This window comes from Triturus cristatus, chromosome 7, assembly GCF_964204655.1.
Source record: "Triturus cristatus chromosome 7, aTriCri1.1, whole genome shotgun sequence".
Lineage (NCBI taxonomy): Eukaryota > Metazoa > Chordata > Amphibia > Caudata > Salamandridae > Triturus > Triturus cristatus.
In genome coordinates, this window is record NC_140590.1 from 1,853,310,347 (window position 1) to 1,853,733,978 (window position 423,632).

A 423,632-nucleotide genomic window follows, 5' to 3' on the forward strand; every position below is an offset into this window, starting at 1 on the left:
TTATCTGCTTTTGTCTGATTATTGCAGCACATGTAATATATACAAGAATAAAGTAGGTTCAACAAATATATTAAAAATGCCCCATTGTGTATTCTCTGTATATTTCTCTGAGAACAAAAGAGCAAGAGTGACTGAACAAGAGGTTCTGATCCTTTACCATGATCCCTGAGGTGTCAGGGTTGTCCTGTTCAGTGGTTGCCCGAAACCATTCGCTCCCTGGTAAGGTTGGGGGGGAGCTTACGGTGGCACTGTGAGCTAGCTGAGCTATCAGCCGATATATTCTACGGAATTGTCTGGAATTAGTCTAGACACCAAGCCCCTAGTTTATCTTGTCCAACTAATGTGCAGATCCTACGGATTAGTGGGAACTACATGACAGGCTGCGTATCTGCCCAGCTCGTCCGACCAGGTTTGACTGATAGTGGGGGGGGGGGGGGGGGGGGGGAGAGTTGCTTCCTAAGAAGTACTATCTTACCCCTGGAAGTGAACCCTCCATGTATACCACCTTTTATCCCCAAAGGTCCAGAGCCTTGCAAGCATTGCCCATAAGGTGCATTTTTTGTAGAAGGATCACCTCTGGGGAATGACGTTTAAGGTAGTGAAGTACCAACCCACACTTAATTCTATCTCACAAACCATTTTCATTCTAGGACAAGAGCCAAATGTCAGAAGTGGTCATTGTGTGTGCCATCCCCTCTGACTACCTTGCAATGTTTCTCAATACCAGTCTCCGCATCCCTACCATGAAGATTCAAAGAAGAGCGGATCACACACATACTCCATGCAAGATCAATCATTGTGGTGTAAAAGGAAATTTGGTGCCATTAAGTCAAAAAAGTGAGAAAAACCATGCTAACGAACCAACCACTCACCTATATCCCCAAGTCTAGAACCCAGGCCTCCCCTCTTGTCTCCCTGACAGACGGACTTAGAACTGAGCTTCTCCCCAACTCAGCAGAGCTCCTGTTGTCCCCACCCAACATAAAACACTAATGAGAACGTGGAACACCCTGGATGCCACCTGCTGCTCCCCAAAGAACCGAGTGTTACCAGTGGTTCATAATGTAAGAGAAACGTTAACATTAGGGACAGTGGCTTTGTCAGGCCCTTCCCCCATGTTGGGCCATGAAGTTATGAGGGCCTGCTCATTAACCATCCAGTGTAATTTGTCGCGAAGCACAGTTGTATGAAAATGAGCATCATCACAGGGTCTTTTACTGTAGCCACAGCGGTTAATGTTGGAAGTAACCATTATGAGGAGCAATATTAGTGCTCATAGAGCTTGTCGTTGAGGTAAGTCCGTTCCCTCTCGGTCTGAGTTCCTCGCTGGCTGTCTTCTCAGAGCATTGTTCTTGCGATCTCTGTCGTTCTTTGGGGTCGCCAAGGTGGAGAAGAACAAGTTCTTTCCCTTAGACTCCACTCTCAACTTTGCAGGAAAAATCATTGAGTATTTCACTGCCTTGTCTATCTGATAGTCATCTAGCCGCAGATTCCTTAACTCCGAATATCCTCCAGGCGCTAGTCTGGATCCGGAGATTTTTCAGCAGTACCTCTGTGTGCCGGGAGACTGTTTCATGGCTTCGCGCTGACGTCGTCCACAGATATGACATCAGTGGAGCCATATAAGTCCCTGCCGGTGCGCTGATATCAGTTTTCTTCTTTTTCCGCGTCTACAAGGCGGATCCAGGAGAAGCGGTTCCTCTGGCCTGTTTTTAGGTCTTACCGACGCCTTTCCGCGTCCGGGATTAGTGTGCGATGCCTTCGGGCTTCAAGTCGTGTGAGCCATGTATGTGGCAGATGTCGGCGAGGGATCCGCACGCGATCTGTATGTGGTGCTTGGGCGAGCACCACAACTCCGAGGCGTGCGACGCCTGTCGACAGCTGAAGCAGAATTCCCTGCGGGAAGGTCAGATGAAGTTGTTGTCCACCCAGATGTCCCGTTCAGAGTCCAAGCGTCGCAGGTCTCTATCTCGAGCTGAGGCTCATGTTCGGGGCAGGTCGAGGAGTCGCTCCTGCAGAAGTCTCTCACCTTCCGCAGGTAAGCACAAGAAGTCACGAAGGCCATCGGCCTCATGTAGCCGTGACGCCGGTGCCCGCTGCTCCCTGTCTTCACTGGGCCGGCACCTCAGCAGTCGACCCCCGCCTACCCACCTCTTCCCGGTGTTGGGGCGACTAGGACCCAGATGGAATCCTATTTTTGCGCTTTGCAGGCCATCTTTATGTCAGCCCCTCTCCCTGGCGTGCCTTCGGGCGCTACAGAGGCGGTAGGGACTCAGATTGGGAGCTGGCCGGCGGGTTCGCACTTGGCACCAATCGAGTGCCTGGACTCTAGTTCTGGAGTTGCTGTGATGTCGGGAGTCGGCCTGGTGGGGGTTTCCCAGTCAGATGTCAGGCCGCAGTCCACCCTCAGCATCCGGGCACAGTCCTGTGGGGCTCCCTGCGATGACGTCTGATGCGGCAACAGCAGGGAACCTGTCACCGAGTTGATACCGTCCCACACCGCAGTCTCCCATCGCGTGGATGTCGCCTTCCCGACGCTGGTCGATGGAGTCTCCATCGGCACTTGTCGGCGTTGATTCAACGCCGGTGACATCCCTTGCTGCTAGTTTGCTCATGGAGGATGTTGCCCTTGGGGGTTCACCCCCCCCCCCCCCCCAGTGTTGGTTACATGTTCCCTGGGACGTGTTCTGGTGGAGCGTCTCCAGGGCCTTGGTCCTCCTCGGGCTGCACAGTATTTGGCTTTTGGTGGACGTGTTGGCGTGCAACCGTCCCCTATTGATGATCTGCTGTCCCCACCTAGAATGGCCACGGAGGCTAGTGCAGCGTTTGCGGGAGTTGTTCGCAAAGCAGCTGACATTCTACAGATCCAGCCTTCATCAGTCTCTCTGCCTTCTGATCCCTTGTTGGATCTGCTCCACCCGGGCGATGCAGACGTCGGCCCCTTGCTGCCTTTTGGCGAGTCGTTGTACGACATTCTTCTAGGGACTTGAGCGCAGCCCTCATCGGGGGACCCTGTGGATCGTGCTATCACACCTAATCATCTCCTGGCTCCAGATGACCCTGTCTGTTTGTCCCTCCACCCTAGGGCTCAAGGGCTGGTCGTCCAGGCAGTCTCTACCTCGCTGCCTTCCTCCTCTCCTCCGTTACTTCTACCTACTCAGGACTCTCGATGGTTGGAGATGTGTGGTCGACATATATTTGCGTCCACGAGTTCGGGCCTTTGGTCCTTGAACAAGTCCTGCCTGTTTGCGCGATCTACTTTCGCCCTCTGGGACTCAGTTGAGCGCCTTTTTCCCTCTCTTCCGGAAGACCCTCGGGCTGACCTGGTTCGGATACTCCAAGGTGGTCGTGAACGGGCACTGTTTTCAATTCGGTCAGCCATGGACACCACTGACTCTGTGGGTTGGGCTATGGCCAGCTCTGCATCGCCATGCTTGGCTGCGTAATTGCAGTTTTCGTGAAAATGTTCAGGAGCGTCTTCGTGATTTGCCCTTTGATGGGGCTCGCATTTTGACAGCCATACAGACTCAGTGGTCCAGCATCTCATGTCTTGTTTTCTGTGAGTCACGTTGCTTCTCGTCCTTGGTTGCGGACTTCTGATCTTGTTTGCATTAGTTGCAGCATTGTCGCTGCTTTTCTCTGGTATCTGTCTCTCTGGGTTCAAGCTGTTATTTCCTAGACAGCTGCTTAAGCCCTTATTTTCGACTCCTCTATCTAAGAGCTAGTCTCAAGAGGTATTCCCTTTTCTTTTATAGAGATGTGACATACCCTATGTGGGGTATTCTTTGGTTGTTGTATAGCCATTCTACTGCCACAGGAAGTGTTCTTCCTGGGTGGTGGGTATCTTTGGATGATCCTTCCAGGGGATCCCGCGAGGTCCTCTTAGGATTGTTCTCTTCTTTTCCTCTGCGGAATCTTCCTATAGCTTCTGCTGTAGGCTTCTTGCATTATGGCTGCCTACTGTTGTGGGACTTCTCCACTGGTAAGACCCACAAGGGTGACGTAGTTTTCTTTGGAGCTTACATGTTTGCCTTTACGATTGGTCCATAGTTCTCTCCTGCGGATGCAGATTTCTCCAGAGTATTGTTTGTTTATGCCTCTACTGGCGTGCCTTGGCATGTTCAAGTCTTCATTTTCTTGCCTTTGGCCCTTCTACCTATGTTGGCTGTCTTCGCTATAAGCCAGTGTTTCTTGTGAGCATGTTGTTTTGTTCCACTTTCAGAACAGTTTCTCTTCCGATTTCAGTTTTGGCACGGTATGTGGGTACACATATGTTCACAAGTACTGGTGCCTGCTGCTCAGACCTGTGCCACACTGTTGGCTGCGTTCTCTGCTTCAAACTCTGGTGGTAGGAAGTGCTTCTGTCCGTGGTCTTCCCTCATGGCTCAGACCCTCTCTGGGTTTTTCCTTGTCGGCAGTTTGTTCTACGCCAGACGTGTTGCTCTGCACATTTTCTTGTTGCCTCCCCCCTTTTTTCCTACATACTTCCCGGGCAGGGACTCAGGTTCATCTGCTCCTTGCCAGGCAGGGGCTCATGTCCCTCTGCGCATGGCCTCTGCCGATGTTATCCTTAGCAGTTTCTGTATATGGATGATGGACGGAGCGCTGAAAATTTTCAGAAACTCACCCCGTCACAGATCTGGATTGAATCCATCATCGTTCTTTAGCTCACTTCGCCACCTCAGTTCAGACCCAGCTATATGCAAATCATTCTGGACCCTGTGCCTCATGGAACTGCCAAGCCAGGTCTTCCCTGAACCGTAAACAAGCATCCTGGGACTTGTGGTGGTTTTCAGTCGCAGACCCTCCTCCAACTGGGTATAGTTTTGGTATCTATACTAAGTTAAGGAATCTGCAGCTAGATGTCTCTAGCAGATGGACAAGTTACTTACCTTCGGTAACGATGTATCTAGTAGAGACACAGTCTAGCCACAGATTCCTTAACGCCCACCCATCCTGCCCGCTCTGTGAGAACCTTTTCAGGTTGGGTTCTTACCCACTGATTTTTCTACCAGTGGTCTCTGTTTTCATGCGTGTTAGTTTACTTCACATCCTTCCCAGGTCAGGATGTCTTACTCTGTTTTACCTGTTGCTTCTCCACCCATTCTCGCAATTGGGTGGTGGGCTCCTTTATCCACTCTCGCGCCCTGGTTCTCTTCCAGTGTAGAGATTGGATTATGTCCTTCTTCCCTCCCTCCACCCTGATACTTTTTCTCCATTAGTTTGGGGTCTATTTGACTGTGCTACAGTTACTTGGTCATATACAGTGCGTATAGTTGCACATTCTCTGTTGCTGAAATGTCAACTGTCGTAACAGTCGTGTTACAGTCTTGTTATCCATTACCATAACATTCATGTGGTTGTAGACTGCTTGTCATTTACCATAACATTCATTTCCATTGCTGTTTTGCCTCATAGGAGGGTATGGTTCTTCGCTTATGCGAGACTGTTTCTAGGGGAGAGCACTCTGCTCTCTCCTTTGAGTCCCTTACAATCTGAAGTGTTTTTCTCTATCATGCATTGTGATGTTTCTCATCATTTTTATTCTTTGACATTTTGTTTCAATGATTTTTAATCTTTTTTTGGCACACTATTCCCACACACTCACAGTTTTAGTAGTGGTTCCGCGTTGTGGCGCGGAAACGTGTCACAGTAGAAAACTGAAGTCAGCGCGCCGGCAGAGTCTTGTATGGCTCCACTGACGTCCTATCCGTGGACGACATCAGGGCGGAGCCATGCAACGCCATCCCTCGGCGCCCAGAGGTACTGCTGAAAAATCTCCTGATCCAGACTGGCGCCTGGAGGATATTCTAAGTTAAGGAATCTGTGGCTAGACAGTGTCTCTACTAAATACATCGTTACCGAAGGCAAGTAACCTTTTCCTTAACACCAGAGGCTGTCTCTACACCCTGAATGTGAAATCAGGAAAAAGGTTATAGAAAAAGGTCTACAAAATTGAAAATATGGGCAATGATGGGGCGAGGGGGAATGTCCCTGTTTGGGACATCGGCCTGGGACGCAGTGGGCCCATTCCACTGAGAAATATTTAGAGGGGCAATGAGGTTGCAGTTCTTTGAGTATAAAGTGTTCAGGAAACGAGTCCTCTGCCAGCCCCTCTGCTCATTCCAAGACTCCTATTATGCGTACATTATTACATCGCAATCTACCTTCGTAGTCTTCAAGCCAGGACTCCATGATTTTAATTGTGGCCTGTAACTCGGCGGCTTGGGCCTGGAGGGAATTTGTATCTCGATGCAGAGTGGCTGTTGAATCCTCCACTTCCTTGACTCTCTTATTCATGTTACAGAGATCAGCTCTCCTCAATAATACCTCTCTCATGGTCGAGTCAATTTGCGCTTCCAGCGCAGTGTGAACTCTCTGAATTTCTGCCATGTCATACAGCATCAAGGGTGTCTCTTTAAATGGGGCTAGTTTGGCAGACTGGGGTTGTACTTGAGAACCATCTATGTCCTCTGGACCCTTCGGGAGCAGAAACTTGTCTAACTTTGTTTGGTGGGAGCTTTGCATACCTTTGCTACCCATCATAGTGCCCGTGTGGGGTCTGCGGGAGAAAAGAAGGGGAGACACTGGGGTCACATGGATACTACCAGCCGCCTGCCTGTGGGTGCACACTGGCCTCCACGCAGCCTGTCGGCTTACTCACCATGTGCGTGCCGATCCCCAAGCCCCACCTACACAACCTCCAATGGCCTCACTGGCTGATGATAAACATGCTGTGTTAGAGGTTCAGTGAGACATGCTTGGACCAGCTGGGAACAGGGAAGATGGGGCAACAGTCTCAATGGGCCCTGTACGGGAAGGAGCAGAGTCACTGTAAAGTTTGGTACCTGCAATAGCTTCAGAGTGGGAGGCAGAGGTAAATGTTCAAAAGTGGTAGCAAATGATGTGACAGGGGCATGGAGTCGGGGCAGAAATCATTTAATAGTAGTAGGTATGCTGTAAGTATTCGGGTTCTCAAAGGCAGCGGGGCACTCCTCGCCAATATGCACTCCTTGTGCAGTCACTGTCCAGTATCGCTCCCCCACGGTAGGATGGTACCCTCTCTGTCGTTCGCCACAGACCGAACTCCGGAGGCGGAAAGCCGGGAGCAACGAACTTGCACATAGAAACTTGTATTTACGCTGCATTTTGTGTGTACCTTTTAAAAATTTTACCTTTGGCAACACTCTCGCTACTTTCCCTCCCCCGCACAGCCGATCTGAACGCTGTCGCGGGCCGCCATTCACTGCCACGTCATTCTGGGGAAGCCTGGTCAGGCCACATCCCCTTCATCACGGGCCACGCCCCCCCCCCGCCTTATAACGCGCCAATTCACAGGCGCTGGCAGATAGACCGAACTCCTGAGGCGGAAAGCCGGGAGCAACGAACTTGCACATAGAAACTTGTATTTACGCTGCATTTTGTGTGTACCTTTTAAAAATTTTACCTTTGGCAACACTCTCGCTACTTTCCCTCCCCCGCACAGCCAATCTGAACGCTGTCGCGGGCCGCCATTCACTGCCACGTCATTCTGGGGAAGCCTGGTCAGGCCACACCACCTTCATCACGGGCTACGCCCCTTCCTGTTCTTCTCTTACATAAACCATGTGCCTCCTACGGCCGCGCAGCGGACGGGCGCAGCGGGCGCGCCGGCGGAGCGCCAAAGGCGCGCCAAAGGCAAGCCCGTCTGCGCCCGTCCGCGCCAGGACGGGCCTGAGGGCATGCCATCCCGCTTTGCCTTTTACATATTCCTCCCAAGTACTCAGGGACTTTCAGCACACTGCAACTTTACCATCTCCTATGGCTTTACATCGCATTATTTCGGCGGGTCTCATGCGCCCCAACCAACCCCTCCTCAAAGGTTACACACCCCAAGCATCGGCACCAGCGAGCACCACATTTCTCAAGGTATCCTACCTTAACACCCGCTCACTGGTGAAGCACTCTGAGGATATTTTTATCCTGTTAACTAGCTCGAACCCCGATATGCTTTTACTCACAGAAACTTGGCTCACACCAGAGTCCACGCCGGACATCCTGGCAGCCCTCCCCCCGATTACTACATCCTCGGCGCAGACCGCCCTGGCGATCGGCCTGGTGGTGGGGTGGCGGCCATTATTTCTAAACGCCTTAAATCCATATCTTCATACTCCCTTCCCCTACCTCAGGTGGAGAACCTAGTCATTAACTTGCAGACGGATGCTGAGCCCCTCACTCTTCTTCTACTTTACCGGCCCCCATATCCCATGCCATCTTTTTCTGCCATTCTTAGTGAACAACTATCCTCCCTTTTTATATCGCATTCCCATCTCGCCATTTTCGACAACCTGAATCACTGGTTCGGTGATAGCCACGCCGGCTCTCACGCCACTGAGCTTTTTGAGATGCTTAAAAGCTTGAACCTTGTCCAACACGTCTCCCAACCTACTCACATCAAGGGACACGTCTTGGACCAGATCTGGACCTGCAACCTGGAGCTGTCCCCACCAGACATACGTCCGTGTGCCTGGTCCGACCATCACCTGGTAGACACTACCATCACGGTTGCTGCTCAGACCCCTGCTCCCTTGATGGCCGGTGGCCATGCCCGTAAATGGAGTTCATATGACTCCCAGGGATTTCTAACTGCCCTGGCTGACTCCCCCCCGGTGATTTCCGACCCCACCGATATGGACGGGCTGGAACAAAAAGTGGCCACCTGGCTTGAGTCGGCCAGCGATTTGTTTGCCCCTCTGGTCAAATTTCCCTGTACCAAACATAGGAATTCTCACAGGTGGTTCTCCGATGACCTCAAAGCCCGGAAACTTAAAACACGCCAGCTGGAACGCATCTGGAGACACGATTATTCTGACCTAGCCAAACAATCTTATCTGACCGCTCGCAAAGAATTTAAAATAGCTATTCGCTCAGCTAAATCCGAACACTTCGCCAGTAGGATATCCCAGGCAACTAATAAATCTAAGGAGGTGTCCAGAGTTATGAACGAGTTAACCACAGATGATAGGACCCTACCAGCCCAGACTCCCACGCAGGAGGCCTGCGACACCTTGAACTCGTACTTTCTAGAAAAAATTTCTTCTATCAAAAAATCCATTCCCTCATTCCACCAACTGCCACTACTGGATAACTCCCCCAATAATCCCCTGTGCTTCACTTCTTTTCCGGTCCTAGACTCCTCTTCTTTGGCGGAACTAGCCACTCGCGTAAAATCTGGCTCCCCAAATGATTGCTGCCCGCCGTCCGTTCTGCGGAACATATGCCTCAATCTACCTGACAGTATTTTACACCTACTTAATAGCTCCCTCAGCAGCGGCACTTGCCCCACCTCCTTCAAGGAAGCTATCCTTGTACCCTTACTAAAAAAACCTGGCGCCGATATTAGAGCCATCGAACTATCGCCCCATCTCCCTTCTCCCCTACTTTTCTAAACTCATGGAGGCCCATGTCACTCGCTGCCTGTCCGGGTTTATTGAATCTTCCGGCTATCTTGTACCCACCCAGGCCGGCTTCAGACCCGCTCATTCTACAGAAGCTGTTATACTGGCAGCCCTTGACACACTCAGAGGCAACGCGGACGCGGGAAACCCCCAAGCCCTCGTCTTACTGGATCTCTCGGCCGCGTTCGACACGGTGGACCATGACATCCTTCTCCACCGTGTCGGACAGGCGGGCATCCAGGGTGTTGCTCTCGAGTGGGTCAGGTCTTTCCTCACCGGGAGAACACAGGCGGTCCGCCTTGGTCCTTACACTGCAAAAAAATCTCTCACATCCTGTGGTGTTCCCCAAGGCTCTTCCCTCTCCCCGCTTCTCTTTAATCTCTACCTCCGGCCACTCATTCAATCTCTTCTGAAATGGGACATCGTCACCTATAACTATGCTGACGATCTCCAAATCATTTTCCCCCTTAATTCACCTAATGCCATCACAACTTTCCATGGTGCCATGACTCATATCCAACTCTGGATGAACCAGAACCAATTAAAGTTGAACCCCGGTAAAACTGAGCTCCTACTTCCCGGACTCAGCGCCACCTACTGGGGTCCACAGTTCTGGCCTCCGGAGTTCGGCTCCCCCCCCCCCCGTCCCAGCAAAATCAGTAAAAAGTCTGGGTGTCATTATCGACACCGAGCTCTCTCTTAGTGCTCAGGTGGGAGCGGTGGTTTCCTCCTGTATGTTCCAACTTCGGAGGATCCGTAAAATCCGCCACCTTCTGCCGCCGGCAGCACTCACCCAAACTGTCATTTCACTGGTACTCTCCCGTTTGGATTTTTCCAATGCCATTTATCACGGTTTGCCACAATACTTGACCCAACGCCTTCAAATCGTTCAGAACCAGGCTGCCCGCCTGATCCATGGAACACCTAGATGGCAATCCGCTAAACCTCTGCTTACGAATCTGCATTGGCTCCCGGTCGAGCGAAGGGCTGCCTTTAAGGTGGCTTGTCTCACCTTTAAGGCACTTCATTGCCCCTCTCCTGATTTCCTAAAATCTACCATCCGTCCTCACTGCCCCACACGTAATCTTCGATCCGCCCACCGCGACTTGCTGATCATCCCCAGGAGCAAAACTAAGAGATTCGGCGGACGCCGGTTCTCTCACTTAGCCCCCGGGCTCTGGAACCTCCTTCCTTTCTCTATTAAATCTTGCTCCTCTTTTCTGCAATTTAGGAAAATGCTAAAAACTCACCTCTTTCCCACCCCCACGTAGACTCTGTTCCTCTACCTCCCCCTCACTCTGTTCTGTCTACCAGCGCCAGGAAGCTTCGGTGTCAGTGCGCTTTATAAGCATCACTTAACATAACATAACACAGAGAGAGGAGGAGTGGTTGCTCCTTGACGCGGTCAGCAGCGGAGCTGTTGTTCACTCAGCAGATAATGCCACTGTTCTCTGGGGGGAGGGGGAGCTCAACCTGCTAACTCACCCCCCTGACCCCTTCAGCGACGAACAGTGCGTTTCGCTGCCCAGGCAATCTCCATGCCAAGGAGCCTCTGGCACTCACGCCTCTGCACTGCTTTCACCCATCCACTAGATTTATAGGGAGAGGGGGCTCCCACAACACGTACGGGGTCTGATCCCAGACACAGCTGATTTGTCTCCACCACTGGAGGGTGGTCTAGCCACAGCCTTCGGCCTTCACCTCCTCCAAAGGGCCCACAGCATCGTATATCCGGCTCGAGGCTGGGGTTTCTGTTCCCAGCACAGGCCTCAAGTGCATCAGTCCCACGGATGGTGGCACAATACGGCTGTAGTAGGCTCACTGGACACCCCATCAGCCAGCAGTCAGCTGTATATCAGCAGATTGCAGCTAGGGGAATGGGGAAGTGCATGGATGGAAGGGGATTGGGCAGTCAGGTGTCAGAGCAGCTGTAACAAGCAGCCAGCTTCGTTGGCGGTTAGCCCCACCCCCCGCCCAGACCTTTTGTTGTTCAATTTTTTTTTATTTTTTTTTTACTACAACATAGGGTTTTGCCCCTATTCACCAGTGGGTGGCATTGAAAATCAAAACTCCTCTGGGTAGTCAACGGGTGGGAAGAAGAAAGACAAAGTCTGAAAAGCTGTTGGCACCTCACCGAGAGGTACGTGATGTGCCTTGAACTGTGTAATTCTTTGCCAAAAAGCGTGAAACAGACGATGTGCGAGTTCAGCCTTCGGTGGTGACAGAGGACTTAGTTCATCGAGTGCCATGTCCCTTGTGCTTCCAAACAAACCACCACTCCTGATGGCAGGCAACACAGAAGACAAGCATGCGTCAGGAACACTCAAGGCATCAAAGCATGGCATCAGCCAAAATACTCGTGCACACTTATTTTTAGGCAAAACTGCAGTCAAAAAGTTGTCTTTAGAAGGCTGAGGGGCTCAAGGTGGCCTTCAGAGTTGGAGGTAACAGATGCCCATTTGTCTCAACACGTGATGGGTATAAGAAGTACTCGCATACAAAGGGCATAACCAACGATCCTGCGTGATGGGTATAAGAAATACACTCATACAAAGGGCATACCCAACGATCCCGCGTGATGAGTATAAGTACTCACATACAAAGGGCATACCCAACGATCCCACGCGATGGGTATAAGTACTCGCATACAAAGGGCATACCATGGATACCGCGCGATGGGTATAAGAAGTACCCGCATACAAAGGTCATACCCAACGATCCCGCGTGATGGGTATAAGAAGTACCCGCATACAAAGGGCATACCCAACAATCCCACATGATGGGTATAAGAAGTACCGGCATACAAAGGGCATACCCAACAATCCCGCGTGATGGGTATAAGAAGTACCTGCATACAAAGGGAACAGAACCAACGATCTCTGGGCCCTCAGACTATGACTCCTGTCACAGCAGCTTCACAGCCAACACTCAATAGTAATAATGAAGCACAGTGCCGTAATGTTGTAGATTGGTCTTGGCAACAGTGAAACTCATTGCCAAAGTGTGGAAAAGGTGCACTGACGAACTTCCATTGGCTTCAAAGGATTTATTGGATAACAAAGACATAAAATACATCCAATGCAGAAGGGCTCATTGTCAACTGACTGACCCTGGATTCCAGTACAACATACTGACATTCTAAGTTGGAACATATAATCATCCAATAGGAGAGAACCTTCATTCAGCATAAGACAGATGCCACAGGGCTGCTGTGTGACCTCAGGAAGTTTCTAGGCCATGCCTTTTCTTGTGTCCGTGAGAAGCATCACTTTAAACAGGCTATGTCTGGACAGCAGCATGCACAGGACACTTGAAAGAATAACCACTGCAAACTGGTTCTACAGTTTGAGTCAACGGATCCACATTCTGTGTCTAAAGGAAGTGTTTGAAAGTGGGGGCCAAAACTGAAAGTGAGGTCACTTTGTTCCAGTTCCAAGTCCTTGATGAGCAGGGTGCTATGCAGAGTACTCAAAGTATTGTTCAACCAAGGCTACTGTCTGACTGACAGCCAGTCTTCCAGGCGTAATGGGATGACATTTTCTGCTGGAGAACCTGCCTGAAGTTTCTAGAAGCCTGCATGCCTGCTGAGAGAGAAAATGTCTGCCAGTCCCTACTGGAGGAGAAAAGTCTATTATATCCCAGGACTGAGGGTCGAGAAAGAGAGGATTACCTGAGAGTGAACTTGCAAAGGTCTGCACCGAAGAAGGTCTCCCTAATCTCAAACTACTGGTTCCTGGTGGGAAGTTGCTGTGCCCGTGGCCCGGTCAGGACTACAACTGCCATGGTGACCGCTTTAATCCAAATGGGTCTGCAACTGCCTTTCACTCACTCAAGGATGCAACTACCAAGATCATTGCATTGGCCTGATCAGGGGATAGAACTCCTTGTGACCTGGGCTGGGACTCTTTTGCTATGATCGTAGCTTTTGCCCGGTCAGCACACATCTGTTGAGATCATCGCATCTGTCCACCGAGGGCCGCACCGGTCTATTTTTGCATGGGCAGGGCCTGCTCCATACATACGGTCTGAGGAAGCTGCAGTAGCCGATACCTCATCAACACCACTGTGCAACAACACAAAGCCGGGTGGTTGCTGTGATCGAGTTGCTGCCCATGCCTGGCCTACCAGATGGCTCTGGACTGCCTTCCCTCACTGCAACCCCTGCTTCCAGAACTAGAGGGGCAGCCTGACCCACTTAAAAGGAGTAAGATAAGGCTACCACCTATTGACTGCACACCAATGGGGGTAACAACTGACAGAAACCGTGAACTGAGTCCATATTTAACTTGGGGGGAAAACTAAAGACTGCTCCTGAGCCTGAGTCTTACTTGTACCTGATCACAAGAGGTAGAACCAACCAGAATGGGGTCACCTAGGTGGATTCGGAACTAGGAGCGTGTAGCACCACAAGGGAGCATCGTGGATTGTGTAGTATTTTGTACTGCTGTGTAATTAATTAAAAGTACTTTATCTTAACAGAAACACACTGGACCGGAGATGTTAGTTTTTGTAGGCATATAGCACCCATCTTATTCTTATATGAGAATTCTGTCGACTTGTTGAGTCTGAAGGTTATTTGGGCTAAATGTTGTCTATTTCCCCTAAGAAAAGTCTCAGAGCGGTGTAACTGTGTGCCTCTCAGTGTTCAAATGAGATGGTAGCTGAAACCTGTTTAGATCTCAGGATGCCTACGGTGATGATGGCAAATGAATCTAAAGTCCCCGCAAAGATGCAGCTGCCTTCACCTGAGGAAGGGAGCAGGGACCAGGTGGTTCACAATGTGCAAGACTCTCAGGTGGCTGTTGAAAGTAAGTTATACATGCTGGCTCTGGAGGTCGGTTTGTTGAGGGTAGATCAAGCCAAGTGGGTCATTGTAGTCAAAATCTCATCACTGGCGCCTGAGTTCACAATCTTGCGAAAACAAATAGAAGATCTCACAAAGAGGATAAGGTATAAAGGGCTACGAATGCAGAAAAATAACCCAGGCTCAAAAACATGTATTGGTGCCTTCCTAGCATGGAGCGATTTCTGGAAGACTGGTTTACCAAGGAGGAGACAAATTGCCCCTCTCGTCTTAGTACTGCTCTTGAATCTTTAGACTGCGGTACTTTCTTATGACTGCATATGGGATGGCAGTGTTGTGTAGTTCCTATATATCCTATACTGGATCTGCGCATTCGGATAACACAAACTGTGGGTTTGGTGGCAGACTGGTTCTGAGCACCCCCACCGGATATGTTAGCCTGTTTTGCATTAGCTAGCTCACAGTGCCACTAGAATCTCCTCTTATGGGGGAAAGTATATTTCTGGTAACCTCAGAACATGACAACCCTGATCCCTCAGGATCGTGGAAACAATATACTACTTTTCACTCAGTCACTTGTGCTCACTTAGTTTGTCTGGCCAAAAACAACCCCGAGCTGTTTTTATACCCCTGGAGGAGTCAACAAAATTGCTGCTGGCAGCCTAGCGAAGAGAATGCTGTTAAATACCTGCTTTCAGGCGCTATATTTTGGCAGAAAAATACATTTGAGATATCAAGTGTTTTTTGTATTTTTCCGGCACAATGTTATTCATTAATGCGACACTGTGTGCATTTTGGACTGCGAATGTCTTGGTGCAAGTGTATAAATGTTTGGAATCTAAAACTAGACGATATGTATTGTCGGGTTTCATGACTGGAAACAAAGGATTGTTAATTTGAGAGGTGCATGTTTCAATAACCCCTTGGTATTCAAGTTGATCTAAGATCTCGCTGACCTGTTTTTTTTTTAGCTTCTTGCTATATTGGATACTGCCTCTGTGCAGTTGGGGTGTTTTTTAAAGGAATTATGTGGTGGGTTGAATCCTTATCCCATCCAACATGGTTTTTATATAATGCCAGGGCTTGGGCTACCGCCCACTCCTGTGCATATGTGTGTTGCAAATGCCTGTGAATATGGTCTGAGAATGCAGGTAGAATTACAGTTTCTCCTTTAGGGCAATCAGCGACGAATGCTGGTTGGCCAGTCTCATTCAGCTAACAAAATGTCATAGCCAAACGTAAGGTTCTCCCAAAAGAGACCTCTCACTTTTCTACATTTGTCCCCCTCCATCTGGAGCGTTATTTCATATACTTTATGTGGGACACTTACTCTAGTATCAGGTGTTTCCACCGTGATATAATCATTCAAGTCCGCTGTCACCAGAAATTCCATTGGGTTCTGGCGAGCTATTGTTACTTCTGCCGCACTGTCTAGCATCGTCTGAGCCCATTCCCCGTTCAGCAGTCGAGTCCTCAGAATTCTGGGCATATCTGATCTTTAGACCTGCAACCATCTTCTTTTTGAACTGTGGCTTTGGCTTTTCTTCTTTTTTGGAAGTGTAATCTTGAGCGTGCTGCTTCTCTCCGGACTTTGTACGCTCTTCTTGTCTTTCTGATCGTCCTTCCCTCTGAGTGTTTCGATGCACCCTGAAAGGAATGAGAGGAACGTGTATCAGTGTCCTGATACCTGTCAGGTTTCCTAATATCCCCATTCCTGAGATTATACCTCTTTTCAGAGGGCTCCTGTGGAGGAGATCTACCTCGGGATTGAGATCTGTTTCCCTTAAATGTTTTTTAATTTTTTTATTGTCCCACTTGTTTTTCGAAGAAGCAGCTGTCTGCTTGGTAGTGTTTTTTTCAGAACTGTCCATTAGCTGTGGTTTTAATGCTTTCCCACCCAAACTGTCTCTGCCTAATTCCGCATATGCAGTTTAAATTATTTTTGGTAGTTCGAGTTCTAGTTCTAAAAGGACTGAACTCCCTTAGGCGTTGGCAGATAGCCACTGACGCTGCCTCCCCTTTAGTATTAGCTAAAATTATGGCTGATACCTGGGCATAGTTATCTAGTAACTTCATCCCTAAGGTCAGAGCAGGTTCTGCTCCGTACTCGTTCTGTATTTGTCTTAATACATCGGGTATCACTGCTAATGAAGGAATACCATGAGTTCTGGTATAAATGGCAGCAAAGGCTGTACCCCAAGTGGTACAAACTTCTACTTGCGTTGTTATCCCCATGGGCAAGCAGATTGTTAGCATTCTGTGTTTTTTCATACGGCGCAGTATTTGGGAATACTGCCTCTAGCTGTGTTATCTTCTCAGCTACCCAGAATGGCATTTGCGTTTTGTGGGCATTTTGCCCATCACTGCATGTAATGTCTGTGGTGTGATTTTAGTTGCTGTACCCTGAGATTGTGTTCTATTTGTTGCAACTATTGCTGGTTGGACTGTGAACGTCCTCATGACGAATTGTCATGTTTCTATAGATTTTAATTTAATATTTATGTTGTATGAGTAAGTCTCCCACTGGCATTGTATCAATGTGTAGGCCACTAATATCGGCCATGTTTCCCCTTCTCCGACGAGCGGGCCTAATCTTATTCCTCCTCTTATGTGGGGTAGGGCACCTTTAAACTAGTATAAGTGTTCTTTGTACGTGAGTGGAACCTCTATGTCAACGAACGGACAATATTCCGCGGATGCATCACCTTCTGAGTAAAAGTGAAATGTCTGTAATTCCATCTGCTGCTGGGAATGTAACCCACAAATAAATTACCACCGTTTTGTTAGATTAATGTGCCTCAATCACAAAAGCTACTAAGCCACTCCTGGCTGATCAACCATTTTCTAACAGTTTCAGGGTGACTGTATGTGTGAATTTTTCTGCAAATGGAATTGCGTCTCTATCTTCTTCTCCGGCTGAGAGGTGTAGATTTACTATTATGTCACCTCCTGTCTCAGTCATTTTGTAAAGAAGTTTGTTCAAGGGAACTAAGATAAGGTTTTAATGCACAATTTTAGGAACACTGTCTTTAAAGCTTGATTAACCAACTGCTAATAAATAGGATTTTTTCGCCTACTCAGCTGTGGCGGAGTTTGTGCCCACCCACTCCAGACGTCTTTGGTGTTTTGTGAGTAGGGGTGTCTGAGAATAGCATGACTGAACTACTCAGATGCTACTGTTAAATAAGTACCCAACCAACGTTGGCGGTGCCATGTCGTGTAGTTCCTATATATGCTATACAGGTTCTGCGCGTTCAGAAAACAAACAGTGGGTTTGGTGGCAGACTGGTTCCGAGCACCCCCTCCCCCCCCCCCCCCCAGATATATTAGCCTGTTTTGAATTAGCTAACTCACAGTGCCACTAGAATCTCCTCTTATCGGGGAGAAAATAGTTTCTGTCAACCTCAGAACATGAAAACCGTGATCCCTCAGGATCGTGGGAACAATATACTACTTTTCGCTCAGTCACTCGTGCTCACTTAGTTTGTCTCAGAGATACACAGAATAAAGTGTCTGGGCGTTTTAATACGGATTTATTGAACAGTTGTTATTCTCGTGTAAAATAGATGACAGCCTAGAGGTGTCAAAGGGCATGTACATAAGAGATTGTTGAACATCCAAAGAAAAGTTGGTCAAACTAATCCAGGTGTGGTGCCAACTGCTCTACTCAAACAGTCAGTAGTGTCCAGACCATGCTTGATTGAGTATTTTGCTGCATCCTGTCTGTCCTAGATCAGGTTTTATAAAGTTTGATGGATTTCATCTGAGACCAGAGTCAAGATATGCGCCCCTTCGTCCCATAATGCTGGTGAAAATCTGAGCAGGAAGCATGTGGTGTTTACCAACCTGAAGGCAAGGCTGGCTGATGAGAACATCCTTTTGGTGAATGTCTCCATTGTTTTTGATTTCCTGTCAGGCGGGTGGTAGGTAATTCATAGGCGTTCAAGTGGTTCATTGATGCTAGGGCTACAAGGCTATCTGGGGTGGGATGCCAGAGAAGGAAGTCTAGCCCCCCAGGAGACAATCTATGCTGCTGCACCACCTGCCTAGTAACTAGAGGACAACATCCTTGTTTAGACTAGGTTCCCCCCCAGCACAGCAGATAATGCCTTGTTAAAGAGAAGCAAAGGATCCTGAGTAGAGCATGCAAGGTTAAGGAAATCTGTTAAGAGGGCAGCTTTGATCTCCTGGGTTGGCATGATGAGGTCAAGCATTGCCGCCACCCTTCCAATCACCGTGGTGTAGAATGCAGACTCTTCAGTAGCCATGAAATAGGTGAGGAGAGGCCAATATCTGGGGAGGTGTCTAGACCCCTGGCATCCTAGAGGTCATTAAAGATATTGCCTTCACCATATTGTTAGTTTTCGTCCTCATCAAGATTGCCTAGTTAGGATTGCCTGCTGGTTGTGCCATAGCTGCTGGAGCATGAGCAGAGATCCTCTAAGCACCATTTTTTTACTTAACCAGTTTCTGCTTGTTTAGCCAGTAGCGGTCCTCCCTTCCAAGTTAATAACCCGAATTCTGATAGTCATTGTCTTCCTGTCAGTGCTATGAATTTGCATAACTGCTAGCTGTCTTAGACTAGTTCTTGGTAACACTATTGCTGCTCCGTGTGATGCTGAGACCTCACCTGATGATATGGAGAACCATCTAAAGTTAATGTGCAGTGCAGGAAGAAGAAGGAGAGTTGGTCTTCTAAGAATGGAGAGGACTGCAAACAAGAGTCAAGAACTGTCTGAAATTGGGTTACGGGTTTGAGGGGGTGTAGGAAAGGGGGTTTCTGTTCCACTTTTTGCCAGACTACTGATGCACTTTTTCTTGGTGTACCCTGGGTCCCTGCCAATCAGGTTCCCAGGGCCTGTGTTCATTCCCCAAAACTAACCCAATTGACATCTATGGCTACAGCTTCTGGTGCCAGCCAGAGACCGCGAATCCAGCCCACTCTGCACCCACCGGCCCGAGCTCAAGTGGTAAAACACCACGAGGAGCTCCCACCGGCGACCCTGACCCGAGATCCGGCGAACCCTGACCTGCCTCAAGCCTCCTGACGACGCCTGCAGCATCAATCCAGAGCACCCACCCTACCGCGACCAGAGCGGGTAAGAAAATCCGACGTCACAAGGCACCCCTGCACCCGATGCCCCACGACCTTGTGTGTCCAAACCAACGGTGCCTAACCAACCCACGACATCCCAACTTACCCCCTCGAAGTGGTGGTCGCACCCAGAAGATCCTCGTCCCCAAGCCTGCAGTGTTTCTTTGTACCGGAGGTTCTCCATTGAAAACAACAGGGCACCCGACCTCAAAACAGCACCCGGCTGCCCTAGTGCTGCTGAGGTGCCCCTTTGGTGGTAACTTGGTCCCCAACTTGCCCTGAGCTTAACCCTAGGAGCTTTGCTCCCACAACCCAGTGGCCTGCTTGCCAGCAGCCACCAACCGGAGGCCCCCTATCCCCCATTGGATAACCTTGGGCCTCAACACTCTGCACCTGGCCACCCTAGTGCCGCTGAGGGTGCAACAACAGTGCATCACTGACCGTGGGAGACCCCTGAGTCTAACCCCAGAACCTTAACTCCCACAGTTGATTACTTACCTGTGAACCGTTAACCTGTTTTCCTAGGAAAAGGATAACATTGACACTTTTTCTCCAAAAAGTTAGTGTGGAGTTTTGAAAGCCAAAAGTATTCTTTAAAAATCGCACAAATAACCAAAACGTGTTTACTCACCTGTTTGCAGGAAATGTCCCAGTGCTGAATCTAGGTATTCAGCACTGAGTTAGAAATGTAACGTGAAAAGTAACTTACCTGCAATTTACTGAAAAAGCCTATTCATTCCAATGTACTGTATTTGCTAAGTGTTGCATACTACTGCTCCCCTGTAAATCAAACAAAGTACAATTTTTATTGCATTTTCAAATTGTCCTATATCCAGTAACCTATTACTGAAAAGTATTTAATACTTACCTGTACAAGGCCTGCTTGGTTCTAAAAATAAACAGTATGTTTTTATACAACAACAATTGGCCTAGAGTTCAGGTCTTGAGTGTGTGAATTCATTTGCTGACTGAGTGGGTACATCAAATGCTTAACACTGTCCTCCGATACTGCCTTACTGCTCGACCACTCTACCACTATTACAGTAAGATTCTATCTAACTTTAACCTCTGCCTACCTCTGGGGACATTTGGACTCTATACACACTATACCTTATTTTTGTGTAGTATATATATAGAGCCAGTTTCTTACAGGGGGTGTAATCTACATTTAACCCCATGCATGCCCTTGACGGAACCACTCCGTCATGAGCCACGGGCGCCGTCTGCTCATGACGGAGTGGTTCCGTCATGCTGCGGCCGTTGGCAGCCGCTCCGCCCACGCCGCGCTAATTCCCCACTTGTGCGGGCGATTAGCGCAAGTGGGTGGAGTCATGACGGAACCACGCCATCATGACCACAGCTCGCCCGTGACTCATGACGGCGTGGTTCCGTCATGAGCATATCGGCGCCGCAAACCCCCCAAACCCCCCCAGCGCTGCGGCGGAATTCGCGCCGCAGCGAAGGGGTTAAGCAGCACCCACAATTCTTGTCAGGGTGAAACACAAATGAACCTGTGCTTAAACTTCTGGTAGCCTAGCACAAAAGCAGTTAAGCCAGGATACAGGCTGCAGGTACCAAATGGTTAGGACTAGAAAAATACAACTATCAGTGGCATTTTCAGAGGGTTTTAAATTATTATTCTTTAGACACCAAACGTGACATTCCCACCTGCTCCTAGCTCTATTCAGACTTGGCATAGTCCTTGTTCACAGTCAAAGCGGCAGCAATAAACAACCATTCCGCAATGTTTATTGCCTATAAGACTCACCTGAGGGCAATTAAAGGATATATAATGAATTGACTAGCAGTCCAGAATAGTTATTTATCGCTGCCGGTTTGCTGTGAACAAGGTCTATGCCAAGTCCGAAACGCGTTGGGTACAATATAATATTCAAATGGAACACGCTGACTTTGTATGCTGCTGAGAGTAACGGAAGTTACTTGGTGAGGAGTGCGCTTTGTTTTGGACAAACTGTGGCTATATATATATATATATTATCTACTGGCGGTCGCCAGTAGATAGTTATAGTTAGGACCGTGTTTCCATAGGAAATCCGCAACATTCTATTTTGAATAACTTTGGCGCCGATTGTCGAATCCTCGCAAAATTTTCAAAATAGGTGGGGCGCTCCGCTCCGCTCCTTCCCTGAAAGTCTCGGGGGGATTCGTCAAGCGGGGGCTGAGAAAAAGGGGGGGTCCCAAAACGCGTTTTCCGCATGCATTTTTCCATAGGACCTTTAGTCCAAGCTACAGCCCGAACGGCTGAACAGAATTACTAGAAATTTGGCAGAGAGGTAGTCCACAGGTCAGGGATGTGGCTTTTGCAGGTCTGGTGTAAATCTGTTCAGTAGTTCCTGAGAAAATAGCATTTAAATCAATATATATATCTATAGGCGCGCTCCGAGCGCGTACGGCAAGCTTACCGTACGCGCACGCTGCCGTGCGCGAGCGCGATTCTGATTGGTTGTTAGATCTTAGTAAACAATCGAATCGGTCGAAACCAGGAAGTGTCGGCCGCCATTTTGTCTCGCGCAGTCTGAGGGGGTGAAAAACAAAGGTGGAGAACGTGAAAATGGGGCAGGGTGGACAATTCCTGACCCCCTAGCCTTTGTCAGGAGGTCCCAGAAGGACCCCCAAGTGCCAAAATTTCCCTAAATTTTTTTTCGAAAAATCGCGGGGTGCGCGTAGCGTGCGCGTACGGTAGAAACGGAAAAATTCCGCGAAATGCGTAACGTGGGCGTGTGGTGCGCGAAGCGCACCGCACGCCCACAGAGCGCGCACGGTGCGCGAAGCGCACCGCGCGCGTACGGTACGCGCACGGTGAAAAACCTTAAAAAAAAAAAAAAAAAACATTCATAAGTTACCATTTAAAAAACCATACAAATTCACTGAAAAAACCATAGGTTTCACACACGTTATAGTTAGGAATTAGCACTTAAAAAACCATCGGTTTCACACATGTTATAGTTAGCTGGACATTTCACTCGTGAAAAACCATTGAAATTCCCCCGTTATAGTCCGTGCAGGCAACTATAACTCACGCGACCGCAATCCTCTGCTGATGACGTCAGATATTACATCACTGATGACATATGTGTCTTTCTGAAAAAAAAATATTTGTAATATATGTATAGCTAAAAATCAATGGAAGAAGACATGGGTAAATAAGTGTCTAAATACAGTGATGTAATATCTGACGTCATCAGCAGAGGATTGCGGTCGCGTGAGTTATAGTTGCCTGCACTGACTATAACGGGGGAATTTCAATGGTTTTTCACGAGTGAAATGTCCAGCTAACTATAACATGTGTGAAACCAATGGTGTTTTAAGTGAATTTGCAAGGTTTTTTAAATGCTAATTCCTAACTATAACGTGTGTGAAACCTATGGTTTTTTCAGTGAATATATATATATATATTTAGAGACATATGCACACTAACTCATATCTAAACATATGAATAGCATATACATTTATAATGTTACTTAGGTGACTTTGAACGTAAAAAAAATATTTCATTGAAAGTTGTGTTATGTTATACTGATTGTATAGTGCACTAATCACCCGAGAGGGTATCCAGGTGCTTGGGCAGGTGTGTAAAGTCACAGCTCCCAAAGTAAAACACTTAATTTAGCTGAGATGTAATGACTCTGGTTGTAACTTTTGTGATGGCATGATGCAAAGGTTACAAAACAGTAACATACTGCTGATCAAACGTAACATATCCTAGCAAAACCTAATTTGTCTTACCTTGTCCTGATCCATTTGCAACTGATACATATTTGCCCTGTTAATGATGTTCACTGTTTCTACCCTGGCAATGTTGCTGGTGTGTATGCTGTACAGAACTCCAGAGATCTTGCTAGATATTGTATGTGCTTAGTTCAGTGCCTTGAAAGTGACATACCTGTTCTAGAAGATCTTGCAGGTAGAAAGGCAGAGTAATCCTGGGAAGTTTTCTAAGCATGGCAAGACATTGTGAACTTCTTTGATTACTAGGGCTCCAGCACACAGGATGCTCATCTGGCAGCTCAGATGTAATTTCAGGAAGAAATGAGCAGGACATTGCAGCCATGGATGTGTGAGAGGATTTGAAGTTGCACAATAGTTATGAGTTCTTGAACAATATCCTTCACGCTGCAGAGCAGTAGAAGTTAGTACCAGGTGGTTTGAGTCTTCATTTTCATTCATCTACTTCTTTAGGCCCTCATCAAAAACAGTCCAAAAACATGGCCAAACCACGGCACCCTGATAGAACCCCACTTGCACCCCTTGGTGTCCAGCACCATCTTCAAAATTAGTTGCATCATCATGATTGACACACCTGCCTATCTGGATGAAAAGCTCACCATTGCCAGTGGCATCCGAAACACACACAGTAGACACACCATCAGACTGGAGATAAAATACAAAAATAAGAAAAAAAAGACAAATTGAAAAAAAAAAAAAAAAAAGCAACAGGCATTCTCAAGCAGTGCACTCATGATCTGGAACGATGATCCTATATCAATCAGGACTTTTCCAATACCGTTCTAAAATATGAAAAGATTGAACAGGCACCACTTTAAAGAACACTGTCACGAGGAAGTAAATATCCACGTCTTCTCTCAGAACCCAGTAACCCCTGCATTCTCTAGTTTACTGTTTCTTTGCATTCGACAGGGCTATGCTGCCTTTTGGCTACTTTTGCAGAACACACATAACCACTCACATGAATTTGCAATGTCGTTTTTTAAGCTTATGTTGGCATCAATGTACAATTCCAGGAGTATAAGGAGGATGAAGTGCTTTAGAACGAGTCAGTTGTGGTTCATTTTCTAGGGGACACTTTGCACTTGCTCTTGCTTTTTGTTGCTGGTGATCACCACAAACTCCATCAAAAGGGGTTGAAGCTTCAGGTGGGCCATCAAGATCCAGGCATGTACGATGGCGAGAATTGCCACGATTACTAATTCTTTCAGCACAGATTCTCGGTTTTGCAAGGTCTATATAAGAACAGCAATAGAACCATTGTGGTTTCTTTTTCCTTACAATTCCTTAAAACAACACATCCACATCTCATGGGCAACAGGTTGACAATCTGCTCTTGGGGAAACAAGATGGTTGGCCTGATTTTACTTTATGTCCACAGAAATTCTCATGAGACTGATCCGGGTAGTTTTGTTCAAGCTCATAAGAATATCAGAGGTACAGGACTTTGAATTTAGCAATCTATCAATAACCCCTCTCTGCTTAGAAAGATTCTTCCTGCAGTCAGGCTTGATGTGCTTTAGTAAAAGCTGTTCATGCTAAGGCCAAATGTTGACATGCTCCTTTAAACTCCAAATGTGTGGAAAGAGGTACACGGCATTAAAACAAGGTAATTAATACAAGCACAACAGTTTATAATAAAAATAAAAACAAATTCCAATAAAAGATGCTCTTTGAGAGCTCAGTGCACTGGTTAAAGGGGTGAACATGTAACTGTCCTTACGTACAGGTTTTGGATAAAAATCTGATGTCTGTCTTTCCAGGATTGTGGACTGTGTGGAACGCATCGAAGAAACATAGTGAATATACATTAGGGCTCTTCTACCAGATACCTTTTGCAGGAAGCCAGCAATAATCTTAATTTAAAACTCGCCATTTAAGACTGAGTAATAAGAAAATGCTAAATATATGTTTCTACAAATAATTGAGTGATCAAAAATTGGAAGCCATTAACAAAGTTTTCAAAAAAAGATCACAGAGGCCTATTAAAAAGACTTCTTGCAACTGCACAGAAAAGAGCCAAGGCAGGATCTTATCACTGTGGCAGGACCACAGTGTGAGGTGGAGGTTTCAAATGGAGGCACTTGTTAATGTGGTTCGATGGATGCCGTGAGTGCCAATGTGAGTGTCTTGTATGAAGCAGGAGAGGGGAAGCGAGAAACCATATCACTGGAAGGAAAAGGTGAATAATGGCCAGGATGGCAAGCATAAAAGGCCAGAGACTGCCTAGAAAGGGCTTACAAATAAAGGAGAGCAGTGTCAACAACTGTACAGCTGTACACAATTCTTACTGTGGAAGTATTCTGTTCCAAATATGTTTCAGGCAGCTAATATAAGCTAAACTTAGAATAGTTTAATGTGCATGGGGCTTCTAATGTAACTGACAGAATATCAAGCATCAACATGCTTGGGAGAGATGATGGCAATTGTTTGTAATGTAGAGGAAAAACCGAACTCCTTAAAGATAGAAATTGACTTGAAAGTAACTGTCATGCTACCATTGCCAGCCAGAATCCTTCTTTGGAGCTATTGATAAGAATGAGGCCCTGGTCCTTCAACAAAATGGAATTCCCTTACAAGCATCACACAAAGTAAGATTCTTAAATGTATGGGGAGGAAAGGCATATTAATGGGTTTTGAAAGGTATCATGCTAACTTTGACCTTTGCATGAATTAACTTAACCCTGACGGCTCTTTGTTTCTCTTTACTTGGTTCAAACCAAGTGCTGATCCTTTAAAAGCCCCCAATACCCACTCCATGGCAGCAATGGGTACATTTGAGTCATATCAGTGGCAAGTAGTGAAAACACTGCTTACAAGTAAGCATAATAAACAATGAGCCTTAGCTAGACAATATCAGAAAGGTTGCTTCTTACAGTGTTTCCCCTCTCAAGGCCACATTCTTGGTATTTCATAAAGAAGACTTCACTCCTCAAGATAACAAAGACAATTTGCATGGTACAATAAAAAAAAAAACCTCCGAAGATACAGAAGTGTCAGCCCAGGCAATAGGTACACTCAGGATTGAGAAATCTGTGATGGCTGCCAACCGAATGGTCTGAATTTAGAAACTGTTACACACAGGGCCTTCAGGAACACCATGACACTGTCTTTAACAGTATGCTCAGACCAACAGGTCTAAGCCACAATATTTCCCCTAAATATTGCCAGCAGAGGTTATCAGAGTACACATTACAGTACAAGATGCCATTAGCTGAAAGCCCTCTCACCAGAAATGACAGTTCTTTAAGCACTCAAGCTTTAAAGAAAAAACAACTGAAAAATATTCATTTAATTATACCTTCCTGTAACTATGCAGTGCATTCCAAAGGTTTTCTATAACTGTGTCTAAAAGAACAAACATTCTTTACTCTTATTTTTCACCTGTGGGGGCACATGTTCTAAACAGCTGTCTAGCTGCCATGTAGAACTAGGCAAATGAAACATACGAAAGCTTAATTGCTGCTTCTGTCATTCACATGTTAAGTGTTAGTGTAATAAAACAATGGTCTGGTGGGCATGCATGTAGGCCATGGGCACCTTATTGAACTTCTGTAATGAATGCCCTCTTGTTAACATACACACCTTTGTCTTCTGTAAGGGAAAATGTGTTGTTATATATCTGGACTTTTTTCTCTGTGAATGTTAAGCTAATTTTGTAAACTGTGCCATGGAGAAAATAAGTACCAAAAGCCATTCCCCATACTTGGGGGGATATGTTTCACCTCACACCTCTTCTCTACGTTTTTGTGTTCATTCATATTAAATGGTCAATAAAAATGTTGAAACAAGATGATAATGTCTTGCACAACTAATCTTTTAAATTAATGTTTAATGCTCTCCCAAGTACCATGCTTTTGGCAACAGAGAAACCCACCAAATATTTCTATTTAGATGTTTTTATTAAAATATATATGCAGATATTTTTCAATACTAACTACATAGATTCATGAGATTTCCACTGAACCATGTCTCACTCTGCCCAACTGAAACATTTATCAATGTACTACCTCTAAATCTGAAAGTGCTATTTACCATTTTTCATCAGGCATGCAGTACACAGTTCAGAGGGCTGCAATTGGTCCTGGGCAGAACATTCTGTCACCCTTCAGTTTCAATTCCTGTTGCAAACATTAACAAGTTCAATTTAAATTAAGACCACCATTGAACAGTTGTCAAGGTTACTGTCTGCAAGTTGAGATTTTGCACCTTAAAAGACTTTCAGAGTCTTGATCTGCGAAGGGAGTATACGCAAAATAGACAATATGCTATCATGCTGTGTTTCATTAAACACACTTATATCACATGGGAGACATCGTGGCACTGAATGGAAACAGTGAGACTACACAGGGACCACTAGACCACAGGCACCCAAGAAATTATCCTTCAATATAGATTTCCATAAAATTTCTCAGCTGGCGGACAGTAGCATTGAGAATAACCAATGACAAAAATGTAGAGCTTTGTCTAAAAACATCTTGGTCTATCAACAGATGAGAGACTGTATTCCTTGCGAGTTCCTTATACAGCCATCACAGGTGATATGGTGACATTCCTAGATATACTTGTGTCTAGTCAGGAAGAGATGGAAGTGGATGTAAAATAAGAAAATAAATTAAAATTTTCCAACTGATTGAAGCCTTGGTCACATTAGGAATGATCATGTGGTTTGTGTTGTCAAGCTGTTTTACATTTCTGCTTTCCTTCTATGAAAGGAATGGACTGCACCTTCAAGGCTGTTCAGTCTATAATACTTTGCACTGTACATTACACAACACATGGTCCTTTAAAACTAAACTTTGTCTGTTTCAGTTTTCAGATATTCGTATGCATTATTTGATGACTGATGCCATCCATATGAATTTGGTATTTATGTGTTCAGTATATAACGCCAATATGAATTTTGTGGTCTCCAAAGAGACATCCAGTATTAGTTGCCTAATGAAGGATATTTTCCTCTCAAGCTTTTTCTGCATGGAATACAATATGGCCACTCCCAGTGAGCTATGCATCTCCTAGTGCGGTATATTATTTCCTATGGTAAGTTGAAGATTTCTTCACTATCAGTCATTTCAGTCTATAATAATAGTTGAATCCTGTTCCGAATGTATTTTGCAATGTCTAATTAAATATTCTTTTAAACTGAAGCTTTTCTCACATTTAGTACATTGAAAAGGTCGCTCTCCTGTGTGAGTTCGACGATGTCTGATGAGATATATTTTTAAACTGAAGCTTTTCTCACAATCGGCACATTGAAAAAGTCTCTTTCCCGTATGGGTTCTTTGATGTGTAGTCAGATTTCCCTTCTGGTTAAAGTTTTTACCACACTGACCACACTGATAAGGTCTTTCTCCTGTATGTGTTCTTTGATGAATAATAAGATCTACCTTTCGAATGAAGTTTTTTACACAATCAGTACACTGGTAAGGTCTTTCCCCTGTATGTGTAATCAGATGTTTTTTAAGATCTACTTTTTGAGTAAAGGTTTTTTTACATTCACTACACTCATACGGCTTTACTCCCATATGGGTTCTCTGGTGTCGAATTAGATATTCCTTCAAACTGAAGCTTTTATCACATTCAAAACAATGATAAGGCCGCTCTCCTGTATGTATTCGCCAATGTCTAATGAGAGATGTTTTCAAATTGAAGCTCTTCTCACACTGGAAACACTGAAAGACACCTTTTCCAGCATGGGCTCTTTGATGGGTAATTAAATTACCCTTCCGAGTGAAGCTTTTTCCACATTCTCCACACTGATAAGGTCTTTCTCCTGTGTGTTTTCTTTGATGAATTATAAGGTCTACCTTCCGAATGAAATTTTTTTCACATTCATTACACTGATATGGTTTTATTCCCAAGTGAGTTTTCTGATGGATTATGAGATTACCTTTCCAAGTGAAGCTTTTAATACACTGAGTACATTGGTAGGGTCTCTCTCCACTATGTGTCCTCTGATGTGCAATAAGATATGCCTTTATACTGAAGCTTTTCTCACAGTCTGTACATTTATAAGGTTTCTCTCCTGTATGCGTTTTCTGATGTCTAATGAGGTATTCTTTCAAAGTGAAGCTTTTTTCACATTCAGCACAGTGAAAAGGTCGCTCTCCGGTATGTGTTCGCCAATGTTTAATGAAGGATACCTTTAAACGAAAGCTTTTCTCACATTCAGTGCACTGAAAAAGCCTATTTCCAACATGGGTTCTCTGATGGGTGATAAGATTTCCCTTCTGAGTGAAGCTTTTTCCACATTCAGAACACTGATAAGGTCTTTCTCCAGTGTGTTTCCGCTGATGAATTAGAAGATCTACCTTTCGGATGAAGCTTTTCTCACAATCAGTACACTGATATGGTTTTAAACCCATATGCGTTTTCTCATGGATAATGAGATTGCCCTTCCAAGTGAAGCTTTTTCTACACTGAGTGCACTGGTATGGCCTCTCTCCACTATGTGTTCTTTGATGAGAAATAAGATATCCCTTCACGCTGAAGCTTTTCTCACATTCAGTACATTGATATGGTTTCCCACCCAAATGTGTTTTCCGATGTCTAATGAGATACTCTTTCAAAGTGAAGCTTTTTTCGCATTCATTACATTGAAAAGGCCGCTCCCCTGTGTGTGTTCGACTATGTCTAATAAGATATATTTTCAGACTGAAGCTTTTCTCACACTGCAGACATTGAAAAGGTCTCTTTCCAGTATGGATTCTTTGATGGGTAATAAGATTTGCCTTCTGAATAAAGCTTTTTCCACATTCATTACACTGGTACGGTCTCTCACCACTGTGTGCTTTTTGATGTTTTTTAAGATCCACCTTTTGACTGAAACGTTTATCACATTCATCACATTGATATGGCTTCACCCCCAAATGTGTTCTCTGGTGTCTAACAAGATATTCCTTTAAACTAAATCTTTTATCACATTCAGTGCAATGGAAAGGTCGCTCTCCTGTATGTGTCCGCAAATGTCCAATGAGAGACGATTTTAAACTAAAGCTTTTTTTGCATTCAGTACACTCGAATAGTCTATTTCCAGTATGTGTTCTCTGATGGGTAATCAGGTTACCTTTCTGAGTGAAACTTTTCCCACATTGATTACACTGAAAAGGTCTTTCTCCTGTATGTTTCCTTTGATGAATGATAAGATCTACATTTCTAGTAAAGGTTTTTTCACATTCATTACACTGGTATGGTTTCAAACCCATATGAGTTCTTTGATGCCTAATGAGATATTCCTTTAAACTGAAGCTTTTGTCACATTCAGTACACTGAAATAATCTCTTTCGGGTATGAGTTCTTCGGTGGGTAATGAGATTTCCTTTTTGAAAAAAACTTTTTTTACATTCGATGCAATGATAAGGTCTGTCTCCTGTATGAGTTCTTTGATGACTTATAAGACCTCCTTTTTGAATGAAGTTCTTCCCACACTCCTCACAATGAAATGGTTTCACTCCTAAATGTGTTTTCTTATGTCTAATGAGATATTCCTTCAAACTGAAGCTTTTTTCACAATCAGTACATTGAAATGGTCGCTCTCCTGTATGGGTTCTCCAATGTCTTATAAGATATGTCTTCAGACTAAAACTTTTTTCACACTTAGTGCACTGAAAAAGTCTCTTTCCTGTATGAGTTCTTTGGTGAGTAATAAGATTTCCCTTTTGAACAAAGCTCTTTCCACACTGACTGCAATGATATGGTCTTTCTCCTGTGTGCGTTCTTTGATGATTTACAAGGTCAATCTTTCTAATGAATTTTTTTTCACAATCAGTACATTGAAAAGGTTTCACTTTCATGTGGGTTTTCTGGTGTCGCATAAGATATTCCTTCAAACTGAAGCTTTTTTTACAATCAGTACAATGAAATGGACGCTGTCTCTGGCTTAACGTCACCAAATTGGGCACATTTTTGCATCCATGGTTAATTTCACTTTCCTTATAGCTATCAGGAGATTCTACTTTCAGAATCCCTTGATTTAATTCAGAACATGTTGCATTCTTCATGTCCTTTTCACACTGTGTAGTTTTCTCTTTTTTTATTTCTGTCAGCGACACTGTTTTACAGTCTATTTCATTATCAGCTATTGGGTTCAGATCCGATTGTCTTGAAGATGATGTGCATGTTGGGGTTTTGAAACACTTTAAAACATCTTCACAATTTTTATGATTTGTTGTTCCATGACCTGTGAGATTAAAGATAATTTGTTCACTTGCGTTCAAAATATACAATATTACCAAAAAACAATTAATATTTCAGGGTTACTGCATGGTGCTACAAAAAAAAAACACCTTTTAGGTTTGTGAGTAAATTTGTGAAACATAAAGAATTGGTTGCTCAAAAAAAATTCAGGGCTTGTTAGGGAAGAGGAGGAGGACCTGAGATCACGGCCAATAATTAAATGTTACAAAGTTATAAAGTATTTGGAACTGTCTAGTTCCACATGCTTATAGCAAGAGCAATTCGTTTTTTTAGAAATTGTACAGAATTTTAAGTCAAAGTCTTTTCTAAGCAATGTTGACTGTGTGTGGTAAAAGTGGGTAGGCACATTAGCAGTAGGCAATGCCTAGTACACTTCCTTTTATGGGATATAAGCAGCTATATATAATATTATAAATAATACTAATCTGAAAACATCAGCATTGTTGTACAAACATACATGTGTATATATATAGCTATTTAAACTTCCTACTCTTTTGTTTCGTTTCCACTTACTGTCAAAGCTGCACAGCTTTTGCAATGGCTGCCCTGTTTAACAGCACTGAGTGCAACTCAAAAGATACCCAGTGATACGCTTTTCCATTTCTAAATATAAATACGGAGAGGAAAAATTTTTTTTATCTGTTTATTTGTGAACAAATCTGTAAAAATGTAAAACTGAGAGCATTATCCTCGTGTGTTTATTGAACCTCTCTTCAGAGCAGCAAAATAGCACGCCACAAATTAGTGAGTCAACTAAGTACCTTTTTTAATGCTAAGTTAGCATGTTATTCAATTCAAACAAGTGCTTGCTTTGACACCTCTGTACAATTAGAAAAATTTAAATTAACTAGAGACACTTATTTTTGATTTCTTGATAATGCACATTGAAAATAATCAACACCTAGATTTTGTAGAGTACGCTGGGAGAACAAATAGTGGTATGGACTATAATATATAATGCAACATTTACATCTTTTTTAGAATTATGAATATTTTTACTGATCAATTAACAGGCCAGGAGAGAATCTTATCTCGTCCTGCAGTTGTATGTTTTAAACAGTGATACCCGTTTGAGTGGACTTCCACGTGATAAAATAGAACTACCAAGCACATTTTGCAAAGTGATTAACCCACTAAAAATGTGAGATAGTGATAGTATATGTAATGAGGTATAACATTCTTCAACATTTATGTTTAAATATTGAAAGATACGGATATAGAAAAAATTATCTATCAAGTATAAAATCGGTAAAGTAAGCAAGATTTTAGTTTTGAGACAAATCTTTATGGTGATTTGAAAGTTCACAAACAAATGTTTTTACAAACCCCACAAGTTCTAGTACTTTAAAACCTATGCTTTTAACTATGATAGTCAAACTATTGTAGGTTTTAGCAACATTCTTGGAAGCTCAGCTCATTCACTTATTGATTTTTCCTTTAATATTTGTGTAGGAATAGTTAGTTACTTGTAATCCTAGTTTAGCAAGGGAATCGTTCAAATTAATAAATACCAAAATATCTCCAATTATATATGAAATGTGAGAAACACTTATTTCAAAGAGAAACTTCCCAAAATGCATATCTAAAAACGCTTTCAGTTCTTTACACATCTCCAATTACAATGAGAACTAATTCATTAATCATTTAATTATTCCTTTACAAAAAATGTATTTACAGGATATGAAGTCAGACAGACAACAGCCTCACAGAAGAGGAATTTGACAGTATCTCTGTAAGATATCAGGCTGCTTCAGATTCCCAAAACACAGTACAATGCCATTCAGCCTTGGTGTATTTTGACAGGCATGTTAGAGAAAGGATATTAAACAGTATTTCTTATGCAATTTCCTGGCATGACCATGGAGAAATACAACTAGTTAATCAATTTAATGAAGTTACAAATGATGGACAATCGACAATAGTATACAAGAGTTCAGTATAACAGAAGGAGTCTACATAAAATAGTCTGGGTTGAGTATGACTGAGGAAGGCACATTCCTGGGCAATTTATGGGATCTCGAGATCAACTAATGACACAGGAGAGATATAATGAGTGGGTTATCTATAAAACTGGACAATGAGAGCCCAGTGAGTCCCCAGTTCCCAATTTGTTATTCTGTGAATTGAAAATGGTGTTTATCTACCCAGATATACGTTTCTATTTCAGTCCTTGTGTTTCATCACTTCAAAATGAGACATTGCCAGAGAATGCGGCAATCAACACTGCCCGATAAAACTGAAATAGCAAATAGGAATCACATGTGCATGGAGCTTGAGGGAATATCTGTGAAGGCAGAGAATACCATCGGAAATTTAGGAAAGCTTGTGGTTGATGGACCTGATGATGTGGATGATTCCCACCTTAGGCCGGCTAGTCATAAAGATTCCTCAATGATACAGAACCAGGAGGAAAGGGGGACCCATGGAAAACTGTAGTGCAACATCCTAAAACACCGTCAGGTGAATGTTGTTTATGCTTACTCATTAAAGTTTCTGAGGATCAATGTTTTGCCTTTTGGTTATAAAAACAAAGTAAATACAGGTAAAAAAATAAAAAAAGGATTTCACTGAACTGAGGTTACCTGAAACTGCACTGCATTCTGGGAATCGTGCACTGCCTAACCAATTTCCTAAATTGTTTTCCCTTTTAAACAGAGCACTAAAATCATTTTTTTTAACTCCTTTTTTAATTCTAGTGTCATCTTTTTGTACTATTTTTTGTGGCAACTTAGCCGGTCTGTGCCATCATGCAAGGATCTAACATTAAAGTAATTGAGTGTTGACAGTTCATTTGTAGCCTTCTGAGAGGCATGTCTGCATTACCTTTTACCACACTAGAGGAGAAACACCATGAAGAGTATAATGATTAGTCCGATTGTCTAGACTTTCTTCTAGACACCTTTCTGGTTCATTTATTTAGAAATCTGTTTATTGAGTTTGCAACCATAGTCACACAATACATCTCATATTGGCAGAGAGCATAGTTACATCTATTGCATGGTAAAGGCTCAGGACACATCACATATAATCTGAACATTCTGTACCAAATGGGTGGCATGTAGCATTGCCCAAGGCTATAGCCTGTGAGGCTGTAAGTAAAACTATCACCACGCGCGGTTTTGCGGTCGCATCACTTGTGGAGATTATCATACCGCCGTCTCTGTTGCCAAATGCGTACTTGTCCCATTGCACCCCTAAACAGATAATCAAACATTGCTAAACGCCCCATTCTGCAACTGGGAAGCTGTCTCCTCCACAGCTTAGCAACTAGAACAACATCCAACAGCAGCTCTCAACTCGATTCTAGATACCCCTCCCCTCATACCCCTCTCCTGTCGGGCTCCTCCCTCCAGCCCTTGCCTCCAGGAGTGTTACGTTTACTATTATCCTTGCAGCGCCATGCATTATCATCTGTGTCAAAGTAGTTATACCCAGCGTCGTGACACCCCGTCGGGCCAGACAGCCCCCTAGTTTCTAACGCAGCTCTTGCAGCTCGCCACTGTCCCCTGCCAGGGTCACCCCATCTGATTGTAGCAGGGCCTGCAGCATCTCCCCCCATTGGGATGTGATTGGCGTTACCCTAAGGCCCAGTGTTTCCTCCCGTCGAGTGCCACTTCCTCCGCCTTTGCCCAGACCAAAAAAGAGCCGCGTCTGCCTTCCAGCGCTTAGTGATAAGTCGCTTCGCCACTATGATCCCCAGATCTATAAAACGAGAGGCAACCTTAACCTGGGGTGGCCTATGAAAGAGGTGCAACAGGTAAGTAGTTCACTCAGAGGGGAGCTCCCGTCCCGTGCACCTGCAGAGCACCCCTTGTATTGTCTGCCAGTATGTGCTCAGCTCCGGGCAACCCCACAGCATGTGAAGCAGATCAGCATCAACCTCCGAACAACGGGGACAGCATGCATCCACGCGATGGAAATATCTATTAATGGCAGCTGGCGTAAGGTATGCCCTATGTAAGATAAAGAACTGTATTTGGCGGAATCTCATATTTCTAGGCACCCTCCTCGGCCCCTGCAGTACCCTCTCCCATTCTTTATCTGCCATAGGGCGGGCAAGGTCCACCTCCCATTTCTCGCGCAATGCCCCTAGGCTCGGCGCCGCATGCGCTCGCAAGGCCGCGGTGAACCATTTAATCAGGTGCCCCCCTCGTCCCATGACATGAAGATATTGCACCACTAAGTGCTGTTCCGGCTCCTCCCGTAGGTCTCCCCAGCGGTCTGCTAGCGTCTCCACCAGAGCCCGATGGCGGAGGAACTGGCCCCGCGCTAACCCCGTCTCCTCCGCAAGGGTCGTGAATGGCAGAAGACCTCCATCACGGTATAGGTCCTCCAAGGTGTGGATATCAGCCGCATGCCAGTCCCTCAGCTCCACAGCCCTAAGTATGCCCCGCCCACAAGGGGAGCAATCCAAGGGTATAGCCGGCGCGTAAGGGATCCTGGTGTTGGTAAGCCGGAGACTTCTACGGTAGCATTTACACGCCACCACTAACAGCAGTGGCGTGGGTCGCAGTGCGCCCGTCGTCGGATGAAAGATCCAAAGGAGCTCGGCTAACGTCAGCGGAGGGTCCTCTGCCGTTGCAGTGTCCTCACGACTTCTGTCTGCCAGCCAGCGGGCCACCCATTGCAACTGCGCCGCCAAATAGTAATGTTCAAAACATGGCATGGCGAGCCCACCCTGGCCTATGGGGAGACACAGTTTGGGCAGTGCGACCACCCCTTTCTGGTTCATGTGTGAATGATTAGATGTTAAGCTGCCTGTCAGTGCCAAAAATGGCACTACTCCCATAGATGAGAAGTAGACCGGAAAGATAAAAGGAAACATTTACTTAATTCTAGTTCTCTATAATGTTTCTGAACATTCCTAAGGCACAAAAGGTTTTGCTCTATCTTTTTAAGAGTAGCACATGTTTTTACCTCTTAGGACAATGAGGCCTTCCAGTAATACAGCTCTTTGCAAAAATCTAAAGACAAATACATATTCCACCATCCTATAGAAGTCTTAGAAAACTGTAAACTGAATTATTTCAAAACAGGGTTGTATTAATACATTTGACTGCCATAGTATTACAAAAGCAAAGGTACATCTCTGGGCCTCTGTGAAGTACAGGGAGAAAATGAGCTGTAAGGTGGGAGTAGGAGCCTTTTATCTACTGCCATATTTTATGTTTCTAAAAGTAATACATTATCATAGAGGGCTGGGCTGTCAGGGATCAATGCATAACTTGTTCTACGAAGATTCAGGCTTCACGTTCTCTTATTATTTAATAGCTGATGGGGAAAATATTTGAAGTGGAAGGAATAGTGCGGAAGAAGACTGATGCATTCCTTGGTCTCTCAACAGAGAAATAACTTTCACTGCATGATATAATAATTTATTTTTCTTGCCTATCCAACCCTTGTTCACTTTTGAATGATTACCCCAGTTAACAATGCAAAGCGCCCGGCATGCCCATTCCATTACGGGCCTCTTTCAGTAGCGTGCATTCTGAATGCCCATGCCATCTTTGACATATCTGCTGTAATAATAGACATGTGGCACTATCATTCAGAAACTGCACAACTGACACAAGCATATTTCACATTGAAGGTATCCAGATCATTCCTCGTTCACTAAACATGGATCCATTCCTGGGATTTCCTATTTTGTAAACCACGTTTATCAAGGGAATTATTCCGGTGCAGTCACATAAAGTGAACCTAGTCTGCAGCTTTGGTCCCAGTTTGGAGGTACTAATGGTTGTAACACCCTCTGCACACCATAGCAGGTCAGTGTTTGCCTCTCAGTAGTTCTTCCGTCATGAACTACGCATCTCCTTGAGCACTCTTCTGTTGGCACAATTTCCTAGAGGTAGGACCTAGTGTGAAAAGGGTGTGCAAAAGTCATCCGTGAAAGCTATTTCCATTCATCCTGTAACACACAGAAAGTGAAAAGATGGGTGCAGAAATCATCTCTACACAATTTTCCACATTTGGACCCAGGGCTGGTTTTTGGAACGGCATGAGCGAGCTGGGCCAAGGCGCCAATCTTTAGAGGAGCAAACAGAACTATTTGCATAAAGGTCCAACAACGCAACGCCCCTTACCTTGACTCGAGCATTTGTTTAAAGTACTTTAAACCGTTCTTTATGTGCTGCAATTGATGTATTTGTAACACCCATTCAGCCCCCTACTTTGCCTTCCCAGTTACCCCTCACCCTCTGCCACCACTGACCAGTGATTAGGACGTGCTGTTGCATTTTTTCATTAGCAAGGGCGGCATATTTGTTCCCGCAAGGCAGCGATTGGAGCAAGAGCAGCCTATGTGTGCACTTCTCAAATGAGGCCCATAGTGCGTTTCAGATGATCTAAATAAGCCCCATATCAGAAACATGACCGGATAGTGAGGGACCCTGCTTCTGCGCCGGTTTTCACGTAATTAATATACAGCATTTGCTATATAAATTAGCATCTGCTGCAATATCATTTGCAGTTTTTTTTTTTTTTTTTTTTTTTTTTTTTTTTAAAACCTTTATTCGTGCATCTCAGAAGAACAAATACGGGCCTACAACCGTCAGGCCGGCCACGTTACAGTGAAGCACTAATACCCACATTACAGCCCCCGTGCGTCAACGGTCAGGATTAACAGCGTGTTAGGAGTCACATACTGGGAATAGCTTTGACACCCGGGGAAGGAGCGGTGAAGGTTAATTTTAAGTTTTTTAGATAATTTTATCAAAGAAAAAAGGAAAGTCAGTGAAGGATAAGAACAAAGGAGATTCGAGTCCGCAAAATAGCTTCACCACACGGGAGAGCAGCAACATCAGTAAAAACATCAATGGAAGTAAAATCTCAAGCAGTGAGGCGGTGCAGAGAAATAACAGGATAGTCACATGAGCAAGTACGCACCCCTCCAAAGTCGCCCCCACTCGATCCACCCCACACCCGGACCCCGAATCGGAGAAAGTGGAGCGCAGAGACATAGAAGAAGAAAGGCCCATAGAACTAATTAAGAACAGAGAGTATTACCCCCCCACCCTACACCAATGCGGAGGCTACGGCCTCCCCCCCCCCCCCAGCATAGTGCCTGTCGCCCAAGGAACCCGAAATATAGAGAAGAGAGAAAGTAGGAATAGAGTAAAGAAATGAAGAAAACAGAAAAAAAAGGCGGGGAGGAGCCCACGGGACACCAGGGCGCCCCAAACCATCAGCCAGTTATGGCCTCCACACACTGAGAGCCCACTACGCCAAAAAACGGCATGCAAAGATACCATGGCACCACTGTTTAAGCAAAGGGACACAAGTCGCGACGAGCGCGCACAAAACATACATACAGTTCCAGTCCCAGGCCAGCCCGTCCATGAACGATGGCGATAGAAGTCAGTCTAGCCCTGGCCCGATCGCGGGCTTGGGATTAAACCAGCCCCTACATGAAGGCCCCGTGTCCCGAGCAGACAAAGACAAGATGGCCGCTTGTGAGAGGATGGTGAAGTAGGATCACGAAATGGCCGCCGACCATCGATTGAGGTCCCTCTTTGCACCACATAACGTCCAAACCTGGCAAGTGAAGTACAGGAGATCCACAACAAGGAAGCAGTAGGCCACCGCGGACGGTTCCTCGAAGCCGTCAGGTATCGCTCAGCAGGATATTCTTGCGGATGCGGTGAGGCAGGCAACAATGAAGCAGGCAGCCATGACCAGGGGGACAAAGTATCCGCAGTTGAAGTGGAGAGCGGTAGACCCCGGGTGCCGGGAACGCCAGTTGAAGGCACCAGTGTAGCACAATCATACACCACCGTTGCGTCCCCGCAAGAGGACAAAAGTACTGGGAGACCCACGCCCTGTGGGTGACAAACAGAGCGCTCACGACCCGCAGCCGACAGTATGGGGTCAAACCGCTCACTCAGCGCCTGCAGGCCAGCGCACATCTGTAGTTGAAAGTCCCGCAGGACAGCCAGAACGGAGCCGCATGTCAGCGGAAGCTGGGCCCCCACATCGGCAGCGATCCGGGACGGCACCGCGGAGCTGGTGTCCGGAAGAGGGAGGGCGAAGTGGGGGGCGGGCGAGACCGGAGTATCACCCCCCAGCCGCGGGCAGGCACTCAACACCATGTTTCGCCGCTGTACGTTGCAATGGCCCCGGGGGGGGGGGGTCGCGGCAAGGAGTCAATTCCCCTCAGGTCTACGCCGCAACAGGAAAGGCCGACAGTCGCTTCTCTTCCCGCAGGTTACCCTTCGCCGCCGGCTAGGCAATAGGTGAAGAGGGCAGCAGCCTCTCACAGCGCGGCCCTCAGAGCGGGGCAGGAGACCCACCGCACCGGGGCCCACCCCACAGCTCCAGCCCCTCAGGCACAGGGTGCAGAAGGTGTCCAGCCGGCCCTCCCCGGGCTCATCCGGCAACGATCTGTGGTGCGGGGTGAGATCGGGACCGCGGGGCCCCGGTTAGCGCTAGCTGGTCCGGTGACTGCGGAGCTTCCAGGGGGCCGGCAAAGGCCAGAATGGCGCCGGGTTTCGGTGCAGAGGACAAAAACACCCAGAACTCGGGCATCCGGGCGGGCTGAGACTCCGGGAAAGCGACAGCGCGGGCAGCGCGTCTTCGCACACGTCGCGCCTCAAGAATCAGCGAGGATGGGCAGCAGGATAGTAGTCCGAGGCCACGGGCCGACGGAGCCGGGCGCTCAAGCGTCCGCTCCGGTCGCCATCCCGGCTCCCCCCCCCACAGCGTGCGATCTTGATGAGTGGAATACAGTCATTACAGCTACATAAGTTGTTTGCACATTGTTTTTCCCCTTTATCAGTCTCCTCTCCACCATGTTTCACCAGCCCTGGCTCCCGGCGTTGATCCTCCGAGGCTGGCCGAGTTTCACTCCCGCCGCCTGTCTCTGTGGCCGGTGCCCCGCCCCGGTGTGTATCCCCCCCCAGCAGTTTCTGTCCTGCAGTTTACCGGCTTGTTGAATCGTCCGCCGGGTGCCTGGTCTTTGCGTGTATCGGATCTCCGTCAGGGCGCGGGTCCGACGTAGGGCCGCGACCCGCCTCCCTGCTGGCAACTCGTCCGCCCGATCCGTAGCGTAGCGTGGGTGTATATTTAAACCGGTCTCTCTGGTGTAGGTTGCTCCTGGGCCTCAGTGTTTTCGGCGTCTCACGGCCCTTCTCGCGGTTTCAGGCTGTTCTGCTCATCAGGCGCCGCGTTGTCTCACGGGAGTCCCCGGCTTCCGATCAGCATGTAGGCCTCGGTCATCTCACTCGGTGCCGTTATGCCCTAAGTTTACGTAGCGTTCTCTAGTTAACGGTGGTGCTAGCCGCTATCTTCCGGCGTCCTTTCCCGGTTCTTAAAGTCGCCGCGATGCCGGATTTATTTCAGGATTGTCGGGGAGAGACGCTGGCGGTCGCGGAGCTCTCCTAGGCAGCGGCCATCGCTGTCGGCTGCAAGCCACGCCCCCTCATTTGCAGTTTTTAACAAATTTTCTGTCTTTCTAGTTTCATTAGATCTAAATAAAACGCTTCAAAAGTGGTACCACATAGTGGTAGATTCTTTGCATCGGTCACATCGTCGTGCACTTTTCAGTTATTGCTTGCTGTTTTATGGAGTTAAGCAAGTACTAAAACTGTAAAATCTTTGCTCATATCATACTAATGTGTGTTAAAATACGATAAAAATGATTGCTACCGAAAGTCCCACTATCACCCACACTGATCAAAATGTTAGCATTTGTGGCCAGATGCCATGTTATGACAAACCCTGTTGGATCGCAGCATTGGTGACCTTAATGACAACAGTGACCGCCAGGCAAGACTTCTAATGAAGATTTAGTAATCTGATTTCAAATATGTTATTGGATGAAAGCAGCTGCTGAAGTGCTGCGATGAGGAAGACATATGTAGGTGAATTTGCCAGCACTATCCCATGATGAAATATCGGTGAACTGGTCAAAAGGACAAGGTAGTAGAATGTGTTGCCTCCACATTTTAGACGCCCGCTTTGGACTTCTGTCTGCTGGGAAGTGAGGCCACTGCTACAGCACTGACTGGGTACAATAAAACACATTGCATCAACCCGGGACTGCCGTGATGCACTCTCAGCTTAGTTTTGTACTGCTTTGGCACCTCAAGTGGCCAAACAGTGCGACAAATGTGAAAAATCAGTGAAGCGCGGTTTAAACCGGGTCAGCTGATTTTCAGACAGTAGGGTACTGTCGGGCACAATCGGGTTTAACTGATTCCCGGACAGCCTAGTCATGTCTTTTTAGGTATGCGTAAACCGCATATCTGTGGAAGGGGGTGCGCAGGCCTTGCACATTCCATGTTATAATGCGCTGTGATGTCATGATTTGACTGTGTTCATGCACATGAATTGGGAGGGATAGGGGACATCCATGTGGTCATATTTTAAAGTGGCGTCTGGGGTCAGCAATAATCAAGTACAACAGTGCCTAAGTGAACTTCTCTTAAAACGTAATGCCAACATGGCTAATATGTAATACCAAAAGAGCAGACCTTACAACCGTGAGGGACTGCTCAAACCAAGAGCTGTATTGCACTTAGGCAAAATAAACCCCTAAAGTGTGTGTGGGTGTGAGGGCCTGTAGCTTCTCAGAGCATTCAGGTGCAGCACATACACACCCAGTAGCAAGGAAATAAAGTTTCACTGAGGACCTCCCAGCTGTATGCTAGGGAAACAATTTCCCTGGCCGTCTCTCAAGGAAGGCCAGCGCTCCACCCCACCCCCCAAACACCACCATCACTGCATACAATAGCAGCATTACAAAACCTGGTGATTGACGTACAGGCATTTAAAGTTACAGTAATGAGCAGGTAGCTAAATAAGGGATATGTTATATATCAGATGAGTCCGTCTGACGTCTGCGGGGTGACATCTGGCAGAGAGTTAGTGTCTGGGGGACAGACCGCCGAGGAGCCTTCATCCTCAGATGACTGAGCCAATACATCTTCTCTATCAGAGTCTTTGACCACCTCCTGGAGTGCCTGTTGCAGTTTTTTGATTATTTGTTCTAGATTTGGTACAGCAGTTAATTTAGGTGTACGGGTTCTTTTCTGTTCTCTGCGTCGCTCAGCAGTTTTCACAGTATGACTGGCGCGCCCCCCCTGTCAGTCGGTCTGGGGCCCGAGAATTTCCCCAACGACTCCAACCAATTCCATTTTTTACCATCGGCTACTATACGCAGTCTTGCAGGGAAGAGAAGGGAGTATTGGAAGTCGTTGCTGCTTTACTGCTAGGAAGGAGCTGCATTGGCGCTGCACCTCACCAGTGTAATTCAGACAATACATCACCGTGGTATTCTCTACACGGACCTCTTGCAGCTTCCATGTTTCCCTTAATATTGAGTCTCTGTCACGGTAGTGGAGCACCTTAAAGAGAAACGGAGGGGGTTTGAGCCTGGAGCAGCCTCCTAGGAGGGACACAGAGTGCTCTTTCAACTGAGGTAGGGCGACAATGACGCTGATGGTAATAGTTCCCTCAACCATTTTTCAGTGAACCCCACTGCTTCTTGGCCCCCACTCCCTCCGGAAGACCTATTAAGCAGACATTGTTATGTCTTGAACGTCCTGCATCTTCAACTCTGTTCTCCACGTGGCAGAGTCATAGGGGCCAGATGTACGACAAATTTTAGCATGCGCAAACAGGTTAGCAACCCGTTTGCGCATGCCAAAATTGGAATGGCCATGTAGTAACACAATTGTGCGAGTTGCAAATGAATTGTGACTCGCAAAAAAGTGTTTAGAGACTTGCTATTTGGAAGAGGCTTTCCCTTCCAAATAGCGACTCTCTAATCCATGTATGAATGTTTGCAGTTGCAAAACACTCGCAAATTACTACCCTCTTCAAGAGGATGGTAATGGAGTCGCAAATGGGAAGGGGTCCCCAGTGAAAAAATGCTTTATTTAAAAGCAGTTCCAGACTTGGTGGTTTGCTGAGCCCGAAGGCCACCATACCTGGGAGGACCTGCCATTCCCAATGGGCTCAAATTGCAAGAGGCTCATTAATATTCATGGGCCTCGCAATTTGTGACCCCATTGGGAATCGCAAACAGTGTTGCATCCAGTTTTGCGACTCGCAAATTGCGAGTCGCAAAATTGCTGGTTGTACATCTGGCCTTATTCCCTCATTTGCTTTTCCATAATATCCGTGATAGGCTGTACCTCAGCTAAGGTTTGCTCTACATTAGTGATGAGGTCGGACAATTTCTTGTGGTCCAAATGAAGGAACGTGAGGTCTGCTGCCACATTGTCAATTCTTGATTCCAGGGAAATTCTGGAGCACTCAATGGCTTGAAGTGTTGCATAAAATCTGTCCTCCGGCATTGGGTTCTGCTGAGTTTGGGAGTCTAGTTATTAGCTGTCTGTTTTCTTCCTTATGAGTCCTTGCTCTGCGATAGTGACTGGTGAGGCAAGGACCCTGTTCTCCTACAGTGAGAAGGGGTTGTGTGCACACGCAGCGTCTATCTGCATTAGCTTGCCCTCAGTGGGCAAAAGGAGTTGGGAAATGATAGCTTAACTGCAGAACGGTGCCAGCATCCCGCACACATGCTTCTACCTTCTCCCTGGTCTATCACAGTATTGCCCCAGTGAGTTACATGAGGGCCAGGGCACCTCAAGTGACGTGCCAGGTCTGCGTGCGTCGTGCATAGAATTACCCTCGGCTGGGTCACCCCAACCCTGCTGACCAATATAGTGTAAGCTAATTACAAGAGTGTCAATCGGCAAAGGGCGCATCGATGTATTCCTCCAAGCACACCTCTTCCTCAGGTATCAAGTCACTCATGAACATACAGCTACATGGGGGGAACGCAGGTCGTATTTTACAGCACGCTCCCATTAAAGGAGATGAGCACACATCAGTTCCTCAAGCAAGAACGGCACCTGTTTCCCGTCCAGCCTTATCCCACCTGTCATCACTAGCCTGCTTCCACTGTATTAGCTAGCAGCCTTCTACTCCTACGTCCGGGTATCCGCGTACAGTGAGGAGCGCATGCTTACTAGTCCAGGGGAAGGCTCAGAAGCGCTAGGGACACCACCAATTCTTGTGTCCAGATGCACCTTCCAATCGGAATTGGTCAACAGCTATTATCCAGTCCAGGGGGCAGCCACGCAGCCGGTAGGCCTCGTCCATGGCCTGCTCCACCACGCCACCTCCAGCCTCACACTGGACAGCGGCGGCACTCCAGCGGGCTCCAGGACTCGGGTGCTATATTCCATTTGTGTGCTCTTGTGGCTTAGTGTTTTGTCGTGGCCCTCTTCTATGCTCACCAGGCCCTTCCTGGCATCCAAGACCTCTCTTCCTGCACGCTCTGCCTACGTAATCAGGCCCCTCCTGATCCTCGGCCGCAACCGACATCAAAGGCTGGCCTAGCAGCCTTCATTACCGTGGTTGGGCTGTTCGGGGGGGCAATGTTCCACTGTAGTCATCTACAGCGCCGGCCAGATTCCTCCTGCTGCCAGGCAGTGCCCGATAAGTGCATCTGCCTACATGCATCAAGGAGCTTTGGCCCGCAGCCGTCACTGACCTCCAAATCAGGATCAGCAGCCCCACCCGCAATGCCAACCCGGTCCGGGGGTCTCTGGGGTTCATCGGGTACAGCCTGATCTGTTGGATGGAGTCTCACTGGTGGAATTTGCGGATAAACTGGGTGTGTTGCGGAGCGGTGCTAGAACACGTCCGCCATCTTGATCATGCAAGCCACGCCCCCTGCTTTAGAACGTTCATAAAGGTCACATTTTAATTGTTTGTAACAAGGAACAGGTGCAGATAATTAACTTGATGAGGCTGCCTTCTAGAAGGTGTTTTAGAATGTTCACAAAGGTCGCGTTCTAATTGCTTATAGCAAGGAACAGGTGCAGATGATTAATTCGATGAGGCTGTCTTCTAGAAGGTGTTTTAGAATGTTCACAAAGGTCGCGTTCTAATTGCTAATAGCAAGGAACAGGTGTAGATGATTAATTTGATGAAGATGTCGTCTAGAAGGTGTTTTAGAATGTTCACAAAGGTCGCATTCTAATTGCTTATAGCAAGGAACAGATGCAGCGGATTAGTTTGAAAGGGGCTGACTTCTGGAAGGTTCCCATTGAGGTCATCTATGCCTGTTGCTTGATGCTTATTCTGGTGGATTTTCTGGATGTTTCCACGGCGCCTGAAACCTGACCTTGCATATGCATGGTTTAACATTCGTTGACAGCCCTTTCTTAAAGTATGGGTAACAGATAATTATGTAATTTATGTAAAAAACAACTGTTTTTCCATCACACTGTTTCGTTTTTGTGTTCCTTATGATTCAATTGTTTTTGTCCTTACGCTTGAAGATTGCATATAAGAAATGGTGTAATTGATTCTTTGTGAAAAGAAATGAAGCACACATACCCGACAGAACCATTGCCTTTTCTTTAATTCATTAATCAGAATGGTCAGGGGTGGCGTATCTTTTCGTGTGGGGAGGTGGTATGGCTTCATCAATGAAACGTGAAACACTGGGTGGATAGTGTATTCGGGGCAAGCCGTAGCTTGACGGTGACTGAATTATCTTGATAATATCATAAGGACCTATACTGTGGTCGTAGTTTCCTTGGATCTTCTAGTTGTAGTGTTGTGTTAATGACCATACCCTGTCTCCTTCCTTGTATATAGATGCCGGGGTTCTATGCTTGTCAGCTTGCACCTTAATGACCAATTTGGCTTTTGCTAAACTTGTCCTTGCGTGTTTTTGAATCTCATGCAGGTGTTCTTATCTTTCTGTGACTGAAGGTAGCGTAGTAGAAACTCCAGATATATCAGTGGAAAGGGCCTGAGGATGTACTCCTGACATGAAGAAGGGTGTGAAGTTTGTAGCTGAGTGGGTGCTGTAATTATAAGTGAATTCAACTAGGGGTAAAGCCTGATCGCATTGTCCTGTGTATGTGGATAGTAACCATCTTAGTGTAGTTTCTAGGGATTGGTTGACCCGTTCAGTTTGCCCATCGGTGTGTGGGTGGAAGGTAGATGACAAGGCTACCTCTATTTCTAATTTATCACAGAGTGTTCTCCAAAATTTAGATGTGAACTGAACTGAACTGAACTCCACGATCTGAGATGATTTTAGTCGGTAGGCCATGCAGTCTTACGATATGGTTAATGAATATTTGACTAAATTCTGCAACGCTGCGTATCTTTTTGAGGGGGATGAAAGGTGCCATTTTTGATAACATGTCAACAACTACTAAAATATTATTGAAGGTATTGTTTACTGGAAGGTCAGTAATAAAATCCAGACTAAAGGTGTGCCAAGGAACTGTGGGTAAAGGCAGAGGCTGTAATAAGCCTGCAGGCGAAGTGTGAGTGTTCTTGTTTTGTGCAAAAGTTGGGCAACCAGATACGTATTCTTGTACATCGTTTTGCAAGTTGTTCCACCAGAAGGTTTTCTGACAATTCTTTAGGGTTTTCATTATACCTGGGTGCCCTGCTAATGCTGTGTCGTGATTCCATTGAATTACCTGATGTCTTAATTCTATAGTAGGGATGTACAATTTCTAAGCGTGGAGGAACAGCTTGTCTATGATCGTATGGTTAGGTGTTTTGATCCATTCTTTGGCCTTTAGTTTTTTATATTCTTCATGTAAGGCCGTCACAGAGGTGTCACCCTCGCTCACTGCGACTTTCTTTTCCGGTGTAATGATAGTAGGGGAGTCTAATGTGGAATGGGAAGAGTGAGCATTCCCCAGTCTAGAAAGAACATCAGACTGTAACAGCTTTGATCCTGGGCTAAAGGTAATGATGAAATCGAACCCACTGAAGAAATGCAGCCATCGCATTTGACGGGGGTGAGAGCCCTAACTGAGTTAAAGAACTGTACAATTCTGTGATCTGAGAATATTGTGACTGTATGTTTAGCCCACTGCAGGGTACGCCTTAATTCAGTAAATACCAATTTGATGGCCAGAAATTCTCTTTTAGCCACTGTATAGTTTTGCTCCGCTGGTAGACGTTTTTGGGAATAAAAGACTATGGGATGCATGTGGCCAGTTCTTGGGTTCTTTTGAGATAAAATTCCTCCTACAATTACCTGCTATCAGCTTCGACGTATGAGGCCTGGTCTGGATTGGGATGCTGAAGAATGGGTGTAGTAGTGAAATTGGATTTTAACAGTTGCATCGCCAGATTGGCTTCTGGACACCACGCAAATGATTGCCCCTTTTTTAGCAGTTGTGTTATGGGTGCCACTATCTCTGAAAAGTGCTGGATAAAACGACAATAAAAATTGGCAAAGCCAAGTATCTGTTGAATTTCCTTGATATTTGTTGGAGTTGGCCGATTGGTAATGGCTTCCACCTTTTTGGGGTCCATAGTGATGCCTGTCGGAGATAAGTGATATCTCAGAAACTCTGACTTTACATAGAAGGAACATTTATCTAATTGAGCAAAGAGAGCGTTTTCCCTAAGGCGCTGCACAATGTCACGTTCATGCTGTACAGGTTCTTGTTCTGAGTTTGAGTAAATCAGATTGTCGTCTATGTATACGATTGCACCAATGATAAAAAAAACTCCATCAAGACCTCATTAATGAAATATTGAAATGCTGCCGGAGCATTACATTGTCTGAAGGGCATAACACTATACTCAAACAGCCCGAAATTTGTCCTAAAGGTGATTTTCTATTCATCGCCTTCTTGTACACAAATTAAGCGGTAAGCTCCCCGAAAATCTAGTTTCGTGTAAATGGAATTTCTGACCTAATCAAGTAGTACCGGAATTAATGGAAGAGGATTGCGTTTCTTAATAGTCCCTTATTGACCGCCCTATAATTCATACAAACCATCAACTCCCCATTCTTCTTGGGTACAAAGAAGAGTGGTGAAGACACAGGCGAAGTGGAGTGGCGTATAGAACCTATCTCTAGATATTCATCCAGATTTTTGCGTAGATATTGAGTTTCAAGTTCTATCAACGCGTAAACTACTGCAGGGCAGTGTTGCTACCGTGAGGCGATCGATGGGGCATTCAAAGGCTCTGTGTAGGGGCTGTTTGGTGGCTTTCACAGGTCAAACACATCTTGAAAGTCCTGGTATTCTTTGGGCAGTTTAAGGTTTTCTGTTCCTTGGACCAAGGGGAAATGCAGGGATATTCCCACCTCTGGAGCCTCTTGGTAGCAGGTAGTAGTGCTGAATGGTGAGTCCAAGGTTCGGTGCGGTGTACCCAATCGATTTTTGGTTTATAGTGTTCTAGCTAAGGTACTTCCAAAATTACCCCAAAGGTGGGAGTGTTTATTAGATCAAAGACAAGTCATTCAGTATGCCCATTATCGTACACTAAGGTTAAAGCCTCTGTCTGAAAACAAATTAGTCCAGAAGATAACTCTGTACCATCTACTGCTCGCACAGGCTCAGGGTTTTCTTTGGGAACTTTTGTGAGCCCGAGCATGGCAGCTAGGGTCAGATCAAAGAAACTGCTTGTAGCCCCCGAGTCAATAAGCATGTATATTATGTGCCTCCGCAGTGGGGCTAGGATTACTGTGACTCGGATAGCCAGATGCCACAGAATTTGTGTTCCTACATTGGCCAGATATTGTGAGAGCTGTATGGCTTCTCTCGATGAGACAATCTTACTTCTAGTCAAGAGCCTTAGTTTTCCCTGATCTTGATTGACTTCTACACTAGCAACAAACTTAGACTGTTTTGGTTTTGCAGAACATTCCCAAGCAAAATTACCAGCTTTGCCACAATAAAGACATAGGCTTATTTTGTGACGATGTTCCTTTTCCTCATTAGATAGTGGACCCCTTATACCTAATATCTGCATAGATTTTGTATCAAGAGTCTTACTGTCTGACTCCTTCTTTTTGGTTTTGAGAACAATTAGTCTGGTGTCACTGCGAGATCGGTCACCCTTTTGCTCCCCCAATCGGTGATCTAGCTTAACCACAAGATCAATAAACTCTGCACAATCGTCAGGAAAATCAAAGATGTGCAAGAGGGAATCTTTAAGGCCATTTTAACCCTCAATAGAATAAGGATATTCTTTTCCCTTCCGGTGAGTGCATTTCCTCCACCAATCGATTGAAAGTAGTGATTTAAGTCACCAGGTCCTTAGAACCTTGTCATAGGTTTAATAACTCATTGTCACTTGCTTAAATGAAAACATGCTTTGCAAATAACTTAGTAATGGCAGCCTTAAAACCAGAATAGTTGTACAAAAGTGGATTGTTTGATTTTATCAAAGGAATTGCCCAGTTAGCGAAAACACCTCCCAAATAAGAAATTACAAACGCTACTTTAGCAGCGTCTTTGGGGAACGCCTGAGGTTTGCATAGGAAATGTAATTGCCATTGACTCATAAAGGCTGCAAATTTAGTACTGTCACCATGAAAGCATTCTGGAGCTGCTAAGGGCACAGGACTGGGTGCAGAGACAGATACATGCAGATTCTGGTCAGTAGTTGTAAACGCCCCTCTCTGAAATGGTTCTCCAAACACAGACTAGGTAAAAACTGGGCGACTATCCTTGGGTTTAGTATCCCTCTATTGTGTGAAATATGTCCTCTATCGTTGCAACTCTTCCTTAAGTTTTCCTTTTTCTGCTTTTAAACCTATTCAGATCTAGTTGCAACTGCTGAATTAACTCATACAGATTGTTAGCGTCATTGAGGTCCCATGATAAGGCACGTGCTAGATCGTCCATGAATATTTGGTCTTGATAGGTCATGGCACTGCCCGAAAGGAATGTTAAGTGTGTGGCTTAGCCTGATGTCATAAGCCACCTACTGGGATCCTAGGGGATTTCAATGGGGCGGCGACACTAGTTCCTGAATCCCCTCGAGACTTGCCCTCGGTGTACAGGAGACACTGCTCCAGGGGCAAACCACAGGGTGAAGGGGGTTGGGATGGAGAGAGCGTGTGGAGTCAAAAGATGCTGTGGCTCGTCCACTCAACCGCAACACTACAGCAGGCATTCACACCAGTCAGATGAATGGTACCGTCAGATATGTTATCTATAAACAGACAAATAATAAGGATTTAGTCTAGTATTAGCTATTTCTTTTAAGGTATCACCTCATGAAAGCTTTTTATATTTTAACCAACCTTTAGTTTTGTTGTCAGTTGTTTTTAGATAGTCTATAGGTTCCTTCATCAAAGCTTTGAAACTGTAGTGAGTATGATTCCAGCATCAAACCCACAAGCTAATTTGGATGGGGTTAGCTTTACCCAAGTCCTTTCTGGCAGAGCCCTGCCAACAGAAAGTACAAGTTTAACACATAGCAAAATCAAGTCTGTTAATGCGTCTTTCTAGAAGGTGCTTTAGAACATTTACAAAGGTTGCGTTCTAATTGCTTATAGCAAGGAACAGGTGCAGATCATTAATTTGAGGCGGTCTTCTAGAAAGTGTTTTAGAATGTTCACAAAGGTCGCATTCTAATTGATTACAGCAAGGAACAGGTGCAGGTGATTAATTTGATGAGGGCTGTCTTCCGGAAGGTTCCTATTCAGGTCATCTATTCTGGTTGCTTGATGCTTATTCTGGTGGATTTTCTGGATGTTTCCATAGCAACTGAAACCTGACCTTGCATATGCATAGTAAAACATTTGTAAAAGTTATTAAGCCTTTTCAAACCGGGGAACACCAGCTGCAGCTAGCTATTACCAACAGGATGTATTATGGTCAAAAGTCAAGGTACAAGATGTTTGTTCATTCATAAGTGTTGGGAGGAATGATATGAGTCAGGATGGTATAGTGTGATAGTCAAGAGAGGTGAGCTGTGGCAGGAATCCTGACAACTTCCCAGAGGGCAATTAAGAGGTCCACCAGCTGCTAGTCTGGTTACAAAGCTTTGACCAATCACTGAACAACTTTGAGTGGTTGCAGAGGTTTAGAATGTGGACTTGTCTGGGTAGCACAAGATTGGTGAATAGTTTGGTTGCCCAATTCTGAAATTGTCCTTTTCTGGTTTTAAGGAGCCAAGTCTTCTCTGAGACTGTTCATGAATATGCATTGCACTAAGACCATATTACTCCATATAACTCCTTGTGTGGATGTGGGGGCCCATGTGAACAGCTGGCCCAATGATTCTTCAAGATCTACTCTTACTTTCTTGTTTGTAGATTGTTCTTGTTGCATCTCCCCCCTTGTCTCTACACTTTCTTGTACCCATAAGGCTTGAGGATAGAGAAGGCCAACTGCACTGGCTACGTTCAACCTCAGGATACTTGTAGGTTCCCGGACAGGTCTAAAGTTGAATAAGTAGTGTAGCTGGATTGTGAATCATGGCATGAAGACAAACACTGCCCAACAGTTTGCAAAGGGAAGGTTTCAAATTAACCCCATTAGCATAGCTGTAACACATGGTTGGATTTGAAAGACTGGCAGCTGACACTGTCAGATATTCTGCCAAGGGCTCTTATATGATTTCTGAAGAGTTTAATGCCTTTAATTTCTTTGGTCACTTCAACTAGCAAGCACTGTCCAGAATGGCTCTGACTGGCTTTAGGTGCAATGGAGTAGCTCCATTATCCATTTGTTCGGGAGCAGAATCTGTGGTAGCCATCACTTTCAGCAGCCCGTGCTTGTCATTAGGTGAAGGTGCTGGTATCACGTTTGTGCTTAAATCCTTAAGCCAAGTAGCTGAACCCCTTTGAAACAGTTTTGGATTCAAGATCATCCTCTTGTTGAATGGTCTGTAAGCTGGATCATCCTTCTGTCTTGGATTTAGTTAATACGGGGACACCAGAGAAATAGAAGGGATGCTATCACCCTGAGGGGCATGGCTCATGAGCTGAATTTCAAATGTCCTATGTCTTAAGGAACTAGGAAAACTGCTATCAGGATTGTCAAACCTCAGTTTGGCCTCTCACCCTGCCTGGATTTCTAGATGTCAGGCGGCCAAACAATTCAACAAAAGGCAGGGAACTTTCCACACAAATGCTAAATAAATCAGCAAGTGGGCATACAAATTATTATTATTTATACAAGGACCAAAAGGTAGAACAAAGACAGCCATAAACCTCTGGAATAAAAACAGAAAGCAACAAGTCAGTAAACAAGACTGCACGTGGCAGTGTGAACTCAGTGTTGTCTTTTCTACTGCCCACTGAAACATTGCACATTCTTCCAACATAATAAAGTTTATATTGGAGCCATGGAGTGTGAACTCTCTATAGCAAAGGGCTCTCCACATGCATGTCCTGGCACTTTTGAGGCCACTTCAAAGTAACAGTTTATGGATGTTGAGGTCTGAGGACAAGGTACCACTGACTCGAGGCACCATCACTATTGAAGCTCCATCAAGTTGGGATTACCTCAAAATTAGGTACCTCCAGATTGGTGTGACCTTTCTACATCAAGGGCCATGTGGATGTCAAACCTCTCCATCCAAAACCTTTTGGATGGCTGGAACATTCTGGACATCAAAGTTCCTTTGTCGTTGCAACGTCTCCAGAAATCGAGCCTCTTGCTATGTCAAAGCCTCATCTTGTCACTGAAGACCCTCTTGACATTGAGGACCCTCTTGATATGAAAGCCTTCTCAACGTCAAGAGAGGCGGAGAAGGGACTGAAAAACACTGATTGGCTCTTGGAGCATCAAAGAAGGGTCCAGCAAGGACTGCGGTGTAGGTGTTTCCCCATAGGCCATCATTAAGAGTCAGGAAGGATGGAATTCTTGTACGTAATTCCGCTCTTCCTGATGAGAAATGGCTCAGAGTATTCACACTGTTTTCCCAGTTGTAAGACCACAGGGCCTGACTTTACTGTCTCGAAAAAGCAGCAAGTAAAATCGTTTTAAACTTCAGGTTCAATAACAGCCTTGTCCCCACTGCACAGAAGCCCCTGCTTCCATTTACCACCTGCTCTAACCCCACGGAATTGGCAATTCTGTACGGTTGTATGCCCAGTAAAACCAGGTAAACACAGTGATTGCCCATTCCATGGGGCTCAACTAGTAATTGCATATTTCAAGTAGAGTGTTACCATACTGGTAATTAAGGGTGTGGAGTTTGCACATGGCCACTACTGTGCAACCCGTAATGAGGGCCTTAATCTTTGAGGGACCAAGAAGCCTGGCAGACAGCTTTGAAAGTTTCTTACTCCAGAATAGTTGTGGCTTCAAGCCACAATATTTTTAGAAACACACTTTTCACTGACAGTCCTGCCAGTAATGGCTCAGACGTGGGCACTGTGGAAGAAAACTCACAAAATGAATCCTTACTGCCAGAAAAAGACTCAAAATAGTGTATCAAGTGAAGTGAAAATATTTTTTTTGGGGGGGGAAATAGGGCCCTAGATAATAGCATGTTCGCTCCAAACCGCCTTAATGTGACTGTGTGAAGTGTCTCTGTAGTGATGATGATGTCTGTCTAAACCAATTTTATTATTACTGGGGTATGGGCTGAACCATCAGATTCTCCAACCTGCTCCCCTCAAGACCCATTGATTTTGTACTACTTTCTACCCTAGCCTGATGTGCCTTACTTTAAATAACAAGACACTCTTCACACTGGTTGCACTGATTTGAGCAACGCTCTTTGTTTTCTCACCTTCCCACCAATCAATCGTACACGCTTTGCAGAACGCTCACACAATTCACGCAACCTAATTCACAAAACACTTATTTTTCACAGCTGTTTTTCCTGCAGCCAATGTGCAGTGTTTGTGTCATCCAAGCAGCTACATTCCCTGCTTCCAATGTTAGTGCTGAAAACAAATTGCTTTTGAGGGTCACAAATATCTATTTTATGCTGTAGAGTTATGATTCTTCTGGCATAGCATTGCATAACATTGCATGGTTTTGAAGTTTAAACAGCTCTACTTACGTATGACCTTTCTTTGAAGCTATCTAGAAAAGTGTGCTTAAAATATGGCATGTTATTCAAGCCTCTTGGGGTGGTTAACTTGGCAAAGCCTTTTTGTGAAGGGTAGGTTTGCACGCTGAAGTGTTGACTGAGGGACAATGTGCAATTCCAATGACAGAAAAAATAGCACTGAGAAACGGGGTCATGGGTCAAGTGTTACAAATTATCACTCTGATCTCTAAAAATCTGGAAACAACATTTGTCTCACCCTTGCCTATGCCGCTGCTTGTTTCAGTTTCCTCGGAGCAATGCTGAGCTTTAAAATATTGATCATCTTCTTGCTTAATCCGAAACATTTCTGGACTGATGGCTGGTGTATAAACTAAACAGAAAGAAAATATATAGTGTTACACATACCAAGTGTGCATTCCTTCTCAGTAAGTATATGTCTGGACTAGCAAAAGGGTCTGAAATTGCATAGAGAAAAACGTATATGCTCCTATGACAGTTCTCCTGTACAGATTGCCCACAGTCCACTACCCTCTACTGCCTGTCTACCTACTGCCCTCTGTTTGTGCCTCCGCTGCTAGTTGCTTGCTCTGTTTTGCCTTTTCCGCTAGTTTTCTGCTCTCCGTTTTGCCTATCCTGCTCGTTTTCTGCCCTCTGCTTTGCACTCTTCTGCTCTATTCTGCTCATTTTACTGCCCTTCGTTTTGCCTTTTTCAGCTAGTTTTCCTGCCCTCTGTTTTGCCTTTTCTGGTCATTCTCTGCCCTCTGCTTTGCACTCTTCTGCTTTGGTCTGCTCATTTTTCTGGCCTCCGTTTTCCCTTTTTAGGTCTCGCTAAGTCAGCACGCATGTGCTGCTTGGAGAGACTTTAGTAGGTGAGTTTTTAAAGTGCTGCTGGCTGGCGACAAGCTTGCGATCACGCGCGAACCGCCAGCCTTCAGCGCCATACTGCTGCGCACTCCACTCGCGTGCTTCCCCCGCGATCACTTTCGCTTGGGCCCCACGGATAATGCGGGTTTGTTTTATGTGGTTGTTGGTGGTAAACAAGAGAACGGACGAGTATTGTCGTTCCCCAGCCATGCAGGATAACATGTGCAGTGCACGTTGGCTCTTTCGTTACGATCAAAATCGCACTTTGTCATCGTTTCTTAGAATTCTGGGGTTTCAGTTGCTCTGCTCTGGGATGGTTTCTGTTGCATTTCATATTTCCAGAACATAGTAGCATCCAGGGCTGCGATAGTTAGGGCAGGATCCCAAATGCGTTTATTTTCCTCTTCGGAGGAGTGGTTTTTGGGTTATAACCTTTACTATACAATCATTTGAAATTTATATTTTAACCTCTGACTGCTAAATCTAATCCTTAATAATAGAATAAGCGTAATCACTGCCTGAAACTCACACCTACTAAAAAGTGGGCACTGAGATTCATAACACACATTTCTGCCGCAGAGACGATTAATATATTTCAGATTAAAATGCGGTTCTTTCAGTATATTCCACTTGGTATTGCAACAGCCATCGATAAGAGCAACATTCTCTTGCTTTTGACACCACCTCCAAGGATTTTCGTCATGTATGTCTGTTTCCCTGTTAATCAGTTAGCAGCCTTTCGTAAATGCCCCAGTTAGCAGGTAAGTTACTGAAGATTGTGAATTGGGCACATTCATACAATGGCTGATGGAATAACAGACTCCGGATTCCAAATCACACTTCAGTTTCTGTAGCAAAGGCTCTGTCGGTGTATTGGCTATCGAGGCTAATCTTAATCGTAAAACCTTAGTGGTGTAGATGATAAACCTGTCTTAATATGCTTCCTTTCTGGAAATATGCTGTTCAGTGAAATGAGGGGCCCAGAGTAAGATATGTGCGATGGCAGCACGGGACACAAATAAGGAAGTAGCCACTATGAGCGTCAAAGCTAACGCCATCCGAGTTCTTGCTTATCTCCTTCAAAGTCATGCATTCACCTGAGCATGGCAAGCACTATGCCTCAAATTGTTTTTATATTCTGCGGTATGTTAATAGCCAGTAGCAATGCTAGCATCTCCTAGGTGTAGTTCTATTACTCAATACCAGTTAATCAAAAAGGAGATCAGAAATACCCCCCTTGAATAATTAGATACGCCAAATGTACTACTGCGCATAATGAAAGGCTCAAGGCATCCGAACACTGGATCTTGACATCACCTGGACTGACTACGCCTGAAGTGGAATCCTACTGCCTGATCCCGCTCAGTCTAGACAGATATCAGTCATCTGATGCCCTCATTTAGTGATAAATGTCCTACCACACAACCTCACTTATTCTAGAGTGGAGTCCTAGAATGTGAAGTGAGGCAGTCTAGAGAGGAATAACCACTTTATCTTTCATTACCACATGAGATAACTCAGACTAGAGTAACAGCATTCGCTAAAAATACTTTTCATTGATATGGCTTCGCGTGATTGTATTCTGTCTCACAGCATGTATCTTCTGATCATTGTCTCAATGTCACCATATGGGATCGGTGTCATTTTAAAACATGGATTGTATTTTATAGTACACTTGGGTTAGCATAGATCACTCATCCCTGATGAAAACAATGCCTACATGAGAGACCAGTGGAATCTAGAGCCTATAGATGAATGCAGGGTAGTGTTGCTGCTGGCAAGATGAATCAGAATGAAATATCTTCAAAATGCCACTTGGCACAAAAGAGGGTTTGCTGCTTTGGAGCAGTGACATTACCAGGGATGTTAAGGACCTATGATAGGTTAAGAGATGTGTAGGGCTACAAGTCCCTCTCGTGTGTTGGGTGCCAGCAGATCTGACTGATAAAAGGAGAGGCAGGACAATCTGTCTGGAAAGAGAAGAAGCACCGATTAAAACGTTCTTTCCTCGCATTTTTATAGTTCCTGAAATAAAAATCTCAGATTGGAATAGGTGATGAAAGCGAATTTCCAATGTACACTGCTTGTGATATGAAAAGAAAAGCGTTAATGCCACCCAGCATTCGTTCAATAAAGCCATTAGAAGTGGAATGGGCATGAATGATGGTTCATGTCCAAAAATATCATACAATTCACAGAATTAACAGGAATAAAATGCCGAATAGTGTCAATTGTTTGGCAGCATTGGCATGGAATCATTTTCAGTGTACTATCTCACCAAAATATACATCTCCTGGATCTGCAGTGCTCCGTCATGTGTTATTTTACCTACAACTATAACATATGACTCCTGTCTCGTTCCCTTGCCCAGAAGTCTGCAGGACATGGTCTCTAGATTTACTCCGCACCCTGTCGACTTGCCTTGAGGCCTACTGGGAATGACTTCTGCCCATGGCTCTGGGAGCAAAGTATTGCTTTCAGTCAGCCAAAGCTCACTGAGCACAGCCAAAGGCTATGCCCAGCAGTCTCTGAGTGCAAGGTATAGATACAGCCATTACCTGTATCCACTCTACCTGCCCCAGAGAATAGTCTTCAGGTGAGCGCCTGCGCGACTTATGCCACTCACTACACTAGTCTTATGGCCCTCAGAGCTCAGTGATCACAATATTCAGTCTTACCGAGACAGGCGAGGCCACATCCTGTACCCAGTCCCCCTGCTGCTAGAACCCACTCTGCATTACCTTCAGCCATGCCCTGCTCACAGCCCTCCTGCCCCAGTGACGTTTGGATACAGCTTTGAGCCATCTATTGCAGGCTTTAGAGACCGCTTGTGTGGCCATTGGTCATGCCCTGCTGTGTTCTCCTTCCGCAGTGCATACCCTGCGTGCTTTGCCCCTTCCCTTAGAGTGCACTCGGCATGGCCTCTGGAAAGCTATTCTTTCACTAAAATATTGTGGAGTTATACTTTCTGGGTAAGATCTTCTTCCTTCCTGCATGCCTAGATTGCACAGAGCCATTTAGGGACTCGGGTCACTGTAAGAAATGGTACCCCGATCGTGTGCCAGTAGACCAGCACATGCATACAGCGGTTGATAATGAAGCTTGCAGAGGTGGTAAGAATCCCACATTGGCACCTTTGTCTCATGCAGCTGCCCCCCGGATATGATCTCAACCTTTTAACATCATGTATTAGTTAGCTGGTAGTTTTCCTATCGCATGAAAAGCTTTGTATGCTTAGATTAAGGTGAGATGCAAGTCAGAGGTTTAAATAAAGTTCTAATGAGCAAATATTGAACCAGTGCAGCAAGGTCATGTGAGCTCGCGTTGAAGGAGCAGCTCAGAAGTTTAGGTGATAAGTTCAACGTTTGAAACTTAGCTGCACTTAGATGTGTTTCCAAGCAATCATCGAAAAGAGATTTCCTATTTTCTTCAACCAATATATATATTTTTATTTTTTATTTATTAGCATGTTTTAACAAAAGAAAACGTACAGTGCCAACATGTAATTAACTTACAGGCCGTGGTACAACAACATCCTTCGTCCAGTATTTATAATTTAACAATGTTACCGGAGATCTCACCATTTATAGTGCAGCTGTTAAACATAGTTAATCAACTTGGTACATGTGTAAATATTGAACCAAATATTTCCAGCAGTCTCTAGGCTTAGAACCCATGGGTAGTTCCTCCTCATATGTTTGCAAGGTGTCTCTGCAAGACGTCAAGTCTTGAATCCAATGTTTAACCTTTGGAGCTCTATTGCTGCCCCAGCATAACGATATTCTCCGCTTAGCCAGGAGCAGCGCAACCACACAAAACTTACGCTTATTTGCCCGTATCCCAGGCAACAGGCCCAGCAGACATGTACGAACAGTGCATGCAATGTTCGCGCCCACCATAGTACCCAACATCTGTGTTACTTTTGACCAGTACCCAGCCACTGCGTCACAATACCATGCCAGATGTATGAAATCTGCTAGTTCTGCATTACAGCGACAACATTTGGATTCTGCTCGCAGACCATATCTATGAAGCCTTGCTGTAGTGTAATAAGTCTGGTGGAGGTATTTATAGTGTAACATACGCAAATTTCCATTTGGTGTTAACAAACCAGTAAGAGAGCAAGCCATGGCCCATTCCTCCATCGTCAGCGGATCATCTAGGCTACTATACCATTTCCCCATCGCTTTATGTGTAGTGTCTGCAATGTCTTCCTGCAGTGTAGCATATAGTCTGGATACCAGTCGCTTAGCAGTAGGGGTCGTGATCAGTAACTGTAAAGTGGTCAGTTGCGGTGGCTCCGCAGGGTGAGTCGGATATAATTTCTTCAGTGCTCCCTGTAGCCTGTGATATGTAAATTGAAATAATAACGTTTGATTACTTATAAATGACAGCTCAGCAAGTGTTTTAAAGGACCCATTTCCGTATAAATCCCCCATGGTATCAAAGCCCACCTGTCTGAGCAGACCCATGCCCACTTCTTCCTGAGTAACAGATAACTCAGGGTGATAATGTATCGGTAGTGCCGGGGCATACAACGGCAATTTACGCGCCTTTCTACCCATTGCTTGCCAAGCATTATTCGTCGTATCAATAGTATTTATATCGCGATTGTGCAGCGGGGGCCTCTGATGGGTTATGATAGCACTTAATGGAGTCGGATGCGCATCCCCTCTTCAATCGCCGCATGCGTGAGATATGGGATTGGATAATACCAAAAATGCGCATATTGCGCTTGCGCACATAGATAATAAAGTAAAAAGTCCGGGTCCTTAAACCCTCCCTGCGAGTAAGGCTGTGTGAGAGTGCACAGTTCGATCCAAGCTTGTTTACCCGCCCATATTAAGCGAAGGACCATAGTGGAAATCCTACGAAAAACTTCGGCGGAGGCTGGATCAGTATATTATTAAAAAGGTACAATAATTTAGGTAGGATAACCATCTTTACAATGGCTAGTCGGTCGGCCAGCGATAATGGCAATAGAATCCATCGCCCTATCTTTTCTTCCAATGCCCCAACTGCTCTTCCATAATTTGTGCGAATTACAATTTCTGGGTCACGGTGATACCAAACGCTCAGATATTTTACAGGCTCTGACTGCCACTCTAGTGGGTATTCCATAACACACGGGCTAGTGGTGTCTGTTAACGGTATGATCAGTGACTTGGACCAATTTATTTTGAGGCCTGACTGCTGCCCAAACTTAATATATTCCCTCAGTAAGGGATTCAGATTGTTCTCAGGGTCACGCACATATAGCATCATGTCGTCTGCATATAACGAAATATGCAAGGGTCTCTGCGGAAATTGAAGCGCTGAGTAGTGGTGTTTCTGTCTAATTTTACAAGCCAACGGCTCTAGCGCTATCGCAAACAGCAAGGGAGATAGCGGGCATCCCTGCCTTGTCCCTCTCGCGATACTTATAGGTTCAGATATGTATTTGTTAACCCTTATACGCGCAGTTGGCGCCGTGTATAGCAGTTGTACCCCTTGGAGAAAAATAGGAGGGAAGCCCATTCGCTGTAGAATCGTGTGCAGATATGGCCATTCAATAGAATCAAATGCTTTGGCAGCATCTAAAAGTACTGCAGCTGCTTTAGTAGTGGGAAGTAAATAATGCGACAGTGCAAAAAGTGTCCTAGTGTTATGGGCTGTTGACCTGGAAGGGATAAACCCTGATTGGTCTGGCAATATCAAATTGGTCATTAGAGGTTGCAACTGAGTGGCAAGGAGCTTGGCCAAGATCTTGGTATCTACATTAATTAGGGACAGTGGCCGATACGAATCACAGTATTCAGGGTCTTTGTTCGGTTTTAAAATTCTTCAACCAATATATTTGATTTAATTACCTTCAGTCAATTGAGTAGCCATCTTGACTGGCACACAGTGACTTGTCATATAGGAAGTCGGATCCTCCCATGATGGGGACGCCAAAAAGTGATTATTAGGATTATAAAAGTGTTTTCGCAATCATCGCAGGGACTGGAAAAAGACAGCCCTCCCTCCAGAAGCGACGCTGGTATGTGCACTACAGATGTAGAAAGCTATTTCTTGGCCACCATTGTCCCTTAAGTACATACCATGCAACCACAAATTTAGGAGTCTCTCATAAAAGCTATTTTACAATGTTATTTTGTTTGTACTTTCCCTTTGGATGAGAGGCGGTAATTGGTTATCCAAGCGTGCCCGATGTGCTGTCGTTACCACAAAATCTGTTGAGCGCCTATGTTTTTTTTCTCTTAAAGATGAAGCACAATATTTTCTTACATGGTTGCTGGTGTTTTGTTCCCGAGGTTATCTGACTCAACTGTTCTGACAACTTGCTATGACAAATCAGTGTGTGTAATTATTGCCCAATGCTGTGTGCCAAGTATTTTTTATTGGCTTACTTGTAAAACAAAGTAAAGGCTATGGTAGAAGTTTGTAATGATTAAAATATTTAATTAATCTCGTCATGTAGTCCAGTATCATACACATTAAAATCAAAGAGTGCTTCCATTGTGGCAGTCTGCGTCCTTGCTCCCTGAGAAGAGTTCAGCGACCCCACAACACAGACATTTGTTTTCTTATGTATGGAACCAATTTGAGGAATCCCCACCAATTCTGGGGTGTTGGAGCGGTTAGGTCATGCAAACCTTGCACCCCTTATTTGTCCTATGTAATTTCTTTTCAGGACACCGGGCTATTCCTGCGTCCTACATTGACAGCTGTGAGAGAAAATTTCCTTTTGCAGCCAGCCAATCAGACCCTTCTGTTCCCCTGTCCCTGTTTTGAGTCCACTGACCCAAAATGTGGGATTGGACGGGAGAAAGCCCCCCATCCAATCTTCTTAGTTTATTCTTTGAAATTAGCAAACTCACAGTCCTTGACCCTGGGTTCGCGGACCATCTGGGGTCCTAGCTGTCCAGGTATCTCTAACATTTTAACTCTTTCAAGACCACCGTAAAACATTTTTCTCAAATGAATGAACGGATTTACACCAAACCAAGCAAAAACATTCCCTTGAGCAAAGTTCTGTTTTCTTACCAAGTTTGGTTTAATTCTGTTCAGAATGTAATTTTCTTTTTATCGGAGAAAAAATATTCCTGTGGGAGGTAAAATGGTAAATGCATCCTGCCTCCCCCTTCCTTTTCCTTGACTGATCTGCATGAAATTTACTATGTAAGCCCAGATCGGCTGAACTTTATTTCAGAAAATGTTGTGCCAATTTGTGAAACGGCATCAATGTTATGAAGTAAACATTTATTTTCAGCGTAAACTGTAACCTAACCATAACCACACAGTCGCTATCACAGACAGTAAAATGTATGGATATATATATGTATATTTATGTTCTATATATAATTCCTCTGTCACAACTCATAGTGCGGGAATAACCACTAAGAAACAGCATGCAGAAATTTAAACAAGACAACGCCTTAAACAAAACACTTTTTAACAGTCTATGCAGCCCGGTTATATCACTTGCCTCCCAACAGCATTTGCTCAGATATTTGCCCCACACAAATAGTGCAATAGAACAGAAACAGAAAGCCTGAACTACAACTAAAATAAATTGAATAACTTGTGCAATAAATGCACAGAAGATCAAAACAACAAAATAGACCCGGGAATATCTTATAGTCAATATATTAATGTATTTGGCAGGGTACAATCAAAACTGAAATTAGTTCAATGCATACACATGAAAAAAGTACAGAACACTTTGACCTGTAATTCATGAGTGAAAAACATCTATTCCTAGTTTCATCAAAAAAGTGACATATCTCCTAATGAATGAAACAGTCACTTAAAACACATCAATTATTGGGGAACTGGACAGTACAGTCGACGTTTCGGTCTTCAATGATGTGAATCCCTCAGACCATCTTCAGGACAAAATAAACTGCATATAACAATGACCCTTTTGACAAAAAGGCCAATCTGTCGAAACATTAGCAGAATTGGTTCAATTTCGAATGCACTCACTGGTGCTCCTCACCTCCCTCTGATGTATCGGTTGACAAAGCAGTGATGTCGATATCTTTGGATGTATGAGTTAATCTCGAGATTCAATCTTTACGACAGCCAATATTGCTTTCGGCAGACGGACAAATGGGCAGCAGTTTCTTTTGTCCTGAAGATGGTCTGAGGGATTCACATCATTGAAGACCGAAACGTCGACTGTACTGTCCAGTTCCCCAATAATTGATGTATTTTAAGTGACTGTTTCATTCATTAGGAGATATGTCACTTTTTTGATGAAACTAGGAATAGATGTTTTTCACTCATGAATTGTATTGTATTGTATTGTATATGCTCTTATATAGCGCACAATCACCCTACGGGTATCCCGGCGCTTGACAAAACAGTTGATGAAATTAAGCTGAGAGGAATAGGCAGCGACGTAGGCAATCAGGCTACTGGAAAGAGCCAGGTCTTAAGACTCTTTCTGAATTCCATTAAGGAGTCTAGCTGCCTGATCCTCGAAGGAAGCTCGTTCCATATCCGAGCACCAGCCACGCTAAATGCCCTCCCCCCCAGCCTGACACGTTTAAATCTGGGTTGTGACAGCAAATTAGCGTTGGAGGAACGCAGCTGTCTTGGGGGGAGATAGCGTGAGAATCTCTCCTGCAGGGGAATTGGACCCATCCCATGTGCTGCTTTATGAATCAGACCGAGAGATTTAAAAAGGATCCTTTCTCTGACTGGCAGCCAGTGGAGCTCGCGCAGCGCCTGAGTGGAAGAGGCGTCGCGTCTACGATTTAGCGCCAACTTTGCTGCAGCCGACTGTACTCTCTGTAATCCCAGCAGAATATACTGGGGGGCGCCCAGATACAGAGAGTTACAGTAATCCATTCTGCTGAGTACTGTGCTCCTTACAATCAGTGCGCGCATATCCCCTGGCAAGAATGGAAGAATCCTACGAAGTACCCGTATTAGTCCGAAGCACACACTGGCAGTCTTGTTCGCCTGCGAGTTCAATTGCAGATCGTTATCGAACAAGACACCTAGATTACGAATGGTATTTGATGGAACCAGTGGAGCCTCATCTGGAGCAAGCCTAAACTCCGACTGCAGATGATGGATCTGGTTTCGTGGTGAGTAGAACAACACCTCGGTCTTATCACCGTTAAACTGCAGGGAGTTACTTCGCAGCCAGTCTGTTGTCAGGCTCATGCAGTTTTGAAATTGCTCCAGCGATACCTCCTGTTTTCCCTCCATCGAAAATACCAATTGTGTGTCATCTGCGTAGTTTACCAGCTCAACCCCAAACGCTTTGATAATTGCAAACAGTGGTTGCAGGTAAATATTAAAGAGAATGGGGCTGATGCTGGAACCCTGTGGTACTCCATAGGCCACGTGGGATTTCTCAGAGGTAAACGACCCCAGTGTCACCACCTGCTGCCTCCCTGTCAGATAAGAGCGGAGCCACTGCAGTGCTCGGCCCTTTACACCCAGATCCCTCAGTCTTGCCAGCAGGATAGTGTGACTCACTGTGTCGAATGCGGCTGACATATCCAGGAGCACTAAAACCGCAGTGCTCCCGGTGTCAGCCCGCATTCGTATATTGTCCAGCATTGTGACCAGGGCCGACTCCGTCCCATGACCAGGGCGAAAACCAAACTGGTCCCTATCCAGTAGCTGATACTCTTCCAGAAATTCCGAAAGAGATCTACTCACGACCCTTTCCAAGATCTTAATTGGGAAGGGAAGGAGGGAGATGGGCCGAAAGTTAGCCGGGTTAGTTGGGTCTAAAGAGGGCTTCTTAATAAGAGGGGCCACCACAGCCTGCTTCCAGCTTTCTGGAACCAATCCTGTTTCCAATGATTGGTTGCAGATCTGGCGCAACCAGGGAAATGTGAGATGACCATAGGTCTTCCACACTTTCTGGGGAAGAGGGTCGAGGGGTGAACCGGAGGAGATGCCACTGACCAGGGAGTCGAAAATAGAGGCCGACATAACAGGAAAGGAAGCCAAGGAGTGTTGGTGGTCCATGGTCCCCTTAGATGTCTTGTTACCCGGGTTCTGGGTTGTCGCCTCGTTGTCCTTAAAGCGGACGACAATCTTGGCCACTTTGTCTTTAAAATAAGTGGCAATCTCGTCGCACAGATTTTGTGAGGCTTCGACTCTATTCTCCAGACAGGATGGGGCAGAGATGGTTCTAGCAATTCTGAAGAGCTCCATAATTCTATTTGGGGCTTGCAGGATGGATTGAGCATAGAAATTGGCCTTGCTTTCCAAGATGCGCAACTTGTACCTCCTCAAGGTTAACTTAAAAGTTGCCCTATCCTTATCCAGATAGCTCTTTCTCCATGTTCTTTCTGCCTTCTTGCATTGAAGTCTGAGCTGCCTCAGGTCTTCTGTGTACCAAGGCGCTGAAATTTTGTTTCTAATTTGGAGTCTTTTTATAGGGAGCACTTCGTCTAATGCAGCTGTGACGTACTGCCGGTAGATGTTATAATTATCCTCCACTGTACCTAAGCTCTGAAAAAGGCTCACCGAGGGCGTCGGCAGGAGAGCGCCTGTCCTTGTTAAATTGGACCATTTTCTCCCTTTTCGATACTGCACAACGGTGTTGGATTGAGCGGTGGGAATAACTGACCGTACTGTGAAGAATATTAGATAGTGGTCCGTCCACATTTGGGGAGAAATATTTAGGAGTTCCACCCTTGAGTCATTTGCGAATAAAAGGTCGAGGATATGTCCTCCCTGGTGAGTCGGGGAGGTAACTAGTTGTTGTAAACCGAGAGATTGGCAGGTGTCTGTCAAATCTCTGAGTTGATTTTTTGAGCTCGCATTCTCCCACCAATTAAAATCTCCCAAGATGACCATATTGGAGTGAGATAGGGAAAGGTTAGTGATGGTATTTAAAAGGGGCTGTAGTGCAGTGTTACTCCCCGGAGGCGATAACACAGCAAGCCTGAAAGGAGATGACCTCTAGCTTCCTGAAGCGCGAATCCCATCAGTTCAATTCCCTCTATTTTGTCTACATGTAACTGAGTAAAGTGGAGGTTTTCCCTAAAAATCAACCCCACCCCACCTCCTATGCCCTCCTCCCTAGGTAAATGTATGATTTTAAAACCGTCTGGGCAGGCGAGACCTATCTCCACAACTGAATCTGCTCTGATCCAGGTCTCTGTGAGAAATAATGCATCCAGCTTCATATCTTCGATTAGGAGCGCTATTTCAAAGTGATGTTTTACTAACGACCTACTATTTATTAACCCACAATTCAGGTATCCACACATGTTAGGGCGCGGACTCGTTGCTTTACACCCCGGGGCAATAGCATAGTCCCGGATGGTGTCAGCCTCAGTCCCGCTGTATGCTTTCCCACCAATCTGTAGCAGCTGTTTCCTAGAGTAGACCTGGCGTACCTTATTGGGGGCATGGTATACATCCGTTGTCCGGTACTCGTCCGGGGCGCGGACGGGCGCAGACGGGCGCAGACGGGCTTGCCTCTGGCGCGCCTCTGGCGCGCCATCGGCGCGCCCGCTGCGCGCGCGCGCTTGCATTGGCCTGTTTTTATGCCCCCCCTCAGCGAGCATCAGCGCGCGCACCCCAAAATGGCGCTCATCAACTGGATCCAGCCCAATCCAAGATGGCGCTGAATGATGTGGTGAAGGATGAGGCCCCGCTCTAAGCAGCAGGTTGGTGAGCTTTGTTTTATAGTGAGGGTATGCGGAATGAAAGCAACAGTTTTAAAATATAACCAACATTAAAAAGACCGCGATCCGGTCGATAATAGTAGCAGTAGCAAAATTAGCAACAAAATATAGCAGCAGTAATTATTGACCAGCGACAGTTATTTGCAATAGTTTTCAGCGAATTACAGAGCCCAGCGGACCAGCAGAAGCCTCCGAGGCCGCCTACTCCTTAGCGCGTAGTGTTAAGTCAAATGCGCGCTTGCATTGGCCTGTTTTTATGCCCCCCCTCAGCGAGCATCAGCGCGCGCACCCCAAAATGGCACCCATCAACTGGATCCAGCCCAATCCAAGATGGCGCTGAATGATGTGGTGAAGGATGAGGCCCCGCTCTAAGCAGCAGGTTGGTGAGCTTTGTTTTATAGTGAGGGTATGCGGAATGAAAGCAACAGTTTTAAAATATAACCAACATTAAAAAGACCGCGATCCGGTCGATAATAGTAGCAGTAGCAAAATTAGCAACAAAATATAGCAGCAGTAATTATTGACCAGCGACAGTTATTTGCAATAGTTTTCAGCGAATTACAGAGCCCAGCGGACCAGCAGAAGCCTCCGAGGCCGCCTACTCCTTAGCGCGTAGTGTTAAGTCAAATGCGCGCTTGCATTGGCCTGTTTGTATGCCCCCCCTCAGCGAGCATCAGCGCGCGCACCCCAAAATGGCGCCCATCAACTGGATCCAGCCCAATCCAAGATGGCGCTGAATGATGTGGTGAGGGATGAGGCCCCGCTCTAAGCAGCAGGTTGGTGAGCTTTGTTTTATAGTGAGGGTATGCGGAATGAAAGCAACAGTTTTAAAATATAACCAACATTAAAAAGACCGCGATCCGGTCGATAATAGTAGCAGTAGCAAAATTAGCAACAAAATATAGCAGCAGTAATTATTGACCAGCGACAGTTATTTGCAATAGTTTTCAGCGAATTACAGAGCCCAGCGGACCAGCAGAAGCCTCCGAGGCCGCCTACTCCTTAGCGCGTAGTGTTAAGTCAAATGCGCGCTTGCATTGGCCTGTTTTTATGCCCCCCCTCAGCGAGCATCAGCGCGCGCACCCCAAAATGGCGCCCATCAACTGGATCCAGCCCAATCCAAGATGGCGCTGAATGATGTGGTGAAGGATGAGGCCCCGCTCTAAGCAGCAGGTTGGTGAGCTTTGTTTTATAGTGAGGGTATGCGGAATGAAAGCAACAGTTTTAAAATATAACCAACATTAAAAAGACCGCGATCCGGTCGATAATAGTAGCAGTAGCAAAATTAGCAACAAAATATAGCAGCAGTAATTATTGACCAGCGACAGTTATTTGCAATAGTTTTCAGCGAATTACAGAGCCCAGCGGACCAGCAGAAGCCTCCGAGGCCGCCTACTCCTTAGCGCGTAGTGTTAAGTCCATTACAGGTCAAAGTGTTCTGTACCTTTTTCATGTGTATGCATTGAACTAATTTCAGTTTTGATTGTACCCTGCCAAATACATTTATATATTGACTATAAGATATTCCCGTGTCTATTTTGTTGTTCTGATCTTCTGCGCATTTATTGCACAAGTTATTCCATTTATTTTACTGTTGGTTCAAGATTTGCTAACATTGAACTATTTAATAATTGTTTTAAACATAACTCATAAGAAATTATATTTCCTGAACAAAATCCCTTGTTGGCACACTTTACCTGATATTACTAGAATCGCCCAAGCCTCCAAGGGTGTATTGGGTTGTCCCACTCTACCATTTGTGAACTACAACTAAGGCACAGTAATTTCACTATAAAGTTGGTTTATCACAGTACTCACAACAGCAATTGGCACCATGACACACCAGTGACCCACAACCAAAAGATGGAAGCCCTAACGTACATCTAACACTGCTGTTTCAACGGCTAGCACAGCGCTTGTCACCAAAAAATGTTGTACTTGCATCTTCTGCCTGGCTATGGGGTTTCTAGACACTTCCAAGATGTATAAACCGCTGGTGATGCCCATTGTCCAATCACTCATTGAATTAGACGCACTCAAAGTATCTAAACAGATTCCAGAGCACAGGTTCAGTGATGCATCAGCCTAAGCTCAACCAGGTTCCATTCCAGCCTGTGATGCAAATGCGTTGAACTAGATGAATAGTTTTTTTCCCGTATATATTTTAACCTTTATAGACCGTAAAGAAATGATTGCTAGAAATTATTGAATTTATCTAAAACACTGGTATGGACACATTACATTCCACCTTTTTTTTTAGCTTGTCTGTGTCATTGCAGATTAGCAGAAATCCGAAACAAAACAAACTTGGTCTTACTCCAACAAAAACAGTTCTACCCTATTTGCTATTCCACCTCTGCTCTTTATGCACGCGTACAAGGCCCTCCACAACATCGGACCTCATTACCTCAACGACCGCCTCTCCTTCCATGACCCCAAGAGAAACCTCAGCTCAGCCGACCTCTCCCTAGCCACCGTCCCATGCTTCTACTGGACCAGAGCGGGTGAAAGGTCTTTCTCCTGCCTCTCAGCAAAGACCTGAAACGGTATCCACCTTCACCTCCGACAAAGCCCGACACTGCACCAATACAGGGAAGACCTTCAAGACCTGGCTCTTTGAATGACCCCAATGGAGCTGCTCACACTCACCCCTCAGTGCCTTGAGACCACCACCCGCTAACCCAGACCGACTTTGGCCTTGTTGAGCTTTTACAGTGAGATGCAGCTTGGCACAACAAGCAAGGGACCCACATGGGGACATAACTGCACCACAGGTATTTGTCATTTAAACTAAGATTGAGCAGATTGTGCCGACTTAATGACTGACCACTAGAGGGAAGTAGTATTTACATTGTGCAGTCTGCCAGTTGAACTTAAACCAGCTAACCCCACCAGTGTAAGGTAGCCCTCCAGGGTGTTTGATTTTAAATTCAGCCATTACCATGTCCCATTCTATTCAGCATATGAGATTTAGGGTGTTTTAAAAATGTTAAGTTTTGAACAACCCAACTGCTAAAAAAGCTGCAATCCTAATTAAAAAAGAAAGAAAAAGAACGTGTTTCAAATATGTGATGCACTTCTCAATAAGCCTCTGAAATATATGTTTCCCATTTGTAAACCTGATAAAGTGAAAATGGCTGTAGTCTAGTCATGTTCTTGCTTTACACGAGTGTACTTGTATGTGGCTCTCTAAGGCATACATACAAGACTTCTTTTTACCTTGAGTCTGGCCTGCATGTGACCATTCTGGACATAGGCAAAGGCATGTACTCCGTGTCTATTTGCACCACTTGTTAGAGCGTGTTATATCATAAATAAAAATCAAGAATTAATAATACACTCATATGTATACATACATAAAGGAGCTTTGTGTTAGCCCTTTTCATCCATTGGTCTATTCAGCTGTCATTCTTCGTTTTCTTCCACCAATCACAGCATGCTGCATTGGTGAGGGATTAGCCCGCATAAGCCACTGGCTTTTGTTTTCTGCTTGCAAGTTTGCATCCGTCTAAAAAGTAGTGCACGTCAGTGCCAGGGCTGGCGGGCCAAAACATTACTTTCCCAGTATTTCTTTCTTTCTATGCTTTATCCTTCATTTTCATGTTTGTAGGTTTACGCTAAGTCATCAGGTTACAGTAGTTCAAAGCCAATAGTTCCATTCCTTACCTCGGTATGAAATGTATTTCCCTGTGAACGGCATTAAGGCTGAACAGGGTTTCTATACCTGTTAAAGTACACCACCACCCCACACTCTTCAGTTAAAATGCGAGGCAATAGTGAGTTACTTGGTTGTAAATGTGTGTTACAAACATATGGGCACCACATTGAAGTGGCAACATTTGTTGTTTTTTTTCCCTCTTCCCCTTTGTGGCTTTTAGTGATTTTATGTGTTTTTGTTTTAACCTTGCTAAGGCCAGAGCTGTTGGCTTTTTGAACATGGGATGCTTCCACAAATGCGCTGTCCACGCCTGTGAACCCGTGACTGCTGGCCTAATCCGGATGCCCTGGGCACATCGCCGCTCTCTTGCACAGACCAGGGCCTTCAGTGGAGTGGCACTGCACACTTCCACTTATAAAGACCAAGCCTACTTGCTTTGACGATGCCTGCTTTCTATATTTAGATATAAGTGACATGTCTTCCGGCTGTGAGGGATATACACATTAAAGCTGCATGGCCACGAGCTCTTCCCAGGGCTTTGTGATCTAGATGCAACGCTGAACCGAACCCGAAAGCATGTTTCTGTTTGTCAGAGCAATGCACAAGCGTGTTTATGGTGCCCAGGCTGGCTTGTACGGTTCCTTTATGACAGAAAATCTAAAAGTTCACAATTTCCCATCTGCTTAGCATCCATCAGAGGAGGTGTTAAGTTTACCACAAAGGCAAAATGTTTTAAACCGAATTGCCCAAGTAAAATGAAGATGCCTAGAACGGGAAGGTGGTGTCATGTAAAACAATCAATTGCAACCCCAATCATTCTGAGTTTAATATGTTCACTCACACGAACAGCACGTTTTCATACCTGTCTTGGTGGGAACACTCTTGACCTTATACTTGCCACAGCATTATGATTAAGGCTCCTGATTTTCCGTTTTTACGGATTTTTACAGATAATTAAACAAAATGTTTCCTGTCTGTATTTATTTTTAAAAGCAGAAAAAATCAGAAAAGCGTGCTTCTTGTGGCTGACTCTCTGCTGTTTTTTGTGATTTCTAGGACAGCAGCTGAGCAGATAGGCAGCAAGGAAAGTTAAAAATAGGTTGAGATTTCCGTAAATGCAGATAAATGGCAACGTAGATTTGTACTATAATTCTCGTATTTATCTGCTATATTTCGCTGCTTAATGTGCTAAAACGCGACAGGCAGCAAAGTATGAGTACATTTTTATAAGTTAAATAAATGTGGAAATATACCATTTTATGACTATATATTTGCAAAACACAAACTAAATATGGATGAATACCAATAATGTGGGCAAAAAATAAATATAGATAAATACAGATGGAAATGTAAAAAAAAAAAAAAAAAAACGGGAGCCCTGATTATGATAGCTGCAGCCTGCCACGTGAGCCTCGGTGGAAGGACGTGGAACGTCTCTGACATCATTGCACCTCACGTGGAAACGCCATTGTGGACGTAGCTATGAGTAGGGAGGGTCCTACAATCTAGGGGGTGGGTGGGGTAGCAGGGAGCCATGCTTTGCAGGTAAGCAGGAGTGGCAGATTACCAACCTTAATGGGTGGGGCTAGTAAGACTATTGAGCAGCACTGGTCATCGGTCATCCCACCTTGTCCACTCATCACTTTGTAGCTGCTGCAAGTGGGATTGTTACGCTAGGGACCGGAGCGCAGGCTGTAGACAATGCATCCAGAATGTGCAGCACACCTCTCTCCATTTTTTTAAAACCGTTTTTATTGCAGAACAATAGGATAGTCAGCTCACATACATAAGGATCCTGCACCGCAAATGCCAGTGCCGCGTTCTTTTCTGGCCCTAAGGCTCCCATACACAGCTTGAAAGCCCACATCCCAGAGGCCGGGCAGCGATAACATGTAGGTCCTGATACGTAACCCTGTGCCCCCCGTACAGTTGTTCATCTCATTATGGGATGCCTATATTCCGCTTTTAAATTTTCACCCCCCTTCTCCCCCACCCAACCATTTCCCCTCCCCAGGCCTATCCCCCTGTCTCCCTCCCACCCCACCCGCCAGTGCCCTCGCCTACAACTGGTCTCGGCCGTGACATGTGGTCCTGGGTACGTATCAGAAATAAATGCCTATCTACTGTGTTTGTGTGGGTGGAACTGTCTGGGGACCATCATCAGGATCAGAGGGCTCCACTTCCTCCTCAACCGCGCTGTTGCGCAGGGCCTGCACTAACATTTCCCACTCCGTGGCCGTCTCTAGCGCCCTATCATCAGCCCTACGACTCGCCAGTTGATATCTGAGCGTACTTTCACTCGCCGCCCATTTCTACAATTCCTTAAACCACCTCCTACGTGTGGGACCCACCTTCAACTTCCAGAGTCTCGTCACCTCCCGTTTTGCCAGGAGGAGGCCCATGTCTATGAATTTACTTGTGGTCTTGTTTTTGGGCGTGTGGGGGAACCAGTGTAGGACACAGACCGCCTTATCATACTGCAAGTCTCTGTCCGTCGCTTCAGCCAGTGTCTCGCCCACTTCCCTCCAGTATTCCCGCAGGTGAGGGCAGTCCCAAAGCATGTGCCCCAGCTCTGCACCTATAGCGCCGCATCTAGGGCACGCCGCATCGTCCGCTCAGAAATATTTCCCAAGTTTACCTGGTGTGAGGTAGGCCCTGTGGAGGATGTAAAAGTGTATCAACTGGAAGCGTGCGTTTCGTGTGCTCTTCCTGGCTCTTCTTACTATACCCGCCCACGTAGTATCTGGGATCTCGGTTTGCAAGTCCAGTTCCCATTTCGCCTTCAGCGCCGTCATCGGTTGTAAGGTTTCGCGCAGCATTCTAGAGTACAGACAAGCCACTGCTCTGTAGGTGCCAGCAGACATCATGGTGTATTGGCAAGCCGCAGATGTGGTGGGCTCGATGAGCCCTTCTCCCCAGTGCTCCTGTATCGCTCCAGTCACTGCCGCGTGCATCAGATAGTCTCCCCTCGGAAGATCAAACCGCTCCTGCAGGGTTTGGTAAGGGAGCAACGCTCCCTCCTCATATAAGTCGCCCAACATTTGTAGGCCCGCCTCCTCCCACGCCTGCAATCCCGACCAATCCCCCCCGTGCGGGAGCGCCGTCACCATACCCAGCGGGATCTCCGGCGCATACGGGCGCCGCACTCCCGCGCGACACTGCGATCGGTTCCAGCATTGCCTGAACGTTTGTTCCTCCATTGACAAGTCGCCGATGACCAGCCTCTGCTGCAGCGTGATATACGCCAGCACATGCCGGGGGGTGCCTCTCTCCCTGTCCTGCTCCGGTCCCCGGTACACCCTGGCCACCTCCTGTGTGAAAATCTGCAGCTGCGCCGCCAGATAGCAGCACACCTCTCTCCATGCCGGCGATGGGTGCGTTCATCTCTACTCCTCCATGGATTCATGTTATCCATCTTTATTTGCAGAATCCCATTCTAAGGGGGTTGTCATTCATTGACATAGCTCACATCGCCAGGGTGCACTGACGCAGTCACTAGTGGCCGTTCTCAATGGAAGCACACTGCAAGGCGGACCAAAGATCAGGTGGCACTCTTTGCCCGTTGCTCAGCTCTGCGGCTTGTTCAGATGCTATGAAGGTGCCCAGCTGCCAGGCCAGAGACAGACTCCTTGGTTTTCCAATCTCCTCAGCTGAATGTTAGAATGATGCAGTAGTCTTTTAGGCTGATGCAAGATGTGGAGGACAACAAGCAAAAGCTGAAAGGGAGCTGACCCAAAGTCTACTCCTTGTGTATTTACTCAAAGGTTCTTGGTGGAGACAAACCTGAACAAGCATTGGCAAAGGCAGTAGGACTGGCATACCCTGTTCATGCTTCTTTTGCTTTGACTTGGATTTTGTTACACTTAATTGTGTTACAGTTCATGTCTAGAGATAACATGCTCTCACCAATATATGTATAAAAAAATTGTAAAAGTAAAAATATTTTTGGGATTTCAAAAAAACGCAGTGCAATAGTAGGCACTGCAGGGAAGTAATTTGTGTGTGGAGGCGCTCCTTGTGAAAGAGCAGAGCCACTCACAATGAAGTTAGTGGCGGAAGCGAGAAAACCTACTGTGGAAGAAAAGTGTGCATGGCACAACAATAGACCAATGGAAAAATACATTTTACTGGAATCCCCTACAAATAATAAAATACATATCATTTTAGTAAAATCAAATAGCTTTCACTTATACCCCACCGAAAAATGCACACAATGATAATTTTGTTTAAAATGCACAAAATGGCCATTTCGCTCTCGGTAACCACTGCAGGCAGTAGAGGAAGGAAGCCCCAAAAAATCATGCATGGCAGTTTAAATGAGAAAATGCAAGTTGGATACTGGAATTAGACATAATGTGAAATAAGCTATTTATTTTACGTGTAACTGATATTCTGTATAACTAAATACTTGAATATCTGCCAAAAACATCTCTGAAAAAACTCCCCCCCCCCCCCACATCCCCCCTCAGGAGGTTAGTAATGCAGGCTCTGAACATGCCTAGGTGTGCCTAATTGCACAATCCCACAGCACCAGTCGTGATGATAGAAGACAAGTCTGCTGCCAAGCTATTATTGTCTAAATGCTAAACAACCGTGCGGAGTCCTCCAGTGGAAGCCAGGCCGTGTCATTGTGTTGTCGGGTACTGCTAAGGCTGCCATTCTGTTGGCTGCTGCTCAAAACAAGCAGTAGGGGATTGCAGACTCATAATGCAGCTGCCTCGCAAGCCCACAGCGTAGGAAATTCAGAACTACCATTCTTTTGATTTCCACTCTTTCTAAGTCCCCAATTGAAGTTGTGTTTTATTTTATGCTGTTTTTTTAAAAGCACAGTTTAAGATATTTTTCTGTGGGGAATACGAAGGCCCTTGATATTACTGAAGCTCATCAGTCGGCGAACACTGGCCGAAAATGATAGTTTGCTCCTAAAAGTATTTCAAATGGCCTCGTTGTCAGGTGAGAGGGCGTAAATTATAACTGTGCCTACGGCGCAATAAATGCTTGCGCTGTCACTGACCAGCAGAGTGCCACGGGTATTTGCATACCACTGCTCGAATGGGTGTCAAAGTGCAAGATCAGTTGTGCATGGTGTACATAAGTATTACCAAAGCCAATAAATAGGTCTCCCTATGTCACAGTGCTATTGGCTTTGCCAGTGCTTGCTTCATTTGGCTTTGTATATACTTTATTCTTAATACTTAAATGACTTCGTAAATTGTCATTTGAAAGCTTTGAATTTTAGAATAATTATAAAGTACAAAAAACTAAAATTCTACAGAAGGCGCACTACGCCCACAGGGCTAAAAGGGCTTCAGCCACCCCCCGTCCCACCCCCTCGCTGTGTGTCTCAACCCGTTCTTCTGCAGCTCAAGCTGCTGTGGGCTCGGCTGGGCAGTGTCTGGAGTCTTATCTCCAGCACGCCCGACTACTTCACAGGTCGCAAAAGGCCATTTGCATATTAACATACCTTTGTAAACTGGTTACCAAGGCTTAGTTTTTAGGTCTCGCCTACGCAGCGCGCAAGCGTTGCTTAGGAGGGGACCTTCAGCAATCGATCACCCTTTTTGCCTAAACGCTTCCACGTTTTGCATTGATTTGTATTACAACGCGTGCACGTTTGGCGTTTCCCTTGCGGGAGCGAGCAGCGCCGCCATCTCTTACTAATTATCTTCAAAACAGATGGTGCTGCTGCTCGCTCCCGCAAGGAAAGCGCTGTGTGTGTCTGGTCCCCATGCACGTCCCCTCCACCTCACCTCCAAAAGAGTGCGCGTCGATTTAACTTTCACATCCGCGCTTGTTGTAATTTAGCATTTGCTGCCGCCGTCGCCGCTGCTGGTTTTTCTTCCCTTCACCCTCTCCTCAGATTCTTGACTGCCTTTCTCTTTCTCATTCTCCTTGCCCGCTCTCCTCTCCATATGTGCTGCAGCTGGTTAACTGCGCGATCTGCCTCGGACGCACTTATTTATTAAAAACGTAGGATTTCGCAGCACTATAGCAGTGTGCTTTCATTTTCTGCGTGGTCCGCCTCTAACGCGCATGTTTAGTTATTTAAGTACTTTCACGCAACGCCGTTAGGGGCGTATGTAAACCAGCCCGTAGCTCTAAAACTGCAAGCCTTTGTTACCGCCTCCGAAGTTTAGGAGCCTGATTTGATGGGGGAGTATCCGCCCTCGTGTAAGCTTTATGGAGCATTTTTGGAGTGCGCCCCATTGTAGCAGGGCACAAGTAGCCAGTCGCTTCAGCCTCCCCCCCACCTTCCCCATCGTGTGTGGCAGCCCAGGCTGAAACAGCTTAACGGGCACACACACAGCTGCACCCTAGTACTTTATAGGTCTTTAAAAGACCATTTGCATGTTAATGAGGCTTAGTTGCTTTTTCACCCCTTCTAAGAGCCCCTGCATCTCCACTCTGCCTATTGGTGGAAGATTTACCCCCCCCACCCCGATACTGCCCCTTAATCAGGCTGGTGATGTGTGTTGCGGTGCATTAGTTGTGTGCGCACGTTGTGCCCTGTTTCCAGGAAGGAGCTGAGGTGGGTGAACTTTTTGGGGAACGTTTCATGAAGATTCGTTAAACTACGCCAAAGTTATAAGCAAAACAAAATATGGAAACTCTAGCACATGAACAACAACACAGTGGCAACCGGCTCGGAGTGATGTATATGGGATAAAGTAACCACTATTGCACATTATAAGGATATTGCAAGTCAACGAGGAGTTCTGTGACATACAGAGGTTCAGGGGTGCAGGCTTTGTGCCTTTATAAGATTATGGAATTCCAAGTTGACTACAATATCCTTATAATGTATGACAGAGGGTACTTAATTTCTAGTAATACTATGTATTCTTGTGGTATTATTAATATTATCATCATTCCGATTGAAAAGTACAGCCAGTTCATTGAAGCAAATGTTTTTTGATTTATTTTAGTTTTAGTCTTTACTGGGGAATCAGCAGTATTTTATAAGGAGCAATGCTTAATTTTATTGTCTTATGCCCTATTGTTCTTCTTAAATCTGTTAGTTTTACCATGATGACAGGCCTTTTTTCTGGATGTTGTTTTTGCCAAAACAGACCTTTGGTTTCATGTACTTTTCGATGATAAGGCTGTTCTTTGAGTGGGAGCACGGACTCTCTGAGCAGTGGTAAATACAAACTGTGCGGAGGCTGCAAGGAGTGCAGCAGCCGCTGTTCACACAGGCCTGAGCGGGGCTTTGTGAGAAGGGGCTCACCACTGAAGGCGCTTTTTGGAAGGTGGGCCATGTCGGAGGAGATTCTCTGGTCACTCCGCTTCTTCTGGAGTTTCTTTGATGTTTCAGTACATCCAAGCATTCTTTTTTTATTTCAATTGCAAACAATGCCTGCTTTTTCAGCCTGCTCTGTTTCCTACACATCCCTCCAGAGGAAGCATCTTGGTGGTGTTGTACTCTTCAAAGGTGATATCGGAAGTCGCTTGTAATAAGTTATTACTAGTGACTGGTGATCTTTTCTTTATTTATAGGCGCATTCGGAAGTCAGAAGGCACCTGGAATAAGGAAATAAAGCAGCTCTATGTGTAACAATATAACAGTTTCCTTAGCATTATAATTCATTAGTATTGAGGATGGTTGTATAGCAATGCTACCTGCATAAGAAAACCGAGGCCAAAGTTCACGTCCTACAACACCTGTAGTAGAAGTTCCCAGAATTGAAAGCCTTCTTAAAGTTCAGCAGCATTGATGCGCTCTGGTCCTCACGTTCTGATGCTCTCTGGTCCTCACGTTCTGATGCTCTCTGGTCCTCACGTTCTGATGCCCTCTGGTCCTCAAGTTCTGATGCTCTCTGGTCCTCATGTTCTGATGCTCTCTTATCCTCAAGTTCTGATGCTCTCTGGTCCTCAAGTTCTAATGCTCTTTAGTCCTCATGTTCTGATGTCCTTAAGTTCTGATGCTCTTTGGTCCTCATGTTCTGATGCCCTCTGGTCCTCAAATTTTGATGCTCTCTAGTCCTCACGTTCTGATGCCCTCTGGTCTTCACGTTCTGATGCTCTCTGGTCCTCAAGTTCTGATGCTCTCCATGGTCCTAAGGTTCTGATACTCTCTGGTCCTCATGTTATGATGCTCTTTGGTCCTCAAGTTCTGATGCCCTCTGATCCTCAAGTTCTGATGTCCTCTGGTCCACAAGTTCTGATGCCCTCTGTTCATCAAGTTCTGATGCTCTCTGGTCCTCACGTTCTGATGCCCTCTGGTCCTCATGTTCCCTCATGTTCTGATGCTCTCTGGTCCTCATGTTCTGATGCTCTCTTGCCCTCATGTTCTGATGCTCTCTGGCCCTCATGTTCTGATGCTTTCTGGTCCTCACGTTCTGATGCTCTCTGGTCCTCAAGTTCTGATGACCTCTGGTCCTCAAGTTCTGATGCTCTCTGGTCCTCAAGTTCTAATGCTCTTTGGTCCTCATGTTCTGATGCCCTCTGGTCCTCAAATTCTGATGCTTTCTGGTCCTCAAGTTCTGATGCCCTCTGGTCCTCAAGTTCTGATGCTTTCTGGCCCTCACATTCATATTCTGATGCCCTATGGTCCTCATGTTCCGATGCTCTCTGGTCCTCATGTTCTGATGCTCTCTGGTTCTGATGCTCTCTGGTCCTCCTGTTCTGATGCTCTTTGTTCCTCCTGTTCTGATGCTCTTTGGTCCTCATGTTCTGATGCTCTTTGGTCCTCATGTTCTGATGCTCTCTGGTCCTCATGTTCTGATGCTCTCTGGTCCTCATGTTCTGATGCTCTCTGGTTCGAATGCTCTCTGTTCCTCATGTTCGGATGCTCTCTGGTCCTCAAGTTCTGATTCCCTCTGGCCCTCATGTTCTAATGCCCTCTGGTTCTGATGCCCTCTGGTTCTGATGCCCTCTGGTCCTCATGTTCTGATGCCCTCTGGTCCTCATGTTCGGATGCTCTCTGGTCCTCATGTTCGGATGCTCTCTGGTCCTCAAGTTCTGATGCTCTCTGGTCCTCAAGTTCTGATGCCCTCTGGCTTTAATGCTCTCTGATTCTGATGCTCTCTGGTCCTCATGTTCTGATACCCTCTGGTCCTCAAGTTCTGATGCCGATGTAACTGGACCTACATTTGCCTGGAGCAGTATTCAATCTCTGTCTTTCTGCCTCTCCTTGTGTCTGATTTAGGATCTCGACTTACCTTACCCCTGATGTCTGCCTTGAGTGCCTCCCAAAGCACCATGCCGATGCAACCGGACGTACATTTGCCTGGAGCAGTATTCAATTTCTTCTCTGCATCCTGTGCCTTTTAAGTGTGTGCTTGTAGTAGGAGGACATCTATCACCTGTTGCTTAAGGGATTGCAACACCTAAGTCCTCTTAAGTTTAGTATTTGGGCCATTAATGTTCTATGAGGGATCCGTACAGGTAGCAGCCCTGTAAACTTCAACCAAATATATCAGATGGTTGTAAATCAGATTGTAATGTAGCACCTGAATGAAAATCTCCTATTCTAATATTAACTATCTTGGCAACAAAAACATCTCTCTTTACTCTTCCACCTCATACTTATCATATTAAAGCATATGTCACCATTTTATTGTGAGGACTCTTCTAAACTAAACCAAGATGTAACCGCAGCCTTTGTAATTGGTGTATCTGTGCTAATATCTCATCTAGTCCAACATTTATTGGTGAGCTTGCACCTTGGATTTCATACTGTAACTTGCCTCAGTGGCGAGAACATAGATGGGCCTCCCTACTGATGTTGAGGCCAGCTGAGAGCCTCCAGCACAGTCGATGTTTGTCCAGAGGTGGTTTGTTTCTTCATCTTCTCTCCTAGTATGGTTCTTTCCATATTATCTGTGGCTTGACCTTACTTCCTGTTCCTCAATGGGGTTTGTCCTTGGGGACCCTCTTTCTTTTCCCATGTCAGTTTATGAGGAAGACTTTGTTGGTGTGCGCCCTTCTATGCCACCTAGTCCCAAGCCTCTTCAGGCATGTTAAAGACGTACATCTTTGAGTGTCTTCCAGCTCGACGAGATTTCCGTCCGCCTTTCTTATTCTGTGTGCAACAGTCTTGTCTCATAAGGGCCCCATCTACGCCACCCTCTCTCATTTTCACTCGTAAGATAGTGTTCATGGAAGAGTTGGCGTGTTCTGTATCTTCTGACCCTCCTGTCACCTGCCCTTCTAATGGAGCCAGCCCCTAACTCTCACTTTGGTGAATCTATACATTGGTCCTTGCCTATGGGTCGGTATATTCTGTTCGGGCACCACTGTTTGAACTTGAGCCAAGGATGGACTATTGTGGGAAGAAATGGGAAGAGGTCCGCAAGGAGGCAAATATCTGACAGAAGGGGGTAGGCCTCAGCACTCCATCTATGGGCACACAAACTGGTTTTAGAAAGCCGACCTAAGAAAGAGCATCTGGCTGTTCCCTGTTGTGGTGTCATCATCCAGTCCGATACTGGGGAGCTACTTGGTTCTCTTATACATCAGCTTGGGACTAGGGACCAGTCACATCCACCCTGGGCTCTCCCACTAGACCCTCTTCACCAGCCCACCATCTTCTCCTGGTTGCAGTCAGTTCTGATGGAGGGAAGGGGGTATGGGACAAGAGAGGCCCCCTATCTCTCGTCGTGTTGCTTCAGTTGGGCCGTGACCCCCTAGCCCCAGTGATCTCATAAGTGTCCTTCTGTGTCACTGACTGCTGGTCATCTCAATCACCACTCCACTCTCAGCGGTAGGGTGGGCACGACTTTCATGGGCTTCTCCCTGGACCAGGGCCCCTTGCCCCAATGGGCCGCCAGCACCTTCCAGCAAAATGGCGCCAGCGGAGTCGGAATCACTGCTGCACAGGTCCTGTGGCTGCTATGAATCAGCTTTCAACTTCTTTGTGCATCTTCTATGGCTCGGGAAGCAGTTGCACCACTTTCCTACCTGATATCTGTGCCTCGCGCCTCACCCTCCATCTTGCCTTACCTCACTCTGCCACCTCCAGGCAGCCCCACTTCTTCATCGACCAGGGCAGCCCCTCTTAGTTTCCCACTTCAAGCCATGTATTTTGGCATCATGAGTTCTCGAATGACTACTCCAGCTAGGACAGCCCTACGCTCCACTCCTGGCCTCAGACCACCACAAGGCTGGCTGCCTCAAATATATACCCCCTGAACGCTTTTTGGAGCTAGTGAGTCTCAATGGCGGCTCTGGATACATGGATGAATCTGGAAGCACTGAGGGATGGCCGAGCTTTGTTAAAACACAGTGCAACCTTCCAGCTTTGATTTTCAGAACACAGCAGAATCCTGTACTAGAGTTTCTGGTCTTCGCTTTGTAGACCTTTCAAGACATCCATAGTTCAGTAATTATTTTGTGTGGCTCTAGGACTAAGTCTTCTAGACCCCAGGCCTGCACTCACACAGTGTGCTGTTGTGTTTTGTAAAATTTAAGCTGGCTGTGTCAGCCTTGGTTGGGTAATTTCTGTGTAGACGCAGTTAGCAGCTCCTTCTCAGTGAGGTGTTATCTACAGAGACAGTTAAGCTTTTTTTCTGATGGGTGCAATCCCCAGGATGGTGGCAAAGTACACAAAGTCCCATAAAATCCTGTTCATTGTACGAGTGCTGTATAAAATGCACATAATATAACATAAAAATAAATAACATAACAAAGTTAGAGGAGAGCTAGCACAATGGTTTACGCAGATGTTCAAGGTACTGCATCAGCTGTTCAGAACAGCAAAGAGGCCATTTCTGGTTTCAGATATTGGAACTCAAGGTAGCCTGAAAGGAATTACATCATGAGTAGAGACAAATGCAAGTCTGCCTTCTTTTGGATAACAGCATGCTTTCAGGTATGTTATCTAGCATTTGTTCAGGAAGTACCTGCCACTTGTATGGAATTGTAACACTCCAATTTTTCAGAGGAATTACAGACACACTTGTATGTATAGCTGGAAAAGTGACTGCTTCTAGTATGCCCGCTATGGGAAGAGTTGGGTGTCCTGACAGATGATCTGGTAGTGTCATGGCGAACGTCCCTCTGCTATATGTACCTGTGTTATAGAGTTATGGGAGAGGAGAAAAGCTTGCTTCACGAAGCATGTGTCTTAGGTACACGATCATGGCATGGCAGGCATGCCACCAAAATCTGCAATCTTTGGGTAAATATGCAGTCATTTGCTTGTGGTTGCCTGGTGTATTTAATTGGAAAGTAGATTTCTCTCTATAGGGGATGAATCTGTCTTTCCTTCTTGAGAAACAAGGGCTATACAGAAGTCTATAGCTGGAAAAGCCAATTTCCTGCGAGGCATGCACTAGCTTTGCCCATAAAATTGAGTGACTAGGCTCTATTAAAAAAGCAATAACCAAATAACTTAAATCAAAAATCAGTATTCTGCCCTGAGTAAGTTGAATGGTTTTTCAGTTTTTCACCGAAACGCGTCAGCATGGATTACAATTAATCAATTGATCGGAGGATGAGAACGGTGGCTCCAACGGTCCTACAATAAGGATATATTATTAATGGAAGTAGTCACAGTAACCTGAGGATACAATAAGCTATGAATAGATAAAAAATTGGGAAGATGTATTTTTAGTGACAACATTTATATATGATTGATGTTAAGATGATATATTGTTGATTATTATGGATATTTAATTTTCAGTTGAGCATTGTTCTGAAATATATGTATTGAGGCATTTTTTTGTGCTGGTTGAGGGCAGCGTGTTAGGTATGAGTGTGTTTTATGTTCTGGTTGAGGGCAGCATGTTAAGTAGGAGTGTGTTTTATGTGCTGGCTGAGGGCAGCGTGTTAGGTAGAAGCGTGTTTTATGTGCTGGTTGTGGGCAGCATGTTAGGTAGGAGTGTGTTTTATGTGCTGGTTGAGGGCAGTGTGTTAGGTAGGAGTGGGTTTTATGTGCTGGTTGAGGGCAGCGTGTTAGGTAGGAGTGTGTTTTATGTGCTGGTTGAGGGCAGCGTGTTAGGTACGAGTGTGTTTTATGTGCTGGTTGAGGGCAGAGTGTTAGGTACGAGTGTTTTATGTGCTGGTTGAGGGCAGCGTGTTAGGTAAGTGTGTGTTTTATGTGCTGGTTGTGGGCAGCGTGTTAGGTAGGAGTGTGTTTTATGTGCTGGTTGAGGGCAGCGTGTTAGGTATGAGAATGTTTTATGTGCTGATTGAGGGCAGCATGTTAGGTAGGAGTGTGTTTTATGTGCTGGTTGAGGGCAGCGTGATAGGAGTGGGTTTTATGTGCTGGTTGAGGGCAGTGTGTTAGGTAGGAGTGTGTTTTATGTGCTGGTTGAGGGCAGCGTGTTAGGTAGGAGTGTGTTTTATGTGCTGATTGTGGGCAGCGTGTTAGGTAGGAGTGTTTTTTATGTGCTGGTTGAGGGCAGCGTGCTAGGTAAGTGTGTGTTTTATGTGCTGGTTGAGGGCAGCGTGTTAGGTAGGAGCGTGTTTTATGTGCTGATTGTGGGCAGCATGTTAGGTATGAGAATGTTTTATGTGCTGATTGAGGGCAACGTGTTAGGTAGGAGTGTGTTTTATGTGCTGGTTGAGGGCAACGTGTTAGGTAGGAGTGTGTTGTATGTGCTGGTTGAGGGCAGCGTGTTAGGTAGGAGTTTGTTTTATGTGATGGTTGAGGGCAGTGTGTTAGGTATGAATGCGTTTTAATGAGAGGGATGGCAGTGTACAAAATAATGAGACAATGGAAATAAGCCATTTTGTGTTTTTCATGACGATATGAATATTATATGGATTTGATATTAATATATTATGTTTTTTGTACAATAAATGAAGCAATATTCATACTTAGTGAAATACTTCTGATTCACTATCTTGTGACTGTGTGCATGTGGGGGGGCGCGTGATTTTTTGATTTATTTGGTAATTCCCCGCCCGCTCTCTATAAATCAATCAGGGGCCCTTTCTTTGCTCTATTTATTAAAAGGGGCCCAGCTAATGGTACCCGTTCATGACTGCACGTTTACCTGTCCGTAGCGCTCTTCCACCTGCAATTTGTTTTCGATCGCACCAGCTCAGATTCTTTTAGCAGTTGATATACTAGCAATCTTTCCATGGAAAGTCTACAGCATAGAGAAAAGTGATGGCTGGAATACTTGCATTAATCTCAGCCACTGGTAATTACTCGGGCCGCATCCCAATCTATTGTTATTTTGAACACCATGCCACCTCAGTTTGGACCCAGCCATATGCAAATAAGTCTTAACCATGTTCGAATGGGAACAGTTCAGCCAAACTGTTATGCCTAGACGTTGGGCCCTTGCACACTGTGTCACTGGAACCAAGCTGTACCAGGCTGATGAGCCCTAACTAAGGTGAAACCGGTTCTGGGTTGGTGGTTTTCTGGTTCAGGGAGGAACTGGCTTGGTATTGATAGCTATGTTATTTTACAACAATTGTGCTAACAACAGTGCTAAGCATCACATACATTTCAAATAATTCTTCATTTTCATTTAGAATTCTCCATACTTCTTTCGCTTTTCCTCTCAGCCCTCAGTGTAGTAGATAGGAATGTGTTGAAATATAAACGATGGAAGGTTGGGCTTTATCTCCTGTTTCTGAACTGGCTGTCTGACCAAATATCTCAGAGTTATGTGCTGAACTCAATCTGCATGCAGGAACCCCATCTAGAAATCTTCTGACTCTGCATTAGCAGTTATACTTCAGAGGAATGTCTTCTCTGGGCTGTTTATGATAAACCCTGATGATAAGGTTGTCCTGAAGGGTACCTGTTAGTTTCTTTTCGTGGAAGTCTCCCAGAAGCCTGCTTTGGTCTAAGTTTGAAGAGCACAGTTTCTTCAATGCAGCATTCCTTATGAAACAAGATGAGCACTGAGACGTATGAATGTTTCAAAATGAGGGAGACCGCGGAATGAAGATGAAGGCAACTGAAGAACCGCTGAGTTTTATGTAACAAAAACCTGAGCGGTCACAACTGTCAAATGATTTGGAATGACTTGAACCAGACAAGAAAGATGCAAAATTCGGCCCCAGAAGGTTGAGATGTACCTGCAGTGGAGCAGGAGCTGTTCTTGCCTCCTCCAGCAGTGAGGGCATCGATGAAAGAGTTATCAGACTCTTGGTCTGGCATCACAAACACGTCGGGGCTTAGAGCCAGTAAACCTGTTGGGACATTTAAAAGCGGTTACAATTTTGCAGTCTTCTTTTTCGATAATCCTGAATAGTGCATGATTACTTGTGATCCACTTGTAGAAGATGCAGGGTCTTTTTTGCTTACCACACAGTACATCACAGTACGCCCCTATACGGACAGGATGCTGAACTTTAAGATTCCATCATGTCGCTACCTTTCTGTAGAGCACAGAGGTTCATCAGTAGCTCTACCACTGGATGACTCAGTTTTAGGGTGCATTATTGTTTTTTTCTGCAAAGGGTGTAAAGCAAGTTATTATCCATTAAAGTAAATATTTTGGGAAATACAATTGGATGAAGAATTGAGAAGCCCTGGTCAGAATAAACGAAAACCACTGTGGGATCATGCATTCTGCCTTGTAGATTATGGATAAGAAACTCTACTGGACCCATCAGTAACTCTTGCTTTTTCTAATATAGTTTTTTTTCAAATTTGTATAAATATAAAAATAAATTACAAAGTAGTAATAAAGTAGTGAAAAGATGGAAAAATGTGAGCAAAAGTCTGGAAATGTAAAGTTACTAATTCTCCAAAATAGAGCGTTATTGAATTGAAAAACAATGATCCTTCAAACCCGTGTGAGATTTCATAGCGCATTTAAAAAATAAAAATATATTTTCTAGTGCTCCAAGAAGAGTGAAATGCACATTAGGAATTGCATGAAATACATTTTGCAATGTAAACTAAACACGCACAAACTTTAAGGACCCACTATGGCGAGCAAAATGAGAAATTTAGACTGCACTTCCAAGTTAATAGCTGCCCCAGTTCTGTTGTTTGGATACTTGTGCTGCCAGGGACCACAGACTATGCACAGAAGGAACTGACCCCTCACAGAGTGTGTTGGCACACAGGGAGAGCGGTATTTTCCTGGAGAACTGAACTGCTTTCAGGCCATCCTTGCTGCACTATATATTCTTCTGACGAAAACCCACAAGAGCAAAATGGGCATCACATGCTTTGCATACTTCTGCCATCTAGTGTTGGGTCCGGATGTTTGCAAGTTGTTTTTCTTCGAAGAAGTCTTTCCAGTCACGAGGTAGGTGACTGCTCCTTTCGTGCTAGTGCGCATGAGCATCGACTCCATTGTTAGATTGTTTTCCCGCAGAGGGTGATAATGGTGTTAGTAAGAGAAGAATAGAGATGTCCATGTGTGTTTATCTAAGATATTACTGCAACAGGTATAGGTACCCGGGTGGGCACATGTGAATCTACAGCTCTACATGACAAGAACAGATGCTTACTGGGTAAGTAACATTATCCGTTTGAGGAACGTGAGCTGTAGATCACATGCTCTGCATAGACTATACAGCAGTAGGTGTTGCAGTTGTTTGAAAGAGTGTTCTAAGTACTGCCTGGCCTACGTTAGCTTGCTGTCTTGCTAACACATCTACACAATAATGCTAGGTGAATGTGTGCGGTGTAGACCATGTTGCAGCCTTACAAATGTTTCCTAAGAAAGCCGTAGTCGCCCCTATTTTGCGAGTGAAATGCGCTCTAGGGGGTAATTTTAAAGTTCTCTTTGCTTCTGCATAACAAGTTTGAATACATTTAACAATCCACCTGGCAAAATACCTGATTTGGAAATAGGATTGCCCTTGTGAGGCGGAGCAAAAGCAACAAAATGTTGTTTAGTCTTACGGAATGACTTTGATCTTTCTATGTAGTATAAGAGGGCTCTTCTGACATCTAAAGTGTGTAGACCTCGTTCTGCCACTGAATCTGGTTGAGGAAAGAATACCGGTAACTCAACCGATTGATTGATGTGAAAGGCAGAAACTAACTTAGGTAGAAATGTAGGGCTGGTACGAAGAACCACTCTGTCTTTGTGAAGCTGGAAAAAAGGTTCTTCTATGGTTAGTGCCTGTAGCTCACCCACTCTCCTCAGTGAAGTGATTGCAATGAGGAAAGTGATTTTCCACAAGAGAAATTGCAGTTCACATGTATGCATGGGTTCAAAAGGTGGGCCCATTAATCGTGCGAGGACTATATTAAGATTCCACACTGGGGCAGGTGGAAGTCTTGGTGGTATAACTCTTTTTAGTCCTTCCAGAAAAGCTTTGATAACTGGTACTCTAAAGAGAGATAAATGTTGCCTGTTTTGCAGATACGCAGCTATCGCAGCGAGATGTAAACGGATAGTAGTGTAACCTAATTCTGACCGCTGCAATTGTAACAAATGATATTTTGTATAGAAGCATCAAGAGGATTGATGTTATTACAATAAATAACAAAACGTTTCCATTTAGCTGCAGAACAAGCTCTTGTAGTAGGCCTTCTGGCATTTCTAATGATGTTCAAGCAGTCTGGTGGAAGATTCAGACAACCAAACTCTATGACTTCATCTTCATGAGCCAGATCGCCAGGTTGAGTTCTTTGGGATCTGGGTGTCTGATTTCTCCATGGCCGTGTGTGAGGAGACTGGATGCGAGATGCAGCTTTAGATGTGGAACTAGTGATGGCTCCAACAGGGTCGTGAACCAAGGATGACAGACCCATGTGGGAGCTACTAGAATCAGTGTGAGGGATGTTTGTCTGAGTTTCCGAACCAATAATGGAATGAGTGGGAGAGGCGGAAAAGCGTAGGCAAATATCCCTGACCAGTTCATCCATAGTCATTGCCTTTGGAGAACAGGTGTGGATACCTGGAGGCGAAGCTTGGGCATTTTGCGTTTTCTTGTGTGGTGAAAAGATCTATTTGGGGAAACCCCCAACTTTGAAAGTATGGGAGGAGAACTTGAGGGTGAAGTTGCTACTCGTGGATTTGCTGCCTCTTTCTGCTGGGAAGGTCGGCAATCTGATGGTTTACTCCTGGGAGGTTGGGAGGTGTTCCGCTAGGAGATAGATTTTGTGGTGAATGGCCCACTTCCAAATGGCTTGAGCCAGGTGAGACAGTTAGAGAGTGTGTGTCCCCCCTCCCTGTTTTTGCATATAATACATAGCTGTCATGTTGTCGGTGCAAACTAGGACTGTTTTGCCTATAAGGTGAGCTTGAAAGGCTTTGAGCGCTAGAAACACTGCTAGCAGCTCTAGCTGATTTATGTGAAGAGCTTTTTGCTTATGACTCCACAAGCCTTGAATTGTGTGTTTTTTGGAGATGAGCTCCCCAACCAGTGAGTGACATGTCTGCTGTTAGTATTGTCTGTAGAACAGGGTCTATGAAGGGGCGTCCTTTTGACAAATTTTGTGGGTTCCACCACTGCAGAGAGCAAGGAGTACGGCCGTTTACCAACACTAGATCGGTTAAGAGACCCTGCGACTGGTTCCACTGACTTGCTAAGCATTCCTGAAGAGGACGCATGTGAAGCCTGTCATGGGGAACAACCATGATGCAAGAGGCCATCATTTCCAGCAGCTGCATATACACTCGAGCTGGTAGTGAGTGGGCTGAAACTGAAGAATAAGAGCCTGAATATTGCAAAGTGTGGCTGCTTTGGGGAAAGCCAGAGCTTTTTGAGTATCTAAAGCGGCTCCTAGATAGATTTGAATGTTGGAAGGTTGAAGATGCAATTTCAACACATTGACTGTGAACCCTAGTAGGTGCAGTAACTGCAGTGTTATGTGAGTGTGCTTGAGACACTTTGGGTACGTACTGGCTTTGATGAGCCAGTCATCCAAGAACAGGAAGACATGAATGTGTTGTCTTCTTAGGTGAGCAACGACCACTGCCAGACATTTTGTCAAGACTCTGGGAGCCGTGGTGACTCCGAATGTGAGTACCTTGAACTGGTAATGCTGCCCCGCTACCACAAATCTGAGAAATTTGCGATGAGCGTGCTGTATTGGAATGTGGAAATACGCGTCCTTTAAGTCTAGAGTAGACATAAATTCGCCCTGTTGTAACAGTGGGAGTACTTGTTCAAGCGTCATCATGTGAAAGTGGTCCGATTGTATGTAAAGGTTTAATTCTCTGAGGTCTAAAATAGGTCTGAGAGAACCGTCCTTTTTGGGTATGAGAAAGTACAGGGAGGATACGCCCGACCTCTGATATTTTACATGGTAAGGGCTCTATGGCTCCCTTCAAAAGGAGAGATTGAACCTCTTGTTTATGGAGGTGTAAATGGTCTGGTGACAATTTGTGTGAAAGTGGAGGAATGTTTGGAGGATTGTTGGTAAGCTCCAGGCAATAATCAGAATGGATAATACCTAGCACCCATTTGTCTGTAGTTATTGATTGCCAGACGGGTAGGAATTGTGAAAGACGCCCCCGACAGGTGTTAAATGATTGGGGGGGGGGGAGGTATTCCTGGACCCCCCACGATAGAAGGAGCACCAAAAGGGACCCTGTCCAGAAGGGGACTGTAGGGCTCCCATAGATTTTGCCACATCTGTGTCCTTTTTCATCTCATATAAGGACGTGTCTACAACAGGACCAAAGAGGTGTTGTTTGTCAAATAGGGTGATAAGAATAGAAGCTTGAACTTCTGGTTTAAACCCAGAAATTCTTAACCATGCATGCCTTCTTAAGTGAACGCTGGTGTTGACTGCCTAGTCAGTGTCAGCCGCATCTAAGGCGCACCTAATGGAATTGTTAGAGATGAGCTTTCCCTCTTGCACTAGGTCTTGAGCTTTGGACTTGTGCTCATCAGGCAGGAATTGGAGCAATTGCTCCATTTCGTCTCAATGCGCCCTATTGTACCTGGCTAAAAGGGCTTGGGTGTTAGAAATGCACAGCTTGGGAGGCTACTATTTGCCCAGAGGCATCTATCAACTTAGACTCTTTGTCCGGAGGTGGAGCATCTCCTGACATTTGGGAATTGGCCCATTTATGGGCATTAGAAACTACTAAGGAATCTAAGGGTAACTGGCCTTTGATGTAAACTGTATACGATGGTGCAGATTTATACTTTTTGTCAATCCTGGGGTGAGAATACGTGCCCAGACAGTATCCTTAAATATGTCATCCACATGTCGTAGCATACCTTTGAGCATGGGGATTGTGTGAGTGGATGTTTGGGAAACTGCTAAGTGTTTCAAAAGGGAAATCCTCCTCTAGAGATTCTTTGTGTAATTGATCCCTGTGATAATCAGAAGCTCTACTTAAAAGTTTTATATAGCCTACGTTGTCACCTGGTGGAGAAGGTTTAGTAGGGTAAAGATCAGGATCGTTACCTGTGGGAGAATCTGTGTTATAATCCTTCCAGGGGTCTGCAGGTGCAGGATCGTTCTCCCAATTCCCATCCCCGTCATCCTGATCATCAGGTGTGTATGGTGGTGGTGAATCAGTAGGGTAATTAACAAGTGTTGTGTTTCCAGGAAAGAAGGTGATGGAGGAGGAGGAGAAGGGTTAGTACCCACATGTTTCTTCTTTAAAGGAATGTGATAGGCTTCCTCAGAGTCAGATTTGTGTTTGAGTGACAATTTGGTCACAATATGTCCAGTTTTTGGATAGATGTGTATAGTTCCTTTTGTTTCGGGTCCGATTTTGGAGGCGTAACATCGAAACGGGACTCCTTCGATGGTATCGGAGCATCGTTATGTTTCGGCGCCAAAGTTTTCGGTGCCGGTGTCTTGGGGACTGAGGATTTCGGTGCCGAAGACAATTTCGGTGTCGAAGGAGGTGGGCCCGAGACAGGTTTTGGCTTCGATCCCAAAGGTTTCGGCTCGGTGCCTGAGTGTGGACGACACAACCCGAGCCGGAAGGGTTTGACGTATGTTTTGGTGCCATACCCGAAGGCGGGGGGTTGGAAAAATGTTCTCGGTGCCGACCATGGCCTGAAGGCAGAGGTGGAACCGGAGCCTTTTTCTTCGGTTGAGTTGGACTTTGGGGCAAGGGAAGATCGGTACTCATGATACGCTGACCTTGCGGAATATCTTCGTCCACATCGGTCCCCGACTCGGAGACGGAAACAGGGTCCTCTTGCTCTTCCTCGGCCCCTATGGCATAGCCGGTTTCTTGTTCAGAATCTTCTCCTAATAGGTCCGGAATGGAGCCGGTGTTCTGACTCTGCATGTCGTGACATCGATCCCGACGGTCGCGGAGCGCTTACTTCGAGCAGAAGGATTTACACGCGTTGCAGTCTTGTTCGTTGTTCTCCGGAGATAAACACAGGTTGCACACTTCGTGCGAGTCGGTATGCAGGAATTTCGCGTGGCACCAAGGGCAGAATTTGAATGGAGTCCATTCCATCGACTGTGAAGTGGACCGACGCGGGTAGGCCCGACGGGCTTCCACAAGTTTCCTGATCTAAAAGAGTTTTTTGTATTAAATATGATACGCGGAGAACGGAAATACGCAATCGAAAACAATACCTTCGAGGGTAAGTGGACTGCCCACCGAGGGGAACCCGTGAAACGGTGTCGAACCGGAGCGCAGCAATTCATGTCTGAACCCGATGGCAGAAAAAAACAATCTAACAATGGAGTCGATGCCCATGCGCACTTTCACCGAAAGGAGGAATCACCTACCTCGTGACTGGAAAGACTTCTTCGAAGGAAAACAACTTGCAAACATCCGGACCCGGAGAGCGCTAGGTGGCGCTAGCCAAGATGGCCGCGCCGAGGTAGAGCTCCGTGATGCCTGACCCCTCGCATCCGCTCTTACTCCGTTGCTGATGGCCTGGGCGCGCTCCACTTCCTGATACTTGCGGAGGAGCCGCTGCCCCACTCCCGCTGCAACTTTGGGACGCTTTGGTGCCTCAGGGACTGTGTTCTGCCGTCTGGAAGCGGCACCGCTGCGGGGACGTGCACTCGGCCGGTTCCTCGACCGGCGGCGCTCGCTACGAGCGCCCGCGGCGCCACACGAGGGGCGCAGGCCGCTATCTGTTGACAGCTGTGTGGAGGCGGGAGAGACCCGCGGGGGAAAACCTCGGCCTGCGGAGCACTGCGGGAGGGGCGACAGATCCCGGACGCCTCCCCGGACCCCCCCGGCCGCGAGGCCCTGATCGCCGGGCGGATCGGCCCGGGTGCTGGGTGCTGGGAGCTCGTGGGACCGGGCCAGACTACGTGATTGCCGCCATCCACCGCATTGTTCACCTTTGGCCTATGGACCGGTGCGTACTACAGGGGACTGCTTCCTTCTGCCCCCCTTGCCCTACTGCCCTACACGCTTGGTGGATTGGCTGCTGGCAGGGTGCCCTCGTGGAGGCTCGACCCCCCCCGGAGCCTGTGGTGAGCCCCCACACAAGAGCGGTGTCGCGCCCTGGCGCCTGAGGCGGCGATCTGACGGGGAGGTGACACTGGATTGTTGCTGCTGGGTGCCGCCTGCTGGGGGGCTATTGCCGGGGGGGCCCCCCTGCCCACTGCCCCTCCTTATTCCTGCCCGGCGAGGTCGCCCATGGAGTCGCGTTGGGGCTGGATGGGGGCACCCTGAGATCTCTGCATCACGGGAGGGATCGGGCTGTAGGCCCTGAATGGGGCAGTAGCGGCTGGACTGGTCCTGTGGATTGGGGCCGCGGACAGCGTTGTGCGGCCCGAGTGTCGCGGCTTGCCTGGGGGCCATCTCTGGGGACTGCCCGCGGCGCGTGACCAGTGGCGGGGCGGTGTCGGCCCGGCCTCGGACTCGGGGGTGGGACGTGTGGATCCACCATGGGCAAGGAAAAAGGCCCTAAGCAAGCGGCGGCATCCCACCAAACGAAGATTGACCGCTTTGCGACCCCGGACCCCCCGGGTGCCGGCGGGGGGGAGGCTCCCGCCCCCAACAAGGACTTGGCCACCATCCTGCACGCAATCGATGCTTCCCGCACCTCTTTGGAGGGGATGGTTGGGGAGGTGAAAATAGATGTCGCGCTTCTGCGGCAGGATCTCCGCAACGCCACGGCCCGCATCACGGAGGCAGAATCGCGGATTTCCGCGACGGAGGACGACATCCAACAATTACAAGACCAGGTCCGGGAGCTCACGACCCACTCCAAGGAGCTACACAGGCGGGCGGAGGATGCCGAAAATCGCGCCCGCCGCAACAACCTTCGCTTGGTGGGCTTTCCGGAGGGGGTCGAGTCGGGTCGGGCCGATGACTTCCTGGAGGCTTGGTTCAGATCCTGGATGCCGGCGGGCAGCCTGTCAACCTGGTTTGTGGTGGAGAGGGCGCATCGCTCGCTGGCGTCCAAGCCTCCGGTAGGGGCCCCCCCACGCCCCTTTATCCTCCGAATCCTTAACTTCAGGGACAGAGATGCCATTCTGCGGGAGGCTCGGGTGAGCGGCAAACTGGCTTACAACAACCACACCGTTATGATTTTTCCGGACTACACCCGGGAGGTCCAGGAGCAGCGCCGCTCATATACGGAGGTAAAGCAACGGCTGCGCTCCCTGGGCCTTCAATACCAGCTCCAATTCCCGGCCCGCCTTCGACTTGTATTTCAGGGTAAGACGCTATTCTTCGATTCCCCCAAGGCGGCCTGGGCATGGCTTACCGAGGAGAGGCCTCTGCGACAGCCGGGCGGAGGGACGTCCGTTGCGGGGCTCGGGTGCCCCGTTGTGGCTGGGTCCCAGCGGCCGCGGCGCGGGAAGCGCACACGCTCCCGGCAGCGGCGGGGTGCCGCAGTCATCAAAGCTCGGTCTGTGAGCGCCTCCGGCGGACCAGTGAGAGACTCCTCCGCTTCTTCTGAAGCCTCCTCCCGGGCGGCCGGGGGATCCCGGCGCCGAGCATCGCCTGGGCCGGACGGGTCTCCGACCCCCCTTAACACGCACATTGACTCATCAGACCTTTCCCGCAGTCCCGCTATATGACTTTCTCCTTGTCTCTTACAGTTGCAGGGATTGTTACAGCTTTGCCCAGGGGCGGGGGTGGGGGGCTCCACGATCTTACGCCCCCAGCGCCAGCCCAGGTCAGAACATGGTGATCCGTACTTCAGGAGGGGTCCACTACGCTCTTTATACCCGAGCACCTGAGCTTGGGGCCTTGTGATTGTTGGTTCAGTTCGGGCGACAGATGCTTCTGGTTTTGAAGTGTAGGGTGGGGGGTGGGGGGTTGGGGTTTGGGGTTCGTTTGGGGTCTTTTTTGCCGAGACTGTTCTGTTTGGGTTTGGGTTGTTACTTGCTGAGCCTTTCACACAGCGCTGCGCGGCGCCCGGCGTCGTGCCCCCGCATTCAGCTCCACCTGTGCGCTCCACTGCCGCTCACCTTTTGCCACCGTCCGCTCGCTTCCCCGGGTGGGAGTTCTGTGCCCCCTCTGCTGGCGTCCGGATCCAGGGGTGTCCCCCCCCGGCGCTCCCTGCCTGGCCCCGTCCCAACACGCTCCATTCCCACTGCTGCCATGGCTGATTAGCTCCCAAAGCCCAGGTGCGCATCCTGTCCTGGAATGTGAATGGCCTGCTGGACCGGCTCAAGCACACTGCCGTCCTCAAATACGCCCAGCGTGCGGGGGCAGACGTGATCCTGCTTCAGGAAACCCACCTCCTCGGTGAGAACTGGCGCGCTTCGGATATGATCGAGTGTGGCACTCCGGGTTCTCGCGGGGGGCTGCGGTCCTCCTACGCCGTTCCTTCCCCTTTGTGTTGGCCCGGGTGGTCCTTGACTCCCAGGGGAGGGGTGTTGAGGTTGGTGGCACGCTTGAGGGCCGACCGCTCAGTCTCGTATCACTGTATGTGCCACCCGCGGGGTTGTCCTCGGCCTTATCTCTGACCGCGTCCTGGCTAGCGACTTTTCCGCCAGTCACCGTTGTTCTCGGAGGGGACTTTAACGCCGTCTCGGCCCCACGCCTTGACTCTTCGGGTCCGGTCTCAGACACCCGCGCGGCGCAGGCGAAGCGGCTGGCGGGGTGGGCGGAGGCACAGGGCCTCTGTGACGCGTGGCGGCTCTGGCACCCACACACACGACAATATACCCATACCTCGGCCGCCCACCACACTCATGCACGCATAGATGCGATCTTTGTCCCCCCGGCCGATTGTCTGGGTATCCAAGACGTCCGTATCCTTCCTCGGGGGATATCCGGCCATTCTCCGCTTTTGCTGGGATTGGGCCCTCCGCCCCACGGGGCTCGCCAAATGTGGCGCTTTAATGCGTGGTTCCTGCAGGACAAGACGCTCCGTAGGGAAGTGGGATCCGCGCTGGCACTCTACTTTGGCGACAATGACGGATCGGTCTCCTCGGCGGGCACCCTCTGGGAGGCATGCAAGGCCACGGTTAGGGGGGTTGCTAAGGCACAGGTGGTGAAACATCGCCTGGCGCGGCAACAGCGGCTCACGGCCTGCGAGGCTCAGGCGCTGCGCCTGGAGCAATCCGTCGCGGACTCTGGCGACCCGGCCGGGACCCGGCAGATACGGCTTCTACGCGAGGAGATTCGTCAGCTGTCGCTTGACGCGGCCAAGCTCCTTTGGCAATCCTCGGTGGCGCGGGTATACGGCTGGTGCGACAAAAATGGGGCACTCCTGCACCGGCTGGCCACTTACCCCAGAGCATCGCGCATCATCCCGGCGGTGACCGACTCGGGTGGCACGCTTCAGTCCTCGTCTGTGGCCATAGCGGACGCGTTCGCTCAGTACTACTCACAACTCTACCGGGCGCGGGCATCGGATCTGTCTTTGGCTTCGTTGCTCGCCGCGGGTGAGTTAGGCCTTCCCCGGTTGCGGCAGAGCGATTGGGAAAGTCTGGAAGTTCCCATCTCTCCTGAGGAGATTGGGGACGCGATAGGGCGCGCGTCCGCCGGGAAGACCCCAGGTCCGGACGGGTTCCCTCAGGAGTTTTATGCCACCTACAAGGAGCACTTGGTTCCACGGCTGAGTGCCCTGTACGCGGAGGCGGTTGAGAGAGGCTCCTTCCCCCCGGAGGCCGACATGGCCACGATTGTGGTCCTGCCTAAGTCCACTCCGCCGCCCAGTGATAGGTCGGCCTACCGGCCGATCTCGCTGATCAATACCGATATCAAACTGTATGCCACGGTCCTGGCCCAGCGGCTCCGGCCCCTCCTGTCGTGTCTAGTGCATCCGGATCAATGCGGCTTCATGCCGGATCGGGGCACGCGCCACTGCCTCCTCCACGTGGCTCTGGCACACCGCCACCGTATATCCCCCTACCTCACTCTCCTGCTTGCAGACTTCGAGAAAGCCTTCGATTCGGTGGGGTGGTCCTACCTATTCGACGTCTTGGCCCACATGGGTTTCGGTCCCAAGTTTGTTGGGATGGTGCGGGTTCTGTATGCGCGCCCTCGCGCCAGAGTGCTGGTTAATGGGGCGCTGTCAAGAGCGTTCCGGATCGGCCGGGGCACACGGCAGGGGTGCCCGCTCTCACCCCTCCTTTTTGCGCTCGCAATGGAGCCCCTTGCGGCCCTAATCAGATCGGACCCTCTCATTCGGGGATGGGAGTGGCCGGGCCTCGAGGCGGACAAGATCGCCCTTTACGCGGACGATGTTCTGCTGTACCTTGGTGACCCGGCGCGCTGTGGCCCCCGGGCTCTCTACATCTTAGGCCGCTTTGCCCGCGCCTCTGGCCTCCGCCTCAACTCGCACAAGTCGGTCCTCGTACCTCTTCACCCTTCTCGAGAATGCTTTGATTGGCAGACCACGATTCCCCTCCGCAGGCTGTCTTTCAAATACCTGGGCATCTGGGTCTCCCTCCTCCCGGAATTGAGCTGGGCGCTCAACGTGGCCCCTTTGGTCAAAAAAGCCAAAGCGGACCTCACTCGGTGGCACTCGCTCCCGCTGAACCCGCTGGGGAGGGTGGCGCTCTATAAAATGATGATCCTCCCTCGGTTTCTGTATGTATTGCAGAACACTCCGGTGTCCTTTCCGAGGTCGTGGTTTCGCGAGTTGGACGGGACGGCCACCAAGTTCCTATGGGGTGGTGGTAGGCCACGGTTGGCTTTGCCGCTCTGCCGCCTCCCCACCTTTGACGGGGGGCTTGGCATGACTAACCTCTATCTTTATTACCTGGCCACCCGGCTTCTAGTCATTCACGACTGGTTTGGGGGGGGATGGTCCGATCCGGCCTACAGGGTGGAATTGGAGGCCCTGGGTCTCTCCAATGTTCAAGACCGCATGTATGGCGCCCCTATCCCTGCCTCATGCCCGGACATCACCAGGGCGGTTTTCCTGGCATGGCAGGCCACGCTCCGCCACACCGGGTGTACCGGAAAGTTGACGCGCGCCACCCCTCTCTGGCATGGGACATGGTTGCGGGAGGTTGCGGGGTTGGAGGGTTTTGAGCCGTGGGATTTGCTCGGCATCTCCCAGCTGGGGGATGTATGGCGGGGGAGTCGCATGTGCTCCTATTCAGAACTACAGACGCGCTTTTCCCTCCACCCATCCCAATTCTACAGGTACCTTCAATTGCGACACGCCATACGGGTACACACCCCGCTGGACATCCGGCTGCCGGATCATAGCCCCCCGGAGGCTCAGGTTGTGCTGGGTAACCTGGGAAGGGGAGGCATATCCAGGATATATCGCTCCCTTGTTAACAATACCCCTGTACCCCAGGAGGGTCTGAAGGAGCGCTGGGAGGAACGGGTGGGTCCCTTGGATGAGATCGACTGGTGGGACGCCCATATGGCTCCCAGGCTGGTTACGGCTTCCGCCAAACTGCGGCTCATTCAAATCTATTATCCTCATACGGCCTACCTTACTCTAGCGCGTATGCGCAGCGCGGGTCTTTCCACCGACGCAGCTTGCCCCCGTTGTAGCTTTGATCCGGCCGACTTCATTCACATGGTATGGTCCTGTCCAGAATTGGAGGGGTACTGGCGTGGCATCGAGGCTGACTTGACGGAGGTCCTGGGGTGGGAGGTACCGCACGACCCCAAACACATCCTACTGGGCATCACTGATGGCCTGGATGGCACGCGCGCTGAAAAAGTGTTTCTTATGACAACGTTAATGGTGGCAAAGAGGGACATTGCGGCAGCCTGGAAACAGCCGCCCAGTCTGACAAGGTGGAGTGCGGGAGTGGACTGGTGTGCGGCACAGGAGCGGACTCTGTACCAAGCTCGGGGCTGCCATAAAAAGTATCGTAGGGTTTGGGGGAAATGGTTAGGAAATGTATTATGATTTGGTGGGGCGGGGTGGGGGCGGGGGGGGAGGTGGTCCGGGGGGGGGGGGCGGAGAGGGGGAATGCTTCCCAGATGGGAGGAATGTATGTGGCTGGTCTGAAAGGCTCATTGCTTTTGTTGCACAAGAAAACAATAAAAACTTGTTTATCAAAAAAAAAAAAAACATCCGGACCCAACACTAGATGTCAGGAGTATGCAAAGCATGTGATCTACAGCTCACATGCCTCGAACATAATGTTACAATTATTACTAAAAGTGCACAAACCCCATAGTGCTAATACTGTAGAGAAAGATGAATCAACTTGTGAGTCTTTACCTGGTCAGTTGGTGTGCGTGCCGCGTTGTAGTATTTGAAAAATATACATTTTTACATAGATATTGACACGGACCTATCTACGGTCTACAATCAATTCCACTGTATTTCTAATTTCTAAAAAGGAGACAATTGCACATGGAAAATAATTTGGTATTAAATTGGATTCTGACCCATTAAATAGCAATTCTGTTAAAAAGAAAAATATGGTACCTGGCTTCATAGGCAGGAACTCTGGAAAGGTAAGCAATGGTTTGCTCATTGCCCATGGGTGCTAAAGAGCACAAAACACCTGTCAAAAGGCGAAAGCTTGATTGTGGTTATGGACACTAGAGAGAACTGCATCTACCATAATGCACTGGGAGGGTTGGTGCAGAGAGGCAGACAGTGTCCTCCGTTACCCCATTATTCACATTTCCTGGAGGATGTTGTGTGGGTGAGGATGCACCAGAGTGCTAGGACTGGGAGAGAACCTGTGATACTGGAAGCAGCTTCCCAGGGTTCCACTAATCAATGGATTGCTCCTTGCAGATGAGTGCCAATTAGCACAACCAAAGTGCTTAAGGGTACCCCTTTCTTGCTGTGCCAATGCGTGGCTACAGCTTGGATGATTGGGACAATAAACACTTCTAATGACTGGGTCTATCTAGCCCACACTGCCGAGGCAAGTCCCCTGCAGACAGGGACACAATCACCCGCCGAGCAGTTTCAGCCTGCTGAAAGCTCATCAGTGAGGCTAGTTTGAGTCCAGTGGCATAGCGAATATACTGAATCTGAACAGCAGGTTGGTACATATGGTGTCGTTGACGTTGAGAGAGCTACTGTGAAGCATGATTTAGCTGGCACTAGCAATGCTGAATGAGGCTTCCAAAAAGTCTGTAACATCATACACTTCTCTTGAACAAGAGGTACTGCAGGCTACAATAGAAGGACATCCAAGGTGCTTTCATCAAACTTGACGCTTGTGCTTCATTAGGGGTAAGGTCGATGGTCAGCAGAAGGGTGCTGAGCCTTTACCAATCCAGGTGGTGGGCTTGATCATTGCAGCTTGCTCCTTGCTGCAGTCGGCATGAATCGAACGCAGTGGGCTGCACATGAATACAGAGGATTCCATAATGGCTTCAGAGCTATCTTTCAAAAATGTTCTACTATTTTATTTGTGTCTTGGCCAGTCATCAGGACTGTGGCACCATATTGTGTCCACTATCTATGACCAGCTATAATTTGATACTGTCAGCCCGCGTGTAGGTGAAAAGTATGGAAGAAAAACACATACGTGGTTAGGATGACAAGAGAGGAAATGTTCTCTCTGGATCTGTACATGAACCCAACGCTTCACAGGCCAATCCCTCATGGGTAATGGTCTCCTCACTAACACTCGGGGTGGTCAGACACTCATGTGTTGCATCCTTGAACTTGCCCACATTGGAAGTTTTTGATCCCAAATGTTCTGGATTTCAACTGCATTGCTGATCTCAACAGAGCATGTAGCATGAGACGCAGACTATGATGATGGATGATGCCACCTTGACGAAGAGGGGTCTCATCAGTAGTTCTGCATTTCATGCTTTTCCAACGATCTCCCTCTCGCAGAGCCCTCTGGCAGGCGAGATGTTACTGGGTGGCAGCAGGAACCAGTAGGATTTATTTGAGCAATGCATGTTTTCATTTGTCCTCCTTGTATTCTGTGAGTGTGCGCCTGAACATCTAGTTACCATTGGACTTTTTTCAGTTGTATGCGAGTATTTAAATCTACCAACCTATGTCAAGAGGGTCATCTTACAGAGTGTGCGCCTTACCAATGAGTGAGTCCATTGTTCAGAGTTCTTAGAGCAAACACAGAGATGAAGTACACAACCAGTTACAATTAATAAAATAACATTACTGTGCAATTAAAAACATCAAATGATAAGAAAAATAATGAAAAAGGAAAATGAATTCCTGTCAAAGAAAGCAATGAGGGCAGACCGGTGCAGGAGCCAGAAAAACATTCAGACACCAACTGTCAGTAAAGATCTTTGTGGGACAGAAGGTTACAGCCTGCCCTAAAGGTGAGTTGCAGGTCATTGTGGGCCATAAGGATATAGCCTGCCCTAAAGGTGAGTTGCAGGTCATTGTGGACAGAAGGTACACCCTGCCCTATAGGTGAGCTGCAGGTCTTTGTGGACAGAAGGCACAGCCTGTCTTTAACATGCAGTATTCCATTTTGAGTTTAAAGTGGGGATGAACTGTACCTCCTGACCTTTATTTGTTACAATTTCATTCTAAAATGATTGCTATTTCATATATCAGCAATCCGATCCTACTCAAACTATTTTTCATTACCATTTGGGTTCTTTGCAAAAGAAAATGCAACTGATATTCAATTAACGTACCCTGTCGATTGGCACAGGTAAAACTGTAAAAGGGCAACTATTTCTTATCAAACGTATTAGTGAAAGCCGCACGTGGGCTGTTAATGAAGATCCCAGTATGGAGAAATTCAACATCAGAGTTTAGCTGGGAGACCTATTGTTTGATAAAGAGTAACTCACACATAAATGTCCAAGTTTACTTTAGTCTGCTGCTAGTTCTACTGAACAGTGAAGTCAAAAGAGAAGAAACCAGTTGCACCCCTGGGTTGGCAGGCTGTGCAGGGGTGCTATCGATCTTAAGACTGATTGGTAAAATCCTATGGCCCCAGGTAGTCGGTGCATTTGCCCTAATGTAACGGGTGCGTGCTTTGTACCCTCTGGATGACTAGGCGTGTCATACATGCATGAGACATATGTCAGCGAAGGTCTTCTGAAGGTCTAACCTGAGGGTCGATGGCTTTTGTCTCCTATTTCAGAGCCCTGAAGGTCGATGGAGAATACGTCTGCTTCGGTTTTAAGTCTTTCTAAAAATTCAGACACCAGAACAGGAGTTCCTGTCAAGAAAACATTTCAAGATCATTATGACAAAAACATTTCAAGATCATTATGACAGGAGACAAAGACATTGAAAAGTGTGAAATCACAGAAGCCTAGTTGCTGGAGATATAGTGCCAGACCCACAAGAGGCCAATGTTAAAAAGCTTTTGGGTTGCACATATTTGGTCACAAAATTGACCTAAGTAGAAACCCACATTTGAGCACGTGACAGTGCCTCCAATAACCGGGAAAGTCACAGAAGGGATGTTGATGGGCAATAGAATACAAAGGGACTAAGATAAAGTGGGGGAAGCAGGATGCAAAGAGAGGACAGTCCAATAACTATAAAATGTTCCTCACATAGCCCGTGTCGTGCTTAGTAGTGACAAGTGGGAAATCTCAGGAATCAGGGAAAACAGCTGGACAGACCAGACGCTCATCTTTTGTAACATTATTATTCTGATGGATACTTCTAACCGGAGACTCCTCACCTTTTAAAACCCCATGGCTCGAGAATGAATCCAGAAAGTCTTTTCAAAACACACCGATTGTTGTTTCCACTGGACTCCGTGGTTGTGTTGCCTCTTCCCCGAAGTGAGATGTGGAACTATATACAGCCTACCTCCAAATCATTTTCCTCAACAGTGTGCTAGCGATTATGTATCTTTCACCCTCCTAGAAGACCAGAGGCCTCCAGATGTGCAGCCTCTGCAGAAAGCAAATATTGGTTAATGGCCCACACAACATCTGGCTTTAGGGTCTTTGTTGCGGCAGGATTTGAAGTCATGCAACAAGTGCTCCTTGATGCTTCCCAATGGCATCAGGTAAGAGGGATCTGAAGCTGTATGTTACCGAACAAAAGAAAGGAGGTCCGTTGTGCATCATGTCATGGGCCTTGGGTCTTCTCCAGTTCTTGGTCCCAGTTCATCACGATCCTCGGTAAAGTCCAAGATGAACTTCAACAACCATTCTTGAAACAAGCATAAGAAGTCCAGCGGGAGTCCTCTCCTGGTCGGTTCAGGGAGAGATTGGGCAGCTGGCATGTCAAAAGACAACTCTACACCAGTAGTCTGACTTCTACCCTATCCCAAGACTAGAGAGGATTCACACTGATTTCCAGGGCCATCTTGGACTCTACAGCAGATACAGGCCTTAAAGGAGAAAAGTCCTCAGCTGTTTTAGATCGTTCTGGGCCCACTAGAGACATGCTGGGGAAGTAGATGTGGTAGTCGACGTTCGGTCTGTTGTGGCGGAAATTGTAGAGATAGGTTACACAGTAACACCCAGAGTGATTCTACTCTACATCTATAGGAGTATATTCAGAAGGCCCTATTACTCTATACTTGAACAATCTGGTTCGATTTGATCAACAAATACGATTTAAGTAGAGTACAATCACTCTGGGTGTTACTGTGTAACCTATCTTTACAATTTACATCAATGGACATTTTCTACCTACCCTTAAACTCCCCCTTTGGGTTAAGGTTCAAACATCACAGTATGGCCAATGTATGTATGCGCCATCTTCTTTTTCTACACACAGGTTGTCTTCTCTTTTCTCTTTTAAATTATGTCATTTTAGACTATTTGTGAGTAAATATATACATTATATTTATACACGTTTTGAACAACATATTGTGTGTCCTGAAGATGGTCTGACGGACATTACCACCACAACAGACCAAAACGTCGACTACCACATCTACTTTCCCAGCATGTTTGGCTATTGAGGAATTGTTCTCTATTGTTTTAGATTCTTTTCCTTATCTTGATCTTTTGGAATTGATGTTTACATCATTGATTTGTAGGTTCTTTTATGTATCCTCAATCATGGTGTTTTATTGTTTCTGACTGTACCCCTTTTGCACTTTTGGTTTACATTAAAAATCTGTAACTTTGAGAAAAGCCGATAGACCCGTGTTTGAAAAAATCTCTTTTATATTTTAATTTTTCATTTATGTTTGGATTTATTCAAGGTTTAGCTACCTTTTGGGGCTCAACATACAAGAAATTAATCTGTACAACTGTTGACTGAGATTACTGAATCAATAACGAGTCACAGCGCATTCTACAAGTGCAAATTCATTCATTCACTCACTAAGGGCACGGAATGCTTTACTGTCAACTGACATCAGTGCACATGGGTGATACCCATATACGTCTCTGTGCTGTCATTTCAAGAAGCGCCGCGGAGTCCAACAGCGACACCTATCAGCACAAAGAGTAATTGCTGAATAGAGCTTCTGGATCCATTCTAGTGTTTGAGGGAATTTAAAAGGTTAGGAATCTGTGGTTAGATATAATTAGGGCTACCGGTTTTATGGTATTTATTTTTTTAACATTTCTGTCTGTAATTATCCATATTTATTTGGTTGCCATCTTATTGGAATTTATCCATATGTATTTGGTGTTCTGAGACGTAAAATGGTATATTTCCACATGTATTTAACTGATAAACATGCATGCATACTTTGATGCCTGTAGGGTTTTAGGAAATTAAGCAGCCAAATATAGCAACACCCTACACCCACAGGTAAATATTAACATTATTTACTAATATATGCTAACATATGGCTATATTTAAGGAAACCTCATCCTTTTTTTTAACTGCTCATGCTGTCTATCTGTGAATCTGTTGGCATGAAATTCATGGTGGACAGAATGGAGAGTCACTCACAAGAAGCACAAGTTTCTGGTTTAAAAAATAAATACAGGCGGGAAACATATTGTTTTCTGTCTGTATTTATTCGTAAAAATCTGTCAAAACAGAAAGACCTTTATTGAGGATAAGAAAAAGTAGCCTACAGTCACCACAGTTCTGCGGCATGGATATCTTTCATAGATTCACATGCTTGAGTTATCTTCAAAAGTCTGCCTAGGAACGCCCAGAAGTCAATATTTGACATAGTTGGTTTACAATACAGCAACTGACATGGAAGACTAAGGGAACCCCTCCTAAACTACACTTTGCCCATTCCCCACACTATATGACGCAAAGTCGAGCCAATCATCTGAGGAGTCTCCAGTCCTCCTCGGAGTTTCCAGAGCCTCCTAGTGCCAGATTTGTGCCCCTTATAACAGCAACTAATAGCTTCATAGACGGGGAAGAGGGTGGGCGCATGTGAGTTTATGAAGCAACCAGAGCGCTACAACTGTCATAACAGGTAAGTATGTTTTTCGTTTGCAGCACTGGATATTTCATATATTCACATGCTTGAATAATGATTCCAAAGCAGTATCTATCAAACACATTATGCAGAAAGGAGGCCCATCATTACCACTTGCTCAACTGCCGTCTCAGCCGATGGCTGGACATCCAGACAATAGTGTCCGGCAAAGGTGCGCGTTGCAGACCAGGTCGCTGATCTGAGGATTTCCAATAAGTGCACTCCATCAAACCGCGCCACCGCTGCTGCCATGACCCTTCAGGGCACTCCAGCAAACAGTGCCACTGGTGCCGACATGACCCTTTAGGGCAATCCGGGAAACAGCGCCACTGGAGCCGCCATGACACTTCAGGGCATTCCGGCAAACAGCGCCACCGGTGCCGCCAAGGGCACTCCGGCACACAGCGCCACGGTACCGCCATGACCCTTCAGGGCACTCCGGCAAACAGCGCCACTGGTACCGCCGAGACCCTTCAGGGCACTCCAGCACACAGCGCCACTGGTGCCACCGAGTACCTTCAGGGCACCCCGACAAGCAGCGCCACCAGTGCCGCCAAGACCCATCAGGGCACTCCGGCAAACAGCGCCACCGGTGCTGCCGAGACCCTTCAGGGCACTCCGGCAAACAGCGACATCAAGACCCTTCAGGGCACCCCAGCAAACAGCGCCACCGGTGCTGCCATGACACTTCAGGGCACCCTGGCACACAGCGCCACCAGTGCCGCCATGACCCTCAGGGCACCCCGGCAAACAGCACCACCGGTGCTGCCATGACCCTTCAGGGCACTCCGGCAAGCAGCGCCACCGGTGCCCCCATGACTCTTCAGGACACCCCGGCAAACCGCGCCACAGGTGCCACCATGACCCTTCGGGGCCCTCCGGCAAACAGCGCCACCGGTGCTGCCATGACCCTTCAGGGCAACCCGGCAAACAGGCCACCGGTGCCGCCATGACCCTTCAGGGCACTCCGGCACACAGCACCACCAGTGCTGCCATGACCCTTCAGAGCACTCCAGCAAACAGTGCCACCGGTGCCGCCATGACCCTTTAGGGCACTCCGGCAAACAGCACCCCCGCTGCCACCATGGCCTTTCAGGGCACTTTGGCAAACAGTGCCAGTGGTGCCGCCTTGACCCTTCAGCGCACTCAGGCACACAGCGCCACTGGTGCCGCCATGACTCTTCAGGGCACTCCAGCAAACAGTGCTACCGGTGCTGCCATGACCCTTCAGGGCACTCCGGCAAACAGCACCACCAGTGCCGCCATGACCCTTCAGGGCACCCCGGCAAACAGCACCACCGGTGCTGCCATGACCCTTCAGGGCACTCCAGCAAACAGCGCCACCGGTGCCGCCATGACCCTTCAGGGCACCCCGGCAAACAGCGCCACTGGTGCCATGACCCCTCACGGCACTCCGGCACACATCGCCACCGGTGCTGCCATGACCCTTCAGGGCACTCCAGCAAACAGTGCCACTGGTGCCGCCATGACCCTTTAGGGCACTCCGGCAAACAGCGCCACCGCTGCCGCCAGGACCCTTCAGGGCCCTCCAGCAAGCAATGCCACTGGTGCCGCCTTGACCCTTCAGGGCACTCCGGCACACAGCGCCACCGGTACCGCCATGACCCTTCAGGGCACTCCGGCAAACAGCACCACCGGTGCTGCCGAGACCCTTTAGGGCACCCCGGCACACAGCACCACTTGTGCCGCCGAGAACCTTCAGGGCACCCCAGCACACAGCGCCACTGGTGCTGCAGAGAACCTTCAGGGCACCCCGGCAAACAGCGCCACCAGTGCTGCTGAGACCCTTCAGGGCACTCTGGCAAACAGCGCCACTGGTGCTGCCGAGACCCTTCAGGGCACTCCGGCAAACAGCGACATCAAGACCCTTCAGGGCACCCCAGCAAACAGCGCCACCGGTGCTGCCATGACACTTCAGGGCACCCTGGCACACAGCGCCACCAGTGCCGCCATGACCCTCAGGGCACCCCGGCAAACAGCACCACCGGTGCTGCCATGACCCTTCAGGGCACTCCGGCAAGCAGCGCCACCGGTGCCCCCATGACTCTTCAGGACACCCCGGCAAACCGCGCCACAGGTGCCACCATGACCCTTCGGGGCCCTCCTGCAAACAGCGCCACCGGTGCTGCCATGACCCTTCAGGGCAACCCGGCAAACAGGCCACCGGTGCCGCCATGACCCTTCAGGGCACTCCGGCACACAGCACCACCAGTGCTGCCATGACCCTTCAGAGCACTCCAGCAAACAGTGCCACCGGTGCCGCCATGACCCTTTAGGGCACTCCGGCAAACAGCACCCCCGCTGCCGCCATGGCCTTTCAGGGCACTTTGGCAAACAGTGCCAGTGGTGCCGCCTTGACCCTTCAGGGCACACAGCGCCACTGGTGCCGCCATGACCCTTCAGCGCACTCAGGCACACAGCGCCACTGGTGCCGCCATGACTCTTCAGAGCACTCCAGCAAACAGTGCTACCGGTGCTGCCATGACCCTTCAGGGCACTCCGGCAAACAGCACCACCAGTGCCGCCATGACCCTTTAGGGCACCCCGGCAAACAGCACCACCGGTGCTGCCATGACCCTTCAGGGCACTCCAGCAAACAGCGCCACCGGTGCCGCCATGACCCTTCAGGGCACCCCGGCAAACAGCGCCACTGGTGCCATGACCCCTCACGGCACTCCGGCACACATCGCCACCGGTGCTGCCATGACCCTTCAGGGCACTCCAGCAAACAGTGCCACTGGTGCCGCCATGACCCTTTAGGGCACTCCGGCAAACAGCGCCACCGCTGCCGCCAGGACCCTTCAGGGCCCTCCAGCAAGCAATGCCACTGGTGCCGCCTTGACCCTTCAGGGCACTCCGGCACACAGCGCCACCGGTACCGCCATGACCCTTCAGGGCACTCCGGCAAACAGCACCACCGGTGCTGCCGAGACCCTTTAGGGCACCCCGGCACACAGCACCCCAGCACACAGCGCCACTGGTGCTGCAGAGAACCTTCAGGGCACCCTGGCAAACAGCGCCACCAGTGCCGCTGAGACCCTTCAGGGCACTCTGGCAAACAGCGCCACCGGTGCTGCCGAGACCCTTCAGGGCACTCCGGCAAACAGCGCCATCAAGACCCTTCAGGGCACCCCGGCAAACAGTGCCACCGGTGCTGCCATGACCCTTCAGGGCACCCCGGCACACACACGCCACCATGACCCTCAGGGCACCCCGGCAAACAGCGCCACCAGTGCCGGCATGACCCTTCAGGGCACCCCGGCAAACAGCACCACCAGTGCCGCCATGACCCATCAGGGCACCCCGGCAAACAGCACCACTGGTGCCGCCATGACCCTTCAGGGCACCCCGGCACACAGCACCACCGGTGGCGCCATGACCCTTCAGGGCACCCCAGTAAACAGCGCCACCAGTGCCACCATGACCCTTCAGGGCACTCTGGCACACAGCGCCACCGGTGCCGCCATGACCCTTCAGGGCACACCGGCAAACAGGCCATCGGTGCCTCCATGACCCTTCAGGGGACTCCAGCAAACAGCGCCACCGGTGCCGCTATGACCCTTCAGGGCACCCCGGTAAACAGCACCACCAGTGCCATCATGACCCTTCAGGGCTCTCCGGCACACAGCACCACTGGTGCTGCCATGACCCTTCAGGGCACTCCGGCTAACAGTGCCACTGGTGCTGCCATGACCCTTCAGGGAACTCCAGCAAACAGCGCCACCGGTGCCGAAAAGACCCTTCAGGGCACTTCGGCACACAGTGCCACTGGTGCCGCCATGACCCTTCAGGGCACTTCGGCACACAGTGCCACCAGTGCCGCCATGACCCTTCACTGCACTCTGGCAAACAGCGCCACCGGTGCTGCCATGACCCATCACTGCACTCTGGCAAACAGCGCCACCGGTGCTGCCATGACCCTTCAGGGCACTCTGGCAAACAGCACCGCCGGTGCTGCCATGACCCTTCAGGGCACTCCGGCAAACAGCGCCACCGGTGCCGTCATGACCCTTCAGGGCACCCCGGCAAACAGGCCATCGGTGCCGCCATGACCCTTCAGGGGACTCCAGCAAACAGTGCCACCGTTGCCACCATGACCCTTCAGGGCACTCAGGCTAACAACGCCACTGGTGCCGCCATGACCCTTCAGGGCACCCTGGTAAACAGCACCACCAGTGCCACCATGACCCTTCAGGGCACTCCGGCCCACAGCACCACTGGTGCCGCCATGACCGTTCAGGGCACTCCAGCAAACAGCGCCACCGGTGCCGAAAAGACCCTTCAGGGCATTCCGGCTAATAGCGCGACTGGTGCCGCCATGACCCTTCAGGGCACTTCGGCAACCAGTGCCACCGGTGCCACCATGACCCTTCACTGCACTCTGGCAAACAGCGCCGCCGGAGTGCCCTGAAGGGTCATGGCGGCACCGGTGGTGCTGTTAGCCGGAGTGCCCTGAAGGGTCATGGCGGCACCGGTGGTGCTGTTAGCCGGAGTGCCCTGAAGGGTCATGGCGGCACCGGTGGTGCTATTTGCTGGAGTACCCTGAAGGATCATGGCAGCACCAGTGGCGCTGTGTGCCAGAGTGCCCTGAAGGGTCATGGCGGCACCGGTGGCGCTGTGTGCCCTGAGTGGCTAGAGAAGCTGTGTGGGTGTAATGTGCCCGAGTTAGGCCCATCTATCAACTCTGCACATTTGCTTAAAGTGTCCTCTTTTCTGCAAACTAACATTATTGCTGTGACTTTTGCACTTATTCGCGTGTGTGACAATGTTGGATTAGTTTTCCTGAAACTACTTCTGTTTACACATCTGGCTGCGCACAACACTATCCCAAGACTTCGAACACGAGTACAGGGCCTTTACGCACAGTTTACAAATGCTGTTCTATCTTCATCTACGAGGCAACAGGGCTATCTTCATGTTCATAACATTGGGAAGTACACGACGTGGGGATACACTTGCATGCATGCTGGACACAGGCTTGCTTGTTGGGAGAAAGTGGTATTGGTGATTCCCGGTTCTCTCTGCGCCTCCTGCCTCACATCCTTTTAAAGCCATGCCTACAAGATGTAATGAGAACTTTTTCAACCACAGGAAGTGGTTAGAGAGTAAAAGTAAAACATTTTTACTAGTATAACTATAGTTCTCAAGCATTGGTATCTTTCACAGACTCACATGCTTGAATCCTTTTCGGTCTTCAGGATGGAAGTCTCTCAGTAGCTTTAGAACAGCAGAACAAGTCATTATAAATCTGAGAGGCCCTAAAAACAGCGTCACAATAGTAGCATAGATTTGAAAATGACAAGCCAGTGGTGGTTAAAAAAAGAGAAGTGTTATTAAGCAGAGACTGGATTATTGCTTAATTTCTCATTCTCAACAGCTGTCCTATTGTAGACAGTGATCTTTTTGCTATACACTTGTGCAGTTACAAATAAAATGGAATCTTGGGTTAGGGGTTGGGGAGGAGGCTTGCCATTAATAAACATGGCATAAATTCTCCCTGAATATTCAAGGCCTCAGTCCTCCCCACTGCAAGAAGAGGAAGTGGAGGCTTGAAATGAATGCTTCTGGTGTTAGTCCTTCTCTGCATCAAGAACAGGGAGATGGGGCTTGCTGTTAATAAGTGAGGTGTCACCTCCACCCCCTCAAGATGAGGGAGAAGAGCCTGGAGATTATTAATCAAGGTGTGGGAGCTTCCTCTCCTTGACAGCAGGGAGCTGGGGCTTGCCATTAATTATTGAAGTGTCACTCCTAGCTCAACTCAAGAACAGCGAGAGGATGCTTGCCATTACTAATCAGGGTGTCAGTCCTCCCCTGCCTCAAGGACAGCTCGCCATTACTAATCAGGGTGTCAGTCCTCCCCTGCCTCAAGGACAGGGAGCCGAGGCTCGCCATTAATAATCAGGGTGTCAGTCCTCCCCTGCCTCAAGGACAAGAAGACGAGGCTTGCCATTACTAATCAAGGTGTCAGTCCTTCTCTGCCTCAAGGACAGGGAGACGAGGCTCACCATTACTAATCAGGGTGTCAGTCCTCCCCTGCCTCAAGGACAGGGTGCCGATGCTCACCATTAATAATCAGGGTGTCAGTCCTCCCCTGCCTCAAGGACAGGGAGCCGAGGCTCACCATTAATAATCAGGGTGTCAGTCCTCCCCTGCCTCAAGGACAGGGAGGGGAGGGTTGCCATTACTAATCAAGGTGTCAGTCCTCCCCTGCCTCAAGGACAGGGAGCCGAGGCTCGCCATTAATAATCAGGGTGTCAGTCCTCCCCTGCCTCCAGGACAGGGAGCCGAGGCTCGCCATTAATAATCAGGGTGTCAGCCTCTGCTGCCTCAAAGACAGGGAGCCGAGGCTTGCCATTACTAATCAGGGTGTCAGTCCTCTGCTGCCTCAAGGACAGTGAGAGGAGGCTTGCCATTACTAAACAGGATGTCAGTCCTCCCCTGCCTCAAGGACAGGGTGCAGAGGCTCGCCATTAATAATCAGGGTGTCAGTCCTCCCCTGCCTCAAGGACAGGGTGCAGAGGCTCGCCATTAATAATCAGGGTGTCAGTCCTTCCCTGCCTCTAGGACAGGGAGCCGAGGCTCGCCATTAATAATCAGGGTGTCAGTCCTCCCCTGCCTCAAGGACAGGAGGCTTGACATTACTAATCAGGGTGTCGGTCCTCCCCTGCCTCAAGGACAAGAAGACGAGGCTCACCATTAATAATCAGGGTGTCAGTCCTCCCCTGCCTCAAGGACAGGGAGCCGAGGCTTGCCATTACTAATCAAGGTGTCAGTCCTCCCCTGCCTCAAGGACAGGGAGCCGAGGCTCTCCATTAATAATCAGGGTGTCAGTCATCCCCTGCCTCCAGGACAGGGAGCCGAGGCTCTCCATTAATAATCAGGGTGTCAGTCCTTCCCTGCCTCAAGGACAGGGAGGGGAGGGTTACCATTAATAATCAGGGTGTCAGTCCTTCCCTGCCTCAAGGGGAGGGTTGCCATTAATAATCAGGGTGTCAGTCCTTCCCTGTATCAAGGACAGGGAGCCGTGGCTCGCCATTAATAAACAGGGTGTCAGTCCTCCCCCTGCCTTAAGAACAGTGAGTTGAGGCTTGGTGTTAATACCCAAGGTGACACCTCCGCTGCCTCAAGTACAGAGAGCGAAGGCTTGTCATTAATAATCAGGGTGTCAATCCTTCCCTGCATCAAGGACAGGGAGCCGAGGCTCTCCATTAATAATCAGGGAGTCAGTCCTCCCCTGCCTCAAGGACAAGGAGCCGAGGCTTGCCATTACTAATCAGGGTGTCAGTCCTCCCCACTGCAAGAAGAGGAAGTGGAGGCTTGAAATTAATGCTTCTGGCGTTAGTCCTTCTCTGCATCAAGAACAGGGAGATGGGGCTTGCCGTTAATAAGTGAGGTGTCACCTACACCCCCTCAAGATGAGGGAGAAGAGCGTGGAGATTATTAATCAAGGTGTGGGAGCTTCCGCTCCTTGACAGCAGGGAGCTGGGGCTTGCCATTAATTCTTGAAGTGTCACTCCTAGCTCAACTCAAGAACAGCGAGAGGATGCTTGCCATTACTAACCAGGGTGTCAGTCCTCCCCTGCCTCAAGGACAGGGAGCCGAGGCTCGCCATTACTAACCAGGGTGTCAGTCCTCCCCTGCCTCAAGGACAGGGAGACGAGGCTCACCATTAATAATCAGGGTGTCAGTCCTCCCCTGCCTCAAGGACAGGGAGCCGAGGCTTGCCATTACTAATCAGGGTGTCAGTCCTCCCCTGCCTCAAGGACAGGGAGATGAGGCTCGCCATTAATAATCAGGGTGTCAGTCCTCCCCTGCCTCAAGGGCAGGGAGCCGAGGCTTTACATTACTAATCAGGGTGTCAGTCCTCCCCTGCCTCAAGGACAGGGAGCCGAAGCTTTACATTACTAATCAGGGTGTCAGTCCTCCCCTGCCTCAAGGACAGGGAGCCGAAGCTTGCCATTAATAATCAGGGAGTCAGTCCTCCCCTGCCTCAAGGACAGGGAGCCGAAGCTCGCCATTACTAATCAGGGTGTCAGTCCTCCCCTGCCTCAAGGACAGGGAGAGGAGGCTTGCCATTAATAATCAGGGTGTCAGTCCTTCCCTGCCTCAAGGACAGGGAGCCGAAGCTTGCCATTAATAATCAGGGAGTCAGTCCTCCCCTGCCTCAAGGGCAGGGAGCCGAGGCTTTACATTACTAATCAGGGTGTCAGTCCTCCCCTGCCTCAAGGACAGGGAGCCGAAGCTTTACATTACTAATCAGGGTGTCAGTCCTCCCCTGCCTCCAGGACAGGGAGCCGAAGCTTGCCATTAATAATCAGGGAGTCAGTCCTCCCCTGCCTCAAGGACAGGGAGCCGAAGCTCGCCATTACTAATCAGGGTGTCAGTCCTCCCCTGCCTCAAGGACAGGGAGAGGAGGCTTGCCATTAATAATCAGGGTGTCAGTCCTTCCCTGCCTCAAGGACAGGGAGCCGAAGCTTGCCATTAATAATCAGGGAGTCAGTCCTCCCCTGCCTCAAGGACAGGGAGCCGAAGCTCGCCATTACTAATCAGGGTGTCAGTCCTCCCCTGCCTCAAGGACAGGGTGCCGAGGCTCACCATTAATAATCAGGGTGTCAGTCCTCCCCTGCCTCAAGGACAGGGTGCCGAGGCTCACCATTAATAATCAGGGTGTCAGTCCTCCCCTGCCTCAAGGACAGGGAGCCGAGGCTCACCATTAATAATCAGGGTGTCAGTCCTCTGCTGCCTCAAAGACAGGGAGAGGAGGGTTGCCATTAATAATCATCGTGTCAATCCTTCCCTTCCTCGAGAAGAGAGAAGGGAGGCTTGCCATTACTAATCAGGGTGTCAGTCCTCTGCTGCCTCAAGGACAGGGAGAGGAGGCTTGCCATTACTTATCAGGGTGTCAGTCCTCCCCTGCCTCAAGGGCAGGGAGCCGAGGCTCGCCATTAATAATCAGGGTGTCAGTCCTCCCCTGCCTCAAGGACAGGGAGCCGAGGCTCGCCATTAATAATCAGGGTGTCAGTCCTTCCATGCATCAAGGACAGGGAGCCGAGGCTCGCCATTAATAATCAGGGTGTCAGTCCTCCCCTGCCTCAAGGACAGGGAGCCGAAGCTTGCCATTAATAATCAGGGAGTCAGTCCTCCCCTGCCTCAAGGACAAGGAGCCGAGGCTTGCCATTACTAATCAGGGTGTCAGTCCTCCCCACTGCAAGAAGAGGAAGTGGAGGCTTGAAATTAATGCTTCTGGCGTTAGTCCTTCTCTGCATCAAGAACAGGGAGATGGGGCTTGCCGTTAATAAGTGAGGTGTCACCTACACCCCCTCAAGATGAGGGAGAAGAGCGTGGAGATTATTAATCAAGGTGTGGGAGCTTCCGCTCCTTGACAGCAGGGAGCTGGGGCTTGCCATTAATTCTTGAAGTGTCACTCCTAGCTCAACTCAAGAACAGCGAGAGGATGCTTGCCATTACTAACCAGGGTGTCAGTCCTCCCCTGCCTCAAGGACAGGGAGCCGAGGCTCGCCATTACTAACCAGGGTGTCAGTCCTCCCCTGCCTCAAGGACAGGGAGACGAGGCTCACCATTAATAATCAGGGTGTCAGTCCTCCCCTGCCTCAAGGACAGGGAGCCGAGGCTTGCCATTACTAATCAGGGTGTCAGTCCTCCCCTGCCTCAAGGACAGGGAGATGAGGCTCGCCATTAATAATCAGGGTGTCAGTCCTCCCCTGCCTCAAGGGCAGGGAGCCGAGGCTTTACATTACTAATCAGGGTGTCAGTCCTCCCCTGCCTCAAGGACAGGGAGCCGAAGCTTTACATTACTAATCAGGGTGTCAGTCCTCCCCTGCCTCAAGGACAGGGAGCCGAAGCTTGCCATTAATAATCAGGGAGTCAGTCCTCCCCTGCCTCAAGGACAGGGAGAGGAGGCTTGCCATTAATAATCAGGGTGTCAGTCCTTCCCTGCCTCAAGGACAGGGAGCCGAAGCTTGCCATTAATAATCAGGGAGTCAGTCCTCCCCTGCCTCAAGGACAGGGAGCCGAAGCTCGCCATTACTAATCAGGGTGTCAGTCCTCCCCTGCCTCAAGGACAGGGTGCCGAGGCTCACCATTAATAATCAGGGTGTCAGTCCTCCCCTGCCTCAAGGACAGGGTGCCGAGGCTCACCATTAATAATCAGGGTGTCAGTCCTCCCCTGCCTCAAGGACAGGGAGCCGAGGCTCACCATTAATAATCAGGGTGTCAGTCCTCTGCTGCCTCAAAGACAGGGAGAGGAGGGTTGCCATTAATAATCATCGTGTCAATCCTTCCCTTCCTCGAGAAGAGAGAAGGGAGGCTTGCCATTACTAATCAGGGTGTCAGTCCTCTGCTGCCTCAAGGACAGGGAGAGGAGGCTTGCCATTACTTATCAGGGTGTCAGTCCTCCCCTGCCTCAAGGGCAGGGAGCCGAGGCTCGCCATTAATAATCAGGGTGTCAGTCCTCCCCTGCCTCAAGGACAGGGAGCCGAGGCTCGCCATTAATAATCAGGGTGTCAGTCCTTCCATGCATCAAGGACAGGGAGCCGAGGCTCGCCATTAATAAACAGGGTGTCAGTCCTCCCCTGCCTCAAGGACAGGGAGCCGAGGCTTGCCATTAATAAACAGGGTGTCAGTCCTCCCCCTGCCTTAAGGACAGGGAGCCGAGGCTCGCCATTAATAATCAGGGTGTCAGTCCTTCCCTGCCTCCAGGACAGGGAGCCGAAGCTTGCCATTACTAATCAGGGTGTCAGTCCTCCCCTGCCTCAAGGACAGGGACCCGAGGCTCGCCATTAATAATCAGGGTGTCAGTCCTCCCCTGCCTCAAGGACAGGGAGCCGAAGCTTGCCATTAATAATCAGGGTGTCAGTCCTCCCCTGCCTCAAGGACAGGGAGCCGAGGCTTGCCATTACTAATCAGGGTGTCAGTCCTCCCCTGCCTCAAGGACAGGGAGATGAGGCTCGCCATTAATAATCAGGGTGTCAGTCCTCCCCTGCCTCAAGGACAGGGAGACGAGGCTCTCCATTAATAATCAGGGTGTCAGTCCTTCCCTGCCTCAAGGACAGGGAGGGGAGGGTTACCATTAATAATCAGTGTCAGTCCTCCCCCTGCCTTAAGAACAGGGAGTCAAGGCGTGGTGTTAATACCCGAGGTGACACCTCCACCTCTCAAGAACAGAGAGCGAAGGCTTGTCATTAATAATCAGGGTGTCGGTCTCCCCCTGCCTTAAGAACAGGGAGTCGAAGCTTGGCGTTAATACCTCGGGTGTCACCTCCGCCGCCCAAGTACAGAGAGCAAAAGCTTGCCATTAATAATAAGGGTGTCAGTGCCTTCCTGCCTAGAGAAGGGGGGGGGGGGGGGGGGGGGGAGTTGAGTCCTGCCATTATTAATCAGGATATCAGTCCATCCCTGCCTCAAGAGCAGGGAGCAGAGGCCTGCCGTTAATAACCGAGGTGTCACCTCCACCGCCCAAGTACAGAGAGCGAAGGCTTATCATTAATAATCAGGGTGTCAGTGCCTTCCTGCCTAGAGAAGGGGGGGGAGTTGAGTCCTGTCCTTATTATTCAGGATATCAGTCCATCCGCGCCTCAAGAACTGGGAGCGGAGATTTACCATTAATTAAAGTATCAGTACTTCCCTGCCTTAAGAACAGGGAGTCGAGGCTTGGTGTTCATACATCAGGTATCAGTCCTTCCCTGCCTCAAAACCATGGAATGGAGGCTTGCCATTAATAAAGTGTCAGTCCTCCCCCTGCCTCAAGAACAAGGAAAGGAGGATTGCCATTAATAAAGTGTCACTCTTCCCCTGCCTCAAGAACAAGGAATAGAGTCTTGTCATTAATAAAGTGTCACTCCTCCCCTGCCTTAAAAACATGGAATGGGGGCTTGCCATTAATTAAAGTGTCAGTCCTCCCACTGCCTCAAAAACATGGAATGGAGGCTTGCCATTAATAAAGTGTCACTCTTCCGCTGCCTCAAAAACATGGAAAGGAGGCTTGCCATTAATAAAGTGTCAGACCTCCCACTGCCTCAAAAACATGGAATGGAGGCTTGCCATTAATAAAGTGTCACTCTTCTGCTGCCTCAAAAACATGGAATGGAGGCTTGTCATTAAATTAGTGTCAGTCCTCCCCCTGCCTCAAGAACAAGGAATAGAGTCTTGTCATTAATAAATTGTCACTCTTCCCTGCCTCAGAACCATGGAATGGAAGCTTGCCATTAATTAAATGTCACTCTTCCCCTGCCTCATAAACATGGAATGGAGGCTTGCCATTGATAAAGTGTCAGTCCTTCCCTGCTTCAAGAACAAGGAATGAAGGTTTGGCACAGCGGGTCTGGTGGTGCATCGCAATGACACTCTCCAGAAGAGGGCTGAGGTTGGGCCCCGGGTGGCCAGAGGCGGTGTCGACCTATACCCCCTGTAAGTGTTGATTAGTTCACTGGGCGACAGGCGCTCTGCTAGTTGGGGATGTGGGTAGTTTCAAACTTACGCACCAGGGTAGCAGGGAGGAGGGGAATGGTTTACGGGGAATTTTTACTGATGATTCTAGTTTCGTTTTCGTTGGGACTCTGGGAGGGGGGTTGTTGGGATGGTACTCAATGGTCACGTCTCATTCGCTTTCGACTTTTAGCACTGAGTTACACATCGCGAGAACTTAGCATATACCTCCTTCCTTCAAATGAGTACGCACTGGTACAAGAGCCTTAAGCTCCTTAGTTGGAACGTCAATGGGATAGGGGACAAGGTAAAGCGGAGTATCGTGCTCCAGTACATAAAACTGCATGCCCCAGACATAGCGTTACTCCAAGAGACACACCTAGTTGGAAACACCTGTAAGACTTTGAATAGATGGGGATACAAACTTGTTGCACACTCTGGTTTCTCGTCAGAATCTAGAGGGGTAGGCATTCTCCTCAAACAATCTTGCCCACCCAGCATACAACACACTTGGGCTGACGACCTGGGGCGTTACTCAGCAGTCTCGGGACAATGGGAGGGATGCACCCTTACAGTAATAGCGGTTTATGTTCCACCGAGTCTACAGAACAAAACCTTTAAGGATTTTGAGACTTTTATGTTCTCTCTCCCACAGGGCCAATTGATGGTGGGAGGAGACTTCAATTCAGTTGTCTTGGGCCATCTTGACCGTAATCCACCCCGAAATATTGGCACCGCGAGCAGCTGGCTCACAAACGTTCTAGAAGCGGTAGGCCTCATGGATCTCTGGAGAGCACATCACCCACCCTGCAAGCAATACACGTTCTACTCGGGAGCACATCACACCTTCTCCAGAATAGACTACATGCTCATGCCCATTTCTCAGACAATGACAGTACGCGAAATACGACACATGGCAAGAGGGATCTCTGCTCACTCCCCGATATGGACACACTTGGCACTGGGCGACAAGAAAGTGGGTAGTTTAGCGTCCCTCATCCCATGGTACCTCCGTAATCCCACATTAAAACCGCACTCACACGAGCTATCGACCACTACTTTCAGGAAAACGAGGGATCGGTCGGTTCTTCCTCAACTCTCTGGGAAGCATTTAAGACAGTAATCAGGGGGCAAGCATCGTCAGCTATTGCCGGATCACGTAAAGAAACGTTTAAGGACATGGCTCGCCTTGAAAACGATCTCCTCTGCCTGGAGGAAGAAGTGAGTGAAGGAGATGGGCAGGACACCCTCCACCACCTACAACTGAAAAGAGCGGAATATAAAGCTGTTGCAACAGACATGGCCAAAATCCAAGCGAGGGACAGGGACGGCAGACGGTATCATCAGGGAGACAAAGCTAGTAAATTAATAGCTTGGTTGGATCGGAAAGAGAGGGCAACTAGGCTGGTCCCGGAACTTCAAAGTAGCTCTGGCGCCATGTTAGCAGATCCCCAAGACATAGTCAACAAATTCGCAGACCACTACAAAGTGGTTTACCAGAGCGGCTCAGACCTGCAAGAGGAGGACTCAACTGCACTCCTCGCGAACATCGCTCTACCCACCCTGACAGGCGAAGAACAGCAAACATTAGACAGCGCCCTAACAAACGATGAAATAGCACAGGCAATTAGGAACCTCCAACCAGGGAAAACCCTGGGCCCTAATGGACTGCCAATCGAGCTGTACAAGCTCAAACCCGACAAATTGGCCCCCCACCTTAAAAACATGTTTGAGGAGAATAGAGATTGAGGTCAACTTCCACGTGACCAAAGAATAGCAACGTAAGTCACCATACACATGGGATAGAAACCAAGAAACGAATGCTCATCCTATATGCCCATCTCTCTTTTGAACGCGGAACCCAAAATCCTAGCTAAGTTATTGGCAAGCTGATTAAATAAGGTTATATGTAAATTGGTACACCCTGACCAATCTGGCTTTATGCCTCATCGAAACACAGCCTTAAATCTCGACGGTTGCACGGCGTGCTGGGGCGATTGACCACAATGCGGGAAGACGCGATAATGGTTTCACTGGACGCCACAATGGCATTTGACACAGTCGAATGGGCATACTTATTTGCGGTTCTCAAGAAACTAGGCTTCGGCCCCAGCTTCATTGGGTGGGTAAAGCTTCTCTATTCGGACCCCCTGGCACGAGTAGTAGTTAACAACAAGAAATCAGACGCATTCACTCTTAAACTCGACAGGGCTGTCCACTCTCACCTTTGCTCTTCACTCTATCCCTTGAACCTTTGGTGACCTGGATACGTAGAGACTCATCCATCAGGAGACTTAAGTGGGCGGAGAGTTGGGAGGACCGCATCTCCTTGTATGCAGACGACATTCTCCTATATCTCGCCTCTCCCCAAAAGTCGCTCCATTTCATTCTCGATATTTTCACGAGCTTTGGGAAAAACTCTGGGTATAGAATTGGAGTAAGTCGTTGCTTTACGTTCTCCATAGAGACCCTCCCTCCCCACCACGGGGGGGAAACATCGTTTACAATGCGGGGATTACATTGCGATGCCATTACATCGCGGTTTTTACAACCCAAGTCATTACAACGACTTGCGCTAGATGGCGCTCTAGGACAAGGAATAGTATAATTTACTATCCAACACCTTCCCTACTGTATGTAGACTGGAGTTGGAATAGTAAATTATACTACTCCTAAGTCCAGCGCCCTCCAACGCAAGTCGTTGTAACGACTTGCGTTGTCAAAACCACGATGTAATGTACCGCGATGTAAATGTATGCGTTGTAACGTCATACATCCCCACGGGGCTGCCCCATACAAGTTGCTCCAGAGAGATTTAAATACTTGGGTATTTTCATTACCTCCGACGCCAAACTCCGCTATGAGCGCAACCTCCTCCCCCCATTACAAAGATTAAAGCGAGACGCCGCGACCTGGAAGGCGTTGCCGCGGTCACTGTTGGAAAGAGCGTCACTCTTCAAAATGATGTCCCTCCCACGCTTCCTATACGTCCTGCAGAACTCCCCAGACCTGGTCCCGAATAGGCTCTTCGAGAAAATAGAGAGCATCCAAAGAGACCTGCTGTGGGACGGCAGACCACACATTGCATTACACAGACTCACACTCTGGTGGTACGACCGAGGCATAGGGCTCCCAGATATCAAAAAGTAGTAATGGGCGGCCCACTTGGCAGACATGAACCACGACACGTATCGTCTCGGTGACGACCCTGGATACAAGATGGACAGATGGCTACTCCCCGGGGGGAACTTCAGCAGAGCCCCAACAAATATTCATTAACGGGACCCACAAATCACTTCGTCCAACTCTGGCACAGGGTAAACCGTAGATTAGGATGGGACCAAAAACTCACACTAGCCACTCCACTATGGGACGCGGAACAACTAGGCACCCTTGGGAGAACAAAAGGGTTTGATAAATGGGATCTTATCGGGTTGTCGCAACTTGGTGATCTCTGGAAGGTAGGCAAGGTGGTGTCATTTGCCTCGCTTCAACAAACACATCAATTGGCCGACACAGAATATTTCAGGTACCTGCAGGTCCGACACTCCCTACAATCTAACCTTTCAGAGGGGTTCTCCCCACCAGAATCCTCTCCACTGGAGGACAGATTGCTAGACGGCTACTTGCCAGATAAAGTCATCTCCCTCACATATAAAAAGCTCATCAGCAATACTCCAGATCCTCTTGTGCCTCTACGGGAGCGATGGGAAAGGAATGGGTTAGAGCTAGACGATGAGGAGTGGCAGGAGGCAGTTGCCTCCTCACAGGAAGTTGCAATTTCGTCCAGACTATGCCTCGCTTAGCTTAAAATTCTCCACAGAATCTACGTCTCTGGACCCAGACTGGTACACATGGCTAGGGCGACTGATGGGCTGTGTAGGAGACTGTGTGACCTAGAGAGCTCATTTCTAAACATTGTATGGGAGTGTGGACGAATTCAGGAGTATTGGAAAAGGGTACACGAGTGCATGAGTACAGTTTTGGCAATTGTGATCAGGCCTGAAGCCAAGAGGTTTCTCTTGACTGTGTGGGAACTCACAGACCTCACCAGTAAGGACAGACTATGGGCAACTTTGGGTCAGATAGTAGCCAAAAGAAATATCGCTCGACTGTGGGAGGCGTCAGCACCGCCTGCGCTTGCAACTTGGAAGGCGGACATGGACTGGTGTATGGTCAGCTAAAAAAACTGTCTATGTTGCCTGTGATTACCCCCAAAAGTGGATAGCTGTCTGGTGCAGATGGAATGTATTCTGTGGAAATATATGTGACACCCCCTGATCATCCTTCCCCAGATGATCCATCATCACTGTAATCACAAAAACTGTCATGTCTCGCTGTATATAGAGTGCTATGATGTGTAACAGTCAAATCTCCAGAATTGTGCTACTGGATCTAATGTGTCTATGTAAAGCAGTGACCAAAGCGTTTAACAAAAAAAAGAATTACAAAAAAAAACACGGTTAAAAGAAATAAACTCAAAAACGTCAACAACAAAAAAAAGAACAAGGAATGGAGGCTTGCCATTAATAAAGTGTCACTCTTCCCCTGCCTCAAGAACAAGGACTGGAGGCTTGCCATTAATAAAGTGTCACTCCTTCCCTGACTCATGAACAAGGAATGGAGGCTTGCCATTAATAAAGTGTCAATCTTCCCCTGCCTCAAAAACATGGAATAGAGGCTTGCTATTAATAAAGTGTCACTCTTCCCCTGCCTCAAAAACATGGAATGGAGGCTTGCCATTAATAAAGTGTCAATCTTCCCCTGCCTCAAAAACATGGAATGGAGGCTTGCCATTAATAAAGTGTCAATCTTCCCCTGCCTCAAAAACATGGAATGGAGGCTTGCCATTAATTAAAGTGTCAATTTTCCCCTGTCTCAAAAACATGGAATGGAGGTTTGCCATTAATAAAGTGTCAATCTTCCCCTGTCTCAAGAACTAAGAGAAGAGGCTTGACTGAAGTTCAAAAAAGCAGGCAGGCCAAGTTCAGATGTAGATAATCCACTTTATTAAGAGAGATGTCTGCAGACACTGCATACACCAAGAACCAAGGGAGTAACTGATAAAGGGTTGAGCAAGAACACAGTGTACTCTAGCAACCACCCTGCATTCTGCATTGCTGCATCATAACAAGGATACAGAATGTTAATACAGAGCACCACATCACCTCCCGCCCCCAATATTACACCAACAAAGTACAGGTGTGAAACCCTAATACATCCAAAGGGGCTTAACACAGATTGTTTCCAACGAATCAACCTACACCCCATACATGTGCATATATACAATAATATTTGTACAACACAGTGAAACTAATGTATTCCTTGCACACAATCTTGTAGACAAGGTACCCCTCTTACACGTTGAGGTCCCACAATTTTCTCTTGTTCATTAGATGTCTCACCTTGGACTGGAGTGTGCAACTCCTTGAATTTGTATTTAGCCACCCTGCTCAAGTTCCAAATTTGAAGGTCACTTGTTTTCACTGCATTTGTGAACGCTTTGATAACCATAATCTGTGAGTAAACCTAGATTCTTACCATCCTTTCTAGGAGATTTGATCTTCACCCAGTCTCTTACATGCACTACCATGTTATTTACAGCATTCCTCATGTCATACCACACCACTTTTTCTTCAACATATTCTCTCTTTTCTTCTCCTTCCATCCTTCAGTTTTCCCCACTTGGTCATCAACCGTCATCCTTTTAGTAGAAACCCACCAAGAAATCACCTCTGTATTTGCAATTCTGCCTTTGAACAACTGAAGGGAGCTACATCTTTCGAAGAATATGGGGTGAAGCGAAATTCACGTACCTTTTTCCTCATTGCTGTTTCCCAGTTAGCACCAGATACCAAAGCTTGTTAGAAGGTCTCCTTCAATACTTTTACAAACCTTTCCACTAGACCATTACTCTCTGGGCGATATAAAGCTGCCTTCTTATGTTTTATTCCTCTGGAGTCCAGAAACTCTTCCACCACCTTGGAGGTAAGTTGTACCCCTTTATTCGAGAGCAGTGTAGAAGGAAAACCTGCCCTCTCAACTCCTGCAAATAATTCGGGACAACTTCTGACTCAACAGAGTCAATTTCAGTCCAATGTCAAAATATGTCTACACACACAAGAACATACTGATCGTACGACTTTATCCTCCCTAGGCCCAGGGTATTAATAGCATTATCAGACCAGGGACCACTCGCCTGTTCCCTCAGTACCATCAGTTGAGTTTTACACTTTAGGACTTTGTCACTGTGCGAACACTCCACACTATTCCTCACCTCTCTCTCAATGCACAGGTCAATAGCTGGCCACCAATAGCCTTCTCTGACCTTCTCCTTGGTTTTGGCAATGCCCATGTGACTCTCTTGAGCTGTATCCACCAGCCTCTTTCTGAGTCTACCGGGAGGAATCAACTTGCTACCCCTCATCAGCAAGCCATCACCACAACCAATTCATCTTTTACCTGCCAATATCCCTTTACACATCCTCATATTCCTTTTTCCACACCCCCCGTGGACACCATCTTTAGGACTTTCTGTAAACCATCGTCCTCTCGCAAACCTTCTCTCCAATCATCTTCCAAAAAGATACCTTCAGTGATCGAACAAACTAACTTCCTCTTCAAACTCCTCACCACTGAACCAATCACCTTCTTCCAGACTCTCACTTTCTCCATCACCCATTCTAGAAAAACAGTCGGCCAAAATATTGTAGGTACCCGGCAGGTAGCACCCACCAAACTCAGATTCTTGTAAGGCAACCACCCATTTGCGCATTCTATGTGAGACCAAACCCATACTCTTCCTTATAAACAACTCTTTCAGGCGCTTATGATCTGTTTTGATTTCAAATTCTTTCCCCACCAAAACATTCTCAATTTACGCCTGGTCCAGAACACGCCCAGAGCCTCCTTCTCCACCTAAGAATAGTTCAGCACCCTTCAAAGCCGTAGAGATAACTAGAATGGTAATTTCCTTCCCATCTGCCTTTTGCATAAGGACTGACCCTAGACCCTTTGAGCTTGCATCCAACATGACATATGACTCATCTCTGGGGTCAAAGTTTCCCAAGTTAGGAGCTTTGCGCAAACATTGCTTCACCGCTTCAAACTCACAAACGCCTTCCTGGCTCCAGATGAATGGTTTCCCCTTTTTCAATAAGTCCCTCAAACTGAATGTTCTCTCAGTATTTTTTTTATGAACTTGTTATGAAACTCAGCCATACCAAAAAAGTTTGCAAGTTCATTTTTATTCTTTGGTGCTTGAAGGTTACAAATTGTATTTACGAGAGGCGCATTCGTTTGATTCCGGATGTCATTATTAAATGACCTAAGCATTCAACTTCCTGGACATCAAACTTACACTTGTCAACTCTAAAGTCATGCCAGCATCACACACCCTTGACAAGACCTTCATTAGTCTGTCATCATGTTCCTATGAATCAACCCCAAATATCAGCACATCATCCTGATATACCTTGACACCTTCAATTATTTAAGAACCTGCTCCAGCTCGCTCGTAAAGACACAGGCAGCCCATATCAGGCTAAAGGGCATTCTTAGGAATTTAAAGGTGCCAAAAGCGTCAGAAATGCAGTCAATTCTTGGGATAACGAATGTAATCTTATCTGGAGATAGGCCAAGGCTAGGTCCAAGGATGAAAAATGTCTTGCACCATCAAGAGAACCCAACATTTCACTGATATTAGGCAGCGGGTGGTGATCCCCCACCACCGCTTTGTTGAGATCCCTTAAGTCTATACAGAGCATGGAGTTCTTGGCCATAACAACTGGAGATAACCATCCTGTGGCTTCTACTTCTTATATGATGCCATTTTCAATCAATTTGTTTAGCTCAGTCCTCATGCTATCCTTCACAGTTAGAGAAACCCCTGACCTTAGCAACCTTGGTGAAAAATTGAGTTTGAGTTTTATAAGATGAAAATAATCCTTCAAGCATCCCAGTTTATAAGCAAATACATATAAAAATTCTCTTGCCCTAAACCTCTGTTCCAACTGACACAGAACTGACTGGTGCATTTCTTAACCACACACCAATAGACTCTCATTGGGATCTAGGCATACGTACAGATCACGCTGGTGAAACCACTTGATCAAATAGTTCCCTTTCACAGAAATATAAACTTTAGTTGGGATGATTCGCTCACAGAATTCAAATGTACCCCAGTAATATCCTAGTAAGTCAATGGGGTTCTCACCATATCCCTTTGGTTTTATATCAGGCTTCATTAGTATCACTTTGCCAAGCAGGTGCTGCTGAATAAAAACTTTTGGAATAAGGGTTATTTTAGCACCAGAATCTAATAGGATCTTTATCGGCTGATTGTTGACCATGACCACTCCCATAGAACTTTCAGCCGCTGGACCTTTCCCTTGAAGTATGTTGATCTCTTCCACATTGTGATCACTGAACTCCATCTCCCTCACCATCTTAAAATCTTTTGTCGACCTACAGCATCTGGCAAAAATGACCCTTGCACCCACAATACTTATACGTGACTTTCCAACCAGGACAATCCTTATAATTTGCAACATGCGCAGAATTACCACACCTGTAACACTTGCCTTGAAATGGCTTCATCAAAGGCCTCATGCTCGTGGACGATGTATCCTTTCCACCTTTCTCCTTGACAAGTTTTCCTAGGACATCATTACCTTTGTCCCCAATATCCTTGTCAACAACCGCAGCATCCTTGCGTATGACATCCTCACAAACTTTCGAGAGTTCAATGGTTTAAGCAATGGTAAGGACCTCTTGTTAAAGAAGGATTATGCTTTTGCCACATCCTGTCACGAGCCTTATTCAATGTACACCACAACATCAATTGATCCCTCCAGAGACGCCCCACAATTACAGGTGGCCACTAATTTGCGCAATACAGTGATGTATTGTTCCACTGTCCTACCTTGACATTGCATTTTCCTGCCAAAGTGATACCGCTCAAGAACATACTGAACTTGGAAAGATAATGCAAGTCCAGTTTTATAGACAAAATTCATACTCATTCAAAGTTCCGGCCTCCCTATCAGTGAGAATTGGGAGATGCTCAAAACCTTCCTGCCCCTCCAGACCCAGGCAATGCATACGCAAAGATGATTTTCTCTCTGCGATAAGAGTAGTCCCACATACTCGGGCAAAATGGCTGAAAACTTTCCTCCGTTTTTGCCATATTACAGGCGGTTCACCTGGTGATGAGAGGAAAAATGGGGGTGCTGTAACATTCTGCATAATAGCACTATCACAAGTAGAAATAGTGGCCACAAGGTAAATCACATTATCTCAATGGATACAGTCAAAATATAGAAGCTTAATCACAATAAATGTTAATAGGCAGTTCACGGGCAGGGCACTACACCTCCAGTAGTAGCAACAGTCGCAATTACTGCCAATTCACTGTTATTCTCCAATGTCACCATCACGTTATAGTGTATCACCGTAGACACACTTTGTGATACACCTCATAGTGAAGCCAGACAACCAAATGTGAGCCTATCACCGCAGACTCACTCCGTGATACGCTTTATGTGAGAAATAGCAAAATGAGACTCACAGGTGAGCGTATAACTGAAGAAGCGCTCACGTTGCTTGACAGGTCCTTGTGAGCCTAGCAGGGTCAAGCACCTCAAACAGCAGGAACCACATTATGAAGTCCGCTGTTCTCCCCAAACTAAGATGACCACCATGCATGTGACATCACCACACACCTGTTGCTCGGATATGAGTTTACCTTAATTAAATGTAAAGACAAAAGGTGTTTGGCAAAACAGGAACAAGTTGGTTTAATTAAATGCTGCAGCACAAGAACCTCGACAGTGCACGTCTGCTCCAAGCCTCTCAGTGTACAACGTTTTGGCCGCTGTTATATATAGTTCATGAGGTACAATAAAGCAATTTTCTACATTCCAAGAAAACATCTCAGTCATAAATCAACAAATGTGGGCAACTGATAAGGACACAGATGGCTTCGACCTGGGGGGGGAGCCAGTGTGGGCCATTGTGTATGTGGTTGCAGCTTGTGTACTGCCTGGGCTACCGACGGAGAGAGCGGTGCCCCATTCCATGAGCTGTCGCCAGGGAGAGGTGAGGCCACTTATCCGTGCACTAAGGGCACGACCAGTAAATATCTGGATCAGAAAATAACAGGATTACTGGTTTGATACTTGTACAAAGTCACCTGTATTATTTTGCACTATTTCACTTTTTTCTAGCAGCAGTACCCCTCTTTTTGGTCCTGACGAAAGCTTGACACCGGATGGGTCATCCTGGCTGAAACATGTAGACCCCTTCGTCTTACACATGCAGTTTAAAATCAATAATACAGGTGCACTGTTTTTTAATCCTGACAGCGAGAACAAGTTATTAAAGGGTTCCCTTTTGTTCCCACTAGTTAGTTTTAAAATCACCCTTTCACAGTTTATTCTTAGTTGCGCTGCGCCCTCAACCGACCGACCTTTGTCCTTGGATTTAGTATATCCTCAGCAGAGTAGAAATACAAAAACATCCCTGCGCTCCTTCCTCTCAGAGAGGGAGTTGTAGCCCTTGGTGGGACTAGAAATTCTCACTGAGAGGAGAAACCCAAATGATGAAGCATGCCACCTTTGGTAGGGAAAGGGATTTCGTCCTGAAAGGGATCATCCCACAGATTTTACTGTGTGATTTTGCGCGTCACTTTACATGCTTGTTGAGTTACTTTTTTGACCCAAGGATTTCTTTGTTGGTAGTAAGTACATAATTGGGGATCTCATCCTTGCAGGTCATTAAAATTTCCCTCGGACCCTCCTCCAATTCCTCATATACAGAACCATTGTGTATGTGTCCAGATGTCTGGCATGAGGAATGTGTGATCAATACGTATTATGTGAATGTCGTGTCCTGATTGGTTGAGTTTTTCGATCTACATGTGGAATCTAGCTTTGTAGCATTTTGGGGAACTCGAGCCCTTGGCCAAACTTGTTTTATTGGGGCCAAATATTTCAGACCTGTTTGTAGTGCAACTATCTATCTGTGGGATCGATCAGGGTTTTCCCGGGGCCCACATTTGTCTTTAGGTTAAGAGAGACCCCACCTGTGATTTGGTATTCGATAGGCATGGGTGTGGGACGTAGGACTTGTCTAACCACGTATCTCTGACTCAGGGTTGATGGAGAGGTCACCTTGGGTGAATTCAACAGCAATGATACGAGTTCATTGGAACGCCTGAAAAACACATGGCAGTCACCGGTATCGTTTCCATCAACATCCCTAACTTTGTGCCTACTGTTGTCATAGCATACACTGACATGGTTCTTACTGGTATTGACACGGTTAAGTCATAACTTACATCAACATTGCTTTTACTAGCAACAGTATTGCCATTTTTGCATGAATTATGACATACATTAATCTCGTCATTGCCGGTGTTGGCATCACTGTGCGGGAAAAGGTATGACATACATCGATATTACATTGACAGGTATTGGCAAGATCATGCGGGCACAGGTTATGGCATACATTGATATTGTTTTATTGGTTTTGACTTTGTTGGAACCGCACATATTATGGTATTCATTGACATCGTATCATCGTATTCACCCATTCCCACACTCCCCCCTCTAGTTGATTCTTCAATTACTCTATCCTCCTCATATGTCATGACAGTTATGTTATTAGAAAGTGTGTGTGTATATAGAATCGGTTACATTCTCCCTAGCTATGTGCATACTACCTAATTTGAGGATGGCTCTTTTGCAGAACGAAACCCCCACTTGTAGGAAAACACATAAAAGAAGTACAACAATGAGATTCGGCATAAATGGCGTAAATAGTTTGGATACACATAAGGGGATCCACGAAAAGATACTATGCAACCAGTCCTGTTCCGGGGCACCTCCCTCCTTCTTCATGTCAGCTTGCAGACGGTGCAGTTCTCGGAAGACATGGGCTAATGTCCTGTTCTCCATATCATTTCCGGGAACAAAAGAATAACAGGAACACCAATCTTGGCACACACCCCACCGCCACAGCGGTTGTAAGTCCAACAAGTATCAATGTTGCATTGATATTACATTGATGGGTATTGGCATGGTCAAGTGGGCACAGGTTATGGAACAATTTGATATTGCCTTTATTGAAATTGCCATTGTCAGGCCTGCACATATCATGGTATTCATTGACATCGTATTCACCCATTCCAACACACCAACCCCAGGATGCCTTGCGCAGATGACGCATTACCAGAATACAGAGAAGGCTCCTGTGACGGATAATACGGAATCACGGTGCGTGTCACACGCCAACACGAGCCAAAGGTGAGTGCACCGGTTGCGCTAACAAATGCCAGCTCGGGTCACGAGTCACCCTCCAAATTAAATTGCGTCCTCCAAGTCAGCAAAAGGAGACTGAACATGCCAATGCCCTTCAGTAAACAGTAAAATATCCGGAGAATTGTAGGATTCGCACTTCCATTTTCTGCTGGACAATTGTTGTTCAGTAGGGCAAAAGCTTTGGACAATAAAATCCAGGCTGAGAAGCGTACTTAAAAACCAATATCCATAAGAAACTGCCAAAATAGATCCTTCTTGCCCACAGGATATCTTCAAGTGTACAACACGTAAGTACACCATATATAGTGTTGAGGTCTCAGCGCAGACGTAGATCTGAATTCTTCTCAAAAGAGATAAGTGGGTAGTGCAGCACGTCACTATTCACCCTAATGTGAAGTTCACAGAAGCAGGTAGGCCAAGTTCAGATGTAGATAATCCACTTTATTAAGAGAGACATCTGCAGACACTCCATTCACCAAGAGCCAAAGGAGTAACTGACAAAGGGTTGAGCAATAACACAATCTACTCTAGCATCCATCCTGCATTCTGGATTGCTGCATCATAGCAAGAATACAGAATGTTAGCACAGAACACCACAGTTTGCCATTAATAATCAGGGTGTCATTCCTCGAATGCCTCAAGAACAGGGAGAGGAGGGTTGCCATTAATTAATGTATCAGTCCTTCCCTGCCTCGAATGCCTCAAGAACAGGGAGTTGAGGCCTGCCATTAATAATCAGGGTGTTAGTCCTCCCCTGCCCCAAGAACAAGGAGCGGAGGCTTGCCATTATTAATCAGGGTGTCAGTCCTCCCCTGCCTCGAGACCAACACAAAGAGATGATGGACGGAGCGCTGAAACTTTTCAGACACTCGCCCCCAGTCACAGATGTGGGTTGAATCCATCATCGTTCTTTAGCTCACTTCACCACCACAGTTTAAACCCAGCCATCTGCAAATCAGTCTTGACCCTGTGACTCATGGGAACAGTCCAGCCTGAACTGCCAAGCTAGGTCTTCCCTGGACCAGAAACAAGCATCCTGGGACCAGCTTCGGGGTAACGCCCCTCATCAGCCAGGCTAACTTGAATCCAGTGGCAAAGTGAGCAAGGGACCCACGCCTGGGCATACCCTGCGCACTTAGGGCAAACAAAGCAAACACAAGTAGATGTCTCAAGAACAGGGAGCGGAGGCATGCCATTAAAGTATCAGTCCTTCCCTGCCTCAAGAACAGGGAGTCGAAGCCTGCCATTAATATTCAGGGTGTGCCTCAAGGACAGGGAGCGGAGGCTTGCCATTAATAATCAAGTTGTCAGTCCTCCCCTACCTCAAAAACAGGGAGCGGAGGCTTGCATTAATTAAAGTGTGAGCCTTCTCCTGCCTCAAGAAATGCAAGCGGAGGCTTGCCATTAATAATCAGGGCGTCAGTCCTTCCCTGCCTCAAGGACAGAGAGCAGAGGCTTGCCATTAATAATCAAGGTGTCAGTCCTTTGCGGCCTCAAGAACAGGGAATGGAGGGTTGCCATTAATAATCAGGGTGTCAGTCCTTCCCTGCCTCAAGAACAGGTACGGTAGGGTTGCCATTAATAAACAAACAAAAGGTCTCGCATTTGTTGGAGTTGGAGTTATTGGCATCCATGGGACTTCTTTTGGCCACATATTGTACTGCACCCTGCAACATGGTTAGGTAAAAAACACTGGCATTTATAATGTCAATAAATCCAACTCCAACAAATGCGAGACCTATTGCATTTGTAATGCTTGTTGTAGTTTGGTGGCAAAGTCCAGGTTTCTGTTGCTTCATTTGACCCCTGAGCAAAAACATGACAGCACAGTTCCAACTATTTTTAAAGCAGTTTGCTATTAAGTTGACAAAATGTTTTCTGACACAAGTGCTTTACAAGTGCTGTCTATTATCTGATAGAAAGACTTGAGAAACAGGCAAAGAAAAAAAATACATTGAGTGTTAATATAGGTTGGACAAAGAAACAACATATGAGACAAGAATGTGCCATGGTATTTTGTTTTGTTAAAGAAAACATGTTTGTTTAATTTTCTGCACCATAACACCCAGAAGCATTTCTGTAGAAAGTGGCCAACCTTTTTTTGTTTTTAGCATCATGTCACTGACAATACTTTATGTGCAAATTTCATTTGTGTACTACAGTGCAGATGGTCGCAAGTTACTGAAGTGTGTTTAAAAGAATGTTCGACAGAAACCTTCCCTATATTTTCGGTAGCTGGCCCACTTTTTAGCTTCTTCCTTTTATTACAGTGTTGTGTATAATCCTGCTAGCCACCGGAGAGCTGATATGTGCATCATAAGGACATGAGATGGCACAACGCCTCCATTTAATATGATCAGCTTAGTCCCTTATTAGAAAGTCTGATCACCTTGTGGTGGTTTTGAGTGGAGTTCCGCATCCCTGATGATGCGAACAGTCTGTTACGCCAAAGAAGTACAGTGTCTAGGTAAAGCCTGTCTTCAGAAGCGATTTTGTTCTTGAATTTGAGGTACTCCTGTTCCAGTTTAGGTGCAATTTTTGTGGGTTTCTGTAGTGGCATAGTGGGGGCATGGTGAGTCTGGGTGATATTTTTGCTTTTGGTATGGGTACCCTGATTCGCCATTATTTAAGTTGTAAAAAAAAAAAAGGAATGAGTTGGGCGAGCCGCGCTCAAGACTCGTGGTCGCCATTATTTAATAAAAAATAAAAAAAACAAGTTGGGCGAGACGCACGGCCCCCATAGTTTAAAATCAAGAGCAGTACACAGCTAATATTATAAGAACAATTAGAAGAACAGCGTGTGTTAATGGGGTTGGGGAAGTATAATAGCGGATTACCAAAAAAGTGGCCAGTAACAGTAAATAAAACATACTCAGTAGCAACACATGTAAAAGGGCTAGTCCCCAAGGGAGGCAACAACAGAAGAGAGGGAGGTACTAAGGAGGGACTAATAAGCCTATTAACAAATTAAAAGCCACCATTTACAATGGACAGGGACAGAAGCCAGTTAAAAAGATGGGCGGAAAGAGGGCAAAGCTTCATGTCCATATCTTGAATACTGAATGTTTCCAAGAGACAGCGCAAGCACTGCCTAGGCGAGACCTAAAAAGGTGTCAGTCCTTACTGCCTCGACAACAGGGAGGGGTGGGTAGCCATTAATAATCAAGTTGTCAGTCCTTCCCTACCTCAAAAACAGGGAGCAGAGGCTTGCATTAATTAAAGTGTCAGCCTTCTCCTGCCTCAAGAAATGTGAGCGGAGGCTTGCCATTAATATTCAGGGTATCAGTCCTCGCCTCGCTCACGAACAGGAAGCGGAGGTTTACCATTATTAATCATGGTGTCAGTCCTCTGCTGCCTCAAGGACAGGTAGAGGAGGTGCAAACAGTATGATACAATATTTGGATTGACAGAAAGCAAGTACAAACTAATCTCCCAAATAAATGACTTCAGACATTAATGAAGTCTAATGAAGAATTACCAGAATAAAAGAAGAATGTATATTTTTTTACAAGAATTGGAAGTCTTAAGTCATTTATTTGGGAGATTAGTTTGTACTTGCTTTCTGTCAATCCAAATATTGTATCATACTGTTTGTAAGGATTAGTTACTTACCTGTAATCCTAGTTCTCTTCCAGGGGTATCCTCATCAAAGTCATAAGTATTAGAATATTCCTGCCCATGCGCGGGACCCCGGAAACACTATATTATATGTGCCCCACATATATATATATATATATATATATATATATATATATATATATATATATATTACCTACTGGCGGTCGCCAGTAGGTAGTTATAGTTAGGACCACGTTTCCATAGGAAATCCGCAACATTCTATTTTGAATAACTTTGGAGCCGGTTGATGAATCCTCGCGAATTTTTCAAAATAGGTGGGGCGCTACGCTCCGCTCCTACCCTGAAAGTCTCGGGGGGATTCGTCAAGCGGGGGCTGAGATAAAAGGGGGGTCCCAAAACGCGTTTTTCCCATGCATTTTTCCATAGGACCTTTAGACACAGCTACAGCCCGAACGGCTGAACAGAATTACTTGAAATTTGGCAGAGAGGTAGTCCTCAGGTCAAGGAAGTGCCTTTTGTAGGTTTGGTGTAAATCTGTTCAGTAGATTCTGAGAAAATAGCCTTTAAATCAATATATATATCTGAGCCAGCGTACGGTGCGCTTACGGTGCGCTTACGGTGCGCTTACCGTACGCGTACGGTGGCGTGCGCGAGCGCGATTCTGATTGGTTGTTAGATCTTAGTAAACATTCGAATCGGTCGAAACCAGGAAGCGGCGGCCGCCATTTCGTGTGTTTCACTCAGAAAAAAAAGAGTGATATCTTGAAAAGGGGGCAAGGGAGAGAGTTACAGACCCCCTAACATTTGTAAGGGGGTCAAAGAAGGACAGAAAAGTACAAAGAAAACATTTATTGATTTTAAAAAAAATCGCGGGGTACGCGTACGGTAAACTCAACGTACGCGTACGGTAGAAAAAAAATAAAATAAAAGAAATGAAATGCAGATTTAAGAGTTTAGATATTAGGGGGCTCTAAAAAGAGCCGTTGTGTTTATGAAGTGATTTTTTAGTGGTACCTACAAGTAAGTACCGATGCAGACTCTAAGGTTCAAGAGGAAGACTCTGTTCCCTTCATCATTGAAGTGCACACCATCTCCTCTATAAATGTCTTGCATGTCGTAGCGCAAGTTGTTGTGGTAAATGGAACCCATACCATAGTCACGGAGGAAAGCAGAAACAGATTTGTTGACGTGCTTTCTTGCTTTGTCAATCTGCGGACAGAAATGATTGGACCAGTTCCATTTTTGCCTTTGGCATATGTTAGAAAACACAAAGGCAGTTTTAGGGAAAAGTGAAAACAGTTGTGCAAAGGTGTCCTTCATAAGCATTTCCAGACCTACCCCAGTCAAAGTGCCTAGGTCATTGCCACCACAGTGCACTATTATGAGGTCAGGGTGTTGGATTTGCATGAAGGATTTCACCAATGGCATCAATTGGTGCCACTTTAACCCTCTCTGACCAATCCATTTAATGTCTACATTTGGCAAAGCAAGGTCTCTCACCATATCTGTTTTCTCTGCATACTTTTCACTCCAGAAGACATAGCTGTGCCCTACAATCCACACTGTGAACATCTTCAAAGGAGAACTGGATGCACTCAGGAGGTGTAATTCAGTAGAATGGTAAAAAGAAATGAAAGACAGTTTGGAAATGGAGGCATACATATTTTTTTTATAAAAAAAAGAACTGATTGGCTGTTTCATACCATTCTAGAATAAAAACTAGGCTGTATGTGTAAATTAATAGAAGCATGTTTTGTATTGGTACAGAAAAATGTGTTACCAAAGAACAGTACTATGGATTTGCTGTTAGGTTTGAAAAGTCAAGCACTCTTGCTCTGTGGAATTGAAACATTGTTTGGTGAACTTCTGACCTAACTCCACACAGCAGTGTTCCATGAGCTGTTGCTATGGTAGCAGGCAGAAGTCAAGTTGGGGGAAGGGTATTAGGCAGAAGTCAAGTTGGGGGAAGGGTACTTTTGGAAAAGGGTTGGTTTTCAACCAATAGAAATGTGTGATTACATTTGAAAAAAGGGGGAAGCACTGAGATTTGAAATTAACATGTATATGTGTGGAAAAAGAGAGGGAAAGTTTGCCATTATCTGGTTCTGCTGAGAGGAGAGAGGTGTAAAGAACAGAGATCCTGGCTCTGATAATCTGCTGTTTGAGTGCCACATTTCTTTCACAGCTAACTAATTTTAAAGGTGAGTTTAGAGTTTGAGAGGGGATGTATATGGTAAATTAAGAAATGAATAATAGAAATGGAATTCCTTTTGTTGAAGTTGTGTTTATCATTTTCTGTTTTGGGAGAAATTTAAATGTGAGGAACATGTAAAATAATATGGACTATGTTTTCACGATAAATTAAGGTGTACTGGTAAAAATAAGGAATACTTTAAGGGTTTGAGGTTGCACTCAGTAATGCAAATACATACAGCATCAGTAAGGCTGGTTGCCCTTGCTGGAGTGTAGTCAGTCACCCAGGTTACACATGGTGCTGGTCTGAAAAAGCAGTTTGGACATGTGCTTTTTTAAGAATCTGAAAAGTGGATTCAAAATGTGTCAGTCTGTAAAAGTGTTTATCACTTGCCAAAAAAAAGAGTAGTAAGTGTGCTTTCAAATTGGCAAAGAAATTTCGTTTTGTGACTAATATGAAAACATGACTCTGTGTGCAAAAAGGAATTACAGGCAGAGATTTATTGCGTATTGCTCTGGTGATTTCACAGTTGCATTAGATGGAAAGGGGGAGCCATTTTTTGGTGCAGAAGCAGACTCTTAGCACACACCCAGCTGCTTACCCTGTGGAATCATGCACAGTATTCACAAGCGAGTGGGGTTTGAGGTTTCAGTCAGTAATGCAAATACATTCAGCATCACTAAGGCTGGTTGCCCTTGCTGGAGTGTAGTCAGTCACCCAGGTTACACATGGTGCTGGTCTGAAAAAGCAGTTTGGACATGTGCTTTTTTAAGAATCTGAAAAGTGGATTCATAATGTGTCAGTCTGTAAAAGTGTTTATCACTTGCCAAAAAAAAGAGTAGTAAGTGTGCTTTCAAATTGGCAAAGAAATTTCGTTTTGTGACTAATATGAAAACATGACTCTGTGTGCAAAGAGGAATTACAGGCAGAGATTTATTGCGTATTGCTCTGGTGATTTCACAGTTGCATTAGATGGAAAGGGGGAGCCATTTTTTTGTGCAGAAGCACACTCTTAGCACACACCCAGCTGCTTACCCTGTGGAATCATGCACAGTATTCACAAGCGAGTGGGGTTTGAGGTTTCAGTCAGTAATGCAAAAACATTCAGCATCACTAAGGCTGGTTGCCCTTGCTGGAGTGTAGTCAGTCACCCAGGTTACACAAGGTGCTGGTCTGAAAAAGCAGTTTGGACATGTGCTTTTTTAAGAATCTGAAAAGTGGATTCATAATGTGTCAGTCTGTAAAAGTGTTTATCACTTGCCAAAAAAAAGAGTAGTAAGTGTGCTTTCAAATTGGCAAAGAAATTTCGTTTTGTGACTAATATGAAAACATGACTCTGTGTGCAAAGAGGAATTACAGGCAGAGATTTATTGCGTATTGCTCTGGTGATTTCACACTTGCATTAGATGGAAAGGGGGAGCCATTTTTTGGTGCAGAAGCAGACTCTTAGCACACACCCAGCTGCTTACCCTGTGGAATCATGCACAGTATTCACAAGCGAGTGGAGTTTGAGGTTTCAGTCAGTAATGCAAATACATTCAGCATCACTAAGGCTGGTTGCCCTTGCTGGAGTGTAGTCAGTCACCCAGGTTACACATGGTGCTGGTCTGAAAAAGCAGTTTGGACATGTGCTTTTTTAAGAATCTGAAAAGTGGATTCATAATGTGTCAGTCTGTAAAAGTGTTTATCACTTGCCAAAAAAAAGAGTAGTAAGTGTGCTTTCAAATTGGCAAAGAAATTTCGTTTTGTGACTAATATGAAAACATGACTCTGTGTGCAAAGAGGAATTACAGGCAGAGATTTATTGCGTATTGCTCTGGTGATTTCACAGTTGCATTAGATGGAAAGGGGGAGCCATTTTTTGGTGCAGAAGCAGACTCTTAGCACACACCCAGCTGCTTACCCTGTGGAATCATGCACAGTATTCACAAGCGAGTGGGGTTTGAGGTTTCAGTCAGTAATGCAAATACATTCAGCATCACTAAGGCTGGTTGCCCTTGCTGGAGTGTAGTCAGTAACCCAGGTTACACATGGTTCTGGTCTGAAAAAGCAGTTTGGACATGTGCTTTTTTAAGAATCTGAAAAGTTGGTTTAAAATGTGTCAGTCTGTAAAAGAGTTTATCACTTGCCAAAAAAAAGAGTAGTAAGTGTGCTTTCAAACTGGCAAAGAAATTTCGTTTTGTGACTAATATGAAAACATGACTCTGTGTGCAAAGAGGAATTACAGGCAGAGATTTATTGCGTATTGCTCTGGTGATTTCACAGTTGCATTAGATGGAAAGGGGGAGCCATTTTTTGTGTGCAGAAGCACACTCTTAGCACACACCCAGCTGCTTACCCTGTGGAATCATGCACAGTATTCACAAGCGAGTGGGGTTTGAGGTTTCAGTCAGTAATGCAAAAACATTCAGCATCACTAAGGCTGGTTGCCCTTGCTGGAGTGTAGTCAGTCACCCAGGTTACACATGGTGCTGGTCTGAAAAAGCAGTTTGGACATGTGCTTTTTTAAGAATCTGAAAAGTGGATTCATAATGTGGCAGTCTGTAAAAGTACTTTTCACTTGCCTAAAAAGTAGTAGAAAGTATGCTTTGCAATTGGCAAAGAAATTTTGTTTTCTGTCTAATTTCAAAGCATGACTTTGTGTGCACACAGGAATTATTTTTAGATATTTAATTTGTGAAGGTGTTATTGTGATTTTCATTTATAGGAAAGGGGTTTATAGTATTTTAAGATTTCTAAAGAACATAAAAAATGTAGTAATATATTTAAATAAAATAAAGGAATTTTTTTTAGTTTTTTTCAGGTATTGCTGAAGAGCAGTGAACAAAATTTAAGATGCCTACAAAATCCAGAGTAAAGAAAGACCACAAAAAAAACCTATATTTGAAGACAACTGGAGGACCTAAGTTAGTTGGAGATGCTCATGTTGGGAAAAAGAAAAAATCTTCTGGTAAGCAGACAAAAGATTTTTTAAAGAACATATTCAAAAAAAGGAAAAATGTACAAAATGTCTGTACTGGAAAGAATGTTTTCACTAGAAAAGGACAGGAAAAAATTGAGAATTTAGTTAATGCAAATATACCTTCTGCAACTAAAAAGATTAACTTAAACAGAAAAACAGCGTTTAAAGAGATACGTAGAAAAATGTTTCAGAGAAGAGTTATGTCCAATTTGATAAAGGATGTGAAGAAATATAAGCAAAAGGCTAAATTTTACAAGAGAAAAAAAGAAATTGAAGCCATTGCAGCAAAGGCATTAGAATTAAAAAGGAAACTATTCATTTTAATTTTGAATAGGATGCGTACATTAGATAAAATGGTTAATGTACTGAAATCACAAAGCAAAAGGAAAAGAGTAGTGAACAGAACAAACTTTTGTAAAGTGTTTTTAGGAAAATGGATGCATAGTTCAAGTAGTGAACCTTTTTTTAATGAAGAGAGCTATTTTCAAAGTAATAGTTTGCTGCATGAAGTTGACACCAGAGGTCGTGCTTACGAAGTGAAAAATGGTTGCATAATGGAGAAGGAGATAATGGTTCCAAGAGATGAGGTACAAGTGATGGCGGATGAGGCTATGGGGAGACGTCCTAAAGCCCCAGTGTACACTTGGAATTGTAGTAGTATTTGCACTGTGCGTCAGGAATCTATTGATAAATTTCGTGAGTTTCTAAGAGAATATAGTAAAAAAAGTGTAAAACAGAAGATTAAGGTGCTTCAAAGTCTAGATCCATGCAGAGTGAGAGAGAATACTGGTTTGCAGGGTCATTCTCTGGCTTGTCTATCTAGAAAAGTGTGTAATAGTGTTTTCCATCATTTTAGAATGCTGGCTGTTCATCATACTGAAATGAGAAAGTTTGTGAGACGGTTGTATTTTGCTAAAAGTCCAGCAATAAAGTTAGATGAATTGAATAGGGCTCTGTTCCGTGGGTCAGTATCAGATGTAGAGAAGGTTGTTGATGAAATTCAGTTTTGTTACTTTGGTCCTGAACAAAACAGTGCAGAAAAGGACACAGTAAATGAGGAAGAAGTGGAAGAGAATGTAGAACCATTTGTAAGTAAGACATTTAATGATCACATAACAAAATTTGAAAAAATCTCTAATGAAAGACCAAATATTACTTGTATTTGTTGCCGCAGAACTCATTATAGAAAACAAACCAGGTATGTTGATCTCTATAGAAAAAGTGAAAATGAAGATAATTATAAGTGGAAGGATTTTGCCACATATATATTTCTTGAAAATTGTTTTGAATTGGGTAAAGTTCAGCGTATTTGTAAATACTGTTACAACAAATTAGAAGAAAATAGAATGCCGACCAGAGCTGTACATAATAATTTAGAATAGGATGTTATTCCTGCCGAACTTTCTGAATTAAATACTTATGAGTCTATACTTATTCAATGTGTTCATCCGTTCCAGACCATAGTACGTATGGAGCCCAAAACTGGTAAATTACCTCCTTCAGATTTACTGAGAGGTTTAAAAGGTAGAGTGGTGTATTTGCCCTTGGATTTGAAAAAAAATATGGAAACTATTGATGCAGATACTTTGGAAACTGAACCATTAGTTATTCTGGTTAATGGTGTACCTACAAAGAATAAGAAGATTTGGCAGGAGCTGGTAGATGTACGGAAAGTACAAAGAGCAAATTTGTATTTGAAAAGGAATAACAAATGGTATGAATCAATTTATATAGAAGAAGAAGAAGAAGAAGATTTACAAGAAGACACAGAAACACCAACTGGACAAATTGAAAAAGTGGACAAGTCAAAGGAAGAAGAAATTTATGAACATTTTAGCATACATCCTCTTCATTCAAAAGAAGTTATGGGAGACAATATTGATCTGTTTCAGATGAAGAAAGCAAAAGGAACTCCCGTGAGTGTATGGGAGGAGAGCTTGGAAGCTCGATGTTTTCCCCAGCTGTTTCCTAAAGGAAAAGGAGGACGATACGATGAACGTCCAGAACAGATTCCAGCTTCTGAGTATCGGACTACAAGACTATATGCAGAAGATCCAAGATTTCGACAAAGTATTCCTTATTTGTTCCATCTTTTATTTGAAAGCGACTTGTCTGCATTATCATATGCAGTAAATCACATTTTAAAAAGTGGAGTACATTTACAAAATGTGTCTGCTAAGGATTTTATGGAGAAAGTGCAGCACCGAGATGATCATTTGGAAACACAACTGATCAATCTGATGGCTTGTCAGCGTGGGACAAATGAATATTGGTACCGACGCCATGGTGAATTAAAATGCATGTTACGGAATTTAGGAACCCCAACATGGTTCGTTACCCTAAGCTGTGCTGAGTACGCTTGGGATGATTTACTGGATTTTCTACGAGAGGCAAATTCAAACATTAAAAACATCGAATACAAGACAGCAGGAGAACTGTGCTCATTGGATCCGGTTAATGTTTGCAGATATTTCAATCATAGATTTGAGGCTATGATGTCCTTCATCTGCAATAAAAAAAATCCACCTCTAGGAGAAGTAGTGGATTTCTTTTGGAGAAAAGAGTACCAGGCAAGAGGTGCTCCTCATATTCATATGCTGTTGTGGATCAAGGATGCCCCAAAGTTTGTAACAGATGCTGATGAAGCAGTGTTATCTTACATTGAAGAATATGCAACATGTGCTATACCAAAAAGCACAGAAGAGAAAAAGTTAAAGGAGCAAGTTTTACGTTTCCAAAGTCATCGGTGTGGAAAATACTGTCGACGGAAATACAAGAGCAAAGATAAATACTACACTAAATGTCGATTTGGATTTCCTAGACCTGTTCTTTCAAATGGAAGAGTAAACAGTTTTATGTCATCTGTGAGACATACTATCACAAGAAAATCACCTAAGAATACCTACAACCTTAAAAGAAAAGAAGAATCAAAAAATATAAATGACTACAACCCAGTCATTTTATCCATGTGGAATGCTAACATGGATATACAGTATGTTGCTGACAATTCCATTGCTGTTGCTCGATATGTAACGTCTTACATTACGAAATCTGAAAAAACTGAATTGAAAGAAATGTGGGAAGAGATTTCTCACAAGAAGACTGTCAGTAAGAAGCTGTACAGTTTCAGTTTAAAGATGTTATCGCATCGAGAAATTGGATCCTACGAATGTTCAGATAGGTTATCTTCTGCAAGTCTCTACTCGAAATCAAGAAGAATAATTTGGGCAAGTTTAGGCCTTGCAGCAATGAGAAATCGGGTACTGAAATCTGTTGGAGAAATTGAATATTTGGCCGAGAATGACCCAGAAAGTACAGATATTTTGAAATCAAACATGTTGGACACATATTACCCAAAGAGAAGTCATCATCTGGAGAACATGTGTCTTTATGAAGTGCTGCAGAACTACATTTATTCACGGAAAGCCGCAGAAGACATCAACAATGGAAAATATAAAGTCATTGGTGAGGAAGGATGTTTGGTGAAGCAAACAAAAGGAAGTTTGATAAATCACAGGAAGCTGAGTTGCGACAGTACTGACAAAAAGGAATTTTACTACTTGCCTCTTTTACAGCTGTTTAAACCATGGCGTACAGAGGATGAACTACTGGGAGAATTTCAAAGCTATGAAGATTCTTTTAATGCTTGCAAAGACAGCATACAATGCAGTACATTCTCAACTTATCTGCAAATGTTAAATGAAGAAATTGAACAGGAAACGACAATTGCAGCAGAAGTAGCTAGAGACAGTTCTCAGGACAGCCAAAGTTCAGGAACACTCAGTCAAGATCCCCTAGGACAACCAATCGTTGAAAATGAAGCATCAATAGCCATGAATGAAGTGGAAACGGCTATGAATAAAGCTCAAGAAGAATTTATAGACTTACAAAATTTGGAAAGACAACTGAACGAAGAGCAGCAACAAATTTATGAAGAGATCAGAAACAAAATTGATCACGGATTTCTACATGAAAAAAAAGAGTGCTCATGCACATCATTTCATCCAATCAGGATGTATGTAAGTGGACAAGCTGGAACTGGAAAAAGTTTCTTAATAAAAGTCATCAGAAGCTACCTACAGCAAAAAACGGATTCTACTTTGTCTTGTGTGGTTACTGCTCCAACTGGGTTAGCAGCATATAACATAAAAGGAATCACCTTACATCGTTTGCTAATGTTACCAGTGGAGCATGAGAACAAAATACAATACAACAAGCTAACTGGAGAAGCATGCTTGGAAGTTTCAAGAGTATTGAAGAAGATGCAAGTTCTCATTATTGATGAGGTGAGCATGGTATCAAACTTAATGCTTGCCTTTGTGCATTTAAGAATGCAGCAAATTCTAAGGACAGACTATGACGTGTTATTTGGTGGAAAACATGTCATAGTTTTTGGGGATCTTCTACAGCTTACTCCAGTTAAAGGACAACCAGTGTTTAATACTGTGACACATGAAGACACAAAGAAGTCATTGGGAAGCATCGGTAATGCAAATATTTGGTCCTTCTTTGAGTACAAGGAACTCACTACCAATATGAGACAAGCAAACGATGAAGAATATGGAAGTATTCTGAAAGATATCAGAATTGGACTACTCACTGAAGCTGGCACAAAAGCATTACAGAGTCGGTTGCTACATAATTTATTTCCAAAGGAAGAAATAGTTGCAGAGAAGATATACAAGAACATTGCAGAAAAGAAAAGTGTCATCTGCTTAATGCCAACTCTACGTGAATGCTCAATATTCAATGAGGAGCTTTTGAAATTGGAAAAGGAAGATATCAGGAAATTGGAAGCAGTGGACAAAATTGAGGATGGAAGAATTACTATCACATTAACAAGCACACTGAAAAATAAATTGGATTCACTAGAGAAGAACATTTCCAAAACAGCTGGATTAGAAAAAAATCTATATGTTTGCATGAACTGTAGAGTATTTTTAAGGAGAAATTTGGATGTTGAAAAAGGTTTAGTTAATGGAGCTATGGGAAGAGTTGTGGGTTTTATTAATTATCAGAAAAAAGATGGAATTGAATGTTTAAAAATAAAATTTGATCAGATAGAAGAAGTTAAAGATATTTGTCGTTGTTCAGTTCGTTTCATGCTTGTGAAAGACTTATATGTACGTAGGAAGCAGTTTCCGTTTTCTCTAGCATATGCTGTAACTATTCACAAGTCTCAAGGATTGACTGTAGATTGTGCATTTGTGAACATTGGTTCAACTGTGTTCAAAGAAGGTATGGCATATGTTGCTTTGTCACGAGTGAAAACATTATCAGGTTTATTCATGATAAACTTTGATGACTCAAAAGTTAGTGCTGATACAAATTGTGTAAAGGAGTATAATAGATTAAGAAGAAGCTATGCTCCTCATTTAGGTCAGTATCCTGTGTTGGAGAAACGTGTAGTTTCTCGTAAAAGGAGAAATGAGAATATCTGTAATGAAGATGTAGAGAGGAGGAAAAAAAAGAGGAGTGATGTAATTGCAAGCAAAAAGAAAAAGGAAAATGAAGAACAGGTTGTAGGATGTCATTTTGAAAATAGCTCTGGTGTCAACTGCTACGCTAATGTAGTGCTGAATGTTGCATTTTATCTGGAAAGTGTGCAAGAGCAGATAATAGTAAATCAGGGAAAAAGATTCTGTTCTGAGTTGAGTCTCCTTTTTCAAAAGCTGAGTAATGATAAAACTCAAATAGAAAGTGCTACTGAAATTAGAAAACTTTTAGATGTATGTTCAGGACGAACACAGTTTTCTCAAAATGTACAGCAAGACGCACAGGAATTCTTGATGTTTTTTCTTCAGGTACTGGAAGAAGAAGGGGTTCCCATTGAAAATTTATTTGGTCTCTCTTATAAATGGGAACATAGTTGTGAAAACTGTTATAATATATGTGGCTCTAATGTTGATTCTGAAAGGTTTATTTATTTAACATTGCCAGAAAGTAAAACAGTCACTTTTGCTAAATTAGTTAAAGATGCTAATCATAGCATGGAATGCAGTGAGTGTCAATCTGACATGTTTTCAACGTTAATTTTAAAAGAATACGGACAGTATGTAATTTTAATGATGCAACGCTGTAAAGCTGATGGTTCAAAATTAGATACTTTAATAAAGAAGTTTACAGGACAGCAATTATCAATTTCAGGAAAAACTTTTGTAACAGTTGCAATAATTTTCCATGATGGACCTACTGTAACTTCTGGTCATTACACAGTTTATCTTAAATGTGAAAAAGGCTGGACACTGTGTAATGATTCCCAATTGATTTTTAAGCAACGTTTGCCTTTTGATTTAGCAAATTCCTATCTAATCTTCCTGAAACCAAAATTTTAGAGAGACTTGGCAAGATCTGTACAAAACAATTTTACCATTTTATTGGATTACCATTGGAATTTTCAAAAAAAATGATTTTACAAATTATCATTTGGCCTAATGGAAAGGTAACCAATTGTAATGTGGACTTTTTCAATTTTTAATGAAACTTTGGAAAACCAAAAATTTAGAAAAAATCGGTAACATCTGCACAATTTAAATTTTGGAATGTTATTGGATTGCCATTGGAAATTTATTCCAAAAAGATTTTTAAAATTACTATTTGGCCATGCGGAAAGGTAAACAATTCTATTGTGGACTTATTTAATTATTAATTAATCTTTCGGAAACCAAAATGTTACAGACAATCGGTGAGATCTGTACAATTTAAACTTTAGATTTTTATTGGATTACCATTGGAAATTTAATCAAAAAAGAATTTTAAAATTACTATTTGGCCTAAAGGAAATGGAATCAGATGTATTGTGGAGTTATTTGAGATATATTTTTGTGATTATACTTCTGAAACAAAAATGTCAGACGGTATTTTAAAGAAATAAGTATTGATATTAGATGATATTTTTTAAGAATATTATGCATTTCTATAAAGTTATGTTTATGCAAAAAGAGATTGTGGGCTTTTTTAAAACAATCTTTGAGATTGTTAATTTTTTTTTTGCCCGCTGTTAAATGATGAATGCAATTGCTTTCACAATTTATAGTGAAATGCAATATATTCTGAAAACAGCAAAAAAAAGGCAAACATTTTTTTGAAAAATATGTAAATATGTGTACTGTATTATAAAATGTTTTATTAAATATTAATACTTTTTTCTTTTTTTTCAGATTGAGATAGAAAATTTTCGAAAACTAGAACCATTTTTAAAGCAATTAAAATTAAATTTAAATTAATAAATATTTTTTTGAGTGGGTATGGTAAGTCAAAAATTTCATGGTCCCTTTTTTCCACTTCTCCACAATCACATTTTCAGTTTTTCATTGTAGTCTCTCAAGGACCTTGTAATGTGATAATTGATTTTTAGTGTTTTTTAAAAAAAAAATAATAATTACGCGTACCGTACGCGTACGTAAAAAAAAAATCAAAAAAAAGTTTTAAAAACATATATCAAAAATAGATGAAAGGTAAGGTTGGCTCTTACAAGAGCCGTTGTGTTCATGCAGGGACAGAGGAAAGAAAGAATGGGAATATTAGTCGGTACGACAAATGTGCTGATCTATTTTATTGTTCACTAGGGAAACACTGGTCTCCCTATGACAAATTAGATCATGACAAGTGGCGCACCGTATTTCAACCCTCAAAAAACGATGGTTTGTTTCCAGAGGAGAAGAAAAAGGAGATGCTCCCACCACAGATGAAGGGCTCACCTGACCTGCAGAAGAAGGACTCGGCCCTGCAGATGATGGACCAGGCTGAGCTGCTGTGGATGTGCTTGGTTGACTTACTGAAGGGTTACCTTCAGTATGTCGAGCATGTGTCCTTCTGTGTACATCTTTAAGGTGTCTCAACATGGTGTGATTCCCGAAGGAATACTTCTTGTTGGGATTCCCTCTTGAAAGTACACGGCCACACAGCTTACAAGTCACTAAGGGTGCATTTACCTTTTTCTTGTCCTCTGGAAAAGTAAAATACTCCCATATGAAAGAGGTCTTTTCTTTCCTCCTTCTCTGCCTCAAGGTAGTGCTGCTAGCCTCACTCTCAGAAGAGCTCTGCTGTTCTGCCATCGTATCACAAAGACAACCCAGCTCCTTCAAAGTTATACTAATATATCTTACCTGTTTGGTAAAAAAAAAAAAGAAGAGAAAACTTGAAATATTGCAGATTTTTTAGAAAAAAAACATAGTGTTTTAAGAGAATAAAAAGTTTTAAAAAAACTTGTTTTTTTTTAAAAAAAAACACATTTAATATAAGAATTTATAAAAAAAAAATCATAAAAAATCAATAAAAAAAGATATGGGAATCACATATGTTATAGCTAAGAATTAGCATTTAAAAAACCATACAAATTCACTGAAAAAACCATGGGTTTCACACACGTTATAGTTAGAAATTAGCATTTAAAAAACCTTGCAAATTCACTGAAAAAACCATAGGTTTCACACATGTTACAGTTAGGAATTAGCATTTAAAAAACCTTGCAAATTCAGTGAAAAAACCATAGGTTTCACACACGTTATAGTTAGGAATTAGCATTTAAAAAACCTTGCAAATTCAGTGAAAAAACCATAGGTTTCACACACGTTATAGTTAGCTGGACATTTCACTCGTAAAAAACCAATGAAATTTCCCCGTTATAGTTAGTTAAGCTAACTATAACTCGCGCGCCCGCAATCCACTGCTGATGACGTCACATATTACATCACTCATGACATGGTCAGTGACATCACTCATGACATCACTGATGACATCATCCATGTGATAGAGTGGCAGACCTCCTCTCACCCTAATATAACCTTTGATACACACATTCAAAAATAGAGACTGACATTTTCAAAAAAATGGACATACCAATACCAATTACAACAACCTCTTCAATAATTCTAAGATCCACATAAACATCCACTTATTCACCAACAGTCCTGTACAGTCACTCATTCGTGTACTCACACATCATATGTACTCATACACCTATACATCCTGTAACACAATGCCACTCATCCAAAGAGTTACTCACACACATAGTTACTCATGCTAATAAAGAATCAAACATCCATTTACTTGCATATACAGTTATACACACACCACCACACTTACTTCTACGGAAACTTACACATACTTAGTCTTTTAAACAATCACTTATAGAAACACATACTTATTCATACAGGAACTCTTTCAATCTCTCACTCTCACATACACTCACTTATATACACCAATAGTCACATATACTAGTTTAAAACATATGTAGTTACTCATAGAGACACTATTGAGACAGCCATTCACTCACTAACACACCCATACACACACTCTTCCACCCATACAGTCCTGCACATATGCTGTCTTCAACACATACAAACAGTGAGTCACTCATTCATGCACTTATGCACTACGTAATACCCCCCCACTGAACCATACAGACACTCAGACACTCATACTGATACTCAAAAAACCAACTAATAACCTATATAGACACTCATGTTGCTGCTCACCAACCCATGCAGCCACTTATACACAAAGTGAGAGACTGATACAGGTATTTACACATTTAAACATTACTCACTTAGCCATGTATTCAATAAGATACACTTAATCAGTCAGTAATACAATCAATTTTTCAAAAACAAATCATCCATTTAGACACTTATATACTCATTTATTCTTCCATCGACCTTGAGATATATAAAACATATTTAATTTTCAGAAAAACACACATTCACTGGATGATGTCATCAGTGATGTCATCAGTGATGTCATTTGAGATGTCATCAGTGATGTCATGAGTGATGTCACTGACCATGTCATGAGTGATGTAATATGTGACGTCATCAGCAGTGCATTGCGGGCGCGCGAGTTATAGTTAGCTTAACTAACTATAACGGGGAAATTTCATTGGTTTTTTACGAGTGAAATGTCCAGCTAACTATAACGTGTGTGAAACCTATGGTTTTTTCACTGAATATATATATATATATATATAATATAATATATATATATATATATATATATATATATATATATATATATATATATATATATTCAGTTCCACACTTTGTCCAAAACAAACAGCGCACTCCTCACCGGGACAAAATGAAAGGCACATCATGGCAGAGGTAAGCTCGTCCCCTCTTTATTCATAAATTTGCCCAACGCGTTTCAGAAAGAATTTCCTTGGTCACGGGCAGCAGCAGGATACAAATTTTCAAAAGACTGCACTAGGTTTGCTCTACATCCTCAATGATATCCCTCAGGTGAGTGTCACATGGAAAAGCAAAGCATGATGGTCAATGCAGTCCAGGTGATACCATCAACTTTATCGATGCCGCTCAATTTGCATTATTATATTCAAAAACCCATAGTAAGGTAGAAGAAAACGAAGCATGCTCATACATGTCAATATCTTTCTGAAACGCGTTGGGCAAATTTATGAATAAAGAGGGGACGAGCTTACCTCTGCCATGATGTGCCTTTCATTTTGTCCCGATGAGGAGTGCGCTGTTTGTTTTGGACAAAGTGTGGAACTGAATAAATGACGGCGGTCCAGCCGTATACAGCGCACCACCGCCCGTTACTTAGGGCGGGTCTGCGGCTTAAGGATTGCAAAGCCATGCGGAACGCCGGGAGGCGATATTGACATGTATGAGCATGCTTCGTTTTCTTCTACCTTACTATGGGTTTTTGAATATAATAATGCAAATTGAGCGGCATCGATAAAGTTGATGGTATCACCTGGACTGCATTGACCATCATGCTTTGCTTTACCATGTGACACTCACCTGAGGGATATCATTGAGGATGTAGAGCAAACCTAGTGCAGTCTTTTGAAAATTTGTATCCTGCTGCTACCCGTGACCAAGGAAATTCTTTCTGAAACGCGTTGGGCAAATTTATGAATAAAGAGGGGACGAGCTTACCTCTGCCATGATGTGCCTTTCATTTTGTCCCGGTGAGGAGTGCGCTGTTTGTTTTGGACAAAGTGTGGAACTGAATAAATGACGGCGGTCCAGCCGTATACAGCGCACCACCGCCCGTTACTTAGGGCGGGTCTGCGGCTTAAGGATTGCAAAGCCATGCGGAACGCCGGGAGGCGATATTGACATGTATGAGCATGCTTCGTTTTCTTCTACCTTACTATGGGTTTTTGAATATAATAATGCAAATTGAGCGGCATCGATAAAGTTGATGGTATCACCTGGACTGCATTGACCATCATGCTTTGCTTTACCATGTGACACTCACCTGAGGGATATCATTGAGGATGTAGAGCAAACCTAGTGCAGTCTTTTGAAAATTTGTATCCTGCTGCTGCCCGTGACCAAGGAAATTCTTTCTGAAACGCGTTGGGCAAATTTATGAATAAAGAGGGGACGAGCTTACCTCTGCCATGATGTGCCTTTCATTTTGTCCCGGTGAGGAGTGCGCTGTTTGTTTTGGACAAAGTGTGGAACTGAATAAATGACGGCGGTCCAGCCGTATACAGCGCACCACCGCCCGTTACTTAGGGCGGGTCTGCGGCTTAAGGATTGCAAAGCCATGCGGAACGCCGGGAGGCGATATTGACATGTATGAGCATGCTTCGTTTTCTTCTACCTTACTATGGGTTTTTGAATATAATAATGCAAATTGAGCGGCATCGATAAAGTTGATGGTATCACCTGGACTGCATTGACCATCATGCTTTGCTTTACCATGTGACACTCACCTGAGGGATATCATTGAGGATGTAGAGCAAACCTAGTGCAGTCTTTTGAAAATTTGTATCCTGCTGCTGCCCGTGACCAAGGAAATTCTTTCTGAAACGCGTTGGGCAAATTTATGAATAAAGAGGGGACGAGCTTACCTCTGCCATGATGTGCCTTTCATTTTGTCCCGGTGAGGAGTGCGCTTTTTGTTTTGGACAAAGTGTGGAACTGAATAAATGACGGCGGTCCAGCCGTATACAGCGCACCACCGCCCGTTACTTAGGGCGGGTCTGCGGCTTAAGGATTGCAAAGCCATGCGGAACGCCGGGAGGCGATATTGACATGTATGAGCATGCTTCGTTTTCTTCTACCTTACTATGGGTTTTTGAATATAATAATGCAAATTGAGCGGCATCGATAAAGTTGATGGTATCACCTGGACTGCATTGACCATCATGCTTTGCTTTACCATGTGACACTCACCTGAGGGATATCATTGAGGATGTAGAGCAAACCTAGTGCAGTCTTTTGAAAATTTGTATCCTGCTGCTGCCCGTGACCAAGGAAATTCTTTCTGAAACGCGTTGGGCAAATTTATGAATAAAGAGGGGACGAGCTTACCTCTGCCATGATGTACCTTTCATTTTGTCCCGGTGAGGAGTGCGCTGTTTGTTTTGGACAAAGTGTGGAACTGAATATATATATATATATATATATATATATATATATATATATATATATATATATATATATATATATATTCCAGGACTCGGAGGCTTGTGTGTGATATATATATATATATATATATATATATATATAAATAAGCAATTGCAGCCTATTAAACATCAGAGCTGAATCATGCTGTAAGGGATTTTTACCGTACATGAAAAACATGCATTAGAAACAGTAGAAACAACAACAAAATTTGTTTAGAAACTGTTTTAATGCTCAGCTAACAGTAGAAACTCTCATAAATCACTGAAAGTATAGGAAGCTCCCAGGCTGCATTGCAAATACCCAGTCTAAAAAGACTGAAAAGCTAACCTGTAGCTGCATAGCAATGAACTGACACCGTGCCTTTAAGGCACACCTGACCCCCAGCATCCCATCATGCCTCAGGGGTGACAGTTAGGTCAGTTGTTCTTTGCGGAGACTGAAAAAGCCATGGTACAAAGAGTTAACAATATCTTCAAAATATAACAATCCTTTGCCCGGGGAGGCGGGAGAGTTGCTTATGACTTTGATGAGGATACCCCTGGAAATCCTTCTCTTCCAGGGGATCCTCATACATAGTCATACGCATTAGAATAGAATAGCGAGCCTCACCTCATCTCCCTGCGGGCAAAGGAGAGAAACAGAAATGTGATCAGTAAGCTTAGAAAAAACTAAGCTATCCAAATAGATTCCTCAAGGGGGCTTGGCCTACTTGAGCATCAGCCCTGGAATCAGATTCTAGGCAGTAGTGCCTCGTAAAGGTATGAACCGATTTCCAGGTTGCAGCCTTGCAGATCTCTGACATTGGGACGTCATGTAAGAAAGCAACTGTGGCCGCTTTCCCCCTAGTGGAATGCGCCTTAGGAGGCAACGGTAAGAGTCTTTTCGCCAGCTGGTAAGCTAAGGTAATGCAGGATACAATCCATCTCGAAATGGATCTCTTAGCGGCTGGGAAGCCTGTTCTCATGGCGCTATAATTAACAAATAACTGATCTGTCTGCCTTATGCCCTTGGTACTTTCTAAGTAAAACGTAAGCACCCTCTTGAGGTCCAAGGAATGAAGCGACCGCTCGGCCGGGGTCACTGGATTTGGGAAAAAGGATGGAAGGGAAATGGACTGATTGATATGAAAATCAGACACCACCTTAGGGAGAAAGGATGGATGCGCCCTTAAAACTACTCTGTTATGGTGGAAAACAGTGTAAGGCTCATTGGTACGCAGTGCTTGGATCTCGCTTACTCTGCTCGCTGATGTAATGGCTACCAGAAAAGCGGCCTTCCAAGACAAATGCTGCAAGGAAGCTCTGTGGATTGGCTCAAAAGGTGGGCCCATCAATTTAGATAACACCAGGTTCAACTCCCACGGAGGAGAAGGGTTTCTAACCGGGGGGTACACCTTTTTCAACCCCTGTAAGAAGTCCTTGACCACCTGCATCTGGAAAAAGGAGTGCTGACTAGGAGATCTCCTATACGCCGTAATGGCAGATAAATGCACCCTGATAGAAGCATACTTTAAACCCGATCTTGCTAAGTACAGAAGGTAAGGGAGAATGACATCCTCCTGCCCCTTCGTAGGATCAAGGTGAAGTTCTCTAAACCAAAGAAAAAACCTCTTCGACTTAAACGCATATGACGCTCTTGTGGAGGGTCTTCTCGCTGCTTTCAAAATATGCATACAATCAGGAGGCAGATTCAAATGTCCGTATTGCAGGACTTCAGGAGCCATGCTGTCAAGTTCAGTGAGGGAAGGTTGGGATGAAGAATCCTCCGGCCTGCAAGGTAGTCTCCTGTGTGGAAGTACCGACAGATGAAGAAGGTCCAGGTACCACCACTGCCGTGGCCAGTCTGGAGCTATCAGAATCATCGTCATGCTGGATCTGAGTAGCTTGGATACCACCTTCGGGATCAGGGGCAGAGGAGGAAAGGTGTAGGCAAATGTCCCTGACCAGTCCATCAAAAGCGCATTCCCCCTTGTCCCTGGACGGTGGAATCTGGACGCGAAGGCGTGGCATTTTGTGTTTTCGTCGTCTGCAAATAGATCTATTTCCGGACGACCCCAACGATGGAAAAGGTCCGCCACCACCTCGTCGTGTAGCACCCAGTCTGGCTGATCTTCGAAGTGCCTGCTGAGTGCGTCTGCCTTGACATTTAGTTCTCCTGGAAGGTGTACTGCCACCGCCGAGAGGTTCTGGGCGAGAAGCCAGTGCCAGATCGCCTGTGACTCCAGGGAAAGAGGACGCGACCGAGTTCCACCCTGTTTGTTTAGGTAGACCATGGTCGTCATGTTGTCGGTCTGGACCAGGACCGAATCGGACTTGATTGCCGGTAGGAAAGCTTTCAGAGCAAGGTAGACTGCTCGTAGCTCCAGCATATTGATGTGGTAGGTCTGTTCCTTCGCCGACCCCCGTCCTTGTATCTGAAGGCACCCCATGTGTGCCCCCCAGCCTTGCAAAGACGCATCTGTCACCACCGATTGCACTGGAAGTGGCTGGTGAAAAGGGACTCCCACCATCAGATTGTGCTGCTGAGTCCACAATGTGAGGGAGGATCTCGCCGCCTGGGAGAGACATATCTGATCTTCCCAGCGACCTGTTGACTGATCCCACTGGTCCTCCAGAGTCTGCTGCAAAGGCCGCATCCTCAGTCTGGCGCTGGGAATGAGAAAGATGCAGGACGCCATGGATCCTAACAGGGATGCCACCTGCCGGACTGCCGGATTCTGCACCTGGAGCAGAAGCCTGCACTTCTGTCTCATCGAAGACAGTCTCTCCTCCGAAGGATACGCTCTTCCCACGCTTGTGTCCAGAACGGAGCAGAGGTCGTGGATGGTCTGGGTGGGCTGCTGCACTGACTTCTCCATGTTGACATGAAGGCCGAGATCGTGCAACTGTTGTAGACCGATCTAGAAGTCGTGCCTCACCCGTAGAGGGGATGGACCTTTCAGCAGCCAGTCGTCCAAGTATGGATAGACGAAGAGACCTTTTCTGTGAAGGAAAGCTGCCACCACTGCCATGCATTTGATGAAGACTTGCGGAGCCGACTTGAGTCCAAAGGGCAGGACCTTGTATTGATAATGTTTGTGGCCGACCACAAACCGTAGGTACTTGCGATGGCGTTTTGCAATGGAAATGTGGAAGTACGCATCTTGAAGGTCCACCGAACACATCCAATCCCCTACTTGCAGATGTGGACATATTTGATCAAGGGCCAACATGCGAAACTTCTCCTTCACTATGACCTTGTTCAGTAGTCGAAGGTCCAGGATCAGTCGAAACTTGTGCTCCTGTTCTTTTTTGGGGACAAGAAAGTACCTGGAGTAAACTCCTTTTCCTTTTTGAGAAGGTGGAACCTCTTCTATAGCCTGCTTTTGAAGAAGAGCCCTCACCTCCTTTCGAAGCAGCTTTAACTGGTGAGGACGAGACTTTTTCGGTGGTATGTCCTTTGGAAGCGCACGGAAACGTAGCGCATATCCATTGCACAGTATATTCAGCACCCAGCGATCTTTTGTGATGCTGTCCCACTCTGCCAGACGTTGTGAAGCACTTCCTCCCACTGGGGTGGGCAACGGCGGCAGAGGAAGCCACTGCTCATGACTTCCCTCCCGCTCTCGCTGAGGTAGAGGACTGTTGCTGGTGACCCCCTCTACCTCTGTTGGACTTTCCTCCTCGAAACTGGGACTTCCCCTGGTTTTTGCTCTAGGACCACTGAGGGGTTTGAACCCTCTGCTGAGGCCACTTGCGCTGGTTGGGTCTGTAGCGGCGTCTAAATTCCTTCTTTTTCTCCAACCCAACCGTCTTGAGGGTGTCCAACTCGGTCTTCATTCTATTCATCTCTTCATCTGCGTGTGTGCCGAAGAGAGAAGAGCCAGAGAATGGGAGGTTCAAGATCCTCTGCTGCGCATCTGGTTTTAGACCTGTCAATCTTAACCAGGACGATCTCCTGGCGCATATTCCATGCGCGTAAAAGTGCGCTGATAGCACCGCACCATCTGCCGCTGTGCTAATCGCTTGATTTGCCACCAAAGATCCCTCAGTGACTATTTCGTCAAAATCCTTTTGGTCTTCCTTTGTGAGCTTAGTCTTGAACCGCTCCAAAGAGTCCCAGAGAGCTCTGTCATAACGGCCTAGCAACGCAGCCGCGCTGGAGACCTTAAGGGATGCAGTCGCAGAAGTGCAGGTTCTGCGACCCCATGAGTTCTGAGACCTGCTCTCTTTATCCGGTGGAACAGAAGAAATGGCCGATACAGCATGCGTCTTCTTTGCTGCCGCCACGATGACTGAGTCCGCAGGAGGGTCCGTCTTGACGAAGACCGGATCCGAGGCAGCCGGCTTATATTTCTTCAGGATGCGAGCCGGCACCGCTTTGATGGTTGCTGGAGTTTAAAAAGTGTCCATGACCGGGTCAAGGATCCCAGGAACCAATGGAAGCAATGACCGAGATGCAGTTTTCTGATGAAGAGTCTCGAAAATCACTGACGTCGCGAATTGCGAGACAGACATTTCAATGTTGAGCTTCTGAGCACCCCTCTGCAGAACCTCATGGTAAGTATTAATGTCATCTATGGGAGAGACCCTGGAAACCGGGCTGTCCGATAGGGTGGGGGAATAATCCCTCTTGGAGGACCAGCTAGAGAAAGTCGACGAAGTAGATGGTGTTCTTCTACTGTGCCGATGAGCACTGTGCCTCCTTTCTCCTGATCTGACTGCGCGTTCTTCTCGCCTATGGGAACGCGATCTATAGTGCCGTCTCTCAGGGGACCTCTCGTGCGTATGCCTGGGAGAAATCACTCTGTCCACTTCGTCCACCAATCTCTGAAGAGGAGATCTATGAGCCAGACTGGCATATTCTTGCATTCGCCTTGTCGCCCCAGAGTCCTGCCAGTGATGCAAGGGTAGCAGCCATCTTGGGGACAACTGGACAGCAGAATGGGTCTCCTTTTGTCTTGAAGGAGACTTGCGGACATGGCTAGCAGCTTCCGGAGTGGCTGATCTTGAAGGAGCCCTCCTGGAAGAGTGAGAGGACCATTGGCGCGAGGCTGACTCCGTCACCAGGACCACCGATCCATCCCCAGACCTCACAGAGGCCTGTCTCGACATCGAGAACCTGCACGCATTCCAGACGTCGATCTTGGCTCCTGACTTCTCGCTAGTTGGACCTCTTGTCTGCTCGACGTCGTACGCCGTCTCGACGACGACCGGTGCCGATGAGAAGCAGGTGAAGAATGCTGTCTCGACGTCGAACGGCGATGTGAAGCCGACGACGGAGGGACTCTCTCTCTCGACTCCGAGCGGAGCTGTGTCCAATCTCGACGTCGAAGGTCTGCGAGACGACGGCGGAGGGGTATTCGTCGACCTCGACGCCGAATACTGTCGACGACAACGGAGACCTCATCCTCGACGCCGATCGTCGACGACGACGGAGGAGTCTTTGTTCGCGACGTCGATTGCTGATGAGATTGCGATGACAGAAGTGAGCCTGCCCTCGACGCCGAACGTCGTACCGACGACGGCGGGGGGTCTCTCTCTCTCGACGCCAATCGTCGCCGAGTTGACGACGGCGGAGGGTCTCTGCCCCTCGACGCCGATCGTCGCCGGGTTGACGAAGGCGGAGGGGTCTTATCTCTCGACGTCGATCGTCGCCGGGTTGACGACGGCGGAGAATCCCGAATCTTCGACGTCGACGACGTACCTTTTCTCGACGGCGAGCCCGCTCATTGGATCCGGTTAATGTTTGCAGATATTTCAATCATAGATTTGAGGCTATGATGTCCTTCATCTGCAATAAAAAAAATCCACCTCTAGGAGAAGTAGTGGATTTCTTTTGGAGAAAAGAGTACCAGGCAAGAGGTGCTCCTCATATTCATATGCTGTTGTGGATCAAGGATGCCCCAAAGTTTGGAACAGATGCTGATGAAGCAGTGTTATCTTACATTGAAGAATATGCAACATGTGCTATACCAAAAAGCACAGAAGAGAAAAAGTTAAAGGAGCAAGTTTTAAGTTTCCAAAGTCATCGGTGTGGAAAATACTGTCGACGGAAATACAAGAGCAAAGATAAATACTACACTAAATGTCGATTTGGATTTCCTAGACCTGTTCTTTCAAATGGAAGAGTAAACAGTTTTATGTCATCTGTGAGACATACTATCACAAGAAAATCACCTAAGAATACCTACAACCTTAAAAGAAAAGAAGAATCAAAAAATATAAATGACTACAACCCAGTCATTTTATCCATGTGGAATGCCAACATGGATATACAGTATGTAGCTGACAATTCCATTGCTGTTGCTCGATATGTAACGTCTTACATTACGAAATCTGAAAAAACTGAATTGAAAGAAATGTGGGAAGAGATTTCTCACGAGAAGACTGTCAGTAAGAAGCTGTACAGTTTCAGTTTAAAGATGTTATCGCATCGAGAAATTGGATCCTACGAATGTTCAGATAGGTTATCTTCTGCAAGTCTCTACTCGAAATCAAGAAGAATAATTTGGGCAAGTTTAGGCCTTGCAGCAATGAGAAATCGGGTACTGAAATCTAGTGGAGAAATTGAATATTTGGCCGAGAATGACCCAGAAAGTACAGATATTTTGAAATCAAACATGTTGGACACATATTACCCAAAGAGAAGTCATCATCTGGAGAACATGTGTCTTTATGAAGTGCTGCAGAACTACATTTATTCACGGAAAGCCGCAGAAGACATCAACAATGGAAAATATAAAGTCATTGGTGAGGAAGGATGTTTGGTGAAGCAAACAAAAGGAAGTTTGATAAATCACAGGAAGCTGAGTTGCGACAGTACTGACAAAAAGGAATTTTACTACTTGGCTCTTTTACAGCTGTTTAAACCATGGCGTACAGAGGATGAACTACTGGGAGAATTTCAAAGCTATGAAGATTCTTTTAATGCTTGCAAAGACAGCATACAATGCAGTACATTCTCAACTTATCTGCAAATGTTAAATGAAGAAATTGAACAGGAAACTACAATTGCAGCAGAAGTAGCTAGAGACAGTTCTCAGGACAGCCAAAGTTCAGGAACACTCAGTCAAGATCCCCTAGGACAACCAATCGTTGAAAATGAAGCATCAATAGCCATGAATGAAGTGGAAACGGCTATGAATCAAGCTCAAGAAGAATTTATAGACTTACAAAATTTGGAAAGACAACTGAACGAAGAGCAGCAACAAATTTATGAAGAGATCAGAAACAAAATTGATCACGGATTTCTACATGAAAAAAAAGAGTGCTCATGCACATCATTTCATCCAATCAGGATGTATGTAAGTGGACAAGCTGGAACTGGAAAAAGTTTCTTAATAAAAGTCATCAGAAGCTACCTACAGCAAAAAACGGATTCTACTTTGTCTTGTGTGGTTACTGCTCCAACTGGGTTAGCAGCATATAACATAAAAGGAATCACCTTACATCGTTTGCTAATGTTACAAGTGGAGCATGAGAACAAAATACAATACAACAAGCTAACTGGAGAAGCATGCTTGGAAGTTTCAAGAGTATTGAAGAAGATGCAAGTTCTCATTATTGATGAGGTGAGCATGGTATCAAACGTAATGCTTGCCTTTGTGCATTTAAGAATGCAGCAAATTCTAAGGACAGACTATGACGTGTTATTTGGTGGAAAACATGTCATAGTTTTTGGGGATCTTCTACAGCTTACTCCAGTTAAAGGACAACCAGTGTTTAATACTGTGACACATGAAGACACAAAGAAGTCATTGGGAAGCATCGGTAATGCAAATATTTGGTCCTTCTTTGAGTACAAGGAACTCACTACCAATATGAGACAAGCAAACGATGAAGAATATGGAAGTATTCTGAAAGATATCAGAATTGGACTACTCACTGAAGCTGGCACAAAAGCATTACAGAGTCGGTTGCTACATAATTTATTTCCAAAGGAAGAAATAGTTGCAGAGAAGATATACAAGAACATTGCAGAAAAGAAAAGTGTCATCTGCTTAATGCCAACTCTACGTGAATGCTCAATATTCAATGAGGAGCTTTTGAAATTGGAAAAGGAAGATATCAGGAAATTGGAAGCAGTGGACAAAATTGAGGATGGAAGAATTACTATCACATTAACAAGCACACTGAAAAATAAATTGGATTCACTAGAGAAGAACATTTCCAAAACAGCTGGATTAGAAAAAAATCTATATGTTTGCATGAACTGTAGAGTATTTTTAAGGAGAAATTTGGATGTTGAAAAAGGTTTAGTTAATGGAGCTATGGGAAGAGTTGTGGGTTTTATTAATTATCTGAAAAAAGATGGAATTGAATGTTTACAAATAAAATTTGATCAGATAGAAGAAGTTAAAGATATTTGTCGTTGTTCAGTTCGTTTCATGCTTGTGAAAGACTTATATGTACGTAGGAAGCAGTTTCCGTTTTCTCTAGCATATGCTGTAACTATTCACAAGTCTCAAGGATTGACTGTAGATTGTGCATTTGTGAACATTGGTTCAACTGTGTTCAAAGAAGGTATGGCATATGTTGCTTTGTCACGAGTGAAAACATTATCAGGTTTATTCATGATAGACTTTGATGACTCAAAAGTTAGTGCTGATACAAATTGTGTAAAGGAGTATAATAGATTAAGAAGAAGCTATGCTCCTCCTTTAGGTCAGTATCCTGTGTTGGAGAAACGTGTAGTTTCTCGTAAAAGGAGAAATGAGTATATCTGTAATGAAGATGTAGAGAGGAGGAAAAAAAAGAGGAGTGATGTAATTGCAAGCAAAAAGAAAAAGGAAAATGAAGAACAGGTTGTAGGATGTCATTTTGAAAATAGCTCTGGTGTCAACTGCTACGCTAATGTAGTGCTGAATGTTGCATTTTATCTGGAAAGTGTGCAAGAGCAGATAATAGTAAATCAGGGAAAAAGATTCTGTTCTGAGTTGAGTCTCCTTTTTCAAAAGCTGAGTAATGATAAAACTCAAATAGAAAGTGCTACTGAAATTAGAAAACTTTTAGATGTATGTTCAGGACGAACACAGTTTTCTCAAAATGTACAGCAAGACGCACAGGAATTCTTGATGTTTTTTCTTCAGGTACTGGAAGAAGAAGGGGTTCCCATTGAAAATTTATTTGGTCTCTCTTATAAATGGGAACATAGTTGTGAAAACTGTTATAATATATGTGGCTCTAATGTTGATTCTGAAAGGTTTATTTATTTAACATTGCCAGAAAGTAAAACAGTCACTTTTGCTAAATTAGTTAAAGATGCTAATCATAGCATGGAATGCAGTGAGTGTCAATCTGACATGTTTTCAACGTTAATTTTAAAAGAATACGGACAGTATGTAATTTTAATGATGCAACGCTGTAAAGCTGATGGTTCAAAATTAGATACTTTAATAAAGAAGTTTACAGGACAGCAATTATCAATTTCAGGAAAAACTTTTGTAACAGTTGCAATAATTTTCCATGATGGACCTACTGTAACTTCTGGTCATTACACAGTTTATCTTAAATGTGAAAAAGGCTGGACACTGTGTAATGTTTCCCAATTGATTTTTAAGCAACGTTTGCCTTTTGATTTAGCAAATTCCTATCTAATCTTCCTGAAACCAAAATTTTAGAGAGACTTGGCAAGATCTGTACAAAACAATTTTACCATTTTATTGGATTACCATTGGAATTTTCAAAAAAAATGATTTTACAAATTATCATTTGGCCTAATGGAAAGGTAACCAATTGTAATGTGGACTTTTTCAATTTTTAATGAAACTTTGGAAAACCAAAAATTTAGAAAAAATCGGTAACATCTGCACAATTTAAATTTTGGAATGTTATTGGATTGCCATTGGAAATTTATTCCAAAAAGATTTTTAAAATTACTATTTGGCCATGCGGAAAGGTAAACAATTCTATTGTGGACTTATTTAATTATTAATTAATCTTTCGGAAACCAAAATGTTACAGACAATCGGTGAGATCTGTACAATTTAAACTTTAGATTTTTATTGGATTACCATTGGAAATTTAATCAAAAAAGAATTTTAAAATTACTATTTGGCCTAAAGGAAATGGAATCAGATGTATTGTGGAGTTATTTGAGATATATTTTTGTGATTATACTTCTGAAACAAAAATGTCAGACGGTATTTTAAAGAAATAAGTATTGATATTAGATGATATTTTTTAAGAATATTATGCATGTCTATAAAGTTATGTTTATGCAAAAAGAGATTGTGGGCTTTTTTAAAACAATCTTTGAGATTGTTAATTTTTTTTTTTGCCCGCTGTTAAATGATGAATGCAATTGCTTTCACAATTTATAGTGAAATGCAATATATTCTGAAAACAGCAAAAAAAAGGCAAACATTTTTTTGAAAAATATGTAAATATGTGTACTGTATTATAAAATGTTTTATTAAATATTAATACTTTTTTCTTTTTTTTCAGATTGAGATAGAACATTTTCGAAAACTAGAACCATTTTTAAAGCAATTAAAATTAAATTTAAATTAATAAATATTTTTTTGAGTGGGTATGGTAAGTCAAAAATTTCATGGTCCCTTTTTTCCACTTCTCCACAATCACATTTTCAGTTTTTCATTGTAGTCTCTCAAGGACCTTGTAATGTGATAATTGATTTTTAGTGTTTTTTTAAAAAAAAAATAATAATTACGCGTACCGTACGCGTACGTAAAAAAAAAATCAAAAAAAAGTTTTAAAAACATATATCAAAAATAGATGAAAGGTAAGGTTGGCTCTTACAAGAGCCGTTGTGTTCATGCAGGGACAGAGGAAAGAAAGAATGGGAATATTAGTCGGTACGACAAATGTGCTGATCTATTTTATTGTTCACTAGGGAAACACTGGTCTCCCTATGACAAATTAGATCATGACAAGTGGCGCACCGTATTTCAACCCTCAAAAAACGATGGTTTGTTTCCAGAGGAGAAGAAAAAGGAGATGCTCCCACCACAGATGAAGGGCTCACCTGACCTGCAGAAGAAGGACTCGGCCCTGCAGATGATGGACCAGGCTGAGCTGCTGTGGATGTGCTTGGTTGACTTACTGAAGGGTTACCTTCAGTATGTCGAGCATGTGTCCTTCTGTGTACATCTTTAAGGTGTCTCAACATGGTGTGATTCCCGAAGGAATACTTCTTGTTGGGATTCCCTCTTGAAAGTACACGGCCACACAGCTTACAAGTCACTAAGGGTGCATTTACCTTTTTCTTGTCCTCTGGAAAAGTAAAATACTCCCATATGAAAGAGGTCTTTTCTTTCCTCCTTCTCTGCCTCAAGGTAGTGCTGCTAGCCTCACTCTCAGAAGAGCTCTGCTGTTCTGCCATCGTATCACAAAGACAACCCAGCTCCTTCTCCTAAGGGATCACAAGCAGAAATGAGGGGAATGGGTGTGGTGTAGGAGAGTTCTAGAACTGAAAGTAGTTTCAACCAATCAAAAGTTGTGTTTCATGATCACATGACCCACCGTGCGCGTACGGTGCGCTTACGGTGCGCTTACGGCAAAAGTACGCATGCGCGTAAAAAAGACACGCGCTCGCGCGCATGCGCATAACAGTCACTCCCCAACACTTCCGCGTAACGTGCGCGTGTAGCGTACACGCGTACGCGCCCCACGCGCAGTACGCGCGGCTACGCAAATTGCGTAACTATACGCAAACAGAGTAGATAAATTACGGACATTGCGTAAACCGTACGCTTACCGTACGCGCACTAAAAAAAAAAAAAAAAAAATATATATATATATTTTCAAAGTTATACTAATATATCTTACCTGTTTGGTAAAAAAAAAAAAAGAGAAAACTTGAAATATTGCAGATTTTTTAGAAAAAAAACAGTGTTTTAAGAGAATAAAAAGTTTTAAAAAAACTTGTTTTTTTAAAAAAAAAACACATTTAATATAAGAATTTATAAAAAAAAAATCATAAAAAATCAATAAAAAAAAATATGGGAATCACATATGTTATAGCTAAGAATTAGCATTTAAAAAACCATACAAATTCACTGAAAAAACCATGGGTTTCACACACGTTATAGTTAGAAATTAGCATTTAAAAAACCTTGCAAATTCACTGAAAAAACCATAGGTTTCACACATGTTACAGTTAGGAATTAGCATTTAAAAAACCTTGCAAATTCAGTGAAAAAACCATAGGTTTCACACACGTTATAGTTAGGAATTAGCATTTAAAAAACCTTGCAAATTCAGTGAAAAAACCATAGGTTTCACACACGTTATAGTTAGCTGGACATTTCACTCGTAAAAAACCAATGAAATTTCCCCGTTATAGTTAGTTAAGCTAACTATAACTCGCGCGCCCGCAATCCACTGCTGATGACGTCACATATTACATCACTCATGACATGGTCAGTGACATCACTCATGACATCACTGATGACATCTCAAATGACATCACTCATGACATCACTGATGACATCATCCATGTGATAGAGTGGCAGACCTCCTCTCACCCTAATAAAACCTTTGATACACACATTCAAAAATAGAGACTGACATTTTCAAAAAAATGGACATACCAATACCAATTACAACAACCTCTTCAATAATTCTAAGATCCACATAAACATCCACTTATTCACCAACAGTCCTGTACAGTCACTCATTCGTGTACTCACACATCATATGTACTCATACACCTATACATCCTGTAACACAATGCCACTCATCCAAAGAGTTACTCACACACATAGTTACTCATGCTAATAAAGAATCAAACATCCATTTACTTGCATATACAGTTATACACACACCACCACACTTACTTCTACGGAAACTAACACATACTTAGTCTTTTAAACAATCACTTATAGAAACACATACTTATTCATACAGGAACTCTTTCAATCTCTCACTCTCACATACACTCACTTATATACACCAATAGTCACATATACTAGTTTAAAACATATGTAGTTACTCATAGAGACACTATTGAGACAGCCATTCACTCACTAACACACCCATACACACACTCTTCCACCCATACAGTCCTGCACATATGCTGTCTTCAACACATACAGTGAGTCACTCATTCATGCACTTATGCACTACGTAATACCCCCCACTGAACCATACAGACACTCAGACACTCATACTGATACTCAAAAAACCAACTAATAACCTATATAGACACTCATGTTGCTGCTCACCAACCCATGCAGCCACTTATACACAAAGTGAGAGACTGATACAGGTATTTACACATTTATACATTACTCACTTAGCCATGTATTCAATAAGATACACTTAATCAGTCAGTAATACAATCAATTTTTCAAAAACAAATCATCCATTTAGACACTTATATACTCATTTATTCTTCCATCGACCTTGAGATATATAAAACATATTTAATTTTCAGAAAAACACACATTCACTGGATGATGTCATCAGTGATGTCATCAGTGATGTCATTTGAGATGTCATCAGTGATGTCATGAGTGATGTCACTGACCATGTCATGAGTGATGTAATATGTGACGTCATCAGCAGTGCATTGCGGGCGCGCGAGTTATAGTTAGCTTAACTAACTATAACGGGGAAATTTCATTGGTTTTTTACGAGTGAAATGTCCAGCTAACTATAACGTGTGTGAAACCTATGTTTTTTTCACTGAATATATATATATATATATAAATATAAATATATATATATATATATATATATATATATATTCAGTTCCACACTTTGTCCAAAACAAACAGCGCACTCCTCACCGGGACAAAATGAAAGGCACATCATGGCAGAGGTAAGCTCGTCCCCTCTTTATTCATAAATTTGCCCAACGCGTTTCAGAAAGAATTTCCTTGGTCACGGGCAGCAGAAGGATACAAATTTTCAAAAGACTGCACTAGGTTTGCTCTACATCCTCAATGATATCCCTCAGGTGAGTGTCACATGGTAAAGCAAAGCATGATGGTCAATGCAGTCCAGGTGATACCATCAACTTTATCGATGCCGCTCAATTTGCATTATTATATTCAAAAACCCATAGTAAGGTAGAAGAAAACGAAGCATGCTCATACATGTCAATATCTTTCTGAAACGCGTTGGGCAAATTTATGAATAAAGAGGGGACGAGCTTACCTCTGCCATGATGTGCCTTTCATTTTGTCCCGGTGAGGAGTGCGCTGTTTGTTTTGGACAAAGTGTGGAACTGAATAAATGACGGCGGTCCAGCCGTATACAGCGCACCACCGCCCGTTACTTAGGGCGGGTCTGCGGCTTAAGGATTGCAAAGCCATGCGGAACGCCGGGAGGCGATATTGACATGTATGAGCATGCTTCGTTTTCTTCTACCTTACTATGGGTTTTTGAATATAATAATGCAAATTGAGCGGCATCGATAAAGTTGATGGTATCACCTGGACTGCATTGACCATCATGCTTTGCTTTACCATGTGACACTCACCTGAGGGATATCATTGAGGATGTAGAGCAAACCTAGTGCAGTCTTTTGAAAATTTGTATCCTGCTGCTGCCCGTGACCAAGGAAATTCTTTCTGAAACGCGTTGGGCAAATTTATGAATAAAGAGGGGACGAGCTTACCTCTGCCATGATGTGCCTTTCATTTTGTCCCGGTGAGGAGTGCGCTGTTTGTTTTGGACAAAGTGTGGAACTGAATAAATGACGGCGGTCCAGCCGTATACAGCGCACCACCGCCCGTTACTTAGGGCGGGTCTGCGGCTTAAGGATTGCAAAGCCATGCGGAACGCCGGGAGGCGATATTGACATGTATGAGCATGCTTCGTTTTCTTCTACCTTACTATGGGTTTTTGAATATAATAATGCAAATTGAGCGGCATCGATAAAGTTGATGGTATCACCTGGACTGCATTGACCATCATGCTTTGCTTTACCATGTGACACTCACCTGAGGGATATCATTGAGGATGTACAGCAAACCTAGTGCAGTCTTTTGAAAATTTGTATCCTGCTGCTGCCCGTGACCAAGGAAATTCTTTCTGAAACGCGTTGGGCAAATTTATGAATAAAGAGGGGACGAGCTTACCTCTGCCATGATGTGCCTTTCATTTTGTCCCGGTGAGGAGTGCGCTGTTTGTTTTGGACAAAGTGTGGAACTGAATATATATATATATATATTCCAGGACTCGGAGGCTTGTGTGTGATATATATATATATATATATATATATATATATATATAAATAAGCAATTGCAGCCTATTAAACATCAGAGCTGAATCATGCTGTAAGGGATTTTTACCGTACATGAAAAACATGCATTAGAAACAGGAGAAACAACAACAAAATTTGTTTAGAAACTGTTTTAATGCTCAGCTAACAGTAGGAAACTCTCATAAATCACTGAAAGTATAGGAAGCTCCCAGGCTGCATTGCAAATACCCAGTCTAAAAAGACTGAAAAGCTAACCTGTAGCTGCATAGCAATGAACTGACACCGTGCCTTTAAGGCACACCTGACCCCCAGCATCCCATCATGCCTCAGGGGTGACAGTTAGGTCAGTTGTTCTTTGCGGAGACTGAAAAAGCCATGGTACAAAGAGTTAACAATATCTTCAAAATATAACAATCCTTTGCCCGGGGAGGCGGGAGAGTTGCTCATGACTTTGATGAGGATACCCCTGGAAATCCCTCTCTTCCAGGGGATCCTCATACATAGTCATACGCATTAGAATAGAATAGCGAGCCTCACCTCATCTCCCTGCGGGCAAAGGAGAGAAACAGAAATGTGATCAGTAAGCTTAGAAAAAACTAAGCTATCCAAATAGATTCCTCAAGGGGGCTTGGCCTACTTGAGCATCAGCCCTGGAATCAGATTCTAGGCAGTAGTGCCTCGTAAAGGTATGAACCGATTTCCAGGTTGCAGCCTTGCAGATCTCTGACATTGGGACGTCATGTAAGAAAGCAACTGTGGCCGCTTTCCCCCTAGTGGAATGCGCCTTAGGAGGCAACGGTAAGAGTCTTTTCGCCAGCTGGTAAGCTAAGGTAATGCAGGATACAATCCATCTCGAAATGGATCTCTTAGCGGCTGGGAAGCCTGTTCTCATGGCGCTATAATTAACAAATAACTGATCTGTCTTCCTTATGCCCTTGGTACTTTCTAAGTAAAACGTAAGCACCCTCTTGAGGTCCAAGGAATGAAGCGACCGCTCGGCCGGGGTCACTGGATTTGGGAAAAAGGATGGAAGGGAAATGGACTGATTGATATGAAAATCAGACACCACCTTAGGGAGAAAGGATGGATGCGCCCTTAAAACTACTCTGTTATGGTGGAAAACAGTGTAAGGCTCATTGGTACGCAGTGCTTGGATCTCGCTTACTCTGCTCGCTGATGTAATGGCTACCAGAAAAGCGGCCTTCCAAGACAAATGCTGCAAGGAAGCTCTGTGGATTGGCTCAAAAGGTGGGCCCATCAATTTAGATAACACCAGGTTCAACTCCCACGGAGGAGAAGGGTTTCTAACCGGGGGGTACACCTTTTTCAACCCCTGTAAGAAGTCCTTGACCACCTGCATCTGGAAAAAGGAGTGCTGACTAGGAGATTTCCTATACGCCGTAATGGCAGATAAATGCACCCTGATAGAAGCATACTTTAAACCCGATCTTGCTAAGTACAGAAGGTAAGGGAGAATGACATCCTCCTGCCCCTTCGTAGGATCAAGGTGAAGTTCTCTAAACCAAAGAAAAAACCTCTTCGACTTAAACGCATATGACGCTCTTGTGGAGGGTCTTCTCGCTGCTTTCAAAATATGCATACAATCAGGAGGCAGATTCAAATGTCCGTATTGCAGGACTTCAGGAGCCATGCTGTCAAGTTCAGTGAGGGAAGGTTGGGATGAAGAATCCTCCGGCCTGCAAGGTAGTCTCCTGTGTGGAAGTACCGACAGATGAAGAAGGTCCAGGTACCACCACTGCCGTGGCCAGTCTGGAGCTATCAGAATCATCGTCATGCTGGATCTGAGTAGCTTGGATACCACCATCGGGATCAGGGGCAGAGGAGGAAAGGTGTAGGCAAATGTCCCTGACCAGTCCATCAAAAGCGCATTCCCCCTTGTCCCTGGACGGTGGAATCTGGACGCGAAGGCGTGGCATTTTGTGTTTTCGTCGTCTGCAAATAGATCTATTTCCGGACGACCCCAACGATGGAAAAGGTCCGCCACCACCTCGTCGTGTAGCACCCAGTCTGGCTGATCTTCGAAGTGCCTGCTGAGTGCGTCTGCCTTGACATTTAGTTCTCCTGGAAGGTGTACTGCCACCGCCGAGAGGTTCTGGGCGAGAAACCAGTGCCAGATCGCCTGTGACTCCAGGGAAAGAGGACGCGACCGAGTTCCACCCTGTTTGTTTAGGTAGACCATGGTCGTCATGTTGTCGGTCTGGACCAGGACCGAATCGGACTTGATTGCCGGTAGGAAAGCTTTCAGAGCAAGGTAGACTGCTCGTAGCTCCAGCATATTGATGTGGTAGGTCTGTTCCTTCGCCGACCCCCGTCCTTGTATCTGAAGGCACCCCATGTGTGCCCCCCAGCCTTGCAAAGACGCATCTGTCACCACCGATTGCACTGGAAGTGGCTGGTGAAAAGGGACTCCCACCATCAGATTGTGCTGCTGAGTCCACAATGTGAGGGAGGATCTCGCCGCCTGGGAGAGACATATCTGATCTTCCCAGCAACCTGTTGACTGATCCCACTGGTCCTCCAGAGTCTGCTGCAAAGGCCGCATCCTCAGTCTGGCGCTGGGAATGAGAAAGATGCAGGACGCCATGGATCCTAACAGGGATGCCACCTGCCGGACTGCCGGATTCTGCACCTGGAGCAGAAGCCTGCACTTCTGTCTCATCGAAGACAGTCTCTCCTCCGAAGGATACGCTCTTCCCACGCTTGTGTCCAGAACGGAGCAGAGGTCGTGGATGGTCTGGGTGGGCTGCTGCACTGACTTCTCCATGTTGACATGAAGGCCGAGATCGTGCAACTGTTGTAGACCGATCTAGAAGTCGTGCCTCACCCGTAGAGGGGATGGACCTTTCAGCAGCCAGTCGTCCAAGTATGGATAGACGAAGAGACCTTTTCTGTGAAGGAAAGCTGCCACCACTGCCATGCATTTGATGAAGACTTGCGGAGCCGACTTGAGTCCAAAGGGCAGGACCTTGTATTGATAATGTTTGTGGCCGACCACAAACCGTAGGTACTTGCGATGGCGTTTTGCAATGGAAATGTGGAAGTACGCATCTTGAAGGTCCACCGAACACATCCAATCCCCTACTTGCAGATGTGGACATATTTGATCAAGGGCCAACATGCGAAACTTCTCCTTCACTATGACCTTGTTCAGTAGTCGAAGGTCCAGGATCAGTCGAAACTTGTGCTCCTGTTCTTTTTTGGGGACAAGAAAGTACCTGGAGTAAACTCCTTTTCCTTTTTGAGAAGGTGGAACCTCTTCTATAGCCTGCTTTTGAAGAAGAGCCCTCACCTCCTTTCGAAGCAGCTTTAACTGGTGAGGACGAGACTTTTTCGGTGGTATGTCCTTTGGAAGCGCACGGAAACGTAGCGCATATCCATTGCACAGTATATTCAGCACCCAGCGATCTTTTGTGATGCTGTCCCACTCTGCCAGACGTTGTGAAGCACTTCCTCCCACTGGGGTGGGCAACGGCGGCAGAGGAAGCCACTGCTCATGACTTCCCTCCCGCTCTCGCTGTGGTAGAGGACTGTTGCTGGTGACCCCCTCTACCTCTGTTGGACTTTCCTCCTCGAAACTGGGACTTCCCCTGGTTTTTGCTCTAGGACCACTGAGGGGTTTGAACCCTCTGCTGAGGCCCCTTGCGCTGGTTGGGTCTGTAGCGGCGTCTAAATTCCTTCTTTTTCTCCAACCCAACCGTCTTGAGGGTGTCCAACTCGGTCTTCATTCTATTCATCTCTTCATCTGCGTGTGTGCCGAAGAGAGAAGAGCCAGAGAATGGGAGGTTCAAGATCCTCTGCTGCGCATCTGGTTTTAGACCTGTCAATCTTAACCAGGACGATCTCCTGGCGCATATTCCATGCGCGTAAAAGTGCGCTGATAGCACCGCACCATCTGCCGCTGTGCTAATCGCTTGATTTGGCACCAAAGATCCCTCAGTGACTATTTCGTCAAAATCCTTTTGGTCTTCCTTTGTGAGCTTAGTCTTGAACCGCTCCAAAGAGTCCCAGAGAGCTCTGTCATAACGGCCTAGCAACGCAGCCGCGCTGGAGACCTTAAGGGATGCAGTCGCAGAAGTGCAGGTTCTGCGACCCCACGAGTTCTGAGACCTGCTCTCTTTATCCGGTGGAACAGAAGAAATGGCCGATACAGCATGCGTCTTCTTTGCTGCCGCCACGATGACTGAGTCCGCAGGAGGGTCCGTCTTGACGAAGACTGGATCCGAGGCAGCCGGCTTATATTTCTTCAGGATGCGAGCCGGCACCGCTTTGATGGTTGCTGGAGTTAAAAAAGTGTCCATGACCGGGTCAAGGATCCCAGGAACCAATGGAAGCAATGACCGAGATGCAGTTTTCTGATGAAGAGTCTCGAAAATCACTGACGTCGCGAATTGCGAGACAGACATTTCAATGTTGAGCTTCTGAGCACCCCTCTGCAGAACCTCATGGTAAGTATTAATGTCATCTATGGGAGAGACCCTGGAAACCGGGCTGTCTGATAGGGTGGGGGAATAATCCCTCTTGGAGGACCAGCTAGAGAAAGTCGACGAAGTAGATGGTGTTCTTCTACTGTGCCGATGAGCACTGTGCCTCCTTTCTCCTGATCTGACTGCGCGTTCTTCTCGCCTATGGGAACGCGATCTATAGTGCCGTCTCTCAGGGGACCTCTCGTGCGTATGCCTGGGAGAAATCACTCTGTCCACTTCGTCCACCAATCTCTGAAGAGGAGATCTATGAGCCAGACTGGCATATTCTTGCATTCGCCTTGTCGCCCCAGAGTCCTGCCAGTGATGCAAGGGTAGCAGCCATCTTGGGGACAACTGGACAGCAGAATGGGTCTCCTTTTGTCTTGAAGGAGACTTGCGGACATGGCTAGCAGCTTCCGGAGTGGCTGATCTTGAAGGAGCCCTCCTGGAAGAGTGAGAGGACCATTGGCGCGAGGCTTACTCCGTCACCAGGACCACCGATCCATCCCCAGACCTCACAGAGGCCTGTCTCGACATCGAGAACCTGCACGCATTCCAGACGTCGATCTTGGCTCCTGACTTCTCGCTAGTTGGACCTCTTGTCTGCTCGACGTCGTACGCCGTCTCGACGACGACCGGTGCCGATGAGAAGCAGGTGAAGAATGCTGTCTCGACGTCGAACGGCGATGTGAAGCCGACGACGGAGGGACGCTCTCTCTCGACTCCGAGCGGAGCTGTGTCCAATCTCGACGTCTAAGGTCTGCGAGACGACGGCGGAGGGGTATTCGTCGACCTCGACGCCGAATACTGTCGACGACAACGGAGACCTCATCCTCGACGCCGATCGTCGACGACGACGGAGGAGTCTTTGTTCTCGACGTCGATCGCTGATGAGATTGCGATGACAGAAGTGAGACTGCACTCGACGCCGAACGTCGTACCGACGACGGCGGGGGGTCTCTCTCTCTCGACGCCAATCGTCGCCGAGTTGACGACGGCGGAGGGTCTCTGCCCCTCGACGCCGATCGTCGCCGGGTTGACGAAGGCGGAGGGGTCTTATCTCTCGACGTCGATCGTCGCCGGGTTGACGACGGCGGAGAATCCCGAATCTTCCACGTCGACGACGTACCTTTTCTCGACGGCGAGCCCGCTGTCGAAGGTCCCACCTGAAGATCTTGCCTCAGCGCCAAGCCCGACGCTGAAGCAGAAGGACGCGAGGACTTGCTTCTAGAAGGCGTTCTATACCTCTTGGAGCCCTTCCTTACTGGAGACCTTCCTCTAGATGATTTATCTGCCAGGCCATACAGGCAAATTCTTTCCCTGTCCTTTAAGGTTCTTCTGGACAGGTTCTGGCAGTGAGGGCAGGTCTTAGGATCATGATCCTCAGGTAAGCAAAGAATACAGACCTCATGAGAATCTGTTTTGGCCTTCTTTTTACCACAAGAAGGGCAAGAGTCAAAAAGAGATGGCATTTTAAGTTGTTTAAAAATGCCCAAACCTGTCAGAAAAGACAGCTTCTTACTTCAAAAGATGAAAGACGTCGAAGTAAGTTGTGAAAAATGACAAGATTTTCTGACAAAAAGCAGAAAAGAGTGGAGCTGTGTTGCCAGGATCCTTCCCGAAGGAGCCGGAAAGAACAACTGACCTAACTGTCACCCCTGAGGCATGATGGGAAACTGGGGGTCAGGTGTGCCTTAAAGGCAAGGTGTCAGTTTATTGCTATGCAGCTACAGGTTAGCTTTTCAGTCTTTTTAGACTGGGTATTTGCAATGCAGCCTTGGAGCTTCCTATGCTTTCAGTGATTTATGAGAGTTTCTACTGCTTGCTGAGCATTAAAACAGTTTCTAAACAAATGTTGTTGTTGTTTCTCCTGTTTCTAATGCATGTTTTTCATGTATGGTAAAAATCCCTTACAGCATGATTCAGCTCTGATGTTTATTAGGCTGCAATTGTATATATATATATATATATATATATATATATATATATATGGGGCACATATAATATAGTGTTTCCAGGGTCCCACGCATGGGCGGAAATATTCTAATGCTTATGACTATTGATGAGTATCCCCTGGAAAAGAACTAATTCTTACATTTGGGTATGTGCTAAGCTATTCTGTATCTTGTGTTTTTGGTTATCGAAAATTGTGGGAACTAGGAAGGTCAAGTTCTCAGCTCCTTGCACTACCATTCTTGCCCATACTCTAAATCACAAATACTTACTGGTGCAGGCATTGAGTGCCCTGACCTTCTATCTCGTGTTTTAACAGGTAGAGGAGGGTTGCCATTAATAATCAGGGTGTCAATCCTTCCCTGCCTCGAGAAGAGGGAAGGGAGGCTCGCCATTACTAATCAGGGTGTCAGTCCTCTGCTGCCTCAAAGACAGGGAGAGGAGGGTTGCCATTAATAATCATGGTGTCAATCCTTCCCTTCCTCGCGAAGAGAGAAGGGAGGCTTGCCATTACTAATCAGGGTGTCAGTCCTCTGCTGCCTCAAGGACAAGGAGAGGAGGCTTGCCATTAATACTCAGGGTGTCAGTCCTCTGCTGCCTCAAAGACAGGGAGAGGAGGGTTGCCATTAATAATCATGGTGTCAATCCTTCCCTTCCTCGCGAAGAGAGAAGGGAGGCTTGCCATTACTAATCAGGGTGTCAGTCCTCTGCTGCCTCAAGGACAGGGAGAGGAGAGTTGCCATTAATAATCATGGTGTCAATCCTTCCCTTCCTCGAGAAGAGAGTATGAGAAGTTGGCCTGATGTATGATGTCACTAGTTCTAGTGTACACCTTATATCAGTCCAAACAACCCTTATGGTGATTGGTTGTAAAGTCAACCTTATAGACCAGCTATCCTAGTGGTAGCATGGACAAGAGCAGTCTTAGGCTAAACTCTGAATGGCATGTGAAGCCAGCTGTGATACCATATATAATCCCTTGAATACCAAATGAAAGGACACCACAACAGATATATATATAAAATAAAGTGTATTTATTCTAGTCAAACCCTCAGCACTCTTTATGAGATTCGAGGTAAGTACAACACAGTCTTATTCAAGCATACATTAAGTCACACAGGTAAGTAATACAGTTAGGCCCTAGGGGCCACGCAAACCATATATACCACTGTCACGGAAATAGAATAGGCCTAGGCCTAGGGAATCGCTGGAGCTACACTACACTACCAAGAGTTAGCAAGTGGGAGGCCCACGGGATTCAGGTGCAGAGTGGAAACACTCACGCGTAATGCGTATAATCGATAGAAATAGTACAGTTTTGAAATAAGCAGTTTTAGGACACTTCTGGAGTAGCTAGAAAGTCGAGACTCGGAAACTAGACCCTAGGATAGTCACTACCCTTGTGAGCACCGAAGTACCCAAGTTACCTAGCCCACAGGCTGCGGGTGCATAGGTGTGAACTTGCGTCGGGTTTCGTCGTGGACTTCTATGGATGCCTGAAGGAAAGTTGCTGACAGGCAGTCAGTGCAGAGTGTCCGGTGGATCCCAAGGCCGGGATCAAGAAGGAAGGGTACCTGCAAGCAGAAGGGACAGAGTCAAGGTCACTAGCCAGTGACCACGTGGAACCAGGCGATGTCGTGAAGATTGCAGGTGAAGAGGTGAAGCTTGTCGCAGCAGCCACGGGTACCAGGAGACGAGTTGTCCCACGAAGGCTCTTGCTGTCGGCGGCGTCGAAGTTGAACTAGGACTCACCAAGCCTTGGCAAGCGGAACCCACGAAGAATGGAGGACTTGCTTCTGGTGCAGACCAGGAAGGTCTGGGGTGCTTCTCTTTTGCAGAGGAGCGGGAGCCAGTCTGGAGGAGCCAAACCAGCAGTGAAGATTTAAAGGTGTGTCGTCGCAAAGGCCGCTAGCCAACGGGCAAGCAACCGGACAGACGCGGCAAGCAGGAAAATGCAGAAGGGCCCCACGCAGGACTCGTGGGGTGTGGGGGGCTGATCTTCGGTGCAGATGGTGCTTGGGGTTGGGGCTTCTCAATCCCCGGTGCACAACTTCGAGGGTACCTCAGAAGCTGCGCTGGAAGATACTCACCACTTTTCCCAGGTAGCCGGTCCCACGTCTCTCGTCGCCTCCACGGATCTCAGCTCGGCTGTGGATGTGGATCAGGGTCGGAGAAGTCTGGAAGTCAAGGCTCTGGTCGGGCTTTGCAGTCGGTCCCTCGTAGAACTTCAGCAAAGCAAAGGGTAGTCTCTTGATGGTGCCTGTTTGCACAGGGTAGCCACTCCTTGGCCACAAGGGAGATTCTTCAGTCTTCTTCTTTCGTCGAATGTTGAAGGTCCAGAGTTTCTGTTCATGTTGCAGGTTCAGGATAAACTAATCTCCTGAGGCCCAGCTACAACTCTTATACTAATCCGGGGGGCTGGGTTGCCTACTAGGTCATGCCTTATGGGTGGGACCTGGGAGGGGGGTGGTTACACCCCCTTCCCTTTGTCCAGTTTCGCGCCAGGACTGGGGCTGGTGTGCCCCAGCACCGGTTTGAACTGGACTATGCATGGGACACCTTGTGTGCCCCAGGCAGTGTCTCGTTTCATTCAACCCTCCCTGCCCCAATACACTAAGGCCTGTCTGGGGTGGTGCTCGCACCTCCCAAGGCAGGAAACCTATTGTCCAAGCCTCCCGTGCCGGGATCACTCCCAGCAGCAGGAGGTCAGACTTGTGTCGTGGCAGCAGCATCCATTTTGTGATGCTGGGGCTCTGGTTAACTTTACCCGGGTAAGTAGGTTTCAACAGGTCTTCTCCCTCTAGAAGGGAGGGATAATATCCTCATCCCCAGAAATGGGATGGGGGTATTATTCCAAAGTGTTAGACACCTTACACGACATGTTTTGATAAAGCCAAACCATAGTTACCACAACCGTTTAAGATTATAAGGCGGGGAGGAGCCTAGCGCGCAACCAAGATGGCTGCGTAGGCTTACGGCTCTCGAGGGCCCCCGCAACCTCCCACGTCTATCCTGACTTAATCCTGGTTTATTCGACGGGCGTTTGCAGATGAACTTGCGCTGAGGTGCCTCCAGTTTTCCAAATCCGGATCGGACGCCGGGAACCGGAATGGTTGCACTCCGAAGTTTGCGGCCTGCTCTTGCCTTGGTCCCGATCTCGAGCTGGTGAAGTGCCCGGGTACGAAGTGAACAACAGCGGCTGGTTGGGCTCGACCTGTCACGGACCCCGCACTTTCACTTTCGTTTTCAAGCTCGTTTTCTGATATCGGCTGAGAGACTTTGGTGCTTCAGAGGGGCGCGGACGGCGGAGTGTCTGGCCTGACTCTCGGACTATACATGGGCTTACTGTCGGCGACGGCTGTGTTCAATTGAATTAGCTACCTGGCCCCTTTTTCCTGGTGCGGGCGGGTGCCAACCTTGGTGGCCTCCGGACGATGGCGGCGAGACTAGACGGAGACAAGTCGAAACCCAAGTCAACTCGGAGGGGTGCCTATACCCAGGTCAATAATATGGATCGATATGCGCAGGCAAAGGGATCCCCTGGTGGCTCGCATAAATCGCCTGAGAGGTCTAAAGAGGTCTCAGACCCATCGTCAGAATTGACTTTGCTGGACGTCATAGGCGCCATTGAGGAGATGAAGACCGCTGTGGGTCAGCAGTTTGATACCTTGGCTCATAAATTGGACGCGTTCCTGATCGATGTGAATTTGGTCAGGGCAGACCTGACCAAAACTAACGAGCGGGTCGACTCCTTGAGTCAAGCGGCGTCGAGTCTAACTGTTGACGTGGCCGCCCTGCAGACGGTGGTCCGTAGGTTGCGGCTAGCCAGTGACCTGACGGACCGTCGACTTGAGGACTCCGAAAGCAGGGCTAGACGGAACAATGTTCGTATCATTGGAGTGCCGGAAAGGTCGGAGGAATCTGCTGCGGATCTTTTTGTGGAGGATCTGGTGACCAATCGTCTCGCGCCCAAGGGACTGAGCAAGTTCTTTGCGGTGGAGCGGGCCCACAGGATTCCGGGTGGTGCGCCCAAAGTGGGTGCTCCCCCGCGGCCTATAATCGCCCGACTCTTTAACTTTCGGGATAGGGATGCTATCCTTCAGGCGTCGAGGGTGGCCGGGCCGCTGAAGTTTGAGAACTCTAATGTCAGCTTTTACCCGGACTTCACGCAAGCGGTCCAAAAACAACGGCTGGGATTTTTTGGGCGTCAAACGGCGCTTGAGGGACATGGAGCTGAAGTATGCGATGTTATTCCCGGCTAGGCTGCGGGTTGAGTTCCGGGGTCGCTCACACTTTTTCGACCGTCCGGAGGCGGTTGGAGACTGGTTGGATGCCCTGCCTCGGGGACAGGATCGAGACAGTCGGACGGCGGAGAGCGGACAGGATTTGGTGGAGCAGGACTAGAACTTGGTTCCTGGTGATGGACTGGACTGGTGACGTTTTGTACCTTGGCTCAACTGGACCCTAGTTTGGCACAATATGCCCTCCAAATGCCTGGGGGTTGTGGGGAGCTTATTGGGGTCCTTTCCTCCTTCTGGGGTTCTTTTTGTGGTATATGTTAGGGCGACAGGCACACTGCGAGTTGGGGGGGCTGTTTGGGCTCAAGCAGGGGTGCAGGGAGGGGGGAGTTGTGGTTTGGGGATTGTGGGGGAGGGGGGTTGTTGGGGATTGTTTGTTTGTTTCGCAAGGCAATGTGAAGTTCTCTGCTGACTTATCCGGTTTGTGCTTTCCAGGATGTGGGTATCATGCACGGGAGTGGGATGGGGGGTAGGGGATTGAGAATCCTTTCGTGGAATGTAAATGGACTGGGGGACAGGATCAAGCGCGGGGTGGTATTGCAGTTCTTGAAACGGACTTCGCCCGACATTGTTTTCCTGCAGGAGACACATTTGATTGGGAACTCCTTCCATGCCCTAAATAGGAGGGGCTATCGCCTTGCCGCTCACTCTGGTTTCACTTCTGGCTCTAGGGGAGTGGGCATTTTGGTTAGGGCCTCTCTCCCATTGGAGGTGGACGAGGTGCTTCACGATGATAGGGGGCGCTATGTGGCACTGGTGGGGAGATGGGAGGGTAGGACTGTTTCGCTCGTTGCTGTGTATGTGCCTCCGGGGTTACAGACGGCTACATTTGCTGATTTGGGGCGTTTGGTCCTGGGACTCCCTGGGGGGGTTCTGGTGTTGGGGGGTGACTTTAATGCTGTTGTCTCCGGGTTGGAGGACCGTCACCCCCCCAGGGATCTCCCTAGGGCTCAGGCCTGGTTGGGTGGCTTTTTGGACACCTTGGGACTTGTAGATTGCTGGAGATTGATGCACCCGGGACAGGCGCAATATACCTTTCAGTCGGGGGCTCATGGGAGTCTCTCGAGACTTGATTATATGCTTATGCCGGCGATCCAAGCTGGTATGATTGGGGAGGTGCGTCATTTAGCCCGTGGTATTTCTGACCATTCCCCTATATGGTTGCAATTGAAGGTTGTCCCTGGGGCAGAGGGGAGAGTAGCACCCGTTAGCCCTTGGTATATACGTAACCCTAAGATCCGCGCGGAACTGGTCAAGTTCACTGATCACTACTTCAATGATAATGTGGGGTCTGTGTCGTCGGCCGTCTCCCTATGGGAGGCTTATAAAGTGGTGATCAGGGGGCAGGCCTTGTCCCTTATCTCCCATGCTAAGAGGTGCGAGAGAGCAGAGGTGGTTCGCCTGGAAACTGAAATAGCTGAAATGGAGGAGGACTTGGAACGGGGAGTTAATGAAGAGAAATTGCACGTTTACAGCCTCAAACAATCAGATTATAGAGCGCTAGTCACGGAAGCCGCTAAAGGGATGAGTAGAGAGCAGCAAGGACGACTGTATGATGTGGGGGATAAGGCCGGAAAGTTGACTGCTTGGTTGGATAAGAAGGAGAGAGCGAGCAGGGTGGTGCCCGTTGTGGAGAGAATGGATGGAGTGCGTGTGACTGACCCGGTGGAGATCGTTGACTGCTTTGCGGATTATTTCCGCGGGGTATACTCTCCGGTTTCTGTGCGTTCGGAGGAGGATTCTCATCTGTTGCTTAGAGACATTGCATTGCCAACCCTATCGGAGGCTGATGCAGTATTGATGGAGGCGAAGTTGTCGTCAGATGAGATCGCTCTGGCCACTCGCTCGATCGCATCGGGTAAGGCTGTGGGTCCTAATGGTCTTCCCATCGAACTATATAAGTTGCGTCCCGATAAGATAGCGCCGTATCTTCGGGACATGTTTTTCGCCGGCACGTGCGGCGGGCTTCCTCCCCCCTGACCAACGCCTCGCCAACATACTTGTGATACACAAAGAGGGGAAGCCGAGAGATCGCTGCGCCTCCTATCGGCCCATTTCGCTGTTGAACGCAAAACCCAAAATTCTGGCTAAGGTATTGGCTAATCGACTGGTTCGGGTCGTGGGCGACTTGATTCATCAGGATCAGTCCGGTTTCATACCCCATCGGAATACCGCTCTGAATTTGAGGCGGTTGCACGGCGTGCTTGCTAGAGCGGAGTTTATACGTGAGCCGGCCATCTTGGCATCTTTAGATGCTACTATGGCGTTTGACACCTTGGAGTGGCCGTATATTTGGGCCGTGTTGGCGAAATTTGGGTTCGGCCCTGAGTTTATTGGTTGGGTAAAATTACTATATGCTGACCCACTGGCTCAGGTGGTGGTGAATGGTAGGGTGTCGGCTCCCTTCGCACTGGGGAGAGGTACGCGGCAGGGATGTCCGTTGTCACCCCTTCTCTTTGCACTTTCTTTGGAGCCTCTCGCCGCCTGGTTGCGTTGGGAGCCGTCGCTGCGAGGCATTAGATGGACGCCGGAGTTTGAAGACCGTGTCTCCCTTTACGCGGATGACATCCTTCTGTATCTCACCTCTCCCCGACAGTCGCTAATTGTATTGGTGGACGTACTGAATTCTTTTGGTCGCAACTCTGGCCTGGTCATCAATTGGGCCAAGTCCTGTGTTTACGTCCTCTCGGGCGAGGCCCCCCCCCTGCCACGGGATTACCCCATCCAGATTGCTACACTGGGGTTCAAATATTTGGGAATCTTTATCTCTCTGGATCCCGCGGTCCGCTATGAGCGAAACCTTCTCCCTCCCCTCCAGCGATTAAAGGCAGACGTCGCGAGGTGTGACGACTTCCGCTCTCGCCGCTCGGACGGGCGGCATTGTTTAAAATAATGTCGCTACCTCGCTTCTTGTATGCTTTGCAAAATACTCTAGATGTCGTGCCGGCCCGTTATTTCCGGGAGGTGGAGGGTCTTCAGCGCCAACTGTTTTGGGACGGGCGGCCGCGGATTGCTCTCGCCAAGTTGACGCTTCCTTGGTACGATGGGGGGGTCGCCCTCCCCGATATTAAACGATACTATTGGGCGTCTCAGTTGGCGGCGGTGAACCACGGGATATACGGTCCTGCCTTGAATCCGGCCTTCGAGAAGGATAAATTTCTGCTCCCGGGTGGGGATTATAATAGGGCGCTGTACTCGGTGACCCCGGACACGCGGTTGACAGGACCCACGCAGGTTGCGGTACGTGTGTGGCACGCGGCGAATGCTGCAATGGGGTGGAGGGATCGCTTGACTCGGGCGACGCCGTTGTATGCCTCCGGGCGGCTGGGTTGTTTGTGGAGATCGAAAGGCTTTGAGAAATGGGATATGATTGGTATATGTAAGGTGGGTGATCTTTGGGCGAAGGGGTCTTTCAAAACGTTTGAAATGCTTAAAACTGAATATAAATTAAACGATAGAGAGTACTTCCGGTATGCGCAAGTCTACCATGCGCTGTGTTCGGTTTTTCCGGACGTTGCTGCTATCCCCGAGTATTCCCCACTGGAGGATAGAGTGTTGGATGGCTACGTGCCCGACAGCACTATTTCTCTGATTTATAAGAAACTCATTAATGATCGCGCGGACTTGCTGCTCCGTCTGAGGGAGGCATGGACGGGCGATGGCTTGGAACTTGACGATGAGGACTGGGTATCGGCGGTGGCCTCCCCGAAAGAGGTGGCGATCCCGGCCCGCTTACGATTCGTACAGCTGAAGATCCTTCGTAGAGTGTATGTCACGGGGCCCGGTTTGCTGCGTATGGGTTACTCGATGGATGGACTGTGTAAGCGTGGATGTGGCCTGCCGGGTACCTTTCTTCATATCTTTTGGGAGTGTTCGGAGGTTGTGCGATTCTGGAATGGTATCCACACCGTAATGGAGGAGGTCACGCACGTCGCTCTGTTGCCAGAGGCTAGGAGGTGTTTGTTGAATGTCTGGGAACCGAATGATTATAATGCGGCACAGACGCAGTGGGTGACTCTGGGGTACATGGTGGCTAAGCGTAACATTGCACAGCTATGGGGCTCCCCGAGGCCGCCCACGATCGAGGTATGGAAGGAGAATTTGGACTGGTGTATGTTTAGGGAAAAGACGGTGTATGTGGCGAGAGGCAAGCCAGGGAAATGGACTAAGGTATGGGGTCCATGGAATTTATATCGTGGACGTATCTGCACCCCGCCTCTGCCATTAGAGGTCGATATTGCTGTGTTCCCCTAGCCACGCATTCTGCGGGATGGTGTGAGGTGTGTTCCATGCTTTGTCTTCCCGTTGCCCCCCCTTACCGCTTCCAGACAAGAACTGCTTTGGACACTGTACGTTGTTCCCCGTCCTGGGAAGAGCACGCTGCTATTTCGGACTCTCATTGCCTTGAGTGTGTTTTATATTTAATAGAAAATGAAACTGTTTTTTCCGATTGCTCCTGGCCTATGGCCACGGCCTGTTACATGTGCTCACGAACTGCCGGGAGCTTTGCCTCTGGTTCATTTGAATGTGTGGCGTTGCACTGCGGGCCCTCGGACTCTATAGCGGCCGGCCCTGGTGGTTGTAGGCCCTTGTCTGTATTTTATCGTGTACCAACGGTTTCTAATAAAAAAAATCAACAAAAAAAAAAGATTATAAGGCACTTTAAGAGTATATGGTAGGCTATATCATAGAACTACTATAAGGACATGGTTCCGAAAGCTGCAGACAGGCTCAGCTCATGCTAGAGCACCATCTCACATGTTACCAAGCACTCTGCCTCCAGGATTGTTAAGGCCTGCCATAGGAGTGGCTGATAGGTACACATGTGTCTATATGTAAGATAGGTATAGGAATACTACACCTAAGCAAGGGGTGATTACACGACCTTGCCCCAGCTGAGTGATCAGCCAGTTGTGTCATAATGGAAGGCCAGGCCAGGGGTGGCATAATACATGCTGCAGCCCCTGGTAGGCATAGGGTACACCTATGCCCTGGGTACCTAAGGTACACTGTACAGGGGCCAATAAGGTGATCCTATCCAAATGGGTTATGCACCTAAAGTACATAGTATTAATTTAGAGAGCGAACAGCAGGGCTGTGGGTCTGATTAGCAGGACCACAGCCACATCTAAGTCGAAAACCAGTAAAGCAAAAGCAAAAAGTGGGGGTGAACATAGAAAGCAGACCCTACTCTCCTACAGAGAGAAGGGAGAAGGGAGGCTTGCCATTACTAATCAGGGTGTCAGTCCTCTGCTGCCTCAAGGACAGGGAGAGGAGGGTTGCCATTACTAATCAGGGTGTCAGTCCTTCCCTGCCTCGAGAACAGGGAGGGAAGGCTTGCCAATAATAATCAGGGTCTCAGACCTTCCCTGCCTCACGGACAGGGAGGGGAGGGTTGCCATTAATAATCAGGGTGTCAGTCCTTCCCTGCATCAAGGACAGGGAGCCGAGGCACACCATTAATAATCAGGGTGTCAGTCCTTCCCTGCATCAAGGACAGGAAGCCGAGGCTCGCCATTAATAATCAGGGTGTCAGTCCTCCCCTGCCTCAAGGACAGGGACCCGAGGCTCGCCATTAATAATCAGGGTGTCAGTCCTCCCCTGCCTCAAGGACAGGGAGCCGAGGCTCGCCATTAATAATCAGGGTGTCAGTCCTTCCCTGCCTCAAGGACAGGGAGGGGAGGTTACCATTAATAATCAGAGTGTTAGTCCTTCCCTGCCTCAAGGGGAGGGTTGCCATTAATAATCAGGGTGTCAGTCCTTCCCTGCATCAAGGACAGGGAGCCGAGGCTCGCCATTAATAATCAGGGTGTCAGTCCTTCCCTGCATCAAGGACAGGAAGCCGAGGCTCGCCATTAATAATCAGGATGTCAGTCTGTTAGACCTGTCAGCCCTTTGGGTGGTCCCTCCTCATCATTATTTATTTTGTCCCACTTTTGCCTCAAACCCTGTTAGAATTTTTCCTTTTTGGGAACCACCAGACTTTTTAGTATTGATGCAGATTCAGGGAGCCATTTTATCTACCCCTGGAACTTCTGTCTGAGGGCCTGGAGCACAAAATGGTGGCCACCTGTGACATCATCAGAACCCACTGGAACCTACTAGAACCTTCTGCAACATTCTGGAACCCTGTGACAGTTGGAGGCGGTTTGGAATGTTGGGAAGCTAAGCCAGAGTTGACAGTTGGAGCTGGCAGTTGGCACCTGACTGGTGAAGAGAGAGGAGCAGAAACCTGAAGGAGGAAGGAGTGAGGCAGCAGGGGTGGAAACTTGTGCCTGGAGTGGGGTCCATAAACCCACCCTTGATACTAGTCCCTACTGACTGAGCCCAGCCTGGAGCCCTGTGTGGGAGAAAGCAAGAAAAACCATCTTAAGGACCTGGACAGCAGGAACAGGCCTTAAAAGCAAAGAACAGCAAGTTCCTGACCTGGTAACTGGTAACTACCTGGAGTCCGACGTCGAGAAGCCTGAGACCTGGAGCCCGAGGTGGAGAAGCAGCGCTGACTGGAAAGCAGACGTCGTACCCGGAGCCGCCAGAGGTCGAGAGAGGGCGCCGACGGAGGTCGTGGAGAGTACCAGAGGTCGAGGAGGAAGACACCTGAGGTCAAGTGAGCGGCGTCGACGGGGGAGTGAAGTCCGCCCTCCGGAGTCGCCGGAGACCGAGGTGAAGCGTGCCGGAGGTCGGGAGTGGAGGTCGCACTCCGGAGTCGCCGGAACCTGAAGAGAATCGTGCCGGAGGTCGGGAGTGGAGGTCGCACTCCGGAGCCGGCGGAAGTCGACATCGAGCCAAGACAGCCCGACGTCATCGAACCGGAGGTCGACATCGAGCCAAGGCCGACCGACGTCATCGAACCGGAGCCGCTCGAAGTCGTCATCGAGCCAAGACTGCCCGACGTCATCGAATCGGAGATCGACATCGAGCCGAGGCCGCCGACATCGAACCGGAGCCGCCTATCGACGTCGTCAAGAACTGACATCGAGCCGAGGCCGCCAACATCGAACCGGAACCGCCTCACGGCGTCGACACGACTCCAGCGGCGTCGGAGCTCCATAAAAAGGGCAGTAAGTGGAATAGAGGGCGCCTAAGGCCCTGTGGAGCTCTAAGAGACCATCCTAAGGGATAAAGAGGTGTTAGAACCAGCCTGGGAGTGCCAGGGGTGGACTGAGACTGATACAGTGACCTGTGTGAGGGGTTGTGTAGTTTGGGAGAGCCAGATTCCTAGATTACCCTTGATCTACCTCAGTTTTAGCCTCAGCCTTACCCAAGCTAGGTGAGACACCCTCAGGCCATCCACCTAACCACAAGCTGTGACTGGGCCAAATCAGCCCATAGTATTTAAAATGTGATCTGATTTTACAAATGTCATTGTTGGCTGATATTATTTATTGAGGGTACTGTATTTATTGTATTTATCTAAATTATTCCTGTAATGTATTTATTGTCCTGAGCTAACTTATTCCTGCACAGTATTTATTCCCTCACAGTATTTATTTGACCTGAACCTATTTATTGCACCTGTAAAGTGTTATTATTTATTTGACCTGCACTTTGTAAGGAAAAGCCTTGTGTTCTGTGATTGTATTATTATTTATTTAATCAGCAACTAAGAGAAAAGAAGATAAACACAGAGATATTTTCATAATTTTTAAGGTGTAGTGTCGTTTTTGGAACGGATGCACGCATGGTTATTGTGTGGGTATTGCGTATGCTTAACACGGTGCCTGACCCCTGACCACTCGAGCCAAGCTACCACTGTGTATGTCTGGATGGACCCCGTTACCACCACCCTTCATGGTGTGGGAGTGGGGTTTTTCTAACACAGTCCTTCCCTGCATCAAGGACAAGACGCCAAAGCTCGCCATTAATAATCAGGATGTCAGTCCTTCCCTGCCTCAAGGGGAGGGTTGCCATTAATAATCAGGGTGTCAGTCCTTCCCTGCCTCAAGGACAGGGAGGGGAGGGTTACCATTAATAATCAGGGTGTCAGTCCTTCCCTGCCTCAAGGGGAGGGTTGCCATTAATAATCAGGGTGTCAGTCCTTCCCTGCATCAAGGACAGGGAGCCGTGGCTCGCCAATAATAATCAGGGTGTCAGTCCTCCCCCTGCCTTAAGAACAGTGAGTTGAGGCTTGGTGTTAATACCCGAGGTGACACCTCCGCCACCTCAAGTACAGAGAGCAAAGGCTTGTCACTAATAATCATGGTGTCAGTCCTTCCCTGCATCAAGGACAGGGTGCCGAGGCTCGCCATTAATAATCAGGGTGTCAGTCCTCTGCTGCCTCAAGGACAAGGAGAGGAGGCTTGCCATTACTAATCAGGGTGTCAGTCCTCTGCTGCCTCAAGGACAGGGAGAGGAGGGTTGCCATTAATAATCAGGGTGTCAGTCCTCTGCTGCCTCAAGGACAGGGAGAGGAGGCTTGCCATTACTAATCAGGGTGTCAGTTCTTTCCTGCCTCAAGGACAGGGAGGGGAGGGTTGCCATTAATAATCAGGGTGTCAGTCCTTCCCTGCATCAAGGACAGGGAGCCGAGGCTCGCCATTAATAATCAGGGTGTCAGTCCTTCCCTGCATCAAGGACAGGGAGCCGTGGCTCGCCATTAATAATCAGGGTGTCAGTCCTTCCCTGCATCAAGGACAGGGAGTCGAAGCTTGCCATAAATAATCAGGGTGTCAGTCCTCTCCTGGCAGGCTTTCAATCTTGGTCCAAAGCCAAGGATAAGGATCCTCCCACACGTATCTAGTACTGATATCCCAGCAGGGTAGACAGTCAACTCTGATGTCAGAACTATCAGTAGTTCACAGGCTTCATTCCAGAATACTCAGCCTTTCATCTCTTTTTGTCACTGCAACAATGGAAACTGTGATTCATTAAACTGGGTAATGAAACGTTCTCATTATTAACAGCACAATGAAACAGGAAGCCAGTGGTAGCGGGTAAGGGGCGTTTGCAAGCAACATGTTATTGTTTGTTGCTAGCTACACATTTATGGGCAATGCAAGAAGGTAAGTTTTCAAATGTGGAACATGTAAGGAAACAATGGATGGAATTTGCAACCTGTCCATATTTAGTGATTCAGAAATAGTACAATTAAACATATTTTAAATAAATTATTAATCATTCACTCACCTGTGCTGGGACATTTGCTGTTTTCAATTTCCTTTGATGCAAACTGGTTTCTGTAATATGACATTTCCTCTTGCTTAATCGATAATAAAATGTCAGGACTGATGCCAGGGTAACACTCTGTAAGAAAAATATAACAGATATAAATCGTTAATACTGTCTAGCGATGAGTATCAGGTCTGATGGCTGAAAGGGCAGTGGCACTGTATGGCAGGCACGAACCGGAGTTATTTGTTGCCAGTTTGCATATGGTGGAGCTTAATGATGAATCCGGGACATGGCACCCTATCACCTGATAAAGGATACGCATTCACTTCAAAAGGGTCTCAAAGATGCCAACCACAACAACTTGTGGTCCAAGTTTACGTTGGCAGGACTAGCTGATACAATTGAACCAGTCAGCGTGCAGTGCAGCCACATCCCATGACTGCAGAACCTGCCTAATACACAGACTGCAGCCAGCTCTCGTGTGCGGTGAGCCTGCCGGATACACAAAGTGCACCAAGCTCTCGTGTGCGGTGAACCTGCCGGATACACAGAGTGCAGCCAGTGGTGAGTCTGCCTGATACACAGAGTGCAGCCAGCTCTCGTGTGCTGTGAACCTGCCCGATACACAGAGTGCAGCCAGCTCTCGTGTGCTGTAAACCTGCCTGATACACAGAGTGCAGCCAGCTCCCGTGTGTGGTGAACCTGCCTGATACACCGAGGGCAGCCACAGCCCATGATTGGTGAACCTGCCTGAAACACAGAGTGCAGCCACAGCCCATGACTGGTGAACCTGCCTGATACACAGAGTGCAGCCAGCTCCCGTGTGTGGTGAACCTGCCTGATACACCGAGGGCAGCCACAGCCCATGATTGGTGAACCTGCCTGATACACCGAGTGCAGCCACAGCCCATGATTGGTGAACCTGCCTGAAACACAGAGGGCAGCCACAGCCCATGATTGGTGAAACTGCCTGAAACACAGAGTGCAGCCACAGCCCATGACTGGTGAACCTGCCTGATACACCGAGTGCAGCCACAGCCCATGGCCGGTGAACCTCCCTGACACACAGAGTGCAGCCAGCTCCCGTGTGTGGTGAACCTACCTGATACACCGAGTGCAGCCAGCTCTCGTGTGCGGTGAACCTGTCTGATACACCGAGTGCAGCCAGCTCCCGTGTGTGGTGAACCTGCCTGATACACAGAGTGCAGCCACAACCTATGACTGGTGAACCTTCCTGTTATACAGAGTGCAGCCACAGCCCATGATTGGTGAACCTGCCTGATACACCGAGTGCAGCCACAGCCCATGGCTGGTGAACCTCCCTGACACACAGAGTGCAGCCAGCTCCCGTGTGTGGTGAACCTCCCTGACACACCGAGTGAAGCTCTCGTGTGCTGTGAACCTGCCCGATACACAGAGTGCAGCCAGCTCTCGTGTGCTGTGAACCTGCCTGATACACAGCGTGCAGCCAGCTCCCGTGGGTGGTGAACCTGCCTGATACACCGAGTGCAGCCAACTCCTGTGTCTGGTGAACCTGTCTGATACACAGAGTGCAACCAGCTCCCGTGTGTGGTGAACCTGCCTGATACACCGAGGGCAGCCACAGCCCATGATTGGTGAACCTGCCTGAAACACAGAGTGCAGCCACAGCCCATGACTGGTAAACCTGCCTGATACACCGAGTGCAGCCACAGCCCATGATTGGTGAACCTGCCTCATACACCGAGTGCAGCCACAGCCCATGGCCGGTGAACCTCCCTGACACACAGAGTGCAGCCAGCTCCCGTGTGTGGTGAACCTGCCCGACACATCGAGTGCAGCCACAACCTATGACTGGTGGACCTGCCTGATACACAGAGTGCAGCAAGCTCCCGTGTGTGGTGAACCTGCCTGATACATAGAGTGCAGCCACAGCCCATGATTGGTGAACCTGCCTGATACACCGAGTGCAGCAACAGCCCATGATTGGTGAACCTGCCTGAAACACAGAGTGCAGCCACAGCCCATGATTGGTGAACCTGCCTGATACACAGAGTGCAGCCACAGCCCATGGCTGGTGAACCTGCCTGATACACAGAGTGCAGCCACAACCTATGACTGGTGAACCTGCCTGATACAGAGAGTGCAGCCACAACCTATGACTGGTGAACCTGCCTGATACACCGAGTGCAGCCACAGCCCATGATTGGTGAACCTGCCTGATACACCGAGTGCAGCCACAGCCCATGACTGGTGAACCTGCCTGATACACCGAGTGCAGCCACAGCCCATGACTGGTGAACCTGCCTGATACACCGAGTGCAGCCACAGCCCATGATTGGTGAACCTGCCTGATACACAGAGTGCAGCCAGCTCTCGTGTGCGGTGAACCTGTCTGATACACCGAGTGCAGCCAGCTCCCGTGTGTGGTGAACCTGCCTGATACATAGAGTGCAGCCACAGCCCATGATTGGTGAACCTGCCTGATACACAGAGTGCAGCCAGCTCCCGTGTGTGGTGAACCTGCCTGATACACCGAGTGCAGCCACAGCCCATGATTGGTGAACCTGCCTGAAACAGAGTGCAGCCGCAGGCCATGGCTGGTGAACCTGCCTGATACACCGAATGCAGCCAGCTCCCGTGTGTGGTGAACCTGCCTGATACACAGAGTGCACCCACAACCTATGACTGGTGAACCTGCCTGAAACACAGAGTGCAGCCACAACCTATGACTGGTGAACCTGCCTGATACACCGAGTGCAGCCACAGCCCATGTCTGGTGAACCTGCCTGATACACCGAATGCAGCCAGCTCCCGTGTGTGGTGAACCTGCCTGATACACCGAGTGCAGCCACAGCCCATGATTGGTGAACCTGCCTGATACACCGAGTGCAGCCAGCTCCCGTGTGTGGTGAACCTGCCTGATACACCGAGTGCAGCCACAGCCCATGATTGGTGAACCTGCCTGATACACTGAGTGCAGCCAGCTCTTGCGTGCGGTGAACCTGCCTGATACACCCGGTGCAGCCACAGCCCATGACTGGTGAACCTGCCTGATACACCGAGTGCAGCCACAGCCCATCACTGGTGAACCTGCCTGATACATAGAGTGCAACAAGCTCCTGTGTGTGGTGAACCTGCCTGATACACTGAGTGCAGCCACAGCCCATGATTGGTGAACCTGCCTGATACACCGAGTGCAGCCAGCTCCCATGTGTGGTGAACCTGCCTGAAACACAGAGTGCAGCCACAGCCCATGACTGGTGAACCTGCCTGATACATAGAGTGCAGCCACCGCCCATGATTGGTGAACCTGCCTGATACATCGAGTGCAGCCAGCTCCCATGTGTGGTGAACCTGCCTGAAACACAGAGTGCAGCCACAGCCCATGACTGGTGAACCTGCCTGAAACACCGAGTGCAGCCACAGCCCATGGCTGGTGAACCTGCCTGATACACCGAATGCAGCCAGCTCCCGTGTGTGGTGAACTTGCCTGATACACAGAGTGCAGCCACAACCTATGACTGGTGAACCTGCCTGAAACACAGAGTGCAGCCACAACCTATGACTGGTGAACCTGCCTGAAACACAGAGTGAAGCCACAGCCCATGACTGGTGAACCTGCCTGAAACACAGAGTGAAGCCACAGCCCATGACTGGTGAACCTGCCTGATACACCGAGTGCAGCCAGCTCCCGTGTGTGGTGAACGTGCTTTACAGACTGATATTTGGCACAAGGAACCCAGGGAGGTGGGCAGTGGAATGGCAACCCACTAACGGTATTACAAGTTACTAATGTTATTAGAAGTTACTAACAACATTACAAGTTACCGACGCTGGAATGGGCATGAACACGTGGATCTGAGAATACTGAATGGTTTTCTGCACCCCCGTCAAAGCATAATAACTTTCCCTTTTCTGCTGTCATTCACCACCTGTTCTAAACAGGTAGTAAATGGCACTGGAGGAGTGCTGTGGGCTGGGGAATATGTGTCAGAGGGTGAGGTAATGCTGGGGGCATTATCTGACTATTGTGACAGTAGAGCCTTAGATGAATGGAGGGATGTTCCTGCTGGGTTTTTTCCACTCGGTGTGGATTTGTGCCTGTAAATCTGGGTCCAGTGTTTCCTGACTCTGGAATACTCTGTCGGGTGTTTCCAGATACACGATTAGCATGTCTGGAACACTAGACTACTTCTTGTACAGCAAAGCAGTATTCCTTCCAGGGGTACTGGTCCAGACAACTCATAACGAGGACCTTTCAGGTTTAAATAGGAGGCTGGTCTTTCTGTGACATCTATAACTTTTGCGAGGATGATAGAAACCTCCCTGAAGGCTTCAGTGCTAAAGAAATCTTTGAATAAATCTTTCCCGTCTCTAGAATCCTCAACGTCATGGACATCATTACTGTATAGCATTTTGAAGGTGGGATGGTTTTCAACAACAATTTTGATCCTGGGGATGCATGCTAGGATGCCAATGTCAACAACTCTCGAATGCCATGAACTCATTTTTCAGAACTGTTAAAGTCCATTTTGGATGGGGGTTTAATGAGGAGGAGTGTAGGAGAGTAGGATCTGCTTCACATGGTTACCCCACTTTTTGCTGGTGTTTCACTGTTTTTCGACTTTAGTCTGGCTGGGACCCTGCTATTCAGGGCCCCAGCCTAGCTGCTTCCTCTCAAAAATGATTCCATGTACTTTAGGTACATTACAGATTGGATCTGAGGTGCCCCTGTAAGCCCCTAGTATATGGTATACTATGTACCCACGGCATAGGTACCCTAGAGGCCTACCAGGGGCTGAAGCATGTATTATGCCAGCACTGGAAAGCCACCCAAAATGACACCACAGGTCTGCCACTGCAGCCTGGGTAAGGTGGTGCATGCACCCCTTACTGTGATATAGGTTACCTATATCAATATATATATATATACACACATATAAACCTATAAGTCACTCCTATGGCAGGCCTTATCAATCCTGAAGGCAGAGCACTTGGTTCTTATGTGAGGGGGTGCCCCTGCCTGAGCAGAGCCCCTCTGCAGCGTTCGGAGACCCTTCTCTGATGCGGTTTGTAGTGCAGCCTGACCATATACTCTTAAGTGCATTATAACCAAACGATAAATGCTAACTTTGGATTGGCTGCACGGAAACATGTTGTGTTTGGTGTCAAACTGGTGTGGGAGTGTGAGACATGACAGCACTGGATTACCCTGGACGAAACTCTGAAGCCGAATCCTGGACCTTCGACACTCTGCTCAAGACCAGAGGACTGAAGAAATCTCCCTTGGGGTCAAGGAGTGACTCCCCTGCTTGGCAGGCACCAACGAAGCAATTTGCCGGTCTGCATTATCGAAGCTCCCGCCGGACTCCGAAGTATTTGCAGCCCAGGAAGAGGATTTCCAGACATCTCAGAGGCCGACCCGAGTCCCCAGCAAAGCTGAGACCCGCAGCCCTCGCGAGTAGCGTGGAACCGGAACCCCTGATCACTGTGCACTTTTGCAAGTGCATTGACTTCTTGACGTCTCTTGAAGTCGTGCTTAGGCTGACTTGTAGCCCCCACCTCGAGCACTGAATCCACCGAAGATTGTCAGCCTGGTGCTTCCGAGTGACCTGTGGGCCGCCATTTTGTGTTTCATCTCGAGGTCCCTTCGCGATCCCTGGTCCGTTGTATTTCCTTGGGCTTTCCTGGTTGCTCCAGACGTGCCCAGACTCCCTACCAAGTGGTGAGTCTCACAGACCTTGCTGGTCTGCACCGAAGCATCTTTCTTGTTTCTGCGTGGGTTGCTGTTGCCAAGGCTTGTTGTGTCCAATTCGGGCACCAACGCTGCAGCACTTGACATCCTTCGTGAGACAGCTCGAATCCAGCTCCTGGTCATCCTCGACGCCTCCTGGTCCTCGTGGCTGAAGTGTCAAGCTTCACCTCTTTCACCTAAAAATCACCCGACATCTGTGGGCATCTGCTCATCGCCTTCCTGGTCACTGGCTAGTGACCCAGACTCTGTCCCCTCTCCTTTCAGGTTCTTCTCATCTTCGATCCAGGCTTGGATCTCTTCGGACACTTCGCATCTTCACGGCAGCAGCACTTCTTCGCCAGCTCCCATTGAAATCGACGACGCGACCCGACACCAAAAGACAACTATGCACCCGGCTTCCCTGGGTGAGGTAACACAAGTACTCCGGTGCTCCCGTGGGTGCTAGCCCTAGAACTTCCTAAGTCCATAAGGGTTTGGTCCTGACTCATTTCTAAGTGTCCCTAAACTTTAAAAATCTAACCGCGACTTTCCCCATAGAAGCTAACGGGAGCTTGCGCTGTGTTCACACACTGCACATGGCCCCCGTGGGTCCCCTGTGTCACTACCTTGGGCTGTTCCTTGGGTTCCCAGTGATTCTACAGGCTCTAGGCCTTGTGTCTAGTTAAGTCGTGGTTCTTGTACCACTATTTTAGTATATGGTTTGGCTCGCACCTTGGGCCTGACGTGTATTTGTGCTATTTTACTGTGATTATTGAAGTGTAACTTATGTGTTTTGACCTCTAGTCTCATAAAGAGTCTAGGAGGGTGTGTTTAGTAATAAATACATATATTTTATATATATACCTGGTGTGGATATCTTTCATTTAGTGACTCAAGAGATTATAGACTGGTAAAACAAGCTGCTTTACATTCCTTCAAGACTTAGCCTGAAGGCTGCTCTTCATAGCTTCCACTAGGATAGCTTTCAACAAAGGTCGTCTTTAACCTATAACCAATAAGGGGTTGTTTGGACTGATAGAAGGTGCCCACTATAACTAGTGGACAGCATATATCAGGCCAACTTCTCACATTGGTGTGCAGCGTGTGGGATTCCAGCTTGCTATTGTTTTACCAGATAATCTCAATTGAGTAACTAACTGAAAACCACTAAAGGTACCCTAGGTACATATAATACAAGCTTTAGAATACAGTAAGCTCTACTGAACTTAGAGTTGTGTGTTAACGGATAGCACACCCTTTCTACAACTCAAGAGAGTTTAGTAGGCCACACTAGAGTAGGTAGTGCAATACACCACACCACACTAGTAATGTCTTCAAGGCCAGGAACCAGTAGGTCCTTGCCAGAAGCCAATGGGCTTCAAGATTCACAGTATGATAGACACTCTTTAATGGAACTGAGAGCATTGTGTACATCTAGGAAACTGAAGACAGGCAAAAGTCCAACCACCCAGCATCTCATAGAGGTACTCAGGCTGGATGACCTATGCAGATCTTTAGGATCTGAAGGGCTAGGCCGAGTGGGTGGGACAGCACCTGAGGAAAGGCCAGCGGGTGAAATTCCCCATGACCTGACCTCTGAGGCTGGCCAGGCAGATGACAATGATCTGGAACTGGAAAATACAGCTCCCCTAGACAGTGATGGTGAGGACCATAATGGACCCCTCTTTGTCCCTCCTGGGAGAGTTGGTGGTGGGCCAAGAAGGTCAAGATCTTCCTCCATGGAGTCTAACCATTCTAACTCATCTGTAGGGACCTCAATCTCCTCTCATAGGAGGGAAACCTCTCAGGAGAGAAGGGAGAGACTGCTTAAGTATGAGGAAGCTCAGCTTGAAATCAGAAGAAAGCAGGTAGCCCTAGATAGGGAGGCCCTAGAGCTCTACAGAGCTAGAAAAAAGGTGGGACTAGAATCCCATGGTGGCAGCAACATCGTTAGAGATAGGGAAAGGTCTTATGACCAATGAAACCTGAATAAGATTGTCCTGCCCTACTAGAGTGGGGATGACATCCACAAATGGATAACTGCACATGAAAGGGCCTGTAAAGTACAAAGGGTCCCCCAGGAGCAGTGGGCAGCAATCTTATGACTCTCCTTTGCAGACAAAGGTAGAGATAAACTCCTCACTGTTAGAGAGGAGGAGTCAGATGATTACAAAAGTCTGAAGAGTGCCTTAATTGATGGGCTTGGCCTAACCACTGAGCAATACAGGTTAAAGTTCAGAGATACCCAAAAGGCACAGACTCAGGACTGGGTAGACTTTGTAGATTGTGCTACTAAGGCTCTGGAAGGTAGGTTACTTCACAGTAAAGTGCATGACTAGCAAGGATTGTACAATTTAATTATGAGGGAGCAGATCCTTAATAATTGTCAGAATCCGCTGTTGCACCAGTACCTGGTAGACTCAGATCTGACCTCTCCCCAAGAATTGGGAAAGAATTGGGGAGAGGATGTGGTCCGTCGGCTACGCTGCCGCCTCTGGTGCAGGAAACCAGGGTTCGAGCCTCGAGGTCGCATCCACATCCTGTGATTCTGGGCAAATCACTTAATCTTCCGTGCCTGAATGTGTAATGTAAATACGGTGCAATGTAAAGCGCTCCAATACCTTCGGGTCGAGTTCGCGCTATATAAATATGCAAAAAAAAAAAAAAGGCAGACAAGTGGCTCAGAACCAGCGTGAGGCAGAAGGTACAGAACCAAGGTGGTGAAACCAAGAAGCAAGATCCTAAAAACTCTGATAAGGGTGGGGAGAAGGGTAAAGACCAGAAGTCTTCACAAGGTCCCCAAAAACCTTCTTCAGGTGGGGATTCACAGTCTAACAAGGGAAAAGGCCAAAAGAAACCATGGTGCAAAATTTGTAAACAGAACTCACTGGACCAGTGATTGCACCAAGTCCAAAGAATCTACTCCAGCCACCATTGCCCCTAAGGCAACTGTTCCCCCTAGTACAGCTACAATTGGTGGTGGTAATGTCCAGAATAAGGGTGTAGTAGGGTTGAGCCTGGGTTTTGAGATGGACTCTGCCCTAGTCATAGTTCCATCTCAGGCTGTTCTAGTCAGTGATGGGGGCATGGATATGTCCCCCTTTGTGAGTCCCAGTAATCTGGGCAAATACAGACAACAGCATTTAATAAATGGAATAGAGGCTTTGGCATTCAGGGACACAGGAGCACGTGTCACAATGGTGACAAAAGATCTTGTGGATCCTGGGCAGATTATACTTGATGAAATGTACCAAGTGACCAATGCTAGCAATGTCAGAACAGACCATTCTCTGGCAGTTGTTAACTTCTGATGGGGAGGGGTAACTGGCCTTAAGAAGGTTGTGGTAAGTGCAGACCTACCAGTACAGCGCTTGCTTGGCAATGATCTAGAATCTTCAGCTTGGGCTGAAGTGGAGCTCAGGACACATGCAGAAATGTTATGGATCCCAGCTCATGTCTTTGCTGTGACTAGGTCACAGGCCAAAATGTCTATAACTGGACAGGCCCTGGATTCTGGAATAATGGATCAGGTGCCTCACAAGAGGAGGAGCAGTAGGGTTAAGGCAGTGCCTTCCCACCTGACTCAGAATGCTGATCAGTCTCCTCAGGGAGATGATCTTGAGCCTGAAGAAGGAACTGTCCCAGAGGAGCTTGAACCTGATCAGGTTGAGTTCTTGGGGACAGGGGGCCCTTCCAGGTCTGATCTGAGCCAGGAGCAGACAACCTGCCCCTCTCTGGAACCCCTCAGAAAGAAAGCTGCTGATGAGGCTGGTGGGAATGCTAGTGGCACCCATAAAGTTTATTGGGATGATGGACTCCTTTATTCAGAGTGTAGAGACCCCAAGCCTGGTGCATCCAGGAGGTTGGTTATACCCCTGATGTTTAGGGGCTTCCTATTGACACTAGTTCATGATATTCCCCTAGCAGGACACCTGGGCCAGAACAAGACATGGGACAGAATTGTTCCTCACTCTCACTGGCCCCACATGTCTGAAGACACTAAGGAGTTTTGTCGCTCCTATGTGACCTGCCAAGCCAGTGGCAAGGCAAGTGGAACCACAAAGGCCCCCCTGATACCACTACCTGTGGTGGGGGTTCCCAATGAGAGGGTTGGGATTTACATTGTTGGTCCCATGGATCCTCAGACAGCATCTGGGCACAGGTTTATACTGGTGGTGGTGGACAATGCCACCAGGTACCCAGAAGCAATTCCCCTAAGGACCATTACAGCACCTGTGGTGGCAAGAGCTCTCGAGTGTATTCTCAAGAGTAGGCTTTCCTAAGGAGGTAGTATCTGACAGGGATGCAAACGTCATGTCTAGTTACTTGACTGCTATGTGGAAGGAGTGTGGAGTGAACTCCAAGTTCACCACACCCTACCACCCACAATGCAATGCTTAGTTCAAAGGTTCAACAAAGCCTTAAAGAGCATGATTAAAGGTCTCCTAGAAAAGCTTAGGCGAAGATGGGACTTACTTTTTGCCCTGCCTTTTATTTGCATACAGGGAGGTGCCTCAAAAGGGGGTTGGCTACAGCCCTTTTGAACTTTTGTTTGGTCACCCTGTCAGGGGTCCATTGTGTCTGGTTAAGGAAGGATGGAAATTACCTCTCAAGCCCCCCAAACAGGACATAATGGACTATGTACTTGGTCTCCGCTCCAGGATGGCTGAGTATATGAAAAAGGCAACCAAAAACCTTGAGGCTAGCCAGGAATTACAAAATGCCTGGCATGACCAAAAGGCTGTACTGACTGTCTACCAGCCAGGACAGAACGTGTGGGTGTTGGAGCCTGTGGCCCCAGCAGCCCTACAGGACAAATGGAGTGGCCCCCATACCATTGTTGAGCAGAAAGGGGAGGTCACCTACTTGATAGACCTTGGAACCCCTAGGACTCCCCACAGGGTACTTCATGTCAACAGACTAAAACAATATGTTGACAGGGCAGACATGGGCTTGCTCATGGCTACTGATGAAGGACAGGAGGAAGAGAGTGACCCACTCCCTGACCTGCTTTCTCAGAACCCTTATGAGGGGTCAGTTGATGGTGTAGCCTTGGCAGGCAGCCTCACTACCCAGCAGCAAACTGACTGCAGAAAACTTCTCAGTCAGTTCAGACATATGTTTTCTCTGACTCCAAGTCAGACCACCTGGTGCACTCATGAAGTGGACACTGGGGACAGTCTGCCTGTGAAGAATAAGATCTACAGGCAACCTGGCCATGTCAGGGACTGTATAAGGACAGAAGTCCAAAAGATGTTGGATTTGGGAGTCATTGAACCCTCAGCCCTTGGGCTAGTCCAGTAGTCCTGGTACCCAAACCTCACACCACAGATGGCAAGAGAGAGATGAGGTTTTGTGTAGACTACAGGGGTCTCAATGCAGTCACTAGGACTGATGCCCATCCCATCCCCAGGGCAGATGAGCTAATAGATACTTTGGCCTCAGCCAAGTTTCTAAGCACATTTGACCTGGCAGCTGGCTACTGGCAGATCAGACTAGCTGATGATGTAAAGCCAAAGACAACATTTTCTACCCTTAGTGGGCACTATCAATTTGTGGTAAAGGCCTTGGTTTGAAGAATGCACCTGCCACTTTCCAAAGGCTGGTGAATCAAGTCCTTACAGGCCTGGAAGACTATAGTGCAGCATATCTAGATGATATTGCTGTCTTTAGCTCCACCTGGGATGATCACCTGGTCCACCTGAGGAATGTTTTAGAGGCCCGGCAAAAAGCAGGCCTAACTATCAAGGCTACAAGTGCCAGATAGGGCAGAGTCAGGTTGTGTACCTGGGCCACCTTGTAGGTGGAGGCCAGGTTCAACCACTGCAGAGCAAAATCCAGACCATAATGGACTGGGTTGCTCCAACTACCCAGACTCAGGTGAGAGCCTTCTTAGGCCTGACTGGGTACTATAGAAGATTTGTCAAGGGGTATGGATCAATAGTGACACCCCTGAACGACTTAATCTCTAAGAAAATGCCCAAAAAGGTTCAGTGGACAGCTAGCTGTCAAAAGGCATTTGATGACCTGAAGCAGGCCATGTGCACTGCTCCCATTCTGCAAAGTCCTGACTACTCCAAAAAGTTCATTGTCCAAACAGATGCATCTGAGTTGGGGGTAGGGGCTGTACTGTCACAGGTGAATGATGACGGTCAGGATCAACCAGTAGCTTTCATAAGCAGAAGGTTGACCCCCAGAGAGAAACGTTGGTCAGCCATTGAGAGGGAGGCCTTTGCTGTGGTTTGGGCTCTGAAGACGTTGAGGCCATACTTATTTGGTACTCACTTCATTGTTCAGACAGACCATAAGCCCCTCTTATGGCTAAAACAGATGAAGGGTGAAAATCCCAAATTGCTCAGGTGGTCCATTTCCCTACAGGGGGTGGACTATACAGTGAAACATAGAACTGGGAGTAACCATGCCAAATGCAGATGGACTCTCCAGACATTCCCACTTAGAACATGAAGACTCAACTGGTCAAGGTTAGTTTAATGTCCCTGCATTTGGGGGGGGGGGTGTAGGAGAGTAGGATCTGCTTCATATGGTTACCCCCACTTTTTGCTGGTGTTTCACTGTTTTTCGACTTTAGTCTGGCTGGGACCCTGCTATTCAGGGCCCCAGCCTAGCTGCTTCCTCTCTAAAATGATTCTATGTACTTTAGGTACATTACAGATTGGATCTGAGGAGCCCTTGTAAGCCCCTAGTATATGGTATACAATGTACCCAGGGCATAGGTACCCCAGAGGCCTACCAGGAGCTGAAGCATGTATTATGCCATCCCTGGAAAGCCACCCAAAATGACACCACAGGTCTGCTACTGCAGCCTGGGTAAGGTAGTGCACGTTGATGCCATGAGGCACAGGATCAAGACTGATTTGCATATGGCTGGGTTCAAACTGGAACAGCATGGTGAGCAAAAAAAACTATGGATTTAGGCCCAGATCTCTGTACTGGGGTGAATGTATGACATTGTTCTGCATTCTGTTCAACTGTTGTTTTTGCATTTGTCACCCCGAGTGGTAAGGGTATGCCCAGACGTGGGTCCCGTGCTCTCCATGCCACTGGAATCAAGCTATCCTGGCTGAAGAGGGGTGAAACCTCGTAACCGGTCCTAGGATGCTTGTTTCCAGTCCAGGGAGGACCTGGCTTGGCAGTTCAGGCTGGACTGTTCCCATGAGGCACAGGGTCAAGACTGATTTGCATATGGCTGGGTTCAAACTGGAACGGCACGGTGAGCAAAAAAAACGATGGATTTAGGCCCAGATCTCTGCACTGGGGTGAATGTATGACATTGTTCTGCATTCTGTCCAACTGTTGTTTTTGCAATGTAACTAGTAGACAGCATATATCAGGGCAAATTCTCAAATGGAGAACCTTTCCCTGAAGTCTCATTTGTCTTTTGTTTTAAGCACATTTCAGCCCTCTTCCTCTGATCTCCTTGCCTCCTTATAGGAGGATTCCCCGTCACTGCTGAAGAATAAGTTACTTACATTTGGTAACACTCTTTCTGGTAGAAACTATTTAGCTACAGATTCGTCATCTTGCAGACTCCTCAGTTTGTGAATGCTCATCAGACTGGATCCAGAATCTTTTCCATAGTACATGTGTGCGCTGGAAGGTGGCGCCGTGCGGATCCGCACTGATGCCGTTCCACTTTGGAAGTATCATGCGTGGCCTATATAGGCACAATTCCTGCGTGCTGATGGCAGTTCCTTTCAAGACTGTCTGCACTCCGACGTGGCGCACCAAAAGCAAACTGATAGTCCTGCGTGTAGATTCCTATTAATGGGTAGAGTTCAATCATAGAACAGGGAGGATGGGAGGGACGGTGAGGAACCTGCAGCTAGATAGAGTCTCTACCTTAAAGAGTGTTCAAAGGTAAATAACTTGCTCTTCTGATACAGACTTCTAGCCGCAGATTCCTCACCTTGTGAACAGATACCAAAGCAGTATGTAATTGGAGCTGGGCTATGAACGGACTCAAACCAGAAAGTCCTGCAGGATCGAGCAGGCTGATTGACCTTCTCGGCAGACTTGGCTGCCAAGAAAATAGTGCTTTGTAAACATCTGGAGGGGCGCCCACGTAGGTGCCTATCAGTTGTATAGGACAGACACTCCGAGTGCTAAAGCAGTGGTAGCAGCTATGGCCCTAGTGGAATGGGCTCTCAGTTCTTCTGGAGGCTGCTTCTTTGCCAATGCATAACTGGTCTTCATGCAGAGAATGATCCAGTGTGAAATGGTACACTTTTGTACAGCATTGCCTTTTTTTGATCAGGTGAGCCCCACAAAGAGCTAATCATCCATCCAGTGGTCTTTGTTATGATCGATGTAGAAGCTGAGTGCCCTTTTGGTGGTCCAAGCGATGGAGCTCTCCATTTGAGGGGAGAAGCAGAGTATAGAACGCCAGCAGGGTTATGGTTTGACCGATGTGGAATGGAGTTACAACTTTTTGTAGAAAGGATGCCATGGTTTGCAGAACCAGTTTATCAGTGGGCAGTGGTGTATGGTGGAAGAACACGCAGAGCCTGAACCTCACTCACACGCTGAGTTTAGGTGATGGCAACTATGAACACGGTTTTTATGGTGAAGGTACATAGGGGACAGCTGTGGAGCAGCTGGAATGAAGTACACATTAAATACATAAGAACAAGATTGAGGTCCCATTGGGGCATCACAAAAGGAGAAGGGGGAAATAGACCAGGATCGAGACTTGAAGCAGGACTTTGAGCGGTCCCGACATTGTGTCTATTGTGCTCAGTGACGTAATGTTTCACTTCACGTTCCCTGAGGCCCTTTGTGTTCATCGGCGTGCAGTTTCCACAGGTCTTGAACCCGTGGCTCATACCTGGTGAGGACCTGTCACAGACATCTGCTAGCAACAGTCCTTATAGTGTTTAAACACTGTTGAGGGAAGGGTCCCTGAGAGATGAAAAGAAGCTTAGGATCAGAGTCTGGTGGCATAGAAGAAAATGAGTTACTTACCCGTAACTACGGTTCTGCAGTATTGGTATCTTTCATAGATTCACATGCTTGAATCATCCCCGAGGCCGTAGTGGAAGTCCCACGGTATACTTATAACAGCAGTAGTAAAACTACCATAGGCCAAAATGCAATGAACAGTCACTGAAATAGCCTATCCATTTTCTTTTGTAAAAAGAACCAAACTTAAGTAGTAGCCAATCAGGCGACAGCACCCTGTAGAACACTCCCAAGAGAGTCTAGGTTTCTCAGATTTTCAAGCACAAGTGTGAAACTTTCTATTGTGAGGAAATAAGAGAACCCTCTCAGGGGAGGAGGGTGGGTCACATGTGAATCTATGAAGGATACCAATACTGGAGAGCCGTAGTTACAGGTAAGTAACTCATTTTCTTATCCAGTATTGGATCTTTAATAGATTCACATGCTTGAATCAGAATAGCTAGCAGTTGCATAGATAAATGCGTATAGAAATAATCGATTATATACATAACTACCCTTAGAGGATAGTGGGTAATAATATACATGCATATACTGTAATAATATATGAGCACTCTTCCATGTAGCAGCACGGCAAATTTTGTCCAATGGTACTCCAGTGAAAAGAAAGCAGAAGAAGAAACTGCTCTCGTAGACTGTGCCTTGGTCTTTATCTTAAGCAGTTTACCTGCCTTAGTATGACATAGCTGAATACTAGCCGCAATCCATTGTGCAATGGTTCTTTTTGTGACAGCAGAACCCAGTCTCAAAGGCCCCTAAGATATTAGCAGTTGATCCGTTCTGCGTAAGTGCTTGGTTTGTTGCAATTAAAACTCAGGGCACCGTTTGACATCCAAATAGTGAAGAGATTTCTCCGCCGGTGAAGAAGGATGCAGGAAAAAAGTACACAGGACAACATGTTCATTAAGGTGAAACCGAGATGGGACTTTCGGGATCAACTTAGGGTTCATTCTCAGCAAATAATAGTCCTCTGTAAAGCGTAAGTAAGGCTCTTTTATGGTGAAGGCTTGAATTTCACTTACTCTTCTTGCAGAAGTAAGCGCGAGAAGCAATGCCACTTTCCAGGAGAGAAACTATAGCTCAATTTTGTGAATTGGCTCAAACGGTCGTTTCATTAGTTGAGACAAGACTACATTAAGGCGCCATTTCAGCAGAGGAGGCCAAATAGGGGGAAAAGTCCTGAATAATCCCTTCATGAACTGCTTGATGAGGCACGAAGAGCAAAGAGAAGCAACGTCGGAAGTGTGTCTGTATCGGGAGAGGGCCACCAGATGGACCCATACTGAAGCATACGCCAGACCCGATTTTGCCAGAGATAAGGCAAGATTTGTTCTGGAGATGAGAGAAGAGGATGAATATCATTCCGAAGGAACCAAGAACAAAAACATTTCTATTTTAGTCTGTACGTTTTAGTAGTAGACTCGGCTCTAGCTCTGGACAATATATCTCTACAGTCTTAAGGAATGACTAAATCATTAAACTCATTGAACTCAGGTTCCAGGCATGCAATTGAAGAGAAGCTAGATGTGGATGCACGATTTACCCTTTGTTCATGGTTAGCAGAGTCGTCACTGGCAGGCGATCATGCTTGGATTGTAATAGCAAGAGTAGCTCCGTGAACCAATGCTGGCGGGGCCAACGTGAAGCAATGAGGATGAGCTGGCCCAGTTCCCGTTTCATTTTCATCAGAACCCTGTAGATGAGAGGGCATGGGGAAAAGCATACGCAGAGATTCCTGACCATCTTATCAAAACCGCATTCCCCCATGACCCTCTCTGAGGTTCCCTGCTGGCAAAGAACCGGCATTTCTGGTTCCCTTGAGATGCAACAAGGTCTAAGTTGGGTGTTCCCCATTTCTGGAAGATGGAATCGAGAATCAGGTGATTGAGTTCCCACTCGTGATTTGTAGGAGATGCTCCGCCTTGATGGTTATGTGATGCCGTAGTGCCCATTCCCAGTTCCTTTGAGCTTCCAAAGATAGGATTGGAGATCTCATTCCTCCCTGCTTGTTGAGATAATGCATGCAGGTGGTATGTTCTGTACAAATGAGGACTGAGGATGCCCTTATCCTTGGAAGAAATGGCTGGAGGGCTAGGAAAATTGCTCTCAGTTCCAGAAAATTGATATGCATTTTGAACAAAGAAAGTTTCCATTTGCTGCTTATTTGGAGGTCCTGAAGATGCGCCCCCACCCCCCAGCCATCCAAATACGCATCTGTGGTCGGAACGAACTCTGGGGGAGGAGAGAGGAATGACAGTCCCACAGAGAGATTGTCGGCGGACTGTCACCAAGGAAGTGCGGTTCTCATGACCAGGGTGATCCAAATGATATCCTCGAATGATCCTGTTATCTGAAGCCATTGTCTATCCAATTGCTTCTGAAAGGGTCTCATCTTTAGAGGTGCGTGAGGCACTATGAGGATGGCAGAAGACATGCCGAGAAAGGATTTGAGGAGATGGACAGAAGCAAACTCTCTTTTGCAGAGATTGTGAGCCAGAGATAGAATGGTGTTCTGTCTTTCTGCGGATAAGAATGCCTTGCTTTGAAGGGTATCCAATGTTGCTCCAAGAAACATTATCCGTTGTGAAGATATGTGAACAGATTTTTGATAATTGACTGATAATTGATTGAGAGCGGAAGAGCTGTAGGCAGAAAGAGACGGCCTCTGAGGCCTGATGAAGAGAAGGAGCCTTCACTAACCAATCGTCGAGATATAGGAAAGATCTGCAGGCCTTTTAATCGTAGGTATGCTGCCATGGGAGCAAGACACTTGGTGAAAACCAGAGGAGCTGAGCGGAGGCCGAAGGGAAGCACCTTGAATTGATTGTGCGTGCCTGTCAAATAGAAATAGAGGAATTTTCGCTGCCAAATCAACAACCTACCCTCTCTGTCCTTAAGGGATTGGTTGAAAAAGTCCTACAAAACTTGAAGTCTTTTACCTTATGTTGAGGGTAGAGAGAGTAGATAGAGTTCTTATGGGGATCTTCAGCATGCAGCCTCTTCTAACGCATGTCCCACTGTTATATTTCATATCAGTACCCTGACATAGGTTTAGAGAACATCGTACTCTTTCCCTACATCCTCTCCCTTCATTTCATATCATCGAGCCTTATAAGGACATAACTCCAAATAAGGACAGAATGCCTTACAGGGACTGACCGCCTTATAAGTGACTGAGGCCTTTTAAGGACTAAACATTTTACCTAGTTTCATGACGAGGGTGGGTTTTACCCGATCGATATTGCTAAGACATCATCCTTAGCTCATATGAATAATTATGAGAACACTCTCCAGGGGGCATACTTCATCTCTCCTATCTACGCACAAAGGCTTAATCCCCAATGTCATCCTCATACTGAACAATGGCTAACACACGTACATAGACTGTATAAATACAGCACCTCTTCCTATCAGTAAGCAGAAGGGAACCGAGACTTAAAGGCCGACACACTGACCAGAGATGCTGCGGCTCCGGCATGGCTCCAGCGGACAGTGGTCTAACCATCCCTTGCGGGGTGTCCAGCTCAAGTCTAGGACGAAGTCCCACACTCTGACTATTCAGGTATGGGGGTTCGACTAAATCCTAGTGGGATTCTTGGTTCTTAGATTCTAGACTATTAGACTCTTCGGCTTATTAGCTCTTTCGCACCTACTCACACACTAGGTACATCTAGTCAGGCATCTTAGGAGTACGCACTTTATTTTATAAAAGCATTTTATATTCATGTATATATGTTAATGACTATTGAAAAATGGTAGAGCTGTACTATTCCTTTTTATTCACTGTACTGCTGATACTATATCTCTGAACTGTGTTACAGTTGTATCAGCAGGGCTGGACTGGGAACCACAACCAGCCCTGGCAAAGTGCTCGGCCGCTCCCCTCTTCTCCCCCGGGTAGGGGGGGTGCTGCCAAGTTTTTTGCCAGGGCCGGTTTTCGGACGATTTTGTTACAGGGCTGATTTTGCAGCTATGCTGCAAAAATGGCCCAGTAACAAAAACGGCACCCAGGGCCCCAAAAACCGTCCCCCACCCGTGCGGCACACCGGGGGATTGCCCGGTGCCCGCTACGGCCAGTACGGCCCTGTGAAGCAGCACATATTTTACATGAGAAGAACAATGGTACAATAAATTCTTATTGTAAACACGCTCTACTGTTTCTTCTATGTGTCTCTCTGAGAGCAAAACAAGCAAGCACGATTGACTGGGTGAAAAGTAGTATATTGTTTCCATGAGTCTGGGGTTATTGAGTTCTGAGGTTGCCAAAAACGAATCTCTCTGATAACAGGAGATTCGAGTGGCACTGCGAGCTAGCTAATGCAAAACATAGGCTAACATATGCGGTGGGGGTGTACGGAGTCAGTTTGCCACCAGACCCACAGTATATGTTATCCGTAAACAGCGTAGGTCCTGCATGAAAGGGTACTATTGGAACTACACTACATGGCACCCAACGTGATATATACATGGCACACTTACTCAACAGTAGAATCTGAGTAGCTCAGTCGTGCTTATTCACAGAGACCCTACTTACAAAACCCAGAGACGCCTGGAGTGAGTGGGAAAAACCTCCGCCACAGCTGAGCACGCAAGATATCCTATTTATTGGCTGTTGGTTATTCTAACTTGAAAGAAATATTCCCAAAATTGTGCATAAAACCTTTGCATAAATACCTTTTCTTAAATTTCCTTTTAAAGTTAGTCTGTGTTCTAAACACAATGGGTGAACAAGAGGGAGATTTAAACCATCTAGCCCATGGACTTAATCAGTCTGGTGAGGAAGATGAAAATGCAATACATATTACACCCAAAGTAAGACAAACTTTCAAAACAAAGGTATTCTACTCATGGGTTACATTCCCAGAAGCAGAGGCTGTAACAAAAACTTTTCATTTTTACACACATGAAGAAGTTCCAGCGTTCTACACTTTGTTTGAGGAGACTGAAATTCCGCTTACCTACCAGGATTATATTTTCTGGTTTAATGGCGCCCTACCCCACATGAGAACAAGAGCAAGGCTTAGTCCTTTAGGAAGACCAGGAGCAACATGGCCGATATTAGCATCCTATGCACCACATCTAGAAATTGATACAATGCCACGTGAGAAAGTGCTTGTTCAACACAAGGAGTTGATAAACCTCTACAGAAACATGACACACTTTGTCTTAAGGACACTAGCGGTCCAACCTACAGTAATTACACCTACTGCAGCTCCTACACAGAGCACAGGTACTAAAATTACTCCACAAACATTACACGCGATAATGGGCAAAGTGCCCACAAAACGTGAACAAATTCCTTTCTAGGTAGCTCCGAAAATAACCCAGTTAGAGGGCGTATTCCCAAATACACCACCATTGGAAAAACAGAATGTTAACAATCTGTTAGCCCATGGGGATAACACCACAGTTAGAGGATTGCACCTCTTGGGGTACAGTCTTTGCTGCCATATATACCAGAACTCATGATATTCCTTCATTAGCGGTAATACTAGATGTATTAAGACAAATACAAAATGACTATGGAGCAGAACCTGCCCTAAAATTAGGGATGAAGTTATTAAATAACTACGACCAGCTATCAGCCATAATACTAGCTAACATAAAAGGGGAAGCAGCATCAGTGGCATTCCGCCAACGCCTAAGAGAGTTCTCGCCATTAGAACAGGAGAATGAACTACCCAAAATAATTGACACTGCATATGCATAATTAGGCAGGGATAGTTTGGGGGGGAAAAGCTTTAAAACCTTACTACAGGACAGTCCTGAGAAGGACACTTCTAAACAGACACCTACTTCTTCTAAAAAGAAGTGGGATAACAAAAAAGAAAACTCTATAGAAAAGAGATCTCAGTCCTGAGGTAGATCTCCTCAACAGGAGCCCTCTAAAAAGAGGTATAACCTTAGGAACAGGGATAATATTAGAAAACCTGACAGGTATCAGGATACTGATACACGTTCCTCTCGTTCATTTCAGGGATCAAAAAAAGGCTCAGAAAGAGAAGGACAGTCAGAAAATAGAGAGGAGCGCACACAGTCTAGAGACAAGCAGCGCACTCAAGACTTTACTTCTAAAAAAAGGAAGACAAGCAAAACTCAAAACCTCAATTTAAGAAAAAGAAAGTTGCTGGTCTAAAAATCAGATATGCCCAGAATTCTGAGGACACAACTTCGGAATGGGGAATAGGCTCTGACGATGCTAGACAGTGCGGCAGAAGTAACAATAGCTCGCCTGGATCTGAAGGAATTTCTGGTGACAGCAGAGTTAACTGATTACATCACTGTGGAAATACCAGACACCAGGGTGAGCGTCCCACATACGTTATATGAAATAACACTCCGGATGGAGGAGGACAAGCCCAGGAAAGTAAAAGGTATTTTTTGGAAGAACTTATCATCTGGTTATGACATCCTGTTAGCAGAACAAGATTGGCCGCCTGCATTCGTAATTGAGTGCCCCAGGGGAGAAAGTATAATTTTTACTGCATTTGTCAACTACCTTCACCTTAAACATACATATGCACAGGAGTGGACAGTAGCCCAAGCTTGAGCATTGTACAAAATCATGCTGGGTGGGATGAGAACTCAACCTACCAGGTGATCCCATTAAAAGTCTCACCTACTGCTCAGAGACAATATCCAATAAAGCAAGAAGCTAAAAAACAGGTCAGGGAGATCTTAGATCAACTTGAGTGCCAAGGGGTCATTGAAAAATGTACCTCTCCAATGAACAATCCTTTGTTTCCCGTCTCTAAACCTGACACTACCTATCGTCTAGTTTTAGATTACAGACATTTAAACTCATGCACAAAGACATTTGCTGTCCAAAATGCACATAGTGCCGCATTAATGAATAACATTGTGCGCAAAAAATATAAAACCACACTTGATATCTCAAATGGATTTTTCTGTCAAGCTATAGCGCCTAAAAGCAGGTATTTAACAGCATTCAGTGCTTTAGGGTCCCAGCGACAATTCTGTTGACTCGCCCAAGGGTATAAAAACAACCCAGGTATATTTTCAGCAAGAGTAACAGAGTTACTTCAAAAATTTGATGAAGAAGCGTTGGCATATGTGGATGATATTTATCTGACAGACGACGACTTAGAGAGTCACTTGATCAGGGTAAGCACCATTATTGTGGGATTTGACACAGAAGGCTACAAATTCAACTTTAAAAAATCAAAAATAGCCCACCTCAATGTCCTCAATGTCCTATTCTTGGGATATGAGTTCTCAAGTGAAGGCAAAAGTCTGGCAGCTAACTTTTTTAGAAAAGTGTGTGCTGCTACAACCTCCAAAATCATTAAAAAATTTACAATCAATACTAGGATTCCTACATTTCGGCAGGACATACATTTTAGATTATGCACAAAGGGTAAAACCTTTCTAAGACTTAATAAAACCTGACTTTTCAGCCAGAGATTGGACACAAGAACATACTAATATTCTTTGTTTACTCCAGGAAGACATGATTGCTTCCAAACACTTACAGACATGCGTAAACGTACGCCACTTGGTGATACGAATAATTGCAGGTCAATGCGGGTACACTTATTTGACCTTCAATGAAGGGGAAACTGTACCAATCGCTTACAAATCACACCTGTACACAAATACAGAAATGCATTTCACTTCAATAGAAAAAATACTGACAGCCGTTCAGACTGCCGTAGCATGAGAAAAAACACTGGCTCAGGGGAAACGCATTATTGTCGTAACTCCGGTACCTGCTTTAGAAGCTGTTATAAAGGCCAGCATCCCAAATGCGAAAGCGTTACATCCAAGATGGATACAATGGGCTAATTCTCTTACTGCAACAGATGTTGAATACAGATTTGATCCAAGTTTAAAAACTCAAGCATTCCTGCAATATGAACAAGAATATCCTCTACCAAATGAAATCTTGCCTCTAGATCTATTTATTTATTTATTTTTAGAGTTTTCTATAGCGCGAACCAGACCCAGGGTAGGGTATCAGAGCGCTTTACAATGTGAGCAAGGTGTGACTAGCACATTTAGTAAAAACATGGCATACAAAAACATAGTATACAAAGTAACAACATAGAATAACAGAGTTCGGGGGATAAAAGCAAAATAGAGAATTGTTCTGAGCAATAAGAATCAATTAGAGATTGTGCAAGTCTTAGCTTCGACATATCAGTGGACGGAGAGTATAGGCAAGTTTGAGGTAGTAAGCTGGTGTGGTGTTTGTGCTGATTTAAGGGAGAAATTTGCTCATCAAGAATAATTTTGGTATCGAGGCGATTTTTCTGATAAATGGCAGAAGCGAGTTCCATATTCTTGGCGCCGCTCCAGAAAATGCTCTGTTGGAGGTTTTAGACTTGTTGAACTGCGAGGGTTTCAGGAGTAGATTATCTGCGCTCCTAGAATGTCTGTTTCTTCCAGATAAGGTAAGTTTTTGGGCTAGGTACTGGGGGGTGTTGTGGTGTAACACCTTGTGAGTGATGCAAGCCATCTTTGAGTGAATACGAGCTTCATAGGGTAGCCAGTTGAGTGCCTTCAGGTGTGGTCAAATTTCCTAGATCCTGTTATAAGTCTTGCTGCGGCGTTGAGACAGGATTTTAGAGGGGCGGTTGAGATTTTGGGAAGCCCTGAGAGGATAGAACATCCGTATTCCAGCCTCGAAGGACTGAACTGCAGTTTTGAGGTCTGGGTTCTCGATGAATGGCTTCATTTTTCTGAGATAGCTGAGGTGAAAGCGGGCATTTTTTGCCATCAAGTTAATGTGAGTATGCATGTTAAGGTTCTTATCAGTGTGATTCCAAGTGATATTGTGGAGCCCACCAACGTTGGCGTGCAATTCAGAGCAGTGATCATTTTGGTCCATTCCTTTGTTTCCCGGGAGTTATTGGGGGGAGGGGGGGGATTAAAAGAAGGAATATGCTACTTACCAGTATGCATCTGTTCTTGGCATGTAGAGCTGCAGATCTACACACTGTGCATAGATCGCCATCTGGTGTTGGGCCCGGATGTTTGCACTTGTTTTTGTCTTACAAAGTCTTTGGATCGTAGTGCGCATGGACATCGGCTCCATCCTCAGATTGTTTTTCGCCAGCAGGGAAATGATGGAGCTTAGTAAGAAACAGGAAAGATGCCCATGTGTGTTGTATCTAAGTAAGATGATACTGGAACAGATAAAGGTAGCCGGGGAGGCGGGTGGGCGTGTGTAGATCTGCAGCTCCTCATGCCAAGAACAGATGCATACTGGTAAGTAGCATATTCTGTTCGAGGCGTATGAGCTGCAGATTACACACTGTACATAGATTGTAAAGCAGTATCCACCCTTAGCGGCGACGACCGGTATCCGTTGCAGTGGTTTGAAATAGTGTTTTGAGTACAGCCTGGCCCACACTAGCTTGTTGTTTGGTTTGCACATCAACACAGTAGTGTTTTGTGAATGTGTGCGGTGTAGACCATGTAGCTGCTCTGCAGATATCATCTAAGGGAATGTTGCCTAGAAATGCCATTGAAGCCCCTATCTTTCGTGTAGAGTGTTCTTTAGGAGGAACAGATAATGTGTGTTTTGCTTTATGGTAACAAATTTGACAATCCACCTAGCTATCCCAGATTTTGATATGGGGTTGCCCTTGTGTGGTGGTGAGAAAGACACGAATAGTTGTTTGGTCTTACGTAAAGATTTTGTTCTCTCTATGTAGTATAGTAGTGCTCTTTTGACATCTAAGGTGTGAAGAGCTCTTTCTGCGACTGTTTGTGGCTGCGACAAGAATGCAGGCAGCTCTACAGATTGATTGAGGAGGAAGGGAGAAATGACTACGGAGGAATTTAGGATTAGTTCGGAGAACAACTTTATTAAGACGCACCTGTAAAAAGGGTTCTTGAATGGTTAGTGCTTGTAGTTCACTAACTCTTCGTAGAGAAATAATGGCTACAAGGAAAGCAGTTTCCAGGTAAAAAATTATAGCTCACATTTATGTAGGGGTTCGAATGGAGGTCGCATTAGTCTTGTGAGAACGATGTTCAAATTCCACACAGGGGAAGGTGATACTCTGGGAGGAATTATCCTTTTGAGTCCTTCCATAAAGGCATTTATGGCAGGTACTCTGAAAAGTGAGAGGTGTTGTCTATTTTGTAGATATGTTGCTATGGCAGCAAGATGCAATCTGATAGAGGTATAGGCTAGGTTGCATCTTTGGAGGTGTAGTAAGTAGCCTATGATGTGTTGGATAGACACATCTAGGGGATTAGTGTTGTTGTTATGGCAGTATACTACGAATCTTTTCCACTTTGCTGCATAGCATGCTCTAGTGGTAGGTTGTTTAGCTTCTTTGATGACGTTCATACAGTCAGGAGGAAGGTTAAGGTAACCGATTTCTAGGATTTCAGGAGCCAGATCGCTAGGTTGAGCTGAGCTGGGTCCGGGTGTTGGATCTCTCCATGGTTCTGGGTTAAGAGGCATGGAGAGAGGTGTAGTTTCTGGTGCGGAACTACTGAGAGTTCCAGCAGTGTGGTGTACCATGGCTGTCTGGCCCAAGTTGGAGCAACTAGGATGAGCGTTAATGAGTGTTGCTGTAGTTTGCGCACCACTAGTGGAATGAGTGGGAGAGGCGGAAAAGAGTACGCAAATCTGCCTGACCAGTTCATCCATATCGCACTGCCTTTGGGCAATGGGTGAGGATACCTGGCGGCGCAGCTTGGGCATTTGACGTTTTCTTGGGTGGCGAAGAGGTCTATCTGCGGTTGCCCCAAAGTCTGAAAAAACGGTTGAAGAACTTGTGGATGAAGTTCCCACTCGTGAATTTGTTCTGTTTGACGACTTAAGAGGTCGGCTATTGTGTTTTGGACTCCTGGGACATGTTGGGCTAGGATAAAAATGTTCTGAGGTGTAGCCCATCTCCATATGCTCTGTGCAAAGTGAGAGAGCTGCAGAGAGTGTGTTCCTCCTTGTTTCTGAATGGAATACATGGCTGTCATGTTGTCGGTGCGGACTAAGACAGTCTTGTCTGATATATGTTTTTGAAATGCTTTTAAGGCTAGGAATATCGCTAGTAACTCCAAATGGTTGATGTGGAGTAACTTTTGTTGAGGCGTCCATCTGCCCTGCATGGTGTGATGTAGTAGGTGAGCTCCCCAGCCGGAGAGCGATGCGTCGGCTGTCATGACTATTTGAGGAACTGGCTCCAGGAACGGTCGTCCTCTGGAAAGGTTCTTGGTGTTCCACCACTGCAGAGAGCTATGTGTACGACCGTCTACCAACACCAGATCTGTTAGCTGACCTTGAGCCTGGTTCCATTGGCGTGCTAAGCACTCTTGGAGGGGACGCATTTGGAGTTTTGCATGACGCACTATGAATATGCAAGAGGCCATCATTCCTATGAGTTGCATGAACACTCGGGCTGGAAGAGTGTTTCAGTTGGAATCTGGTGAGAAGAGCCTGAATGCTCGCTATCCTAGCGGGACTGGGATAGGCGAGTGCTCTTGCGGTGTTTATGGTGGCACCTAGGTATTGTTGCGTGTGGGACGGTTGGAGCGATTTATTGTGAATCCCAGGTTGTGAAGTTGTTGAATAGTGTAGGGTTTGGCTTTTATGAGCCAGTCGTTCAGGTATGGGAAGTCATGTATGTTTTGTCTTCTTAGATGTGCTGCTACTACTGCTAGGCACTTGGGGAACACTCTTGGTGCTCTGGTAACTCCAAATGGGAGCACCTTGAATTGATAGTGCTGACCGTCCGCTACAAATCTTACATATTTTCTGTGAGCGCTGTGAATGGGAATGTAGAAATAGGCGTCCTTGAGGTCTAGAGTAGCAAGGAAGTCGCCCTTGCAAAGCAGAGGGAGGACCTGCTGAAGTGTGACCATATGGAAATGGTCTGAATGTATGTATATGTTTAGAGGTCTGAGGTCTAAAATAGGCCTTAGAGATCCGTCCTTTTTTGGTATGAGAAAATAGAGGGAGTAAACCCCCTTGTTTTGTTGGTGCAGGGGAACTGGTTCTATTGCACTCTTTTGTAGGAGGGAGATTACCTCCTGCTTTAAAAGTGACAGATGTTCTTGTGACATTGGACGGTGTTTGGGTGGGATGTTTGGGGGGGGGGGTAGATGTTAGTTCGAGACAGTAGCCTGATTGAATTATTTCGTGGACCCACCTGTCTGAAGTGATGTTTTTCCAGGCAGGGAGAAATTGGTGGAGTCTTCCACCGAATGGAGTGGAATAGTCGGGAGGAAGAGGAGGGATGTCATGGGGTAGGTGTGGAGGCAGAGCGGTAGTTGTTATTTTTTCCTCTGCCTTTGCTGTTATTCCCCCTGTAACCACCCCTTTGGTAACCTCTAGCAAAGGGGGATTGTGCTGGAGCTTTGTAAGAGGTGGAGGGGCTATCAGAGGAGTAGCCTCGATGGGTGCCTCTGAAGGATGAGCAACGAAAGGATCGTCTGGGAGCTTGCGATTGCAAGGCTCCCATAGATTTGGCGGTGTCTGTATCTTTCTTCATTTTTTAGAGGGATAGATCTACATTGGGCCCAATTAAGTGTTGCTCATCAAAAGGTTGATTGAGTATAGAACTCTGTACTTCTGGCTTAAAACCTGATATACGTAACCAGGCATGCCTGCGCAAAAGGACACTGGTGTAGATTGCCCTTGAGGCGGTGTCTGGTGCATCTAGGGCACAGCGAATGGAGGTATTAGTGATGGTCTTACCCTCATGGATTAGCTCACTGGCCTTGTTTTTGTATTTGTCAGGGAGGTGCTGCATTATGGACTCAAGTTCATCATAATGTGTCCTGTCATATCTGGCTAGGAGCGCTTGGGGTGTTAGCAATGCGCCAAATATTTGCTGCCTGTGACGCTGTGCGTTTGCCAAATGCGTCTAGGAGTTTAGATTCCTGGTCTGGTGGTGGTGCGTCACCTGACGTTTGGGAATTTGCCCTCTTCCTGGCGTTAGAGACTACTAGGGAGTCTAGTGGTGCGGGACCCTTAATGTATACTGGGTCAGTAGGGGAAGCTTTATATTTCTTCTCTATCCTTGGGTTGATGACCCGAGCCCTGACTGGGTCTTTAAAAATCTCTATTGCGTGCTTAATGACCCCTTTAAGCATGGGCAGTGTTGAGGTGGACCTTTGTGTGGTGTCAAAGGTGTCCATAAGAACATCCTCCTCTACTGGTTCTGTATAGAAGGCCACTCCGTGGTATTGGGCAGCTCTTTGAAGGAGCTGGCTGAACCCGATATTGTCCTCTGGGGGGAAGGCCTGGAGGGATAAAGATCATCTTGTGGGGTGTAAGGGACATCTAGGAAACTATAATCATCCCAGGGGTCAGGGGAGCCAGTAGGGGTAGGGACCCCAAGGGGTTGATCATCCGCACCTCCCCCTGCATCGTCTGATGTGTTGTCGTCATCATCATCATCTATTGGGGTAGATGATGGTGTGGGAGAGTGATGTGGTGGGAGGAGAGGAGGAGGAGGAGGGGGAAGAGGAGGAAGAGGAGAAGGGATCCTTAATGGAGAGGTGGCAAAGTCTCTTCTTCGGTTCTTCGGTGGTGGACCAGGTGCAGGCATGTGTAGTGGTCTCTTTTTGATACTGAGCATTAAATGGCCAGTCTTAGGATCCTTCATTAGAGTCTTTTGTGTAGGATCTGGTCGAAACAGTTCATCTGTGGGAGATAGATCCTTCGGTGCCGAGGGCTTCGGTGCCGTAAGTTTTTGGGGCGTTGCCTCGGTTCTAGGCTTGGAACCGTGTATTTCAGCAGTGTCTTTTTGAGTTGGAGCCGGGTGCTGTTTTTTTGGGTCCGAGGTCTTTGGTTTGGAAGTATCGGGGCCTTTCGGCGGGCGGCTTTTAACCCTCTTGAAAGATGTCGTCGGGGATCGAAGATGACGAGCGCGCCATTGTTCTCCGAGCTCGTCGGTCCCGGAAGGTGTTTTTGGAGCGGAAGGAGGCACAAGCTGGACAGTCTCTGGCCTCGTGCTCCGGTGAGAGACAGAGGTTGCACACCTCATGTAGGTCAATGTGGGGAAACTTTGACCCACATCGAGGACACTTTTTAAATGGCGTCCTTTCCATGAGCCGGAGATGAGGCCCTGGTAGGCCCGAAGGCCTTCGTCGACGACCGGAATCGAAGTCTTCGAGTTGAAGGGCGTGTGTGGTTGGAAACGCGATCGAAAACAATACCGTCGAGATGGGAAGGTTTGGCGTCGATGGGGGGGGGAACGGTTAACGGTTCCGAGCTGGAACGCGAGAACACATCCGAGCCCGATGGTGGAAAAAAACAATCTGAAGATGGAGCCGATGCCCATGCGCACTATGATCCAAAGGAGGAGTCACATACCCCGTGACTTCCAAAGACTTTCCAAGACAAAAACAAGTGCAAACATCCGGGCCCATCATCAGATGGCGATCTATGCACAGTGTGTAATCTGCAGCTCTCATGCCTCGAGCATTCAGTTTTTTGTGAGTTTAGCTTGAGGAAGTTGGTCGTTAACCATTGGACGTTTTTTTCGAGAGCTAGATTCATTGTCTTTATCTCTTCAATGGAGGTGACCTTAATGGAAAGTTGAGTGTCGTCCGCGTACATGTGGTAGGAGATGTTCGCCTGCTGTAGTAGATCCGTAAGTGGTTCGACATATAAGTTGAATAGCGTGGGGAATAGGGTAGAGCATTGTGGTACTCCTAGTAGGTTAGGTGAGGAGAGAGAAAGAATCTTGTTGGTCATGTACGATTGTGTTTTGTTTTCCAGAAAGGATTTGAGCCATAGAAGGACTGTGCCAGATAAACCCATCCTGTTTTCTAGTCTTCTTAGAAGTTTGTCGTGATTGACCGTATCGAAGGCTGATGAGAGGTCGAGCAGGACTAGTAGGCAGGTTTCATTGCGGTCAAGAGCTAGGAGGGCGTCGTCTACTATGTGCAGGATGGCTGTTTCTGTGCTATGGCCAGGTCTGAAAACCGATAGGTGGATGTTCAGTAGATTGAAGTTTGTGATGTGTTGGTTCAGTTGTTGCTGAATACATTTTTCCAAGACCTTTGCTAGCATGGGAATGTTGGTTATTAGTCGGACGTTGTTGGGGTCGAAGGTGTTAGCTGTCGGTTTTTTAGGATAGGGGTGACTTGGCCAATTTTTAGGCAGTCCGGGATGTGACCTTGTGTTAGCGAGGCATTGATGATTTTGGTCCAGAGAGGGGAGATGATGTGGTAGATGTGGGGTAGGCAATTTGAGGGGACGGGGTTATTGAAGTGGTTGTTGAGTTTGGTAGTCGCTAGAAATTTGGTGACGTCATTGAGATCGTAAAGTTTGAAAGTAGACCAGTGAGAGTTATTTTTGGGCAGAGTTAGCTTATGTTGTACCGGGTTAATGGCTTGAATGATCTTTGGGGTGGCTGAGTTGATTGCCACCGTACTAAGTTCGAGTTGGAGGGAATTTGTTTTTGCTGCGAAGAATCAGGAAAATTCTTCACTACTCAGCTGTGAAGTCGATGTTAGGAGTGAGGATTTGGCCAATTTGTTCGATCAGTATGAATATATTATTTACACTGATGGATCTGCACAACCGGCTATAGAAAGTAAGCAGCAATATTTTTTGGTGCTATCGTTAAAAGTCGCATGCTTGATTGCAAGTTCCATCATAGTTGCACAAAGACGCAATCTCTAGGAGACTGCACAGCTCAGTTGGCAGAATTAAAAACACTAATACTGGCACTTGTAAATACGGATCACGAATTCCCCACACTAATCGTGTGTGATTCTTTTTACTGCGTACAATGAGTACTTACAGCATTGGGAACAAAACGAGTTTAAAGATGCAAATGGTGGCACAATTAAACATAAAATGCTATGGGAACAGGTAGCAGAGTTGAAATCCGAGCTACCGAGGACTCACGTGAGTCATCAACGTGATGGCGTTCACGTTGCTGGGAATTCATTGGCTGATGAAGCCGCAAAGGGGGCTATTCGCACGGCTTCCGTAGCTGCACTCACTCATTCAAAAACGAGACTAGACAGAGATATAATGGTAGCTGTCATCGCTTCACGCAAAGGCAGCACAGCAGTACCTAAAACATTTCCACTCAAATACTCCTACAAGTTAGATGCCCAAAACATTCCATATACTCAAATTCCTGGAGTGGGGGATATAGTAATACCGAATATGGATCGTAGGCAAGGTCTAATACTAGCAGCACACGAGGGTTTGGGCTCTGCGCACACAGGCATAACAGCGACTATTTCTTTACTGAAACAGCGCTATTGGTGGCCAGGGTTATCTAAGCAAACTAAAGACTATGTCTTGAAATGCGACATCTGCCAGCAGATGAAAGGCTCCACCGTTACACGCCCGGCACAGACACCACTACTAAAGTCAGACAAACCTCTTGCATGTGTGTACTTGGACCACTGCGGCCCCTTACAAACAGACGGGGCTTACAAATATATCATGGTTGCAGTGGATTCCTGCTCAAGATTACTTATGATATGGCCTCAGCGTTCTGCTGACGATCGAACTGTTATAAAAGATTTGCAAGTCTTCATCGGTACATACGCAGTTAGCACGTTACACTCTGACAGCGGCCCTGCGTTTAGCTCTCGGGTTTACAAAGAGGCCATGAAAGGAATGGGCTTAGCATTGCGGTTCTCATCTCCGTACCATCCTGAGGGAAATTCGGTTGTGGAGAGAACATAACGGGACTTAAAGCAATCTTTAACAGCTAGGGTATTAGGCAAGGGCGGTAGTTATAGGCAAGGGCGGTAGTTGAGTCACACACCTTTATGGGGTCCAGCGGGCATTAAACAACCAGCCTAGAAACTCTCTAGGAGGTGTAACTCCATATGAGGTCCTCTTTGGAACACGAATGTGGGTACCTGATCTTGATTGTGAAGGCGCAGTGGCGGATAAAAAAAAAAATTATATCCATGATCGCTTGGCTGTTTTACAGGATCTAAAAGAATCCAGGACAAAACAAAGTAATGTTCATCTAAAGCAGACCGCCACTGAGGAAGTCAAGGTAGTCACGGCAAGACCTGTCTGGATCCCAAAAGTCGGGGATCTGGTCAGAGAGAAAATCGCAGACAAAAAGGAATTTGGACCCTCTTACAGAAAACCTGTACCAGTCCTTGCAGTACAAGGAACAAGAACTGTCCTGCTCCCGCCTCTTGCCGGAAAAAAGGAGAAAAGATTTGTCTCAATTGACTTAATCAAACCACACTATGTGGCCGATACTAAACAGTAGGCCTAGTGGACTCCGCTGTAGCAGACGCCCTCCTCTAGCTACAATCCAAGAAGTTCAAACAGAAAGACTCATCACGTTTGAAGAGCCACCTGTAAGGAATGAAGGACTAAGCAACAATGCTATGGAACTTGTTCCACTTGAACCAAACATTCAAATTCAAAATGAAAATCAGAATAATTCACAAGTTGCAATTTGACCGAATACAGAGGTCTACATCAACTTGCCTCGTCAAGAGGAAAATAACATTTCAACTAATCCCAAAGCAATTCCAACAATTGATCTAACTGCTTCTGGCTATTTCATTAACTTTGATATGTTTTCTCTGGTTCCAAGTGAGCCGGAAACGACGCCAGCCAAAACACCGTTCAAGCAACAAGCAAAGAACTTTCTTCTCTTGCTTCAAAATACATACCTAGTATCACCTTGGATTGAACCCTGGGTAATTTCTGGTATATTTTGTTTTCTTTTTTGGCTATGCTTAGTACGGACTTTTAGTATGCTTATCAATGGACACTATCTTCAACAAGGTTCCACAGCCCAAAAGGTCAACATCCTACTGAAGCCACATCCATCATCACAACGAGAACAAAGAGACTTGTCATCAGTGAACATTACAGCAGTTCCTATACCTGATGGTATAGTATGGGACAAGGTTGATTTCAACATATTCGGACCGACCGAACTTTTAAAAATTAATCATGTATTTAAAATATCATTAAGTGATATCATTACCTCCAGTACATTATCTGATGATTGGGACACAAACAGTAAATAACATGTTGTCTGATTTAGAGAAAACTGCTGCATTTTCTAATAATGAAATGTTAGAGGGTTCTTCAGACTATGACAAATTGTACTGTTACCAGCATTTTGGTCATCATTTCCTGCACAAATCCATTTCAGCTATAAATGTATTTGAGTACCATCAGTGGAAATATTGCCCGACACCACCAAAAACTAGTTCACAAGCGTTTGCACAGAAATTTGCATACTTTTTAGGATTTAACACAACAGGTCCAGCCTCATTTTACAATAAGGTTGTACCAAGATCAGCTCTGAAAAAGATGTTGACAAACACCAAACAGATTTATTCTTCTTCCTTTTTGGCCCAATTGTCTGAACAGGGTTTCAACCTATGGAGAGACGAAATTGAAACAAAATCAATTTGGGGTTCGAGAGACTGGCAAGTCCAGGGTACAGAGGCACTATTTAGAGCGTGCCTTATACCACAGCAGATGATCTTTTTAAATGATACTGTGCAACAGACATCCTGTCTTGGAATAGCCATGATAAAGGACCTGAACACTCCAAGGTTACCTACACCAACACAGGGGTGGCAGAATTATTCTACAAAAGAAGGGGCCACAGTTGATGACATGCTACAGTACAATAGAACAGACCCAAATTGGAAGGAGTGGGTGGTTTGGCCCCTAGACACAAACACATGTCATAAACGGTTCCTGCACATCACCGAGGGACTCAGCATGCATAGGCCAGACCCACGTTATGTACAAAGAGAACATCCAGGGGTAGTGACATCCTATAGTGTTGGGAAGTTGTGCCTAGATTGGCTAGAAACCTCAACACTTGCGGAAGCGAAACAACACTTATCTTTACTCAAACAAGACATGGATCTTAGGGACGACTTTTTACTAGGACCTAGGAAACAACATCAAAAACGTTTCATATGCGCCTATAAAGAAATCTGGAAGATTTCCCAACAAGAAGCCGCAGAGAGAATACGGGAAATAAACCGTATAAACTTAGAAAAAGCTTTTGCTGTGGTGGATAATGGGTTAACAACTTTGACCTCCAGGATCTATTCATTGGGCAGCATTGTATCTTCTGCTATTGACAGACTGGAACAGGATCTAGCCATATCACAGCACGGCCAATCACAGTTACGTTCTATTATGTTATTAAGCTGGACGCTGCAATCTTTGCGTGCAGGAATTGTGCCTGATACACAGATAGAAATGGCACAAAGGGGAGCTAAATATACAATGCTGCAAATTAAAAAACTGGACAGGTTACCATTCACAGTAGCTGAATTACCATCAACAGAATGGCTACTACGTGGCCAAATCACTCTCCCAGTCACAACCTTTCAGTTTCACTATTGCCTTGAGCAACGACAGGTAGGCAGATATGAGAAATTGGGTAAAGAAATACATTAAGAAATCCTGGGATTTACCAATAAATTCCGATGCTGGAGTGGGGCTCGAGAAGTGTTTCTTAGTGGTACTAACTGCAAGAACGCTCTAAGCGGTTCTCTCATGTGCCCAGATATTATTTTGCAAGGGGCTTGTAATGGTTCAGTTGCAAATCTGACTTGCTACATGAAAGGAACTCCAGCTGCCGTGCTTATGCCAGCGTTTGAGCTACTTTCAAATGGGAGTTACTTAATGCTTAACTGTAACAAAGTGGCTCTGTATATACTGCACCAAAGTAAGGTTCAGTGTGCACAGAGTCCACAGTGCCCAGAGGTTTGGCAGAGGCTAAAGTTAGATATAACCTTACTCTCTAAAGTGGTAGCTTGGTCGAGCAGTAAGGCAGTATCAGAGGACAGTGTAAAGCATTTGTTGTACACACTCAGTCAGCAAATGGTCTCACACACTCAAGAACTGAACTCTAGGCCAATTGTTTTGTATATAAAAATATACAGTAGTTTTATTTTAGAACCAACAATATGTATCAAAATACTTTCTCAGGATAAAATGCTGTAGTTGTATACTTTCAATAAGCAATAGACTTTTAAATGCAATAGTTACAGTTGTTGCAATAGGCAACACAATTTAAACACGATTATAACATTGAGCTCAATGGGAGTTTTTAAGTAAATGCAATTTCAGTAACTTTACGTATGATTTTCTTACTCAGGGTTGGAGCCTGGATTCAGCCCTGGTGCATTTCCTGTAAACAGTTGAAATAAATAGTTTTTGTTACACAGGCGATTTTTAAGGAATATTTGTATGTTTCAAAAATAGACACTTAGAAGAATTTCTGGCAAAAACCAGGCAATGTTATCCTAAGGAGAAAAATCAAGTTATTGGTAAGTAAGGTCATAATTACTTTTCTGGGTCAGTGCTGGGCACCAAGATCCAGCACTGGGATCTCTCCTGATAACAGATGAGTAATTTCGTTTTCGTTGATCGGCTGATTTTTACTGAATATTTTAAAGTTTCAAAACTCAACACATAGAAGAATTTCCAAGTGAAACCAGTCAATGTTACCCTATGGAGAAAATGTAGGTTATCGGCTTTCAGGCAAGTACTCGACTGGCAAAGTTAAGGTTCTGGGCATAGACTCAGCAGTCTCCCAGGGTCAGGTAGGTACAGTTGTTACACCCTCAGCGGCAGAGGGCCAGCTGGATGCAGAGAGAGTTAGGCCCAATGTTAGCCTATGGCGGGCAAGGGGCCTTTGGTTGGTGGCTGCTAGCAAGCAGGCCACGCGGCTGTGGGAGCTGGGCTCGTGGTCACTCACACAAGGCAAGTGAGGAAGTAAGATAGGATAGATGTTGCACTTCCAGGGGCACTCGGGTGGCTGGGTGCAGGCTGCTTTTGAGCCATCGGGCGCTCAATGTATTTCAATGGAGAAGCTGCAAGATGAACAAAGGCTGCAAGCTTGGGGACGAAGATTCTTCAGGTGCGATCACCACTTCGAGAGGTAAGTTGGGAAGCTGTAGGATACGTAGGCACCCAGGAGTTGGGCACAGAGGGCCGCAGGGCACCGGGTGCAGGGGTGCCTTTTGGCGTTGGGAAATCTTAGCCTCTGCTGGTCGCAGTTGGAGGGGTCCATGGTTCTGAGGCTGCAGGGGTCGTCAGGAGTGTTGAGGAGGGCTCTTGGGTGCTGGATTCTTGGTCACAGTCGCCGGAGGGACGTCCTCATGGTCTTTGTCCACTCCGGCCGGGCTCGGCGGGTGCAGAGTGTGCTGGATTCGCGGTTTCTGGCTGGCACCAGGGGTTGTTGCTTGTTTTGAGCAGTACCACTGCTCGTGGGAGTCCCAGTCTTTTAGATGAGCAAGGCAGGCAGGTCCTCCAGGGTTTTTGAGGTTGCTGTCCGCTGGATATGCCGGGTTTTAGCAGGAGCAGGTTCGAGGGTCGACAGGCCTGTAGGGCTTGGGCCAAGTCAGTTGGTGTCATCCTCTTCTTAGCAGCTGCACGGAAGGTCTTCTTTCTTCTTGTTTTTCTTTCTTGTTTCGGATTCGGGATCTGTGGAAGGAAGGTTCAGGGTGCCCCTAAATACTAAATTTAGGGGCGTTACAGGTAGGTAAAGAGCAGGGACCAATGGGTCCCTTTCCCTGGGGTGGGTACACCCCCTATCCTGCCAGTCTCCAGTGGGAATGTGCAGGAGCCTAGTCCTGATTATGCAGGGCTCCCCATCATCAAGATGGCGAGAGCCTGGAGATGCGATTCACCTCGCCTCCCTCACCTGAGGGATGGGGTTGGCAGAGGCTGGCACACCCCCTTTCCTCACTTGGGCTTTCCCGCCAGTCTTCCCACCAAAGTGGGGGCTAGAACCGGTGGGGACCAGTTGCCGAGTACAGCAAGTGGTCTGGGGAGGCTCACAAAGGCGGCATGCCTTTGAAGCTTCCCCCTGCCCATCCTGGGGGAGGAGATCTAGCACCTCGCCCAGGACGTGCATTGTTGCAGGCCCAGGAGAGCGGATGGCTCTCTACCCAGGGTTCCAGCAACAAGTCTGCTGGGTGGCAGCCTAGGCAGCCTCTCAGGCAGGACGTGGGTTGTGGGTTAGGTTCAGGGGGCAACTAAGTTGCTCTCTGTTGTGCATCTTACATTAAATCCCACACTGGCATCAGTGTGGGTTTAATGTGCTGAGAAGTTTGATACCAAACTTCTTAGTCTTCAGTGTAGCCACCATGGTGCTGTGGAGTTCGTGATGACGACCTCCCAGCACCATATACTCTTAATGGACCTGGGTACTGTAGGGGTACAGGGCTCATGCACCTGTACCCTCACCACTGGCATAGTGCACCCAGCTAGAGGGGTGACTGAGGTATGCCAGGGCAGTGTGTTTGTGGGCATGGCACACAGGGATGTGTGCCATGTCGACTCTCTGTTTTGTTCTGCACCAAGACACTCAGCCTGCAAGGGCAGTGTGTGTGTGTCAGGGTACAGGGCCTCTAAGGGTGGCACAATAAGTGCTGCAGCCCTCAGGGGCCTTATCTGGTCACAGTGCCCTGGGTACCATTTACCAGGGGCTGACCTGTGGCCAGAGATGCAAATTGGGTTTTGTTTTGGGGAAGGAACACAGGCCCTGGGGTCCCGATTGGCAGGGCCCCAGAGCACATCAAGTCAAAGAGCATCAGTAGTCTGGCAAAAAAAAAGAAAGAAAGGGGGGGTTTACTGCAACAGAAACCCACTTTCTCACATGAACAATCAAGGTTGCTGTGGGAAGCTCCCGGGCATCGCATATCTGGTCACCGTGAACACCAAAGTTACTTGCTGTATGCAAGTATTGTATTCTCCAACAAATACAGTCAAGGAGGCACCAATTTGGCCTTCACTGAATGTTTTGTTGATACAGTTTGATGCTTTGAGCAGAATGAAAGCCATGCTTTTACAGCAAACCGTGCCGTTAACCTCCGCTCGAGAAACCTTTGAACTCCAAGTTGCAAGGACCTCGACAGAGATACAGGCACTAATCCGCACCAACTGCCCCCTACATTTCGTAGAAATGGTGGGACTTATCTTTAACATGTCAGATACGAGTGGCATTATACACCTATTTAAGACCATAGGGTCCGGATTCCTTAGCACTTTCCAGACAATCCTCGGAGTAATTCCTAACTTTATACACTCCGTGTTTGAAAGCATTTTTGGGGGTCTGCCTCTGATCCTGCTCGCTGTCGCTGGAATCCTGATTATCGTCTACCTGCTGCGCAATGGACGGACCATCCGCCAGTGAGATTGCAAAAGCTCTCCTGGAGAGATATGATATTACCGTGAGCGCATGGTACAACATCTGGGTGCACCTCGCCTACGAGAACTAAGTGCTTCTTGGTTCTTATCCTTCAGACCAGTCTTTGATGACTGCATCGTACCTGTATTCTGATGCCTGTTCTGCAGAGGAGAATGCGAGTTAGACATTTGTCTGACACCTGACACGGAGATGCCAGTGGACTTAAGACTCCAGGCTGGAGCCCTTATGGTCCCATGCACGATTCGGTCCCCAGCGTATTCCAATCTTGACGCATGCCTTCCTTGAGGAACCGCAGGTGCGTTTCACGACTGAATTGAATTTTAGCTCCAGCATTGGCACCGAGGTATCAAATTCAGCACCGGCTACCTCCACAACAGCTGTTGGCAGCGAGGAGTTTCATCTATGCACACTTGATGTGCTATGCAAGGTATTGCAGTGTTTGTCCCCCTGCTGCAGCAGGCAGCAATAATATTATGTCTCCCAGCCAGGACTTCTAATCAGAATCAGGCTCACCATGTGCTGGGAATGAATTTAGAACTTTTTCCTTTCCTTTCTTTTCCAAATAACTTTGCAAGTTGACACTTTTAATAAGCATGGCCTTCTAAGAACGCTTGCAGTAGTTCAACTTGTGTGATCGAACTATTTTAGAATTGTGATTTGCGGAACTTTTACAACAAATGTCAACCTTCACCAAAAGACATTTATTTCCTCGTTTTTTAAACTGTTTTAAAATGATTTTTAAACGTTTTTAGAAACAATTTAAATGACTTCATGACTATGTTTATACACTGAAACCGTTATAATTGTGTATTTCAAAATGTGTATTATTATTAAGTATAAGGTGGAGTGGGTGTTATATTTCATATCGGTACCCTGACATAGTTTTAGAGAACATCATACTCTTTCCCTATATCATCTCCCCTTCATTTCATATGAACGAGCCTTATAAGGACTTAACTCCAAATAAGGACAGAATGCCTTATAGGGACTGAGGCCTTTTAAGGACTAAACCTTTCACCTAGTTTCATGACGAGGGGGGGGTTTGCCCGATCAATATTGCTAGGAAGTCATCCTTAGCACATATGAATAATTTATGAGAACATTCTCCAGGGGGCATTGTTGGAAAAACACTCCCACTCTGAAAGGGTGGTGGTGGTCTTCCGGACACACTGTGGTAGCTTGGCTCGAGTGGTCAGGAATCAGGCTCCGTGCTAAGCATACGACATACCCATACAATAACCATGCGTGCATCCGTTCCAAAAACGACTCTACACCGTAAAAATTATGAAAATATCTTTCTTTATCTTCTTTTTCTCTTAGTTGCTGATTGGATAAATAAATAACAATCACAATATACAAACTTTAAATAGTGCAGGTCAAATAAATACTGGCTTAATGATTCAATAAATAGGGGTGATCATAAATAATGAAGACATAAATATAAATGCAATACATACAGGCAATTAAATATTCTGAGGCAATAAATACTGTAAACCAATCAATATTGTGCATCAATAAATACTGTGGACCAATAAATACAGTGAAGCAATAAATAGGTTAAATACAATAAATACAGTGCCCCTAATAAATACTTAAAAGCTGACAGTGACACTCATAGAATCAGTTCACTTTTGAATTCCTAAGGGCTGATTTGGCCCAGGCACAGCTTGTGGGGATGTGGAAGGCTTGGGGGTGTCTACTCCCTGGCTTGGACAAGGCTGAGGCCTAAACTGAGGTAGATCAAGGGGGGAATACCAGAGACCTGGCTCTCTCCCTCCACACAACTTCTCTAGATTAGTCCCAGCTCACCCCTGGCACAGTCAGGTTGGTTCCAGCACCTCCCTAGCCCCTTAGAGCAGTCTCTCAGGTCTCCACAGGGCCTTAGGCGCCCTCTACTCCACTTACTGCCCTTTTTCTGATGCTCCGACGCCGCTGGAGTCGTGTCGACGCCGTGAGGCGGTTCCGGTTCGATGTCGGCGGCCTCGGCACAATGTCAGTTCTTGACGACGCCGGTAGGCGGTTCCGGTTTCGATGTCGGCGGCCTCGGTTCGATCTCGACCTCCGATTCGATGGCGTCGGGCAGTCTTTACTCGATGTCGACTTCGGGCGGCTCCGGTCCGATGGCGACCTCAACTTCGATGACGTCGGCCGGCCTTGACTCGATGTCGACTTCCGGCGGCTCCGGAGTGCCATCCTCACTCCCGACCTCCGGTGCTCCTCTCCTTAGGTTTCCGGCGACTCCGGAGTGCGACCTCCACTCCCGACCTCCGGCACGATTCTCACAGGTTCCGGCGACTCCGGAGTGCGATCCTCACTCCCGACCTCCGGCACACCTCACCTCGGTCTCCGACGACTCCGGAGGGCGGACTTCACTCCTCCGATGACGCCGCTCACTCGACCTCGGGTGACTTCCTCCTCGACCTCTGGTACTCCTCACGACCTCTGACGGCGCCCTCTCTCGACCTCTGGCGGCTCCGGGTACGACGTCTGCTTTTCCAGTCAGCGCCGCTTCTCCACCTCGGGCTCCAGGTCTCAGGCTACTCGACGTCGGACTCCAGGGAAACCAGTTTCCAGGTCAGGATCTTGCTGTTCTCTGTTTCTAAGGCCTGTTCCTGCTGTCCAGGTCCTTAGGATGGTGTTTCTGACTTCTTCCCACACAGGGCTCCAGGCTGGGCTCAGTCAGTAGGGACTAGTATCAAGGGTGGGTTTATGGACCCCACTCCAGGCACAAGTTTCCACCCCTGCTGCCTCACTCCTTCCTCCTTCAGGTTTCTGCTGCTCACTCTTCACCAGTCAGGTGCCAACTGCCAGCTCCAACTGCCAACTCTCTGTCTTAGCTTCCCAACATTCTAAACCGCCTCCAACTGTCACAGGGTTCTGGAATGTTCTGGAAGGTGCTAGCAGGTTCCAGTGGATGCTGGTGATGTCACAGGTGGCCACCATTTTGTGCTCCAGGCCCTCAGACAGAAGTTTCAGGGGTAGCTAAAATGGCTCCCTGAATCTGCAGCAACACGAAAAAAAATCTGGTGGTTCCCAAAAAGGAAAAATTCAAACAGGGTTTGAGGCAAAAGTGGGACAAAATAAATAATGATGAGGAGGGACCACCCAAAGGGCTGACAGGTCTAACAGGCATACTTCACCTCTCCTATCTACAAACAAAGGTTTAATCCCCAACGTCATCCTCATACTGAGCAATGGCTAACACACGTACATAGACTGTATAAATACAGTACTTCTTGCTATCAGTAAGCAGGAGAGAACCGAGACTTCAAGGCCGACACAGTGACCAGAGATGCTGCGGCTCCGGCATACCAGCGCTCCAGCTGACAGTGTTCTAACCATCCCTTGCGGGGTGTCCAGCTCAAGTCCAGGATGAAGTCCCCCACTCTCACTATTCAGGTATGGGGGTTCGACTAAATCCTAGAGGGATTCTTGGCTCTGAGATTCTAGGCTCTTAGTCTTATTAGCTCTTTCGCACCTACTCACATGCTAGGTACACTTAGGTACATCTAGTCAGGTATCTTAGGAGTACGCACTTTATTTTATGAGGAATATGCTACTTACCAGTATGCATCTGTTCTTGGCATGTAGAGTTGCAGATCTACACACTTGTGCATAGATCGCCATCTGGTGTTGGGCCCGGATGTTTGCAGTTTGTTTTTTCTCTTGGAAAGTCTTTGGAAGTCACGAGGTCGGTGACTCCTCCTTTGGATCATATTGCGCATGGGCTTCGGCTCTATCCTCAGATAGTTTTTCGCCAGCAGGGAAAGATGGAGTGTAGTAGTAACAGTGAAGATGCCCATGTGTGTGCTATCTAAATAAGATAAACTGGAACAGATAAAGGTAGCCGGGGAGGCGGGTGGGCGTGTGTAGATCTGCAGCTCTACATGCCAAGAACAGATGCATACTGGAAAGTAGCATATTCCGTTCGAGGCATATGAGCTGCAGATTACACACTTGTGCATAGGTTATATAGCAGTACCCACCGTTAGCGGCGACCACCCGTATCTGTTGCAGTGGTTTGAAATAACGTTTTGAGTACAGCCTGGCCCACACTAGCTTGTTGTTTAGTTTGCACATCTACACAATAGTTTTTGGTGAAAGTGTGCGGTGTTGACCATGTAGCTGCTTTGCAGATATCATCTAATGGGATGTTCCCTAAGAATGCAATGGAAGCCCCTATTGTTAGTGTAGAATGGGCTTTCGAGGGGATGAGATGGGGTTACCTTTGTGTGGTGGAGAGAAAGAAACAAACAGTTGTTTGTTCTTACGGAAAGGTTGTGTTCTCTGAATGTAGTAGAGTAAGGCTCGTTTGACATCCAGTGTGTGAAGAGCCCTCTCTGCAACGGTCTGTGGTTGCGAGAAAAATACTGGTAGTTCTACTGTTTGGTTTAGGTGAAAGGGAGAAATGACTTTAGGGAGGAATTTTGGGTTGATACGGAGAACAACCTTATTGTGGTGCATTTGGAGAAAGGGTTCTTGAATGGTAGGTGCTTGTATCTCACTGACCCTTCTAAGGGAAGTGATGGCTACAAGAAAGGCGGTTTTCCATGTTAGGAATTGTAGTTCGCATTTATGCAGAGGTTCGAAGGGAGGCCCCATTAGCCTTGTGAGAACGATATTTAAGTTCCACACAGGTGACGGTGGCACTCTGGGGGGAATTATTCTTTTAAGGCCTTCCATGAAGGCTTTAATGGCAGGTACTCGAAAGAGTGAGAGATGTTGCTGTTTTGAAGGTAAGCTGCAATAGCTGCGAGGTGTAGTCGAATGGACGTATAGGCTAGATTGCACCTTTGTAGGTGGAGTAAGTAGCCTATTATGTGTTGAATGGACACGTCCAGTCGATTGATGGTGTTATGGCAATAAACAACAAAACGTTTCCACTTAGCGGCGTAGCACGCTCTAGTGGTAGGTCTTCTAGCTTCTCTGATGACGTTCATACAGTCAGGGGGAAGATTTAGGTACCCGAATTCTAGGATTTCAGGAGCCAGATCGCAAGGTTGAGCTGTGCTGGTTCTGGGTTAAGAGGTGTGGAGAGAGGTGTAGTTTTTGGTGAGGCACTACAGATAGTTCCAGCAGTGTGGTATACCACGGTTGTCTGGCCCACGTTGGAGCTACTAGGATTAGTGTGAGGGAGTGTTGTTGTAGTTTGCGCACCACTAGTGGAATGAGTGGGAGAGGCGGAAAAGCATATGCAAATCTGCCTGACCAGTTCATCCATATCGCATTTCCTTTGGACAATGGGTGTGGGTATCTGGCGGCGAAGCTTGGGCATTTGGTGTTTTCGTGGGTGGCGAAGAGGTCTATCTGTGGATGCCCCCACATTTGAAAGTACGGGTGAAGAACTTGCGGGTCAAGCTCCCACTCGTGGATCTGTTCTGCCGGCTGAGCAGATCTGCCACCGTATTTTGGACTCCTGGGACATGCTGAGCTAGGAGAAAGATTTTCTGGGGTATTGCCCATCTCCATATGCTCTGTGCTAGGTGAGAGAGCTGTGGAGAGTGTGTGCCGCCTTGTTTTTGAATATAATACATGGCTGTCATGTTGTCTGTTCGGATCAGGACTGCCTTGCCTGAAATTTGAGTTTGAAAAGATTTTAGGGCTAAGAAGATTGCTAGTAACTCCAGATGGTTGATATGGAGTAACTTTTGTTGAGGTGTCCACTTGCCCTGTGTGGTGAGATGTAGTAGATGAGCTCCACAGCCGGAGAGCGATGCGTCCGTTGTCAGTACTATTTGAGGAACCGGGTCCAGGAACGGTCGACCTTTGGAAAGGTTTGTGGTGTTCCACCACTGCAGAGAGCGATGGGTGCGACCGTCTACCAACACCATATCTGTTAATTGACCCTGGGCCTGGTTCCATTGGCGCGCTAAGCACTCTTGGAGAGGACGCATCTGGAGTCTTGCGTGAGGCACTATGAAAATGTAAGAGGCCATCATCCCTATTAGTTGCATAAACACTCGAGCTGGAAGGGAGTGTTGTAGTGCGAATTTTGAGCGTAGAGCTTGAATGCTTGCAATCCGAGCAGGATTGGGGTAGGCTAGTGCTCTTGAGGTGTCTATGGTGGCACCGAGGTATTGTTTTATATGGGATGGTTGGAGATGGGACTTCTGGTGGTTTACTGTGAAGCCCAGCTGGTGGAGTAATTGAATGGTGGTAGATGTGTGTTGAACACACGGATTGTATGAGCCGGCTTTTATCAGCCAGTCGTCTAAGTATGGGAAGACGTGGATGTGTTGTCTTCGCAAATGTGCTGCTACCACTGCTAGGCACTTGGTGAATACCCGTGGTGCTGTTGTGACTCCGAACGGGAGCAGCTTGAATTGGAAGTGTTGTCCGTCCACTACAAATCTGAGGTACTTGCGGTGAACTTTGTGCACCGGAATGTGAAAATACGCGTCCTTTAGATCTAAGGTGGTCAAAAAGTTGTTTTGGGAGAGGAGCGGAAGTACCTGCTGAAGCGTTACCATATGAAAATGGTTGGAGTGTATGTACGTGTTTAGGGGCCGGAGACCTAGGATGGGCCGCAGAGTCTCGTCCCTTTTTGGTATGAGAAAATATAGGGAGTAGACTCCCATGTTTTGTTGGTTGGTAGGAACGGGTTCTATTGCATGTTTTTGTAGGAGGGAGATTACCTCCTGCTTTAGGAGTATTAAATGTTCTTGTGACATTGAGCGCTGCCTGGGTGGAATGTTTGGGGGGGTAGATATTAGTTCTAGGCAGTAGCCTGATTGAATTATTTGTGTCACCCATTTGTCTGAGGTGATGGTAACCCAGACGGGAAGGAAATGTTGGAGTCTGCCCCCGACCGGAGTGGAATGGTCTGGGGGGAGGGGGAGGGAAGTCATTGGGTAGGTGTTGTGGCAGAGCGGGCGTTGTTTGTTTTGCCTCTGCCTTTATTATTGTTACCCCTATAGCCGCCTCTTTGATAACCCCTCGTGAAGGTGGACTGAGTAGGGGATTTGTACGAAGTGGACGCGGTGTCTGAGGAGTAGCCTCTAGATGTACTTCGAAAGGAAGAGCGGCGAAAGGAGCGTCTAGGAGGGTGTGACTGTAAGGCTCCCATGGACTTCGCCGTATCCGTATCCTTCTTCATTTTTTCTAGGGCCTCATCCACCTTTGGGCCAAATAGATGTTCCTGGTCAAAGGGATGGTTAAGGATGGAGGCTTGTACCTCCGGTTTCAACCCTGATATTCTTAGCCAAGCATGGTGACGGAAGAGGACGCTGGTATTGATGGCCCTGGAAGCTGTGTCTGCTGCATCTAAGGCACAGCGTATGGAGGTGTTAGTGATAGTCTTACCCTCTTGAATTAGTTCGTTGGCCCTAGCTTTATATTTTTCAGGAAGGTGGTGCATTATGCTTTCTAACCCGTCATAATGTGCCCTGTCATATCTGGCCAATAGCGCTTGAATATTGGCGATACGCCACATATTGGCTGCTTGTGACGCAGTGCGCTTTCCTGATGCGTCCAGTAGCTTTGACTCTGTCAGGTGGTGGTGCTTCGCCTGACGCCAGTGAATTTGCCCTTTTGCGTGCAGTGGACACCACTAGGGAATCTAGTGGTGCTGGCCCTCTGATGTAGGAGGGATCTGTGGGGGCAGCTTTGTATTTCTTTTCTATGCGCGGGTTAATGACCCTGGCCCCAACTGGGTCCTTGGAAACTTCTGGCGCATGCTTTACCACTCCTTTAAGCATAGGTAATGTGGAGGTAGACCTATGTGTGGTGTGGAATGTGTCGAGGAGGAAATCTTCCTCCACGGGGTCGGTATGCAAGTCTACCCCGTGATAGTGTGCCGCCCTTTGAAGTAGATGGTGGAACCCCAATGAGTCTTCTGGTGGAGATGGCCTGGAGGGGTAAAGGTCATCTTGTGGGACGTTGGGGATATCAGGGATATTGTAGTCGTCCCATGGGTCTGGGGATCCTGTAGGAGTGGGGTCCCCTGTGGGTAGGTCCTGGGGGACATCCCCTAGGTCATCATATGGGTCCCCGTGATCATCATCGTGTGGAGAGGGGGTGGGAGAACGATGAGGTTGGGGTGGAGAAGGCGGAGGGGTGGAGGTGGAGAAGGTGGAGGTGGGGGTGGGGAAGGTATCCTGAACGGAGAGGTAGCAGAGTCCTTCCTCTTTAGAGGCGGAGGTGGAGCAGGCTTCTCCAAATGTCTCTTTTTGGAAGAAAGTGTCAAATGTCCAGTTTTTGGATCCTTGGTGAGTGTTTTCTGCAAGGGATCCGGTGTAAATAAGTCCGGTGAGGCTGGTCTGTCCGTCGGCGTCGAAGGCGTCGGGGCCGTTGGCTTTTTAGGCTTTTCCGTGCCGGTTCGTTGTTTGGAACCTGGTTTGGTCTGAGGATGGAGCCGAAGCCCATGCACAATACGATCCAAAGGAGGAGTCACCGACCTCGTGACTTCCAAAGACTTTCCAAGAGGAAAAACAAACTGCAAACATCCGGGCCAAACACCAGATGGCGATCTATGCACAAGTGTGTAATCTGCAGCTCATATGCCTCGAACATGCATTTTATATTCATGTACATGTTCATGACTATTGAAAAATTGTACAGCTGTACTATTCCTTTTTATTCACTGTACTGCTGATACTATATCTCTGCTACTGTGTTACAGTTGTAGCAGCACATATATTTTACATGAGAAGAACAACGGTACAATAAATTCTTATTGTAAACACGCTCAACTGTTTCTTCTATGTGTCTCTCTGAGAGCAAAACAAGCCAGCACGATTGACTGGGTGAAAAGTAGTATATTGTTTCCATGAGTCTGAGGTTATTGTGTTCTGAGGTTGCAAAAACTAATCTCTCTGATAACAGGAGATTCTAGTGGCACTGTGAGCTAGCTAATGCAAAACATAGGCTAACATATGTGGTGGGGGTGTACGGAGTCAGTTTGCCACCAGACCCACAGTACATGTTATCCGTAAACAGCGTAGGTCCTGCATAAAAGGGTACTATTAGACCTACACTACACCACATGACCTGAAGAGACCTCTCTTTGAAGAATCCAACATTTTGAGTAGAAATCTGAAAAATTGCAGAAGAAACTGAGCAGAGCTCAGGGAGACTCCCTTTCACACAACATGCGGTAGAAAATCTGAGGAACCTAGCCTCTCTTGGGAGTGTTCTACATGGTGCTGTCGCCTGATTGGCTAAAACTAAAGTTTGGTTCTTTTTACAAAAGAAAATGGATAGGCTATTGCAGTGACTGTTCATTGCATTGTAGGCTATGGTAGTTTTACTACTGCTGGTATAAGTATAACGTGGGACTCCCACTACGACAAGGGGGATGATTCAAGCATGTGAATCTATGAAAGATCCAATACTGGAGAACGAAAATGAAACTTCAATACGATGTGAATGTCAGGTAAGCAAACCATAAAGAGCCCATGAGAGTGTTTCCATTATTCTTTCTTCCAACAAATCCTGACCCTGTACTGGAAATTTACAGGTATCCTCCTGTCTCTCTCTTTGCTATTCTTTTTCTTTCTCCACTTATTGCTATCTCTACTCTCTTTCTCTCCTCCTTTTTCTCTTTCCAAACAACTGTTCCAATCGCCAACTGTTCTATTCTGTTCTATTGGCATTTATAAAGCACAAACAGTCACCCATAAGACAATCTTGGCACTGAGGAGATTCAGAGGAAGGCAGACCAATAGGATGCTATATTTGAAGAGAGAAAAGCTAAGTCTTCAAGCCTCTCCAAAGGAGAGATGATCAGGAATACGAAGTATCGAAAGAGGAAGTACGTTTCAGTTTTTAGGAGCCAGATGTGAGAAGGAATGGCTTCCCAATTTCAAGCATTTGAACTTGGGTATTTTAAGAAGAAATCAGTAAGAGGGTCTGAGTATTTCTGATGGCTGATAATGGGGTCTGGAGATAAATCAGACCTGAATAACAGATTGCACGCCGAGGCATGCAAAGCATTTTGAATAGGATATGTTTTGTCATGCTGCAGGGGACAGATTCTCCAAACAAAGTGCTCTGAGAATACCAATGATGATTAAAAATAGCCCGGGCCAAGGGCGGGCCCGTCCTGAGCCCGTCATCGACAGGAAGAGGCAGGGCCAGGACCCCTGTCCGTGACGATCTGTGACTTAGCAGTACTAGCGGGTAAGCCCTCCAGTGCCCCTCTGTATCAAGCTGTCCCTAGAGTATTCAATAACTACACGACTGGCTCGACTGACTCGAACTGTGTTATACGGAACCTCAAGGTCCAGCAGACTGAACTAACACCACACACATCAAGCAATTGGGTTGGGTAGGACATTTGGGGGAAGTTGTTGGGGTAGTTTGTATTTTTGCCCCACCTGGACACTGGTTTTTGGCTTTCTCTGGTTTTTGCTCCCAAGTGGTGAAGCTAAACACAGCTACCATAAAATAGTCGCTTGTTGTTTAGATTTATGGTAGAGAGCCTTGGGGTAATGGACCAGGAGGAGGCTATAAAATGGGGAGGAGGGCTGGCCCAGCCAAAGCCAAAATTACTAGTGTACCTCCAATGCCGCCATCTCCAACAGCCATAGATAAAATGCTGCAGCGGACAATAGGGGCGGTAGATACCTAAATTGTGCTAACAGAAAGGTGGCTTTCACTTACACCAGATATATCTATTTTGCCGCCTGATGTGGCTATGCCATCAGACATCTCCCAAACACAGCCAGACGTTCAACCCCTGCCACCTTCACCACTGGCTGCTCCCCACAAGAAAGTAATGCAAAAGAGAAAACCTACCATGATCATGCCTAAGAACGGAAAACGCAAGTCACCATTGGAGGTTGTGCCAAAAAAGATTACAAATAAATGCTGTGAGGGCAATTCAGTCCACCTGGAGGGAGAAGTGCAAGAACTGACCCTAGGTGGAACATCGATAGATATTACAGACCCAACCTATCCAGCGTGGGCTTTGAACCTGATGACAGATTTGCAAAATAATTTGAGGGCCATTATCAGAGAAGAAGTGACCCCCCTTATTAAGCGTTTAGACAGTCTGGAGAAAGTACTGGCAACAAGGGAAGTTAGATTAACTGATTCTCACTACCACTCCCCAAGCAAGGTGGGGAGAGGGATTGACATGGGCTGCCAGGTAGATAACGGGGGCCCAATATCCCGGCCCGGGGCAGCGATACATGACCACGACGGTCCCCCTACTAGACGAGAACTGGAGGAGCAGAGTGACCACAACCATCAGAGAGGCAGGGGTCCAAGCCATGAGCTTAGAGCAAATAATAGGTCATCCCCCATAGGCAGCACGACAACCCTAGCACCCAAGAACAAGTTACTAATAGAAAAGTCAGAGGGCAACAGGTACAAGAACCCAGTGGGGGGAGACAGGCCTATATAAGCTCAGACCTGCCCAATATAAATCTTGCCCCTCCCTGCTCCCCGTATGTAGCTGTTTTGACCGGTGTCCCGCCAAATGAATTGAACTCTAAGGAAACCCAATTCCAGCTGAGAAACAAATGTCTCTTCTGGCTGTCCAGACATAAGCACTTTGACTATGCCAGAGCAGGGGAGATACTAATGGTGAGAAGGGTGGGGTGGGTAGGCAGCCGTAGAAAGAGTGAACCGGGTGACTGTGTAGTCATCAACTTTAATAACCCTCAAACTGTTACCAATTTACTTAAAACCACCCCCACTAGCTATAATCCACCAACAGTCATGAGCCTCCGCCCTCTCGACTTCCTTTACCCACAACCTCAATCGTATCCTAGAAGCTGTGTACCATCTTTACTTCCATCAAAAGGCCAAGGGGTTTTGCAAGAGAGAAGCAGGGATGCCCATATTAGGCTTCACCAATTTAATATCCCAGTGAACAACAGATATGGCTGCCTCGAGGAGGTAGACTGACTGATGGAGGGACTCCCCCAAGGGTGCGGATATCGACAACCATGATACGAGAGGCAAAGAGGGTGGTGGCTCGCAATCTACAATCAGGGGTAACAGCACTAGCCTCCCTCATCGGAACGTTCCGGCAGGTGGCAGGACAGGCTCAAGTGGGATTCACATTGTAATTTCCCCCGTCCTGCCGGGTATCAAAAGAAGAGAAGGTCAATTGAGGGGGGCATCACTTTTGCAGTCTGGGGTTGGCACTGGTGACCCGCCATCTCACAGTGCCGGTGCCCCCAAGGATACAAGGGAGGGAAGTGGGCTGGCAAGCGGAATGAGGTTACTTTCGTGGAACCTGGCAGGCATTAAAAACAAATTGTCTTGCCCCGATTGGGGTGAGTTTGTTGATGCACACGATATATGCCTTTTCAGGAGACATGGGCGAGGGAAAACCCCCATCGGATAGGTTTTGCCTCATTTAACATTCTGGCTCACTTGGGGAGGAGGGGCAGACCCTCAGGCGGCCTCTCCATTTGGGTAGTTACCTACCTTGGTTGTAGGGCCGAGCAGATGACCACACCCACAAATGACATCCAATGTGTCCTGCTCTCCTTCCCCTCAAAGACGAAATTCGCCCTTATCAATGTGTACTTTCGCCCTGTCAACAATAGTCAAGAATCTGCCACAATCGATCACCTGGGTCACTTTATTCCTACTTTGGATCCAGAGATACGGTTGATTGTGGCAGGTGACTTTGCAAGAACCTGGGCTTTGTACGCTGCACAGAGGCCTACAGAATTTGAAAATATGATACCCAGCCTCCAATAGTTTTTGCGGTATCCCGATTTTTAAATAGCATGTGGCACATTCGACGAGCTATCCAAAATTAGAATAACGGGCCTGTAGAAATGAACTGAATTTAGACAGGTTTATAAATTATACGCACACCCGGGGTTTAGTGCTGTAGTCCCACACTTCTAGTTGTATTTTAATTTCTGAGTGCAGTTCTCCCCCAGCTGGCTGTTTTTATTTTTCATTTCTTTTATCTTTTTTATAATTGGCTGATGACTGCATTATGAAGCTTTTGTACTTTCCTGTGAGATTTTTAATTTGTGTATGTCCACTGGATGACCTTTTTAACATATGAAATTTGAGACATTTTTTACTTTTTAATTATAAATGTATTTTACTTGTTTTTATTGTGAACTGTACTTTGATGGCCCTAGCGGCCGAAATAAAGTAATTTGGATTGGATTGGATTAAAAATAGGGCACACCTCAGAAATTTAGATTTGTTGTAGTCAGGAGATTAATCTAGAAAGCAGTCCTAGATAAAGTGGATTACAGTAATCCATCTTAAATTGTTTTAAGGTTAAGATTACCATTCATATTTTCCACAGAATTCTCAAATAAAGGAGACCAGTAGCAGAGACCATGCTGATCTGATGTGCGCAGGACATATTCTGATCAAACCTGAAGCCCAAATTGTGGACCTCAGTGACTAGAGTAACAGGAGGGTCCAAGGGCAGAGACCCACCACTTGTCAGACCATGGGGCATGCCTTCTTACTAATGGAATCTCATTTTTTCAGCATTAATGTTAATTTGATTTGATTTATTTATTGTTCAGTTAGTTAAAACCATAACAATATTACAAACACTATTTTTTTTTTAAAAGAGCAAATTGCATAAAAGTTACATTTCTCTAAAAACATCTTAAAATGTATGTAATTATAAAATATATTTCATGTTTTATCGTTGCTCAGATTGAAATTTCATTTTTTAGGTCGAGGGACCATCCGGTCTGCCGAAGGCAGAACCAGAAGTCCGGAGATTTAATGTTTTGGAGAAGAGGGGCTTGAACCCGCCCCTCTTCTCTCCTCTTCTCCATTGGCTGGCCTCTTGAATGCTGGCCAGCCATTGGAGAAGAGGATCGTCTCTCCGAACAGGCCCCGTCCTTTTCGGATTCGGAGGCGTGTTTTTTGCTACTTTTCTCATTTTCTCCTCCAGCCAATGGCAAGAGGAGAGAAAAGAAAAACACGCCCCCGAATCCAAAATCGCCGCTGCGTTTCTCCGAGGCATTTCTGCTTCGCCTCGGAGAAAGGCGGCGGCGTTACACACATTCGTGGTTTGTTTGGGGGTGTGTTGACATTTCCTTGTTTAGTTTGCCAGAAGTTAGTCAGTCTCACAGAGATTATTTTTTGTATTATAGAACTCTTTTGAGTCCATAAAATATAGACATTTAAATGGGATGTTTGGCTGCTTCTGTAAGTGACCTTCGACTCTTCGGGTATTAAAACAAAAATCAATCTCATACTCTGCTTTCTACATTTCTTTAATATTTCTTGCAAATTCTCATATGCTACAGTTAAAATTGACAATTGGAGGTAGGGTGGGCATGCTAATATGCCCAGCAGCAGAGAAAGTAATCTTACCGACGCTGCCTTTTGCCCACTGTTCTGCTTTTTCTGTAGCAGAACATTGCTTTTAAATACTTATTGGATTTTGGGGGGATGCCTGCTAAAGGTTTGCCTGACGTAGATCGTGGGTGTTCGCCTTTACCATAAAACGGCCCAAGGTCTTAGATCGGGTGTATCTACACTACAGTAAGAGCGAGCCTGCCGTTTGTTTAAGAGCCGCGCCGTTCCCATCACTGCACTGACTGCTCGATCCGTTCCGAAAGCCTGCCCTTCAAGAGAGCTTACTTTGAATAGATCGTGGAAACAGCTAGCCCTAGGATCTGATCGAGGCAGCCTGTTTTATGCAGTCTGCAGGTGGGATCGAAGCCAGCGGGCGTCCGCAGTGACAACCATTTACAGAAAGCGTTGATGGGCTGCAGATGGTAATGATGCATGTCCATCTAAGTTACATTGGGCAGTGGCGTTAGTGCAGCGATGCATGCTCGTTAGAGGCAGCACTCTACTCGTAAACTATATTTTGCAGCTGTAGCCTGTGAATTCCTGCTGCTTTCGCTGAAGAAGAAATATTAAGTTCTTGGAAATGGAATTGCAAAACAAACACGTTTTTGGCACGCTTGCTTGCTTAAGGGAATGGCATGTTTCATTTGAACTCGCCTTGTTATCTCACTCTACAATTCTGTCAGACACACGGTGCCAGATCTCTCACTGGGAGATGTTATGCTTTACTTTTATGGTCATGCGGGAAGCGTGCTCAGTTGCTTCCAAATTCTTCAGTTGCCTCTTTCGCTTTTTATGTCCCCAGGGTTTAAGAGTTCACACCTGTGACATTTTGGTGGTCTGTGTCCTTACACAGGGCCATTTTGGGATTATTTTATATTATGCTTTTGGATTGTTTTAGCAACGCACACTGGTGAATTGTTTTGCTTTTACAGAAGACCAAGGAGTACTGTTTATGGATCTCATTTTATCCATGTTAATACTCAGTTTTCAGAAACTGAATATAGTGCACTATAGAGGACACAACAAATTGAATCTACTCTAGTAAAATGTCTGTTTATTGCTTTCTTTCGACACCTGGAGTATACTCTGTGCTTTGATGGTGTCTCTTGCCTTCGGCATATGTCTTGATGCCGTGGAGGTATTTGAAGTTGCCCTATAGCATACATACATACATTGTTTACATGATGCTGGGTAGTTACTCGGATTGCAGTTCTGTTCTTCATTGCTATTGACGTGGACGTTAATTAATAAGATTACGTACACCTTGAAGGTCTCCGGGCTACCTACTCCTGTATGGTAGTTTGATGAACACTGATGTAGTATTCCAGTTAGACAGCATGTGCAGAAAGGTCTAGAAGGACGCCTGTAGCTTTGTGCTCTTCATCTACTATCATAAGCAGGTTATCCCACGCGGTCTGGTGGTTTCATTCCTATGTAATTAAGCTTTTTTTACATTTCTTACAGGTAGTGTTGTTTATTGCACTTGGTAATGAAGACAGAGCATCACGTTTTTGTCCAAAGCCTTGAATTAAAGGTGATTTCAAATGGCTGAATAGTAGTAAAAACGTTGATGGTTAAGGATTTTATTTTTACAGTCTTAATGATAGTGTGAATTTGTAGACTCCCTGGAAAAGACTTCAGATGGAACTCTTTCTGCATGGTCTATGACTTCTATCTTGGGCAAGATTCAGGCCGAAGCCAGTGGTCCTTGTACAGGTAATTAAGTTCTGCACATTGCTCCTCAAGCATAGACCGCCGCTACACCAAGATCTGGCAGGGTTACGGAGTGGCAACACCAACCGTTAATGGTGTATAACAATTACACACATTCATTCATTATAGAGTTCTTTTTTTTCAGAGATTCGACATCATTCAGTTTTGTATGAAACTAAAGATGCAGTGACCAAACGACAGGAAGCTTGTAAATAATTTTGTTGGCCTTTTCATCATTCATCTAATTTGTCTCTGATAATGTATTTCAGTTTTTAAGATGGTTTTCTAATTTGGAGACCATCATGCTTTGAATTTAGTATTGTTCAAGTGGTTGAAAAATTTAATTGGCATCCAAATTGAGTCACAATTTGGATTTCCAAGTCTGTTTCTTTTCCTCATGCTTCACGTGGCGACTGTCGGAGTCAACAGATGTGCATTTGGAATGGGTGGATAATGACTTGTGTACACATCGGTGATACCTAGAATGAAGGCGTGTTATTGTTTTCAGCTGCATTGTCCAGGTTACAATTCAGTTATCCACATCTGAGCTTATACTTGATCAATGCTATTGTAAAGCACCAGTTAAAAAATGTAACCCTCAGAGTGAAGGGGCGCATAAATCAGCCACATAACCTAAACAAGGCTTTCCGTGGGAAGATGTCTTGGTCATTGAAATCTTTTGTGCAGTCACATCAGTTGCTGATGCTCCATACTGAGAATGCACAATTGTGTTAACGTTTACATTTTGAACTAGTTGTCGGCACCTCTTTTTTAATGGCTCTACCTTTCTCTGTGACTTCGTGTGCTGCTTATGATCCATGTAGCTCCCAAGCATTAAACAACACACTCTCTCCAAAGGTTCTCATCTGCCTTGCCTTTCTTTTCATTTATTGCCTCATATTCAGCAAGAACACCCAGTGCTTCAAATCTGCAAGGGGTAACAGTGCCTCTTCTCTTAAAAACCGGTCTACTTACTCATCCTCTCTTGCCTTCGGTCATAGAGTACCAGTGCCATCTTTCTTTTCTATAAAAAAAAAAATACCTGACTGCCTAGTCTTTAACTTTTTTACACTATACCACTCCACCAATGACCTGCTTTACCCCACCAATCAACTTTCGGCCCCGTAGACTCTGCAGAAATTGCTTTCCATATGTAATGTTCATCACATCATCACCACATTTGCTGATAATAATCCTTTATTCATCTGCACCTTGCAAGCTCAGCATGTTTCATCAACTCACTAGGCTAAGCTTTCTCAACTCCCTACGCATTACTGGTTGAGCCTGGAAAAGGCTCTCCTATTTCTCTGACCAGTGATGGTCAGTCTCCTAAGACGCTAAACTATTCACATCCACTGCAGTACCAATTGGCATCCCTGAAGGTTTACTCTTGGGTCCACTATTTCCCCATAACTCACCCAGTGTCTTCATTTTTCCTTCTTTTTTTATTGCTTTCTCGTTCAACCTGTACATTGAGCCACATATCCTTTGCCCCGCCTTTCTTACATTCTCACCCCTTTTGCTGTCATATCTCTTTGCTTCACAGTGATCTGCCATTAAATGGAGTTATGCTCTCTTGATAAACTCATCAAAGACAGAAGTTTCATGTTTTCCTTGTTCTACTGCACCTGTTTCTACCTTATTAAGACCAGTGGCAACTGTATTTCCCCCTTCCTGCCAAACCTTTTCTCCCTGGTCACCTAGTTTGGGCATCCAGGTGAAGGGCAGAGTGATAAGGGGTGTCTGCTTATGGTAATTTCCTGTTAGAGTTTCTTAAAGCCGGGCCCTGCATGGTGCCAGAGCCCCTGTCTATTTGCCTTGACCATTGTCTTTTATTTAATTTAATATTTTGATCTTCTCTGTCCCGCCTCTATTTCATACTTTACCTTCCACAGGTGCGCTTATCTTGGCTACAAAGTTGGTATGCTTGTAGTTATGTGAAAAGTGAACCTATAGTTAGCTAAAAGCTAGGGACTACAGTATAGTATGTACTTAAAAACATATCGGTGGCCTAACCGTGTCTCCAAGGGTTGGGCGTACATTGATCGGACGGGGTTTAACAATTCATCTAGTGATGGCCTCGTGTTGTTCTGGGTTGGACCTCAGATATGACTTTCATGTCTTCTGTACATTTTTTAAGGGCCTGAGGAAACGTTAAATTATACCAATTTTGCGCAACCTGAATTTTAATCCATGTTGCCCAGCTTTTTTGCATTTGCAAAGGTTACCCTTTTTAGGTCTCGGCTAGCGAAGGCTGCGCTTGCGCAGTCTCGCTCGCGAGATTTTTTTTTTTTTTTTTTTTTTCTGAAACCGTTTATTACAGGTCTTAAAAGTATACAAGTATGGGCCCACAACCTTCCGGCCGGCCGCTAGCAATGGTAGGAACATACGACATACATTTATGGGACACGTGGTATTACAGGAGGAGCATTTCTCAGTAGGTAACAATGTCAAAAGCCACATCATCCAGGCCCCATTATGCGGTTTCATTTTAAATTAAGAACAACAAAAATTAAAACCACACCCACAAGGCAACCCACAATCAAAAATAGCAGCACGTGCTCCCCGAGAGGGGGGATCCCAACTATACACAGAAGTGTGAGGAGGGGGAAGAGAACAAAGCGAGGACTGGGGGAACCCAATGCCCGGCAGCGGGGGAATGAGTCGGCTAAGGGGATGGGGCTGGCGAGGCATCAGGCAGCAGCGGTGGTGCGCAGATACCCCCTCGGTAGGCGTTCCAGGGGCCCCATACTTTCACCCATGTCCCAGGCTTACCCCTCGCCACATACACCACCTTTTCACGAAACATGCACCAGTCCATGTGTTCTTTCCAGGCCGAGACCGTCGGGGGGCCTCTGGGATCCCCACAGTTGAGCAATATCACGCTTGGCTATCATATATCCCAGAGTCACCCACCACGTCTGCGGCGCCGAGTAATCAGTCGGTTCCCACACATTCAACAGGCATCTCCTCGCTTCAGGCAACAGCGCCACATGCGTAACCAGTCGCAGCACCTCATGTACACCACGCCAGAACCCCTCTACCTCCGGGCACTCCCACAAAATATGCATAAAGGTCCCCAAAGCACCACACCCACGCTTACACAACCCATCTCCAGCATAGCCCATACGCAGAAGCTTTGGCCCCGTCATGTAGACCCGGTGGAGTATCTTGAGCTGGACGAAGCGAAGGCGAGCCGGTATGGCCACCTCCTTCGGGGAGGCCACCGCGGAGGTCCAGTCCTCGTCGTCCAACTCCAGCCCGTCGGCAACCCAAGCCGCACGAAGGGCAGTCAACAGGCCCGAGCGGTCGTTTATGAGCTTTTTGTATATAAGTGAGATCGTGCTGTCCGGGACGTGCCCATCCAGCATTCTATCCTCCAGGGGGGAATATTCCGGGATGGAGGCAACGTCCGAGAAGACGGAGCCCAGCGCATGACGGACCTGCAAATACCGAAAGTATTCACTGCCCTGCAACTGAAATTCCGTCTGCAGCATATCGAACGTTTTAAATCCTCCCCTCGTCCAAAGATCCCCCACTTTACTGATACCTATTATGTCCCACTTCTCGAAGCCTTTAGAGGTCCACAGGGAACCTAACCGCTCAGACGCGTATAGTGGTGATGCCCGGGTCAAACGGTCCTTCCACCCCATAGCTGCATTGGCCGCGTGCCAGACTTGCACCATGACACGCGTGGGGCCCGTCAAACGAGCGTCGGGCGCGCTAGAGTAGAGCGCTCGATTGTAGTCGCCACCTGGCAGGAGCATCTTGTCCATTTCAAATGCCGGGTTTAAGGCGGGCCCGTAGAGGCCATGGTTAATGGCAGTGAGCTGGGAGGCCCAATAGTACCGTTTAATATCCGGGAGGGCAATCCCCCCGTCAAACCATGGGAGCGTCAGCTTAGCCAGAGCAATGCGCGGCCTCCCGTCCCAGAACAGGCGGCGTTGCAGACTCTCCACCTCACGGAAGTAGCGCGCCGGGACCAAGACCATAGTGTTCTGCAAAGCGTACAGAAAACGCGGCAGAGACATCATCTTGAACAATGCCGCCCGGCCGAGCGGCGAAAGCGGCAGGCGCCGCCAGCGTGCGACATCTGCCCGCAGACGCTGGAGGGGGGGAAGCAGATTCCGTTCATACCGGGCCTCCGGGTCCAGAGTAATGAAGACACCCAGGTACCGAAATCCCTGCGGGGCGATCTGGATCGGACAGCCCCGTGGGAGAATAGGAGCCTCCCCAGAGAGAACATACACACACGATTTAGCCCAGTTGATGACGAGACCGGAGTTACGACCAAACGAGTGTAAAACATCAACTAGCACTATAAGTGATTTACGTGGGGAGGCTAGGTACAGAAGGATGTCATCAGCGTATAGGGATACGCGGTCCTCATACTCGGGGGTCCAACGGAGACCACGGATGGAAGGCTCCCACCGCAGCCACTCCGCCAGGGGCTCCAAGGCAAGCGCAAAAAGAAGCGGCGACAAGGGAGAGCCCTGTCGCGTGCCCCGGCCCAGCTCAAACGGGGCCGATACTCTTCCGTTCACGACCACCTGCGCCAATGGGCCCGCATACAACAATTTGACCCAACTGATGAATCCTGGGCCAAATCCGAACTTCGCGAGCATCGCCCAGATGTATGGCCACTCAAGCGTGTCAAACGCCATGGTGGCGTCTAAGGACGCCAAAATGGCCGGTTCCCGTATAAATGGGACGCGCGCAAGCACCCCATGCAAACGCCGCAGATTAAGGGCTGTATTGCGATGGGGAATAAAGCCAGACTGGTCCTGATGAACCAGATCTCCCACCACACCGACCAGCCGATTGGCGAGTACCTTAGCGAGAGAATTTTGGGCTCCGCATTCAGTAGTGAGATAGGCCGATAAGAAGTAACCCGATCCCGAGGTCTCCCTTCCTTGTGGATCACCACGATTGTAGCCAGACGCTGGTCAAGCGGGAGGGAGCCCAGCGAGTGGGCCGCGAGGAACATTGCGCGGAGGTGAGGCGCCAATGTATCCGGTCGCAGCTTATACAGCTCGATAGGGATACCGTTCGGGCCCATGGCCTTGCCAGAAGCGACCGAGCGTATGGCGAGGGCGATTTCGTCGGCGGTGGGAGCGGCGTCCAGCGACACCCTGTCCTCCCCGGACAGGGAAGGCAGCGCGATATCCCTGAGCAGGGCACGGGAATCCTCTTCCGAGCAAGAAGAGACCGGGGAATACACCTCGCGGAAATACTCCGCGAAACAGGAGACAATTTCTTCTGGCTCAGTTACACACACACCATTCGTTTTCTCAATCAGCGGGACCACACGATTCGCTCTCTCCTTTTTATCCAACCACGCTATCAGTTTACCAGCCTTATCACCCACATCATACAGTCGCCCCTGTTGCTCTCTACTAAGGCCCCTGGCCGCCTCCGTAACGAGGGCCCTATAAGCCGCCTGTTTGAGCTGGAGGACATGTAGTGCAGCATCCGTCACCCCATCTTCTAGATTACCCTCCAGCTCAGCTATTTCAGCCTCCACCCGGGTCACCTCCTCCCGCTCGCGCCTCCGGGCGTGGGAAATAAGGGATAGGGCCTCCCCTCTAAGTACTGTTTTGAAGGCCTCCCACAGGGAGATAGCTGAAGGCACTGACCCCACATTCTCCTCAAAATAGCGCTGGAGGGATTTAATCAAGTCAGCGCGAATGGTGGGGTCGCGCAGGTACCAGGAATTGATTGGGACCACCCTGCTCACAGCCCTCGGAAAGACATCAAAATGCAACAATAGCGGGGAGTGGTCCGAGATACCCCGTGCCAAATGGCGCACCTCCCCCACCCTCCCGACATGGGCCGCCGGGACAAGGATATAATCAAGCCGTGAGAGACTACCATGGGCCCCCGAGTGGAAAGTGTATTGCAGCTGCGTGGGATGTTTTAAGCGCCAGCAGTCCACCAATCCCAGTGTATCCAAGAGGCCGGATAGCCACGCCTGTGCCCGGGGGAGGTCCCTAGGGGGGTGACGATCCACAGTCCCAGAAACCACCGCGTTGAAATCCCCCCCCACCACCAGAAGCCCCCCCGGAAGGCCAAGGAGGAGGCGCCCCAGATCTGCAAAGGTGGTCGACTGCAACCCCGGTGGGACGTACACTGACACAAAGACAACCACTTTGCCCTCCATTCTCCCCACCAAGACAGTGTAACGTCCCCTGTCATCGTGGAGCACCTCATCAATTTCTAACGGGAGCGAGTTCTTTACCATGATACCCACACCCCTCGAGCCTGACGTGAAGCCCGAGTGGGCCACGAGGCGGTAGCCACGCCGATTCATGGCGCAGAAGGAATTGCCAATAAGGTGTGTCTCCTGCAGGAAGACCACATCAGGCGAGAGTCGCTTCAGATACTGTAGGACCACACCTCGTTTGATCCTGTCCCCCAGTCCATTGACGTTCCAAGACAACAAAGTTAATTCCCTACCCCCCATCATACACAGAAACCATCATTCGTCCCCCCGAGAGCACAGTAGAACCAACACAAAAAAAGGGTTGCCTTGTGATAATAACAAACAACACCCCATCCCTGCCCACCCACCCCAACAAAACTCCCCCCTCCCTGCACCCCTGCATGAGCCCAGACAGCCCCCCCAACGTGCAGTGTGCCTGTCGCCCCATAGATAGTTAAACTAACTAGACCCCCAGAGGAGGAGGGAGAACCCCCAAGAGACCCCACACAACCTCCATAGGAGGGGAACTTAAGCAATCCGACGTATAGTCAAAAGTGGCATCATTTTTGTCCCGAGCGAGGCCTAATATTAGTCCCTCAGTCTTGATCCGGCGAGCCCTCTCCCCCGGCCGCTCCCCCCCCGCCACCCCGATCCCGATCTCCAGACAGAGTATCCAGCCAGTCCCCGGCCGCTTCGGGACGATCAAAAAAGTGTGTGCGACCTTCCACCTCCACTCGCAGCTTAGCTGGGAAAAGCATGGCGTATTTGAGATTTAGGTCCCGAAGACGGCGCTTGACACCAAGGAAGCTCAGTCTCTGCTTCTGGACCGCAGGGGTGAAATCAGGATAGAAATTAATGTCCATATTGTCAAGTCTAACCGGTCCCTGTAGTCTGGAGGATTGCAGGATAGCGTCTCTGTCCCGAAAATTAAAAATCCGGGCGATGAGAGGTCTCGGAGCGGCTCCGACCTTAGGCCTTCCCCCGGGAACCCTGTGGGCCCTCTCCACAGCAAAGAATTTACTCAGCCCCCGTGGCTGGAGATGGGTAACAATCAGGTCTTCCACGAAAAGGTCCGCCGCCGCTTCCTCACGTCCCTCAGGCACCCCGATGATACGGATGTTGTTCCTCCGGGCCCGACTCTCGGAGTCCTCCAGGCGACGATCCATCAGCGCACTCGCCCGAGCAAGCCGGCGCACCTCCGTTTGCAGGGCCGCCACATCTGTCGTAAGGCCCGATGCGGTGTGGGCCAAAGAATCGACTCAGTCGTTGGTCTTGGAGAGATCGGCCCTTATCAGGCCAACATCTACGAGGACCGAGTCGATCTTCTGCGCCAGTGTGTCAAAACGCTGGCCCACCGAGGCCTTCATCTCGGCGATGGCGCCCATGACATCCCGCAGAGTCAGATCCGTGGGCAGATCGGGGGCATCAGTAGGGCCCTCAGGGGACCTGCGTGGCACCTCAGGAGATCCCTTCTGGAGGGTATAGCGATCCATGCTGTTGGACTGATGGGCTGCGCCACGCCGGGTCGATTTTACCTTTGCCCGATCGCCATCTTGTTTCGTGGCCATGGTCCCAGTCTCCCGATCGCACCAGCCACGTCGTGAAGGGCGGGCAAGCCGGTCCACGGGCTCCGGGGGGGTGCCACCCCAGATCTGCGGGGCGGATCACAGCCGGCGGGCAGGCAGGGCCCCCCAGCGAGGCCACACCAACACACAAAGCCCCGCGACCCAACCTCGCATATACAGCAAGGAGGGTGCGAAAGCGAAAGTGAAAGTGCGGGTTACGCGAGCCACCAAGCCCTGTCCGCCGCTGTTATTCACTTCGTCACTGGATCGCCCCACAACGCAAATCCGGGGTTCGGCTAGGAGAAGGCCGCAAACCTCAATCGGTGCTAAAGTCAGTGTCCGAGGTCCGATTTGGAAGCGGAAAACGGGCGCCACCTCAGCTCGGGCTCACCAACACAGTCCCCTCATCTGGGACAGGATATGTTCAGGATAGTCATAGGAGGTCGCGGAGGTCCTCGGGAGCCTCGCACCTACGCGGCCATCTTGGTTGCGCGCTAGGCTCCTCCCCTCGCTCGCGAGATTTAATGTTTTTCAGAAGAGGGGCTTGAACCCGCCCCTCTTCTCCATTGGCTGGCTGGTCAGCCATTGGAGAAGAGCTTTGTCTCTCCAAACAAGCCCCGTCTTTTTCGGATTCGGGGGCGTGTTTTTTACTTTCTTTCTCTCCTTTGGAATGTAAACATTCCAGCCAATGGCAAGAGGAGAAAAAGAAAAACACGCCCCCGAATCTGAAAATGCCGCTGCATTTCTCCGAGGCATTTCTGCTTGACCTCGGAGAAAGGCGGCGGTGTTCATGGCTCTTGCCAGGTAAGGCAACAGACACCGAGTTGGGACATTGCAGTCTGAAGAGCTTTAGAAAGGCAAGACCGAATCCCAGGTGCCACATCCTGGCCAGGCTGATGATTTTGGGCACTAATTTGTGGACGTGTTTTTGCTAAGCACAGATGTCGGCGAGCATTAATCACTTTTAATCGCCCTCCGCCTGCCGTCTCTTGCGCCCTCTCTCCATTTTGTCCTACTCCCTGCTGCCTTTGCTGCTGATGTGACTTTCCATAGACATCAATCCCCCCCTCACACCCCACAGAATATTGCTAGAGCGCATTTCAGCGGCATGGGGGATGGGCAAGAACCCTTCTTATGCATGCGGCGTCCGTGTCCGAAATACGTGGTGCGTACTGACGGTTAACCTGGTCGCACATCGTGTGCTGAGATCTTGGAAGGCCTCCTTATGGAATTCGGGGCCATGCGGCGACCACAGAACGTAGCGGCCTCCCCCCCTTTAGATCTAACTTTGGAGCACCTACAACATCGGTACTTGCGCGGTAGCGGAGATTTTGAGGTCTGTACGCGTGCGTTTTCTCAGAGGGTACATTTCCGGCCATATTTGCAGTAAGCAAAGCATCTTCCCAAACAGTAAACGCGAGGCGTGGCTGTGTCTTGGCGGCGGCCATCCTTAAGCCAGGCCAGACCCAGAATTGCACAGAGCTGTGACTTTCTGCCTGACAGTAAAATGGCCGTAACTCAACGTGTTTCTGTCAATCGTTATGATTGAGCCACGGCTGTCGCCTTCATTGCTTTTCACTCTCTGCGCGCCATGCTCGCCTCTCTCCGGCTTAGTTGTTTGTTTTCCTCACAGCACTGACCTTTCAGTTTAACGGAGGATTAAATCACATTATTGTTGTTGCGTTTTGTCCCAATGAAACGGTCATTTATTGCTGTCTGTAGTGTGTCCTCTCCGTTTGTTATCACTGCACAAAAACAGACATCAGCCCTTCCTGAGTTGTACCATTTTTCAACTGCAATGTGTCTTTGTTTTCCCGGGGCTTGCAACTAGTGCACCAATCCTGGAGGTACTGCAAGGTGTGGATTGGAAAACAAAATGTGTACTGCGGCTCTGCGTCCAACTGCTAACGTTTTGTAAGGATATCAGCAATGGACATTGAAATGGGACCATTCAAGGCCCCTTTCAGGCAAAAGCACTCACTGATTTCTGAATAGTGAGTGTAAAAGCGTTAAGGTAACAATGTTGTTCCTGCTTGCATTTCACATGGTTCACGGGCGGCAGAGAAGTAACAGGACTCTGTCTTTTCCTTCTTACTTAGAGAAGAAAAATACAGTGTCCGCTTCTGCCGCTTCAGCTGCCCCCCCCTCTTTCATTCCTCCCTTTCTTTCTGTCTAGCAGTTCTTCTCTTACTGAAGTTCACCTCCAGTCTTGCTAGCAGGCCTATGAAGCAGCACAGCCAAGAACAACAGTGACTCTGTCACTTAGGTCACAGGACCCTTGAGAAGGGCCAGCTCTAGGGCAGTGCAACCGATGAGACCGGGCGCTGACTTTGGGTGGAGACATTATGTTTGCAAGTAAATTAAGGTTTTAAAAGCGCTTGCTGCCTCCTTCCTGGCCTCCAGCAATTTTCAGCAACAATAAAAATGTCATGATGACTCTGATGTTTAATGTTCTTCCTAGAGAGAGATCGGAGTTTTGTCTAGTGGAAGTTTTGACTCCCGGAAAGGTAGCACATAGGGTTAATGTGCCTGCAGCAAAGAACTTGTACCATGCAGATCACAAAGTGCACATAATGTAAATAGGTCAGTGGGCTACTGCGTGTGTGTGTGTGTGTAGGTGGCTCTATTTGTGTGTGGGTTGCTCTATGTAAGTGGCTCTGTGGGTGGCTCTGTGTGTGTGTGGGTGGCTTTGTGTGTGTGGGTGCAAATGCAATAGGTCTCGCATTTGAGAGTGATTAAGCTATTGACGTTGTAAATAACAATGTAGTTTCTTTAAATCTTTTAAAAACAGAAACATAAACAAAAATAATGTCAGGAGCAATGGCAATAGCTCTAACTTTAACAATGCCGAGACCGTTGCATTGTAAATGCTTGTTGTTCATGTGTACGTAAAAATTTAATCAATTTGCAGTCCATTTGGGGGTCAGTGGAGTCCATTCCTCTTATGATAGATGTTCTGCACGACTTTATGCCTCTGTCCAGGAATGCTCGCCGTAATATTGTGATTCGTGTGGGTTGCAGTATCTTACAGTGGCATACCAGATGAATCAGATCTTCCTTTTTATAGCCACAATGCCGGCAATTTTCATTTTACCTATTCATCTAATGAGGGGCATCCGTAAGAGTGGGGTACTGTCCAAACCTTAATGTTATTAATTTTCTCTTTACGTAAATGGAGAAAGTGGAGCCCAAATAGGCTGCTTGTTTCAGTGTTTTATAAGTGTTGATCACTGTCCATGAATGACTTCATGTAGAAAAAATGTCTTTATCAACCAGCAGTGAATGGAACTTTGCAGCTTTATTTATTGTTAATTTCAATGTTTGGTAGGACATTTGTTTATTCCACAACTCACTTGTGCAGGTAACCTTTAATGCATGTTCCAAGAATTTGTTTGCTGGCGAGTGTTTGTTCTGTTCCATTTCCTGCCATAAAGATTTGTTAAGATTATTTTCCTCTACGTTTTTTTTTTGGGTACCATACTTTTATGTAGGTGTAAAGTCTACCCAGAGTTTCATTCATTAGCCCAACTCCAGGCGCATCTGTGCTGGTGAGGCAGTCTTCGGGAGCTGAAGAACATTTTTATAAATGCGCGTCATTAGTTTGTTTAGGGTTTCTGAATCCTTCCCTTGCATTGCAGCACTGGCGTATGATAGTGTTGGCAGTGCGTTGGCTGTAATTGTCGTTAATAATGGTTTCAAAGACGGTCCCTCCAGTTTCTTTGCAAGTGTTTTAAGGGCAAATGTTAGAGCCTCTGCTCGCTGCGTCATGTATTTTTTCTGATCTTGGAACGATAATTTATCATCGTTATAAAATCCAAAATATTTGTAGCATGATACTTTCTCCAGTAGGATGCCCTTTAATCTAATATTGTGAATCGAGGCTGTTCGGTTTGTAATGAGCAAAGATTTGGTTTTTGAAAGATTTAATGCCAATATATTTACCGTCAGGAATTCTGAGAGTTCGTTTAGTAGTCTTGTCAGACCTATCTTAGTCAAGCTTAAAAGAACGATATCGTCTGCGTAGGCAAGATGCGACAGTTGTAGGTTTCCCAGCTTCGGTGAGTGTGAGTTAATTTCATCTAGCTTTCTTGAAAGATCTGCGATGAATAGATTAAAAAGGTGCGGAGCCAGTACGCACCCCTGCTTCAGTCCTATGTTGGTATACACTTTTCTTGATATTCTAGCTCAATTTCCAAGCTTCACTCGTACTCAGGTATCTGTATAAAACAGTAGTAGACCCTTCAATATTCTGTCTGGTATACCCCAGGATTTTAATTTAGACCACATGAGTTTCCGGTCTACCTTGTCAAAAGCAGCTTTAAAGTCGATGTAACACAAATGAAGATCTTGTTTTCTGCTTTTGCATCTTTTAGCAATCATTGAAATGGACAGAATATTTGTAATATTTGTGATAATTCCGATGCCCTTCCTAAATCCGGTTTGATTTTTTGGTATTAGGTTACATTCTCTGGACCAGTCAACTAGGTCTTTGAGGATTAGTGAGGCAAAATATTTGGCTTCAACATCCTGTAAGGTGATTAGTCTATAATTTTTGGGACTCAATCGGTCACCTCCTTTGTAGATAGGGGTAATGATTGATCCCTGCCAACTTTCTGGGATTTGATTGTTAAGTTCTAGGTCAATGTAGAGTTTCCCTAGTATCGAGCTCCAGTACTCCGAGTCATATTTAAAAGTTGACTGGGGAATGCCATTCGGACCAGGTGCGCCGTCACTTCTGCCTCTCTTTATTATGTTTGTTACTTCTTCTGTTGTGTACATTGATTGACTGGTCTGAGATTTCAATTCATTCTTGATAGTCTGCTTCACAGTCGGCAACTAGAAATAGCCCATATCATCAAATTGTTCTCCTTTAAATGTATCCCTGAGGAAGTTAACCCATTCCTGCTCTTGTATATGCGATGTTAATGTTAAGAAAATTGGTATTCATCCAATTTATAACTACTAAGAAGCAAGTCTCGGATAAAATGGGGTATTATTGGGACGTTGCATTAATTGAATATAATCTAGGTGTCTTCCATTCGGACATGGTAGTCTAATGAGAGAAATCTAGCTCTGTCTTACCACTCAGGAGATAAAGTATGGCTTGCCATAAGACATGTGCACATTCCTAGCTCGTCTAAGAAACTATAACATCTATTCATCAATTCGTGACCAAGAAGCTGATTAGTCTTGAGAATGGAATACTCATAGCACCTTTCATGTGCCTTATTAGAAACCAGAGAGCTAGTGATGATGATAAGTCAGCACCCTGGCCCCAGTTACACCTAAAGGCAACATAAAATGAAGTTCAGTATATTTTTAGGGATTACAGGTGAGGAGGCGGGGAAGAGGAGTGTTTCCTGGCTACTATGGCCTATCAGCAATACCACAGCTAAATCAAACATTGAAAAATTCCACTTTTTCAGGCACGGCCGCCACAATTTTAACAAAAGTCTGAATTTAAACTATACCATAAGTATGAAAACAAGCATTCTGTCAGTTGCTAACCTTGAGGTGTAATGTATTTCTCTAATAAAATGTTACCCTTATAGAATCTCAGTTCCAAAGTAGCATGCTTGCCTTTCACTGGCAATTTTCACCACAGTATGCCTTAACTCGAATATTAAAGTACACAAAAAAAACAATGGCTGGAACACTTGAATTAATCTCAGCCACTGGCAATTACTCAGAGCCACTTCCCAATCCATCGTTATTGTGTACACCAGGTTACCTCAGTTTGGACCCAGGTCTGTGCAAATTTGTCTTGACCCTGCTCCAATCGGAAACGCCAGTCAAGCAAGGTCCCCCCTGAACCAGAACACAAGCAACCAAGAACCGGTTTTGCCCTAGTTATGTGCTCATCAGCCAGGTACAGCTTGGTTCCAGTGAGACAGTGTGCACGGGACCCACGTCTAGGCATACTCGTCCTACTCAGGGCAACACTAAAGTACACATAAAACGATGGATGGAATGCTTGAATTAATCTCAGCCACTGGTAATCACTCAGGCTGCATCCAAATCTATAGTAATTTTGCACACCAGGTCACCTCATTCTGGACCAAGGTATATGCAAATCAGTGATGACCCTCCTCCAATCGGAACAGTGCAGCCCGAACTGCCAGGCCAATTCCTCCCTGAACTGGAACATAAGCAACTCAGGACCGGTTTGCCCTAGTTATGTGCTCATTAGCTGGGTACAGCTTTGTTCCAGTGACACAGTATGCACGGGACCTACGTCTGAGAATACCCGTCCCACTCAGACGACTCTAACGTACACAAAAAAACAATGGCTTGGTATGCAGCTTGAGTGATTACAAGCGGCTGAGATTAGTTCAAGCTTTCAGTCCATCACTGTTTTGTATGCTTATTGTGTTGCCCTAGTGAAACAAGTATGGCCAGACGTGGGTCCCTTGCACACTATATATTGTAAAGGTAACACTAGGTAAAACATCTCAACATGGTGTTGAAAAAGAAGGTAGCTAGATAGGCCACCAATGCCAGGAGCTCAGGATAAGTCAGAGAAGGGAATCAAAGGCTGGGGAGACGGAAGAGGCTTTGAAACAGGCACCACCTCTTCGGAAGGAGACATTCCCTCCACTTCTGGCAGGAGGACTTTGCAGTAAGGGGGAACATTGTGGGGACTTCCCTTGGGAGTCAATCAGTGAATCAGTGAAGAGTCACCATGCCTTGCCTTCTTTTTGGGTTTATGACATTTTTGCCTCAATATCTTCGAAGAGGGAGAGGATAAGGACATTGATCTTGGTTAAGTCAAGCCCAACAGTTGTGATGGATGTGGGCCATAAAAAGCTTGGTTTTGCATTCCTTGATAGCTTTGGGATTCGTGCTAAGGAATCATTTGCAAGACCTCGAACCTAGACACCACAAACAAATGTTATGAGGATCAGTGATAGACATTTGTCCATCGCTCTTTACATGGTTTAAAGCTTGATCTTTTAGAGAGAGACGTCCCTTGTACTGCACTTACCTTTATTAAAGGAAATCTGTGAGGAAAAACTAAGAGAAACAAGTACAAGCCGGGATCCACATTAAAAAACACAGTAAAAAGGGAAATGATGTTGGTGCCCTAGGGTGGGTGCTTCATGGCTCCAGTGACATCACCACGCTTTCACTTGTGGTGACAGAATGGAGACAGCACCCCTTATCTACTATGAGCTATGAAAGGTTACAGAACAAGGCTGGAGTCTTGGGATACTCAACAGGCAAGAGATCAGTAGGTTGAATTATTCATCAGAAAGAGAGTGAGGAAAACCAATCTCGAATGATTAAAGAACCATCCAAACAGGCAGCCTGGAAGAAGACTTGGAGACAAACCCCAAGGACTGTGTCGCTGTCGGGAATGAAAGAAAGAGCCGCAGCTGTTACTCACGTGCATTTCCTCCCTTGGACGCGGATACCTCATAGAAATGTGCATCGTCCTCTGGTTTAGGGCTTTGTAAAAATACAGACGTGATCATTGGATCATCTGGCAAAGAGAGGAGATATAAATCACCTTGTAACGTATACTAAGCCCCTAACAGAATGACATAAAGAGCACGTTACTCAATGCAGACAAGCACACATTGTGCATGTCATGTTGTTTTGTATGGTGTACTTGTTATAAACAAAGACATTTATTGATAACCAAGGCAGAAGGGGTTACATTCATGCATTAAAATTAAATCCTAATGATTAAGGCTTGTGACTATGAGTAGGGGTGCTATCTGGCGTAAAGTCATGGTTACATGCATTCTGCTAGCAAGCTGTGTTTTCGCGTGTCAGGATCACGGTACTGTGGTAGTATTATGGAATATAACCTTCGCACTATAGTGATAAATAAGTGAATAAGTGCTTATTAATACACGGACTCCAAACAGCATGTGTTACTGTGTGTGTTAGCGAGACACATTTTCTTTCACTGGCAGAGAATAAATAGATATATATGCCTCACAAGGCAAAGTGATTGTGATTTTATCGCAACACGCCGATTTCACCCGTGTTCTGCTTAAATAATTCTCCTTCAAAATAATGCACATGAAAACGAGTACTGCGTAAACCAGACGTACAGGTTTGGAGAGTGCAATGTTCTATTTATTGTCATTGTTGGAGAAGGGAAGTGGTTAATGTCTCCCTTGAATAATGGCTTCTCTCCACACTCTACATCATAAGACATAGGGTTTTACCCTCTGCACACATCTTCATATATCTCGCTTGAGGTGTTGGAAGCAATGCGTCAAGGCTGACAGATGTTTCAGGCATAGGAGTCGCAGTGCTATGGCTAAGCTTCCGCGCTGCTCTGTTTGCTATTGTGTGAAATCAACCTCATCATGCACTGGGGAAGGTCCTAGGAGGTGGGGAGCCTGGAGACCGGGCAGAGAGACCACTGAGGACTGCATCAGAAGTAGATGAAGGGCTTCTTCTAGAGGGCTGATGGATGTGTGCCTGGATGATCTTTCGGAACATCTGTCCCTTGAATACCTGGAATGACCGTCCTCCTTTCGCTTTTCCTGAAAGGTTCCATCTGAAGCAGAGCGTAGTGGCCATGGGCCATATGTACGAAGCTGTTTAGCATTTCTTAACAGACTGAACAGCTATTTCAGGCAAGTAAGAAATGCCAAATAGCCTTCTGGTATGTACAAAGGTGAAAACACGGTTGGAAAATGGAATTTCTACCCAGTAGAAATCGCATTTTGCGATTCTAAAAATAGAAAATCGCAAATAGGGATTTCCTAAGCACATGTGCAAAGCATTTCCTACATGCAAAATGGGCATTTGGGAAATGCTATTACCATCAAACCCAATTTGACGGGAACCATGTGCCATTTTAAAAAATGCACCTAAGATGCATTTTTTCCAGTGCCATAGTGCACCCACTTGCCCGAGGGTATTTGAGTGCTCCACACAAGTATCATTCTTTTTTTCCCTTTGATTTAGGGGGGCCTTAGGCCCATAGCTACCCTTAGGTTTGCATTTCCTATATAGAGATTTGCTAAAAGCAATTGCTACTCCGTAGGAATGGCTATTAGGAAATCGACATTTTAGTACATTCCATTTTGAATTTCCTAAATAGCGATTTCTTAGGATTCGCTATTTGGGAAATGCAAAAAGGGAATTTTGTGCATATGACCTCATGTCTTTTATCCAATGTGGAGCAGAAAGTGCACCATAGGAGTGTTCTCCCCTTCGTGCAGTCGGAACTCTAACTTACCGAGTCCTACTCTTCAGACGAAGCAAGAACAATATCTTAAGCGTAAGGCTATGGGCTTGGCAAGATGGGACCTTGAGGATGCGTTGCCAACTTCTGGCCTTCTTGCTGAAAGCTGGAGTGGGACTTCTCAATGCCAATGACGTAACAGAAGGATCTCTTGTGGTGGTAGTGGCACCAGACACAGGGACAGGCATCACCGAGGAGGAATCCCCAGATGCTGAAGGAGGGACTCTTGAAAGCCTCGACAGCGATGTTCTTTGCGACAAATGTCTACGCATTGACCTTCTCGAAAAAGACTGCCTCGACGTCTAGCAGGAGAGCTGGTGACTCGAATTCTGGCATGAGGGTCTTGAAAGTGAATTAGAACAGGTCACAGCAGGGGCTGAATAGGATGCTGATAGGTCCCTCGGCACTCTGGGAAGAGGTGATGCTCACGGCAGATCTACCTATTTCTCGCTCTTTTGCCCTGAAGCGAACTCCCTCCCTGTCCCTGAGGTGCGAGTAAGGCATCTCCAGACACATCCTACACTTCCTGATGGAGTGCGAATCTGGGAGGCAGACAACCCAAACATCATGTTAATCCTTTTAGGACTTTTTACTGCCATACAAACGGACTATATCAAATAGAGCTCTCTGGAGAAGGCTCGAGGAGTCACACTTCAGGGGCAGTATAGGGAAAAAAGCCATTTCTAAGAAGATTTGCAGCTTTTCGGCAAAAAAAGACCAAAGAAAGCAACTGTGCTCCGGATCCTTCTCTGTAGAGGCAGAAATCCAATCTGCCTAAAAGTCCCTGCACTGCATGATGGGAAGGCTTCCCGGCTCTGGAATTCTTAAACGTGTTATGTCTTGATTTCGCACTGTTTGTGCTCAGCCTAATGCAGCCTACATTTTCCCTTGCTTTTGGGGTTTTAAAAAGGGGCAATTCAGAGGTGTTTTCAGCCAAATGTAAACCACTTTAAATGTGGCTAGCTGAGACATATTTTAAATAGCAGAGAGAGGTAGTAGAAAGAATTGCCTTGTATAAGCATGCTTTTATGCGTAACTTGTTTTGCCAATGGTATTGCGGGGCTCAAGCACAAATGTGCGGGCCTATCCCGCTTGTTTATGGATATTAGAGAGAATCCTAGGAGACAGAAGGCGCTTGTTTTATGGTGGCTTCTGTGATACATTTGTTCCAGTTCTGGTCTCAATGACATAGGACTGGTGTTGCTTTCTCAGCAGGCAATCATGCTCTGTGTTATGGATTCCTTGCATATTTCGCGACAATTTATGCTCGGATTCATATTTGGGAACATCCCTGGGAACTTTGCCTTTTCATAAGCCCCCCTCTCTGAGTAGGCAGCACTTTCGCTTGCTCAGTGAACTCTGTGATACAAGATGGATCACCTACCTTGTATGAGAGACCACAAATGCACCTTTTTTTTTAAATCCCGGGTTTAGTTCAAGAACAATTTGAGAAGTAATGCCAAGGATTAAAGGGACTTCCTGCAGTGTTAGGCTTACCTTGTTCCTGCATTGCACAGCTCGCATACCCATGGTTGTGAAGCCGGCTCTATACAACTCCCCACTTTCCACAGCTATCCAATAGGCACCCACCAGTGATATACATATGCACTAATTATTACTAGCATGTGATAATCATGCTGTGCCGGGGCTCCCTGACACGCTCCCACAGACAGTAATACCCGTACGTCTCACATGACACCTTGCTTCACGCGTGCTCATACATCGGGCCCTCTGATTGGTTTGCTACTTCAGCCTCATGATCAAGCCTTCTTTGCCTTGATCATCCGCTTCAGCTTGATTCTTCCTGGGTCCATACTCATTATTGCACAAGTGGGCCCTAGAAGCCAATCAGAAGGCTCATCTCCCCAGGGAATTGCCCAGGCAGATCCCCCAGCAGCCTTCAGGGCTGACACGGGGTTCCAGAGGGCGGCAGGCAGATCCCCCAGCAGCCTTCAGGGCTGACACGTGGTTCCAGAGGGCGGCAGGCAGATCCACCAGCAGCCTTCAGGGCTGACACATGGTTCCAGAGGGCGGCAGGCAGATCCCCCAGCAGCCTTCAGGGCTGACACGTGGTTCCAGAGGGCGGCAGGCAGATCCACCAGCAGCCTTCAGGGCTGACACAAGGTTCCAGAGGGCGGCAGGCAGATCCCCCAGCAGCCTTCAGGGCTGTCACGCGGTTCCACAGGGCGGCAGGCAGATCCTACCAGCAGCCTTCAGGGCTGACACATGGTTCCAGAGGGTGGCAGGCAGATCCACTAGCAGCCTTCAGGGCTGACACATGGTTCCAGAGGGCGGCAGGCAGATCCACCAGCAGCCTTCAGGGCTGACACGTGGTTCCAGAGGGCGGCAGGCAGATCCACCAGCAGCCTTCAGGGCTGACACATGGTTCCACAGGGCAGCAGGCAGATTCCCCCAGCAGCCTTCAGGGCTGACACATGGTTCCACAGGGCGGCAGGCAGATCCACCAGCACCCTTCAGGGCTGACACATGGTTCCACAGGGCGGCAGGCAGATCCACTAGCAGCCTTCAGGGCTGACACATGGTTCCAGAGGGCGGCAGGCAGATCCCCCAGCAGCCTTCAGGGCTGACACATGGTTCCACAGGGTGGAAGGCAGATCCACCACCACCCTTCAGGGCTGACACATGGTTCCAGATGGCGGCAGGCAGATCCCCCAGCAGCCTTCAGGGCTGACACATGGTTCCAGAGGGCGGCAGGCAGATCCCCCAGCAGCCTTCAGGGTTGACACATGGTTCCAGAGGGCGGCAGGCAGATCCACCAGCAGCCTTCAGGGCTGACACATGGTTCCAGAGGGCGGCAGGCAGATCCCCCAGCAGCCTTCAGGGCTGACACGTGGTTCCAGAGGGCGGCAGGCAGATCCACCAGCAGCCTTCAGGGCTGTCACGCGGTTCCACAGGGCGGCAGGCAGATCCTACCAGAAGCCTTCAGGGCTGACACATGGTTCCAGAGGGTGGCAGGCAGATCCACTAGCAGCCTTCAGGGCTGACACATGGTTCCAGAGGGCGGCAGGCAGATCCACCAGCAGCCTTCAGGGCTGACACGTGGTTCCAGAGGGCGGCAGGCAGATCCACCAGCAGCCTTCAGGGCTGACACATGGTTCCACAGGGCAGCAGGCAGATTCCCCCAGCAGCCTTCAGGGCTGACACATGGTTCCACAGGGCGGCAGGCAGATCCACCAGCACCCTTCAGGGCTGACACATGGTTCCACAGGGCGGCAGGGAGATCCACTAGCAGCCTTCAGGGCTGACACATGGTTCCAGAGGGCGGCAGGCAGATCCCCCAGCAGCCTTCAGGGCTGACACATGGTTCCACAGGGTGGAAGGCAGATCCACCACCACCCTTCAGGGCTGACACATGGTTCCAGATGGCGGCAGGCAGATTCTCCAGCAGCCTTCAGGGCTGACACATGGTTCCAGAGGGTGGCAGGCAGATCCCCCAGCAGCCTTCAGGGCTGACACATGGTTCCACCGGGTGGAAGGCAGATCCACTAGCAGCCTTCAGAGCTGACACATGGTTCCAGAGGGCGGCAGGCAGATCCACTAGCAGCCTTCAGGGCTGACACATGGTTCCACAGGGCGGCAGGCAGATCCCCCAGCAGCCTTCAGCGCTGACACGTGGTTCCAGAGGGCGGCAGGCAGATCCACCAGCAGCCTTCAGGGCTGACACGTGGTTCCAAAGGGCGGCAGGCAGATTCCCCCAGCAGCCTTCAGGGCTGACACATGGTTCCACAGGGCGGCAGGCAGATCCACCAGCAGTCTAAAGGGCTGACACATGGTTCCAGAGGATGGCAGGCAGATCCCCCAGCAGCCTTCAGGGCTGACACATGGTTCCACAGGGTGGAAGGCAGATCCACCAGCACCCTTCAGGGCTGACACATGGTTCCACAGGGCGGCAGGCAGATCCACTGGTAGCCTTCAGGGCTGACACCTGGTTCCAGAGGGCGGCAGACAGTTCCCCCAGCAGCCTTCAGGGCTGACACATGGTTCCACAGGGTGGAAGGTAGATCCACCAGCAGCCTTCAGGGCTGACACATGGTTCCAGATGGCGGCAGGCAGATCCACTAGCAGCCTTCAGGGCTGACACATGGTTCCAGAGGGCGGCAGGCAGATCCACCAGCACCCTTCAGGGCTGACACATGGTTCCAGAGGGCAACAGGCAGATCCACTAGCAGCCTTCAGGGCTGACACATGGTTCCAGAGGGCGGCAGGCAGATCACCAAGCAGCCTTCAGGGCTGACACATGGTTCCACAGGGTGGAAGGCAGATCCACCAGCACCCTTCAGGGCTGACACTTGGTTCCAGAGGGCGGCAGGCAGATCCCCCAGCAGCCTTCAGGGCTGACACATGGTTCCAGAGGGCGGCAGGCAGATCCACCAGCAGCCTTCAGGACTGACACATGGTTCCAGAGGGCGGCAGACGGATCCTCCAGCAGCCTTCAGGGCTGACACATGGTTCCACAGGGCGGCAGGCAGATCCCCCAGCAGCCTTCAGGGCTGACACATGGTTCCAGAGGGCAGCAGGCAGATCCTCCAGCAGCCGACAGGACGGACACATGGTTCCAGAGGGCGGCAGGCAGATCCCCCAGCAGCCTTCAGGGCTGACACATGGTTCCAGAGGGCGGCAGGCAGATCCCCCAGCAGCCTTCAGGGCTGACACATGGTTCCACAGGGTGGAAGGCAGATCCACCAGCAGCCTTCAGGGCTGACACATGGTTCCAGAGGGCGGCAGGCAGATCCCCCAGCAGCCTTCAGGGTGACACATGGTTCCAGAGGGCGGCAGGCAGATCCACCAGCAGCCTTCAGGGCTGACACATGGTTCCAGAGGGCGGCAGGCAGATCCACCAGCAGCCTTCAGGGCGGACACATGGTCCAGAGGGCGGCAGGCAGATCCACCAGCAGCCTTTAGGGCTGACACATGGTTCCAGAGGGCGGCAAGCAGATCCACCAGCAGCCTTCAGGGCTGACACATGGTTCCAGAGGGCGGCAGGCAGATCCACCAGCAGCCTTCAGGGCGGACACATGGTCCAGAGGGCGGCAGGCAGATCCTCCAGCAGCCTTCAGGACTGACACATGGTTTTAGAGGGCGGCAGGCAGATCCTCCAGCAGCCTTCAGGACTGACACATGGTTCCAGAGGGCGGCAGGCAGATCCACTAGCAGCCTTCAGGGCAGACACATGGTTCCAGAGGGCGGCAGGCAGATCCCCCAGCAGCCTTCAGGGCTGACACATGGTTCCACAGGGTGGAAGGCAGATCCACTAGCAGCCTTCAGAGCTGACACATGGTTCCAGAGGGCGGCAGGCAGATCCACTAGCAGCCTTCAGGGCTGAAACATGGTTCCACAGGGCGGCAGGCAGATCCCCCAGCAGCCTTCAGCGCTGACACGTGGTTCCAGAGGGCGGCAGGCAGATCCACCAGCAGCCTTCAGGGCTGACACGTGGTTCCACAGGGCGGCAGGCAGATTCCCCCAGCAGCCTTCAGGGCTGACACATGGTTCCACAGGGCGGCAGGCAGATCCACCAGCAGTCTAAAGGGCTGACACATGGTTCCAGAGGACGGCAGGCAGATCCCCCAGCAGCCTTCAGGGCTGACACATGGTTCCACAGGGTGGAAGGCAGATCCACCAGCACCCTTCAGGGCTGACACATGGTTCCACAGGGCGGCAGGCAGATCCACTAGTAGCCTTCAGGGCTGACACGTGGTTCCAGAGGGCGGCAGGCAGTTCCCCCAGCAGCCTTCAGGGCTCACACATGGTTCCACAGGGTGGAAGGTAGATCCACCAGCAGCCTTCAGGGCTGACACATGGTTCCAGATGGCGGCAGGCAGATCCACTAGTAGCCTTCAGGGCTGACACATGGTTCCAGAGGGCGGCAGGCAGATCCACCAGCACCCTTCAGGGCTGACACATGGTTCCAGAGGGCAGCAGGCAGATCCACTAGCAGCCTTCAGGGCTGACACATGGTTCCAGAGGGCGGCAGGCAGATCCCCCAGCAGCCTTCAGGGCTGACACATGGTTCCACAGGGTGGAAGGCAGATCCACCAGCACCCTTCAGGGCTGACACTTGGTTCCAGAGGGCGGCAGGCAGATCCCCCAGCAGCCTTCAGGGCTGACACATGGTTCCAGAGGGCGGCAGGCAGATCCACCAGCAGCCTTCAGGACTGACACATGGTTCCAGAGGGCGGCAGACGGATCCTCCAGCAGCCTTCAGGGCTGACACATGGTTCCAGAGGGCGGCAGGCAGATCCTCCAGCAGCCGTGAGGACTGACACATGGTTCCAGAGGGCGGCAGGCAGATTCACTAGCAGCCTTCAGGACTGACACATGGTTCCAGAGGGCGGCAGGCAGATTCACTAGCAGCCTTCAGGACTGACACATGGTTCCAGAGGGCGGCAGGCAGATCCCCCAGCAGCCTTCAGGGCTGACACATGGTTCCACAGGGTGGAAGGCAGATCCACCAGCAGCCTTCAGGGCTGACACATGGTTCCAGAGGGCGGCAGGCAGATCCACCAGCAGCCTTCAGGGCTGACACATGGTTCCAGAGGGCGGCAGGCAGATCCACCACCAGCCTTCAGGGCGGACACATGGTCCAGAGGGCGGCAGGCAGATCCTCCAGCAGCCTTCAGGACTGACACATGGTTTTAGAGGGCGGCAGGCAGATCCTCCAGCAGCCTTCAGGACTGACACATGGTTCAAGAGGGCGGCAGGCAGATCCACTAGCAGCCTTCAGGGCAGACACATGGTTCCAGAGGGCGGCAGGCAGATCCCCCAGCAGCCTTCAGGGCTGACACATGGTTCCAGAGGGCGGCAGGCAGATCCACTAGCAGCCTTCAGGGCTGACACATGGTTCCAGAGGGCGGCAGGCAGATCCTCCAGCAGCCTTCAGGGCTGACACATGGTTCCAGAGGGCGGCAGGCAGACCCCCCAGCAGCCTTCAGGGCTGACACATGGTTCCAGAGGACGGCAGGCAGATCCACCAGCAGCCTTCAGGGCTGACACATGGTTCCAGAGGGTGGCAGGCAGATCCACTAGCAGCCTTCAGGGCTGACACATGGTTCCACAGAGCGGCAGGCAGATCCACTAGCAGCCTTCAGGGCTGACACATGGTTCCAGAGGGCGGCAGGTAGATCCCCCAGCAGCCTTCAGGGCTGTCACGCGGTTCCACAGGGCGGCAGGCAGATCCTCCCAGCAGCCTTCAGGGCTGACACATGGTTCCAGAGGGTGGCAGGCAGATCCACTAGCAGCCTTCAGGGCTGACACATGGTTCCACAGGGCGTCAGGCAGATCCACCAGCAGCCTTCAGGGCTGACACGTGGTTCCAGAGGGCGGCAGGCAGATCCTCCCAGCAGCCTTCAGGGTTGACACATGGTTCCAGAGGGCGACAGGCAGATCCACTAGCAGCCTTCAGGGCTGACACTTGGTTCCAGAGGGCGGCAGGCAGATTCCCCCCAGCAGCCTTCAGGGCTGACACATGGTTCCAGAGGGCGGCAGGCAGATCCCCCAGCAGCTTCAGGGCTGACACATGGTTCCAGAGGGTGGCAGGCAGATCCACTAGTAGCCTTCATGGCTGACACATGGTTCCAGAGGGCGGCAGGCAGATCCACTAGCAGCCTTCAGGGCTGACACATGGTTCCAGAGGACGGCAGGCAGATCCCCAGCAGCCTTCAGGGCTGACACATGGTTCCAGAGGGTGGCAGGCAGATGCACTAGCAGCCTTCAGGGCTGACACATGGTTCCAGAGGGCAGCAGGCAGATCCACTAGCAGCCTTCAAGGCTGACACTTGGTTCCAGAGGGCGGCAGGCAGATCCACCAGCAGCCTTCAGAGCTGACACTTGGTTCCAGAGGGCAGCAGGCAGATCCACCAGCAGCCTCCAGGGCGGACACATGGTCCAGAGGGCGGCAGGCAGATCCACTAGCAGCCTTCAGGGCCAACACATGGTTCCAGAGGGCGGCAGGCAGATCCACTAGCAGCCTTCAGGGCTGACACATGGTTCCACAGGGTGGAAGGCAGATCCACCAGCACCCTTCAGGGCTGACACATGGTTCCACAGGTCGGCAGGCAGATCCACTAGTAGCCTTCAGGGCTGACACATATGCTCTAATTATTACTAGCATGTGATAATCATGCTGTGCCGGGGCTCCCTGACACGCTCCCACAGACAGTAATACACTTACGTCTCACATGACACCTTGCTTCACGCGTGCTCATACATCCGGCCCTCTGGTTGGTTTGCTACTTCGGCCTCATGATCAAGCCTTCTTTGCCTTGATCATCCGCTTCAGCTTGATTCTTCCTGGGTCCATACTCATTATTGCACAAGTGGGCCCTAGAAGCCAATCAGAAGGCTTATCTCCCCAGGGAACTGCCCAGGCAGATACCCCAGCGGCCTTCAGGGCTGACACGTGGTTCCAGAGGGCGGCAGGCAGATCCACCAGCAGCCTTCAGGGCTGACACGTGGTTCCAGAGGACGGCAGGCAGATCCACCAGCAGCCTTCAGAGCTGACACATGTTTCCAGAGGGTGGCAGGCAGATCCACTAGCAGCCTTCAGTGCTGACACATGGTTCCAGAGGGCGGCAGGTAGATCCCCCAGCAGCCTTCAGGGCTGTCACACGGTTCCACAGGGCGGCAGGCAGATCCTCCCAGCAGCCTTCAGGGCTGACACATGGTTCCAGAGGGTGGCAGGCAGATCCACTAGCAGCCTTCAGGGCTGACGCATGGTTCCAGAGGGCGGCAAGCAGATCCACCAGCAGCCTTCAGGGCTGACACGTGGTTCCAGAGGGCGGCAGGCAGATCCCCCAGCAGCCTTCAGGGCTGACACGTGGTTCCAGAGGGCGGCAGGCAGATCCACCAGCAGCCTTCAGGGCTGACACATGGTTCCAGAGGGTGGAAGGCAGATCCACCAGCACCCTTCAGGGCTGACACATGGTTCCAGATGGCGGCAGGCAGATCCACTAGCAGCCTTCAGGGCTGACACATGGTTCCAGAGGGCGGCAGGCAGATCCCCCAGCAGCCTTCAGGGCTGACGCATGGTTCCACAGGGTGGAAGGCAGATCCACCAGCACCCTTCAGGGCTGACACATGGTTCCAGAGGGCGGCAGGCAGATCCACTAGCAGCCTTCAGGGCTGACACATGGTTCCAGAGGGCGGCAGGCAGATCCACTAGCAGCCTTCAGGGCTGACACATGGTTCCAGAGGGCGGCAGGCAGATCCACTAGCAGCCTTCAGGGCTGACACATGGTTCCACAGAGCGGCAGGCAGATCCACTAGCAGCCTTCAGGGCTGACACATGGTTCCAGAGGGCGGCAGGTAGATCCCCCAGCAGCCTTCAGGGCTGTCACGCGGTTCCACAGGGCGGCAGGCAGATCCTCCGAGCACCCTTCAGGGCTGACACATGGTTCCAGAGGGTGGCAGGCAGATCCACTAGCAGCCTTCAGGGCTGACGCATGGTTCCAGAGGACGGCAGGCAGATCCCCCAGCAGCCTTCAGGGCTGACACATGGTTCCACAGGGTGGAAGGCAGATCCACCAGCACCCTTCAGGGCTGACACATGGTTCCAGATGGCGGCAGGCAGATCCACTAGCAGCCTTCAGGGCTGACACATGGTTCCAAAGGGCGGCAGGCAGATCCCCCAGCAGCCTTCAGGGCTTACACATGGTTCCAGAGAGCGGCAGGCAGATCCACTTGCAGCCTTCAGGGCTGACACATGGTTCCAGAGGGCGGCAGGCAGATCCCCCAGCAGCCTTCAGGGCTGACACATGGTTCCACAGGGTGGAAGGCAGATCCACCAGCACCCTTCAGGGCTGACACATGGTTCCAGAGGGCGGCAGGCAGATCCCCCAGCAGCCTTCAGGGCTGACACATGGTTCCAGAGGGCGGCAGGCAGATCCACCAGCAGCCTTCAGGACTGACACATGGTTCCAGAGGGCGGCAGACAGATCCTCCAGCAGCCTTCAGGGCTGACACATGGTTCCAGAGGGCGGCAGGCAGATCCCCCAGCAGCCTTCAGGGCTGACACATGGTTCCAGAGGGCGGCAGGCAGATCCCCCAGCAGTCTTCAGGGCTGACACATGGTTCCAGACGGCGGCAGGCAGATTCACTAGCAGCCTTCAGGGCTGACACATGGTTCCAGAGGGCGGCAGGCAGATTCCCCAGCAGCCTTCAGGGCTGACACATGGTTCCACAGGGTGGAAGGCAGATCCACCAGCAGCCTTCAGGGCTGACACATGGTTCCAGAGGGCAGCAGGCAGATCCACTAGCAGTCTTCAGGGCTGACACATGGTTCCAGAGGATGGCAGGCAGATCCCCCAGCAGCCTTCAGGGCTGACACATGGTTCCACAGGGCGTCAGGCAGATCCACCAGCAGCCTTCAGGGCTGACACATGGTTCCAGAGGGCGGCAGGCAGATCCACCAGCAGCCTTCAGGGCTGACACATGGTTCCAGAGGGCGGCAGGCAGATCCACTAGCAGCCTTCAGGGCTGACACTTGGTTCCAGAGGGAGGCAGGCAGATCCACCAGCAGCCTTCAGGGCGGACACATGGTCCAGAGGGCGGCAGGCAGATCCCCCAGCAGCCTTCAGGGCTGACACATGGTTCCACAGGGTGGCAGGCAGATCCACCAGCACCCTTCAGGGCTGACACATGGTTCCAGATGGCGGCAGGCAGATCCACTAGCAGCCTTCAGGGCTGACACATGGTTCCACAGAGCGGCAGGCAGATCCACTAGCAGCCTTCAGGGCTGACACATGGTTCCACAGGGTGGAAGGCAGATCCACCAGCACCCTTCAGGGCTGACACATGGTTCCACAGGGCGGCAGGCAGATCCACTAGTAGCCTTCAGGGCTGACACGTGGTTCCAGAGGGCGGCAGGCAGTTCCCCCAGCAGCCTTCAGGGCTCACACATGGTTCCACAGGGTGGAAGGTAGATCCACCAGCAGCCTTCAGGGCTGACACATGGTTCCAGATGGCGGCAGGCAGATCCACTAGTAGCCTTCAGGGCTGACACATGGTTCCAGAGGGCGGCAGGCAGATCCACCAGCACCCTTCAGGGCTGACACATGGTTCCAGAGGGCAGCAGGCAGATCCACTAGCAGCCTTCAGGGCTGACACATGGTTCCAGAGGGCGGCAGGCAGATCCCCCAGCAGCCTTCAGGGCTGACACATGGTTCCACAGGGTGGAAGGCAGATCCACCAGCACCCTTCAGGGCTGACACTTGGTTCCAGAGGGCGGCAGGCAGATCCCCCAGCAGCCTTCAGGGCTGACACATGGTTCCAGAGGGCGGCAGGCAGATCCACCAGCAGCCTTCAGGACTGACACATGGTTCCAGAGGGCGGCAGACGGATCCTCCAGCAGCCTTCAGGGCTGACACATGGTTCCAGAGGGCGGCAGGCAGATCCTCCAGCAGCCGTGAGGACTGACACATGGTTCCAGAGGGCGGCAGGCAGATTCACTAGCAGCCTTCAGGACTGACACATGGTTCCAGAGGGCGGCAGGCAGATTCACTAGCAGCCTTCAGGACTGACACATGGTTCCAGAGGGCGGCAGGCAGATCCCCCAGCAGCCTTCAGGGCTGACACATGGTTCCACAGGGTGGAAGGCAGATCCACCAGCAGCCTTCAGGGCTGACACATGGTTCCAGAGGGCGGCAGGCAGATCCACCAGCAGCCTTCAGGGCTGACACATGGTTCCAGAGGGCGGCAGGCAGATCCACCACCAGCCTTCAGGGCGGACACATGGTCCAGAGGGCGGCAGGCAGATCCTCCAGCAGCCTTCAGGACTGACACATGGTTTTAGAGGGCGGCAGGCAGATCCTCCAGCAGCCTTCAGGACTGACACATGGTTCAAGAGGGCGGCAGGCAGATCCACTAGCAGCCTTCAGGGCAGACACATGGTTCCAGAGGGCGGCAGGCAGATCCCCCAGCAGCCTTCAGGGCTGACACATGGTTCCAGAGGGCGGCAGGCAGATCCACTAGCAGCCTTCAGGGCTGACACATGGTTCCAGAGGGCGGCAGGCAGATCCTCCAGCAGCCTTCAGGGCTGACACATGGTTCCAGAGGGCGGCAGGCAGACCCCCCCAGCAGCCTTCAGGGCTGACACATGGTTCCAGAGGACGGCAGGCAGATCCACCAGCAGCCTTCAGGGCTGACACATGGTTCCAGAGGGTGGCAGGCAGATCCACTAGCAGCCTTCAGGGCTGACACATGGTTCCACAGAGCGGCAGGCAGATCCACTAGCAGCCTTCAGGGCTGACACATGGTTCCAGAGGGCGGCAGGTAGATCCCCCAGCAGCCTTCAGGGCTGTCACGCGGTTCCACAGGGCGGCAGGCAGATCCTCCCAGCAGCCTTCAGGGCTGACACATGGTTCCAGAGGGTGGCAGGCAGATCCACTAGCAGCCTTCAGGGCTGACACATGGTTCCACAGGGCGTCAGGCAGATCCACCAGCAGCCTTCAGGGCTGACACGTGGTTCCAGAGGGCGGCAGGCAGATCCTCCCAGCAGCCTTCAGGGTTGACACATGGTTCCAGAGGGCGACAGGCAGATCCACTAGCAGCCTTCAGGGCTGACACTTGGTTCCAGAGGGCGGCAGGCAGATTCCCCCCAGCAGCCTTCAGGGCTGACACATGGTTCCAGAGGGCGGCAGGCAGATCCCCCAGCAGCTTCAGGGCTGACACATGGTTCCAGAGGGTGGCAGGCAGATCCACTAGTAGCCTTCATGGCTGACACATGGTTCCAGAGGGCGGCAGGCAGATCCACTAGCAGCCTTCAGGGCTGACACATGGTTCCAGAGGACGGCAGGCAGATCCCCAGCAGCCTTCAGGGCTGACACATGGTTCCAGAGGGTGGCAGGCAGATGCACTAGCAGCCTTCAGGGCTGACACATGGTTCCAGAGGGCAGCAGGCAGATCCACTAGCAGCCTTCAAGGCTGACACTTGGTTCCAGAGGGCGGCAGGCAGATCCACCAGCAGCCTTCAGAGCTGACACTTGGTTCCAGAGGGCAGCAGGCAGATCCACCAGCAGCCTCCAGGGCGGACACATGGTCCAGAGGGCGGCAGGCAGATCCACTAGCAGCCTTCAGGGCCAACACATGGTTCCAGAGGGCGGCAGGCAGATCCACTAGCAGCCTTCAGGGCTGACACATGGTTCCACAGGGTGGAAGGCAGATCCACCAGCACCCTTCAGGGCTGACACATGGTTCCACAGGTCGGCAGGCAGATCCACTAGTAGCCTTCAGGGCTGACACATATGCACTAATTATTACTAGCATGTGATAATCATGCTGTGCCGGGGCTCCCTGACACGCTCCCACAGACAGTAATACACTTACGTCTCACATGACACCTTGCTTCACGCGTGCTCATACATCCGGCCCTCTGGTTGGTTTGCTACTTCGGCCTCATGATCAAGCCTTCTTTGCCTTGATCATCCGCTTCAGCTTGATTCTTCCTGGGTCCATACTCATTATTGCACAAGTGGGCCCTAGAAGCCAATCAGAAGGCTTATCTCCCCAGGGAACTGCCCAGGCAGATACCCCAGCGGCCTTCAGGGCTGACACGTGGTTCCAGAGGGCGGCAGGCAGATCCACCAGCAGCCTTCAGGGCTGACACGTGGTTCCAGAGGGTGGCAGGCAGATCCAACAGCAGCCTTCAGGGCTGACACATGGTTCCAGAGGACGGCAGGCAGATCCACCAGCAGCCTTCAGGGCTGACACATGTTTCCAGAGGGTGGCAGGCAGATCCACTAGCAGCCTTCAGTGCTGACACATGGTTCCAGAGGGCGGCAGATAGATCCCCCAGCAGCCTTCAGGGCTGTCACACGGTTCCACAGGGCGGCAGGCAGATCCTCCCAGCAGCCTTCAGGGCTGACACATGGTTCCAGAGGGTGGCAGGCAGATCCACTAGCAGCCTTCAGGGCTGACGCATGGTTCCAGAGGGCGGCAAGCAGATCCACCAGCAGCCTTCAGGGCTGACACGTGGTTCCAGAGGGCGGCAGGCAGATCCCCCAGCAGCCTTCAGGGCTGACACGTGGTTCCAGAGGGCGGCAGGCAGATCCACCAGCAGCCTTCAGGGCTGACACATGGTTCCAGAGGGTGGAAGGCAGATCCACCAGCACCCTTCAGGGCTGACACATGGTTCCAGATGGCGGCAGGCAGATCCACTAGCAGCCTTCAGGGCTGACACATGGTTCCAGAGGGCGGCAGGCAGATCCCCCAGCAGCCTTCAGGGCTGACGCATGGTTCCACAGGGTGGAAGGCAGATCCACCAGCACCCTTCAGGGCTGACACATGGTTCCAGAGGGCGGCAGGCAGATCCACTAGCAGCCTTCAGGGCTGACACATGGTTCCAGAGGGCGGCAGGCAGATCCACTAGCAGCCTTCAGGGCTGACACATGGTTCCAGAGGGCGGCAGGCAGATCCACTAGCAGCCTTCAGGGCTGACACATGGTTCCACAGAGCGGCAGGCAGATCCACTAGCAGCCTTCAGGGCTGACACATGGTTCCAGAGGGCGGCAGGTAGATCCCCCAGCAGCCTTCAGGGCTGTCACGCGGTTCCACAGGGCGGCAGGCAGATCCTCCGAGCACCCTTCAGGGCTGACACATGGTTCCAGAGGGTGGCAGGCAGATCCACTAGCAGCCTTCAGGGCTGACGCATGGTTCCAGAGGACGGCAGGCAGATCCCCCAGCAGCCTTCAGGGCTGACACATGGTTCCACAGGGTGGAAGGCAGATCCACCAGCACCCTTCAGGGCGGACACATGGTTCCAGATGGCGGCAGGCAGATCCACTAGCAGCCTTCAGGGCTGACACATGGTTCCAAAGGGCGGCAGGCAGATCCCCCAGCAGCCTTCAGGGCTGACACATGGTTCCAGAGAGCGGCAGGCAGATCCACTTGCAGCCTTCAGGGCTGACACATGGTTCCAGAGGGCGGCAGGCAGATCCCCCAGCAGCCTTCAGGGCTGACACATGGTTCCACAGGGTGGAAGGCAGATCCACCAGCACCCTTCAGGGCTGACACATGGTTCCAGAGGGCGGCAGGCAGATCCCCCAGCAGCCTTCAGGGCTGACACATGGTTCCAGAGGGCGGCAGGCAGATCCACCAGCAGCCTTCAGGACTGACACATGGTTCCAGAGGGCGGCAGACAGATCCTCCAGCAGCCTTCAGGGCTGACACATGGTTCCAGAGGGCGGCAGGCAGATCCCCCAGCAGCCTTCAGGGCTGACCCATGGTTCCAGAGGGCGGCAGGCAGATCCCCCAGCAGTCTTCAGGGCTGACACATGGTTCCAGACGGCGGCAGGCAGATTCACTAGCAGCCTTCAGGGCTGACACATGGTTCCAGAGGGCGGCAGGCAGATTCCCCAGCAGCCTTCAGGGCTGACACATGGTTCCACAGGGTGGAAGGCAGATCCACCAGCAGCCTTCAGGGCTGACACATGGTTCCAGAGGGCAGCAGGCAGATCCACTAGCAGTCTTCAGGGCTGACACATGGTTCCAGAGGACGGCAGGCAGATCCCCCAGCAGCCTTCAGGGCTGACACATGGTTCCACAGGGCGTCAGGCAGATCCACCAGCAGCCTTCAGGGCTGACACATGGTTCCAGAGGGCGGCAGGCAGATCCACCAGCAGCCTTCAGGGCTGACACATGGTTCCAGAGGGCGGCAGGCAGATCCACTAGCAGCCTTCAGGGCTGACACTTGGTTCCAGAGGGAGGCAGGCAGATCCACCAGCAGCCTTCAGGGCGGACACATGGTCCAGAGGGCGGCAGGCAGATCCCCCAGCAGCCTTCAGGGCTGACACATGGTTCCACAGGGTGGAAGGTAGATCCACCAGCAGCCTTCAGGGCTGACACATGGTTCCAGATGGCGGCAGGCAGATCCACTAGTAGCCTTCAGGGCTGACACATGGTTCCAGAGGGCGGCAGGCAGATCCACCAGCACCCTTCAGGGCTGACACATGGTTCCAGAGGGCAGCAGGCAGATCCACTAGCAGCCTTCAGGGCTGACACATGGTTCCAGAGGGCGGCAGGCAGATCCCCCAGCAGCCTTCAGGGCTGACACATGGTTCCACAGGGTGGAAGGCAGATCCACCAGCACCCTTCAGGGCTGACACTTGGTTCCAGAGGGCGGCAGGCAGATCCCCCAGCAGCCTTCAGGGCTGACACATGGTTCCAGAGGGCGGCAGGCAGATCCACCAGCAGCCTTCAGGACTGACACATGGTTCCAGAGGGCGGCAGACGGATCCTCCAGCAGCCTTCAGGGCTGACACATGGTTCCAGAGGGCGGCAGGCAGATCCTCCAGCAGCCGTGAGGACTGACACATGGTTCCAGAGGGCGGCAGGCAGATTCACTAGCAGCCTTCAGGACTGACACATGGTTCCAGAGGGCGGCAGGCAGATTCACTAGCAGCCTTCAGGACTGACACATGGTTCCAGAGGGCGGCAGGCAGATCCCCCAGCAGCCTTCAGGGCTGACACATGGTTCCACAGGGTGGAAGGCAGATCCACCAGCAGCCTTCAGGGCTGACACATGGTTCCAGAGGGCGGCAGGCAGATCCACCAGCAGCCTTCAGGGCTGACACATGGTTCCAGAGGGCGGCAGGCAGATCCACCACCAGCCTTCAGGGCGGACACATGGTCCAGAGGGCGGCAGGCAGATCCTCCAGCAGCCTTCAGGACTGACACATGGTTTTAGAGGGCGGCAGGCAGATCCTCCAGCAGCCTTCAGGACTGACACATGGTTCAAGAGGGCGGCAGGCAGATCCACTAGCAGCCTTCAGGGCAGACACATGGTTCCAGAGGGCGGCAGGCAGATCCCCCAGCAGCCTTCAGGGCTGACACATGGTTCCAGAGGGCGGCAGGCAGATCCACTAGCAGCCTTCAGGGCTGACACATGGTTCCAGAGGGCGGCAGGCAGATCCTCCAGCAGCCTTCAGGGCTGACACATGGTTCCAGAGGGCGGCAGGCAGACCCCCCAGCAGCCTTCAGGGCTGACACATGGTTCCAGAGGACGGCAGGCAGATCCACCAGCAGCCTTCAGGGCTGACACATGGTTCCAGAGGGTGGCAGGCAGATCCACTAGCAGCCTTCAGGGCTGACACATGGTTCCACAGAGCGGCAGGCAGATCCACTAGCAGCCTTCAGGGCTGACACATGGTTCCAGAGGGCGGCAGGTAGATCCCCCAGCAGCCTTCAGGGCTGTCACGCGGTTCCACAGGGCGGCAGGCAGATCCTCCCAGCAGCCTTCAGGGCTGACACATGGTTCCAGAGGGTGGCAGGCAGATCCACTAGCAGCCTTCAGGGCTGACACATGGTTCCACAGGGCGTCAGGCAGATCCACCAGCAGCCTTCAGGGCTGACACGTGGTTCCAGAGGGCGGCAGGCAGATCCTCCCAGCAGCCTTCAGGGTTGACACATGGTTCCAGAGGGCGACAGGCAGATCCACTAGCAGCCTTCAGGGCTGACACTTGGTTCCAGAGGGCGGCAGGCAGATTCCCCCCAGCAGCCTTCAGGGCTGACACATGGTTCCAGAGGGCGGCAGGCAGATCCCCCAGCAGCTTCAGGGCTGACACATGGTTCCAGAGGGTGGCAGGCAGATCCACTAGTAGCCTTCATGGCTGACACATGGTTCCAGAGGGCGGCAGGCAGATCCACTAGCAGCCTTCAGGGCTGACACATGGTTCCAGAGGACGGCAGGCAGATCCCCAGCAGCCTTCAGGGCTGACACATGGTTCCAGAGGGTGGCAGGCAGATGCACTAGCAGCCTTCAGGGCTGACACATGGTTCCAGAGGGCAGCAGGCAGATCCACTAGCAGCCTTCAAGGCTGACACTTGGTTCCAGAGGGCGGCAGGCAGATCCACCAGCAGCCTTCAGAGCTGACACTTGGTTCCAGAGGGCAGCAGGCAGATCCACCAGCAGCCTCCAGGGCGGACACATGGTCCAGAGGGCGGCAGGCAGATCCACTAGCAGCCTTCAGGGCCAACACATGGTTCCAGAGGGCGGCAGGCAGATCCACTAGCAGCCTTCAGGGCTGACACATGGTTCCACAGGGTGGAAGGCAGATCCACCAGCACCCTTCAGGGCTGACACATGGTTCCACAGGTCGGCAGGCAGATCCACTAGTAGCCTTCAGGGCTGACACATATGCACTAATTATTACTAGCATGTGATAATCATGCTGTGCCGGGGCTCCCTGACACGCTCCCACAGACAGTAATACACTTACGTCTCACATGACACCTTGCTTCACGCGTGCTCATACATCCGGCCCTCTGGTTGGTTTGCTACTTCGGCCTCATGATCAAGCCTTCTTTGCCTTGATCATCCGCTTCAGCTTGATTCTTCCTGGGTCCATACTCATTATTGCACAAGTGGGCCCTAGAAGCCAATCAGAAGGCTTATCTCCCCAGGGAACTGCCCAGGCAGATACCCCAGCGGCCTTCAGGGCTGACACGTGGTTCCAGAGGGCGGCAGGCAGATCCACCAGCAGCCTTCAGGGCTGACACGTGGTTCCAGAGGGTGGCAGGCAGATCCACCAGCAGCCTTCAGGGCTGACACATGGTTCCAGAGGACGGCAGGCAGATCCACCAGCAGCCTTCAGGGCTGACACATGTTTCCAGAGGGTGGCAGGCAGATCCACTAGCAGCCTTCAGTGCTGACACATGGTTCCAGAGGGCGGCAGATAGATCCCCCAGCAGCCTTCAGGGCTGTCACACGGTTCCACAGGGCGGCAGGCAGATCCTCCCAGCAGCCTTCAGGGCTGACACATGGTTCCAGAGGGTGGCAGGCAGATCCACTAGCAGCCTTCAGGGCTGACGCATGGTTCCAGAGGGCGGCAAGCAGATCCACCAGCAGCCTTCAGGGCTGACACGTGGTTCCAGAGGGCGGCAGGCAGATCCCCCAGCAGCCTTCAGGGCTGACACGTGGTTCCAGAGGGCGGCAGGCAGATCCACCAGCAGCCTTCAGGGCTGACACATGGTTCCAGAGGGTGGAAGGCAGATCCACCAGCACCCTTCAGGGCTGACACATGGTTCCAGATGGCGGCAGGCAGATCCACTAGCAGCCTTCAGGGCTGACACATGGTTCCAGAGGGCGGCAGGCAGATCCCCCAGCAGCCTTCAGGGCTGACGCATGGTTCCACAGGGTGGAAGGCAGATCCACCAGCACCCTTCAGGGCTGACACATGGTTCCAGAGGGCGGCAGGCAGATCCACTAGCAGCCTTCAGGGCTGACACATGGTTCCAGAGGGCGGCAGGCAGATCCACTAGCAGCCTTCAGGGCTGACACATGGTTCCAGAGGGCGGCAGGCAGATCCACTAGCAGCCTTCAGGGCTGACACATGGTTCCACAGAGCGGCAGGCAGATCCACTAGCAGCCTTCAGGGCTGACACATGGTTCCAGAGGGCGGCAGGTAGATCCCCCAGCAGCCTTCAGGGCTGTCACGCGGTTCCACAGGGCGGCAGGCAGATCCTCCGAGCACCCTTCAGGGCTGACACATGGTTCCAGAGGGTGGCAGGCAGATCCACTAGCAGCCTTCAGGGCTGACGCATGGTTCCAGAGGACGGCAGGCAGATCCCCCAGCAGCCTTCAGGGCTGACACATGGTTCCACAGGGTGGAAGGCAGATCCACCAGCACCCTTCAGGGCTGACACATGGTTCCAGATGGCGGCAGGCAGATCCACTAGCAGCCTTCAGGGCTGACACATGGTTCCAAAGGGCGGCAGGCAGATCCCCCAGCAGCCTTCAGGGCTGACACATGGTTCCAGAGAGCGGCAGGCAGATCCACTTGCAGCCTTCAGGGCTGACACATGGTTCCAGAGGGCGGCAGGCAGATCCCCCAGCAGCCTTCAGGGCTGACACATGGTTCCACAGGGTGGAAGGCAGATCCACCAGCACCCTTCAGGGCTGACACATGGTTCCAGAGGGCGGCAGGCAGATCCCCCAGCAGCCTTCAGGGCTGACACATGGTTCCAGAGGGCGGCAGGCAGATCCACCAGCAGCCTTCAGGACTGACACATGGTTCCAGAGGGCGGCAGACAGATCCTCCAGCAGCCTTCAGGGCTGACACATGGTTCCAGAGGGCGGCAGGCAGATCCCCCAGCAGCCTTCAGGGCTGACACATGGTTCCAGAGGGCGGCAGGCAGATCCCCCAGCAGTCTTCAGGGCTGACACATGGTTCCAGACGGCGGCAGGCAGATTCACTAGCAGCCTTCAGGGCTGACACATGGTTCCAGAGGGCGGCAGGCAGATTCCCCAGCAGCCTTCAGGGCTGACACATGGTTCCACAGGGTGGAAGGCAGATCCACCAGCAGCCTTCAGGGCTGACACATGGTTCCAGAGGGCAGCAGGCAGATCCACTAGCAGTCTTCAGGGCTGACACATGGTTCCAGAGGACGGCAGGCAGATCCCCCAGCAGCCTTCAGGGCTGACACATGGTTCCACAGGGCGTCAGGCAGATCCACCAGCAGCCTTCAGGGCTGACACATGGTTCCAGAGGGCGGCAGGCAGATCCACCAGCAGCCTTCAGGGCTGACACATGGTTCCAGAGGGCGGCAGGCAGATCCACTAGCAGCCTTCAGGGCTGACACTTGGTAACAGAGGGAGGCAGGCAGATCCACCAGCAGCCTTCAGGGCGGACACATGGTCCAGAGGGCGGCAGGCAGATCCCCCAGCAGCCTTCAGGGCTGACACATGGTTCCACAGGGTGGCAGGCAGATCCACCAGCACCCTTCAGGGCTGACACATGGTTCCAGATGGCGGCAGGCAGATCCACTAACAGCCTTCAGGGCTGACACATGGTTCCAGAGGGCGGCAGGCAGATCCACCAGCAGCCTTCAGGGCTGACACATGGTTCCACAGGGCGGCAGACAGATCCTCCAGCAGCCTTCAGGGCTGACACATGGTTCCAGAGGGCAGCAGGCAGATCCACTAGCAGCCTTCAGGGCTGACACTTGGTTCCAGAGGGGGCAGGCAGATCCACCAGCAGCCTTCAGGGCTGACACATGGTTCCAGAGGGCGGCAGGCAGATCCACTAGCAGCCTTCAGGGCTGACACTTGGTTCCAGAGGGCGGCAGGCAGATCCACCAGCAGCCTTCAGGGCGGACACATGGTCCAGAGGGCGGCAGGCAGATCCTCCAGCAGCCTTCAGGACTGACACATGGTTCCAGAGCGCGGCAGGCAGATCCTCCAGCAGCCTTCAGGGCAGACACATGGTACCAGAGGGCGGTAGGCAGATCCCCCAGCAGCCTTCAGGGCTGACACATGGTTCCAGAGGGCGGCAGGCAGATCCACTAGCAGCCTTCAGGGCTGACACATGGTTCCAGAGGGCGGCAGGCAGATTCACTAGCAGCCTTCAGGGCTGACACATGGTTCCAGAGGGCGGCAGGCAGATTCCCCAGCAGCCTTCAGGGCTGACACATGGTTCCACAGGGTGGAAGGCAGATCCACCAGCAGCCTTCAGGGCTGACACATGGTTCCAGAGGGCGGCAGGCAGTTTCCCCAGCAGCCTTCAGGGCTCACACATGGTTCCAGAGGGCGGCAGGCAGATCCACTAGCAGGCTTCAGGGCTGACACTTGGTTCCAGAGGGCGGCAGGCAGATCCACCAGCAGCCTTCAGGGCGGACACATGGTCCAGAGGGCGGCAGGCAGATCCTCCAGCAGCCTTCAGGACTGACACGTGGTTCCAGAGGGTGGCAGGCAGATCCTCCAGCAGCCTTCAGGACTGACACATGGTTCCAGAGGGCGGCAGGCTGATCCATTAGCAGCCTTCAGGGCAGACACATGGTTCCAGAGGGCGGCAGGCAGATCCCCCAGCAGCCTTCAGGGCTGACGCATGGTTCCAGAGGGCGGCAGGCAGATCCACTAGCAGCCTTCAGGGCTGACACATGGTTCCACAGGGTGGCAGACAGATCCTCCAGCAGCCTTCAGGGCTGACACATGGTTCCAGAGGGTGGCAGGCAGATCCACTAGCAGCCTTCAGGGCTGACACATGGTTCCACAGGGCGGCAGGCAGATCCACTAGCAGCCTTCAGAGCTGACACATGGTTCCAGAGGGCGGCAGGCAGATCCACTAGCAGCCTTCAGGGCTGACACATGGTTCCAGAGGACGGCAGGCAGATCCCCCAGCAGCCTTCAGGGCTGACACATGGTTCCAGAGGGTGGCAGGCAGATCCACTAGCAGCCTTCAGGGCTGACACATGGTTCCACAGGGCGGCAGGCAGATCCACTAGCAGCCTTCAGGGCTGACACATGGTTCCAGAGGGCGGCAGGCAGATCCACTAGCAGCCTTCAGGGCTGACACATGGTTCCAGAGGGCGGCGGGCAGATCCACTAGCAGCCTTCAGGGCTGACACTTGGCTCCAGAGGGCGGCAGGCAGATCCACCAGCAGCCTTCAGCGCGGACACATGGTCCAGAGGGCGGCAGGCAGATCCACTAGCAGCCTTCAGGGCTGACACATGGTTCCAGAGGGCGGCAGGCAGATCCTCCAGCAGCCTTCAGGACTGACACATGGTTCCAGAGGGCGGCAGGCAGATCCACTAGCAGCCTTCAGGGCTGACACATGGTTCCAGAGGGCGGCAGGCAGATCCCCCAGCAGCCTTCAAGGCTGACACATGGTTCCAGAGGGCGGCAGGCAGATCCTCCCAGCAGCCTTCAGGGTTGACTCATGGTTCCAGAGGGTGGCAGGCAGATCCACCAGCAGCCTTCAGTGCTGACACATGGTTCCAGAGAGCGGCAGGCAGATCCCCCAGCAGCCTTCAGTGCTGACACATGGTTCCAGAGGGCGGCAGGTAGATCCCCCAGCAGCCTTCAGTGCTGACACATGGTTCCAGAGGGCGGCAGGCAGATCCCCCAGCAGCCTTCAGTGCTGACACATGGTTCCAGAGGGCGGCAGGCCGATCCCCCAGCAGCCTTCAGTGCTGACACATGGTTCCAGAGGGCGGCAGGCAGATCCCCCAGCAGCCTTCAGTGCTGACACATGGTTCCAGAGGGCGGCAGGCAGATCCCCCAGCAGCCTTCAGTGCTGACACATGGTTCCAGAGGGCGGCAGGCAGATCCCCCAGCAGCCTTCAGTGCTGACACATGGTTCCAGAGGGCGGCAGGCAGATCCCCTAGCAGCCTTCAGGGCCGACACATGGTTCCAGAGGGCGGCAGGCAGATCCACTAGCAGCCTTCAGGGCTGACACATGGTTCCAGAGGGCGGCAGGCAGATCCCCCAGCCGCCTTCAGGGCTGACAGATGGTTCCAGAGGGCGGCAGGCAGATCCACTAGCAGCCTTCAGGGCTGACACATGGTTCCACAGGGTGGCAGGCAGATCCACTAGCAGCCTTCAGGGCTGACACATGGTTCCAGAGGACGGCAGGCAGATCCACCAGCAGCCTTCAGGGCTGACACATGGTTCCACAGGGTGGCAGGCAGATCCACCAGCAGCCTTCAGGGCTGACACATGGTTCCACAGGGTGGCAGGCAGATCCACCAGCAGCCTTCAGGGCTGACACATGGTTTCAGAGGGCGGCAGGCAGATCCACTAGCAGCCTTCAGGGCTGACACATGGTTCCAGAGGGCGGCAGGCAGATCCACTAGCAGCCTTCAGGGCTGACACATGGTTCCAGAGGGTGGCAGGCAGATCCCCCAGCAGCCTTCAGAGCTGACACACGGTTCCACAGGGTGGCAGGCAGATCCCCCAGCAGCCTTCAGGGCTGACACACGGTTCCACTGGGTGGCAGGCAGATCCCCCAGCAGCCTTCAGGGCTGACACGTGGTTCCACAGGGTGGCAGGCAGATAGTCATTCTACAGCACCTCTGAGATTTTCACTATGCTTGAAATCTGACAAAGACATGCTTATTAAGCGATAACTAACGGGACACAAGCAGTGTGGTCAAGTCTATCAATCTGTGCTTTTGAGAACTGTTGTGCTCTAATAACGTGAGCTTTTGTTGCAAACTAGTGGGCAACACAATCTACAAAGTAGAAATAATTTACCTAAAATAGATTTACGGATATTGCAGTGGGTGATTCAGCGCACACGGATCAGTGATGTAATGGCTGCTAGAAACAGATGGACATAACTGAGAAAATAGGGCCCCCACATCAACCTAAATGCTCTTTTGAAAAAGAATGATATACAGACGTCTTTTTCTTGCAATGTAGTGACTGCACCATCCCTGAGCACAAGCATCAGTGACTCACCTGAGAGGGCATCAGTCATCACTTCTTCCACATCTGCACCTGGATGTGCCACACGGACCTGGTATCCCTTCTCTGTGACAGGATCAGCAGCAGGAACTGGAAATCCTGTTAAGCAGAGCACACAGGGGTCAAACTCACACACATGACTGGACACACTACAGTTACACTGAGTTCCACTATCCACATTCTTCTACCAGGTAATTTCTCTGTAGTAGAGTGCACTTGTCTCATTAGTTCTCAGTTTGTTTGCCACATAGTGTGAGCATCACAGGAGGCCAGCTGACTGGGAGAAACTGGGGAAGGAGAAGGCGAGGCGAGGGGTAAGATAAACGGACAGGAGAGGTTGCATTGAGGATCAACAGCTTTAATGATCACATCCGAGTCCACAGTGTTCCCCAGAGGTGAAATACTAAAGTCTCCCAAACCCTTACTGTAATCAGGTGCAAATTCAGAGGAGAACAAAGGTGCAGAAAACCCCCAAGCTTCAGGCAGTAAGTAACAGAGGGGCCATGTGCCCCAGGCTAATCAGGAGCGTTCTTCACTCTGTTATGGAAGTAGAGAGCTGCCAAAACCGAAGTAAAGACGTTTGTTGTTACACAATCTACCACCTTAGATCACGCCAGACATGAAGGAAAAGGGGACACCGACACGCACAGGGCTACCATTTCCATTTGTAATGACAGCAGCCTCTACTAGGTCTTCATGCTAAAGTCTGGGAGCAACAATGATCACTGCGACAAGTGCCTGAAATTGAGGTAACACTCACCGAAGTGCAAATTGCTGAACTGGACATGTGACTCTTCAGGAACCTTGAGAGGGGTCTCCCCTGGGGCAGAGTCATCTACTGCAGGGATTTTAAAAGGAACCTTTTCTTGGTCAGAGATTGACAGAGGCAAATTCTGCACCTTTTTGAGGTGAAGGGTGCAGATTTCGGAGAAGATTCCTCATCAGACAAAGGTGCCTCCCTCTTTCTTCAGCCTGTATCAGATCCTACTCTCATTAGCCTCAAGAGTTTTTGTGAAGACTTTTGTCTGATCGTGCAGTTTTGAGGCTCATAGTCTGGATGGAGGCAGTAGATGCACTTATCATGGATCATCAAAGGGGAAGCATTTCTTGCCACAAGCCATGGCAAAATAAATCTGAACTCCCTGACTCAAAGTGTCTCCAGAGACAACAAATCCACAGGGAAAGCTGTCCAAGAGGTTGACGTAGCCTATGAAGTTGAGAAAAGCATAATTTACTTATCAGTAACCTGTAACTTCAAAGTAGTAGGCAGTGATAAATGGCAACAGGCCTAGCAACAGTGTTCGTTTAGTAGCACATCCACCTCATTTGAAACAACCTAATCTTCAGCTGGAGGTGGAAGTGTTGAGCTCTCTAACCTCCCTTAGAGGCCACCATACTTTGCATTCCTACCACATGTCACGCGTGAAGGAGTGCCCGAGGCAGGCTTTTCTCTAACCTTTGTTTGACCTAATTCTCACTACATCTTTACCTATACTTCATGCCCCAGACTTTAAATTGGTTCCCATACTTCAGGTTTCCACAAACTTTTGTTTTTAGGGTATTTGTGGATTTTCCACTCGACTGGCTCTGGGGCACTGCTGCCCATCACCAACTGATAATGTGAGTGAAGAAGAGAAAATATCCCTTTTCAGGTCCTGCTCAGACTTCAGACTGATGGGTGCATTTATTGACATTACGCTACTCATAAAGCGCCTCATAGCAACATCTGCAAGGCCTTTGTTTCAAAGCCACTGAAAGACATAGAAAGGAGGCTGTCTATCCATCTACTTGAAAAAGAGAAGCCCCCCCCCCGCCCTTCTAATAAGACACTACCCTGACCCCACCAAGCACTTCCACATAGGGGGCACAAGAAGGGAGTCACTTGGACCTTCCCCAACTGTCTCCAGTGTGCACTGAAAGGTCGGCAGGCCTTCCATGTGAAAGGGAACAGTCCAGCCAAGATGGCTAAAATATGTTGAATCAACGAGGAGACAAATAATAGATTTTCAACCAAGAACATCATGAAATAGGAACCAAAATATTTGTTGCCCTTTGGATAGTCTGAACCTATGCTCCTGTCTATTGGCCCCAGAGAGCTCCACGCTGAAGAGCCATTTACATCCTCTTGGTAATTACACATCTAAAATTGGGGAAAACAGAGGTTAGCTCTATGTGACATATCCCAACGATGCTGCTGCTAGAGCCTACTTATCTAATGCACTGCTGTCCAAAGTTCTTCTAAGATATACAAGACAATCACTAACCGGTCAACAGTCCCCATTTATTTATTTGACATTTTATGTCACAAAACTGCACTAAGCAGCATTATTGCGCTTTTCATAGCAGCACGAAAACAACTGGCATAATAACAGCAGCAATTGCTGAAGAGACAATTGTTGAGGTTTGGTTTGAATTGTGCTCTTCTCACTGGCAGCTTACCTCTTCAAGACTATTTGTACAAAAAGCAAACCGGATTACGGCTGGGCAGGATATTTTTGACAACAGCCTTTTATCTAAAGGCCCCTTGTCTGAGATCTGCTCTCTCCCCAGCAGCTCCGCTGTCCCAGACGCCGCCGCTGACCCCGTCTCACCCCCTCCTGGGAGGTGTTCGAGGCCGCTGCTGCCTATGTCCATGGTTGTGCCCCTCTGCTGTGTCAGGTTTCTGCTTCAATTCTGTTTTACTGTATTTGCTGTATTGTACTCTGTGCCTGCTTCTGTTTTTTCATTTTCGTTATTGTGCCTGTTTTCGTTGTTGCGCCGTTTTCTCTCCCCACCGCTGGTGCCCCTGCGGCCCCTCCCCCTTGCCGGTTCCTGCTCCCGCATCCCAGCTGCAAGTCCTTCCCCCCTCCCCTCTTTCAGGTCGGCCCCTGCGCAGTCGCGCCTCTGGTGTGCCAAAGGCAAGACCGTCTGCGCCTGTGCGTGACCCGACCGCGACCAGCGCCAGGGACCCTGGTCCTCCGACCGTCCACCGCTATGACACAGCCGCCTCCTCGCACTCAACCCCGGAAGAAACAAAAACTGCCAGCAGTCCACTTTGAACACAACCCACGGCCAGTTCTCCTGCCGCCATTACAGCCAGACCTTCACCACCGCCCCCACCACCAACACCGCCGACGCCCCTCCTCCTCAACGTGCGCTCCATGCACAGACACACCGTAGAGATCTGGAACCTCCTTGACACCCTCTCACCAGACATCGCCTTCTTTACAGAAACCTGGACTAACACCTCCTATGCCCCTGACATCGCCATCCCCGACAGATACAAGATCCAGAGGAAGGACTTCCCCGCCACCGAACACCTGCACTTCCAGGTCCAGATCAGCCCCAACTCCACACTCCGCGGCACCCTCGCCTACAGACCCTCCTGACCCGCGCCCCCTTCGTCGCCACCATCACTGACCTCATCGCACCCACACCATCGCATCCATGGACTACATACTTATCGGAGACCTGAACTTCCACCTTGACAACCCTGCCGATCCCAACTCCACCACCCTCCTGGACAACCTCACCAACATCGGACTAAAACAACTTGCCACCACGCCTACCCACAAGGCAGGACACACCCTCGACCCCATCTTCGCAGGAGGAAACAGCATCTACTTCAGCCACACCACGCAACCCCCATGGACTGGCCACCACTGCGTACACTTCCTCGTCGACAAACCTAAGCCGCCCAAACCCGCCTCCCGCGCAGAAACTGGATCAGAGTCTCTGAGGAGCAGCTCAACTCCACCCTCAACCACGATGACCCCCGCAGCAACCGCCACCAACCTCGCAGCCAGGAAACTTGACACATGGATCTCAACTACGTAGACAGACTCACCCCGCTACGCAACTCCAACACACAGCACCACCTGGAAAGCCACCTGGTTCACCACCGACCTCCAAGAAGCTAGACGCACCTGCAGATGGCTCGAGAAGAACTGGAGAAACAGCAAGACGCCCGAAAATCACACTACCTACAAGAACGCCATGACGGAATACCACCAACGCATCAGAACCACCAAAAGAACCTTCATCCACAACAAAATCCTCGCCAACTCAAAAGAACTCTTCAGCGTCATTGAGGAATTCACAAAACCCCCCAGCGAAGACACGGACATCACCCCCTCCCAGGACCTCTGCGATAAGCTCGGATCTTACTTCCATCTGAAAATCAAGAACCTATACGACAACTTCAACGACCAAACACCTGACTCCGCAACCCCCCTGCCCTCCGTCAACGTCCGCCAGCCCACCATCTCCTCCAGGACACCGGTCACAACCGAAGAGACCGCCTGGACCATGAAAGGCATCCACATAGGGGCCCCCACAGACCCCTTCCCACCGCACATCTACCACAGAGCCACAACCGCCATCGCACCAGAATTACAACGCACCATCAACACCACCTTTAATACTGGCACATTCCCTGGCATCTGGAAACGTGCAGAAGTCAGACCGCTGCTTAAGAAGCCCTCAGCAGATCCCACGGACCTCAAGAACTACCGGCCCATCTCTCTCCTCCCCTTCGCAGCAAAAGTCGCATAGAAGACCGTCAATGCACAACTAACAAGGTTCATCAAAGACAATTTCATCCTCGACCTCTCCCAAACCGGATTCCGCAGAAACCACAGCACTGTGACCGCCCTACTCGCCGCCACAGACGATATCCGCACACTCCTCCAGCAAGGCCACACCACAGCCCTGATCCTTCTCGAACTGTCAGTAGCTTTCAACACCGTCTCCCACCGCACACTAGCCGCCCGACTACACGACGCCGGCATACAAGGAACTGCCCTCGACTGGATCCGCTCGTTCCTCACCGGCAGAAGACAAAGAATCAGACTGCCACCCTTCCTCTCCGAACCTACAGACATCTACTGCGGAGTACCCCAGGGATCCTCACTCAGCCCAACCCTCTTCAACATCTACATGACCCCCCTCGCCGCCATCGTCAGACAGCACGGCCTTAGCATAGTATCCTACGCTGACGACACCAAGCTCATCCTCTCCCTCACCAAGGACCCAACCACCACGAGACTCAACTTCCATGAAGGAATGCAGGACGTCGCATCCTTGATGAGCACCATCTGCCTGAAGCTCAACTCGGAGAAGACAGAAGTCCTCGCCCTCGGAACCACCCTGTCAGCATGGAACAACACCTGGTGGCCCACCGCCCTCACGGACCACGCAAGAAACCTCGGCATCAGACTCGACTCCTGTCAAAGCAACTAAGCCGTCTCCTACCTTATCTTGCTTGTGTTGGCGTAGTTAAGGTTTCGCAGGGACGCAAGGGACCAACTTCCCAAATTACTAAATAATAACTTGTGATGAAACTCACTATCAAGTTAAAAGTTAGAAATAAGGGAGGAGGGTCGGATACTGGACGTTGTTGAATTCTTGCTGTCGACCTGCGAGGCAACAAGTGAAATTTTTAACCATCTACTTTAGGGTTGTGTTTTAGGGTATCTACAGTTCTTCTTTAATTTAGTTAAGAGTATTTCTTTTTAGGAATTAAATCCTACCTGCGATCAGAGGTTGTTTGGCCTATGTCCCAGTATTTCTTGTTCTGTGGTTTTGATGAGCGGAACTTGAGGAACAGGCAATGTCTCGTGTGGTTTAGTAGTAATCAGCTGAAAAGGAAACAATAGAGTAAACACCACTGAACCTTCTATAAATTTTGTTCACTGCTTCTTTCTACTGAATTACTAAATTCGACTTACTTAAATATTTTCTTGAAAACTCCTGCGCACTGTTCCTATTGGTTTGAGAAAAGAAATAAGCAAAAGAACAACATCCTACAAATGACCTTAAATGTTTCAGGTCCAAAAATAAGTCTGACCCAATTCACACTGTCACATTCTAAATATCAAAATGTTGTCAAACCATCTTCATCCATTTCTTAATTCTAAGTCCCAAAAATGAAGAATTATTTAAAAGTCTTAACTAAGAGTAAGTCCGATTCTTCCTTCTTTTAAAAGAAAAAGTTCCAAAAATTAGTCTATGACTTGACCTTTCTTGCGAAGGGCGCCAAAGATTTAAAAGTTACTTATCTTCTTCCTTTTTTCCCATTGCAGATCCTGCCGTCGTTGAGAAGAAGAATAGTTCCAGAGCTGAGGTCTAAAGTCGTTGAAGTCTGCTGCGCGGCAATCAGGTAAGTTGAGGAGCTTCAAATAAGAAGATCCTGTCCTGAAGACGAGTGGGCGGCTAAGCGCCTTCTGGAAGGTGGGTGTGGCTTTTATAAGCCAGCCACACCTTAGACGCCTATCACGTACTATCTCGCTTCAGCGTGACAGTGCGTGAACAGGCGCTTCCTGAATTGCAGACAATTCACCGCTATGATCGGTAGCGGTAGAAATCCTCAGTGTGCCACAATACTTGTGTAAAACCAAACGCTACAAAGTCCGAACGGTTTTGCTACAGGATGTAAAGTTCCCAAAATAGTACCACAAAATCGCCACTATAACCCAAATCCAGAGTTAACACACTCAGAGCTTTTTCCATCCATATTCAAACAGTTGCACAATTCCAAAAAGCATAGTGTAAATCATTTAACACATATAACATATGGAGTGCTGGTGCACGGGAAAGGATTTTTTTTTTCCTGTAATAATAAACGCTAAGTCCTACGCCTCAAATGCAAGTACATGATCGTGAGGTGTATGCAGGATCGTTATTCATGACAACTCCTCCCTCTCCATGAACCGACAGGTCAACACCGTAGCTTCCAGCTGCTTCACCCTCCGCAAGACCGTCAAATGGATCCCCCCCACCGCCCCGAGTCAAGGAAGACAGTCACCCACGCTCTCATAACCAGCAGAATGGACTACGGAAACGCCCTCTACGCCGGCATCAACAAGTCTCTATTCCGCAAGCTTCAGATGTTACAGAACACCGCAGCCAGACTAGTCCTCGGCATCCCTCATTACCAGCACATCAGCCAACACCTACGGAACCTCCACTGGCTCCCCGTCGAGAAAAGAGTCACTTACCCACCCCTACAAATGCCTCCACAACACTGGACCCCAATAACTCAATGAGATGATCGCCTTCAATGTACCCCCCAAAAAAACTCCAATCCACCAACCTCACCTTCGCCGAAATTCCACGCATCCGCAGAGCCAGAACAGGGGGAAGATCCTTCTCCTACATCGCGGCCAGGACCTGGAACAAGCTCCCGATCGACATCAGACGTGCCCCCTCCCTGAACTCCTTCAGGAAGACTCTCAAGAACTGGCTTTTCGACAGAATGGAACTGCTGACCCCCAACACCTTGACGCCCTCACGGGTGAGTAGTGCGCTTACAACTCCCTGATTGATTGACTGATTAAAGAGACAGTTGGATTTTGGGCTAAAGACTAAGAAAGGTTTCAGGATCCTAAACAACTTTTAGACCAATTCTTCAGGCATAGTCCAAATAGATGCTTGTCTTTGAAGGTTTCAACATGCTGGTCTAAACTCATAGTATCCCTTTCACACACAAATAGATATCTTCTACAGCAATGAAAGCTTCGGCTGCTGGGGACCAGTCCAAGATCCCATCAAAATCTACGTAAAAGAATAACTCTGCCTTATTGTAGGAATCTGGCTCTTTATATAGTGGACCAAAATGAGGTACATTGTGAAAGAGTCCAGGCAACCCTTAATGGTTTACACAGGCAAAAATGATAACACTAAATGCCCTCTTTTGTGGTCGTGTGGGCGAGCAGTTTAGGCTTATCAGAGGGTAGTGCTAAGCATTTGTTGTACTCACAGAGGCAATAAATGAGACAAAAACTCAAGAATAAATCCAAGACCAATTTAGAAAAATAACTCGTATTTTTATATAAATTTTGATACCAAGAACTTAGTTATCAAGTAAGTACTTTTTTAAATAGGAATTTTTACAGGTAAGTAAATAGTTCACTTACATTCATCTTTATACAACAATGCTTCCCTAAGAGGGAAAAGGCATATGCTGTATACAGTTATTTGAGATTGGTTTCTGGGGGTATCCTTTGAGACTTAGGGTCGTAGAGGGCCAAAGTCCAAAGTATCACCAGCAGTGTATTGTTACCTGCCCTGGGCATGCAGGTGCAGAAGTACTGGTCAGGTTGGTAGCTGTGCGCGCTACGCCAGTGGAAAGAAGGGGGGTCACCTAGAAATAGGCTGCAGAGGGGACTTGGGCATAAGTCCGGGAGCTCCCAACAGGGAGCTCGGGTCACAAGGGTCCTGGGGACAAGAGGGCACAGCCAGTTCGCCGTTACCCAGGCTGAGATGCTTGTGTGCAGAGTGGAAAGGTCGGCTGGATTCTGTGCATCCTAGGACATTGCAGTTGTCAGTCTTTACGGGTTGAGGGTGCAAATTCAGGAGAGCTGGGCCACTCTGGAAGTGGGCCTCTGCGATGCTGACGTCCCGCGTCGGCTACTCATTCTCGGTGCAGTGGTAATCCGAATTGAACTCTCACAGGCTCTGTTTGCTGCAAGGGGTCCGGTACCCCGGGTATTGGTGCTGTGCAGGTCCAGTTGGTTCTGGTGCCCTCTCACTTGTAGGGGGGACAGATATGACCTTCAGGAACACAGGGTCCTCTTCTTGGGAGGCTGCTGCGTCAGGCTGGCCGGGGATCAGGAACTCAGTAAACCGGACTTGCGTTTTCAGAGCCTGTGGATCTCAGGGGAGTAGCTCCCCTACTCCAAGGAGATTGGTGGCAATTTGTGAAAGGCTGGCAGTCTTCTGGGGTTCTTGGAAGCTGGTCAGCCGCAGGATGAGTGGCTGGTCATAATTGTCGAGACTTTGCGCAACAGGCAGGGTTTGGTGCCAAAAGTCCACATCAGTCTTCAGTTCTCACTTTTCTCGCAGCTCTTCTTTGTCCTCTTCTTCTTTATCCATTGAATCAGACTTCCTGGTTTCAGGGATGCCACCTAAATACTCAATTTAAGGGTGTTAAGGGGAGTGGCAGGTAGTAGCCAATGGGCTACTTACCTTTAGGGTGTCTACACCCTCTATATGAACCCTTCCTGTGGGAAGTGGGCATAACCCTGACCCAGAGAGCCTAATTCCGCCAAAACTTAGATGGTGGAATTCTAAAAGTCGTATCCACATAAGGTAGCCAACCTTAGGGGTGGAACTAGCCTGAGAGGGGGGACACGCCTCCTGACTAGCTAATTTTTGGGTCTGTCCCAGTGCCAAATGAGCCTGGGGCAGTGGGTGGCATTCCCCCAGCCTGGGGAAGCCTTAGGTCGCATATAAAAGGTGGCAGAAGCCTTTGACGCCTCCTGCCTTGATATGCTGATCACTTAGCCATCCTGCTTGGAGGAGGAGACAACACCTCTGGCCAGAATAGGCTTGTTTCTGCCGTCAGCGAGTGTGAGCTCTCACCTGCGGAGGGCCAGAAACCTTTCTGTGGTAGTAGGCTGGTCTACACCAATCAGCCAGAGCACTAGTAGTCGGTAGATTTTCAGGTGGCACCTGTAAGGTGCCCTATAGGTGCATGTATTAATAAGTCCATTGCTGGAATCAGTGTGGGTTTACTAATACAAGATATTTGATACCAAGCATCTCTAGTTTCAATGAAGCCACCAAGTAGCTGGGGAACTCGTAAATACCAGTGTCCAGCACATGTACTCAAAATGTCTTCCCTGTTCACTTGAAATATCTAAGAATCGACTTAGACATTACAGGGGCATATCTGCTCATGCAGATATGTCCACACATGTAGTAGTGTTAACCCTGCCTTAGGGCTGTAAGGCCTGCTGTAAGAGTGACTTACCTATACTGCATGCAGTGTAGGCAAGCATTGCACACAGGAGGTGTGCCATGTCATGTCTTCACTTTCCTCTGCACCATGGCACACAGCCTGCAACGGCAGGTTACATGTTGGTGCTGAGGGGGTCCTTTACGGTTGCACAATACATGCTGCAGCCCTTAGAGACCCTCTTTAGCCTCCTTGGCCTAGGTACCAGGGGTACCATTTACTAGGGACTTATAAGGGGTGCTAAAGATATTGCCAAGTGGGGAAACAATTGTAAAGTTTTAGGGAAAGAGATCTGGCACTGGGGACCTGGATAGCAGGAACCCAGTGCACTTCTGTCACAATTGCATCAGATACCAGGTAAAAAGTGGGGGTGACCATGTCTTAAAGGGGCCCTTTCCTGCACTTATGCTCATTATCATCCAGTTATTTAGAAGATTGCAAAGACATACGAAAAGAACAGGGTTAGAAAGTGTTACATTTTATAAGGTAGTGGGGTGGAAATTAAGAGTAAAAACTGGAAGATTAGCTAAATCTCTGCTTTGTCGTGTAGAAAAAACTGCGATATAAGCAAACAGAAAGAACCAACGGCGGACTCCAGTGGCCGCACCTCTTAGCTTTGTTCCCTTAGTAGTTCACTATCATGTAATGAGAGTTGGTGTGCACAATCAGCTCCTGCACCCGCCGTTGAGGGATGAACACTGCTGGGCAGATACAAAGTACTTTGTGAACAATAGAGCGGTGCACTCCCTGATACCTATGTATCAATAATCAAGACTGGTCGGTTACTTTATGAGAAAGTCGTTCGTTATTTAAAAAATCCATCAAATTGTCCAAAGCCTCAGCCAACGTGTTTCGTTCAAAAGATTCAACTTAGTCAGGGCAAATAAAGTGATGGGTGAATCTTTATTGCTGTAAAATCTGGTTTCAAGTGGACCAAGAAACGAACAAATGAATCCAAAGGTATTGATCGGTGACTCTGCAAACAGCATGGGCAGTATTTTACCGCGATGTGAGACTAGAAGGGAGCACACAACCACCGCTGCTCTGGGTTCATTGACTGGGCCTTTATCAAGGAGGCCCACACTGTTTGCAGAGTCACCGATTGATACATTTGTATTTATTTGTTCGTGTGGATTTTTGAAATAAAGAACTACTTTATCATAAAGTAACCGACCAGTCTTGATTATTGATACACACGTATCCGGGAGTGCACCACTCTATTGATCACAAACAACTGCGATATAAGGTGATAAATTATTTCTAATAGGCCCCTTTAAAATGGAACATTATGCCCTAAAAAGTTCAACAATTAGATTTCAGTATCATTACTTTTATCTGAAAAACACCAAAGCCCGTCCGGTGTTTTTATAAGGATGCGTTGCTTGTTCCCGGAGTGGAAAAAAAAAGCTCCTCCTGAGTGTATTTGCAAATATGTATCAAGCAGTCAGTTTAGATCTTCTCATGCAGCAGGACTTGGGTTTGCGGGAATCTGAGTCACTGATGGTGGCGCGTGCCTTGAGCGAACAGGAGCAGGTCAACTCTATATCCCATAAGTCATTACCGTAGCCCACAAACCCCACCCCGGGGTGCCAAGAATTCATACTCAAGCATAGATCCATATCTTAGGTGTTGCAACACACTCTTTCATTTGCAACACCAGTATGAGCGCACATCAACCCAGAAGCACGGTGCCACTCTGGCACCCACAGCAATGAAGAGTTCAGCAAGAGCAGTGTGCGCAGTTCATTTACCAAGCCCAACAGAGAATCAATCTGTCAGTCAGCTGATAATGCACCCTGTTGTTTAGGCGCATCGAGATGAGGGCTACAATAATTCCTAGGTCTTGCACATGTTTCTTTTTGTTTGAAGGAATAAAGACAGAGTAAAGGCAGAGAGTGCTTTAAAATGACTTAAGCAAAACAAGGTCAACATTTTATAGCTAACTGCTGACCTGTGTTGGCATCACTGTTGAGTCCTCTGTTTGTTTTCTGAGAATTTTCCACACAAAGTGTTTCCTCTCTCTTTCTTAGAAATAGCACATCAGAATCAATGATGGTGCGATCTGCTGCATAAAGAAATAAACATGCTAAACAATACATTTTTAAAGATTTCATTTTAGAGTTCTATTCCTACAATTGTAATGAAGCTACCCCACTCTTTGGTTCTCGCGCTGTCGCAATCCATCACGCAATCCATCATGGCACGTTGCACATTTCAAGACCAGCAGTACATTGCGCTACAACTTCTCAATTATCTACACCCTGCATCTCCCCGCAACGATCTCCTGATGGATTCAACACAGGATCGAAGACAAATACGTGGACAAAAATATTTTCACTGAGGCAAGCAAAATGTCAACTTCAGAGAGGCTAAAGTTCAAGTTACCCTGACGTCCTAAAGGCGGTGCCGCCTAATACATGAGTCTTCCTCTTAGTCAGACATCTTTCAACATAGTCCCTCATCGAAGAGAAACCTAGCAAAGCATGTTGCTTGTAAGGGGGTGGGTGCCAGATAGTTCATGGTGGGTACCTTGAGTCACTTTGGTTCTGCACATTGCCTTTTTCCTATTTCTTTCCATGTCATACCACTGAGATTGTTTAGCCTTAGACAGACACCTGTGTTTATTGTAATCTATTATGTATCCCTAAGCTGCTGCTTTCATATGTAGGCATGACCAAGAAGTTGCAACTCATGTTTTTCACATCCAGTTGCACCAATCCTCGGATTACATTCAGGGTTGTCAGAAGGAGGTTTGGGGTGGGTAGGCATTATTCCGGAGGCCGTGTGCTTTAATGTATTTATAGATTTAGAAGTGAGCATGCTCTGTTTTATTAATGATGAAGCTGCTAACACAGCTTATACCAAAAGAAGGTGCCAGGTGCTGGAGCTGCCACATTTTCCATTTTCTGTAGGACATTGTTTTTAACCTAGAAACAGATGCTCAGCTTATATTGTGCCCCACATGAGGTTTTGGACTTGGGCCCATGCAAGATTAGCATCCCCTTCAGGAGGTCTAGCTAACCCATGCAGCAGTGCTTATTCAACTTGTAAATTTGAAAGTTTTCAAATTCTTGAGAGTCCACTTACCTTTGGAGAAGTTTCTACCAATTCCATATTCATCTATGCCGTACCAGCTGCTGCAATACAACTCCTCCTCCTGCTTGACCCGAAGAAGAATGTCTGGATGGGCGGCAGAGTAGCCTGAAGAGGAAACCCATTCATTAACAGAAGAGCAGTGATCGACTTCTGGTGGGGAGACAAGGGAGGCAGAGCAAGCAAAGAACTCAAGGGTTTTGTGATGTCATCACTTGCCATTATGTGCCCCAGCATGAGCACTTCATTGAGCTTATGACTGTCTAACGCCTCCTAAATGCCGGATTCCATCAACGGACTTTGTTTGGACTAGTGTGTTTTTATAACAGTTCATGCGTTCAGTGTACTGGTTTCAATGCTTTCTTTTAAAAAAAATTCTCATACATGTTGGACTCTGTTCAAGGCACACTTGCGCCCAGTCACCCAGTCTTCAATGCCCATAGGGCATGACCTGCATATTCATACAATGTACCTTTTAGCATGTCCTGTGCCCAGTCCTCCTGGCCCAGATCTTGAAGGACACATGGCGTGCTCTTTCGCCAAAGTTTGCACCAATCCTTCCACCTTCACAGTCAAACGGAGCATGGCCTTTACAATATTTAGGAGGTTCTGAACACATGACATGTCCTTCAACCTCAACTCAAGGCCAGACCCTCCAGTCTTAGTGTCCATTTGGGCCATGAAAGCGGGATTTTTGTAAGATTTTATAAACGGAAGAAGCAGTGCACAGGCAGCTGTTTGTCAAAATGTGCCATTTGTGTGTACATTTTCTTGTAAACTCCTCTTTGCAGTTTCTGAACCTTGCACCACAATTTTGCATGATTTGTGGGAGAAGTAAGTTGATTCTATACCTCTGGGGTGTGCCTTTGAGTTTTCCTTTGCCTCCTTTGGATTGGGAAATGCTTTGCCTTTTTTCACGGCTCCCTACAAATAGGTTTTGTGTGGTTTGGAAACAGCTCACATCATGTAATGACGGGCACAACAAAATGTACATGCTTTTGCATCCAAGCAGTTGTTCTTGGTTTGAGAAACAATTACCGGCTTGCAAACAGATTTGAGCAGGTAGCGAGGCACAAAGCCCTAAGCCAACCAGTTTTGGACATAAGGCTCAGTCCAGCTACCTCTACATGTTTTTCTTTTAATTTCCTCATCAAAACTGGAAGAATTTAGGTCAAACCACAAACAGGGGCCATTCTGGACCAAGCTAGATATTTGTGGCAAGTCTGGTGTAGTTTGTGTGAAGTGATTCCGGACTGTAGAATGTCCTACAGCAGTGTGAATATGGAATGCAAGTATTGGGAACCTACTAAACATGCTCTTTCCTTTCACATATTTACACACGAGGGCCTTATTACCAGTGCTCAGGTATTTCCAAAGGGGCTTTTATCAGTAGTTCCTGCCAACACCAGGATTACTAGGTGTAGTGTTTCCGGCAGAAATTTCCACTGCTGAAAGAAGCTAAATTCTTGTGAAACACCAAGAAAAAAAGTGGAAATAAGCGTGGAAACATGATTCTTATAGGTTATTCCCCAAAAAGCAAAAGTTACTTGTTATCTTAGTTTTCCTACAAAGGAATTGTCATCAAAGTCATGAGCCCTGAATTTTCCCATCCATATGAGGGATCCTTTAGCACTTTAAAAAAAACGAAAATAGATTGATAGACACATTTATGTATACACACCCACACACAAACCCACCTCATCCCTCCCCCTTTGTTGAAAAACAACACACTTTACATAAAGAACTTTTCTGCAGGCCATAAAAAGGCAAAGTCTAAAAATTAGCCACATTTTAGTTATTTTCATTTTTAGAATGGAAGCCAATTTTGTCCAAATACTCCAAAATTCAATAAAATGGGTCTAGAAACATTTATTTAAAGCCGAAGAAAATAAAAGCAGGACAATGTTAGCCTAAACCTGTCACTCTGCCTTTAAGGAATCTTCCTTTTCATCATGCACCACAGCTGATATTCAGGTCAGGCAAGAAGGATCATGGGTACAGGACATACAGTGTTTTCTTTCATTCATCTGGAGAGGCGGGAAATATGACAATATAAGGACTTGTTCAGTGCTGACTCTAATTGGGTGTTTTAAGTGAAATAGGAGTGCACGGGGACACTTCATTGAAGTAACAAGGCACTTTATAAATGACTTTAATATTTGAATTGTAGATCCTGATGTGAAGTGATATGTGGCGATTAAAACCAAGCCAGAAGTAATATGGCACCCTCAAGCCAATGATACTAATGTATACAATGCTGTTGCAGGTAGTGTCTCAGTGAGTGAGTCAGAGACGTGCTGCTCAGTAAAATGTCATACAGCAAAATAACCTGGGACACTCGCGCCTTCAGAGAACCTGCAAGATATTTAAAGATGTTGACTTACATGAGATGTTATCGATCATCTCTGCTCTTGTTGATGAATCCTGTGGATTGACGAAATCCTCATCGCCTTTCTTAATGCGAACTAAAGTGTCCGGATTGACAATCTGGTATCCTGGTATCAGAAGAGATAAATGGGATGTTGATTGGAATGGGAAGGGAAGGGGTGTGCAACACAAAGATGTCTCCACATGTGCCTGTTTATTTAAAGCATACAAGTCAAGATTATATTCATAAAACACCTGGAGTAAACTCTCACTGCAGACTCTTTCAGACATTGGAATAATTCCTTAGGGACACGGTTGGACTTTAATACTTTAAAACGTGTAAGCAAAAGCTAGGAAAACAAAAAAGTCGAACAAATCTAAAGATTGATATTCCCCAGACATTTATTCAAAACAGAACTCTGCAAAATCATATTCTGTGAAGATAATGACAAAATAATCAATAAAGTGTTAACTCCTAAAGCGGTGAAAAGATTTGAGCATGACGACCTTTGACCCTTCCAACTCTGCATTCAATGCTAATGTAGCCAGAATAGTGAATGCATGGTTGTAAAGAGGGATGTGCTCAAGTGACTGGGTTGCAGACATGGGAACTTTAAGACCTGTGTTCTATAGTTAGCTATGTCACTCGAGCAAACACGCTTATTCTGGGCAAATCGATACATCCCCTACACCCAACTATGTAACTACTTGTGTTGTGTTGTTCAAAGTACTTGTGTCGTGTTGTTTAAAGTACTTGTGTCGTGTTGTTTGAAGTACTTGGTCGTATTGTTCAGAGTACTCGTGTTGTTCGAAGTACTTGTGTCATGTTGCTCGAAGTACTTGTGTCGTGTTGGTCGAAGTACTTGGTCGTATTGTTTGAAGTACTCGTGTTGTTCGAAGTACTTGGTCGTTTTGTTGGAAGTATGCGTTTCCACCCTTCATTCTTATCATGTGCAGTTCTAACTGGACTCCATGCTGTTCTATGAAGAGACGGCATACCTGAGAGGCTCACTGCAAAGCACTCTGCTGCGGCTTTTCTTTTTCCGTTTGATTGGTTTATACAAACAAACAAAGCAGTATTTGACAATGTACAGAGAGCCTCATAGAGATCCCTATATATATAATATATCTTCAGTCTCTGAATGCTTAACTGGGTATTCAATAAACAAAATTCATTAACTGAATGTGCTCAGCCCATGAATGAGACCTTCTGTAATGCTGTGCAAGGGGATATAGGAAAGGGAAGGAAAAAGGCTCAGATTACAAAAAGGGGTGGCTTGAGCACAATCCAATTATATCAACACGATATTCTGCTCAAGAACAGATAATCGGAAACAGTCCATAACAAATGACAAGGGGTGACTGGTGATGTCCTAGGCCTGCCTCTTCTGTGGCTGAGGGACACAGGATGCCATTAGGAGTGGACTGCTGGTACCCATCCTTTATTGTGAGGCGACTTACAATGTGTTACAATGGTGGAACACAGATAGCTTTGGTAAAGACATTTGAGTTAAATTAGGGTCTCGGCGTCTTTGAGTTATTTTGAGGATTCGGGAGAGTATGTGTCTTTGTAGTCCCCTGCCTCATAGTCTAGGCGCCTCATGCATATGTTTGACCCAAATCATCATGCAGATATGAAGTCAAAGATCGGTTGACATGGCCCACCAACTTCTTTGATGAGACAGTATTTGAGACATTGGCCATCTCATGAAGTAGTGTCACAGCAACTGTTATTTTAATATCAATACCACAGGATGCGGATATGTGATGTGGAACTGTGACCAGATCAGCAATAAAATCTGGCAGCACATCAAATACAAAACAACCATTGGCAAAGCCAATAGGTCTCGCCTTTTTGGCTTTGCCAATAAGGTGCATTGACATGAACATGCTTCTGTTTATCACGATGTTGCTGGCGGACACGTCATTCTGTAGGTATGCACATGCATGAGTCAACATGCATGCACACATGTCAACACACAAGCGCACACAAGCACACACCTATGGAATGCTCTGGCTGCCATTTAAAAATATGTATATTTACAGTTACAACATGCAGATGCCACTTGGAGCAGTAAATAAAAAAACGTAGTTGTTGAAATGTTTGTGGCAGCGGAGTGCTCCCAAAAAAAAATGGCTTCTGCGAGGCCCTCCCAAAAAATGTTTGTTTTTTGAAAGTTTTTTTTTTTTTTTAAGGATAGCGATTTGGGAGCAACGAAGGAATGGATGAGAGAGAAGTAACAAGTAGGTGGCAGACCAACAGAGGAGCTTGAGGCCAGAGGGAAAGAATAAATAATAAAAAAGAAAGCCAGGGAGGTAAAGCAATGTACTGATGAGGGAGGAGGGGGCAAAACAGCGTGCATAGGGTGGTGGCAGGTATGGAATGGGAGATGCAGGACGCGGGAGAGAGCAAGATCAGCCATCATGTTCCTGAGACCTCTATCAATCTGTATGCTAAGGTACCTAAGGTCTGTAGGAAGCCACTTAAGTGGCGATGTATCTCATGATGGATAGTTGGATCTATCTGGGGACAACTTCACACTTATCCCAATTGATCCTGTATCCTGAAAGTTAAATAACAGGATGGGATAGCTGTATCTGGTGTGGATGAAGCCAGACTCTGCTTACATTAATACTTTCTGTTCCTCTGCGGACGTTTGGATGCTGCAAAAACTGCCTGATTGTCTGACGACTGCAACAAGTTTCAAGTGCAAGAGTGAAGAGGGGAGGGGACAGCAGACATCCTTGGCATGGTCCCCTCTAGATCTGGAATGTACATACAAGAGGCCTGAGCAGCGGATGAATAATACATCCGTTTATAGCACTTTTTAGCATTCTGAAGAACGCGCCACACTCCACACAATCAAATGCCTTTCCAACACCGAATGAAAGCATCAGTGGACAGTGTTCATCAGCAGTTGTTGCAGCGTTCCAAGCTCATCTTGGGAGGAGCTGTATGATACGAAGCCCACCTGGGATAACTGTAAGAGTGTTGAAATCACCTTGAGTAGTTTGTCCGAAAGGAACTGGACTAGAATCTTTGCGTCTGTATTAATCAAAGAGATGGACCCTATGCATTGCAATGAGTCTCTCCCTTCTTCTCGTAGGAAAGATACTGTGGCCTTATTATGATCAGGCATGGGTAGGCCAGTGGCTTTACATTTTTCCTCATTTGGGGGAGGACTATGGCTGGTTTGAGGCCGTCACTCTTATAGAATTCAGTGGGTAAGCAATCTTGACCAAGCACTATGCCCATTGGGAGGTCACCAGTGACTCTAGATATGTGTCTGAGATTCAATGGCACAATCTTGCATCAATCTCTCAGAATTTCCTGTGGTGGCCAAATGATCTGTATACACTGTTACACTGAGGTTCCAGCCTTCCAGTTGTCGATTTGGTCATTCCAAAGTTCGTGATAAGTCTGGAAAATTCAGAGAAGAAATGACTCTTGGTGCAGTTAGGTGCATAGATAAAGCCTAAGATTATGGTTGTGTTTTAGGGAGAAAATTCACGAAGACATAGCGATCTTTCATGCCTACCCACATTTCCAGTATCTTGACAGGAAGTGATTTTGTGGATAGCACTGCAACACTGAAGTCTGCAAGGCCTCCAGATGTTCAGCTCTCCCCAGGTTTATTGCAGGCAAGCAGATTACCTTTCCCACGCAGCTCTTTTTCAGTTTCTGTGCCTCTACCAGCGTTAAGTGAGTCTCTTGTATTAGAGCAATGTCCGGGGATTTTAAGTCGAACCAAGAAAACATCTTGGTAGATAATGTGTTAGAGATCGGTCACACACTGTTGAAATGGGACATTAAACAGCACAGGGTATCTGTGTCTCATAAGAAGACACTCACAGAGTCTTTCATTTAAGGGGAGGGGCCCGAAAAGGATAAGAAAGGTGGGTCATGAGTTGGGAGGAGAGAGCGTGGAATATACAGTGTTGTCGCAGATCACCTGGGCTTACTATAAATGTGGGAGGGCAAACTACCACGAGCAGGAATCTTACGGCTTCTGAGAATGCTGCGTAACCTCATGGCCTGAGGTGGATGTAAAGGGCACCACAACCAGGTGCATCATTAGTCAAGGAGGAGAGAGAGATTGAGGTATGGCATACCTGGAGGGCTCGAGAGGGTCATACCTATTACTTGGGTGAAAGATGGGAAGTCTTGTGTATCACGTCAAGGCTCTGCAGGATTTCTGCGGGCAGTTCTGCACTTTGGTTTTGGGGTTCATTTGTTAAATAGAGATAGTCAGTTTCTTTTTTAATACAAATAACCTCAAATATTACACTTGCAATGTAATTTATAAGATTTAAGAATGGTATCAATGCAAGAAGCAGTAATTTCATGATAATGTCAAAGGTGCAGATGAACTCATGTTACACAGTACAAAATATTGGCATGTAGGCATCTAGGGGGTTACACATCTTATCATGTGTACACAGCAGGCGATATTGTCATGTGCATGGTCATATACAGAGTGCTCTGCGATAAACCTTGTTTTTAAACTCTTTACTCAGTGCACTTTAACATACTTATCACTTGGACCCAGGAAGGGTAGCCCTTCTTTAAGGCCAGTTCAGTGTCCCAACAAAGACATCTCCGGCCCTCTGACCGAGCACAGGAGAATAAAAGTCAAAGGCCAACAGAGCCAAGCTGAGCACACTGCTGTCGCGGCAGCAGGCCAGGGGCCTTCCTAATTGTTCCTTGTTATGTTATGTTATGTTATAATTTGATAAAGCGCAAGCAGCTGCCCTAGCAAAGAGGCGTCCCGGCGCTAAAGAACCATGGAAACTCAGCGGAGGGCAGAAGAGAAAGCAACTAGGAGGCCTAAAGGGAGGGGAATAGGTGAGTTTTGACGGCTTTCCGGAAGGCAGACAGATTTTCCAAAGAGCGAATGTTCGCTGGCAGGGTGTTCCAAAGTTTGGCTCCCAGCACTCTGAAAGAACGTCCACCAGTGCGGGCTAGCTTTGTGCGGGGGACCATCAGCAGATGTTGGCCTAGAGAGCGCAGGTTGCGCTGAGGCACATAAGGTGTGAGGAGTGATCGGAGAAGATCTGGGCGTCCAGTTTTAAGGATTTTAAAGATCATGATAAGGGTTTTAAACTGGATTCGAGATTCGATGGGGAGCCAGTGCAGCTTTCGGATTGTGGCTTTGGCTGAACATCTGCGTGGAAGACCGACCAAGGTTCTTGCCGCGGTGTTCTGTACACGTTGCAATCGTGCTATCTCCGCTTTGGGGGCGCCCAGAAGTAAGACATTAGCGTAGTCCAAGCGGGAGAGAATTGTGGCTTGGACAATCACATGGCGAAACTTGGGGTCGAAGAAGCCGAGTATGGGATTGAGGCTCCTCAACAGGCCAACACAGGTGGCCGCTACTTTTTTTGTGTGGGTCTGGAAATTAAGCGAGGAGTCCATCCATACGCCAAGGTTTTTGACCAAGGATTTGGGGGGTGGAATGGTGCCCAACGACGAAGGCCACCAGTGTTGATTCCAGTGGCTAGTGTTCTTTCCAAGGAGCAGCACCTCCGTCTTGCCTACATTGAGCTGCAGGCAGTTGTCTGTCATCCACTGGGCCACTGCAGCCATACCATCTCTGAACCTTGCGGCTGAGGTGGATGGACCTTCGGTGAGAATGATGGCCAACTGTGTGTCATCGGCGTATGACACCAGCGTGAGGTCCCATTCTCTGGCCACTGCCGCAAGTGGTTGCACATATATGTTGAAAAGGGATGGGCTGAGTGCAGAGCCCTGAGGGACTCCCTGTCCGATGGAGTGGGGCTGGGAGAGGTATGGAGGAGCTGATACCCGGAAAGTTCTGTCTTTCAGGAAGGAGCGGAACCATTCCAGGGCAGGACCTGAGATTCCCACCGTGACCAGTCGATTTAAGAGAATGTTATGAGATACCGTGTCAAAGGCGGCGCTGGATTCCAATAGGATCAGCGCAGCACTTTGGCCGGCATCAAGTATCGTCCGGAGATGTTCCGATGTGGCTAGGAGGGCAGACTCAGTGCTGTGGCCCGGCCTAAACCCGTTTTGGGATGGATCTAAGATGTTATTTTGATCCATGTGTTTAGACAGGATGATGTTTACGTGGGCCTCTGCAAGTTTGGACAGCCATGGAAGCAGTGAGATGGTCTAAAATTCTCCAATTTGGAGGGGTCAAGGGTCGGTTTTTTAATGATGGGAGAAACCCATGCTTGTTTCCAAGCAGTCGGGACACTGGCCGAGGAGAAAGAAAGGTTCAATATGAACGCCGGGGAAGGCAGAAAAAAGTCTAGGGATTCGATGAAATGAGCCGGTCTCATAGGGTCTGCCGGGGAACCTGATTTGACCTTCCTACATAGTTTAGTGAGGTCCTCATGAGAGACTTCATGCATGTGCCTCAGCATGGTGCCATTGCTGATGGATGTAGAGGAGCTGGGCGATGTAGCGGAGTGCAGTGGGAAGGATTTATAGATTTTTTGCACTTTTTCAATGAAGAATGTGGCAAGGTCCTCACATTGCTGCGCAGAAGTAATGATGGAGGGAGGAGATCTGCTACTCTGCAGTTCCTCTACTAGTTTGAAAACAACCTTGGCGGGGTTAGGGCTGGTGTTAATTTCTTCAACATAGAAGGCGGCGCGTGCGGAACAGATAGCTTTATGGTATAGCTTTTGTTTGGACAGATAGAGCGCTTTGTCTCGGTCATTGTATTCTCGCCTCCAGGCTGTCTCGGCTTTCTTACATTCCTTCCGCATGGATTTCAGGGTGTTGTTATACCATGGATTGGAGGGGGAGCTGCGTCCCTTAGTCCATTTGAGAGGGATGAGGGCATCTAGTCCCTTAGTGATCCAGTCATGGAAGGCAGCATATGTTGTGTTAATGTTTATATGTGCCCCTTGATGGAATTCTCCTAGGGTGGACTGCAGGTCCCTGGGTTCAAGTTTGTGCCATGATCTTTTTAGGCGGCGGGTAGGCTCAGCCTTGTTGAACGTTTCCTTAATCAATATGGTGAATTTAATTAAATAATGGTCTGTCCATCCCATAGGTTTGGGCGCCTCGGTTATAGTCTCTGGGATGTTGGTGAAGACAGGGTCTAATATATGTCCAGCAGAGTGGGTAGCGTCCTGGATCAGAGGATAGAGTTGTAGGGCTGACAGGTCGGCCAGGAGGTTTTTAATGGTGGGATCTTGGTTCCGGTCGAAATGGAGATTGAGGTCTCCTAGTATTGTGAAGTTTGCTGAGCCCACCACAAGGGTGTTCGCCACTTCAAGGAGAGCGTCAGTGAATGTAGACGTAGGTCCGGGGGGTCGATAGATGTACAGGCCAGAAAGGGAGAAGTGAGGGCCCGTCGTGATCTGAAAGCGAGCACTTTCACAGCTCGAGATGTTTTCTTTAATAAAGGAGCAGAGAAATTGCTTTTTGTAGATGACGGCAATGCCGCCACCTCTGGTGTCTCTATTTATCGATTTCATGTGGTAGTTCTCTGGGAGCGTGAGGTTAGAAACACTAGTCATATCGTCATGGAGCCAGGTTTAGCAAATGAAGAGAATGTCAGGCTTCTCTTCGAGTAGGAGAGTATTAACCTCTGGGTGGTGTTTATAGAGAGACATAACATTAAGTTGTAAGATGGTAAGAGGGGTTTGTTTAAGCGCAACTGAGAGATGCCTAGGTAGACAAGGGCTGGGAGTAGAAAAGTGACAGGAAATACATTGAAGGCATGTCTGTCCGAGATGTCCGGATATCGTCTCGCAGCTCTTTCCAGGGTTCAGGGCGACAAGGCGTTCTCTATCATAGTGGTAGGCTTCCCGTGTAGCTTGGCCAGGGGGACAGGCGAGAGGCGATGTCTTGGCGATGACGGGCGTAGACGGGCTTGCCTTAGGCGCGCCTTCGGCGCGCAAACGGCACGCCCGCTGCGCCCGTCCGCTGCGCGCACGGTGGTAGCACATGTTATCAAGGAGGTGAAGAGGGGTGGGGGGCGTGGCCTAAAGTGGCCGTGGCCTCGCCGGCAATGGCGGCAGGGATTGTTTTGGCCTTGAGTCTGCAACAGCGCTGAATCCGCTGTGTGGTTAGCTTCAGTGTCAGGCAGCAGAGTCCTGATGTGCCAGGAAGTGCAGTAAGTGATTAAAATAAGAACAAATTAGAACACACAAGTTTTTTTTAAAAAGCACCGTAGCGCTCCTGGCTTCCGCCTCAGGAGGGTACGTGGGTGCAGAAGATAGTCAATCAGGTGGGACAAGTATAGCAGTGGGAGGAAAGGGTTCTGCTCTACCTTCACAAATGGTATTCCTCCGGCCGGCAACAACAAGCTAACGAAGTCCAGAAGATGGGTGTTTTGGGGGGGGGGGGGAAGTCTTTACTGATGATACCCATTTTGCTAAGGAAATTGAGTGGACAAACGATTTCAAGGTAGGAAATAAAGCCGACATGAAGATAAGTGCACCAGGGGATCACAGTGAGGCAATATATGAATCAAGTACTCCACTCTATCAACTTGCAGGTTTTTTGGAAAATTCACCCCTATCGCAAGACGTCAGCACACAATATCAGGAAGGTGATGCATCGGAGAGGGTTAGAAACTCTTTCAGGGCCCACGGGCAAGCAGGAGTTACTGGAGCCAACTGTGGGAGTTGTGGCCTTTTACTCCTGATGTTCGGCGCCCGACCTACTATGCGTCCTCAGTAATGGAGCCAAATACTATCCCTTCAATACTTGGCTTTCAGTGAGAGCGGGGGTCGAGCCGTCCAAAGATCTTCACGGGGAGATAACTGCAAGGTATGCAAGGGCTCTTACTTCAAAATACCCCCTAGCAATTCCAATAAGACAGCTGTCCAGTCTAATACTAACCTTTAGTGTATTTATTACACATACTAAATAATGCACACCGTAGTCTCTCAGGCAGTGGCCCCCACCAGGGTGTGGGCCTTCTCACCCCACCATGCTACATTCTGCATCCTTGGCGTAATCTAGGAGGTGATCCCACTTCATGCCCACACCAGCAATGTACATCAAAGTCTGGCTTTGGCCTTTAAAGTTTTTCAGCTCTACAGGAAGGAAAACCACCAAGCTCCAACAAGTGTCACATGGGCCTACTGACCGGTTTACACCTTACCCCAACAGTAACCTTCAGGTGCTGTGGTGCTTCTCTCCACAAAGCTCCAAAGTGAGCAGCTCACCCCTCACACTTCCCGCTGTCAACAGGATCAATGCATTGGGGCAGTTGCAGATGGTGACAGCTTTCAGATGCTCTTTCTTCGCGATTCATGATGGTAGGTTGGTGAAGCAGCAACGTCCCTGCAGATGGCTTCTGGACTTACCCATGAGCCCCTCGGCTTGTCGCAGGGACTCCTCCCCCACAGCGATGGCCCCAACATTCTTAGTGCCCCCTCTGGCACATGCGGGTCACAGATACGGGGGAAGTCCTGATCAGGTTGGATCCTCTGTGTGACGGCCCCAATAGTCTCAGCGACCGCCTCCCGGCACATGGGAGTCACAGACAGGGCGATGGGCTACAATCTCAGCTGCACGGTGATGGCCCTCAGCCTCAGTTGTACGGGCCATGGCCCCAAGAATCCCACTGGCCCTCCTCCTGGCACATGGGAGTCATAGACAGGGCCATGGGCTTCAATCTCAGCTGCACGGTGATGGCCCTCAGCCACAGTTGTACGGGCGATGGCCCAAACAATCCCACTGGCCCTCCTCTTGGCACATGGGAGTCACAGACAGGGCGATGGGCTACAATCTCAGCTGCACGGTGATGGCCCTCGACCTCAGTTGTAAGGGCGATGGCCCCAACAATCCCACTGGCCCTCCTCCTGGCACATGGGAGTCACAGACAGGGCTATGGGCTACAATGTCAGCTGCACGGTGATGGCACTGGGCCTCAGTTGTATGGGCGATGGCCCAAACAATCCCACTGGCCCTCCTCCTGGCACATGGGAGTCACAGACAGGGCAATGGCCTACAATCTCAGCGCCATGGTGATGGCCCTCGGCCTCAGTTGTACGGGCGATGGCCCCAACAATGTCACTGGCCTGCTCCTGGCACATGGGAGTCACAGACAGGGCGATAGGCTACAATCTCAGCTGCACGGTGATGGCCCTCGGCCTCAGTAGTACGGGCGATGGCCTCAACAATCCCACTAGCCCTGCTCCTGGCACATGGGAGTCACAGACAGGGCGATGGGCTACAATCTCAGCTGCACGGAGATGGCCCTCGGCCTTAGTAGTACGGGTGATGGCCACAACAATCCCACTGGCTCTCCTCCTGGCACATGGGAGTCACAGATAGGGCGATGGGCTACAATGTCAGCTGCACGGTGATGGCGCTCGGCCTCAGTTGTACGGGCGATAGCCCCAACAATCCCACTGGCCCTCCTCCTGGCACATGGGAGTCACAGACAGGGCGATGGGCTACAATCTCAGCTGTACGGTGATCGCCCTTGGCCTCAGTTGTACAGGTGATGGCCCCAACAATCCCACTGGCTCTCCTCCTGGCACATGGGAGTCACAGACAGGGCGATGGGCTACAATCTCAGCGGCACGGTGATGGCCCTCAGCCTCAGTTTTACGGGTGTTGGCCCCACCAATCCCAGTGGCCCTCCTCCTGGCACATGGGAGTCACAGACAGGGCGATTGGCTACAATCTCAGCGGCATGGTGATGGCCCTCGGCCTCAGTTGTACGGGCGATGGCCCCAACAATGCCACTGGCCTGCTCCTGGCACATGGGAGTCACAGACAGGGCGATGGGCTACAATCTCAGCTGCACGGTGATGGCCCTCGGCCTCAGTAGTACGAGTGTTGGCCCCAACAATCCCACTGGCCCTCCTCCTGGCACATGGGAGTCACAGACAGGGCGATGGGCTACAATCTCAGCTGCACAGTGATGGCCCTCGGACTCAGTAGTACGGGCAATGGCCCCAACAATCCCACTGGCCCTCCTCCTGGCACATGGGAGTCACAGACAGGGCGATGGGCTACAATCTCAGCTGCACTGTGATGGCCCTCGGTCTTAGTTGTACGGGCGATGGCCCCAACAATCCCACTGGCCCTGCTCCTGGCACATGGGAGTCACAGACAGGGCGATGGGCTACAATCTCAGCGGCACTGTGATGGCCCTCGGCCTCAGTTGTACAGACGATGGACCCAACAATCCCAGAGGCCCTCATCCTTGCATACAGAAATCACAGACGCAGGCAAAGGACCAAACAAGATCAGCGTCACTGGGATACAGCCTGCAACTTCACAGGAGCCTAGATGGGGTTTGCTGACTTCCGCAAGAGAGACAACAGCTCTCGTAAGACTGGTCCCAACTGAACCGTGCACATCACACTCTGTTCACCAGGATCCACTCACTAGGATCCCACTCTGCTCACCAGGATCCACTCGCTAGGGTCCCCTCTGTACCTCGCTTCCTTCAGGTGGTTTCCTCCTGCTCACAGGTTACACATGTCTTGGCAGGAAGGCAGAAGGCTGGTGCTCCAGACACAGCGCAAGTGTTCCTGGCTCCTATGTGATGGCCCTCACCAGATGGGAGACTGGCAGATCTTGGTCCTCAGTTCTGATTCTAACAGCAAGAAGTCTTGGCAATCCTCCCTCCCTCTCCTGATGCGTTGGTGCTCTTCAACAAAGTATGAGGCACATGGGCTTACTTTTATACTCCAAACCCAGACATATATGTGATTTAGTGTCTGGCCTTTAAAATTTGTGTTAGAGGCGTCAGCAACTTTGAAGTGCACTTTCCTCTGCACTGCCCTCTGTCAAAGGGACAGTCTGAAACAGCAGGGTAGGACTGGCTCAGATTCCGAGTGAACCAGAACACAGGCCAAGGGAGTAACCGAGTATCACGTCTGGCTGTCATCTTCCACTGAAATATACCACATACAGGTTAATGGACTAAGCCTTACTCCCTCTCAGATTCCCCTATAGTGCCAACCTTATCAGTCTCACCATGAACCGAGGGCCCACTATCCAGTAACTGTTCACGGAATCAGAGAGCCCTTTGAGTGTACAGAGGTTGTCCAGCTCCTTTCTCTTTAGTGTGTGTGTCCACCCAGGTCCTCAGGAGTATCAGCAATACACTTCTGCTGCCTGGAGATTAGAGTCCTCACTGCCCCAGCCTCTCCAGGCCCTGAATCTCCAAAGAGGAACCCACAGGCCTCCATGTACCATCCACAGTAACACACATGCAGCCCAGCATGCCCATACAAGTATCATGCACTGTCGGTGCTACCCATCATGTAGGCCAAGGGTGAGTTACATACACAGCAACTGAAGTTTACACCAGAGGGCCTGTAGGCCCGACTCCGGTCATACTGGTAAAAAAAGACCTGTTTCCATTACTGATTCGACTGAACACAAAACCATGTATGGTGCCACCACCGTGCTCATGTCACTTAACTCCAAGTAAGGGCAGTAACCCCCTATCTTCACATGGGCAGCGCACATGGTGAACCCCTCCCAGTCTAAGGATACTGCCTTAACCGTGTCACAGGCCTAGGTCGTGGTGTACACACATGATCCATTCTCATTCATAACCAAAACCAGAACCAGGGATCCAGACATCACTGTAGCTCAGGGCAGGGGTGCATGCCAGTCACCATGAAAGGGGCTTTTCCGTCCCAACAGGGAGGGACAGAAAAGACAAACCGAAAGGCTACCAAAGTCGTTATTAGTAACCTCTGTGCGAACCTTGATGCCAGTACACAAACCTTGAAATGGCATGCAGCAAAAGTAGACATACAAATGGATTTGCTACGGTTTTGGGCAAATTGTGTTGACAGCAAAATTATCCTCTTTGACACAGAAAGAAGAGGGCAGCTGTGTCTGTATAATAGAAAAGCAAATTGTGCTGCCAGTCCCAATGGTTCTATTGTGCATATAGTCAAGCAGGTAACATCAGAGCCCGGAAGGAGTACTTTGCAAGAACCCCTTGTTGAAGCAGTTATACAATATATAGGGAATGCAGGGAGTAAATAATCAGCCGACCGATCAGCAGGCGTAAAGAGCCATCATTATCCTCTTGTACTCTAAAACCCAATAGAGCATTTCTTACATCATCGAAAGGATAGAACGAAATTAATGATGCAACCAAGGACAAAGGGCTACATTTTAAGCAACCCCACGAGGCTACCAAGGAAGTCAGTTCAATAAAACATGATGTTCCACCTCCACCAGAAAAGTTCTAATAAAAAAAAAAAAGCAAGTTTAAATAAACTTCATAAAGCAGACAAGAAATCCCTTTTACGTCAATTGATTATGTGACAAGGTCTGAACCTCATAAGAGGGTATACCCACTTTTTCAGACTAATAACACAGCAGCGGGCAGGGACAGGCTCCACCAATAAGCGGGTACTAGTGGTGGAAGAACCCTTATATCGGGCAACACCTACCACTAACCCAAAAATGGGTAATTTAGACTAATGGATGATATAGTTATAAAAACAGACCACTCATTTGGTCACTTCGATGAGAGGAACGCTGAAAATCCTGCAACAAGCAGAGAGCCCAATGAAGGGCTCAGTGAGCTGAAAAGTGGGTAGGTCAGGTGCCGAGTGGTGTTGTGCTGAGCATCTTAAATCCTCAGACAAGAGAATTAAAAGAGGAGGCGAAAAAGGAGTCACCATCAATATAACAAATCGTGAAGATGGGAATCTCAAGAATATGTTTAGGTGAAGGGCATCTTTCCAATGAAAAAAGTGCTAGGATATTCCAGTCCACAAGAGAACATTTTCAGATTAGGGAGCAAGAGGATGAAATGCACATCATTGCAGAAGATCACGACGTAAAGAAGAAATTCCATCTTGAAATCACATTTATGTTTAGCAGGAAGTGGTTGTAAAGGGAATTTACCTGAACAAGGCATTATTGTAGGTCCAGCTCGAATTGGAGAGGAACAACAAAAGAACAACCCATGAGTATGTAAACTCTGCCCACAAAGATGACCTGATGCGCCAGATCCGAACAGACAAAGCAGCTTTTCTCAAGGAGTAACGAAACGGCAATAATGTCATGCTGAAGAAGAGGACAATGGAAGATCTGAAACAAAATACTCTAAGTGTTTCACTGTAGAACCAAACCAACAACTGAAATATGTAATAGCCCAGAAGAAGACCGCGCAAAGTTACCCAGCAGAAGCAGAGCCTGGTGAATCTCCTTTATCACGTTCTTGTAAAGTTCCTTCTGGCATTCGTTCAAGAACTTCCAATCCTCTTCTGAAAAGTAGGCAGCAACATCATGGAATGTAATTTGTGCCTGGAACAGAAAGTTAAACATCACAAATTCAGTACATTTCGCGAGCAGACGAGTAAACGTACGGCTTTAAAAACCACTATTATAAATTAATGAAATAAAACTCATACATGGCAAGGTCAAGCTCTCTCACATGTCCCTGTGGATTTAGGGTTATGATCTCCATCAGAGGGCTCCCACACCTGTGCTATACAGGTGTGTTGTTGTGTTTTGTGGCTCTACATTGCTCCTCGTGGGGTGCTAGTTTAAGGAATATCTTCTAGACATATGTTGGCTTTCCTCAAAGCACTGGCTGGCTTCCACTACCACTAGCTGGACTTCCTCAACTAAACAGTGGTGATAGAAATGCCACCCACAGCGTAAGTACCTGCACCCCATCAGGTCAGAGGTTCTGACTGTAAAGAATACTCTGGTGCCCTCGGATTGGCCAGACTGGTAACACTTCTATGCGTGCTTGGTGTCATGATCCTAAGGTAGTGCACCACCACCGCCGCATAGGGAGGGTTTATCTGCTGAGTATTTACAAATGGAATTACACATCATCGTTCCAAGTCCTCCTCATGAATTTGAACACTCAATCTTTCAAAGGCTGTGCCAGAAAAGGCCATGTGCATCCGGGTCACACTAGTAAATCATTACAATATATTGTGCAGTTTTACCATGATATCATGTACGGACCCACATTTTCATTTCTGAGGTGGGCTGTGACAGCTCCCGAAGAGTCAAAGCAATCCAATGAATGCACCGGCTTCTGCAGGGGATCCATGGCTCGCCCACAGTAGCTGTACAAGAACCTAGGCCTTTCTCAGGGAATACTGTGTTTGTACAAAGACGCTAAAAGAGCATTCCAGTTAGAAAGAATGAATTCCGAACACCTCATCCAATTTAACTAAAAAGAATAAAATGTAGGTTATGTTATTAATTGCACTGCTACCTATACAGGAGCCCTAGAGCTGAGGGACAGTGTGAACAAGCCAGATGTAAGGGGGATGTTGAACATATAGCCAGGTCTTCAGGGCTTTCCTAAAGCACAGCAGGTTCTGAACAGAGCTAATTAAAGCATGTCTGCAGTTTGGCTGCTGAATTGAGAAGGCCCTGCAGTTGGACCAAGTCTGATCAAATCTGGTACGGAGAGCTGGGAAACATTGAAGGACCAAAGGGTGTGGCCGGGAACATGCCGTGCCAGCTTATTCCGAAGAGATTGACCAGTCTTATAACAGGCTCTGTGAACGTGACAGAGAGACTTGAAAGCAATCCTCTTTACCACTGGGAGCCAATGCAATGAGCCCAAAGCAGCAGAAGGTGAATCATGCCATGGAAGAGCATGAGCAAGTTTGGTTGGCACATCCTGAATGCACTGGAGTTTCTTTCACCTCTGACCACTCAAAATAGTCACCAGGCCCACTAAACAATAAGCTGCTACTGGGATAAGAGGCAAGATTTTTCCAGCAGCACGTGGACACCAGATGGTCAACTTGTCTTGCGATATGACAGGAAAAAACTGGCTTTTCCCGCATCTCCCTGGATCTGGTGACACGTCACGATGGAGGACAGAAATAGGATGGGAAGGGTCGCAATAGGGAGCTTTGGTAATCCAAACCACCTCGGTATGTCAGAGTTAAACTTTAGTGCATTTGAGCACAACCAGGAAGTGACCGCAAACTTGCAAAGATGGAAGGAGTCGACAGATGCAGACCCCAGTTGATTCACAGAGATGATTAATGGGTATTGTCTACATAATTCATGCAGCTAAGTTAAAAACTCATTAGAATCATCAGAGGACATCTGTAAATATTGAACAATGTGGGGATCAGTTCCGACCCCCGAGGGACTCCCTGCTGTAATGTTTTAAATTCTTCCATGTACAGTGCAGGGTACACATCTAACAACTATCCTTTAGGTAGGAATTGCACCATAGTTTAGCCAATCCATTGATGCCAGTCTCAGACAATCTGGTCAGGAGAACACAATGTGCCTCTGTGTCCAAGGCAGCTGACAATTCCAACAGAACTGAAGCTACCAGCTTTGCCCTGTTTGCCACCTGACGCAGTGTATCCAGGACAGGCAGCAAAGCTGCTTCGATACTGCGCCCTGGTCTGATCCCAGAGTGTACAGACTCCAGCATCTGGTCTTGGTCTAAAAAAAAATACCAGAGACATGCTTATTCACATGCTTCTCCAAGACTGTAATTGCAAGCAGGAGTTAGATAGACAGGTTTTGTCAGCATTAGGTTTAGCAATACAGGTAAGATAAGTGCATTTTTCCAGTCTAATGGAACAAAAACATTCGATAAAGGACAGCTGCAGACATTTAATTGTTAACATTGCACCAAAATGAAGAAAATTGGAAGTAGGGATCAGGCGCGCAACACCCATTGGACTCACAGGGCTTCAGCCCCCCCCCCCCCGTCGTGTGTGGCAGCCCGGGATGAGACAGCTTCCCAGCGCACGCACAGCCGCACCCGAGCACTTCACAGGTCTTTAAAAGACCATTTGCATGTTAATGAGGCATCGCTGTTGTTTCACCCCTTCTAAGAGCCCCTGCAGCTCCACTCTGCCTGTGGCTTTAAAAGAATCAGCCCCCCCCGAAATTTTACAACGTTACAACGACTTGCGCTGGACTGAGGAATAGTATGATTTACTATTCCAACTCCAGTTACAGTAGGGAAGGTGTTGGAATAGTAAATCATACTATTCCTTAGATTAGAGCGCCATCCAGCTCAAGTCATTGTAATGACTTGCGTTGTAATATGCGTTGCAAACTGTAATGACTTGCGTTGTAATATGCGTTGCAAAGATATTGCGATGTAAACACCGCGATGTAACCGATGTTTCCCTAGTTGTGTGGAAATCTGAAATAGTTTCCGTTAGCATAAGCTGAAGCCATCTTGCTTGTGGCATCCATTTTGCTGGCTTTGTAATTCTCCCATCCTCTGCTGCTCATCTTTTTCCCTGCCTGTGCTATTTTAGTTGACTTCCTGACTCAGCTAAAAGCAATATGCATGCTAAGAGTTTGTAGCTGCCAGAACACCTGGTCTCAGACTCAACTGTCAATCATTTTCTGCAGTTGTAAACAGTTCTGTTCCCCCTCCCACTTTGCTGACTAAGTGATCTCCCATCTGCCCATGTTTGTCGGTAACTATTCCTGTGTAGGTCTGTACCTTCTATTTGTATCCACATGCTTACCAGTGCAGAAAAAGCTGTATATAAGGCCTGTGTTCTGTGACTTCAATGTACTACCTCAGGCAGCGCTTGAGAGTGCTGTGTGGACGTGGTCCCACTCATGAGTGGTTAATAAACTTGTTATTTTAATTCCAGCTTCAGTGCCAATCTCTATTTTGTTGGTCTACAGACCCGTGGACAGAGAAGGGTGACCCCTGCACCGGTGTGCTCATTAAAAAATTTCCACTGTTGCCGCCCGACACGTGGGGCCTCCTCGAGGACGCGGCCGTCCGAAGGAGTGGTCTTGCCGGAATAGCGGAATATTACTGAGGAGAAGTCCTGCATGAGGAGTCCCTTGTCTTTGCAGCCGAAGTGATTTTTCGGGTTTTCACGATTTGACCCTCCAGGTGTTGGCCGGTCCCGACTGAGGTATCCTTTGGCGTTATTTTTGCAGTGACCATTAGGTCAACCAAGAGATTGGCAGTTGGTGGTTGGAGACTCTTGTTTGGTAAGGTCACTAAAGCGGCACTCTTTTTTGCTTGGCCAAGATTCTGGTTTGTTTGATTTATTTTTTGCCAAAGATAAAGGCAGGGAATGTGGAGATTTTTCTCTCCTTTGGAATATTTTGGAAAAGTAATATTTTATAAACATTTGGTAGCATGCCCGTTTCCAGCACACTCAGTAGGTTGTGTTGCTGTCTTGGTGGTACCAAAATCGATTTAGAAAGAAGTCAGCAGGCTCCCACAGAGGGGACGCCTAATAGACATATGTTTATTAAATACGGTATTTCTTCCATAATGTACACTGTGGAACAAATATACGAAAAAGGATCCTGATTTACAATGGCCTGTGAATGGGTCATTTGACTTTAAAAAGATTCAATAAGTAGAGCAGTGTTTATTCAAGAGAAAAAGTCGACAAGATATGTTTGATTGTGTACAAATGTGGGAGAATGAAGTGCAAGAGAGAGAGAGGACAGAAGAAGCTATAGCAGAAAAAGAACAGCGAAAAACGATATATCAAAAAGCGTTGGAATTAAAAAATAAAGAGATGAAGGCAATAAAAGAAAAAGAGGAAAGGTAGCGTTGTTTAAAGGTAACTGGCCAGTACCCTATTAGGCGCCCCATTTATCCCATACTTAATAAGACCTCAGGATGACTCAATTTTGTTACATCGACCTCCACCCCGTATAAATTTCCCTCTTCCCCAGAGAATGATCAAAATTTTTCCTCAGACGATAAAGACTTAGATAAGCAAGATGGGTGGCAGACTCGCTAAACTTTGCCTGTTGACGAAAAAGCCACTATCAGATCCACTGCTCGCAAAGAAGCTTGTGGGACTACTTCTGCTCCAGACCTTGTAGCGCGGGTTCAGCAATGGAAGGCTTTAGAGCACTTATATTTTGCAGAGAAGTTCACTTGGGAGGTAATACTTGGTTTTAGAAACGTTTCTAAAAACTTAGAGCCCACTGATATCAATTTTGATTATAAACAATTAAGTGATGGAACTTTTCTTTTTTCAAATATACCTGATCTAATTAGGCGAGTAGTTAAAATAAGACATGATACACTAGGTTTAAAAGTGGAGCAAAAATCAGCTAGTAAAGTTAAAACTGCACAAACAGTTCAGACCCCAGTGCAAAAAGATGAAGTTTTGGGGACAGACAACGACCCTAGTGATACTGTGGTTACTGTGAAACCAATGCGCGAAGCTGCGCCTTTGTAAGTTCCTCCGAGGGGTGCGGAAACAAGTGCCGATAAAGATTCAGATGATGCAAAAGGATATTTTGTCTATAATTTGGTCTATACTCCTTGGAATAGAGCAGATGTTATGGCTCTTAAGGCTGCTTTGCCTGACCCGCGAAAAATCCAGCTGCGTTCTATGAGGAAGTGGAAGGAGCCATTAGCACCTGCACTATGACCTTGCCAGATATCGATATGTTTTTTGGACTTATTTTGCCCTTTGATATGTGGGGAACAATTCGGAAAATAGATGATAATGTAGCATATGGTGATACTTGGGTGCATTTAGGAGAAAAAGATGCTGCACGGAGCCTGCGCAGAAACCCCAACAGGAGATATTAGATGAACCCAAAGCTATTGTGACCAAGTTGAAAACTCTCATACCCCCTAGGAAAATAGATTGGACTACGTTAGCGTCTTGTAAACAGAAAGCGGATGAGTTCATTTCTGATTTCTTTACACGATTTGAAGAGACATTCCATGACTTTAGTGGACAGTCCTTGACAGATGACACGGGTAAGTATCTGTTTGTAGACAAATTTGTCGCGAACATGTTGCCAGAAATAGCTAGTCGCCTAAAGGCCAGCAAGAGTCTTCCCCAGTCTACCTTTTGACTATGGCCCAGTATTATGAGCGTCAGGAATTGGAAGCAAAAGGCAGAGGATAAGAGGGTTTAAAGATGAAAGTTATGTTGGCTCAAGTATATGGTCCACCATTCAGAGGTGGTGGTAGACTCGGACGTGTAGTATATACCCCTGGCGTTCCCCCTTTCTCTCGATCAACTTTGTCTTCTGATCAGTGCGCTTACAGTAAAGAGATTGGACATTGGCGTTCTGAGTGCCCCCTTTTGCGAGGTCAGCAGTATCAACGGGGTAGAGGAAGTATTAGAGGACGCCCAGGGAATTCAGGACAAAGGGGAGGAATAGGAACTCGTCCCAGGTTTGAGGCAGTTGAACACGGGCCAAATTATTCTAATACCTTTGATAGACAAAATCAATATCAAATGTCAGATTATTCGGCTGATGGTCTTGGGGATTCTGATTATGGATAGGAATGCCTAGGATGGGGTAAGGAACCAGTTGAGGTCCCAGTAGATCAGAAAGGTCCTTTTGTTGATGCAAATGTCTTGGGCTCTACTGATCGGTTTCTGGTTGATACAGGAGCTACTCATAGTGCTCTGTCTAAAAAATTGGTTCCTAGGGCTCCCCTGTCTGGCGCAATGATAACATCGATAGGATTAGATGGGACACCTACATCAAGCCCACTGTCACAGCCACTTGCATTTAGTCTTGATAAATTGACTGCAGCATGTCCATTTGTGCTCTCCCCTACTACACCGGATAATATTGTGGGTATCGATATGCTCAAATATTTTCGTGCTACAATATGTTGTTCCCCAGAAGGTGTACGTGTTATCTTAAATGATAACTATCCAATGGTTGAGAGGTCTTGTCTCATTAAAGAAGATATTGCTCTGGCATTGTTACCTAGTACTTTGTGGGCTACATCAGATACCGATGTGCGACAAATGGTTATTCCACCAGTGCATATTCAAGTGAAGGAAGGTGCTTCATTGCCTCGACTGCCCCAATATAAAATATCTCAGGAAGGCGAAGAAGCATTGACGCGCATTGTTCAGGATTTGATCAAGGTGGGGGTAGGGGAAGAAGTCCCTTATAACCTTTGTAATAACCCTATCCTTCCTATTTTGAAAAGAGACACTGATACTAAGATTTACAGATTCATTATTGATTTATGAGAGGTTAACAAAATTGTAGTGCCCCAATATCTGGTAGTCTCTGACATTACGACACTCCTTACTATGGTTCCTCCTACTGCCACTACATTTAGTGTCATAGATTTGAAAAATGCATTTTTCTCAATACCTATTCATCCTGACAGCCGTTATTTGTTCGGCTTCACTTTGAATAATAGATCATTCAGATTCTGTAGCGCTCCACAAGGGTATACAGAGAGTCCTAGCATTTATAGTCAAGCATTGAAAAGGCAGCTTGATTCCTTTCCTGTGCCAAAAGGGGTGGCTCTTATTCAATATGTCGATGACAACTTGCTGGCTGCCGATACCCCTGAACAGTGCAAAGAAGGGACACCGTCATTGTTATTATTTCTTGCCTCTCATCACAAAGTCTCTCGGAAGAAATTGCAATTTTGTAGACAGCAGATTACCTATTTAGTTCACCTCCAGTCTAAGGAGGGACATGCACTCACACCAGATCGCATTCAGACCATTTTAGATACTCCTGTGCCCCGTACTCAGAAGGATGTTCGTGCACTTACTTCTTTTTGTAGGCAGTGGATCCCTAGCTTTTCGTACATTATTAAACCCTTGTTGGCCCTTTTGACTAAAGACACTCCGATGCCTCTCCCATGGACTAATGAATGCCAGAATGCCTTCCAACAGCTATGTCAAGATCTTTGTACTGCACCAGTATTAGAAACTCCAGACTAAACTAAGACTTTCACACTCTACGTACACGAGAGGGAAGGTTGTGCCCTCTCAGTTTTAACACAGACACACAGTGATCAACAGCGTCCTTGTGCATATTTTTCAGCTGTCTTTGATCCAGTCGTACATGCGCTGGCTGGTTGTATCCGAGCGGTGGCAGCAGCGGCTGTGTCCATACGTCAGATTGAGGGAATAGTCTTGTTACATAGATTGTTTGTGTTAGTACGTCATTCAGTCGATGCCTTGTTAAATCAAACAAAGACACAACATCTGACTAGTGCCCACTTGACAGGATATGAATTGACACTTTTGGCCCCTCATATCACGTTGAAAATATGTTTGACTTTGAATCCTGCTACATTATTGCCACTTCCAGCTACCCAGTCTCAGTCACAAGAGCTAAATGACTGTATATCCCTTACTGAAGAACACACAAAGGGTCGTGTTAATCTACAAGATACACCTTTTTCTAGTGTTGATGGAGAATTGTGGGTTGATGGGTCCTGCTTGAAATTGCCTGATGGCACTACATCTGCTACTCGTGCAATGACAACACTTCAGACAGTAGTTGAGACAGCTCGCATCCCACAGAAATCAGCTCAAGCAGCTGAGTTGATAGCACTGACAAGAGCATGTGAGCTTAGTACGATTTGCTTGTTAACATTTACACTGATAGTCTATACGCCTTCGGCGTGGCTCATAACTTTGGGCAGCTTTGGAAAGAAAGAGGCTTTCTCACTTCACATGGGACACAACTAGTGCATGGGGAATTAGTACATAATCTCCTTACTGCCTTGACCTATCCAAAGAAAGTAGCAATTGTTAAATCTAGTGCACACAAGAAAGTGACCGATTAAATAGGAGCAGGCAATGCCTTTGCAGATTACACAGCTCGGGAGACTGCAATGCAGCAAAGTACCACATCTATGTACTTAGTTAAATCACAGGCTAAACGTTGGCATGATGCCAGGCAAGAGGTGCTGGACATGCAATAATCTGCCTCTGTTGATGAATTAGACCAATGGTCCAAGGAGGGAGCATTGGATGATGAGGGCAGTTGGAGGAATAAAGAAATGACACAATGGAAGTTACCCACAGCCTATTTACACCCTATGATTCACATGGCACATGGGCCGGCACATGTTGGAGCATCCTCAATAGCAAAGCAACTTATCCAAGTTTGGGATCATTCAGATATTGTCTGTACGGCTAAGAAAATAGTCCAGTCTTGTCTGATCTGTCTCCAGTATAATCCTGGAAAGGGAACACAAACTCCAACAGGAGGGTTTGCAATACCTACTGCTCCTTTTGAGGTCCTGCAAATGGATTACATTGAGCTTGAGCGCTATAACAACCTGAAGTATGTTTTGGTAGTGGTTTGTGCCTTTAGTAAATGGGTGGAGGCATACGCTACGAAGGATAATACAGCTCTTACTACAGAAAAAGGTGCTCCTAAAGGAGTGTTTCCCCCGATTTGGCATTTGTCGAGTTTTGTGGAGTGACAACGGACCCCATTTTATTGGGCAAGTTGTTGAGTATCTCATGAAAGGGTTGGGAATTAAGCAGAAATTTCATGCTGCTTTTCACCCACAATCAGCAGGACTAGTGGAACGTTACAACTCCACTCTGAAATTGGCCAAGATACAAGCTTCCACATCTTTGAAATGGCCTGATGCATTGCCCTTAGTATTGCTATCCATTAGATCGATACCACATACACGATCTGGCCGTATGAGGTGGTTTTTGGAAGGCCAATAAATATTTTGGGGATTCCTAAGCCACGCCCTATACATGATGTAACCTATGTATTGATGAATGACTATTTGTCTCAGTTGACTGATAGTTTGTCTTCTATTTATTAACAGGTTTGGGAGACTCTTCCATATAGGTCGCAAGGTGAGGGCCACTGCTTGAGCCCTGGGGATTACGTGGTAATAAAGTCCTTCCAAAAGGACCAGCTCCCTAGCACCGAGATGGCGAGGCCCTGAAAGGTGCTGGTGGCTTACAGAACTGCCGTTCGAGTGACGAACAAAAAAACTGGGTCCATGCGACACACTGCAGAAAAGTGTTGCAAGACCTAGTGAGCCCAGCTGCGTTGGCAGATCACCGCGATATCCTGGTCACCGAGAAAGGACAAGGCATGTCACCTGAAGGATCTGAGGAAGTCTTCCCGGACCACACGATTCCTGGTACATCTCGATATCAGCTGCGACCCAGGAAGAAAGGCACTTTGTTGCTGAAAAAGACTGTTTGAGCCACTGTCCTGGGTGGTTAAAGACTAACTTCAAACGGGGGTATCCTTTTAGTGACTATTCGTCTCAATGTTAGTGAAGAAACCAACGCCTGCCCAGGACCTTAGGGCACCATCTGTTTTGTTGTTTGTCAACGAAATGAATATGCCTAAGGAGAAGAAACCAACTGCTGCAAGAGTTTGTAGAAAAGAACAATAATTGCTACTGGACTTACTTTGACTATTGTTGCCATAATAACAAGGGTTGTAGAGGAAGAAGCTCCTGCTCGAAATCTTTTGACTGCTACTACTCCTGTCCCCATTGAACACCATTATTTTACTCTTCCTTATCATGAGCAGAAGCACAGAATGTCCTACCTCAATAACACTTTCATTCAGATGTTGCACCATACACACAATGCTACGAACATTACCAACTGCTGGGTATATGAAATGATGCAGATCGATATAAACAATATTTTTCGTATTCCCTCAAAAGCATAAGAAAATGTCTTCAGCATATGCTAAAAGGGTCGTCTGTGGAAATCTGAAATAATTTCCGTTAGCATAAGCTGAAGCCATCTTGGTTATGGCATCCATATTGTTGGCTTTGTAATCCTCCCATCCTCTGCTGCTCGTCTTTTCCCCTGCCTGTGCTGTATATTTTAGTTGACTTCCTGACTCAGCTAAAAGCAATATGCATACTAAGATTTTGTAGCTGCCAGAACACCTGGACTGAGACTCAACTGTCAATCATTTTCTGTTGTTGTAAACAGTTCTGTTCCCCACCCCCCCACTTTGCTGACTAAGTGATCTCCCATCTGCCCATGTTTGACGGTAACTATGCCTGTGTAGGCCTATACCTTCTATTTGTATCCACATGCTTACCAGTGCAGAAAAAGCTCTATATAAGGCCTGTGTTCTGTGACTTCAATGTACTACCTCAGGCAGCACTTGAGAGTGCTGTGTGGATGTGGTCCCACTCATGAGTGATTAATAAAATTGTTATTTGAATTCCAGCTTCAGTGCCAATCTCTATTTTGTTGGTCTACGGACCCATGGACAGAGAAGGGTGCCCATTAAAAAGCACATTTCCACAGTTGAACATATTTCATGAACACTCGTCCGATGCTTGCTTGTTCCAATGTCTCAAATAAGTATTTCCTGCACAGTGTGTCGAAGATCTTTCTCAAAGTCAATTGACATCAACGTGGCCTAATCAGGTAGTGCTTTAAAACGTACTTAAAATGGAATCTCTTTGAAAAATCAATGTTTTAAAGGAGTAGTGCGGAATGTCTAAAGGTCAATACATGAGGCTTTTGAGATTTTTGACATCCAACTTGAGTTATGCAAATGACATCCAATTACTAACATCGGACTGACATAACCACGGTACAAGTTTCAGCCCACGAAGACACATAGCTGGTCCTGTAACCTCACATGCCCTGGGACCTTTCAGGGAGTTTCACTGCTGACAAATTCCTATCTTCAATCTTTGTCCTTGGGTGTTCCCAGTGGGAACACTTAATAGCTGTAGACTCTGAAAACTGGACAAGGAAACTTTAATATTCTATTCATCTGTCCTTGTTTTTATGACATCTGTGTGAAATGCCTCGGAATGACACTACAGAACAACCATATACGTCACATAAAGCCTGCTTTAGAATGGTTTCATAAGGCTGCAGAAAACTAAATGTGGGTTCTGTTGTAAACTGTTGAGAGCTAGCCCAAAAAAGGTTTTTGGACTAATAGAAATTTATAAAAAAATATATAGCAGGGACTAACATTTTTTAAATACTGCACCAAGTGTCCTCTATCACGTTTAGAATAAATTCATGTTAATCCTTTTATTGATACTAATTATACATAGAGTGGGGATTTTGCTGTATTTAGGATTCCCCTGAAAATCAATTAAAGTTTGAATTGATTTTAGAAGCACAATAATAAAACAAAGGTTGTTTTCAGAGATCTATTTAAATGCACCTCGGCACTGACCTGAAGCATAAAGTACAATCCTAGTGCTGGGACCCTTCCAGAGCTCGTACATTGTACCTCCTTTCCAATGTGCCGTAGGCACTGGTATCCGATTCTTGGGGCATCTATAGAGTCCTTGCTATGCACCTTCTTCTTGACTTGCATTATACATCATCCTCCAAGTACAGCGTCATCCACAAAGCTCTCACAGTACACATCTGACTGACATTCTGAAACTAACATCAACAAAAAACAACTAAGGCTGCTTGCATCTATGCGCAGTCAAATTCTCCTTATCGAAGGGACCGGGAGGTGCATCAACAGCAACCGTTTCAAAATGGCTGTTCAGTAGAGGTACCGTTTAAGTCCCAGGCCCTCATTACAAATCGGGCAGAGCGGTTTTTCGCAGCGGATACCGCTCCGCTAAGTTTAACGTTTTACTGGTTGCAGGACCACCACACTTACAAAAACCAACAACTTTTGAATTTCCTGAAAGGTCCCAAGGCATGTAAGGTTACAGGATCAGCTATGTGTCTTTGTGGGCTGAAGCTTGTACTGCGGTTATATCAGTGCGATGTTAGTCATTAGATATCTTATGAATACCTAAAGGTGGATGTCAAAAAATTCAAAAGCTTCTTCAATTGACCTTCAGAAATTTCATACAACTCCCTTAAAACATAGATTTTTTAAAGAGATTCTTATTTTAAGGATGTTTTAAAGCACTACCCGTCTAGGCCGAGGTGATGTCAACTGAATCTCTACAGGCCATTGACCTTCTCGCTTCTTGGATTCACATGTGGGCTGGAACAGGGACTAGGTAGGATCGATGGCTGTGATAACTGTGTATCATGACACGCTCATCACTTGCTGTCATAAGTCTGAGGGCCTGGGTGATCTGGTCAATGTTTGCACAAAATCATGCATACATTTGGGGAAATTACCAGGTTTCTGATTAACTGAGATTTATCCATTACAAAAGGGCACCTAAAGTCCTTTATGCATTCCAAAGTTACCCTTACCAGATCCCTAAACATTTCTTTGCGAAAATTAAGGCAGAAGCCTGGATATTCATATGAGACCCCAATACACCTCGAGCTGTGTCTAAGAAGGGTCTTTTATCATGGTATGAAGAAGGCCTTGCTATAGCAAACACCCAGTTTTTCTTCTGGGCCACGCAACAAAAGAATATGTTGAAGTATTGAACAAATGGATGCTTGGGCAGAAAGATGATCCTGCCACTAGACTGGAAAGAGTGAAATGAACTGAGGCAGTCATCAAGGGTACACTGTATGGGGTAAGGTAAGTAGGTAGTAATCTGCTGAGGAATACTAAAGTGGTCTTTGATAGCTAGACCCAAGCACTCACATGGGTGAAATGGTACACTGTACAGGATAAGTTAAGTAGTAATCTGCTGAGGAATACTAAGGTGGTCTTTGATAGCTAGACCCAAGCTCTCACATGGGTGAAACGGTACGCCGTACGGGGTAAGGTACGTAGTAATCTGCCGAGGAGTACTAAGAGGGTCTTTGATAGCTAGACCAAAGCACTCACATGGGTGAAATGGAATAGAAAGATAACACGAGTAGCAACACTGGAATGGAAGGAACAGGTGAACTACCTGGAGGGTTGTGCAGCATTGGCATTTCCAGGGTAGGCGGCGTGTAGTGCTGACCATACTAAGGCCTTCGCTGGGCTGGAACGAGAATGTGAGTTACAAAAACACAATTCTACATATATCTCCAATTAAGGCACTCACTGGCTGGCCACTTTAGGGCACCTGACTAAATCCCAGACTATAGCCTGCTGGAGTTAAAAATAATCCTGGACCACACTGAAGATGGTAGATGTGTTTCTCAAGCCTGCCGCTCACTTATGGGGAGGCTGTTGGCCCTTAGGCTGGCGTGGGAGGTGGCAGTGCCCTACAGGACGACATTAGAGAGAGGGCAAGATGTATGCCAATCACTATCAATATCATTGACCTTCAGGCACATTCAGTTTAAATATGTACATAGGATATGCTCCTCACCTGAGGGGCTCTGGAAGTTGGGCAGACGTCCTACCCCACTATGTTCCAGCTGCAAGACTGACAAGGTGGACTTGTATCATGCGATCTGGTTCCGCACGATATTACCGGGGTACTGGACATCACTTACTCACTCTCTTACCAACATTGCATAATACATGTGAATATGTCCCTCAACTTACTGCTGTTGGGCACATTGGAGAAGAATGGATTCCCTCGCCATATGAAAATATGAATTGAATTGGGATGTTTGAAATGGATCTTGCCAGACACTGGCTCTCGCCACCTGCACCCACGCTATCCAACTGGCAACAAGGGATGGACTGATGTGCAATGTTAGATAATCCTGTTTGACTGCCATCAGAAACACCGGAAAAGTTAGGAACCATAGATGGAGCATTCTAGGTTTGTCATTAGACTATGTACTACTGCTATCTACTGCAGGTTTGCAAGAGTATACAAACGCTGTTCTTTTATGCTGTGTAATCATTCACTTTGTGTGTGGGTGTGGTGCTCAATTATGTTACAGTATGCAATGACAAGTAAAAGGCCCTTAGCATCTAAGGTAAAGGCAAACCTCATGGAACCGCAATACAACTATGTGGGCTTTATAAAGATATGTTTTCCAAAGGCCCAAAATGGCTGTAAAGATGTACTGTTTGATATATGGCTTACTAATGTACGACACTGCATGACTGTACCAGAGTTTTGTTATGGTTTGTTTCCTTTTGTTTTCAAACAAAATACAATAAAAAAAAAAATTTTAATATTATGTTACAATATGTGACTTTTGTAATGCAGAACACTAAATAAATAGAATTGGAAAAAAATCACTCCCTGCATACGGAGAAGTTAATCCTTTAATCCTAGAACAGGTGAACCCTTCTATTAACTCAGAATCAGCTTTTACCAATATAGGGCTCCAGAGTTAGCAGACAGCAAATGTAATGCTGCTCTGCCCAGTTCTAGTCTTACTATTGTTTTTTTTTTATTGCTATATTTTATTGCATTTTCATAAACAGACAATACAAATTGAAAAGGAAGACCCCAACATATGTGAAAATCAAACACCAGAAGAATCATTCAGAAAATAACAAAAGGTGGATCGCTAGAAACTAGAGAAAATAATAAAGGATACATCATCAATGCAAAATACAATATAATCATGGGAAGGAGATGAGGAGCGTGGGCGAGAGAGGAACCACAAGGGGGAGCATGAGGACGTACACAGTAAGAGGGGGTGGGGGTATAAGCACAGCGCAATGTGCGCTACTACAGGCAGGAGCAGGTGCGGGGGAGGGTTAGGGGAGGTGCCTGAAGCGCTAGTGTGGCTAGCAGCAGCTTAGGTTAGCCGTCAGGGACGGGCGCCTCAGCCATCCGAGCAGCTTGATACTGAGCAAAGAGCCCCCAGAAACTTTTCGGGCAATTGCAGGGAGGAAGCACCTCATTATAGACATCAGACTGAGTATTGCAGTAGACCATATCTTGTTCCCATTCCGTAATAGTGGGCAACGGCCCCCTCATCCAACGCATTGCCAATCTGCGCTTGGCCAACAGGAGACCGAAAGCCGCTAATTTACGCATAGATTTCCGAAGTGGTTTAGTGTAACCCAACAGCGCCAAGAGGGGATCAGGGGCAAGAGTGATGCCCAGGATGTCACTCAGCTTGTGAAAAACCGCCATCCAATAGCACTCCACCGGAGGACACCTTCACGCTTGAGGAAAAAAACCAGCCTGAGCAGCATGACATCGCTCACACTCGTCAGAGTCGCGCAGGCCAAATCGGAAAAGGTGCAGGAGAGAATGGTATACTCTGTTCAGGAATTTAAAATGGGAGCACCGATGTCAAGCTGCCAAGCCTGCCGAACCTTATTGTGTGGGGGAGTCCGAGAGGCCAAAGCGGAGTTATATAACTTTCAGGTCAGTTTGCTTGGGGTTTGCGCGCATAAAAGGGATGTCAGAGGGGGGGATGGTTAGGGGTTCATGGAGCTCATCGCCCAAAATCGTTCGCAAAGCGTGGCGGGTTTTGAAGAAATGAAATCTCGTCGGCGCGGACTGTACACTGCCATCCAACGACACCTCTTCCCAAGTGCGCACTCGTCCGTTACGAAAAAGGTCACCCATGGTTTGAATATGCAGACAGCGCAGTGAAGCGAGGATCCCCTTGTCTTAGCTCAGCACAAACCAGTGGCACCAATCCACTCGCAAGCGAGGTGACTACAGCTGCGCACCATCATATAGGCTGAGGAGTGCATTCCATGCATGCACCACCGAGTTGATCGAGTCGAGTATGCCGCAGCGTCGTGAGGGAGGTTGTGTAATAAAGTGAGGCAGACGGTATGGGGAAGCAGCGACGCCCTCTATCTGAAGATGTGGCAGCTCGGGGGACCATGCACCCAACCATATGCGTGAGTGGCCTGTGCAGCTCTGTAGTAGAGCTCGATGTTTGGGGCATTCAGTCCCCCGTCAGCATATGGAAGCATGAGCATGTCCAGTGCCACTCTGGGAGTCTTGCCAGCCCACGCCAGTTTAGACATCAACGATCGGAGTTCGCCATTCCGCCTTTTATGAGGAGCCAATACCCTCACCTAGTCCTCCAGCAATTGCTCTAGACCAGGCGCGTCGATTTCTGGATCTCCGCTAACTGGAATCGGGTGCTTCCCAAGGGCATTCTCTATGCTGTCGCAAGTAACCTTATTAAAGGGCCTAAAAATAACAGGGTGGACCATCCCTCTGTGTTGGACTTGCGCTGCCAACTTCAAAACTTTGAAGCTCAGGAGGTAGTGATCCGACCATATCAGTGGTAAGGGAGCCTCTATTTCCATACTCGCGTTGGAGAATACTTGGTCTAATATATGACCCTTTAAATGGGTAGAATGGGGGTTATACGGGGACAGGCCAAGGATCGCTAGAGATTCCAGCAGTCGACTGGCATCTGGGTCAGATGGCACATCCATATGAGCGCCTGGATACCCGTAGGGTCGCAGTTTCGCGCTTTATAAATGTCAATACAATACAATACAATATGAACATTAAAGTCTCCTAATAGGAGGCAATGCTTATATTTAATTGAAATGAAGGATGTGACATAGGTGAGTGACTCGCGCCCACCGAACCTGGTGGCCTATACACCAGGATGCCCGCAATTGATTGGTGCTCCGATATAGTTAACACAAAACGGAGGCTTTCCACTTCGGCGATATCCTGGACCAGGAGGGTGGTGCAGGACAAAGATGCTTTAAAAATAATACCCACACCGCCCCTTTTTCCTACAGGACGATCCTTCCCCAGAAACTGATAGCCTAATGGAATAGCCCCCGCTATTGTTGGATTGGAGCCATCATTCAACCAGGTCTCGGTTACGAACATGACATCAGGGCTAAACTCCACTAATAGATCATATAATTGGGCTTCATGTTTTTTAATAGAGCTTGTCTTAAGGAGAAGGAACTTAAGAGGGACTTTCTCGCAAGTACCAGGATCCAAAACTGGGTAAAGGATAGATGGATAGATAAAGGGAGTTGTTATCCACGACTGCTTCCTCACTGAGCTCCAAGCTGACAGCGGGTCTATCCCAGTTGCAGACGGATAAAGGGGGTGGTTATCCACAACTACTTCCTCACTGAGATCTGCACCGACAGTGGGTCTATCCCAATCGCACATGGATCAAGGGGGTCGTTATCCACGACCGCTTACTCACTGAGCTCCACACTGACAGTGGGTCTATCCCAGTCGCAGATGAATAAAGGGGGCTGTTATTCACGGTTACTTCCTCACTGAGCTCCATGCTGACAGCAAGTCTATCTCAATCGCAGATGGATAAAGGAGGTTGTTATCCATGACTGCTTCCTCGTGGAGATCTGCGCTGACAGCAGGTCTATCCCAGCCGCAGACGGATAAAGGGGGTTGTTATCACGACAGATTCCTCACTGAGCTCCATGCTGACAGCGGGTCTATCCCAGTTGCAGACGGATAAAGGGGGATCGTTATCTAGGACTGCTTCCTCATGGAGATCTGCGCTGACAGCAGGTCTATCCCAGCCGCAGACGGATAAAGGGGGCTGTTATTCACGGTTACTTCCTCACTGAGCTCCATGCTGACAGCAAGTCTATCTCAATCGCAGATGGATAAAGGAGGTTGTTATCCACAACTGCTTCATCACTGAGATCCAAGCTGACAGTGGGTCTATCCCAGTCGCACATGGATCAAGGGGGTGGTTATCCACAACATTAACAACATCTTCCCAACAAATCGGTAATGCTTCACCGAGGGAAATTTTGCAATAAATGTTCCATTCAATTCCAATATCAATGGCCACTTAATAAATCTTGCTCTTATTCAGTGCCTTCAGTTCCATTATCTGGTTTTAACGCAGCAACATTCCAGGATAGTTTCCTATTATTATTTGTCTCACGAGTGCCCGGATGTTCCTTTGGTGACTTGGAACTGCATCGACAAATAGTGTCAGTTGGTAAATTATTATCTCTTAGAACTGGGATATTAACTGGTACAAGAATTGCTAAAGATTAAGGCAGCCATCTCCAGGTCTCATCCTCCGAGAACAAACTGAAGATTCAAGTTTGTGTTTTGTAGAAGAACACTTGTTACCAGAAGACTTCTCAACAGAGACGCAATGGTGGGCTCCACTCCCTGCGCCTCAAACATCCCACATAGATGCAACCTAAAAAAACTTAATCTCATTCCTTTAATGGCTTCGTCAGCATTTCCATGTACAACAATCGGAGGATTATTATTCAGTCCACTTATATATGTCTGACATTATTCAACTGTCTATTTGTAACTCTTCCCAGTGCTGTGAAGAGGATCTCCTTCACCACACACTCACTCACAAGACAAACCTCCTGCTCACAAGGTTCCAGAGACAACAGCTCCCCTTCCCCCAGGCAGACGTTAAACTGACGCACTCACTTCTTGTCAATAAGTCCAGTTCACTGCACTGCTCCTGATTTGGTGATCATGCAACCATCTGACTAGGACAATCTTCGCTACAGCATTTTCTGAGGACCACTACTCCTTTTGATTATGGAGGGACACAAAGATTTGACTTCAGCTCTCTTCCTCCAACGCTGTGAGTTAGTCACCCTCACAGTTTACTCACTCACCAGATCCACTTGACTGCTGCCTCATTTAGAGTATCATCCTCCCAAACCTTCCACTGTTCTGGATTACTCCTCTGTTCTAAGTGAACAGAGTCTTCTGTCTGACCTTCTCACTGCTGCTCCCACATCTTCCTTTCTAAACTTTTATACAATATTTGCAAGCCCTGCTCCCAATGAAAAGCTCATCATTTCACCAACCCAATTTACCCCGCTAACTAAGTATAGCCCTCCTAGGGCCGAATCAGAATACACTATGCATTTGACTATCCTGCACCGGACTATCTTCAGTAAGTCCCAATCTCGGTCTCTCTCATTTGGAGACACTCAATATTCACTCTCCTATGAGACACAGCCCTGACCCTCCTACTCCTCCACATCAAAGCCATACTTGAAATATTCTCCTCACCATTCACTTGAGGAGAGGATGTGGTGCAGCGGCCAGAGCTGACAACTCATGAGCTGGGGATCCCAGTTCAAGTCTCGGCGTCGGCACAACATCCTGTGATTGTGAGCAAAACTCTTAATGTCCCCATGCCCATGGACAGCGCCTGGATATCCTCACGGGTGACAAGCTGAGCTATATAAATCCACAAACAAACAAACTCTGTATGAGGTTGAGCACCCCAAACCCCATCCAGTAAACATGATGCTTCAAACCTCTCTCTTAATCAGCCATATCCCCTCCCACTCAGAGACACAATCCACAGCTCACACCCACCAGACCCATTTCCCACCATATTCCCTCTCCACCATACTCATCCCAGATGAACCCCACACCTACTCCCTCCACTGATCCTTGATAATCTCAACACTTCTCCCGATTAGACTCAGTCCACCATCATCTCCACCCCTCCCAGCCGTATGCATCAACGGAGTCACAGACACCTCCACCCCTCCCAGCCTTATGCACCAACAGAGTCACAGACTCCTCTACCTCTCCAATTGAACCCAAAACAATCACAAGCAATATGATAACCAGAATAATCGGCTTAGAGGGGGACAATAGGCACAGCCTTTCACAGTATGTGATACTTCACTGATGGTCCTCAAGTCTTGCCTCTATTCAAAGACAACCTTCACCCAGTCTCAGTGACAAAGGTGCAAACCAGATATCAGCATTGGTTCAACTCTACTGATCTAACCCTCCTGAAACTCATGATTGATTTCCTCAACTCAAGTTACCTTACCCCACTTAGACCATTCACCATCTCACTTAAGCTCTAGGTTTACAACTCTTGTGAAATATCTATTTCCTTCCTCCAACCTGATGGATGAACATGCTTGGTGCTCAAGACCAATTAGCAAATATATACCTTGTCTATCTGGTTGCTCCATCCTTATTTTGTACAGGAACACATTTGTAACCTGCTGGCAGACTCCTGCACTCACCCTCCCCTACACCCTTCTTCCACAGTAGATTCTGCTCACCCAGCCTCCTTGGTTGAAGTATCTCAGAACATAATATCAACTATCTTGTCGCATGGAACCAAACATCAGACATACCTAGCAATGATGGGGGCTAACAGAAACGTTATTCCTATTCCAGACATAGCCCTGGACACCCTGTACCACAAAACTATTAATTCAGGTCTATGCTGCATGCTACAAAACTGTAGATGAGCGGTGATACACAAGCAGGAAATTGCTGACACTACCACACACTGCAATCTAAATCTACTAGTACTTACTGAGATCTGGTTCAACGACCCTCCACACGATACCATGGGCCTTCTGCGGTCTCCAAATTACTCTGTCACAGATGTGACCTTGAAGGGAGGATTGGAGTGGTGTTGCAGTAATCTATATTAACGTATTCTAATGGAAAATGTAGCCACACTTGGAAACTTCAATGCAATGGGACAGTGCAAACTATCCTGCCAGCCAAGCATATAATACATTACAATCGCTTTAAAAAAAACATCAGAAAGATCATCCAGGTGTGCGCAAAAGTCACACAAGTACTAGTGCGGGGAGTGTAGCAGCAAACTGATCCTCATTAAACACATCAGGTTGGTTCCTAAAGTGCTGGTGCAACAGATAGAGCAGCATTTTCCCTTGAAATTCCTTGAAACAATCACCATCAATTTTGCATCACACGAAGATCGCTTGTTGTTGATGTATTGTAAAGAGAAATTGCAGTGCCTATGGCGACAGGTTTATTCATTAAAACTGTCAATAACAAAATGGAAACATTTTAAGGTCACTGTCCCGTGTGCGCTCTTGGCCCTGCGTGAATACCTAGATTGCATCAATGAGAGAAACATTTGCAAACGTTGGTGCAAAAATATATGACAGGCTGATCATTAAAGTAATGTCCTAGGGGACTAAGGGAGAAAGGTGTTGCTGGGGCGCCCCTGAGAGAACAGCACAGCCCACCTGTCGGGCCCCCAGACGACTAAACCTGTTTGATGCAATGATTAAAAGTTTTGTCCGATTGATATTCAAGGTAGTATTGACTGGGTTTAGGGAAGCAATAATGGCCTGGCAGCATGTGCGAACTCCGAGCTTGTTCCACTCTCCCCATAGCCTGGTCCTGTGCTCATTCAACAGTGCTGGGCAGAGACATACAACATGTTCAAGGGATTCTTTGCAACAGCCGCAACCCCTACATGTTGTCCCATCGGAAGGACGACACCAGCTGGCTAGTTGTTTTAATAATGGCTACACCCCCAACCGAAGCCCCATGAATCTTACCTTTAGATGGGTGGGTGGTACCTGTTGATAACTACCCAGGCATGCCTACGTGTGGCGAGGAGAACTCTATCTGAATGGTAGGACTAGAGACTGACACATTTTCTGATGCCTGTTTTAAAGGTTAATTGACTAGAGTTATTGGCCAAAATGTATTTCACATTCAATAGATGCTGGCAATCCTCAAGGACCCGAGTATTCGCTTGACTTGACCCACTTGAACTAATTTCCAACCTTAACAATGCCTCTAGGCTGCCAGCCAGGACCCCCGTAGCTTGTGACACAGGTTGAGGTAGGCACCGGCACCTGCTGCCCGCTGGTTGGGAAGGCTAAATTCCAGCCTGATCTGGGCAGCAGATGAGGACATCAGCAGCCGGAAAACCTGTTTGTATATCTTTAGAACAAGTTTGTTCAGCAGACTGTTGTCCCTGCCCAGTAACATTTCCCTGCCATTGGCTAATTAGCGAGAGATTTTAGCCCTCATGACTTCCAGTAATGGCGAAAGGCTTGGCGCCAGTAATGTTTTGTTATTTTTGATAACGCCACCTGGAGGGTAAGGGCTTTTGCTTCATCTTCTTTCCGTTGCTTCACAAAACACCCTCTGCGTCAATATGCACCCCTAGGTAGAAATCTAGTGAGGACGAATGGAAGGTAGGAGACCGCGTATCACAGCGGACCACTCTGCTATTTGGAACTTCTAGCGATTACCAAGAGTACATCCTCAATTCACCTTAACCAAGACGTTTCAGTCACTCGCCGTTGCCATGCAGTGGGATGACTTGGACTATTGAAGTACTACCACATCACAAAATGATTACCGCATTTTGCTTCTGATTACGGGATTAACGATCACAATAAATGAAATTTTTACATTCTGCCCTTTGAGCCCTGAAGAAGTTCTAAAGGCTTGTGTCTTAAAAGAACGAAACGCGTTGGCTGCTTTTATGATCACATGTGGATGTTATAATAAAGGATGAAAACAAAGAAAATATAAATGGACTGAAATGTACTCTGTTTGGTGCACCTCCTTTTGTTGAATTTGTTGAGTGAATCTGTGGCTAGGGGTACCAAAGGGTGACAGGTGCTGGAGATGTGTGCACGACAACAACTCTTATAAGACAACATTGAGAGACTGGAGATGCTATTCTATAGGTCCGTCACCCAATATTGTGTTTGGAATTATACTCCATTTAAAGTGCTTGAGGTTCTCTGTGCATTTTTCTCTACATGTGGCACTCGCCAAGGCATGATGGTAGTGATCTGTGGAGGATAGTGGCTCTCAACCTGTGAAGCAATGTGGTCATTTTCCACTAGGGGGAACATTTCAGCGTTACAGATGGTATAGTCAAAAAAGCAACAGGTTTTCCCATCGGTTCTTGTCCAATTTGGAGGGTTATCTTGTGGAAAGCGACAGTTCAATACTTTATATCCCATGCTGCTAAGCTGCAAGACCAAATATTCGCCCAACAGGCTTCATGGGCAACCCCTTGGCTTAGATTGTTCAGTGATGTTTTTCTGAACTTACGGACTCTCCTGAAGTGGAAGCTCTGGACTTTTGCATAAAGGTTTCCCCCATTACTGCTTGGGTGGGATTGTGCTGTACCGTCCCCCTGGCCCTTTAGGCCCTTTCCCTAAGTTGTTGGACACTTGGATCTTACCCAGAGCTCTGCGTTACTCCCATTTTTTGCTCCTCGGGGACTGTAATATCCACATGGACAACCTTGATGGGATAGACACGCGCAACTTTCTAGCCTTGTTGCACTCCGCCGAACGTGTTCAATATGTTTCCTATCCGACTCATAGTGGTGGCCATATGCTTGACGTAGTTTGCTCCAGCCTGCCTCTGTTGGTGAACCCTCCGCTGCCCGTCACTTGGTCTGATCACTATTTAATTTCCTTTTCCTGGAATATTGCCAAAGGTCCCTCCTTGTCTAGGCCTCGCTGTGCTGCTGCCAATAGGGCTCCCCATAAGCTCGATCCCGTAGCTCTGTGCACCGCGCTAGCCGACTGTCTGCCACACCTCCCGGACGATTTGGACTTGGATCTGGGGCAGTTCAATAACTGGATCAAGAAGGTGGTTTGTGATCTTTCGTCTCAGGTCAGACCTCGACGCCTTAATATGCCACTGTCCAAACCCTGGTTTACGCCTTTGCTTAAATCCCAGAAACAGCAGTGCAAAAGGCTCGAAAGAAGATGGAGACAGAACTACAATTCATCTGATAAGATGGAATTGAAAAAAGCCCAAAAAATTTACTATGCGGCAATCACTGCTGCGAAAAGATGTTATTATTCGGACCGTATCGCCATGTCGGGCAATAATGCCAAGGCCCTATTTAACACTGTAAAAAGTTATGTTTCTCTAAAGCTTTGAACAATGTACATCTGGTGCGAAGAGCTTTCTGACTTCTGAGGACTAAAGTTAGATCACTTCAACTGCTCTTTGATACACCAGCATCCCAGACCATGCAGCTCCCTGCGGATTTCTATTCCGTTTTTGACACTGAAACTACTTTCTCAACCATATCCCTTGAGGAGTCTCTGGCTGCCCTGACCACTTTAAAGTCTGGTTCCCCTCTTGAGCCGTGTCCCGCAATATTTATGGCCCGCACAGCTCAAGTCATTAATCCTTTGGTGAACCAGCTGATTAATACATCTTTAGGGTCGGCCTCGATCCCTCCCGCATGGAAGCAGGCCATGCTGGTCCCCCTCATAAAAAAGCCGACGCTAGATCCTCATATTCCCTCCAGCTATCGGCCTATCTCTCTGCTGCCGGGCGTGGCCAAAGTCTGTGAGAGACCTGTGAACAAACAACTTACCGCCTATATTGAACAACATGGCTTGTTGCACCCTTCTCAATCGGGTTTTCGTGCTTCTTACAGCACTGAGTCAGCCTTGGTGGACATCTCAGAGGCCATCCGGGAATCGTTAGATGCTGGGGGCAGGGCAGTTTTGGTCCTTTTGGACCTATCTGCCGCCTTTGATACTATCCCCCACGCTCTGCTCCTGGCCCGATTGCAGAGGCTCGGTATCATCGGTGCCGCATGGGAATGGCTAAAGTCCTTCCTTGACGGTAGAACCCAGCAAGTGTGGATCCCTCCTTTTACATCTACCACCCAAGCTGTTCAAACAGGGGTCTCTCAGGGATCCATACTGAGTCCTCTGTTATTTAATCTTTATATGACCCCTCTTATCCAGCTAGCTGAGGACTTTGGCGCTACAGTAGTAGCATATGCTGATGATACCCAGCTTTTGTTCACCTGGAAAAAGCACAAGTCCAGTACGGACCACGCTAGAACCTGCCTGTCTGCGGTGTTCAACTGGTTTACTTCGGCCCAGCTGAAATGCAATGAAGATAAAACAGAGATACTGTTTTTTGGGGATTTCCCTTCTCTGTTTTTTCATGACTGTTGGCCTGCCGATGCCCCGCGACCATCCCCTTCGGGTCTTCCTGTGAAGAACCTGGGGATATGGTTTGACGAAAAACTTAGTTTTAGTAATCAAATTAGCAAATTGACAGGTACCTGTCTCAGCATTCTGAAGATGCTCAGAATATTTCTGCCCCTGTTGCCTCTTTCCACCAAAGAAACAGTAATTAGGGCCTTGGTCACCTCCAGTCTTGATTATGCCAATGCATTGTATGTAGGTCTCCTTGGCTACCTAATGGATAAATTGCAGGTGGTGCAGAATGCCGCTGTGCGGTTGCTGCTGGACCTACCCAAACATACTCGCGTAAAGCAACAGCTCCGTAATTTGCACTGGTTGCCGTTAAAAGCTAGGGTCTTGTTCAAGGCACTATACGAATACGGCCCAATGTACCTGAGGAAACGTTTTTCGTTCTATGTCCCGGGCAGACACTTGCGTTCCTCGAACTTCTGCCTGGCCTCTGCACCCAAAATTCGTCTGAAAAGAACGGGGGGCAGCTCATTGTCTTATCTGGAGACTAAGTCATGAAACTCCCTCCTCCCGGAGCTCCGGAGCTTTCAAAACCCCGCTCTGTTCAGGAAAAAACTTAAAACTTTCCTATTCCATTAAGCCTGTTTTCCTTCTTTTTCACTGTTCTCTTTTGCTGGGTCGCGCCGGGACACTCTTCTGAGTAGCCGTGCGCGTTATAAATCATCAATAACAATAACCATGTTCTGGGCGCTCTCGGAGTAAAACCCCTCATGGTCCTCTGGGAAATCTTGGAAGAGGTTTGATTAAAATCCCCTGTAATCAAACCGTCCGTCTGGGGTTGGTCAGTGGCTAGGTTGTACAAAATTTGCAATAGACGGTTACATTTAGGCCTCTTCTCTCTTGTACTTGGGTGGATGTAAACGTTGATCAGCAAAAGCAATTGCTGCGATCTTCCGTTACTGATCTTTATTCCCAACAGCTAATTCTCCTGTAATGTTATTGTATCAATGTTCCCTTTTAGCCTAACTGAGGTATATCTAGATAGCCCGCCTTTTGGCCTACCATGCCTATGCGCCTTAGGGCTGGCTTCCAGAGCTCGATGTAGCCTATCATTGGGCAACTCGACTCGGCCGATATTTCTTGTAGAGCTCTGATTTCGAGGTTGTTTAGAAACATAATTAAATCTGGAGACTGAAGTTTCTGAGTAAGACCATTGATATTCCAAGAGCACAGGGACAGCGGAGGCAGCTTGGGGCAGGGGGGTACTAGAGAGTTAAATCAATCAAAACGTCTATAAGACAGAGCTGAGGGAAGCCAGTCCTATTCTTTCTCTGAGAGCTCAGTGGTTGACACCCTTTGTTTGCTGTATTTTGTGATGGCACAGCCCTGGTCGTTTTTTAAGATTGACTATGGTTTCTTCCTGCTGGGGGATACAGGAATTTGTGATTTAGCCAATACAGTGGGATAACCAATCTTTCTGAAGGGACTGATCTTGATGCCCCATGTGCTAAATATCTCTGTTCTGGATAATATGAACTGCGCGAGCTGGCGAAACCAATGTTGCTAATGTAGGTGTTGAGGTTTGGGAACCTTTTGGGGGGACGGGGGGGGGGGAGGGGAGGGAGACATTTGAATGACGTAATATCACTTGACTCCAATCCGCTCAGTAAAGGAATGGTATTCAGCAACCTTAGGGGTTCCCCCCCGTTTAAAATGCTGTGGGGGACTTGCTGAACAGCAACTTGGTGTCTGAACACTGCAGACCCCTTTCTTGCTGTGATCCCTGCGGTTGTGGTCCCCGGAGCCTGGGAGGATGCGGATTCGCCTTCAGTGATTCCAGTGTAGTTGCCTGCTGACGCTCCTCCTGTGGTTCATAATGTGGGTGCTCGATTTTATACGCTGTATCTGGATGGGTGATCCAAGGACCCTGGTTGTTTGTTATCGTTACTTGGAGGGTATCCATCCGGGTCCGTGCCAGCTTGCTGTACACAGAAGGAGCGGTCACGAGTCCTAGTTGCAGCTTCATTAGGAGCTGCTGAAGTACTAAGCTTTGGGCAAGGGGCTTCAGATTCCGTATTGACAATGGGATATGCATCCGAGGTTTTGCCATTTTGTGGCATAGAAGCGTGTTGAGGGGCTTCACCCATTGGTTGCTGACTTTTATCAGGGCCACCGGGAAGTCTCTTAATTTTGATCAGAACTGGTGCGCATGCGTGCACTCAGAACTGGAGAGGATCCAACCTTAAGCGCGTTCCACTCCATAGAAGTTTATACAGGTAAAACGAATGGCTCCTAGACAGCTGCAGAGTTCTGGACATTCAGGGTAAACTAAGCGCAGACAGCAGCTTCGGTTTGCAGTTTTTTTAAACACATGGTGGGTGGGGGAGGTTGGACCCTACAATGTGCACAGTCCACAAGTGCACCAAGGACTGGTGCAAAGCTGATATGTCAATCGGTCTCAAGTTTTAGGCATGTTAAACTCCACAAAAGTTCAAGCAGGTTAAATGAAAAGTTGGCCACTGTGCCCTCTACAAAGCGCAGCATGCAGTAAGTTCAATAGATGCTTTTAATGGGGGAACCAATGAACTGTAAGCTCAGTATTGGTGTACACAGTGACAGCTATGTGAATGTTTCAGCACTTGGGACAGCAGGCGTACTGAGGGTGACTATGAAAGAATGTTTCTCAGAGCTGGCACTGTGCTGGAATGGCCTATAGCAAGCTACCTCTGTATTGGGATGGCCTCTGGCTATCTACCTCTGCACATGGATGGCCTCCGGCTATCTCTGCGCTGGGATGGCCTCCGGCTACCTACCGCTGCAATGGGTTGGCCTACGGCTACCTACCTCTGCGCTGGGAGGGCCTCTGGCTACCTACCTCTGCGCCGGGAGGGCCTCTGGCTACCAACTTCTGCGCCGGGAGGGTCTCTGGCTACCTATCTCTGCGCCGGGAGGGCCTCTGGCTACCTACCTCTGAGCCGGGATGGCCTCTGGCTACCTACCTCTGAGCCGGGATGGCCTCTGGCTACCTACCTCTGAGCCGGGATGGCCTCTGGCTACATACCTCTGAGCCGGGATGGCCTCTGGCTACATACCTCTGAGCCGGGATGGCCTCTGGCTACATACCTCTGCGCCGGGTTGGACTCTGGCTACCTACCTCTGTGCCGGGTTGGCCTCTGGCTACCTACCGCTGCGCCGGGTTGGCCTCTGGCTACCTACCTCTGCGCCGGGTTGGCCTCTGGCTACCTACCTCTGCGCCGGGTTGGCCTCTGGCTACCTACCTCTGCGCTGGGATGGCCTCTAGCTACCTACCTCTGCTCTGGGCTTGCCTCTAGCTAACTACTTCTGTGCTGGGATGGCCTCAAGTTACCTCTGCGCCAGGATGGTCTCTGGCTACCTACCTCTACGCTAGGATAGCCTCTGGCTACCTCTGCACTGGGATGGCCTCTAGATACCTCTGCACTAGGATGGCCACTGGCTACCTACCTCGGCACTAGGATAGCCTCTGGCTACCTCTGCACTGGGATGGCCTCTAGATACCTCTGCACTAGGATGGCCTCTGGCTACCTACCTCGGCGCTAGGATGGCCTCTGGTTACCTAGCTCGGCGCTGGGATGGCCTCTGGCTACCTACCTCTGCGCTGGGATGGCCTCTGGCTACCTACCACTGGGATTGGATGGCCTCTGGCTACCTACCTCTGCAATTTGATGGCCTTTAGCTACCTCTGTGCTGGAATGGCATTTAGCTACCTCTGCGCTGGGATGGCATCTGGCTACCTCTGTGCTTGGAAGGCCTTTGGCTACCTACCTCTGCACTGGGATGACCTCTGGCTACCTACCTTTGTGCTGGGATGGCCTCTGGCTACCTACCTCTGCGCTGGGATGGCCTTTGGCTACCTACCTCTGCGCTGGGATATGGCCTCTGGCTACCTACCGCTGCGCCGGGTTGGCCTCTGGCTACCTACCTCTGCGCCGGGTTGGCCTCTGGCTACCTACCTCTGCGCCGGGTTGGCCTCTGGCTACCTACCTCTGCGCCGGGTTGGCCTCTGGCTACCTACCTCTGCGCTGGGATGGCCTCTAGCTACCTACCTCTGCTCTGGGCTTGCCTCTAGCTAACTACTTCTGTGCTGGGATGGCCTCAAGTTACCTCTGCGCCAGGATGGTCTCTGGCTACCTACCTCTACGCTAGGATAGCCTCTGGCTACCTCTGCACTGGGATGGCCTCTAGATACCTCTGCACTAGGATGGCCACTGGCTACCTACCTCGGCACTAGGATAGCCTCTGGCTACCTCTGCACTGGGATGGCCTCTAGATACCTCTGCACTAGGATGGCCTCTGGCTACCTACCTCGGCGCTAGGATGGCCTCTGGTTACCTAGCTCGGCGCTGGGATGGCCTCTGGCTACCTACCTCTGCGCTGGGATGGCCTCTGGCTACCTACCTCTGCGCTGGGATGGCCTCTGGCTACCTACCACTGGGATTGGATGGCCTCTGGCTACCTACCTCTGCAATTTGATGGCCTTTAGCTACCTCTGTGCTGGAATGGCATTTAGCTACCTCTGCGCTGGGATGGCATCTGGCTACCTCTGTGCTTGGAAGGCCTTTGGCTACCTACCTCTGCACTGGGATGACCTCTGGCTACCTACCTTTGTGCTGGGATGGCCTCTGGCTACCTACCTCTGCGCTGGGATGGCCTTTGGCTACCTACCTCTGCGCTGGGATATGGCCTCTGGCTACCTACCTCGGTGCTGGGATATGGCCTCTGGCTACCTACCTCGGTGCTCGGATGGCCTCTGGCTACCTACCTATGCGCTGCGATGGCCTCTAGCTACCTACCTCTGCACTGCAATGGCCTCTGGCTACCTACCTCTGCACTGCAATGGCTTCTGGCTACCTACCTCTGCGCTGGCCTCTGGCTACCTAACTCTGCGCTGCGATGGCCTCTGGCTACCTCCAGCGCAGGGATGGCCTCTGGCTACCTCCAGCGCAGGGATGGCCTCTGGCTACCTCCAGCGCAGGGATGGCCTCTGGCTACCTCCAGCGCAGGGATGGCCTCTGGCTACCTCCAGCGCAGGGATGGCCTCTGGCTACCTCCAGCGCAGGGATGGCCTCTGGCTACCTCTAGCGCAGGGATGGCCTCTGGCTACCTCTAGCGCAGGGATGGCCTCTGGCTACCTCTAGCGCAGGAAGGGCCTCTGGCTACCTCTAGCGCAGGGAGGGCCTCTGGCTACCTCTAGCGCAGGGAGGGCCTCTGGCTACCTCTAGCGCAGGGATGGCCTCTGGCTACCTCTAGCGCAGGGATGGCCTCTGGCTACCTCTAGCGCAGGGATGGCCTCTGGCTACCTCTAGCGCAGGGATGGCCTCTGGCTACCTCTAGCGCAGGGATGGCCTCTGGCTACCTCTAGCGCAGGGATGGCCTCTGGCTTCCTCTAGCGCAGGGATGGCCTCTGGCTACCTCTGTGCTTGGAAGGCCTTTGGCTACCTACCTCTGCACTGGGATGACCTCTGGCTACCTACCTTTGTGCTGGGATGGCCTCTGGCTACCTACCTCTGCGCTGGGATGGCCTTTGGCTACCTACCTCTGCGCTGGGATATGGCCTCTGGCTACCTACCTCGGTGCTGGGATATGGCCTCTGGCTACCTACCTCGGTGCTCGGATGGCCTCTGGCTACCTACCTATGCGCTGCGATGGCCTCTAGCTACCTACCTCTGCACTGCAATGGCCTCTGGCTACCTACCTCTGCACTGCAATGGCTTCTGGCTACCTACCTCTGCGCTGGGATAGCCTCTGGCTACCTCTGCACTGGGATGGCCTCTAGATACCTCTGCACTAGGATGGCCACTGGCTACCTACCTCGGCACTAGGATAGCCTCTGGCTACCTCTGCACTGGGATGGCCTCTAGATACCTCTGCACTAGGATGGCCTCTGGCTACCTACCTCGGCGCTAGGATGGCCTCTGGTTACCTAGCTCGGCGCTGGGATGGCCTCTGGCTACCTACCTCTGCGCTGGGATGGCCTCTGGCTACCTACCTCTGCGCTGGGATGGCCTCTGGCTACCTACCACTGGGATTGGATGGCCTCTGGCTACCTACCTCTGCAATTTGATGGCCTTTAGCTACCTCTGTGCTGGAATGGCATTTAGCTACCTCTGCGCTGGGATGGCATCTGGCTACCTCTGTGCTTGGAAGGCCTTTGGCTACCTACCTCTGCACTGGGATGACCTCTGGCTACCTACCTTTGTGCTGGGATGGCCTCTGGCTACCTACCTCTGCGCTGGGATGGCCTTTGGCTACCTACCTCTGCGCTGGGATATGGCCTCTGGCTACCTACCTCGGTGCTGGGATATGGCCTCTGGCTACCTACCTCGGTGCTCGGATGGCCTCTGGCTACCTACCTATGCGCTGCGATGGCCTCTAGCTACCTACCTCTGCACTGCAATGGCCTCTGGCTACCTACCTCTGCACTGCAATGGCTTCTGGCTACCTACCTCTGCGCTGGCCTCTGGCTACCTAACTCTGCGCTGCGATGGCCTCTGGCTACCTCCAGCGCAGGGATGGCCTCTGGCTACCTCCAGCGCAGGGATGGCCTCTGGCTACCTCCAGCGCAGGGATGGCCTCTGGCTACCTCCAGCGCAGGGATGGCCTCTGGCTACCTCCAGCGCAGGGATGGCCTCTGGCTACCTCTAGCGCAGGGATGGCCTCTGGCTACCTCTAGCGCAGGGATGGCCTCTGGCTACCTCTAGCGCAGGAAGGGCCTCTGGCTACCTCTAGCGCAGGGAGGGCCTCTGGCTACCTCTAGCGCAGGGAGGGCCTCTGGCTACCTCTAGCGCAGGGATGGCCTCTGGCTACCTCTAGCGCAGGGATGGCCTCTGGCTACCTCTAGCGCAGGGATGGCCTCTGGCTACCTCTAGCGCAGGGATGGCCTCTGGCTACCTCTAGCGCAGGGATGGCCTCTGGCTACCTCTAGCGCAGGGATGGCCTCTGGCTTCCTCTAGCGCAGGGATGGCCTCTGGATACCTCTAGCGCAGGGATGGCCTCTGGATACCTCTAGCGCAGGGATGGCCTCTGGATACCTCTAGCGCAGGGATGGCCTCTGGATACCTCTAGCGCAGGGATGGCCTCTGGATACCTCTAGCGCAGGGATGGCCTCTGGATACCTCTAGCGCAGGGATGGCCTCTGGATACCTCTTGCGCTGGGATGGCCTCTGGATACCGCTGCGCTGGGATGGCCTCTGGGTACCGCTGCGCTGGGATGGCCTCTGGATACCTCTGCGCTGGGATGTCTCTAGATACCTCTGCGCTAGGATGGCCTCTGGCTACCTACCTCTGCGCTGGAATGGTCTTTAGCTACCTCTGCATTGAGGAGACAGGAGGACAATGCATCTTTCCACACACCTGGTGCTGGCTCCACGCTTCAACCCCTCCCCCCCCTTTTATATACAATAAATAACACACTGAACTAGTAGGCACGAATCACCATAGATAACAGTGACTGACATTGTTGCATGGCTAGACGATGCAGAATAAATAAACAGGAGGAGGGCTCGTCTAATGTGATGTCAGATCGTCAAGTGCTCCAGTGCAGGGAGGTGCACCCCCTAGCAGGAGCCCTGTGCTGGGGGCAGAGCCCAGTGGGAGCAGATGGCATCAGACACAGGGGCAGTCCTGACAGCAGATACAAGCCGAAGAGGCTGAACTTACCATCTCAGGACCCTGCTGGTACATCTCGCCGGAGGACTCGTCTAATGTGATGTCAGATCGTCAAGTGCTCCATTGCAGGGAAGTGCACCCCTACCAGCAACCCTCTGGTGGGGGCACAGCCCAGTGGGAGCAGATGGCACCAAAAACAGGGGTAGCCCTGACAGCACAGACAATCCGAGGAGGCTGCACTCACCATCTCAGGGCCCTGCTGGTACATCTCTCCTGCTGCTCAGCTGAAGCTCTGCTTGTTGGTGTGTAGAAGGGGGCACCAGCACCTCCCAGACGCCCCCCTGCAGAAAAGGGTGCAGTAGGAGGAGGGAGGGGCTACACCCCTAGAGAGACCCCCCTTCATAACAACACTGACAGGAGCCTGTCACCCTGGACAGGGCAGAGCCCCAGTACTCCTGGCAGTGATCTGGTATGGAGCTGAGGATGAGATGCCTGACAGCTGTGATGTAGGGCGGTGTCACTCCCAGGCTGCAGGGGCGGGGCACTGAGGCAGAGGGGGGGTCAATGCCAGGTCAGCGGTGGGCGGGTAATGAGACAGGGGTCACGGCCAGGTCAGAGGGGGCATCGGGGGTGCCAACAGGAGACTTGAACACTATGTCTAGGGCGGGTTCTATTTAGGGACGAATGCGCATGCGCCGGGCACACACGCTGCTCACAGGCGCATGCTCTGTGCGAGCATCGAGTCCTGCGCTGGAAGCAGTGACAGGAGCCGGGCAACAGCTCGAGGCTTGGAGGGTCCAGGACATGAGCACCCTGATTTACACTGCAGCCGGAGCGGTACCCGAGAGCCAGAAGCCTCGCCGTCGGCACCGCAACCGTCCGGTGTTTGGGGTCTGTGGTGGTCAGAGGCGGTTGTTACGTACAACGTGATGAGCAAGGGGAACTTCCCATGAAAACAATCCTAAAAAGGAAGCCAGACACTACATAACGACACAAAGAGGTAACGAGCAGGCCGGCAGTATCGGTCCCATTTCGTCCCCGCGTGCTCAGGGGCAGGTGGAGGTGGTCAGCGCCGCATGCACCGTGGCCGCAAAGGACGAGGCACAGAGCGCCTCTAGCTTTATTCAGCAGCTCAATCATTGCACGAACCCCACTGGAAGGATCCGGCCATCCTGCAAGGGCCCGCCCTACAGCCAGCGGTACTGGGTTTATTAAACATGCCGTGGCAGGAGTGAACTCCTCATGGGACTGAGGCTGGGGGTGTTTCATGGGCGTAGGAAGTGTGGGGGACGCGGGGGATATATCCCCCCAGATTTTGGAGTGGGGGGGACACGGGGGACAAGGGTGGGGGGGACGAGGGGACAAAGGAATTTCCCCTCTCCCTTTTGTTATCGCAGGGCCATTAGCTACCATGCCTTATTATATTCTAGGGACTTAAAAGTAGTTCTAATCCCGCTGCCCTATTATGTACTAGGGCCTTATAGGAGAGGTCATGCCAATCATAGGGGTACCCTAACCCATAGTGCACCCTAGTGTATGTAGGTGTTTTCACTGTATTTTTAAGTGCCTCTTTCAGAATAGCACTGGCTGTTTAGGCAGAGGCCAGGGTCAGTCAGTCAGGTACCACCAGTACCAGTCAGCAAATAGTTGGGGAGTGCCCAGGGCGGCTTTGCAACACTAGAGAAACACAAACTCAGAATGTAAAACAAAACACCATGGTTTGGGGGGTTCTCTTCAATAATCAGAATTCATTTCTATCCTAATGAACCCATTTTCCAACATTAGGATAGGGAAAGACTGGGGAAAAATCATAACGTTCTAATCTATACATTGAAGTTTTTATGCAGCTCTTTGATGACGGTTAATAGCTCACTGTTCAATGTTAGGATTTTAACTTATAAACTTCAAATACCAAAAGAATATCTCAGACAAAAGCAGTGACTCACTGACCTTTTGAATTAAAACTTTCACTAGACAAGCCTTCGATCTCTCTCAAAAAAAGAACATTAATCACCAAAGTTATCTTCACATTTTTATTGTTGCCTGAAAATTGCTGGAGACCAGGAATGCAGCAGCAGGTACTTTTCAAACCATAATGCACTTGCAAACACGACGTCCCCACCCTAAGTCAGCGGCCTTTGTTTGCTTTGTGCATTAAGATGAAAGATTCATATATATGTTTTTTTTAAACATTTGGTCTCATTACTATATAAATGTAAATAACAATAAAGCATACATGCAAACTGTGACTACATGCCTGCTTTCCTCAATATTTCACTTCGAAAGTATGCAATTGTATTTGTTTAACGGGCGGTGATTTGTATAGGGTCACTGGAAAGTGCACAAGGTTGTCCCTGTCCCCCCCAGAATTTTAGTGTCTCCTGCGCCCCTGGGGTGTTTATATTGTGGATTCGAATGTTGATGCGTGGGGTGGAAACCAGCGCCTGAGGGGTTATCATCGCACATGCGTTCCTCTTGTGGGCCTCATTGTAACTGAAGAATAAACTACTAAATATAGTCGAATTCTTCGTCAGGACCAGAGGCTCCGATTATGCTTCTCATTTTCTTTATTACAGCCAATAAAAGAAGAATTTGCAATGCAATAGGTCTCGCACTTGTGAGAGTTTGAGCTATTGGCTTTGTAAATAGCAATGCCTTTTATTTATACATGTTGGTTTTTAAAACATAAATAAAAGGCATTGTCATTTACAATGCCAATAGCTTAAACTCTCGCAAATGCGAGACCTATTGCATTGCAAATGCTTGTTTCTAATTGGCCTGGGAAGATAGAGTGCATGGTACTATATTTTTTTCATGAAATCTGCATGCAAGTGGAAGCAGTATCCAAAGGCAAAAGCCTACCTCCTTACTCTAGAACAGTGCCTTAAACAAGCATCGGCAAAACCAGTATGTGTGCTGTTTTTACTGCGAGCTATTGGCTTTGTTAATGCTTGTTTGTGTACTGGGGCATAAATGCAGACAAAACATCTGAAAAGGAATGCTACAAAAAGGCATGCTTCCTTTTTTGAAGCATCCATTGTTTCAGATGTCTTTGCCATTGCTTGTTTACCAGTGCTAACAGCTACAGCAGCTTCCAAGCTGTAAAATAGGCCCTTGTGCCTTCCAGTTGAGGTGGAAAGACACATCCAAACAGCCAACAAAAAACGGTTACCAAAATATTCCTGTTATCTGATCCAAGATGTGATTTACAAACCAACGTATATAGGTTCCAAGATTTAAAAAAAGTATACAGTACACTTTGCTAGCCCCATACATCTCAAGTGTAAAAACTGGATTGATAAACAGGTAATCACTAGAATCATACTTCTAATAAACTGCCAACTATTGCTTTCTGCGATCATCTTTTTTAAAATTATTTTCCAGCATTTTATTAAATATTTACCAAGGTGTCATCATTTGTGCCAAAACAGTTGTGTCAACAGAGCCGTGTTTACAAGTCATAACTACAACCAGAATAAATTACCCATTAGAAAGCTGTTTCCTCCACCATCCTCCTGCCAGGACTCCAGAAGATGCCTAGCTTTGACAGAACTTAAACCACGGATCTACATTGCAGCCTCATCCTAAATGGGATGGTTGCTCCCAGGCACAGGCAAAGGTTTGTTGCATGCGGAGCCACAGACCACCTTATTAATGTGGCCAGTGAAGGCAGGGGTGTAGCAAGGATACCACCGGCCCTGATAAGAGCAAGGAAAATGACCTCTCTGATTGCTGCTGGAGTAGTAAATACAACAATCATGAGGTTCAATCCCCCCCAACCACAGGGCTCTGTGCCCCGGTGCCACTGCACCTGCTGCACCAAATGGTAGACACGCCATGAGAAAATGGTTAACTTTTCTTGGATTGCATTTATTTTGTGTTAAGAGGAAGCATGCATAGTACTTGTTAGACTCGACACATATCTAAAGACAGACACTTGTCAATGTCATTCTCAAAGACGTGACAGGTGTTCTATTGCGGGAGGGGCAGTGTGAGTGGTACTTACCCAGTCGTCCCGGTCAGTGCTGGGGATCCGGTTCAGCAGTGGTGGTCGATCACTTGAACCGTGCTAGCCGTTCATTGGTCTATTGCTGTCCTCGCGGCGGCCAGCGCAGTTCCCCTTGGCAGCCCGAGGGAGCAGTGAGTGTAATGCCAGCTTCCTCACCCGGAGGTATCTGCCTCTTCCTCACACTGTGACTCCTGCAGGGCGGGCCCGGTTGCCAGCCTCGGTCAGGGACGGGTTAAGGTGCACCACACTCCTCTGGCACCACACACAGGCAGGGCTTTACCTCCCAGACACCCTCAAAGCCTCCTCCTGCAGGTCCACAGATCCGCGGATCAGACGAGTGTCAGCACATGGGATCATACCTCCCGAGGCCAGCTGGCTTAACAAGGTGTGCGGTGGAGCAAAGAGGAGACCCAGGCCCTCCCCTCGGTGCTGCCACGTCCAGGACCGAGGACGCCTGTCACATTACCTGCACCCAGCGACCCTGCAGGACACGCCGCTTTGGCCCGGAGTACAAACTCTACATTCCACAGACGTCAGATGGGACACACCGGCTCTCTTCAGCCCGCGGCCGCCGCTGCTGCCCCTACAAATCCATCCAAAGGGCTGTGTCAAATAATAAAACTCTTTTGTTTAACTCTCCGGGTTGGCTGATGGCGGCTCTCGGGTTTCTGCCTTCTTGGGTTACCGTGCATACCATCAGTGCTTTGTTTCACAGAGGTGAAACAGCTTCCACCCTCTGGAACGTCCATGCTCACATGTGTCTTTTTTAAATTAATAGTTTCACTACCTTACTGAAAAACACAAAGAAGCCTGCGACTGGTGGGCGCGCACGCGCCATTGCGAGCCATGGCCTATTGGTGTCTATTACGCACACCAAGCGCGTAATAGACACCAATAGGCCATGGGCGGAGCAATGCGCCCGCCTCAGGCCAATTGCGTGCAGGCTCTTATACAAAGACGCGTGCAAAGGCCAATCGCGCACCACAAAAGGAATCGCACACGCACGAACGTGTGCGATTCCAGGGTCGATTTCTGGACCCCGGACAAAAGGACTCTTGCCTGCACGAGCACTGCTGCGCAGTGCAAAGCAGGTCGCGAGACCTAAAAACAATCTTTTTTATTCAACATATTATAGTAAACCACAAATCCCATGAGCACCTTGTACTCCCTAACCATAGAGATTGCGCTCATTTAATGTCCAACCGAGGCACACACGTCCTCTTTCTTTGTTGCTCCGCACCCAGTTAAGTGCCTCTCCCATACTACTTTTTCTAGCACTAGTGGTGTATGGGTTGGGGGCACCGCATTGTATTTGGAGCATTTATGTGCATTGTAGATGATATTTGATTGTATTTCAATAACGTCCCGCTGTATTTGCGCTTTTGTGGTGAATGTAGCAATTTTATAATGTGCTCTTGCGGGCTCGCTGCTGACGCGTACCTGAAGCATGTGGTACTCGCAGCGCCGAGCCCGCTCGTCCGCTTTCCCCTGATTTCCGCCTCCGTTCGTGGGCGCGATGCAAAGGGAGCGCGTCAGCCTCCCCGGCCGGGCGTGAGTCACAGGCGTCTGTGTGTAAGTGGAGCAGGAGTTTTGGGGGCTCTAGGACCGCGCATCAGGATCGCGCTATGTCCTATTTCTATGCTGACGGGCGGCCGATACCGTGCATGCTCGGCGGCCATTTTTTTCTGTCAAATTTCACCGCGATAGCTACGGCACTGATCAGAGCGGGAAACTGTCAGTTTTCAAATATAAAGCCCGTGCATTTTGTGCCCCCGGTGACGCCCAGAGCTTATTTGTGCTGCGGGCTGTATAACTCTGCATAGGCACTGCCTAGAGAGGATTTTGTTACAGGCAGGCCCTCCCTCTACTCCAGAACTTTGTTTGGCTGTCTAGCCTGGCTTGCCTGGGGTTGTGCCTCTCCCCCCTTACTACTCTATTATATTTACCGCAGTTAATTGGTACCGTCCATCCTACCATGGCGGACTACTGTTATGAGGATAAATATTATTTTGAAGAGCCGCCCGGCTCCCTGGAACAGGACCTCGTGGAGGCCCTGGATGCTGGTGTGCAGCATTCTGTGAATTATGCCCTGGTGCGGGCTATTGCTCTCCTTAATCGTCACCTAAATAAGTATGCCATACAGCAAGGATGGATCCAGGCCGTGTCCGGGCGTAAAAAGGCAAAAAGCCCAAGGCTGCCAACCCTCACGCTGAGGATTTTGCAAGACTCTCCAAGGCTTTTGCCAATGATCACGCATATGTCGCGAGAGCAGATCCGACAGGGTCTACCCATGGCGATCAAGGTGACACCTCACCCTCCCCCAACACCGATACAGACTCGGGTGAGGAAGGGAGTCCTAAACCGGCGAAAAAGCTCAGGAAGGAGCATCATACCGAGCTGTCACAACCCAAAGTGTTAACCTTTGAGCCAACGGACATCGTCCACCCCAACTCTACGGTGTGGCTCCCACCACAGGAGGTGGCGGATTACGTCCGGTCCCACCTCTGCCAACCCTTTGATAAAGACAGCAGGGCCCGGCGGCGCGGGTCGCGGAAACACCTGAGGTGGATCCGACGATGCTCACATACCTCAAAAAATACGCAAAGGATCCTAAAAAAGGCATAGATCGCGCCTGGCGGTCATGCCAAGATAAACTACTGGATCTCTCAGGCCCCCATACAAAAATCCTGGAGATGAGATACCAGGCTAAGGAATCCGGAACACCGATAAACCCGGATGCCCTCATTGGTTGAGCGCAAAGGGCGGTGTGCCTGTTAGGCAACGCCAATTGCGCCATGTCCAGCGAGAGGAGGAGGTCTCTTATCCTCTTGCTGGACTCTAAATTGGCTGAACTATCTTCATCAGAGGCAGGTCCTGTGGTCCAAGGCCTCCTCTTTGGCCAACCTTTCTTAAAAGAGCTGACCAAATTCGTTGCCACTTTTAGTGGCCTGGACAAGGCTCAAGAATCTCTTTGTCGAGCCTTCAAACCAGTTTTCACCAGGGCCGGACGAAGTCGAGGGCGGTTGTTCGGCCACGGAAACAACCAAGGCACCCCACGTGGCCAGCAACACCACAGAGGTGGTTATCAAGACAACTCCGCCGGCAACCCAAACTTCTATCCTTCACGAAGGGCGAGGAACCGGTTCCGCAGGGGACGTTTTGGGGGCAACCATGGAAATAACCAGGATGCAGGATCTACAGGTGAAAATCATTCCATGTTCAGAAGTGGTCTTGGGGGGACGTGTTCAGTTATTTCAACAACAATGGCGCGCCCTCTCGCAAGATCCCTGGATCTTGGAGACGGTGCAGGGATACAAGCTGGAACTGTACGAGCCACCCTCACAAACACTCCACCTCCTCCCCCAAAATATTTCCCAACTAGATCAGACCTTTATCTCAGAAGAGATAAATGCCCTCCTGAAGAAAGGAGCGGTCACGGTCACTCAATGTCATCCTCAGGGTTTCCTCAGCAATGTATTCCTGGTCAAGAAGAAAGGGGGCGGGTCCAGATTGGTCCTGAATCTCAAGGAGTTCAATGGGTGGATCGTCTACCACCATTTCAAAATGGAAGGCGTCCATATGCTACGCGATCTTCTACAAGAAGGGGATTGGATGGTCCGGTTGGATCTGAAAGACGCCCCGCATCGGCGGTTCCTTCAGTTTCTCTGGCAAGGCGTCTATTACGAATATATGGTCCTTCCCTTTGGACTTTCGTCAGCACCTTGGTGCTTCACGAAACCCCTTCGCCCAGTGGTAGAGTCCTTGCGCGCACGAGGGGTGTGACTGATCGTATATCTAGACAACATCATTTCATGGCGCAGTCCCCTCAGCTGGCGATTACTCATCTGGAATTGTCCATCCAGCTCCTTCAGAGCTTGGGATTCGTGGTGAACTCTCAGAAATCAGTCCTGACCCCTACGCAGTCCATAGAGTTTCTGGGGTTTCAGGTGGATTCCCGCAGCTGCCAGCTTCCCTTGCCCTCATACAAGATCAGAGCGATCAAGAGAGAATTGAAGTTGATTGTGAGCAGGCAGATTGTGTCCTTGAGGTTCATTGCCCGAGTAGTGGGGTTATTAGCACCGTCAATCCAAGCGATCTTCCCAGGGCCCCTTCACTACCGCGCACTCCAACGCTTGAAGATCCAGCATCTCCACAAAGGCCTCGCTTATGCCGAACATTCCTCTTTCAGAGGACGCGAGGTTGGAGATGTTATGGTAGTTAGATCACATGGAGTCATGGAATGGGAGAGCCATCTTCGGCTCGAAACCCGAGGTGGTGATCGAATCGGACGCCAGCCGCTGGGGCTGGGGTGCCCGCTGCAGTCCGATCTCAACGGGGGGCCGCTGGTCTCCGGAGGAGCTCACTCTCCATATCAACTGCCTGGAGTTGCTGGCAGGTTCGGTCGCCATCCGCAGCCTTTCCCCACAGAAGACAGACTGTTGCATCCTATTGCGGATGGACAACGTGTCGGCGGTGCGCTACTTGAACAAGCTTGGAGGTACGAGGTCTCGTATTCTGGTGGAAATTGCAAAAGACTTTTTGCACTACTGTCTACAGCACAGACTGTTGGTGGTGGCGGAATATCTCCCGGGGCGCTGGAACCAAGTGGCCGACTGGCACTCCCGTTACCTGGGGGATTACAGCGACTGGCAGTTACACCCTCGAGTTTTCCGGATGCTGAACCTCTTATGGGATCCTTGTCAGTTGGACCTATTTACGTCACGTCTGAACAAACAACTCCCGGAGTTCTACAGCTGGCGCCCAGACCCGGAGGCTCTGGCCTCGGATGCGTTTCTTCAGACGTGGCCCCAAGTCCTTTGTTATGCCTTCCTGCCCTTTGTCATGCTCACCAGGGTTCTGGCCCAAGCCAGGCGACAACGGGCGGAACTGGTGTTAGTAACACCTTTGTGGAGAGCACAAGCATGGTTCCCGATGGTGTTGGGAATGTCTTGTGCTGTACCTGTCCTTCTCCCTCAGAGATGGAATCTGTTGCTGGATCCTCACGAGACCCCTAATCCTCTAATCGACGCGGGTCAACTGCCACTAGTGGCGTGGCGAGTTTCCGGGACAGATTGCTCGTCCCTGGCCTTTCGGCGGACGCTTCTGAATTCATCAAACAAGCATGGTCAGCTAATACCCACAAGCGGTATTCATCAGCATGGAACAAATGGTGTAGCTGGTGTGTTCGACGGGACATCGATCCCACTACAGCCGATGTCTCCATGTTCATGAATTTCTTATCCTCTTTGGCTTCCTCGGGCTCTGCGTATAGGACAGTCAAAAACTTTCGGTCAGCGATTTCGGCAGGGCATACTTAGCTTGAGGGCAAACCTGAGGGGGAGCATCCCTTGGTTTGTAAATTACTTAGAGGTATTAGGATAGTCAAACCACCATGTCCTAAATATTCATTCCTGTGGGACGTTTCAGTAGTTCTCCAGTTCTTAGAAGCTTGGTCGGCGAACAAGTATCTATCACGTAAGCAGCTTTCAGCCAAGTTGGCTATGCTTTTATGTTTAGTCTCTTGCAGAAGAGTTTCCGACATCAGAGCCTTAGAACTGGCTGGTCGTCGATTCTCCCGGAAGGGGTCACTTTTAATATTTCTAGACGCACCAAATGTAATTCTACCTCGGTGTCTTGCCCAATGTTTCCAGAAAACCCCAAGTTATGTGTGGTGCAATGCCTAAAAGCGTACGAGGTAAGTACCTCTGAATTTTGTTCTGATATGCAAGGTCACCTGTTTATTGCATTGCAAAAGCCTTTCAGGCCAGGGACTCCAGCTTCCTTAGCAAGATGGGTACGTTGGCTCATGAATGAAGCAGGCATTGATATATCTAAATTTGGGGCCCATTCTGTTCGAGGCGCAATGGCCTCTAAGTCCTTTTCATTTGGAGTAGGCCTCTCTGACATCATGAATACGGCCGAATGGTCAACGGAATCTACATTTAAATCTTTCTACTACAAACCGATTGTGGATGTTGCATCAGTGGTGGTGGCTCAGCTTTAAACAAGGATAATCAGAGCCTCCGGTACTGACAGAATTACAAATTTGCGAACATTCGTGACAAGAATTTTCAATTCTATTAAGGACAACGGAGGCGAGGATTATCCCACCCGGCAGTTATGGTTTTACCTATGTAATTCATAAAATGTGAAAGTACGTTTACTGTGTGTTTTACGCTCTAATGACATTATGTTGGTTATTCTTCCCCCCCATTGCATGACTTGTTCTTGGCACATAGTTCGGGGATGACCGTTATTACGGGCTTTCTTCATTTTTGTTTCAGATTCAAATGGCAAGTGAGGCTCCCACATGTTGGCTTCAGACTACTGCGGAGAGTAATCTTCCTCTACGAAGGTGGTGTTTCTGCACCAGGGTTATCGAGCAGAAGCTAGTCCGTCGCATCCCAAGTTTCCCTGTTGGTCTTCAGGATCTTTGGTTCTTCTAAAGTTCTTCATCGCGGTCTGCGTGCAAGAAAGTACTAAGTTGACAATGTTGGACTTACCTGTTGCAGTTTCGCAAAGAAAGAGGAAGTGTGTGCCTCGGTTGGACATTATATGAGCGCAGTCTCTATGGTTATGGAGTACAAGGTGCTCATGGGATTTGTGGTTTACTATAATATGTTGAATAAAAAAGATCGTTTTTTATTGGCTGCTGTAATAAAGCAAAGAAAATAAGAAGCATAATCCTCGCCTCCGTTGTCCTTAATAGAATTCAAAATTCTTGTCACGAATGTTCGCATATTTTTAATTCAATCCTGTTCCTGTGAAGTTACTTTACTACGATTGGAAGATGAACCCGGAACCGTCCATCTAGGTCCACCAAGAAACGCCCATACAGTGCTTCTCTAGACATGACTGCAAACTATGTACTTTAACATATTTTACATGCTGCGAAGGTGCATGGATCCGTGCAGTGGCGCAGGGATTGAGGAAAGTTATCGCATCGACACATTGGCGGCTAACTTGCAGCTCAGTTGGAAAGTCTTGCTCGCAACTTCACAGAGCTTCCTTTACGTCTGCGCGCTCCTGCCAGACGTGTCTGAGGGGTCAAATGTTACAGTGCGTGCACGTCACTCTGAGGCTCCCCCTTGATGCGATGTCAGAAAGTCTAGTGTGTGTGCTCCGTTGTCAGCTACACTTTGGCTGAGAACTTCGACGGCCATTATTTGAAGTGCGCGCACCACGCAAGATTCTTTCATTCTCTTTTAGCGTCTGCCTGAGTTTGAGTCAGTCAAGTTTGACCCTGAGAGCCGCGACGGTGATTCACACGCCTAACTGCGGATACCCGTTTTATATATAACAATATATATATATAAAATGGTGATTTGCACACCTTCAAAGTTGTTTATTCTATATATATATATAACAGTGATTTGCATACCTAACTGTGGATACTGTGTTCCTTATTTATATATATATATATAACAGTGATTCGCACACCTTCAAATTTGTTTATTGTGTTACACATTTCTTTTGGCTGTTAATTGAACTACGCGCTAATTTCAATCTGAATTTGGAAATAATTAGCACATTTAGCAGTTCTTTTTTGAAGGATTTAACATAACATATAAATTATTTATTCATTTATGTATTTTTTCTCTCTTAGCATATGTGCAATTATCAGTATGGCCAATTCTAATATGTTTAAAAATTGGATATTTAATTGTTATTGATGGTAAAAAATGTGATCCTGAAAGGAAAAAAGCATGTATGTATGGTTTGTTACGTATAGCTGCTCAATAAATCTTTGACAGTTTACCTGAAATTGAAGCAGCACCAGGGCAATTTGTTCATTAGATGAATACCAGGAGACGGTTAAGAGAAGAATGGAGAAACAATTTACTGATGCACCTAATGTTGTGGTAGAGAAGCATAGTAATATGAGGAAACAACACAAACATGAAAGCATTTAAGGTTACATTGGAAGTTTACGAATTTTGCCAGCTTCTTGTGAATACAGGGACATGATGGATATTTATTTACGAGACTAATGTGTATTTCACTGTCACTCAAAGAAAATACAAGAAAGACTTTTAGATTGTAGAAGTCCTACACTTAACGAAAATATAGACATAGCCAAAGGTATTGAAAGATCTCTACTCTGCTAAAATATTGTGTACTGGAAATACACAAAATCAATCGGTTTGTTTGGTACATGAAAATAAATCTGATTTTAAAAGTGGGGGAAATTCTTTGCATGCACAGGAAAAACCAAAGTTTGAATAAAAATATAAGAAGAGAACTCTATATTGTTATTCATGTGGCTCAGAAAATCACTTAGGTAATCATTCGGGGTGTCCAGTGGTTGGCAAGAGATTTACAAAGTGTCAAAAGGTGTGGCATTTCGGAGCTGTTTGTAGAAACCCTAAAACTTAGAGTAAACGTAAGTTTGCTCAGTAGATGAGTTTGATGAGGAGATGTGTTCAAATATTGTTTTAACAGTTGATTCAAAACAAGGTAAATTTAAAGACCATTAGGAATTGTGCACATAGGCGCAGTGGAAGTATCTGTAATGGCAGATTCTGGTTCTCTAAGGACAATCAGCAGATCATACTTTTAAATAAATTATGGAAGAATATGGAATTAATAGAGTCAGATGTCAATCCAAAAGCTTTCGATGAGTTTGATATTGAAATGTTAGGTTATTTTTATGATATTTTAGAATTTAAGGGCCGATCCATTAAGACAAAAATGTATGTAGCAGTAAGAGGGAGAGACATAGTTAGGTGGCTGTGAGAAAGTGGCTCTGTATATACTGTTCCCAAATAGGTACAGTGTGTACAGAGTCCACAGTCCCCAGAGGTTTGGCAGAGGCTAAAGTTAGATATAATCTCACTCTCTAAAGTGGTAGCTTGGTCGAGCAGTAAGGCAGTATCAGAGGACAGTGTAAAGCATTTTGTTGCACACACTCAGTCAGCAAATGGTTTCACACGCTCAATAACTGAACTCTAGGCCAATGGTTTATATATAAAAAATATATGCTTGTTTTATTTTAGAACCAACAATAGGTATTAAAATGTACTTTCTCATAATGAGATGCTTTATATAAATACTTTTGCAATATGCAATTGGCTTTTGTAGAAAGTTACAAGTTGTTGCAATAGGCAACACAGTTTTAAACACAATAATGTATTGAGTTCAATAGAAGTTTCAAGTTATTTGCAATAGATTACTTTCAGGATTACTTTTGTGATTCCAGGACAGGATCCTAGATTCAGCCCTGGGACAGTACATTGAAACAAGTGATAAAAGCCGACTTAGTTACTACTAGGATTTTTAAGTAATATTTTGCTATTTTAAAAGTCGACAGAAGAAATTTCATAGAAAACAGTCAATGATTCCCTATGGAAGAAAATTCAAGTTGCAGGTATAGTATGTTCATGTTACTTTTGTAATCCAGTACTGGGTGCCTAGACTCAGTACTGGGACCTTTATCCAAAACAGGTAAGTAATTACGTTTTCATAATTTATACGATTTTTAAAGAATATTTAAAGTTTGCAGAAATCGACACAGAAGAAATTTCACAGAAAAACAGTCAATGATTTCCTATGGAAGAAAATTGGGTTACTGGTAAGTACGGTTGTGAATATTTTTCAGGGTCAGTGCTGGGTATCAAGATCCAGCACTGGGAGCTCACCTAATAGCAGGTGAGTATTTTCGTTTTTGTTACTCAGCTGATTTTTGGTGAATATTTTAAGTTTTGAAAACTCCACACTTAGAAGAAATTTCAGAAGAAACCAGTCAATGTTACCCTATGGAGAAAATTGAGTTATCGGCTTTAAGGTAAGTACTCAACTGGCAGAGTTAAGGTTCTGGGCATAGACTCAGGGGTCTCCCAGGGTCAGGTAGGTACAGTTGTTACACCCTCAGCGGCACAGGGGCAGCCGGGTGCAGAGAGAGTTAGGCCCAATGTTATCCTATGGGAGGCAGGGGGGCCTTGGTTGGTGGCTGCTGACTAGCAGGCCACGCGGCTGGGGGAGCTGGGCTCCTGGTCACTTGCTCAGGGCAAATGGTGAAGTAGATAGGTGTAGAGGTTACACTGCCAGGGCGGCTGGGTGCAAGCTCGGGGACGAGGATTCTTCAGGTGCCACCACCACTTCGAGAGGTACGTTGGGTAGTTGGAGGATAGGTAGGTACCCAGGAGTTGGGCACAGGGGGCTGCAGGGCGCCGGGTGCAGGGGTGCCTTTTGGTGTTGGGAAATCTTACCCTCTGTTGATCGCGGTTGGGGGGCACCTGGTTCTGAGGCTGCAGGCATCGTCAGGAGCGTCGAGGGAAGTCCTTGGGTGCCGGACTCGGGGTCACAGTTGCCGTGAGGTCGTCCTCGAGGTCTTTGTTCACTCCGGCACAGGCCAGGCTTGGCGGGTGCAGAGTGTGTAGGGTTCGCGGATACGGGCTGATGCCAGGGATTAGAAGCAGATTTTGAGTAGAGCCTCGACTCATAGGAGTCCCAGGTGCTTAGAGCCAAAAGGTAGCCAGGTCCTCCGGGGTTTGTGTGGTTGCTGGCCACAAGAGATGCCGGGTTGGAGCAGGAGCAGGTTCGAGGGTCGACAGGCCGGTAGGGCTGGGGCCAAAGTAGTTGGTGTCTTCCTCTTCTTAGCAGCTGCAGGACAGGTCTTCTTTCTTCTAGCTGTTCTTGGTATTTCGGAATCTGGAATCTGGGGAAGGTGGGTTCAGGGTGCCCCTAAATACTAGATTTAGGGGCGTTACAGTTAGGTAAAGGGCAGGGACCAATGGGTCTCTGTCCTGGGGTGAGTACACCCCCTATTCTGCCACTGTCCTGTGGGAGGGGGGCAGTGGCCTAGTCCTGATTGGGTAGGGCCTCCCATCTTCAAGATGGCGAGCGCCCAGAGATGTGCTTCACCTCGCCTCCCGCACCTGAGGGGTGGGGTTGGCAGGCTGGCACACCCCCTGTCCTTATTTGGGTTTTCCGGCGGAGCTATCACGCCAGAGTGGGGGTTGCAAGTGGCCTGGTGAAGCTCACAGAGGCGGCATGCCTTTAAAGCTTCCCCCTGCCCATCCTGGGGGAGGAGATCTAGCACATCGCCCAGGATGTGCATTGTTGCAGACCCAGGAGAGCAGGGGCTCTCCTACCCAGGGGTCCAGCAACATGTCTGCTGGGTGTCAGCCTAGGCAGCCTCCCAGACCATACGTGGATTGTAGGTTAGGTTTCAGGGGGCATCTCTAAGATGCCCTCTGTAGTGCTTGGTACATTAAATCCCACACTGGCATCAGTGTGGGTTTAATGTGCTGAGAAGTTTGATACCAAACTCCTCAGTCTTCAGTGTTGCCATTATGGTGCTGTGGAGTTCGTGTTTGACAAGCTCTCAGCACCATGTACTCTTAAATGGCAGCACTGCACTTACAGGGCCCAGGAATGGACCTGGGTACTGTAGGGGCACAGGGCTCATGCTCCTGTGCCCAGACCACTGGCATAGGGCACCCAGCTAGAGGGGTGGCTGATGTATGCCAGGGCAGTGTAGGTGGTGGGCATGGCACACAGGGATGTGTGCCATGTCGACTCTCTGTTTTGTCCTGTACCCAGACACTCAGCCAGCAAGGGCAGTGTGTGTGTGTTAGGGTACAGGGCCTCTAAGGGTGGCACAATGAGTGCTGCAGCCCTTAGAGGCCTGACCTGGTCACAAGGCCCTGGGTACCTAGGGTACCATTTACCAGGGGCTGACATGTGGCCAGGGTTTGCTAATTTGGAGGTTTTTGTTTAGGGAAGGAACATAGGCCCTGGGCACCTGATTGGCAGGAGCCCAGGGCACACTTAGTCAAAGTACATTCAGCAATTCAGCAAAAAGTGGGGGCATACCATGCAAGAAAGATGGCACTTTCTCACAGTGGCAGGATCTTGGACAACTTGGAAAACAACTGAAACCAAGTTAAGAAGAACCCATAGTGTTAGGGGATATGCCTATTCTTAATGTGGACCAGCAAGAGCAGAGGTTACCTATTGAAAAGTGATTGGAAACACACAGTAAAGTGTTTTCTGATCATATTGGCTGTGTGAAAGAGTTTGAACATCTTATTAAGTTGAAAGATAATGCTATACCCGTTGCACACAAAGTTCTCCATGTACCGCTGTCAGTCAGGAAAGAATTGAAAGTACTTTTCGACACACTATGCAATGATGGTGTAATAGAACCAAATGATTCTTCAGAGTGCGTTTCTGCAATAGTTATTACTATAAAGAAAAATGGTGAACTTAGATTGTGTGCGGATGTAAGATAATTAAATAAGAATATCGTAGTGGATTTTCATCCTCTTTCAAAGATACATGAAATGTTACATTCTGTAAGTGGTTCCAAGTATTTTCCAAAAATAGATCTTGAATCTGCTTATCATCAGGTGAAATTTTCAGACAGTTCAATAGATTTAACCACTTTCGTGACACCTTTTAGAGCATACTGGTATATCCGACTGCCTTTTGGTTTGGTGTCGGCTGTCAGTGTGTCCCAAAAATTAATGGATCTCTTATTTGATGGTTTATCAGTAGTCCAAACTTTTCAGGATGACTTCATGGTTCATGCTAAAACTATTAGTGAACACTGTCATTTTGAATAAGGTTTTGGAAATATTGAAGAGTAGAGGTATGACTATCACCAAATCAAAATGTACATTTTTTTAAACTAGTGTTGAATATTTGGGGAACACAGTAGCCTCCGCAGGTATTACACCAAAAGTAGATCTAGTAAAAGCTATAAGGGAAGCATCTATACCTTTGTACATGGATTTGTTGAGGTCTTTTCTTGGTATGAGCGAGAACTCTGCACATTTCATCCAAGGTTATGTCATTTTGAACCTCTAAGGAGAGACCTTAAAAAGAAAGTAACATTTGAATGAAGTAGTGATCAAGAAACAGCTTTTCAACATATCAACATATCAAACAGGCTATATTGGTTGCACTTAAGTCTTATTGTCCTCATGGGAGAAATATCATCACAGTAGATGCCAGTGGCATATAATTAGAAGTAGTTTTCACCCAGGTAGTGGATGGCAAGGAATGTGGTGTAGCCTTCATATCAATAGGTTTGACTGATGCAGAAAAAAATATAGCACAATTGAATGAGAAGTCTTAAAGAGTGTTTGGGTAGTGGAAAAACTAAGAAGTTATTTATGGGGAAAAGATTTTCAATTAATAACTAATCATAAGCCACTTTTGTTTATGTTTGATGGTTCTAAAGGAACGGCTTCTGCTTCATCAAGACTGATGTCCAGACTGCAAAAATATAACTTTGTTGTTAGACACATATCTGGAGGCTTGAACAAAAGAGCTGATTGGTTATCCAGATCACCAATCGGAGAAAAAGATGACAATGTTAACATGTCTGATCAGGAATGCATGGCATCTGTTATTGATGCTACCAGTGGTTGTGATGGTTCTTTTTCTAATAATGAATGGATAGAAGCTATGAAAAAACATGTTCTGAATCAAATTAAAGAATATTTAGTTAAAGGTTGGCCACAGAACAGAAATTTAGAAAACACGTAAAAAAGTTATAGACAAGTTGCTGTTTAATTGACTATTGAGGATGATTTACGTATGAGACATAATGTTTTTTTTTCTTACACGTTAAGGGAAAGATTAATAAAATGAGCACATGAAGGACATCCAGGTGCTACCGCAACAAAAAAGCTAATAGGGAAACTTTATTGGTGTGCAGGTATTGATACAGAAGTTGATTCAAGTATTGATAAGTGTTTAGAATGTGTAAGATCGTAGAAGCTTTGGAAAATCTCTAAAGAAGAAATGCATTTAGTTGTTGTTCCAGAAGGACCCTGGTTGAAATTAGGCATTGATTTTACCGGTCCTTTTAATTCTTTGACTGGAGATATGCGCTTTTTGATAGTTTTAACCGTTTGCTATTCTAAATGGGTGCACTATGAATTTAGCTCCAATTTGACCCTAGATATTATTGAGTTTTTATAACGAATTTTTGCAACAGGAGGAATCCCTCTTGTTTTGGCATCAGATAACGGAACTCAATTGACATAACAAAAATGATTGATTTCCTTCATAAATATTGTATTAAGCAAGAAAAAACACCTTTATATAATCCATCATCCAATAGTTCGGTGGAAAGGGTTAATAGGTTTATTAAGGAAGGTAATCAAATGGCACTAACATCAAATTTGACAGTAAAGAACTACCCAAAATTGAGTCACTGGTTTCCCTCCTTTCTCTTTGATGAAGGGAAGAGTAGGTGGTATGATATTGTCACCAAAAATGTTTGTCTGTAGGAGACGAGATTGTGTGGACGAAAGTGTAAATATAAAGCACAGGATTGAAGAAAGACAAAAGAAAAATAAAGAGTACTTTGATAAATTACACAGAGCAAAAGCTGAACATTTATCGGTATAAGACTGGGTGTTGGGGAGAAAACCAGTTAGAGTACAAAAAGGAGATTCAAAGTGTTTTTCTCCTAAACAAGTTTTGAAAGTATCTGAGAGTGCAGTCTTGTTAAAGAATAAAGGATAGTGGAGTAAGAAGTTCAGTAGTACCACTTAAAGAGGGCCAAGAAAAGTTTTATGACTGCTCTGAAATGGATAACTCCTCTAATGATTTTATCTGCATATTTCTGATGAAAACTTACAAGATGTACAAGAAAATAACAATGTAAGTAATGTGACTATTGCGGGTGATGTAAATAATGATTAAAATGTTGGATTACAGAATAATTTTATAGAAACAAATGTTCAAGAAAGAAGAAAGGTTGTCGTACCTGCAAGATTTAAAGATTATATTCTATATTGATTTTCACAATGTATATTGTATAATTGTTATACAAAAAAAACTCCATTATATATATATGTGTATATTTGTGTGTATATTTGTGTGTATATGTGTATATACTGTGACGAAAGCGGACTGGAGAACGCGATAGCGTGGTGAGGAGGAGGAGCTTCCCCGCGGTTTGCAGTGTGCAGCTGTTTGAGCGGAGCCGTGGTCAGGCCGCGGTCAGGACTGACCCGGGTAAGAAACCGGTGGCTGGAGGAGACGAGTCGGGTTTGGAGCGGATTGGAGCGGAGCGGAGGCCGTCTCAATCTTCTGCCCCCCGCTCCCCGTTCCCGCGGCTCCTGCGGCTCCGGCTCTGGCTCTGGCGGCTTGCTCCCTCCCTCACTTTCTGCACTGAGTGTTGGGTAGAACTGATGAGCTAAAACCGAGCGCAGAGCCGGCGATACAGCTGACACGTCTCCGGCAAGCCTGACACTTGTTCTGATTTGAGTGCCTCACATGAGAACCAGTCATATTGGTTAGTTGGACTCCCTGTGACGTCGGAGGAGCAGGAGGAGCTACACTGTTTCACGGATTCTCCGTTCCCTACGCAGCCAATATTGGAGAGGAGCGGAGCAGAGATTCCGCAGGATAGCAGAATCAGCAGAAACATCAGCGGGTTTGATCCGGTGAGAGGAGAGGGGCGAGGCGAGAGGTGTGAGCGGGTAGCGGTGAGTGGAGTCAAGTTGAGCCGGGTAGAGCTGGGTAGAGCAGGTTGGAGTGGAGGGGCATTTGTGTAATTCCTGTCCTCCCGCTCCCCCGCTCCCCGTACGCTCCTTGCGCATAGCCCATCGCATAGTCCATCGCTCCCTGTTTCCGATTTTCGTTTCCATACCAGCTCGAGCTGAGCCAGCACATGGGTAAAATAAATAGACACGGAGCGAGTCTGGTTAAGCAGCTGGACGGTGTAGCAAGGGAGTTAGGAGTAAGGAGCAAGGAGTAAGGAAATAGTAAAGTAAAGGCAGACAACAGTGCCCTCTGTTGTACTGGTCCGGGACAGAGGGAGCCAGACGCTGTGAAAGTACCGGAGAGTACGGACTGCGGACTGTGGAGTGGCGGTCCAAAACACGTCCGACCCCGCCAAGACTTGCCATTAAATAACACGTCTTGATCTGTTGCCAGGGCTTAAAGGAGTGTGGGTCCAAGAAAGGGGAAATGAGATCGGGGAAAACACGCCAACCTGCGGAAAGTAAAAAAAAAACCAAAAAATCCAGAAAGTTAACCATGGAAGTAAAAAGTTCATCGGAACTGGGGTATGAACCAAAATCTAGAGAAAAGTTGGTATCGGTACCAACCCCCGAGCCAAGACCAGACCCCAGACGGAAACCCGGCCTCTTAAAATTCTTTTATCTAAAAGATCCATTGGCACCGATCTATGCTCCAACTGTGGAGGCTTCTAAGCTTCCAAGCCCTCTTGAGCCATCAAACATGCCAAACATCAAACCAGAGTCTCTAACCATTCCTACGTGTTCCCTTCAAGGCAAACATGGGCTGGTCACCGCACAAGTGCATTGTCCTAACACCTCAGCAGCCTCAAATGAAATCAATGGAGGCAGCGCTGTAAGGGTCACTGCGGATAATTGTCTTGTAAAGGCCCCAAGGTCGACAAAAAGAAAAAGTGAGGTTACAGCTGTGACAACCGACGACAATGCTGACGTTGGTGACCACATTAGAGGAAACATGGGCGTCCATGAGGGTAACTCAGGCCACAAAAATCAATCCATTCTTTTAGGGCCAGAAGCGGACTCATGGTTAAACCCCCCTTTCTTTATCAAACGACTCTCGATTTGAGGAACTCTCCGAAAGAATTACAAAATACATTGTCACTCAAGAGAGAGCTTCACGAGTAAATCTCGGCCTCGGCGATCATCATTTGAGTCCGGGCATGCTGGCTTCAACCCCTCGAGGCCTCGACCCAAGTAGAAACCAACAAAAAGCAGGCCCAGGAGGAGCCTAGCGCGCATCCAAGATGGTCGCGTGAGCACAGGGCTCCCCGGACCCTCGCTGCTCCTCGGAATTTATCCTGACAATATCCTGATTTGGTTTATGGAATCTGGGAGATGACGACCGGCTGAGCACGTATCTCTTTTCAGAAATTTAATCGGACCCGGGAATCCCGAGTTATCGTTGTTTGAACTTTTGGGACCCACCCGACGGAGGTGCCCGGGGCGAAGGTGGGCCGTGGGGCCGTGTCGCAGTTGAACAACAACGGCTGCGGCGCGGTGCCAGGGGCCGCTCGGCCACTTTCGGTTTCACTTTCAGACCTCAGGGGGCTGGCCGGTGGAGCGATTGAGGTGGCGGGGTGTTTCCCTGACCTCTGCACAAAGCTTTGTCTCCACCTGCCACTAGAGTGCCTATCGCCTTGGGTCCCCCCGCACCGCCATATTGTGGCCTCGGGTGAGGCGCTGGTTTCCAGGGCCGGTATCCCAACTACTTTTGATCGGCGGTCCTCCTCGGAGTCCGTGGCCGCATGGGGGGCAAGGGGGGCCCCGAGGGGCGTAAGACTAAATCCTCCCTCCGTGGAGGATCGGTCCAGACCAACAACATGGACCGCTACACTCAGGGCAGAGGCTCTCCTGGAACGGCCGGTCCCCCCTCAGACGTCGCCGGTGGTGGCACATCCGTCTCTTCGGAACTTTCCCTACAGGACATCATGGGCGCCATTGATGGCATCAGGGAGACCATCGCCACGCAATACGAGGCCCTGGCCCGTAAGATCGATACGGTGGCGATTGATGTCACCTTAATACGGGCGGACCTCTCCAAAACAAACGAGAGGGTTCAAACTCTCGATGCGCGGACCTCCACCCTGGGTGCGGATGTGTCGGACCTGCAGGCCGCGCTTGGCGACATCAAGGTGGTCAATGAGCAGATGGCCCGGCGACTGGAGGACTTCGAGGGACGGGCCCGACGCAACAACATCCGTGTCATCGGCGTACCGGAGTCCTCCGACGACCGCCCGGTTGACCTCCTGGTCGAGGAACTCATCCTCCAACAGCTGACCCCTGCGGGCTTGAGTAAATTTTTTGCCGTTGAACGGGCTCATCGAGTTCCGGGCGGGCGGCCACGGCCGGGGGCCCCCCGAGGCCTATCGTGGCCAAACTGTTTTACTACAGAGACCGGGATGCGATTCTGCAGGCCTCGCGGGTCCATGGCCCGGTTCGACATGAGAACTCATCCATTAACTTTTATCCGGACTTTACTCAACTTGTCCAGAAACAGCGGATGGGATTCCAGGGGGTGAAACGTCGTCTTCGTGAGCTGGGCCTAAAGTACTCTATGCTCTACCCTGCCAAACTCCGAGTGGAACATGAGGATCGGACTGCTTTCTTTGACTCTCCTGTGGCCGTGAGTGACTGGTTGGACTCGCTGCCGGACAGAGGTGGCCGTCCCGGGCCCTCTGCGGGTGCCAACGGTGACGGGTCCCCTTTGGAGTGACTCTTGGTCCTTGATTTTGCCAATTTGCACTGCTCGGCTGGGTTGTATTTCTTTGGTTCAGTTTGTTTTGCTAGTACCTGTATGGGGTGCGGGCGGGGACGGGTCCCTTTCCTCCTCCGGGGTCTTTTTGTAGACTGGGGTTAGTTGGGCGACAGGCACACTGCAATTTGGGGGGGTTTTTTGGCCCGCAGGGGTGCAGGGTGGGGGGAGTTGGGTGTTGGGGGGGGTGGGGGGGAAGGAGGGGTTGTTTTGTAGTGTGGTTTTTGTTTGCAGGGCGAGGTATTGATTTTCTGCCACCTTTGGGACTTGTGCTACTTGCGGGGGGACCTCTGATCTATTGGAGGGGATGGGGGGGGACGGGTTGAAGCTGATGTCGTGGAACGTCAATGGGTTGGGGGACCGTATCAAACGGGGTGTAGTTCTGCAGTATTTGCGTCGTCTGACTCCTGATGTGGTGTTTATCCAGGAGACGCATTTGGTTGGTAATGTCTGCCATGCAATGAACAGGGGGGGATACCGCCTCGTGGCTCACTCTGGTTTCACAACTGGCTCCAGGGGGGTGGGCATTCTCCTGCGATCCTCACTTCCGTTGGAGATCACGAGGGTGGTCTCAGATGACAGAGGGCGTTATGTTTGTCTGACTGGGAGGTGGGAGGGGCATCCCCTTGCCCTGGTCTCAATTTACGTCCCACCGGGCCTCCAGAACTCCACCTTCGCGGACTTGGGTCGAATGCTGCTTGAACTTCCGGATGGCCTTTTGCTTATGGGCGGGGATTTTAATTCGGTGGTTTCGGGTGACCTGGATCGTCACCCACCCAGGGCCCTCCCCGCTGCCCAGGCTTGGCTAGGTGGTCTGTTGGAGACCTTCGGTCTGGTGGATAGTTGGCGATTAATGCATCCGACCCAATGTCAATACACCTTTCACTCTGGGGCACATGGGAGTCTTTCTAGGTTAGACTATTTCCTTATGCCCGCGGCGCAGACGGGTCGAATTCGAGAGGTCAGGCACCTGGCGAGGGGTATCTCCGATCATTCCCCGCTGTGGCTTCTCTTTGACACCGGGTCGCGGTCTGCAGGGCGGATCGCTCCCATTAACCCGTGGTACCTGCGAGACCCTACGACCCGCGAGAGTCTGGTTAAGGCTATGGACCATTACTTTCTTGAAAACGAGGGGTCTGTGTTGTCTGCAATGTCCCTGTGGGAAGCCTTTAAAACCGTAATCCGCGGACACGCCCTCTCCCAGATAGTGGTGGCTAAGAAGCTCAGGAGTGAGTCGGTGGTGAAGCTGGAGACTGACATCTCGGGGCTGGAGTCGGCCTTGGAGGCGGGTGTCGCTCCGGACGGGCTCCATGCCCTCAGCCTGAAACAGTTTGAATACAGATCTCTTGTCACCGACGCTGCCAAAACTATGTATAGGGAGCAGCAGGGTCGGTTGTATGATGCCGGGGACAAGGCGGGAAAGCTGATTGCGTGGCTGGACAAGAAGGAGAGAGTGAATCGTGTGGTCCCGGAGTTGTGTGTCTCGGATGGAGTGTGTGTGACTGAGCCTGGTGAGATTGTGGAATGTTTTGCCGACCACCTCCGGACGGTGTACTCCCCGGTGACTGATAGGGATGAGGAAGATTCTCGCCTTCTCCTGAGGGACATTGCTTTGCCTGGCCTTTCTGCCGAGGACCGTGAGCAGCTGGACGCTCCCTTGTCGGTAGATGAAATCGCGACTGCGATTCGGTCCCTTCGCTCGGGCAAGGCCATGGGTCCCAACGGTCTACCTATCGAATTATATAAGTTGCGCCCGGATAAACTAGCGCCCTTCCTCCGTCGTATGTTTCAGGAGTCCCTTGAGGTCGGTTCCCTTCCGGTCGACCAGCGACTGGCCACGATAGTCGTGATCCCTAAGGAAGGTAAGCCACGGGACCGCTGTGCCTCTTACAGGCCTATCTCACTGCTAAATGCAGAGCCTAAAATCCTGGCTAAAGTCCTTGCCAATCGTTTGTTGAGCGTCATCTGCGATCTGATTCATCCTGATCAATGCGGCTTCATCCCACATCGCAACACCGCCCTCAACTTGCGGCGTCTCCATGGCGCCCTCGCCAGGGCAGAGTACCTCTCCGAACCGGCCGTGCTGGTTTCTTTAGATGCCACGATGGCCTTTGACACCATCGAGTGGCCATTCCTCTGGGCTGTCTTGACCAAATTCGGCTTTGGGGAGGGATTTCTTGGCTGGGTGAAGCTTCTCTACACGGGACCCATGGCTCAGGTGGTGGTTAATGGGCGGGTCTCTCGGCCCTTCGCTCTCGGTAGGGGTACGAGGCAGGGGTGCCCGTTGTCCCCTCTGCTCTTTGCTCTCGCCCTGGAGCCCGCCGCTTGGCTCCGCTGGGAGCCCTCGATCAAGGGGATCCGGTGGGCCCCGGGCTTTGAGGATCGGGTCTCGTTATATGCTGACGATATCCTCCTGTATCTTACCTCGCCGCGGCAGTCGCTTAACGTTCTCTTCGATGTTCTAACTTCCTATGGGAGAAATTCGGGTCTCACGATTAACTGGTCTAAATCCTGTGTCTATCCTATCTCCGGTGGCCCCCCCCTCCTGCCGCATCGGCTTCCGATCCAAATATCTCTGTCCGGCTTTAAATACCTGGGGATACACATCTCGTTGGACCCGGTAGCTCGCTATGAGCACAATCTCCTGCTTCCACTCCGGCGTTTGAGGGAGGACACGGCTCGGTGGTGTAGGTTGCCCCTGTCCCCACTGGGTCGGGCCGCGTTGTTTAAAATGATGTCCTTTCCCCGGTTCCTCTATGCACTTCAGAACTCCTTCGACATCATTCCAGTGGCCTACTTTCGGGAAGTAGAGAGCCTGCAGAGGAGACTGGTGTGGGACGGACGGGCGCGTATCGCCCTGGCCAAACTCACTCTCCCCTGGTACGACGGGGGCATCGCGCTTCCCGACATTCGCAGGTATTATTGGGCCTCACAGCTATCAGCCATTAACCATGCCACGTATGCGCCTGGCTTGAACCCGGCGTATGAGATGGATAAATTCCTGCTTCCCGGCGGTAACTATAACAGGGCGCTTTACTCCCGCTCGGCTGGACGGACCCTGACGGGCCCCACTAAGATCGCGGTACGGATTTGGAAGGCGGCCAATGTAGCCATGGGCTGGAGTGAGCGACTCACATGCGCTACTCCTTTATTTGCCTCCGACCGACTGGGAAGCCTCTGGACAACGAAGGGGTTTGACCGTTGGGACACGATTGGCATCAGTAGAGTGGGAGACTTATGGATAAAGGGCGCGGTTAAGACCTTCGCGGCACTCCAGAGCGAATACGAACTCACGGACAAGGAGTTCTTCCGATACGCCCAGGTTCGGCATGCCCTGCTCTCTGTCTTTGGGGAGGGGACCAAGATCCCGGCCTCTTCGCCCCTCGAGGACCGCATACTTGATGGTCATGTTCCCGACAGTACTATCTCCTTAATCTATAAAAAACTTATTAATAATCGGGCTGACCTACTGGTGCGCCTTCGGGAGACGTGGACGGGGGACGGGGTGGAATTAGACGACGAGGACTGGCAGTCCGCACTATCGTCCCCCAAGGAAGTTGCCATTCCAGCCCGTCTCCGCCTGGTCCAGTTAAAGATTCTCCACCGGGTGTATGTGACGGGCCCCCGTCTGGTCTCGATGGGATTCTCGGAAGATGGGCTTTGCAAGCGGGGGTGTGGGCTCAGTGCCACCTTTCTCCATATCCTCTGGGAGTGCCGGGAGGTGGCGGAATACTGGCGTCGGGTTCATGGGGTCATGGGACAAGTCACCGGGGTGGCGCTGCTGCCGGAGGTGCGTCGCTGTGTCTTGAATGTGTGGGAGCCCAATGATTATAACGCGGCGCAGACTCGGTGGGCGGCCCTGGGCTACATGATTGCTAAGAGGGATATAGCGCAGCTTTGGGGCTCCCAGCGGCCACCCACCGTGTCAGTATGGAAGGAAAACATGGACTGGTGTATGTTCAGGGAGAAGACTGTATATGTGGCCCGCGGTAAACCCGGGGCATGGGGTAGAATTTGGGGGCAATGGAACGTGTATCGTGGGGGTATCTGTACGCCCCCCCTAGTGGACACCGATATTGCCTTGTCCCCCTGACCCTTGATGGTTCCTTGCAACTGATTGTAATAATCGAATATAGATGTTCCTTTCCCGTTACCCCCCCCCGATCTTTCAGCACTCCCTCCTGTTGATAGCTAATTGAAGGTTTGGAGTAAAAGTCCCCCGGATGTAGCCTGACCCACGCTTTTTGCCCGTATGCCTCGCCTTTTGTTTTTTGTTGTTATTTATGTTAAATGTATGTCTCCTGCTTCTCTTGAGCTATCCTGAGCCATTTACGGGGCTGGGCCCCAGGTGTCGCCTATTGCTTTAACTAAGGTACTATCCTTTCTGAATCTAGCGGCCGGCCCTGGTGGTTGTAGGCCCATGCTTGTAACGGATTTATTGTTTCAATAAAAACTTTTGAAAAAAAAAAAAAAAAAAAGCAGGCCCAAATGATTGTATAACTACGCAGGTCAATCAGCAACTCCCGAGTCTTTCATTGCCAATTACAATTTCATCAGGAAATATGTCGGACTTAGATGTGAAGGACCTGAATAATATAGAAAAACATGAGCCTTCAACAGCATGGACCCAATCCTTGTTAAGCACCCTAGAGCAAGCAATAAGGGTGCTGAATTACCAATCTAACAAAATGGAAGTCCATATTGATCTTATTACATTAATGGCTGGGCACATTTCAGGTTTACACGCAAAATTGGATTCCCTTTCCGCGCTCCTAACAACTAAGGGGATACCAGATCTCACCACAGGAAGGAGTGATCAAAAACAAAACTGTGGTTGTGGAAGTATAATAGAAAAAATAACAAGCCTTCCGGCCATTTTGATGGACATCCTAGGGGAGGTTAAACTCTCACGTGCTAACAGACAGGTGCAAGAAATAACCCTTTCCCCGGATAAATCACAAATTCTTAAGAGTAAGGCCTCAATAAGTAAACAAACAACGGATCCAGACCAATCAGCAAAGGAAAGTGGTCTAGGGGAGATTGCCTTTGTTAATGAAGAATCTCAATTTATCATCCAATCTAACTCCAAGAAAAAATTAACAAAGAGAGAAAGGAAAAGGGCGAGAAAGGCAAGGCTCAAGAACAAGAAACAACTTAATGGAGCTCCTGAGAAAATGTTCCCTATATTCAAAAATAAACTCCACACCGGAAATAATTCTAGCCTTTTGAATGGGTCAACAGGTGGTGAGGGTCTTTTAGTAGACCCAACTGATAAACTAAATCCAGCACTCACGAGAAGGAGAGAATGCCCCAGACCAGGAGCCAACCTAAGCCTACACCTGCCCATGGGTGATGAATGCAAAGAGGTCACAAGAAGAAACCACCACTCTCTAGTACAAGTGAGGGGATGTAAGGAATCAAAACAATCACAAGGGGGTGAACACAGAGTTCATGAGGAGTATAACATGACACGAACCTCGGCAACAAACAGCCCGGCTACAAAAAACATCCATAAAGAGGTTCCAAATCCAGCAATAGAAAATTCTAATGAGCAACAATTATTTACAATTCATGAAAGGGACATATACAAACAATGTGGTACAGCAGTAGCAGTCGTAAACAACGCAGTGCTAACCCCCCTGCGAATTACTATTCTGGAAAAAGAACGTAAATGCTCTTTCTCACAAAGGGAGCAAAGTACGCCCCGACTGAAGATAAAAAACACAGCCTTCATACAGAATCAAGCATCAATATCTGAGGCCGCACAGGATGAGCAAGAACAACAACTGAGCAAGTCCGACGGTGCCAGGTTACAAGGTTGTAATCCTACCCTTGGCAAAACAGATATAAAATTCAAGGAGGGAAGGAATCACTCAGAACCATACGAGCTAAAATTAACATTCATTCCTGATTACTTGACAAGGGGCACGCAGGACATCCTGAACCGAGGCAACCTGCTAACACTGCTTAAAGAAGTATCGGATCTAAAAAGCATTACCTCCCAGGATCTCTATTCTGTGGAATTCCAGCAAAACGCAAACAAAATGGATATAGAAGAAACAGTTGCAACCTGGGCCTCAAAGGACCTGGTAGACAGGATATATCTTGCAAGACCTCAGTTCGAAACATGGGGAATTTCTATAATGCGCCACAAGTGCCCGAGGTACCCATATCCATTACAATCTAGCACAAGGGATCAAACAAAGGGGCAAGAGAGCAAAGGCCAAATGTCCACTTGTCTACGTGGCGCAAGGGCCTTTACGCCAGAGCCTTCTAGTGCAGTCCGTCAGGCACAAGCAATTGATCGTCGTCACAAAGACAGGTTGGATTGGTCCTGGATTCCTGCTGTCTTGAGTAATAAAGCTACCTAACCCCGTTTTGAATTCCACCGAGACTTCACGGAATCCGTTGGCCCGCCAGAAAGTAATAAAGAAGCCCACAGTCTTAATCTGTTTGTGGAATGTTCATGGCTTTCGAGAAATGGCCCATGCCCATGAAACCCAAGCCTTCTTTCTACGACAGGACATAATTTTGATTCAGGAATCCTGGAAATTAGCATCAACACCAATACCAGGCTTCCAAGAATATCAAATATATGCAGAAAGCATCTCCATGCATGGCCACCCTTGTGGTGGTCTTTCGACATACGTAACCCTTAAGTTCAACTGGGCATCTGAGGAGATAGACGTGGGCCTGAAGTGGGTCCAAGTGATCAGAATTATGGAAAACCAGTCACCGGGCAAGGAACCTTGGAAATTTATAATTCTTAATGTCTATATCCACCCTGATAGACAGTCACAAAAAGAAAAACATGTGACTTTGCTATCACTTATCAAGTTCCTGCAAAGGACTTACTTACAATACCCACTGGTCATCTCCGGCGACTTTAAAAAACGTCCTTATCGACCAAAACAAGGCGAGGGTGAAGATAAAAGTAAACAGTGGAGGAAAACTGTTAGCATCAAGCCTTAATGACCACGGTTTGTCAATACTAAACGGGAATTTTAAGGAGGACATGCCGGCCGCCGCCACATATTTATGTGGCAGGGCTCAATCAATAATTGATTACACCATAATAAGTGATGAGTTAATCCCTAGTATTAAAGCGTTTGGTATAGAACACCGAGCTGAAAGTGACCATCTTCCTCAAATTATAAGTTGAACTCTGCTCCAAGTATGGCCCCAACAATGACCTCTCTATTGCAACACGCATCAAAGTTTAATCTGAATAAACTAAAATGGCGTGGTGAGGGTCTGGGCAAAATCACGGCCTCAGTTAAAGCACAGATGGCCGACTTTGGAACCCAAAAGGAGGAGGACAGAGTATCCAACTGGGAACAAACGATTCAGGTTTTGCAACATAAGTTCCCAGCAAGTTCAGGGAACCACAGAAACTCTTACAACAAAAAGGAGCCGTGGTTCAATATGGATCTCAGAACAAAAAAAGGAAAAGTGGCTAAGGAGGTCCGGGTCCTGGCATATAAAAAAAAAGCAGGATTTATGGTAAATACATCTAAATTGAGGAAAGCAAGGAGTACATACAGGAAGGCACTGACAGCTGCAAAGTATGCATACAAAGAATCTATCTGGCATAAATTGCTAATTTCGGGAAAAAATCCTAACAACCGGGATTTTTGGGGCATTATAAATGATCTTAATCAAGGGTTTAAACTTCAGCAGGAAGCCGGGGTTGGAGCAGACATCTATGTCAGACATGTGCAAACTCTATATAGCAAAACGGAGGCGGGTCACAACAACAACCTTGGGGTAGAGAAGGCCCACATGGAGAAATTAAAAGGAGAGAATAAAAACAAATATGGGGAATCTGCGCAGGAATATATGGTGAACGGGTTAACAGAATCAGACGATTTAACCAGCAAAAACAAACTAAGGATGATAATCTCAAGATTAAAGTCAGAGGGGGCAGCAGGACCCAACGGGCTACCAAACGCGGATGTATGTCGTTACAACGCACACTTTTACAACGCATGCACTTACAACGCATTTTTTACAACGCAACATCCACTACAACGCATTCCATTACATAGCATGACACTACAACGCATATTTAAAAACTACCTTTACAACGCATTCCATTACATCGCATACTACCTTTACAACGCATACCATTACAACGCATAGTATAGGGGTAAAAATTACTATTCTAACTCCAGGGGGTGCAACAGTAGGGTAAGTGTTGGATTGCGTTGTAATGGTATGCGTTGTAAAGGTAGTATGCGATGTAATGGAATGCGTTGTAAAGGTAGTTTTTAAACATGCGTTGTAGTGTCATGCTATGTAATGGAATGTGTTGTAGTGGATGTTGCGTTGTAAAAATTTTGTTGTAAGTGTAGTGCGTTGTAACAGTTGCGTTGTAAAGGTTGTTCACCACCAAACGCAATTTTCAAGCACGATCCGGACCTGTGGTCGGAGATTTGTGGTAAATATTTAAATTACCTGTACTATTTTTTATGCGGTAAAGTCTAGTAAGAATAACTCAGTCAAAATAAGAGGCAGAATCCGTGGTATTAGAGGTTCTGAAAAGGGCTTTATTCCTTACAAAGGAATCATAGTTCGAACTAGGCAATCTTATTCCATCACCACGAAGGTTCAGGAAGGGATAGGCAATACATTATTGACAAGTAATACTATATATATGAAAAGCATTGCATTAAGACAGATGCAGGAGGCGTAACAGCTGATAATACAGATAAGAATACACATACGTAATGAAAAGTAGGCGTAAATACAGGCGTATACTAGAAACGTCATTTAAAATGATGTCACAAGTGGGTGGATCCATAAGAGAATCCTGCAGTGTCAGCAGAAATATTTGGCAGAGATGCGCGCGCAGCCGCATGACGTGTGATTGACGTGCAACTAGAGGGTGAAGGGGAATTGACATTTAGCTCTACATGTGGAGACAAAAGTCTGGGGGGTCAGGTCAACCTAATCCCAAATCGTATCTAATATCTTTGTTTAAGGAACTGTGTTATCCAAAAGGAAAGGTTTCTCGGACGGAATCTATTCTATACTGACTGTTAGTGCATGTACAAGCGTCTATGTGTCTACATGAGATGCGAGGGGGCAGGAATCTTCCATGGTAACAGGGGCTATGAATTACTTGCAAAAAGACAGTGAGGCCAAGCTCTTTGCTCGGTAGCTGGAAGGATGTTTACCTAAACTACTAGACAGGAATGCATTGGATGAGGAGCGGAGCAGATAACTTGAAGGCTGAATACAGTTTTTGGCAGGCAACAGGCCGCGTCAGGCACCGTTAGCCGCGCAGGGAGTAGGACAAAGTTCATGGATACGGATGCAGGTCCAGGCTGGAGCATTTCAGAGGCAGAAGCATGAAATGGCTTGATGACAGAATTCAGGGCCTACTCGCCTGAACTGGAAAACTAGAAAAGTGAACCATATAAAGTCGGTGGCCAATCATACTTAGGAATGAAATATTTGACCCATTCATGGCGGATCTGAAAGAGGACATGTTGACGTTGGACGCACATGTATTTGCGTCTTCATAGCTGGAACTGGAGGGAACATACATGTACTTGTAGCATGTACATGGAGCCGTTGGGGTCTAAGATAGGGGACACAATTGACCATAAAAATTCATATTTCCTCATTCCCTCCTTGTCCCCTACGGACCCTTATGAAATATCCATCTTCATCAATCCATCAATCTGTTCATATAGCATCATTTGTTCTTCTTTCTTCTTCCGGGATCTTGAGTGAAAATTCGAAGGCGGGATACACGATGTGGCACACAGACCACAAATCGCTGGCCCACATTGTAGACACAAGCAGCAACTGAATAGAATGAGTAAGCCAATACCTAGGAAGGATAGGATCCTCCATCCCCAGGCTGACAACACGCTCCAGAACCAACCGGACCAAGTCCAGGTGCCTGGATTCTGGTGTATCTGGCTTACGATCTTATGAAGTCGAGTTATGGCTTTATATACTGACGGCGCGTTTTCTGGTATGAAAACACAGCAACTTGATCCGATGACCCTACAAGCTCCGCCCCTATCGGCCAGGATGACGTCAAGGACAAGACGATTTTGAAGAACAACAATCCGCATCGCAGACTGCTCCTCTGTTAAGTTGCCTAAGGCGGAAGTAGTTTCATTCACTACTGCTTCAAGGGTTCTAGTTAATCTACGTATCAACTTACTATTAGTGACTGTACCTATGTAGGGAAAGAAACCTTTATTGAAATCTGTGTATTGCTCCCATGCTGTTTCGGTGTAGTCGACGATCGGGAGATCTCTCTGCTGTCTATTGTGTACTAAATGGGTATTCCTATGGTAATCAGGCGGGGCTAGGAAAACAGGTGGCAGAAGGAATGCAATGTAACAGGTACCATCCCAATCTAGGGGTAGGCATATGTATGCGGTGTGACCACAGATGAAGTAGGAGTGACGAGAAGCTCTAAACGTAGATTTGCCTTTATCACTGAATTCTATTACAGTGGTACATTTACTATGGCCCATGTGAATTGAACCATTCTTTCTTACACATAATTCGCCTCTAACTGGAAATACTGACATAGCGGGCAAGATTGGTGTAGCTTCGGATTCAACATTCAGGATCATGAGATTAAGTGTAAAGTTACCTAATCCATATACTTCATTTTCTAGATCAGTTCCTGTTCTTTTGGGAAGTCCCTCCTTGTTAGGGTAGCAGACTTTAAGTAAAACTAGGTTCAGGTTTCCCCAAACCCAGTTGTCTTGATAAACTACTGAATTTGAATCTAGGGAATTAATCAAACTAAACCATGCTCCACAGGAGCCATTGTGGGTGAATGGATACGGAAAGAGAGGCAGAACTCCCTTGTATTTCTGATAGGGAGGGAGTCGGCCACATATCCAACAATTTGTAGCATTGCTGGTCTGATGGGAATGATGTAACATACTAATGAATGTGTTGTTGCGCAGCGCAAATCTATAGGACAACTCATGCGGGGGTAGTTCGCTAAAAGAATGTTCGGCAGTAACATTGAAAGCACGCTTGGAAATAGGGTAATACATGTGTAATAACATACTGGTGATGATAATCAGAAGACTTAGAAAAAACATAATTAACAATGTCACTATGCAATGACTACGAAGTGATTTATAGTACGCATATTTTTTTAGCTGTTTCTGTCTAGTTCTCTCTCTATTTCGGTCTAGAGGATACATGTCAGAGACAAATTCAACCGATTCACCTTGAAGAGGACTTAAACAATCAAATTGTCTGACTTGCTAGACCTTAGTTTCAGTTTATAGTTTTCTTTTTCAGTTTTTTCAACCAGGGGGAGTTTCGAGTCAGTCTGTGAGGGAATGCAGGGCGGATAATTCAAGTCGGATGATAGTCCATGAAATTTTTTGATATGGCTCGAGTGCAACCACTCTTTACGTCCCTCAATCTTCACAGCTGTCCTTGTGGTCAATAAGACGAGTTTAGGCGACTGCCAGCGAGGCTCCAGCGGGTTCCTTCTGTCGAAGTTCCTTATCAGTACCAAATCTCCCGGAACCACGTCATGGGGCTTCACCTCAGTGTTATCGGGAAAAGCTGCAGCTACCTGTGAACGACAAGATTGTAGTGCAGACATCAAGGAAGCCAGGTAATCTGTCAGCATATTACAATCAACATCAGTTATTTTACGGGGTATAGGCGTCCCCCACATATTTGGTGGTCTACCGAAGATCACCTCATACGGGGATAGCCCTGTTCGAGAGTGTGCTACCATTCTCATGTAAAAGAGCGCAACTGGTAAGGCTACTATCCAGTCGACACCTTTTTCTCTACATACTTTGGACAGTCTAATTTTCAAAGTTTGATTATGCCGCTCCACGAGACCTGCTGCCTCGGGATGTCGGACACAGTGGAATTTCCATTGATAGCCTAACAAGAGTGAAACATGTTTCATTAGCTCGGATGAGAACGGTTGGCCATTATCTGAGTACACGACACGGGGCAAACCATACCGTGGGAAGAATTCTCGAACTAACTGTTTGGCAGTAGTCGGGGCAGTGTAATCTGAGACGGGATACGCCTCTGTCCATCGGGAAAGAGCACATACAACTACGAGGACATATTTGAATCCTCGACATCGTTCCATCTGGATATAATCCATCTGGAGGACTTCAAAAGGGTGATCGGGGGTTTGAAATCCACCCTGTTCTACAGGTACGCCTTTTCCTGGATTGAACTGACAGCAAATCATACAGGTACGTACTTTCTGTTTAGCTGCTGCTCGCAAGTGTTTATTGAACCAAATGTGTTGAATACTGTCTAGCATAGCTTTCTCTCCTAGGTGCGCTGGACTATGTATTGTGTTAATGATGACTTGAACCATTGAGTCGGGGAGAAACCATATAGATTTTCCCTTTGTCATCCATCCTTGATCCGTTTGGATCCCTCCTAATTCAGTCCATTTCTTTATTTCTTCTGGTGTAGCATGTGTCTGTATGTCAATTACATCAAGGGCAGGATCCTTAACTGTCATGCAGCGTGTTGTTGTCGGAACTATTGTCTTTGTCGTGTCAGTTGTATGAGTCTGATTCTGAGCAGTCTGTTTAGCTGTTCTGTCAGCTAGGTCGTTACCCTGAGAAATAATGTCAGTCACTTTTGTATGGGCTTTACACTTCATAATCGATATTGCAGTCGGCAGATGTATTGCATCTAACAGAGCTTGAATAAGGGGACCGTGCTGGATGTGGGCACCGTGAGAAGTTAAATAACCTCTCTCTCGCCAAAGTACGCCGAAGTCATGGACGACTCCGAATGCATAACGTGAATCTGTGTATATATTGACTTTCTTATTTTTGGCTTGAATACAGGCTTGTGTCAGAGCGATGAGCTCTGCTGCTTGAGCTGACAGGGTGTCTATACAATTTGTTTCAATAACTTCAGTGTCTGTTGTGACTGCATAAGCGGCCACTAACTCTCCTGTACTTGTTCTCATGCATGAACCATCTACATACAATGTCAGGTCTGGATCTGATAATGGAATATCGGTCAAGTCTTGTCTGGGTTTCGTCGTAATAGTAATGACTTCAATACAATCATGTGCCAATGGGTCTGTTCCACTTACTGGCAAAAGTGTGGCAGGATTTAATGTACTACAACGTCTGATTTCTATGTGTGGCTGGAACAATGTTAATTCATAACCCGTCAGTCTTGCTATGGTCAAGTGTTGTGTTTGGGTCCGGTTCAAGAGAACCTCTACTGCACATGTGGTACTTGTACTGTCAATTGATGCCCTAACACTATGGCATCGCTTTGTCTGATTGCTAAAGCTGTTGCTGCAACTGATTTCAGGCACGCAGGAAGAGCCTGAGCTACGGGATCTAATGTACTGGAAAAATAAGCACATGGCTTATGTGATCCTGCTTGTTCCTGCGTGAGTACTGACAAAGCAGTACCTTCTCGTTCTGTAACAAAAAGTGTAAAACGTTTGCTGTAACATGGTGTTGCTAAAACAGGTGCTTGACATAAAGCTTTCTTTAAGCTTTCAAAAGCTTGCGTATGTTCCTGAGTCCAAGGGAGGACAGTTGATGTCGCTGCCTCCTGTGTTGTCAACTGAATGAGTGGTTTTGCTAGAAATGCATATTGAGGGATCCACTGCCTACAGTACGAAGTGAGGCCTATGAATGCCCGTACCTCCTTTTGTGTCTTGGGTATCGGCATGTTAACAATTAACTGGATACGGTCGGGTGTAAGCTGTCTTCCCCCCTTGGACAGCAAGTGCCCAAGGTACACAACTTGCTGGACACAGAATTGCAGCTTTGAAGGGGACACCTTGTGCCCCTTGTCGGCTAGGAAATGTAAAACCGTCAGTGATGCTTTTTCACATTCAGGTTCGCTTCGGGCGGTGATCAGCAGATCATCGACGTATTGAAGCAAGGCAGTGTTAGCTGGCATGTGGATACTGTCGAGTTCTCTTTTCAGTGCTTGGCTATAGATGCTGGGGCTTTCTGTGAATCCTTGAGGTGCGCGTGTGAATTTAAAACTTTGTCCATTTAAACTGAATCCGAACAAATATTGGCTTTCCGGATCAATTGGGACGCTAAAGAAAGCGTTCTTGAGATCAATTACAGTAAAGAACGTTGCTTCTGAATCTATGGCTGTTAGCAATGAAGAGATATCTGGGACCACAGGGTATTGTGGTACAATGCATTTATTTAATTCTCGCAGATCAATAACCAATCGATATACTGGTGGTGCTTTTGGATCAGTTCGTTTAAGAATCGGAATTATCGGGGAATTACATATATTGGAGTCCGTTTCTACAACCACTCCTTGTGCAATGAGCTCGTCAATGATTTGCAGTAAAGCCACAACAGCATCTGGCGGTAACTTGTATTGTCGTATTCGTGGTAATACTATTCCTGTTTTGAGTGTAACTCGATATGGTGTAATGTGCATACAACCTACATCAGTGGGGCCTTGTGCCCATAAATGTGCAGGTAGATTCTGTAACCGATGATCCATGTCTCTAGACACATAGTGACCTTTAAAGTCACGCAAAAATAGTCGTACTCCTTCCGGAGAACAACATATTACAGCTCCTAGAGCTTTCAATGTTTTTATACCTAACAAGTTTTCTGGGCATGATTTTGTGAGCAATAGATCTGTAGTCCGTGTTAATGGACCGACCGATAAAGCAAGCGGTTGCGATACTTCATTAATAGTGGGCTTTCCTGAAAAACCAAGGGAAATATTTTGTGAGCCTGAGAGGGGTACCCCTGGGACTTCGCTGTGACGGATAGTGGTTCTGCTTGCCCCTGTATCGAGTAGAAACTTTCTGTCTTTCCCTAATACTTGACTCTGTACGTAAGGACCTTCTTGATCTACGGGAACCTCAATAAGGGGTGGGCCAACTTCCCTCTCTAGGCTATTTCATGTGTAGCGCTGATACTCTGGATAGTCATTTTGTGCATACTGGTACATCTGTTGTGTCGTGTTTTGTGTTGCAGCAATAGGCTGTGGCTGTTGTTGTGGTTGTTGTTGTTGTTGTGGTGCGGTCTGTTGTGGAACTGGCATAGGCTGTATATTCTGAGGTACTTGTTGTTGGATCTGATCCTGTCTAGGCGGACGTGGTCTCTCTTTCGTTATACCCGTAGAGATATTATGTTTCAGAACTGCGCAATCGTGTATATAATGACCTGGCTGTTTACAATAGTTGCATGTCCCTCTAACAGGACCTACTGAATCATTGGACTGTGTTGTACCCTTTTTATGACCATCAGCTGGAACTGACTGTGCAACAAGCATTTTCATTTTCGTGTCTTTCATACGTCTTTGTTCATTTTCTTGTTCTTCTCTAATTCTATTGTGATGATATTGTAACATTTGTAACATCTGTGATGGTGTGTTACCTTGCCAGGTACTCTCGAATTTTAATACTCTACCTTTAACTTGCGGCAGGGAATTCTCAACTAATTTTGTCACAAACAGATGTGGATACGACTCACTACTTGCTTTTATGCCACTATTAATACCAAAACATTTTTCAAATCGGGAATAGAAATCACTAGTGTCTTCATCTTGTTTTTGTTTACAGGCTGAAATTGCACCCCAGTCTTCCTTTTTCGTAGTCAATAGACGTGGTAGTACCTGCACTAATAATCCTGGTAATGCTGTGGTCTTTTCCCCAAGCCCTGAACCTGCAGCTCGGGCTTTTTCTTCGTTTTCTAATGCTGTCCACTCTATCTTTTGGTCTCCCACCTCCCATTTTTTTTCTTTGAGTTTCTCATAAATACCGGCAGGCAATAAAACTTTTAATATTTTCATAATGTCCGGATGAGTATACTCTCCCATGAGTAACATGTCTTTTATCTCACGGTGGAAACCTGCTGGGTCTTTGTCATGGCTAGGTACTACTTTCTTCATTTCTAATAATTCAATTTTAGTTATGGGCGTGTACACAAACACGCGTTTAAAAGTATTGTCTTCACCTCTGATAGGGTGTACTTCGCGTAAGGGATTCTGTCTGTCTATGTGATACGTTTTTCTTTCCAACTTGGGAGGAACTGAAACATGTTCTGGGCATACGAAGACAATGTACTGGTGTCGATATTCTAGAATTTCTTTAATTAAATCAGTACCCGAACCTCTCCATTTATTCGTGAGTAATTCTATCAATATATCAGGTAGGGGACCAGGATCGGAACGTTGGCTTCTATACAATATAACGAGGTGCTGTATCATGTATATACCAGCTAAACGCTGTTCGTCTGGAGTAAGATTCAAAAACGTGTGTGCTAAAGCATCATCACTGTATTTTTCAGAACTGTCAGCCCATTGTACTGCTGACCTGGCTAATTCTTGTTCATCCATAGAGTCGAGCATATGATACCCCCTTCGGTCTCGGAGTAATTTATCAGCAGCCTGGAATAAGTGTTCAGGGGACTTCGTATTTAGCATAGGGGCTTGAAAATGTCTGTTACATTCTGGACGTATCGGACGTATCGGGTCATTAAAGTATCTGGTATTGTTACATGGTCTTCCCCTACCTACATAAGCAATCGTTTCTAATTGTCCTGTGGGCATTTCTGATTCTTCCTCCTCCTCTCCCTCTGATTCAGTTTTATCTGCTTCCGATCTGGCTTTATGTGTTCGTTCTACTTCCTTGCGGATCTTTCGGCACATAGCTACTATACATGTCTGTTTATCGTGCTTTCCCTCTGATATATTCTGACCCCATCTGGTAAGGACTTGCATTTCATCCTGATCTACCTCGGACCTATCTCTGTCTCTGATCAAGCAGTTTATGAAGAAACGTAACAGTAGTCTCTGTACATCCACTTTCTGGTATTCCATGGCTTCGTCAATACTTTCAGGGCCTTGCCCTGTTTGGACAAAGCGATATATATTGTCTAAATGTTTAATCATTCCTGGTAATGTCGTTAAATACGTTGAAGCTCGTCGTATACGTAGTGATGATAGCAGCATTCTGTCATTTTTACCGGGCACTGGGTCATATCTACAATCTATAAGATGTTCCTTAAACATGTCGGACGTTGCTATTTGTGGTGTACGTTGGTTTGCTAAATCTCTAAGAGACGATTTGCTTCGTAATGGTGGCGTGGCGAAAATTGCTGCCGCACCTCCTGTCGCACCTTCTGAGGTGCTAGGCATAAAAGGGTTTGTGGGATGTAATGTAGAAACTGTGGATGCAGGAAAAGTTGGATTGTGCGGAGGAGTTTGTGGTTGCGGAGTTGGGGGCGGATGATCTCGGCGTTGAGCACCCTCGACAGGTGGTGTGTGTGGCGGAACATTAACATACTCGGGAGCTACATCGTCTAAATAGGAGGAAAGGAAAATATCCTTTGCGGTCTTGGGATGTGCTTTAATCGGGAGTAAAGGGGGTGGCAAATCTTTCGGTATTTCCGGGGTGGCCTTAGGTAAACCTTCGGTCAAGAGAGGATACATACCATTCATAAGAGTGTTTCGTTGTCTGTCTACTTGTTCTGTTTTTACTCGGGTACCTTCCTCAAGTAACATATTTTCTCGGGCTCTATTTAAGTTCTCCCTACTTTTCTCTTCCAGTCTGAGCGCTTTCTCTGTGCGCCGATGCGATTCTTTACGCCATAGTTCAATGGCATCTTTCTGCGACTGTCTGGCTTTCTTTTTCCATAATTCTTCTTCTACTCTCATGATGCAATCGGCGTCCCATGTCCCAGCTGCGGGCCATCTCTGACTCTCTGCTAAATCCTTGGTGTAGTCCACCCATAAATCAAGATATAATACGGCATCTAGGCCATGCTTATGGTACATAAAATACCCTGGAGTATCCCTAGGTGGAATGGGAACAGCTTCTTCGAGTACTCCTTTTCTAGTTTTGATCTGTCTTAATTTTGAAAAGAACGGCATTTTTAAACCTTGCTACTTTATTCTTACTTGAACTGAACTTGAACACAATTAATACGAAAAAACACAATAATGAACATTCATTCATACCACAATTTTTGAACATAGTAAAACATTTAACATTTTAACATTTAACGAACAATGATAATTAAGAGAAAACTAACTACTGACATAATACTAATACTAGATAATACTAGATTATATATACATGAACATACTGGATATACTGCTAAACAGTACAGATACACTGCTAAAACAGTGCAGACCGGATTTGTGTACCCAAACCCGTCAGGACCGGCACAAACCAATGTGCACGTCTAACTGCCTCCCCAGCAATGGTACTCACCGGGTAGCACGGAACGGAAGGCCTCGGAACTGAACTGAACTGAACCGGACTGGACTCGACTCGACTCGGAAACTTCGGAACCTGGTGGGCCTCTGTATACCTCGGATCTTGCTCTCTCAGCTAGGCTCTGGTCGGGATACTTCGCACGTCTCACCGCCTCGTCTGGGTGTTGATCGCAGCCTCAGTCACCCCCGCTTGGCCGGAGGGAGATACAGGAAATCCTGCGGGTACGCGTTTTTGTCCGTTCAGCCGTGGCAGGGGACCGGGCCTGCAACGCACCTCCGGCGCGTGAGATGAGAAAGTGTCCCTGTTCGGGCGCCAATTTATGTGGTAAATATTTAAATTACCTGTACTATTTTTTATGCGGTAAAGTCTAGTAAGAATAACTCAGTCAAAATAAGAGGCAGAATCCGTGGTATTAGAGGTTCTGAAAAGGGCTTTATTCCTTACAAAGGAATCATAGTTCGAACTAGGCAATCTTATTCCATCACCACGAAGGTTCAGGAAGGGATAGGCAATACATTATTGACAAGTAATACTATATATATGAAAAGCATTGCATTAAGACAGATGCAGGAGGCGTAACAGCTGATAATACAGATAAGAATACACATACGTAATGAAAAGTAGGCGTAAATACAGGCGTATACTAGAAACGTCATTTAAAATGATGTCACAAGTGGGTGGATCCATAAGAGAATCCTGCAGTGTCAGCAGAAATATTTGGCAGAGATGCGCGCGCAGCCGCATGACGTGTGATTGACGTGCAACTAGAGGGTGAAGGGGAATTGACATTTAGCTCTACATGTGGAGGCAAAAGTCTGGGGGGTCAGGTCAACCTAATCCCAAATCGTATCTAATATCTTTGTTTAAGGAACTGTGTTATCCAAAAGGAAAGGTTTCTCGGACGGAATCTATTCTATACTGACTGTTAGTGCATGTACAAGCGTCTATGTGTCTACATGAGATGCGAGGGGGCAGGAATCTTCCATGGTAACAGGGGCTATGAATTACTTGCAAAAAGACAGCGAGGCCAAGCTCTTTGCTCGGTAGCTGGAAGGATGTTTACCTAAACTACTAGACAGGAATGCATTGGATGAGGAGCGGAGCAGATAACTTGAAGGCTGAATACAGTTTTTGGCAGGCAACAGGCCGCGTCAGGCACCGTTAGCCGCGCAGGGAGTAGGACAAAGTTCATGGATACGGATGCAGGTCCAGGCTGGAGCATTTCAGAGGCAGAAGCATGAAATGGCTTGATGACAGAATTCAGGGCCTACTCGCCTGAACTGGAAAACTAGAAAAGTGAACCATATAAAGTCGGTGGCCAATCATACTTAGAAATGAAATATTTGACCCATTCATGGCGGATCTGAAAGAGGACATGTTGACGTTGGACGCACATGTATTTGCGTCTTCATAGCTGGAACTGGAGGGAACATACATGTACTTGTAGCATGTACATGGAGCCGTTGGGGTCTAAGATAGGGGACACAATTGACCATAAAAATTCATATTTCCTCAGATTCTAACACCATTGTTTAACCAAATATACAAACGTGCAGAGTTACCCGCCTCCTGGAAAGGGAGCATCATCCATCCCATCTTTAAGAGCGGTGACCACCGAACCCCCTTGAACTATAGACTGATATCTCTAATAGATGTAGAGGCTAAACTATATGCCTCTTGCATCTTAGCAGAACTACAAGCTTGGATCTTAGAAAAAAAGATCATGCCAAAATTCCAAACAGGATTTAGGCAAGGAATGGGAACAATAACCAACCTAACCTGTCTGGCAATCCTAATAGATCAAGCCGTAGGAAAAGGTACTCGATTGTACGCTTGTTTTATTGATATCAAGTGTGCCTTCGACCGAGTAAATAGAGAGCGCCTATGGAGTAAGTTGGAGAGTTGGGGCCTGCCACACCAGCTTTTAATAGCCATCCAAGCCTTATATAAAAACACTTGGACAAAGGTGAAACTGGGAAATGGAGGTAGCACAACAGGGAATATCCTAACGCACCAAGGTCTAAAACAAGGCTGTGTTTTAGCCCCCACCCTCTTTAATCTCTTTCTTGCTGACCTCAAAATGGCGATTGACTCAGCAGATAGTCATCCCCCCCACTTGGTTAACAACCCAATTTACTTCTTACAATACGTGGATGACATAGTTTTGTTGAGTAAAACCCCAATCGGTCTACAAAGAGCCATTAACAAATTAACATCATATTTAGAAAAGGAAAGCTTGGAATTAAACAAAGAAAAAACAAAAGTGGTTCGGTTGGTTGACCCGAAGAAATTAAAATACAGATGGACGGCACAAGGGATAACAGTGAAAGAACAAGAGAAATATAAATATTTGGGTCTAATAATAACAAAAGGAGGTCTTCATAATGATCACAAAACAGCATTAAAAACAAAGACACAATCCCTCATTTTTGCCCACCGCTCCCTAAAAGGTAAAATGGACTGTCCCAATTATAGTCACCAATCAAAAGTGATGGCAGCTCAGATAATGCCGACTCTATCCTATGGCTTGGTAACATGGTGTGGGAAGGAGGCGGATTTTTTAAACATCTTACAGACCAAAATTTATAAAGCAGTCTTCAATCTGCCCAAATCTGCATCAGCCGCACAAGTCAGGCTTGAATTTGGTCTGCAAAACCAGAAATACCGGAGTATGAGCAGTTTCGTGAAACTTTGTCATAAACTTCAATCTGCTCACTCAGAAACACTGGATTGGCTAAGCTGGGAGGAAATAAAAAAACGTGGGGAATCTGAAAAGCCGAATATTTGGGGACAATACCTGAAACTATGTGTGGAAATGCTGGAGTTGGAATCAGTCTGGAAATCAGGGTCAGACAAGGCTACGTTAAGTAAACTAGCCAACGCGGCGGCAAAAAGGAAATCGTTTACGGAGGATAAAGAGACATTGGTAAAACGTCGGCATGGTTGGACCATCTTGAACTCTTTCACATCTTTAAAACCATCGCCCTACCTAGCATCCCACTTTAATGGACTCCTCAAAAACGTATTTACAGCTTATCGGATGGGGATGCATGTCTCAAAAGACCTACTACCATCTTGGAAACCGCCGCATCAGACGAAACAATGCCGCCTTTGCGGGTACCATACAGAAACTTTGGTCCACCTTTTCTGTACATGCCCGGCCCTGATAAACCAGAGACGATTTTTATTGAAACCTATTTTTTTTTTTTTTTTTTTTTTTTGAAACCGTTTATTGCATCCATAAAAAGGTTACAGGTATGGGCCTACAACCGCACGGCCGGCCGCTAAAGCATCACAAATATAGTACATACAGACAGTAAAGGTCTCTCAGCGGTGTACAGTAGAAACACAGGAGTAATCAACGGTGCAGGCCTCACGGCGTCCTGCCACAGAGTACGGTTTCATTTTAAGGACTAACAACATCAACAAAAAAACCACAACCGCAAGGCAACCCGAGATTCAAGATGACAACACTTGCTCCATAGTGTGGGATCCAGACTGGCAGGAAAGATCTGAAGAGGGGGATGGGAGGAGATCAAGGACTGGGGGGCCGCGTGCCCGCGGCCGAGCAAGAGGGTCCAGCTAGGGAGACGGAGCAGGCGAGGCAGCCGGCAGCTGTGGTGGCTCACAAATGCCCCCACGGTAGGCGTTCCAGGGGCCCCAGATTTTCACCCACGCCCCAGGCTTACCCCTCGCCACATACACCACCCTTTCACGGAACATACACCAATCCATGTGCTCTTTCCAGGCCGACACCGCAGGGGGCCTCTGGGATCCCCACCATTGAGCAATATCACGTTTCGCTATCATGTATCCCAGAGTCACCCACCGCGTCTGCGGAACCGAGTAGTCATTCGGTTCCCATACATTCAACAAGCACCTCCTCGCTTCGGGCAGCAGCGCTACACGCGTGACCACACGCAGGACCTCATGCACACCACGCCAGAATCGCTCCACCTTCGGGCACTCCCACAGTATATGCATAAAAGTCGCCAACGCACCGCATCCACGCTTACACAGTCCGTCCATGGCAAAACCCATACGTAGAAGCCTCGGCCCCGTCACGTAGACCCGGTGAAGAATCTTGAGCTGGACGAAACGAAGGCGAGCCGGGATGGCCACCTCTTTCGGAGAGGCCACCGCGGACATCCAATCCTCGTCGTCCAGCTCCAGCCCGTCGGCCACCCAAGCCTCGCGTAGACTAGTTAACAGGCACGATCTATCATTAATCAGCTTCTTGTATATGAGGCGAAACCTATTTTTAACGTGCTAAATATTCGATCTTGCAGACAGGCAGTCACATGTTGGCTTAGTGGCTCCTCCATAATCTTAGCTTGCCGTGGAGTTAAATTCCTTGAAGAAGCAATAAAACTTCTTTCTTAACCTCTGGACGGAATAAGTACATTCTTTTAAAATAAAGAGTATTCATTCCCAGTATTAATTCTTTAAAAAAAAATGTAAAAAAAAAAAGTTTTTATTCATTGTAATTGTATTTACTATGCAAACTTTGTAATAGTTTTAATTAATTATGCAAATAAAGTTTTCATTTCATTGTATATATGTGTGTGTGTATATATATATATTTTGTCATAAAGGAAGGTTTATACATGAAGTGGTAGGTATTAGCTCATAATGGGAATGTTGCTGGGGATATTTATACTGTACATTAGATTGTTGGTGCATGAGATGGAAACCTGTGCCTGAGGAGTTATCGTGTGGGCCTAGTTATATGCATTGTAACTGAAGAAAAAACTACTACCTATGGTAGAATTCCATTGTGTTCCTGTGAAGTTATTCTACTACAACGTGGCATCTGTGGCAGCAAAGGTCTCCGCACAGAGCACCTCTAACTGTATGCAGCAGAACAATTAATCATTGGAAGAACAACACTGGAAGGATCCAGCCGTTGTTCAAGAACCCGCCCTACAGCCAGATCTCAACTCCTGCAGGAGGGTGCTAGGCAGTGGGCACACCGTGCCAGCTGGCTGCCCTAAACCAGAAGACAGGGTTTTAGCAGCCCTGGCAGGTCCAAGGAAAACTTCAGACCAGGGGTTTTTAAACTGGGAGGCAGGCCCCCCTAGGGGGATGTTTCAAGTGATCCCAGGGGGTACGCCAGGCTCTGGCCAAAAGCATAATTATGCTGATAAGAGTGCTTTGTTTTCAGCAGAAACAAATCAGTGGCAGTCATCCGCTCTGTAATGGGCCATCACTAACATCTTTTGTCATTTATATCTTATCTGGGAGTATGTGTCAAAAGGGAAGTGAATATTCTTCAACCCCCACCCCCATTTCTAATAATCTCACGGTGGATACTTGTTCACTTTAGTAAGTCCTGCCTGACCAGAATAGTATGTTTGGCAATTGTGTATTGGATTGCATTTTTAAAACGGTATGAGAACCCCACTGCAATGTTTAAATAAGTCTAGACATATTTAAATATTGACAATTTAATAGACTAATTGTGAAAAATTCTGAGGGGGGCCCGACCCCCCGTCCCCCCAACACTGGAGGCACAGCATTAAAAGTTTGAAAACCACTGCTTTAGATCCTCGCTCTTGAACAACCTTGCTGTCTATAAATCACGCGTGCTCCCAGGTGAATCCGGAAAGAGGACCTATGACACCTCTTAATAGCACATCGCGAACACGGTGACAATAGAATACATTTATGAAACCCCCCGGCGCTGCCAGAAGGGCGACCAGATCAAGACCAGTGTCAGTGACTGATTCATTTCTGTCACAGAGACACTCACGGCCGCCGCGCATCAGTGGCATCAACATCGTGGTGATGATGATCGCGGGCACAAAGTGGTGCGGCCAGTTAGGGGACGGGTCAGTGACTCAGTCTGGGAGAAGACTGGCGAGTGCATCATGCAGTGTGCTGCAGCTGTGCAGCCACTATTCGAAGCCCTGTGCGGCAAGCAGACAGTCTGAACAGTTCATTAAGTGTGTGTTACTTTGGCCAATGCATGCAGAGCCGTTACTGACTTTGCTGTACACAGTTTATTATAACTTGTGTCAGCGCCGCTGCGAGGGGCACGCACAGTGTCTGATCTGGTAACATTGGGCTGGTGCTAATGACTCGCTCCACGTCTCTTATTTATATGCCATTCTTTGCGGTTTTTATTATATGTTTCACAGACGCATGTTTTAAACATGCTAATTATGTGATTGGCAAATGTCAACCACATGTTCCAGAGACTAGTAACGACATATATAATATATACACAAAAAGCAAGCCCTGCACATGATAGTGATGTACTGAACAGTACAGGTGCCATCAGCATATTGCACTGATGCTAGTGAAGTATTGTGCACTACATGCGTTAGTGATGTGCTCTCCAGACACTAGTGCTGTACTGCACTCGGCAGATACCAGCATGGTGCTGTGGGGTGTCAGTAACAATTTTAGCTCATTCTAGTTATATACCTTATGGATGCTAGTGACGAACCAGGCCTGGCTTGATTTCACACAGACTACATTGGGCTGGCTGGACTGAGCTCTGCACCAGACACCAATGTTGCAGGCTATCAGCAGTCTGTGCTGCGCACTCTGACGCCTCTGCCCCAGGGTCAAGAGAGCCTCTCCCTGTAGCACCACTGAGGCCACTAACTTGGGAAAAACTTGACTAATGTCTGCCTTGCGGCTGGTCGCCTTGCGACTGCCTTGTGCCCCGAGAGAGAGACCCTTCCGTTGCCCCTGCCTTGCTATTGACGCCAGCAGCACTAAATTGAGAAAACACGGAGAGCAGCACTGGAGCCATTCTGGCACATTCAGCGTTTCCCACTCTCTGGTAAGGTTGCTAAATACTGCCATACTGGTCATTTGTTTATGTTGATTTAAAGCTCAAGCATGACAAAATTATTTAAAAAAAACATTGTCTTCATAAAGTTTATACATGTTACTATGGGCTTTGTCTTTATTTACTTTAATTATGAGACAGTTATGTTTAACTTCGCAGCTTCAAAACACTTAAAAGTATGCACCGATGAGGGAAAAAATCTCGGCTTTTTGTATGACCCCGAGCCAGGACAATACAATACGAATCATGCCAGTAAAAACAACAGATTAGTGGTAACCCTATAGTGACTGGTACAGTAGAACCTACCTGGGATCTACTGCAGTAACAGTGAGCAATAGTGAAGGCAATCATCCAAACAGGCCAGTCCAACCCTGGTCAGGCTCAGGTTCTTCTTAATGGCGGGAGGGTGAATGTGCACACTGAGCAGCATTTGCTGCTGCTTTTGGGCCAGTCCAAGCCTGGTTGGAGCTTCATATTATTGTGGTGGGGAGAAGGCTTTAAATTACATTTTTGTCAGAGGGTGTCTCTGAGTGTCACTTAACACCAAGTACGATAATGTGGCCCATCCATAGCTGCTTCCTGTTGTGTGTTTCATGTGAATTGGAACACTGTGAAACCTGACTTGTTAATCCTAAACACTTTGCATGCTGAGATTAATAGTTTTGTCTTTTCCTATCAGAATGAATGCACATACAATATCCACAGTACAAAATGCACCTAGTTATGGAAAGCAGATGTGCTGTGATCAATAGGAAGTGCACTGCAGCAGTTTAAAGATCTTTTTCGAGTTTCTCACAGCTCAAAAGGGTATAATTTGTATTGTTTATTCATTTCCATGGACTTCATTGCTAGGTTTTGCTCACGAAAAATTGTCACTCATAGTGGTTGAAATGTCACTCATAATTGCACTGCAATTTAAAAAATGTCACACAGCAATCTGAAACCTTAGCTGCTATGCCGGCGTGGCTGCCACGCAGTGACACACTTGCTGGGATAGGGGAGCAGTTGAGACTCAGACCGATGTGTGGGAAGGGGACACATTGCATTGGGTGTGTTGAATGCTGTGGTGAGCAGGATTTGAGCGTGGCTGTGCCCACCTGTGGAATTGTTCTGTGTGGATGGTGGGGTGAGACATAGGCCGTTCGGCACATGGGTCGGGGCGGTGAGAGATGGGCCCAGACTGTGGCGGGATGTGGGAGTCCCTGGCACGGATCTCGATTACCTTGGGCCTATACTGTGGATTCATTGGAGTCAGCTGACTCGCGGACTCCGGCCACCGCGGTGAGCATGTGCGTGATGGCATGGTTGCTGGGCAGGCCTCGGGAGAGCCTGTGGGACGCGGGTGCCGATCACAGTCTGGTAGGCTGACGGATATGTTTGGAGGTATTAGGAAGAATCACACCGGTATGGTTGGGCGAGTGGCCCCGGAGTGCTATGCGCGGCCCTCTGCGGCTGCGAGTTCAGATGGTTGACACTTGCTTGCACTGGTTAGTGGACTAGTGTGGAGCCGGCATTCCGGTGATACATGTGAGAAATATTTGTGCCTGAGGTTTGACAGTGGGGTGAGATTCGAAATTCGAGTCGAGACTTGGCCTCGCACGGTCATGGGGCTGAGGATGCCATGGGCGGCAGTCTGTGGGATGGCCCCGGGCGCCACGGGCTCTAGCTACGCCCCTGCGAACACCCCTTCTGTCCACCGCTGACCGAAGTATCTATGGAGCAGAGGCCCCTCCTCTCATATGACATGATCTGTCCTTTCTAAGTGCACCTAACTGTGCAGATGACACACTCAGATTCGACTTACCTTACAAAACGCTTCTCCGGAACCTATGCTTTTAAGATCATATATCCTCCAAAGCTCTCTAAATTCTCGATTACAAACTTGAAACACAAGATGCATAGAGATTTCCCAGAAACAGTTTTTGCAGAGAAATACCATTGCATTGGGAAAGGAACCCTCAAAACTGACCTCGTCACACACAACATGAAACTACAGTCCAGCTCCTTACAGAGATAAAATCTGCACATCTGCTCGTAGACACGCATTCCCTTTGAATATAAACTTAAATGAGTATCAACCCCTCGGTCTCTCCGGTACCCTTTCAGTGTCCATCCTTAACCGTGTGAGCATCATGTTCCAAGCTAATGACACAATCTTGGCCAAGGTCAACAATCTCTTTCCTGCTCTAGTACCCTCCCCTGTGACTCACATCCATCCTCATCCATCTGCTCATATTCCCTCTATTCTCCTCAGCAGACAATTCACCAACCAACTCGGTTTACCCCTGAAACCTCTGTCCCAGGGCCTCCTCACCACAGACGACACCCCCGTCCTCCAGAGCTCATGTCCCCAACTCCCCTGCCCACACTCCCCCGTGTATAGACCCTCATTTTTTATTTTTTTTTAATAACATTTTTATTATTTGCTATTCTCATCTCCACAGCGTCTTCTTCACATTTGTTGCATTCAATACCCAGATATAAGTTGCCCTCCCCTGCACCCGCCCATAGGTGTCATATTGTGCAACCATAAAAGTTTACATTATTACCCTCACTCTCGTTACCTACCCCCCGCAAGCTCTTGTCCTTCAGCACCCCCTACTATCTACTTCTCCTAATTCCCCAACACCAGAACTACTATCCCTTCCCTCCCCCGTCCCTCCCCTCCCCACCAGTGTGCCCCCCCAGCAGTTGTCAATCTCAATTTGTCTTGATCTTTAGGTATATGTCCACTTTGCGCCTTTGCTGTTGCTCAGCCTCTCCCCCCTTGCTACCCCGTGCTCTCTCCTTCGACTATGTATAGACCCTCATCATCTTATCTTCACCCAAACTACTTGTCCCTCTCATACACCTCTTATTCCTGTCTCACCTTCCCCCCTACCTTTTGTCCACCTACCCCCTCCACCTTCTCCTTTCCCCAAATCACACTTTCGGGGTTACCCTCATCCGCTACCTTTTCTGTTTTCTCCACATCTCTACCAATCCCCTTCTTCCCACCCCTTGTCCACTTGCCTTTCCTCCCTGCCCACACTTCACCATCTTTCCCTCGACATTAACCAATCTCCCCCTCACCGACACCTCTACCCCACCTACCTAATACTTACTAGCCGACCACCCTTACCCAGCTCTCCTTCCACTTCACCCACCCTCCTCTTTTCGACAACTACCCGCTCCCGACACATCACCCCCTCTCCTGCTCTCTCTCATTCCGGGCTCTCTCCATCTTCCCTCAGTTTCTGAACCAACCACAAGCCTAACTTGAGGCCTGTTTCAGAGTGCAGCAAAATCCCCTACTCTCTCCTGAGCCACAAATGCCCCCTCTCTGAACTATTGTCAGAACACCCATCCTCTTCATTTCACAAAGAAGATTGACATCCTTACACAAGCATTGTCTCTGGTTTTGCAACTTGTGTAAAATGTGTAAATGTTGCCTATAGCAGCCTTGACAGCCTTTTCTGAATAATAGACCACAGGGAACCCGTGTCCCCATCACAATCGCTTCCCTAGACCAGGTCAGGTGCAGTCTCCTCTCATGAAAAAGACCGATACAATCTCATTGAAAGCTGCAAATCATCCTCAAGCCCGCTGACAGTCAGCCACATAACCAAACACTGCCAGACCAAAAACGACCTACCTATTTCCACCATCATCACAGACACCCTGCCACACTTCACACAACCACCCAAAATCCCACAAACCCAGCCACCCTAAATCATCACAGACACCCTGCCACACTTCACACAACCACCCAAAATCCCACAAACCCATTCACCCTAAATCATCACAGACACCCTGCCACACTTCACACAAGCACCCAAAATCCCACAAACCCAGCCACCCTAAATCATCACAGACACCCTGCCACACTTCACACAACCACCCAAAATCCCACAAACCCATTCACCCTAAATCATCACAGACACCCTGCCACACTTCACACAACCAGCCAAAATCCCACAAACCCAGCCACCCCAAAACCCCTTATTCAAGTGCCAGTTGCACCCCCTGTGCATTGACACACCAGCTCTTGTCTCACAAGTTCTGCCAAGCAGTCCAACACTGCCTTGAGATCTCGTAACATATCAAGGATGTCAACCTTGACGTCATGTCTCACCCAGCCCTATCTCGGTGATGCCACAAATAATGTTCTGCCTCTCTTAGCACCCCCACTCTGCTTCTTTCTGCACTTCCACTGATAAGACAGGCACAGTGGGGATATATAGCGGCCATTCCCAGAGGCCCGCAAAGCAGCAGGCGCCTTCCCCTGGATCTCTTTCAACCCTTTGAGTGCATGTCTCTGGAAATCTTGTGCAATGTTCCAAGCGCCATAGTGAATATTTCTACACTTTTGTCGGGAATGCATGGAGTTCTTCCCAATTAATGAGCTGAGGCAGCATCATGTTCCTAGATGATTCCCATCTTTACTGTGGTACCAAGGGAAACCAACCAAAGGACACCTCCTCCTTTTTCAGGGACAATGGTCTCCTGCAACACTTTCTGAAACCCACACACTGCAAGGGCTCCACTCTGATCATATCCAGAGCTCCCCACCTAACAACCAATGACCTCAGAGAGTTAGAGAAAGAATGCAGACAACTGCCCTCCTCTCTGAGTCTGAGAACTGTAAGAAAAGGTATAAAGAGCACATCTTCAGCGCCACATCGGTACATGTCAGATCCCTCCAGGACACTGCTGAGAACCCGCCTAACCTCTGGCTTTATACTATGCAACAACTTTGTGGAGTTTTCGACAAAAAGTTAAAGATATAAACGCCTCCCTGCCGGCCGCCTTTGCCCATAAAGCAGAGGCGAAGTACAATGGCCCTGGTTCCCTCTAGCCCTAGTTTGAGATACTGAACTACTCGTGGCCATATCCAAGGTGGAAACCTCAAGCCATCTTTGCAACACCATTCCCAGCTCCATCAGGAAAGACATCTCACACAGCTACTCCTGTTCTGGTCCACTCTCGCCAACTCCCCATGTGAACAGGGTACATTCCCAGGCTGTCTAAAAGTTGGCTAGATTTCTCCTCTTCTAAAAGAACAATCACTGGACCCCGATGACCTTAACAACTTTCATCCAGTCGCCACCCTTCCCATCCCTTTTTGGATGCGGTGATTGGAAGCTGCGTAGCCTCCCGACTGTCGTCTCATATCCGTGCAAACAACCCAATTGCCACTCTCCAGTCTGGCTTCAGACAGGGCTGCAGCACAGAGACTTCAAGTTTGCAGATTGCCGATGCCGCTTTCCTCATGCGTGACCCTGGCAGCTCACGCCTTCTTGTTCCTGTCGATCTCTCAGCTACATTTGACACAGTCAACCGCCATGCTCTTATAAGCTCCCTCAAGAATCGAATGGGCATTGGAAATGGATTCCTTGACTGGTTTACCTCCTGTCTAACAAACCACTCTCAAGCAGTGAAAATTGAGAGCTGTGTCTCGAAGCTAGTCAGCTTGCAACACGGGGTCTTGGAAGGCTCGATCCTCTCTCCAACCGTCTTTAATCTCTGTCTTGAGCCTCTTTGTGACACCCAGGGAACTCTGGGATCCACTTTCACCTGTGCTCTGACGATGCCCAAATCTACTTGAAGGTCTCATCCCCGGCAACATTACTCTCCTATCCAACTCCTTGATACAAATTCAGACCTGGGTGTCAATTCACCATCTTATGCTAAACCCTGCGAAAACAGAATTCCTGCTTATATCCCAGAAGAAAGGCCCTATGTGTACAAAAATGGATGGAATCCCTCTCTGCCTTTGAGTGTCAACCCTCCCGTGTCGGAATGCCAAGTCACGTGGCTTCACCTCGACAGCTAGATCAACCGCTAGCCATATCGTGCCCACGGCCAAGAGCGGCCAGTGCCAAGGAAGGCTGCTCTGGGGGGCCAGGCAGCTCATTTTGGAACAGGACATAAAATGTGTTGTGCAGGAGATGATTCTCTTCAGGCTGACTGCAGGACCTCACTCCTTTCAGGCATCCCCAAAGTCCACCTAGGCTCCATCAGAGCAGCTGTACAAGCTGCAGCCCACTTTGCTACTGATCACAAGAACTTTGACCACATCCCTCCCATCCTGCTATCCCTCGGGTTTAAAACTGCCTGCACTACATACAAGGCACTGCACGCTTCCCCTCGCCCACACACCTGATAGAATTCTTTTTTAATGTCAGGCTCAAAAGAGGGTTCAAGAAACACTCAATCCCTTCTTCTGAAGCCCACAAGAGTGCTTCATGAACCAGTCATTCTTGGACAGCGCCACAAAAGGTGAAACTCCCTCCCTCCAACTCTTCATATGACCACATGCCGTGAAACCGGCAAAAAGGAGCTCAAACCCCATTTTTTTGAATGCCCTTGGATGACATCCTTTATCTCCCACGCGCTCTCAAATGTCTGCGTTGGAAGTTTCCTATGTTGCATCTCTAATGTGCTCCTGCGTGGATTGTTGGTAACTGTACTCTTGTAAAGAGCTCTGATGTCTCCGGGCAATAAAAGCGCTATATATAAAATCACAAAATAAATAAATAATTCTTAGTATGACTTGGACTGTCCATACACCAGCTTCCGACTGGCTCGCCTTCCATTCCTCGCAGCTCATCAGAACCTGAACGCGGGGAGAGAAGGAATGATGATAAGGAGGTAACTTACGGTGCAAGAAACCCTACATATTGTCCTCACCATGCAATCAAAGGTAACCGAGTCCCTTAATGACATGAGCAATACATAAATAAGCCCGCAAGCCCTGTACAAATACATGTAGATTAGCAATAATAGCAATTACCAGACACAATAATTTGGACCGCAGACATTCCATCATATACAATGTTCCAATCTGTCTGCAATTAACACAAGAAGTATCAATACATGAGCAAAAATCAATGCCCTATCATTCTAGTAATCACAATGCTATTCCTTTTTTTGTGAACCACAACTCCTTTCTCTGCCATTTAAGAACATTCACAATGCCACTCTGTGCAGGACATCTTCCAGTGCCACGCCTCCATGTCCCGCTCCCCCATCACAGTCCTTACGCTATGAGCAAAGGGTCCTGTTGCAACAATAATCACTAGTGTCCTGAGACTATGTGCGCTAGGATCCTCGCGGTTCTGCACGGACTCAACAGAGGGATTACGTAGCTTGCTGGGAGCTGTTAAGGTGTGGTTATGACATAATCAGAGTGCAGTGTGTAATCGTTTGCTGAGGAATAAAGACATCTGTTACAGCGCTCCGTGTGTGCCGTGTTCATTTGCATGCTCCCGGGCTGCGGAGGACGCTAAAATCACCAAGTCAAAAAACACTTGTTTCCAATACTCCCAATATGGCTGCGCTTCCCTTCCTGTCACGTGATTACATATAAAGAAGTACACTGTCCTCACATCCTGTTGTTTGCTCCTGCAAAAGGTATATGTAGTGTCCACACATGGACACGTTCTAGTGGTTTAATCTGATGTACTACACTGTACACCCACCCACCACCTACGTCACTGGGTCAGGTGACGTGGTCAATAAAAAGGCCGAGCGCACGTGCTCGAGGCCGTTAATCCACTACCCTAACTATGTGTGCTGTGTCCATCATTCTACATAGCATGAGGGCCTAGGGCCCAACATCACACTGGCGACGAGGCGGGTACTTAACCCCGCGTGTGCAGCCCCCGATCTGCGCACCGAACATCAAAGAGGGAGAGAGGACTGCCCCCAGTGAGGACCCCCTCTGCATTAAGGCGCAACGCTCCGAGAAGCCTGGAGGACAAGGCGGAGCCCGCAGCACGTCCCGTAGTGACCGGGAGCACCCCGCACCACCGTGACGGCCTACAGGTGAGCAACGCGCCCCGAAGTGAAGGGGGGGAAGTCGGGTGCCCACCCCGACCCCGTCAAGCGTGCCGCTGTGCCCGTGGAGGTGAAGTGCGAGCCATGCGGAGCCCACCCGCAGTGGCCGCAATGAAGTGCTCCGATTGTCGTGGCGGCAAGCGTAGCCCACCCGCATGAAGGGGAGTAACGGCCAAGGCCCGCGGGAGTCCACCCGCGTCCGAAAGGGAGGAGGTGAGACGACAACTGTCCCAAGGGGAAACCGCCCGGAGCCAAGGAAGCTCGGAGCCTCTGGCAGCAGCCCCTGCTCGATCCACCCCCGCACAGCTTGTGAGCTCGTGAGACGCTGCTGCGGTGGGGGGCTGAAGCAAGGAGGCGAGATCAGGTGTGAGGCTGCCGTGTCTGCAGCCGTATAGCGGGGCGGAAGAAGCATCGGAGGCGGAGCCCACCCGCGTTAAAAGAAGCCCAGCCGGGCAGAAGGTGAGCCCTGGTTGCTAAGTAGCCCCGGGTGCAGCACGAACACACCCCCACCCCGCGCGGTGTGTGCGGAGAGCGGCGACGGTGAAGAAAGAGAGCTGCCGGGTCAGAGCGCTGCGAGCGCGATGTTAAATGCAGCTGAAATGGCGTGCCCGCAGTAGTGAGCGCGAAGTAACCGCTCATTCAAGACTGATGGCAGCGGGAGCGGCCGGCGCGGGACAAACGTCGTCGGAGCAATGAGGGACACATGAGGTAAAGCGCCCCTCCCCCTCAGTGGTGCCTCCAGGCGTGTGCCCCAAATCGGTCCGAAGCGGCAGATCAAAGGCGCAGTGAAGCGCGAACGAACATTGGGAAGATGCGCGAAGGGCGCGAGGAGCCCGTGCAGCAGCAAATGAGGGTGAGAGCTGCCAGGCACATAGGCAAGAGCCCCCAAGAAACGTGTCTGAAGGGAGCGCGAAAGGAGCATTTCTCCCCAGCTTGCGAGTGATGCCTCATCCCAAAGCAGCTCACGGACAATGCCTGTGCACCCCCCTGCCTCTAAATAAATGTAAATTACTTACCTGCTGTCAAGCCCCGTGTCCTGCACTCCACTGCTCTGCTGTGGCCCCAGCCCTTCAGCACAGCCTACCAAAGCCTGGAAAAGAACAAGGAAGAAAAGGTTAGCAGCAGAGAAGGTTGCTGCTGAATGGAAGAAAAGCATACCCTGCACTGCCATCTAGTGGCCGGAGAGCAGGATTGCACCAGCTGCAGGAGACAAGAATAGAAAGGCTAGAGAAGAGGCAGCAAGGCATGTACCGCAAGGTCTGACTGATGCACGGTGGTGAGCGCACAGGAATGCGCCAGAAGCACAGGAATGCGCCAGAAGCACAGGAATGCGACAGAAGCACAGGAACGCGACCGAAGCACGAGGAAGAAGAGACAGTGTGCCACAGGGATGCGGCGCCATCCCACAGCGACAAGGAGGAAGAGAGAAGAAAGGGTCAAGCCACGTCCACCCCAGCAAGGACTGCGCTGTCGCCGCATCAAGTGGAGTGACCCCTCGAGAGAGCCAAAGGACTCAGCGCAGATGTACCCCGGACGCGGAAAGTACGCAGCAGCGCCTACAAGAGAGGAACTACACGGAAGAAGATGTGCGCAGCAAGTATCCAACGACACTGAAGGATAAGGACGCAGAGGCACACCCAGTGGCGCCAAGAAGCCACCACAACCACCCAGTGGCGCCAAGAAGCCACCACATCTAGAGATCACGGCGCAGGGAGCAATGCTACACTGAAGATGTACCACGACGGTGCGAAGAGAAGCACGCACCAGCGCCCGACAAGTCAGAAGACACAGGGAGTCACACGAAGTGACGTACCTCGTGGAGCTGACCAGCCAAATGGTCGCACCAACAGAAGCTAACCCGCCAGGGGGCAAAAGGAGGTGATCGACGCACGGGTCAGTGAACCCACGGAACAAGAGGTCTGACGAAAGACCGAAGGTATCCTGCCAGAGATCGGCAGAATGGACCGTCAAGTGGTCCGAGAAGTTCAAGAACGAAGAGGACCAAGAGTATGGCCCCACGAACGTCAACAACCAAAGTAACTGGCGAAAAGGAGGAGAACGAAGAGGACCAAGAGCAGGGCCCCACGAACTTCAACAACCAAAGTAGCCGGTGAAAAGGAGAAGACGAAGAGAAGGTCACGACCCTAACTCGGAATGCTGAGGAAGATGGAGAGAGTGTCCTCGGACGAGGACAAGACCAGGGGGAACATGTGCAGAGTGCACGCGCTGCATGGAGAAGCCTGGCCAGACCAAAAGGAGAACAGAAACGGTCCAGAGTAGGTCGTGAAGCGTAAGGATGAAGAAAGCAGAGTGGCACGTCTGCCACCACAAGAGAAGAAGAAAGAAGAGATCGGAGTGGCATAGTTGCCACTACAAGAAAAGAAGAAAGAAGAGATCGGAGTGGCACGTTTGCCACTACAAGAAAAGAAGAAAGAAGAGATCGGAGTGGCACGTATGCCACTGCAAGAAGAGGAGAAGAAGGAAATAGATCCGTGGCATGTTGGCCACTGTTAAGAGTGGGAGGAGAAGTCAGAGTGACTCGACACCCTCACGGAGATTAGAACCGAGGAAAGAGAGAGGAGTGTGGCAAGACTACTCACACCTCAGAGATAAGGAAGGCGACAAGTGCCAGTGGTGCAGATTGGGGTGTACAAATTCTCCCTACTTCCACGGATAGAGTAAATTCACAGATACACGCACATACACTCATCATACGCTTGGACCCATTTCACTAACATACACTCAGATTACTCTATTAGCACTGAACCTGTGGGAAGAAAACCTTCTAAACACCCTACATCCACACTATGGTCGATAAGACCTAATTGACACTGTCTTGAGTCATGATTTAACCAATAATAATCAACAATAATCAAAATAGAGTACTCAATAATTGACAAGAAATAATAACCAACACTGTATTTAAAATTATGATTCTTTAGCTAAAATTAGTTCAAATAGAAAAGCAATCAAAACAAAATCATTATTCTCATAGTTACCTATTCTAGCTAAATGTCATAAACGGGTCATCAGGACAGGTCTCTCAATAGAAGTCTCTTAGGTCACCGTCCTCACAGCATCGATCCTCACCAACGCAAGTTCGGAAAGAAGTGGCCTCAGAATCCAAAATGCAACGAACGAACCCTCTCTAAGCTAACAATATTTATAATGAATTTAACAATAGAAGGCAACATAAAATGTTTTCGATATCCGCTGAACCGTTGAGCAAAGCGAGCAGGAAAGGATATAGCATCGCTACATTTGGAAAATCTCCGCTCAGAAAAATCACAAAAATAAAAAGACGGAAGACGGAACTAAATCTTGAAATGTTTCTTTTTCATGTTCATTTTTCCTCGGAACCAGCATGGTGATCACAATGTTCATTGAGGCTCCTTTGTCTTCCAAGGACATTTGGATGTCCGCCCAGAGCTGCTGTCCTCACGGAAAACTTTTAACCAGGCGAAGACTGTGGTCAGATGACTCTCCACCATGTTCAGCAAGGCCTTCTCATCAAAAATCGACTACCCAAATACAGGCTTTAAACGGCAGCCATCTTTCACTAGGCCAAAACGTATCATCTTAATTAAAAGAGACAAAAACAACGTTACCACAGCATAGTGATTGAACAGTGTTAACCCCACTAATACCCTTATGTGTATGTAATTATCTAGCCTTTGCAACACAAGAAAAGCATTAGTACACGACATTTAAAAAGCGTTTTTGTGCTTTAAAATAAACAGCACTCAGCAACATTCATTAATAAAACATGCACATTATTAGTAAACGACACAAATGCTTCCCCACGTATAGTTTTCTCTTGTTATTTCGTATTGGTTAATTAGAACATTTACACAAAACAAATAATTAGTAATTATAAATTAATAATTTTAATTTCTTTCGACAATAGACAAACCAGAGCTTTAAAAACCCAATAGATTTTCAACAGAAAACTCTGCTCCAGCAATCCCCCCTTTGGTGATATTATCACCAAATGAACAACCCTAAAAAAAAATTAGTAAAATTTAATCCCAATTTTTAGGAGAAACTGGAAATGTCTTTTTCTTTTTCACAACACTAGACACCAGACTCCCTTTCATCATCCCTCTTTGTCTCCAAATAAACACTCTCCCTCAATTCTTCTAATTCTATTTCTTGTGGATCTCTTTTTCTTTTATTTCTCCTTTCAATATTTCTTTTAATTAATTTCTTTTTCCCTCCCCTGTTTTTACAACACAAACACACCAATCTTAGTATCAATAAAGCAACAATTATACAAGTCAAAGGAAATAATATCTTACCTATAATAGTACTACCTATTTTTGCAATAAAACTCTTAACAGCAACTATTTTATTAGCTATTTTAGTCCAAATACTCTCAGCTTCCAGTGGTACTAATTCTTCATGCAAATCAGTAATATTTTTGATATAGACCTTCAGGTCTTTGCTTTCGTCTGGAATGTAAGTGCAACAATGTTGAACTTTCAATATTCCACAGACCCCACCCTCCTTAGCTAATAAAATATCAAGGGCAAGTCGATTTTGCATAGACATGGCACGTACGGCAATCAATTCCGTATTCACCAAAACAAACCCTCCAGCGGTATTTGTCGATAAGCGATCCACCACTGTTGACAGTTTCCGAATCCCATAAGCATTCAAAGAAATTCCCACTGCTGGAATTAAAGCTCCAAAACTGTCACCCACTATTTCTGACCAAGTTTCTCTCTTAAAACGTGTTAGTAAATTAATATGTTCTACATCTTCTATTCTATCTATATGAAAAATCTTCGGAAAGACCAGGCCCACATAACACGTGCCATACCAATGGTCAGGCAACTTGTAATAAGCCTTGTTCCCACAAACATAATACACTCCTGGGAAAACTGGATCCTCTCCTCCTCTAAAACCCCATCCTGTCGCAATGAAGTATGTATCATGACACTCACTAGTCCCAACAAAGTATGTATCATATTGAGATTTCCTTCTTGTAATGCACAGCTTACCCTTCTGTGGTGCATCTAAAGCTAAAGTTGGACTAGCTCCATTTCTCAATTCTTTTCCCATCTCAATGTCCCAAATTGTCTCACTCACTTTGTATTTCCCTGCCTTTTCATGCATGCTCAATCTCCTTTCCTCCACCATGTTTAGGAAAGCTTTCTCCTCTTCTTTCAAACTGCAAGTTAAATTATTCTTAAAAATGTAATCTAATGTTAATTCTTCTTTCTCAATAAAAATCTCACCAAAAATGTTAGCTTCTTTAGCTGGATTCAGCTTTTCATTCATAGGCAATTGCCCAAAAATACTATCTTTGTTAGACATCTTATAATCTATTTTCCCTAGCAAATAAAAAACACTACTCAACACACTACAAGAAATTCCATACGTAGCTGGTAAATGGTGATAAGTAACACCCTCTGAAACGGATGCAGGTAATTGCATACAAACATAACAATCCCTCACTTCCATTGTCTTCACATATTCATACAACAATTTCGAAAAAACATTGCTAGAAAAATCATTAATTGACCTATCTTTATGCATGTAAGTATTACTAATTCTAGTTGGAACTACTTTTTGTGAATTCTTCTCTACATTAGTCTCATTCTCAGTATGTATTTCAAATGTACCTATTGTAACTCTAAATGTAACTAATAAAGCTAAAACACCCCATAGTAGCATTAATAATCCAGTACAGCAACAGCACATTCTACACCATCTTTTCAAGAAGGCACATCTACTTTGATTATTCTCTATGTTAGCCATTTTACTACTTTGACCGTGTCTTTTGACTTAGCCTCTACTACTCCACTACTGTATTACTCTTTATTTCTGGATTACTTCAGACAGCTGAATTTCAGACTTTCTCCTTTTCACTTTTCCTCCAAGTGATTTCTTCAATTCACTCAATTTGGATATTCATCACTTTTCACTCCTTCTTCTTCAGCAACATCAAATTGTATCAGATCATCAACAACATCCTGTGCATCCGACTCTTCTCCAATGTCAGTCAGGATAACTTTTAAGATTCCAACAGATTTTTCCTTTTCCTCAACCACTTTTCTCAAGATCCCCTCCGGATTGTCTCGATTCACTGTTTCTTCTTCTTCTCCTCCTTCAGACAGTGCCACATAAGACCATTCCGGTGATCTGTACTTTTGGTTGGGTCTTCTAATTCTCTTTATCTCCTCAGGTTCTCTTGACTCCTTTTGCTCTTTTCTTTTTATTTCGTTTTGACTCGACACCTCGTTCACTTGTTCAGCTTTCGATGTATTCCCTCTTATCAGTCTGTATCTCAGCCTCTTTACGCCAAAAATCTCCTCTTACAACCTTTTTCGGTCTTGTTTCTGTATTATTTCTTTCTCCAATCCAAGTTCTCTTTCTCAGAACTCGACCTTCTGATTTTTCATTCTCACTTTCATCCGATTCTGTTTCAAATACCTCTTGTTCTTCAGCAGTTTTCTTTCGCTCCACAGTCTTTTTCACCACTGTTTGAGACTTCCCTACTTCTTTCCCTCCTCGAGTCTCCGACACGCAATCTTCTTGCTGTCTACTTGTCCCTTCACCTAGCTTATCAGGAATGTTCCCTACACCTCCTCGGGGGTCTTCCGCAATCTGTCCCTCTCTATCTTCTTCTGACCCTACTTCTTCAGGTATAATCTCAAGTGGTTCTTCAATCTCCTCTTCTGATTCAGGAGTCTCTGTGGAACTACTCTTTTCTCTTCTTTTTCTTCCACTGCTTTTTGGAACTTCAGGCTCTTTTACAGAATCTAATCTCCCTTCTGAGACTCTCAATGGTTCTCTTGAAGTCTTTTCTGCTTCTTTTCCTGAACTTTGATTTTTTCTCACTGATTCTGGGTCTTCATCATCACTGGAATCTGATTCTTCAAAATACTCCTTGCCAGTCCCATCCTTTGGGTTTGGAACTCTCAGAGTATGACTCGCATGTACCCAGTTTTTCACACCAGCACACTTCACTGCAGTTGTCGTAGTCAAAATAACTTGTCTTGGCCTTCCCCACCTTGGAACCAAGCAATTTCTTCTTCTGTGTACTTTAATCCTCACCCAGTCCCCTGGACTCAGATCATGAGCTTGCTTCTTCTCAAGTGTAGTAGCTTCTTCTCCAACCTGGTGAAACACAGAATGAACTGCGTCAGCCAGGCCTTTACAGTAATCCAAAATCATGTCATCAGTTATTGTCATCAACTTATTGACAGGTACAAATGCATGACGCATTGCACGTCCCATCAAAATCTCGTGCGGACTCAACCCAGTAGTTCTATCTGGAGTAGATCTAATAGTCATTAGCACTAGAGGCAAGACATCAGGCCATTTCATTCCAGTGGCTAAACACATCTTACCAATCCTGTTCTTGATTGTGCCATTTATCTGCTCAACAACACCAGACGCCTCTGGTCTGTAAGCACAATGTAGCTTCTGCTGTATGCCCAATGCTTCACAAATCAAACTCATGAGCTCATTATAGAAGTGTCCACCTCTATCAGACTCAATCGTTACTGGAAACCCGTACCTAGGAATCAACTCTCTTAACAGTAACTTTGCCACTGTTATTCCATCATTTCTCCTAGTCGGATAGGCCTCCACCCATCTTGAGAACAAACAGACTACCACTAGAACATACCTCAGTCTGTTCACTTGGGGCATTTCAATGAAATCTACCTGCATTCTCGTGAAAGGACCACCTTCTCTGCCTATCGTTCCCAGACTCACCACTGTCTTTTTCCCAGTGTTAAATTGCTGGCAAATCAAATATCTCTGACAGATGCTCTCTGCAATTGTCCTGAACTTTGCATTGTACCAAGTCTGTTTAAAAGACCTGATCATCGCATCCCTTCCCAAATGTCCCTGGCCATGATACATCCTTGCCATTGTCGACAGCATAGAGTTTGGCATGACTGGTCTGCCATCTCTATAGACCCAAACATGGTCTGTTTCTCTTGGGGCACAACCTGCCTTGATCCAGTCTTTCTTTTCTTCCTTTCCTGCCTCATCCTGCAACTGTTTCACCTCATCCCACGTTTCTAGGACATTAGTAAACATCACAGAACAAAAAGACATTTCTCCTTCTCGTTCCCTATTAATCGAGTGATTGTTCTTAGCACAATATTGTGCAATGTCGTTGGCAAATCTATTTCCAACTGTCACAAAATCATCTCCTTGTCCATGAGCAGCACATTTTACAACTGCTAATTCTTTAGGCAGCTGTATCGCCTCAAGCAATTTCCCAATCACTTCAGCATTCTTTATTGGAGTCCCACTCGACGTCAAGAAACCTCTCTGTAGCCAAAGTTGGCCAAAATCATGCACAACTCCAAATCCATACTGACTATCAGTCATCACAGTCACTCTCAGATCTTTCCCAATTTCACAAGCTTTCGTCAATGCCACCAATTCTGCAACTTGTGCAGATTTCACTCCTTTCAACGGTGATGCTTCCATCACTTCTGAAACCTTGCACACTGCATATGCTGCACTCAGCACACCCTCATCATTCCTCAGGCATGATCCATCTACAAACAACACATGATCACTCTCTAGTAAGGGAAGATCCCTTATGTCTGGTCTCGGTTTTATACAGTAATCGAGCACATCCAAACAATTGTGATCATCTTCTGTCTTCACACCCACATTTTCAATATCCGGCAACAATGTCGCTGGATTCACATTCACACATCTCTCCAGAGTCACATTTGATGCTCCCAGAATGACTTTCTCATATTTAGTCAGCCGACTATGTGACATGTACTGAGTTCTGCTTCTTGTCAAAAGAATTGCCACATTATGAGGTACGAATACCCTTACAGGATATCCCATTATGATTCCCTCACTCTGTTCCAGACTTCTGCATGTTGCAGCCACAGATTTCAGACAACCTGGTAAACCCACAGCTACAGGGTCAAGTGTCGATGAGAAGTACGCAATAGGCCTTCTCAGTAATCCATGCTTCTGGATCAACACTGAAAGTGCACATCCATTTCTCTCACTGCAGTACAATTCAAACTCTTTCTCATAGTCTGGCATACCCAAAGCAGGGGCTTCACACATTCTGCTCTTCAGCTCCTCAAATGCTGCCATTTGTTCTCCATCTAGTTCCAATGGATCTGTCATCTCACTTTTTGTCAGCTTAATCAGTGGCTTTGCTATCAGCGAGAAATTAATTATCCACTGACGACAATAACCCACCATTCCCAGGAACATTCTCACTTCCCTCTGGGTCTTTGGGGCTTTCATTTCTCTGATAATTCTAATCCTGTCATCAGTCACTTTTCTTAGACCTTTTTCAATATTGTGTCCAAGATAATGCACCTCTTTCTTGCAAAATTGCAATTTAGCTGGAGATACCTTTAACCCTCCATCTGCCAGATGATTCAGTAAAGCTATGGTATCTACTTCACAAGCTTCACGTGTCTTTGATGCCACTAGCAAATCATCAATATATTGCACTAGTACTGAATTTTCAGGCATAATCAAACTCTCCAATGATTTTTTCAATAACTGATTGAATATCGAAGGACTCTCCGTATACCCCTGTGGGATACGACACCATGCCAAAATACGCTGGCCAAACCTAAATGCAAAAATCGGCTGGCTGTCATGATGCAATGGAATTGAAAAGAAAGCATGACACAAATCAATCACTGTATACCATTCAGCATCATGTGGAATCTGATACAAAATCACTGACGGATTTGGCACAATAGGACAACATGCCACTACAATTTGATTAACTTTTCTCAAATCCTGTACAATCCTGAACTTTCCATTAGGTTTCTTTAGCCCCATTATCGGTGAGTTACACGGGCTACTCAATAGTTCTCTTAAAACTCCTTGCTGAATAATTTTCTCAATAATAGGAGTTATTCCCTCAATTATTTCTGGTGTCATTTTGTACTGAGGAATGTTAGGATAAGTAATTCCCTCTTTCACTGAAATTTTCACAGGATCTACATTATTTATCAATCCCACATCCTCTCCAGTAAAATCTGTCCTTTTCACTGTGTCTCTCAGCTCTTGAGGCAAATCCTCCGGATCAAACACAGCATATGCACCAATTAACTCACTCTCTCTATTTTCTAGAGTCACTCGGTACAAAACATCCTCATCTGGTGTTTCAAAAGCTATTCCATCCGGTGTACAAAAAATTGTACAGTTCATCTTACAAAGCAGATCCCTGCCTAACAAGTTCACTGGACTAGTGTCACAGACAATAAATCTGTGCATGTCTGAAAATGTCCCTATTTGTACTCTTACTGGTTCAGTAAGACGTGTCCTGATTTGTGTATTGGCTACACCAACTACTTGGATTGCTTCATCCGAGAAAGGAAGATTTCTAATATCTGTTGACCTGACAGTTGATCTTGTCGCACATGTGTCTACTAAAAAAGTAACACCTTCTTCATTTATTTTTCCATCCACAAATGGTCCTGCCTGGTCTATTTCTAGAGTTGCACCAAGTATGCACTCTTCCTCCTCTCTTCGGCACCGTCAATAATCACCTTCAGACTCACTCCCTTCATTCTTTAACAAGTACTGCTGTACCTGGTTAAAACGCCTTTGTTTGTTTACCTGCTCATCATTGTAGAATCCCGAATCCTTATTATACTTTTGTGATCCTCTATTCTGCGGCAAGGGCGGTTTTGGCTCTTGACTCTGCTGTTTCACAACAGAAGGTTGTTGCTGCTGTCGATTATTCCCTTCGTTCTGCACCTGTTGATTTAAGGGTTTACTCTCATTATTCGCTAATGGTGGATTGGTACATTCAGATCTCCAATGTCCCAGTTGGCCACAGTTGTGACACGGGAACTTTTTTTTGGCTTCCTCAAGATTCCCTTTTCCTTTCCCTGCATATCTAGGCCTATTCCCTGGATTATTTCCTGCATTATTCGCCTGTTCCACCAACTGTGCTTCCTGTCTTTCCGCAACTTTCACTTGTGCCCACATTGCTTTCTCTTTCAGCTTTCTCTGTTTTGCTTCAATTTCATCACTGAAGTATTTTGCATGTCTCAAAATCTCATCTATTTTCTTACTCTGCCAGTCCACTGTATGCTCACGAATTCTCTCACTAATCTCAGGTCTCAGGCCATATACAAATCTGTATACAAAATGACTCAAATCCTTGTCACCCAGGTGTTCATCCCCACTGAATTGTTTAAAAGCCAGTATCAGCCTCTCATAAAAAGCATGAACCGATTCTTTTGCTTCCTGATGTGTTCGATCTATTTTAACCCAGTCTGTCTCTTTTGGAGGTACTTTATTTTTCAGGTATACGATCACCTGCTCGTACTTTCTCATTACCTCTGGATCTGGTGCTCCTGTTCTCTGATCTCTTGGATATTCCTCAGTAGGCCAACTTACAACTATTTTACACTCAGCCCACAAGTCTGCTGGAACAATTATATCAAACAGACTATTCAGGTCAATCCATAGCACTTTTGACAATTTCACAAACCTGTCTACCTGCCTATACCACTCGACGGGCTTTTCTCTCAGTCGAGGGAAATCATTCGTAAATGATAAAATATCCTGTCTGGTCCATGGAACATGTACATATCCTCCTCCAGGTATTTCTCTCATAGGATAAGCAACAGTGGATGCTTTCTCTTTTTCTCTCACAGGAAATGCTGAATAAGTCCTATCTCCTGATTCTTCTCTTTTCTTGTACCACCTATCCTTCCACTTCTCAACATCACCCCATTTTCGCAATAAAGCGATCATCTCTTTAATCTGTCCTGTTCTACCAGCACCATTCAGATTCTCAATGTCTTTGTCTGTGAAATCCATCCTGTAAGACTTCTGCAAAGCTTTCACTTTATCAATGTCAACTCCGTGCTCATTCGCTATTGCTCTTAATCTGTCATGTGTATTTTTAGCTCTCCAGGTGATATTTTTACACATAAATAACAATTCACCATCATGATGATTTTTCAGAATTTCTGTAGGAACTGTCCCTGCAACAAGCTCTTCTAATTCTACACGTAACCTAGCCACATAAATTGCCTGTGAATCTTTATCCCTCTTTTGAAGAACTTTCATCCATTCATTCAAATCCTCAGCTGTTACTTCAGTAGATTTTCTCACTGGAACCACTTTCTTCTGCGGTTCTAAAATCGGCATCCCTGAACAACTAGCTTCACCAGCATCCAATCCTGAATTAGACTGTATCTCTAATCCTTCACTACATGTCTCATGTCTGGATTTTTCTGTCCTTTTTCCTGAATCTCCTGAAGGACCAGCCAAACTTGTCAATCTATTCCCAACATATGGAATAACCAAACTATTTTCACCCGTCCTCTGCTTATCAAAAACAGGCATAACCGGACCTATGGTTACAGGCACCGTAACAGCTTCTAGATTCTTTGTCAGCTCTCTAATCTTTTCAGTCAACTCTGATGTAGTTCTGGCTAATTCTCTCGTATTTTCGCCACCGCTTCTATTCTCTTTTTCCCTGAAAGGATTACCACTTCTTAACTCAGGTGTCACATTTTCTGTCTCAATGATACGCAATGTATCTCTTATCGGAGAAACAACTGGTGTGCTCTCTTCTGGTTCTGGTCTATATGGAGGTGGTCTTTTGTAAATCATGTCATTCAAGACTTCATCCTCATACTCATTAACTCCATATCTTCTCACTTCTGCCTCAGGAACCCTTTCTGTACCCTTCCTTTCTTCCTTCTCGTCAACTGTTCTCATAGGATATAATCCCTCTGACATACTAGCATCTCGCCATCTCTTCATTCGATCATGATGAGTTTCACGATCATGTCTCCTCCCAAACATGTACCTATAATTTCCCCCAGACCTTTGTTTTTCTCGCTCATGTACTTCCTCTTCCCATTCCACTAAAGCCTCAAACTGTGTCGGCCTTGGTCTTGGGTCAAGACACAACATCTTTTCCCGCAAATTTTTCAACACGGCCAGATTAAATGAACCATGTTCTGGAAATGCTAGAACACCATCTTCCTTAGTATACCTAACCCAATTCTCCAACCATATACAGGTATGATACCCATATCTCGCAGCCATGAAGGATGCAGGCGTTTTCGATGGAGGTAACAATTCACCTCTCGTTTTAACATCTTTATCCTTATCGAACCAATTTTTAATCTTTCTAAACAAAGATTTTTTCTTTTTCTCTTCTTGGTAATACATTTTAGTTTTTACCAACTTTCTAATCCCTTCCGTAATACAACTGAATAGTACGATGTTTTATCCAATAACAGCGCGACTCACACTAACGCACCAATCCTGGAGTGTCTACGTCACAAGAATACAAGGTGACTCTTTCCAATCCTTGCGCGGCTCACACCAACACACCAATCTCAGCGCGAGCACTGTTCTGATCTAATATCCAATCAGAGCGCGGTCTGTTTGACGTCAGCAGTCGCTGCAGTCTCTCCTGCTCCTGTCTCCTGTCAGTCGTCTACCCCTCCTTTACAAAACTTCTCAGTAGACTTCGTGTCAGATTCTACAAAATCTATTAGTTACTACATATAAACATCTCCATTGTCTGCTTCGCTAACCAAAGAATAGTAAAGAAAATCTATTTCACAAGAATCCCGTTGACACAGTAGCACATCCCTCTACTCTGCCCTTCTAACATGCATTCATTAACTGTTTCCTCTAGGACTGCCCCAAAGAGTCTTACAATCAACTAAATGTGTGAGCATTCACGCACATTCATACAAGAAAATGTAGTACATACACACAGAATCCTGCTTTTCCCGAGAACAGCGAACAATCTGCCCCACTACAGAATTATAACATACGTTAACCAAGCAGTGTTTTCTTCTGCCCAGTCCTTCAGACAAGCTCAGAGAATACCTATTACTCCTCCCGCAATAAGCTTTAACGGTGAACCTTACGGATCCCTGGGACTTAAGACCAGAGTTTCACAGATAACCTTCGCTACCATACACACTCCTTTTTATACCAGAAATATTTCTCTAATAGTAACACACAACAATGTCACTGATTCCGAACACAGACAACGTGACGCGCAACTTCAATTGTCACACGTTTTTCCTGCATACATACAGGACCAACAATCCCGTCTTTCCCGAGAGCAGCATATACTTCCCTCTGCCCTACTACGGAACTGCTACCAGCTCCCAAATTCCAGAAGCACTACATAAAACTCAACATGACGACTTCAACATATAGTATTAGTACATATACCAACATCAATCAATAATCAATAAATCAAAAGCCAATGTACAAGCAATCTAATCAGATCAAGACAATCATCAATAACCATCAAATTCTGCTACCAGGAAATTGGTGCAGATTGGGGTGTACAAATCCTCCCTACTTCCACGGATAGAGTAAATTCACAGATACACGCACATACACTCATCATACGCTTGGGCCCTTTTCACTAACATACACTCAGATTACTCTATTAGCACTGAACCTGTGGGAAGAAAACCTTCTAAACACCCTACATCCACACTATGGTCGATAAGACCTAATTGACACTGTCTTGAGTCATGATTTAACCAATAATAATCAACAATAATCAAAATAGAGTACTCAATAATTGACAAGAAATAATAACCAACACTGTATTTAAAATTATGATTCTTTATCTAAAATTAGTTCAAATAGAAAAGCAATCAAAACAAAATCATTATTCTCATAGTTACCTATTCTAGCTAAATGTCATAAACGGGTCATCAGGACAGGTCTCTCAATAGAAGTCTCTTAGGTCACCGTCCTCACCAACGCAAGTTCGGAAAGAAGTGGCCTCAGAATCCAAAATGCAACGAACAAACCCTCTCTAAGCTAACAATATTTATAATGAATTTAACAATAGAAGGCAACATAAAATGTTTTCGATATCCGCTGAACCGCTGAGCAAAGCGAGCAGGAAAGGATGTAGCATCGCTACATTTGGAAAATCTCCGCTCAGAAAAATCACAAAAATAAAAAGACGGAAGACGGAACTAAATCTTGAAATGTTTCTTTTTCATGTTCATATTTCCTCGGAACCAGCATGGTGATCACAATGTTCATTGAGGCTCCTTTGTCTTCCAAGGACATTTGGATGTCCGCCCAGAGCTGCTGTCCTCACGGAAAACTTTTAACCAGGCGAAGACTGTGGTCAGATGACTCTCGACCATGTTCAGCAAGGCCTTCTCATCAAAAATCGACTACCCAAATACAGGCTTTAAACGGCAGCCATCTTTCACTAGGCCAAAACGTATCATCTTAATTAAAAGAGACAAAAACAACGTTACCACAGCATAGTGATTGAACAGTGTTAACCCCACTAATACCCTTATGTGTATGTAATTATCTAGCCTTTGCAACACAAGAAAAGCATTAGTACACGACATTTACAAAGCGTTTTTGTGCTTTAAAATAAACAGCACTCAGCAACATTCATTTTTTTTTTTTTTTTTAAATGTTTTTATTGACTGCAAAACAGGGCATAATCATGAACATATCCGCGTGCCACCATCCTGGGGCCCGCCTTCTTTTAGCATACCACAACCAACTGTACCGGCTATCCCACATCCCGGAGGTCGGGCATCGCCGTGAATGACTGAATTAATATCCCCTGCTTCTCGAGTGTCCCTCCATCGCAACGCTCTTGTACAGGGCAGGCCCCCTGCCGGTGGCCGGGTCTAGAGTGCTCCTCCCCCCAGAACGTAGGGCACAGTCTCGCATTTTTTGGCCATAAACTCCCAGCCCCCTCCCTCCCCCCACGATTCCCCCCAACTCCCCTAGCCCACCCATCCCAACTAAACAATTGAGGTCCTAAGTCAGTCGCAGCCCCATTCGTCTCCCGCACTCAGCCGCCCCTCATTCTCCTCATGCGTCCCCCATACCATCACCGCTCCCGGAAGCTTCCTCTACTGTAGTCTCCGTATCAGGACCCCCATCCGGGCTCCCCGCGACAGTCTCCCGACCGCTCAGGTACTCTACGTACAGTTCCCAGAAGTTTTTAGGCCGACTACGCGGTGGCAGCAACTCACTGAACCTCTCCGCTTGGGTGCAGCAGTATAGCACGTCTCGCTTCCACTGCTCCACCGTGGGCACGGGGCCACGCATCCAGCTCATTGCAACTCGTCGCTTCGCCACAAGCATCCCCATATCCACCAGGCGTCGGGCCGCCTTCGGCACCACTCTGGAATGCCCCAATAACGCCACTGCCGGGTCCAGAGCCAGCGCTACCCCCGTCACCCCCACTATCTGTTGGAATACCGCTTCCCAGTAGCTGTATATGCCCGGGCAGTGCCACGCTAGGTGTAGGAAGTCCGCAGCCGGGTGTGTGCACCGTTCACATACAGGGTCGTCACGCAGTCCATATCTATGTAAGCGCTCTGGTGTGTAGTAGTACCTGTCGAGGAACTTGAAATGGACGAGTCGGTGTCTGCCATGCAGAGAGATGCGTTTGATCCCCGTGCAGCAGTACGCCCACATAGCATCGTCAATTGTGATCCCTAAGTCCCTTTGCCAGTCCAGCCTGCTTTTTGCAAACTCGTGCACCCTATGAGATTGCACCATTCGGTACAGCTTAGAGATCAGCCCGCGGGGGTTATCATTCTTAATTATGTATGTCAGTTCCGGAACCTCCGCCGGCTCCTCCATGTCACCCCCCAACAACTGTTTCCAGGCATGTCTAACTCTGTGATACTGAAAACGCTGCAGCTGCGTGCCCTCGATGCCCAAGGCCGCCACCGCCTCCCACGTCTTGACTTGGCCGTCAGCAAACATGTCGCCCACGATGTGTACTCCCATCTCGTTGAGTGTTCGCCGCACTGCTTCCTCATTACAAGGGGCCAGCCACACCGCCCAAGCAATTGACATTGCCGGTGAATATAGCTGAGCCCCCGATTCGCGCTGCAGTATACAGTTCCAGGCATGCCTAGTGGAGTTCAAGGAATCAAGGAATCCCGTGCGACGATCCGGATGCCCAAAAATGACCGCGGGGAGCGGTAGCGGCGCCGCAAATAATGTCTCTAACTTGAGATACGGGACAGTCTCACCCCCGTGGATCCAGCTATGCGCCTGAGCACCCTGCGCCACCCGATAGTACAGCTCCATGTCGGGTGCTCCTAGGCCACCCATCTGGTAAGGTAGCGTCAGCACTCTCCAGCTTGTCCGCGCCTGCTTGCCACCCCACGCCAGCCTTAGCATTGATGCCTGTAGCCGCGCGAAGAAAGCACGTGACAGCACCATGGGGATGTTCGCAAACAGAAACAGAAACCGAGGGAGCACCACCATTTTCATGATGGATATGCGCCCCAATAACGAAAGGGGCAGCTTGATCCAGGTCTCCACGTCGTCCTCCAGTTTACTGATGGCCCTCCCGTAATTCTCAGACAGCACCACTTCTGAGTCCCTATGGAGCTGTATCCCCAGGTATCGGATCGGGTCCTCCGACCAGCGCAACGGGTATTCCATATCAAATGGGGTCGTGACCGGTGTCAGCGGGAACACGATCGACTTGTCCCAGTTAACCTTCAGCCCGGAGAGCGCTCCAAATTGAACAACCTCCCTCAGTACCGGGGCCAGGTTATTTTCTGGGTCCCTGACATACAGCAGGGTGTCATCCGCATACGTGGATATCGTTATCCTGTAAGTTGGAAAATTAATACCTCTCAGGCTATGGTATTCACGCATAGCGCATGCCAGCGGCTCCGCCACCAGGGCGTACAGCAGAGGCGATAGGGGGCAGCCCTGCCTCGTGCCCCTCGAGATTGCTATTGGTTCCGTGACTCGATCGCCCAATCGTATTCTCGCCGTGGGGCTACTATACAGCACCCCTATCATTTGGAGGAAGATCGGGCCTAGCCCCATTCTAGTCAGGACCTGTCGCATGAATGGCCATTCGACAGAGTCAAAGGCCTTTTCCATGTCGAGGAAGACAGCGAGCGCGCGCACGTCAGGGCGAACATGTTGCATGACGCCAAACACTGTCCGCAAATTGTATGTGAGGTTCCTGCCTGGCATGAACCCCGCCTGCTCTGGGGCGACCAGCTCGGGAGCGAGCAGGGCCAACCGGGTGGCCAGGACCTTGGCATATAGTTTCGCATCCACGTTGAGCAGCGATAGTGGTCGATAGGAGCTGCACTCATCGGGTGGTTTTCCCGGCTTTGGAATAGCGACCAATAGCGCCTCGCGCATGGACGGTGGCATATGTCCCTTAATGCACATATCGTCGAACAGCGTCGACACGTGCGGCAAAAGCTGGTCAATAAAAGCGCGGTAGAACGCGACCGTGAGGCCATCAGCTCCAGGGGCGCTCTGCGCCTTCATGCCCGCCAGAGCCTCTAGAATTTCATCCCTCTCGATAGGCAGGGATAGAAACTCCCTGTGTTCGTTCGCTAGGAACGGCAACTTTATATAGTCCAGGTAGTCCCCTATGCTGTCTTCCATCCCCGCTTGCTGAGAAGCGTAGAGCGCGGCATAATACGTCCTGAATCGCTCCACCACCTCCTCATCTGTCAGGAGCAGCGAGCCATCCCCCGACTTGATCTGCGTGACGGCAGGTCTGCGTCTGCTAGCCTTGAGCAGATTAGCTAACACCGACCCCGGTCTATCACCCTCACCATAAACCCTGGCCGTAGCGTACTTCCCTAAATGCAGCACCTCTGCATCAGCAGTTTCGTGGTACTCTGCCAGGAGTGTTTTTAGCTCCGCAGCAGCGTCCTCTCCACCCGTCTCCAGCAGTCTTGCCTCAAGTGCAGCCAGGTCACGTTCCTGCGTCGCAAGGCGTCGCCGGATATCTCGGAGTACCCCCGAGTGTTTGGCCATCGCCACACCGCGAATGTGGACCTTAAAGGTCTCCCAAACTGTCTGGAAGTCCTCCACGGAGCCTAGATTGGTGGCAAAGAATAGCTCGATCACGGCCGTCAGCTCCTCCTTGAACAGGGGATCTTGCAGCGAGTATGGGGGAAATCGCCAAAGAAACGGCGGGGGGACCCTTCTGGGCGCCGCCAGGGAGATCAGTATCGGCGAATGGTCGGAAAGCGTGCGCGGGAGTACCGTGCACTCGCGTATCTGCGGTAGGAGGGGCGCAGATAGTAGCCAGTAATCTATACGCGTATGCAGGTTATGGTATGCGGAGTAATGTGTGTAGCCCCCTATTGCCGGGTTACGAGTCCTCCACAAATCAACGAGATCCAAGCAGAGCATACCTCGAGCAATCGCCTTCGCTGCCGCCGGTTGCGCTCGTTTCGGGCCGCCTGAGCGATCCAGCTCCGGGTCCAAAACTACATTAAAGTCGCCGCCCCAAAGCACATGCCGCGCGCCTGCATCCCCCACCGCCGCTGTCAGCGCTGTGAAAAACTCAGGGCAGTCATAGTTCGGCCCATAACAGTTAACCAGGAGTAAATCCATGCCCTTTCCCTGGAAGCGCGTGAGCGCATACCTGCCCGCGTTGTCCGAGGCCATGTACTGCAATCTGTGCTCCACCCGCGGGCTCACCCACGTCAACACCCCTCGAGAGTGTGTAGTGAACCCCGCCGCATGTGCCTCCCTAAGGTCCCTAGTACGTAGGATAGGGCTGTTGTTAGGGAGATGTGTCTCCTGTAGGAAAGCTATATCTATCCTATGCCTCTTAAGATAGTGCACCACCTTTCGGGCTTTGCGGTAATCATTAAGTCCCCTTACATTCCAAGTGAGGATTCTTAGTGTGTCGTGCCTCTCAGGTGTGGCCGCTTCGGTGTCAGCCATAGCTTGCTCTAGGGTGCAAATCCTTCAACTGAGCGCGTCGCCAAGCGCAGGAGCTTACAAGCAGATCAAAACGCGCACCCCGACTTAGTGACCTCAAACCCCCGTAACTCAAACCCCTCCCTCCCCCCCACCCACAGAAGACCCACCCCAACTCGGCCTTGCAGATTCCCAAACTTGGGCACCCCATACCTCCCGCCACCCCACCTATAACTTTGAACCCTTAAAGGTGTGGGACGCACACGCGGGCGGAGGTCGCTCAGCGCTCACACACTAGTGTGGAAGCACCTAACACCTAACTGCCGCCGCCCGGTCCAGCGAGCCACTGTTATATCTCCCAGTCCCTCCCGCGGCCCTCCCAGATTGGAGGCCCCAGCAGCGTCAACGACAACCATATACAGGATTAGAGCAATTGGGGGATGAGTCACTGTCCATGTGAGTCCCTATAGCGCCGAATCAGGGGGGGGGGTGCATCTCACAATGTACTGTACCCCATAGCGATATAGTCCAAACTCCCCCCACCCGTGCCCTCCAGTGCTTACATCTCTTCCGCCAATCCTGTCACCCCAAATGTACCAACTAGGTGGGACCTGCACTCATGGTCAGTCCTGTGCGTCCAGGTCGTCGGCTCTCTCATCCCCCCGCGGCGACGTCACCGGACTCCGGCGCGGCTCCTTCGCCCATTCTTTCAATGCCTTCTGGAGCGCTTTAGGGTCTTGGAATATGTGCGACTTGCCCTGCCGGTTGACCCGCAGCTTAGCCGGGTACAGCATTGCATAGTCCACTCCCAGTTCTCGGAGTTGCTTTTTGGCGGGGACAAACTGTCGCCTGGCCTCCTGGACCCGGACCGTGAAGTCCGGGTAGAGCGAGATGGGCGACCCCTCGTAGGACAATGTCTTCTTTTCCCGGGCCGCTCTCAGCGCTGCATCACGGTCCCTATAATTCAATAGTTTCGCTATGAGCGGCCGGGGCGGTGCACCCGGCGGGGGCCTTGGGCCCAGGGACCTGTGCGCTCTTTCCACCACGAACATCCCGGAGAACACATCTTTCCCCAGCAGCGCAATCAACAGCGTTTCTACGAAGGTCTCCATGCGGCCCGTGGCAGTGGACTCCGGCAGGCCAGTGATTCGCAGGTTGCATTGCCGAGAACGGGCCTCTAAGTCCTCCGTTTTGTCCTGCAGCAGCTGCAGTTGGCGCTCGAGCTTCCTGTGGTCGCGATCCAGTGTCGTCTGCGCGCCCTCCACCTCCGATATGCGACCATCAGCCTGGTCTAGGCGTTCCGAGTGCTTGTCCAGGCGTTCCCCCATGCGGTCCATTCGGTAGGAGAGCGCGTCAATCTTCGCGCCCAGGGCAGTGATGCCGCTCTGCAACCCCTTCTCCATGGACAACAAGAGGCTCCGCATGTCTCGGTCGTCCTCCGCAGGCTCAGATCCGCCTCCCGCAGCATCCTCCTGCGGTGACTGCGTCTGGGGGCGCCGCTGCGCAAACTTCAGTTTCGACTGGGTTTTGTCGGGCTTACCCATCTTGCACCCACACTCCGGTCAGCAAGATGTCGTCCGGCCTGGGCACGCTCCCGCGGCCGCGTGGCTGTATCGCGATCGCAGGCAGCCCCCCGCAGGCGCCCTGGCGGCTTGTGCAGCACCCGATGGAACCACCCGGCGTACCAGCCGTTAGCAGACTTCACCGTGTCGTCGTTAGGCCGCCCACACTGCCTCCGCTTCTCTCACTCCCTGCTCGTGGTGTTCTCGCTCAGCTCTGCCCCGGAGGCTCCTCACCCGTGGTTTCTCTTGTCGTGTTGCCTCCTCCGCACTGCCGCTGCCGAGCACCTCAGCGCCCCCAGCCCAGGCCGCCGCTTCAACGAGGCCCAGAATCGCCCCCAGCTGCCCTCACTCCGAGCCGCTCCGCCTCTGATCTCGCTGGCCTCGGGGCTCGAAGGGGGTGCCGCCGGCCGTCCGCTCTCCGAGCAGCGCTGGACTCACCCAGGGCCTCCCAGCGTGCTCTCCGCCGATCTAGGTCACTACTTCCCGGCGCCCAGCACACAGCGCTGCCTGTTGCCTCTTTGCTCGTCGCGGGTCACCACAGCCGATCACCGCTGTCCGCCACTGTGCGCCACTGGTCCGTCCCTCGCGGCCGCCGCCGGCCGCACGTTGCGTCACGTCGTCGGCCGTCTCTCCCACTCGAGGCCGTGGATCTGCGGCCTCGGACGCCTCCTGAGTCGACGTCTCCGGAGGGCGCCCCCTCGCTCAAGCGGGCCAGAAATCGCGGCGGACGGCTGCCCAGCACCTCCGGATGTTCCGCTGGGGGTCGCCGCTGTTTCGGGAGACTTAGGAGTAAGGATTATTTGCGGATATATGCGGTGGCTCGCCGGAGCTCCGAGCTCAAGCAGCCATCTTCGTTGCGAGCTAAGCTCCGCCCCCCACTCAGCAACATTCATTAATAAAACATGCACATTATTAGTAAACGACACAAATGCTTCCCCACGTATAGTTTTCTCTTGTTATTTCGTATTGGTTAATTAGAACATTTACACAAAACAAATAATTAGTAATTATAAATTAATAATTTAAATTTCTTTCGACAATAGACAAACCAGAGCTTTAAAAACCCAATAGATTTTCAACAGAAAACTCTGCTCCAGCACCAGAACATGGAGAGCAAGTCCTGAGAACACCCGTGGCACGGGTAGAAGTCCATCTGCTGTGGCGGTGCCTTCAGCACATCTGGGATCGGCAGAGGTGAGCCGGCCGGACCATTCGAGACATCCACCTTTGGGGTCACACGGTCACTGGACGTTGCCAGCCGTGGTGACTCAGGGGCAAAGGCCTCAGGGATGCCAGTGAGAGAGCATCCCCGCAACGAGAGATGGTCATCAGCCGCCCTCCAGCACAGGTCCCAGGAGGAGGAAGACATCGCGCACGAAGACAGGAGCCAACAGCTACCCTCCAGGTCTGACTGTGGAATCTGAGGTGAGACTTGTCGTCTCCGCTGCGCCCACACTGATCGGAGGGCGAGGAACACGATACTGTACACCCAGCCCAGGACAAGTCCTATAGAGAGGGCCTCAGGGATATCCCGTGGCAGGGGAACACCTGTGAGAGGGGCATCATGGTGAGAGGGGTGTCTTGCAAACAATCCGTCTTTTGCCAACACAGAACACACGCCACCGACGAAGAAGAGGACAGGACTGAAAGTCGAACGACATCATCTAGCAGTGAATCACAGGAATTCCGACTGCGTTTGTCGCCACGGAAGCAAGGTAAAGAAAAGACTGTGAGGACAACTTCAAGGCAGAGCCGTCAACAGACTGGATCCATCAAGCACCCATGGCTGGTGTCACAGCGAACTGTTGGTCTCCACGGCAGGTAGAACGTCGTCTGCGTATCCAAGCAGCTGAGGCGTAAGAGACTCTGCAGAAGTTTGGTCACTGTACTGTATATATGTATATCTTTATTTTTCCTCCCACAGGTTGAATTTTGACTTTGGGTTTTTTCATTAAAGATTGGGAGGAATGTAGTGTCCACACATGGACACGTTCTAGTGGTTTAATCTGATGTACTACACTGTACACCCACCCACCACCTACGTCACTGGGTCAGGTGACGAGGTCAATAAAAAGGCTGAGCGCACGTGCTGGAGGCCGTTAATCCACTACCCTAACTATGTGTGCTGTGTCCATCATTCTACATAGCATGAGGGCCTAGGGCCCAACATCACAGTATAGTCACCAGTCTCATGTAAGTGAAGGTTTTTTTTTGTTTTTTTCTCTCAGTGTATGCAATTTGCCATGGGTCTGCTTAGTTACACGAGGAACCTGCCTCTATGAATAGTGCCAAATATTTAGAGCTTATTTAGTGCCTTTTTGGTTCCTCTGCTGGTTAGTATTGGCTACGACGGAGCAGCACAAAAATGTGCTGCTAGGTGGCACCACATGAATGTGGAGAACCATTCATTTTTTAAGTTTATTAAAACATTTAACAGCAGGTACATAATAATAAATCAAAAAGATAATAATGAAATAGAAACAACACTTGAGAATATGACAATATGAAATACAATAAGTAAAACTACTCAAAATGTTGATGACATTGAAAATAATATATATTGCCTGCTGTGGAACAAATGGAATGAAATCTCAGAGGAGAAGCATTCTGCTTCAGAGAGGAGAGGCTCTTCTGAAGTGCTCCCCACATTGAGACACAGCGCATGATTGAGACGGCTGTGGTGTCTGCTTTTAAAGCGAGAAAAAGTTCTCCTTTCAAAAAGTGTTGCACACACCTTCATTCATGACTCTGGCCTGATTCTGATGCGGTTAGGAAGGCCTCCTAGAAGTATTTGCTCTGTCCAAATCGGATCTGGAATGTGTCTTCCAACCGACTCGAAAAGGTTTCCGACCGACTGAGTACGATGCGAGTTATGCATTAGGAATATCCCAATCCAAACCCGACTGCATTTGGAATTACCAAGCTGTACATAGCAGAATCGTACGTCTTTACAGGTCGTGTTTCCAAACAACCGAGTACGATGCTGGATTTGGACAGCGTTTCCGAATCGTGCCATCCGACTTGAATCAGCAATTGGAATCAGACTTTGGGGGCCCGTAGAGCGCCCCACCTGCACTCGGAGGCTTCCCAATCGAGCCCATGGGGGTACCCATGGGTCCTTTCTCACCAGCCGTGCACAGTGCGGCAGGCACGGGGGGGGCACAAGGTGCCTGATTATTCCCAGCCACCCCTTTCTTCAAGGGGAGCCTATGTATTCGGTCGGAACAAGGGCTCCCATTGAAGTCAATGGAAGTCCAACCAAATCGTATCTGGAAGCATCCGGATGCAGCGTACTCGGCCGGTCAGACTCTCCCGATCCGATTCGGTCGGAAACCATTCCCAAACCCCTTCGGTCAGGAAGATCCTCAAACCACATCAGAATTGGGCCCTCGTTGTTTAAAGAATGTTTGCAACATAGCAGAACAAACATGGCCCTTCATGAAACCCAGGATTGGAGAAGGTTTCTTTTGCTGTTATCAGGAAAAGGATCCAGAGACCACCCCTGCATAGAGCTATTAAAAAGATCATGGATACTCCATGGAAGGAGGTAGAAAAACATACTTTTCCAGTTTCTCTCCAAAAGGTATCCTTTTCAAGGTTTTGCAAATGGCTTTCCAGCTGTTGCAAACGTTGCCGGTCTCTCGGCAGGCCTTTCAACCCAAAGTGCCATATTTTCAAAGGATGCTTCTCCATCCGATTCGGTGGATAAAAGGGTGGAGTTGGCAATTACGAGAGCGTATGTCACTCTTGCTACCCAATCCAATCATTGATTAAAACTATTCAAGGGTTCACATCTGGAACAAGGGGCAGATGTCCGTCCAACATTAACGATTATGGAGCAGCAGGTTTATTTGATCCATGACCAGTGTATCGTACGGCTCTGAACAGTGCTTAATTTGAGCCTGTGGTTTCCGGTGCTCAGCACCGGCAGTTCATTGTCAACACAGGCACTGAAGACAGTCTGCCACATGGTGGAGCTGTTTGTATAATTTAGGGATGAGTTCATCAACAGTTGTTTATTAATTCACTTTACATTAAAATGAGCAACACCTGCCGCCCGAGTACTTCCTATAGTTTGAGGGCCTTGAACGATCTGAATGGTCACCCTTGTGGGAGTGCGATGGTTACGAGTTGTGTTGGTAGTCTTACTGGCAGCACTAGCAGGGACAATAGGCGGTGCAAGCTACAATGGCCACCTGGCGAGGTCCCTTGCACGTAGGTTTTTTTTTTCTTTTTACACATGGAGCACTGTCTCCGAGTGTGGCAGCAGGGTCATCGGTGGCGGTGAGCACACTGTGGATGAGATGGAAGGAAGATTCCGCCCAGAAGAGCCTACTCTTGAAGATTCCATTTTCAAGCGTTACAATATTTGGGTACCAGCTAGCTACCATGATTAACAAGTTGTCGGGAGATACAAACTGGATGGCACTAATAAAGCAATCATCAGGAGGAAGCTATTTTGGATTTTGCGGAGCATCTGAGCTGGCCATTTAATCTAGCGTCATAAATCTAGAGTCATAAATCAACCCTTTCGAGGAAGGGGGCATGGCCAGTGTGTCCCTTCTTCAGAAAAAGCCGAGTCGCAGCAGTCCAGCGGGGAAAGCCAGGGACAGTCAGCTCATAAGTTCCGACTGCGCCTCGTCTGCATGTCAGCTTCCTACAGGAAGTCACAGGAGCCCTTTCTGGAGGTGTGGAAAACATCAGTCAAGGATACATGGGTTCAGGGAGGATGCAGAATAATCTTTCAGTCTGTTCCTCCGGATTGTTTTTGTGTCACACCGCTTCCAAGAGAAGAGCCGGACATGCTGATGGGGCATAAAACCTGCCGCAGAAAAAAGCAAATGTTTAATTTTCTCATCATTAAGAGGAAAAAGAAGATGTTCAGTCTTGTTTCAGGTGATGAAGCAAACTGGAGAATTCACACCGGTG

The 423,632-nt window shown here is 47.6% G+C and overlaps 1 protein-coding gene across 1 annotated transcript; it reads right to left on the reverse strand.

Moving 5' to 3' along the window:
- Positions 1 to 26,883: 26,883 nt before the first annotated feature.
- Positions 26,884 to 343,087, reverse strand: LOC146813453 (uncharacterized). The gene is made up of 12 exons (XM_085620211.1): positions 342,596 to 343,087; positions 309,780 to 309,906; positions 295,691 to 295,801; positions 293,301 to 293,414; positions 292,165 to 292,278; positions 280,490 to 280,594; positions 254,477 to 254,572; positions 185,554 to 185,670; positions 101,370 to 101,480; positions 85,190 to 85,303; positions 54,288 to 54,401; positions 26,884 to 31,262 (listed from the first exon to the last, which is right to left on the reverse strand). The coding sequence occupies exons 1-12, from the start codon at positions 342,617 to 342,619 to the stop codon at positions 28,156 to 28,158; spliced, it is 4,254 nt and encodes a 1,417-aa protein (XP_085476337.1). The 5' UTR covers positions 342,620 to 343,087; the 3' UTR covers positions 26,884 to 28,155.
- Positions 343,088 to 423,632: the final 80,545 nt, after the last annotated feature.

What these genes read in the sequence shown, in the direction of transcription:
- LOC146813453 (XM_085620211.1), bottom strand. Translation starts at nt 342,619, where the DNA reads ATGTACCAGCAGGGCCCTGAGATG. An exon ending in GTCCAAGGGAGGAAATGCAC is followed by an intron (nt 185,671 to 254,476) that starts GTGAGTAACAGC and finishes TTTTTCTTACAG; the next exon opens with AGTGTTACCCTGGCATCAGT. An exon ending in CAGCTCCTGCTCCACTGCAG is followed by an intron (nt 54,402 to 85,189) that starts GTACATCTCAAC and finishes CTTTCTGTTTAG; the next exon opens with TTTATACACCAGCCATCAGT.